Source organism: Lissotriton helveticus, chromosome 2_1 (assembly GCF_964261635.1).
Source record: "Lissotriton helveticus chromosome 2_1, aLisHel1.1, whole genome shotgun sequence".
NCBI lineage: Eukaryota > Metazoa > Chordata > Amphibia > Caudata > Salamandridae > Lissotriton > Lissotriton helveticus.
In genome coordinates, this window is record NC_136059.1 from 837996262 (window position 1) to 838572977 (window position 576716).

At 44.3% G+C, this 576716-nt stretch overlaps 1 long non-coding RNA gene across 1 annotated transcript; it reads right to left on the bottom strand.

Moving 5' to 3' along the window:
• Positions 1-5956: 5956 nt before the first annotated feature.
• On the bottom strand, positions 5957-266135 carry LOC144819521 (uncharacterized). The gene is made up of 4 exons (XR_013607422.1): positions 266092-266135; positions 230751-230886; positions 52479-52520; positions 5957-9958 (listed from the first exon to the last, which is right to left on the bottom strand). It is a non-coding gene; the product is annotated as an uncharacterized LOC144819521 (long non-coding RNA).
• Positions 266136-576716: the final 310581 nt, after the last annotated feature.

Genomic DNA, 576716 nt, shown 5'->3' on the forward strand with positions numbered 1-576716 from the left:
GTTTGTCGCCTTGGAACACCTTTCTGCAACGCAGCTCTATGGTGCTTACTGGAGGTACCTGGTGGGCATGTTGACCCCCAGGAACCCTCAGGATTCAAGCGGACATAATCCCCGAACTTACAACACGCCAGGGGGTGCCTTTGCACAGTGGTGCAGGGAGAGGGTGGGCCTGATATAACAAGTTAGCTACCCTGCTGTGTGGGACTTACTGGAGGTAATAAATGGAGTAATTGGCCCCCAAGGTTGACGTTATGTTATGTTATGTTATGTTAGACTCTTTTGTATAGCGCTCGAATCACTGTGGGGCATCTCGGCGCTTACTCAGAAAACCCCCAAGGAAAAGGATAACTAGGAGGAGGGAGGAGCTTAAAACAAAAATGCCTTTAGGTGTTTCCTAAAACTGCAATATGAGGAGGTTTCTCGCAAAGATATTGAAAGGCTATTCCAGTATTTGGAAGCAAGATAGGAGAAGGCCATACCCCCGGATCTATGAAGTCTGATACGGGGTACCTGAAGTAGCTGCTGTGAGCTAGACCTCAAAGGACGGCTTGGGACGTGTTTTTTTAGCTTATTTTGTAAATACAGAGGACCCTGACCTTGAAGAGCACTGAAGGTCAGACAACAGATTTTGAAAAAGGCTCTTTGTTTTATCGGCAGCCAGTGTAGATTTCTCAGCAATGGCCTCGAGGGGGAGCCCCCCGGCATGTTCAGGACCAACCTGGCCGCCGTATTTTGGATTACCTGCAGTTTATTTAAGGATGTTATTCCAACTTCTGCAAATAGGGCGTTTCCGTAATCCAGGCGGCTAATCACCATAGCTTGGGTCAGCGTTCGGCGGTGTTCCATCGGGATGAAAGGGAACATTTTTTGCAGTAGGCTGAGCCTCTAGTAGCAGGCCCCCGAGACCGCAGCTACATGATCCTGCATTGAGGGAGAGTGATTTAGTTTAATGCCAAGATTGTTAACACGCTGCTTTGGCATTGGGGGGGGGGGGCAGCTGTGAAGGCCACCAGTCCTTGGACCAGACTGCTGCGGCTTTCCCTAGAAGCATGACTTCCGTCTTGCCCGGGTTTAACTGAAGACAGTTGTCAGTCATCCAGTTTGAAATTTCAGAAATTCCTGTAGCAAAACGGAGTCTATCTGCTTCGAGGTTTGGGCCGATGTTAAACAGCAGCTGGGTATCATTGGCGTACGAAATAGTTTCGAACCCCAGGGCTTCCACCACCTTCGCCAGAGGAGCCATATAGATGTTAAAAAGGGTGGGGCTAAGGCAGGAGCCCTGGGGAACGCCCTTATCCAATGGTATTTTCTCGGACTGATAGGGGCCCATGAGGACCGTTTGTGACCGGTCAGCCAGGAAATTCAGTAACCATATAAGGGCCAGACCGTGTACGCCGAAGGAGCTTAACCTCTCCGCGAGCCTAACATGAGAGATGGTATCAAAGGCTGCAGAGAAGTCAAGAAGGATCAGAATTGCTGAACCACCGGCATCCACAGTTGTTCTCAGGGAGTCGGTCACCGCTAACAGGGCCGTTTCCGTACTAAAGCCCTGACGGAATCCGGACTGTGAAGGGTCCAAAATGCCATTTGATTCCAGATTGCTGTTTAGTTGCTTGTTAATAATACTAACTACCCCTCCTGTTACCTCGAGTAAATCCCACACAGTGGGATTGCTAAAAGGTGTTTGCAGGCCATGCTTACCTTTCTCCACCGCTCTACAAACGTGACTGCTATGTTATAGTTAGAAATTAGCATTTAAAAATCCTTTGAAATTCACTGAATAAACCATAGGTTTCAGGGGCGTTATAGTTAGAAATTAGCATTTAAAAAACCTTCGAAATTCACTGAAAAAACCATAGGTTGTTTGATAGGGAGAGAGCAGAAATGCTCCATATTTACAGAGATATGTAGTATTTCTGTTACCCTCTTGCACTGGTGCACTGTGTGTTGCCTAGCACTAATGCAGACACCCTTGCACAGTATACACTACAGGCAGGTTTGTTTTTGTACAGAAATGAACGTCTTTCTGCACAAAAACAATCCTTTGAGGCATATATCCCTTTCTATGTGTGCTGCAGAATGCAGCGCATATGGAAAGAGGAAGTAACAAGGAGAAAGAAAGATATATCTCTTTGTTACGCCTCTGTCAGGTAGGCGTCCCCTTTTGATGTAATCCCAGGTTCACAAGTCTATATAAATCTAGGATTACGCCAAAGTACATGGGAGGATGCATAGGACAGCCCAAGCTCCACTCTTGTAATGCATACCTGATACAAAGTAATGGAAGGCTGCTGTATGTATGGTGTTCCATTACTTTGTATCATCAAATACTTGTAAGATGTTACAAGCAATTCCAATGCTAACATATATGAGGGATAGGCATTGCTATATTGAAAAATGAAAGTATTTGTATTTCACTACCAGGACATATAAAACACAGCAGTACATGTCCTAACTTTTGAAAACATTGCACCCTAATACTGGGCTACCTTAAGCATACCAAAGGGGTGCCTTAAATGTAATAAAAGGGACGGTTTTGGCCATGGAAGTGACTTCACTTGCCATGACTTCATTGTAGTTTAAAACTGCCCACACAGGCACTGCAGTGGCAGGCCTGAGATATGCTTGTAGGGCTACTCATGTGGGTGGCATAATCAGTGCTGCAGGCCCACTAGTAGCATTTTATTTACAGGCCCTGGGCACACATGGTGCACTGTACGAGGGACTTACTAGTAAATCAAATACACCAATCATGGATAAACCAATCACCAATACAAATTAGACAGAGATCACTTGCACTTTAGCACTGGTCAGCAGTGGTAAAGTGCCTATAGTCCTAAAACCAGCAAAAAGGAAATAGAACACAGAATCAAAACCAGGAGGTCAGAGGCAAAAAGACGGGTACCACACAAAAGATGAGAGGTCTAACAGTATTTGGCGGCCAAAAGATGTCTGTTCTTATGCCTGTGCTACATGCTGAGCTTGAAAAGGCACACATTCCTTTTCCACTGAGTTTTGTTGCCTTTACATACCCAAGTTCTAGATTCAGAAGCTGCACTTGCCCAAATTTGTTGATGTGTCCCCCAATGTCCCTGATACTCTTGAATAGTCGGGTAAACCACATGTTCAATGTTAAATCCAAATTTGTTTAATCTTTGCTGTGCACAAAAGGATTTTTGAGTTAAACATGTTTAAGAAAAATTAGAAATTCAAATTAATACTGCACATTTCGGACCTGCTGCAGTCCCAGCCTACCCCCCAGGCAGCACACATTTTTAGGAAATATGGATACATTTGTGAGGGAACACTGGGGATACAATGGGGAGGCCAGAGTATCACCCCTAGGCAGCGAGGAAATATCTCAAAGCAGCCATGAGATTTCATGTTAAATAAACTGTCAAAACATGATCTTTGCACATGCATAAATATGAATGGGATACATATGAATGTGTATGTTCATTTTTTTCTGCACATGAACTTCTATATTTCTCCATGCAGAAACCCATTCACTAGCTCCACCACCCAGCCCCCCCTTCCGCCCCCGTTTCTGGTGTGTTTCCTTCCCATTCCCACCCAGATAGGGATGTGTTCCTGCCCTTGAGAAGAGTACAGTTTGACCATATTTAGGGTGGAACCGGGATGCAAATAACTACAGCTCAGACATTAATGAGTGCGTATTAAATCACATGGTATTTCCACCATTTAGCACCAATTGCCTGCCCCTCGGAACAGATTTACTCCTACATACTGTTACATCATACTAGTGTAATAGCACATGTGGATACATTGATGGCAAATGCACAGTTTGGGAATACAATATGTGAAACTGGCCATGGAAATCATGCTATTTGTAGATCACAGTTTAACTCAGGTGGGCTAACGTCTGTGAGAATCAGGTGCAATGTGTGTAAAGGGGCCATACAGTGAATAATGTCACAATTGATCTCAAAACCCCACCAGAAGTCAACAAACAAAGAACGATTCTAGAGTGGTTATTGTTAGTATTGCAGAAGTAAGTAAAAAGAACCGTGATGCAAATTCACAAAAGCGTCTATGAAGTACAGTTAGTGATAATAGAGGAGTTCTTTTTGAACCAGCTCCAAAACCTCCAACTATATTAGTAAAAGTGCAAAGAGGCCATAGCCCTCTATTTGCTCTAAATGCAGGGGCACCCATCGGGCTAAAAGGACTTCAGCCCCCAGTGTGTTTCCTAGCAATGGCTGCTTCAGCGTTCAGGACATGCATGCCTTAAGTTGATGTGTGCTGGGCTGCGCTGGAGATTGGGCCTCTTTGAAAGCCTCCTACAAAGCACTTCACAGGACATCAAGGAGGTGAAGTGCATAATCCTGAGTAGAATGGGATGGAGGCCAGAGAAGGGGCTGGGGTGTTTGTTCAAATGCTCTTGGGCTAAGTTTGTGCTATATCAAAACTGCAAACAAATGAAATAAAACGCACTTAAACAGTGGGAAATGCATTCTTTTTTAGTACACCATCTCAATTGGTTACTGGTATTTATAGTGCTATGAGGCCCTAGCCTGTGACAGAAAGCACTGTGAATCTGCAAGTCATTTTTTTAACATTGTATTGCACACAGTATAAGCAGAGTTTAAGGTTCCATGCAACACAGCAACCAAAGTTGATATTCTGCCTTGCATGAAAGGGAGAGCGCAGAAGAGCACCATATCTACAAAGCTCTTGCTCTCTTCCTGAGCAGCTGTGCAAATACTGGCTGTTCAGTGTGCAAACAAATATTTGCACCAAAGTGTAAACATGAATGCATGCTTTCTGCCATAAGTTACCCTTCAAATACCAAATACTATGTTGATGCATACTTTTAAACTCTTTTCTCGTTATATGTGTGCTGTACAGGCCGGCACAAATACAATGTGTGAAACGTTTGGAGAAATACAAATATTTCTCCTTTTTAATGCATGCCTTGAGACCGCATTATTTTCTTGGCACAAGATCCTGACTACCATTGTTAGTAGATGAGCCATTGTACCAAAATACATGGGTGGTTGTGTGGGAACACCCATGTACCACACATGGGATGCCACCAGGACATGAAACAGCACAAGCACCACCATGCCTACATTTATGGTTACTTCCCAGTGGAAATAAAGCTTTACACTGGAAGTTAAATCCCATTCCTAAAGTTTGCACCCATTCACACAGTACAACATTTTAGTAAATATGCCCCATTTAGTGTTTCAGATAAAACAAGGGTGTTAAAATATATATATTCAGTTGTCCACAATCAGACTCTAGCTAGTACAAATGTTGTTTTGAGTTACCATTGGAATGACACGCTTCAGAACTGAGTTGACAACACCCTTGGATTACCTCTCAAAAAGAATGACTTTTGTCACCAAGAAGCCTCAAATGACCCGAATAATCAAAGAAATGCACTGCTTGACAAGCAGCCTTTAACTTTGCTGCTTAACCAACTAAAAGGCGCTCTGCTTTGACCACAAAGTCTATTATGAAATTGGCACCAGGCTGCTTATGCGTTTATTTCAAGCCTAAGGCATCCCTTCATTTTGGGTTCTCCCTCATGGAATCAGTCCCTTGATTTAGTAAAAGACAGTTGAGGGGAGGGTTGCTGTAGGCAAGGATGTTTCTTCTCTTTTGTTAGTTACTCTATTTGGAATGCACTCCAACTTGGCTTGCTCAGAATAGAGCATGATTCTATATTGAAGAAGGCTCTTAAAATGATTTGTTAGTTCAGACTCAAGATGCCTTTGGAAATTTGTTGAATTTTAAAAGTAACACTTCAACTCAACATATATCAGGATGTATAATCCAATGTCCCGGCACTCAAATGTGACAATTTAATTGCTTATATGTTTACCATAAAGGACTTATTTTGCGCACAGATCCTGAACATTCAGCCACAAATAACAATTTTGGTTCATATAAATGAATAGGTTTAATTAACACACATTAGGAACACCATCAAAAATTAGTATACAAAACAACCAAAGAATGAAACAAATTACATTGGTGAAAAGCTGGCCAAGAGAGGGTGATGAACAAAATATACATGACAACTACAATTTATATGTCCTCCTCTTCTTGATCCTCAAGAAAAAACAGCCGACACGTGTTTCGTCACGTCATGTGACTTCCTCAAGGCTTCTAAATATTTGTAGTGCAAGTTTATTGACGTCTCTGTCCGTAATCTTCTTGCGGATAACCAAGATTTAAAATTCGTTTAACGAGTGACTTTATCCATATACTTTGTAGCTCCTATTTACTGTGATTCATATGTCCAGCCCATATTCCATGTCTTAGTAACCTCCGTTACACGGAACCATAGTGATGCAACCGTTTTGTTGCAAAATGCATCACGGGGCCACCATAAAGTATCGTTACCTCAAGTCTAGGTTCTCAAGTAAGTTTTATTCTTCTCAGATGGTTATCCCTTAGGTCACTCTAATGTTTATTAACAATTCCACCTTAGTTTTCCTTTCTTACTTTGGTAGAATGAGATTACGGCCTGGAACTCGTTTTTCAAGTCGTGAGCGTGTATATTCCTAAGAAAATATTAGCTTATTTCCGTTTTTGAAGAGATGGGTGATGGGCTCTGATATGCCGCATGCGTGAACGTCCTCTCTATCAATGTCACCGTGTTTTTTGTCCCGAGAGGCACCACCCCCAAATGTACTAATGCCCATGACCCATACTTTGTTAATCCCTGAATGTATGACCTAATCTGAGTATACTGCTGAATGAGGTGCGCCTCAGTTGCATTACAGCCAGTGAAATAACATATATCAGGATGTATTTCAGTATATTTAGTGGTTGCCTCAGACACAAGATGCATGGCCGTGGGCAATTTTAGAAAAAATCGAGTGAAAAGGAAGGATTATGGCTATTGTCTTTTGGTGATGGATCATTGTCATCTGATGGATAACTCAGGTGTCTGGTGCATTACCTTATGGGTAGACTGAGTGATAGCTCAGCTATTTGAACCTTGAACATATAAATTATGTCTAACTAAAGGCATACCACTGCTGCCTAAAGCAAATGCCTCTATCAGTGCCTCATGGCACATTGTAAGACAAATGTATAAGTTGCTTTAAAGTATGTCTTGTGTGGTTTTCCTCCTGGATGGCATTTATGCAAAGGCATTACATCTGAACGTCTCTTAGGTAGGCATTGCATCACTGTGTCCTGTCTCTTAAAAATAGTGTAGTTTGTAAGCGTGATGGCAAAATGCTTGTGAACCTTATTCTGCGGTCAAGCTGAGCCTGTCTCTGTCAAAAGCAGCACAATTCAGATATTCTGCAAAAAAGCTAGCCAATGCAAACTCATTGTACAATGAAAACACTCATTTGTGCACTACCTGTTCCAGACTACTGTGACACTGGTAACCATGTTGTCATTGTGGTGCTTCTCTTGTAAACCATTCGGGTTTGCCCAATTTCCCACCCAGGCCTGGTTGATTGCTAAAATTAGTATACGATTGAGGCACAACCATACAGAGAATATGGATATTCTTCTGAAAGTAATTTTGGAGACATTCATAAGAAATATTGCATTTTATAATTCACATTTCCACTGCAGGATTTAAAAAGAGCATAGGTGTTTTAGCGGACTTGACAAATGATGTGCTGTGGGACTCAGAACAGAATTTAAAGCATGGTTATAATTATCACATAAGAGGTATTATTTCTGCTTCTCGTGAAGTGACCTCTTTGTAAGACATTGCCCATCTGTGACACATTCCATGTGTTCTGGATCTTGAGGGAATGTTTGCATCCTTTGCCTGCTAGAACACTATTAGTTGTAAAGGTATTTTAAGGCAACTACTTTTTTGCTAGTTCTTTAGCCAATTCCCTTCCTGTACGGATATGGCTCAGTCATCTTATATGAGATCTGCTCAATAAGGGGTGCTAACAACAATTATGCCATTTTGATTTAGAATACCAGGTATCCTCTCAGAGTAAATATTACGTTATGTTAATATGTTTGTAGAGCGCTTGTGTAGCAAAAAAGGGCGTCTTGGCATTGGCTGAGACTACAGGTCAGAGAAATTATTTAAAAAGGATACTTAAGAACAGAAAACAATCAGGTCTTCAGTGCTTTCCTAAAAACCTGGAGGTTAGGTATGGATCTAATATGAGGAAGTAGGTTGTTCCAGGCGGTAACATTGTCGACTGATTGGCACTCACTTAATCAATGCCAGGAGAAATGAAAGAAGAAATTAGGGAACAAAGCCATGACTTGCCAGTCACACATCCCAAAATCAGGTACTTTAAACCACTAAGTTCAATATTCTGAAACATGAACGCGGCATCAAATAAGTATATGATGCAATGCCCTGATGGGCAGAATAAAAAGGTACCTTTGGTCAACAGTCCTATAGGAGCGTCGTTCTGAACATAGAATTAAAAATATTTCATGAATCATTGTCATTTTACAGAATGGATTTTTGGAGAATTGGGAAAAAGCATTATTATGTTGAAACTTTGGGAAAACTGGTTATTGAATGCTTTGTACTGAAATTTGTTTGAAGCTGCTTTTTAGTTTTCAAATGACTGATTCCCCTTTGTTAAGATCTCTGTCAGTAGCCTATCAACATTGTCAAATCCACTAAAATATTGTTCTTGCAGGGCTTCATTTAGGCCAGTGGTTACCGGTGCTCAGCACTAGTGCTTTTCATGAGCACCAGTTAAGGACACATTAATTTATGGTAGGCATGGGGAAATTAAGTGACTTGCCCAAAATCACAGGATGTCCAGCTGATGCCAATACTTGAACCTGGTTCCCCAGTGCCAGTGTCAGCAGCTCTGGTCATTATGCCACCCCCACCCCCACTTTCATTGTTAGTAGTTGGTTCTGTTTTAGGCAATGCTAACAGGAGAAATGGGCCAGTGCAAGCTGCCTCCTGTCACTTCTTTTTTTTACAAATTAACAGTAGCAGTCGGTGGAGGGAGTGCTGCCAGGCGGTGACGTGGGGCGGGGGAGCGAGTGGGTGGGGGTTAGTTAACTACGAAATACAGCCAAATACAGGTAAGTAAACATATGAATTTCGTTGCACGCACTGCATCTGCATTTCGCGATGCAGTGTGCGCAATGAAATTAACCACTGTGTAAATCGTATTGGGTTTGACCAATATGTATAAAATGCACACTCTGTCGCTTACTTTCTTGTATAGACTCTCAGGATAGCTCCGCCCATTGGTGGGATTTTTAGACCCGCCTTTATTGGTTGACCTGTTGGTCCCTCTTGTGGTTCAAGTCTAGTTGCGCCCCTTTCTAAATGTATATAGATGTTCCTATTGTATTTACAATGTATCCCAATTTTATATAGAGTAGTATGGGAATACTCGTTTATGTCTTACACGCATTTGTGAATTAGCCTCATTGTTTTTCTTCCCTTTGCTTGTCGGCCCCTTTAAGATCTGAAAAAACATTCAAGTCGCACACCAGTACAGTAGTACAGTCCCTCGGGGATACTGATAAGCAACTAAAATGAAATTTAACGTATGCGTAACTCATATCTTAAAGTTCAAATAAACTGACTTATAAAGGCTGTCATAGTTTAGATTAAAATATTTACACTATGAGTAATTTATATGGCAGAAATACATGCACTTTGTAATCCACAACAGAAGTTTGTTGTGAACCTTTTTTTGTTTAAATTCCAATTTGAATATTTATCACCACCCATGAAGCATTTCCCATCCCTGTGAATCAGCTAGTAATTCTTTATCATTACGCTTAATTCTACTTTGCGAATAAGTAGGATAAGCATTTTTTAAACAAATAGCACAGTTTTCCCTCTAATTTCATTCCTCTTCCCAGAGGCATGTTTATGCGTGAAGTGAGATTAATTTCCTTTCTTTCCACGACACATATTCAGAACCAGTCCTTGTAACTTTCAGCAGATGGATAAATATTTCCTCGTTGAGAAGACAACGTCAGAAATGTGAATGTCAAACTATTTCCTCTGAAAAAAAGAAGAAAAGAAAATCTGTTATATATTTGATTAGTTACTGTTCAATGAACTGAACTCAAGTAATGTATTTCCTAAAATAGCAGAGTGGTGTTTCTCTGAGGTAAGTGAACTTTAGAGACCAGATTGTACTGCATATGGAGGGCGAATATTCAAGAGCAGGATGTGGCACCCATAGCATTTCATTATACACAGCTTCAGTAAGTCACATTTTTTTTTAACTATGATTTAACTCAAGCCCGCTTTACCTGCACACCTAACATCATGTCAAAGTTCTGCCGAACAGATGTTACTCGACCTTTCATGAGATTGAAGACACTGGACAGATGGACAGAGAGGAGCACGAGCAATTCATTATGTAGCATTTTGATTCACACTTGTACTCTGAGGTAATGTTGTTTACTGCCCTTGGAAGGTGAGAAGCATAAAAAGACATTTGATTCTGAAATCCTGACATTCAACGAGTAGGACGAACAGACGTTGTTTGCAACTTTCAAACTGTCAAGATGTTCTATTACTTGAAATGTTGATATTTTTTAGAGGGTGTGAAATAAATCATAAACAAATTAGTGACAACTTCTTCTAGGTAAAATCAAAAACGTGTGAATAGCTATGAATAATGCTTTCATTATCTCATAGGCGACAGGTAAAGAAAATTACCAAATTCAATATTCATTGATTAGTAATTTTACTATTTTATGTTGGTTTTGGTGGTGCGTGTAATTCAAAAATACCCTCTCTGAGCTGGTGCCTTGCTCGTGGTTGGTTTAAAAACACACCCTGGCCCGCATTTACTAACACTTTGCCCTGTGTTTGCAAACACTCATGGCAAACTGTATAGGTGGCATTTACTTTCCAATACAAACAAGGATTTGCATGGAAAAATTGGTCAAAGTGACGCAAAGTAGAGCTATGTGCAAGTTTGCATTGCTTTACATCAATCGACATTCCAAGCAACCACCCATGGATTTTGACTTAAATCCTTATCTACTGACATTGGCAGAGAGGGATTTGGACCAAAACCTTACCTATTCCTCCTCGAGGCAAGCGTAACCGTGGAGACTCTCCACATGTATCCCACTTTGCATGTGTGCTCCGCGTTACAGCACACCTATAAAGTGGGAAAAGTAATAAACAACAGTTTTTGTTCTGGACGGGTCCCCATCTAGTGCAAAACCTATGCTTGATATAATGAGCACACCCTTGCAGATATGGTGCTGTGTCTGCTTTCTCCCTGTCACGCAGAGCACTAGCTTTGGTTGCTGCGTTGTGTGAAAAGTTAGTAAACTTGACAAAAGATTTAGGGGCATATTATCAAGAATGGGCGTTACATTATCGCCGCTTTTATCGGCAGGAAACTGCCGATAAAGCGGCGATAATGGGCTTGATAATATGCTCTATGAATTCCAATCGAAGCCCATGTTAAATGTAAAGACATCTAACATGGGCTTCGATTGGAATTCATAGAGCATATTATCAAGCCCATTATCGCCGCTTTATCGGCAGTTTCCTGCCGATAAAAGCGGCGATAATGTAACGCCCATTCTTGATAATATGCCCCTTAGGGTTGTTGGCTTAAAACAAAGTTGAGGGTTGCAGTTCAAGTTTGAGTTTTTGGTTTTTATTTGCACTGTTAGGTAGACCACAAGTTTACCAGACAAATATGTGCACATAATGTAACAAATTATGATTACAGTTTAGCAGTTCTGGCAGTCACAGGTAAGATATGAGGTTGGTTGAGACATTGTATTTGGTACCTCATACAGTCAAATGTCAGTAAATGATTTATAAATATGTATTGATGTAAATGTCCTTTGCAATACAAAAAAGCAGCGACAAAATTATATAATACATTTTATAGATATTAGTGTCTAGACCTAATTTGAAGTTGCAGAGTTAGAACCTGTGAAAGACTGCCTTGTTCTCCAATGAGTGTAAAGTTTTGCTTACATTTGAGGCTATCATCATTAATGAGTAGATGGTCTTCGCATCCATATGTCATTATAACATCAGAATAACGATGTTCCACCTTCCTTATGGTAGAACGTCATCTTTCTTTGCAAAATCCATATTTAAATGACGTTACAGACTAGCACATGATGTATCTGGCCTGATTCACACAGATAATGCTCTAATCTACTGTTTTAGCACGCATAGCGTACTCGTGAATTAATAGAACCACAACCACAAAGGACTATAAACTAAACAGATTATCATGTAGAGACATTCTGGACAACTTTGTTGGAGATGCTGCTCTAAAGGTGAATTCCTTCTCCAAAAATGAGTCACCCCCAGCTGTCAGTATGCACCCCTCTTTACACTCAAGAATACACTTTTTCTGTGACCCGTATAAAGTCATTTGAAGGACTGTTGGAGCAAACTTTACAAAGTGTAGCACCATCAGAACACCTGAATATTCTAAGTATACTGTGAAAATAACACAGGGTTCATCATGTTGTATAGCTCCTATATATCCTTATATCGTGTTAAGTTAGCATAGGTACATTTGAGATTTAAACGCCATTTTTCCTTTCTTGCAACTTCTGCACACGACCCTTAATTGTTGACTTAGCTTTCAACCTAGTGGTTTGCCGTGGTGTATGTGAGAATAATATGTTATTGCTCTGATATCAGTCTTGTTTAATAAACCATGTCTGCACGGAGAGTGCTGAAGTTTCAGGAGCAACACGATATGGAATTGTTATGAGGTCTGATCTCCACGCTTTCATAGTCATAACACAAGTGCAGCCTTTGCCAACTTGGGCTTGAGGCGGGATTGATATTGCTTTGCACGAGAATTGTTAACACACTTGATGCGGTGCACATGCAGAGAGAGCTGGTGTATGCTGATGTGATTCCTTCATGCTAGGACACTAAGGTATGGGCCCGCCCTAAAACAACCCAAAGAGACCTTCTTAGATAATAATATAATATATGTGTTAGGGAGGGTGAGATATAAGTGTTGTTAACTCTTATTCATTACAGCATGTTAACATGCTGTCACCATTCGCTTTTTATGTCTTAGTAACTATGCTGATAATTTTGCTACTGATAATAAGTATACTTGTATTATCAAAGATACTGCGCCTGAGAAGACGGCATTAGTAAATAAACATTTCAAATGCACATGTGTCTTCTTTACTCCATGATCTGGTTTGTAATGATAATATAACGAAAGAGTGTTCATGAGTCCCACGTACCCTGAGGTACTGTAAGTTCATGTTCTGGTTTGTCTAAACATTGGGTGTTTGATATGTCCAATGAGACACTGTAGCTAGCTCGGTAAGGGGTGAGTTGGTTGCTAAGGTAAGTTTTGGGACATCCTAATTTGCCGAGGTTCCACTCCTCTGTGCACAGTTCTGTGTGAGTACAGAAACCCTGCAACATGGCGCCCAACGGTTTCGGTGGTCTTATATCATGACACTCGAGTAGTTTATCGTTCATGCCTTAACCCCTTCACATCCGTTTCCGGAAAACGGGGTGTTGGTGAAACCTACCTATTTTTTGAAATAGGTCTTTATTCAAGCTTGATTCTTACTTAAACGGTTTCTTTGAATTACTACCCAGTTGTGCTACAAAGTATTCTTTGTGTTTTCTTGTTTCCAATTCTGTAATGGCGGCAGCGGTGGCTATTGCGCAGCATAGTCGCGTAGCGGTACGCAACCATCTTCAGACGTACCAGGTCCCAGTAGATGGGATGGCTGTGATTTTCGTGGTAAGTGCAGATCCGGCGTTTCCTTACGAGTTGTTTTACTCTTGGGTTACGTTTCCGGCTGTGGACGCTAATTCTGGTTTGTACCACTCCTACACCGCCTCGGATGTCCCGGCTGAATATACGCCATACAGGGCATTGGAAATACCTATTGATCATTGGCAGCATCGAGTTTGGTTTGATGGCGCCCTCCCCCACTCTTTGTCCCGTGCGAGGTTAGGTCCACTCTCAATTCCAGGTACTAATTGGCCTGCGTTGGGTGGCTTTACCCCGCACCCGAATCACGGGGCTTGTACCCTGGCAGAAATTCGCAGGCTACATGTGGTTTCCATTTCCGTGATTCGTGCTTTAGTGCAATACATCGGTCGACATCTTCCTGGTGGTCCCCAGGGGGGTGCGGCCGCTCCCATGGAACGAGGCGGAATGCGTCTCAATCCAGTGATGGTAAATTCGGTTTTTGGTGCGCGTCCTGTTGACAACGATGACTTCCCATTCTGGCTAGCAGAGAAGTTTGATCAACTGGAAGCGGTTTTTCCGAATTCTACTCCTGCTGATAAACATAGAATGTTGACGATTACTCTCCCGAAGGATATTACTCCTGAACTTGCTGACTGTGACAGCTGGGGAAAAACATTTGCGGCAGTTTATACAAGGTGCTTCGGCACCCCGTCTATGACTGCCCTGCCTGAAATCGTTAGACGTGTTCAGAATGATCACGGTCCAGAGGCAGCAGTTGAATTGGGTATGCGCCTGTGTGGTTCTTTTGAGATTGTAAGTGATCTCATTCTCTCCAATGTTAAAGGAGATGCAGTTAACTTTCAGGTGTCGAATGCTTTGGCTGCTCTGCCCGATGCCGACAAACCCCGCCAGTTAGCAAAGATTGTGGTGGCCGCTTATAAAACGATTGGCCGCACAAGTAGAGGTCTGAAATATTTTCCAGTGAAGGAGAAAAAACAACCACAGGGGCAATCTGCGGTGACAGATGCCCAGCCAAAGTCCAAGAAACAAAATTGGCCTAAAAAACAGACACAGGGGAAGCAGACAATGCAGACTCAGGGTACTTTTCCTGCAATACAAGCTCCTGCGCCATCCGAAAAAGTTTATGATTTGCGCGACCGCGCGATGATTAAATCACCTGATCGTTTTCAGGGTTCTGATCAACGCTCTCCTCGTTCCTTTCAGGACACATCGGCCCCGAAGACCGGTGGAGGAGGAGGGGGTGGACGTGGACGTGGTGGCCAACAAGGACGTGGCCAGTCCCGCCAGACGGATGGCGCAGTGAAGCAGGAGGATTCTACGCCTAGGCGTCCGCAGTTTGCGAAAAAGAAAGTCGCAGCCTTAACAGCGCATCGATATGCCACAGATAGTGAGAACGCGGCTTCGGAATCTGACGTGGGCTCTGACCTTGCTGGACAGCGCGGCGGAGATAACCATAGTCAGAGAGGCGCTGCGTCCACTACTGAGGGTGACAGCGACTGATGTCTACGTTGTGATAGAAACAGCGGATACGAGACTTGCTCCCCCTGAAAGACTATATGAAATTGTCCTGTTAATTGAAGGTGACATACAGCGTACCGTTAAAGGTGTATTTTGGGAGAATCTGTCTTCTACATATGATATTTTACTTTCGGAGGCTGACTGGCCCCCACCTTTTGTGCTCGCGGCGCCGCGAGGGGAGGAGGTAATCCTACCCAGTTTCGCGAACACTGTCTCGAAAGAGCATGCGCAGCATTTTGCAGAAGAGTGGGCTCGGGCTCTCGCGCCGGCTCTGTACCGTAACCAATGTGGTTGGGATAAATTGTCGCCTTGCCACGAAATTCAGTTGCGGTCTCAGCCGCAGCCTCAACCTCAATATCCCATTCGGCGTGAAGCAAAATCTTCCGTCGCGGAAATCCTTGAACAATTGGAATATCAGGGAGTTATTGAAACGTGTGTGTCACCGATGAATAATCCCCTTTTTACTGTGAATAAACCTGACGGATCATATCGTTTGGTTTTGGATTACCGGCATTTGAACTCGCATTGCCGTAACTGTGCTGTACAGAATACCCACGGCTCTGCCCTAGTGGATAGTCTCGTTCGTAAGCGTTTCAAGACAACGCTTGACATATCCAATGGTTTTTATGCCCACAGATTGGACAGCTTTAGCTCCCAATGGACCAGTTTTACAAGCGCTGGAGTCCAAAAGCAATTCCGGCGTCTTCCAATGGGCTACAAGAATAGTCCTGGTGTATTTACCGCTCGAATTGTCTCTATTCTGGAGGCACTCGACCCTGATGCTTTTTCGTATGTGGATGACATATATCTCACAGACGACGATATTTGGGAGCATCTGTGTCGTGTAAATTCTCTTGTTTGCAACTTCGCAGACATGGGTTACAAATTCAACTTTGCAAAATCGCACATTGCTGAACACACAGTGTTGTTTTTGGGCTATGAGCTCAACAATGAAGGTAGAGGTTTGGCTCCTCACTTCTTGGAGAAGTGCGCACAATTGCGCGCACCAACAACACTGAAAAAATTACAATCCTTACTGGGCTTTTTGAATTTCGGCAGAACTTACATTCCGGAATATGCCCAGCGTATCAAGCCTTTGTATGCTTTGATACAACCGACTTTCTCTAAATCATGCTGGCTGCCTGAGCATTCAGCCATTTTGCAATCCTTGCAGGCTGATCTGCTCGCTTCTAAATATTTACTGACTCGTGATAACCACACCAACCTGGTCATAAGAATAATTCCTGGGACGGTGGGTTTCACGTACCTCACTTTTAATGAAGGTGACACGGTACCTATTGCTTACAAGTCACACTTGTACACTTCGGCTGAGATGCGGTTTCCCACCATAGAAAAGGTTTTAACTGCTGTACAGATGGCTATTCTAAAGGAACGAGCTCTGTCACAGGGGAAACGCATGCTAGTGGTAACACCCTGTCCTCATTTGGAGGCAGTCACGAAAGCAAGTGTACCAAATTCAAAGGCTTTGCACCCTCGGTGGATTCAGTGGGCTGCGTCATTGTCATCCACGGATGTCATGTTTATTTTTGACGCTTCCTTATGGTCGCAGGAGTACTTGCAGTATGAATTCGTTCACCCTGCTCCTCTGGCGATGCGACCTTTGGAGGACTTCCATTGCATCATTTACACTGATGGGTCGGCGCAGGTTGCGCATGGCTCTAAACATGCCTACGTTTCCGCATGCGCCATTGTGGTCGGTGCTATGTTGAATGATGAGTTCATTTCCAGGGAGGTACACACGTTGCCCCTGGGCGATTGCACCGCACAATTGGCAGAGCTTCGTGCTCTCTTACTAGCTTTGGAGTACGCAGATCCAAGTGTTACTACTCTAATTGTAAGTGATTCTTACTACTGTGTCCAGTCTTACAATGAAAACTTGTTCTTTTGGATTCAAAATGATTTTCTTGATTCCAAGGGTAGCACAATAAAACATAAAATGATCTGGGTTCGAGTGGCAGAGCTTAAGGCTATGTTGCCACTCGTTTATGTGATTCATACTCTCGGTCATCAGCGCGTGGGAGTACACGCTGTTGGCAACTCGCTTGCTGATGAAGCGGCGAAATCAGCAGTATCTACATACTTAGTTGCAGCAGTTACTAGGTCTAAAACCAAGATTGATAGCGACATCTTGGCAGCGATTGCTGCCTCTGAGAAGGGAAGTAAACATCCTTCGGGATTCCCTTCGAAGTATAAATACCACTTAAGTCCCGAAAAGGTTCCTTTTGTGACAATTCCTGATGTTGGGGAACGGCTGATTCCCAACTCGGATCGCAGAACAGACTTGATTACAGCGGCTCATGAAGGTGTGGCGTCTGCGCATGCGGGCGTCTCAGCCACTGTAACGCAACTACAACAACGTTTCTGGTGGCGGGGACTGTACAAACAGACGCGTGATTATGTCCTTCTTTGTGACATATGCCAGCAGATTAAACCTTCAACTGCTACGCGTCCGCCTCAGACTCAGTTGTACATTTCTAATAAACCACTAGGCTGTGTTTATTTAGATCACTGCGGTCCATTTTCATCTGATACTGCGTATAAATACATCTTAGTAGCAGTTGACTCATGCACACGCTTTGTGTGGGTATGGCCACATCGCAGCGCTGATTCCCGGACTGTCATCAGAGATTTGCGTATCTTTATAGGGATTTTTGCCTGTGGTACCTTCCATTCGGATCAGGGTCCGGCTTTCGCCTCTAAGGCGTATAAGGATGCCATGACTTCGATGGGGTCCAAGTCAAGTTTTCGTCACCCTACAGACCTGAGGGTAATAGTGTAGTTGAACGAATGAACCGTGATTTAAAGCAATCTTTGACAGCCCGAGTTATAGGCACTGGCAGAAACTGGCTGGCTCACCTCTATGGCGTGCAGCGTGCTCTTAATAATCTCCCTAGAAGGTCTCTGGGTGGGCGGACCCCATACGAAATGCTCTTTGGCATCAAGATGTTCGTCCCTGACCTTGACGGTCTAGACTCAGTGGTTCGCGACACTTCCTTTGACGCAGATGAACATTGCAATGTTTTACAGAATCTACAAAAGACCAGAGACACTCTTGCAAAGGAACATTTGCCCTCCGCTTCGGATGATGCGTTGCAGATCCCGGTAGTTGGCTGGCTACCCCAAGTTGGAGAACTGGTTCGAGAGAAGATCGACAACAAGAAAGAGTTTGGTCCCTCCTATCGAGCTCCAGTCCCAGTGCTTGGAGTGAAGGGCACAAGAACAGTCATTTTACCACCACTTCGAGGTCGTAAGGAAAACAGGTTTATTTCTATTGACAATGTCAAGATACACAGAGTGGCCGATTCTTCTTAGCATGACACCGGCTGTTTCCTGTCCTTCCATTGTGAGAAATTCAATTATGCCCACTGCTTCTAATAATGAACCTGAGGTGGCCATCGAATTACCTGCTGTTTCCAGTCCATTATTGAATAATTTACCAGGAACTAACCTTGATGAGACAGACTATACATACCCCACTGATTTGTCCATGCCTGACCTGCAAGCTCGTTTAGCCACGGAATCCAGATTTTCATTTGACTCTGCTTCCCTTGCCTCGAAAAAACCCTCTAAAATTGAAGTATATGCTAGCCTGTTTAAAAAACATTTTTTGATACCTCCTTGGATATACATTTGGCTGGTCCTTTTTTCAGTTTACCTTTTTATGTCAATTGGTTTTGTGTTTTATTTTTTTCGAATTATGAATGGACACTATGTCGAGGAGAGAACTTGCATTACTCATTTAAATGGAACTTTGGCCCCACTTTCCTCTTCACATTCTACACACAGATTAAAAAGAGACTTGACTTTGGTTAACATCACAGCGTGGCCTGTTCTGGATGGAATCGCGTGGGATGCAGTTCGTTTTCAGATTCATGGCCCAACGGAAGTCGTTAATGTCCCTAATGTACTGAGAGTTAATATGGGGGATGTGGTGAAACAAAACATTCGTTCTGATGATTGGGATGTTAATGCTGTGGAAAGTTTGTTTTCTGATTTGAAATACTATGCTGCCTTTGATGCTGAGGATTTATATTTAGAATCTGCTAATTATGGTGAATTGTTCTGTTACCAACATTATGGCAATCACTTCTTACACAAGACATCTTCCCGAAGGGATGCGGTTAATTTTACTCAGTGGGAACATTGCCCAGCACCTACACAAGGGAGTTCAGAAACGTTTCTTAAAAAGTATACTTATTTCACTGACTTTAATCAGTCCAATCCCGAGTCCTTTTATTTTAAATTTCACAAACAGCCACTGTCCAAGGTTCGACTTACAAATACAAAATTGTTGTATTCGAAGGCCTTCCTGGATCAATTAGTTACTGGGGGGTATGAGCTATGGAAGGATACCATAGACCTTAAATCAGTTTGGGGCTCAAGAGCCTGGCAGGTACGAGGCACTGAGGCTTTGCACCGTGCATGTCTCATCCCAAATCATATGTGGTTTTTAAATGAAACCATTTCCCAGACAACATGCTTTGGATTGGCTACATCTAAAAGGTTAAACACCCCGTCTTTCCCGGAGTTGGAGGAATATGAGAATTGGAGTAATTTTACTAAATTGTCCATTAGAGATATACAGGCTCTGCTTCTGAATTCCTCCTTTAACATTTCCAGTATGAATCCCAAGGGTTGGCTGCTTTGGCACCGTAGTGCTGATTCTTGCCAAAAGAGATTTTTAAATATAACTGACGGTTTTAAGGCTGTTAGATCTGATCCCCGTTTTGATTTGAGTCATACTGTCACCTCTTACTCTGTGGGCAAGTTGTGTCAAGCTTGGCTGAAACATTCAACTTTACCTGCGGTTAAGTATCACCTTTCCAAACTGAATGCAGACGTGGATTTGAATGATTTCATTAAGGGCCCAGCTAGTGGCAGGTCGAAACGTTGGTTGTATGGTGTTTACAATGAAATTTGGAAACTCTCACAGATTGAGGCTGCTTCACGCCTTAGGGCTATTGATCAGGCAAATCTTGAGAAAGTTCTTGCAGTTGTTGACAATAGCATTAACGTGCTTTCCTCTAGAATTTACACATTAGATAATATTGTGTCGTCTGTTGTTGATATTGTGCATGATGAAGTATCTGTATTATACCATGGTCAAAATCAATTACGTTCGATCATGCAGTTTGCATGGACACTTCAGACTCTGAAAATGGGTAAAGTTCCCTGGGGATACATGAACGTTTCCTCTTTATTTGCACCGTTTAATTTGACAGACAAACAACGCTTGCTTTCAATGCGTGATGCTTCCTTTTCTATGCTCCATATTGAAAGGTTGGAATCTTTACCTTTTTCTGTGGCAGAGGCCACTGCTGCTACGTGGCTTATCCACGGTTTAATAACACTGCCTTTTGCTTTATATAAGTTTGCAAATTGTATGAAATATGTGCCAATAGGTCGTTTTGAACCCTTAGGTAGCGGTTTTCTTCATGAGGTCTGGTCACTCCCATACACATACAGATGTTTCAAGGATGAACAAGAGGTTTATCTAACAGGGGATGAGTGTACTGAGACGCCAGATCATTCTTTAATGTGTAGACACATACAGTTACACGGTTCATGTAACAAGGACAGACCGAATATGGCTTGCGTTTTACAGGGCACGCCGGTTCCTGCTATCATCCCCACGTTTAAATTGTTAGAGAATGGTAGTTATTTAATGCTCAATAATGAAAACTGTTGTGGTTTGATTAAAGGTATAGCTTTCATAGTAACGGTTAGTGAGCGAGTTATTTGCTGCAGAAATGTTCTTTATCCTCCCACACGTGAACATAGGGAGTCTTCCATTTGGCCACAGATACCGACCTTGGGAGCAGAATTCAGCGGCATGGCTAGAATAAGAGCTCTATTGTCCCAGAAAGAGGTGGCCTTGAGCTCGGCCCGTGAAACTTTCGTGCTTCACATTGCTAACACCCGTACGGAGGTTCAGGCTCTATTAAACACTGATTTGCCTTTGCATTTCGGAGCCATGGTCCGTTCTATCTTTAACGCATCCTCCACAACGGGCCTAGCACATTTTTTTTAAAGTTGTTAGCGGTGGTCTCGTGACTTCCTTTGAGAAGATATTTGGAGTCATCCCTGCCTTCTTCCATTCTATTTTTTCATCCTTATTTGGAGGGTTCCCGTTTTTGCTTGCATTAGCGGCTGGCGCATTGGTGGTTTTCTGCCTTTTTAAATATGGATGCCCTTCCTGTGCAAGACCACGCACAGCTACTACTGACGCGGTTTCGCAACCGCATGCTTGATTACTATGGCACACTGCCGTTAGCGACTCTAAGCACGGCGTTTGGATTATCTTTTCGGTTCTCCTATTTCACCTGTGTCCAGCCTGTATTTCGCTGTCTGACCTGTGATTTCCTTTGGGCCATTGATTTGTGTCTCTGCGGACCAGCATCTTCTGACGTCGATTTTGATCAACTGATGAGTCCTATCATTGCTCACGAGTTGGTTTGTTCTGACGAAAGGATTATGGCCTTGGCGGTGGCACATGGACTAATGGGTCCCTGGGATGTGTTGTCGGCAGCGCAAAATTTCTTGGAACTAAGTTTTCTTGAGAACCCACCGAGCTGTCCTCTGATGGTTATAGAGGATCCGGTGCTGGAAGATCACGTATGTTCCTTTCATCTTTTAAATTGGATGGCTGAACTGTTTTCTGATGAGGACAGTGACTTCCTCCTGGAGGCTGTTGCAGCTTACTTTTCATATACGGTCTTATCTTAGACACTGCCTCAAATTGACATGCTGATTGATAGCATTTCCTTGACTTTATTGACTTTTGGTCAAGACATTTTATTTTTCCTTGCCTATTGGCTTGAGCCACATTATATTTGTGGGCTATTTTTTTAGCATTAATTTTTATAATTGAATCTTTATTCATGCTCGTTTATAAATGGATTCTGCTCTCATGTGATGGCACTTCTGTTACCTTATTTAGTCCGTTCTCGGATCATGGGGGGGTGTTGTATAGCTCCTATATATCCTTATATCGTGTTAAGTTAGCATAGGTACATTTGAGATTTAAACGCCATTTTTCCTTTCTTGCAACTTCTGCACACGACCCTTAATTGTTGACTTAGCTTTCAACCTAGTGGTTTGCCGTGGTGTATGTGAGAATAATATGTTATTGCTCTGATATCAGTCTTGTTTAATAAACCATGTCTGCACGGAGAGTGCTGAAGTTTCAGGAGCAACACGATATGGAATTGTTATGAGGTCTGATCTCCACGCTTTCATAGTCATAACACAAGTGCAGCCTTTGCCAACTTGGGCTTGAGGCGGGATTGATATTGCTTTGCACGAGAATTGTTAACACACTTGATGCGGTGCACATGCAGAGAGAGCTGGTGTATGCTGATGTGATTCCTTCATGCTAGGACACTAAGGTATGGGCCCGCCCTAAAACAACCCAAAGAGACCTTCTTAGATAATAATATAATATATGTGTTAGGGAGGGTGAGATATAAGTGTTGTTAACTCTTATTCATTACAGCATGTTAACATGCTGTCACCATTCGCTTTTTATGTCTTAGTAACTATGCTGATAATTTTGCTACTGATAATAAGTATACTTGTATTATCAAAGATACTGCGCCTGAGAAGACGGCATTAGTAAATAAACATTTCAAATGCACATGTGTCTTCTTTACTCCATGATCTGGTTTGTAATGATAATATAACGAAAGAGTGTTCATGAGTCCCACGTACCCTGAGGTACTGTAAGTTCATGTTCTGGTTTGTCTAAACATTGGGTGTTTGATATGTCCAATGAGACACTGTAGCTAGCTCGGTAAGGGGTGAGTTGGTTGCTAAGGTAAGTTTTGGGACATCCTAATTTGCCGAGGTTCCACTCCTCTGTGCACAGTTCTGTGTGAGTACAGAAACCCTGCAACAATCATATAAATGAAAAAGGGCAGGAAAGTACAGCTGTCACCAAAGTGTGAGGATTTTTACATATCTTGGATTGTACTGATTGGGCCATCTCCCTAGGTCTTTGCCTGCAGTTTGGTCCTGTAACTCAGGTACTGGGCCTTTAACAACTGGTGTAGCCCTTGGCAGTGGGTTATAATGCTATATTATTGTTGTTATCATTATAATCATCATTACCGATAAAACTTTAAAAAACAGTATTGATCTCAAAACAATTTTGCCTTCATATAACCAAGTAATAAATGTAAGGAGGGGGCGTGGCCTGCTCAACGAGCATGACAGACGTGTAGCAAAGGAGCTTCCCAGCCCAGCAATGATCCCAATATATCCACCAAGGGCATCCTTCTGAGGCAGATTGTTATGTCACAGCCCCTGGCCCATCTGCGCAATGGGGCCATTGCCTATAATCTCAGAGGAGCGCATTGCCATTGATCAGCTCTGAGCTCCTTGTTGGGGACACACAGCTGCATGACCTTGAAGTGGGACGTCCCAGCCTGAGACTGGACTAGCCTGAGGCAGTTGCTGCTTACATAAGCCTGGCTGTACCTCAGCGGCATTAGGACTCTGGACTGTGGGGTGAGTGTGCTCCTCTGTGTCCCTGTGACATATAACTGGGATCAGGCCATGCGTTCTACAAAGGAGGAATCTTTACATGGCTGGTGTGACCAATGCAGCCTACATGGCCCTACAAATACGTGGCTAGGGCATTGAAGGGAGCGGCCAGCCCTGCCCTGGGGATTTCATCAACCTTTGTATAAACACCCCTGTGGGACAACTGGCGCCCCTTATGCTGGGAGGGACACACAGATTTTGACTAGAGGAGCTGAGCGCCCTGGACACTTGGGGCTGACTGGTGACTTTGGCCCTTCACCACTGTGGATCAGGAGTGCAGCCCACTTCATATTGCTTTGCCCTGGCATGTCCTGTTCTAGACTTTGAGTAGCACTTAGGCTGGACTTTGTATCTGGGGTGCTGTATTTCAAATTGTCCCAGTTCTCAATCTGCTGTTGGGTCAGTCCTCAACCTGGCTATTGTTAACTCCCGAGACTGCCTGTGCCACTGTTGCCCCAAGGAGCGCTGACTCTAGGTGTGGTGGGTCTCTGATGCCTTTGGCCTCATTGGCTCTCTGCAGACCCTTACTCTCTTTGTTTTGGAGTACTGTACTGACACAGAGTCTTGGAAGGCCTATGGTAAGACAGAGAAGGCAGCGTAGGCATTGAACTCGCCCAGCCTGTCATACTTAATCATGATGAATGTGCACTTGGACAACATAAAAACTGTGTGACACTGACACCATGCACACCATCAGGATATGTTGTAGTGACTTCTGTCTAGCTCACAGTGCACTCTCTGGACCTTTAACCCTTACAAGGTACCAGAGGGTATGTGCAACCTCAGAGCATAACAAATCTGACTCCGCAAGAAAATCATGGAAACAGATCAGTCTCTTTCAATAGTAACTCATTCTTGCCCAAAGTGAGATACAAGAAATTCTGACATTGGTATTTCAATCATTTATTGATGCATTACTATTCTTGTGCAAAATATATGCACTGCCATGATCAACAGTAGGCAACAGAACAGGTTAATCAGCATTTCTAGAATCATAAAGAAGAGGAAAAACTCAACCATTGTGCTGTTACATTGATTATAATCATACATGTATTATCATAACTATACTCCTACCTAGCGCTTGCAGACCTTGTGAGCCTAAGGAAGGGTGAATGCGCCAGAATCCCCTTAGGGTAATATAATTCCCCAGTTGCATGTGGGTATGTCTTATCGGACAGCCCGTCTTGATGTAAAGTTAGGCACCATCCTTCTCAGGAGGTAAACAGGATTCTGCTGGACTGGAATTCCGCCATGGGGCAACCTCAACAGTCATCAAAGAACAACAGGAGAGTAAGGGTATGGATATTCACTCTTACACCCCTTACCTTATTTTCAATAAACAACAGAAGAGTGAAGAAATAACAAACAACCTCAAAATAATATGTGAGGTGGAAGAAAAACAGACACAAAGGGATGAGACAATACAAGTTAAGAACCCTCACTCACCAACCTAGTGGTGACATGCTTCATCACTGGGTTCCCACTGGAAAGACCTAGGGGCATATTATCAAGGGGGTTAATCTCAGTTTTTTTGGCTTTAAAAGCCAAGAAAGCGGAGATAAAATTATCTCCCTATTACCTAGCTGTCGCTAACACCAGTTAGCGACAGCTAGTAGGAGATAGCGACCATCTTGGGCCCCACTTTGCATGTCGGTGATATTTATCACTAATGACATGCAAAGTGGGCGTGCCAAGATGTTAGCGACTGGAAACAGTCGCTAACATCGCTATCTCCTATTACCAACTTTTGGAGATATTTGCGCTAAGCGCGAATATCTCCAAAAGCTAACACCTGCCCTGAGCAGTTCTTAGCCATGTTATCCAATGGGAGGTGGATAACATGGCTAAGAGCATTAGCTCGTTAATGCATGAATATCGCTGACTTTTCAGAGATAGTCATGCATTGCGGCCGTTTTTTATCGCATTTGCGATAAACCTTGGTAATACCAAGGTTTATCTGCGATAAAAATCGCCGCAGCTCAGCGGTAAATTTTTGTCTCTAACCAAGCAATAGCGATAATTATCGCTATTGCTTGGTAATATGCCCCCTAGTGTCTTTCCAGTGTGCTTGAACGCCTGCTTACAGCGGAGCTGGTTCTTGTGTGTGTTGAGGGTGTTTACCGGCCAAATTTAGCTAGGTGAGTGCAAAAGAAAACTTAAAAAGCGCAAATTTGTGACGTTCAACAACTTTATTAATAGTCCGGTTTGCACTGGTTAAAAACAGATTTAAATGCACCCATAGGATAGATCTCAATTGTTAAAGACCCCTAGTCCATAGTGAAAAAGATTGGTCGACATGTTTCTGCTTTTTTGGAGCCCAAGTCGCTCAGCTTTCATCAGGACCATATAATGTGATCCTCCGGTGGTGTACACGCCCTAAGGTGCACCCTGCCGTGAGGACTTTGTGTGAAAAGAAAAAAAGAAAAAAATAATTCTCCTTTTATTTGTTTAGTATGTATTATACTTACGGCTAGAAGCCGTTCAAGACTACTACAGCAATTTTGCTGGAGTCGGGTACCTGTAGGGAGAAACATTTCCATAGTTAGAATGAAACAATCTCAACTTATGTGGTGCAGTACCAATTAATACCACTCAATCCCTTCACCCAATTGGAAAACACCTATGTGGTGAATTAATCAATGGGGTAGCTAATCAATGTTCCCAATGTCGCGAGTGACACAAGCTAAACTCACAACCTATTCGGCATTCTGTGGATTAATAGATTATGTACTGCCTCCAAAATCATGTGGCTAAACATAATACCCAACTGTTATCAAGATTAACAGCGTGGAAATAATAAAGTAGAAAAACAACAAGCTAGGATTGCACTTAAATACTATTCACGAAAAAAAGGAGTCTCAAAACGGCTCCGTAGGTAAGGACTAGATCAAACAGAAGGAAGACAGGGAGGTCTCTGTCTAAACTCACAGGAGGAAGGTCAGTGTATGTCCTCATGGGCGAACGCGGTGAGGGGTTATCTTCACGCCGCATATCTACACAAAAAAGCAAAATGGACAGCTTACTTAAAATAAAATAAAATATATTCGGGTATCTGTGCAAGAGCCGACATCGCAGTGAAACGTTAGGTCATAAGTTCTCGTACGGAGGCAGGCGACTCCCCGCCGAATACCTATTCAGACACCACCGCGGCCCGGTATAAACGCCGAAAGGACGGCGCTGCTTGTAATCATACTTCCTAACAATAGCATGTGACCGCGTCATGTGATCACGCCAAACGTAGTATCGTCCCACGGTGTTAAAGGGGACACACTATTATTATTCCTACTCGGTATGTTGAAAAGTTGGAAGGTAGATTAATTTGGCGAATCTTACAGGTTAACATAGGGTCTTAGCAACCTTTTGGTTTGTCAAGGTAAATGCCATCATACCCTAGCGCTGCTCCACGCAGTAACGTGTGCAACATAGGTATTTCTCTTGTGTGACATGGAAATTTATGTCCTTTGTATATAAAAATGACATTGTCAGCAAAATGCTCCTCTGTCTAATCAAAGGAGTGATGTTGTTTATATATTAAACTTCACCCATGTTACTGTAGGAAGCTGGCTCTTTATGTGATATATTACAAATCGGATATACCATGTAAAGATTGCGGTGGTTCCCTAATGAGTGGACAGAGCTTGTTATGCAATACCAAAGTGCTCTATTACAGGATAGTGTGGTTGAGTAGCCTTAGGCTTAACAGAGAGGATGCAAGACATTGGAAATGCACACAATGACCAGTAAATGGTACACACACCTCAAGATGGAGATCCACACCAATTTATAAAAATAGCAATTATCTTTATTTCTGCTTTTGCGGCTCTTCTGCGTCTTCTCTCTTCAAAGCTCATCAGGATCTCCTTCTCTGGTGCCAGGGACTCCCTTTAATATTGAATTTAGGGCTGTTAGGGGAGTGTAGGGTAGTAGCCAATGAGCTACTGACTCTTGGGGTCACTACCCACTATATTCCCACTTCCTGAGGAAGTGGGCATAACCCTGTCCCTGAAATCCTAAGTATGCCATTACAAAGATGGCTACTTCTATAAAATCGTGTCCACCTTTGTGTAGCCCACCTTAGAGTAACTAACCTGGAGGTGGCATGCCTACCTAGCAAGCTTCTACAGGTGACATCTCTTTTGAAACTCGCCGGACTACAGAGACTAATCAGCAGGTCATCCTCTGGGATAAGTTATCTTCCCAGACAGGCTTTTGTTTTGGGCCTCCTGAGAGCAAAGGCTCTCACCCTAGGAGGTCAGAACAGTGTCTCAGGTGGCAGGCTGGCAGAAACCAGTCACAGAGCACACCAGAGGCTGGTAGGTTTTCAAGGTGCCCTCTTGGTGCATGTATTGGTACATCCAACACTGGAATCAGTGTGGGTTAATCAATACTAGATGTTTGTTTCAAACATCCCTATTTTCAGTGAAGCCACCATGTAGCTGGGGAACTAGCTTTCACCAATGTCCAGCACATGTTTCAAAATGGCTTCCCTGTTAACTTGCACGTGCAAGAACAGAACTAACCAGCACAGGTGCATATTTTTGCTCATGCAGGTATGCCCTTACATATAATATTAAGCACCCTGCCTTAGGGCTGTCAGCCCTGCTGTGGTGGTGACTTACAAATATCACATGCATTGTTAGGAGACATTGCACATAGGGATATGTGTCATGTCATGTTCTCCCGTTTGTCTGCACCAAGACACAGCCTGCGACGGCAGCCTTTCATATGCTTGGTGAGTGGTCACTTAGGATGGCACAATTCTTGCTGCTGCCCTGAGGGACATTCTTCAGTACCCGAGTCCCTAGGTACCAGGGGTACCATTTACTTTGAACTGACAGAGTGTTAAAGGTATTGGCAATTAAGAATTTAATATTTTTTGCGAAAGAGCACTGGTACTGGGGACCTGGTTAACTGGAACCCAGTACAGTTCAGTCAAAGTTGCATCAGATACCAGACAAAAGCTTAAGGGGTACTGTGACAAGACCATTGCTCCCTACAGTTATTATCACAACAAAGCCCCTGTTAGCCCACCATTTTTGTATCTATCTTTGCAAAGCTGTCGCTGAGTGGACGATAAAAAACATCAATATTTTGCATAGTGAACTGACCCCTCATACAGAATGTTCGAAACTCTGATAATATGCCTAAGAAAAGATGTAAATGTCATAAAGCCATTTTAGAGAAAATTATCCCATACAGGCATGCAAGCAAATGCATGTCATGTGTATATGTTCTTGAAATATGTCAGCTTTAAACATGAGCATGTCAAATGGTGGTGTTGTTGCTAGGGCCTAAATGACCACATCACGAACTGTGGGCCTACATCTTCCACAATTGGGGAGGCTGGGAGCACCCCATTTAGATGACTTGGAACTCGGCACCCCTGCCAAGGATGGATTCAGCTGTTTTAGCTACCTGCCCTTCATAAATTGGACAACATTTTGGCTGCCTTTCCTGAGTTCTGTGTGTTATTTGAAGCTAAGTTCAAATTGTTTACCAACAATCTGATGATTACTCGTGAAAACCAACACAAACTGTCTGATAATATCACTCCAAATATGCAAACAATAGGGGAGCTGCAGCGGCTGCTCGTGCTGTAGTTGAAAGGATTAAGAATTGCAGAAAGACTGCAAGTCGCTAAATGGAAGCTGGATAACTCAGAGGGCCGCTAATTCCGCAACAACTTTACTGCTTTTGGGCCCCTGGAGTCTGCAGTGGGAGTGGACCTAGTGCAATTCCTTGAACAATGGATTAAGCAGGAAGTGGCTCCCATTATGCATTCCCCTTATTTTGTATGCCCAAAGATAGACAGGAGAAATACTTGAATGGTATCTCAATATTTAAGCAGTAAGATTCTTGTGAAACATACATGTGCTGCAATTATTATTATGGATATGTTTAATCTGGGAACCTGCTTTGGACTTCAGGAATAGTTCTTGAAATTCTGGCACAGGACGACCTCAGCAGTGTCAGCAAAATGCTGATATAATTAAACTAAGGAGTGATATTGTTCATAAAAAAAATCTTCACTCATGTTGCAATGTCAAAATCCTTGTCAGGCTGTCATTATTAATTTTATCCTGACAAAGCAGTAGCAGACCAAACGATAATAAACAACATAATTTTGCGCAGTGAGCTTCAGCTTTGGCCCCTAGTTACCTCTGCCAGGGCAGACTGGCCGGCTGCTCCTTGGATCATTGGTGGAGATTTTAATAGGATCCTCAATGCCTCTTGGTCCTGTTTACCCCACCACTGCCTCAATCTCCCATGTGCTAAAGGATGTTCATTTCCGCAGGGGCTCTCCCACTTGTGTCTGGATGACACTTGATGCATAAAATACCGGACGGCCCCAATTTTTCATTTTATTCACCAGTTCATTAACTTCACTCCTGTCTTGAACATTATGTTGTTCTGTATCTATCCATATGGTTTTGCCCTTCTCAGTTGTCAACCTGGCTGCTCTCTGACCATAAATCAATAATGTTGGAGTTACCTTGGGGGGGCCCTCCCTCTTCGATTCCTACCTGGCGGCTATCACCCACTATGCTGGGATGCCTTTAAGGTAGTTACCGGAGGGATTTGTCTCAAAATTCCAGTCAGTGTGCATGGATTTTGGTACGAGAAGTTTAGGAGGCTGAGGCAGCCATGGATGTGGCTGATCAGGCAGAGGTGGCTGACTTGGGGAAATTTGATGCCCTAAAAGTGGTATGGGCTGCCCTCTTTGATAAACTTCAAACACTTTGCTGTGATAATCATGCTGAGAATGACGCAAGAATGCTTAATGAAGGCGAGAATTCCAGTCACCCTCTGGTGCAACTAGTATCGACCTGTTACACTGAACCTACTCTACTACTTATTCATCTTCAGTCCGGAGAAGTTGCTCACACTCAGTGTTGTGTTATTATCAGGCACTCCATGTGCCCCACCCCTAGTTTCTCCTGCCTCCCTTTAGGCCTTCTATACTGAGGTTCCCTTGTGTCTGCTTTCTCCCATGAATTGGGTAGCCTTGGATGCACCCACCTCTAGCCTTGACATTAGCTCTTGTTGAAGGACTTGCCACGTGGCAAAGTGCCGGGCTCCGACGACTTTCCTGCTGAATATTATATTTACTTCACTACGGTACTAGTGCCCATGTTGTAATCTTTGTTTCAGGACTGTTATGGTGCTGGATTTCTCCCTTTGTCTCCTAACCCACTCTTAATACCACCTTATGAAAACACATAAAGACTCAAGGGGCCCTGGCTCCTATCATCCACTTTCCATCTTCAATACAGATTATAAGATCTTGGAAAAAATTCTGGCTACTCAGCCTCTTTCCACATCTGCCTTCACTCGTACATGAGGACGAGGCAAACTTAGTTCCAGGTCGTAACACCTTGCATAATCTTCATAGTTTATGGCATGTTAAAGGGGAATCAGCCTTTTCCTTCCCTGCCACAGCAAGTATTGCTCTGGACCTGGAAAATGCTTTTGAATCCCTTAACTGGGTTTATATGCAAAGTGTGTTGTGTTGTTGGGGTATAGGCCCTAGGTGTCATCAAAGGATTTGTATCCTATACACTGCTCCGACAGCTTGGTTTAAAATGTGCTATAGCCTGTCTTCAGGGGCACTAGGCAAGGCTGCCCGTTGTCCCTACTGCTATTCGCCCTCGCCTTGGAACCCTTGGAGGCGTGTGGGTAGATTGGGGTATCCTGAAAACAAAGTGCTGTCAATTGAAAATTGATTGCATCCCTTACAGCACACTTGTGTCGGGGGGTCATATGCCTCCACAATCTTAAAGAAACTTTCCAACCAATTTATTCTGGTTTTGAAGATGATGTTTTTAATCCAATATAGTCATTAAAGTATGTTTCTCCACATACTTCATGTAATTCATACAATTAATACTTGTGGTATCAATAATTATTTCCTCCAGCTCCAATGCATTTCGGGCTGCTGCCCTTCGTCTGGGAGCATCTAAAAAAACGACATAAAAAACACCCATATATCTTCCTCCTGAATCTTAAACGAAAATATCAAGATAAATGATGTGAAGGTACAAATCATGTGAAAAAGCAAAGGTAACACAATATGATGGTCCTCTGGTGGTGTCATGGTTGTTGTCTCAAAATTTTCTACTGTAAGCACGACATTCAGAAACATAGTACTAAAACACTGGCTGTTATTACAATTGGAAACGGATTTTAAAGACATGTTCAAATCCCAACCGTTTTTTGCTTATACAAGGGGAAAAAACTTGGGAGAGATCCTTAAAAAATCCAAAACCATCAGTACACCATCACGCGGCATGAGACCTTGCAACAATTGCAATAATTGCCACAACATAATCTTGGGTAACAAAGTAACACATCCGATGAAAGGTCATGAAATTTCTTTACATGTCACAGCCACTTGTGACACCAGTAACGTTGTTAATCTTTTAAAATGTCCATGTGGAAAAACTTATATTGGAAAAATTGAGTGGAAAATCAAGCTACGTTTAAATGAACACAGATCCAACATTCGCACTAAGAGTGAAAAATCGACTGTAGCAAACCATTTTAATGAAATGAATCATTCTGTTTCACAACTCAAATACATGATTCTTGAGGTCATAAACAAAGTTGAGGGACGTGACAACAACAAATTCTTTCTCCAAAGAGAAAACTACTGGATTTATAGACTTCAGTCCATGAAACCATGGGCCCGATGTAGGTAATTCTTATTTACCACTTCTTAAATACCGAATTTTACCGATTCGGTATTTAAGAAGTGGTAAATATGAAGGGGGGAGATGTAGGTATTTCCAGATGTGTAAATACCGAATCTTTAAGATTCGGTATTTACCGAATCTGGAAATACCGAATCGGTATTTCCTATTGATTCCTATGGGCTGTGAAGCCCATAGGAATCAATGGGCAATACCGATTCTGTAATTACAGAATCGGTAAATACCGAATTTCTCAAGGGTGCAGGGGGTGTCACTTTGACACCCTCTGGCCCCCCAAAACAGGCTCGGGTGCCATGTGGCAGGCATACATGCCCCAAGGGCAGGTCTGCCTGTCATATGGCACAGGTGTGCATGCACACATGTGCATGCACACCGGAATCGGTATTTTACCATCAAATTGGATTTGATGGTAAAATTCCGATTTTGTAGGGCTTGTGGGACTCAGAAGAGTCCCACCTACATCTCAAATTTACCAAATCGGTAAAAATACCGATTCGGTATTTTACAGAATCTGTAAATTTACTGATCGGTAAATTTACCGATTCTGTAAAATTAAGGGCCCTACATACCATTTCTGAAATACCGGTCGGTAACGGCCGAAAATACCGATTTTCGGCCGTTACCGACCGACCTACATCTGGCCCCATATGTATTAAATGAACGGATTGAATTTTCCTGCTACCTATAATAACTTTATTGAACCACCTGGGTTATTAGTTCTGGACTGTCTCCTTATTGTAGTACTTAGCACCCAGTAGTGTTTGTTTCAATCATTATGTTTCATATATCTCCATTGATGCAATGTTTTACTTTATATAATGTTCGCTTTTGCGTTGATTGGTACCTTTACATGTTTATATTCATTGCAAACATCCCCTTTGTCATACACCACCACTTGAATTGCACTGAGCACGGCCCAATTTCTAGCTCTATGCACCCGGTCACGTGATCGGAACACCGGGTTTGATTTACACTTCCGCATCAGTCCACACTTCATTGCCGAGTGCCCGTTTCACCAGCGTGAACACGTCCGATACTGCTTTTCTCCTAAACGTAAGTTACCTCACAGCCGTTTAAGTTGACGAACCTTAGTTGAGCACGCTGAAATCAAACTTGTTACGTTTAACTTCAGTAGCGTTTTTTCACGCTTGTTTATAACCAGTCACATTGTTCGTCCGACACCACTGCCTAGGAATCACGACTTTATTTTATGCTAACGCGATATCTTTTATCCTCTTAATACCACTTTTTGTGTTTTACCCGCAATAGAGCTTTTTTCTTCCCATACACGAACGGTAATCTTAACAGCACGTTTTAGCCTTTTTCCGTGCCCTGACCTACCCATTGACACCACCAGAGGACCATAATATTGTGTTACCTTTGCTTTTTCACATGATTTGTACCTTCACATCATTTATCTTGATATGTTCGTTTAAGATTCAGGAGGAAGATATATGGGTGTTTTTTATGTCGTTTTTTTAGATGCTCCCAGACGAAGGACAGCAGCCCAAATGCATTGGAGCTGGAGGAAATAATTATTGATACCACAAGTATTAATTGCATGAATTACATGAAGTATGTGGAGAAACATACTTTAATGACTATATTGGATTAAAAACATCATCTTCAAAACCAGAACAAATTGGTTGGAAAGTTTCTTTAAGATTGTGGAGGCATATGATCCCCCGACACAAGTGTGCCCTAAGGGATGCAATCAATTTTCAATTGACAGCACTTTGTTTTCAGGATTTCTACTCGTCCCCTGGGCAGAGGACGACACCTTAGGAGCACCTACTTCAAAGACTGAACATCTCGTTCAAATGAATTGTTAAATTAGCTGTGCGCTTGTCGACCAACCCACATAGTACGTCTAATTGTTTCTACCCACCGACAGGTAGCACGCCAACAAACTGCAAAATGAATTATGATGATATAGCCCGCCCTACAGAAGCCAGAGCAGATACATTTGCATTTGGCACCGAAGAAGCCAATAGGATCTACGCCTTAATACAGGACGACATTACACAATCTTCTACAACAAGGAGCAAAGAACAGAACGCAAAACAACTGTTATACTTATCAAAGCGGAAACTAAACCAAACACTACATGCTGCGACATTGGTTAAATATCACAAGACTCTACGCATTCCCAGGGGCCTACGAATTGCCCTCAAACCATCACTCTGTAAAAACTCCAAGCCATTTCAAGATAAGTGGCACACTATCCTTAACAAATGTAGTCTTGATTTGATTCTTTTAATAGTTGAGGAGTTATCTAAGATCATAATTGAAATAGAAAAAGAAATAGCAGAAACCACTGAGGAGGTCACCAAAAACATGCCAACAGAAGAATGGGATGGCTTTATTGCAGACATCAAACAGCAACTAGAGAAACACCATAATGAGATCAATGATCGAAAAATTAGAAAATTCAGGCGTGACACGCTCGACTACAAACTGGATGAGGTATACACCTGGGCGGAGGTATATGCCCAAAGGCAAAGATTCCGCCCATACACCCAAAATACGGATACGTCTTCTTCAGAAAGCGACAGTACAGAGCATCAACGTAAGTTGGCCTGATAGGTGATGTTTCCAATTCTGGAACCACCTATTATCAGACCAAACAATCCCTTATGGTGTCAGGTTGTAAGTCAACCTTGTTAGACAAGCTATCCTAGGGGTAGCATGGACTAAGCAGCCTAAAGGCTTAACTTAAGAGGTCGTGTTAAGCGAGCTGTTTTACCACATACAATCCTGTAATATCAAATGAAAGGACACCACACAAGTATATATTATAAAAATATATGTATTTATTACTAAAAACAATCCCCAGTATTCTTTATGAATAAAGGGGCACAAGCGTTAAATCAAAAGCACAGTTTAAACATACAAAAGTGCACAGTTATGGATGAGGGCGGGTGGCCACTCAAACCATATACTAAACCGTCCTGACCGTCCTGACTCGTGCAGATCCGTTTGCTCCCCTCTGTTCTCCTGCTGGGTATCGTAGCGCTTCTCCCACGCTGCTTGTAATATCTGCATTCTTCAGCTGGACTACCATAGCGCCGCATTGTGCATTTGACTCGCTCTGTCCTCAGCGCTGCTTTGCTGCTTTGTGATTGCTGCTCTGTGTTTGCTCTGTGCCCAATTTCATAGCGCCGCCTGTCACTCTTAATGTGCTGTGCTCATAGCGCTACTCTATGTCAGCCATCTCTTTTATAAAATATATATTTTGATCATTGCGCCCCACTGCTCGCCCCAACCTCTCCCTGCGTTAAGTGTTTGTTGTTGTTGCAGCCATTTGCTTCCTGTGACGTCCTAGCCCGTCCCTCCAATCACGCTCCCGCCTCCCAGCTGAGCCTGCCTCCCACAGATAGATTAGACCGACCCCTCCCCCCCCCGAGAGCTGTGACCGTCCTGACTCGTGCAGATCCGGTTGCTCCCCTCTGTTCTCCTGCTGGGTATCGTAGCGCTTCTCCCACGCTGCTTGTAATATCTGCATTCTTCAGCTGGACTACCATAGCGCCGCATTGTGCATTTGACTCGCTCTGTCCTCAGCGCTGCTTTGCTGCTTTGTGATTGCTGCTCTGTGTTTGCTCTGTGCCCAATTTCATAGCGCCGCCTGTCACTCTTAATGTGCTGTGCTCATAGCGCTACTCTATGTCAGCCATCTCTTTTATAAAATATATATTTTGATCATTGCGTCCCACTGCTCGCCCCAACCTCTCCCTGCGTTAAGTGTTTGTTGTTGTTGCAGCCATTTGCTTCCTGTGACGTCCTAGCCCGTCCCTCCAATCACGCTCCCGCCTCCCAGCTGAGCCTGCCTCGCCCCTCCCCTTCAACTATCCACTTATGACAGTGGCTTTTGCGCGCAGCGTTCACACGCAGCGATCGCGCCCCAGTCGCGCCGAAGGTGCGCCAAAGGTAAGCCCGTCTACGCCCGTCCGCGCCTGGCCCGCGCCCAGCGCCAGAGCCCCTGGTCCTCGTAATGCCCACCCCTCCCGCATTACTTACGATGCCACCACCCTCCTAGCCCTTAACCCTGGCCGCTCCCCCATCTGCGTCCAAGCCGCTCCTGGACACACCCATGGACCCTTTTCCTGCTACTCCTGCAAGTTCGACTGCACCAAGAACAACTCCTCATCTACGACCACACAACAGATATCCGATCCCAACCACCTACAATGCTTTCTGCTCAACACCCGCTCGGTCCACAGACACGCCATTGACCTCTGGAATCTACTCGACACCATCTCGCCGGACGTCGCCTTCCTAACAGAAACATGGATGAATACCTCTTCAGCCCCAGACATCACCATTGCCATCCCGGAAGGCTATAAGATCATTCACAAGGACCGTACCGGCCACACAGGAGGAGGCATCGCTATCGTCCATAAGAAATCCATCCGCATCTCAACCAGCTCAGACGTCAATCTCGCCAACTCTGAACACCTTCACTTCCAGATCCACATCGACCCCAAGACCACACTCAGAGGCACCCTCCTTTACAGGCCACCAGGACCCCGCGCACAATTCAGTGAAGACATCACGGACTTCATCACTCCACACGCGCTCCCCTCCGAGGACTACATCCTTTTGGGAGACCTCAACTTTCACCTTGAAAAGGACAACGACCGCAACACCACCACCCTTTTGGACAACCTCGCAAACCTCGGACTTAAACAACTTGTCACTACCCCCACCCACATCGCAGGTCACACACTCGACCCTATCTTCACCTCCAGCAAGCATGTTTCCTTCAGCCACACCACAGCTCTCCTTTGGACTGACCACAGCTGCGTTCACTTCACCTACAACAAGCCCACATCCAACAACCACCCCCAACCCACTCTGCAAAGAAACTGGAACAAAATCACCATCGACCAGATCTCCTCATCGCTTCTTCAAAAGCCCCCCGCCCACTCCTCAAACCCAGACCAAGCAGCCACCAACCTCACTCAATGGTTATCCAACAGCGCCGACACCCTAGCACCACTGAAAAAACGACAAATCAAACTAGGCAGCAAGAAGGCCTCCTGGTTCAACGATGATCTTAAGAAATCCAAGAAACTCTGTCGCTCCCTCGAGAAGACCTGGAAAAAAGACCCAACCACCAGCACCAAGGACGCCTTCAAAAACGCCACCCGCATACACCACCAACTAATCCGAAATGCCAAGAAAGCAGCCTTCAAGGACCGTCTAGATAACAACGCCCACAACAGCAAGGAATTATTCAACATCGTCAAGGAATTTACCAACCCCTCAGCCAACTCCAACGACATCACCCCCTCTCAAGCCCTCTGCGACTCCCTAGCCTCATTCTTCCACAACAAAATTGCAGACATCCACAACAGCTTCGACAACCAACCCGAAGACCAACCCACCCAATCCCCTGCAGGACCCCCACCCCCCCTGAACATCCTCAATGACTGGAAGCCACTCTCCACTGAGGACACCATCCGTCTGATGAACTCTATCCACTCAGGATCCCCCACAGACCCTTGCCCTCACCACATCTTTAACAAAGCAGACTCCATTATTGCACCGCACCTCCGAGACGTCATCAACTGCTCCCTCAACTCCGCAACCTTCCCGGAAAGCTGGAAACATGCCGAACTCAGCGCCCTCCTGAAGAAACCCACAGCTGACCCCACCGAACTCAAAAACTATCGCCCTATCTCACTCCTTCCATTCCCGGCCAAAGTCATCGAGAAAGCTGTCAACAACCAGCTCGCTGCATTCCTCGAAAACAACAAATCCCTCGACTCCTCACAATCCGGCTTCCGAGCCAAGCACAGCACCGAAACCGCCCTCATCGCAGCAACAGACGACATTCGAACTCTACTGGACAATGGAGACACAGTCGCCCTCATCCTCCTCGACCTCTCCGCAGCCTTCGACACAGTCTGCCATAGCACCCTTCTACAGCGCCTCAAAAACATCGGAATCCAAGGAAAAGCACTGGAATGGATCACCTCGTTCCTCTCCGGAAGAACCCAGAGAGTCCGCCTTCCACCATTCAAGTCAGAGGCCACTGAAGTCATCTGCGGCGTACCTCAAGGGTCCTCACTCAGTCCCACCCTCTTCAACGTTTACATGAGCCCCCTCGCGGCCATCGCACGCCAACATAACCTCAACATCATCTCCTACGCCGACGACACTCAACTGATCCTATCACTCACCAGAGACCCTAACACGGCCAAAACCAACCTACACGAAGGAATGAAAGAAGTAGCCGAATGGATGAAGCACAGCCACCTGAAACTGAACTCAGACAAAACAGAAGTCCTCATCTTAGGTACCTCCCCCTCCGCCTGGGACGACTCTTGGTGGCCAGAGGCCCTTGGAAAAGCACCCATCCCGATGGACCACGCACGGAACCTGGGCGTCATCCTGGACTCCTCACTCTCGATGAACAGACAAGTCAACGCCATCTCTTCATCTTGCTTCAACATTCTTCGCATGCTCAAAAAAACATTTCGCTGGATCCCTACCGAAACTAGAAAAACAGTCACCCACGCTCTGGTCACGAGCCGACTGGACTACGGAAACACCCTCTACGCCGGCACCACCGCAAAACTCCAGAAAAAACTACAACGCATCCAGAACGCCTCAGCCAGGCTCATATTAGACATCCCGCGTAAAGAACACATCTCTGATCACCTGAAAAACCTCCACTGGCTCCCCGTCAATAAGAGAATCACTTTCCGGCTCCTAACCCACGCACACAAAGCACTCTACGAAATCGGACCCGAATGCCTCAACACACGACTATCCTTCTACACCCCCCCCCGCCAGCTACGATCCTCCAACCAAGCCCTTGCCACTGTACCTCGCATCAACAAAACCACCATGGGAGGTAGATCCTTCTCCTACCTAGCAGCTAAAACTTGGAACTCACTTCCCACTCACCTTCGCCTTACTCAGAACCACCTAGCATTCAGAAAGCAACTCAAAACGTGGATATTCGACAAGTAACTCCCCACCCTTCTACAAGCGCCTTGAGACCCTCTGGGTATGTAGCGCGCTATATAAATCTTTTGACTTGACTTGACTTAACTTGACAACAAAGTGGTCGCCCACAGGGACCACAGCAAACTGAAAGAACACAAGAACAGACACCAAGCACCTCAACAGGTGCCATTGAAATTCCTTTTTTAGAACAGGTAGGAAAACAAGACGACCCAGGCGGGGCAAAACAAAAAAGCGCACCACAGACAAGAAGCGCGGCCCTACCGAAGGAAAAGAAAAAGAAATAGACAATGACAACCAATTGGTAATTAACATCTCAGACTACACGTTCACGAACCAAGAAATCAAGCTTTTACAAAAAGGTACTTCCTTTGTACCTGCCACCAAATCTAATTTATTGGAATTGGAAATTAGCATGTTCAAGCTGACCAGGAAATTAAGACTCAGACATTTCTTCGATAACATCATGAGCCCTCAAGGCGAAAAAGAAGACGACCCATTAATGGGTTTAAAAGTTCCTAGCATATTTCAGGCTCCTGTAAGTCACAAAACCATTGACTTATTCAAACAGCTTGTTAAAAGGAACCTGGCTACTATCGACTACAAAAAAGTCACACACAAAAACATTACCCAAAAGGGTCAAGATCGATTGAAATCCATTACTAACAATGACAAAATGATATGCATGAAAGCTGACAAAGGCGGCGCAATAGTTATTATGAATTCTTCTATGTACAACCAAAAACTGAATGAACACGTTTCAGATGAAACAATCTACATGAAATTGCCAGGAAATCCCACTCAACAATTTGCCACAGTGTAGAAAGATATTGTCGATAAAGCTTATACACAAGGTATCATTGATCAAAGAACAAAAAATGTCCTTGTATTATCTCACCCGAGAAGTCCATCAATACACGCCATGCCAAAAATACACAAAATTTGACTAACCCACCGATTCGTCCAATTGTCTCCACTCGTGGAAGCATTCACGAGCCAGTGGGACAATACTTGGATCGTAAATTACAACCAATAGTTCAATCATTGGCGAGCTACATTTGAGATACCACAGACTTTTTATGCAAATTACAAAATCTTGAAATTCACCCCAATGAAACATTGTGGTTGTGCACTGCCGATGTCAGTGCATTGTATACATCAATTTCATATTCAGGAGGCATTGAGGCCATGGAACAAGCCATTCTGAAATTAGACTTGGATGAACCAACCAAAGTTTTCCTGATGGAATTAGTGACATTCACGTTATACCAGAGTTACTTTAAACATCAAGACAATTGGTATTTGCAACTAGTAGGCACCAGTATGGGCAATTGCGCAGCTCCAGTCTACGCGAACATTTACATGGGTGAATTCGAACACACTAACATATGGTCAAATCCTAATTGAAATAGAAATCTCAAAATTTATGTACGCTACATCGATGACCTGTTCATTCTTTGGAAGGACACCAGAGAAAGCTTGGTAAAGGCTCTTACCACTTTGAACACCATTAACGATCGTATTAGATTCACATGGAACATCGATGCAGAATCCATCACCTTTTTAGATGTTAGGTTCACACTCAAGGATAACCAAATCAACACCGACATATTTCGCAAATCCACGGATCGAAACAATACTTTACATTATACTAGTTTTCATCAAGCATCTTTCAAAAAACATCTACCTAAGTCTCAGCTACTCAGAGTTAAACGCATTACATCGGATCCCTCTATGGCTGAAATTCGAATCAATGAAATGACGGATAGATTTCGTCAAAGAGGATACCCCAACCAGATATTGGAAACTGCCAAAAACCAAATTAAATCACTTAATCGTCAAGACATTCTGCTTAAACCAAGGTTAAAATCCAAAAGTGACCGCATGGTTGTTGTCTCAAAATTTTCTAACGTAAGCACGACATTCAGAAACATAGTACTAAAACACTGGCCGTTATTACAATTGGAAACGGATTTTAAAGACATGTTCAAATTCCAACCGTTGTTTGCTTATACAAGGGGAAAAAACTTGGGAGAGATCCTTAAAAAAATCCAAAACCATCAGTACACCATCACGCAGCATGAGACCTTGCAACAATTGCAATAATTGCCATAACATAAACTTGGGTAACAAAGTAACACATCCGATGAAAGGTCATGAAATTTCTTTACATGTCACAGCCACTTGTGACACCAGTAACGTTGTTTATCTTTTAAAATGTCCATGTGGAAAAACATATATTGGAAAAACTGAGCGGAAAATCAAGCTACGTTTAAATGAACACAAATCCAACATTCGCACTAAGAGTGAAAAATCGACTGTAGCAAACCATTTTAATGAAATGAATCATTCTGTTTCACAACTCAAATACATGATTCTTGAAGTCATAAACAAAGTTGAGGGACGTGACAACAACAAATTCTTTCTCCAAAGAGAAAACTACTGGATTTATAGACTTCAGTCCATGAAACCATATGGATTAAATGAACGGATTGAATTTTCCTGCTACCTATAATAACTTTATTGAACCACCTGGGTTATTAGTTCTGGACTGTCTCCTTATTGTAGTATTTAGCACCCAGTAGTGTTTGTTTCAATCATTATGTTTCATATATCTCCATTGATGCAATGTTTTACTTTATATAATGTTCGCTTTTGCGTTGATTGGTACATTTACATGTTTATATTCATTGCAAACATCCCCTTTGTCATACACCACCACTTGAATTGCACTGAGCACGGCCCCATTTCTAGCTCTATGCACCCGGTCACGTGATCGGAACACCAGGTTTGATTTACACTTCCGCATCAGTCCACACTTCATTGCCGAGTGCCCGTTTCACCAGCGTGAACACGTCCGATACTGCTTTTCTCCTAAACGTAAGTTACCTCACAGCCGTTTAAGTTGACGAACCTTTGTTGAGCACGCTGAAATCAAACTTGTTACGTTTAACTTCAGTAGCGTTTTTTCACGCTTGTTTATAACCAGTCACATTGTTCGTCCGACACCACTGCCTAGGAATCACGACTTTATTTTATGCTAACGCGATATCTTTTATCCACGTAATACCACTTTTTGTGTTTTACCCGCAATAGAGCTTTTTTCTTCCCGTACACGAACGGTAATCTTAACAGCACGTTTTAGCCTTTTTCCATGCCCTGACCTACCCATTGACACCACCAGAGGACCATAATATTGTGTTACCTTTGCTTTTTCACATGATTTGTACCTTCACATCATTTATCTTGATATGTTCATTTAAGATTCAGGAGGAAGATATATGGGTGTTTTTTATGTCGTTTTTTTAGATGCTCCCAGAAGAAGGACAGCAGCCCAAAATGCATTGGAGCTGGAGGAAATAATTATTGATACCACAAGTATTAATTGTATGAATTACATGAAGTATGTGGAGAAACATACTTTAATGACTATATTGGATTAAAAACATCATCTTCAAAACCAGAACAAATTGGTTGGAAAGTTTCTTTAAGATTGTGGAGGCATATGATCCCCCGACACAAGTGTGCCCTAAGGGATGCAATCAATTTTCAATTGACAGCACTTTGTTTTCAGGATTTCTACTCATCCCCTGGGCAGAGGACGACACCTTAGGAGCACCTACTTCAAAGACTGAACAGCTCGTTCAAATGAATTGTTAAATTAGCTGTGCGCTTGTCGACCAACCCACATAGTACGTCTAATTGTTTCTACCCACCCGACAGGTAGCACGCCAACAAACTGCAAAATGAATTATGATGATATAGCCCGCTCTACAGAAGTAAGCATGAGCGTAAAATCCGTTACGCTCGCGGATTTTGCGAATTTTCGGTAAATCCGCGATCCGCGAACTCCCGCGAATTTACCGCGAATTCGCAAATCCGCGAGCGGCGGATTCGGGGCAAAAGTTCAAGCCTTGCTGGCCTGTTGTAACTATTTTACGATGGCGCCGGCAAGCTGCCAGCGCCATCCTAAAATAGTTACTAAGTTAGCTTCAACAGGAAGCTCTAATAGATAAAATAAAGCAGGTGCTCGAGCACCTGCTTTATTTTATCTATTAGAGCTTCCTGTTGAAGCTAATTTAGTAACTATTTTAGGATGGCGCTGGCAGCTTGCCGGCGCCATCGTAAAATAGTTACAACAGGCCAGGAAGGTGAATAAATATGAAGGGCAGGGTTCATTCTGGCACGATGGTCCTGGCACAAAAATTAAACCTCAACCGGAGGCACTTACAGATATCAATAAAGCATGTGCCCTAGTTGAAGCTTAAATTCAGTGACTCATTCATCAGCCCAAAAACAATCGTGAGTGTTGGCAAGGCTGGGCAGATGTGCCTTCTTCCCAAATCTACCATCGAAAATCAGCTGTGATGCTGGACAGAGGCCTTTGCATCCTTGACTGCTCTGAACGGTCTCTGACCTTTTATACACACAAGAGGCATGTGCACTCGCATGGAAGCCCCGCCCGTTTGGCCCCGCCCACACACTCGCGGTGTGCACCGTCTTCCCGCCATTTACCCACTATGATGGTTGGTCAGCTCACTCAAGAGACCCCTGCGCCCTTCGGCGCGGTTGCATAGTAACACACACATGGTCGCTGGAACTAGTTGAAGCTCAAATGCAACAGCTGAAGAGCTATGGCCTTCACTACCCTAAAATGGCAGCCGTTAGCTTTGGTTCTTCCTTAAGATGCACACAGAGGCCATCTCCTTCTCCTGACCCACACCCTTGAGTGCTCAATGCCTGCTTCCCTGGTCTGGTGACCTCCCCATCCTTCCCAGTTATCGCCCTCTTGATGTGTGGTGATGGTGAGACACATAGTCAGGGAGTACTCCTAGAGACAAGCATTTCAACGGCTGGGTGGCATGAAAAGTATACCCAGCAAGTGCTGAGAGCAACCTGGCACCAGGGAGGGGAAATATTAGCTAGCCAACTGTGAGCCTGGTATCGGACATTGAGGGGAGCACAGCGCTGTGGCAGTTCGGGAGTCGGGCCTTGCGTTGGTGTATGGCGGCCTGAGATCACCAGTGCAGCCGGCACACAAGACACTGGTTCAGAGAAGTACTGCTGCCTGAAACGACCTTTGAAACCTCTCGCTACCTAATTATCGAACCAGCCACTTTGTATTTTGCACATTGCGCATTTTACCCTGCATATGGAAACTTAGAGCAACTAGGCTCTGTTTTTATACCACTTGTTTTTACAATAGAAACGGCTGGGCAGATGTGCCTTCTTCCCAAATCTACCGTCGAAAATCAGCTGTGATGCTGGATAGAGGCCTTTGCAACCTTGACTTTCACGAGCCCAATCCCCGTGCTGTTCCTGTGACCAGGAGGTTCTGTCTCTTCATCTGCTGCTCTGATCGGTCTCTGACCTTTTATACACACAAGAGGCATGTGCACTCGCATGGAAGCCCCGCCCCAAATCCGCGGATACGCAAATCCGCAAAATCCGCGGATTTTGCGGATCCACGATCCGTGAATACGCAAATCCGCGAATCGTGGATCCGCAAAATCCGCCCATGCTTATACAGAAGCCAGAGCAGATACATTTGCATTTGGCACCGAAGAAGCCAATAGGATCTACGCCTTAATACAGGACGACATTACACAATCTTCTACAACAAGGAGCAAAGAACAGAACGCAAAACAACTGTTATACTTATCAAAGCGGAAAATAAACCAAACACTACATGCTGCGACATTGGTTAAATATCACAAGACTCTACGCATTCCCAGGGGCCTACGAATTGCCCTCAAACCATCACTCTGTAAAAACTCCAAGCCATTTCAAGATAAGTGGCACACTATCCTTAACTAATGTAGTCTTGATTTGATTCTTTTAATAGTTGAGGAGTTATCTAAGATCATAATTGAAATAGAAAAAGAAATAGCAGAAACCACTGAAGAGGTCACCAAAAACATGCCAACAGAAGAATGGGATGGCTTTATTGCAGACATCAAACAGCAACTAGAGAAACACCATAATGAGATCAATGATCGAAAAACTAGAAAATTCAGGCGTGACACGCTCGACTACAAACTGGATGAGGTATACACCTGGGCGGAGGTATATGCCCAAAGGCAAAGATTCCGCCCATACACCCAAAATACGGATACGTCTTCTTCAGAAAGCGACAGTACAGAGCATCAACGTAAGTCTGGACAACAAAGTGGTCGCCCACAGGGACCACGGCAAACTGAAAGAACACAAGAACAGACACCAAGCACCTCAACAGGTGCCATTGAAATTCCTTTTTTAGAACAGGTAGGAAAACAAGACGACCCAGGCGGGGCAAAACAAAAAAGCGCACCACAGACAAGAAGCGTGACCCTACCGAAGGAAAAGAAAAAGAAATGGACAATGACAACCAATTGGTAATTAACATCTCAGACTACACGTTCACGAACCAAGAAATCAAGCTTTTACAAAAAGGTACTTCCTTTGTACCTGCCACCAAATCTAATTTATTGGAATTGGAAATTAGCATGTTCAAGCTGACCAGGAAATTAAGACTCAGACATTTCTTCGATAACATCATGAGCCCTCAAGGCGAAAAAGAAGACGACCCATTAATGGGTTTAAAAGTTCCTAGCATATTTCAGGCTCCTGTAAGTCACAAAACCATTGACTTATTCAAACAGCTTGTTAAAAAGAACCTGGCTACTATCGACTACAAAAAAGTCACACACAAAAACATTACCCAAAAGGGTCAAGATCGATTGAAATCCATTACTAACAATGACAAAATTATATGCATGAAAGCTGACAAAGGCGGCGCAATAGTTATTATGAATTCTTCTATGTACAACCAAAAACTGAATGAACACGTTTCAGATGAAACAATCTACATGAAATTGCCAGGAAATCCCACTCAACAATTTGCCACAGTGTAGAAAGATATTGTCGATAAAGCTTATACACAAGGTATCATTGATCAAAGAACAAAAAATGTCCTTGTATTATCTCACCCGAGAAGTCCATCAATACACGCCATGCCAAAAATACAAAAAATTTGACTAACCCACCGATTCGTCCAATTGTCTCCACTCGTGGAAGCATTCACGAGCCAGTGGGACAATACTTGGATCGTAAATTACAACCAATAGTTCAATCATTGGCGAGCTACATTCGAGATACCACAGACTTTTTATGCAAATTACAAAATCTTGAAATTCACCCCAATGAAACATTGTGGTTGTGCACTGCCGATGTCAGTGCATTGTATACATCAATTCCACATTCAGGAGGCATTGAGGCCATGGAACAAGCCATTCTGAAATTAGACTTGGATGAACCAACCAAAGTTTTCCTGATGGAATTAGTGACATTCACGTTATACCAGAGTTACTTTAAACATCAAGACAATTGGTATTTACAACTAGTAGGCACCAGTATGGGCAATTGCGCAGCTCCAGTCTACGCGAACATTTACATGGGTGAATTCGAACACACTAACATATGGTCAAATCCTAATTGGAATAGAAATCTCAAAATTTATGTACGCTACATCGATGACCTGTTCATTCTTTGGAAGGACACCAGAGAAAGCTTGGTAAAGGCTCTTACCACTTTGAACACCATTAACGATCGTATTAGATTCACATGGAACATCGATGCAGAATCCATCACCTTTTTAGATGTTAGGATCACACTCAAGGATAACCAAATCAACACCGACATATTTCGCAAATCCACGGATCGAAACAATACTTTACATTATACTAGTTTTCATCAAGCATCTTTCAAAAAACATCTACCTAAGTCTCATCTACTCAGAGTTAAACGCATTACATCGGATCCCTCTATGGCTGAAATTCGAATCAATGAAATGACGGATAGATTTCGTCAAAGAGGATACCCCAACCAGATATTGGAAACTGCCAAAAACCAAATTAAATCACTTAATCGTCAAGACATTCTGCTTAAACCAAGGTTAAAATCCAAAAGTGACCGCATGGTTGTTGTCTCAAAATTTTCTAACGTAAGCACGACATTCAGAAACATAGTACTAAAACACTGGCCGTTATTACAATTGGAAACGGATTTTAAAGACATGTTCAAATTCCAACCGTTGTTTGCTTATACAAGGGGAAAAAACTTGGGAGAGATCCTTAAAAAAATCCAAAACCATCAGTACACCATCACGCGGCATGAGACCTTGCAACAATTGCAATAATTGCCATAACATAAACTTGGGTAACAAAGTAACACATCCGATGAAAGGTCATGAAATTTCTTTACATGTCACAGCCACTTGTGACACCAGTAACGTTGTTTATCTTTTAAAATGTCCATGTGGAAAAACATATATTGGAAAAACTGAGCGGAAAATCAAGCTACGTTTAAATGAACACAAATCCAACATTCGCACTAAGAGTGAAAAATAGACTGTAGCAAACCATTTTAATGAAATGAATCATTCTGTTTCACAACTCAAATACATGATTCTTGAAGTCAGAAACAAAGTTGAGGGACGTGACAACAACAAATTCTTACTCCAAAGAGAAAACTACTGGATTTATAGACTTCAGTCCATGAAACCATATGGATTAAATGAACGGATTGAATATTCCTGCTACCTATAATAACTTTATTGAACCACCTGGGTTATTAGTTCTGGACTGTCTCCTTATTGTAGTATTTAGCACCCAGTAGTGTTTGTTTCAATCATTATGTTTCACATACCTCCATTGATGCAATGTTTTACTTTATATAATGTTTGCTTTTGCGTTGATTAGTACATAGACATGTTTAGATTCATTGCAAACATCCCCTTTGTCATACACCACCACTTGAATTGCACTGAGCACGGCCCCATTTCTAGCTCTATGCACCCGGTCACGTGATCGGAACACCGGGTTTGATTTACACTTCCGCATCAGTCCACACTTCATTGCCGAGTGCCCGTTTCACCAGTGTGAACACGTCCGATACTGCTTTTCTCCTAAACGTAAGTTACCTCACAGCCGTTTAAGTTGACGAACCTTAGTTGAGCACGCTGAAATCAAACTTGTTACGTTTAACTTCAGTAGCGTTTTTTCACGCTTGTTTATAACCAGTCACATTGTTCGTCCGACACCACTGCCTAGGAATCACAACTTTATTTTATGCTAACCCGGTATCTTTTATCCACGTAATACCACTTTTTGTGTTTTACCCGCAATAGAGCTTTTTTCTTCCTGTACACGAGCGGTAATCTTAACATCACGTTTTAGCCTTTTTCCGTGCCCTGACCTACCCATTGACACCACCAGAGGACCATCATATTGTGTTACCTTTGCTTTTTCACATGATTTGTACCTTCACATCATTTATCTTGATATGTTCGTTTAAGATTCAGGAGGAAGATATATGGGTGTTTTTTATGTCGTTTTTTTAGATGCTCCCAGATGAAGGGCAGCAGCCCGAAATGCATTGGAGATGGAGGAAATAATTATTGATACCACAAGTATTAATTGTCTAAATTACATGAAGTATGTGGGGAAACATACTTTAATGACTATATTAGATTAAAAACATCATCTTCAAAATCAGAACAAATTGGTTGGAAAGTTTCTTTAAGATTGTGGAGGCATATGACCCCCCCGACACAAGTGTGCCCTAAGGGATGCAATCAATTTTCAATTGACAGCTCTTTGTTTTCAGGATTTCTACTTGTCCCCTGGGCAGAGGACGACACCTTAGGAGCACCTACTTTAAAGACTGAACAGCTTGTTCAAATTAATTGTTAAATTAGCTGTGCGCTTGTCGACCAACCCACATAGATTGGGGTATCCCCATCTATGGCCTGACACACACAATCTTGTTGTATGTCGATGACTTACTGTTGTATGTGCAGGATGTCTCCGTGGATCTGTCTTCTATTGCACAGATACTTACTGAGTTTATTGGTGTTTCCAGCCTCTGGGTGAACAGGGCTAAATCCTGTATTTTACTCCTCCAGCCGGCTTGGCCACTTCCTTTGCCACCCTCCATCAATCCCCGCCTGTCATCAAAGATACTGTGTTCCACTCCCTTGGGATTCAGATCTATCACACATTGGTAGATCTGCTAGACATTAACTTGGGTAAAGGTATTCATTATCTCCGGTCCCAGATATCATTCTGGAGATCTCTGTTGGTGATTGGAGGGTGGCCTTGGCGAAGATAGTGGTTCTTCCACGCCGCCTTTATTATTTTGTTAACCTATGTTAACCTATGTTGAGACTACTGGTGAAGGCAGGGGGAGCTAGCTCTCCTGTATTTTAAATGCTACTATCTGGTGGCTCAGCTGCAATGGTTGACCCAGTGCTGGTGAGCAGCTCTCTCTATGAGAGAAAAAGTGGTGTTTCTAAAATATTAGTGTTAAATCCAACCTCACCAGTAAAGTGGATTTATCATTACCATTTCAAGGATACAAAACATGATGCAGCTACAACTTTCTAATCAGGAATTAAATCTTAAAAGTGTATTAAGGAAATATTAATGCTAGCCCATGAGAAGATTATGCCTCACGGTAGTGAAAACATAATTTGGGTGTTTATCACTACCAGGACATGTGAACATTGAAAGCACATGTCCTACCTTTTTATTACAGAGCACCCTGCTCTTGGGGCTACATAGGGTGTACCATAGGGGAGATTTATGTGTATCAAAAGGGGAGTGTAAGTTGTGGCAAGTGGTTTTCAATAAACAAATAAACAACAGAGGAGTGAATCGTGACTGGGTGTAGAGCGTTGTCAAAGGAGTCACTCTAATTTATTAGAAGAACCTCCACTCACCAACGGTGTACAGTCAAAATATTGAGTTTTTAATATCGAGTAGCAATAATATCGAGTAAAAAATGTAGAATAGACATAATATCGACTAGACAGAATATAGACTACCAAAATATCAAATAGAATAGCATTAATATCGAATCAAAAATATAGAATGGACACAATATCGAATGGACAGAATATAGACAACAGAAAAATCGAATTTGAGGTAAGTAAGTTAATATTATTTTTAATTTTTGTGTAATATATTTCTGTAGCGGGTTGTGGGTTTATAGGGGAATAGGGTGGGAAGTAATTTAATTATAATTAATTAAATATGTTATTTTATTTATTGGTATTTATTTTGAATTAATTGTTAATTAATTATTAATTGGTAAATAATTAAAATATAATTGGTAATTATTTTTAATTGATTAATTGATAAATATGTTAAAGTTAGTAATTTATTTTCTGTAGTGGGTTGTGGGTTTATAGGGGAATAGGGTGGGAAGTAATTTAATTATAATTAATTAAATGTGTTAATTTATTTATTGGTATATATTTTGAATTAATTGTTAATTAATTGGTAATTAATTAAAATATAATTGGTAATTAATTTTAATTGATTCATTGATAAATATGTTATTTTTGGGAATTTATGTTCTGTAGCAGGTTGTGGGTTTATAGGGGAATAGGGTGGAAAGTAATTTAATTATAATTAATTAAATATGTTAATTTATTTATTGTTATTTATTTTGAATGAATTGTTAATTAATTATTAATTAGTAATTAATTAAAATATAATCGTTAACTAATTTTAACTAATTGATTAATTGATAAATATGTTAATTTAATTAATTTATTTTCCGTAGTGGTTGTGGGTTTATAGGGGAATAGGGTGGGAAGTAATTTAATTGTAAGTAATTATATATTTTTTTAATCTAATTTTTAATTATTTTTAAATTGTGAATTAATTTATTGTTAATTGGTAAATAATTTGTATTAGTAGGTAATTATTAATAAAAAATAATGTTTATTTGTATTTTTAATTGATTAAATAATATAATAGATAAAAATGTTAATTATTTAAAATAATTTGTAATTGGTAATAATATTTGTTATTTTTTTTATATATGAAGTATTTACTTTCCCTACTGTTGCACTCACTGGAGTGGGAATAGTAATTTTTACCCTCCCACTATCCAACGCATTCCCTACTGTTGCACTCTCTGGAGTGGGAATAGTAATTTTTACTCCTACGCTATCCAAAGCTTTCCCTACTGTTGCACTCACTGGATTGGGAATAGTAATTTAAACCCCTACGCTATCCAACGCTTTCCCTAATATTGCACTCACTGGAGTGGAAATGGTAATTTTTACACCTACGCTATCCAATGCTTTCTCTACTGTTGCACTCTCTGGAGTGGGAATAGTAATTTTTACCCCTACGCTATCCAACACTTTCCCTACTGTTGCACTCACTGGAGTGGGAATAGTAATTTTTACCCTCCCACTGTCCAAAGCTTTCCCTACTGTTGCACTCTCTGGAGTGGGAATAGTAATTTTTACCTTTTACGCTATCCAACGCTTTCCCTACTGTTGCATTCACTGGAGTGAGAATAGTAATTTAAACCCCTACGCTATCCAACGTTTTCACTGCTATTGCACTCACTGGAGTGGAAGTAGTATTTTTTACCCCTGCGCTATCCAACGTTTTCCCTACTATTGCACTCACTGGAGTGGAAATAGTAATTTTTACCCTTACGCTATCCAACGCTTTCCCTACTGTTGCACTCACTGGAGTGGGAATAGTAATGTGTACCCCTATGCTATCTAACACATTCCCTACTGTTGCACTCTCTGGAGTGGAAATAGTATTTTTTGGCAGGTCGATATTTTGCTACTCGACATTCTGTCAGTGATCCCTCACCAACCTAGTTGATGAAATGCTTCATCATTGGGTTCCTACCAGAGAGGCTGAGTGCCTCTCTGGTGTGCTGCAACGCCTGCTTACAGAGGAGCGGGTTTTTGATTTTTTGGAGGTGCAAAAAGTGATAGCGCAATAAGATAAAATTGCCTTTATCTGCCCAAAAGAAGTGATTGGTGGAGAGGTAAGGTAAGGTTAAGAAATGTGTGAGGAGGTTGTATGGAACTGGTTAAATTGACCAGAAATATCCCCAAGTGGTAGTAAAAAGTGGTCTCCATGTTTCAGCCTCCTAAAAGCCCGTAGCGAGGCTTTCTTCAGGACCAAATGTCACAGCGGTATACACACGCTAAGGTGTACCTTAACCTGTGACATACAAAAACTGCACAACTTACGGTTACCATGAGGCCTTCAGCATTCCTGAAAGCAACGTGAATCTGCAAAACAAAAAACATGAAGAGAGTCAAACATGACAACAATATAGACTTTGTACCATTTGAGAAATTGCAGGGTCGTGGTGCGAGAGACTACATTCATACTGACTTATGTGCTGTTCTTTGAGCGGCCATAAGTACTACAGTCTTAACCAATGGTGATAATAGTGATTAGAAGTGCGTGGATTTCTAGCACTCACTGTGATTGAATCAAAGGTGACCTGGCAAATACTCAGGTTAACAGACAAATGATGCCGGTATCATAATGACATAATCGCTTGATTCCTGCATGCCAACTTAGGCATTTTCAGTATATGTGATTAATAAAAGAGACTACGTGAACTTGACTTTAAAATTAACGGCACATGAACGTGTAGCTAGAGGTATGAAGAAAAAACGGGCCTACATGTAATGTAGGAATCCCTCATATCATTGATCCTAGCGGGGGGCAGTGGCTTGTAGTCACACACTAGATAGTGAAAAGAACCCTCAGTAGGAAAAAGAACAACGTGACCTTACCTTGAGAGCCATGGGCCTCGTTCAAGTAAATACTATGCCAAAGCCAGACACGTGTATGGCACATGGAACACCCGACATTCAGGACCCGAGGATAATGGAGTCCTTGACGGGCGGCTATCAGTACCGAAGGGAGCCGCATTGGGCCCGCAGCAACTTCGACCCGGGGTGGTGATGTCAGAGCGTACGCACGTACGCCTGAGTCAAACTCTGGATGGGGCATGCAATGCTGTCTGTGTTTGCGCAGTGTTGAAAAAAGGAACTTTATTGACAAATTTGAAAAAGGACTAATGACATCTGTGTCTGTCAAATTGCCCAGGTCAGTGGATCCTCCTTATCTACAAAATAAATGACAGTGATATCCGTCAGAGTGTGTAAGCTGTAATCTACACAGCGGATGGAATAGCGATCATTTTGCGGTTGGGAAACAGAGACGAGGACTGGCACAGTCTGTGTTCATGTACGTCTCATCCAAATGGTTTTAAATGCCATGTCGAAGTGGCAGTAAGTGCACACACAGGCATTGTAATGGCAGGCCTGACACCGACTTGAAAGGCAACTTCTGTAGGTGGCACAATCAGTGCTGCAGGCCCACTCGTAACATTAAAGTTACAAGCCCTGGGTATATCGGATATCACTTAATAAGGGACTTGGAAGCAAACCAAATATGTCAATTGGGTATACACCAATGTACCCATGTTTAGGATAAAAGCACATGCACTTTAGTACTGCTAAGCAGCGCTAAAGTGCTTAGAGTCCTAAAGCCAACAAAAATATGCAGCAAAAAAAGGATGTGAGCAGGCACACAGTTTGGGGGAAGGCCAGCCTAAGGATGACAGGTCAAATAGGTCTAACAGTGACCATTCAAGATTTATTTTATAGTGCATCAATGAAATGGCTGGAAGGATTGCAACCCTCCATTTCCCATGGCTTTGACAATATTACTGTCACTGTCAGTGGCAACAAATCCAAGTACTAAGAAATGTGGGTCGAAGTCATTTATAGACTTTGGTACTGAATTATTCCAGAATGCTAACATCTGTGTTTGCTTTTTCATCAAGTAGAACATTGCAATTGCTGCATGCCAACTAATGCTCCATAAAGCACCAGCAAATATGACACCACAGGTAGCTGTTGCTTTACCCCTCAAGGAGACCCAATGTGCTGAGGAGACCTGCAGTCTGTAGCTTCACAATTGGTCCACATGTCTGTATTGAGATGAATGAACTGCACAGTCTCCAACAATGTGTCATCAACCAGTTCTAACACTTGATCGTGCAGCTGTAGCAGCATGACAGTCAAAAATAGGTCTTGCTTGAGACCTTTAATTTTCGACAAATGGACTCTAACATGTTGGTGAGTTTCCAATGTTATAAATAGATCAGCTGGTGGTTTTGGTGGTATGGTCTATCCTTGTTGAATATAGCTTTGGTGGAGGGGTGCATTTGTTTTTCTTGTGACAAATCTCCCACTTCCTATGACCTAAATGGGGGTATATTACTTGAACACTTAAGGGAAACTGTGATATCCTCCTTTCCCTGGTGACAGGCAGACTTTTCTGCTGGTACTGAGTACACACTATGAATGGCAGGTCTGGTTAACGTCCATTAGAATCACCTCCTTCTGTTCAGGTACTTCTCTCCTAGCAGCAGCTATGTTTTTAGGTATTTGTCCCTAAAGATTGCAGATTAGTTTTTCATATGAGCCAACTAGCTGCTGGTACCAAAATGTCCAGAGTTATTACCACCACACACTGTTCTGTGGCGAACTGTGCAGTCTGCAATGTGATCCTGCACCCGGTCTGACTGTAAAGAAGTCCCAAAAAGGGAAGGAGAGCTTCCTTACAGAGCAAAATGATATATATTGACTTCGAGCTAGGCTGTGTTTGCTATTATTCAGGGTGGGCTGTTACTGTAGTTGTGTTTCTTGGTGCTAGCTTTTGGACTTTTGAGAAGATGCAACCATGTGGCAAGAGCAGGGCCACTCCTGACATGAACAATCACTGGTTCATCTTTCTCACTGCCAACAGAGCTTTCTAAAGCCTTAATTTTCCTTTGTCTACCTTGGCTTAACTTCAGTGCGCTTGGAAAAGATGGTGTAGTGGTCTTTCTTTTCTTTTCTGAGACACCTAATCACTCACTTATACAGTCAGTCAGGCACCCACGTAGTCACCCATACAGTCACTCATACTCCTACTGATACACCTATACACCTTGGTATACTTATGGAACACAAATAAACTTTAAAAATATACTCACAGTCACTAGATAATGTCATCACTGATGTCATCAGTGATGTCATTTGAGATGTCATCAGTGATGTCACTGACCATGTCATGAGTGGTTTAAAAATTGAGGGTATAAGCAGTGCATTGGGGGGGTGCAAGGTATAGTTAGATTAGCTAATATTAACAGCAGCATTTCTCTGGTTTTGTACAAGTGAAATGTCAGCCTAACTATAACATCCCTGTAACCTTTGTTTTTTACATAAAAATATATATAGATATAAGATATAAATATGAGTAAACACAATACCCTTTCAGGCATAGAGTGACGCATACATTATGCAAAAAAGAAGCAGAGAAATCTGGAAGTTCTCAAGTTTAAGTGGAAAGCAGCAGATTTATAGAGCACTCTCAACACAAGAAACACTCTAGATTTGCTCCTCAAATGTCTGCTTTTCTATCAATGTCTTTAAGCATAGGATTAGCACAGTGCCATCCATGGTAAGATAGGAAGGGACAAAGTCTTTAGCCATTTCTAAAGCAAAGTCTTTAAGCATAGGATTAGCACAGTGGTGTCTATGCCAAGCTGTAAAATGTTATGTTATGTTATGTTAGGGTGTCTTATATAGCGTGACAGCTGCCCCAGCAAAAGGGCGTCCCGGTGCTGAAAGAAAGACTGACAAATTGCAGAGTAAAACCAGCTAGTTAGTGGGGAAGAGAAGAGTAGTTATCTAGACCCTGAATCTGCACAGGAAGTGTGTTCAATAGCGCGGCAGCTCTATAACGAAAAGAGCAGCCACCAGCCCGAACTCTTCAAATCCGAGGGACCACCACCAAATGCTGACCCTCTGACCGGAGGGGGCATGATGGGACATATGATGAAAGAAGATTATCCAAAATAGGCGGAGTGGCAGATTTCAAAACCCTAAAAGAGGTGCACAGGGCTTTAAATTCAATGCGCCTGGCCACCGGAAGCCAATGGAGGCGACGGATGGCACTGGAAACTGAGCAGCACTTGCGCAAGCCTAGAAGTGTTCTGACTGCTGCATTTTGTGTCCTTTGCAGCCTCTGAACCTCTGCTTTATTGGACTCTAAATAGAGGGAACAAGCATAGTCAAATCTAGACAAGACCATCGCTCGGATAATGACCTGACGTATAGAGGTATCAAAAAAGACCATCAATGGGCTGAGCCCCCGTAAAAGTCCATAGCAAATAACTGCTGTTTTTTTGGTTTGGACTCCATAGTTTAAAGATGAGTCCAACCAAACCCCTAGGTTCTTTACCACTTGCTTGTGGAGGGGGGCGTGCCCAGACTTGCTGGCCACCAGAGGTCACTTCACAGACCATGGTCTCTGCCTACCACCAAAACCTCTGACTTGTTGTGATGTACCATAAAAAATAACATAAGGAGCTATACTTACCAATAGCCCCAATACTAATTACCCAATACCCAGTCAGTTGGCAGTGAAGAAAGTTCAATCGTTTATTATACAGAATAATCTATAGAGGAGCCTCTCCCATCCTCACCCATCTACGTGCGTGGAGAAGACTGCTGGGTTACATTGAAAACAACACATATATACTTTCGACATAGCGCATAAAACACCATAGATGGAAAAACACTACTTGGCTCTTGGCCCTTGGGGAAAGACCATATATGGCACACATGAATAGTACAAAGCTCTGCTTTAGTTATTATTGGGGAGGTCAGGAGGGGTGACTCCGGTTCGTCTCAGTGCCCGGGAGTGCAGGCACGGCGCCTTCAGGAATGCACTTATCGCACCCAAAGCCAGATGCGACCTTGAGTCCCAGGACAGAGAAAGAATAACGGGTATTCAGCTGTCTCCAGTAAATCAACTAAGCTAGGGCCTGACAGCCATTGGAAGGTAGCACGTGATTCACTGTTCATGCCTAATGCAGAGAAGAAAAGATGGCATGGTTTCTTTCACTGCTTTCTTGTGCCTCAGTTCTATGGCTTCCAACACCTCCTGGTTTGAAGTGTTGACAGCCAAGTAGCATAAAGATAGTGGTCGGGAGGATCAGCGGCCCTAGATATATATATATGTTTTTACTTTTGAATTTCTCAGCAACTACTGAGCGGATTTACACCATTTAACAAAAAGGCACGACTCCGAACCAAGGGATACATTATTGCCAAATTTGGTGTAGTTCCGCTGCGTCTAAAGGTTCCTATGGGAAATTGCATGGGAAAAACATGTTTTGGGACCCCCCTTTTTCTCGTCCCCGCTTGATGAATCACCGTGAAACTTTTCAGGATAGGAGTGGACCGGAGCTGGCCATAAGTTTTGAAAATTTCACGAACATTCGTCAATCGGCGCCAAAGTCATTGGGAATAGAATGTTGCTGATTTCCTATGGAAAATAGGTCCTAACTACTGGCTACCGCCAGTAGGTAATATACATATACATATTCGTCCAAGCACTCTGTAAAAAACAGGATGGCGCACACTCAAGGAAATTCCTTGAAGTTTCTTTATTTACGTCCCGCGGCTGAACAAACGAGTTTCGGCCATGACGGCCTTTGTCAATGTTAGTTTGACAATGCTTACGTAAAGTTTAAATACACTTCAATTGATCACTATTTTTGGCCAAAAAGGGAGGAGGAAGAGAGAAAACTGACTTATATTAACAGTGTAACATCTCATAGTAACTGTGTCGGCCATCTTATAATGGATACGAGAGAAAGCCCTTATGATGTATTCAAATGTATATTTCCCCTCCAAACATATGTTAATCCCATGGCAGCTCATGTATCAATCGGTTTTAGTGCAAAAGCCTACACAATGATAAATATCAATGGATTTCCTTAAATATTAATAAAAACCCTATAAATGTATATGTACATATCAGCCATTGTTAATAAGTTGCACACTAATTCTGATATTTACAATGTAAAACCATCGATTTTGACAGATATAGTTGTCTTATCTCCATCCTAATGAAGTCCTGAATGGGCCAATTGATATCATGACCCAGTATCGAATCTCAATCGAATTAATGATGCCCTTAATGGGCTAATTGAGATTCCCTTTGTGTCTCTGTATTACATAATCTTGGCTTACAAATAATACATTGGTCCCTTTTCCAAATAAATGGCCATAAATTAATTAGAAAAAATATAATGAGAAGAGTTAGGAAGTTGAAGACAGAAACACTTTCAGGAGAAATAATTTTATCCATTAATTTCTGGACTTAATAATGTTTTTTGTACTTTTTTCTTCATATTTGTTCACTATAATTAACTTATACCATTCTATCTTCCTCTAAATCAGATAGTGGGAAAATAGTTTTGAAGAGGTGTCAAAGGGACAGACTTGGGTGGGAAGCAAGGTAAGTTCATATTTATAATGAGCAAAGATAGTGAGGGGAAATAATTGCATAATCTATTATGTATAAGAGGCATGCTCAAATCATGGGGTTGTTTGTAATGTTACACTCTGTCTCCCCCTTGATGCATGAATCTAATTGCCAAACTTGTCATTTGACTCTCATTTGCTGATCTAATACATGGATATAAGTATGCAGTGCTCAGAAGAACCGCAGTATACAGTGGTATAGCAGTATCATTACTGTATACTTTGTGATTATTTAACCTACATGTACCCACAATTCCTCTTTGCAGTTCAGACCATGTGGGGTGAGGGTGCGTAGATCCACAATGTATTTGGACTCCAACTGCATCAATATTCCCCTATCTCTCCCTCTTTTTGGTGGAGGGACATAGTCTATACCAAAGAATCTCAGCTGTTGACTATTGCTATTGTGGTGTTCTGCGAAATGTTTATATATATATATATATATTCAGGTTCACATTTGCCCAAGAGCAAGACGCACTCACTGTCGGCATTTCATCGGGTCAGGAAAGGGGAGCAGGCACGCCCCGCGTCTGCAGCACCTGACGCGTTTCGGGTATCAGCACTTCCTCATAGGTTCGCTGCTTGCAGAAAGAAACCAGCACAATGACTCTCCAGAAATCACCCTTTAATACAGCTCAGGTGAGTGAAATGCATCCTGGGACTGGTAGTCACACAATAATACCCATGTGGGTTGCTGGCGTCTTACATGCAAAATTTCAAAGTTCATCATATCAGGGGGTGTCGCCCACACCTTCCCCCATTCAGCCACTTGCCAGTTAGTCCCGCAAAGCCATCCACGAACAGCTGCAGAATCCGCTAAAAATGTGCGGCGGTGCGCCTTCCGGCCGGACTAGCCGGTAAGTATTCAGGTTCACATTTGCCCAAGAGCAAGACGCACTCACTGTCGGCATTTCATCGGGTCAGGAAAGGGGAGCAGGCACGCCCCGCGTCTGCAGCACCTGACGCGTTTCGGGTATCAGCCCTTCCTCATAGGTTCGCTGCTTGCAGAAAGAAACCAGCACAATGACTCTCCAGAAATCACCCTTTAATACAGCTCAGGTGAGTGAAATGCATCCTGGGACTGGTAGTCACACAATAATACCCATGTGGGTTGCTGGCGTCTTACATGCAAAATTTCAAAGTTCATCATATCAGGGGGTGTCGCCCACACCTTCCCCCATTCAGCCACTTGCCAGTTAGTCCCGCAAAGCCATCCACGAACAGCTGCAGAATCCGCTAAAAATGTGCGGCGGTGCGCCTTCCGGCCGGACTAGCCGGTAAGTATTCAGGTTCACATTTGCCCAAGAGCAAGACGCACTCACTGTCGGCATTTCATCGGGTCAGGAAAGGGGAGCAGGCACGCCCCGCGTCTGCAGCACCTGACGCGTTTCGGGTATCAGCCCTTCCTCATAGGTTCGCTGCTTGCAGAAAGAAACCAGCACAATGACTCTCCAGAAATCACCCTTTAATACAGCTCAGGTGAGTGAAATGCATCCTGGGACTGGTAGTCACACAATAATACCCATGTGGGTTGCTGGCGTCTTACATGCAAAATTTCAAAGTTCATCATATCAGGGGGTGTCGCCCACACCTTCCCCCATTCAGCCACTTGCCAGTTAGTCCCGCAAAGCCATCCACGAACAGCTGCAGAATCCGCTAAAAATGTGCGGCGGTGCGCCTTTCGGCCGGACTAGCCGGTAAGTATTCAGGTTCACATTTGCCCAAGAGCAAGACGCACTCACTGTCGGCATTTCATCGGGTCAGGAAAGGGGAGCAGGCACGCCCCGCGTCTGCAGCACCTGACGCGTTTCGGGTATCAGCCCTTCCTCATAGGTTCGCTGCTTGCAGAAAGAAACCAGCACAATGACTCTCCAGAAATCACCCTTTAATACAGCTCAGGTGAGTGAAATGCATCCTGGGACTGGTAGTCACACAATAATACCCATGTGGGTTGCTGGCGTCTTACATGCAAAATTTCAAAGTTCATCATATCAGGGGGTGTCGCCCACACCTTCCCCCATTCAGCCACTTGCCAGTTAGTCCCGCAAAGCCATCCACGAACAGCTGCAGAATCCGCTAAAAATGTGCGGCGGTGCGCCTTCCGGCCGGACTAGCCGGTAAGTATTCAGGTTCACATTTGCCCAAGAGCAAGACGCACTCACTGTCGGCATTTCATCGGGTCAGGAAAGGGGAGCAGGCACGCCCCGCGTCTGCAGCACCTGACGCGTTTCGGGTATCAGCCCTTCCTCATAGGTTCGCTGCTTGCAGAAAGAAACCAGCACAATGACTCTCCAGAAATCACCCTTTAATACAGCTCAGGTGAGTGAAATGCATCCTGGGACTGGTAGTCACACAATAATACCCATGTGGGTTGCTGGCGTCTTACATGCAAAATTTCAAAGTTCATCATATCAGGGGGTGTCGCCCACACCTTCCCCCATTCAGCCACTTGCCAGTTAGTCCCGCAAAGCCATCCACGAACAGCTGCAGAATCCGCTAAAAATGTGCGGCGGTGCGCCTTCCGGCCGGACTAGCCGGTAAGTATTCAGGTTCACATTTGCCCAAGAGCAAGACGCACTCACTGTCGGCATTTCATCGGGTCAGGAAAGGGGAGCAGGCACGCCCCGCGTCTGCAGCACCTGACGCGTTTCGGGTATCAGCCCTTCCTCATAGGTTCGCTGCTTGCAGAAAGAAACCAGCACAATGACTCTCCAGAAATCACCCTTTAATACAGCTCAGGTGAGTGAAATGCATCCTGGGACTGGTAGTCACACAATAATACCCATGTGGGTTGCTGGCGTCTTACATGCAAAATTTCAAAGTTCATCATATCAGGGGGTGTCGCCCACACCTTCCCCCATTCAGCCACTTGCCAGTTAGTCCCGCAAAGCCATCCACGAACAGCTGCAGAATCCGCTAAAAATGTGCGGCGGTGCGCCTTCCGGCCGGACTAGCCGGTAAGTATTCAGGTTCACATTTGCCCAAGAGCAAGACGCACTCACTGTCGGCATTTCATCGGGTCAGGAAAGGGGAGCAGGCACGCCCCGCGTCTGCAGCACCTGACGCGTTTCGGGTATCAGCCCTTCCTCATAGGTTCGCTGCTTGCAGAAAGAAACCAGCACAATGACTCTCCAGAAATCACCCTTTAATACAGCTCAGGTGAGTGAAATGCATCCTGGGACTGGTAGTCACACAATAATACCCATGTGGGTTGCTGGCGTCTTACATGCAAAATTTCAAAGTTCATCATATCAGGGGGTGTCGCCCACACCTTCCCCCATTCAGCCACTTGCCAGTTAGTCCCGCAAAGCCATCCACGAACAGCTGCAGAATCCGCTAAAAATGTGCGGCGGTGCGCCTTCCGGCCGGACTAGCCGGTAAGTATTCAGGTTCACATTTGCCCAAGAGCAAGACGCACTCACTGTCGGCATTTCATCGGGTCAGGAAAGGGGAGCAGGCACGCCCCGCGTCTGCAGCACCTGACGCGTTTCGGGTATCAGCCCTTCCTCATAGGTTCGCTGCTTGCAGAAAGAAACCAGCACAATGACTCTCCAGAAATCACCCTTTAATACAGCTCAGGTGAGTGAAATGCATCCTGGGACTGGTAGTCACACAATAATACCCATGTGGGTTGCTGGCGTCTTACATGCAAAATTTCAAAGTTCATCATATCAGGGGGTGTCGCCCACACCTTCCCCCATTCAGCCACTTGCCAGTTAGTCCCGCAAAGCCATCCACGAACAGCTGCAGAATCCGCTAAAAATGTGCGGCGGTGCGCCTTCCGGCCGGACTAGCCGGTAAGTATTCAGGTTCACATTTGCCCAAGAGCAAGACGCACTCACTGTCGGCATTTCATCGGGTCAGGAAAGGGGAGCAGGCACGCCCCGCGTCTGCAGCACCTGACGCGTTTCGGGTATCAGCCCTTCCTCATAGGTTCGCTGCTTGCAGAAAGAAACCAGCACAATGACTCTCCAGAAATCACCCTTTAATACAGCTCAGGTGAGTGAAATGCATCCTGGGACTGGTAGTCACACAATAATACCCATGTGGGTTGCTGGCGTCTTACATGCAAAATTTCAAAGTTCATCATATCAGGGGGTGTCGCCCACACCTTCCCCCATTCAGCCACTTGCCAGTTAGTCCCGCAAAGCCATCCACGAACAGCTGCAGAATCCGCTAAAAATGTGCGGCGGTGCGCCTTCCGGCCGGACTAGACGGTAAGTATTCAGGTTCACATTTGCCCAAGAGCAAGACGCACTCACTGTCGGCATTTCATCGGGTCAGGAAAGGGGAGCAGGCACGCCCCGCGTCTGCAGCACCTGACGCGTTTCGGGTATCAGCCCTTCCTCATAGGTTCGCTGCTTGCAGAAAGAAACCAGCACAATGACTCTCCAGAAATCACCCTTTAATACAGCTCAGGTGAGTGAAATGCATCCTGGGACTGGTAGTCACACAATAATACCCATGTGGGTTGCTGGCGTCTTACATGCAAAATTTCAAAGTTCATCATATCAGGGGGTGTCGCCCACACCTTCCCCCATTCAGCCACTTGCCAGTTAGTCCCGCAAAGCCATCCACGAACAGCTGCAGAATCCGCTAAAAATGTGCGGCGGTGCGCCTTCCGGCCGGACTAGCCGGTAAGTATTCAGGTTCACATTTGCCCAAGAGCAAGACGCACTCACTGTCGGCATTTCATCGGGTCAGGAAAGGGGAGCAGGCACGCCCCGCGTCTGCAGCACCTGACGCGTTTCGGGTATCAGCCCTTCCTCATAGGTTCGCTGCTTGCAGAAAGAAACCAGCACAATGACTCTCCAGAAATCACCCTTTAATACAGCTCAGGTGAGTGAAATGCATCCTGGGACTGGTAGTCACACAATAATACCCATGTGGGTTGCTGGCGTCTTACATGCAAAATTTCAAAGTTCATCATATCAGGGGGTGTCGCCCACACCTTCCCCCATTCAGCCACTTGCCAGTTAGTCCCGCAAAGCCATCCACGAACAGCTGCAGAATCCGCTAAAAATGTGCGGCGGTGCGCCTTCCGGCCGGACTAGCCGGTAAGTATTCAGGTTCACATTTGCCCAAGAGCAAGACGCACTCACTGTCGGCATTTCATCGGGTCAGGAAAGGGGAGCAGGCACGCCCCGCGTCTGCAGCACCTGACGCGTTTCGGGTATCAGCCCTTCCTCATAGGTTCGCTGCTTGCAGAAAGAAACCAGCACAATGACTCTCCAGAAATCACCCTTTAATACAGCTCAGGTGAGTGAAATGCATCCTGGGACTGGTAGTCACACAATAATACCCATGTGGGTTGCTGGCGTCTTACATGCAAAATTTCAAAGTTCATCATATCAGGGGGTGTCGCCCACACCTTCCCCCATTCAGCCACTTGCCAGTTAGTCCCGCAAAGCCATCCACGAACAGCTGCAGAATCCGCTAAAAATGTGCGGCGGTGCGCCTTCCGGCCGGACTAGCCGGTAAGTATTCAGGTTCACATTTGCCCAAGAGCAAGACGCACTCACTGTCGGCATTTCATCGGGTCAGGAAAGGGGAGCAGGCACGCCCCGCGTCTGCAGCACCTGACGCGTTTCGGGTATCAGCCCTTCCTCATAGGTTCGCTGCTTGCAGAAAGAAACCAGCACAATGACTCTCCAGAAATCACCCTTTAATACAGCTCAGGTGAGTGAAATGCATCCTGGGACTGGTAGTCACACAATAATACCCATGTGGGTTGCTGGCGTCTTACATGCAAAATTTCAAAGTTCATCATATCAGGGGGTGTCGCCCACACCTTCCCCCATTCAGCCACTTGCCAGTTAGTCCCGCAAAGCCATCCACGAACAGCTGCAGAATCCGCTAAAAATGTGCGGCGGTGCGCCTTCCGGCCGGACTAGCCGGTAAGTATTCAGGTTCACATTTGCCCAAGAGCAAGACGCACTCACTGTCGGCATTTCATCGGGTCAGGAAAGGGGAGCAGGCACGCCCCGCGTCTGCAGCACCTGACGCGTTTCGGGTATCAGCCCTTCCTCATAGGTTCGCTGCTTGCAGAAAGAAACCAGCACAATGACTCTCCAGAAATCACCCTTTAATACAGCTCAGGTGAGTGAAATGCATCCTGGGACTGGTAGTCACACAATAATACCCATGTGGGTTGCTGGCGTCTTACATGCAAAATTTCAAAGTTCATCATATCAGGGGGTGTCGCCCACACCTTCCCCCATTCAGCCACTTGCCAGTTAGTCCCGCAAAGCCATCCACGAACAGCTGCAGAATCCGCTAAAAATGTGCGGCGGTGCGCCTTCCGGCCGGACTAGCCGGTAAGTATTCAGGTTCACATTTGCCCAAGAGCAAGACGCACTCACTGTCGGCATTTCATCGGGTCAGGAAAGGGGAGCAGGCACGCCCCGCGTCTGCAGCACCTGACGCGTTTCGGGTATCAGCCCTTCCTCATAGGTTCGCTGCTTGCAGAAAGAAACCAGCACAATGACTCTCCAGAAATCACCCTTTAATACAGCTCAGGTGAGTGAAATGCATCCTGGGACTGGTAGTCACACAATAATACCCATGTGGGTTGCTGGCGTCTTACATGCAAAATTTCAAAGTTCATCATATCAGGGGGTGTCGCCCACACCTTCCCCCATTCAGCCACTTGCCAGTTAGTCCCGCAAAGCCATCCACGAACAGCTGCAGAATCCGCTAAAAATGTGCGGCGGTGCGCCTTTCGGCCGGACTAGCCGGTAAGTATTCAGGTTCACATTTGCCCAAGAGCAAGACGCACTCACTGTCGGCATTTCATCGGGTCAGGAAAGGGGAGCAGGCACGCCCCGCGTCTGCAGCACCTGACGCGTTTCGGGTATCAGCCCTTCCTCATAGGTTCGCTGCTTGCAGAAAGAAACCAGCACAATGACTCTCCAGAAATCACCCTTTAATACAGCTCAGGTGAGTGAAATGCATCCTGGGACTGGTAGTCACACAATAATACCCATGTGGGTTGCTGGCGTCTTACATGCAAAATTTCAAAGTTCATCATATCAGGGGGTGTCGCCCACACCTTCCCCCATTCAGCCACTTGCCAGTTAGTCCCGCAAAGCCATCCACGAACAGCTGCAGAATCCGCTAAAAATGTGCGGCGGTGCGCCTTCCGGCCGGACTAGCCGGTAAGTATTCAGGTTCACATTTGCCCAAGAGCAAGACGCACTCACTGTCGGCATTTCATCGGGTCAGGAAAGGGGAGCAGGCACGCCCCGCGTCTGCAGCACCTGACGCGTTTCGGGTATCAGCCCTTCCTCATAGGTTCGCTGCTTGCAGAAAGAAACCAGCACAATGACTCTCCAGAAATCACCCTTTAATACAGCTCAGGTGAGTGAAATGCATCCTGGGACTGGTAGTCACACAATAATACCCATGTGGGTTGCTGGCGTCTTACATGCAAAATTTCAAAGTTCATCATATCAGGGGGTGTCGCCCACACCTTCCCCCATTCAGCCACTTGCCAGTTAGTCCCGCAAAGCCATCCACGAACAGCTGCAGAATCCGCTAAAAATGTGCGGCGGTGCGCCTTCCGGCCGGACTAGCCGGTAAGTATTCAGGTTCACATTTGCCCAAGAGCAAGACGCACTCACTGTCGGCATTTCATCGGGTCAGGAAAGGGGAGCAGGCACGCCCCGCGTCTGCAGCACCTGACGCGTTTCGGGTATCAGCCCTTCCTCATAGGTTCGCTGCTTGCAGAAAGAAACCAGCACAATGACTCTCCAGAAATCACCCTTTAATACAGCTCAGGTGAGTGAAATGCATCCTGGGACTGGTAGTCACACAATAATACCCATGTGGGTTGCTGGCGTCTTACATGCAAAATTTCAAAGTTCATCATATCAGGGGGTGTCGCCCACACCTTCCCCCATTCAGCCACTTGCCAGTTAGTCCCGCAAAGCCATCCACGAACAGCTGCAGAATCCGCTAAAAATGTGCGGCGGTGCGCCTTCCGGCCGGACTAGCCGGTAAGTATTCAGGTTCACATTTGCCCAAGAGCAAGACGCACTCACTGTCGGCATTTCATCGGGTCAGGAAAGGGGAGCAGGCACGCCCCGCGTCTGCAGCACCTGACGCGTTTCGGGTATCAGCCCTTCCTCATAGGTTCGCTGCTTGCAGAAAGAAACCAGCACAATGACTCTCCAGAAATCACCCTTTAATACAGCTCAGGTGAGTGAAATGCATCCTGGGACTGGTAGTCACACAATAATACCCATGTGGGTTGCTGGCGTCTTACATGCAAAATTTCAAAGTTCATCATATCAGGGGGTGTCGCCCACACCTTCCCCCATTCAGCCACTTGCCAGTTAGTCCCGCAAAGCCATCCACGAACAGCTGCAGAATCCGCTAAAAATGTGCGGCGGTGCGCCTTCCGGCCGGACTAGCCGGTAAGTATTCAGGTTCACATTTGCCCAAGAGCAAGACGCACTCACTGTCGGCATTTCATCGGGTCAGGAAAGGGGAGCAGGCACGCCCCGCGTCTGCAGCACCTGACGCGTTTCGGGTATCAGCCCTTCCTCATAGGTTCGCTGCTTGCAGAAAGAAACCAGCACAATGACTCTCCAGAAATCACCCTTTAATACAGCTCAGGTGAGTGAAATGCATCCTGGGACTGGTAGTCACACAATAATACCCATGTGGGTTGCTGGCGTCTTACATGCAAAATTTCAAAGTTCATCATATCAGGGGGTGTCGCCCACACCTTCCCCCATTCAGCCACTTGCCAGTTAGTCCCGCAAAGCCATCCACGAACAGCTGCAGAATCCGCTAAAAATGTGCGGCGGTGCGCCTTCCGGCCGGACTAGCCGGTAAGTATTCAGGTTCACATTTGCCCAAGAGCAAGACGCACTCACTGTCGGCATTTCATCGGGTCAGGAAAGGGGAGCAGGCACGCCCCGCGTCTGCAGCACCTGACGCGTTTCGGGTATCAGCCCTTCCTCATAGGTTCGCTGCTTGCAGAAAGAAACCAGCACAATGACTCTCCAGAAATCACCCTTTAATACAGCTCAGGTGAGTGAAATGCATCCTGGGACTGGTAGTCACACAATAATACCCATGTGGGTTGCTGGCGTCTTACATGCAAAATTTCAAAGTTCATCATATCAGGGGGTGTCGCCCACACCTTCCCCCATTCAGCCACTTGCCAGTTAGTCCCGCAAAGCCATCCACGAACAGCTGCAGAATCCGCTAAAAATGTGCGGCGGTGCGCCTTCCGGCCGGACTAGCCGGTAAATGAACCTGAATACGACACCCCCTGATATGATGAACTTTGAAATTTTGCATGTAAGACGCCAGCAACCCACATGGGTATTATTGTGTGACTACCAGTCCCAGGATGCATTTCACTCACCTGAGCTGTATTAAAGGGTGATTTCTGGAGAGTCATTGTGCTGGTTTCTTTCTGCAAGCAGCGAACCTATGAGGAAGGGCTGATACCCGAAACGCGTCAGGTGCTGCAGACGCGGGGCGTGCCTGCTCCCCTTTCCTGACCCGATGAAATGCCGACAGTGAGTGCGTCTTGCTCTTGGGCAAATGTGAACCTGAATACTTACCGGCTAGTCCGGCCGGAAGGCGCACCGCCGCACATTTTTAGCGGATTCTGCAGCTGTTCGTGGATGGCTTTGCGGGACTAACTGGCAAGTGGCTGAATGGGGGAAGGTGTGGGCGACACCCCCTGATATGATGAACTTTGAAATTTTGCATGTAAGACGCCAGCAACCCACATGGGTATTATTGTGTGACTACCAGTCCCAGGATGCATTTCACTCACCTGAGCTGTATTAAAGGGTGATTTCTGGAGAGTCATTGTGCTGGTTTCTTTCTGCAAGCAGCGAACCTATGAGGAAGGGCTGATACCCGAAACGCGTCAGGTGCTGCAGACGCGGGGCCTGCCTGCTCCCCTTTCCTGACCCGATGAAATGCCGACAGTGAGTGCGTCTTGCTCTTGGGCAAATGTGAACCTGAATACTTACCGGCTAGTCCGGCCGGAAGGCGCACCGCCGCACATTTTTAGCGGATTCTGCAGCTGTTCGTGGATGGCTTTGCGGGACTAACTGGCAAGTGGCTGAATGGGGGAAGGTGTGGGCGACACCCCCTGATATGATGAACTTTGAAATTTTGCATGTAAGACGCCAGCAACCCACATGGGTATTATTGTGTGACTACCAGTCCCAGGATGCATTTCACTCACCTGAGCTGTATTAAAGGGTGATTTCTGGAGAGTCATTGTGCTGGTTTCTTTCTGCAAGCAGCGAACCTATGAGGAAGGGCTGATACCCGAAACGCGTCAGGTGCTGCAGACGCGGGGCGTGCCTGCTCCCCTTTCCTGACCCGATGAAATGCCGACAGTGAGTGCGTCTTGCTCTTGGGCAAATGTGAACCTGAATACTTACCGGCTAGTCCGGCCGGAAGGCGCACCGCCGCACATTTTTAGCGGATTCTGCAGCTGTTCGTGGATGGCTTTGCGGGACTAACTGGCAAGTGGCTGAATGGGGGAAGGTGTGGGCGACACCCCCTGATATGATGAACTTTGAAATTTTGCATGTAAGACGCCAGCAACCCACATGGGTATTATTGTGTGACTACCAGTCCCAGGATGCATTTCACTCACCTGAGCTGTATTAAAGGGTGATTTCTGGAGAGTCATTGTGCTGGTTTCTTTCTGCAAGCAGCGAACCTATGAGGAAGGGCTGATACCCGAAACGCGTCAGGTGCTGCAGACGCGGGGCGTGCCTGCTCCCCTTTCCTGACCCGATGAAATGCCGACAGTGAGTGCGTCTTGCTCTTGGGCAAATGTGAACCTGAATACTTACCGGCTAGTCCGGCCGGAAGGCGCACCGCCGCACATTTTTAGCGGATTCTGCAGCTGTTCGTGGATGGCTTTGCGGGACTAACTGGCAAGTGGCTGAATGGGGGAAGGTGTGGGCGACACCCCCTGATATGATGAACTTTGAAATTTTGCATGTAAGACGCCAGCAACCCACATGGGTATTATTGTGTGACTACCAGTCCCAGGATGCATTTCACTCACCTGAGCTGTATTAAAGGGTGATTTCTGGAGAGTCATTGTGCTGGTTCCTTTCTGCAAGCAGCGAACCTATGAGGAAGGGCTGATACCCGAAACGCGTCAGGTGCTGCAGACGCGGGGCGTGCCTGCTCCCCTTTCCTGACCCGATGAAATGCCGACAGTGAGTGCGTCTTGCTCTTGGGCAAATGTGAACCTGAATACTTACCGGCTAGTCCGGCCGGAAGGCGCACCGCCGCACATTTTTAGCGGATTCTGCAGCTGTTCGTGGATGGCTTTGCGGGACTAACTGGCAAGTGGCTGAATGGGGGAAGGTGTGGGCGACACCCCCTGATATGATGAACTTTGAAATTTTGCATGTAAGACGCCAGCAACCCACATGGGTATTATTGTGTGACTACCAGTCCCAGGATGCATTTCACTCACCTGAGCTGTATTAAAGGGTGATTTCTGGAGAGTCATTGTGCTGGTTTCTTTCTGCAAGCAGCGAACCTATGAGGAAGGGCTGATACCCGAAACGCGTCAGGTGCTGCAGACGCGGGGCGTGCCTGCTCCCCTTTCCTGACCCGATGAAATGCCGACAGTGAGTGCGTCTTGCTCTTGGGCAAATGTGAACCTGAATACTTACCGGCTAGTCCGGCCGGAAGGCGCACCGCCGCACATTTTTAGCGGATTCTGCAGCTGTTCGTGGATGGCTTTGCGGGACTAACTGGAAAGTGGCTGAATGGGGGAAGGTGTGGGCGACACCCCCTGATATGATGAACTTTGAAATTTTGCATGTAAGACGCCAGCAACCCACATGGGTATTATTGTGTGACTACCAGTCCCAGGATGCATTTCACTCACCTGAGCTGTATTAAAGGGTGATTTCTGGAGAGTCATTGTGCTGGTTTCTTTCTGCAAGCAGCGAACCTATGAGGAAGGGCTGATACCCGAAACGCGTCAGGTGCTGCAGACGCGGGGCGTGCCTGCTCCCCTTTCCTGACCCGATGAAATGCCGACAGTGAGTGCGTCTTGCTCTTGGGCAAATGTGAACCTGAATACTTACCGGCTAGTCCGGCCGGAAGGCGCACCGCCGCACATTTTTAGCGGATTCTGCAGCTGTTCGTGGATGGCTTTGCGGGACTAACTGGCAAGTGGCTGAATGGGGGAAGGTGTGGGCGACACCCCCTGATATGATGAACTTTGAAATTTTGCATGTAAGACGCCAGCAACCCACATGGGTATTATTTTGTGACTACCAGTCCCAGGATGCATTTCACTCACCTGAGCTGTATTAAAGGGTGATTTCTGGAGAGTCATTGTGCTGGTTTCTTTCTGCAAGCAGCGAACCTATGAGGAAGGGCTGATACCCGAAACGCGTCAGGTGCTGCAGACGCGGGGCGTGCCTGCTCCCCTTTCCTGACCCGATGAAATGCCGACAGTGAGTGCGTCTTGCTCTTGGGCAAATGTGAACCTGAATACTTACCGGCTAGTCCGGCCGGAAGGCGCACCGCCGCACATTTTTAGCGGATTCTGCAGCTGTTCGTGGATGGCTTTGCGGGACTAACTGGCAAGTGGCTGAATGGGGGAAGGTGTGGGCGACACCCCCTGATATGATGAACTTTGAAATTTTGCATGTAAGACGCCAGCAACCCACATGGGTATTATTGTGTGACTACCAGTCCCAGGATGCATTTCACTCACCTGAGCTGTATTAAAGGGTGATTTCTGGAGAGTCATTGTGCTGGTTTCTTTCTGCAAGCAGCGAACCTATGAGGAAGGGCTGATACCCGAAACGCGTCAGGTGCTGCAGACGCGGGGCGTGCCTGCTCCCCTTTCCTGACCCGATGAAATGCCGACAGTGAGTGCGTCTTGCTCTTGGGCAAATGTGAACCTGAATACTTACCGGCTAGTCCGGCCGGAAGGCGCACCGCCGCACATTTTTAGCGGATTCTGCAGCTGTTCGTGGATGGCTTTGCGGGACTAACTGGCAAGTGGCTGAATGGGGGAAGGTGTGGGCGACACCCCCTGATATGATGAACTTTGAAATTTTGCATGTAAGACGCCAGCAACCCACATGGGTATTATTGTGTGACTACCAGTCCCAGGATGCATTTCACTCACCTGAGCTGTATTAAAGGGTGATTTCTGGAGAGTCATTGTGCTGGTTTCTTTCTGCAAGCAGCGAACCTATGAGGAAGGGCTGATACCCGAAACGCGTCAGGTGCTGCAGACGCGGGGCGTGCCTGCTCCCCTTTCCTGACCCGATGAAATGCCGACAGTGAGTGCGTCTTGCTCTTGGGCAAATGTGAACCTGAATACTTACCGGCTAGTCCGGCCGGAAGGCGCACCGCCGCACATTTTTAGCGGATTCTGCAGCTGTTCGTGGATGGCTTTGCGGGACTAACTGGCAAGTGGCTGAATGGGGGAAGGTGTGGGCGACACCCCCTGATATGATGAACTTTGAAATTTTGCATGTAAGACGCCAGCAACCCACATGGGTATTATTGTGTGACTACCAGTCCCAGGATGCATTTCACTCACCTGAGCTGTATTAAAGGGTGATTTCTGGAGAGTCATTGTGCTGGTTTCTTTCTGCAAGCAGCGAACCTATGAGGAAGGGCTGATACCCGAAACGCGTCAGGTGCTGCAGACGCGGGGCGTGCCTGCTCCCCTTTCCTGACCCGATGAAATGCCGACAGTGAGTGCGTCTTGCTCTTGGGCAAATGTGAACCTGAATATATATATATATATATATATATTCACTGAAAAAACCATAGGTTATAGACCATATATAGTTAGGAATTAGCATTTAAAAAACCTTTTTTTACTGAGACAAAACCATTGAAATTCCATATATAGTTAGTTGTACTAACTATATATCTCGCACCCGCAATCCAATGCTGATCATGTCACATATTACATCATTCATGACATGGTCAGTGACATCACTGATGACATCACTGATGACATCTCAAATGACATCACTGATGACATCACTGATGACATCTCAATTGACATCACTGATGACATCACTGATGACATCTCATTTGACATGACTGATCACATCACTGATGACATCATTCATGTGATAATACGATTAACTTCTTCAGACTCTAATATAACCTTATATACACTCAGTGTAAATAGACACTCACAGACTGTCACTTATCCATGGAGTTACTCACACACCTAGTCAGTCATGCAAAGAATCAATCACACCTCCATTTCCTCAACTATGCAGTTATACACACCTTACGTATTCAAACAGATACTAACACATATTTACTCTCTTATACAATCCCTGATACAATTTCATAATGATCCATACAGCCACTCACACATTCACTGCCTCTTATGCACAGTTATTTATATATGTCAACTCTCACATGTACTGTGTTTTACATATGTACTTACTTTGACATGTAGCACTCATGCACACAGTCAACCACCCATAGAGCTGTTTCCACATGCACTTTTGAACCCATACATCTAGTGAATCAACTGCTCACACATCTATGCACAGAGTCATACACCTCCCAGACACCCACACACACACTCAGTTTCCCATACAAATACATGGGCAACCAATCAATAACCCATATAGTTACTCATATAGCTACTGATCAACACATGCGGCAGTTTACTGAACAACAGACATAATGATGCACAAATTAAGACAGTTTAGTCACTAACCCATGCACTCAGTGAGACACATTTAATCACTCACTCATACAGTCAGTCATGCACCTACTAAATCCTTCATCCAGACACTTATACATCCACTCATTCTTCAATATGTAAGACATATTTAAACTTTACAGAAACATAAAATCACTGCATGTTGTTATCAGTGATGTCATCAGTGATGTCATTTGAGATGTCATCAGTGATGTCATCAGTGATGTCACTGACCATGTCATGAATGATGTAATATGTGACATGATCAGCAGTGGATTGCGGGTGCGAGATATATAGTTAGTACAACTAACTATATATGGAATTTCAATGGTTTTGTGTCAGTAAAAAAAGGTTTTTTAAATGCTAATTCCTAACTATATATGGTCTATAACCTATGGTTTTTTCAGTGAATTTTCAAGGTTTTGTAAATGCTAATTCCTAACTATATATGGTCTATAACCTATGGTTTTTTCAGTGAATTTCATTGGTTTTTTAAAAGCTAATATCTATAGCTGTAAAATGTATTCTTCTTTAAATCAAAAAATTTATTTTATATGTTTATTATATTTTTTTTTATTATTATGTTTTGGTTCGCTCCCGGTTCGCGAACCGGGAAGCTTCCCGTTAGCTTAATGTGGTGCCGCGACCCGGTCCGCGAACCAGTAAACGTTCCGTTTGCGCAACTGCCGCGTTAGAAATCAACATCGTGACGCGTCGCGGAAGCGCGACGTATCGCGTTGTCGCGTAATGCGTCTTATGACGCGCCTCGTTAGCGCACCCGGAAGTGCTCCGGTACGCGAACTGAGACGCGAAGCGCAGCTCCCCGGAAGCGATCCGGGGCGCGTCGCGAAAGCGCGACGTATCGCGTTGCGGCGTAATGCGTCTTATGACGCGCCGCGTTAGCGCACCCGGAAGTGCTCCGGAGCGCGAACCAAGGCGCGAAGCGCAGCTCCCCGGAAGCGATCCGGGGCGCGTTCCGCAGCGCGTAACTTAAGCGTAACAGGTCATGTGACTTGTTAATAAAACTTTTCATTGGTTCATTTCACTTTTGGTTTCCTAATGATGTAAGGCTAGGTCATGTGACCTAAAAATAACACTTTTCATTGGTTTAGAACTATTTTTTTTCCAAAATGATGAAAACCCCTCCTTCTTTCTTCACTCTGACTTTCATCTTTGTGAGAGGAAGACCCTTTGTGATCACTGAGCAATGGCTTCATTAGTAGCTTCAGCTGGTGCACCCCCACCACCACCACCACCTCCTCATAGGAAGAGAGGACCACCTCCACAGTTCATTACCAACACAGAGGAGGAAGAGGATGAAGAAGAGGAACAGGAGATACAGGAAACACCATTTTTACAAGAGGAGCCCCGGGTATCTCATCATAAAACTAGTTTCATTTGGCAGTTTTTTTCATTTCCTGAAGGACAGAAAAAAGTTAATGCTCGATATGTGACGTGCCTGATATGTAAAGAGGACTTATCTAGAGGCACAGAAAAGAAGTATAGTTACGGCAACTATACTATGCACCGTCACATGGTGAGGTGGCATCCACTAAACTACAGCCGGGCAGAGATGCGTGACCTTCAGGACAATCCACCAACTCCTGTGGCCAGGACATCGTCACAGGTATCTCTGTCGGGGCCAGAGGCACGGGAAACCGTGCCAAACATTCAGGACAACTTTGTCCATATGAAGATTACCTGTTTATATTGTGGTACATTGCTCTCATGTGCCAATATGAGCATTAACTTAATAAACAGAGCATTTGCAAACCACAAGTGCTCTAAACGCCCCAAAAAGTAAATTTTTTTTTGCTCCTGTTGAGCCCTTTCCAATGCCTGTTTTTTGTTGTTTCCCCCCCAAAAAAACCAAAAAAACCATAAAACTGTTCAAAAAATACAAAAAAAAAAATGTTCAAAAAAAAAAAATATATATATAAAACAACAAAAACATTAAAAAAAAAGTTCTTTTCAGAACTACCTCCCCTTTATAAAAAAATTGCTAGAATGTTTAGCACTCTGGCAAGCTCTATTTCTTTTGGTTCGCTTCCCGGTTCGCTCGCCGGTACGCGAACCGGGAGCGAACCAAAAAAAAATTTTAAAAAAAAAAGAAGAGTAAGTATAAGGGAAGTAATCAGAGAGTAATGTTAAAACAAAGACAGCTATAGGGACTAAACCAGAGATACTGTTTAATAGATTTATTTACCGAAGAAAAGATGGAAGAGGGTATAATTGTGAAAAAGAAAATAGATAAGGAAGTGAAAGAAAAAAAGGAGAGTAGAAGAATAACAAAGAAGAGTTTCTTAGAGAATGTGAGTGAATGTTCAAAATAAGATTAAAACATGTGGAATAACAGAGAGAAAAAACAGAAAGCAGAAAAGAAGAAGTAACAGAAAAGGAATAATTGAAACAGCAAAGAAATGTAAATAACATAGGGGCATATTATCAACATAGGCAATAAAAGTTTCGCAGCTTTTATTGGCAGAAATGTGTCGCTAAAGCCGCTTTTGCAGCAGAAAACTGCCGCTACAGCTGCTTTTGCAGCAGTTTTCTGCCGATAAAAGCAGCAATAATTTTATTGGCTGTGTTCATAATATGCCCCTTAGTGTGTTTCAACTACACAGAGAAAGCATAATGAACAAGTAGTGACAGAGTGATCAGTCAGAGACACTAAGAGTAATAGAGACGGAGTGAGTGAACAAGAGTGAGGAACTATGAGGAGAGGGACTGAGAAAAGGAGTGGAAGGAGTAGAGTAAGTAAGTAAGTAATAGAGAAAGGAATGAGGGAAGTAGCAAAGGCAGGAAAGTTAGGGTTAAAGAAATGAAGCAGTGGAACTAATAGTAGTTAAATGTGATAGAAATGTAACGAAAAGAGTACAAAACATTTACCTTATAATTGTCGTTAACTTAGTCACTTGTTATTTTTATACTTTCAATCTGTGAAAGAGAGAACAAACATTTGAAAAATATTAAAACATGTATTTAAAAATTAGAAAAGACAAGGGAAAAGATTGAAGGACAAACAGTTTTTCAACAACTTTGACACTTACAGAAGCTTCTGCTTCTCCAGGCCCCCTACACAGTCCTAAAGATATACATTTTAAACTAACAGAATCTTGATGCAGATGAACTGAGGCCTATCTTGGAACATGGTGCATCTTTTGCACTGCTGTTGTCTCACAAAAGTGACGCAATCGCAGCGCAAAAGAGGTGCACAATCATCATAAAACTGTTCCTAACATTTTAAATGATTGTTTCAGGATGGCAATAAGGTGTGTCCTATCCAGACGTTTGTTTCAGGTGAGGCCTACTCAGGGTTGCAGATCAAATTTAGCCTTGTTGAAGAGTACAGAGGAGATAATACATGTGCAGGGCAACCAATAAAGTTCAGACTTCCTCTGTTTCCCTGGAGAGGCCTAAACTTCATCTGCACAATTTGATTCGTAATGTTACGAAACACAGGTAATGTATTTGAAAAATATGCAATTTCTTTTGCTCATTTCACAATCACATCACTTGTCTTTCCTTTGGTTAGGTATCTCATTATGCAGATTTAGTCCAGCATATGAAAGAGTACGCACTGAATGCAACAACTTTGACACTTACAGAAGCCTCACCTTCTCCATGCCTCCTACACAGTTCTAAATGTACATCATAAATACAAACAGTACAGAATTAACTATACATGTTAAATGGTTTATTTTTGCTGTTCTCAGAATGTATCAAATTTCACTAAAAACAGTGACTTGAAGGTATTCATCATATAACAGCGGGGAAAAAAAAACACAATCAAAATGATTGTGTTTAAAAAACCCATATAACATAACCAATCAGAAATCAAAACTCCTCAAAAGTAACTTACTTTCCATGACGTCGAAGGATGTCCTATGAAGAGCTTACACTCGGTTGTGCTGTTTTTTCAGCCCGCCACTTTCTGAAAGAAAAGCTCCATCGTTTTGAAAAATATGTTACATACAATAAATGACTTCTCGCTCTCTACCACACGTTTCCTCAAGGCCAAATCGTGTAAGAGCCATTTATAACTCTTGGAATTCTTGTAAGCAAATCCCGTCATTTTGTATTTCCGCAACTTTCAGAAAGAAAACGTTCAGGATCACTTTCACAATCCTAGACTAGTAATATCTTACCCTTTTTGCTCACTCATGTTCTACATTTCCTATGACACTGATACTGCTTACTATGAAGCAGACTTACACTACCTCTATGACTACTACAATTATTTAATTTTCTACATCACTTTTAATCACAAAGCAATATAAAACAGTAGATAAAATTATATCAACCCCTAGAATCATTATACGCCAGTTACCTACCCTAAATTCTCTTTTCTGAAAACAGAAAGTAAGAATATTTTTTTGTAAAAAGGCAACATTGTATCGTAGTCAAATGGCAATAATTTCCGAAACAGCAAATTTTTTTACATTTTCAATAACCTGTGTAATAAGCGGATCTTGTCAAATAACCATCATGCAATATAATAGCCGCAGTTACAAATCTTCTTCCTAAAATCAACGACTGTGTAGCCACAACATTTGTAATTAAAGTTGAAGACTTACTTTCATCAGGTTTATATAGTTGGATTTTCAAAATGACATTATAATCAAAAGTTTGGACCAATAATCTAGACAGCATTGCAGACTTACATTCCCTCTACTCCATGTTTTGATTGGCTGCTTGAATTAGCTTATAAAAAGAAACAGTTTTTCTGAACTCATACAAAGTGCAGTTATTTTTCCATGACGTCAAGTGTTATGGTAAGAAGACCGTTTGCTTTGGGAAATACTCTGTTGTCCTTCAACTAATCCGTGCCCACCACTTTCTGTAAGAAAATCTTCTTTTTTCCCAGGAACTATTGTCTCTGTACTACACTTATCCTCAAGGCCAAATCGTGTAGGAGCCATTAGAACCTCTTGAAATTCCTCAGAGCACATCCCGAGATTCTTTCCCTAAAATTTTGGTTTTAAAAACACCAGGTAAGAATTTTTAAGGTCATACGGCAATTTTTTTTTGAAAGTTAAAACAGAATCGTTGCAGAATGACCAGCCGTTTCTAGACTTTAAACAAGCTGTGTAATGTCCTGATGTTATTGAAGGACCGTCATGATATATAATTGCTGCAGTTACAAAAGTCCTTCCTGATATTGACAACTGCGAAGCTACAAAATTTTTAATTAAAGTTGTCAATTTTGTTCCATCAGCCCTACATCGTTGGAACATTAAAATGACATACTGGCCATATGTTCATATAAATAATGTTGACATCATTTCAGATTTACATTGGCTACACTCCATGTTGTGATCAGCTGCTTTTACTAGCTTATTAAAGGACACTGATTTACTGTCTGGCAAAGTTAAATATATAAATCTTTCTGAGTCTACACTAGTAGTACTTGATACCCTACAGTTCTCGCAATCATGCTGCCATCGATAAGAAAGCCCAAACAGGTGATCTACATCTACACCTTCAGCATGCAATACATCAAGCATATACATTAAAAACTCCTGACAATCTTGCTGAATATTTTGAGAGAATTGTGATTGACCTGAACATCTGTCTAACAGATTTCGAATTTCAGACACACTTTCTATTTTTGTTCTATCAGTGTTACATTTCTCTAACACAGAATTTAACAAACTGCAAAATCTGTGATCCGAATTGACCACAATCTCTTCTTTTACATTTTCTAGGGAAAAAAAAACATTAACCACTACATTAGCATAGCAGTTGACACCAGAACTGTTTTCAAATTGAAAACCAACAACATCTTCAACAGAATCCTTTTTCTTTCTGCTTATAATTTCAGGTTCATCAACTTTTCGTCTTTTTGGTACAACCTCCCTAGTATTGGTCACATTTCTTCGTTTCCGGCCTACCACACGTTTCTCAAACAAAGGATATTGAGGCAAATGTGGCGCATACTCTCTTCTTAACCTATTGTATTCCTTAACACAATCTAGATCCGCACAAATGTTTGTGACATCACACTCAATCAAGTACAATCCCGATAAAGTTCTAACTCGTGACAATGCCACATATGCCATACCCTCCTTGAACACAGAACTGCCAATATTCACCAATGCACTGTCTACACTTAAACCTTGTGATTTATGGATTGTCACCACATATGCCAAGCAAACAGGAAACTGCTTACGGCGAACATATAAGTCTTTTACAAGCAAAAATCTAGCAGAACAACGACCAATTAGCTGTACTTCCTCAATGCCATCAAATTTAATTTTTAAAAATTCAATTTCATCTCTATTTCTGTATTTCACAAAATCAACAACATTACCTATTGATCCATTTACCAGACCTCTTTCAACATGTAAGTTCCTTCTTAAAATTATACGGCAATTTAAGCACACATTCAGAGTCTTTTCAAAACCTGCAGTTTTAGATATAGTCTTCTCTAATGAATCCAATTTTGTTTTCAAATTCTCAGACAAAATAATTGTTGATCCCATATGCTCTACTCTGTCAATAGCTTCCAGTTTCACAATCTCTTGGTTTTCTAAATACAACATTTTGTTGTTGAAGATGGCACATTCTGCAAGAGTTGGCATCAAACATATTCCAGATTTCTTCGCAGTAATTTTCTGAAAAATATTCTCAGGCACAACGACTTGTTCTGGATATAAATTTGACAGTAATCGTGCATGTAAAGCTTGTTTCCCATGCTCGGTCACTTTTCCAATTCTAACATCTTGTAGAATATTCTTGTAAACTTCATCCTCCGCCTGACGCATATTTTCATGCAGTTCAGCATAATTGAAGTTTAACCATATATTGACGTTGCCAATGCTCCCTAGGCACTTCCTGGTATCTTCATGCGTGAGCATTTTGAACACAGGTTGTCCTTTCACTGGTGTCAGCTGCAGAAGATCTCCGAAAACAATGATGTGTTTGCCACCAAATAACACATCATACTCTGTTTTGAGAACTTCTTGCATTCTCAAATGCACAAAGGCAAGCATGACATTGGAAACCATGCTTACTTCGTCAATGATAAGAAGTTTCATTTTCCTCAAGACTCTTGAAACTTCACAACAAGCATCTCCAGATAACTTGTGGTATTGTAATTTGTTGTCATGCTCCACTGGCAGCATCAGTAGACGATGCAAAGTAATACCTTTAATGTTATGTGCTGCCAGTCCAGTTGGAGCGGTGATAACACAAGACAGCGATGACTCAGTCCTTTCCTTCAAATAACATGAAATTGCTTTAATGAGGAAACTTTTTCCAGTTCCCGCTTCTCCACTCACGTACAGTCGGACAGGCTTCCACGACGTACATGAGCACTCTTTCTTCTCATGACTTAATCCATGATCAATTTGGTTGGTAACTTTGTCATATATTTTCCTCTGCTCAACGTTGAGTTGTCTTTCCAAGTCTACTAAGTTAACCGCATCCTCCTGAGCATGTGCCATGGCTCTTTCCACTTCATTCATGGCAGTGGCAGCTTCATTTTCGATAACAGGTCCTCCTAGTGGATCCTGACTCAATGAAACAGAACTCTGACTGTCCTGAGAACTGTCTCTGGCAATCTCGGCTGCAATCGTTGCTTCCTGCTCGATTTCCGCATTCAACATTTCTACATATTTGGGAAAAGCAGGACATTCTATGGTCTCCTTGGCGGCAGTGAAAGAGTCTTCGTAACAGAGGAAATCTCCAAGCAGTTCCTCTTCTGCACGCCAAGGCTTGAAAAGTTGCAAAAGTGATAAATAGAAAAACTCCTTTTTTTCAAGAGATTCGCCACTCAATTTTCGATGGTTTACCAAGTGGCATTTTCTTTGCTTGACCAGACATCCCTCATTTCCAATTACAGCATACACTCCTTTATCAATATCTTCTTTGATGTTCCTCTTGAATATGTAATTTTGTAGAACCTCATACAGACAAACATTCTCGAGGTGACTGCTTCGATTTGGATAATATGTATCCAACATGTTGGTCTTCAAAATATCGGTACTGTTTGGCTCCTTTTCCGCCAAATACTCAATTTCCCGCACAGGTTTCAGAACTCGATTACGCGTTGCAGCAAGACCAAGACTCACCCAAACGATACTCCTGGATTTGGCATAGAGACTTGCTGAAGACAACCGGTCAGAACATTCGTAAGCTCCGATTTCTCGATGTGACAACATCTTCAGACTGAAACTGTACAACTTCTTGCTGAGGCTCTTTTCATGGGAAATGTCCTCCCACATATCCTTCAATTCTGTCTTTTCTTTTTTGGTGATGTAAGATGTCACATACCGAGCCACAGCCATACAGTTATCAGCCACAAACTGTATATCCATGTTAGCATTCCACATGGACAAAATCACTGGGTTGTAGTCGTCGATGTACTTGGACTCTTCATTCCTCTTCAAATTGTATGTGTTTTTAGGTGATTTCTTCATCACATTATGTCGCAGCGAAGACATCAAACTGTTTACTCTTCCTTTAGAAATCACCGGTCGTGGAAAGCCGAAACGACATTTGGTGTAGAACTTGTCCTTGTTTCGGAATTTACGACGACAGTACTTTCCACAACGATGGCTTTGGAAACGTAGAACTTGTTCTCTTAGGCTTTTCTTCTCCTTTGCGTTTGGAACAGCACACGTAGAATACTGTTGTATAAAACTCATCACTGAGTCTTCTGGATCCGTTCCAAATTTAGGTGCATCCTTGATCCACAGCAGCATATGTATATGAGGAGCACCTCTTGCTTGGTACTCCTTTCTCCAGAAGAAATCCAACACCTCTCCAAGAGGTGGATTCTTCTTATTCATGATGAAAGACATCATAGCTTCAAATCTATGATTGAAGTACCTGCATACATTGACTGGATCCAAAGAGCACAGTTCTCCGGGTGTCTTGAATTCGATGTTTTCAATGTTTCCATTTGCCTCTCGTAGAAATTCAAGTAAGTCTTCCCAGCCATACTCGGCACAGCTCAGAGTGAGGAACCATGTGGGAGTTCCTAAGTTCCTCAGCATACATTTTAAATCACCATGACGACGGTACCAGTACTCATTAGTACCACGCTGACACGCCATGAGATTAATCAGGTGACAATCCAAAATACTGTCTTGGACATTGACTTTATCCATAAAGTCACTTGCCGAGATGTTTTGCATGTGTATACCACTTTTCAAGATGTGGTTCACTGCATATGACAGTCCAGACAGATCGCTTTCAAACAGGAGATGAAACAAATAGGGAATGCATTGTCGAAACCTAGCATCTCCTGCATACAATCGTAAAGTCCGGTATTCAGAAGCAGGAATTTGATGAGGTCGCTCATCATATCTTCCTCCCTGACCTGTTGGAAATAGCTGTGGGAAACATCGAGCTTCCAAACTTTCCTCCCAAACACTAATGGGACTCCCTTTGGCTTGTTTCATTTGAAACAACTCAATAGCATTCCCCATGACTTCCTTGGAATGCAAAGGATGAACACTATAATGTTCATATATTTCTTCACTTTTAGAGGGTTCTACTTTCTCAATTTGACCAGCACACAAATCGCTATCCTCTTCCTCACTTACTTCCTCTTCTGCAACATATACATTCTTATAGTACTTATTATTTTTTTTCAAATACAATGTTGCCTTTTTGACTTTCCTAACATCCACTAAATCTTGCCATATTTTTTTATTCTTTGTCGGAACCCCATTAACTAAGATAACCAGAGGTTCCTCTTCCACTTTTTCTACTCCAATTGTGTTAATGTTTTTCTTCAAATCTAGAGGCAAATAAACAACTCTTCCCTTTAATCCTCTCTGTAAATCTGATGGAGGCAATTTCCCTGTCTTTGGCTCCATTCTTACAATAACCTGAAAGGGATGGATACTTTGAATCAAAATAGATTCATAAGTATTTAAATCCTTCAATTCAGAAGGAATCTCAACAAATTCCAGATTATTATGAACCGCTCTAGCAGGCATCTGGTTTTGATTTAATTTGTTACAACAATAAGTACACACACGTTGATCCGATCCCAAATCAAAACAATTTTCTACCATCAAGTATGTTGCGAAATCCTTCCATTCACTATTATTTTCCCTTTCACTTTTTGCATATAAATCCACTAACTTAGTCTGATTCTTATAATAAGTGCGTCGACAACACACACAAGTGAAATTAGGCCTCTCACTTGATTTAACCTGAAACGTGGCAATTTCCTTCTGAAAATTATCTGTACTGGAAACCTGTACACTGTCTTCCACATTACCCTCTTCTTCTGGGTCAATTTCAACATTCTCCTCTTTACTTCCAAAGTAACAAAACTCAATTTCTTCACACATATTCTTCACATCTATTTCAGAACCATGCAAAAGAGCAGCGCATAATTGTTTAAGCATAACTGCTGGACTCTTAGCATAATACAACATTCTAACTAATTTCCTCACTTTATTATGATGCACTGCTAGCATCCTGAAATGATGAAAAACACTCTGGCATACTCTCCGGGAAAGACAAGCCAGTGAATGACCATGCAAACCTGTCACTTCTCTCACTCTGCAAGGATCTAATTCTTGCAACAACTTCATTTTCTGCTTCAAACTTTTCTTATTAAATGTCCGTACAAAATCACAAAGCAAATTGATGGAATCCTGTCGCACACTGCAAATACTACTACACTTCCAGGTGTACACAGGTCCCTTAGGACGTCTTCCTAAAACCTCATTACCTAACATCTCTTCTGCCTCTGTTGTCACAAGTTTTTCTTTTTCAACTGGACAACCATCTTTCACCTCATAAGCTCGACCGCTGGTGTCAACTGCATGCACCAAATCATTATCCTGGAAATAACTCTCCTCATTGAAAAATGCCTCACAACTTGAACTATGCATCCATTCTCCGGAAAAAACTTCACAAAAATTACTACGATTAACTATTCTCTTCCATCTACTATTTCTTTTGAAATCATAAATTGCCTTGTTTAGCTTCCTAATTCTATTGAATATCAAAATAAATAACCTTCGCTTTATTTCAAATGCCTGATCAATAACTTTCTCAAATTTTTTTTCTCTTATAAAAAACCACTTTCTGTTGACCTTTCTTAATATTTTTTAACAAATTGCCAATTATCCTGTTGCGGAACATTCGTTTACGAATGTCCCTAAACTGTTGTTTCCTTCTACTATCATGCACAGAGTTATCTCTTGCTCTAGCAGTAACATTTTTGATTGGCCTTTCCTTTCCGTTTAAATTGCTTCTCTTTTTCTGGACAAAAACATTTTCTGTAGTACTACTTTTTTTCTAGAAATGTTTCTTATGAATGTTTTCGTGGTCTTACCCGGTGCTTTCTTGGTGACTTGACGATTTTTTTTTGTAGAGGACTGCTGCTGTAAATGATGGACCTGCTGTCTTTGACGTTTTGTAGCCTTTCTCATTCTCTCCTTAGTTGGCATTCTCAAAATTTGAAATTATCTGCAGTTGAATCTGTGGTAAAATATAATAAAAAATGTTATTAACCACTATTACCAAACAGTAAATCAATAACAGTCATCAAAAACTTAACACACTACTTAACATTTGTACATATAATATTTTTTAGTGCTTTGGCAAATTTAGAATACAGAAATAGCAGAAAAGAAATGGAATTCTTCTTCATTTACCTGTCCTGTTTTATATGTGAATCTGATCTAATTTTATGAGCATATTTTAATATTTTATTGAAGACACTACACATAACCTGTTTTGAAGGTGTGTTTAATTTAAAATTAAACAGTTTACATTTTTACTTTTCATTTATTGTAAATTTTAAAATTAAATGTTTATAGTTCCATAGGCTCAAGCAGGTCAGCTTCCCACCCTATGTCATACAATTCTGACAAATCTGCATCCTCATCATGTTCTTCTTCATCCTCAGGATTTAAATCATCCAAGGGATCTACTTCCACTGACGTTTCAATTACGAGTTCAATGATGAGGTCAAGATCAACTGATTGCTGATTGTCGCTCATGTTGATGTTGTCGTTATCTTTAAAGAAAGATAACAACAATGAGATGTTGCAGAGTAAGAGACAAATCTCAGAGATTATAATAGTAAAATTGTTTAACAAGAGTAACATTTTGCAGCTATTATTTAGCCATGTCCAGCGATGCTGAGGAGGTGAGGCCTATGTCCAAGTTTTCAGTGAACAGGACTCATCTCTTCTTAACATTGGATAAGCCTCACCGACTCTGTGTCCCCTGCTCATACTTAAATGTACAGGGGCAGATTTATGCTAAGTGGCGCATCCCCACAGATGCACCAGTTAATGTGCACCGCTGCTCTGCCACCCATAGTGTGCCGCATTTACAATGTGGAGCACCATTGAGCAAAAACAGCACAGATGCGTCACGCATCTCTGCCGCAAAAGCAGCACATTGCAGGAATCACGTCATAAGCGCGACATGTCTACTGCAATGCACAGGAGGAACCCTCACATTGCATGGTGCATCACTTCTTATGCCTGTTTCAAACAGGCGTAAGGATTTGATTCAGCAATGCTATAAAGCTGACTCAGTGAAATCTTCTAAATTTCACTGTGTTAGTTTTACAGGGCTTTCATGCAAATTAATGCATACCTTGTAACAAAACACCTATATGAAAACTGACGCAGGTTTCATGTGGCACAGGACTTTACAGCATGACACATCTGCCTAGATGCATCAAGTTGTAAATATGTCGCCACATAGCAAAGCTTTTGCACCGCCGCTGCGTCACAAAAGTGACGCACAGTGGCGCAAAAGAGACATACACCTATCATAAATCTGTCCCTAACATGTTAAATGATTGATTCAGGATGACATTAAGGTGTGGCCTATCCAGAGGTTTCTTTAAGGTGAGGCCTACTCAGGGTTGCAGATTAAATTTACGCTTGTTGAAGAGTATAGAGGAGATAATACATGTGAAGACCTACCAATGAAGTAAGTCATGTCCACTGCACTCTTGAACAAAGGCCAGACCTCTTCTGTGTCCGTGGACAGACCTAAACCTCATCTGCACAATGTCATTCGTAAACTTAGGAAACACAGGTGATGTAATTGAAAAATGTGGAGTTTCTTTTCCTCATTTCACAATCACATCACCTGTGTTTCCTTTGCTTAGGTATCTCATAGTGCAGATGGACTCTAGCATATCAAAGAGTATTCATAAGTTGAGCAGTGTATTCAACAAATTTGACATTTACAGAAGATTCAGCTTCTTATCTTGTTGGAGATGAAATGAGGCCTGTCTTGCAACATGGTGCATCTTTTGCATCACTCCTGCATCGGTTTCATGTGGCACGGGACTTTACAGCATGACACATCTGCCTAGATGCATCAAGTTGTAAATATGTCGCCACATAGCAAATCTTTTGCACCGCCGCTGCGTCACAAAAGTGATGCACAGTGACGCAAAAGAGGCATACACGTATCATAAATCTGTCCCTAACATTTTAAATGATTGATTCAGGATGACGATAAGGTGTGCCCTATCCAGAGGTTTGTTTGAGGTGAGGCCTACTCAGGGTTGCAGATGAAATTTACGCTTTTTGAAGAGTACAGAGGAGATAATACATGTGAAAGCCTACCAATGAAGTGAGTCATGTGCACTTCACTCTTGAACAAAGGCCAGACCTCTTCTGTGTCCGTGGACACACCTAAACCTCATCTGCACAATGTCATTCGTAAACTTAGGAAACACAGGTGATGTAATTGAAAAATGTGGAGTTTCTTTTCCTCATTTCACAATCACATCACCTGTGTTTCCTTTGCTTAGGTATCTCATAGTGCAGATGGAGTCTAGCATACCAAAGAGTACACATAAGTTGAGCAGTAAATACAACAATTTTGACTTTTAGAGAAGATTCAGCTTCTTATCTTGTTGGAGATGAAATGAGGCCTGTCTTGCAACATGGTGCATCTTTTGCATCACTGCTGCATCGGTTTCATGTGGCACGGGACTTTACAGCATGACACATCTGCCTAGATGCATCAAGTTGTAAATATGTCACCACATAGCAAATCTTTTGCACCGCCGCTGCGTCACAAAAGTGACGCACAGCGGCGCAAAAAAGACACACACCTATCATAAATCTGTCCCTAACATTTTAAATGATTGATTCAGGATGACGATAAGGTGAGGCCTATCCAGAGGTTTGTTTGAGGTGAGGCCTACTCAGGGTTGCAGATGAGATTTACACTTGTTGAAGAGTACAGAGGAGATAATATATGTAAAGGCCTACCAATGAAGTAAGTCATGTCCACTTCACTCTTGAACAAAGGCCAGACCTCTTCTGTGTCCATGGACAGACCTAAACTTCATCTGCACAATGTCATTCGTAAACTTAGGAAACACAGGTGATGTAATTGAAAAATGTGGAGTTTCTTTTCCTCATTTCAAAATCACATCACCTGTGTTTCCTTTGCTTAGGTATCTCATAGTGCAGATGGAGTCTAGCATACCAAAGAGTACACATAAGTTGAGCAGTGAATACAACAATTTTGACTTTTAGAGAAGATTCAGCTTCTTATCTTGTTGGAGATGAAATGAGGCCTGTCTTGCAACATGGTGCATCTTTTGCATCACTGCTGCATCGGTTTCATGTGGCACAGGACTTTACAGCATGACACATCTGCCTAGATGCATCAAGTTGTAAATATGTCACCACATAGCAAATCTTTTGCACCGCCGCTGCGTCACAAAAGTGACGCACAGCGGCGCAAAAGAGACACACACCTATCATAAATCTGTCCCTAACATTTTAAATGATTGATTCAGAATGACGATAAGGTGTGCCCTATCCAGAGGTTTGTTTGAAGTGAGGCCTACTCAGGGTTGCAGATGAAATTTACGCTTTTTGAAGAGTACAGAGGAGATAATACATGTGAAGCCCTACCAATGAAGTAAGTCATGTCCACTTCACTCTTGAACAAAGGCCAGACCTTTTCTGTGTCCGTGGACAGACCTAAACCTCATCTGCACAATGTCATTCGTAAACTTAGGAAACACATGTGATGTAATTGAAAAATGTGGAGTTTCTTTTCCTCATTTCACAATCACATCACCTGTGTTTCCTTTGCTTAGGTATCTCATAGTGCAGATGGAGTATAGCATATCAAAGACTACGCAGAAGGTTACAACTGTATGGAACATGGCTATGTAAGTCAAAAAATCAAAATCTAAATTTGCCAAGCACACATGGGGGCGTATTTACAAGGACCTTGCACCACAGGGAAAGGTCTTAAATTAAAATGGGAAAAATAACATCAGAGAGACTCAAAGGCCTTATAAATATGCCCCAAGCAACCTATGAAGCTCTAGCATTACATATCAAGAAACCTAATTGATTTCAAAAATCATTTTTAAACACATCATCTAAATAAATTATATACCTACATTCATCATGAAGTGACTTAAAATGCCCTAAGACACATGAAAGCGTTTTTTTTTAAGCCCTTGCTCCATTTTTAGATCACTTTTAACATGGCTATGTAAGTCAAATAATCAAGATCTAAATTTGCCAAGCACAGATGGGGGCGTATTTACAAGGACCTTGCACCACAGGGAAAGGTCTTAAATTAAAATGGGAAAAATAACATCAGAGAGACTCAAAGGCCTTATAAATATGCCCCAAGCAACCTATGAACCTCTAGCATTACATATCAAGAAACCTAATTGATTTCAAAAAACGTTTTTAAACACAACTTGTAAAGCAATTATATTCATACATTCATGGGGAAGTTACTTAAAATACCCTAAGACACATGAAAGCGTTTTTTTAAGCCCTTGCTCCATTTTTAGATCACTTTTAACATGGCTATGTAAGTCAAATAATCAAGATCTAAATTTGCCAAGCACACATGGGGCGTATTTACAAGGACCTTGAACCACAGGGAAAGGTCTTAAATTAAAATGGGAAAAATAACATCAGAGAGACACAAAGGCCTTATAAATATGCCCCAAGCAACCTATGAAGCTCTAGCAGTACATATCAAGAAACCTAATTGATTTCAAAAATCGTTTTTAAACACATCAACTAAATCAATTAGATACCTACATTCAAGGGGAAATGACTTAAAATGGCCTAAGACACATGAAAGCGTTTTTTTTAAGGCCCTTGCAACATTTTTGGGTCACTTTTAACATGGCTATGTTAGTCAAAGAATTAAAATCTAAATTTGCCAAGCACAGATGGGGGCATATTTACAAGGACCCTGTACTACATGGGAAAGGTCTTAAATTAAAATGGGAAAAATTACATCAAAGGAAGTCAAAAGCCTTGAAAATATGCCCCAAGCAACCTATGAAACTCTACCAGTACATATCAAGAAACCTAATTGATTTCAAAAAAACTTTTTAAACACAACTTGTAAAGCAATTATATTCATACATTCATGGGGAAGTGAGTTAAAATACCCTAAGACACATGAAAGCATTTTTGTAAGACCCTTGCACTTTTTTTGCATCACTTTTAACATGGCTATGTAACACAAAGAAACAAAATCTATTTGTAAAACACTTGACACAAAGCAACATTTTAAATGCACAACTTTCTTCATAATTTTCTCCCTAAACCATACTATTCTCTACCTAAATTAAATGAATCTTGTCTCACCTTAGCAAATACTTTATGAGTTTCAAAACAGTCTCAGAAACACACCAAATTGTCTTTAGCAGAGCAAAAGGTATGCACTCCAGAGTCTGCAGCTATGAAAAGCACAGAAATGCTGTAACTCATCACACATATCTCTCATGTCACCCAATCAAAACTCTTCCCTCACTTTTTTCAAATCAACACCCTTCCCCCCTCTGGCCTTTCTGCCTTTTTTGCATAGCAACCACCTCCTGAAAGACCTCTCATGTTTGCAAGTTCACACAACAATGTTTCAATTGAACTCTGAACTCTCAGTGCACCTGCGTGTCCAGTGCAATCTTTCATTAAATGATTTTTTTTGACCATTCAAATTACATCTTTCAAAGAACTCATCCATGCACCCTAACTTTCTGTTTTCAGCAATCAAAATCTACCAATCACTGCTACTACTTCATTAACACAGAAACTCCACAGTTTTTTTCATTTTAAACTCTTATTTTTCCAACTCCCATTTCATTGCCACACTTAATCTGACTGCAGCAGAACCTTCTCTCACCATGTTTTCTGTCTGGATTGTTGGACATAGTTACATCTACTGGGCTCAAAGGTATGCTGAGAACAGAAATTTACCTAACCTCAATTTACAAGATGTGGAAATTAAGTGGTTTGGCCACAGAGGATTAAAATGTCACCAATTGATACCATTGGTGAAAACCTTTATGCATTTGCCTAAACCTGACCTGTTAATTTTGCACTGTGGAGGTAATGACTTGGGCACTTTGACTGGTGTAGGCCTGGAAATGCTTTTAAAGGACACCTTTGAGCAATTGATGGCACTTTTTCCTCAAACTGCCTTGGTATATTCAAATATATGCCAAAGACAGAAATGGAGGTGGTCGAACCAATTTTGTCCACAAATTGAGAAGTCGAGGAAGCATGTAAACAAATCTGTTTCAGCTTACATGAGAGACCATGGAATGGGCTCCATGTACAACAATAACTTGCGTTACTACATGCAAGATATCTACAGAGGAGATGGAGTTCACTCCTCAGATGAGGGCAACAGAGTTTTCATTTTGAATTTAAGACTGTGCATTGGTACATACTTATAAGTACCTAAATGTACCATAAACCCAAAAGCTCTTCTCAGAGCTACCCTACATCTGATCACTCACAATTATTATTTTACTCTAACCTTTTTCACAAATTTTCAACAAAGTACGCTCCCCGGAGCGCTACCCGGTACGCGAACCGGAAGCTAACCGCGCGAAATTTTTAAAAAAAATGTTTTTTTTCCGCACATATGGGCCTCCTCAGCCACCCTCAGAAAACCTAGGGGGTCAAGATACGTCTACCGTGCCCCCTTCTACCCATTCTGAACATTATTTGCCCTCCATCTTGTATTTTAATTCGACCGAAACACAAAATGGTGGACTCCCGTAACGCTGCCGGTTCGCGTACCGGGGCGCTCCCCGGGAAGCGCTCCAATAAAAAAGGTGGGAAAGTAATTTACACAAGAAACTCTGGAGACACTTTCACCAAATATAGATTTGCTCATACTACATACCAATCCCTACCATTTTCACAAATTTGGTTGGAATTCCATTTAGCCATTTAGCCTGTAGACCTCTCTAAATACCCTGAGGTAAATTACTTCACAAAATACATCTGAAGTGTTGGAATTGACAACCAATTAAAATGTTACTTTCATTTTCTATTTTTTTTTTACCTGACATTTGATTGGTTATGTACCTGAATATATATAAAGGAAGAGAAGGAAACATAGCCATTTTGACTACTACTTCCTGGTGTACATTTCAATAGGATTTTCACTAATAACTTCAACTTCTTTTTAAAGGTAAGTTGTTATTTTAAAAACTGAAGTATATTGTGCACTTTAAGTTAATATGGTAAACTTTTTCTGATAGTTATATACTATCCCTCTGTAGTAGTTATACATTTAGATAGACTTCTCTGTTATAGTTATGGATGGAGTTAGGCTTGTCTTGTATAATTATGAATTTACTTATGTTAAATCCCAACAGTGCCCTATCTCTACTAATATATATTTTTTTATGCAAATTTCAGGCAAAATGGAAGGCGAACAGAAAATTTCATTTGAAATTGTCCTTGCAGAGACCAACCAAGAAATCATTGATCCAAATGACATTGAATTTATGGATCAAACTTGAGACCAAGAACTACTGCAATGTGTGCAATCAGTAGATGTCCTCCTTGAAAATGAGGACATTTTACACACTCAAACATTACAAGCTATGTTCAATGAAAATAACGACATTTCAGACAGTGAAATGTTAGACGTTTTATTAAATTTTGAAACACAATCACAATAATAAATAATTGCTTAAAAAATAAAGAAATAAAAAAAATCAACAAAACAAACAATCAATTAACATACAATATTTGAAAAGTCTATCATTCTTTTTTCCTTATAGTACGCTCCCCAGAGCGCTTCCCGGTGCGCGTACCGGGCGCTCCCCACGCAAAAAAAAAAAAAAAGTATTTTTTTTTTTGCCCCGCGGTGCCCTTTTAAAGCCTCCACATCAAACCTAGGGGGTCAGGGAGGATCTACTATGCCCCCTTATGGTCCTTTCCCCCTTTGTTTTTGCCTCCTCTTGTCTCTCGATCCTACCGAGAGACAAGATGGCGGCCGCTCCGGACTGTTTAGAATGTTGACAGACACCGGAGAGCCAATCAGCTTCGCTACGCAAAGTTCCGTTACGCGTCAGGTACGCGAACCGGAGCGCTGCCCGGAGCGCGCTTACAGATATATATCTTTTTTTGAACGTTAATTTCTCAAAATCCACTGGATCACATATATTGAGACCTAGCAAAGGCACATCGGGCTACCAGTCCCTACAATTTGGCCAAGTTTCGTGCAAATCCATTCAGCCGTTCGGGCTAAAAGTGAGGCCAACCGCCCTATGGAAATTAACATGGGAAAAACACGTTTTGGGACCCCCCTTTTTTCTCAGCCCCCCTTGACAAACCCCCCCCAAATTTTCAGTATCTGCTCAGAAACAAAATGTTCCATTTTCCTGAAAATTTCAGCCGATTCCGTCCACAAACGCCAAAGTTATTAGACATAGAATTTTCAAAAATCCCATAGAGAAAAAATCCTAACTATATATACCTACTGGCGACCGCCAGTAGGTAATATATATATATATAACCCATTATACTTCGGCTTTTAATGACAGGTTGATCGCCATAAAAGAACATCTGACATGTCGCAGTGAATACGTAGTATACCAACTTACCTGCACATGTTCTCTATCATATATTGGGAGCACTAAACTCCCTGCACATCAGCGTATTCTGCAACATATCCGAGCTATTGTTAACTCGGATATGAATTACCCGGTGGCTCGCCACTTCAAAGCAGTACACGACAAAAAATTAAAAGATTTAAAGTATACTTTGTTGTGTTCCGTGGCCAACCCAGGCAGAGGTGGGGATCGTGAAAAATTACTGCGTCAAAAAGAGGCATTTTTCATTTTGTTACTCGACACCCGGGCCCCCAATGGGCTTAATGCTTTTGATGAATTACACCATTTTCTATGAGTTTTATATATCCTTCATTTGACCTTACAGTGTACAGTTAAAGTTCTGTTTTCTTGGGCATTGTTTCATGAGTTCTAATGAATTTGTTTGCTGTATTTTGCACATTATTATGGGTGGTTTTCATAATAGCTCTTCCGTAGTCAGTACCAAGTTTTTCATTGTGTCACGCAATGAATTTTAAAGCATTTGCACTTTAGCACGAAGGCACTTCTTTTCTTCACTCTATTGATGTGGCATGTATGACAAGGGAAGATTATGAATTGGTTCTAGCAAGAGTATAATCAACACCATTGGACTGAATTCAAATAGACCATTATGAATGCACTGGCAATGAACTGTTCCCACAGATTGATTTTTTATCATCTTTGATTTTTTATCATCTTTGATGTTTCAGGTGTGATATTCATGTTCTGTTTGGTACTTTATTGTTATAGTCCTTAGGTAAATGTGTTGAGATCACAATTGGTTTTGATGCTTCATTATTATTCGCTACACTGATTTATACTAATTCTAGTTACAATTTTTTGCGCACTATGCAGTGATTTTGTATCCCCCTGTCTCCATTTATGTAAATACACATTATGAGTGAAATGACCACTTTAATGGTGAATTGTATATCTATTTGCTTTCTTGCTACCCTTGCGTCCTGTTTCTTTAGGCGCTTGGGCTTTTAATTTCAATTTAATGCACGTCCTACTTCTGACGCGTCATGTGATCAAGCTCCGTTCGCGGAGCGAAACGCGTCAGGGAGGGCACTGGCTCTTACACCTTATCTGCAATTAAAAATGGATTGCTGGAATTGACTTTCGCATTGTGGCTTTTGTTCGTGTTATAACACTTCTTGATTGCTAAAGAGGTCCGCGCCTGTTGTTTCCGCCACGTTTGGCGGTCAGGATTCAGCATTGAATATATATATATATATATATATATATATATATATATATATATATATATATATATATATATATATATATATATATATATATATATATATGTATGTATATATATATATATATATACATATATATATATATATTTATATGTATATATAAAAATATATATGTGTATATGTATATGTATATATATATTTATATTTATGCCACAGCCTTCTGCCACTTGACAATGCCCAACCAACGGGTTAGGGCTTGTGATGCAGGCATCACCACATAGCACATTCCAAGAAAATGCAACCATGGATCACATAAACAAGCCATACCATCTGACTCTGGCATGAATAATTTTTGGTTCAGCAGATAAACCGATTCTTCATTTCATGATGCGTTTCGACGTAAATACAGGTCTTGATCACATGATTTCATGGATGGGCAGTTCATTTTCAAACTTAACTACATTACAAACAGCAAAAGGGGATAACTAAATGTTTCAACTTCAATTTTAAAGTCACAAATATGACTCTTAATTATTTTTACAAAACACCAATGTAAAGTACCAAATCTCATGTTTAAAATATTCAAAAATGCTCCCAAATAGATTTTGGTTATTACTTGGAACAGTAGTGTGATGTTTTAGATGTTCCCAGCAGTCTCTACTGATATTCTATTAGTGACTGGGAGAGGAGAACTGGACCTTTGTTGCTGGTCCCTGGAGTAAACTGCACCCTGCACTTTCGCCGCAGTCCCTGGAGGGGCTTGAAAGTCCTTGCGTCGGTCCCGCGATGCAGGAGACCGGGAGAGGAGTACTGGACCATTGTTGCTGGTCCCTGCAGTACACTGCACCCTGCACTTCCGCCTCAGTCCCTCGAGGGGCTTGAACGTCCTCTCGGCGTTCACGCGGGACATGCGCAGGCGATGAGCAGGCGAAGACCTCATAGGCCAAAAGAGGCTGGGCCGGGCCAGGCCCTTTGTTTCTGCTTATAAGGTACTGATATTGGACTTAGATCGTAATGTAAAAGCAGAAAAACAAGATAGATAAATATTTTCTACTTACTGTCAGTGCCATTTACCTTTGTCACCGGTCGTTATTCTAATTCATTTTACCTGTGTACTCCTGAAAACTAATTCAGAGATTACGATTATTGTTCTCTTACTGTAAAGGCTGTAGTACATACGGGTATAGAGGTACTATGGGGAAAAGGAAAGCGGCAAGCGCCCAATTAAAAGGAAGTGGAAAAACAGGGGCACACTCACGTCAGACCCTGCTCAGTTACCTAACAGGGGCTGTAGCCACAATCAAGCAACAAATTATCACAGTGGAAGAGGCATTAAACCCTGGAAATTTTGTCTTAGAGGGGAAGACAGAACCGGCCGTATTTACACCAGAGGGCCATTCTACAAATGGATGCGCGATGAACCGCACAGATAATATATCAGGCAGTGAGGATGATTATGACACACAATCACCCACTAAGCAAGCAAGAAATCAAGATAGTCTCCCCCATAGAACAGGAGATGGTATTACAAAATCAAGAGGGGTCCTTCCCCCAACTAGCAACAAGGCTTCGAAAAAGGGTAAATCTAAGGTGATATGTTAACCAGATAAACCTAAATCTAGTGTCATTATTAATACTTGTATCCAGTCCGAGGTGGAAAACTTAAGTTTAGATACTTTCCTAAGAGAAAGCTTAGGTGGATTATTGCGTAAGGTTGCCACGATCGAGGAAGTATTACTTAAATGTTTAGATAAGGTACATTCTTCCGAACAGCCCATGCCGCAAGATTTACCAACCGCCTATGGCGTTAACCAGACCAACAAACTCAATCCTGTGAGGTGCCAGATTATTCATAATGCCCGAGTACCTAGTGAGGGAGCCCAGCAAGTAACATATGATTCAGCTCAATTTATTCCCTCTGTTATTCAAGAGATTCACCCCCTTGATATCCCCTTGACTCCAAGCAGAATTAAGTATCCACCTTTTTTAAATGGGAAAACTAACATACCCAGGTGCCAGACAAAAATGTAATAGAGAGGCCGGCAATAAGTCTGGATTTACCTCCAGCAGCTGAGAGGCTATTCGAAGAATTTAAGATGATTAGGAGAGTATACTGGGTAGGCAGTGGAAGGAAGAATTTGAGGGGAGATTGTGTAGTGCTAACCCTTAAGACCCCCTCAGTTAGTTCAACTAACTTTAAGTAGAGCCGGTACCCATCCTGCCTTAGGGCAGGGCGTTAATCTAGTCCCATTTGGCTACTTCTATCAGCCCCCTTACAATACGGTCCAGTCAAACAGGGAAGCACTGATCCCGAGAAATAGACTTCAATTCAATCTCTCGATTTATAATCATTTTAACCCACTTGCAAACCTCGAATCTGTCGGTTGACTACAATTCTCGCCACACATCCAGTCCGTTGTATTAATAAGTGTGGGGGGCTCTATCACTGAGAGAGCAAAGAATTTACAAGAAAGGTGTATTGAAAACCTGGAATACCAGGATGTTACGAAGAATGCTGACGGGTCTACATGTATAAGCACTCCATATAATACGGCAGTAGATACATCACAGTCCATCTTACATGTGAGCCACATATTAGGGAACTCTAAGGGAGAAGAAGGGGAATGTAGGGGTAGAGAACGTAGAAAAGATAAGTGTATGATTCTATCCTGGAATGTGGCAGGCTTGAAAAGCAAGGTGGCTAATGAAGTGTGGGTTGATTTTGTGGGGAAATTTGAGATCCTTATGCTGTATGAAACTTGGGCGTTAGATCATGTTCACATCAGTGGTTATAACACTTTCCATTCTCCTGCAATAGTTTCCACACATGGCAGAGCAATAGAGGTCTCTGCATATATATTACAAATATTATTTGAGAGTAAGTACAATATAATCTAGGGTCACGACCCCCTACACTACACAAACACCATTGCACTACACTAAACCCTAAAACACTATCCCCAGCATGACCCCCTACACTACCAAAACACCACTGCACTACCCTAAACCATAAAAAACTACCCCCAGCGCAACCCACTACCCACTGCATTATTAACGCGCAGAGGAGGAGGTGCTGCCTGGACACGCTCTGCTGGTAGCTCCGCGTTCGGGCAGCACAAGAGACGGTGTCACATCGTCAATCCGAGCTCCGAGCCGACTAAACCGAAGTCGGAACTCAAGCTGCGCCTAGAGGGACGCTGTAATCACGGAAAGCCGCAGCGTTGATGAGGATTATCGCAGAAGAGCAATCCCGGCGTCCGGCAACAAGATGGCGGTATCCAGAACTACGCCCCGACTCCGGGGCGGTCAAGCTCCGTTTTCTGAGGGGTGCACTCCCGGACCGGGGGCACCAGACGGCGGCCCAGGGCGGCGGCAGGGGAAATAGCTACCTACTCCACGCCGATCTTCCACGCCGAACCCTGCAAACCCTGAGAGCCGCGGTTGAGACAGAGGGCAGGCGGGGATGCTGCTGCATGGTCCCCCGCCCAGGTGCCAAATCTCCCCACTCCAGTGAACGTTTGAGGCAGCTACTGGGGGCCAGAACACGGACGCATCGCTGGTCTTATCTTACTGACATTTCTAGAGGTGGCTGTCACTTCGCGCCACACCGCCATCTTGGCAGCAACGACAGAGAATGGCCACAGCGGACCCGACGCGCGTGCAATCTGGGAGTGCACTGGCGGGCAGCGGCGATCCTCCGTTGAGATCTGGAAAGAGAACGCCCGTCGGGTGCTGGAACGGAGCGCACACCAGCTGTAGCAGTGAGCCAGTCTTGGAGGGCAGCTGCGGGGCGGCCCGGGACACCGGAGTAGTGCCCCCACACAATGCCTGACTTTAAGATGGCGGGCGGCGGCTGACATCGCAACAAAGGCACCCTTGGGCTGAATACTGACAGATTGAAGCGGAGGCTACGCACAGTAAGAAGCCAGCACCGGTGGTCACCCTGAGGATTGACAAAGCACTACAAGGGGGGACACCAGAGGCTCAAAGGTAGATGACACGAGGTCTGCTTGATTCCAAAATGGCCGAGACCACACACGGTGAGCTCAACTCCATGTAGCACCAGAGTGCACATCTACAAGCAGGAATCAGGCCAGACAGGGCACCTTCATTTCGGCATGGTGCACTCCTATAAGACGCATCAGAGAGTTGGATGATCATAATTACAGACCCCGATACGGGTATCACTTGAGGTACTGCATTTGTGGACCACAGACTCTCATGGACTTCTTTTTCCTTCTGTCCTGCCCACCATTTTGCTGCTGCTCTCGGCCGTTTTTCTCTGGTCCCGTCCTGTCTTCTTGTCCATTCTTTCGTCTTCTACCCTTTTCCCTCATTTCCCCCTTGATGTTCCTCAAATGTTTCTTCCCTTTTCTGCCTTGCCTTCTCTTCTTACCCTTGATTCCCTCCCACCCTCCCTTGGTGTTGTGACCACGTCCCCCCTACGACCCCACTTAAGGGAACTCTGCCTGAGGAAATCTACTATGTGTGTATATATATGTATATAGGGATAACTCTAATCACTAGTATATGCAGTGGACCTTTGTACCATCTACCGTTCCTATGTGACTCTTAGAGTATATCCAGTTATATCCCTTCCCTATGTATATAGAGATAACTCTATTCACTAGTATATGCAGTAGACCTTTGTACTCTACCATTCCTATGTGACTCTTAGAGTATATCCATTCGTATCCCCAACTTATGTATATAGAGATAACTCTAATCACTAGTATGTGCAGTAGACCGTTGTGCTCTCTTCCATTTCTATGTAACTCTTAGAGTATATCCACTCGTATCCCTTCCCTATGTATATAGAGATAACTCTAATCACGAGTATATGCAGTAGACCTTTATACTACCTACCATTCATAGGTGACTCTTAGAGTATATCCACGTGTATCTCCTCCTTGTGTGACTTTACATCTTGTACATTTGCAATTTTTTCCGTGTGTATCCTCTTTGTAACGCATGTATTCCTAAGTCCTTATGTTTTTCAACTGGTGCTTATGTAAAGCGCTCTGACACCTTCGGGTAAAGTTCGCGCTATAGAAAATCGCATAAATAAATAAATAAATAAATAAACATAAACACCACTGCACTACCCTAAACCCTAACACACTAAACCCAGCACGACGCCCTACACCTCACAAACACCACTGCACTACCCAAAACCCTAAAACACTACCCCCAGCACTACCCCTACACTGCACAAACACCATTGCACTACCCTAAACCTTAAATCTACCCCCAGCACAACCCTTACACTACGTAAACACCACTGCACTACCCTAATCCCTAAAACACTACCCCCAGTATGACACCCTACACTACGCAAACACCACTGCGCTACCCTAAAACCTAAAACACTACACCCCGCACAATCCCCTTCACTACCCAAACACCACTGCTCTCCCCTAAACCCTAAAACACTAACCCCGTCACGACCCCCTATACTACCCAAACACCACTGCGCTACCCTAAAACACTAACCCCATCACGACCCCCTATACTACCCAAACACCACTGCGCTAACCTAAACCCTAAAACCCTACCCCGGCACGACCCCCTACACTACCCAAAAACCACTACACTACCCTAAACCCCAACACAATACCCCTGGCACAACCACCTACAATACACAAACACCACTGTGCTTCCCTAAACCCTAAAACACTACCCCCCGCACGACCGCTACACTACCCAAACACCACAGCGATACCCTAAACCCTAAAACACTACCCCAGCATGACCCGCTACACTACCCAAACACCACTGCGCTACCCTAAACCCTAAAACACTACCCCAGCATGATCCCCTACACTACCCAAACACCACTGCGGTACCCTAAACCCTACCCCTAGCACGACCCCCTACGCTACCCAAACACCACTGTGTTACCATAAACCCTAAAACTCTACCCCCAGCATGGCCACCACATTACCCAAACACCACTGCGCTACCATAAACACTACCCCAGCATGACCCCCTACACTACCCAAACATCTCTGCACTACCTTAAACCCTAAAACACTACCCCAGCACGACCCCCTCCAGTACCCAAACACCACTGCACTACCCTAAACACTAAATATACCCCAGCACGACCCCCTACACTACTCTAACACCACTGCACTACCCTAATTCGTAAAACACAACCCCCTACACTACACAAACACCACTGCACTACCCTTAACCTTAAAACACTACCCCCAGCATGACCCCCTACTCTACACAAACACCACTGCACTACCCTAAACCCTAAAACACTACCCCCTACACTACGCAAACACCACTTTACTACCTTAAACCCTAAAACACTACCCCAGCACGACCCCCTCCAGTACCCAAACACCACTGCACTACCCTAAACACTAAATATACCCCAGCACGACCCCCTACACTACTCTAACACCACTGCACTACCCTAATTCGTAAAACACAACCCCCTACACTACGCAAACACCACTGCGCTACCCTAAAACCTAAAACACTACCCCCAGCACAACCCCCTACACTACCCAAACACCACTGCGCTCCCCTAAACCCTAAAACACTAACCCTGGAATGGCCCCCTATACTACCCAAACACCACTGCGCTACCCTCAACCCTAAAACACTACCCCCGGCACGACGCCCTACACTAACAAAACACCACAGAGCTAACCTAAACCCTAAAACCCTACCCCCAGTATGACCCCCAACACTACCCAAAAACCGCTACACTACCCTAAACCCCAACACACTACCCCAGGCACGACCCCATACAATACACAAACACCACTGTGCTTCCCTAAACCCTAAAACACTAGCCCCCGCACGACCCCCTACACTACCCAAACACCACAGCGATACCCTAAACCCTAAAACACTACCCCAGCATGACCCCCTACACTACCCAAACATCACTGCGCTACCCTAAACCCTAAAACACTACCCCCAGCATGACCTGCTACACTACCCAAACACCACTGTGGTACCCTAAACCCTACCCCTAGCACGACCCCCTACACTACCCAAACACCATTGTGTTACCCTAAACACTAAAACTCTACCCCCAGTATGGCCCCCACATTACCCAAACACCACTGCGCTACCATAAAGACTACCCCAGCATGACCCCCTACACTACCCAAACACCTCTGCACTACCTTAAACCCTAAAACACTACCCCAGCATGACCCCCTACAGTACCCAAACACCACTGCACTACCCTAAACACTAAATCTACCCCAGCACGACCCCCTACACTACCCTAACACTACTGCACTATCCTAATCCTTAAAACACAAACCCCTACACTACACAAACACCACTGCACTACCCTTAACCCTAAAACACTAACCCTAGCATGACCCCCTACACTACACAAACACCACTGCACTACCCTAAGCCCTAAAACACTACCCCAGCATGACCCCCTACACTACCCAAACATCACTGCGCTACCCTAAACCCTAAAACACTACCCCCCAGCATGATCCCCTACACTACCCAAACACCACTGCGGTACCCTAAACCCTACCCCTAGCACGACCCCCTACACTACCCAAACACCACTGTGTTACCCTAAACCCTAAAACTCTACCCCCAGTATGGCCCCCACATTACCCAAACACCACTGCGCTACCATAAAGACTACCCCAGCATGACCCCCTACACTACCCAAACACCTCTGCACTACCTTAAACCCTAAAACACAACCCCAGCACGACCCCCTACAGTACCCAAACACCACTGCGCTACCCTAAACACTAAATCTACCCCAGCACAACCCCCTACACTACCCTAACACCACTGCACTACCCTAATCCTTAAAACACAACCCCTACACTACACAAACACCACTGCACTACCCTTAACCCTAAAACACTACCGCTAGCATGACCCCCTACACTACACAAACACCACTGCACTACCCTAAACCCTAAAACACTACCCCCTACACTACGCAAACACCACTGTACTACCCTAAACCCTAAAACACTACCCCAGCACGAATCCGCAAACACTACACAAACACCACAGCACTACCCTAAACCCTAAATCTATCCCCAGCACGACCCTCTACACAACCTAAACACCACTGCACTACCCTAAACCCTAAATCTACCCCCAGCATGACCCACTACACTACCCAAACACCACTGCCCTACCCTAAACCCTAAAACACTACCCCTACACGATCCCCTACTCCACACAAACACCCTTGCACTACCCTAAACCCAAAATCTATCCCCAGCACAACCCCCTACACTAAACAAACACCACTGCACTACCCTAAACCCTAAAACACTACCCCCAGCACGACCCCCTACACTACCCAAACACCACTGCACCACCCTAAACCCTAAATCTACCCCAGCACAACAACCTACTCTACACAAACACCACTACACTACCCTAAACCCTAAAACACAACCCTTAGCACAATGCCTACACTACACAAACACCACTGCACTACCCTAAACCCTAAAATACTACACCCAGCATGACCCCTTCACTACACAAACACCACTGCACTACCCTAAACCCCGAACACACAACCCCTAGCACAATCCCTACACTACACAAACACCACTGCACTACCCTAATCTAACCGTGGGCGCAAAATCCGTTCCGTTCGCGGAATTTGCGTATTTTTGGGCTTGGTCGTGCTTGAAAAATACAATATCGCGCGCACGTCGTTGACTTACCGTGATTCTGTGTTCGCCGAGTTGTTTTTCTCCCGGTTTGCGTGTGCTGCGCCATTTTGGATCTTGCTGCGTGATCACGCAAGAGTTTTTCAACCACGATTACGTCATCGCAGCCCGCCATCTTGCACAGCGAGAGTTTGACAACGCGAATAGGTCATAAGGACCCGTGATCACGTAGATGCGGCGTGCAGCTGACTTCCGGCGGGAGATTTGAACAGCTCGCTTTCCGAACTTGCAAAAATTGCAATTCTGCACAAGAAATCCACCGCAGGCAGCATAAACCTTCTGAAAATGATGATTTTGATCAGAATAACTCCTCAGATTGACATTTGGCTGCACTTTTTTGTGCAAGGAGTCCATTTTTTGGGGGGGGGTGGGAGGAAGGAAGTGCCCCAGAGTCTCCAACTTCCTGTTCCTGTCCAGCATGCTCCTCCCAGTGCTTTGTCCATGTCCTGGTCACTTTTGATTTGGATCTGGAGCTGGAAGGATTACTTTTTGTGGCTGCTGCTGGATATTTGTATTTGAGGACTTTTTGGACTTTGGAGTTTGGATCACTTTTGGATTTGAGATTTTACAAGTAAGTTGGTGTTGTTTGTTTGGGGCATTGCAGTTGCTGCAACTACAATTTTAGAACTTTTTCACAACTTTAAAAAAAATATTTTCTGGGTACCACAGTATCCAGTAGGCCCAGGGTTAGTCATGGGTGCATGATACAACTGTTTATGTGAGTTTGTTTAACTTAAATCTAATTTATGTCATGGAATTTTAGCTCACTGTTATATGTGGATTTTTTATTTTTATTTTAGAGTGCCTGTAAAGCCTCACTAGCCAGTAAGCCATGGGTAGTGAGTGGTGCATGGACCAAGTCTTTCTGTGGGGTGTCTTGAATTTAAACATCATTGAGGGCATGGATGGCATTGGATTGTGGTGATTTTTGTATGTTTTTCGACTTTGTGGGTGCTGTTGGGGCCTGACCATGTGTGTGGGGGCCATTTTGAGGCCTGGTCCAGGCAGGGCCTGGCCATGTGGTGGGGGTCAATGGGCCATTTTGAAGCCAGGCAGTGTGCTCAGGCCTGCACCCAGTTTGCCTTGCTTTCATCCATTAGGCCCAGGGGTAGTGAGTGGTGCATGTACCAAGTCTTTCTGTGGGGTGTCTTGAATTTAAACATCATTGAGGGCATGGATGGCATTGGATTGTGGTGATTTTTTTGTGTTTTTCGACTTTTTGCGTGCTGTTGGGGCATGGCCATGTTGGTGGGGGGCATTTTGAGGCCTGATCCAGGCAGGGCCTGGCCATGTGATGGGGTTCAAGGGGCCATTTTGAAGCCAGGCAGTGTGCTTTGTGACATAGGCCTGCACCCAGTCTGCCCTGCTTTCATCCATTATGCCCAGGGTTAGTGAGTGGTGCATGGACCAAGTCTTTCTGTGGCGTGTCTTGAATTTAAACATCATTGAGGGCATGGACGGCATTGAATTGTGGTGATTTTTGTGTGTTTTTCGACTTTTTGGGGTGTTTAACTGTTGTTCCTCTGGCTTCCTTTGCTTTTAGGTGCACAAGAGAACCACCAGTGCCAGGAATAAGTCCTGCAGCGGTGTGTGCAGCACAACGTCACGTGACGTCATGTGTGGCCACAGACAACTCTGAAGCTCGTGCAACTGTGGCCTGCTGTTCTGGCATCTGAAAAAGATGGGCCTAAAGAAAGGTGGCCGTAGCGCTTCTACGAAAAAAGTTGCCAGTGCCACTGCCAGTAAGAAGGAGCAGAAGAAGCAAGAGGCACCACCTACCAAGGAGACTGGTGTGCCCACAGACACCTTTTTGGGGAAAATAAACTACTCCTGCAGCAGCAGCGGTGTCCGCCGGGGACCAAGCTGGGAGCAGCACCTCCGCTTCATTGGGCTCAGTGCCACTACTCCGAGTTAGGTCCAAGCCCATGCGTGTTGCAGAGGCAGCCACTTCAATTGTTCAATCACCAATGACCAGTGATGTTGGCTCATCGCCAGAAAATAGCATCCAATCATCGCCGGGTTTAACTCAGCTGACGAGTGTTCAACAACCACAGCCGCAACGACAACCACAGGTGCAACTAGTACAAGCGCAAGTACATGGGCAAGGAGAGGCGCAAGTACCAGCGCAAGGAGAGGCGCAAGTAGAGGCGCCAGTAGAGGCATAAGTAGAGGCGCAAGGAGAGGCGAAAGGAGAGGCGCATGGAAAGGCGCATGGAGAGGCGCATGGCGAGGCGCAACTAGAGTCGCATGGAGCGGCACAACTGCCCACAATGCTTGTTCCTCCAGAAGTAGGGGCACATCAGGAAATCGAGATTGAAGAGGAGGTATCATCCGAGGAAGCAACTCCTCCTGATGGTGATCCATGTCTTCCAGATCCCCAGCAAGAAAAAGGTCAAGGAGGGCTACTACAAGTTCTTCTTCAAGCCCCTTTCCTTCTGATGATCTTGATGTTGATTGGAACCCACCAATGCAGTCTGAGAGGGAGGCACGCCATGAGCCGACAAAGGTAGATAAGCCTAAAAGGAAGGTTCCCGCAAGGCTTTCAATTATGGGTGGTGATGACGACGAACAAGAAGTGGGGTATTCTGCTGCTGATGAACAGTCTGATGACGACCCAGTCATCACAGTCATCACTCCAGCCCCAGCGGGCATGCAGCAAGACATTTTGACCCTATCCCGAAATGCTGCTGAGCGGGATGTGGGCGGCGTGGCACTGGTACCACCACCAACGCAGTTAACTACTACACCAACACGACCTACAGCTTCCATATTTTCTCTGTCAGAAGGGCCGGCAGGGACCTCCATCCATCTTGACCTCCATTACCTCAAGTAGTGGTGCTGTAAGTGCACAACAGAGTTGAATTCAGGCACGCCCATCCTCCACTTCATCTGGCATTGAAACTGAAAGTAGCACCTCCACCACCAGCAGACATCTCCAGTGCCCATTTTGGGACTTCTTTAGTGTTAGCAAAAAGGCGGAAAACATGGTTGTGTGTTCGATTTGTAAAATAGTAGTTAGTCGGGGTAAGCTTGGTGCCAACTATGGTACCGGAGGCCAGAGAGGTAATCTCCAAAAACACCACACTATCCAGTGGGAGGCGCACCTAAGGAAGATCCGGAAAGCCAAAAGTAGAACTGATCCAAATGTATCCATTCACATTGCATCTGACGTTGACGAGGGGCTGATCGTGAAGGGGGAAGTCAAGAACCGACCAACATTTTTTCTGGTACACCCAGTACCCCTGGCAGCAACACTGCAGTGGTAGCACCCACACCCTCTACCCCTGCAACATGTATGAGGCACACTAAGAGTCTGGGAGAGACACCAATGCAAAAAAGTACATCAATGAGCCTAACTGGTTTGAAGAAGTCTGCATCGTCATCATCATCACGTAAAACGGTCCAGACCACCATTAGAAGCATGTTTTGGCGCCATTTGAACGCAACCACCCAACGGCACGTCTGTATAACGCAAAGCTGGCTAAAATGCTAGCGCTGGACCTTCTCCCTTTTTCTTTCGTGGAAGGGGTGGGTTTTCTAGAATTTGTGGCAACAGTCTGCCCTAAATGGAAGGTTCCTAGCCGGTCCTATTTTGCCAGAGTTGCTGTTCCAGCACTACATTAAGATGTGCTGAAGGTGATTGGCGCAGCTATTTAGAAGAGTGCTGTTCACACTATCCACCTAACAGCAGACATGTGGACCAGTTGCCAAGCCCTTGATTACATGTGCATCACTGCACACTGGGTCTCTATTGCAGGGGTTAAAGACAAGCTAAAAGCAGGTGTTGACACGGACACAGTTTTTCAAGCTACTCGGAAACATGCAACAGTAGCCATGTTTGCCATGGAGAAATCTCATACTGCACCTAACCTTTTGGAGGAGTTTGAGAGGAAGGTCTATGAATGGCTGCATCCAAGAAATCGCATGATTGGTTATGTTTCCACGGATAATGGCAGTAATATAGTTAAGGCCATGCAGCAAGGTGGCTATTTCAGAGTGCCGTGTTTGGCGCACAGTATTAACATTGTTGTGCAAGATTTCTTGAAAAAAAAACCACAGTCAGCAAGTTACTGACCACCTGCCAAAGAATCTGCACACATCTCAGCCATTCTTTTAAGGCCCGGAAGAAGCTGAGGAGCATGCAACATGAACGTAGACTGCCAGACAAAGGACTCATCCAGAAGGTGGCAACACGTTGGAACTCAACCTTCTACATGCTTGAGCGTCCGTCTGAGCAGTGGGGGGTAATCAATGAGTATGTATTTGCACTGGGTTCTACTATGAAAGAAATGAGGCTAGAGTTGGAGGAATGGAAGCTAGCTGCAAGCCTGACAGACATGATTCGTCCTTTTGTGGTCTTCACGCGTGAAGACAGCAGGGAGGACTGTTCTTTGGGCAAAGCTATCCCATTGTTGCGCATGCTAGAGTACCAACTGAAGGCTGTGTCTTTAACGTTCCGAGATGATGCTGAAAAGCAAGACGCATATCAGTTGGCGGAGAGGTTATTAAGCCGCCTAGTTGACAATGAAAGGCTTAAAAAAATACATACAAAACAACATTACATTTGTGCCACTATTCTGGATCCACGGTACAAAAAGGCCGTGGCCATCAAACCATTCATTCCGTTTAATGAAGCAGATGTTTCAAAGTACAAACATTGGCTAGCTCTGTCAGCCACTCGGTTCGGAAAAGAGCGGCAGAAAATTAAAAGAAGCCGGCAGAAGTACTACTGAATCAGCAGGCCATCCGGCGTCAAGTTCCACTTCTGAATCTGTGGCCGAAGGGAGTCACTTTCCCTCACAGCCGTTAACGACACCAGCAACCGTATCATCAGCCTCACCCGCACCAGGCCCAGCCATAATATTGTCGGAAGCGGATTGGCTAACTCATCAAGGGTTTGCTCGTTCCAGTGATGCAAAGGCCACAGATGGTACGCAAAGTGGAGCAACCCTGGAGAACCTTGAGTCGATGGTGCAGGCCTATCTGGATGACCCGACAGAGGTCTCTGTTAATCAGAACCCATTGTTGTATTGGTATGGGAAAAGACCTCTCTGGCGACTGATCACCAACCTGGCTCTAAACTATTTGTCTTGCCCACTCGCAAGCGTGTCTTCTGAACGTGTTTTCAGTGCTGCTGGTGCCATTGTAACTTCAAAAAGGACCCGCCTCTCGCCCAAAAATGTGGAGAGGTTAACACTGATCAAGATGAATCAGCACTTCATACCACCAGATTACAAAATAGGTGAATGCACGCAGGAAGAAGAGGACACCGACTTAGGTGACGGAAGTTCTTCTCTGTTAGCTGACTTACTCCAGTCTCAATTCATAGAGTTTGAGGACGAGCTCTACTGACTTGACACCGAGGCCTGAAAATGACTTCCTTTTTTTCATCCTTATTCACTTTTATTCCTGTGTGTCTTTCTTTGTTTTGCAACTTTTACCACAACAAAACTCTAATCACTTTATCACAACAAGTCCATCAGCAGCACTGTCTTTATCTTATTTCCTTATTGATTTGAAGGTGCGGCAGTCTGCATTCCTGAGCTTCACAAGCTCACAACACAATCATGCTCCTCTATCCTGCTCCTCCAGACTCCCCCTATCCATTTCCCTCAAGGCAGATGGCTGGATTACGCAGAATAAAGAAACTGTGTCTTCGTCGATGAGACCCCTCAAGTGGGACTGGAATTAGTGACTACATGCTTGCTGATTGCTAACAGTTACTTCTGAAATTGACAGGAGAGGCTGCCCTGTGGGCCCTCACTTTCAGAAGAAGATGCGGACAAAAAGTGGAACAGGTAATGAATAATGAGAAGAAGATGGCATGCAGTGGACAGCAATGGCTGTCTGGCTCTGATGAAAGCAATTGCTGTTTGTTTGTTATGCAAGAAATGAATCATATGTCTTCTGTTATTATTTAATCTTTTACACACTAAATGTAACTCAAGTCTACTCTGCTTTTTATTACCTTGTTTAATTCAAATTGTACTTCAACTGCAGGTGCCACTACGTTGCATTTTCCATTATGCAAAATGTCCTTGGACTTACTGTTTGCCAATATACCATGATGATTGATTAAATAATATATTTTTTTTCTTTATAGTCACTCACCGGGATGGATGGATCATCAGCGTCGGTTTACGGAAGAACTATGGCCAATTTGTGAGTGGCAAACAGGTAAACCAGTCTACAACAACTACTATAGCAGAACGACATGTCTGTCTAGTTGTGGTATGGAGTGGTTGAGGCAGTGTAGTGTTGTTATGCCAGGCAGAGTCCAGACAGCAGTTCTTGTAAAATTGGGGCTATGTGGCTTGCTGCATGCAATTAGATATGCTTTGTCTGTCTGTGACAAAGAGCCTAGGTATGCTACATCAGGTTGCTTCACTCAGTGGTGCCTGCCTTGACCGTCTGCATGGCCCTGCCGCAAGCATGGGCCAAAAATCTGTTCCGCTCGCGAAATTTGCGGATTATCGGCGGCAAATTCGCAACCTGAGAATCTCGCGAAATTGCCAAAAATGCGAAAAAATTCATGAGCGCAGGGCCATGCAGACAGTCAAGGCAGGCACCACTTAGTGAAGCAACCGGATGTAGCATCCCTAGGCTCTTTGACACAGACAGACAAAGCATATCTAGCTTTTAGGGCTGTTTTGGGGGTTCAGTGCGGTTTACTAGGGTTATTGGGTTTAATTTGGTAGGGTTCCCGGAGTCTAGGGCTCAGGGCTTGATGCAGGCTCGTTCATAATGATGTTGGCAAGGTTTTAGGGGGGTTTTGCGTTTTTTGGTCCAGAATTGGCCGAATTTTGGCCTTTTGTGGTGTTTTGCGGGCGCATGTGTTTGGGTGAAAAGTCGTACACCTTCCAGTGGATCGTGGAGAGTTGGGAATGTCTAGTTTTGATAGCAAGTACTTTCAGAGTGCGTTGTGGCACGATTTTAACTTAGGCCTCTTTGGGGACAGCAGTATTGCTTGTTTTTAGGGGGCTGTTTGGGGGTGTTCTCGATTTTCGGGAGCTGGTTGAGGGGTCTGGGAGCACTTCTGGGAAGGTCTAATTTTGATTTCAAGTCGTTTGAAGAATATCCATTGTGGAAAAGGGGGGTTTAGGCCTAGTTGCAGAGAGCATTTTGGCACGATTTTAACTTAGGCCTCTTTGGGGATAGCAGTATTGCATGTTTTTAGGGTGCTGTTTGGGGGTGTTCTAGATTTGTGGGAGTGGATTGAGGGGTCTGGGAGCACTGCTGGGAAGGTCTAATTTTGATTGCAAGTGGTTTGGAGAAAATCGTGGTGGAAAAGGTTTTTTTTAGCAGTATTGCATGTTTTTGGGGGGCTGTTTGGGGGTGTTCTAGATTTTTGGGAGTGGGTTGAGGGGTCTGGGAGCACTGCTGGGAAGGTCTAATTTTGATTGCAAGTGGTTTGAAGAAAATCCATGGTGGAAAAGGGGGGTTTGAGCCTAGTTGCAGAGAGCGTTTTGGCACGATTTTAACTGAGGCCTCTTTGGGGATAGCAGTATTGCATGTTTTTGGGGGGCTGTTTGGGGCTATTCTAGATTTTTGGGGGTGGGTTGAGGGGTCTGGGAGCACTGCTGGGAAAGTCTAATTTTGATTGCAAGTGGTTTGAAGAAAATCCATGGTGGAAAAGGGGGGTTTAGGCCTAGTTGCAGAGAGCGTTTTGGCACGATTTTAACTTAGGCCTCTTTGGGGATAGCAGTATTGCATGTTTTTAGGGGGCTGTTTGGGGGTGTTCTCGATTTTTGGGAGCTGGTTGAGGGGTCTGGGAGCACTTCTGGTGGGAAGGTCTAATTTTGATTGCAAGTGGTTTGAAGAAAATCCATGGTGGAAAAGGGGGGTTTAGGCCTAGTTGCAGAGAGCGTTTTGGCACGATTTTAACGTAGGCCTCTTTGGGGATAGCAGTACTGCATGTTTTTGGGGGGCTGTTGGGGGTGTTCTAGATTTTTGGGGGTGGGTTGAGGGGTCTGGGAGCACTGCTGGGAAGGTCTAATTTTGATTGCAAGTTGTTTGAAGAAAATCCATGGTGGAAAAGGGGGGCTTTGGGTCTACTTTCAGAGTGCGTTTTGGCCCAATTTTAACTTAGGCCTCTTTGGGCATAGCAGTATTGCATGTTTTTAGGGGGCTGTTTGGGGGTGTTCTCCATTTTTGGGAGTGGGTTGAGGGGTCTGGGAGCACTTCTGGGAAGGTCTAATTTTGATTGCAAATGGTTTGAAGAAAATTCATGGTGGAAAAGGGTAGTTTAGGCCTAGTTGCAGAGAGCGTTTTGGCACGATTTTAACGTAGGCCTCTTTGGGGATAGCAGTATTGCATGTTTTTGGGGGGCTGTTTGGGGGTGTTCTAGATTTTTGGGGGTTGGTTGAGGGGTCTGGGAGCACTGCTGGGAAGGTCTAATTTTGATTGCAAGTGGTTTGGAGAAAATCGTGGTGGAAAAGGTTTTTTTTAGCAGTATTGCATGTTTTTGGGGCATTGTTTGGGGGTGTTCTAGATTTGTGAGAGTGGGTTGAGGGGTCTGGGAGAACTACTGGGAAGGTCTAATTTTGATTGCAAGTGGTTTGAAGAAAATCCATTGTGGAAAAGGGGGGTTTGGGCCTAGTTGCAGAGAGCGTTTTGGCACGATTTTAACTTAGGCCTCTTTGGGGATAGCAGTATTGCATGTTTTTTGGGGGCTGTTTGGGGGTGTTCTAGATTTGTGAGAGTGGGTTGAGGGGTCTGGGAGCACTGCTGGGTAGGTCTAATTTTGATTGCAAGTCGTTTGAAGAATATCCATGGTGGAAAAGGGGGGTTTGGGCCTAGTTGCAGAGAGCGTTTTGGCACGATTTTTACTTAGGTCTCTTTGGGGATAGCAGTATTGCATGTTTTTGGGGGGCTGTTTGGGGGTGTTCTAGATTTGTGGGAGTGGATTGAGGGGTCTGGGAGCACTGCTGGGAAGGTCTAATTTTGATTGCAACTGGTTTGGAGAAAATCGTGGTGGAAAAGTTTTTTTTTTAGCAGTATTGCATGTTTTTGGGGGGCTGTTTGGGGGTGATCTAGATTTTTGGGAGTGGGTTGAGGGGTCTGGGAGCACTGCTGGCAAGGTCTAATTTTGATTGCAAGTGGTTTGAAGAAAATCCATGGTGGAAAAGGGGGTTTGAGCCTAGTTGCAGAGAGCGTTTTGGCACGATTTTAACTTAGGCCTCTTTGGGAATAGCGGTGTTGCATGTTTTTGGGGGGCTGTTTGGGGTGTTCTAGATTTTTGGGAGTCGGTTGAGGGGTCTGGGAGCACTGCTGGGAAGGTCTTATTTTGATTGCAAGTGGTTTGAAGAAAATTCATGGTGGAAAAGGGGGGTTTGGGCCTAGTTGCAGAGAGCGTTTTGGCACGATTTTAACTTAGGCCTCTTTGGGGATAGCAGTATTGCATGTTTTTGGGGGGCTGTTTGGGGGTGTTCTAAATTTTTGGGAGTGGGTTGAGGGGTCTGGGAGCACTGCTGGGAATGTCTAATTTTGTGTCCAAACAGCAGTTTGGTCATAGGTTGAGGGAAAAGGTGATTTGGCCGTGTTTCTAGGGTGCATTTCGGCCCATAGGCTAACATTGCCGGTAATGCATTATTGCAGATGTCACTGGAGACAACTCTTCTGGCACTTTACGCAGCTGTTGTGTAGGAAAAGCACTATACATTTACCCAACGAGGTAGCACTTGCTGGATTACCCAGTAGAAAGTACTCCAGTAATAGTAATACAAATCGCAAAAAAATCCGCCAGTTTGCGGGAAAATCCGCAAATTTGCGTTTTTTGCAATTTCGCGCAAATTCGCGTACCGCAGATCCGCACAATTCGCCCATACTTACAAATTACTATCCTTGAAAAGGAGACTCAGAGTACGCACTTTTGAAACGATGCTTGTATGTAATACTGTCGCCTCTGAAACTGAAAGTGTTATTTTTGCACTACACAGCGTACCTTAAATTTTTTTCTCCGTGGTGTTTTGATATCACTTCCTGTTTTTCCATCTACAATTACAGGCCGACTTTTACCCTGTGCGATTGGAAAAACTCAGGCTTACCATTAGCGATCTGCAATTCCGCATCCGCCTTGATTGATCGACAGAGCGTCAGATGGAATGGAGGAGTACCGCGAATAAGAGGAATAACTGGATGCACGCAACTTCCCAAATTCAACAGGACAACTACAACATACAGTTACAGTATCCTCTTCACTTCTCCTTAACTTTTAAATAATGTTATTGTTGTGAACTTTTATGAGTGTGACTCTGTGCACTTGTTTGCTCTCTGCTTCAAATCCTTCCCTCCAGCCATTGTATATGTTTTTGTTTGCTATTTTTAAAACATATTTCATGTACTAAGTGTTGTTTATTCTCTCTGAGGGCAGATAGGCAAGTGAAATTGCATAATTACTGTAGCCCTGTACTGTCACATTGTTTCTTCATAGTTAGTAAGTTGTAGAAAGTGCTACTTAGTTTAAGTAACCTAACCATCCATTTAGAAATCAACTTCATGCATGCAGTAGTGCATGCACTTCCTTTATGTCCCTTAAAAGATTTGTGGATATCTTCGTATCCAAAGATTTGTTTATCTTCATTTGTTGTTTGTACATGCCGTGTTTTTTTTTTCTCTCTCCACAAAACTTTCCGAAAAAAAAAAACATTCCCATCCAATTTTCAAACCCTAACCCTCTTCCCCCGGGCTGTGTGGTTTTCATTGAGGTGTGACTAAATGACAACAATAATTCCACACACTTGCTGGGGAGGATAAGGTCAAAGCAACAGAAAATCAATTTCAAGGCTGGTGAAGGAATCCGAGGATATATTCTTACTCAGCTTGACACAGACCCATGACTATTTGCAAATCAAATCTGATTTTCATGGGCGCCATCAACTGGATTGATCATCAAGAACATCCTCCTCCTACACGTGGTGCATGATTGTAGTAGCCAAGGCCAAACTCCACGCAACTAGTAGTTATACTTTGAATACTTTAGCATTTGTTAGGCTAAATTATGGCACTGTTCTTGTGTACTGTGCTATCTATCGTACTGTTCTAATGCTCCGCTCAGGCCACTCAAGGTTTCATTTTCTTTTTTTTCATATGCTGCTACTGCCACTGTGTACCACCACTACTACCGCCACAATGATGCCATTTCATCCTACCAGGATTGCCAACCTTAATCGCCATTTGCCATGCAGCCAGCCCTGTGCCTAGCCCTATTCTCAAACACGAATCACAGGTAAGATAAGCTTTTGGGGAGTAGGAAGAATAATGGATTAGGAGGACAGAGGAGAGACTGACTGTAGTACTAGTAAAGTAGTAGGAGTTGGACAATTGAATTCACTAACTCTGTGAGTGGCACTTACTTTTGTAAACATTTGGGTGATTACTTAGACAATTTTAATCAAGCAGCCAGTTAAGTTTCAGGAAAACAAACGTACAGTTAATCCCCCCCACCTCCCCCGCAAAACAGTAAAAACGCGTATGCTATGTTTAAGTTGAAAGTAAATAATTATTTTTATCCCAAACAAAAATAAACTATCCCACAAGACCCTAAACACCCCCCAACCCCAAAGAATGTCCGTGAAATAAAAAGTCCCCAAAGTCCAAAAAACCCAACTCCCAATTCCCACCCCACCAAAAGTCTTTAAAAAAGGGGCAAGGGACAGTCTCTCCTCTACTGCCGCCGGCGGTGTCCTTTGGCCAGGTGGTCCTGTTGCTCCCTGCGGAGGTTCGGTTCTTGAGCAGGGTTTTAACTCTCTCCTTCTCCTCCTCAAGGTTGGACACCCTGAGGGTTAGGCGGTGGATGCGTGCCTTGCACCTGCTGTGGGGAGCAGCAGATTTTTTGGCTGCTTGGCGGTGGCGGGTGGCTGCCGTACCACGGCTCCATACTGCTGGAGGCTTGCACTGACTGGCTGACCCAGGGTGCGCGGAGGAGGATCCAGCTGTCATGGTGGATGTTGTGGACTGAGACTGCGTGTCCTCCTCCTGGGCCACCACCTGCCGATATTCGGCGACAATCGCCTCCAGCTTCCTTTTCTGGGCCCGTCTAGCCAGCTCCTTCTGTGTTGGTTTGGAAGGAGCATCTATATGAAGAAAGAAAAACATACTGTAACCAATGCTCTTTAAGATTAACACAAAAAATTCAGCAGAAAGTTGTGTCACAGTAGCACTAGCAACTTGCAAGCACAGTACATAACATTTGTGGCCTGTATCTATCTAACCTCCCACTTCGTCGGCCTCTGCTCTAACATTAGTGGGAGTTTCAGGAATCAATTCTACTAGCACTATATGAACTCACTACATTAGACTCAGACAGTACACCAGTCTTCTTCTTCTTCTTCTTCTCTCTTGTTTAGCGAAATTGGTACGTGAACTTCTGGAAGCCGGCATAATGCCAGCGCAGTCAACTTGCACCCGAGAAAAACAGACGCAAGCCATGATGACACAGACTTGCTTTACTGTACCACTCTAGTACATGCAGGTGGTGAAGCTCTTACTTTTCTATTACGGGTGGCACTGGCCATACTCTGTTACAAGGGCTACTGCTTAATTAATTTAACTTTCACCCTGCAGTGCCAATGACTACTAGAAAAGGAAAATGAAAAAGATAAATAATATGATTATCTATCCCTTCACAGGATATTTACTTACATATGAGATGCTTTGTTTTTTATTGAGTGAACACTGATAGGCCACACATGAATGACAGAGTTGTAATAAAATTATTAACAGAGGTAGTGAGTGGCCCCCGTAATTGCAGGATATATGCTGTGCTTGCGAACTGCTGTTACTAGTCATGGTAGTATTCTGAAAAATTACAACTTCTTTTCCTCGCCTTTGCTACACTGGAACGGACGTGCAGGTGCCGTTTTACATGCTCTTCGAATTAACACTTACTTCATCCAGTGACCGTCTACTCTGTCTACATACACCTATGCTATCTATGAGTAAGATAGTACCATGATCGAGGCATCCATCCATTCAAAGTAAATGTCAATCATTCTTCTTAATGTCTCAACTGGACAAACCTTAGTTTTTCTCATGGAAAAATGACCTTTTTATTTTATTTTGGAAACCGCCAGCCATGCATCCGTGCTTGACTTGCATTTGAATTTGAATCAATGGATATATTGCGCACACATACAGTTTCTGTTTCACCCACCCAGGCAGTCCTCTTCCCTTTCTCCTTCCACCCGTCCTTGCTTCAGCCTTAAACCGGCCATGCATCATATTCCCAGCCACCTCGGGCAGCATTCAAAAACACGTATCATTCTTTGCCAGTCATTACTTTTAACTCACTCGTCCTTCCTTACACCCTTCTTTCCCTTTTCGTTCATCCCATCCATCAAGTTCATCTCTGATCTGACTTGGCTTCTCGATAAAACTTTCACAGCTGAGTTGAAGTCAAATTTAGAGGAGGCCATTGGTTACCTGTCAACTCCCGTCGCTAATGCTATTGCTCATGCGAAGTCAAGGGTGAGTGTTTTCTACCTGGTTGACAAAAACTTACTTCTAAATTTGTAAGTCTTCTTAACAGTAAAGTGTACTTGTACTGTACAACATATACACCCGTGCAGAGAGCACACTCTGCAGTCTGCAATCTCAATAAGTAAGGAATATAATAGCTTACCACTGTCCGCCACTACCGTGGCATCCCCCACAGCAGTTCCCGATGGCTGTTGCACCGCCTCTGCCCCAGGAGTGCCCACCTCCGCGCTGTCCCCGGCCATGGTGGATGGCTATGCCGATGTTCCGCCTAGAAAATTCATTTCATATTCTTAGATGCCATATACACCCCTCCCTATTTTGTCTAGGAATGAAAAAATGTTACTAGTACTACATAAACAAATGTAATAATTTGTGACTCTCTAGTCTCTAAACTACAAATTTCCCTTTCTTCAGGGAAGGTTTTCTTTTTATTTATGCTTAGCTGTAACATGTCTTGCTACACATTTTGGCACAACTGATGAATGCTCGCTTTTTAAGAGGGGTCCGCATGTTCTTGGTCATCATCAATGTCTTCGTGATGTGTCACCTCCACCTCTGTACCTTTCTTGGTGGCAAGATTGTGCAAAATGGCACAGGTCACTATTATCTTGCAACACGGGATGGGGGTGTACTGTTGAGCACCTCCGCTCTTGTGGAGGCAGCGGAACCTGCTCTTGAGGAGTCCAAATGTTCGCTCAACTACGTTGCGAGTTGACCTGTGTTCCACATAGTATCGCCTTTCGGCTCTGTTAGTTGGGTTGAGGTACGGTGTGAGCACAAAGGAACGCAGGGCATATGCACTATCGCCTGGGAGGGAATGAGAGGTACATGAGTTACAATCACATTACACATTCATCTGCCATTCATTACAGGGTGTGTTACACTTATTTACCTAGCAGATATCCATCTCCAAAATCTCCAGCAAGAAGCCATGTGTATATTCCGCTGTTCTGGAAAATGTAGGAGTCGTGCGTGCTCCCAGGAAATTTGGCCACTATGTCTGTGATGATGTTGCCAGCATTGCATATCACCTGCACAATGATGGAGTGAGTAGACTTACGATTTCTGTAGATGTGTTCAGTGGCTGCAGGTGGGCATAGTGGAATGTGGGTGCCATCTATGCAGACTATCACATGCGGGAAGTGTACCAGTCCATAGAAATCTGTTTTTGTTTTGGCAAGTTCCGCAGGTGTGTCAGGGAACCGGATGTAATGTTCCATTCTCTGCGTCATGGCATCCAGAAACTTCCTGACAGGCAGCTCTGGGATACACCACCTACTGCAGCTATCACACTCTGGTAGCTCCCAGAGGCAAGCAGGTGTAAGCTACACAGCACCTGCACATGGGGTGGAATGGCGTGGGCCCTGGGAGTTGGGTGATCCAGGTATGGGTGGAGGTCCCCAATTAAGTCCAAGATGGTTCTGGGGTGTAGCCTGTACCTCTGAAGTATCTCAGGCTCAGTCAATTGGAACAGGGTGATCCTCTGCCTGTACACCTGCTCCTCCCTCATCCATACCCTAAGACCTGCAGCCTGTAGCCTTAGCCTCCTCGCAATCACATAGAATGCCGCCATTCTTGCAACACTGTTGCTTTTTGGGGCTTTTTTTATAGCCTGCACCTGGTTACCACCTGCTTCCAGTCCATGGTAAATACCGACTCTTAAATACCGAATTTCATTGAATTCTGTATTTTCTTCCTTTCCTACATCTCGATTGACATATTTTCCGAATTCTTATTTACCGATTCGGAAAATAAGAAGTCGGTAAATTAGAAATCGCTAAATACCGATTCGGAAAATATGTACTCGGTAAATACAGAATCGGTATTTTACAGACTCATATTTTCCGAATCGGTAAATTATTGACTCCTACATCTCATTTTCAAAAGACCGGTCGGTAACGGCCGATTTTACCGAATTCGGGCCGTTACCGACCGGTATTCGCCTACCTACATCTGGCCCTTTAAGATGTAGTTTTAATCCCCCTGCCCTATTATGTACTACGGCCTCACAGAGGAGGTCATGCTAATCACAGGGGTACCCCAATGCATAATGTTCCCTAGTTTATGTAGGTGTTTTCACTGTATTCTAAGTGTCTTTCAGCATACCACTGGCTCTAGGCCTGGTTAGTCGGAGTCAGTTACTACCAGTACCCGTCTGAAAAAGTTGTAGGCACAGGATGATTGTGTAACAAGGCCTCTTTCTGCTCCTCTGTTGGTTCTTTCTGCACATGTCTTGCTTCTTCCTTCACTTTTCTTCGTCTTTGTGGACTTCTGTTGCTTGTTTCTGCATTTCTTTTGCTTCTTTCTTTGCGTTTTTCTTCTTTCTTCACATGTCCTACCTCTGTAGGCATTGTTAGAAACTAGCATTTGAAAACCTTTTGAAATTCACTGAAAAAAACATAGGTTTCAGGCATGTTATAGTTAGAAATTAGCATTTAAAAAACCTTTGAAATTCACTGAAAAAAACAATGTTCAAGCATGTTATAGTTAGAAATTAGCATTTAAAAAACCTTAGAAATTTACTGAAAAAGACCATAGGGGCCTGAGGTGACATGTGTGCAAACACACCCTGTGGCATGTTTTAAGTTGGGGGATTAAGTTCCCTTGAATCCTGAGGGTCCCTGGGGTCAAACTAGCCCACTAGGTACCTCGGGTAAGAGCCACAGAGCTGCGTTGCACAGAGGTGTAAAAAGGGGCAGGGCCTGGAAAACCTCTCTGCAACGCAGCACAATGGCAGTTACTGGAAGCACCTGGTGAGCTATTTGGCCCCCAGGGGCCCTCAAAATTGAAGGGGAATTATTTCCCCACCTTAAAATGCGCCACAGGGCATGTTTGCACACGTCACCTCAGGCCCCGTCCTCTCCCTTCCCCACTGTGTAAACACACCCTGTGGCCGTTTTAAGTTGGGAGATTAAGTCCCCTTGAATCATGAGGGTCACTAGGGTCAAATTAGCCCACTAGGTACCTCCAATAGGCGCCATGGCAGAAAGGTGTAAAGAGGGGCATGACCAGCACCACCTCTTTGCAACGCAGTGCAGTGGCGCTTACTGGAAGCACCTGGTGGGCTAGTTGGCCCCCCGGGTCCCTATGGAATGAAGGTGAATTATTTCCCCAACTTAGGGGCCGATTAGGATGGCGGACAGTCCGCCATAATGCCCATTGCCGAATTAGGATGCACCCGCAACAGTGGCGGGTGCATCCCGCATTTTTAACATTGCGTCGGGCGGTGCTGAAAACACCGCCCGCCGCAATTCTAAAAATGCATGTTGTGCGTTTCAAAGCACAACATGACAGGCACCGTGCCATGCCTGCCATTTTGTACTTTGAAACGCAGGGGGGTACCATAGGTACCCCGCATGTGCACCCCCCACCTCGCCTTCATCCTGGGGACCCGCAACGGGCCCCCAAAGCAAGGACCGTATGCCTCTCAATGCCGCTACGGAAAGGCATTCCCCTAAGCCCTTCCTAATATGGCTGGCGGTGTCTGATAGACACCGCCACCATATTAGACCTTTTCCGCCACAGTCACAAGGCGACCGCAGCGGAAAAGCGGCGGACAGGAAGACCGTCCGCCGCTTTTCCGCTGCAGTCCACAGCCATCCTAATGTGGCGGGGGTAATTTCAGGGAGGATGGCGGACTGAATGCCCCTGCCGGGCCGGCGGTGGCTACCGCCAGCCTGGCGGTCGTCCTTCCGTCCGCCATCGTAATCAACCCCTTAAAACGTGCCACAGGGGGTGTTTGCACACATCACCTCAGGCCCCGTCTTCTCCCTTCACCACCGTGTAAACGCACCCTGTGGCCATTCTAATTTGAGAGATTAAGTCACCTTGAGTCCTAAGGGTCCCTAGGGTCTAATGAGCCCACTAGGTACCTTCAGTAAGCGCCACAGAGCTGTGTTGCAGAGAGGTGTGGAAAGGGGCCTGGCCTCTGAACACCTGTCTGCAACGCAGCTCTCTGGCACATACTGGACATACCTGTTGGTCTAGTTGACTGTCAGGGACACTCAGTATTGAAAGAGAATTAATTCCCCAACTTACAACTCGCCACAGGGTGTGTTTGCACAATGGTGAAGGAAGAGGGCGTGGCCTGAGGTGACATGTGTGCAAACACACTCTGTGGCATGTTTCAAGTTGGGAAATGAATTCCTCTCCAATCCTGGGGGTCCCTGGGGGCCATCTAGCCCACCAGGTACCTTCAATGTGTGCCAGGGAGCTGCGTTGCAGAGAGATGTTCAGAGGCCACGCCCCTTTTTACAACACTCTGCAACACAGCTCTGTGGCGCTTATTGGAGGTACCTGGTGGGCTAGTTGGCCACCAGGGGACTTCAGGATTGAAGAGGAATTTATTCCCCAACTTAAAATGCGCCACAGGGCGTGTTTGCACACATGTAACCTAAGGCCCCGGTCACCCCCTTCACCACTGTGCAAACGCGCCCCGTGGCGTGTTTTAAGTTAGGGGATTAAGTCCCCTTGAATCCTGAGGGTCCCTGGGGTGCAACTAGCCCACCAGCTACCTCCAATAAGTGCCACAGAGCTGCGTTGCAGAAAGGTGTAACTAGGGGCATGGCCTCAGAAGACCTGGCGCATACTGGACGTTTCTGGTGGGCAAGAAAGCCCCCAGAGACCCCCGGTATTCAAGGGGAATTAATTATCCATCGTCAAACGCACCAGGGGGTGCATTTGCAGAGTGCAGAAATGAGGGGGCGTGGTCTCCAGTGCGATGCCAATCTTTTTTCTTTTTTTTTAAGAAGGGGGGCTGTGTGGCCTAATAATCTTGGGCCTGGGGACCCCATCCCCCAGGGCTTGCCCCCAATTTTCCCTTGGCCATAATCTGCCCCGGGGACCTCATCTCCAGTGGCAAGGCCAATTTGTTTACTTTTTGGAGGGGGCTGCCTTTCCCCTCTCCTTAGGCCATTTATGGCCCCGGGGACCCCATCCCCCGGAGCTGGCCTTTTTATTTTTTATTTTGCATATTTGAGGAGGGGGGCCATATGGCCCTCCTCCCAGGCCACTAATTGGCCCGGGGACCCAATCCCCCAGGGCTGGCCCTCTCCATTGTGGACCGTGGGGGGTCCCTAATCCCCCCCGGCTCCCCGCGTCCAGCATGAGCAGGCATTGCTTTTCCACACTGGGAGCTGCATCTTAGCAGCTCCCCGTGTGGAAAAGCAATTTTGTTTGAATTTTGAAAGAGAAAGCAGATTTCCCTGCTCTCTCTTTCAAAATTCAAACCAAGTTTGCTATGACAGGGCAGGAGCCGCAAGCCTCCCGCCCTGCCATAGCAAACTACAGTGTCCAGGGAGTGGGCACCCCGGGTCACTGCAGGAGCGGCCTTGGGGGGTGTCGGTCCCCAGGGCCATCAATGGTGTGGGATGGTGGTCCCCGGGACTGGGGGTCAGTCACGGATCCCCCAATCTAAATATTTAGAGCCCCAGGGAGGTGGCGGTCCCCTGGGGTTGTGGTGGTCTTGAGCCCCCACACACAGGGTATTTTTTGAACAAAAAAGCTCCGGGGTGGCGGTCACCGGGGCTGCTGGGGGGGGCAGTGTGCCACACCACAATCTCAATTAAGTTGAGCCCCGGGGTGTGGGGGGGATTGGGCCCCACCCACACTTTATTTTGAACATGCCCTACGTGGATTTTGCCGATTTAAAAAAATTGGAACCTTGGGGGTCATTATGGGACCCCCTAGGCAGGCCTAGGGGGTCAGGGTGTTTCTACCCTGCCCCCTTTTTGCGTTCTGCATGTTTTTTCTTCTGTTTTCTTGTGCCTCAGTTCTACCGAGGCACAGGTTGGCTGCGAACACTTCCTGATTTGGAGTATTGACAGCCAATAAGCTTGCAGCTCGTGCTCAGCAGGGTTCGCTTAGGGTGCGCGGATCCTCCGCGCCCTTAGCTATATGTGATTTTACTTTTGATTTTCTATGGAATTACTGAACACATTTACACCATTTAACCAAAAGGCACGATTCTGAACCAAGGGCTACCTTTTTGCGAAATTTGGTGTAATTCTGTTCAGCAATTCGGGCTGTAGCTGCAACTAAAGATTCCTATGGAAAATTGCATGGGGAAAACACGTTTTGGGACCCTCCTTTTTTCTCGGCCACCACTTGACGAATCACCCTGAGACTTACAGGATAGGAGCGGACCGGAGAGCCCCACGAGTTTTGAATATTTCGTGAATATTCGTCAACCAGTGCCAAAGTTATTCGGAATAGAATGTTGCGGATTTCCTATGGAAAATAGGTCCTAACTATAACTACCTACTGGCGACCGCCAGTAGGTAATATATATTACCTACTGGCGGTCGCCAGTAGGTATATATAGTTAGGATTTTTTCTCTATGGGATTTTTGAAAATTCTATGTCTAATAACTTTGGCGTTTGTGGACGGAATTGGCTGAAATTTTCAGGAAAATGGAACATTTTGTTTCTAAGCAGCCACTGAAAATTTGGGGGGGGGTTTGTTAAGGGGGGGCTGAGAAAAAAGGGGGGTCCCAAAACGTGTTTTTCCCATGTTAATTTCCATAGGGCGGTTGGCCTCACTTTTAGCCCGAACGGCTGAATGGATTTGCACGAAACTTGGCAAAATTGTAGGGACTGGTAGCCCGATGTGCCTTTGCTAGGTCTCAATATATGTGATCCAGTGGATTTTGAGAAATTAACGTTCAAAAAAAGATATATATCTGTAAGCGCGCTCCGGGCAGCGCTCCGGTTCGCGTACTTGACGCGTAACGGAACTTCGCGTAGCGAAGCTGATTGGCTCTCCGGTGTCTGTCAACATTCTAAACAGTCCGGAGCGGCCGCCAACTTGTCTCTCAGTAGGATCGAGAGACAAGAGGAGGCCAAAACAAAGGGGGAAATGACCATAAGGGGGCATAGTAGATTCTCCCTGACCCCCTAGGTTTGATGTGGAGGCTTTAAAAGGGCCCCACGGGGCAACAACAAAAAAAAAAAAAATTGGTTTTTTTTGCGTGGGTAGCGCCCGGTTCGCGAACCAGGAAGCGCTCTGGGGAGCGTACTATAAGGAAAAAAGAATGATAGACTTTTCAAATACTGTATGTTAATTGATTGTTGGTTTTGTTGATTATTTTTTAATTTCTTTATTTTTTAAGCAATTATTTATTATTGTGATTGTGTTTCAAAATTTAATAAACTTTCTAAAATGTCACTGTCTGAAATGTCGTTATTTTCATTGAACATAGCTTGTAATCTCTGAGTGTGTAAAATGTCCTCATTTTGAAGGAGGTCATCTACTGCTTGCACACATTGCAGTAGTTCTTGGTCCCAAGTTTCATCCATAAATTCTATATCATTTGGATCAATTATTTCTTGGCTGCTCTCTTGCAGGACAATTTGAAATGAAACTTTGTGTTCGCCTTCCATTTGGCCTGAAATTTGGATAAAAAAAATATATATTAGTAGAGATAGGGCACTGTTGGGATTAATTTTAGATAGGCAGTTTTTATCAGTGAATTTATCTTTGGGCAGTGTATAGTATCAGAGTGGAAGTAGGAATATAAAAAAGTGTATGTGATTTAACGTAAGTAAATTCATAATTATACAAGAGAAACCTAACTCCATCCATAACTATAACAGAGAAGTCTATATAAATCTATAACTACTACAGAGGGATAGTATATAACTATCAGAAAAAGTTTACCATATTAACTTATAGTGCACAATATACTTCAGTTTTTAAAATAACAACTTACCTTTACAAAGAAGTTGAAGTGATTAGTGAAAATCCAATTGAAATGTACACCAGGAAGTAGTAGTCAAAATGGCTGTGTTCCCTTCTCTTCTTTTAAATATATTCAGGTATATAACGAATCAAATGTCAGGTAAAAAAAGTAGAAAATGAAAGTAACATTTTCATTGGTTGTCAATTCCAACACTTCAGATGTGTTCTGTGAAGTAATTTACCTCACGGTATTTAGAAAGGTCTACAGGCTAAATGGAATTTCAATCAAATTTGTGAAAATGGTAGGGATTGGTATGTAGTATGAGCTAATCTATATTTGATGAAAGTGTCTCCAGTCGTTTTTCTGTAAATTACTTTCCCACCTTTTTTTGATGGAGCGCTTCCCGGGGAACGCCCCGGTACGCGAACTGGCGAGCGCCCCGGTACGCGAACCTGAAGCGTTACGGGAGTCCACCATTTTGTGTTTCGGTCGAATGAAGATACAAGATGGAGGGCAAATAATGTTCAGAATGGGTAGAAGGGGGCACTGTAGACTTATCTTGACCCCCTAGGTTTTCTGAGGGTGGCTGAGGAGGCCCATATGTGCGAAAAAAAAACATTTTTTTTTTAAATTTCGCGAGGTTAGCATCCGGTTCGCGTACCGGGTAGCGCCCCGGGGAGCGTACTTTGTTGAAAATTAGTGAAAAAAGTTAGAGTAAAATAATAATTGTGAGTGATCAGATGTAGGGTAGCTCTGAGAAGAGCTTTTGGGTTTATGGTACATTTAGGTACTTATAAGTAGGTACCAATGCACAGTCTTAAATTCAGAATGAAAATTCTGTTGCCCTCATCTGAGAAGTGAACTCCATCTCCTCTGTAGATATCTTGCATGTAGTAACGCAAGTTATTGTTGTACATGGAGCCCATTCCATGGTCTCTCATGTAAGCTGAAAGAGATTTGTTTACATGCTTCCTCGACTTCTCAATTTGTGGACAAAATTGGTTCGACCACCTCCATTTCTGTCTTTGGCATATATTTGAATATACCAAGGCAGTTTTAGGAAAAAGTGCCATCAATTGCTCAAAGGTGTCCTTTAAAAGCATTTCCAGACCTACCCCAGTCAAAGTGCCCAAATCATTACCTCCACAGTGCACAATTAACAGGTCAGGTTTTGGCAAATGCATAAAGGTTTTCACCAATGGTTTCAATTGGTGACATTTTAATCCTCTGTGGCCAAACCACTTAATTTCCACATCTTGTAAATTGAGGTTAGGTAAATTTCTGTTCTCAGCATACCTCTGAGCCCAATAGATGTAACTATGTCCAACAATCCAGACAGAAAACATGGTGAGAGAAGGTTCTGCTGCAGTCAGATGAAGTGTGGCAATGAAATGGCAGTTGAAAAAATAAGAGTTTAAAATGAAAAAAACTGTGGAGTTCCTGTGTTAATGAAGCAGTAACAGTGATTGGTGGATTTTGATTGCTGAAAACAGAAAGTTAGGGTGCATGGATGAGTTCTTTGAAAGATGTAATTTGAATGGTCAAGCAAAAATCATTTAATGAAAGATTGCACTGGATATGCAGGTGCACTGAGAGTTCAGAGTTCAATTGAAACATTGTTGTGTGAACTTGCAAACACCAGAGGTCTTCCAAGAGGTGGTTGCTATGCAAAAAAGGCAGAGAGGGCAGAGGGGGGAAGGGTTTTGATTTGAAAAAAGTGAGGGAAGAGTTTTGATTGGGTGACATGAGAGATATGTGTGATGAATAACAGCATTTCTGTGCCATTGTTGGTTCCAGCCTCTGGTGTGCATACCTTTTGCTCTGCTAAAGACAAATTGGTGTGTTTCTGAGACTGTTTTGAAACTCATAAAGTATTTGCCAAGGTGAGAAAAGATTTATTTAATTTAGATAGAGAATAGTGTGCTTTAAAGAGAAAATTATGAAGAAAGTTGTGTTTTTAAAATGTTGCTTTGTCTCAAGTGTTTTACAAATAGATTTTGTTTCTTTGAGAAATTGTAATTGGAGAAAATGTGAAGTATTAGTACTGACAGGGTGTTTTTGTGCATAGGAGCTGTGCAGTGTTTTCAAATTATGACTTGAAAATCGTTTTTGAGGAAAAGGGATGCTTTCAAAATTTATGACAAGGACATAATGGTGTCTGCTTCTTTATAAGGCATTTGAGTGTAGTTACATAGCCATGTTAAAAGTGACCGAAAAATGCTGCAAAGGCAATCAAAAAACGCTTTCATGTGTCTTAAGGACATTTTATGTCATTTCCCCATGTGCAGTGTTTTCAAATTATGACTTGAAAATCGTTTTTGAGGAAAAGGGATGCTTTTAAAATTTATGACAAGGACATAATGGTGTGTGCTTCTTTATAAGGCATTTGAGTGTCTCTGATGTTATTTTTCCCATTTTAATGTAAGACCTTTCCCCGTGGTGCAAATTCCTTGTAAATATGCTCGCACCTGTGCTTGGAAAATTTTGATTTTGATTGTTTGAGTTACATAGCCATGTTAAAAGTGACCCAAAAATGCTGCAAAGGCAATCAAAAAACGCTTTCATGTGTCTTAAGGACATTTTCAGTCATTTCCCCATGTGCAGTGTTTTCAAATTAAGACTTGAAAATCGTTTTTGAGGAAAAGGAATGCTTTTAAAATTTATGACAAGGACATAATGGTGTATGCTTCTTTATAAGGCATTTGAGTGTCTCTGGTGTTATTTTTCCCATTTTAATGTAAGACCTTTCCCCGTGGTGCAAATTCCTTGTAAATATGCTCGCACCTGTGCTTGGAAAATTTAGATTTTGATTGTTTGAGTTACATAGCCATGTTAAAAGTGACTCAAAAATGCTGCAAAGGCAATCAAAAACGCTTTCATGTGTCTTAAGGACATTTTCAGTCATTTCCCGATGTGCAGTGTTTTCAAATTATGACTTGAAAATCGTTTTTGAGGTAAAGGAATGCTTTTAAAATTTATGACAAGGACATAATGGTGTCTGCTTCTTTATAAGGCTTTTGAGTGTCTCTGATATTATTTTTCCCATTTTAAATTAAAAGACCTTTCCCCGTGGTGCAAATTCCTTGTAAATATGCTCCCACCTGTGCTTGGCAAATTTAGATTTTGATTGTTTGAGTTACATAGCCATGTTAAAAGTGACCCAAAAATGCTGCAAAGGCTTTAATAAAACGCTTTCATGTGTCTTAAGGACATTTTAAGTCATTTCCCCATGAATGTAGGTAGGCCTCACCTTAAACAAACCTCTGGATAGGCCACACCTTATCGTCATCCTGAATTAATCATTTAAAATGCTAGGGACGGATTTATGATAGGTGTATGCCTCTTTTGCGCCACTGTGCGTCACTTTTGTGACGCAGTGGTGGTGCAAAAGATTTGCTATGTGGCGACAAAATTACAAATTGATGCATCTAGGAAGATGTGTCATGCTGTAAAAAAAACGTGCCACATGAAACCGATGCAGCAGTGATGCAAAAGATGCACCATGTTGCAAGACAGGCCTCACTTCATCTCCAACAAGATAAGAAGCTTAGGGATAGATTTATGATGACTGGTGCATCCCCAGGGGTGTGCCAGTCATCCTGCGCCGCTGTTCCGCCACCCATGGTGCGCTGCATTTACAATGCGGCGCACCATGGGGCAAAAACGGCACAGATGCGTGACGCATCTGTGCCGTAAAGGTGGCGCATTTGCTGGAGCTGCATCGCAAGTGCGATGCAGCTCCAGCAAGGCTCAGGGGTGCCCCATCTCCATTTAATCTGCAACCCTGAGTAGGTCTCACCTTAAACAAACCTCTGGATAGGCCACATCTTATCGTCATCCTGAATCAATCATTTAACATGTTAGGGACAGATTTATGATAGCCGTGTGCCTCTTTTGTGCCGCTGTGCATCACTTTTGTGACGCAGCGGCGGTGCAAAAGATTGGCTATGTGGCGACATATTTAAAAATTGATGCATCTAGGCAGATGTGTCATGCTGTAAAGTCCTGTGCCACATGAAACCTGCGTCAGTTTTCATATAGGTGTTTTGTTGCAAGGTATGCATTAATTTGCAAGAAAGCCCTGTAAAACTAACACAGTGAAATTTAGAAGATTTCACTGACTCAGCTTTATAGCATTGCTGAATCAAATCATTACGCCTGTTTGAAACAGGCATAAGGAGTGATGCACCATGCAATGTGTGGCTTGCTCCTGTGCATTGCAGTAGACATGTTGCGCTTATGACGTGATTCCTGCAATGTGCTGCTTTTGCGGCACAGATGCGTGACGCATCTGTGCTGTTTTCACTCAATGGTGCTCCACATTGTAAATGCGGCACAACATGGGTGGCAGAGCAGCGGTGCACATTAACTGGTGCATCCCTGGGAATGCGTCAGTTAACATAAATCTGCCCCTTTACATTTAAGTATGAGCAGGGGACACAGAGTTGGTGAGGCTTATCCAAGGTTAAGAAGAGATGAGTCCTGTTCACTGAAAACTTGGACATAGGCCTTACCTCCTCAGCATCGCTGGTCATGGCTAAATAATAGCTGCAAAATGTTACTCTTGTTAAACAATTTTACTATTATAATCTCTGAGATTTGTCTCTTACTCTGCAACATCTCATTGTTGTTCTCTTTCTTTAAAGATAACGACAACATCAACCATGAGTGACAATCAGCAATCAGTTGATTATGACATTATCATTGAACTTGTAATTGAAACGTCAGTGGAAGTAGATCCATTGGATGATTTAAATTCTCAGGATGATGAAGAACATGATGAGGATGCCGATTTGTCAGAATTGTATGACATAGGTTGGGAAGCTGACGTGCTTGAGCCTATGGAACTATAAACATTTATTTTTAAAATTTATAATAAATGAAAAGTAAAAATGTAAACAGTTTGATTTATAATTAAAAACACCTTTAAAAACAGGTTATGTCTAGTGTCTTCAATAAAATATTAAAATATGCTCATAAAATTAGATCAGAATCACATATAAAATAGTAGAGGTAAAATGAAGAAGAATTCTATTTCTTTTCTGCTATTTGTGTATTATATATTTGCCAAAGCACTAAAAAATGTTCTATGTAAAAATGTCAAGTAGTGTGTTAAGTTTTTGATGACTGTTATTGATTTACTGTTTGGTAATAGTGGTTAATAAAATTTGTTATTATATTTTACCACAGATTCAACTGCATATCATTTCAAGATTTCAGCATGCCAACCAAGGATAGACTTAAAAAGGCTGCAAAACGTCAAAGACAGCAGGTACATGAAATAATGCAGCAGTCCTCTACCAAAAAAACTTGTCAAGTCACCAAGAAAGCACCGGGTAAGAGCACAAAAACATTCATAAGAAATATTTGTAGTAAAAAAAATATTACTACAGAAAATGTTTCAGTCCAGAAAAAGAGAAGCATTTTAAACGGAAAGGAAAGGCCAATCAAAAATGTTACTGCTAGAGCAAGAGATAACTCTGTGCATGATAGTAGAAGGAAACAACAGTTTAGGGACATTCGTAAACGAATGTTCCGCAACAGGATAATTGGCAATTTGTTAAAAAATATTAAGAAAGGTCAACAGAAAGTGGTTTTTTATAAGAGAAAAAAAAAAGTTGAGAAATTATTGATCAGGCATTTGAAATTAAACGTAAGTTATTTATTTTGATAATCAATAGAATTAGGAAGCTAAACAAGGCAATTTATGATTTCAAAAGAAATAGTAGATGGAAGAGAATAGTTAATCGTAGTAATTTTTGTGAAGTTTTTTCCGGAGAATGGATGCATAGTTCAAGTTGTGAGGCATTTTTTAATGAGGAGAGTTATTTTCAGGATAATGATTTGGTGCATGCAGTTGACACCAGTGGTCGAGCTTATGAAGTGAAAGATGGTTGTCCAGTTGAAAAAGAAAAACTTGTGACAACAGAGACAGAAGAGGTGTTAGGTAATGAGGTTTTAGGAAGACGTCCTAAGGGTCCTGTGTACACCTGGAAGTGTAGTAGTATTTGCAGTGTGCGACAGGATTCCATCAATTTGCTTTGTGATTTTGTACGGACATTTAATAAGAAAAGTTTGAAGCAGAAAATGAAGTTGTTGCAAGAATTAGATCCTTGCAGAGTGAGAGAAGTGACAGGTTTGCATGGTCATTCACTGGCTTGTCTTTCCCGGAGAGTATGCCAGAGTGTTTTTCATCATTTCAGGATGCTAGCAGTGCATCATAATAAAGTGAGGAAATTAGTTAGAATGTTGTATTATGCTAAGAGTCCAGCAATTATGCTTAAACAATTATGCGCTGCTCTTTTGCATGGTTCTGAAATAGATGTGAAGAATATTTGTGAAGAAATTGAGTTTTGTTACTTTGGAAGTAAAGAGGAGAATGTTGAAATTGACCAAGAAGAAGAAGGTAATGTGGAAGATAGTGTACAGGTTTCCAGTACAGATAATTTTCAGAGGGAAATTGCGACGTTTCAGGTGAAATCAAGTGAGAGGCCTAATTTCACTTGTGTGTGTTGTCGACGCACTTATTATAAGAATCAGACTAAGTTAGTGGATTTATATGCAAAAGGTGAAAGGGAAAATAATAGTGAATGGAATGATTTCACAACATACTTGATGGTAGAAAATTGTTTTGATTTGGGATCGGATCAACGTGTGTGTACTTATTGTTATAACAAATTAAATCAAAACCAGATGCCTGCTAGAGCAGTTCATAATAATCTGGAATTGGTTGAGATTCCTTCTGAATTGAAGGATTTAAATACTTATGAATCTATTTTGATTCAAAGTATCCATCCCTTTCAGGCTATTGTAAGAATGGAGCCAAAGACAGGGAAATTGCCTCCATCAGATTTACAGAGAGGATTAAAGGGAAGAGTTGTTTATTTGCCTCTAGATTTGAAGAAAAACATTAACACAATTGGAGTAGAAAAAGTGGAAGAGAACCCTCTGGTTATCTTAGTTAATGGGGTTCCGACAAAGAATAAGAAAATATGGCAAGATTTAGTGGATGTTAGGAAAGTCAAAAAGGCAACATTGTATTTGAAAAAAAATAATAAGTACTATAAGAATATATATGTTGCAGAAGAGGAAGTAAGTGAGGAAGAGGATAGCGATTTGTGTGCTGGTCAAATTGAGAAATTAGAACCCTCTATTAGTGAAGAAATATATGAACATTATAGTGTTCATCCTTTGCATTCCAAGGAAGTCATGGGGAATGCTATTGAGTTGTTTCAAATGAAACAAGCCAAAGGGAGTCCCATTAGTGTTTGGGAGGAAAGTTTGGAAGCTCGGTGTTTCCCACAGCTTTTTCCAACAGGTCAGGGAGGAAGATATGATGAGCGACCTCATCAAATTCCTGCTTCTGAATACCGGACTTTGCGATTGTATGCAGGAGATGCTAGGTTTCGACAATGTATTCCCTATTTGTTTCATCTCCTGTTTGAAAGCGATCTGTCTGGACTGTCATATGCAGCGAACCACATCTTGAAAAGTGGTATACACATGCAAAACATCTCGGCAAGTGACTTTATGGATAAAGTCAATGTCCAAGACAGTATTTTGGATTCTCACCTGATTAATCTCATGGCGTGTCAGCGTGGTACTAATGAGTACTGGTACCGTCGTCATGGTGATTTAAAATGTATGCTGAGGAACTTAGGAACTCCCACATGGTTTCTCACTCTGAGCTGTGCCGAGTATGGCTGGGAAGACTTACTTGAATTTCCACGAGAGGCAAATGGAAACATCGAAAACATCGAATTCAAGACACCCGGAGAACTGTGTTCTTTGGATCCAGTCAATGTATGCCGGTACTTCAATCATAGATTTGAAGCTATGATGTCTTTCATCATGAATAAGAAGAATCCACCTCTTGGAGAGGTGTTGGATTTCTTCTGGAGAAAGGAGTACCAAGCAAGAGGTGCTCCTCACATACATATGCTGTTGTGGATCAAGGATGCACCTAAATTTGGAACGGATCCAGAAGACTCAGTGATGAGTTTCATACAACAGTATTCTACGTGTGCTGTTCCAAACGCAAAGGAGAAGAAAAGCCTAAGAGAAAAAGTTCTACGTTTCCAAAGCCATCGTTGTGGAAAGTACTGTCGTCGTAAATTCCGAAACAAGGGCAAGTTCTACACCAAATGTCGTTTCGGGTTTCCACGACCGGTGATTTCTAAAGGAAGAGTAAACAGTTTGATGTCTTCGCTGCGACATAATGTGATGAAGAAATCACCGAAAAACACATACAATTTGAAGAGGAACGAAGAGTCCAAGTACATCAACGACTACAACCCAGTGATTTTGTCCATGTGGAATGCTAACATGGATATACAGTTTGTGGCTGATAACTGTATGGCTGTGGCTCGGTATGTGACATCTTACATCACCAAAAAAGAGAAGACAGAATTGAAGGATATGTGGGAGGACATTTCCCATGAAAAGAGCCTCAGTAAGAAGTTGTACAGTTTCAGTCTGAAGATGTTGTCGCATCGAGAAATCGGAGCTTACGAATGTTCTGACCGGTTGTCTTCAGCAAGTCTCTATGCCAAATCTAGGAGTATCGTTTGGGCGAGTCTTGGTCTTGCTGCAACGCGTAATCGAGTTCTGAAACCTGTGCGGGAAATTGAGTATTTGGCGGAAAAGGAGCCAAACAGTACCGACATTTTGAAGACCAACATGTTGGATACATATTATCCAAATCGAAGCAGTCACCTTGAGAATGTTTGTCTGTATGAGGTTCTTCAAAATTACATATTCAAGAGGAACATCAAAGAAGATACTGAGAAAGGAGTGTATGCTGTAATTGGAAGTGAGGGATGTCTGGTCAAGCAAAGAAAATGCCACTTGGTAAACCATCGAAAATTGAGTGGCGAATCTCCTGAAAAAAAGGAGTTTTTCTATTTAGCACTTTTGCAACTTTTCAAGCCTTGGCGTGCAGAAGAGGAACTGCTTGGAGATTTCCTCTGTTACGAAGACTCTTTCACTGCCGCCAAGCAGACCATAGAATGTCCTACTTTTCCCAAATATGTAGAAATGTTGAATGCGGAAATCGAGCAGGAAGCAACGATTGCAGCCGAGATTGCCAGAGACAGTTCTCAGGACAGTCAGAGTTCTGCTTCATTGAGTCAGGATCCACTAGGAGGACCTGTTATCGAAAATGAAGCTGCCACTGCCATGAATGAAGTGGAAAGAGCCATGGCACATGCTCAGGAGGATGCGGTTAACTTAGTAGACTTGGAAAGACAACTCAACGTTGAGCAGAGGAAAATATATGACGAAGTTACCATGCAAATTGATCATGGATTAAGTCATGAGAAGAAAGAGTGCTCATGTACGTCGTTGAAGCCTGTCCGACTGTACGTGAGTGGAGAAGCGGGAACTGGAAAAAGTTTCCTCATTAAAGCAATTTCATGTTATTTGCAGGAAAGGACTGAGTCATCGCTGTCTTGTGTTGTCACCGCTCGAACTGGACTGGCAGCACATAACATTAAAGGGATTACTTTACATCGTTTACTGATGCTGCCAGTGGAGCATGACAACAAATTACAATATCACAAGCTATCTGGAGATGCTTGTTGTGAAGTTTCAAGAATCTTGAGGAAAATGAAACTTCTTATCATTGACGAAGTAAGCATGGTTTCCAATGTCATGCTTGCCTTCGTGCATTTGAGAATGCAAGAAGTTCTCAAAACAGAGTATGATGTGTTATTTGGTGGCAAACACATCATTGTTTTCGGAGATCTTCTGCAGCTGACACCAGTGAAAGGGCAACCTGTGTTCAAAATGCTCACGCATGAAGATACCAGGAAGTGCCTAGGGAGCATTGGCAACGTCAATATATGGTTAAACTTCAATTATGCTGAACTGCATGAAAATATGCGTCAGGCGAAGGATGAAGTTTACAAGAATATTCTACAAGATGTTAGAATTGGAAAAGTGACCGAGCATGGGAAAGAAGCTTTACATGCACGATTACTGTCAAATTTATATCCAGAACAAGATGTTGTGCCTGAGAATATTTTTCAGAAAATTACTGAGAAGAAATCTGGAATATGTTTGATGCCAACTCTTGCAGAATGTGCCATCTTCAACAACAAAATGTTGCATTTAGAAAAGCAAGAGATTGTGAAACTGGAAGCTATTGACAGAGTAGAGCATATGGGATCAACAATTATTTTGTCTGAGAATTTGAAATCCAAATTGGATTCATTAGAGAAGACTATATCTAAAACTGCAGGTTTTGAAAAGACTCTGAATGTGTGCTTAAACTGCCGTATAATTTTAAGAAGGAATTTACATGTTGAAAGAGGTCTGGTAAATGGATCAATGGGTAATGTTGTTGATTTTCTGAAATACAGAAATAGAGATGGAATTGAATTTTTAAAAATTAAATTTCATGGCATTGAGGAAGTACAGCTAATTGGTCGTTGTTCTGCTAGATTTTTGCTTGTAAAAGACTTATATGTTCGCCGTAAGCAGTTTCCTGTTTGCTTGGCATATGCGGTGACAATCCATAAATCGCAAGGTTTAAGTGTAGACAGTGCATTGGTGAATATTGGCAGTTCTGTGTTCAAGGAGGGTATGGCATATGTGGCATTGTCAAGAGTTAGAACTTTATCGGGATTGTACTTGATTGAGTGTGATGTCACAAACATTTGTGCGGATCTAGATTGTGTTAAGGAATACAATAGGTTGAGAAGAGAGTATGCGCCACATTTGCCTCAATATCCTTTGTTTGAGAAACGTGTGGTAGGCCGGAAACGAAGAAATGTGACCAATACTAGGGAGGTTGTAGCAAAAAGACGAAAAGTCGATGAACCTGAAATTATAAGCAGAAACAAAAAGGATTCTGTTGAAGATGTTGTTGGTTTTCAATTTGAAAACAGTTCTGGTGTCAACTGCTATGCTAATGTAGTGGTTAATGTTTTGTTTTCTCTAGAAAATGTAAAAGAAGAGATTGTGGTCAATTCTGATCAAAGATTTTGCAGTTTGTTAAATTCTGTGTTAGAGAAATGTAGCACTGATAGAACAAAAATAGAAAGTGTGTCTGAAATTCGAAATCTGTTAGACAGATGTTCAGTCAAACACAATTCTCTCAAAATATTCAGCAAGATTGTCAGGAGTTTTTAATGTATATGCTTGATGTATTGCATGCTGAAGGTGTAGATGTAGATCACCTGTTTGGGCTTTCTTATCAATGGCAGCATGACTGCGAGAACTGTAGGGTATCAAGTACTACTAGTGTAGACTCAGAACGATTTATATATTTAACTTTGCCAGACAGTAAATCAGTCTCCTTTAATAAGCTAGTAAAAGCAGCTGATCACAACATGGAGTGTAGCCAATGTAAATCTGAATTGATGTCAACATTATTTATAGGAACATATGGCCAGTATGTCATTTTAATGTTCCAACTATGTAGGCCTGATGGAACAAAATTGACAACTTTAATTAAAAATGTTGTGGCTTCACAGTTGTCAATATCAGGAAGGACTTTTGTAACTGTAGCAATTATATATCATGACGGTCCTTCAATAACATCAGGACATTACACAGCTTATTTAAAGTCTAGAAATGGCTGGTCATTCTGCAACGATTCTGTTTTAATTTTCCCAAAAAAATTGCCGTATGACCTTAAAAATTGTTACCTGGTGTTTTTAAAACCAAAATTTTAGGGAAAGAATCTCGGGATGTGCTCTGAGGAATTTCAAGAAGTTCTAATGGCTCCTACACGATTTGGCCTTGAGGATAAGTGTAGTACAGAGACATAACTTCTTACCATAACACTGGACGTCATGGAAAAATAACTGCACTTTGAATGAGTACAGAAAAACTATTTCTTTTTATAAGCTAATTCAAGCAGCCAATCAAAACATGGAGTAGAGGGAATGTAAGTCTGCAATGCTGTCTACTGTTTTATATTGCTTTGTGATTAAAAGTGATGTAGAGAATTAAATAATTGTAGTAGTCATAGAGGTAGTGTAAGTCTGCTTCATAGTAAGCAGTATCAGTGTCATAGGAAATGTAGAACATGAGTGAGCAAGAAGGGTAAGATATTAGTAGTCCAGGATTGTGAAAATGATCTTCAACATTTTAATTCTGAAAGTTGCGGAAATATAAAATGACGGGATTGGCTTACAAGAATTCCAAGAGTTATAAATGGCTCTTACACGATTTGGCCTTGTGGAAACGTGTGGTAGAGAGCGAGAAGTCATTTATTGTATGTAACATATTTTTCAAAACGATGGAGGTTTTCTTTCAGAAAGTGGCGGGCTGAAAGTAATAACAGCACAACAGAGTGTAAGCTGTTCATAGGACATCCTTCGACGCCATGGAAAGTAAGTTAACTTTAAGGAGTTCTGAATTCTGATTTGTTATGTTGTATGGGTTTTTTAAACACAATCATTTTGATTGTGGTTTTTTTTCCCCGCTGTTATATGATGAATACCTTCAAGTCACTGTTTTTAGTGAAATTTGATACATTTTGAGAACAGCAAAAATAAACCATTTAACATGTATAATTAATTCTGTACTGTTTGTATTTATGATGTACATTTAGAACTGTGTAGGAGGCATGGAGAAGGAGAGGCTTCTGTAAGTGTCAAAGTTGTTGCATACAGTGCTCACATTCTACGTAGTCTTTCATATGATAGACTACATTTCCACAATGAGATACCTAAGCAAAGGAAACACAGGTGATATGATTGTGGAATTAGCAAAAAAAATTGCACGTTTTTCAATTATATTACCTGTGTTTCCTAACATTACACATCACATTGTGTAGATGAGGTTTAGGCCTGTTCCAGGAGACAGAGGAGGTCTGACATTTGTTCAAGAGTGCAGTGGACATGACTCACTTCGTTGGTAGGTCTGCACATGTATTATCTCCTCTGTATTCTTCAACAAACCTAAATTTCATCTGCAACCCTGAGTAGGACTTACCTGAAACAAATCTGTGGATAGGTTACACCTTATCGGCATCTTGAAACAATCATTTAAAATGTTAGGATCAGATTTATGATGGCCGTGCGCCTCTTTTGCGCCGCTGTGGGTCAGTTTTGTGTAAAAGATGCACCATGTTGCAAGATAGGTTTTAGTTCATCTCCAGCAAGATACCATCAGTTTGAAATGTATATAATTAGCACTGTGTAGGGGGCATGCAGAAGCTGAAGCTTTTGTAAGTGTCAAAGTTCTTGCATGCAGTGTGCATTTCTGGGTACTGTTTCATATGCTGGACTACATCTGCACTATGAGATACCTAAGCAAAGGCAACACAGGTAATGTGATTGTGAAATGAGGAAAAGAAACTCCACATTTTTCAATTACATCACCTGTGTTTCCTAAGTTTACGAATGACATTGTGCAGATGAAGTTTAGGTCTGTCCACGGACACAGAAAAGGTCTGGCCTTTGTTCAAGAGTGAAGTGGACATGACTTACATCATTGGTAGGCTTTCACATGTATTATGTCCTTTGTATTCTTCAACAAGCGTAAATTTGATCTGCAACCCTGAGTAGGCCTCACCTTAAACAAACTTCTGGAGAGGCCACACCTTATCGTCATCCTGAAGTAATCATTTAAAATGTTAGGGACAGATTTATGATAGGTGTATGCCTCTTTTGCGACACTGTGCGTCACTTTTGTGACGCATTGGCGGTGGAAAAGATTTGCTATGAGGCGACAAAATTACAAATTGATGCATCTAGGCAGATGTGTCATGCTGTAAAAAACCCGTGCCACATGAAACGATGCAGCAGTGATGCGAAAGATGCACCATGTTGCAAGACAGGCCTCACTTCATCTCCAACAAGATAAGAAGCTGAGTCTTCTGTAAATGTCAAAATTGTTGTATACACTGCTCAACTTCTGTGTACTCTTTGATATGCTAGACTCCATCTGCACTATGAGATACCTAAGCAAAGGAAACACAGGTGATGTGATTGTGAAATGAGGAAAAGAAACTCCACATTTTTCAATTACATCACCTGTGTTTCCTAAGTTTACGAATGACATTGTGCAGATTAAGTTTAGGTCTGTCCACAGACACAAAAGAGGTCTGGCCTTTGTTCAAGAGTGAAGTGTACATGACTTACTTCATTGGTAGGCCTTCACATGTATTATCTCCTCTGTACTCTTCAACAACTCGAAATTTCATTTGGAACCCTGAGTAGGCCTCCCATGAAACAAACCTCTGGATAGGACACATCTTATTGGCATCCTGAAGCAATTATTTAAAATGTTAAGGGCAATTTTATGATGGCTTTGCACCTCTTTTGCGCTGCCATTGCATCACTGTTGTGAGACAGCAGCAGTGCAAAAGATGCACCATATTGCAAGATAGGCCTCACTTCATCTGCATCAAGATACTGTTAGTTTAAAATGTATATTTTTAGGACTGTGTAGGGGCATGGAGAAGCAGAGGCTTCTGTAAGTGTCAAAGTTATTGAAAAACTGTTTGTCCTTCAATCTTTTCCCTTGTCTTTTCTAATTTTTAAATACATGTTTTAATATTTTTCAAATGTTTGTTCTCTCTCTCACAGATTGAAAGTATAAAAATTACAAGTGACTAAGTTAACGACAATTATAAGGTAAATGTTTTGTACTCTTTTCGTTACATTTCTATCACATTTAACTTCTATTAGTTTCACTACTTCATTTCTTTAACCCTCACTTTCCTGCCTTTGCTACTTCCCTCAATCCTTTCTCTATTACTTACTTACTCTACTCCTTCCACTATTTTTGTCAGTCCCTCTCTTCTCATACTTCGTCACTCTTGTTCACTCACTCTGTCTCTATTACTCTCACTGTTTCTGACTGATCACTCTTTCACTACTTGTTCATTATGCTTTCTCTCTGTAGTTCAAGCACAGTAAGGGGCATATTATCAACACAGGCAATAAATTTATCAGTGTTTTTATCGGCAGAAAACTGCCGCAAAAGTGGCTTTAGCAGCAGTTTTCTTCCGGAAAAGCGGCTTTAGCTGCAGTTTTCTGCCGATAAAAGCAGTAATTATTGGCAGAAAACTGCCGCAAAAGCGTCTTTAGTGTCAGATTTCTGCTGATAAAAGCATCAAAATTTTTATCGCCTATGTTGATAATATGCCCCTATGTTATTTACATTTCTTTGCTGTTTCAATCATTCCTTTTCTGTTACTTCTTCTTTTCTGCATTGTGTTTTTTCTCTCTGTTATTCCGATGTTTTAATCTTAATTTGATTATTCATTCACATTCTCTAAGAAACTCTTGTTTGTTATTCTTCTACTCTCTTTTTTTTTCTCACTTCCTTATCTATTTTGTTTTTCACAATTATACTCTCTTAAATCTTTTCTTCAGTAAATATATCTATTAAACAGTATCTCTACTTTACTCCCTATAGCTGTCTTTCTTTTAACATAACTGTCTGTTTCCTTCCCTTATAATGACTCTTCTTTTTTTTTTTAATTTTTTTTTGGTTCGCTCCCGGTTCGCGTACCGGAGAGCGAACGGGGAAGCGAACCAAAAGAAATAGAGGTTGGCAGAGTTCCAAATATTCTACCAATTTTTTTATAACAGGGAGGTAGTTCTGAAAAGAACTTTTTTTTTAATTGTTTTTGTTGTTTTATATTTTTTTTATTATTTTTCTGAACATTTTTTTACTTTTTTTGTATTTTCTGAACAGTTTTATATATTTTTGGTTTTTTTTGGGGGGGGGAAACGAAAACGATTCATTGTAAAGGGCTCAACAGGAGCAACAAAAAAAAAGAATTTATTGTCTGGGGCGTTTCGGACAATCATGATTGTCGATAGCTCTGTTGATCAGAGTGATGCTACTTTCTCTGTAGCAAATGAACCCATTGCAATGCACGCACACTTGTTTCACTTCCCTGAATTTCATCTGAATATTTGGGACCAACTCCCTCGCCTTTGGTCCCGTCACTTCCGGCACAACTGATCTTCTGGCCATAGAAGGAGGATTATCTTGCTGGTCACGTAACTGCGCAGCACTGTAGTTGTTAGGATGCCACCTACTCATATGGCGATGCATCGTGTAATTGCCGTAACTGTACTTCTTCTCGGTGCCTCTGGACAGGCTTTCTTTACATATAAGGCAAGTTACGTACCGTGCATTGACTTTTTTTTGGCCCTGGGGATAACTAAAAAATTGCCAAATATAATTTACTTTCACATGAGACCTCCTGGGTTCCTCACGCAAAAATTGCCTCTCTTGCTGCTCTTCCTCTTCTTCCTCTTCTTCCTCCTTTTGCTGAATAATAACTTCAGCAGGTGGTCCTCTCTTCTTTGGATGTGGTGGAGGTGGTGGGGAAGCACCAGCTGAAGCTACTAATGAAGCCATTGCTCACTAATCACAAAGGGTCTTTCTCTCACAAAGATGAAAGTCAGAGTGAGGAAAGAAGGAGGGGTTTTCATCATTTGGAAAAACAATAGTTCTAAACCAATGAAAAGTGTTACTTGTAGGTCACATGACCTAGTCTTACATCATTAGGAAACCAAAAGTGAAATGAACCAATGAAAAGTGTTATTACCGAGTCACATGACTTGTTGTGTTTACGTTATGCGCTTTGGGCCGCGTCCCGGATCGCTTCCGGGAAGCAGCGCTTCGTGCCTCGGTTCGCGTACCAGTTCGCTTCCGGGTACGCTACCTTGGCGCGTCATATGACGTATTACGCGACAACGCGATACGTCACGCTGACGCGACGCGTCACGATGTTGTTTTCTAACGCAGCAGTTGCGCAAACGGAACGTTTACCGGTTCGCGGACCGGGTCGCGGCACCAAATTGCGCTAACGGGAAGCTAACCGGTTCGCGTACCGGGAGCGAAACAAAAAATATAATTAAAAAAAAAAAAGTATTAAAAACATGTAAAATATATTTTTTGATTTAAAGAAAAATAAATTTTAAAGCTTTTGTTATTTGCTATTAAAAAACCATTGAAATTCACTGAAAAAAACATAGGTTATAGACCATATATAGTTAGGAATTAGCATTTAAAAAACCTTTTTTTACTCACACAAAACCATTGAAATTCCATATATAGTTAGTTGTACTAACTATATATCGCGCACCCGCAATCCACTGCTGATCATGTCACATATTACATCATTCATGACATGGTCAGTGACATCACTGATGACATCACTGATGACATCTCAAATGACATCACTGATGACATCACTGATGACATCTCAAATGACATCACTGATGACATCACTGATGACATCTCATTTGACATTACTGATCACATCACTGATGACATCATTCATGTGATAATACGATGAACCTCTTCAGACTCTAATATAACCTTAGATACACTCAGTGTAAACAGACACTCACAGACTGTCACTCATCCATGGAGTTACTCAGACACTTAGTCAGTCATGCAAAGAATCAATCACACCTCCATTTCCTCAACTATACAGTTATACACACCTTACTTATTCAAACATATACTAACACATATTTACTCTCTTTTACAATGCCTGATACAAGTACACAATGATCCATACAGCCACTCACACATTCACTGGCTCTTATGCACAGTTATTTATATATGTCAACTGTCACATGTACTGTGTTTTACATATGTACTTACTTTGACATGTAGAACTGAGATATCCATTCACTCACCAATGCACTCAGTCAACCGCCCATACAGGTGTTTCCACATGCACTTTTGAACCCATACATCTATTGAATTAACTGCTAACACATCTATGCACAGAGTCATACACCTCCCAGCCACCCACACACACACACTCAGTCTCCCATACAAATACTTGGGCAACCAATCAATAACCCATATACTTACTCATATAGCTACTGATCAACACATGCAGCAGTTTACAGAACAACAGACATAATGATGCACAAATTAAGACAGTTTAGTCACTAACTCATGCACTCAGTGACACACATTTATTCACTCACTCATACAGTCAATCATGCACCTAATAAATCCTTCATCCAGACACTTATACATCCACTCATTCTTCAATATGTAAGACATATTTTAACTTTACAGAAACATACAGTCACTGTGATGTCATGAGTGATGTCACTGACCATGTCATGAGTGATGTAATATGTGACGTCATCAGCAGGGCATTGCACGCGCAAGTTATAGTGAGTCCAACTAACTATAACGTGGAAATTTCAATGGTTTTATGCGAGGAAAATTTCCAGCTAACTATAACTGGTGTGAAACCTATGGTTTTTTCAGTGAATTTAATAGGTTTTTTAAATGCTAATTCCTAACTATAACTGGTGTGAAACCTATAGTTTTTTCAGTGAATTTCATAGGTTTTTTAATAGCAAATCTCTATAGATATGAAATGTAATATTTTTTATAACGAATTTTATATTGTATAATTATGTAATATATATATTTTTTTGCCCCGAAGCGCTCCCGGCACGCGTACCGGTGAGCGTCCCGTTAGCGCTATTCCCGCGAACGAAAACAACATCGTGACGTATTGCGTAGCTGCGTGATGCGTCATATGATGCACAGCGTAAGAGCACGCGAGCGCATACGATCGCGAAACGTCCTGACGCGCTTATGCAACGCGCCCCCGGGCGCGCCCCGGGGCGCGTAGCGTAAGCGCGTCGGGTCATGTGACCTGAAAATAACACTTTTTATTGGTTCACAACACTTTTGGTTTCCAAATGATGAAAGCCCTGGTCATGTGACTTGAAAATAACACTTTTCATTGGTTCACAACACTTTTGGTTTCCAAATGATGAAAGCCCTGGTCTTGTGACTTGAAAATAACACTTTTCATTGGTTCAGAACACTTTTGGTTTCCAAATGATGAAAGCCCTGGTCATGTGACCTGAAAACTACACTTTTCATTGGTCCAGAACAGTTTTGTTTTCCAAATGATGAAAGCCCCCACCTTTTTACCTTATTCTGACTTTGTCCTTTGACTGAGGAAGACCTATTTGGAGATCTGTCTCTAATCTTTTCTACTTTAAAATGGCTACAGTAGCAGCAGCAGCTGGAGCATCTGCCCCACCACCACCACCACCACCATCAAAAAGACCACCAGAAGATTACATTGGTGGTCAAGAAGAAGAGGAGGAGGATGATGAAGAGGAGGGACAGACAAGGCATTTCCTGCCTGAAGATAATCAGCCCTACAAACCAAAAGAGCACTTCGTATGGCAGTTCTACAAAATCCCAAGGGGTTTCAAAAAAGTCAACGCTGCGAAGGTGACTTGTCTGATTTGTGATGCTGAGCTGTCCAGTGGGAACCCTAACAAAAAATATTCCTTCGGGAATCATACCATGATTCGGCACATGATCCGTTGGCACACAATCAACTATTCTGCTGCAGAGGTAAGGGACCTCTGCAGTAAGCTACCCCCATCAACATCTAGACCCTCAACATCGAAAGAACCAACTCCATCGGGTTCAGAGGCAACAGAGACAATGCCTATCATACAATCAAAATTTAACGATTTTAAAATCATGTGCAAATATTGTGGAAAGTTACTTTGCTATGGTGAGCAAAGTATAAAACTTATCATCTGTGCTGGGTATAACAATAAGTGCCCGAAAAAACCCTAATTTTTTCTGTTTTTTTTTTTGCTCCAGTTGAGCCATTTACAATTCCCTGTTTTTTGTTTCTCCCCATAAAAAATACAAAAAAAATATAAAACTGTTCAGAAAACCCAAAAAAAGTAAAAAATGTTCAAAAAAACAATAAAAAAATATAAAACAACAAAAAGAATAAAAAAACAGTTCTTTTTAGAACTACCTTTAATTTATAAAAATAAACCTACATTTTTAAAGAATCTCTGTCAATCTTTTTTCTGCAGGGTACGCGTACCGGTACGTGCACCGGGGCGCGCAACCAAAAAAATAAAATAAAGAAAGAGTGAGCATGAGGGAAGAACACAGAGAGAGTAATGTTAATAGAAAAAGAGCTAGAGGGAGCAACACAGAGGGATTGTTTATTACATAGTAAAAAACAGAGAAGGTGTAATAGGATTTAAGTGAGAAAAGGAAAATGAATAAGGGAGCGAAAGAAGGGAAGAGAGAAAAAGAAGACTAAAGTAGAGGTACTGGTAGAATGTGAGTGGGTGTTGAAAGTAAAAGGAGGGACAGTAAAGAATGGGGAATGAGGGGTAGTGACGGAACCGGAGTAAATGAACAATGGTGAGGGAGGGTGAGAAAAGAGCAGTGAGTGTAAGTAAAGAGGGGTGAAAGAGGGTGGATAAAAGTGAATAAGGTTAAGACATGGGGAGTGACAGAGAGAAAAGAGAGAGAGAGTAAAGGAAGGAGTGACTGAAATAGTCTGAGTGAAACAGGAAAGAAAGGTAAGTAAGGCAGTGTGGGTGACTTATAGGGAGTCAGTGGGTGTAGGTGGGGGTGTGGGTGTGTAAGGTGTGTGTGTGGGTGTGTGGGGTGTTTGGGTGTGGGTGGAAGTGTGGGTGGGTGAGATATGTGTGGGGGTGCGTGGGTGTGGGGGGTATGTGTGTGGAGTGTGTGTGTGTGTAGGATGTGTGGGTGTGTGTGTGTGAGGAGTGTGTGTGTGGCTGTGTGTGTGTGAGTGTAAGGTGTGTGTGTGGTGTGTGTGTGGGGTGTATGTCAGAGGTGTGTGTGTGTGTTGGGGGGAGGTGTGTGTGTAGGAGTGAAGTAAATGATTAAGGGAAAGAGAATGAGTGAGGGAGCAAAGGAAGGGAACAGAGGGTAAGGGGAGTAAAGAATAGGGACTGAAAGAAGTTGAATGTAGGAGGGGAAATAGGGAAAGGGGAGTAAACATGGAGAATATGAATAAGTGAGGAAAGCAGAGTAAAGAAACAGGAGTGAGGTAGGTTGAGAAAATAGTAGTGAGGTTAAAGCAAAGGGTGATGACAAACTACATTTTTTTAGTCACACTTACCATATAATAAATGTAACTTTAATTACATTTTTTACTACATTTTGTATCTGTGAAAGAGAGAAGAAAAAATAAGTTATAATTAGTAAAATAGGTATTTTAAAATAAAAGATACAAATGAAAAGGTTAAAAATCATAACAGTGTATTTAGAAATAAAGTAAGAGTGAAGGACACAGAAAGGGAAATAAAGTAAGGTAGAAGGACAAAAAGAGGGAAAAAGAAATAGAAGGAGAGTAAATTACTAAGAATAAGGCATATAGATTCACTGACAGAAAGGAAGAGAAGAAGAGAAAAATGAACTGAAGGTAAGAAAGATACTAAAAGAATGTGAGTTAGCAAAACTAAATCAGGAAACAGTAGTAAGTAAAAAGATAATGACTGAGAGGGAAAGGAGTCTAATTAAGGATGCATTTAGAAGAATGAGGAATGGAAGATAACTGAGAGTAAGTGAAAGAGAGTCATTGAATGAAGGGATGAAGGGAGAGAGGATAATATAGAAGGATTGAGGGAAAAGGAGTGAGGAAGTTAGTAGACAGAGAGACTAAGGGAAGGACTGAGTGAAGTGGAGTACAATGAGTGAGGAAAGAAAAACAAGCATTGGAAATGCAATAGGTCTCGCAATAACGCGAGTCTGAACTATTAGCATTGTAAATGATAATGCCCTTTATTTTTGCGTTCTGGTTTTTGGAACATAAATAAAAGGCTTTGTCATTTACAAGGCCTATAGCTTAAATTTGCGTTTAAACGAGACCTATTGCATTGCAATGGTGTTGGTGCTGCTGAGTTTTCTCTGAATCTGCACTCTGAATCTGCACTCTGAATCTGCACCCACAATCTGCACCCACAATCTGCACTCTGAATCTGCACCCACAATCTGCACCCACAATCTGCACCCACAATCTGCACCCACAATCTGCACCCTGAATCTGCACCCACAATCTGCACCCTGAATCTGCACCCTGAATCTGCACCCTGAATCTGCACCCTGAATCTGCACCCTGAATCTGCACCCTGAATCTGCACTCTGAATCTGCACCCTGAATCTGCACTCTGAATCTGCACTCTGAATCTGCACTCTGCACCCACAATCTGCACCCTGAATCTGCACCCACAATCTGCACCCTGAATCTGCACCCTGAATCTGCACCCTGAATCTGCACCCTGAATCTGCACCCTGAATCTGCACCCTGAATCTGCACTCTGAATCTGCACCCTGAATCTGCACTCTGAATCTGCACCCACAATCTGCACCCACAATCTGCACCCACAATCTGCACTCTGAATCTGCACTCTGAATCTGCACCCACAATCTGCACCCACAATCTGCACCCACAATCTGCACCCACAATCTGCACCCACAATCTGCACTCTGAATCTGCACTCTGAATCTGCACCCACAATCTGCACCCACAATCTGCACCCACAATCTGCACCCACAATCTGCACCCACAATCTGCACTCTGAATCTGCACTCTGAATGTGCACCCACAATCTGCACCCACAATCTGCACCCACAATCTGCACTCTGAATCTGCACCCACAACCTGCACCCACAATCTGCACCCACAATCTGCACTCTGAATCTGCACCCACAATCTGCACCCACAATCTGCACCCACAATCTGCACTCTGAATCTGCACTCTGAATCTGCACCCACAATCTGCACCCACAATCTGCACCCACAATCTGCACCACAATCTGCACCCACAATCTGCACTCTGAATCTGCACTCTGAATCTGCACTCTGAATGTGCACCCACAATCTGCACCCACAATCTGCACCCACAATCTGCACCCACAATCTGCACTCTGAATCTGCACTCTGAATCTGCACTCTGAATCTGTACCCACAATCTGCACCCACAATCTGCACCCACAATCTGCACTCTGAATCTGCACCCACAATCTGCACCCACAATCTGCACCCACAATCTGCACCCACAATCTGCACTCTGAATCTGCACCCACAATCTGCACCCACAATCTGCACCCACAATCTGCACCCACAATCTGCACCCACAATCTGCACTCTGAATCTGCACTCTGAATCTGCACTCTGAATGTGCACCCACAATCTGCACCCACAATCTGCACCCACAATCTGCACTCTGAATCTTCACTCTGAATCTGCACCCACAATCTGCACCCACAATCTGCACCCACAATCTGCACTCTGAATCTGCACCCACAATCTGCACCCACAATCTGCACCCACAATCTGCACCCTGAATCTGCACCCTGAATCTGCACCCTGAATCTGCACCCTGAATCTGCACTCTGAATCTGCACTCTGAATCTGCACCCACAATCTGCACCCACAATCTGCACCCACAATCTGCACCCACAATCTGCACTCTGAATCTGCACTCTGAATCTGCACTCTGAATCTGCACTCTGAATCTGCACTCTGAATCTGCACCCACAATCTGCACCCACAATCTGCACCCACAATCTGCACCCACAATCTGCACTCTGAATCTGCACTCTGAATCTGCACTCTGAATCTGCACTCTGAATCTGCACCCACAATCTGCACCCACAATCTGCACCCACAATCTGCACCCACAATGTGTGAGTGGCGTTGCGTGTGTGATTGGCGTTGCGTGTGTGAGTGGCGTTGCGTGTGTGAGTGGCGTTGCGTGGGTGAGTGGCGTTGCGTGGGTGAGTGGCGTTGCGTGGGTGAGTGGTGTTGCGTGGGTGAGTGGCATTGCGTGGGTGAGTGGCGTTGCGTGTGTGAGTGGCGTTGCGTGTGTGAGTGGAGTTGCGTGTGTGAGTGGCGTTGCGTGTGTGAGTGGCGTTGCGTGTGTGAGTGGCGTTGCGTGTGTGAGTGGCGTTGCGTGTGTGAGTGGCGTTGCATGTGTGAGTGGCGTTGCGTGTGTGAGTGGCGTTGCGTGTGTGGCGTTGCGTGTGTGAGTGGCGTTGCGTGTGTGAGTGGCGTTGCGTGTGTGGGTGGCTTTGCGTGTGTGGGTGGCGTTGCGTGTGTGAGTGGCGTTGCGTGTGTGAGTGGCGTTGCGTGTGTGAGTGTGGTGTTGCGTGGATGATAGTGGGCTTGCGTGGGTGTGAGTGGCGTTGCGTGTCTGTAAGTGTTGCTGTGTGGGTGAAAGTGGCACAGAGCCTTTGATGTGGCCTGGCACAGGAGAAATGCTGCTGCTGCTAATTAAATACAAGAGCAGCCGGGAAGCGGCCGGGAAACACAAGTACGGCCGGCCACATAATTAGGGGAGGAGAAGCCGCACAGCACACGCTGGGAGAAGCGCTTTGATGTGCTGTGCGGCCGCGATGCGTGCTCTGTGCTGGGGGAGGGCCATTAGCCTGAACTCGCGGCAAGATCAAACGAAGGGTGGGAGGGACATTGAGGAACAGATGGCCATGAAAGTGTATGGGCCAAAAGCACGTGCCTGTGGCCACGTGCACTCGAAGAAAACGCCACGAAAAAATGCGGTGGTTTGACAATCAGTTCGAGCACTTGAATTCTCGCCATTTCCCATTCCTTTGGAATGGTAAAGGACGAGACCTAATGAGTAAGGGAGCAAAAGAAGGAAAGAGATGAGAAGAGGACTAAAGCAGTGGTACTGAGAGAAAGTGATTCGGTGATGAAAGTAAAGAGAAGGACAGTGAAAGATAGGAAATGAGGGGTAGTAATGGAACCGGACTAAAAGAAATGGGTTGAAGAACGATGAGAGAGGAGCAGTGAAGTTGTTGTAAGAGAAATGATAGAAGGTAGATAAACACAAGTGAACATAACACAAGGAGAGTGAGGGAGTGAGGACATAGAGGTAGTGAATGGAAAATAGAGAGAAGAGGTCAAAAGAAAGGAGCAAAAAAAGATAAGCGAGGGAGAGTGGGTGATTTATAGTGATAGAGTGCGACAAAACTGCTGAGTGAGTAAAGAGGAATTACTAAAAGAGCAAAGGAGAAAAAGACGGAAAAGGGAAGTAAAGCAGAGAGACTGAAAGCTGAATAGTTATGCAAGGGAGAGAGGGGATGCAGACAGTTGAAATGATAATGAGGGGTTGTGAAAGAAGTGGAGTAAAGGAACGGGGGTGAAAGAGAGTGAGAGAACATTATAGGTGAGTAAAAAGAGCTGAAAGAGGGTGGAAAAAGGAAAGTGAGTGTGAGACAATGGGAATACAATTTAAATTACACAAATCAAACTATAGAATAACTTGTAAAACATGTTACATAGTTTATTTTTGCTGTTCTCAGAATATATTGAATTTCACTTAAAACAGTGAGTTCAAATTACTCATCATATGACAGCGGGAAAAAAAAACACAATCTAAAAGATTGTGTTTAAAAAAAAACCTTATACACTTAAAAATCACAAATGTACACTAATCTTTCATTCCCTTACTTTTCCTTTAGGCCAAATAGTATATCATAAAGGTCCTTTTCGTTGGAAAGTACTCTGCTGTCCACTAAAAAATCAATTTCATCGACTTTCTAGAAGAAAAGCTCCAAGAACATCTGAAATATTTTCATTATTTTCATATACTCCTTTTTTTCAGTCATAACTCTTTGCTCATTCCTTCACTTTTCCTTAAGGCCAAATAGTGTCAGATGTATGAGTATATTTTCAAATTACTTAAAAGAAACTCTGAAATTACCGTTTTCCCGACGTACTGAAAGAAAGGCTCATACAACATTTTCACAATATTTAAATAATCATAATTCTATCTCTGACTCACTCATGTTCATCATTTTGTATGATACTGATATCACTTACTATGAGATCCACTTACAGTACCTATATGACAACTCAATTTTTTATATTATCTTGATCACTTTTATTCAGAATATAATTTTAAACAGCAAACTAACCTTTCTTAACTGCTCCCGTCTTCATAGGCCAATTACCTTTACTTAAATTTTGGTTCTAAAAACACTAGGTATGAATTTTTTAAGTCAAAAGGCAAACGTTGTTTGAAAGTCAAATGAGTGTCATTACAGTGGGTCCAACCTTTACGACTTTTTAAATAGCATGTGTAATGCCCTGATGTTGTTGAAGGACCGTCATGATAAATAATAGCTACAGTTGCAAAGCTTCTTCCTGAAATTGATAACTGAGAAGCCACAAAATGTTTAATAGAAGTTGACAATTTACTTCTATCAGGTCTACATCGTTGGAACATTAAAATCACATATTTACCATAAGTTTGTAAAAATAATGTGGACAGCATTGCAGACTTACATTGCGTACACACCATATTGTGATCAGCTGCTTTAACTAGATTATTAAAAGGCACTGATTTGCAGTCTGGTAAACTCAAATATATAAATCTTTCAGTGTCTATTCTAGTACTACTTGATAAACTACAGTTGTCGCAGTCATTCTGCCATTAATAAGAAAGGCTAAAAAGATTTTTTATATCTACACCTTCATCTTCCAAAACATCAAACATATACATTAAAAATTCTGACAATCTTGCTGAATAATCTGTGAAAATTGATTTTGAACAGAACATATGTCCAGAAGATTTCTAATTTCTGAAACACTTTCTATTTTTGCTCCATCACTGCTACGTTTCTCAAACACAGAATTCAATAAACAGCAGAATGTTTGTTCCCGATTTTCAACAATCTGTTCTTGTAAATTTTGAAGAAAAAAAACAACATTAACCACTACATTAGCATAGCAGTTGACACCAGAACTGTTTTCAAACTGAAATCCAACAACATCTTCAACAGAATCCTTTTTCTTTCTGCTTACAATTACAGTTTCATCTACTTTTTGTCTTTTTGCTACTACCTCACTGCAATTATTCTCATTTATTTTTTTTTGGCCTACCACACGTTTTTCAAACAGAGGATATTGAGGCAAATGTGGCGCATACTCTCTTCTTAACCTATTGTATTCTTTAACACAATCTAGATCAGCCCAAATATTTGTTTCATCACACTCAATCAAGTACAATCCTGATAAAGTTCTGACTCGTGATAATGCCACATATGCCATACCCTCTTTAAACACAGAACTTCCAATGTTCACCAAAGCACTATCTACACTTAAACCTTGAGATTTATGAATTGTCACTGCATATGCCAAACAAACAGGAAACTGTTTTCGGCGAACATATAAGTCTTTCACAAGCAAAAATCTAGCTGAACAACGACAAATTTGTTCTATTTCGTCAATGCCATCAAATTGAATTTTTAAAATTCCAATTCCATCTCTATTTTTGTAATTCACAAAACCAACAACATGACCCATTGCTCCATTTACCAGACCTCTTTCAACATTTAAATTCCTTCTCAAAATGATACGACAATTTAAACACACATTCAGAGTCTTTTCAAAACCAGCAGTTTTAGATATAGTCTTCTCTAATGAATCCAATTTTGATTTCAAATTTTCAGACAAAATAATTGTTGCTCCCATATGCTCTATTTTATCTATAGCTTCCAGTTTCACTATCTCTTTATTTTCTAACTTTAACATTTTGTTGTTGAACATGGAACATTCTTTCAGAGTTGGCATCAAACATATGGCAGATTTCTTCTCGTTAATTTTCTTAAAAATATTCTCTGGAATAATGTTTTCATTTGGGTACAAATTTGAAATTAATCGTCCATGTAAAGCTTCTTTCCCATGCTGACTTACTTTTCCGATTCTTACATCTTGTAGAATATTTTTATAATCTTCATCCTTTGCCTGCCGCATATTTTGGAGTAGTTCTGCATATTTGAAATTTAACCATATATTAACGTTTCCAATGCTTCCTAGGCACTTCCTGGTATCTTCATGCGTGACCATTTTAAACACTGGTTGTACTTTCACTAGAGTCAACTGCAGTAGATCTCCAAAAACAATAATGTGTTTCCCTCCAAATAACACATCATACTCTGTTCTAAGAATTTCTTGCATTCTCAAATGCACAAAAGCAAGCATTAGATTTGAGACCATGCTTACTTCATCAATGATAAGAAGTTTCATTTTCTTCAGGACTCTCGAAACTTTGGAACACGCATCTCCAGATAACTTGTGGTATTGCAATTTGTTATCATGCTCCACTGGCAGCATCAGTAAACGATGTAAAGTAATCCCTTTAATATTATGTGCTGCCAGCCCAGTTGGAGCGGTAACAACACAAGATAGCGGTGATTCTGTCCTTTTCTGCAGATAAGTTGCAATTGCTTTAATCAGAAAACTTTTTCCAGTTCCCGCTTCTCCACTCACGTACAGTTGGACAGGCTTAAATGATGTACATGAGCACTCTTTTTTCTCATGACTGAATCCATGTTCAATCTGTTCTGTGACTTCGTCATATATCTGCTTCTGCTCAAGGTTTAGTTGTTTCACCAAATCTTCTAAGTTAACTACATCATCTTGAGCTTGTTCCATAGCTCTTTCCACCTCATCCATGGCTGTGGCAGCTTCATTTTGGATAATTGGTCCTCCTAGTGGATCCTGACTCAATGAAGTAGAACTCTGACTGTCTTGAGAACTGTCTCTAGCAATCTCTACAGCAATTGTGGCTTCTTGCTCTATCTCTTCGTTCAACATGTGCAGATAATTTGGAAAAACAGGACATTCTATGGTATCCTTGGTTGCATTAAAAGAATCTTCGTAACAGAGAAAATCTCCAAGTAGTTCCTCTGCTGTACGCCATGGCTTAAAGAGTTGCAAAAGAGCTAAATAGTAAAATTCCCTTTTCTCTGGATTTTGGCAACTCAATTTTCGATGATTAATCAAATGGCCTTTTCTCTGCTTCACTAGACATCCTTCACACCCAATGACAGCATATATTCCATTATTGATATCTTCTCTGATGTTCCTCTTATAAATATATCTTTGCAGAACTTCATAGAGACAAGCGTTCTCAAGGTAAGGACTTCTATTTGGATAGTATGTATCCAACATGTTTGTCTTCAAAATATCTGTACTTTTTGGTTCTTTCTCCGCCAAATACTCTATTTCTTGTACAGATTTCAAAACTCGGTTTCGTGTTGCAGCAAGACCTAGGCGCTGATACACCGTAACCCGAGCAAAATCTACAAGGAACAAGCGGGAAGATATGAAGGCATAATTTGACTGCTTTTGAGTGCGAGGGTTTTCGCGGAGTAAAGATTGCCTCGTAAAAGTCACCAATAGCATAAAGCATAAAGGGAATATTCAACTAATACGACAAACGCAGGGGGAACCGGGATGGTCGGTTACTTACTTTCTGAAGGTTTTGTGGCAAAAGAGAAGCCCAGTGAGCGAGGCGTGCAGGCTTCGACTTCGACTTCGGCATCGGCGGGGGAGACGTCGGAGACATCGGACTGTGGCGAGAGCTTTCCCGGAATCTGGGTGGAGGCCGGTAGAGCGAGAGCGGCTCACAGGAAAGCGTCTGGAAGGCTTGGTTTCCTGTTCCGGGGCATTAGCGGCGGTGACAGCGGCAGCAACAGAGGTGAGCAGTGTCCATTCTCACACCGTCATGGGACCCACGAGAAAGCCCCTGCGGAGGTTTTACTTCACAAAGGAAGCGTAAGCAAAGGAGAGAAGCGCTTTTTCGGGTCTAATTCCAGAGATTCAGTACAAATCGATAGTGATTGGTATGAAAAAGGAGATTGGTATATAAAAGGAGAGGAAGTCACCTTAACTAGGCAACACATGAGTAAAATATCGCCAGAGGAGGGGGGAAAATTTGGAGCAAGCAGGGGAGACAAAGGCAAGGACAAGGACAAGGATACAGATATTCACCAAAAAGGCAAAGAAGTACAAAATGTGGCCAAAAAGAGCGACAAAGAGGAAAAAAAATGCAAAGAGGCAGCTGTGGTCTCAAGTTATAGCCTCAGAAACAGAAACTCACTTAAACAAGAACAATACCCCAAGAATATTACCCCTAGAGAGGTTAATCGAAGAAAAGCAAAAAAAACACCCCTCGTGCCCATAAAAAAACATACTGATAAGGTGAAGCTATTTGGAGACAAACTTGACTCATCTCCGAAAATAAAGATAACACCCTCACTGAGAACCTTTTTTAAGGTACAGAAGCAACAGACATACCATGTAAAGGATGATACAAATCGACCCGAAACACTGGTGGATAAACCTGATTTAGCCTTCCCACAGCAGAAAAAAGACCCATCCCGCAAAGTAGAACATCCCCCCACTTTACAGGGCGAAAGCCTTAACATCCCCTCCAAACCAAAAGTCGAAGTCAGACTAGAAACCAAAAAAGTTGAAAAACTTAGAACCCACTGCTATCCTCAAGACATGGATCAAACAGCCACGACAACCGTCACAACAGTCGTAACAGGAGAAACAGAAAGTACAGAAGTGATTGAATTTTGTAAGGAGAGAGATACTGCTGAGTCGCAGAAGATACAGGAAACTGGGGCTGGAAAAACAGGCTCTAAAAGTACTACGGATGTGTTTTTGGAGAAAATATGGACTGAAATGAGAGACAAATTCGCCATATCGGAAGCAAAACAAGATAAGATTCAAGAAGTGTGCGAAAAGTTGGATTGTAAACTAAATGCTTTAGGAGAGAGAGTTACGGCTGTAGAGGGGGAAGTAAGCAGACTGAACAGCAGGGTGGAAAGCAACATGAAAGAAATATGCACACTGAGACAAGAGGGAAAATATATGAGTGAGAAACTGGAATCCCTCGAAAATCAAGCAAGAAAAAACAATATAAGAGTCTTAAACGTTCAAGAAAATGAAGAAGGTACAGATATAAAGAAATTTATTGTCGGTCTTTTGGTGGAACACTTTCCATGGAGCGACGCTGAGACTTTGGAAGAAGACATACAGAGAGTCCACAGAGATCCGTTTGGTAAGGCCAAAGAGAGAAAAACACCAAGGAAGATTCTTATAAATTTCAAGACCTACACATTAAAAGAAAAAATTCTTAGCGAGGCTCTGAAAAAGGGAAATTTTAGTAAAGGCTCATGGTCCTTCAGATTTAGATCTGATATGTCCAAGGCATCTCAGGACAGGCAATGGGAGTTGGGAAAATTCATGCCAGAATTACAATCATTACGAGCTACTGTACAAATGAAGTTTCCGCCCTCCCTACGAATCATGTGGCGCAACAAAATGAGGAATATCAGAGACCCTGAGGAGGTGAAAAATCTGCTCATTTTAATGAAAGACAATGTCCGAATGGAAAACCCTACAAGCTGAAATGGAAGCAATAGGCCGAAAAAAAAAATAAAGGGTAACAAAATATTCGTAAATAATCATGACTAGGTGACGGCGCAAAGTAACAAAGAATCGTCCCAGGTCTAGTTTGAGGAGTCCAAAGGGGTTAAGACGAAAACCTCAAGAAAAGAAGAAGGAGGCTTCCTCGGAGAGGGTAAGAGCAAAACACATAATCAAAAAAGTTAAAAAAACTAACAAGACAAAAATGGGTGGGGAGCAAAATGGGGAAAAAAACTAAAAAAAATAATGGAACATCAAAACTCGCTATCAAAGTTATTAATCGGCAAACAGAAAGTTAATAAAATAAACAATAATAATGGGAGACACCAATAGGAGCATAAAAATATTATGCTGGAATGTTAATGGCATGAGAACGAAAAGTAGAAGGAACAAAATCCTAGAATATCTTAAGGCATCTGAAAACGAAATCATTATTTTACAGGAGACACATCTATTGAAAGAGGAATGGTATCAGATAATGAAAAACCTAGGATGGGTGGATATGCATATCTGCACAAACCAAGGGTGCAATACCAAAGGAGTTGCCATTGTTTTTAAAAAAATCCCTAAATGCAATTATGGAATTTTCGGAAGTCGACAGTAAAGGAAGGTGGGCAATAGCAAGAATAAAACTAGGGAACACCGCTTTCACAATAGCAGGCTACTATGGCCCCAACCTTCATGACCCCGAACCCCTACAGAAATTGTATACGCACCTGCTACTAGCCAATACTCCAGTAATTCTAGGAGGAGACTTTAATCTTATCTTAGACCGAAAACAGATAGGTCTCCCCCAGGAAGAAACTCAAACTCCCCAATCTACCAAAAATGAGGGAGTGGATTGGGTATTATAAGAGAGATTTAGAACTTGCAGATATATGGAAAGAAAAAGGAGATAAGAGCCAACCCTTCACACTACATAATAAAAAACTAGGACATAAATCTAGAATCGATTTTTTCTTAATAGATAGAAGCCTATTTGAAAGTGTAACAAACCTAAGCCACATTCCAGCCCACCTATCAGACCATTCCGCCGTACAGTTAACAATACAGATTAAGGTATCCCAGATTCACAAAAGGTTTACGGTGGAAAGAGACATGTTTTTAGATCAGGAAATTGTACAAGCACTCAAAGAAGAAACAGAAACCTTTTTCGAAAATAATAAAACAGGAACATCAAAACAAATTGTATGGGATACGTACAAGGCCGTACTAAGGGGCAAGCTACTTAGCCTTGGAACACATAACTCAAAGAAAATGAAACAGGAAATAACAGATTTAGAAAAAATCATAAACACCCTAGACTCCCAAATACTAGTGGAAAAAGACTCAGATAAGAAAGAAAGCTTGCAAAAAGACAGACAAAGACAGAAGGACTCTCTAAATGATATTCTTGAAGAAAGAGTAAGAACTAAGTGGGAAGCTAGCAAGCTGGCAAATCATGAATATGGAGATGGATGTGGAAAATGGCTAGCTTGGAAGTTAAAGACCGACAAAGCAAGAAACAAGGTAAAAACTCTAATAAAACAAGATCAGGCAAGCTTGACCTCAGTGGAAGAAGATATCAGAAATTAATTTGCAACCTTCTTCTCGGAATTATATACTGAAGATGTCAACCCATCTAAGGAACAGATAGAGGAATATTTAAGAGACATGCCAATGCTAAAATTATCTGAAGAGTAGAAAAACGAGCTAAATATGGACATTTCAATAACCGAGGTTAAAAACATAATAAAAACCCTGAAGAAAGGAAAAGCTGCAGGCCCAGATGCACTGCCAAACGAGCTGTACCTTTCTCTATCGGATACGCTGGTCCCACATATAACAGAGCTGATAAACTTATCCTTTAAACAAAAGGAAAAGTTGCCAGATACATGGAATGACGCCGTAATAACAATCATTTTAAAACCAGGAAAAGACCCCAAAAAATGTGAGTCATACCGGCCGATATCTCTGTAAAATATTTACTAAAATAATGGCAACAAGGTTGGGAAAGCTTACACCTCAAATTATACATCTAGATCAAAAGGGCTTCACAAAAGGAAGACAATTACATGAATTGACACATGAACTCATTAGCGCTATAGACATAGCCAAGTCAAAAAATACCCCTCTCACAATACTAACTATTGATGCCGCTAAGGCATTCGATAGAGTAAACTGGGAATTCCTGAATAGTATAATGACTAAAAACAATCTAGGGGACTCCTTCCAACACGTAGTAGGAGAAATCTATAAAAATCCTAGATCAAGAATTCTGGTGAATGGCAGCCTTACGAGCAATATCAATATTGGCAGAGGCACTAGACAGGGGTGCCCACTCTCTCCCCTGCTTTTTAATTTATATATAGAACCCTTAGCAAACAAACTCAGGAGCTGTAAGGAAATAACTCCATTCAAATATCAAGGGTGGGAAAAAAAGTTAGCACTCTATGCAGACGACCTGATGCTATTCACTGATAACTATGTAAAATCTAAACCAGCTATCGAAAAAATCATTAAAGACTTTGGCCAAGTTTCAGGATACTCAGTCAACCACACGAAAACAGAAATAATGACATGGAACACACACTTTAAAAGCCCCGACATAAAACAAGAGATAAAATATTTGGGTATCTTGATAAATCAAAATTTAGATAAAATACCACAAAACAATCTAAACAGAGTTGCCCGAGAGGTGAGAAAGCTGCTTAAAGTATGGTCTAGCCTACCCTTAAGCTTTATAGGGAGGTCTAACATCATAAAAATGACTATACTCCCAAAATATACCTTTTTGTTCAACAACATTCCATTGGAATTCAAAAAAGTCACATTAAAAAACTGCAGGGAGAGCTTGCTAGTTTTATATGGGCATCCAAGGGAACCAGAATATCGTGGAAAAAACTTAGGAGGAAAAAAGAGAAAGGAGGAATAGCTAGTCCAGATCTAACAGAATATTATAGAGCCTTTCAATTTAAGAATATACGACCTCTTCTAAAAATACACCAGTATTACCCGGAACACCTGCAAGCAATGACAGAATCTGAGGACCACTTTCTTTTTAAATTCGGTCACCAAAAATACTTCAAGAAAATCAAGCTAAAGATACTAGAGGAAGCAGTCAAACTTTGGATGCAAATTAGAACAATCCCAAAAATCCCTTATTACAGTACAATGGCACCAATATGGAACTCTCCCGGAACTCCGGACTGTTTAAAAGACGCCATGGTCACCCCCTTAAAACAAAACGATATTATATACTGGGGTCAACTCCTAAACAGGTCAACATTAATTTCATGGGAAGAAATGCATAAGATCTCAAATGGAACAATATCAAAATTCAAGTTTTACCAACTAAGCAGCTGGGCAAAGACAATACCAACACATGATAAAGAAAATAAGACATTAGAAAAAGAAATGATAAAAATCTTACCCATAAACAAGGAGGTAGCTAAATGGTATTGGACCTTTATAACGGAAGAAGATGAAAGTTCCCAGATGGTGGACCAAATCTGGGGGAGAGACTTGATTGTAGAAGACCTAGAAAATATATGGGAAGATTCAATAGAGAAATGTTGGTCAACATTAAAATCTGCGGCATTGAAAAGGAATCATCTTTATACTTTGCATAGAGCCTATTGGACACCGAAAAAACTCTCAAAATTTTTAAATGCAGGAATCAAAAAATGCCCTAAATGTGGGGAAGAAAGGGCAGACGATGTCCATATGTTCTGGAGATGCCCATCCCTGAGAATATTCTGGGAAGAAGTTGGTAAGACGTTAAACTCGATATTTCAAAAACATCTAAAAGTAAGTACAACTCTTATTCTTTTTGGGATTGGTAACACAATAGAGAAAGTTAGGTTAACAGTAATGGAAGCAAAGCTACTTTTTGTATTATTGGTGATCGCTAGAAGGGAGATCTGCATTAAGTGGATTGGCCCATCACCCCCGTCACATGGAGAGTGGTTGAACTCAGCCATTAAGACTAATAAACTAGATAGAAGAGGGAAAACAAGTAAGAGGTTTAAATACTGGGAGATCATGGAAAAACATCTGACCTCTGTGGAAAGGGCAGAACACACAGTCCTATGATTAAAGCGAAAGCATAATTTGGTTAATGAGTATGATACTCATAGAGTAGCCAAGGTGGCTAGCTCCCCTCCCCTCGAATACAGATATGTTTATATGTAAATGGCAAAAGGAACTCCTCTGACCGAGCAAGATAAGAGAAAACTCCCCGAACAAGAGAGACCATGGGGCAGCGACGGTACAAAAGCTCCAGAGGCAGAATCCAAATTTTCCATACACATAATTTTTTTTTTCGCTATATGAGGATTAAAAAAAAAAAAGACCTAGGCTCACCCAAATGATGCTTCTAGATTTGGCATATAGACTTGCTGATGACAATTTCTCGATGTGACAACATCTTCAAACTGTAAATGTATAATTTCTTGCTTAGACTCTTATCATGTGAAATGTCCTTCCACATTTCCTTCAGTTCTGTCTTTTCTTTTTTTGTGATGTAAGACGTCACATATCTAGCCACAGCAATAGAGTTGTCAGCAACGAACTGAATATCCATGTTAGCATTCCACATGGACAAAATCACTGGGTTGTAGTCGTTGATGTACTTGGACTCTTCGTTTCTTTTTAAATTGTATGTTTTTTGGGGTGATTTCCTCGTCACCGTATGTCGCAGAGAAGACATCAAATTATTTACTCTTCCTTTAGAAATCACTGGTCGTGGAAACGCGAAATGACATTTTGTATAGAACTTGTCCTTGTTTCTGAATTTTCGACAACAGTACTTTCCACAATGATGGGATTGAAAGCGTAAAACTTGTTGCCTTAAACTGTTTTCTTCGGAACTTTTCGGAACAGCACATGTTGAATACTCTTCAATGAAGCTCATCACTGTCTCATCCGAATCTGTTCCAAATTTGGGTGCATCTTTAATCCACAACAATATATGTATATTAGGAGCACCTCTCGCTTGATACTCCTTTCTCCAAAAGAAATCCAAAACCTCTCCAAGGGGAGGATTTTTTTGTTGGTAATAAAAGACATCATAGCTTCAAATCTATGATTGAAATATATGCATACATTCACTGGATCCAAAGAACACAGTTCTCCAGCAGTTTTGAATTCTATATTTTGTATATTTGTATTTGCCTCTCGTAGAAATTGAAGTAAGTCGTCCCATGCATACTCAGCACAGCTAAGAGTGAAGAACCATGTAGGAGTTCCTAAGTTTCTTAGCATACATTTCAATTCCCCATGACGATGGTACCAATACTCATTTGTACCACGCTGACATGCCATGAGATTGATTAGATGAGATTCCAAAATATTATCTTGCAAATTGACTTTCTCCATAAAGTCCCTTGCTGAAACATTTTGCAGATGTGCTCCACTTTTCAGTATATGGTTTACTGCATAAGAAAGCCCAGACAAGTCACTTTCATACAGTAGATGAAACAAATATGGAATGCATTGACGAAACCTTGGATCTTCAGCATATAATCTTAAAGTTCGATATTCAGATGCAGGAATTTGAAGGGGTCGATCGTCATATCGTCCACCTCGACCTGTTGGAAATAAATGTGGAAAACAACGAGCTTCCAAACTTTCTTCCCATACACTAATTGGACTTCCTTTTGCTGCTTTCATTTGAAACAAGTCAATTGCATTCCCCATCACTTCTTTGGAATGCAAAGGATGAACAGTATAATGTTCATATATTTCTTCACTTCTAGACACATCAACTTTTTCAATTTGGCCAGCTGGAGAATCACTGTCTTCATCTGCAGCTGTTTCCTCTGCTCCAACACATGCATGTTTGTAGTACTCATTGTTTTTGACCAAATACAACGTTGCCTTTTTGACTTTCCTAACATCCACTAAATCTTGCCAGATTTTCTTACTCTTTGTCGGAACCCCATTAACTAGAGGTTCCTCTTCCACTTTCTCTACACCAATTGTATCAATATTTTTCTTGAAATCTAGAGGCAAATACACAACTCTTCCCTTTAATCCTCTCTGTAAATCTGAAGGCAATTTCCCTATCTTAGGCTCCATGCGAACAATTGCCTGAAAAGGATGGACACATTGAATCAAAATAGACTCATATGTATTTAAATCCATCAATTCAGAAGGAATGTCTACCAACTCCAGATTATTAGGAACAGCTCTAGAAGGCATTCTGTTTTGATTTAATTTATCATAACAATATTTACAAATACGCTGATCAGAACTCAAATCAAAAAAATTCTCCACCCACAAATAAGTGGCAAAATCCTTCCACTCATAATTATTTGTCTTTTCACTTTTTACATATAAATCAACTAATCTAGTTTGATGCTTATAATGAGTTCGGCGAAAACACACACAAGTAAAATTCGGCCTTTCACTTGATTTCACCTTAAACCTGGTAATTTCCTGAACAAACTTTTCTGTACTTGAAATCTGTACATTGTCTTCCACATTACCTTGAATTTTTGTGTCAATTTCTACACTGTCCTCTTTATCACCAAAATAACAAATCTCAATTTCTTCACAAATCTTCTTCACATCTAATTCAGTTCCATGCAAAAGAGCACTATTTAATTGTTTAAGCTTAAGTGCTGGACTTTTTGCATAATACAACCTTCTCACTAATTTCCTCATTTTGTTATGGTGCACTGCTAACATCCTAAAATGATGAAAAACATTCTGACATACTTTTCTATAAAGACAAGCCAGTGAATGCCCTTGCAAACCTGTGTTTTCTCTCACTCTACAAGGATCTAAGTCTTGCAACATCGTCATTTTCTTTTTTAGAGTTTTCTTACTATATGTACGTAAGAAATTACAAAACAAATCGATTGATTCCTGTCACACACTACAAATACTACTACACTTCCAAGTGTACACTGAACCCTTAATACGTCTCCCTAAAACTTCATCATTCCTGGTCAAACTTCTCTGTACTTGAAATCTGTACATTGTCTTCCACATTACCTTGAATTTCTGTGTCAATTTCTCCACTCTCCTCTTTATCACCAAAATAACAAATCTCAAATTCTTCACAAATCTTCTTCACATCTAATTCAGTTCCATGCAAAAGAGCACTGTTTAATTGTTTAAGCTTAAGTGCTGGACTTTTTGCATAATACAACCTTCTCACTAATTTCCTCATTTTGTTATGATGCACTGCTAACATCCTAAAATGATGAAAAACACTCTGACATACTTTTCTGTAAAGACAAGCCAGTGAATGCCCTTGCAAACTTGTGTTTTCTCTCACTCTACAAGGATCTAAGTCTTGCAACATCGTCATTTTCTTTTTTAGAGTTTTCTTACTATATGTACGTAAGAAATTACAAAACAAATCGATTGATTCCTGTCGCACACTACAAATACTACTACACTTCCAAGTGTACACTGGTACGTCTCCCTAAAACTTCATCAGTTAACACCTCTTCTGGTTCTCTAGGCACAAGTTTCTCTTTTTCAATCGGACAACCGTCTTTCACCTCATATGCTCGACCACTGGTGTCAACTGCATGCACTAAATCATTCTCCTGAAAGTAACTCTCCTCATTAAAAAATGGCTCACAACTTGAACTGTGCATCCATTCTCCAGAAAAAACTTTACAAAAATTAGTCCGATTAATTACTCTTTTCCATTTACTGTTTGATTTGAAAACATCAATTGTCTTGTTAAGTGTCCTAATTCTATTGATTATTAAAATAAATAATTTTTTCTTAACTTCAAAAGCCTGATCAACAATCTTCTCTACACTTTTCTTTTTCTTATAAAAAGCAGATCTCTGTTTACCTTTTTTAATATTTTTTAACAAATTTAAAACCACCCTATTGCGAAACATTCGTTTACGAATGTCCCTAAATTGATTTTGCCTTCTATTCCTGTACATATTATTGTCTCCTGCTACAGTAGTAACATTTTTTCGGAATCTCTCCTTCCTCTTCAAATTTGCTCTCTCCTTCTCTTTTTCTACATTCTGTCCAACATTTTTTTTTGATCTACATATGTTCCGTAAGAAAGACTTAGTTGTCTTACCAGGAGCTTTTTTCCTGTTTTTTAAAGTATTTGTTGTAGGAGACTGCTTTAATTCCGTTGCTGTTTTTGATTTTTTTCCGCTTAGCATCTTTTCGTCTCCTTTCCCTTCAGGGCATATTTCCTTACTATTGAAATCTTGATTTTAATCTGTGGAAAAAAAAAAAAAAAAAAAAATCATTATAGACCACTATTACCAAACAACAAAACAATGACAATAAGCAAACAATATAAACACTATAATACTTATACATATGACCTTATCTCTGTTTTTTAAATATAATTCTTAAAAAATATTTTGGGCACATGAATTGGTTTTACATTATTGACAAGGATTAGATAGTATCTGCATGATTAAAAAAATATATTTGCACATTTCACAATCATATCACCTGTGTTTCCTCAGATAAGTAAGCAGATTGTACACATGAGGTAAAAACTGTCCTGGGGAGCATAGGTGGTGAGGCCGGTGTCTAAGAGTGCACTGGACTGCACTTCATGAAGTCTATCCCCCAATGCACTCTTAGACACAGCCCTCACCTCCTTGCCACCCCTGGACAGACCTCTCTTCCACTACACTCTTCAACACAGGCATCACCTCCTATGCACCCCTGGACAATCCTCACCTTATCTGCAACCCTGAATAGACCTCAACTCATCTGCACCATTAGACAGGCCTCAGTTCATCTACACCCATGGACACGCCTCATCTCATCTGCACCCTGTTACCATCAATTATACTCAATGTATTCAGGCCTGTCGAAGTGGCACAGATTAGATAATGTTTGTCTAAGGGTCAGAGCAGGTAAGTCCTCTCAATTGCACTCATGGACACAGGCCTCAACTCCTTTGCGCCCCTGGACATGCCTCACCTCATCTGCACAATCCACTTCCTAATTTGAGGAAACACAGGTAACATACATTTCCTTTCTCTTGCAAACATTCCTACCAAGCATTACCAAAAAAATGACACAAACCAACAGCAAAGAAGCTCAGTGTCCTTCCTAATCTGAGGTAACACAGGTGACATGATTGGGAAAAGTTCAAATATTTTTATGTAATCATGCACACAATATTTATTCCTTCTAAAAAATGTAAAAGCCATTTATTTGCCCCAAAATCGTTTTTTGAATAACATTTTAGAAACAGAGCGCAGGTCCTATGTACAAGCATTCCATTTCAGTACTGAAAAATCACTATTTTACAAAATACATTTCCTCTCTCTTGCAAACATTCCTACCAAGCATTACCAAAATAATTACACAAACCAACAACAAAGAAGCTCAGTCTGCTTCCTAATCTAAACTCTCTATCTATAATGAATGAATCATAACTCACCTTTACGAATGCTTTGGGAGATTAAGAACAGTGTCAGATACACACACCAATATTTCTTTAGCAGAGCAAAAGGTATGTACTCCAGGCACTGCAACCATGAATGGCACAGAAAACCTCTAATTCTACACACATATCCCTCATGCAAATAAAACTCTTCTCTCTCTATTTTCAAACCAACACCCTTCCCCCCCTCAGCCCTTTCTGCCTGTTACCATAGCAACTCTCTCCTCGCTCACCTCTCAGGGTTAAAAGTTTATTCTACAATGTTGCAATTGAACTTAGCAAGGATGTTTGACCTCTCAATACACCAGCTTATCAGGTGCAATCTTTCTTTTAATGACTTTTTCTTAACCATTCAAATTACTTCTTTCACAGAACAGAACCATGCACCCTAACTTTCAGTTTTCAACTATCTGAATCCACCAATCATTGCTTGTGATTCAAGAGCACTGAAACTCCACAGTTTTTTTTGCAAACTCCTACTGTTCCAACTGCCATTTCATTCCTACACTTCATCTGACTGCACCAGAACCTCCTCTCACCATGTACTCTGTCTGGATTATTGGACATAGCTATATTCACTGGGCTCAAAGGTATGCAGCTATCAGAAATTTTCACAACCTTGATTTACCAAATGTGCACATAAAATGGATTGGCCAAAGAGGATTGGGATGTCATCAATTGATACCATTGGTGAAAACCTTTTACCATCTGCCACACCCTGACCTCATAATTTTGCACTGTGGTGGAAATGACCTAGGCACTTTGAGTGGGGTAGGCCTGGAGATGGTTTTAAAGGACACCTTTGGCCAATTGATGACACTTTTTCCACAAACTTCCTTGGTATATTCCAATATATGCCAAAGACAGAAATGGAAGTGATCCAACCAATTTTGTCCACAATTTGAGAAAGCACGGAAACATGTGAATAAATCTGTTTCTGCTTACATGAGAGACTATGGAATGGGTTCAATATACAACAATAACTTGCGTTACAACATGCAAGATAGCTACAGAGGAGATGGTGTGCACTTCTCAGATGAGGGGAATAGAATATTTCTCCTGAATATAAGACTGTGCATTGGAACCTACTTGTAGGTACCTAAATCAGCCACAGAACCCAAAAGCTCTTTTCAGAGCTACCCTACCTCTGATCACTCAAAACGATTACTTTTCTCTAACTTTTTTCACTATTTTTCACCACAGTACGCTCCCCGGTACGCTCCCCGGTACGCGTACCGGGCGCTCCCCCTGCGAAAGAGTAAACATTTTTTTTGTGGCCTATATGGGCCTCCTAAGAACCCCTCAGAAAACCTAGGGGGTCAGGGGGTGTCTACCATACCCCCTTTTACCCATTCCCAACGTTGTTTCTCCTCCATCTTGTGTCTCAATTCTTCCGAAACACCAGATGGTGGACTCCCGTTGCGCTTACCGGTACGCGTACCGGGGCGCTCACCGGTAAGCGCTCCCAAAAAAATTTAAAAGTTAATTTACATAAAAACCTCTGTAGAGATGTTCACCAAATATAGAATAGGCCATACTACATACCAGTCCCTACCATTTTCCCAAATTTGATGGAATTCCATTCAGCCATTTGGCCTGTAGCCCTGTCTAAACATCCTGAGGTAAATTACATGACAAAAACACATCTGAAGTGTTAGAATTTACAACCAATTAAAATGTTACTTTCAATTTCTAGTATTATTTCCTGACATTTGATTGGTTATGTACATGAATATAAATGAAAAAAGAGGGAAACACAGCCATTTTGACTACAACTACCTGAGGTACATCTTGAAAGGATTTTCACATTTTTTCTTCTTCACCTCTCTCAAAAGTAAGTTCTTAATTTGTAAGGAGCACTTTAAATTAATTAGTAAAATTGTTTTCTAATAGTTATTTATTGTCCCTCTGTTATAGTTATAGCTTGAGATATGCTTCTCTATTATATTTATGGATTAAGTTAGGCTTCTCTAGTATAATTATGATTTTACTTAGGCTTCATCACATGCACTTTTTAATAGTTCTGCTTCCTGCCTGATACCATACACTGCCCAAAGATAACTTCACTGTTAAAAACTCAGAAGTACCTGTCTGAACTTAAACCTAACAGTGCCCTATCTCTACTGATATATTTATTTTTTATGCAATTTACAGCAACAAAATGGAAGGAGAACAAAAGAAATTTAATATTTCATTCGAAATTGATCTCGAGAACAACCCAGAGGAAGAGATTGATGATTTAGACTTTTTGGATCAGTCTCTTGATCAAGAGTTTCTTAAATGTCTGGAAGAAATGGAATCATTGAATCCAAATGAGGACATTCCTGACGATATAATGATGGAAGTGTTATTAAATTTTGAAAAATCAGAGCAATACATTTTTAAATAAAACTTTTTTATGTTACATAGTAATTTTGCTCATAGTTACTTCCTTTCTCCCACTATATTATCTCCAATGTGTATTTGACATCTCTTTTTCATCTCCTGCCTCCATGTTGTTTCTACTTTCCTGACAAACTATGGTATGGATTCCACGCGCACCGGGGAGCGTGCCGGGGAGCGTACCAAAAATCAAACCCTTTGAAACAGTAAAATAATAATTTAAAGTGCTTAGAGGTAGGGTAGCTCTGCATAGAGTTGTTGTGTTGTGTGGGTGATATAAGTACCAGCATGTAGGTACCAATGCAGAGTTTTAAATTCAATGTAGATTGTCTCCTCTGTAGATAATTTGCATGTTGTTACAGAAGGTATTGTGGTATATGGAATCCATACCATAGTTTGTCAGGAAAGTAGAAACAACATGGAGGCAGGAGATGAAAAAGAGATGTCAAATACACATTGGAGATAATATAGTGGGAGAAAGGAAGTAACTATGAGCAAAATTACTATGTAACATAAAAAGTTGCACAGTATACTATAAGTCTCACATTATATTATATTCATTTTGGTACTATTTTATGAATTACATATAAAAAAAGAATAATGTCTGGAACAATTTTTAATTATTAAATAAAATTTTATTGCTCTGATTTTTCAAAATGTAATAACACTTCCAACATTATTTCGTCAGGAATGTCCTCATTTGGATTCCATGATTCCATTTCTTCCACATATTTAAGAAACTCTTGATCAAGAGACTGATCCAAAAAGTCTAAATCATCAATCTCTTCCTCTGGGTTGTTCTCGAGATCAATTTCAAATGAAATATTAAATTTCTTTGCTTCTCCTTCCATTTTGTTGCTGTAAATTGCATAAAAAATAAATATATCAGTAGAGATAGGGCACTGTTAGGTTTAAGTTCAGACAGGTACTTCTGAGTTTTTAACAATGAAATTATCTTTGGGCAGTGTATGGTATCAGGCAGGAAGTAGAACTATTAAAAAGTGCATGTGATGAAGACTAAGTAAAATCATAATTATACTAGAGAAGCCTAACTTAATCCATAAATATAATAGAGAAGCGTATCTCAAGCTATAACTATAACAGAGGGACAATAAATAACAATCAGAAAACGTTTTTACTAATTAATTTAAAGTGCTCCTTACAAATTAACAACTTACTTTTGAGAGAGGTGAAGAAGAAAAAATGTGAAAATCCTTTCAAGATGTACCTCAGGTAGTTGTAGTCAAAATGGCTGTGTTTCCCTCTTTTTTCATTTATATTCATGTACATAACCAATCAAATGTCAGGAAAAAATAGTAGAAAATGAAAGTAACATTTTAATAGGTTGTAAATCCTAACTGTCCATATCCTAACTGTTCATATGTGTTTTTGTCAGGATATTTAGACAGGGCTACAGGGCAAATGGCTCAATGGAATTCCACCAAATTTGGGAAAATGGTAGGGACTGGTATGTAGTATGGCCTATTCTATATTTGGTGAACATCTCTACAGAGGTTTTTATGTAAATTAACTTTTAAAAAACTTGGGAGCGCTCACCGGTGCGCGCCCCGGTACGCGTACCGGCAGCGCAACGGGAGTCCTCCATCTTGTCTTTCGGTAGATTTGAGACACAAGATGGAGGACAAAGAACGCTGGGAATGGGTAAAAGGGGCACGGTAGACACTTCCTGACCCCCTAGGTTTTCTGAGGGGGGCTTAGCAGGCCCATATAGGCCCCCCAATTTTCGCTGCTGCTACTGTAGCCATTTTAAAGTAGAAAAGATTAGAGACAGATCTCCAAACAGGTCTTCCTCAGTCAAAGGACAAAGTCAGAATGAGGAAAAAAGGTGGGGGCTTTCATCATTTGGAAAACAAAACTGTTCTGGACCAATGAAAAGTGTTATTTTCAAGTCACATGATCTGAGTTTTCATCATTTGGAAACCAAAACTGATCTGCACCAATGAAAAGTGTTATTTTCAGATCACATGACCCGACGTGCTTACGCTACGCGCCCGTAGTCGCGCCCCGGTGCGCGCCCGGGGGCACGTAGCTTAAGCGCGTCAGGACGTTGCGCGATCGTATGCGCTCGCGTGCTTCCGGGTGCGCTTACGCAGTGCGTCATATGACGCATCACGCGGTTATGCGTAACGTCACAATGTTGTTTTTGTTCGCAAGAATAGCGCTAACGGGACGCTCACCGGTATGTGCCCCAGGGCGCACCGTAACATTGCGTTTACCCGTGCGTTCACCGGTACGCGCCCCGGGAGCGCTCCGGGGCAAAAAAAATAATAAACTATTACATAATTATACAATATAAAATTCGTTATAAATTTTTTTACTTTTTATACCTATAGAGATTTGCTATTAGAAAACCATTGAAATTCACTGAAAAAACCATAGGTTTCACACCAGTTATAGTTAGGAATTAGCATTTAAAAAACCTATTAAATTCACTGAAACAACCATAGGTTTCACACCTGTTATAGTTAGCTGGAAGTTTTACTCGCATAAAACCATTGAAATTCCCACGTTATAGTTAGTTGGACTCACTATAACCTGAGCGTGCAATGCACTGCTAATGACATCACATATTACATCACTCATGACATGGTCAATTGCCAAGTTTGGTGGAAAACCATTCAGCCGTTCGGGCTAAAAGTGAGTCCAACCGCCCTATGGAAATTAACATGGGGGAAACACGTTTTGGGACCCCCCTTTTATCTCGGCCCCCGCTTGACGAATCCCCCCCAAACTTTCAGGGAAGGAGCGGAGCGCCGCGAGGCAAAGTTAAGGAAAATTTCAGGAAGATTCCTCAACCGGCGCCAAAGTTATTCCCAATAGAATGTTGCGATTTCCCTACGGAAAACAATCCTAACTATATATACCTACTGGCTATAGATGTCATCAGTGATGTCACTGACCATGTCATGAATGATCTAATATGTGACATCATCAGCAGTGGATTGCGGGTGCGCAAAATATAGTTAGTACAACTAACTATATAGGAGCAATTTCATTGGTTTTGTATGAGTAAAATGTCCAGCTAACTATAACACCACTAAAACTTATAGTTTTTTGAGTGAATTTTAAAGGTTTTTTAAAAACTAATTCCTAACTATATAACTCCTGAAACCGATGGTTTTTTTCAGTGAATATATATATATATATATCAGATGAATTATTGCAATTGTTAAAAGTATCATGCGAAAATCTTATATGCTGATCTTGAAGGGAGATGATGGCTACATCAGCTTACCTTAAAGAGAGGGAACAGGGTTTGAGTCTCGGGGGGAGGCAAATGTGGGAAAGGGTGGTAAATAAAGGGAGTGTGTTAAACTACAGCGGGAGGTGATGGAGCTTAAACGGTACACATGCACTTGTATTGAGTGTGGCTGATAGATTTTTTTAAACAGTACCTGAAAAGTGAGCAGGCAGTGGTAGGACACTGGGTGCCAGAAACTGATCGCCAACCAGAAAGTGTACTTGGTCCAAGCTCCAGAGAACAGCTGAAGCCAAGGAAAGAGAGAGGAAGTGCAACCTGATGATGTGGGAAGCTGCTGTTGACCAGTAAGAAGCAAGAAAATGAGATTTACTGGCAAAGCCGAATGGTAAGTGATGGGCGGGCTATAAAAACCTTTCAAGATTTTCTTTTTTATTATTTCCAAAATATTTCAAAAGCACAGTGCAAGCACTGAGCAGGTGAAACCTAAAAAGCACACATGTGTCTGACTGAAAATTAAAAACTCATTGTTTTAGTTAAGCAAAAAAACAGTTACTACACAAGTGTCAAAGAGTGTTGTTGGAGGGCCCCTGTCCATGGCTTATCAAGGCCATACTGTTGGCTGCAATGTAGTCATTGCACAAACCTGAAATAATTGTTGTGGGATACCATAACTTGCCATGTTTTTATCAATCGTTGAGATTACATGTCTAGGCTAACCTTTTACAAATGATTAAATGGAACAACATTGCCCCCTATTTGTGGTCTACAACCCTGTTGAATATGGGAAAGCATGTCAGTGGAAGCAGAGTAGTATTCAAGGCCTTTGATGTTGGACTTTGTTATATTTGTTTTGTTCCGCATTGTTTGGTGCTGGTCAGTATAAAGTAAAGACCGTTTTTTTTTAAAATGACAGACAATAAATTATTTTTTACTGTTTGTGAGCAAAGAGAAATTTCGAAATATAGAGTGTTCAAAAAAGCAGTGCTATCACACTGACAGGTGGAAGCAGCTAATGTCTTTTTGTGGGATCATACTGGTAGAGAAGTAAATAGGAAATTGAGCAAAGGAAAAGAACACTGTGAAATAGTAATATTTTAATCCAGAGGTAATTCATGCACCTGTTTGGTAGCAGATGACTGTAATGTGGGTTCTGCCTGTCACTAGAAAGCAGCAATTACAATAATTCCTGGCACAATAGGGTTCTGCACTTTCTCGCACAGCAATAATTCAATCACCCTTTAAAAGGAATGTCTTACAGATGATCTCACATTAATGTGTAAAGATTCCCTGTTTTGAGTTGGACATCCCAATTTGCACCGATTGTTTTTGCTGGTTTTACACTCTGCACACTGAGGCACTGCTATCCAGTGACCAATGTTTATGTGCTCTGACCCCTAACATATGTAAACATTGGCTAATTCCTGGTTTGCATATTCAATTTTCATATAAGGCCATTGTGTAGGGTGAGGAAACACACGTCCATGGCATAGGTAGTTAAATGTCACCTGAGAACTGTAGAACTTACTGTGCCATCCACTAGTGTGACAGAAGGTGCAATGTACTCTGCTGTGATCTTTATCTAGACATAGTATATACATTAGTTTAAGTGCATTGTTGAAAGATGTTTTTACCTAAATGGTAATACAAACAGGTGGTGCTGATTAGTTTAAAGCCTTTGTTTCCTGCTGACCTTAAGGTTGTCTAGTATGCTTGCTTGTTGTTTACTTGTTAGCTGCCATCCAATTATAGACCTCCAGTCCCTACCTCAGTTTCGAGCTAGAGACAGCCTTCAAATTGACAAGTATCACTGAATAATAATCTTCAGGAAGGCTGCTGCTGTGCTTACTGTGTTTGTTTTCTCAACCTTCAATTTCCTGTCACAGTCTCCTGCCTGGGACAGCCTTCTTATTGACAGGAAACAGTCAGTAATCACTTTCATGACAGGCTGTAAATGCAGCTTTAAAACACAGGCCTGCATTGGCTTCTTTGATCCATCTTGAGAGGGAAATGTGTTGCCTGTCAGCACAGTCCTTGAGTTCTCAGCCCTGCTGCCTGCGACAAAAATAGCCCGGACATCTTCACCTCGAAACTGAGGGGCTGCAACCCCTCTTGAAACTCTGTTACGTAAGACATCTTCCAACAATCTTGAAGCCTGGAACCTAGCCGATCAGCCGGTGCTGCTGTGCCCCCATCACCTTGACTATGAAAATGTTTTTTCTGTTTGACACCAGCTATTCTGGCACAGTACACAGACATCAGGTTGGTGCACTAAATGGAGGCTTAGAGATTTGCTACCTCTTTTTTCTTCAAGGACACCCTAGAAATTTGCATTTGAACAAGAAATGTGTGGCTAAAGGAAAAGGACTAGCTGTTCGAAGTTACCGAATGTTAAAGAGAGATATATATTTTAAAATCGCCTGAGCAGAGGCTAAAAGATATGTGCTCAGGCTTCCGTGCTGGGGTCGGTGCTCAAGGGCCCTTCACTTGGAGTCAATTCCTTATGGTTGGTATGAGAGCCCCCCCCCCCCCGCGCCTAGGGGAGGGGGGCCTTTAGTGGCATTTCGGGCGAGAGAGGCTGGGACAGTGCACATCTGGTTAGGGGAGTGGGAGGGGCCGCCATGATATTTGAGGCAGTAAGGCAGGCACTCAGTGCGTCACTTAGGTGCGCAGGCAACCCCTCCACGGATAAGGATAAGAGCACGGAGCACGAGGGAGAAGCCCTCTTTGTCCTCTTGCCTCGGGCGTCCAGTGGGTCGCAGCCAGAAGCAAAGTTGGCACATTGCGGCGGGCACCGGGGCGAGGGGGCCTCACAGCGTAGCAAAGGGACCGGGTCTGGCAAGGTGTGTATTTTAGTGCCGTTTTGGTGGTCTCTTTTAGCAATATATTTTAATAAGATAATGAGACGGAGGGTTTGTTTAAGTTTATTTCATGCGGGGACAGAGGAAGTCATTAATCATTTTCGGCGTTAGTGCAGCTGGGTGAGCGGGGGGTTCGATTTAGCCGGGCTGAGCAGTATTCTGGGACTAACCCTTTAAATTCTAGTGTGGGTGCTGTTCAATTGTTGTCTGCATGGGACTGCGACTTATTCGGTGTTAGTCCATGGGAAAGGAGGAAGTCGTTAATCATGTTATGCATGGATACAGTCGGCCAAGAGGTGGGTTTCTCTAGGTGGGCTGAAAAGAATCACGGGGCTAATCCTTTATTTTATACAGTGGATTGCGGTTCAGTGTTTACCGCGCAAGACACAAGGGCTTAGAAACAATTGCATGGCCCTTTAGAGAGGGGCGATGAAAACGAAGTGGAACGGAGATATTTAACAGTAATGGTGTAAATGTAAATGTAAATGTATGTGTCTTGTAAAGCGCACTGCTACCCTGAGGCGTCGTGGCGCTGTAGACCGCTGGGGAACCCGTCCTGGCTATCCCTGTGAGATGGTCCCTACTGGGTATCTCCAAGGTGAAACCAGGCATCCCCGGCGAATGTGGGGGGCCGTTGTAGAGATGAAGCAAGCTAATGCCCAGAGTTGCCAAGTGTGATCCCTGGTTAGAGTAGGCACCGAGGCGAGAATTACCGAGTCCGCTGACCCTGGTCCACGACCCTGCCGAGAATTGAACCCTGGTCCCGGGCCAATCTCTGCTTCCGGGTCTGCCGCCTCTAACCAGTGAGCCACACCACTCCACTGTGTGAAGTGAATAGCAGGCGGGTTAAGGATTGTTATAGAGTGTGTTAGGCAGGACTGTTCTCGCTGCCTCGTCGGCTGTGGTCGGTGGAAGAGCATGATCACTACGTGCGTTCAGTGCGAGTCAAAGTGGCAGCTTTACATGGGTCCGGTCTCCTCGCCCAGTTCGGTACCGGGGGATAGGTGGGACTTATGGGGCAAAAAGCGGCATGACAGAGTCGGCTAGTTTTACACTGCTTCAATTTAGCCTTCGTTCCGATTAATCAGAGGATGTAGCTCAATGGTATTGCACATGCTTTGCATGTATGAGGCCCCGGGATCAATCCCTGGCATCTCCAGTGACTTTCAGATACATTGAACATAGGCTATTTGTTGACATATACAGATTTCTGGGGCATTTTTTTTTTGCTCGACCATTTATAGCTTGAGGGGCCATCGATACATTGGGGGTGCCCCACTTAGGTGGGCTTGTGCAGTGTTTGCCGTTGTTTGCCCGGGGTTGCTGTTACAGGGGTGCCGGGGGTGAGCGTGCACAAGATGTTCCTGGTAGGTGGTAGGCATAGTGTAAGATGCTAAAGGATTGATTGCGGCGGTGATGCGCATATGGGTGGTGTATGGGGTGCAAAGCCGGCAAGATATGTTGTGAGTAGGTGCAGTACACGTTGAGCGATGGTGTAATCATCTCCTTTTTCGTTGCTTTCATGCTGGCGGATTTCGGAGGTGTGCCGTACTGGGAAGGTGGCGGCAGGGCGTGCAATGCTGCCGGCGGACGGAAACTCCCGGAAGATCAGGAAGCGGGAACATCACAAGAGCATCAGCAAGCGGCCCAGCAGCAGCCCAACGGAGGTTAACGAAGTGATGGTGATGGTTTCAGGGTCCGGCAAGCTAGGATGGGGTAACATCCTTGTTTGCGAGAAACCTCGGTTGGTTAAAGTTTAAAAATTGAACGCATGTTGGGCATAAAAAAAAAAAATAAATAAATAAAAAAAAGCCACACCTTCGCCGGTGGGAACTGGGGGCAGGCGCAGTTCAGTCAGGAGGTTAATGACCTGAGTGCGCCATGGATAGCGTTACATGGTCTTATTGAACGCTTTGCTACTTTACCACTCCTTGCACAAGGGAAATCCTCGGGTTAGCAATGGGCGGTCCTTAAGGGCTTGAGGGGGTCCAAGAGAGATGGAAATAGGAGGACCTGGGATAGGTCGCAGGGGTGTTTGTAACGGTTGGCTACCGCTGGGGGCAGGCGCAGATCAGGCTGGAGGTTAATGGCTTGAGGGCACTAGGGGCAACGTTCCATGGTCCTATCGAGCGTTTTCTACCTTCTCACTTCTGGCACAGGGGAAATCTTTGGGTTAATACCGGGGTGTTCTTAAGGGCATCCCGGGAGGGCTGGGGTAATGGTTAGTGAAAGGAACGCAATTGGGGGCATTGCGTTGGGGAGCCAGCTTTAACTGGAGTGCTCTGGGGTAAGTGCCTGAGTTAAGGAGTGCTGGGAGAGTGACGGTAAATGGAGTAACTCTGGTTAGGGGAGCGGGTGTAATGGCGTAGAAGCCATGGCGTCACTCCGGTTGAAGGGTACGGGTTCAATTTCGCATACGCCTTTGGTTTCATAAAGGGTAGTAAATCGAACGGAGTGAGGGATGGTGCGCTTGTTGGACACAGATATCCGAGGGGAACACGTGGGTGGTACCGGATTTCCGGTGTGTTTGTAAGGGCAATCCAAGAAGCATGGCGGAGTGGTAAGGGGTGCCTGAGAGTGATGGTATACTGAGTCACTCGGGTCGAAGGGTGCGGGGGCCATTTCCGCATATGCCACTCCCCTTTTTCGAAGCGTGATCATTAGAATGCATTTGGGGGAGTTACGCTCATGGGAGACAGATACTCAAGGTGGGCGCATGGCGAAGTACCTGAGTGGTCACAGAGGTCCTGAGAATGAGTGTAATAGGATGTCTACAAGGTTGGGTGTGCAGCCAAGCACAGATCAGACCAGAGTGTAATTGCGTAAGGGCGCGCCCTCATTCACCCATTAAATAATTATGAAGTCTTGCGAAGGGGATATGACCAGGAAAAGCGTTATTTCTGGTAACCCAGATAATGTTGCCTGGGGGCAGGATACGCTGGAGGATGGGGGCGCCTGCGGTGCCGTTGTGGAAAATATCGGGGCTTCAAGGACACATATTTGGGGGAACATTGGGTGCTCAGTGTTCAGGAGCTGAATATGGTTTAGTGTTCTGCTGGATTACAGGGACCGTAGGTAAACCAACTGCACCATTGGAGACAGTGGAAGGGGGGCAGCTACGTATTGCGGGCGAAAGGTATGTGTTAAGGCCTCATCAGCACAAACATGTACCGATTCAGGCAGGGGTCGGACGGCCCAACATCGGGCCCTCACAGGCAGCAGTGAGGCATGGTGGTAGGGGTGGCTGCAGTACAGGCAATAGATTTGCCTAGATGTTTTGCAGGCCACTAGGGTTCAGGGAAGGGATGCAGAGGCTACCTAGCAGCATAGGCTGCAGGCTTTCAAGCCGGTGACTCCCAAGCAACGCTCCCTGGGGAGGGGGTGGCTGCAATACAAGCAGTTTTAATGGTCTAGATTGGGCATGCTGGTGGTTGCGATACTCAGCGCGGAGGGAAATGATGTTATCGACACCTCTGGGGTACAGGGCTGGCGGTTACCACAGTAAAATCAGTGCAAGTCGGCGCAGGTGGCCGGTTGACTCAACAAGCATAAGAGTACATTTCTGGGGAGCCTGAGGGCGAAGGGTCATTTGTGGAACGTAATTTAACATCATTCAGTGGCTGGAAGAGTATAGGGTCAGCGGAGGGCCATATCTACTAGGGGTGAGGCTCTCCCTTTATCCGGCACAGAGGGGCGCTGTTTTAGTGGTAATTAGAGGATCAAATACCAAGCCACTGCAAAACGGTGTCTCACCCAGGAGGTGGTAGAGGCCGACCACTCACCACAGAAAAGGGACAGAAAGGCATGGCGGATGCCAGCGACAGTGAGGATGCTTCTGTTTCTTAATGGGGGTTCAACGTCTAGATGGACCCAGGAGGGGCCAGTGGCAACATGTACTATATAACCCTAACCCGGCATAGATCGACTGGAGTAGAAGATTGCTGGGGGGCGTTTTTTCAGTTTCTTAGAGGCAAGGGGAATACCCAACAAGGGTGTCTTTGACCCAGGAGGGGCCAGTGGCAACATGTACTATATAACCCTAACCCGGCATAGATCGACTGGAGTAGAAGATTGCTGGGGGGCTTTTCTTCAGTTTCTTAGAGGCAAGGGGAATACCCAACAAGAGTGTTTTTTACTATGGAATGTACTCCATGAGGGGGTATTTTCAACGGGTATGGAGGGTAGATGGAGAGAGAGCTGGCCTACCAGTGATTCTGGCACTCTACTGCCCTAACCCAACACGGATGGACTGGAGTAGATGGTTGGGGGGCTGTTGCATTTTTCTAGGGGGCATGGGGGTTGCCAAATAACGGAGGTTTTCAGCTATCTGTAGACTCCATTAAGGGGTGGCGCTAAACTAACACTGGTGGGCTGGAGGAGAATATTTGGGGGGGAGGCTGCAGGTGTGCAGGTACCCTTGGGGGTGGGGGCAGATGGGGGATGCTGTGCCCGGGGGCTTTAAAGTGGTGCCACTGTCGGCTGTAGACCGTTGGGGCCTGCTGGCGCAATGGACGCGGCAGAGTGGTTACTTGGTAGGCCGTGTCAGCTATGTTCTGGAGTTCAACTATGTTCTGGAGTACGACTATGTTCTGGAGTACGACTATGTTCTGGAGTACGACTATGTTCTGGAGTACGACTATGTTCTGGAGTACGGCTAAGTTCTGGGGTACGGCTAAGTTCTGGGGTACAGCTAAGTGCTGGAGTACGGCTAAGTGCTGGAGTATGGATAAGTGCTGGGGTGCGGCTAAGTACGGAGGTACGGCTAAGTTCTGGAGTATGGCTAAAGTTCTGGAGTACGGCTAAGTTTGGGAGGACGGTTAGGTTCAAGAGTACAACCAAGGTCAGGAGCAAGGCCAAAATTAAAATATGCGGCCAAGTGCAAGAGTACGGGTAGGCTGCAGAAGAGGTGAAATGTCTTGGCTAAAACTTGCTTGCTACCTTTCATAGGTGGACATTGAAAAAGGGGAGCTGTGATAAGTTGATATACCCATGGAAGGTTTGCCTACTGATCAATCACTGGGCCCTCTCCTACAGGTATTAAGAGCTCGCCTACAGCCCATGCTTACCTATGGTAGCGAATCCATGAGAGGCAAAGATGCAACAACACTAGATAAAACCATCAGTCGAGCATACAGGGCAATATTTCATCTCCCCACCAACTCATCACCCGCACAAATTCGCCTCGAATTCGGCCTCCAGAAACAAGCGGTGGAGAGAAGAGGCGCATATCTAAAAAGCTGGCGGAAAATCAGAGATGCCGACCACGGATCCTTAAACGCCCACCTTTGGACCGAACTAACCATCAGAGTCAATTCACCTGCAAGGACCTATTTAATGGAATCACTGAAGGTCTTAGGACTTGCAGACTTATGGGAGTCGGCAACTGACCTCGGCACCTTCAAAAAAGTGGTGTCAAAAGTCACCAAGATGGTCTCATCAATCGAGGACAAAGCCACCCTAGCTAAGAGAGCTCACGGATGGGTCGTGTTGAATGGTTACAGGGCTCTAAAACCACAAGAGTATCTAACGACGGGCCTCACACAGAAGACAAAAAATAATTTCCTTAATATGCGCATGGGCAGGATTCCTATAGCTCCGCACCTGGCTCCATGGACAAGGGAGAATCCCGCAAATCAATGCCGCCTCTGTCTTTCTGCGAAAGAGGACCTCATACACATTATCTGCATTTGCACAAACCTCCAGGACATAAGGCGCTCCTTGTTTCGGGCTCTATGGATCCAGAAGGGCATAAGGAGCTGCAGGCAGGCCGTGCTGCTCTGTTTTAATCCAGACGAAACTCAGCTAAACTGCAGAACAACAAAAATTTTTGATATAGTGGCCACAAGAATGAACGAAAAATCCAGAGGGTCTTCTCAAGCAAAAGAAAAACTATAACAGAGTAAACACCCCTGGCTATCACGGTCTTCGAATTTTGAAAAGTATCAAGGCCACGAAAACCCCACTGATTCTCATGCAACCAAAGCTGAGACTTTTATACTTTTTAACATTTGAGCTATTGCACCTTACTTGTTTTTAAGAAAACATTGACCTTTTAAAATTTGTATTTTTCAAAATTGTGAGTTTTTATTAACTGTACAATAAAAGAAACCTATTACTACTACGGGGTATTAAAATGGAAAACAAGATGGGGTGCAAAACAAAATTTTTTCCCGGGATGGCGTTTGTAGTCTTGCGGCACCCAGATCAATTGGTTTGTCACCCTTAGTTAGTGACTCCAGGGGACAAAGGAGAATGTTTGTTAGGTTGGGTTTTATTCAGGTGTTGAAGCAGGGTCACTGCCCATTGAAGCAATGTCACTGCCCATTAGAGCAACAAAATGATCAAAAGGTGGACAGGTGGAGGTCATCTAGTTGGGAACGATATGGCAGAATGCAGGTAGGATGATCAGTGGCCGATTGGCAGCAGCAATTTTACAGTGCCTTGTTTCTTTCTTTTCGGTGACACTCATATTGTGGTTGCAAGGCATCGGACGCAAGTATGCGGGGGTGGAGATTTGCATGCGGCAATATTATGATTCCGGTGGGCAGCGGGGGGTGAAGGACCCCCTTTTCGCTACAGTCACGCCGTTATGCTCCATTAGGCATACCATGATACAGGCAGTGTAATCGGAATTGTACTTGACAGATAGGGTGCAGCTGCCCAGAGCAGGTTTTGGATTATTCATCACGCTAAATTGAAGGGCTTTAGCTTTAGATCTGGAAGGCAAGGCTGTTTTTGGGGGGAGGGCGAGAGCGCCAGTAGGCTCCTCGCCCTGTGGCGGGGTCACGGGCAAGGAAAATGGCGGGGACTCCTGTTTGACGTAGGGCTGGACGATCCTAGAACAGGGAGGCAGTCAATGGGGCTCCGGGCTGGTGGGAGAGGGGGCCGTCCTGCTGGTGGCTCTGGACTCTCCGGCCCTACCCGAGATGCCGGGGGTTGGAGGAAGCAACCTGGTGAAAGCTGGTGAGCAAGGAAAGGCGCAAAGCAGTGCCCTGGTGGCCGCGTCTAGGAGGTAGACGACAGGTAGTTGCCTAGAATTAAAGCAATGGAGATGGGTTGTGGCCTGCTGGTACAACCCGCATACAGTGAGACGACAGGCAGTTGCCTGAAATGGAAGCAATTGAGATGGGTTGTGGCCTGCTGGTACAACCCGCATACAGTGTGTCTCTGGAGATCCTGAATTGTAAATACAATTGTAACTGTAACCTGTGGTTCAAACGGATACTGTGCAACCCAATGTTTATCAATGTGTGTTGGATTGGTTAATAAAAGTTGGTCTAATGTTGACAGTGCATCTACAAATAAAGATGGCCTTATCTAAGAATTAATAAAGACTACGCAGTGAAGACCAGCCACTGGTTTGGTGCCTTTTTGTGGTGGGAAAAGAGGGGGTAAACTATGGTGGGACGAATCGCACGTTATATGCCTACTATGAGAGGCCCCCCCCGTGCCTAGGGGAGGGGGGCCTTTAGTGGCATTTCGGGCGAGAGAGGCTGGGACAGTGCACATCTGGTTAGGGGAGTGGGAGGGGCCGCCGAGAAATTTGATTCAGAAAAGGGGGTGGTGATGAACAGAGTGTCTGAATTAAGCAGACCACTCTTACCCAGTCCAAAGATCAGGGCTTGATCCATCACCGTTATTTAGCTCACTGCCCCATCCCAGCTCAGAACCTGGCTATATGCAAATTAGTCTGTCCCTGGCCCAGTGCATCATGGGAACAGGGCAGACCAAACTACCAAGCCAATTCTTCACCAGAAAGGATACAAGCTACCGGGGACCGGTTTCTGGCATTTCAGCCTCATCGGCCCGGCTTGCTTGAATCCTGATGGAGCAGTGAGCAAGGGACTCATGTCTGAGTATACCCTGCCACACCTATAGTGGCCAAAAACGATTCAGAAAAGGGGGTGGTGATGAACAGAGTGTCTGAATTAAGCAGACCACTCTTACCCAGTCCAAAGATCAGGGCTTGATCCATCACCGTTATTTAGCTCACTGCCCCATCCCAGCTCAGAACCTGGCTATATGCAAATTAGTCTGTCCCTGGCCCAGTGCATCATGGGAACAGGGCAGACCAAACTACCAAGCCAATTCTTCACCAGAAAGGATACAAGCTACCGGGGACCGGTTTCTGGCATTTCAGCCTCGTCGGCCCGGCTTGCTTGAATCCTGAGGGAGCAGTGAGCAAGGGACTCATGTCTGAGTATACCCTGCCACACCTATAGTGGCCAAAAACGATTCAGAAAAGGGGGTGGTGATGAACGGAGTGTCTGAATTAAGCAGACCACTCTTACCCAGTCCAAAGATCAGGGCTTGATCCATCACCGTTATTTAGCTCACTGCCCCATCCCAGCTCAGAACCTGGCTATATGCAAATTAGTCTGTCCCTGGCCCAGTGCATCATGGGAACAGGGCAGACCAAACTACCAAGCCAATTCTTCACCAGAAAGGATACAAGCTACCGGGGACCGGTTTCTGGCATTTCAGCCTCGTCGGCCCGGCTTGCTTGAATCCTGATGGAGCAGTGAGCAAGGGACTCATGTCTGAGTATACCCTGCCACACCTATAGTGGCCAAAAACGATTCAGAAAAGGGGGTGGTGATGAACAGAGTGTCTGAATTAAGCAGACCACTCTTACCCACTCCAAAGATCAGGGCTTGATCCATCACCGTTATTTAGCTCACTGCCCCATCCCAGCTCAGAACCTGGCTATATGCAAATTAGTCTGTCCCTGGCCCAGTGCATCATGGGAACAGGGCAGACCAAACTACCAAGCCAATTCTTCACCAGAAAGGATACAAGCTACCGGGGACCGGTTTCTGGCATTTCAGCCTCGTCGGCCCCGCTTGCTTGAATCCTGATGGAGCAGTGAGCAAGGGACTCATGTCTGAGTATACCCTGCCACACCTATAGTGGCCAAAAACGATTCAGAAAAGGGGGTGGTGATGAACAGAGTGTCTGAATTAAGCAGACCACTCTTACCCAGTCCAAAGATCAGGGCTTGATCCATCACCGTTATTTAGCTCACTGCCCCATCCCAGCTCAGAACCTGGCTATATGCAAATTAGTCTGTCCCTGGCCCAGTGCATCATGGGAACAGGGCAGACCAAACTACCAAGCCAATTCTTCACCAGAAAGGATACAAGCTACCGGGGGCCGGTTTCTGGCATTTCAGCCTTGTCGGCCCGGCTTGCTTGAATCCTGATGGAGCAGTGAGCAAGGGACTCATGTCTGAGTATACCCTGCCACACCTATAGTGGCCAAAAACGATTCAGGAAAGGGGGTGGTGATGAACAGAGTGTCTGAATTAAGCAGACCACTCTTACCCAGTCCAAAGATCAGGGCTTGATCCATCACCGTTATTTAGCTCACTGCCCCATCCCAGCTCAGAACCTGGCTATATGCAAATTAGTCTGTCCCTGGCCCAGTGCATCATGGGAATCATGGGAACAGGGCAGACCAAACTACCAAGCCAATTCTTCACCAGAAAGGATACAAGCTACCGGGGACCGGTTTCTGGCATTTCAGCCTCGTCGGCCCGGCTTGCTTGAATCCTGATGGAGCAGTGAGCAAGTAAAGAAATTTGAGGCAGTAAGGCAGGCACTCAGTGCGTCACTTAGGTGCGCAGGTGACCCCTCCACGGATAAGGATAAGAGCACGGAGCACGAGGGAGAAGCCCTCTTTGTCCTCTTGCCTATATGCCTACTATGTTTCATTAAGGACTCGCCCCTCGAGCTGATCGTAAAGCATTTGAGAGGTCCACCAATACCAGGAGGCATCTTCATCTGTGTTCAAGAGGACATCGGCTATGGTTGCTAATGTTGCTTGATTTTCAGCTAGAGTCAACAACTAGTGACAGAAACACAGACAGTGTGATATGGAAGATGCCTGCCATTTTGGCACATGCTATCTAAAATAACACAGTCACAGATAAGTAAAAACATGTAAAGAGCTCGGAATTAAGTGGTACAGCTTGTCACCTGACTGGTGTGCTACAAGCTGTGTACAATTTGTTTCAACAAAGACGTGAGTCTATAACACAACATGCCCTTATCTCTTTGGTCAAAGAGTGTGAATCCCTGTTAAAGATCCCCTTGTTACTTCTGGAAAGTTGAGGTAGGAACAGACTGTGTCACATGATGACAATCCTCATATTTGTTGCCCTGTGGGAGAACTGTTGTCTTCTACTTCTTTGTATAGTGTAGGTGATGTAAGTCCTGATTTTTGCACCCGCCCTAAGCTCACTTTTTTTCCTGCACAAATAGGCTATTGCGCTACTTGGAGTGACTTGCAATGAGAATAGTAAATTGCTTTTCATGGGTTCTGCATGGGGCTTTCAGTGTATCTGCCCCAACAAGCCCACCTTAAAAGACGTGAAAACTATTTAGCGGAATGCAATTTTTGTGACACATGAGGGTCAAAAAACAAGGCAGAAAGATCCTAGCATCCGTTAATAAATTTCTATCGGACAACTGCGTAGGCTAACGCATTTTAAGCAAAGCCTTAGTGAATCTGGTCCTTAATTTCATTCCCAAACTTCAAGGTATTCTACATATAAATACTTTAGGCATCACATATGAAGGCAATAGGACTACAGGTAAAGTATATGTGTCATCAAAAGACAGTTTTTTGACTAGACCTATTTCCACATGTGGTGTTAAAGGAAGAGGCCAGTCAAGTTTTACATCAGTATATTTGCACATTAACGTAAACAAATAACCATTGCTTAAGAGTGACACGTTCATGAAGGAGCACATTAAGTTTTAAATCAAACAGCTTCAAACATAGTGAAAATATCTTATCTGTATTGCTCCTTGCACAACTCAATATTATTTTTATTGTCATTGTTAGATCTGGGGGTCTCTAGTTGGCAGAGGTAGGTACCAATGTTCAAATAGGGACCCTCGCTTCTAGTCAGGGTAAGGGGGATACACTCTTTAGATAATCCCTGCTCACCCCCTTGGTAGCTTGGCACGAGCAGACAGGCTTATCAAAGGCAATGTGTAAAGTATTTGTACCAACACTCACAGTAGCACAGTGAAAACACCACAAATGGACTCCACACCAGTTTAGAAAAATAAAGTATCTTTATCTAAACAACACAAGACCAAAACGACAAAAATCCAACATACACAGTTCAAGAATATGATTTTAAAAGAGTTCTAGGGTTTGCGTCAAAATAATCCACAGTTGCATCACGTTTAGCCAAAAGTACCTTTAGATGCGACAAAAGTTCCAAACGGAAGCTGCAGCATTAAAAAACAAGCCATGCGTCACTCCTGAGACCCTGGGGAGGCGTTGCGACAACCGCGCTGGACGCAGTGGGAGTGTTGCGATGAATCCAGTCCGTATGGGGAGGGAGGCGATACCTTGTATGGATTCCGATGTGCAGGTTCGGTAGGAAGCGTCTCGCAAAGGCACAATGCGACGATCTTCGGGACGGTGACTATCTCAGGTAAGGCGACGATGCGCAGCACAGCGTTGATCTTCTCCTCTCACCGCCCCTCGATGCGATGGCTCTGTGATGATGGTCGCAGCTACGTGATGCGGTCCGCAAGAAAGCAGTGCGGCGATCTCACCCAGCTACGACATATTCGCAGCAACAGTAATCTTCCCGCACCGGGCTGATGCGTTCTGCAAGCAAAGGATGCATAGGCTCTGTGACGATCTCGATCTTCGAGGTGCAGGGAATTTCCTCGCACTGTCAGGGATGCGCTCCGCAAGCGAGCGATGCATGAACCTTTGCAGATTGTCTTACTTTCTTCTTGTCCAGCTTTCCAAACAGCAGGCACAACTTAAAGAGGCACCACAACTGGACCAAGCACTCTAAGAAGGGCAGAACTCATACAGAAGAGTTCAGGGGGAAGCTGGGGGTGAAGTCCTTTTGTTCCTGGGACTTCTTAACAGGGAGCCAGCTCTACCCAGGCCCTTGGAGATCTCTTCAAGAAAGGAGACACAGCAACAGCAAAGTCCTTCCCATCTACTTCGGCAGCAAAGCAACTGCAGGGCAGCCCACAAGTACACAGCAGGACAGTCCGTCCTCTTCAGTCTTCAAGCTTTCTCCTTGGCAGAGGTTCCTTCTTGATTCCAGGTTGATCTAATTTTCTGTAGTCTAGGTAGCCCTTTTTATACCAGTCTTTCCTTTGTTCTCTAGAGGCAGAGAGGCCTTGGCTTGGTCAGAACCAGTTCAGGTCAGTTCCTGAGCACTTTGTTTTTCTGTCTTCTCCTCTCCTTTCAGAGAGAGCGGCAGGGTCATCAGCCTCCCAGCAGGCGGTGGAGCCAGCATTGTTGAAGGCAGGCACATCCCTGTTCAGGCCCAGGTGCTATCCCCTCCCACCACTCAAGATGCAGATGCAGTCATTCAGCCTAGGGCTGACTCACCCACCCTCCTGGGGGCTCCCAAGCCCCTATCATACACAAACCAGACAGCCAATTCACAAACAGGCCAAGGCACACAGAAAGGTTAGACAAGAGAGCAGCCACTTTCTAAAAGTGCTGTTCTCAAACACAGGATTTAAAAAACATCCTTCCTAAAAGATGTGTTATTAAATTCTGAGTTCAGGGATACCAGACTTTAATTTTCCGTCTTGCTCCTATGGGAAGATATGCAGGTAAACATGATACTCAGCATTCCCCATTGTAGCCTATGGGCAAGATAGTCCTCTCAGCAGTGAAAAATGAAAATGGCTGTCATTCACTACAAGAGCATGTCACACACACCAGTACATGCTCTGCCTTTCATCTACACTGCACCCTACCCAGGAGGGTACCTAGGGCCTTCTATAGGGGTGTCCAATGTGTACAGGAAGGGAAGGGTTAGGCCTGGCCAGTGTGGACACTGGCCAGGGCAGCACGGCAGTTAGTAACTGCACAAAGGCACTGCAGAGCGGGCCTGAAACACCATTTTAGGGCTACTCGTGTGAGTGGCACAATCAGTGCTGCAGGCCCACTAATAGCATTTGAATCACCAGCCTGGCATACTCAGTGCACTTTACTAGGGACTTTTTCCTGGTAATACAAATATGCCAATCATGGATAACCAATCACAATTACAATTTACTGAGCGAGCACTTGCACTTTGACGCTGATCAACAGTGGCAAAGTGCCCAAAGCATCTAAACCAGTAAAAACTAAATCCAGCACAGCGTCAAAAATACAGGAGGTAGAGGCAAAAAGTCAGGGGAAACCACGCCAAAGATGCCAGGTCAAACAGTCATTATATAAATCAATCAGAAGCCTGACATGAAGCATCCTTCTGGGTGTGAAACCCCGTACACAATGTAAATAACTAGAGTGTGTTATTCATAGGGTGACAATGAGTTTCGATAATTCAATCGACTTCTTTTTGCCCTATAAACTTTGCACGCACTGGAAGTTATGAAAATCCTGTGCTCTTGGAATTATGCATTTTGTTTTGGAAATGCGCTATTGGGATTTTTAACTTTACTAGTTTGTGCATGCTGATTAGTTTCAGAAGTAGTCTTGTTTCTCTGAAATTGTGTTACACTGGTTAATAAAAGTACACAAAATAAATTTACATCTTTCTAGTGGCTGCATGGCAACTCATTTGCTTGGAAGATAATTACCAGTGGTCTTGTAAGATGATTATTTCTTGTGGAAATATAGGATTTCTTGCTGAAAAATGTGTATTTTAGGCACCCATATCAAAGCGCAGACTTGATATACAGATATATTAAAATAATAATTTGTTTTCATAGCGTGTATTTTAATGCATGTTCTAATTATCTGTTACATTGAAACCTATATGTTTTGGTCTTCTGTTTATTTTTTCTTTCTTGGTTAATGAAAAACCAACTGCATAAAGTGGATGGATGATTTCGAATGTATAAGCAGTTCATGATTGTAAAACAGTCAGATACTTTTGACATAACAATAAATTCTCCACACAGAAAAATTCTATTAGAATTCATAATGATTCGTACAGCACTAGATTCACTAGCATCTCTGGTATTTAAAGTCTTCTCCACAGCACATTATTACTAGTTCTGTGATGTTATATAAGTAATTCATTCAATAGCTAGTAAGAATGTATTTGTAGTACATAAAACGACAATAGAAACGTGTAATTCGAATCATAAAGACATATGATTGAGGTTACAAACATACAAAGGATGTAAAGAAACGCATTTCTGAATCATATGTTTACATTCATTGCATGCTCAGTATGACATTGCATTCATTATATCTCAGGTCAAAAAATGTACAAAACTTTTTGAGGATTGGAACTCTAAGGCCCTGAATCCCAGTCGGTTTGCCTGTTTCGACCCCTGTGCAAAGTCCTATTTCCACAGAAGTTGAAATTAGGATTTGCTTGGTATTTAATGCACCCGATAAGCGGCGTGCTGGTAATTACCTCGCTTTTCTGTAAAATTCAATAGAACAAATATGTTGGATTAACAGGGAAATGGTATGTATTTAGTGAAGCGCACCAAAATCCACATTATTCACCAAAAGCTAAGATAAATAACGTATCCCACGATATCAGTATTTATACTACTGCGGTACCACAAGAAAATATTTCTTGTTTTTTGACCCAGGCTGGGGGAGTAACCCTACACTGCCTCCCTATATGTTTTTTCTTTTTCCTTATTATGACACTGTGATTGAGTACCCAAGTCCAAAAATGGCCAGCAAATATCTTTTTAGATGTTGAGGGCAGCCAAGCAAATCTTACCTTTTGATATGTTGGTCCCACAATTATTCCACAGCCTGAAAAATCTATAAATATTAAAACTTGATTCCTCAAAAACCCCTTTACAGATTTACACCAAATCTCAATAGAACACTTTCTGGGTAAAGATCTAGCTTTCCTACAAAGTTGTGGTGACTCTGTTCAGCCATTTTGCCTGTAGCACTGTGAGAAATTCTTATGGGAAATTACATGGGGAATACTCCATCTGGAGTAAAGTGGACTTCATCCCCAAACCAATAGTGCTCCAGGTGGTGCGTTTACAGGGTGATGGATACAGGGGGCGTGGCCTCCGAAGACCGCTTAGCAATCCCACTGTGTGGGACTAACTGGAGGTAACAAGAGCTGTAGTTGGCCCAGAGGACGTCCTTGTGTGCCAACTATCCCTCCGGTTCCCTCCAGTAAGTCCCACACAGCAGGATTGCTGATTTCTGGTTGCAGGCCCTTTCTCCACCAGTCTGCAAATGCACTTCCAGGCACACTCTTGATTGGAGGATGAAGTCTCCTTCGCTGCGGGGGCTCCTTAGGGGCCAACTAGCCTAGCTGTTACCTCCAGTAAGCACTACACAGTGAGATCGCTGAGAGGTGGACACAGGCCATGCCCCCTTTCTCCAACACTCTGTAAATGGACCTTCTGGTACGCTCTTGGTCAGGGGATGAATTCCCCTTACCTCTTGAGAGTGCCTGTGGGCCAACTAGCTACCCTGTTACCTCTAGTAAGCCCTACACAACTGGATTGCTGAGAGGGTCAGAGGCCATGCCCCCTTTCTCCCCCACTCTGCAAACACACCTCCTGGTGCACTGCTGCCAGCAGGATAATCTCCACTTTAGTCCTGAGGCCCTCAGGATGCAAAGGGACCTCATCACCCTACCAGCAGTATACTGCCATGCGTGTTTGCAGAGTGGTGGGAAAAGGGGCGTGCCTCCGACCACCTCTCAACAATCCCACTGTGTGGGGCTTACTGGACATAACAGGTGGGCTAGTTGCAGAGTAGTGGAGAAAGCAGGCAGGGCCTCCGGTGAGGTGCTGGCTTCCAATTGTTTTTCACTTTAGGAAGTCAGGCTGTGTGGCCCCCCTTCCCTTAAACCATATGGGCCCAACCATCCCCCGGGGCCTGACCCATTTTAAATACACATAAAAAGGAAGAGGGCTGCTGGCCCCCTCCTGAGGCTGTTATCAGCCTTGGGGTCCGCCTCCGTTGGGCTAGGCCTTTCTTTTTATTTTTACTTACAGAGGGGAGGGGGGCCATGCGGCCCTCCTCCCCAGGGCGATTTTGGCCCCGGGGACCCCATCTCCTGGGGCCAGGCAATTTTTTTTTAAATATCTTATTTTAAGGAGCCCCAGGGACCCCATGCTCAGGGGCCCAAAATCGTTTTTTCAATGAAGAAAGGGAAGGGGGGCCTACAGGCCCCTGTGCCATTTTAGGCCCTGGGGACTCCATCCTCTGGGCATTGCCAGCTGGGTGGGAACCACGTGGTAGCCTGAAGGCCTCAGCGGTTCCAGCTCCCACCACCTGTGTAACCCGCCATATCTTTTTACACCCAGGGAGCTGCTGACATGTAGCTCCTTGGGGGTAAAAAGCAAAGTGTGCTCACTTCGACCAAGCGAGAGCAAAATGCTCTTGCTTGATCAAAGCGAGCATACTTGTTTGCAAGTGCTCCTGCCATACCGTAGCAAACTGCAATGTCCCAGAGGTGGGCACCCGGAGACATTGTTGGAGCCGGCCCTGGAGACGTGGTACCCAGGGCTGTTTACAGCTTCAGGAGGGGTTCTGCCAAGTCCCCTCCTGTTTGGAAAATGGCAGCCTCGGGGCTGCATGGGGGGCAGGATCCCACCACACATTATTATCTACAATAATGTGGTCCCCAGGGATGCGGGGGTGGCATCGCCCCCTTTAAGTCATATGCATAGCCCTGGGAGGTTGCGATCCCTGGAGCTGCATGGAGGGGCAGGAACCACTTACATGTATGGAAGGCACCCATTCGTTAGTGTTTGGTAGGTGGAATGTGGTCATGGTGAAAAAAATATATATATATTCACAGTAAAAACCATGGGTTTTAGGGACGTTATAATTAGGAATAAGCATTTAAAAAACCTTAGAAATTCACTGAAAAAAACAGAGGTTTCAGGGACATTGTAGTTAGTTGGACATTTCACTTGTACAAAACCAGAGAAATGTGGCCGTTATAGTTACTTCGGCTAACTATAACTTGCGCCTTCGCAATGCACTGCTGATGACGTCGAATATTACATCATTCGTTACAAGGTCAGTGACATCACTGATGACATCACTCGGGACCCTGTGTCCCAGCCTCTGAATCTACTGGAGCAGAGGAAGCACTGCTGCACCCCAATCAACGGAGGTGTGCCAGTCCTCCACTCCCCTTGCCCATTTCTGGGGGAGCGGGGTGGCTGCCACCAAGGTACTCCCCGCCCACAGGAACAGGCAGAGGAGAAGAGCTGCAGGCTCCGGCAGCAGCAAAGAAGATGCTGCCCATGTGAGGAGGTGGCCAGTGCAGCTAGGGGTGACCCTATATCCCAGCCCCAGCTTCCCCCAACATATGCAGGCTGCAGGATGCCCAGGTAGGACTGGGCACCATTAAGAATTAAAAAGAAAAAAGACATGATCACCTCTACTTTGTTGCTCTCCCTGACTCAGCGTAAGCGCTGCTACCTAAATATCCCTGCTCTTTATGAGGGAGCGCCTCATAATGCCCTACAGGGCTCCTCTACATACATTTTACTTTCTTGTGGTTGCCCCAAGAAGAGAGCAGCAGCCCCCTTTCCTTTACTTTTTGAAAGCTGACACTCAGCCTTTCAAGGTCCGTGAAATTCCAATCACCTTTAAAAATCACACAGGCAAATTACATGTTCAATTTTAAAAGGCTTTATAGATAAGATAATGTTAACGATGATTACTGATCAAGGTTAATATGCTTTATTGACAAATAATAATTATATTTACACATGGTTATTATTTAAGGATGTAAACCTTCCTCTAACTCCCCCGGGGATCGGGCCATCAGAGGTAAGCCATCCGCCATATTTAGAGCGGGAAGTCAGGTGGATTTTTTTATCTGTCACTGGTAGGAACTCCCTGGCAGGAATGAACAGTAAAAATAAAAAAATATGTTCGGCCCACCCCCACCACTCGAGAAATCTACCATGGTGTTGGGGCCATTCATTTTTACTTTTCCAAACACTTGCTTTGGGAGTTTGTTTTTTTCAATGTAACATCTTTTAAATGTTTTTGAGGGTCCCTCGCTTTTTATTGACTCGTCTAATGCCCCAATAGAAACCAACACTTACCTTCCATAGCAACTAGAGAAAGTTAAAAAGAAATCCATCAGACTACAATTGATGATACGGATGCTGACAGAGTACTTGAAAGCAGACCTTATCTCCACTGGCCTGCAGGTGAGAAATATCCCTGGTATTTTCACAGAGAATAACAAATACATCACAAACAAGCTCCAAACACTGGATGGTGCTAGGTATCGATATAGCTACAGAGGAACTCAAAAAATTAGTTGAGGAATCCAACGAACTAGAAAAACAGTATTATCCCTTTGACCCACTTACTGACATCCTGTGTACCCTCGATATTGAATCGCTGTACACAAACATTCCCTAAATTGACTCATTACTAGTGATTGAAGGTATTCTCGACAGACGCCCACAGCCACACGTAGTCCCCACGATTTTCATATTACAACTCCTAGAAATTTGACTCATCAGGAATTTCTTCCTCTTTGATAGTCAATACCATCAACAAACCAAGGGTACATGCATGGGAGCTATATTTGCTCCTAATCTGGCTATACTATACATGGATGCCCTTGAGACCAACTCTATTCTTTCCTCTCTGAATCTCTTCCACAATGCCATCACAATGTGGAAGAGATACATTGACAATATCTTTTTGATTTGGCGTGACTCACAAGCTCTCCTTGAACAATTTTTTCATTGGCTAAATAATAACTGTGGTGGTCTTAAATCCACACTATTACACAGCAGGATAACCATCCCTTTCTTCGATCTTAACTTCATGCATAAAGAAGGCCACCTGATTACCAGTCTATTTACGAAGCCCACAGAACGTAACACAATGCTCAAATACGACAGTAATCACCCACGAGCACTTAGGGATTCACTCCCCTACTCTCAGTTCCTCCGTATCAGATGGAATTACACATTGAAGGATGAATATTTAGCTGAAGCAAAGGTTCTCAGCTCTAAACTCACAGCCAGGGGGTGCTCCTGTAGACTAGTACGGAATGCTCTAAAGATAACATGGTACCGTCCCAGAGATTGTCTACTTGAACCCAAAACCAAACAACCACTAAACCGCATAGTATGCGTAACCATCTTTTCCCCTGCCTCACACAAATTATGCAAAAGCATACTTAAACATTAGAATATCATCAACGCAGGGATCCTAAACTTGGACCACCCCTGTTTGCTTTTAGAAAAAGCAAAAACATTAAGGACCACCTTGTCAGGGCCGCCCTGCATAGCACTTCAAGTACAGGGACACTTCACAACCACTGGGGTCTTCCTCGGTTAACAGGGCATGCCAAAGGTGGAAATTGTAAAGTATGTAGATTCACTGTTGACTGTAAAGAATTTGTATTTGGAAATATCATGACTGTACTTTAAGAATTTTCTAATTGCAATGCCTGCAATGTGATTTATGCCATCCTATGCCCTTGCAACTTGATCTACATCGGCCAAACGACACAAAAGGTCCGGATCAGGATTTGCCAACACAGGAGCAGGCTAGGTTGTAACACACCAAATGCCCCACTGGTAGAACATTTCCAAGCAATGGCCCACACTGAAGACGATATACCCTGGACAATAATAAACGTGGTCAAACTGCCTCGAAGTGGAGCTAATCTCTCCCAATTGCTGAACAAGGAAGAACTAAAATGGATCCTGTGTACTGGCAGTAGCCATACAGGCTTGAATTGACGTGAGGATTGGACAATATTGTTGTAATGAAATACTGCTTCTCTATCTCATTTCAGGTCCTCACAGACCATCACTGATACAAACAAAGCTTTAAAGGTCCGCGTGATAGCTCCTTGTACATATTATACCTTGTTATGTTACCATTCCTTTGCATCTCTCTTCTTTCATGATGTTTTATGCCTCTAAGCCTAGTGAAGTCACTTTAATAATTTGCTTCTCTGCTTAAATTCAGTTTATGGACACATTCTGGAAAGGTACATGAACATTTTGCTTCTCTGCGTAAATTGATTTTTGTGTCGGTTTTAACATCCCTTGCCCCATCCCTATTCCGCCTCTTACACATTTGCCATGTGGCGCCACATGACTCCACTCCAACATGGCTGCGTCCCTACTCCGGTAACTTGACCCCCTTTTTCCAGTCACATGACAACGTGTTACACATCTTAATCGTGACAAAGCCTCCGCACTTCCGGGTATAGAAGACGCCAATATGCCTCCTTCGATCCATTGAACAGTAAGCCGCCTGTCCCTATCCCTCATTCACTCCTTCACCACTGAGTTCCGCCATGCAGGAATTAACAGCATCACCTGTGCCCCCGTTTTTTAGAATACCTTCCGCTTTGCACTGGACTCTTGCTGCCAACATCCGCACGGACCCTAAAATCCCACGGCCAGCTCTGCACTAGTCCCACAGCCGGCTGGACATTTAGCCGCATAGACTTTCCACCATACACAGGCTGATCCTCATTAGGTAAGAACACGTGCCTTTGTACCCACACCCCGCTCGATAACCACCGCCAGCTGCCTCATTATGCCCGCCTTGTTCCACCAGGTGTAAACATTGCTACCGGTGATCCCCGTATCACTTGGCCATCGTCTTTACCTCATACTGCTTCCCCCACACGGCATTACAACAGGTAATTACGACCCTTCCTCTGTTCACTAATTAGCTGCACAATGCGACCTCATCGCTTTTAACCATGCCTTGTCCGCTAATTGTCAAACCCACCCTTTCACTCACTTTTGATAGCAGATGCCTCGCACCCACATTAGTGTTGCTCTCCTCTGTTCACATGTTAGTAGCACAAACTATTAGTTCACAACTATTCTACCTTCACCATTGATTCCACGCGTAAAATTATAACTAGCCATACTCGGATCTCAGCTGACCATGCGACATCACTGATTATAGCCCTGACTGACTTTCTTATATGTTTTGTCCCCCTTTCTTTTCCCAACTTCTCCAAGCTATTATTCAGTAAATTACAGGCAATTGTTTTCAGGCATTATATTTTGAACGTCTTGATGATGATCCTATATCCCTTGGTTAAGGATCGAAACGCCTTCGACAAAGTTGTCAACCTTATACACAATGATTTGTATACTATATTATGTGTAAAGGTGACCCTTCTGTAATTGTTGTTTGTTTTATTGTAATTATTTGATACAGACAATTACAAGCTGCCTGAGCCTTTCTCCGTTTTTTTTGTTATGTGAGTTCATGGATACAGGCTTGTATTCCACAATAATTAGTTCACATGTTTGTTTTATTTCATTTATTTGCATATTAAACTGCCCTTATCTGGCTGCATAACGGCTAAAATTTCGTACCAATTGGGGCTATATTTATTTCATCTTTATTCTTTACTAAATCAGGAACCACTGTCTCTTAAAATAAGGTAGCTCCAAAGGTCCCTGACTGATCTAAATTGGGTTCCCTTGTACTTTATATACACATTTTAAATGTTTGGCATACTCTTTCATTATCAATAAATCATGCTTTGCAGTTTGCACTAGCCAGTGGTTGGTGATGACACCTTGACACTCCCTAACAAATGAGGCAAAATTTCAACAGCAACCCTGCAAGTTTTTTAAAAATAATCTATTTGCCTTATTGCACACTTTCCCAGAGTGCACTAATCTAACGGAATTCAAAAATGTGGTGGAGCCATGAGCCCGGTAAAATAGTAGCCTCACGGTAGAGCTCCGCCGAGTCTGGTGCCCCACAGAACCCTCAGAGGGCACTGCAGACTGTCTACACCTGGCCATAATACACTGGAATGAGAAGCAACATCTTGGCAAGGTGACTCCAAACCTGCAAAGTGTTGTATGACGATGGCACACACATGGGGTAACAGCCATGCGTGGCAGTGAGCGGGCCCTTAGGTGGGGACTGTTGGGAATGGCACACACTTCCTAAGGATGGCCAAGAGAGCAGGGCCTGGGCTGCTACACTCCTCTCTTTAAACCATTCTTTGTGCCAGCTTGGCCACTTGTCCGCACTTCCCTATTGGCAAAACCACGAGAGAAGGGACAGTGTATGTCCAGCTATGGGGGAGTTCTCCAAGGCCAACATCCAACTTGGAATGGGGTAGATGGGCTCCATGGCAATGGATCCTCCACCTGAATGCATTGGATTGACTACTGCATCAGGACTAAGAGTTTCACCTGGCTGGGTAATACTTGGAGATGAGCTGGGAGTTTGTCCCAATAGTAAGTAACAAGGATAGCGACACACCTACACCGGTCACTGGGCACTGGGTAAGACTTTGTGTCCTTATACATTATTCAGGGCTATCTCCGATCTGTCTCACAGATTGTAACGACTCCATAACATGTACTACTCCAAACCGGCCAGGCTGCACACTTTGCGAATAATTCTCCAACTGACACGCCTTCCCATATTCATGCAGGTGAGGGTTCTCACAGTCTGGCACTACAGCTGCGTTGACCTTCACTATTCCCATTTGGACCATGTCCAAGTCAGCGAGATGGTTGCTGTCTGCAGAAGCCATGGCCGGAAAGCCAAGTACGATTCCGATAGACCAGCCCATGCTATCTTCAGACCACACCCTGGAGGCCATGTTGAAAGAATTCACAACCCACACAATATCCTGGATGGCTATGGTGGAAGACAATACCACCAAACCTGCTGCTGATATCCTTCCTGGCCATTCTGACAATGCCTCCTTAAACAGCCGTTAGAATCAAACAGAGGACGGATGTCAATCGGTGGAACAGAAGATAGCTTCATCTGTAGATTGGGAGCAGGACCATTGGTGTCTTCAAAGCAAAGTTACTGAACTGGAAGACAGATGGGAGAACCTCTGTCTCTCTGGAATATGAGAAAAACTGGAAGGTACCGATTTGATGGCCTTCTTGCCGGAGTTTACCGCCCTACATTTCACACTCCCTCCGGAATTCCAGATGACACAGAACCTGCAAAACAGATGACACACTAACTTGGAAGGGCCCAGGCAAATTATTGCATGAATCCTACATCATCAACAAGCATGGCAAGTCATACTGGAGGAGAGAAAACATAGCCCCTACCAATATCAAGGAATGTGTGTCTCAATACCATGAGTCAAAGGAAGGGATTCTTGGTCCTCCCCCTGAGGCTTAAGAAAGTGGACCTAATATTTGGCCTTCTGGATTCTGCCACAATGTTGATTACAAACATCAGAACTTTGAAATATGATTGCCCAGGCCAGTTCAAGAGCTTCATGGACTATGGCGGATTTGAACATGGAAACAGCTAACAATTTGACACAATAATCACAGTCCTCTCCGACACGGAGCTGTAAGGAAGGGACACTGACACCTCCTTACTGAATGAAATGGACAGACTAGAAGAAATAACATGACAATGGTCTGCAGAGTCAAAATCTAAACACCTAGGCAAACAGCACCGTCATGGGACAAATCTAGATCACCTCCGAAACCACTGCAGTAAGGGGCACAACCTGGAGGTCACTGTAAAGGACTCTGTTGGCCCTGCCACCTTATTTATTATTTTTTTTTAAACCTTTATTTAACAGTCTGGTATATCACATTACATGCAGATTGGTCACATACATACAAGTTACAGTTCCTCTATCTTCTGGCAGGTGAGGTAGAACCTCACAACGGGCGCGGCACGGATGGCATTGCGTTATATCTCAATACATTATACAATGTACAGTGTATATCGGACCTTATCCTATAAAGGGCGAGTAAATCAGCAAAAAATATCTCAGCGTAACATATTTCGCAGTCTTCAGCACAATGTTTTGCAACCTGTTCATATTACTCATCAACACTCCCAGCGGTTCACACAATACTTTAATTACAGAGAGTGATATCAGCAGTGAATCCACCAGAGGCCATTATAGAGTACCTGGCTATCAGTGTATACGTCACACCAGGGTGTCAAAGGCTAGTGTTCGTGAGTCATCCCCCTTGCATCATCAGTATGTAATCCCATAGCAATGTTCCACTCACACCCCACCGTCCTGGCTATCACTTTCCGATTCTCCCTGTTGTGTCGCCTTAGACAACCAGTATATTTGCAATGGACTCCAGATGTCTTTTGGCCTACAGCGTACAGGCAACAAGTCAGCATATATGTTATGTTGCTCCTGGCAGTATATCACATCATCCATCCATTCCTTGAATTTCGGAGCCCTTCCCCTCCCCCATCTGCATGCTACTCTCCTCTTCGCAAGCAATAATGCAATATCTGCAAATCTGCGGAAAGGTTTGGGTATGTCCATCGTGTATCCTAATAGCATGACCAGGGGGTCCAATGGTATTGCTCCTTCAGTCATGACCTGCAGCGCCTCATGGACCTGGGTCCAATATTCATGAACTCCCATGCAGTCCCACGCCAGGTGAAGGAATCCCACTCCCTTCGCTCGACATCGGACGCACCTGTCGTTGTCCGCCAATTGAAACCTCAGTTTCCTTACCGGCATGTAATAGAAGCTCTGCACAAATTTATAATGTATGATTTTAAGCCTGCAACTAGATGATATGTTGGCCGTGATGTTACAGCAGTATTTCCACTGTTCGTCAGTGACGTCAGTGCCCAGCTCCAGACTCCATTGCCCTCGCGCGCGGCTATCGGGAGCCTCTCGCTGCGTTCTAATGGTATTGTATAGTTTCGACACTAGGTGCCGGCCATCGGACACTAGCATAGCGTGCAGCAGCAAAACCACCCCCGGTTCATCTGGAAAGTGGGGCAGTACTTCACGCAGCCCCTGTCGGAGTCTGATGTAGTAAAAGACTTCTAAGGGAGAAATATCTGGTCTTTAGTACGGAATGTACCCTTGAGGAACAGGTCCCCCCATGTGGCCAGTTTGATACGTTTGCACATTATCTGAAATCCTGTCTCCTGTAATAGGGACAGTTTTGGATGGTACGTGATTGGCATTGCCGGCGAGTAAAGCATCGGAGCGTCCAAAGCTTTTGCAACTCTTCTCCACGCATCTATCGTGCATGTCACCGTGGTAGCCAGAGTCTCTACGTCTCCAACCTTCCCCTGTATCATCCCGTTGAGCGGGACGGGGTGCACAATCCATACTTCCGCCGCTACCTGTGGCCTAAAAGGCGTGGGGTGTATCCAATGATATGCATATTGCGCCTGAGCGCTCATATAGTATATCTCTAAATCCGGGACATCAAACCCCCCTTTCTCATAAGGCTGTGTTAGAGTGGACCATTTCAACCGTGGTTGTTTGCCCCCCCCAGAATAATCTAAGGAGTTCCGACCTCAGTCGTTTAAAGAAGTAGGTGCCAGGGTTGTAGGGGACATTCTGAAATAAGTCCAAAAAACGTGGGAGTACCACCATTTTCACCAGCGATGCTCTGCCTGCCATAGAAAGCGGCAGGGACATCCACCTTGTGACATTATCGGCTAGTTTGGAGATGGCCACTCCATAATTGAGTCTAATCGTCTCTTCTCTATTAAGCGATATCACTATGCCCAGATAGCGAAGATCAGCGTCACACCACTCCAAGGGGTAATCCAGCTGAAATTTCTTGACAGCTCCCGTGAGTGGGAAGAATTGCGATTTCTTCCAATTTATGTGCACTCCTGACATTCTCCCAAAAACAAGAAGCTCCCGCAAGATTGGATTAAGATTCAACTGCGGGTCTTTCACATATAACGTTATGTCGTCTGCATATAGCGACACCCCTATCTGCCGTTGAAAGCAATTGAACGCGCTATTTTTATGCAGCTGTCGAATCCGGCATGCCAGCGGCTCTATTGCTATGGCAAAGAGCAATGGGGAGAGAGGGCAGCCCTGTCTGGTACCCCTCGTTATGGGCATCTGGGGGGACAGTATTCCGTTGGCAATCACTCTAGCCACTGGCTTGGTGTAAAGCATTCTACCCATGCAATAAATATTTTGGGAAACCCCATTCTACACAAAATAGCTATTAGGTATTTCTATTCCACCGAATCGAATGCTTTCGTGGCATCCAGAAAGACGGCGGCAACAGGGAGCTCAGGAGCTATGGTTGGGATCAATGAAAAAAGCGTGCGAAGATTATGAGTAGTGGCCCAGCCCGGTACAAAGCCAGACTGGTCTGGAAGTACTATAGTGGTCATAATCAAAGACAACCGCGTTGCCAGCACCTTTGCCAATATTTTCGCGTCACAATTAAGCAGCGACAGGGGTCAGTAGGAGTCTGTATCTAGAGGGTCTTTACCAGGCTTCAGTAGAGAAGTAATCGCTACCTCCCTCATTGATCCCGGCAGCACTCCTACCTCCAACGACTCTTCGAACACCTCTTTAAGCACCGGAGCCATCGTGTCTATATAGCATTTATAGAACTCGGCAGGAAGCCCATCCAATTCCGCCGCCTTCCCATTGCTCAGGGACATTATTGCATCCCTTATTTCGTCAACCTCTAGAGGTCCTCCGAGAAACGCTCTGTGACCATCGTTCAGCCAGCATAAGGCAATATCGTCTAGAAAACTCCCGAAGTCCACCTCCCCCGCTTGCTGCGTGGAGTACAACTTTTCGTAGTGCTGCAGGAAAGCTTCTTGAATCCCTATCATGTCTTGGCATTGCCTGCCCTCCTTTGTTTCAATTTCGAGGATACTAGTACTGAAGCGCTGGTGTCTCGTGATGGCGGCAAGTATTTTACCCGGCCGTTCCCCTTCGCAGTACTTCCTAGTCGTCCAGTATTTCCCCCTATATTTCAATTCTCTGGCTGCCTCCTCCTCGAATTCTGATAGCTTGTCTTTAAATTTCTGGCAGGACTCTGGGTCGCCGCCTCTTATCATCTCATTCTCTAGCTCCTTTAATTCTGTTTTCAATTTGGCTATGGTCCTCATGATATCCCGCAGTATCCCACAGCTTTTAGATATGGTAATCCCCCAAATTGTCACCTTAAATGCTTCCCATATTATCTCCACACTGTTCACTGAGCCCTTATTCCTGGGGAAGGATGCCTCTATTTCATCTCCTAGCTCCGTCTTGAAAACAGGGTCCAATAGTACTGAAGGGAATAGTCTCCATGGGGTTGCACCCTATTTAAACCTGGGACTGTCAGAGTAACCAGAACCGGACAGTGGTCCGAGTAGGTCCTGGATAAATGCTCCACCTTTTGTAGTCCCATGCTAAGACCCCGTGATATAAAACAATAGTCCAGGCGTGCCCATGTCCGCGCATGCGCCGTGAAATGTGTGCCCTCTCTACGCTCGGGGTGTGTGAACCTCCAGCTATCCACCAAGCCAGCTTCCTCTAGTATACCCTGCAATATGTCTCTCGCCTGCTTGTTATATTGACTACTCCCGTCTGACCTATCCGCCCCAGGCCTTAGAGCTACGTTAAAGTCACCCGCCCCATATGATGTGTGTGGCGTCTATCGCAAGAACATGTCCCCAGAGTGCCGTAAAAAACTCTGGAGTGTCAACATTGGGTTCATAACAGTTCACGATTACAACAGTGTCTGTACCAAGCCTACCCCACAGTATCACATATCGCCCTTCAGAGTCCAGTTTCACCCCCAATTCTTGAAATGTAAGTGACTTTTTGAGTAACACTGCAGTCCCTCTAGCATACGAAGAGTATGATGAAAATTTCCTAATGAGGGCCCAGCTGCTAGCGAATTTAGTGTCCACCCATGGGCGGAGATGCGTCTCCTGTAATAAAGCTATTTGCACCCGGTGCCTGTCCAAGTACGCCAATACATTTCTACACTTCCTTGCATCGTTAAGGCCCCTTACATTCCAGGATAAGACCGATATTTTATCCAGTGCATTGTCAGCCATTGTCATTATTGCGAATCATCGCATCCAACACACTCACGTGCTTAGCCCGCCGATCAGTCGCATCACATCTCAGCCTTTGTGTAGTATGTAACTTCATTCAAATCCAATCTTCATCACATTCATACCCCTTATCCCCTCCCCCTCCAATTTGACAGCTCTCAACTACGTCAGTCTCCCAGACAAGTTCAACAATTGTAAATACCCCTACCCCTTGTCCCTGAGGCGCCCATACCCGGACAAATACCTTGCAACTAGAAAACTCCCTTACCCTCCCCCCATTCCAGTGCCCGTCCTCTTCTTCCCTCAGTCCTCCCTCCACCCACTGAAGCAACCCCAACGTGCCAGATTCTCTTACCCCCTCCACCCCTACCAAGCCCTAGACATCCCAACATATACAGTAGAAACAACAAGTACTGTGGGGAACTCCCTGTAGGGGTCATCTGAGGTGCACACATTTCCACCCCCATTCCTCTCCTTACGTCCCTTGTAGCCCCAGCAGGCCACACTTAGAAGATGGGGTGGTGCCTGGTATACATTACCACCTACAGTCCAATACCCGTCCGTGGTATTCTCGAGCAATGGCGGCACTCCCCCGCAGTGGGGATGCCGTAACAGATATCTCAATGAGTGTACTGGTGCATCTCCCTCTGGACCACACGTGTACGGCCAAGTTAATTGTCCTCATTCTCAGCTGGGTCCCTTTCATCCTCATCGTCGTTAACATTTCGTCGCCCTTCCCTAGCGAACCGCAGTTTCTTCACGAAGTCCTCTGCCTGCTGCGGATTTGTAAAAAAATGTTGTTTTCCTTGATGGGTTACTCTAAGCTTTGCTGGATATAGGAGGGCGTAATCTATCTGAAGAGCTCTGAGTTTTTTCTTAACATCCAGAAATTTACGCCTTTGCTCCTGCACGACAGGTGTAAAATCCGGGTATATGGAGAAAGTGACTCCTTCACACGCCAGGTTTTGGTTCATCCGTGCCGCCCGCAACGCAGTGTCGTGGTCTCGATAATGAAGAAGGCGGGCGATGATAGGCCGAGGAGGGCCCCCCGATTTGGGGCGTGGTCCAAGAGAGCGATGAGCCCTCTCAACAATAAACTGTCTGGAGAAAGCTCCTTCTCCCACCGCTGCCACCAGGATCTTCTCCACATATTTCTCCATGCGTCCGGTGTTGGTCGATTCTGGTACGCCAATGACGCGTATATTATTGCGCCGACTACGCACCTCCAACTCCTCATTCTTTGCAGCAATTACTCTAAGGATATTGTCCATCCTGGAGAGCCATGCGCCATGTGAGGCCGTAGTGTCCTCATTCCCTGAGATACGCCTCTCAGCTTCTGTGAGTCTCTCTTCATGCACCTCCATCTTCTGTGCAACAGCATCCATCCTAGACGATAGGCGATCAACCTTATCCACTATGGTGGCGAAACCCTGCCGCATTTCTTCCATCATCATTTGTATGTCAGGAGTGGCAGAGGTGGAAGGGCTTGTTGTATTGGTTGGGCCGTGGGCACTACCAGCCTCCGAGGTGCTACGTGTTCCCTTCTTAGCAGCTGCAGGTTCAAATGACAATTTAGGTTGCCGATTGTCCTGTTTCCCCATGACCAGTCTTTTGTAGGGGCTGGTAGCCGTTGGTGAGAGCCGATTGGCGCGATCCTCTCTCCCAAGGGAGGGTCCTTTATTCATGAGCCCACTTCACACGGCAAGCTATATATCCAATATTTTACTGGGAATCCAGGTAATAGCAAGAGGCCTTCTGATCAAACCACGTGCAGGCCACCTTTCAGTACCACCAGCACCCTCACACTCTGGGGTTCCACTGCGTCTTGCAGCTATATCTCAGATGCGTAAGTACCCTCGTCAGCTATTGATATAGCAGAGCCCCCTTCTCCGAGGTCCACCGTGACCGTACACCTCGTAGCTACGCCTTCTCAAAGGAACAGTACATGCATATCACCAGCATCCCTCAATGTTAATTTTAACACCTCCTGTAGTGACGCGGATTCCCTTATTGTTGATAACGACGCAGCATAACCAAGTCGTTAGCAAGGACACAACATGTCCAACCTCCTCGGGTGAAACAGACCAATGTACAGGTTGGTTCCGGTGCCCACGAGCTCAGCCTGTCTTTCCGTTGCAGCACTGTATATTCTCTCGTGCAATGCAGCGCAGGATCCTCGCCGTACAGTGTCGCTCCTCCCATGCTGTGAAACAGTAAAGGTATCGGATCCTACATCTGCCCAACCCGGATCTCAACAATAGGGAAAACAGAACAAGGTGGTTGGACAGGATTATTCGCACAACAATTCCCCAGACACACAGTCAATCTGTACCATGTGACCCCTGGATTAGTATTCCAAACGAATTTATTTTTCTTTTTTATACATTTGTCAACAAATTTTTTGAAAAACAGACACAAACAGAACCACTGTCAGATCAAAAGGTTCATATATACAGTATCTACAAATGTACACATTTACAAATTTGCAACAATGAATTAAACAAAAGTGGTTTGACACACCAAAGAAAACAATAACATATATAATAGTCCAAATGAATTACAATTATATACAGTGCAAAAATTAGTCCATAAACAGAAAACGGGCACCAGTCCTAGGAACTGAAGAACCAGGTGACAGGCGGGATTGAGATTGAAAACAAGCCTGCCTGTCTACAAAAGCCTGTGGTATGATGTTTTTCAGGGTTACGAAGCTAGGGTACAGAGTGGAAGTATGATTTACATCCTAGCGGCACCCTTAGTTGTAGCCACAGGGTGGTATTGTCGACGCGTTTCGAACCTCAATATTCGAGGTTCTCTTCAGGACGGGGACTGGGAGAAAGATTCTGCACGGGGGCACAAAAGATTGCCATATTGTAGGTATGTCGTGATTCGTGGTCACACCTGCAGTTAACGCAGAGCAGGACTTTGGGCGTGGTGTCAGACTTCAAGAGCGTTCGAAGATCAAAGCAGCTCACATTATTATTGCGCGTTGGTCTGGGTCTAGGGACCACAGAGAAGAGAGCGACCGGTCACTGACCCCAATTCAGGCCGGCAGGCGAGGTTGGCCCGTTCAATGGAGAAATTAATCCAGCCTCACAAGGATCGTTGTTGCTCACTCACTCCCAATGACAAGCAGTCTGTAGGTGGCAGCACCTCCCATGCAGCACCCCAATGTCCAGCAATGTATCAATTCGCCTAGGGTCCCCCAGGCCTCATTACCACTCAGCCTCACTCACTTGCTGTAGATCGCAGTTTTCATACAGCGAGGTCGTATCTGCCCGTTGCTGTGCATTCACCAGCAGTCATAGTCGTGGCTCCCCCGTGGCTAAAGCACCATCTCAGCTATGCATTGAATCAGTCTTGGCAGCTAGGTGTACGCAGCTGCTTAGGGGGCCCGCTGTATATTGCGCTAGCAGTGGCCGCCTACATCCCCAGCTCAAGCGCCCATCACCATATATCTGCTCTCTGCAGTCGTCACTGCGGCCGTGCCGTGTGGGTTAAACGTTCCTGTCACTGCACTGCTTTTAGTGTGTGCCGGCCCCAGCCCCCGTCCCCCGTAGCACGGGGCTCAGGTCAGAGGGCTAAACTGCTGCTCCCCTTTCAGCCCCAGTCTCCTCTTACCGATGCAGTCCCGGGTCAGTCAGTAGGCAGCGGCCAGGCCCACCGGTAGCGCGAATCTCCGCTCTGGCCTCCCTTCCTCTCGGCGGGACCGGGCACCACAGGCCATATATTCCCTCAGATCACGATCGGCGTGAAGTCGCTTCCTGTGGAGGCAAGCGCCGCACTCAGTCCCACAGAAACCCACCAGCAGAAGGGGCCTCCCGCAGCTGTATCCTCAGTGAGGCCCACACGCCTTGTGGTGAGCCTCGGTGTTGCGTAGCGCCCTGTCACAGCCGGTCGCACTGCAGGCTCCGTTTGTAATCCCGGTGCAACCTTCCTCCTGCACGAAGTCGGGAGTGGAAGGTCGTAGCAACTCCAAATTGTCACTGAAGGTGCTCCAGAAGGTGCTCAACACTCGCTCAAATTGTGGGACAGATCGGTGTAGGTTAAAGAGGATATTTGTAGGATCTTCCTACCAGGCTGCTGGAGCCTCACATAAGCGCGGCCATTCAGCTAGTGCGCCCTCTAGCGCCCCGGCCCTGCCAACTTATTCCACAGATATATATGTTAATGTGATTATTGAGTGGCTTGGCAGGATATCACTGTGAAATATTGCAAGTTTACTATAATGCTCTGTATCGGTTCTATCATACTTTTTCTAGGTGAGGGTCTACTTGGTAAATTCATACCATTTTTACAGATTCCCACAAAAACTGGGGCTTAGGTTTCTAAAAATACTAAATATGCCTGGGAGCCACTCTCACAGCAGACGTGACTCCCAGTCATATGCATCACTCTTTTTGGCTAGGGTAGACTCAGAGGAGATCCTGCAAGTTGTCATGATGCAAGGCAGGTTCCGGGTACCTAACTTCATGACCCATAAAGCAGAGATGTGATGATGATCACTGGAGGCCGTTCCCATTCCGGAAGGTCTAGTCTCCTCCTGATCATAGTATTGACAGTATGTGGACACCGTGTAGGTGCCAGATCAACTGTTCCATGACACAGTAGAGTCACACACTACCCACTCCAAATGACACCTCTACTCCAGGACACAGTAATCTAGGCATTGAATGCAAGGAATCACTATCCTGAACCCTCTTACTGTTGTATCGCTCAATGTTACAGGTCTATCTAATTTTATTAAAAGGAAAAATATTGTCTACCACAACACTCCATGCCCCAGTTTAGCACTTTTAGAGGAAGCACATGTAACTGATGTACAAAGCTCTAAGCTGAGAAGCAACTGGTTTGGGAAAGAATACCGTGCACTTAAAAGCTATGCTCTAGATTTGACACAATCTCACACCAAGACACATTTTAAGGGAGGAATGACAATCCTAGTGAGAAAAGGCCTACCACTTAAAACCCTTAAGATGTGGTGGGACCCTCTAGGACAATATTTATCCATATAAGTGTCCATGCAACACAAACCCTGAACATGGACTCCATATAAGGTCTGGTCACTGACAAAGGGGACACCTTCTAGAGTATCTCCATAAGTTTGCTCCAGTGCCCCGTATGAAAGTTCTTCTTGGTAGTAACTGGAACTTAGCCCCTGATCCCTGCATGGATAAATCCTAACATTACCACATGAGTAACTGAATGGACAAGGGACTACTACACAATCTTATATCTGACTTCTCATTACACGACCTGCGATAGCTTCTCATTCCTGATGAAAGTGACTATACTTTCATCTCTTGCATGCATGTAAATTGCACATGGATTGACTAATTCCTGACATCGGCCCACTTACTCAGCACAATTGTTGACACGGTAATCTGACCCAGTGGAGTGTGAGATCATGCAACAGTTCAAATGAAGTTCGACCTTGGTTTGGCAAGGTCGCAAGAGGGTCAGTGGAGGCTCTGTTTGTCCTATTACTGATTGCCAACAGATAAAAGTAGACTGGTTTCCATGCTAGCCACCTTTCTAGATGAGAATTTAAACTCAGTTTCGGCAGCGCAGGTAGTGTGGGCAGCAACCCAAGCAGGAGTTAGGGGGATAATCAATTGAGACTCTGCAATGCATAGAAGGAGAGCAAAACAACAATGGAAAGTACTAGAAGAATGGGGGGCAACACTCCCAAATGCATATAGAGCTACACAGGCACTCCTTGACCTATGTGACTTATTACAGACCAAGGGTGAGCTGAACAAACGCTACTCGTATAATGTTCTATTCTGATTAAAACAAAGACATCCTGAAATGAGGGAAAAGTCAAGCAGACTGCTAGCTCTATAACTTAGACAATAGCAGACTGAAAGTACTATCCCAATGATCCATGATAGGTATGGTATGATATTGACACACCTGACTCTGCGCAGATTTAGAGCAGTGTTCCTCCTTGGTATAAACCCTGATTGATCAGGATGTACTAAGTCCCCTAATACCTTGATTAGCCTATTGGCAAGTCCATTGGCAAGGATTTTGGGTTCTGCGTTTACCAATGAAATGGGGGGGTAGGAGGCGCATTCTGTTTTGGGTTTCCCTTCTTTGTAAATTGTGACAATGGTTGCGATTCTCTGATCAAGGGGCAGTGATCCCTGTTCAAGGCTGTCTTCAAACATGGATTTCAAATACAGGGCTAATTTATCTGGACGAAGCTTATACAGTTCGATTGGCATACCGTTTGGGCCAAGGGCCTTACCCGAGTGTAGCGCTCGTATCGCGAGTGCTATTTCGTCAGCAGTGAGGGCACTATGTTCAGTCAGCGTCCAAGAGTATAGGAAGGGAGATATCTCTAATAAGGTCTGAGGAATCTGTCTCAGTGTATGGCGCTACCGAGCTGTACACTGAGTGAAAGTGAGTTGCAAATTGATTGACTATGTCTTGAGGGTACGTTATGGGGGACATGTCAGCGTCTCTAAGTTCCGGAATGAGCTTACTAGCATGTTTTTTCAAGCCAGGCAATGAATTTTCCAGCCTTGTCCCCCCAGTCATAGATCCAGCCCGGCCTATCCTGTCCCATTATTTTAGCATTGTGAGTGACCAGTGCCCGGTATTCGTCCTGGCGTAAGCGGAGTGAGTGAAGGGCTTCAGGAGTGGCATCAGAGTTCACGTGTTATTCAAGACAATAGATCTCTTGTTCTACGTCAGAGATGTCTTTTATCCTGTCCTTTTTTGATCCTGCTATTAGGGAAAGGGCTTGACCCTGGACCACTGTTTTAAAGGCTTGCCATTATATTTGTGGGGACCCAACGGTGTGTTCATTTTCCAAGAAATAGTCGTCAAGAGACTTACTTAGGTCGTTGTGTATTTTTGGGTTTTTGAGGTACCAGGAATTTATAGGGGCAATGCGCCCTACTTGTGTGTGATCTAGGACTATGTGATCCCACAGCGGGGAATGGTCGGAAATACCTCTGGTCGGATGTTGGATCTCGTGGATATCTGTGACTTGTGGAGCCGGGACAATTATGTAATCAAGACGGGAGAGACTATTGTGCACCCCGGAGTGAAAACTGTGCTGAATTTTGTCCAGATTGTATGTTCTCCATCCGTCCACCAACCCCATCGCCTCCAAAAACTCAAAAAAGTGTAGGCAGCCTGGGGTATTGTGCTGTCCAGCGAGCCCGATAATATTCAGTTAAAATCACCGCCGAGCACTAGGTGCCCATCAGGCAGTGTTAGCAGTACGGCCCTGAAGTCAGTGAATGTTACAGCTTGTAGCCCTGGAGGTCCATATATCAACCTGAATGTAATGGTTCGGCCCTCGCAAGTGCCCGTGATCCCGACATACCTCCCGCGGTCATCTAAACAGGTGGACGTGAATGATAAGAGAAATGATTTTTTTTGCATGATGCCCACTCCTCTTGAGTTAGACGCAAAGCCCGCATGTGCCACCATTGAGTATCCCCAGCAATGCATTGCTTTGCATGTGTTGCCTTCTTTCCGGTGAGGTCCTCCAACTGTCCAGCCAGTCAGAAGCTACCTCTGGGAGGTCGAAAAAGTGGGTTTTCCCAGCGACCTCGACACGTATATGGGCAGGGAAGAGCATGGCATATTTAAGTCCTTTTTCCCCGCAGCCTTCGTTTGACATCCAGGAATGAGCGTCGACGCATCTGCACTGCCCAAGTCAAGTCAGGGAAGAAGGTGATTTCTGAGTTGTCCAGTTGGACCGGAGGAGCGACCCTGGTGGCTTGTAGAATTGTATCCCTATATCTATAGTTAAGCAACCGGGCCAGTATCGGATGGGGTGGGGCTCCCGGCTTCGGGCGACCCCCTGGCACCCTTTGTGCTCTCTTGATCACAAACAGCTTGGACAGGTCCTCTGGTTGCAGTTTCGTTATGATTAGGTTTTCAATTAACAGGTCTGTGGCGGGACCCTCCAATGTCTCCGGTACCCCAAGAACGCGGATATTATTGCGTCTTGTGTGCCCCTCATAGTTGTCCAGCTTGTCCTCTTCGAACTTACAGAACGCTTGGAGCTACTTGATGTCTGTCAGCAATTGCGAAGTGTCTTCCACAAGGCTGGCGGTGGTGAGCTCCAGCTGCTTGACCTTTTCCCTATATGTTGTGAGGTCAGCCTGATCAGTGTCAACTCAGAAGATAGGGCGAAAATGGATGTGCAAACCCCTGTGATTGCCGCCATTAAGTCCTTCATAGTGGGCTCGGAAGGATCCTGATCCGCCCCGCTTCATTGCTTGCCACCAGTTCCCCTCCGCTCAGGTAGATCCGCCTTTGGACAGGTGTAACGGTCGAGCCTGCTTTGCTGGGATGTCTTTTTACCTTTTGCATTGGACATGGTTAGGGCTTTATCCGCGCGTCAGGCCAATATTGCACTGATTGATGATTCCACCGGGTAAGATCTGCTGCGCCAGAGCGCCAGCACAGGACAATGAACAAAAGTCCCTTGATGAAGGGCGCCTAGGGCGTAGTTCACAATTTAGGCAATGTTACTGGCTCTTGCAGTGATCTACCCACACCCTGTGTGCCGTAGGGGCTTCTTCACCTCCGGACAGCAAGCTCGGCGTGATAAGGGTCTGATAGTTATGTCCCAGAACACAAGGGCACAAAGTTAGTGTCGCTCCCTTCGGCGTGGGTCAGTTGCAAAGGCTCAGGTGGAGAAGCCTGAAGAAGGCAAGGGTGGGTGATGGGGGAAGCACAAGGGGCCCCCAGCGGCTGGCACTATCGTAGTGCGAAGAGTGAGAAGCGCCTGATCTGCACACCAAGTATAGGTCCTTCTGGGTCCCCTCACGGTCTGCACAGATAACAGTCCACCTCACTGGGAGGAGCACGGTCTGTTGACATCCCAGGGTCTGGGGCCACACGAGCCACAATCTAATTCCCTTACTTGAGAGTTTTGCCCCCCCGGATGACTTAAGGGGGGCCCGTCGGTCCTCTTAGGTCCCGCTGCAGCGGGTACAGCCACACCGGGTCTCGGCCCGTACAGTTGGAAGTCCCCAATCAACGCGTTTCACAGCCTAAGGCCCAAAGCGAGTTTACAGGTGTGGGTTTGTACGATCTGGCACCGCTTCAGTTCCAGCGCGCAGAATCGCCGCTTTGCTGATGGCCGCCCGAAGCTCCCGGTCCGATCGTCAGGACCCAGCTCCATCACACCAGGTCCGGCACGCAGGTTCCAGGTAATGGGCCGGAGTGCCAAATTGCAGCGCTGTAATACTCAGGATATTGTTAGGCGTTGGTGAGCCTCGCGTCTGTGATTTTCAGCCCCCCTGGGGATGGGGAGGGGGGCACGCCAGCACACACAGTGTCTGCGACGGCAGGCGCTCCTACGCGAGGCCCCAGCTTTTCCTCTCAGGAGGCCTCAAGCGCCGATCATGATAACTTTGTCTCCCGACGTCTGTTTTTGCTCAGAGTTGCAGACTTGGGCACCGCTACTCCTCCGGTGTGCAGATTTACACTGGAGAGTTGGATCAGTGTGGCGGATTGATAGGGCAGGAAAGGGGGCCCAGGAGAAGCCTTCGCAAGTTGCCATGTTGGTTCACCACGAAGCCACGCCCCAAGATGAACAATGTTGATGAGAATGCGGTTGAACAAGATGAGCTAAAAATAAGTGATTGAAAATGGAATAAGCAAAAGGAAGAATAATTTCAAGAAGAACTACATTTGTCTTCATGCTCACTGTTCTCCCAGAGTAACTAGCACAGAGGTACACACCCTCAGTAGTCATATAATCACCCCTTCTATACCCTTGACCTACAATCACACTAACGTTGATACTACCAATGTACCTAAGACTCTCCCCATTGACACATTGTTGTCACAGCCAGATAATGAACTTTAAAATCGAGATAATAATCTGACCCCTCTGACTCCAGAGTTCCCAGGTTGCCATTTGCTTAGTTCCCCACTGTTGCCCATTAAAACTTGCTCCACTTATAACCCTACCTCGCCAGGGATGGCCAGTATTTTTCCAGCACTATCCTCCTGAACACAAACCCCTACCCAACCCCCCAGTCACAAGTCTCAGATCCCCGCACCTACACCTCACTTGGACCGAAGCTGGGTGAGAGCACCCTAACCATTCATCAGCTTAAGGCAGATGTTCAAAGCATTTTATCATCATCTCCGAGTTGGCAAATAATGGGCAACTAAGCAGTCACACCCATGCTACTAACTGCTGCACTAGGCCTCCAGCACGCCACCCATTCACTGTGCTCTCACCAATCCTGATCTCTCTTCACTCTGGATGGAAAACCTCACCCCTCCCCGACGACCCTACTCGACTCATTAGACTAAATGATCCACTGTCTGACAAGGACATTTACTCGCTCCTATGCTCCTATGACCCAACGTATGCCAAAAGCCCACAAGTGTCAAATCGAGACAATCCAAGCTGACCCGCACAGACAACATAGGTCTATTCCTAAAGCCTTAAACAAGAACAAGAACAAAATCACATAAGTCACCAACTCACATACAACTCTAGCCGACACCATTTTGAAGCTTAAATGCATGCTGCTCAACTGCAGATCTGCAATAAGGCATGCAGCAGATATCGCTGCCCTCATCCTCGAACATGATCTTGATCTCTTAATGCTGACTGAACCCTGACTAAATGACTCCACTGCACCTATACTTAACAAACTAATCCCTCCTAGTTATGACATTATTAGATTAAACAAATCTAGTGGGCAAGGGGAAGTATCACCTGCATATACCATTACAACCTTGTAGTCGAACAACTTTCTTACACTGCTTTCCAATCATGTGAATACATCTGCATTGAGGATGCTTGTAAGAAAACAGTCAAGTTTTCAAATTCCACATGCTCTACCACAAGATATCCTTTCCTTCGTTGAACAGATTATGGAAATGATATTAAATATCGCATATCATCAAAGCACCCATATATTCCATGAAGATTTTAACCTCCACTAGAATGACATGACTTACCCTTCTGTAAGCAGCCTCAATACTTTCCTCATGGACTTCATCTAACTAAATTATGCAATAGCCTAAGGCACGTTAAAGGGAGTAACCTTAGATTTAATCATTGGTAAACCCAACTCCATACAACTTGAATCTATCATCCTTTGCAACTGGACAGACTGCCACTGCATCACCCTCCTCATCTCACAATCTATAAGTACTAAAAAAATGCAAACAAAAAAACCCAAACACTAGCAAAGAAGACTGTGCAACGTTAACCTGGATAATCTGACAACCCTCAGTAATAATATTCCCCCCCGAGGAAATTCCCTATGTCTATGACCTCACTGAACACCACAACCGATCCATGACAAGCATTCTAGACACAATCGCTCCCTTACAGTTAAAAAGAATACCTTTTAGATACTCCAAACTCTGGTACAATGATAGTCTAAATGCTGAAAGAAGAAAACTGAGACTAGCGGAAAGATTGTGGAGATCCTCAACATCCCTTGAACATCTCGAACATCTGAGATCATTAGGGAACATCATTAACAAACGCATAAGAATATGTACAGCTAACTATTTCACAAACCAACTTGAGCAAGCTTACAATTGACCAAAAAAATAGGTCCAGGTCAAAAGCCAAACTGCAAAGTTTTTCCACTTTCTTCATTGAAAAGACAAAAAAAATGAAATATGATCTATGGACTGCAATGGATCTCCTGCCGATCTTATTACCTATTAACCCCCACTCTCCCCAGTCTTTTATGTCTTCGCTCACACCAGTTCCTACCCCCAACAAGAATGTCTCTTGGAGCTTATTCGAAATCTTAGATGAAAACTTCTTAAAACTCTCACAACATGGAGAACATCCAACCACTTCAGTGACCCTTTGCCATCGACTTTCTTCAATGAGATTAAACTATCCTTACTCCCACTATGGGTTGGGATAGTCAATACTTCACTGTTCCAAGGTTCTATCCCAGACTTTCTTAGGCTGGACAGGTTACCCCTATTCTAAAAAAAAACACATCAGATCAAACTGACATTCCTACCCTGGTGAAGCTCATAGAGAAATGCGTCCACGTTCAACTATATAACCACATATTGATCATTTCCAACTACTTTACCAATTTCAAGCTGGGTCCACCACGGTAATATTTCTGAGTCTACTGTTACCCACATTAGTGCTCTCACCAGAGAAAACTTCCAATCCTAAGGAAAATAAAACCTTTTCTTCCCTCCATGACTTCATATCTGCTGTGCAAACTCTGGTGAGTTCAAAGTTGGACTATGGGAGTGCAACCCTCTCTGGCCTCCCTTGTTCGCAGATGGCTCCACTAAGGGCTTTTCTTAACTCTGCTGCAAGACTCATCACGGGCTCTAATAGAAACCACCATACCTTGCTGGAGCTTAAATGCCTAAACCGTCTCCCATATGAAGCAAGGATACATCTAAAAATTGATTGCATGACTTATTAAGACTTACACTTTAACACCCCTCTATACCTCACACAAAAATGTCTGCTATCTGGTGGTTACAGATCATCCAGAAGTGCCAGCACCCTACTGCTGAAACCACAGAAATTCCATAAAAAGAAAACTTACGACAGCTTTCTCGGGTATCACCCAGAGAGTTTGGAACTCCATTGCAATGTGAAGCCAGGACGTACCCCTAAATAACATATTCCAAAAAGGAAGTTCAAGAGATATTGATGAACAAATTCTTGCCCTAGAATCCCAACACCCAACAGGCACTCTAAGACATGCCTGCCTCTCTCTTGTTTCTTACGGGACATTTCATAATTTTATTTTGATTTGGGTTTTCAGAGAGTTACTTCTTTTTGTACTTTTTCATATTTACTTTGTTGTTAGATCCCCAAGCTTCCTTTTCTGTGACCTTTGTAATATGTTTCACTTATTATTGATCTATTAATCTCCAGGCCTGCTCTGGCACATGTCCCTCACCCTTAGTACATGCTTTGACTGCTTATGGGTATGCCTTGTTCTGCTGGCCCAAAATGTTGTTTCCCTGAACTTTTTCACTACCCTGTTGTCTGATCTATATCCCTCCTTTCTATCACTCATTTGTAAAGCACTCTGATAACCTCATGAGACTTGTTTATGCTATTTAAAAGGTTTTAAATAAATAAATAAATAAAATAAATCTCTACTGTAGAAGCTCGCCACCATCAGACTCAAACAACTGGTCATCCATTAAGCAGGACACACGCTCGACCTCATATTCTCTGCAAGCAACAACATCTCCATCAGTCACACTTCCCAGTCACACTGGACCGACCACCACGCCATCAACTTCTCCTTCACCAAACCTGCCGTAAGCCACCACACCTACAGCAATCCTTGCACAACCTGGAACAAGGTCACCAAGGACCAGCTCACCACCTCCCCCAGAAAGACCCCGCCAGAGACATCCACAGATGCCATCACCACAGCACGCAACCTCCACTGCTGGATCACTGACTGTGCTAACACACTGGCCACTCTTGTAGTGAAGGCAGGGTTCTGCTTGCACACATTGCTATGTTCCATAGGCTTATTAGAAGTTTAAACATCATTTTGCCTTTTTTGCGACTTTTGCACACAACACTGCATGTAACTGTTGTTGTAAGTTAGACTGCGTGAATTTCTTCACATGAGAACGGCTTGTTTTCAACATCCCTAGACTTTCATCGCGACCTTAGTCTGCACAGTGAGTGCAGGAGCCTCCAAGGTTACCATAACAATGTTAGCTGTTATTCAGGCTGATCAGCCCACGCTCTAGACATGACATGAACACAGCTGCAGCTAACTGAAATTCTAGCGCCTTTAATATTGCACTGCATGCATGATTACGGCACTTGAAGAAAATCATTTTCCAGAGAGAGAGAGCTTTGCTGATCCTGATGTGATTCTCTTCTGCTGATCTTGAAGGTATGGGGTTCCCCATTCAAGCCTAAGAGACCTTCTATTATTATAAAACCTTGTTCCTAGCAGGGGAGGGTGGTACATAAGGCACTCTAGGACCTGTTTCCACTATCATTATAATATGAATTCTCCTTTTGTGTTTTATGGAATTGTAACAATGCTGATCGTATTATTTTTAATCATATGCCTGCTTCTGTTGGCAGAAATAATGCATCCTAGAGCACGTCATTAAAATAAACATTTAAAACTTTTCAGTGTCTCTAATTACTCACGTTGTGGACTGGTATGAGAATCAAATGAAAGAGTGTTCTTGATTCCCACCATTCCTGAGAGTACCCATAGTTGCATGTTCTGGGTTGTCTAATCATTGGTAACTTTGCTATAGGACAGAGAGCTAATGAGACACTGATGCTAGTTGGTTACGGGTTCTAGGTACTGAGGTGAGTTTTTTGGTACACCACAATTTACTGAGGTCCTGGTTCTCTGTGCACAGTTCTGTGTATGAGCAGAATCCCTGCAACACTCTCAAGAAACCCTCAAGCAAGAAGCCCTCCAATAAAGCCAGCTGTTTCTCCTCCGCCCTCCAAGAATCAGGGGTACGTGCATACAGACTTCTCAAGAAAAGATGGAGGAGCAGCAAGATCACAGCCGACCGTGCAAATCTGCCTTCACTACCTCATCAGAACAACACAGAAAGCAGCCATCAAGGAATGCATCAATGGCAGCACACACAACAGCAAAGAACTCTTCGCCGTAGTCAAAGAATTCGCTAAATACACCATCGAAAAAGCAGGCAATCCCCTTGTTCCAAGACCTCTGTGACAACGTTGCCACCTTCTTTCAGCGCAAGATCAAGATGATATATGACAGCTTTGCAACCCAAGACCCACCCACCCACAACCATGACACCCAATGGCTCCAGCCCCAGTATACCTTGACCATCTGGACTACACTCACCTCTGACAACACCTCCAGGATAATGAAGAACATCCACTCTGGAGCCCCTCAGATCCCTGCCCTTATCATATCTTCAACATAACCAACACCTCCTGCGCACCCAATCTCTGCCACACTATCAACTGCTCCATTGAGTCTGCAACTTTCCTGGAAGACTTGAAGCACGTAGAGATCTACCCCTGTTGAAGAAACGTTCTGCCAACCTGTTGGACCTCAAGAACTACAGACCCAATTCTTTGCCCCCCTTCCCAGTCAAACTCATCAAGAAATCATCGAAGCCCAACTCTCTGAGTTCATCTAAACAAATAACATCCTGGACCTCTCCCAATCCAGTTTCAGAAGCAAACACAGCACTGAGACGGAAATGCTCACCGTTACAGAAGACATCTGCACCGTCCTCGACTGAGGCGAGACTGCAGCCCTAATACTCCTGGACCTCTCACCTGCTTTCGATACCATCTCCCACCACACCCTCTTTGCAAGACTCAACGACCCCAGCATCTGCAACAAAGTCCTTGAATGGATCCGCCCCTTCCTCACCAGCCAAACGCAGAGAGTCAGATTTCCACTGTTCAAATCATAACCCACAGAGATAAGCTGCTGAGGACTCGGGGATTCTCCTTGAGCCCCACTCTCTTCATCATCTACATCATCACACTTGCAGCCATTGTCAGACGCCACAGACTAAACATTGTCTCTTACGCCGACAAAACACCCAGCTAATTCTCTCCCTCACAGATGAATCCACAGCCACCTAGAGCAAATTCCACAATGGTATTAACGCAGTCGCCACCTGGGTGAAGGACAGCTGCCTCAAGCTCAACTCAGACAAGACTGAAGCCCTCATCCTGGGCTCCTCCCCCTCTGCCTAGGATGTCTCTTCATGGCACGCAGTGCTCAGAGTACCCCCACTCCCACTGACCATGCACAAAACCGTGGCATCATCCTGGACTCCTCGCTCACAATGAACTGCGAAATTAATGCTGCCTCATCCTCCTGCTTCCACACGCTCCACCTCCTTCAAAATATCTTCAAGTGGATCCCAACAGAGTCCAAGAAAACAGTCACCATGCACTAATCAGCAGCACGCTCGACTTTGGCAATGTATTCTATGCCAGCACCACCCAGAAACGCTGCAGACCATCCAGAAAGTCTCTGCCAGACTCATCCTGAAAATCCTATACCACAACCACTTCACTTGAGAGACCTTTACTGACTACCTGTCAACAAGTAAAGCACCTTCAAGATTCTCACACACACCTACAAAGCCCTAAATAATGCCAGACCTGCATACCTCAACCATTCCATCTCCTTCTATACTCCCACCAGACATTTCCGCTCTGCACACCTGGCCCTGGCCACCGTTCGCTGGATCCACAAGACCACAACTTGAGAAAGATCCTTCCACTTCCTTTTTGCCGCAATTCAGGAGGGACCTAACGACCTGGCTCTTTGAGTGAACCGCCGACCCAGTCCTTCCCACCACCCAGCTCCTTAGGATCCTTACGGGTGAGTAGTTGCACTTTATAAGACTCTGATTGATTGATTGATGGCCTTAGTCTGTGTGCCAAAGACTAAATGCAGTTTGTTTACCATTTATTCATTAGAAAGGGTTGGCGCACCAAGCTAATTCAACCGTCTTCATCAATAATATCAGTGATAATGTGTTCCTTTCATGTATAAATCATGTCCATATGGTGCTTTGGGTACCACAAACATATTTCTATCTACTGATAAAAAAGCCTTCTATATACTGATTCATTTATTTATTGATTTGTTTTGTATCCAAGACAGCTCTTGCTCTTCCGGTTTCTTCAAAAGCCCTAGGTTGTAACCTCTTGTACCTCAGGTATTACAGGAAGAAAGGAGAGCTCGCTTTTGTCGTAATATCATAATATCACAACACCAGAAGCTCCTGACTCCAGTGAAAGTCCCTTAAGTAGGTTTTACAGGCTATATTCTTTTCATTTTTAAGATCTGGTGTTAACCACGACCTTTTGATTTTACTCAAATATGTAAAATGTACTTACCTATAAGGGAATTCAGTCACCTCTCATCATCAGTTGGTCGGATGTGGTGTCATTCACATTTTTCTTTCGCCCATGACAGCACTTAGCATGGGGCAGTGGGTCCGCCTACTTAAGCCACTGACTAACTTAGCTTTGAGTGACTGCATTTTGTCTTTCATATGGAGCACATCAGTACACAAGCTAGTTCCCTTCAGTGCTAGTGTTTTTTTGTTTTTTTTATAATTACTCTAGTGTTGCCTTTGCGTTTGGAGTGTGTTAGACATGTTCGCTGTTGGGTTTCTTCGCCCCAACCTTTGCGTTCCTCCTCCATATTCTCTTATCTTCTTTTTTGCTGGTATTAGGACTCTGAACACTTTACCACGGCTAACTCGTGTTAAAATGCTTGTACTCTCACGACAAAACATGGTAATATTGGTGGATCTCCATTTGGCATATTTAATTTACTTAAGTTAAAAGTCCCTAGTAAAGTGTTAATACATGTACACTGGGCCCATAAAATAAATGCTACAAGTGGCTGCAATACGGGTCGTTCCACCCACTTAAGTTGCCTTTTAAACATGTGTCAGGCCTACCATTGCAGAGCCTGTATGTGCAATTCTAAATTGCCAGTTTGACCTGACAAAATAAACCTATAGCCAGGCCCAAACCTTCCTTTTAATACATATAAGTCACCCCTAGGTTAGGCCCTGGTCAGCCCAGAGAGCAGGTTGCAATGTATATAAAATGTAGGACATGTCCTTTTAAGATTTACATGTCCTGGTAGTGAAAAAATCATACATTTGTTTTTCACTACTGCAAGGCCTATCCCACCTACATGATAACACCGGAGTTGTCTTATCACATTTTATAAGTGTAATTTCCAAAGAGAAAACGGGTGCATGTTTGGTGTCTCAGGAATCCTAATTTAAAATCCTAACTTGTGGTGAAGCAAGATTCTAAACTACAATTCTGAAAATGCCAGTTTTAGAAAGTTGCCATTTTATTGTCTTATCATTTGGTGCCTATAACTTGTCTCTGGTCACATGACTGGGTGTAGTTGGCAGTTAGAAACAGCAACACACAAGGGGAGCTTAGGTGTCACTGGATGGACAATCACTGGAAGGATGGGAGGAAGGAGCTGGGCCCGGCCTGATTATTACCTGAATAAGCTGGATCCTGTCTTAACACAAAGGGCCTAGCGACCCTACATTGTTATTGTCAGCTAAGAGCCAGGAAGAAGGACTGCAGTGCTTCTACAAGGACTGCCCCTCTACTAGGCTCCTACTCTGAAGGAGCGTCTGCCTTGTTGTGCTGACCTGCTACCTCAAGCCCTCTTGCCTGGGGAAGAAGACCTGGACCTGAAAATGTCCTAATGAACCCAGGACCCCTGGGTTACTTAAGAGTTAGTCTGCTGACCTCCTGATCTGAGCCTCAGGGACAAAAAAAGCTCCCTCACAGCTCCGGGACCTGTCCTCAGAAAGATCCTGACTCCCACGAGGCACCTCTTAGGCCCTAGTCCCTTTGAGTGGCTAATGAGCTACTTAATTCAAGATTTTAGGCTCTTCGTCAACACGAACCGGTAACCACATGGTTCACTTGTAAAATCAGTGCATGCCACCTTAAGGCTGTCTCTTTGCACATCAAGCATCAAACGCCCATTTGGACCGCCAGTGCAAGGTTCCAACTCGCCCATCCACGACACCCGGCCCGCTCCTCACGCCACATCAACCATTGTTAGCAGCACTCTTCTTCCACATGAATGGGACTCTTGGCACACAACTTTTGCGAAAGTGAACTTTTGACTAGTGAAACAAGTTGGCACTTTCAGTTTCTAGGTGCCATTTTACAGTTTATTCTCTAAAAATTCATAACTCCAGTTCAACCATTTGAATTTTTGTTGTTTGGGTCATGTTTCCTTTATTTCATTTTGCTCTATTTTTTAAATCTGGTGTGGGGTCTTTTTGTGTGGTGTTTCCTTTGTTTTACTGTTTGAAGTGTTTCAAAAATACTTTACACATTGCCTCTTAATTAGACCTCACTGCACTGTGCTAAACTCCCAAGGGGGTGAACAAAGGCACATTTGGGGTTTGTTTGTGCCTTACCCTGACTAGGATTGTGATATCTACTTGACCAGGGCTCACACCCAGTCAACCTGTAACCCAATTTCTAGCAATGTGTTTTGCTTTTTTGACTGCTGCTATTTCACAGCATACCAGATCTAATTGTGTCCATTCGAAAACTCTTCTATATTAATTTACCCTTCTTTTTACTCTGTTCTTTCTTTTCTAATTCATTTCTCTCCTTTTCTCTTCCTTTTTTCTTCCTCTTTCCTTCTCTTCGTTTCTTCCTCTTTCTTTTTCTTCGTTTGTTTGTTTGTTTCTTTCTTTCTTTCTTACTTTCTTTCTTTCATTCTTTCTTGCTTTCTTTTTCTCACCTGTCATTATTCCTTTCTTTCTCTTTCATTTTTTTCTTTTCGTCCTTTCCGTCCTTTCCGTGAGAAATTGGGATGTTGGTTCTCAAGCAGCAGCTACAATCCCAGTCAGACAGAGCCACTAAAGTTAGTAAATTAACCTGTCCCTACACTTCTGGTAGATTGGCACAAAAGCAGTCAGGGTCAACTTAGGGGAAATATGAAAAGTAGTTATGCAACAAACAAAAACTAACAAAGTGAAAACACAACACAAGAAAAATCCCACACCAATTAAGAGAAATAGAGGAAATGTGAATACATTATTTGATACCAAAATTGCAAAATCTAATCTGTAGAACTGGAGCCATGAAATCTTTAAGATTTGGGTCAATAAAGTGTTTAAAAAGACAAAGCAACAACTGTGGATATCTGTTCGTGCCGGACCGGCACAAAGTCACATGTTCAGACTTACTGCCATACAGGGACTAGGTTAGGCCTGCTGAGAATTGTACCTTATGTCCTTTATGTAACTTGTTGCGCCATGCAGAGGTGGGTCCGAGGAGTGATGCAGAATCCTGCTTCAAGTTACATCATGGATTGGTGGTTCCGATGAGAAGCTGTACATGCTGCAATTTGAGGATTGCATCCAGTTCCACTGTGCTGCGTCGGTTAAGATGAGGAAATGCGAGTGCTGTGTCAGTTTGCGTTGCTCTGCGTCAGTTCTGATGGAGACCACAGTTATGTTGGAATCCTCACTTTCAAGGATCCAGGGCTAGAGATGTTCCACTTGGGGGGTTAGGACTCACAGCAGGCACAGCCCAGGTGCAGGGTTCAAGATGGTTAGAGCTTTTCTGTCCCTGGGGCTCCTATCAGGAGGCCAGTCAACTAGACTTTAGAGTCACTCTGCTGGTTCTGGGTTCAAGGCGTAGGTTTAGTCCTTCTTACTCAGGCAGAAGGGCAGCAGAGCAGAAGGGCAACAGGGCAGGAGTACAGCAGGGCAGAAGAATAGCAGGGGAAACAGTCAGAACACCACGTTCTGAACCACTCGTGTTACGACTACGCAAGCTCTACCACGCTTGCCTTAACCACGCATATGCTGTAACCCTACATACGCTTGGTTAAGGTAGTGCGCGGTCTAGCTGCTGGAAGACAGAAGGAGAAAGATGCTGCGGAGAGTTAAGTGGGGCTGGGGTATTTTTCAGAGCTGGGAGGGGGGTCGGAGTAGGTTTTAGGGAATTGAAAGGAGTTGGGGTAATTTAAGGGACAGCGCAGGGTTGCGGGTTGTGGAGGAGTGTAAGTTAGGGTACAGGGTTTTGAGTCTAACTGAAGTGGGAGGGGAATGGGCAGTTGGGTCAGTGTTTAGGGTGGGGGTCAGGGAAGGTTTTAGGGCAGTGGAAGGAGGTGGGGTAGTATGAGGGACTGCACTGGGGTGGGGTAATGTAGGGTTGTAGTCCTTAGGGGAGTGGTAGGAGAGTGGGTAGTTGGGTAGTTTTTAGAGCTGGGGTTGGGGTCGGGGTAGTTTTAGTGCTGGAAGGAGTTTGAGGTAGGTTTTAGGGCATCGCAAGAAGTTGGGACAGTTTAAGGGACTGCACAAGAGGGGCAGGGGGGTCAGTGTAGTATAAGTTAGGGTGCAGGGTTTTAGGCTTTAGGGCAGTGAAGGGGAATGGGTAGGTGTGTTAGTATTATGGGCGGAGGGCCCAGGGTAGGTTTTGGGGCAGTGGAAGGGGATGGAGAAGTTAAAGGGACAACACAGGCGGGGTAGTGTATGGCAGTAGGAGGGGTTGGGCTAGTTTAAGGGACAGGGCGGTGGGGTCAGGGTAGTGTCAATTAGGGTGCAGGGTTTTAGGCCTTAGGGCAGTGAGAGGGGAATAGGTAGTTTGGTTCATTTTTAGGGCGGGAAAGGGGTTTGCGTAGTTTAAGGGGCAACGCAGGGCTGGGTAGTGTAGGGTTTTAGGCCTTAGGGCAGTGGGAAGGAAATGGGTAGTTGGTGTAGTTTTTAGTGTTGGGGAGTTGTGATAGGTTTTAGTTAGGGCAGTGGAAGGGGTTAGGTAGTTTAAGGGAAACTGCAGTGAGGGCAGGAATGGGGTGGTTGGGGGAAGCAGGGTAGTGGCGACTTTAGCCACACATACCCCTTTACCATTCATTCCTATACCACAACATTTCATAATAAAGGCATCCTTGATAAAGGAATGCGTGGTTAAGATGCATTCGTGGTTGGGCTGCGTGGTAGAGGCACGCGTGGTAAAACCATTTGTGGTTCTGTCATACAACCGGGCAGCAGGGCAGCAGAGCAGAAGTGCTGGCTTTTGTTCCACAGAACAGTCCTTCTTCTGAGTCTTCCTCAAGTACAAAAGTGACCTGAAGACTAGGTCTGAGGGTCCAATATGTATACCTGGTGCCCACTTTGAAGTGAAAAAAGATTTAGAGGATTTACCCAAAAAAGGGTTCTGGAATTTCCTGCCTCTCTGCCCTGGTCCCAGTCTGTCCGGGGACACAATGTTTAGTGTGAATTCCTTTGTGTCTGAGCTGAGCCAGGGCCTTTAAAGTGCAAGTGTGGTAGGTGAGAACTTTGCCCCCTATAAGGCCAGAGAAGGCCAATTATGCCAACACCCAGACCCTCTATTTTGATGCTATTTGGGGGAATACACACGGCTCACTGCCAATCACACCCAGTCATGTGACCCGGACCTGGCTGAAGGCACCAAATGGTTAGGACAAGAAAACGCCAACTCTCTGAAAGTGGCATTTTCAGAATTGTGATTTAAAATCTGACTTTAACCTCAAAGAGGATTTTAAATTACAATTCTTCAGGCACAATCTTGATTTTCCTACATGTTTCCAATCAAAGGTTAGCCCTTATTAAATGTAATAATGTAATTCAATGTATCCTGTGGAGAGGTGGGTCTTACAGTAATGAAAACAACATTTTGAGTTTTTCATTCCCAAGACATATAAAACTTGACATTACATGTCCATCTTTTTATATACAATGCACTGTGCCCAATAGGCTATTTAGTCCCAAACTTGAAGGTGATTTATATGTATTAAAAAGGGAGTTTTTGTTATGGCAAAGGGATTATTTTTCCAAGCCAAATCAACAGTTTAAAACTGCCAACAGGCTGCAATGGCAGGTCTGGGACATGTTCTAGGGAACTACTTAAGGGGGTGGCACCATAAGTGTGGCAGGCTCGCTAATAGCATTTAATGTATCAGCTCTGGGTATATCATTTACCACATTACTGGAGACTTAGAAATTGAACTAGTAAGCAATTTTTTTACCATGTTTTAGGGAGTGAAAACAAGCATTTTGGCATTGCTTAGCAGTGGTAAAGGTCACATAGTCCTAAGCACAACAAAAATGAATTCAGCAAAGACATCAGATGTGAAGGCATAAACTTTGGAGGTGACCTTGCAGAGAGGGCAAGTCCAATGCTTTCCTTCTCTCGTTTTCTCTTGCCGTCTTTCATGTTCGTCTTCATCTTTCCTTCTTTCTTTCTCTCTTTTCCCCCATACTTTCGCTCTCTTTCTTTCTTTTTTAATTATTTCCTTCTTTCTGTATCTCTTTCTTTCCTTCTCTCTTTTTTTCTTCTCTTACTATGTCTCTTTCTTTCTTTCTCTTTCAATTCTCTTCAGTTTCTTCCTTTTTGCCATTTTACTTTTGCTTTCCTTCCTTCTTACCTTTTTTGTGGCATCTTTTTTTCTTGCCTTAATTATTTCCTCCCTTCTTTCTGTTGCTTTCCTTCCTTTTTTCTTTCACTGTCCTTCTTTCTTGCTTCATTATGTTTTGCTTTTTTCTTCCCTCCCTTCTTTCCTGCTTTCTTTTTTTCATGCCTTCATTCCTGCTTTTTTTCTTCATGCATTCTTTCTTTCTTGCCATTTTTTCTTGCCTTCTTTCTTGCCTTTCTTGCCTCCTCTCCTTTCTTTCTTTCTTTCTTTCTTTCTTTCTTCCTTTCTTTCTTTTCTTTCTTTTGTTCTATATTCCTTTCTCTTTCTACCCTTTTTTCTTTCACTTTCTATGAATCTTGCCATTTTCTTTAGTTTTCCTTCTTTCCTGCCTTTTTTCTTTCTTGCCTTTTCTCTTTCCTTCTTTGTTGTCTGTCTTTCTTTCATATTTCTATAACATAGGGCCATATCTACAAAAGGATTTAGCATTTCCTAACGGACTGAATCGCAATTTTGGTTAAGAAATGCTAGATTGCCTTTCCATATATACAAAAGCAGATGGGTAATCGCAAATTACGATCTCTACCCAGTAGAAATCGCATTTTGCGATTACCTAAATAGGAAACCGTAAATAGGGATTTCCTATTTGCGATTTCCTAAGCACATGTACAAAGCATTTCCTTAATGTGTAATGGGCATTTAAGAAATGCTATTACCATAGACTCCAAGTCAATAGTAACCCTGTGCAATTTAAACAAATGCAATCAAAATGCATTTTTTAAAGTGCCACTGTTAGACCTGGCTTTTTCAGCAGGTTTATCTCCAGACTTTTTGCTATTGGGACTCCTGTTTTTGACCGTGTTTTTGTTGGTATTATGGTTCAGGTCACCATACCACTGCAGATCGGTGCTAAAGTGCATATGCTCTCTGCGTAAATTGTAAATTTGGCTTGGTGTTTCCGTGATTGGTTTGTCTGACTAACTACTAAGTCCCTAGTACAGTGCACTGTGTGTGCCAAGGGCCTGTAAGTGAAAAGCTGCTAGTGGACCTGCAGCACTGATTGTGCCACCCACACAGGTAGCCGTTCATAGTGTTCTCAGTCCTGCTACTGCAGTGTCTGTGTGCAGTCTCTACTGCCATGTCGACCTGGCAAGTGCACCCACTTAACTAAACACAAAAGACAACCTGGGGGTCTGAAAGGGAAGGAGGTCCCGCTCTGTCCGTCGCGACCACTTCACGCTCCCACTGAGCTCAGATGAGCGTGAAGAGGCCGCGACGGACAGAGCGGGACCTCCTTCTTGTCCTGAGCAAGGTTCCAGGAGAGGTGAGGCACAATATGGATGTACGACACGCCGAGTTGATACAGAGGAGCATTTGTTATATATTTACACATCAATATCCTTTTTCTGCACTTTTATAAGACAGTAGCGAGTGATTAAGAACTGTGGCCCTGACGAAAGCCCTTGGTACTAGTCCGTTTGGGTTGAAACATGTTGGCCTGTTGAGAAGCAGTCATTTGTTTCAAACTGCTTCACTTGCTTGGTTTTAATAAGGGAGAGCACAATGCCGATTAAAGTTTGCTTTCATTGTTTCTCTATCCTGTTTTAATCCACATCACTTCTTTTTCTTTCGCACTGCACCTTTTCCATCTAGATCAGAGCTCTGTGGTCGTCACAGTGATTGAGGGTTTGACCCCGACGAGTCTATGGTCTGGTATGGTCTTATTGATCAAAAGACACACCAGCCAGCTCTGGATGACCAAATGATAACAATTTGATCTACACAATATGTTGATGGAAATCCTTCCTCTCTGGAGGGGTCCATTCAAGCAATCACGGTGGATCATAGATCTGTGAGGTTATATTTCCATTTCTATTTTAGGCACTAAGTGAGGTCTAGTGTTCAACACACCTGTTCACTTATATAGGAGCACAGTGTATGTAGGGATCACCATATAGATTCCCTTTCAGACCCCCAGGTTGTCTTTTGTGTTTAGATAGTTGATTAGGGGATTTCATCCTGTGAGTTGGTCTTTAAATATTTCCCTGTGACCCTTTTCCACCATTTGTTACGAAGTGCACCCACTTGCCAGGCCCTAACCTTCACATTTATGCATGTAAGTTACCCCTATGTTAGGCCCAAGGTACCCTGTGGGCAGGGTGGAGTGTATGTGGAAGGTAGGACATGTACTGATGTACATGACATGTCCTGATAGTGAAATTCAGTGTAGTTCATTTTTCACAATTGAAAGGCTATCTGTCACATGGGATAGAATGGGAGTGTTTTATAGCTTCTTATATGTATGGCTTTCCATTAGGACAAGAAGGAAAGATGGAGTTTAGTATGCTTGAACTCATAATATAAAATATATATTTTATTAAAGTTGATTTTTATATTGTGTGTATGAAAATCCCACTTTTAGAAAGTAGGTATTTTCTTGCGTAGCCATCGTGTGCGCCGCTGCTGGTTTGTGGATTGACTGTCTGGCTTTGGGGTGACAGGGGCTAGGGATGTGCATTCACTGTAGACAGCCACTGGGGGGAGTTGAGGTGTCTCCTGCCTCTCCTGGATGAGTCAGAGCTGAGATGAATAGACCTCAGCTGCAGTTAGAGTAGGGGGAGGAGATTTCATTGCACATGAATGGGCCTGGTCTGCCTTACACAATGCTGTCTCCACAGAACTGATTTGGACTGAGCACAGGGATACTCTGCCACCAGAGAATAAAGGAAAATATTCTATAAATATTGGGGCCCAGTCCCCAGAACTTTAGAATACTTCTGGACTCAAGAGGAACGTCTGCCAAGTAGAAGAGCTGAGAAAGCTGAAGGACAAGTACTGCCCCTTTGCAGTGTGCTGTCTGGGGTTGGCCTGCAGTGGCTGCTTCTGCCACGGAGAGGAAAAATACTTTGTTGTGTGCTGTGTATCCTCCTTCAAGAAGTTCTCCAAGGGCTTAAAGTAAAGCTTGCCTCCTGTTCTGAAGTCTAAGGTACACAAAGACTTCTTCCCCTCTGTCTCTCTGCATCTGGAACTGCTGTTTCATCTGCAACAGAGGGAAATTGCACACTGAAGCCGGCGAGTGATGCCATAACCTGCAACAAAGTTGTGACCACTGCTCGTAAGGTTGGGTTTGCCCTTGCGGTCCGTGTGTTTGGCCTACCGTTTGCTTGTGCGTGTGGGTCGTTGGTGCGGCCCTCAGCTTGGTTGTGTCAGGAATTGTGCTGTGGGGCCCGTAGTTGCTTTGGGGTCCTCTTTTGGTCCTTGATTGGGTGCTTTCCTGGACACTCATTCTCTTGTGCTTTTGGCGTTCTTTTGGCCTCTTGGTGCCCAGTGGTTCAGGCCCTGGTGTTCTCAGTCCTGGAGTGCTCTTCTGTCCTTTCCTGTGCCGCTCCTTCGTGGCTGGCTGTTGCGCTGGGGCTGTTGTGTGAGCTGCTGGACTACCTCCCTGTCTTTCTGCTGCTTCTCCTCTGTGGGTGACCTGGCTCTGGTTGGCTGCTGTGCCTTTCCCTCTGCCCCTTCTTGGTTGTTTTTTTTCCCCTCTCCTTCCGGGTCCTGGTGGCACTGTGGTGGGAGCCTCCTGGCTGGCTGGCCTGCCAGGTTTCTCTGGCTGGCTTCTTAGGTGTTTGTGGGTCGCCTGCAGGGTTGGGCTGTTGGCCTCCTTGTTGGTCTTCTCCCAGTGTGGTGGCCTTTTTGTTCCTGCGGCTCTTCGGTGTCTCGGCTGGGGTTGGCAGTTGTTCGTTCCTGCCTGGGCCTTGTGTGTGTTTCTGTGCCTCCAGGTTCCCTGTTGCTGCTGTTTTCGGCTGAGGGGGGCCTTGCTGAGGTTCCCTGCCCCTTTTCTTCCTGGCTGTTCCTCTGGGTCGGTGCCTGTTTTCTTGTCCGGTTCTGCCCTCTTTGGTTTTTACTGCTCTGCTGGTGGCTTCCCCTGGTGTGTGGGGCCTCCTTCTGGCTTGACTGGGGGGGTCTTGTGCTTTTTTGCTGGTTGTACCCCGCTGGTTTTGGGGTCTCGGCTCTGTCTGCTTGTTTGGGGTTGTGGTTGGTTGTGTGCTCTTGCCTGCGTTTTTCTCCTTTCTTGTGGGCTCCTTTTGCTCCTGTGGGGTGCTGTTTTTCAGTCTGGTGCCCCTGGTGTTTGTGGGAGTCCGGAAGGCCGGGTTGTCTGCTTTGGTATTCTCCACTTTGTTCAGGACTGGGACGAGGACTGGAGGGACCTGGGGGTAATGTCCTATTACTTATCGGTAATCTTCATTACTCCTGGTCCCGTTGTCCTCGTCCCATTCCTTATGCCCCTCCCTCCCTGGCGGCCGGCCTTCCGGTTGTTGGCTTGGTATTTTCAGGCTGCATACTGGGATGATACTGCTTTTGTACTCCCAGTGGGAGGGAGTGGGTTGGGTATCCCAGCATGCTCCTGTTCTTTTTTTCTGTCGCGGAGATGGTCATCTCCACTTTGTTCAGGAATGAGATGAGGACAACAGGACCAGGAGTAATGAAGTTTACCAGTAAATAATAGGACCGTTCTAGGATGAGAAAGGGTCATATCGGAATTTGGGCACACCCACAGACATATATGTTTGTAGGTTTTGCCAAATAGCAAGCTTTGGAATACCGTTTCCTACTCCTCGAGTACAATATATGTCTGCGAATACCTTTGCACTCGTGTAGGAAATCTCCACACTTGTTATTAATTTCACACTTGCCAGGAATCCCCTTGTATTGTACCCTGCCAGGAATCCCTTTGCCAATTCCTTGTAGGCACCAATAAAGGTCACTTCGGGTATAAACGGACGATTATGGCCGAATTTAACTTTGTGAATATGGCCCATAATGAACATAAGTCCACATCATCCTCAATTAGTAAATAAAAGTGATCTATTAGTGCAAGGAATTAACGGGATTTTGGTATAGGATATTCCAACCTAAAATTGTTACCAATCAGGTAAAGTCAAGCGAGAACAGGTGGCAATTGCACACTACATTTTAGCAGGATCATGCAAAACCTTCATGCGAAATCTGTAAACTAAACAAACGTCAACGTGCGTTTTAACATGCCGCCTTGTGCTGTGAACATAACCTCAACCTTCACCCCAGCACCAGGTCAAAATAAATGGGCTTTAAACACCAAGGATCGGATTGGTTAAAACACCCGATCTCTTTATATCTATTATACACGAACAATGGCGTTGTTAAATGATTATCCGTCTTTTTGTGAAAGCAGATTTTGCAGCTCAGAGTAAGTAGTAAACCAGAGAAATGACTGTCATTTCACAAACGGCATTTAATCAATATCCCAGCAGGAAGGCAAATAGACTAAGGGATTGTTTAGACAGTAGCTACATTTTACAGCTAAAGTACAAATTGCCTGCTTAAGCCATCTGTTACTAAAAGTTTATTCATCAATGTATGTTTGTCTGCCAGTGTGATGGGTGACACTTTCACTTTAAGTGATATTTATGTTATAATTCTTGGAACTTCAGTGGAACCAAAACTATCATCACTCATTTGGGACTTGCAAATTTACTTAACTATATTTGTGCAACTTCAAACTGAACAGGTTTTCTTATAATTTAATTTTCTTTGCAATGTTTAGGGTGTCAAGTGCTAAATAGTAATAAAGTAGATGTTCGTTCTTAAAAATATGCCTACAAAAATCTGGCTTAACCGGATTCTGGACGTGAACCATTTCTCTGTGTAATACTTTTTAAGATCAATTTAAACAAATTACGACTATGTGAATTATGGTAAACTACCACGCCCTATGTGGAATTCAAAACAGGTCTTGAAATTATTAGCATATATCATAGTTGGCAAACCAAGGGCCTCATTTATGAAAAGTGATACATCGCTGGGGGAAACCAGCAATACAACACTTTTCATTACGCCATCCTTGCGACACCATGGATGCGCTGTATTTACTGTAGGGTGCTCCATGTCGCAAGGATTGACAGATACGTCAGGACTCCTGATGTATCTGCAGGTGCAAAAATGGTGCATCGATGCAGTGTGTTTGGAAACAGATGCAACTCCAGCAATGTGTAATTTCACATCCTGTGTCACCCTTTATGCCTGATCCAAGCAGGCATAAGGATTTGATGCAGTGAGCCTTTAGAAGTTTCACAGTGAAATCTCATAGATTTCACTGCGACAATTCAAAGAGCCTTTCCTGCAATGGAATGCCCACCCTGCATACACAACACCTGACGCAGGTATAATGTAGCGCAGGGGTTTACAAACTGACACATCTGGCTAGATGTGTCACTTTGTAAATCTGAACTATTGAAATCAATGGGGTAACCCAGTATCCCTCAGAACCTACGAATTATCAAAAAAAATGCAAGTGATTCTGTAGAGGAACAAAAACAAATTCCTTTGATAAAAGTAAAAGAATAGTCAAAAAGGTAGAAGCCTAGTAAATGCTTTTAAGACTTTTGAAAAATGGAACACAAAAGAGAGTTATTTCAGTAATATTTACTAATTCATTTGCTGGCTGTCAGTTATAAACATTTCAAATTTTCAAAATGGTGACATGTGTGAAGTGGGTGAAAAAAGTGAGATCAGTGACCATGTGATTTCTTACATGAAGTGTACAAATAATATACAGAATGTAAGACTTAAAATGGAAGCTCCATCCCCAACAATTTTGAACAAATTAGCTCCGTCCTTTTCTTTCATTTTTTCTTAAGTGGGAATAACTGTTGATGTTTCGACCCTATTGTATGCGCAGATGAAATGCGTCATGAAGGGTCTACCTCAGGACACAGTGTAGTGGACAGCCTAGTGGGTAAAGGATTTGAATATCAGGCTGGTGCATTCCATGAGTAATGCTACTAAAAGATAGTGGTCATCATAATTGTAAGACTCACTAAGTCAAAAATGTTTATGATATTCCGAACTTATATGAATAGAAGAAACTGTGGAGTTAAAAATAAGCTAAGATGAGAATGATGTTCACCTAGTATACTAAAATGGGGGACATCGGAGGTTTTTTAAAACAAAATTAGCACTTACCGTTCATCAGGTAAACGGGCCTGAAATAGTGTGTGTCACGGTAATGCCCATGGAATTGGAGGTTTGGGATATCTCTCCTTGATTCGATGCAAAGTAGAGAACAGTGGTGGATTAATCAGCCACTCTCTCAGTTGTACTGTGGAAAGAGATATGAGAAAATGTCAGCCCTTCTGAGTGGAGGCGAGCGGGCTAGCTTAATCAGAGGGAAAAAGGGGAGGGGTGTTGGGTTTGGTGCAGGGAAGGGGGTCAATCACATACCTTTGGTCCTTGACACAATGAATGTGTAGCGATTTGAAAATGGAAAGAGGTCCTTGCGTCACAAAGCCGCTTATAACTGCGAGCAGGACAAGAAATGAATCGAGCACGTTTCTCGCCTTCGAGTTCAGGGTACGTGCACGTTAGTTTGTGCCGCAATCATGGTCAGCATCACTTAATTTCAAAGCCACGTAGTAAACGCATCAGGTGAGTATTGCATGTACTGGTTACAGGGATGCGTGAGTCACGGTGTGCTCACAATCAGGTTGGGAAATCTTTGAATCACCAGTTTGTGTTGAAAAACCATGAGACCAAAGCGCAACTCATGTGGTAACAATATGCCCAGGCATGACACCCGCGCCTGGAGCAGGTGTGTGGGTCATAATTGTGCATGGGCCAAGGGACTCATAATGACATGGGGCAACTGCTATAGGAGGATATATGTTGTACTCTAAGCAGATGATGGTGATACGGAACATGTGATCATTAAAACATTAGATCGTAAACAATGTGAGTAAAAACAGACATGAATGTCTATGAATTATCTGATCATATTTCCACAATCTGAAATAGTTTAAAAAAACAGTGAGTGATGTATGGTCATTGTATTTTGAGATAGTTACTAATGGTGCTAGTTCCTTCATGCATTTTGTCTAATACAGCCAGCTGTTGTAACATTTGACCTTGTTGATCCTCTGGATCATAATGCCACAAGTGGACGGCAAGCACTTGCTCTAGTTGGTAGTGTAGTTTTAAATAAAACCTTCCTATTAAGTATAATCATATTCATACACATATTCATATTAATACTCATTGCATACAAGTTGACTTGTAACAACATTTATTTTAGCCATTGAATCATGTTAACCCTGGAAAGAAAAGGGGAGAAAACAGAACAACACAAAACAAATGAGGGCAGCCAAGTTCACAGATACGGTTCGTGACATCCAGTCCAACGCAGTGGTTAGATCTCATGTGAGAGATTTCTATCACTTAATGTTGCAAGCAGGGGTTTGGATCTACTCTGTGTGTGGTAATGAGGTGAGCAACCCAATAGATGTGACTCATCATTGCAGCTGACCCAACTGTCTATAGGTTTCATCCATGTCATTTATTCCCCTGGCCTCAGTATCTAATGTGTGTATCCATTTGCATTCCTTGTAATTGAAGGAACACAGAATGTTGCCTCCCCTAGGGTGGGGACTAACTTTTTCTCTGACCCACCATCTCAAATCTTCTGCTTGATGGTCTAGTTCCAAAAAATGCTTTACCAGTGGGGCACCATGCACCTTGCAACGTATTTACCACAGTGTTGCAGGATTCTCATTTTCACTTTCTGAGTGGTTTGTCCAACGTTCCGTTTGCCACAGGGGCATTTTATTGCACATATCACATTCGAGCTGTTGCAAGTGGAATGATGTGATGTTGTGTATGTTCGATCCAAGTGGCGGATTGTGGCACCCTTAACAGTGAGTGTGCAGGCTTTACAATGGCCACATTTGACACCCATGTATCACCGACTCCCAATATAAACCGGCTCAAATCCCTGACTGGAGAAGTTACAGCTCAAACTAGTTAGAAGAAAGTATTCACACTAAATAATTTACTTTTGTAAAACTTCAGTATTTCATGAGTGTTAAGGTTTCAACTATAAAAACAAAACACGGATTAAAGTAAAATCTACTCTTCCTTGGAAGAAATAGCTTATTCTGGATGATTAACGATTTACTTGCCCTCATTAAATGGCCAGGATGACCCCAATTTCAACATTTTTATTTAACATAAAATGATTAACAGGGTAATTGTGAAGAACTGGCTTTCTCCAGAGAACTTGTGTTCCACTGGTGTGCTTACTTGCGATACTTTGAAGTTTTAAACTAATTACTTCAGCTCTGACCTTTTTACGATGTTAACAAACAATCCTTTGTCCCTGTAGATCCTGCAAGCCTATTATGTTTACTTCTCACCGCTCTAAATGCATTGATTGCCAATTACCAGTTTATAAAGATGCCAAGTCAACTATATCAAATTACCTTTTTTACTGATGTTTGCTTTAATATATTTATATGAATGCCCCTACCTGTGCTTTCAATATGAAAATAAAGTTGTTAAAAAACGGTGTTTAATTACAAAAGTAGCTTCCAATCCAACATTCATGAGTAAATAAGGGAGGAATTATTCAGCCTGTTCGAGAACATACTGCTCAGTTGAGTATGAGTAGTAAGTACTTCTGTATGTGCTGGAGTTGGCAGTACACCACACCGGATTCGCGCATTTCATTTTAGATTCACTGTGCATTACACCTGGTCGCCCTTATCCTCGCCCAATTAATTACTAATGAGGCGATTCCACCTCGCAAGACAGAAAAAAGAAGGAGAATACGAGAAGTATACAGGGAGGGGGCCCGGGCGGATTGTATTTTGGGGGCCCCTGTTCGGAACAGTTTGGAATTTATGATCCAGTTTCAGCCAAGTCCCTGATAAGCACACTGGTCCAAATTCTACAGTTGTTACATCTAATATTCAGGGATTGTATTGTGTGTTTTCAATATTGTAGCTCACCAGTATTACTGCAAATAACCTCTGTGACACCCTCATATATGAGGTTCTATTTTGATTCAAAATAAACTATATTTAAGGATGTTGCATGAAACATAAACACATTTCTCTGTAAAATGCCTGTGATAGTCTTTTACACATCAATAAATAAAGAGATACAGTATTCAAAACATTCTGTTGAAGACTTATTCAAGGTCATCAGGGCTAGGCTGGTTCTATTGGGGGCCCCTTGAAAGGGTGGGTCCCTGGGCCAGAGCCCACTTTGCCCATGCCATAAAACGTCTCTGGAAATATGTGCCTCTACCATAAAATTAGAGCCTATATATGCAATACTTACCCATCATTCCTCCTGTCCCTTTTTTGTCTTGAGTGAATGAATGAATGAAACAGCATTTGTATAGCGTGCAGCTACTCCAAAGAGTTTCCTGGCGCTAGCCGGGCACCTCCACACTTAACAGTTAGGAACACTGTAAATGAAGAATAGCCTGGTTTTTAGTTGCTTCCTGAAAGAGGCCCGTGCCACCGTGGCACGAAGAGCCAGTGAGAGTTGGTTCCAGGATTGGGCAAACAAGAACGCAGAAGATCTATCTCTGGTTCTAACTCTGTGGACCCTGGAAATAATAGGCAAATGGCTGGAGGATGACCACAGAGTCCTAGATGGACTGTAGTGCGATACCCTCCTCCTGATCTAGTTGATACCATTACCATGTAGGGCTTTATGTGCCAAAACCAGTACCTTAAATGTAATCCTCTTTTTCACCGATAGCCACTGCAGGGCCCTGAGATATGGGGACATATGAGTTTGAGGGGCCAGATTAAGGATTAGTCTAGCCGCCGCATTTTAAAACCACTTGCAAGTTGTTCAGGGGATAATTAGGCAAACCTAAGTATAGGGCATTTCCATAGTCCAGTCTGAGAGTCATTAGGGCCTGGATCACTGTTTTCCTTGTGTCAGTTGACAGAAGAGCTAGACGTTTTCTCAGGGCTCGTAGCAGCCTGAAACAGGTGCCTACCAGAGCTTGAATTTGGGATTTCATAGATGAAGTATTATCAATTTGAACTCCCACGTTTTTTACAGAATTTTGAAGAGAGGCCAGCGGAGGCGTATCCTGGGGCCACCATGACCTCCACATCTCAGAAGGTGGAGTTCCGAAAAAAACAATCTCCGATTTATCAGTATTGCATAACATGCAAGACGAGGAGAAGGCAGACCCTGCAGGCCTATGCTTGCAGCTGGGATCAGTCCTTTCCTCACTAGCAGGGTGGGAGATGATTGGAATGGGGCAAATCTTTCTATTTGCTGGGGTTAGGGTGCTTACAGAGAGTGATGCGGGAGCACCGTGTTGGAGGAGAAGCCAGCAGAAAAGCAGCGGTGTCTTCCTGTTCGTGCCGGGTACCGGTGTGTGGCATTTGTGGTGAAATGGGGGAATGTGCATGTGCAGTGTGAGGCTGTTTTATCCCTTGGAATGCAGAAGGGGAGTTAAATTGTACTTGTATTTATATAGGGCTTATTACCTCTGATGAGGCATCAAAGCGCTTTTTTTGCAAGTAGCACGCCACTCCAGAACCAAAAAAGGATAAGTGGTGGATTAGTACAGGGAAATATGATTATAGTATTAGTATTAGTATAAGGAGGTACAATGTAATTCAAGCGGAGGAAATGTGAGTCTGTTATTTAGACTTAATAAAGTAATGTGGGGATATAATAGGGAAGAAAAACAGAAGTCTTAATTGGGAAATTATAGTAGTAGGTTGGGGTCTGGGATGAGTAAAGGAGAGATGGAGAACTGGAGAAGGGAAGGGCCTGTAGAGAGGGAGAGGAAAAATCTCATTAGAAAAATGAGGTTTGGGATAAGTCAAAGGAGAGATAACAAGAGGGAGAATTAGTAGGGTTGTTTGAGAGATCATAGTAGTAAACTGATGTTTGGGGTGAGCCAGGAGGAGTCTAAGAAGGGTTATTTTGGAGAACGTAGTTGTAGAAAGGGTTTGGGATCAGAGTGAAGATAGATGATACATTGATAGAGGTGTAGGGTGGTGGTAGGACAGAGTAAAGCGTTCAAGAGAGTAATTTTCTTTTTCTTTTACAATAGGACTAAAATAAATATACAGATACATGATTGGATAGTAAGGGAATACATGTGTTAGGAATGTTACATATTGAGATTTGTGTGGTTGTTGCTCTGGAGTAGTGAGAGGAGATATGGATGTAGTCGTTTTCTGTGAAAGATTCGCATGTGAAGTACTGCTGGTGATTGGTATATAAATAGTACAACAGTGGTGATGTGTTTTGGAGAAGAGTATGTGATTTGTAAGAGGGGATTAAAAAGAGTTACGAGTGCTTGTTTTAGATCTGGTCACTGGAATAGGTAATGTGTGTGATATAATGGCGTGTAAGGATTGTATGGTTGTGTATAAGAGGTAAAACAAGGAGGTGGACGTTTTTGGATGGTGTAATGGAAGGCTAAGTATAGGATTTGTCATGATAAAAGAGATCTGTTAGGAGCCTGTATAGGATAGAGCTGTATTTTGTTTGAACAGGGAGTGTGTGTCTGGATGCATCAAAGTTATGTATAATGTGGGTTTGTGTTGTGTTGGTGATGTGTGGACGTGTTAGTGTTATAGGACAGAGGTGTGTTTTGTGTGAGAATGCAGGTGCCATAGTGTTATAGTTGGGGTAGAATTATATGTAGGTGTGGTTTGTGAGGTTCTGTAGTGGTTGTGTAGTGGTTCAATATACATAGAAATCTGTACGAGGTTTGTTTGTGCTGCATTAGTAAAATGCAAACACACAGGGGGCTAGAGGAGATTTCAGGACCTGCGTGGGCCAACTCCCCACTAATTATTCATATCACCAAAAAGGCCATGGGTCCAGAGTCAATAGGAGGTCATACAAATTACTAGGTGTACTCAGTCTCTCTGAGGGAGATTTCCCTTTTGAGGACGGATCCCCTCACACACCAGAGGTGTCATGCTTCATCATAGGGCTGCCTCCTTGCGTGAAAGACCTAGTCTCCTCGCGGGCTACAACCCCCTTGCTACAAGGAAGGAGCTCAGGGATGTTTTCGTTGAGAAGGCGGCGGCGGTACTACAACCCTATGTGAGCCTGGTGTGTCCAGAAAAGGTGCATTGCTAAAATGTGAGTGGTTCTAACTAGCTATGGCGTTAACTATGCTGCAACTTTATTCAGCTACCCAGTGTCAGGATTATAAACAATAAATGGCTGGTGACGCAGGTGCCTCTATTGGAGGCAACTGCCTAAATGTTAGACCAACATGTTTCGGCTAAGAGACCTAGAGTAGTGGCACAGCCTTCTTCGGGGTCAATAATACAGCTACTGCAATAAATAAGTTCAACAAATGTGAAAGAGCATGAAAAAACATGTACAAAAGAATTATATTGGTGTAATACTGAACCAGTAAATTTTGGCTGTTCAGTATGTTCAAGCTCAACCACTGTAGGTTAGAGAATTCACCACATCTGTCCTGGCATACTAGCCATATGGTACGTGCGCAAAACCACAGGTTTATTGGGATCAGGACCAGATGCCGCACGTCCGAGGAACAGGTGGAGCATGAGTAGAATGCCTTTGCTGATATAGTGTTTGGATATTGGCGAATGTCGAGGGCTGAATGTGGAAGCTTGTAAGTGAAAATTGGGCAACATCTCTGGCCCTAGGCCCTGTCCAAACAGGCCTAAACAGGCAACTGCCCTTGTCCTCTCTTCCCAACCCAATTAGGCAACTGCCCATTCCATCTACGTCAAGCCCAAACAGGCAAATGTCCTTGTCCTCTCCGCCCTTAGCCTCAATGTCTGGGATGAGACGCCCTGAGCCCTATGATTAAATTTGCCCAACTGGCCAATGGTACCATAGCCCTTACCCTAACCCTAAACCCTGGAGTCAATGGCCTTATTAATCAATCACAGCCCTAGTCCTAACAGCCAATCAGAAACAGAACCCCCGGACGCTGTGATCGGAGGAGCAGGGAGGCCGACTACTTTAATCCGGATATCGCGAGGATCATCCCATACCTAGAACTAGCTGACGAAGCATATCTAGCACGGGGCTACCGCGATTCATCAAGTCCCTACTCTAGTATGAATAAAGCAACACAAAGCTAACCGGTGGCCCCTCCGACATAGTGCAGAATCAAAAGACCTGATAACAAGACATTATCAATTACAATTATACCCAGTCTGATCAAGCGGGATATTTGTTGTCTTGAACGTGTACCCAAAACAGGACACCATTTTAAGATTTGACCGCAGAAAGAAAATCCTGAGTGAGATATATATATATATATATATATATATATATATATATTGTTTGAGAAACTGTCCTGAAGAAGGTTTTTAACCGAAACTCCGCGTCGACTTTTGTTCTCAAGAACAATTTTTAATTCATTGTGTAATATATTGTATTTTATGTAATTATGTTGTGCTTATTGCTTAACAAATTGTATGTAAAAAAAAATTTAAACCTATGAAGTGCAATACATTTTTTGCTCTATTTTACTTAAAAATTTTGTTGTTGTAGTATTTTAACAGGTTGTCACAAATCTAAATAGCACAAGTTCCTAGGCAGTGTTAAATGTGCATGCTGTTACTTAATTCAGGGTCCTTATACATATGCAATGCTTTTTATTTAGATGACACTTTAGGGGTATGTGGTGGCTGTGCCGATAATCAAGTGTGGTGGGCAATCAAGTCCTTCCGATCATTCCCACGACAGGATTTGACCTCAGGGACACTCTCAAATTTTTGAAAACCTGGGAAGAACACTGATCAGCACCAACTTCCCACCATTATCAACTCCTCCATCCTCAGGGGAAACTTCCTGGACAGCTGGAAACACACAGATGTCACTGCCTTGCTCAAGAAACCCTTGGGAAACCTGAAAGTCCTCAGTAACTACAGGCACATCACTCTCCTACCCTTCCCGGCCAAAGTCCTAGAGAAAGTGATCAACAAGCAGCTCTCTGCCCATCTTGAACCTCACTACCTCTTGGACTCCACCCAGTCAGGGTTCCTCAGCAAATACAGCACAGAAACTTTACTCCTGGTAGCAACAGATGACATCTGATCAATAGTGGACAAGAGAAGAAACCGCTGCACTTATCCTGCTTGACCTCTCGGTAGCGTTTAACATCGTCTCCTATGGCGCCCTCATTGCCAGACTTCAGGAATCCAAGGACCCATGCTAAGTTGGATCATCTCCTTCCTCTCCAACAGGGCACAATAAGTCAGACTCAATGCTTGCCTGCAGAGTCCTCCAGGTCTCCTCCCTCAATCAAACACTGTTCAACGTTTACATAACACGTCTCAACTGCATCATAAGAACCCATGACTTCAACATCATCTCCTATGCAAATAAAACTCAGCTCATCCTCTCCATAACTAACATAAACAACACCATCAGGATTTACGTCATCGCTTACATGTCTGACGTGGCCACCTGGATTCGAGAGAACTGCCTAGAACTCAACATGGAAAAAACAGAGATCCTGATCTTCAGAAATCAGAACTCACCCTGGGGCTCCTCCCGGTGGCCACCTGACCTGGGTCCCATGCCCACACCTTCAGACCACGCCAGAAACATCGGCATCATGCATAACAACAAGCTCTTGATGAAAAAACAGGTCAATGCCATGATCGCATCCTGCTGCCACATGCTCAGAATGCTTTGCAAAATCTTCAAATGGCTCCCCTCTCACACACAACACATGGTCACCCAAGCCCTCATCACCAGCAGAGTTGACGACGGCAATGCACTCTACACCGGAATGTCAAACCAACTCACACAAAGACTCCAAACCATCCAGAAAACCACAGCCAGACTCTTCCTAGGCATTGCTAGAAGTGCGGACATCACTCCCTGCCTCACAGAATTTCAATGGCTAAGCATCCAGAAATTCTGCGAATTCAAGCTTTTCATCCATGCCTATATAGCCTTCCACAGTGCAGGATCAGCCATCCTCAATGGCTGACTCCAACTCTACCAACCCTCCATCCAGCTATGCTACACCTCTCTCTCCCTCGCACAAATCCACAGCATCTCCAGAAGTAAGACAGGAGGAGGTCATTTCTACTTCATTGCTACTAAATATAGAACACCCCCCCTCTGCACACCAGGACCGCCACTCCACTCATGTAGCATGGAATGGGAACAATCAGGTTCATTGGAGTGGTAAACCTTTTGACAATGGTGTGACTACAAAGGACACCGCACCCTCCCTTACCATCCTACCGGTATCCCCTAAAATCTAGGGTATTTTACAAAATTAGTTTTCAAAGAAACCCAGGTAGGATTCATCTGAGTTAATGTGTTATTTGGTGATGGACTTGCATTACCAGTTAGGATAAATTAAACTACTTGGTGAATGCTGTAGGGATCCTTTAGCCCTGCCGAATGCCCTAGACCAGATAGACTAATTATTGAGGGCAGAAACATGTTGGTGAGTAATAGATGGGTCTGAGCCATTGTGCCAACCCGCCAAGATAAGGGTTTTTAGATATAGCTAGAGTCCTCACGAATAAAGGTGATAACCGAGGAGCAATAAGGTATTTTTGGATTGTCTGAATCTCGCATTGTTCAGTAGTTTTACTTAAGGACTACCTCCTTTCGCTGAGTCTTCGCTGAGGTTGAGTCCACCCTGGTAGTATCATCTTAGCAGGGTGGGGGAGAGGATGCTGATGATGAAGCATGACACTATCCTGTGTGTGAGGCATCCTCTTCCATTACGTTTGGCCATCCCATTTTAACACTGACCCTCGCTTAGTATGGCGGTTATTTGAACTAACCTCTCCTATAATCTAGGTGGTGGTCTCCCTCGTGCATCCCTGATCTTCTCTGCAGGCACTTTCCTGGAGCACCACCGGACCTACGCTCCTGCACCAGAGCCCGGATGCCTCCATTAGTGATGAAATGAATGAACTTCTATTTCAATAGCGCATGGCTACCCTGAGGCCTCCCAGCGCTGATTAATAGAAGGACAGAGAAGGTCAGGCCACAGTGCTATGAAGACGTCCCAAACAGACGGGTTTTTAAAAGCTTTCTGGAGGCCAGAAGATTATTGTTCTCTTGGAGGGCAAGGGGAGAGAGTTCCAAATCTTTGCGGCATTATAGGAGAAGTAGCGTCCGCCCCATCTCGCTTTACATATCTTCTTGGTGGTGGCCTGGCACAGAGACCTGGAACGCAGGGTTCTGTGAGGAAGGGAGGAGGTGACCAGAGGGAGCATGATCGCAGGGCCAGTCTTCTAGATAGCTTTGTGGGCCAAACACATAGCCTTAAACTGAATCCTGGCTGAAATTGGGAGCCAATGAAGGTTCCTCAATGCTGGTCTTGCAGACTGCCAACGCAGGGTCTGAAAGAGCAGGTGGGCTGCACAGTTCTGTGTTACTTGCAGTTTGTTAATTGTAGCCTGTGTAGCTCCGAAATATAAGGCATTCCTTGTAGATAATGGCCAGGCCTCCGCCTCTACCAGAGCCACGATCGGCTCTGCTAATTAAGTATCCTTGGGGGAGGGCCTGAACAATGGCGGGGTCAGTTTCAATCTGGAGCCAGGTCTCCGTTAAAAAAAGAACATCTGGCTCAAGCTCCTCCACTAATAGTGCTTTTTCAATACAGTGTTTGGGCAGTGATCTGCAGTTTAGGAGCAACATCTTCCTTGGAGTAATGGCAGAAGGTCTAAGATGTGCGTTGGGTAGCAGCTTAAAATTAAAGTGTGGACAGTGTACCAGAGAATTGGCGAGATTCGATGAGTGTAGACACTTGGGGGTTACCATCTAATCTCATCTCATGCAGGCATGCAGGCATGACGAGGTGTACGTTAATGGGCCCCGGAAAAAAGACCAGGGTTTGTGGCCCCTGGGCCCGGTTGGGCGCGGACGGGCGCAGACGGGCATGCCTTTGGCGTGCCATCGGCTCGCCCGCTGCGCGCATCTGCTGCGCGTTAGCGTCATTCGCCCTGATGTAGATTGGATCGCTTGGAGAGCTGGAGCATCACCCTGCCAAGATGGCCGCCCGCTACTGACTCAACCAGGAAGTGCTGGGCTCTGTAATCTCTCTCCACACAATCAGCATAGGAGTTGCTGTGGTGGACCAGGGAGTCAGCGAGCGTGTGGCAAGTAAGTACAGGTGAAGATCTTAAAAACAATTAGTGCCGCTTTTTAAAACGATAAGCTGCACCATTCAAATCAACATAACATAACATATTTATCATCACTTGGCATCGTAGTTTATTATAACAATGGCAGAAGCACAAAGTAACATAATTGGCCCAAAATACACAGCAGCTTGTTCGAGCCAAATATGTATTGAATGGCTGGATAGTTCTGTCACACATAGAGCAGTAGTTTCAAAACTGTAAAAAATCAACGGGGTTGATCAGTTGGCAGCCTAGAAGTGGCCTGACATGCAAAATAAACACCAGATAATAAGGACGGTGGCTTTTCGTCCAATAGTGCTGACTCGGGGTTCTATAACCTTGAGCCTCGTGATGTAGTGCCATGACACCAGAACATTTGGGCCCATAATATAGAGCTATCTGTTCTGTACCTGCTCATGTTATTTCAGTTCAACTTCGGCTGTGTCACCAAACGCCCTTTGTGATATTATAGCACCTTATTTTCCACTTAACACAGGGCAGAGGAGGCTATGGGTGCAATAATATATCGCCTACGTGGTGAAGGCATTTGGGGTGAATTGCAGGTTTGCACCAAGGACTCTTCTTGATAATGGCGGCAATAAAATTGAAATATAAAAATGGGAGATTTTTACTTAGGCTCTCTAAATCCTGCTTTTCACTGGATCTTTAAAGAAATCTGTTTGCAACATGTTTATACTGTTATTTACAGGCACTAAATTCAAAGAACGGTGTATGCGTCAACACCATGGACAACCTTACGTGGTATTGAATACTAAGTTCACAAAATGGAAACTTCTAAAAATACAGAAAATGAAGGGGTAGAGGTGCTATTGCCTTTGGAGAAACATACTTTGAAATTAAAGGTATCATTTGAGGTTGTACAATAATGTATGTGAATAGTTTATTTAGAAATAATTTATTTAGAAAGAGTTTTATCCAACATACATTACAAATAAAATATCACCAATGAAGATGGAGCAGAAGTGGTCGAAAGACACATCCTGGGATGTTTTCTCTGCCCATGGTCAGCTCCTGCCCTTCCCAGATACCTGATGAGAAAAGATACCCTTTCTCATGAGGTGCACCTGTGAACACATGTACCTTTTATTACTCCCCACCCATCCTCGCCGTAAACGGTGAAGACAGGCACATACCCTCCTCAGCCCCTCCACACGTTCAACCTCCGACTTCATACATACTTGGTGAGGATGGGGACCCGACCCTTGCCTCTGTCTTATTTTGTTTATCTAACTTGCTCTGGAGGAGGGTGAAGACCCCCTCACATTCCCTCAACCCGGCCTCGTACCTGATGAGGATTGACGACCTCCATCCTCGCAGTTCATGTACACCCTGCTCCATGTCTCGCAGATGAAATACTTCAAACAGTGCTTAATTTGTCAAAAAATGTGTGCATACAACCAAAGCTCTGCTCCAGTGGTACTATTAAGGGTAGGCATGGGTGGTGAATTCAGCTCCATTAGCAGAGTGCAGAAAACTCCGCTCCTGGTAGCGCATCCGATTTTTTTCCCCACTCACCAATAGTGAGTTTACGAGAGTGAGCTGCGGCTCTGGTAGAAGTTCTACCTGAGCGGCAGCATGATAAGCGTGAAAGGAGACTCTGTTTAAATATACCTGGACCTTAGTGGAGCCCTGTAGCGGAGCGTGCTTGTTTGGCTGGACTAAGCCCGGGCAAATGGCAGGCCGTCTGTGGCCGTCCGAGGCCTGGCGAGGCTGGGCTGGGCCACCCCCCTGTCATCCCACTATTTGGACAGTAAGAACATTAATCCTTGGACTGCTGCACTTGGCTGCAGGGGGTTTGTTTGTGGGGTTTATTACCGCTTGGGTCTGTGAACACTTAACACCCTTAGTATGGATAAAAGGAGTGTGGGGGATAAGGTGGTGGGATTGCTTGATGCCTTTCTGGATAGAGCGGAATCTGTTTTAATTTGTGAGATCGAGGCTACCGAACGTAGACTCTACTTTGATCCCACCATGTTAAGGAGGGTCTCGTTACCATGTGCCCAATTACCCCCTACTCCGCTCGCTCCTGTTACCGTCGCCCCAAGCAATTACTCCTTGTTCGGTTCTCCTAGGTTGCCCCTCCACTCGAATATCCAACTTCCCGGGCCCCTAGCAATGTCAATAGCCCAGCAATGGGGACAACAAGGGGGATGAAGGCTATGAGTGCCAGGAATAAAGAACCCCCCAAATAAAAAAAGGAAGGGGAGAGGTACTAAGATACTAAATTCACTGCCACCATCTAAGGGTACGAATGGGGTATTTACATTTGGCAACACCAATCCTAAAACACCTGTAAACCAACTGCTAGCCACCACTACCCCCCCACTGACCATTAGTAATATTGGTAACCTCCTAAAAGAGCAACTGACATCCCTCCTTGAGCCGATCTTAAAAAGGCTAGACTCTGTGGATAGTAGACTCTCAAAAATAGAAGTGGTGCTTGCACAACCACCCCAAGTGAATCAGACCATGCCTGGTAGGCGGGTTGGAGCAGGTACTACTCCAGCCAGAGTAGGGGAAATCCACAGGGACAAGGGTGGAACAAAGGCAAATGCACAGATAGTGGTGGGCGAAGTGCAACAAGCTGGAAAGCCTAAGAACTCTACTGCACCGGATACAGGTGCGGGTAAATCCATGTCCACAAGAAGGCCACCAGAGCCTGAGGGATCCGAGATGTTGGCACCTAAGGGAAACACCGTACATACTGAGAAAAAAATTATCTTCATTTACCACCGGAAGCCACTCCGTAGATAGTAATTTTGACCAATGTCCCTTCCCTGGCCTATGGTGGCTTTGAACATTGGTCAACTCTTAAAAATAAAACCCTTCATTATTTGAATACAAAAACAGGCCTTGGGGATGTCCTTTTTCAGGAGTTTAAAATGATCAGGCGCACATAGTGGGTTGGTTATACCAATAAGACCATTCCAGGAGACTGTGTAGTTGTAAGCTTTAGGTCTCCGGCCTTGGTCTGTCACATTCTTGAGGTGGCTTGTTATGATTGCTTTGATAGGGCTGCCATTGGTATCCTCCCACTAGGTTTCTTCTACAGACAACATCATGCCCCTAGACCTGGGAGAATACGAGGAGCACGAGAGGATTCTTTTAGGCCAGATCACTCTATCCAACTTAGCAATCGTTATGATGCTCTTTCTACGATTGAAGAAATAGATTGACTGGGGCCATCCAAACAGGGTGATTTAGCGAGTGGTGTCAGGGTTGAATCCATAGGGTTTTCACCGCTATCCGATCCCCACACTAATCTAGACGGTAAAGCTTCAATTGTCCCTCCAGTTGCCCTCATGCTGCTCCAGGATAATCACCAAATAGTAAGATCTCACACATCTGGGCATCCCGTTTCTGCCTCTCAGAAGACTTCTGTGGTTATTTCCTCCTGGAATATAGCGGGTTTGGAGTCTAAGGTTGTTTCAACTGATTGGTCGGTTTTTATTGATGGTGTTGATGTTTGGGCATTTCAGGAAACATGGTCAATTGAACCGGTGTTTCATGCAGGTTATATAAGTTTTACTAAACCATCGATTAAGAGCCCAAGGGGAAGATCAGTGGGTGGGTTAACTTGCTGGGTAAGGCAACTTGAGGGGATTACTGTAGAGGAAGTTTTCTTTGACAGTCCAGATATCCAGGCTATTAGAGTTAAATCAATTAAGGGTCTTGATCTATTACTGTTTAATGTTTATGCGAGGGGCCTACCGGGTGGTAGGCGTTCACAGGTAATTGCTGTCCTGGAATCTTTTTTAGCAGAAAGCACACATAATGCTAATATCATAATTGCAGGTGATTTTAATACCTGCTTTGAGCCCCTGGACACAGAAGATGGGAGCCTCAGTGAAGAGGTGGATGAACAATGGGGTGTGCCCCAACTGGTCCTTCAGCTATTAAGAAATGGACAGAGGCTGCCTCCAACTCAAAGGGATGTGCCTGGAATGGGGCCTTAGGGCGGTAAATGGCAGGACGGTGTCTGACATGCAGGGTGTGGCGACTTTCAACAATGGGCGCTCCAAAAGCCGAATTGATTACATCTTAGTAAGTGTGGAGTTGTGGTCATTTATTCTTGATATGGAAGTACAAAGACGCCTCGAAAGTGATTACAATCTGCTAGTCCTCACCTGGAAGGATAGCAGCTTTTGTACCAAACCTAGTACGGAGGCTATTATATGCCCCAACCAAATAGTTGTGGCTAATGATTTGCGAAGGGTTAGGTGGGCTAAGGTAGCCCTTGATGAAAGTAAAGTGCAAGGGATTAGGATTCTGGTCTCAGAGGCATTAAAGGCATTAACCGATTGTGGCAAACAAGAGGTCATTAACGGTAATCTCCCTAGGATCCACAATGATCTCTTTACCGGGCTAAAGACATTTTTTATCAATTGCAAGCCAATTAGGAAGAGTCACGTTTACAAACCCAACACTTGGTATAATGCTTCATGCAAGTATGCTGGGAGTCGCAGGGCATGGCCACAGACAGGTTTGAGGTATCGAAAGGGGTGCGGCGGGGTGCGTTATGGCCCCTACACTATTTTCCCTGTTTATTAATAGGGTTGTACATTACTATTTGTTACAACCAACCGATGCACCCACTCTTCGGGTGTGAAAATACCATTACTTATGTTTGCTGATGATACCCTCATCCTGTCTAAGACATAAGCTGGGTTGCAGTGGGCTTGGAATAGATTTGAGACCTTTTGTATTGACCATGAGATGGTGGTCAATGTTGATAAAAATTCATGACATTTCACAAATATGAAATGGTACATGGGAGAATATTCATGAATAACGTTCAGTTGGAACAAACAGACGTGTTTGCTTATATGGGGGTGACCCTGGCAAAGAAGTTAAGTTGGAAACCTTAGATAGATCTTATGACTCTTAAGCATGTCAATCTAGCAGAGGCCCTATTGAAAGAACATAGACTGTCTCAAACAAAGCCGGTACGCCCCGAATTAACAATTTACAACGCCATGGTCAGGGCTTCTATTTTATATGAAGCGGAGTTAAGAGGTTTTGAAAATGTCTCCTCCTTAACAGTAGCGCAGAATAAGTTCTCGAGAACTCTAACAGGCCTCCCCCAATCAAACCCCTCAAACCTTTGTATCAAGATCTAGGTTGTTGTTCCCTAGAGGACGTAGCCTGATTCAGGCCACTAGCATACTGGAGAAGGATCTGGACCACTCCAGAGATGGTTCACTATGCTGATGCTCTGACAGATGTAAGAGGAGCTGATACTACAAATAGTATCACATGGCTACAAAAAATCAAGTCCACCCTGGTGGAAATGGGGTACAGACATCTGTGGGAGAATACTGAAAGCAATCTATTTCCAATCAAAAAACTATTTAAGGAAGCCTATTGGGCGATGGTAAAAACAAGGTCCATGTTACGTACCAATAACTCACTTACCAGTGTCTTTATGGAGCATAAACAAGACACTAAGTTTGAGAGTTACTACGACCACACATTAAAACCTCTAGACAGAAAACTGTACCACCAATTAAGCGTTGGCTCTCTTCCGTTAAAATCATTTACGCAAAAATGGCAAAGTCCACTGTCCACTAGATGTGATTTCTGCTCACACCAGGATGAAATAGTTTTCCACATCCTTTTTGTGTGTCCAGCTTATAAGCGCCCCAGGAATAAATTTCTTAGGCCCAATTGTCTCAACATGGGTACCAGATATAGCATAGCTGCATATCGCATTTGAAAACTAATACACAAGAACCCATTGTAGTGGTAACAGCCAAATTCCTGAGTTGGATATGGGGAATTAGACCTAAGTGTTTAAAGAAATAAATAATCATCAAGAGGCTCCCTAGGAATTATTGAGTGGTAGAGCTCTCATCAATGTTCGCCCATTGGGGTTTAGTGTTTATTAGTACATGTAGAAAGCTCCAAGATGGTTCTAACTAATAAGTGTTTTTATGACCAACCCCATATGAGTTAGTTAAACTATGAGATGTGATTTTGATCATCGTATTTTATAGTTTTATTGTTCTTAAAACTAATTTATTAACTTATTTATTAATCTCGTATGGATTCTTTTTTCTTCTCTTATGAGTCATTTCTTATGAAACCAATGTATTTTTGTATGAAGTTTTCTAACTGTTGTGTTGTTACTATATGTGTCTTTAATGATTGTACCAATCGAAATAAAGACTAAATTGATGAAAACAATGCATTTTGCATAGGCATTACTCATTGCCTATTTCTCCACTGATGTGGATGGAAAAAACAATGCTTTAGAAGGAAATGTGGCGCTTAAGTAAAAAACATGAAGCATCCAACCAGGAAATGATGCAATGGCTCAGCCATGCTGCAAACAAGGAAGGGGTGAAGTTCCTTTCATGTTCACTTACAGTCTTTTTGTCTGTGCTGGCTAGTGGAGGTGTTTGGTACATGCTCTGGTGGTACATAGTGTTTGTTGGTCTTTGTTGGACTTGGGCCTTGTGGCAGGTTCACCCCTGAACTTTTTGCCTTAAAGTATAGTGATTTCTGGTCTTTTGCGCACTTTGACAATGTGGCGCAGTGTAAACTGCGTGCGCTCCCTGAGTGCGTGTGTGAGATAGGCCTGCCCTCCCATAGGAATGCATGGGGAATGTATGTGTCCCTGGTAGTTCCTGATGCGTGGGGAGTGCAGGCTCGAGTTTGGTATGTGTGAACTCGTGAAAGTGAATGCTGCGAAATGGTATGTGTGGCTTGTATTTGTCTAGTGGGGAAGTGCTACTTCTAGACATGGCTGTGTATGTGCTGTGAAGGTGCTGGCGTGTGATTGGCTGGAGCTGACTGGCATGCCAGGCTCCAGGAAGTCTGGATGAGTCTGCCTGGTGGTGAGTGGGAGATTAGCATGCTGATGGCTGGGGAGGAGTGTACCTGTGTCCTGAATGAGGCTGGGTTTTCCCCAGACAATGCTGGCTCCGCCCCCCTGTGGTGTGACTGATGACCCTAACCCTGCCAGTGAATAGAGAGGGTGGTTGAGCCCATCAGCAGTGCTCACAGACCAGCTGCGACTGGTTCTGCCCCCACCCTGCCCAGAGACAAAGGATTTGTCTGTATAAAAAGAGGCTGTGACCTCTTGAAAAATGTTCTTGTTCCCAACTTGAATCTTGCCAGGGGCGTGCTGCTACTTGGGCTCAGGGGAAGGCTTGCCTCCCTGAGCCCTGCCCAGCCCCTGGACTGCTGAGATACTGGATTGTTGAAGGACTTTGTTGCTTTCTGTGCCTTTGTCCTTGCCCCAGGGCTGTGGCTGCCCCTAGCGCCCCGTGAGCGCTTTAATTTGCCTGCCTGGGCAGAGCGCTGTCGTTTTCCCTCTGAGGGAAGCGCTCCTGCCCTTTCTATGCCCCAGAGTGCTTCGTTGCACTTTATTCTTATATTAGGGTGCCACCCCTTTTTTATGTGTCCTAAGCGAGTGCCCACCTCGCTTCTACGTTTATTTTTCATCTCGAGGGTGCCCACCCCTCTTTAATGCCCCCGAGATTCACCGCCGCGGCCCGAGCCGCGTTAAAAAACGATGGCCGTGAAAACAGGAAGCCAGGCACTACGGTGCCTGACGCGGAGCGGGACTTCCAGTTTTGGAGGGAAGTCCCGCCTGCCGCCGCGCCCCGATTGGCTGCTCGCTGCAACCGGGGGAAAGACGAAGAAGAAAGCCGGCCGAATCCCCGCGGCCGGGGCTCCCAGGAGTGAGGGAGAGCCCCGGGGCCGCCAGCAACCAGAGCCGGTGTTGCGGGGCTCCCATGTAGAGGAGGGAGCCCCGGAGATAGAGAGGCCAGCCGTCCGCCCCGGGAAGAGGAGCAGAGAAGCGGCGTCCCCAGAGACAGCAGCCCGGTGAGTGTCACGGGCTGGGGGGAGCGTGCCTAAGAGAGGCACAGTGGTATCTTGAGTCCCCCGAGCGGGACTGCCATGTCCAGGGGCCTTTATCTGTCCGAGTCCCCAGGGGGGGACTCCAACGACAACCGCATCTTCGTCGAGCTTACGAGGCTCTTGGGGGCATTTATCTTTCGAGCCCGAGAGGCTCCTGTGATCCCGAGCTTGGGGACCTGTGTTAGGTGTGCCTGTGGGCTCCAGCGTCGGGCCATACCTATTTGCATGGGCCCAGAGGGGCCAATGCTTGTCATGTTAGGAGCCAGTACGCTCCATGAGACCTGGTTTATTTCCAGAGATCCGTGGCTCTTTGGGGCATGTTTATTAGGAAAAATGCACAGGTGCGTGCAGAGCCAGTGGGCTCCCCCAAAATGCCCCTGATTTGTTCAGAGCCTAGAGGGCTCCCAGTTTGCACAGTTTTGCTTCCTAAGGAGCTAGTAAGAGCCCTGTCGCAGTTCTGTTTCCAGCTGCCCAGCAATTAGTGGGCAGCTGCACCGTTTAGGTATTTTGCTTTCTAGGGACATGTACTGTGAACTTAGGAGTGAGACGCACTCCTTCCTCCCTGGCCTACCCCAGCTGCGCAGCACTTAGTGCCAGCTGCAGCGTTTAGGCCCCCTGTTCTGTCCCTCAGCTGCCCAGCACTTCGTGGGCAGCTGCTACGTTTAGGTGTTGGCGCAGTGGCGCAACCTGGACCCTGGACTTGTGATGTAAGTTCTGTGTTAGTGTGATTTCTGCAAAGTGCTCTTTGCTGCACCTCTGAATGTGTTGTAATTATGTGCCTTGTTCCTTACACCTCTGAATGTGTAGTTTATACATCATGTGTTCTCTTGTGCTGCACCTCTGAATGTGTTGTTGATGCATCATGTGCCTTGTTCCTTACACCGCTGAACGTGTGTTGATGCGTCATGTGTTCCTTACACCGCTGAATGTAGGTTCTGCATCATGTGTTTTGTCCCCAGGTATATGCCCCTACTTGTATTGTGGTACTTAGGTGGTTGTTCTTGCTAGTACAGGTGGTGCTAGTGAGGTCCTGGTTCCCCTGCGTGACCTGTTCCTAAGGTGGTTAGAATTGCGTAGATGGTATTTACCCGATCACCAGTAGTTACTGGTGGTGTGCTATATTGTGCCTTCCCTGACAAATTGCTGGGACTTGTCTGATCTCCCTGGGCCCCTGAGGCCTCTCTGAAGTGTGCCTCGCTCACTCCCCTTGGCAGCTCGTGCCCGGCCGCCCGTCCAAGCCTCGAGCCGCGCCGCAATCCCCTGAGCCGCGCCGCTTCGCTGGGCCGCCCGCATCCTGCCTCGCCCTCCTCTTCTGAGCCGCACACATTGGTCGCCCCAGAGAAACGCTTGTAGCTAGCCGGTCGCCCGCTAAAGCCTACTAAGGAGGTCACTCGCATTATCCTGCGCAACCAGGACGGAAGGTACTGTCCGATAGGCCCTATGTTCTAAGTTCTAGGCCTATAAGTATTGTATTGTTACTTCTAAAAGTACTGATTCCTGACAGTGGTCCAGGTGGCCCTGTCTTGTACATATCCCATGTAAATTCTGCCCGTGCCTCTGGCACATTGTAAAGTGTGTGTTTTATCTAATGTGTTTTGGTGTAATACAAAGGCTATTTTTATATAACCTTGTGTGGAGTTTCCTTTGTGGCGGGCCTTTGGGTGTTGTTGCTGGGGTGCGTGCGCAAATACTTAACTCACATCGCCTCCAAGTTTAGCCTTGCTGCTCGCGCCACGTTACCTAGAGGGTGAGCAGGGGTTATCTTGGCGTGTAACTCCCTTGCCCTGACTTGGGAGTGGTGGTCTCTGACTGACTTTGGCGCAAGCCCTGGCCAGCGAGGGATCCCATTTCCAAAATTGGACGCAGCGGTGAGGATAAGGATTTGTGTTTGCGTTGTACCAAAGTGGCAACTGGCCGCACTACAAAACTCAACCCCATGTGCCAAAAATCCACTACAAAACTCTGCATTTTAGATACATCACATTGTGGGGATTATTGTTTTAAGTTTGCTGAAAATGTCATTTCTGTGGAAATGTGTTTCTTGTGCACTGTGAGTTAGGTGTCCCTAGCTCGGGAGGGTAGATCATCCCCCTAAGTGCAGTGGGTTTTCTGGATTCACCAGAAGGGTGGGATCCAGTGGTGGCAGCATAAGTGTGTCCAGTGCATGTGTCCCCCGTCCCTGTCCTGGAGTAAGGGTACCTGTGTCAAGTGTGGTCAGGTTGAGAAGTCAGGGGTGGTAGAAACTGCCTTACCAGTCTGGGGAGGGGTGTGTGGATGAATGGTGTGTGGCACTGGACGTGTTTGTGAGTTCTCTGGATGGGGAGCTTGCTGAATGCTTGTGTACTCTTGTTTTGCTCAGATACCTAAAGTTCCGTGTGTTAAACTTTTCCCAAGAACGTCTGCAGACAGTGGAGCCTGCTTTTTGATTTCTGTGGTCTGTTTGGAGACAGAATTTTTGAGTTAGTAATGTTCTGGGAGGAGAGAGGCATAGGGGATGGAGTGATTCCAAAAGGGGTGTCTGAGGTGTCTTCCAGCCCAGCGTGGTGGAAGAGGTTCAGTGTAGCCCAGCTAGGTCTCAGTGTAGGGGCTCACGTCCTGTCTCAAGAGGAGAAGGAGTGGGTGGGACTGCATGTCTCCAGGTGCCCAAATCCCAGTGTCAGGGCCTGGAATGTTTCTGAAGGGAACATCAGGTCGGGGGCCTAGGCTGTATCAATAGGTCATTTGAGGAGGATCTTCCAGAGTGTCTGGAGAACGTGGAACCTCTGTAACCAGGGTTCCAGTAGTTCTGGTGTCTGGCAGTACCGCTCCCATTGGGAGGGTGCAGAAGTCCAGATGGAGGGGTGCGAGGGGGATAGGTTCCCCAGTGGAAGAGCCAGTGGGTCAGGGTCCAGCCAGAAGGGCTGTGTCGCCAGGGAGTGACCATGGTGATGCCACTTCTGTCCTGAGTGTCAGGCAGACTTGTACACAACACATTAGTTGTGTCACCCTCAAGGAAGTCCTGGTGCGCCAGGCATCTGACCAAAGGGGTACGTCCCTCGGTTGGAGAGCCAGTAGCCGGTGTGTCCAGATCTGGACGTAAGGGGAACTATACGTAGTGTCCTGAAGTTACAAGAAGGAACTCCTGCCTGAAGAGAAGGAACCGGGTAAGCTGTATGGGGGATTGACCTGCAGTGGTTGCCTTGCTGCTGAAGGAGGAGAGAAAGTCTTAGATTTTTGTTTTCAACTTGTAGAAGTCCTGGTGCGCCAGGCATCTAACCAAAGGGTAGCGTCCCTAGGTTGGGGAGCCAGGGTCAGGTGTTGCCTGTCCTGGACGGCAGGGCGACTGTAGCCAGTGTCCTGGCCGGTTTGTCTTCTAGGGGTACCCCTGTGAACACAGGTGGGGCTCATCTTTAGTGAAGAGACCCTGTGTTTCCCAGAAGGGGTGGTACAGGCCTAGCAGGGATCTTTAGGGTTCTTGGCTGAGTGTTGTGGTACTACCCTGAGAGCAGGTGGGGCCTACCTTAAGTGGAGGGACCCTGTTCTACAGTGGGAGGGTGCAGAACTCTGGGAGGGGGTCAGAGGGAGTCTGACACCTGTGCATCCGGTGAATGTGACTCCCAGGTGGTAGACCAGTTAAGGGAGCGGTGACCTATCTGTCATGACCAGCCTGGTGTCCTGTAGGCACCGCTCTGAGCCGCGGCTGCCTTCGGCCGCGCAGTCTATGCCGCTCGCCGTCCCCGTCTTGACGCGGTCCGCGAGCCGCCGCTTGCGCCGCACCTGGCAACCCGCAAAGTGCAACGCCTTACTACACCGTTCTTGTGCTGGTCTGACTGTGGTCACTGCTGCTGAGGAAGTCAGGTCCTAAACTGGTGGGAGAGTTGTGTTCTGGAGGGTGCTTCAGAAGTAGAGGTAGGGTGGGGCAATCGTGCCCGTGACCTCTGGTCAGCCTGAGGGTGCGGACCCTAGGTTGAAGGATCAGTCGTAGTTTGGAACTACACTGAGAAAGGAAGTGGAGAATGGCTATTGTAGGCCAGGGGTTACTACCCCCCACTCTGTGGATTGGCAAGGACCAGTGGTATCTGGGTGGCCTAGGGCCTGGTCCTAGCTGTGGATAACTAAGGAGTACCAGTGGGGTAGCCTAGTTGGGCCTGTTTTTTTTTTAAGGATGTGCTTGGCTTATGGATCAACGTGGCGTAGAACCGGAGGGTGTCCCTGCAGTGCGGGCCCGCGTCCGTGTTCTATCGCCCCAAGCAGGGAAGTCCATCACGGTGGTGATTGGCCTACCCTGCGTTTTGGCTGGAAGGGGGTTGTGTTGGACTTGGGCCTTGTGGCAGGTTCACCCCTGAACTTTTTGCCTTAAAGTATAGTGATTTCTGGTCTTTTGCGCACTTTGACACTGTGGCGCAGTGTAAAGTGCGTGCGCTACCTGAGTGCGTGTGTGAGATAGGCCTGCCCTCCCATAGGAATGCATGGGGAATGTATGTGTCCCTGGTAGTTCCTGATGCGTGGGGAGTGCAGGCTCGAGTTTGGTATGTGTGAACTCGTGAGAGTGAATGCTGCGAAATGGTATGTGCGGCTTGTATGTGTCTAGTGGGGAAGTGCTACTTCTAGACATGGCTGTGTATGTGCTGTGAAGGTGCTGGCGTGTGATTGGCTGGAGCTGGCTGGCATGCCAGGCTCCAGGAAGTCTGGATGGGTCTGCCTGGTGGTGAGTGGGAGATTAGCATGCTGATGGCTGGGGAGGAGTGTACCTGTGTCCTGAATGAGGCTGGGTTTTCCCCAGACAATGCTGGCTCCGCCCCCCTGTGGTGTGACTGATGACCCTAACCCTGCCAGTAAATAGAGAGGGTGGTTGAGCCCATCAGCAGTGCTCACAGACCAGCTGCGACTGGTTCTGCCCCCACCCTGCCCAGAGACAAAGGATTTGTCTGTATAAAAAGAGGCTGTGACCTCTTAAAAAATGTTCTTGTTCCCAACTTGAATCTTGCCAGGGGCGTGCTGCTGCTTGGGCTCAGGGGAAGGCTTGCCTCCCTGAGCCCTGCCCAGCCCCTGGACTGCTGAGATACTGGATTGTTGAAGGACTTTGTTGCTTTCTGTGCCTTTGTCCTTGCCCCAGGGCTGTGGCTGCCCCTAGCGCCCCGTGAGCGCTTTAATTTGCCTGCCTGGGCAGAGCACTGTCGTTTTCCCTCTGAGGGAAGCACTCCTGCCCTTTCTATGCCCCAGAGTGCTTCGTTGCACTTTATTTTTATATTAGGGTGCCACCCCTTTTTTATGTGTCCTAAGCGAGTGCCCACCTCGCTTCTACGTTTATTTTTAATCTCGAGGGTGCCCACCCCTCTTTAATGCCCCCGAGATTCTCTGCCGCGGCCCGAGCCGCGTTAAAAAACGATGGCCGTGAAAACAGGAAGCCAGGCACTAAGGTGCCTGACGCTGGGCGGGACTTCCGGTTTTGGAGGGAAGTCCCACCTGCCGCCGCGCCCCGATTGGCTGCTCGCTGCAACCGGGGGAAAGACGAAGAAGAAAGCCGGCCAAATCCCCGCGGCCCGGGGCTCCCAGGAGTGAGGGAGAGCCCCGGGGCCGCCAGCAACCAGAGCCGGTGTTGCGGGGCTCACATGTAGAGGAGGGAGCCCCGGAGATGGAGAGCCCAGACGTCCGCCCCGGGAAGAGGAGCAGAGAAGAGGCATCCCCAGAGACAGCAGCCCGGTGAGTGTCACGGGCTGGGGGGAGCATGCCTAAGAGAGGCACAGTGGTATCTTGAGTCCCCCGAGCGGGACTGCCATGTCCAGGGGCCTTTATCTGTCCGAGTCCCCAGGGGGGGGACTCCAACGACGGACGCATCTTCGTCGAGCCTACCAGGCTCTTGGGGGCATTTATCTTTCGAGCCCGAGAGGCTCCTGTGATCCCGAGCTTGGGGACCTGTGTTGGGTGAGCCTGTGGGCTCCAGCGTCGGGCCATACCTATTTGCATGGGCCCAGAGGGGCCAATGCTTGTCATGTGAGGAGCCAGTACGCTCCATGAGACCTGGTTTATTTCCAGAGCCCCGTGGCTCTTTGGGGCGTGCTTATTAGGAAAAATGCACAGGTGCGTGCAGAGCCAGTGGGCTCCCCCAAAATGCCCCTGATTTGTTCAGAGTCTAGAGGGCTCCCAGTTTGCACAGTTTTGCTTCCTGAGGAGCTAGTAAGAGCCCCGTCGCAGTTCTGTTTCCAGCTGCCCAGCAATTAGTGGGCAGCTGCACCGTTTAGGTATTTTGCTTTCTAGGGACATGTACTGTGAACTTAGGAGTGAGACACACTCCTTCCTCCCTGGCCTACCCCAGCTGCGCAGCACTTAGTGCCAGCTGCAGCGTTTAGGCCCCCTGTTCTGTCCCTCAGCTGCCCAGCACTTCGTGGGCAGCTGCTACGTTTAGGTGTTGGCGCAGTGGCGCAACCTGGACCCTGAACTTGTGATGTAAGTTCTGTGTTAGTGTGATTTCTGCAAAGTGCTCTTTGCTGCACCTCTGAATGTGTTGTTGATACATTATGTGCCTTGTTCCTTACACCTCTGAATGTGTAGTTTATACATCATGTGTTCTCTTGTGCTGCACCTCTGAATGTGTTGTTGATGCATCATGTTCCTTGTTCCTTACACCGCTGAACGTGTGTTGATGCGTCATGTGTTCCTTACACGGCTGAATGTAGGTTCTGCTTCATGTGTTTTGTCCCCAGGTCTATGCCCCTACTTGTATTGTGGTACTTAGGTGGTTGTTCTTGCTAGTACAGGTGGTGCTAGTGAGGTCCTGGTTCCCCTGCGTGACCTGTTCCTAAGGTGGTTAGGATTGCGTAGGTGGTATTTACCTGATCACCAGTAGTTACTGATGGTGTGCTATATTGTACCTTCCCTGACAAATTGCTGGGACTTGTCTGATCTCCCTGGGCCCCTGGGGCCTCGCTGAAGTGTGCCTCGCTCACTCCCCTCGGCAGCTCGTGCCCGGCCGCCCGTCCAAGCCTCGAGCCGCGCCGCTCTCCCGTGAGCCGCGCCGCTTCACTCGGCCGCCCGCATCCTGCCTCCCCCTCCTCTTCTGAGCCGCACACATTGGTCGCCCCAGAGAAACGCTTGTAGCTAGCCGGTCGCCCGCTAAAGCCTACTAAGGAGGTCACTCGCATTATCCTGCGCAACCAGGACGGAAGGTACTGTCCGATAGGCCCTATGTTCTAAGTTCTAGGCCTATAAGTATTGTATTGTTACTTCTAAAAGTGCTGATTCCTGACAGTGGTCCAGGTGGCCCTGTCTTGTACATATCCCCTGTAAATTCTGCCCGTGCCTCTGGCACATTGTAAAGTGTGTGTTTTATCTAATGTGTTTTGGTGTAATACAAAGGCTAATTTTATATAACCTTGTGTGGAGTTTCCTTTGTGGTGGGCCTTTGGGTGTTGTTGCTGGGGTGCGTGCGCAAATACTTAACTCACATCGCCTCCAAGTTTAGCCTTGCTGCTCGCGCCACGTTACCTAGAGGGTGAGCAGGGGTTATCTTGGTGTGTAACTCCCTTGCCCTGACTTGGGAGTGGTGGTCTCTGACTGACTTTGGCGCAAGCCCTGGCCAGCCAGGGATCCCATTTACAACAGTCTTGTTGGTGTCTCTGCTGTCTATGTTGTCTTTAAAAAATGTAATTTATGTATTTTATTAGTATCTTGTATTGTTTTGTCTTGCGTATTGGTGGGTGTATGTCTATTTAGAGGTTTGTAGTTTTAGGGGTGGGAAAAAGGGCTAGTTTCAGTTGTGTTGTACTTAAGGTTGAATGGTGTAGGAAGATATCAGGGAGGGGCAGAATGAAGAATCTGTCTGAGGAGGTGTTTGGTGGCCTGCTGTGGCTGGTGGTCCACTATCTCCCCAGCATGATTGGGATGCGGGTAGTGTGAGCACAGGTTACCCTACCAGAGAGAGGTGGCAGAGGTGGAAGAAGCTTTGGTACAGCATGAGCCGTAGATTCAACATCCAGCGTACTGTTCAGCAACTGAAACACTGATGGGTAGATGAGGTCAGCCAGAAGGCAGACCTTCTAGATGATCTGGGAATCATATTTGGTGGGCCAACTGGTAAGTCCCTAAATTCCATAATCTGTGTGACTGTAGCAAACATCTATAACTACTTTTTCAACTGAAATATGAATTTGGGGTGGTATGTCATGATACAGGGTAACTCCATTAAATGAATACAACTTGACACCGGGACCTATTTACAGGACATTACAATCACCCAAACAGACCATGCAGTGCATGCGGACCAAGGGTTGCTGTTGGACCCATCCAGCAATGTCCAGGGAGTGTTGTCACCTGGCCTGCTAGGTCAATACAGTCTCCAAACTGTGGGAGCTAGTGTCATGTATGTTACAGGGGAGTGAACTCATATTTCATCATGCCACAAGCTGGACAGTGTGTTTGGTTCATGTTTTCTTTAATACGGTCACAATTCCTTAATGAACCTGTACAGGGCTTGAATGATCAATGTTTATTTACTGTGCATTAGCAACATGTAAGGAGCTAAGTGAAGACAAAAAACAAGCATGGGTTCTGTCTGATGTATAGCATTGTTCGGAATATGTGTTGACTTGAGAAGCACCCAGTAAAATTCATACCTTGCAGAGTATGGTCAGTCAAATTGGACTGTTCACATAGCCATCAAAGCCACGATCTCTTCCACCATATAGCAAGGTAGGCTGATTTGGTACTTTGTCTGTGCACCTGATATGTCATTTGCCCGATATTATCTTAAAACACTGAAACATGGCGTGAACGTATAGGACATTCAAACCAGGAAACAGAAAGGATGAAGATAAGATGGGAGCGCAACACGCCATCTAGTGGTACAAAACTGTATCTATGAGGATTTATGAGATAACAACAAGAGCCAACACAGGGTGGATGACAACATTGGGATATTGCTAAGCCATGATGAAAGAGGTATCATCAGTCACCAGAAACAAGCATTCCATTACATGAAGAATCGCAATAAAAGTAGTACAAACTTGCATGTTCAATAGATAGGGGCAAATGTCAATGTGCATTTATGGCTAATGTATGCTGGCACACATTATAAATGCCTCTAAATCTGATGTGGTAATATTTGGCCAGCGATGGTGTGGATACTTATGGCGAACAAAGAAAAAATAAAGGAAATTATGGACGAAGCATTGACAATACAAGCACTCACCCCCAGTCAACTGATCTGAGTTTAATCCATCACCGTTCTTTAGCCCACTCCGCCACCCCAGTTCAGACATGGCCATATGCAAATCAGTCTGACCCTGTGCCTCATGGGAACAGTCCAGCCTGAACTGCCAAGCCATGCCTTCCCTGGACCGGAAACAAGCTACCGAGGACCGGTTTCTGGCATTTCAGCCGTCTTCAGCCAGGCTTGCTTGAATCCAGTGGCAAAGTGAGCAAGGGAGCAGTACAAAAGGGGGTGGTGATGGACGGAGCATCTGAATCAATCAAACACTCACATCCAGTCAAAAGATCACCGTTCTTTAGCCCACTCTGCCACCCCAGTTCAGACATGGCTATATGCAAATCAGTCTGACCCTGTGCCTCATGGGAACAGTCCAGCCCGAACTGCCAAGCCATGTCTTCCCTGCACCGGAAACACCGTCTTCAGCCCGGCTTGCTTGAATCCAGTGGCAAAGTGAGCAAGGGACTCACGTCTGAGCATACCCTGCCACACTTATGGTGAACAAAGAAAAACCAAAGGAAATGATGGACGGAGCGTTGACAATACAAGCACTCACCCCCAGTCAACTGATCTGGGTTTAATCCATCACCGTTCTTTAGCCCACTCTGCCACCCCAGTTCAGACATGGCCATATGCAAATCAGTCTGACCCTGTGCCTCATGGGAACAGTCCAGCCCGAACTGCCAAGCCATGCCTTCCCTGGACCGGAAACAAGCTACAGAGGACCGGTTTCTGGCATTTCAGCCGTCTTCAGCCCGGCTTGCTTGAATCCAGTGGCAAAGTGAGCAAGGGACTCACGTCTGAGCATACCCTGCCAACTTATGGCGAACAAAGAAAAACCAAAGGAAATGATGGACGGAGCATTGACAATACAAGCACTCACCCCCAGTCAACTGATCTGGGTTTAATCCATCACTGTTCTTTAGCCCACTCTGCCACCCCAGTTCAGACATGGCCATATGCAAATCAGTCTGACCATGTGCCTCATGGGAACAGTCCAGCCCGAACTGCCAAGCCATGCCTTACCTGGACCGGAAACAAGCTTCCGAGGACCGGTTTCTGGCATTTCAGCCGTCTTCAGCCCGGCTTGCTTGAATCCAGTGGCAAAGTGAGCAAGGGACTCACGTCTGAGCATACCCTGCCAACTTATGGCGAACAAAGAAAAATCAAAGGAAATGATGGACGGAGCGTTGACAATACAAGCACTCACCCCCAGTCAACTGATCTGGGTTTAATCCATCACCGTTCTTTAGCTCACTCTGCCACCCCAGTTCAGACATGGCCATATGCAAATCAGTCTGACCCTGTGCCTCATGGAAACAGTCCAGCCCAAACTGCCAAGCCATGCCTTCCCTGGACCGGAAACAAGCTACCGAGGACTGGTTTCTGGCATTTCAGCCGTCTTCAGCCTGGCTTGCTTGAATCCAGTGGCAAAGTGAGCAAGGGACTCACGTCTGAGCATACCCTGCCAACTTATGACGAACAAAGAAAAACCAAAGGTTTTATGGCACATGTACTATCATCAGCCTCAAGACCAACAATTGACCATTAGTTCAAAAGGCTCTCATCCATACTATGGACAGAAAGTGACAACAATGTACCCAAATTATGCGACAGAAACGTTGCATGGTTTTGAAAATTGCCCTTTCTAGGGTGCTTTTCCTCAACATTTTGCTTTTGTCCCTCATGGCTTTTTGATGATTTATGTGTTTGCCTTGGGTCTTTGAGCACGTTTACACTGCCATTCAGTGACAAAGCAATGTGCTTGTCATATACTTACTGGTGATTAGTCTATACAAGATTGGCTGACTTGAGTTAGCTGTCAGTCCCTTGCTTAGGTATTAGGGAACGTGAGCTGGGATTAGACCGTCATGAGACAGGTTGGTTTTACCCTACTGATGATGCATTATTGCAATAGTAATTCAATAGGGCAGGTGGCTATTGAGATTTTTGAGGCTCACAAGAGTCGTCAACTGTAATGTTTTTTTTGTCTCTTGCTAGAGTCTTGTGAGAGTTTTTAAGGAAGAAAACATACTAAAAACAACATGTATATTAAAAGTATAGGGTAGCTCTGGAAGGAGTCATTTTTGTTAACATTTTTCAACAACAATTAACACACTTTTTGTGTTTTTTATTCCTAAAATAGGTTGCAACTAAAACATATAATGTGTAGAAATATATGATAAAAAAGCAACAACATCTCCTTAAAAACAAACTGGAGAAAAATGAGCAAAAATAACTCTTCAAACTAAACTGCGGCCTAGGGGGACACTTGAACTCTTGGACAAGCTTGTACTGTGCCGACCTGCTTGTTTTCTATGAAAAACCTATCTGTTTGCATAAGCAGCAAAATATTGCTCTGTTAGGATACACAGGCTTTGTATCTTGTACAGCAATCAGTACTTGCGGATGCACACTATCTCTAGGTTCAAATGAGATAGAAGCCCCTGAAGAGTTTTTAGCTCCACAGCTCGAGCTAACTCTGCCCGAGCAAGCCTTTGTGAATGCACAGACCTGGGTGCCACCACATGCCTGTGGTACTCAAATTGTATGGTTTGTTTCTACTCCCCTGGTTGAACTCCTTCTGGCAAACTTTGCATATGACATACTTTGCAGAGACTTTTTTCCCACAAGGCCACATGTCAATTGCCATACTAAAGACTCTTTGCCAGGCTGAGATGCTAGAGGTACTGCAACAGCACCAGGCTGCTCCTCTTAAGCTGAGGAAGACATTTTTCTATCCCAAAACTAAAGTGCAAGCAGAGCAAGAGAACAAGGTCTACCCACAGCAAACTCCAATAGGAAAATCTAGCAAATGAATGGAATCTACATTTTGGAAATAAAGACATGTGTATGGATCAAATACACAACTCTTCCTTGGGTGTGTATCCTTTCCCGGATCTCTTGCGAGACTCCAGTGGGCATCTAGTGAGATTGTAAAAATATTATTTCTTTATATATTCAATGGTACAATTTATAATCAATTTTTCCAAATTAATCAGCATCTCTAATGTAATGTTTAGAATTACAAGAAAACACTGTTAATAACCTAATTCCACATGCTAATAACTTAAGATCCATTGGACAAATCTTCACAAAACTTTCCAAAAAGATACTACCTTTCAACTAATGTGTGCATGGAATGTTTCATGGTGATCCGTCAAGTAGGGGAAGAGAAATGAGGGAGGTCTCAAAACACAAAAACACCATTCAAAGGCCATTGATTTCTTTAGGTAGGGCTACAGCAAACTGCTGAATTACACTAAAGTTGGCAGAAAGCTAGATCTTGGTCTGCAGGTTGTGCTTTTTGTGATTTGATTAAAGTTTGTTCAGTAGTTTTTGAGAAATTAAAGTTGAGAAATATTTGTATATCTAGATGGTTGGGTCAGCAAGAGTCTTGAGAGATTCTAAATAGAGTGGAAATTTAAATATAGAGTTTTCTGATTGGTCCAGTGAACTTTATTTCCCTTGGGCCATCTTGCTCCCATAGGAGTTAGACTCCTGCAAGAGGTTAGACAAAAAATAGCATAAGGGGTCAGGGTAGGGATACCTTGACCCCCTAGATGTCATGTAGGCGGACCCCCTGGGGATAATAAGAAAAAGAATTGCAAAACATTCTGTAATCCCATGGGAATGAAAATGGCCCTGGGTAGCATTTTTAGAACCGTATGCCCTGGGAAGCACACCCCCAGGGTTGAGTTAATAAAAGGGAGCGAGGCTGCATAGAACCCCTCCCAGAGCCTCCAGAGGAAAATAGATTATATAGGGAAGGGGTCCTTATGGCTCCCACCACCCGAGCATCCAGAGGCCCGGGGAGCCCACCCCCTGTGCTACCATTTCTTTATAAGGGAAAGGAGGTCACACAGCCCCCTCCCCAAGCCCGGGGAGCCCACTCAAGGGCAATTAACTTAAGGGAGAGGGACCACATCATGCACTATGGCGCTCGTGTGCTGATGACGGCTGGGGGCCGTCATAAACCAGCCCACTTGCGATTTTGACGCACAGGCGCAGAATCGCGGAAGCATGGAAGGGGTTAACAACCAACAACAGATATATGGAAAACCCTCAATGCGTACGATGTTTAATCTGTATGCAACTTTTCGGAGAAAGACCGTTTTCTAAAATTACTGAACATCTGTCAACAAGGAATGTCCTACCACGGACAGCTTTTCTTTGCAGACGGTGAAACTCTTATGTGAAATACACTACAGAGTATTGAAAGGGATCTACTAAGAACAGTATACACTCTATGCAACACTTGGCAAAAAAGACACTATTTGCTTAAATAAACAACATCTGAAAGTGTTAAATATTATACGACCTGCATCCTTCATACTGTGGTGAAATCTTTACAGATAGACCATATTCTGAAGCAAAATAAGCACATGTACATAGCTTAATACCTGGTGGACACAGTCTTCTATGGTACGTAGAAATTGTCATGCTGAGACAATTTTGTCTAATAACTCAAACTGCTTACAATACTTACGGCCAGATGTAGGAGCCTAAATACCGGTCGGTAACGGCCGATTTCGGCCGTTACCGACCGTTACCGACCGGTATTTAAGAATGGGCATGTAGGGGCATTTATTTTACCGATTGTGTAAAATACCGAATCGGTAATTTTACCGATTCGGTAAATCCAAATGTAGGTGGGACTCTTCTGAGTCCCAAAGGCCATACAGATTCGGTATTTTACCACCCAATTCAATTGGGTGGTAAAATACCGAATCCAGGTGTGCATGCACATGTGTGCATGCACACCTATGCCATGTGACAGACAGACATGCCCTTAGGGCATGTCTGTGTGCCACATGGCACACATGCCTGTATTTGGGGTGCTAGAGGGTGTCAAAGTGACACTCCCTGCACCCTGGCAGGAATCGGTATTTACCGATTCGGTAATTACCGAATCGGTATTTCCCATTGATTCCTATGGGCTTCACAGCCCATAGGAATCAATAGGAAATACCGATTCTGTATTTACCGAATCGGTAAATACCGAATATTAAAGATTCGGTATTTCAATTTCTAGAAATACCTACATCTCCCCCCTTCATATTTACCGATTCATAAATACCGAATCGGTAAAATTCGGTATTTATGAATCGGTAAATACGAATTACCTACATCTAGCCCTGAAGGCCTAATTACAATAGTGTTCGGACCACAACCGACGGCTTTTCGGTTGAGGTCTGACCGCCACCTTCTGCTACGGTCCGATCGACACATTACGATGTGTACGGTTGGAGGCCGCAGTCGGAGGGACAGACCAACGCTTTCCGGTCGGAAATACACCATAATCCCTTAAGGACAGCATTTCCACCGTCGGGATTATGATGTCGGTTTCTGACAGCCAGTGCATGTCGGCCTTTCTGACACTGAAAGGCTATCAGAAAGCGACACTGGGAGCTCCTAACCGGCCTCTGCCCCTCTGCGGCCTCAGCATTTGGCCCTCCCCCCAAATCATGCCTGCACAATGGTGCCTGCCACATGGTGCAGTGATGTTTTGATACATCCATTTTTCTATGGGAGCATATGCTGCTGGTTTTTTTTGACTGCCGCACAAGTTCCCATAGAAAAACCTATGTTTCAGACTGCACTGTGTGGGGTTGCATCCAAATGATGTGGTTGGAACCACCGACCTGAGGTTGGCCGATTCTCAATCTGCAACCTCTGCCTGACATCGTAATCAGGGCCTTGGTATGTACTACGAATGAAGACAAATTGTCAACTGTCACCTGCACACAGAGTTACTCTTCAAAACAAGGATTTATATTGTGTTTAATACTGCTACACGCCTATAAATGCTTACACTCAGTAGCTGGATACAGGCTGTACACAATTAGGTGGAGTAGTTATATGGTAGATACCAGCCACTTTTGCAAACTATTTAAAAAAAATTAAGACCTTCATTGGATGATTTCATCACTGATGTCATCAATTATGTCATTTGATATGTCACCAGTGATGTCATAAATAAAGCCATAGAACATGTCATGAGTGATGTAATATGTGAGGTTATAAGCAGTGCATGGCGAGGGTGCAAGTTTCAACAATAACTGGGGAGTTTCTGTGTTTTGTTAGTTCAAAACGTTAATGTTGTCACTGACAAATTCATCTAATTATAATTTTTCTTTACCAATTATTTTTTTTTTAACAAAACAGATCTTTTCATCCCAACTGACTATAACGCTACCTTAACCTTTGGTTTTTTTCAGTGAATATAGATATAGATATTATACCTCTACCCATCCTTAAACTCTAAAATAACACTTTACCCTTTAACTATACCCAACCTTTAACCCAAAAATCACACTTTCCTCCCTTCACATCTACCCATCCCTAAACCTTAAAATTACTCCTTCCCCTTTACCTCTATCCACCCCTAAACCCTAAATTTACCCCTAACTCCCTTTACCTGTACCCACCCTGTAACCCTAAAATCACCCCAACCTCCCTTTACCTGTATCCACCCTGTAACCCTAAACTCACCCTTGCCTCCCTTTATTTCTTCCCTCTTAACCCTAAGGTCACTCTTATTATGTTATGTATGTTATATTATGTTAAGTTATATTATGTTATGCAGATTTGTAGAGCACACAACCACCCAGGAGGGTATCATTGTGCTGAGCAGGTGTGAGTCTAGGAACACCTAGGGCCTTGTGTGACTACTCAAAAAGCTAGCTCTTCACCTTCTTAGCAAATTCAAGACGTGAGGAGGAGGTTCTTATGATGTGGAGTGATAAGTTGTTCCACGCTGTAGGAGAAGGCTTGACTGCTGGATCTGTTTTCCCGTATACAAGGATTTGTGCAAGTAGGACTTCAGATGAGCAGCGATGTGTGAAAGGTTGTGTAAGCAGATACAATTTTTGATATATTCTGGGCCAGTTTTATTGTCATGAGCAAACAGCACACAGCATATACACCCTTAAGCATGGCATCCTGGGTCAGTTTATTGCGAGTATGGAGGGAAAATATCGAAAGCTTAAGGACTCTGTGATTGGGTGGAGATCTGAGTGAAGGAGACATTTTGAGGCATATGGTGAGTGCGATTGTATTGAGAACTTGGGTCTGATTGTGGTCCTGTACAGTAGCATGTGCATGCTTTAAGCTGGGGGCTTGGTCTCTCAAGTGTGGGACCTTTCGGCAGCCATCATGATTTTCCCCCTACTCAAACCACGCCCGAGCCACGCCAAACTTGCTAGGCAATCAGTTCTTTTAAAGGAAGGACATACGACTTAAGATCTTTGCATTGGTGTTAGGTTAATGCGGGTCTAACACTTGGGCCTAATTCTTCGTGGATTACCTCCGTCACTCCACGCCGTCCAAGCACTTCAATCTCCGGCAACCAGGGAATCGTCTGCGGATGTAGGGCTAAGCGCTCGCTGCACCCTGAAAAAAAAAACTTAAAGTCAGTAAGTGCATAGCGCTCCAACTAAGGACAACAAAGACAATTAGTGCATAGAATATCAATAAAGGATAAAAACATCAGTAGGTGCAAAGCGCTTAACAATTACAGAGAACTTAGGACCGCACAGCTCCCTACCAATAAGGGTTGTACAGTAACTCAGGACAAAGACAAGCAAGGCACTTCTCTTAGCACAGGAACCAGACTATTTGTGCCATGAATAGTGCTTCCATAGGCCTAAGCGACTTACGCTTAACCAGCTAAGAGTTATATATTATTTATATATATTAATATAATATATTAATATATATATATATATATATATATAATATATATTATATATATATTATATATATAATATATATAAATATAAATATATATAATATAAAAAATATATATATATATAAAGATATATATAATATATAATATAATATATATATTAATAGTTATATATTAACTTAGCAAGAGTCTGCATGCTCCTCAAGAACTAACCACATTTTCTAAGTAGTGAACAGTTGCTTGCACAGGTGCATGAGAATGAACTGCAAGAGCAACTGATTGAGAGCAAAAGATAAGAGGGTCTAATAGTGATTGATAAGGTACTCTTAGCTCTTTACAGAGCTCACAGAACCCAGGACACTATCCAGCACGGTTCGTTGGAAACTCAGTGTGACAAGGGTGCTATCAGGAGACCAGTGACCGGCCTGTCTTTATTATTTTGTCCCATACCCTTTGTCTCACCTCGAGCCTGCAGTATTTGTGGTTCATGGGGTGGGGGTTAGAGCGCATGGTATCTCTGCTTGGTCTAGGATTTCAGGTTAGTGTATCTGAGCAGGTAACTTGATCTGAGAGTTATGTAATGCCTTTAAAGTGTGGGTGAGGAGTTTGAATTGTGCTTGTTTGTGAATGGGGATCCAGTGGAGCTCCTTGAGGTATGGTGTGATGTGAATGTGGCATGAGCGGTTTAGAGTAATTCTGGCCTCCAAATTCTGACTGGTCTTCAGCCTTCTGGTGAGTTTTTTGTTAATCCCAGAATATATGGTATTCCCGTAGTTTAGCTTACTTGTAACCAGGGCGAGCATGATGGTTTGCCAGGTGCTGGTTGGGAGCCATTTAAAAATCTTCCTTGGCATCTACAGGGTGTGGAATCATGAGGAGCTGACTGCATTGACTTGGGCTATCATGTTGAGTTGCTATCTATGATGATCACAAGGTTCTTGGCGTGGGAGCTGGGGGTTGGACCTAGATCTGTTGGCCACCAGGTGGTGTCCCACAGTGAAGTGGTCCCAAAGATTATGATTTTGGACTTGCCGGTTTTCAGCTTTAGACAGTTGGGGGAACATTTATCAAGTTTCCATGCAGTGCAGCAGGCCACCTTGCGGCACTTTGCTACATGAAAGGAACAGGGTATGAATGAACCGTATTTAACATTATACAGCACATTCTTGTATTTTCCTTGCCCTGGTGCCTTGTTGGCTGCCTAGAGTCAACACAGGCACCGATGCAACGTGGTGTAAAGGTACTTGCTTTGCAGCCAGGATTGGTTTTGTGAAGGAAGGGGCACTTTCCTGCACAAAAACATTTCTCTGAGGCATTTTCCTCTTTTGATGGGTGCCGCAGCACATATGGAAAGAGGAAACTCAAGGAGATATTAAGATAGTTCTCCCTGTTACACCTCACCCGGGGAGGCGTAGCTTTTTGACTCATTCCTAGGTCTACCAGTAATGTTAAATATGGGAATTTGCCTAAATTCATAGGTGGATGCATGGGAACACACACGCTCCACCCATGGAATGCCTTTCTGGGGCAGAGTAATGCAATGTCCTGATTTGTGCTTCATTTTGTTACACTAGATTTATCTAGATTTATCAAGCTACTCATGCATTATGGGGCTTGATAAATCTTACCTAATAGTTGGGTTGTCCTTGCGCCCCATTGTGTGGCACGAACGCGACACAACTGCTCTTAAATATGCCCATCGGTCATCATCTAGTGGGCGATTTCAGTCATGCAGGCATTTGAACTTGATCCAGGTACTGGTAGTTTTGTGTGTGGTAGAGAATGAGTTGTGTGCTGCTGGTGCAGAAAAGGACATTGATACTGTATGAGTGGATAATGCTGGCTAGAAGGATTATGTAGGCATTGAAGAGGGCCGGGTTCAGGGAGAATCCTTGTGGAACTCCACAGATGAGGTCACAGGCATCCCAGGTGTATGGTGAGAGGCTGACTGACTGGGTCCTTTTAGTCAGTAAGAGGCATATGCAACAGAGTGAGCGTCATCCGTGGCAGTGGTGAGGTCGGTTTTCGATTACCTTTACCTGCCTTTTAATCCTAAAATCACCCTTACCCACCTTTCTCTCTGCCTACGCCTAAATACTTCTGAAATTACTTAACATAGAAATGATTTTATTTCAAACAATCTATATATACATAAATATATAGAAAATGGTGATTAAGTCCCAAACCAGGTTTTAAAATATGTATGAGATGTAAAGTCTGCCGTATAGGCCAAAATACAACAACATATACATCACCTTTCAGTAGGCAAGTAAAGAGAATTAAATGTACATTTAATTGCAGAATGAAATTTGCCATATATGTTCTAACGTGTACATGCGGCCTGAGATACACAGGAAGTACTACACTACCAGTGTATAAAAGGATTCTACAGCACATGCCTGCCATTGCCAACAATGGTCCATCGCACCAGGTGACAAGGGACTGTGCAGTACATCATAAAAAAGACCCCAATCAGATTTCAGATTTCGTGATTGATGTGATAGCACCCAACAAAAGAGGAGGGGACAGAGTGAAGAAGTTGAGGGAGTTGGAAGTAAATTTATAATCAATTTGAACTGTAAGACGTAAAATTGCCTAAACATACATGAAGAATTGCACTCAGCTTATAATGGAACATGGCGAAAGATGCTCAGTACAGACCACGGCCTGAAACAGGCCGGACTTGATCCATGTAAAGTTGTTATGTCAGTGAAGATAATGTATCACTCACTGCAGCCGTATGATGGTTTTGGATTTGTTGTTATGAGTAATTACACATACCGTTGATTGGGTCAGTCAGTGAATTTTATTTAATGGTATATATTTAAATGATGCATCAAATTACCAATGATCACCTGAAGGTAACACTATGCATAATGTAGATGATATAATAATGTACACATTATTCACACACTTGAGGTTAATAAGAGAATGCATAGGATTTAAATACACAGGTAGTGAAAGTATGCCAAGAACATTGAATAATTATGGAGTTATTAAGAATGAAAACACTGTGGCGAGACACAAACGTAACATCTATGAGGACTGAAAAACGACTGTTTATGAAGAATAAAATGTGTGAAAAGGTATATTCCATAAGGGACTAAAGAGATAATGGATTTTACTATGGTGATCGGCATGGAATAGAGAATGTCACAGTGTAGATAGTAATATTTGATTTACATAATGAAATGTAGCCTAAATGAAATAAGTTGTATCAAATGGGATATAAACGGTATGATTAACGATAACAGATGATGAATTGAATCGAAACAAATGACATTTCTTTTATGTCTATGTTGTGAAAGAGACGTGACAATGTATAAATGTTATGGGTAGCGGAGCCATGTCATGTGACCAAGACCGCAGGGACAGTCAAAAGGAGTAATGGCGAGCAAAGCAAAATAAAACAATGAAACTGCAGCGATCTTGTTGTGAAGACAAAACGGATTGTAGAGGCAATACATATATATTTACTTGCTGGGTAAAGTACTGTAGTGTAAGGTATGTGTGGTAAAGGTAAAAACCTATTATAGATACTTACCTGCATTGTACTTACATGCAGAGAGAAGACTACGGGGTGAAGGCAATATTGGGTAAAGACTGCGGGGTATAAGTGGCATGCTGCTCTCATGAAAGCTTTAGTATAGCAGGACTTTAGCCTTCAGTCGTTAGACTAAACAAGTTATTTCTCTGTTGTGAAATGCACAGTATGCCTCCTGCACGCTTCCATTTCTAGGGCATTGGGTTGTTTGTCTATGTATATATGACTATGTCCCCTATCGGTACAGTGGACTACCTAAAATAATATAGTTGAGCTACAGCAGTATTGTAGGCACAAAAGGAGATTCGGTTGCAAAAGAAATGCAAAGACAGGGAGCTAGCATTTGCAAAACAAACTGCAAACAAGCGCAAGCATCATTGCACGCAATGAAGAGCTGCAGTTTGTATCCCTCTTCTCTCTGCAGTACCCCCCAGCTCACATTTAAAGTACAATATCCTAGAGTGTCATTTTATAGCTGTGGAAATGGGAAGCTTTTAAACTCTTAAATGAAGCCTCTTGGCAATCAGTCTTGGCTACAAGGGCCACTTCTAAAACCTATTAAACTACCTGTTTTAAAAAAAAAATAACAATGAAGTATCCTATTGCTATTGCAACGATTAGCATATTTATGTTGAAATCTCTGTTCAGTTCATAAGTGTTAATGGATCTACATTATGAATTTAAAGTGTTGAAATAATGCTTGACCTGTAATCCCATGAAATTGAGTAATCCTCGGTATAGTGATATATGATAATGTATTCTACGAAATATTATAGTTCTAAATAATTGCAAAGGAAATCTAAGGAGACATTATTATGGTTCTGAGTCAAAGTGCACATTGTGAATGGATACACAGTGCATGAGAAAAAGTATATGCATTACATGCAATACTGCTACAAGCTAAGTGAGGTCACAAATGTTGAATTAATATGATTTTTGATTAAGAAAGCGGAAGTCTAAAAATAGATGTAAGACTTTTCTTCAAGAAGGATATGATTACTATTCTCTTGTAACTTGACAGCTGCAGCCATTTGACCACTTTAACATGGTAAATAAGATTTAGTATGAGATGGCACCATGATTTTACTCGAACGGCTACATCATCAGCATATAACAGCATTGTTTCACCCAAATCCTAGCTGCTCGTAGTTTAAAATAAAAGTATAAAGCCACCATAAAACCTGTTTTATTTGATGAATAAAACTGGAAGACTTGTCCAAACCGTCAGGCCGAATTTATAGTCTGAATTAAGTGATTCGTCTCTACGAGCCACAGAACGATCCAGAATTATTGGTTTAAAAAAACACACCGGGGTGCAGAGATTTAGGCTTATGCGTCCCAAAATGAATAATACAGGTTTACCCAAAGGACATATTTGAATTAAGTTCTAATTTGTCAGCATCCCACCCACATCTACCCAGTTGTAAAGAATTGTCTCAGACTCACCGATTCGAGGTGGGTTTAGCTTCTGTAAATAAATTCTGTAAATAAATCCTGTTGATGCTACCAATGTGCCCAAGCCTTCTTTGGATAGATTTTGATAATCTTCCAAAAAGGCTTTATCAGTTTCTAAGGAATCCCCACAGCTAACTGCTTGCTGTCCAACGACTTATCAATACTTCTGGCACCTCTAAGGTAAGAACTTTCCACTTTTGCAAGTCTCCTTACATAATCTATGATTATATTTCTTATCACTCAAAATTTCTTTTTCCAAATATTGGCCCATATGTACTGATGTATTTCCCCTGTAGAAACAGAATGGGAAAGCAATATGATAAATTAGGTTCAATATTTGTGATCATTCTTTTTTGGAGAACACAGGTTGGAAGATCTTTTGAGTCTTGAATAAGGTCACCCTTTGCTAAGCCCCCCTTCAGTTCTTCTAATGGAATGGAATGGATGAATTGCTTCAAATCCACTAACCCTTTAGTGGGTAGGAGTCCACCTATATTAGGACATGATCTGACTGGATGGTGGTGTCGGCTCATTAGTAGTTGTGGCAAACAGACCTCATTTACCTACATCCTAGGTTGGGTTAGTCTGCAAAGTGCCTGATAAATCTTTGCATACTTTCATGACTGATACAATTAATTCCACTTGTGACATGATCATGGGATGCTTGTTTGCATAGTAGAGAATGATGCATTAGCATAGGAGACTTTTAGCAGCTATCACCCCGCATTTCCATGCTCTACTCTTTCTCTCCCCTCTTGCTCCATAGGTCGTTTCCTGATAGGTTTGAGTGCGTCTTAAGGCCTTTCAATGTAGTCAAGAACATAGCCACTCACCTAACCCAATCAAAAGAGACGTGCTGCGGGCCCATCCCCTCAATCCTGGGATGATCTTTGGCAAAGAAAATTGCAACCAAGAAGCAAATTAATTTGTAGCATTAAGGAATATCCTCCACTTTACCATGCACTCAAAGACAACACACTGAAAGACATCTGAAGAAAGATGTTCTTGGATTTGATTATATTCCTCCATAATAAGTGATTGCTTCGTGTGCTTGACACCAACTGCTTTGAAATCTAAGAATTCTTTGTAAGCTTTTGCTATCTGTGCACTGCAAAGGGGAAAATATTTAAATAAGGACAGGATTGGTTGAAGCTCTTTTATAGAGAGTGGGGAAGAAAACATTACCAATGCATATACTTTAGTAGAAGAAGGTGAACTGCCCAGTAAGCTGAAACAATTCCTGAATGTCTCTGAGGAACGTCTATGGCTTTTGCCTGGCCATCTCCCCCTATATTGAACTGTAAGGTTTCATGACCCCCTCCCAGCCTCCCACTGCTGCAAAGTCAGACTCATGGGTGGGTTTGACTCACTTGTCATCCCTGCATGAGCTACGTGGAATCTCCTTGCTAATGAATGGTTAGTACCATAATCTCACATAAACACACGTCCATACTCATGAAACATCAAGGAAAAGGAGACAATGAGTTCATCAGAGCACTTCCGTTTCTCTTGGCATGAATATTCGGAGACAGAAAACTGACTACATTGGGTTTGCTTGCACATACACCAGGTTAATTTGTTTGGTACAAAATAACTTCGACGCAACCATCTAGTGTGTTGGGGTATCCTGTAATATATGGAGCAGAGAAGAAACAAAACCTATACATCAATGGTTGAATTAATCAACAGCATATACTTATAACTTATCTCGTCCAGAGGCATCGAAAGTAAATCCAAAGAGATAAGATAAGCAGTAAAACATGGACAGAGAAAGAACAGGTGAGGGGAAGAAGAGATGAATAGAAAAAAGAAGAAAGTCCCTCATAGACCCAGACACGTACATGGCCCTGAAAAGGGGTTACCTCGTATTATCATCGGAACTTTCAAAATCAGAGAGAAAGCAAGGTCCATGCATGGACCATAAACAGAGGACCTTACACTATTGTACTCAGGCATAGTGGACCAAAAATTGCACTATTATTACAGTGTTATGCTTTATTCCTGGTTTACATTGTCCCTAAAATTGCACTGTACTGCTCTCCAAACGTGTTGCTGCACTAAGTTACTACTCTTTGATCGTCTACTCTAAAACATACGCCATTCAGCCATCCCTCCATTTTCAGCAAGGAACATTTTGCTGACAATGCTTCTGCTGATGCAGCAGAATCACTTTTGGCAACGTGTCTTGGCTGTCAATGGTTGCCCATCTGTGTGACAAATACATTTCAAAGGTTCCCAGTGCAGTGAGGAGGTATGGTCCCAAATTATTACAACAGGGGTGTTCCACCTCTGGTGTTTTGGAGCCTGCACTGTGGACCCCTTAACTGGGAACCGCTTATTCACGTTTAGTTTTTGACTCTCAGGGTAGTGAGACAGAGCACCCCATGACTTCCCCAGGGAGGGTGATGTGAGGTATAGACTTAGAACACAGCAAACAACTCAATAAATCACTACCTAGTCAGTGCTTTCACTTTAAAAAAGAAAAAGTCACACATGCATCTACATACTATGACAAATAACACCCCTACTTGTACTAAATATTATGTGATGAGCATCAACATAATGTTAGGACTACTGCCTGTGCCAGGATGTCAATGTGCAATACAATAGTAGACCATAAGCCTTCAATATCATTTAAATATTTCAGACCGCACTAACATATGAACTACATTTAATTTAAAATGTGTACATTCCATTCATGCCTCTTATTTCTGCTTTGAAAAAGGTTGAGCAGCATTCACAGAGAACCCAACTCCTAAGGTCTATGGACTTCGGGATCTGTGAGTAAAAGCCCCAGCACGGAGAGCTCCTGCAATGCAAGGGAACAATGTCCAGGTCCCTCTTTCTGGGCGCTATGAGACTTAGGGCGTTTGTTTTCAAAAAACGTAAAGTGGGTTGTCTTGTCCGTGGTCTGCCGCTTCTACGGTGGCCTGCAAAGCCCACAACAGATTTTTCTCGTGGCACTCTTGCTCGTCCTTGAACACGCCCATGACATTTTGTAAGCCCTAAAAGAGCTTATGGGGCGCTCCACGAGCTCTTGTTGATTAGTTTGATGCTTCTGTGGCCACATTCCCTTCCGTTCTGTTTGCTTTTTCTTTGTCATAATGCACCTGCTGCTGCATTTCGCTTTCCTTGTTTAAAGTAGCAAGCAGGTGCACCTGTGCGCTCTCTATGCTGAGTGCTGTGCACGGCCCCTCACTGTCCCCGCAGGCTATCCGCCTGCCAGCACTAACTCCTGTGTTCAGGCGGACGGGCTGGCTTCTCCTGTTCCGCTTCACGCCTCCCTGCCCGACCTGCCCTCACCCCCTTTTTTTCGGTTATTGTCCTAAGAGAGGCGTTGAACTGCTAGCTGTCCCACACAGTTAGCTTGCAAGCAGGATACCTCAAAACCCATAACTCACTCCAGCTTGCTAAGGAAAATATTATGAAAAAAGTTCATAAGCATGTGAGATACAATAAATGTTTTCTACATGTTTGAGACCCAGGGAAACAAAATGAAAAATCACTTGAGTTGCTTTTCTTCATATAGCCAATGCCTAATTGTATTTTATACAGTTTTCTCCTAAGTGTAGTGGTTAGCTCTCGTGTGTTTCTGGCTCCGCGCTGGAAACACACACACACGCAACCACGTCATCCGCAGGCCAGGCGTGGCCTGCGGGGAAATAAATAAATGGGAAGAACCCCCTCAGGGGTTACTTCCTGCACTGGCACCGAGATTAGTATATGTCTGTATGTGCCCTGAGCTCATCCTGCACACAGTGGGCCCTTCGTTGTCCCGACACCACACTGGCGACGAGGGTGGGGTCCGTAAGCATTGCCCCCCCCCTCACTACCCTGACGACGTGGCCATACTGTGCCCTACGGCTCCCCCCCTGCACGAGGAGCAGCACTAGTGCCCTATACCGGCCCACGAGCGTATGCGTGCGGCCGCACTGCACCCTGCACAGCTCCGCAACGCACGGAGCCGCTATAGTGCCTCTTCACTCCTGCTCCTCACCAAGTGAGTGCCAATCACCTGCGCACCTCTACACAGCGCGTGGACCCGCGCTAGTGCCCGTTCAGTCCTGCACATCAGCGTGTCAGCGCCGCCTGCCTGTGCTGCTTTGCCCCTCTCCAGGCCCTGCCAAGTACACGAACTGTTGCTACCTCAGCGCTCATCACCTGACCTGGTGGTTTGCTGGTGCTCCGTGGGCACGGCATGTGCTGCAGTTCTGCGTGGGGGAGGGCCGTAGACCTGTGCCCCACACTGCTAGCTCATGCATCTGGGGACGGCGGTTGTTTTCTGAGCTACATGCACACCTGGTGCTGGCCAACTGTGAATACCCAGCCACCCACACATCTCTGCCCTACTGGTCAATGCTTCAGTATGGGGCACTGTGCCTTATCTACTCTGGTACACCATAGGAGATGATACTCCAGGCCCACCCCGGTTCACCTACCGTTTCAACATGGGGTGCTGCCGCCGTTCAGTGAGTTGGTGGACCCAGCCACGGCTTCCCCAGGTGGAAAATATGGATTGTACGCCTCAACAACTACTTTGTTGAGACCAGAGAGACATACGAAGAAGTGAAAGGGTCGCTTCTCCTCCATTACGTAGGTGATGAGATTTTTAAACTCTTCAAACACCTACCAAACACAGGGCCGGTTACGGACTAGGGCGCAGCAGTTGCCGCTTTGGACGCTCACTTTGACTCAATCCGGATTTCGAAAGCTTCAAACTTCACCAAACCCGCCAAAGGGAAGGGGAGTCCATGGACATTTTCTATGCATGGTTGCATGAGCTTGAGAGCACGTGCAGCGAAGATGATCAGCCAAAAGAAATTAGAGCTCAGCTTATTCAGGGTTGCAGGGACAAGACATTACGCGGACTCATCCTGTGCAAACCGAAAATTGTGCTAGAAGACATCCTCATTTTAGCAAGGTCTCACGATTTGTCAGCAGCCAGGGCCAATGAGGTGGACCTAGCCCTCCCCAAGCCCCCAGGTCGGGCAGATCAAGACAGAGTGGGCGGATGCCCTCAGGACAAGACTGCGCGCGGATACAATCCAAAGAGCAAAACACACCTAAATCGCGGCGCGGATACTGCGGTTACTAACCACTTGCCGCAAAGGACTGCCCTGCATAAGAAAAAATCTGCACTGTTAGAAACGGGACCCCCGGCCGGCCAAAGCTCACGCCAAAGTCAGTCAGGGATCGCCATTTCTAAGTCAGGGCAAGGGAGTTACACACCAAGATAACCCCTGCTCACCCTCTAGGTAACGTGACGCGAGCAGCAAGGCTAATCTCGGAGGCGATGTGTAAAGCGTTTGCGCGCGCACCCCAGCGACAACACCCTAGGCCCACCACAAAGGAAACTCCACACAAGGTTATATCAAAAATAGCCTTTGTATTATATTAATAAAAACACATTAGATAACACACACACTTTACAATGTGCCAACAGGCACGGGCAAGATTTACAAGGGATTATGTACAGAACAGGGCAACCTGGACCACTGTCAGGGGTATGCACTTTTTAGAAATAGCACTTGTAGGTATAACACTTAGCACATAAACATATAATGACTGTAACACAGAAATAGTAAATGTAGCATACAACCAGTAACTACTGGTAAAGGGTAAATACCTCCTACGCCACCCTAAACACTGTAGGGAAATCACGCAGGGAACTAGGACCTTATCATCAGGACCTATGGAAGGAAAACCTATCACCTAAGCAAGTCACATTTAGCAAAGGGAAGGAAACCTAAAATAATCACCTAAGCAGGTCACTTTTAGCAAAGGGGAATAAACCATAAACAATTACCTAAGCAGGTCACTTTTAGCAAAGGTAATATCAAACAATCCTCTAAGCAGGTCACTTTTAGCAAAGGGTTTAAAACATAAACAATTACCTAAGCAGGTCACTTTTAGCAAAGGTAAACAAACATTCCTCTAAGCAGGTCACTTTTAGCAAAGGGGAATAACACATAAAGAATCACCTAAGCAGGTCACTTTTAGCAAAGGTAAACAAACATTCCTCTAAGCAGGTCACTTTTAGCAAAGGGGAATAAAAACATAAAGAATCACCTAAGCAGGTCACTGTTAGCAAAGGTAATAACATAGACAATTGCACCTGAAACATTAAAACACATTCAGAGGTGCAGGTAGAACATTTGCGCAGAAATCACATAAGCAGTAACTCATAAATTGCGCAGGGTGCTTGTAGCACAACACTAGAACTGTCCCTCAGGCCAACTGGCCTCGCAAGGGGCTGAATGCCCTGAGTCTCAATGTCAGAGGGTCTGCGCAGGCCGCACAGAACACAAAGCCTAAACGTAGCAACTGTCCACTAAGTGCTGGACAGTTGTAAATAGGGCTGGGCAACGTTGGAGCCTCGTGGGCTCAAGAACAATGAATGGCACCCAAGAGCCTCTCTGGGGCTCTAGAACAAATGTGGGCGCTGTGAGCCTTCTCTGGGCTCTGTAGAACAACTGCGGGGCATTGGAGCAACGTGGGCTCTTAAAACAAATGCCCCCTCGAGCCGCGGGGCTCATAAATATACTTAGGGCGGGAGCCTCTCGGGCTCTGAATAAACAAATTGCCCCCAGGAGCCTCGGGGCTCCTAATCCAAAAATGCGGGGTTGTGGGAGTCCCTCACGGGGGACTCGGAACCAAGTGATGCCTCTGGAGAGCCTGGAGGCTCGCAACTAGAATACTGCCCCACTCGGTGGAGCGGCCCGCTGTCAACCGGGGCCGCTCTGCTCTCAATTGGGAGGCCCCAGCCCTCCTGCACTCACCGGCTCTCCTGCGGGTTGCTCCGGTGCCGCGGGCGGGGCTCCTCTCCCTCTCCAGGTGCCTCGGGGACACGGCCGGCTGCTTCTCCCTTCGCTACTCGGCTGCGGGGGCGGGACTACCGGTTCGCCTCTGGGGCCGCGCAGCGATTGGCCGGTCCACCAGTCACTTCCGGGTCGCACTAGGCAGCGGCCCGGCAACGGTTCTCGATGCTCCTGTGCTGCGGCGGTGATCACGGGCAATGCCGGGTGGGCACCGGCTTGTAAATAATAAAAACACCACGGGGCAATGCCGGGTGGGCACCGGCCTCCAAATTAAATATAAAGCGAGGTGGGCACTCGCTCGCCAAAAATCTGCGAAATAAAACGGGCAGATGCCGGGTGGGCACCGGCTGCACAAAAAGCGCTCGCAGCTCTAGCCTCACAGGAAAGGGCGCTCCCAAGCGCCACAGGACGAAAATACAGCGCTCACAGCGCTGGGGCAAAATAAAGCGCTACCAGGCGCTAGGCAGGAGAAATAAAGCGCTTCTAGGCGCTCTGGCCAAAAGCAAAGCTCCAGCAGGGTCTGGAGGCAGGCAGGGGGGCAAGGCAGGGCCAGAGCCAGCACACTGGGTCTCCAGGCAGGGAGACAAGCCAAGTGGCGGTCCTCCTGGCCCCAGCAGCAGCAACAGCCCCCTCTGGCAAGGATCCAAAAGTAGAACAGAGAACAAATTGTAAGGGGGACACAGCCCCTTCTTATACTGTAAATTCCTTTGTCTTCAGGGTGCAGGGTGGGGGGAAACCAGTTGCAGCTGGCTTGGGAGTACCCTTGATGGCCCAACCACACCTTTCATTCACTGGGGAGGCTTGGGTCGTTAGACAAACCACAGGGGGGCGGAGCCAGCATTGTGTGGGGAAAACCCCAGCCCATCCAGGACCCAGGTGCACTCCTCTCACACATCACTCATGCTGATCTCACACTCACCACCGGGCAGACCCATCCAGACTTCCTGGAGCCTGGCATGCCAGCCAGCTCCAGCCAATCACCCTCCAGCACCCTCACTGCACACATACATCAATGTCCAGAAGTAGTACTTCCCTTCTAGACACATACAAGCCGCACATACCATTGCGCAGCATTCATTCTCACGAGTTCATACATACCAAACTCGAGCCTGCATTCCCCACACATCAGGAACTAACATGGACACACACATTCTCCATGCATTCCTATGGGAGGGCAGGCCAGCCATACTACACGCACGCACTTTACTCTGGGACATAGGGAAAAAGTGCGCCAAGACCCAAAAATCACTAACACTGGGTCACAAATAAAAGCAAAAAGATTAGGGGTGAACCTGCCCTAAGGCCCAAGTCCAACACAACCCCCTTCCAGCCAAAACGCAGGGCAGACCAATCACCACCGTGATGGGCTTCCCTGCTTGGGGCGATAAAACAAGGACGCGGGCCCACAACTGCAGGGACACCCTCCTGTTTTACGCCACGGTGAACCCCTAGGGTTCCTTCTAAAACTACTGTAGGGACTAACTGGGGTACCCCACTGGTACTCTCCAGCTGCCCTCGGCCAGGACCAGGCCCTAGGCCACCCAGGTACCACTGGACCCTGCCTACTCACAAAGTGGGGGGTAGTAACCCCTGGCACATAATAGCCATTCTCCACCCTTCCTGTCTGCAAGACAGGGCTAGACTGCCACTGGTTCTCCAGCCTAGGGTCTACAACCTTAGGTGGACCAGGAGTCTCAGGGAAGGCTCTCCTCCCCTTACCTCTTCTCCTAGGGTTCCTCCTCCTCCTGCGAGGGGTACCCTCTAAACAACATTCTCCCAACCTAGGGTTTAACCCCTCAGGTTGCACCGGGGTCAGAGGTGGGCTCTCCCACCCTCTGCACCCCCTTCCAGAGTCCTGCTCCCTCCCAACCGGGGCGGTACCTCTGGAAAAAGAACTGGTCAGGACACTGATTACAGTAGTCCCACCCTTCAGGTCAGGCGGATCCTGAACCTGGCCTTCCAACCTTTGGTCTAGAACCTTTGGTGGAACCAATGCCTGGCACTCCAGGACTTCTGGGGACTCACATACTATTCCCCAATCACTCCTTTCGCTGGACTCCTGTACCCTCCCCACTGGAGCGGTACTGCCAGACTCTAGAACCATAGAAGCTCCGCTTACAGATGCTCCAGGTCCTCTACACACTAGGAGATCTCCCTCAAGTGAACTAACAGGCAAGTCTAGGTTCCCATCCTGGTGTTCCCTAAAGAAACCATCCAGGCTCTGTGACAGGGCTTCGGGCGTCTGGGGACTCTCGGTCACACACTCACTCCTGCTCCACTGAGACAGGCAGTCAGCCCCTACACCCTCCTCACTAACCTGGGACCTAGCTGGGCTACTCTCACCCTCCTCCACCACACTGGGCTGGAGGACACCTGACCCACTACTGTTGGAATCACTCACTAGTGACTCTAAAGAACCTCTCGCACTTTCCCATCGGTCGGCTTCCTCTGCCAGCTCACATGGTTCAGACAATCCACACCCTACCAGGTGTTGGCGCAATCCTGGATAAACAACACTGAGCAACTGCTCTTTGGCAATCACATCAAACAAGATGTCCCAATCACATTTTGTGGGACCCCGTAACCAATCACACTGTGCTACACAACAGTCATCCTGAAAATCTTCCCAAGACTGGTGAGGTGGTTTCCTAAGGTTCCGGAACTTCAACCTACACTCCTCTTCTCGGGAAACAGGTACCATACTCGGGGAACTGGGAGTGGGACTGTCTACACTAACATTTAAATAGCTGCCACCACTGGATTCAACCCTCCCTGGGGAATCCAGAAAACCATAACTGCACTCAGGGGATAACCTACCCTCTAGGGTTACCTTCTCCCTGAACAAGGCCCTCTCAGCCTCTAGCTTGGCGTGCTCCAACCTGAGCTGTTCCATCGCTAGCTGATGCTCCCGCTCTTCCCTCCTATCCAACCACTCCTCTGGGGACAGGACAAGGGATGGGGCGCTGGTACTGACACTGGACTCAGCAAGGGACTCCCTACCTATGGGGTCCTCTCTATCTGCTGATATCCATCCACTGTCATCATCATACAACTCACATTCTTCAGGGCTCTCCACAGACTCACCACCCTCATGGCGTGCGGCCCGTGCCCTATCTCTCTCACTGCGCTCAAGATCCCACTGACCCTTTTGCCATAGGATCAGGCTGCATCTAAGTTCTGACTGAGTATCTGACTCATCTACCCCTATGTCTCTCTCTTCACAGAATCTGACCAACTCCAAGGTACTGTATCTAAACAGATCACAGAAATCAAAAGTAGGCTCCATTTTGGCGGACGTTCTCAAGAAGAGTTTGACACAGGGAACCTGGGGGTCTGAGCTTACACAGGAGTACACAATTACAAAATTCAGCAAGATTCCTATCTCAGAGAACTTGCACTCCACTGTCCAGTGTAACACACCACTCATTCACACACACCCTCCCCTCGGACCGGTAAGGCAGTTTCTACCACCCCTGATTTTCTCAACCTGACCATAAAGACACAGGTACCAAACTCTGGAAGCAGGGCGGGGAACAAATGTACTGGACAGAAATTACAAAATGACACCTTTCAGGAGAAGCAATACTGATCTTCCCTAAAAAACAATAATCCCCAAAATGTGGTTATCTAAAATTGCAGAGTTTTGTAGTGTGGCCTGTCCCCACTGTGGTACAGCGCAAACGCAAGTCCAATCCGCACCGCTAGCCACCAATGTTAGAAACGGGACCCCCGGCCAGCCAAAGCTCACGCCAAAGTCAGTCAGGGATCGCCATTTCTAAGTCAGGGCAAGGGAGTTACACACCAAGATAACCCCTGCTCACCCTCTAGGTAACGTGACGCGAGCAGCAAGGCTAATCTCGGAGGCGATGTGTAAAGCGTTTGCGCGCGCACCCCAGCGACAACACCCTAGGCCCACCACAAAGGAAACTCCACACAAGGTTATATCAAAAATAGCCTTTGTATTATAATAATAAAAACACATTAGATAACACACACACTTTACAATGTGCCAACAGGCACGGGCAAGATTTACAAGGGATTATGTACAGGACAGGGCCACCTGGACCACTGTCAGGGGTATGCACTTTTTAGAAATAGCACTTGTAGGTATAACACTTAGCACATAAACATATAATGACTGTAACACAGAAATAGTAAATGTAGCATACAACCAGTAACTACTGGTAAAGGGTAAATACCTCCTACGCCACCCTAAACACTGTAGGGAAATCACGCAGGGAACTAGGACCTTATCATCAGGACCTATGGAAGGAAAACCTATCACCTAAGCAAGTCACATTTAGCAAAGGGAAGGAAACCTAAAATAATCACCTAAGCAGGTCACTTTTAGCAAAGGGGAATAAACCATAAACAATTACCTAAGCAGGTCACTTTTAGCAAAGGTAATATCAAACAATCCTCTAAGCAGGTCACTTTTAGCAAAGGGGATAAAACATAAACAATTACCTAAGCAGGTCACTTTTAGCAAAGGTAAACAAACATTCCTCTAAGCAGGTCACTTTTAGCAAAGGGGAATAACACATAAAGAATCACCTAAGCAGGTCACTTTTAGCAAAGGTAAACAAACATTCCTCTAAGCAGGTCACTTTTAGCAAAGGGGAATAAAAACATAAAGAATCACCTAAGCAGGTCACTGTTAGCAAAGGTAATAACATAGACAATTGCACCTGAAACATTAAAACACATTCAGAGGTGCAGGTAGAACATTTGCGCAGAAATCACATAAGCAGTAACTCATAAATTGCGCAGGGTGCTTGTAGCACAACACTAGAACTGTCCCTCAGGCCAACTGGCCTCGCAAGGGGCTGAATGCCCTGAGTCTCAATGTCAGGGGGTCTGCGCAGGCCGCACAGAACACAAAGCCTAAACGTTGCAACTGTCCACTAAGTGCTGGACAGTTGTAAATAGGGCTGGGCAACGTTGGAGCCTCGTGGGCTCAAGAACAATGAATGGCACCCAAGAGCCTCTCTGGGGCTCTAGAACAAATGTGGGCACTGTGAGCCTTCTCTGGGCTCTGTAGAACAACTGCGGGGCGTTGGAGCAACGCAGGATCTTAAAACAAATGCCCCCTCGAGCCGCGGGGCTCATAAATATACTTAGGGCGGGAGCCTCTCGGGCTCTGAATAAACAAATTTCCCCCAGGAGCCTCGGGGCTCCTAATCCAAAAATGCGGGGTTGTGGGAGTCCCTCACGGGGGACTCGGAACCAAGTGATGCCTCTGGAGAGCCTGGAGGCTCGCAACTAGAATACTGCCCCACTCGGTGGAGCGGCCCGCTGTCAACCGGGGCCGCTCTGCTCTCAATTGGGAGGCCCCAGCCCTCCTGCACTCACTGGCTCTCCTGCGGGTTGCTCCGGTGCCGCGGGCGGGGCTCCTCTCCCTCTCCAGGTGCCTCGGGGACACGGCCGGCTGCTTCTCCCTTCGCTACTCGGCTGCGGGGGCGGGACTACCGGTTCGCCTCTGGGGCCGCGCAGCGATTGGCTGGTCCACCAGTCACTTCCGGGTCGCACTAGGCAGCGGCCCGGCAACGGTTCTCGATGCTCCTGTGCTGCGGCGGTGTTCACGGGCAATGCCGGGTGGGCACCGGCTTGTAAATAATAAAAACACCACGGGGCAATGCCGGGTGGGCACCGGCCTCCAAATTAAATATAAAGCGAGGTGGGCACTTGCTCGCCAAAAATCTGCGAAATAAAACGGGCAGATGCCGGGTGGGCACCGGCTGCACAAAAAGCGCTCGCAGCGCTAGCCTCACAGGAAAGGGCGCTCCCAAGCGCCACAGGACGAAAATACAGCGCTCACAGCGCTGGGGCAAAATAAAGCGCTACCAGGCGCTAGGCAGGAGAAATAAAGCGCTTCTAGGCGCTCTGGCCAAAAGCAAAGCTCCAGCAGGGTCTGGAGGCAGGCAGGGGGGCAAGGCAGGGCCAGAGCCAGCACACTGGGTCTCCAGGCAGGGAGACAAGCCAAGTGGCGGTCCTCCTGGCCCCAGCAGCAGCAACAGCCCCCTCTGGCAAGGATCCAAAAGTAGAACAGAGAACAAATTGTAAGGGGACACAGCCCCTTCTTATACTGTAAATTCCTTTGTCTTCAGGGTGCAGGGTGGGGGGAAACCAGTTGCAGCTGGCTTGGGAGTACCCTTGATGGCCCAACCACCCCTTTCATTCACTGGGGAGGCTTGGGTCGTTAGACAAACCACAGGGGGGCGGAGCCAGCATTGTGTGGGGAAAACCCCAGCCCATCCAGGACCCAGGTGCACTCCTCTCACACATCACTCATGCTGATCTCACACTCACCACTGGGCAGACCCATCCAGACTTCCTGGAGCCTGGCTTGCCAGCCAGCTCCAGCCAATCACCCTCCAGCACCCTCACTGCACACATACATCAATGTCCAGAAGTAGTACTTCCCTTCTAGACACATACAAGCCGCACATACCATTGCGCAGCATTCATTCTCACGAGTTCATACATACCAAACTCGAGCCTGCACTCCCCACACATCAGGAACTAACATGGACACACACATTCTCCATGCATTCCTATGGGAGGGCAGGCCAGCCATATTACACGCACGCACTTTACTCTGGGACATAGGGAAAAAGTGCGCCAAGACCCAAAAATCACTAACACTGGGTCACAAATAAAAGCAAAAAGATTAGGGGTGAACCTGCCCTAAGGCCCAAGTCCAACATGCACCCACTGCGGAATTCCAAATCACTGTGCCACCGTGTGTCGGTGACAGAATCGGGGCTGCGACACTAGAAATCAGAAATCAGAAACCACCATCACGGGCAGTACGACAACTGTCCCTAGCGACGGCCATACCACCAGAAGAGACATCGCGCACCGGCCCCAAATACCCAGGACCAGGCGATTCATCTCCTGAGGAGAATGAAGTGGAAGTATACCTCATCTCCTTTGCAAAAGAGCTCAAACGACGCAGAAGGCGGCAGCCCCCCTGCGCCGTCCAGATCGCAGGCACAGAAGTTAAAGCTGTCATCGACACGGGAGCGTCTGTACACGTCATGGACCTCCAACAATATCGACGTCTGTGACCCTGCCCACCAGTCACTCCATCACGGACCAGGATATACACATTGGAGCTGACACCCCATTGCCACCGAAGGAAAAGATATTGGTTCCCATCAAAGCCAATGACCTGAAAGTTACTGCGACCATCCATATAATTGACAGAGAGGCGGACACATTGCTGAGCAGCCACACAGCGGAAGATCTAGGTCTAGACTCATTCGCCAGGCATGTCCATACTCACCAAGTAGAAGAGTTACTCGACCAATTTCCCGAACTGTTCCAGGGGCTTGGTTGCATCAAGTATGACTCCATCAAGCTCCACATCGACAGACAGTCGTGCCAGTCGCCCTACACCACAGAAGGGTACCTTTCCACCTAAGACCGCTGGTAGAGAAGGAACTGGAGATGCTGGAAAAGCAAGGTGTAATTGAAAAGGTTTCTGGACCCACACTCTGGGTGTCCCCGATGGTCATTGCAGAGAAGCCGAAGAAGCCCGGGGCAATACGCCTCTGCATTGACATGAGGCTGCCCAACAAAGCCATCAGAAGGGAACGGCACATCACGCCAACAATGGACGACATCATTGCTGATGTTAACGGATCAAAGTGGTTCTCAAAAATTGATTTAAACGCAGGATATCACCAACTCCCACTGTCCGAAGAAAGCCGCTACATTACTACATTCAGCACCCACCTGGGGCTAAGAAGGTAAAAACATCTAAAGTTTGGAATATTCTCAGCAGCGGAGGTATTTCAGAACACGACAAGAGGACTGTTGTCAGGCCTACCCGGAGTGCTAAACGTCAGCGACGATATATTAATCCATTCAGCAACCGCAGCTGACCACCAAAAACACCTCCCAAGTACACTGAAGCACCTGAGTGAACATGGAGCAATGCTCTACAGAGACAAGTGTCAGTTCTTCCAGCCATCCCTCAAATTCTTTGGGTACATGATCCAAGTCGATCCCAGGAAGTCGCATGCCATCAAGAACGCACCCGCCCCAACATCTCGCACAGAAGTAAGAAGTTTCCTGGGAATGACGACATATTGTGGAAGATTTATCTCCGGATTGGCAACCCGTGCTGAACCGCTCAGAACCCTAACTAGAACAGATGCCAAGTGGCAATGGGGAGAGAAAGAAGAGACAGCATTTCAAGGGATAAAGGATGCACTCCTTGAGAAGGCCACACTCACACACTTTGACCCGACCAAGAGAACCGAACTGCTTGTCGACCCCATCCGAGTAGGGTTAGGAGCGGTACTGGCCCAAGAACAGAAACCAGGAAGATGGGCAGCACTGTCGTTCGCCAGCAGATCACTCACCTCCCTGGAAGCAAGATATGACCAAATCGAGCGGGAGGCGCTCGCTATAAAGTGGGCCTGCAACCACTTTCATCTATACTTAACAGGACAACCCCTCATTGTAGTCATGGACCATCAGCCCCTTGTGCCTCTATTCAAGGGAACTGCTCCTCATCCGCCCCCCCCCCCCCTGATTGAAAGGTGGGTAGTGCTGCTACAATCCTATGAAATGGAGCTGGTGTACCGGCCCGGTGCAAAGAATCCTGCACATTTCCTGTCTAGGCATCCGACTCCGCTAGAGGCTCAGGAAGACAACCAAGATGTCGAGCAGTATGTCAATATGATATCAACCGCAGCATGCCCCCAGGCCATGACCCTTGAGGACATCAAAGAAGCGGCCACCACCGGACTGTAGACACCAGAACTCTCCAAGCAGTACAAGATGGATCATGGGCTGGCTACTTGCGGCACGCAAACGCCTGGAGTCAAGAAGAGAAAGACGGCCTGTCAAAGATATGGCACATAAGGAGCAAACTCAGTGCCACCAGTGACGGAATACTGCTAAGGGGATCACGTTTGGTCATACTACCGACACTGAAACACCGTGCCACCCAACTAGCCCATGGAGGCCATCAGGGAGTGACGAAAATGAAGGCATGGATGAGGGAAAAGGGTTGGTTCCCGGAACTGCAACAAATGGTGGAAGATCTCGTTTGTCGTTGCTCGTCCGGCCAACTGACCAGTATCCCAGAGAGACCAACCCCGGTAATTACCAAAGAGGCATGCACAATCCTGTGGTCCAAGGTGAGCATTGACTTTGGGAGCTTCCCCGGAGGGAAACACACCTTAGTGATCGTCGACACATTCTCAAAATACCCGACCGTGGAACCAGTTACGTCAACTGCCTTCACATATGTGAACCCCGTCCTAGAGAAAGTGTTCACCATGTTTGGTTTCCCCCACGAAATCAGAAGTGACAATGGACCACCATTCCAAGGTTCTGAGTTCGCTGCATATCTGAAGCAGCGAGGAATACATCACCGGCATATCACACCCCAATGGCCACAGGCAAATGGTGACGTTGAGAGATTTATGCGCACCCTTAACGAGATGTTCAGTATTGCGGTGCTGGAACAAGCAGACCCAGAGAAACAACTACACAAATTCCTAGGGGAGTACAGGAGTACCCCACACTGCACCACCCAGCAAAGTCCTTGGTTCGCTAATGATACAAGGTACGAGGAGAGATCTCATCCCCACCTGTCCAGGGTGGACATCTACTCCGCTGGAGGTCATGGAAGTGCAAGACCGACGAGAAAGGCGAAACATCCAAGCCAGTACCCGACACCGCGCGGTGCCACGGACTCTCTGGCCAGGACCAGGAGCAACGGTTATCCTCAGAGACCATCGACCAGGAGGGAAATTCAAGACGACCTATGAACCTGGCACATGGACCGTAGTCACCAGCAACAGGACCATGGTAACAGCTAGGAAAGGAGGTGAAGAAGTCTCTAGGAATATCTCCTGGTTCAAGGAAGTTCCCACCGACATCAAGAGTGAGTCAGATGGTGGCCAACCAGAAATTCCAGAGACCCCAGCCCAAGAGGCCGCAGACAGAGAACCCGCAGGTGGAGACAACCCAGCAGAGCCGGACATCAACACCGTGTCGCTCCCCCTCCTATCTCCAGCCAGGGCGTCACCCAAGAACACAGGCCATGGAGGCCCCCTCCAGAGGTACAGTCTGCAACCCAACCCTCGCCTGCGCCAACAGCTCAGTGACTTTGCGTGTTGAGGGGACAGCGGCTGGTGCCATCAGAAGGCATGCAAGTATCCTGAACTTTATTCCTTTAGTCTCAGTAATGTTTAAAGTTTTTTGTTCCGAAAAAAAAGAAAAGACTGAGTTGGAAAGGGTTGTAGTGGTTAGCGCTCGTGTGTTTCTGGCTTCGCGCCGGAAACACACACACATGCACCCACGTCATGCGCAGGCCAGGCGTGGCCTGCGGGGAAATAAATAAATGGGAAGAGCCCACTCAGGGGTTACTTCTGGCACTAGCACCGAGATTAGTGTATGTCTGTATGTGCCCTGAGCTCAGCCTGCATGCAGTGGGCGCAGTGGGCCCTTCGTTGTCCCGACACCACACTAAGGTGTAAATAATAAGGAGTAAATAAAGATAAGCACAATAGACTTTAGTCAAAAATAAGGGGAATTGCTTTCTCAATTAGCCATAGTTTTAAAAGACCCCACCCAATTTTTCCTGTTTGTATGCCACCATATTGCTGTCTGGTACAGCCAAAGAAAAACAAGCATTTGCAATGCAATCAGTCTCGCCTTTGGGATCTTATAAGTGTTTAGCCAGAGCTATTGGCTCTGCTGATGCACAAGTGTGGTTACAGAAAGGTTATGTTTCAACAACAACAAAAAAGACATGCAGTATGACACTGGCACTTCATTCAATTTTTTGTTAGATTCAGTTAATCTAACTCATTAGTCAATGCAGCATTTTCCCAACAACCCCTTTTCCCGTAAATGACTCCCGGGTACTGTCATTTTCAAGAAATCATCTAGGTGCTCCTAACACACATCAGAAATCTTGAGAACATTCAGGAAAAGTATTGCAAGCCACATGTTCCCATAGAATTTCGAAATTATGAAAATGTCTCACATAAGCAAATCTGAAACCTTAGCTATGGGTATACTGACGCTCAGGTGTACTAGAGAAATGAAATCCGCCCTGCACCTGCTATAAGCATAGTAGGCATTGGTTATTGAGCACTGTGCAGCATAAAACACGCTGTAGTGTAGTGTAGCATGTGGTCAGAAGCTGTGAGACCAGGAGTCACAGACAGAAAGCATGTCGCAGTATGTGCTTTTGCGTTATACTGATAGCAGTTCCACTGGAGTATGCGGCAGGGAGGAGTAAAGTAGGCAGCTAGAAATTATGTGCCCTAATGCTGCAACCCACCTGAGCTTGAAACAGCCTTGGGGGCATAGGAACCACTAGGGCGCTAACACGTGCCCTCGAAGTCCATAAACTTAAGTGTTCATTGTGGCCCTGGAGGTACATGCATGACCAACTCCACCTTCTTTGGAGGGTGAACCTTCTTTTAGTGATATTTACATTCCCATAAAGCAATGTGCCCATCTACAAACCTGCACCCCCTCCTACTCCCCGCCTGGTGCAGAGCCACAGCTCTTTCTGATACTCCCCTGAGACAACTACAAGGGTGTATTACTTGTCACTGAATGCCGTTCACCCCTGCATGCTCTAGTTTATTTGAATAGGATTTAAACCTCCGAGACACCGCGCCCTTCACACCCCCCATGTGCTGCCCCCCTCGTGCACACTTCCACGTCCCCTTTAGCAGCTGCTATTGTTTAAAGCCATTAACCCTGCGTTTACTTAGAATCCTTCCCTTGGCTGACATAGCAATAAACAGGCAGGCATTTCAGTGTCCGTCCTTAAGCTATTACATCAAGAAAGCACTCTTCCCCAGACTAGCCCTCCTCAGACCCCATCCATGCCCTTAAGCCCCACATGTTATTCATTTGCAAATCCTTTAATAACGGCACTGAGTGGGATGTGGGGGCATGTGTTATGCCCCTGCCAGAAACAAACCCACTCAAGAGCGTAATTCCTGTACCCGATCCTGCCCGTACATCCACCCGGAGTGACCCAAGCTCTGGCAATCTGAGCAATCAGCCACATAGCATTCACGCAGTCTCCCAAGATCCTTCCACTCTGCTGCCGGCTGAACTTAGCTACAGGCTGTTCTCAGTCAGCGCTGCTGCTCAGCCGCCTAGGTCGTTCCTGGGCTAAGTCTCTGGTGTCGCCGCGCTCTACCGCCTAGCATACTTGAAGCTCAGACTTCCTCCAACTGCACCAGGTCCCTATGTACATCTCTGTGCTGTTTGTGTGCATTTTAACATCACAGGACTGTGTCCTTGTCCATCTCGAAGCTCACGGCTGTACATGTGTGTGGCGTGTACCCATCGACCTCGCAGGTCCTTCCAATGGCACTTGAACGAGCTCTGCCATCCCCAGGTGCTCGGTTGTCCCCAATACCCTCTGCCCAGAAGGCCACTTTCGCATGTCTGAAGGTGACTGTGATTCTTATATCTGCACCGTCCCACAACTCCTCTGACCACCGCCTGTGTCACCTTGTTATGTCCTGCATATCCAGCTCCCAGGCGATACTTTCATTCTCCCCAGCCTTCGGTCGAGAGCCTTGCACGCGTGGTCCAGGGGGTGGAGTGTGCGCGAGTACGTGGACCACAGGATTTGGATGGATAATTGGGAAGGCATGGGAAGAAAATAGTGCTCACAACGTAAATAACACACACCATGCACCACTCGAAGTAAAGGGGCCAGTAGCCATTGAAGGATACAAATGAAGACATGATCGTCATAAGGAGGGTCTAACAGACTATAAACCAATTGGTAGGCAGCAATTAAAAAGGACAAAGACACAAGCCAATGAAAAAGATGGGCGGGGGAGTGGGCAGAGCTTCCACTGAGCTTCCACGCTATACTGAAAACTACATGCCTCGCAAAGCGTGCTGGGCACACACGCTGCCGCATATAGGCTTGACCTAAAAACAGGAGCGTGAGATTCATAAACAAAATTGCGCAAACATCACTTCGGCCCTCTTTTAGATCACCAATGGCCTTATAGAAAAAAATAATCATTGACATCATTCTAAAGCATAAGACACCATCATAATCTTTCAGGGCAACACTCACACACAAGTGGACACTGTGTATTGGGGCCCCACTAATGGGGATGAAGAGTTTCAATCCCTCCTTAATAACAGACCCCTCTATAAAGTTTGGTCATCTGCCATTTTCCGCTCCCTATTCTTCCTATATCTCGGGAAGTTTTTTATGTATTAAGTTATAATGACATTTGCATATATATTGGATAATATATAACAGCAACAGAAACCTTCTAAATCTGAGTATTTTTGTATGTACAATCCACGTGAGAACCGACCACTGGGCTGCTAAAGTAGTCCATTGATTGGTGGTCACCCCATCCTAGTGTTGGAGGGGAGTTGACATGTTAGAAAGAGACCGATGGTGGACTCTGATTACAAAGTTGGTTTTGTAATTGATTACTTTATGTTTTAAAGTGCACCTCAAACACTATTTATGTTCCATGAGGGCATTCTTTGTAATCTCGAAAACGGTAATGAATCTAAAACTTGAAGTGAACTAAGTGGATCATACTTCGCATAAAGGGATCTGCAGATTCAGAAGATTTGTAGTGTTGTTCTTAGTAAAAGTGTCCCAAGGACTTTACAACGTATTTACATGTATTAGTAGTTTATTTATTCATTTGAGTTAGGCAGTAAGTATTTTTTTCATTTTATTAGTAGTTTATATATTCATTTGAGTTTAGATAGTAAGTGACTCAAACGCTCATGGCTTTGCTTTAATTTTTCTAGCCAATGTCGTTTCCGCTCTAATTAAAATGACTGAGCCACTAGTACTGAAGATCTTTGATCTCCGTCCTACACACAAATTAATACAATAGTCTTCAAACATTTTAATGCTATACCGCCCCACCAATATAAATAAACTCATTGAGATCCATACAATGAAAAACATATTTCCTAATGATTTTTCTATAAAATAAGCAACTCTGAACATATTTAGCAACTCAACCATTGCACTTTATGTCAAATGCTCCATTATTAACGCAAGCAAATACGTTGCCAACATGCGTCTGTCAGCTGGGATTCCCTAAAAGTGTAAACAGTTCCCCAATGTGATCCTTTATTAGAAATAGGAGTAGGGACTTTGAGGGTTTGTTGCAATGCTGATGAAGACATGAAGAAAACTGAGTAGTAATTTCAAACAGCTGTATTCACACCATCACCAATCTAAGTAGAGACAGTTAACAGGTAGCTAATGGAACGTTCCAATGTAATAGGTAGTGGAGATGGGAACAGGGGAGAGGAAAAGAACCATTAGGATCAAAAGGTGCAAAGGGAAAATACAATACACCTCCACACCTAAGGGACAAAGACACCATCAACCAGCTAAACTGAGTAACGGTAAGATTGCAGCATGATGCATTACTTAGAAATGAAACACTGCTGTCAACCAGAGGAGCAGTGTCAACAGGCAATATGAAAAATAATATATTACAGAAGATACTCTATGCAAAAATTGGAGACGTTCAAGTCAAAACCTCGTCTTTATGCTACTTTGACTCAGCATTTAAGATTTGAAGGGTCTAATGATGAGTTTGGCAGTGTGGGAGTTGGGTGGTGCACCACCGCCACGCTCCTACTCTGCCAAACCCAAACGTCTCCCACCTGCCAGATTACAAGGGAAATCGTGGTCTGGCAGGCGGGCAGCAGAGGTCTCGCGGAATGTGAGCCTTAATGCTGCATCGCCACTGGACCACAACAGCGTGTTTGCACATCTTGGACTGTGATGTTCATGGTACGCTGGAATTGGGGCTGCATGCACACAGGAGAGCACACGTTGCCTGACCACCAGAAGTTTCATGGAGAAAGAACCTCCATAAGACCGCTAGCGGTCTGGAAACTCGTAAGAATCATGGTGGTGTCCCAGCGGCACTGCCAGCATGTTGTTAGCCCCTGACTGCTGCTCCCCCACCAGGGAATGCGTTTCCCTGGTGGTTGCGGTGGTCCAAAGGTGGTCTGACCGCCAAAGTTGTAATACCGCAGACGGAGCACGGATGGGGCGGTGGCTGGACCACAACCGCTGTTCCGCTGTGAGTTTGGCAGTCCACGTACTGCCAAACTCATAATCAGGCCCTAAGTGTTTTTCTGCTGGCTTACCTTGCAAAGACAGCTGCATGTTGTGGAAGTTCATTAAGGAACTTCTCATCTTGTTGTACTTAGACATCGAGGTCCATATTTATCATAGTGTTGTGTCATCCTTGCATCACACAAGTTGGCACAAGGGCGACGCAACACTAAAGACAGATTTATCAAGCCATGCAAGGCCACCCTGAGTGACCCTACATGGGTTGATAAATCTGGAGTAAGGCAAGGCAGCGAAAATCTCTGCATTAAGTTACGCTGCCCCGGGGAGGGGTTACATGGGTGGAGAGTGGGCGTTCCCATGCGTCCACCCATGGAGTTTGGTGCATTCCCAGATTTACCATTAGTGGTAGACTTGGGAATGCAGCTAAGGACTATGCCTCCTCAGGGGAGGTGTAGCGAAGAGAAATATCTTTATTTCTCTTTCTTTTTTCCTCTTTCTACATGTGCTGCTTTGGCAGCACACATAGAGTGGGGAAAATGCCTTTGAGGATTGTTTTCGTGCATCAAGGTGTCCCATGATGCAATGGTACCTATGTTGGAGTAAGGCAGCATAGTGTGCGCCAGTGCAAGAAAAGGGCAGGAATGCACCATATAATGTTACATACAGCTAATTCTTGACCTTTCCCTTTCATGCAGCGCAGCATAACATTGTGGCTTGCTGCATTGCACATCGTAAAAGATAGATCTGGCCCCTGGTGCATCTTCCAAGTCTGTCTATTCTCAAGGATGACAACATAACTGCCAACTCGACAGATCCTCCAAGGTTGAGAAAATGTACTGCCATCACATTTTCAGAAAGCTAGTAACTTTACCTGTGTCCAGACTCTAACACAAAATTGTGGCCCCGAATTATGAAAGGTGACGCAAGGGCAACGCCATCCTTACATCACATTTTCCAAGCCATGCAAGGCCACCTTGTGGGGCCCCGCACTGCTTGGTAAATCAGGAGTGATAAAAGGCAGTGCAAGTCAATATCTTGCGTTACTCTGAACTGGGAAGGCATATCACAAATAACTGCCATGCATTAATCTGCATTGGGAAGGTGTTGCATGAGTTGAGCACTATTGTGTGGGCACAGCTCCATGGCAAAAGGGTGCCTGCATTGGCACTTGGCAGCTACAAGTACACCTGTGCAGAGAGCAAGCGTGAATGCTCCATCTGGTAATAATTATAGCACATTAATGCTCTCTCCATTTGATGAAGTACAGCAAGATTTCTTACTGCTTTGCACCCAATGTTGATGGATTTCACCCTTAGGGATTCCCCTGTGATGCCTATAGCGGCGGGTGCCCACCCCGCATTTATCATTATTTTGCGGGTGCCCACTCCTCTTTTATGCCACTTATACTTAACTCCGCTTTATATCTTTAAATCGGAGGGAGCCTACCCCTCATTGCCGCATCTGATTTATTCTATTAAATGCAGGTGCCCACCTTGTTTATTTGATCTTCAACGCGGGTGCCCACCCCACTGATGCCTTCCTTTAAAGTCGGAGGGAGCCCACCCCTCATTGCCCCATTTCCAAGAAACTCACTGCCGCGGCCGGGAGGAAGTCAAGCACCACGGTGCCTGGCGGCAGGCGAGACTTCTGGATTTTACGAGGGAAGTCCCGCACACGCCTGTGGAAGGAGGCCGGCGAAGTGGTGATTCAGGGCTCCCATGCTGGAGGGAGAGCCCCGCGCTAGAGGCCGGAGTGCAGAGGAGTCCCGGGTCCCAGGAGGGGGCCCGGGTGAAGAGGAAAGGCCGCCTGCCTTTCGTGGAGAGAAGTGATGACACGGGGATCCGGTGAGCTGAAGGAGCCCCGCAGACAGCCACGAAGAGGAGGCCAACGAGTCCCCAGAACTCGGTGAGTGAGGGCTGGGCAGGGTACATGGCCGCATTTCACAACCGCTCCAATGAGAGGGGCAGCATCTTTTGTTTTAGAGCCCCATGTGGCTCCAACGTTGGGGGCAGGTCTTTTTGTTGACACATGATTGGTATAGAGCTCGTCTGCTCCAACCTGGGGGCAAAGTTCCTTGAAGGGCCCATTGATAGGCCTCATTTGTTTTGGGGGCTGAGGAGGCACAGATATGCCCGGGACCCTTCATGTTCCTCATTTGCAGCTGCCCCACCAGATAGTGGGCAGCTGGAACGTTTGGCAAATTGTACAAAAGGGACACCAGGAGGGTCAAGGCCTCATTTGATATTTACAGCTGCCCAGCAAGTAGTGTTCAGCTGCATTGTTTATGCCACAGTGCTTTGGGGGCATGTCCTTTTGCAGTTAGGAGTGAGATGCACTCCTTTTGCCCCCCCCCCCTTTCTTCACAGCTGCGCAGCAGTTAATGCCATCTGTATCGTCTAGGTTTGCGCAATGGCGCATTTGGATTCAGCTGCTAGGCAGCTGCCCTGACATTCTGGACACAGGGCATTTGAGCCTCTTTGAGTTGGCCAGGAGGACAGGGAGGTAAATAGGGCACCAGGCCCTAATGTAACTTATGCCTCTAGTAAGGTATTTATTAGGATACTATGTGCTAAATGTGATTGATGTGTGTTAGAAGCGGCTGTCTCTAGTTGGCAGAGGTATACACTTCTGACAAATAGGGACACACCTTTTCTAGTCAGGGCAAGGGGATCACACACTTAGATAACCCCTGCTCAACCCCTTGGTAGCTTGGCAAAGCAGACAGGCTTATCTCAGAGGCAGTGCGTTAAGCATTGATGACCACATACAGTAATAAAGTGAATACACTACAAATGGACACAACACAGTAGTATTATAAAAATAAGGATTTTTATATAAGGCTTAGCACAAGACCAAATAACGACAAAAATATACCACAATCTTAATAAATACTCTTGGAAGAAAAAATAATAGTTCAAGCGTAGTTTCTTCTTAGCACAAAGTCTTTAGTATCAAAAGCAACTCTTCTTCTCTAAAACACAGTTCTTGGCAACAATGTAACCCACACGGGAGTCACACGACGTCGAGGCAAAGTTAATCCAAAGGTTCGGCGTCGACAGCGAGGAGCGCTACGTCGAGCCCGGAGTCGCACAGACCCCCACAACACAGTACCTTGGAAAAGTGAAGCACTCGATGATCAGCGGCGTCGAGATGTCCGGCGTCGCGTCTTCGGCGTCGATCGGGCCTCGGAGTCGGGGCGATCTGCAGCGGCGTCGACCGAAGTCAGGCAGGAGAAGCGCTCACGAGGTGAAGCAGGATACGGCGTCGTCGATGTCAATGTTGCAAGAGTGAGCAGCGCTCACGGCGTCGAGAGGGCTCGATGTTGATGCGATCAGCAGCGGCATCGACACAGGGTCACTTGGAGCTGGAGCCGAACTCGCTACTCACTGGCGTCGCTACTGGCGTCGATCGGGCCCGGCGGCCGGCGTCGACGGTGCGGGACACTGGAGCCATTACTCACGATGTCGGGCTGGATTCGGCGGCGTCCGTCGGCGTTGAGATTGCTGGATTCTTTCAGAGGTGCTGGATTTCAGGTTCCAGCAACAAGCACTTTTAGCAAATAAATGAAGTCCTTTGACCCTGTGACTTCAACAGGAGGCTGGCACTTCTTCCAACCCTTGGAGATTTTCTTGAGCAAAGTTTGAGAGTACACACACAGTTCCTCTCTCCTGGTTCCTTGGCAAAAATAAAGAAGCAACTGCAGGATTCCCCCAACAAACAGCACTCTGGCAGAAGGGGTAGGCAGTCCTTGGATCAGCAGGCTTCTTGTCCTTGGTTCAGGTTTCCTTGTCAGAAGTGATCTAAATTCTTGGTTCAGGGGTCCTTCTCTTATACCCCTTTTTGGCTTTGATCCCTTTGTCCATGCAGGGGAATTTCCCCCCATCTTGGGTTTGTTGTGGGTGTTGCCAGGCCGAAGCACCTGGCCTATTCACTGTGCAGGGCAGAGTCTTCAGCCGCCCAGCAGGAGCGGAGCCAGCATTGTCACTGGCAGGGGCAGGGCCATCAGTTGCCCGGCAGGAGGTGGGCCAGGAAAGTCCCAGGCAGGCACAGAGTCATCAGTCGCCTGGCAGGGGGGCGGAGCCAGCATTGTATCAGGCAGGGCAGGCTATCAGGAGCTACTCTTCCCCTACTCTCAATGCAAATGCCCCACTCATCCCACACTGACTCATTCAGACCTCTGGAGCCACCCAGCTCCTGTCACACGCACACCAGAACCAGCAGAGACCGGTAGACAGTTAGACAAGAAAATAGCTACTTTCTAAAAGTGCTATTTTCAAACACAGAGTCCAAAAACCATCCACCCAAATGGATGCGTTATTAAACCCTGAGTTCAGGGATACCAAACTCGACATTGCACCATGCTCCCCGAGCCCGCTAGGATTATAGCATTAATAATCCTGGCAGCCCATTCTAACTGATGGAGAGCAGGTAACCTTACAATAGTGAAAAACGAATATGGCTGTAATTCACTATTAGGACATGCCAACCTTGTCAGGCTTGTCCTACCTTATGCTTACAATGCACCCTGCCCTTGGGCCTACCATAGGGGTGACTAACATGAAGCTAAGGGAAGGTTTAGGGGCTGGCAAGTAGGTGTACTTGCGCAGTCCTCGTGGCAGTCAGACTGCACGTGGTCTAGCAATGGCAGACCTGTAGACATACTTTTACTAGGCCGCTTTTGTGGGTGGCACAACATGTGCTGCAAGCCCACTAGCAGCATTTGTATTTACAAGCCCTGGCACTTCTGATGCACGCTACTAGGGACTGACAGTAAACCAAATAAGCCAAACATGGAATTCAATCCATACAGCAATTTCACATAGGGAGCACTTGCACTGTGGCACTGATCAGCAGTGGCACAGTGCCAAAAGCAATATACCAGCAAAAACATCGTAACCAGAGGAGGCAAACAGAAAAAATGGAGGAGAGACTCATGCCAATGATGGATGTATGACGTTACAACTCATACTTTTACAACGCATGCCATTACAACAAATTTTTTACAACGCAAAAACTTTTACAACGCATGTATTTACAACGCATGTTTTTACAACGCAGGTACCTTTACAACCCATACCATTACAACGTAAGTATTGGTAAGTATATATTATTATTTTTTTTTTAATAATTGAAAATAATATATTTTATTTTAATTTAATTTAATTTAATTTAATTTAATTTTATTTTATTTAATTGATTTAATGTAAATTTAATTTTATTTTATTTTTACCTTATACCCCTGTACCCCAAAAACCCAAAACTGACCCTGAACCCTAAAAATACCCCTGTACCCCAAAAACCCAAAACTGACCCTGAACCCTAAAAATACCCTTGTACCCCAAAAACCCAAAACTGACCCTGAACCCTAAAATTACCCCTTTACCCAAAAACCCAAAACTGACCCTGAACCCTAAAAATACCCTTGTACCCCAAAAACCCAAAACTGACCCTGAACCCTAAAAATACCCCTTTACCCAAAAACCCCAAACTGACCATGAACCCTAAAAATACCCCTTTACCCAAAAACTGAAAACTGACCCTGAACCCTAAAAATATCCCTTTACCCAAAAACTGAAAACTGACCCTGAACCCTAAAAATACCCCTTAAAAAAACCCAAACATATAAAATTTAAAATATAATTATATACTTACCAATACTTACGTTGTAATGGTATGCGTTGTAAAGGTACCTGCGTTGTAAAAACATGCGTTGTAAATACATGCGTTGTAATGGTTTTTGCGTTGTAAAAGTTTCGTTGTAATGGTAGTGCGTTGTAAAAGTTGCGTTGTAATGGTTGTTTCCCCTGACTGCTCGTGCCATGCTACCAAGGGAGTGAGCAGGGGTTATCTTTGGCTTGTAACTCCCTTGCCCTTACTAGAGTGGTGGTCTCTGCCTGGCTTTGGCGCAAGCCTTAGCTAACCAGAGATCCCGTTTCTAACAGCACTTAAAAAAAATTGCCACTGAAGCAGGAGGGCCACACAGCAGCCCTCTTCTGCCATTCTTGGCTCTCGGGACTGTGATCCCCCAGGACTGGCTCCTGCTTTGTCCCGGGGTACCCACCCCAGGACATAGATTTTTGTTAAGCTTGGCGAGAGCTGAGAGCTCCCACCAAGCTAAAGCAAACACTCCGCTTCCAGCAGGCGGAAAACCTAAAAAGTTTAAAAAGATTGCTCCAACGCGGAGGGAACTGCCTTTCCAGCAGCTCCTTCCCTACAGCAGCAATGCTGGCTCCCCCAGGAGGCGGGAGCTGGCTGGAACTGCGGGAGCCTTGAGGTTCCCTCCGAGGTCCTGCGACAAAGAAAGAAAGAGGCTAAATAAAGGTCAGCAACGAACATAAAGAGGAGGCAAAATAAAAGTCAGAACCCTGCACCAAGAGGCAAAATAAAGGTGAGAAACAAGCAGAAAGAGGCAAAATAAAGGTGAGAAGCGTGCAGAAAGAGGCAACATAAATGTCAGAAGGCAAGAGAAAGAGGCCGAATAAAGGTGCAAAGTGAGCAGAAAGAGGCAGAATAAAGGTCAGAAATAAGCAGAAAGAGGCAAAATAAAGGTGAGAAACAAGCAGAAAGAGGCCAAATAATGGTCAGCAATGAGCAGAAAGAGGCAAAATAAAGGTCAGCAACGAGTAGAAAGACGCAAAATAAAGGTGACACACGTGCAGAAAGAGGCAGAATAAATGTCAGAAGGGAGCAGAAAGAGGCAGAAAAAAGTTCAGTAGGTAGCAGAAAGAGGCAGAATAAAAGTTAGAAACAAGCAAAAAGTGGCAAAGCACAGGTGACAAACGAACAGAAAAAGGCTTAAATAAAGGTCAAGAATGAGTCGAAAGAGGTAAAATGAAGTTGGGAAACAAGCAGAAAAAGGCACAATAAATATCAGCAAGGAGCAGAAAGAGGCAGACACCAGCCTAAGCGTCAAAATAAAGGTGATAATGAGCAGAAAGAGGTAACCTAAAGGTCAGCAATGAGCAGAGAGAGGCAAAAGACACATGAGAAACAAGCAGAAATAAGCCAAATTAAGGTCATGAATGAGCAGAAAGAGGCAGACTAAAAGTTAGAAGGGAGAAAAGGAGGCAGATTAAAGCTCAGAATTGAGCTGAAAGAGGCAGAATAAATGTCAGAAACAAGCAGAAAGTCTGAGAATAATGGTCAGAAGGGAGCAGAAAGAGGCAGAAGAAAGGTCAGAAGTGAGCAAAAAGAGGCAGAATAGAGGTCAGAAACCAGCAGAAGGAAGCAGAATAAAGGTCAGAAATGAGCAGAAAGAAGCACAATAAAGGTCAGAAGGGAGCAAAAGGAGTCAGAATAACGGCCAGAATGAACAGGTAGAGGCAAAATAGATGTCACAAACGAGCTGCAGGAGGCAAAGTAGAGGTCAGAAACGAGCAGCAAGAGGCAGGATAAAGGTCAGGAGCAAGAAGAAAGAAGCAAAATAATGGGAAGATTGAGCAGAAAGAAGCCAAATAGAGGACAGGAGAGAGGAGAAGAGGCAGAGAAATTAGCAGAAAACTAGCTGGGAGCACAAAACCAAAGGCAGCTGAGGGTAGAGGACTGCAAGCAAGCCGGACAGGAGGATGGTCACAGGGGAGCTGGCAAGAGGACCTGCTCCCATGTACCCCCCTACTTTTTTAACCACACACACAGACAGACCCACTTATACAGCAATGCACCCACTCCATACCGACTGAGAGATGCACATACCACCTGACAGATATACTCAGACACTCATGCACCCACTCACAGATCCATTCAAGCACTCATTCACCCACTTACAGACCCACTGAAAGACTGACACAACAAACTCACTCAGAGACTCACTCACACACCCACTCACACATTCATGCATCCACTCACAGACCCACTAAGACACTCATGTTCCCACTCACGGATCTACTCAGACACTCACACACCCCCTCACAGACATATTCATAACCTCATCTTCACACTCACAGACCCACTCAGAACCTCATCCACCCTCTCACACACTCATGTTCCCATTCACAGACCCACTAAGAGACCCATGTACCCAGGCACAGTTCCACTCAGGCACCCACTGACTGACCCACTCAGACAATCACTTACCCACTCCCATAGTCCCACAACCACTCACAGACCCACTCAGACACTAACAAACCCACACACCCGCTTCCCCCATCTACTCAGAGGCTCATCCATCCACTCACAGACTCACTCAGAGACTCTAACACCCTCTTACAGACCCACTCAGACACTTATTATCACCCATTCCTAGAACCACTCAGAGACTCATGCACCCACTCACTGTTCCACTCAGTGAGTCGCTCATCCACTGCCTGACCCATTCAATCACTCACAGACCCATTCAAAGACTCACATGGCACTCACCGACCCACTCATGCACCAACTCACCCACCCACTTAGATTCTCATTCATGCACTTACAGACCCACTCAGAGGAACTTTCAACCTCTCACAGACCCACTCAGATACTCATTCATCTACTCTCAGACCTCCAAAGACAATCATGGACCTACTCACAGACCCAGTCAAAGACTCATGCACTGAATCCACTCACTCAGACACTCATGTAGCCACACGCAGACCCACTCAGACTCATGCATCCAGAGACAGAACCACACAGAGAGTCATGCACTCATTCACAGCCTCAATCAGAGGCTCATGTATTCGCTCACAGGCCCACTCACACACCTACTCATGGACTTTTCTCAGACACTCTAATACCCAATCACAGACATACTGAGACACTCATGCACTCATTCACACACTCACTGTCAATGGTTAGTGATTACATTTTGGAAATAAAAATCAATAACCTTAAAAATGCACTTAAAACAACGAAGGTTGCAGGGATGTTTTGTTACAGTTATGAAACACTATAAAAAAACTTAGAAATCCACTGAAAAAAGCAAAGGTTACAGGGACATTATAGTTAGGAAATAAAATTTAAAAAAACTCAGAAATTCACTGAGAAAAACAAAGTTTACAGGGATGTTATAGTTCGGCTCAGATTTAACTCGCACAAAACCAGAGAAATTCAGAAGTTATAGTTACCTGACCTAACTATGACGTACGCCACCGCAATGCAGTGCTCTTGACCTTATACATTACATCACTCATGACATAGTCATGGACATCACTCATGATATCACCGATGACATCCTCCATCAAAGGACACTTCTATATACTTCATAAAATGCTGTTTACATTTTGTAAAAGTCAGAAGACGACATAGGTGAGAGACGTATAGTACAGAGCTCACTGTAGCATTATCAACTGCTTATCACCTACATAGAAGAAGAAGACTAACCACTTCCAAAGAATTTCTTTTGACAATATTTCTCTAACCCTTCAGGAGAAAAGAAAATTATTACAAAATGTGTATAAAACAATTTATGCTGCAACAATCTGTCAAGAGTTACTGTGAAAAAGTATTCACATGGCACATCCTCTGTTTTGAACCCCCTGAAAACCATACATTCAAGAATATATCAGAGGATGATGAGAGAGCGGGAAGGTGGTGCATCATCAGCAGCAGTTAGACCATCTGTGGGACCCTTAGCACCTGATCCGATACTTACCCTCCCTGCTGTTTCACAAAAACTGCAAGACATGGTCACTCATTGTAGCAAATGGCATATGAGAGTTACACTAAATATGTCATCTGTTGCTCAGTTTATGATTGCTATCAAGAAGCTTAATTCTTAATATTTTTTCACCCATTCCTTCCTGTGACAACCTCCTGGGCTTCAGAAAAGCTCTGAAAGCCTGGTTGTTCGAGCAAGCCTACGCACAGTTTGTTCCACGGCGACACTCCCCATGATTAGCGCCATGAAACCTCTGGGTGACCGTGCGCTCTAGAAGTTTTTATTAACATAAGATAACATAACAAAGATGAACGTAAGTCTGTGTTTTGCTAAAGTACAGGAGTATGAGTAAGAGTGCAGGGGGAATGGCACCCATTTTCTACTGAGAGTGGAGTACGATTGCCATTGTTCTGACCTGAGATTTGTAGTGGAACACAAATGTTAACAGAACTTACAATAAAAGTTGGGGAACAGCAAAGACATTTTACAGGTATGTTAATTATGTTGAACTATTAAAAAAAAAAGTATGTTAAAAAAACTGAGTGTATAAAAGCTGAAAGAAAATGTGTAGCTTTTAGAGACTACAGTAAAAGGCAAAGTAGAAGGGAATTTAGAATAGAACAATAACTTAAAATTAGTGAGCAGCAAGGAAAAAGAGGAATTACTACACTGAAAATACAGTTATTTTATTAGCCATTATGAAATAATGAATGCGTTAGTATGTAGCATACTATTAATGTATGTACTTTAATAGTATGTAATTTGCACCCACTCACTCAATCAGTCAGGCAGTTACACACCCAGTTGCACCCCCACAAAAGCACCTATGTAACCACCATTCATTAGCTACCCACACTGCACTTATGTATTCATCACTAATAGAGGCATTTGCACACACAGTTACACACCCAAACACCCACTAACATGGGCAGTTACCAATCTATTCATCCACTTACATACCTATTTAGATACCCATATACCCACTAACACACCCAGCCACAAAGCAACACAGCAACTTACATATCCAGTGACATACCTACAGAGGTACTGATACCCTCACCCAGATATCAACTCAACGACTCACACACTCAGTCACCCACTCATACAGCCACTCATAGAGCGATTTATACACCCATACTCAGACACTTACACAGGCACTTGCACACTGATATAACCACTTATGTAGCTATTCACTTGCTTATAATACGTAATCTAATGGTATAAGATCTTAAGTTGAATATACACTGCATAAAGTCTTGAAGATCATGGAGGATAATAAGGAAAGCAGAAGGATCCCAAAGAGTCTTTTATTCATCAGGGGGTAATGCAGGGCCCAGGGAGGCAAGCTTTCATAGCAGCCCCCTCCATGGGCCCCAGCAGCAGCACGCCCCAGCAGGATTCTGGCAGTTAATTTTAGTGATTGTGTAATTTTGAAAAAATGTGTAGCACTCACTAAAGTGCTTTACATGTGTGAGGGGGATTCCCTCTTAGAGCATTAGTTGGCTTGTTGTCAAATTTGCTCCATGGAGTATTCCGGCAGAGGAGTGGACCGAAACTTTCGGTCAGTGTCTGCGTTGAACCTCTTGTTGTCTCTACGGCCTCCGTCAAGCCGTGAGTGCTACACATTTTTCAAAGTTACACAATCACTTAAAATTAAGTAATTTGCACCTACACACTTTGGTCCTGAGGAAAGCCAGTTCTAGTCATAAAGGCCTGGCTGAAACATGTAGACCACACATGGATGTAGGAGACCCTAATTAACACTCCTATAACATCCAACAGCCTTTTTTAATGCTAACAGTGACCCAGGTATTAAAATAGAATTTACCCTTGGGTACTGGGACCCCTGTATAGCTTTTACATTTTCACCTTCACGTCACTACACTGCACACTCAGAAACATACCTGCTCCGCTGTATTCAGGTGTTGAAGCACACCCGGGACACACTCGGTGTCACTGGGTGGGCCCGATGATGAAGCATGCCACCAACCAGGTTGGTGGGTGAGGGCTTCATGAACAAACAAAAGGGTTTGTACCCTGTCTTACAGTCTTGAGTCTATGTAAATTCACAAATAGGCTAGTCCTTTTTGATCTCACACAGTAGATGATTCCTCCCACACAGGGATTTCAACACATTTTATTGAAGGAATACTCCCAAAATGAAATGTGTCATGCCAGCAGACATATATAAGAGAGGAAAATGCATTGTGGGACTTGTACCCTGTGTGGGAGGAAACAGATACCATCAACCCATGTGCCCTGTGATGAAAGTCAGATATATAACAACAGATGCTGACATGCTGGTGCAATGTAAAATCAGACTAATGGGAGTCCATCATCACTGACTGTGAGTGTGTGACCAATGGAAGTGTGTGTTTCTTGTTTAAATGCCTGCAATCATTAAACTCTCTGTGGACATTGCATTGAAAAAGGTAAACCTTTACTTAACCACGTCTGCAGAACAGAATAAATAGACTCCTTTTGAATCTGTTGAAGTGCTCCTGATGTTCCTTTGACCAAAGAATACAGGCTCACTGTAGTTAGGTAATAGAATTATAAAAAACCTTAAAAATTCACTGAAAAAAACAACGGTTACAGTGATGTTATTGTTAGGCTCAGGTTTCACTTGTACAGAAAAAGTGAACTTTAGCAGTGATAATTACATGAGTTAACTATAACTTACGCCCGGCAATGCCCTGCTTATAACCTCACATATTACATCACTCATGACATGGTCACTGACATCATTGATGACATCACTGATGATATCTCAAATGATAACACTAATGAAATCACTGATGACATCATCCACAGAACCACTCACACTCCCATATAACTGCTAATACACCCACTCCCATTCCCACTCCCATACAACCACTGACACACCCATTCACAGACCGATACCAGTACTCACACACCCACTCACTCCTCCATAGCACCACTCACACACCCACTCCCTCACTCATGCAGCCACTCACACATTCACTCACTCACCCACACACCAGGTCACTCACCCATACATCATATCAACATAGCCACTTACCCATACAAGCACTCACACATTCACTCACATACCCACACAACCACGTACATACCAATTGACACATCCATAGAAGCACTCACACATCCATTCACTCACCCAGGCAGATATTCACACAGACACATGTCCTACCTAGCTCTTCATAATGGTTCTAGATCTGACCTTTTACCCAGTTATGTGCTAAATAAATGTCGGTTGGTTTCCTTGAAACTAGCCTAATTTATTATGTATGAAGATTCTTAGTAAAATCCCCTGCACATGGCGGGCATAGCAGGATTAACATACTCTGTACAAAAGTCATCGCTAACCTCATCCGAGGGCAACAGGGCTACTTTACATATTTGCAATTATTGATTTAGGCTCATCTACATAATTGTACTCACAACATATTGATTGTAATAGAACCCCCAAGGCTACCTTCTTGGTATAAAAGAACCACATCTTCACTAGGTAGAAGGAGGAGACGCTTCCACACTGACACAGACAAATGTGTCTGTGCATGCTGAAGCTTCAACACACAGTGGTCTGATGTCCCTTGCAGGGTGTCCAACCCATGACCAAGATGGGTTCCTTCATTCTCTCCCATCAGGTAATTGGGTTGGATCTTTCCTAGGGGATTCTTGGCTTCACACCCGCTTACAGGCTAGGTACACTTAGGCAGGAGTACGCTTCATTACTGTCATGCTTATATGCCTGCATATATTCACTGTTTTAGCACAATGGTAGAATTCCACTTTCTGTTTACTCTATTTGTGAATGCAGTCTTGTACATTAGCTTCTGTCCATTGATTGTCACAGCAAACATGTTTTATACTAGAAGTACGCTGGTTCAATAAATGCTTATCGAAAACGTCCCCAGCGTTTAATTTAATCTGGAATCATTCTAGACACCAATCCCTTAGTTTATGTTTTCCAACAAATGCACAGATCCTGTGTATTTTTAGGAACTACACTACAAAATCATGCTTCTTTTAGCCTTTAATTAGGAGCATTCAAAAGGTCTGTCCATTACTCTCAGTATTTTGCCATCTTGTTGATTAAATATTTTGCGGAAGGGTTAAACTAGGTTTGGAATATAACCTCTCAATTATGGTACTATATAGCCCTGAATTCAAAGTCCTGTAGTTGCCCCATTTCTACATACAGTTGAGTATGGTGGCTTCACTAGTATTTTGGACATGCAATGTTTTAGTGGCATATATGACACATGCTGGTTAGTGTCAAGTTTGAATTCTTCTCTGAGACAACAGAAATTTCTGAACAGTCGTTTTGAGGATAGCTGATCAACATTTAGAACTGGTATAGAGGACTAGGTGGGCCAGTGAAAAGGAACATTATCTATAAGTAGTTCCGCATGGTTCCAAATTGGTGCCATAAGATGGAAAAAGCCATTTTGTTTGTGAGGTTTGTGGATAAAGGATCAGTAGTTGATTAAGCAGGTTTTTAAGGAATTATCCAAATGCATTACGTACCAGTTTTCATCAGCACACCAGGTCAAAAAAAAAAATCTTTCTATTGTGACTTATGGTTTTGTTAACAAATTCTTATGTATTGCATAGTATTCTTTTATGGTTTTAAATTAACCGAATAAAGTACTCTTGACTGACTGATTGAGCAGGTGTATCATATGGTTAGTTGTTTCCCAGTACATTGTCCTTTATATAAAGGACCTCAGTTTTGGTCACATCATTTTGTATGTGTCTCTCTAAAGTGACTCAATCTGGCATTTCCTGGTCTCAGTGAAAGTGATATGCTACTTGAGGCAGTTGATGTGACCTGAATTACTTGTAGATGTTAGGTAGTTTTAGGTCTCCAGCAGGGATACTTGCTCATAATTATGTCATAGTCAACCTAGGTTTCATATCGTCCCAGATGTAGGATTTGATATGAGTATCAAAGGTTTTCAGGAGTGAATTTAGTGTTGTAACTGGTAAAATTCCAATCACATCATTGAACATGGGGACCACAACCATCTTGATGGTCAAAACTCTGACCCATAATAAACAGTTGAAGATGTTTCTATTCAACAAAGATGATTGCATTTGTTCTGATAGTCTTGATATTTCATTGTGCATCATTTAACATATTTTGTTGTTCATCAAAATGCACAGATATTTTAAAGTTATCGGAACCCATTTTGAATAGCAGGCCCCCATGGTGGTACTCCTCATAGGTTTTTTCCTCGCTTTTGTTCCAGTTTGTTGTGTAAGTGAAGAATAAAGAAACAACTGCTATGTTTGCCATCAATGAGGATATAGTCAAAGATGGCAAGGACAGTGTCAGCAGGCTCTAATCTGCATCTAAAGTACTTTCAGTTTTTCCACTGCAGAAAGGATTTCTTTGATGTTGCAGGACTGTCCAGCCATGACATGACTGCTAGTGGTTGCAAAGTCATCAGGAATAGCAAAGGGCATTTGTGACACCCCTCACTCATCCCTCTACTAATCTGTATCCTCTCTGAAAGGAATCCATTACAATTTACAACAGCAATAGGGTATCCATAGAGACGTTGGACCAGTCCTACAAGTTGCTTGCTTGATACATTCTGGGCATTAAGGGAGAGGATCAATTTTCATTGACATTTCTTCTGGTTTGCCAGGGGGGCAAGATTGAACGCATAGACAAATTTCCGAAGATGTTTGAGGTACGAAACCCACTTACTTTTTATGTATCAGTCGATGGAAAACTCTTTTAAGCCTACTAGCAAGTACCTTTGGTAAGTATTCAGTACCATTTTTGTAGTTTCTTAAATTCAAGAATAGGAAGCCTATATGTTTTTCATCAGGGTGGAATCTGTGCTTGCATGTTTCATCCAGAGAAGAAGCTTACTTTATCCACCCAGTTTTTGAGGAATCAGATTTCTGAAAGGAGGCCAATGTTAGTCTTTTTGGGTGTAAAATAATTTAAAATCTGTTTTCCTTGAAGGGGTCATGTCCAGGTATTGTTGCATGTTTATTGGGTTTGTTTCATGTTGTTCTCTTTTTCATGCCCACTACTGTGAAGCGCTCTGATACCTTCGGGTCTTGTTAGCGCTATAGAAAACCTCTAAATAAAATAAATAAATATGTGAGTTAAGACTGTGAGATTTGAAGATTGCAGCAAGTTGTACATAAAAGGAATCAAGTGCTATATTAAAGACCATCTAATAATGGATTTCAGGTGGTATTTTATTCCAGTTCGGTGGATTGGGCCGTGACATTTGAAATAAAGATGCTAAGGTACTCAAATGTTCTGAAGATCAAAGGTACTTTAAACTTTGAACAGGCATGGCACTCTTTTCTCATCGGCATGTCGCTCATCAGAACAGCAGGTAAATCCATGTTAATGTTAATGATAGGGCATCTGTGTATCATGTCTCTCGACAGCCAGTTCTGTACTGAAAGTACTGGAGAGCAATGGTTACAGAAGATATCTAAGCCTTTAGCAGTGTTCTCAATGTATCTTTTTCTTTTTAAGATGGTTCGCTTATGGGCCAGTTCCTGTGGGATTTCTGTGGCGATAGTTAAAATAACGTAAGAGTCTGCAGTTTGGTTGGAATACCCACGCTCAAGAGAAGGTTAAATGTGCCCTTATATAATGAGGTGGATCTTATGTTCATTGGACATGCAGCTGGCTCTTCAATTACATGTTTCCATCTTCTTTGGGTGATGAATTACCCTTGCTTATCAATTAAGTCTTATTAACATTGTTGTGTCTGCCAGGCAATGCCTATAATTCTTCTTTTTGGGCTGAGCCAGTAGAGCAAGAACATTTTTTCTTAACAGTTTTTGTCACATGCAAGTATTCTGCTGCAATAGAGATGTTGTGATCATATTGGACATGGGTCTTAGCAGTCTGAAGAATCAGGCATACTTGCTTTTGCCACAAGAGGCTTGCTATAATGGGTTTTGAGTAATTATTGGAAGTTCTAATATCAGTTTAGTCATATCTTCACACCCTTCTTCGTCTGGGACTCCAAAAATCCACCCCTTGGGCTCCAGTCATCAAGGTCACTGGCTTACCTTTTTAAGTTCCAGAGTTTGTGTCGGCAGTCTTGGATCCTGAGTCATCCAGATTCATGATCATGAAATATTTTCTCAAATCTATCTGTGGAATTTTACAGTTTGCCAATTAGTGTCCTATCAAGATGACTCCATGCCTAGCAAGAGTTTGGTTACCTTCAATTTGGCAACCAATGATTCTAATATGAGTGTCCTAATTATTGTATCTGTGATTGGTGTGAAATGTTTTCCCTGTCCTCCCTCAGACTCTGTTCCCAGAAAATGTGAAATTGCTTTGCAAATTTATTTGCGAAGAAACCGTCTCTTAGACCTTTTAGAACAGGAATACTGGCATTGAGTGGCAACTGTGACGTACTTATGGGGCCTGCACAATCATTCTTCGGGGAAGTAACATCACCAGTTAAATTAGAAGGGTCTCTTGATTCCTTATCAACAACAAACGGGGGTCCCTGATACTACTAATACTAGGAAGAGGAGGCAGGGAAAAAGAACAATCAAGAACAGAACCTCTCCTAGTCACACAATAGTTCTAAAGGTGGTACATCCAAAAATTATTACATATCAACACTGTCCCAACTCATTTCGAAAAACATAATTCTTATTTTTTTTAATCAATTTTAACAAAAGCAATATTCATGATGTATTCACAGGAATTCACAATTAAACAAGTACATAAACAGTAAACCCCCAATCATCCTAAGGTCACCATACATCCTCACGCTCAACCTAACAGTCATACACAATACACACAATGTGCAAAAATTAAATAACAGAAAAACAGTAAAACAACAATACAATGAAAATCAATAATCACAGACAACCAAACAGACAAGCGCCGACGCGCGTTTCGGAAAGGAAGATGATCCACAGTTCCTTCGTCAGGGCGCAAATATACTGTATGTGTGATCAATACCACCAAATGTCTGTTCTCTCCCGCTTCACTAGAATGCTGGGAAGAATTTAAACAGTAAACTAATTACTGCCGAGATCACTACCATAGATTGGACAACCAGTAACCTCCCAGATCTAGTCCCTAAACACATCCCACTCGAGATAGGGGGAACTGGGTGTACCCAATTCGCAATTCGGAACTTGGTATACCCAATTCACACGAGGCCATGAAGTGTGTTGATACTCCCGATCAGGTCGGACATAAAGTAGTGACATAGTTAGGCTAAAACTGAATCAATACTGAGTCAGGGACAAAGAAGATAGAAAACGCCCTGACCGCTAAGAGATTCCACCTTTTTCGATGTGATACAAATAGTGCAGAAAACAAAATACTTTAAACGACAAAACACAGTCAGAATCCGAGACTGTGCACATATAGAGCAACCTAGCAAGTAAACACTTTTCCTTAATAACGACCACCTCCATAACAGATTCTAACTTCCCGCTTTCATACCTGGAATACTTCCAAAGCTGAATTACGTCCTGAAGGGTCTCTCTTCACAGGCGGGGTCCAGGAGAACGAGAAGCCGCCAGTGTGGGGCTTTGTATATATACCCGTGATAAATGAAAAACCACCAACACCTGGGAACAGGCGAAAGGTCAAAGACACAAAGATAGGACCAATACTGGCGGGCGCCATGTTCGAAAGGCAAAATGTCATAGACACAATGGTAGGACTAGTACTGGCCTGCGCCATGTTAAAACACGATAATGTCAATAAAGCAAAAGCTAAACATGAAATGAAAGCGTCCGATGTTACCGGGTAAGAAACCACGGGCAAAAAATAATAAAGGCTTGTTTCCTATTAGCAAAATTACACAAAGTATTAAAAAGCATTCCATTAAACAAGATAATGATACAAGCAGTATTAAAAGAACGTGAAGAAGGTGCTCGGGCAGTGCTGCAAAGACAGGGGCAACCATCTCAAAATAGCAAAAAACCCAAAGATCCGAAAAAGTCACACACGGGATAAATCCAAAAAGGAGTCTAAAGTACGAAACCCGATCAGTTCCAGAACAGGAATAACATGATAAATAGGGACAAGGGATTAGCACCAAAACGTCAACCTAATGGGAAGCCATCTTAGAATGATGATACAAGCCATAAACAACCTAATCAAAAGCAGAGCCAAAAGAAGGTACCAGGTCACTGCAGGGACCCAAAATGAAGCAGGAGGACAAAAAGGTACATCAAGTAAATTTAGAGAGATCATAACAATGCATTACTCCACGGTATGGATTCATTCAAGCCTGAGTGTGCTGTTTGAAGGGTATAGATCCAAAATACCTCCCACTTAGCTCTCAGACCATTGATGTTGTTATCATGAGGTTTGTGAACTTACTCAAGGATCCTCCATTTAATATCGGATAGTAGATGTTGTTTCTCCTGCCAATGTGCCACAAGAGGAGCCCCTCTTTTGTTGTTTTCTATGGCTGATCTATTTTCACTTAGTCGGATACGGAACTCATGGCTAGTTTCACCCACGTATCCTTTCGGGCAGGGGCACAATATAAAATAAACTACATTTGCCGATCAGCAGTTGGTCATTTCCTTCATAGTGAACTTACTCTTCCCCCAAATCAATTCAGATGACACAATAGCTGAGTTGCAGGCATGACAATTACCGCATGTCTGTATTCCATAGACAGGGTTCTCACCCGTGATGGACTTCTGGAGAGGTAACAACGTGGTGTTGAATTTAGAATGAACCAAATGATTGCGAAGATTTTTATTCCTACGGAATGCAAACACTGGCTTCTGTATAGTCTCTCCTTGACCAGAGTTAAGAATGTGCCATTGAGAAAAGATAATCTGGCATAGCTGGTTATTGATATTGGAATGGCGTGTTACACAGACCAGTTTACACTCACTGTCCACCTTTTTATTTTCTAAGAGCGCATCTCTGTTGTAATATTTTGCCCTCTTATAAGATTCTTTGAGGAGTCTTGGGGTATATCCCCGTCTGAGTAGTTTGTTTCTCAATTCCTCAGCATGAATCTCAAAGTTACCTATATTGGTACAAATACGCCTTAGCCTAAGAAATTGGCTAAATGGAATGCCATCTTTCTGGCTACGTGGGTGGAAACTTTGGTATTGAAGGAGCGTATTCCATGCGGTCGGCTTAGTGTAGAGTGATACTTCAATCACTCCCTCCACCGCCAAAATCCAGACATCCAGGAATTCAATCTGATTCCTGCTGGTGTTCGTACTGAATTTAAGGTGTGGGTCACATAAATTAAGCCACAGGGTAAACTCCTCTAGTTGTTCTTCTGGTCCCCTCCAAATGAAAAAAATATCGTCAATAAAATGATACCAATGACATATATTTTCAAAAAAGGGGGCAATCTCATTGAAGATTCAGCGATTCTCAAATTCCCCCATATATATGTTAGCCACATTAGGGACGCAGGCTGCGCCCATGCTAACACCTTGTACCTGCTTAAAGATGGACCTATTGAACTCAAAATAGTTTTCTTGCAAAACTGTACTAAGGCATTCCAAGATGAACAAATTATCTGTCATGTTGTTACTTCTATCCAGGGCTTTTTTAACTGCTTCTAGAGCACCTCTTTAGGGAATAGCAGTATAAAGTGCCTCTATGTCCATAGAGACTAAGATATCAGAATGATGGTTAAATTCAAGACCCTCAATGCGATTAATCAGGTGACCGGTGTCCCTAATATACGCCGGGAGTTCCTGTACCAATGGCCTTAAAAATGTGTCCACATATTTTGACAATGGCTCCGTAATTGAGCCAATTGTCGAGACAATTGGCCTATACGGGGGTTTCAAAACACTTTTATGTGTTTTGGGTAGCCCGTAAAGCACCGGTATACTGGTATAGGGTTGATTGAGATAGTCAAACTCATGTTGGCAGATAGTCCCCTTGTCGAGTGCTCCTGCAGTAAAGAGCAGAATATAATTTTAAATTCTCTTTCCTGGATACGAGTTGACACGTTGGTAATGTTCCGGGATGCTAAGCATCATCTCAATTTGAGTTTGATACTCTTTACTGTCTAGGGCCACAATCCCTCCTCCCTTATCACAGGGCTTAAACACAACTTCTTGATTGTTAGATAGTGTTTTCAATGCCTTATACTCTTCATTCTCCAAATTATAGATATGTTTAGGCACAAATTTGATTAGATTATGGATTTTAGTGTAAACAATCCTCTCAAAAATACCTACCTCAGGCTCAACTTCGTCTAGAGTAGGTGTAAAGTTAGACTCTGGACGTAATCCTGAAACGTTACTGATAGAGGGAGGGTCATGAATCTCAAAACATTTTTTTCGTCTAATCTTCCTGAAAAAGAATTGTATGTCACGATTAAGTTCAAATTTGTTAAGTCCAATACTCAGTACAAATGATAACCCCTTTGATAGCAAACTCGAGGTGTGTTCTTCAAATGGGACCTAAGAGAGATTGAAAATAGGAATAATGTCTCGTGTACCGAGCGTCTCTATTGTCTCTAATACTGGAGGTTCCTCCCCAGTTGGATTCATTGTCTCCAATAGTTCCATCTCCCTTTTGGATGTCGAGGGTAGCTTTCCGGGTAGTACTGACCTTCTGATTTTTGGTACTGTTGATATTGACCCCTTCCTTGGGCTCTGAACCTGGTTCTTGGAGTATAATGCCTGTTCCCTAAAAAACGATTGCCTCTGTGGTATTGATCAAAGGTCGGTCTCCTAAAGCTGTTGCCCCTAGCGTAATTCAATCCTCCTTCTCCCTCAGAATCGGAGGACTCAGAGAAGGTAAATATCTTCCTATTCAACCAATATGGGTTATCTCCTTGGTAACCCTGATCCCTAGGGGTATTGTAATATTGTGCACCCAAATATGGGAATATCTTTTCTTCAGAAAAGAAACGGATATCTTTTTAAAGTTTTTCCGTTTTCTTTTTTACTAAGTAGTCACTGAAGGAGTCCAGTTCAGAATTAACTTCCTCCAATTTTTTCCTTGCCTCATCCACTGGGTTGTTTCTATTAAGTGTTTCTTCAATCTCAGCTATTTCTTTCAAAAGCGAGTCAACAACCTCACGGGCTGTTCCAATAATCAAGATCATAAGATCCCTTGAACAACGGTTAGCGATGAGCGACCATCTCTCAAGGAATTTTCTTATTTCTACAAACAAGCCCGGAATATTTCTTACACGCAATCCGTTCAGAATAACCCCGGCTTTAAGGTATGCTAACATAAACCCCGCGTGGGACTCTGTCCTCCTAGCTTTCTTTTTTAGGTTCAAAAGTTTGACCCATTCATCATTGTCTGTTTTATTAAGGGAGAAAGGGTGTTCATTGGAAGCACTCTGTCCAATTAGTTTAGAAAAATCTTCGTCAGAAAAGCCGAAGGTTTTAATCTTCTCCATAAATCAGCCCTCCCTAACTATTGAGGGGAGATAAATAAATCAAGTATACACGCCAGAGTAATACTCTAAATTAACCCACCACAAAGCAGGAGAAGGATTTTCAAAATAAAATACGAATAATGAATTAAACTGAAAAAGAAAAATAGACCAAAGAAATTGAAAGAAAATAAGAGCAAGTAAAGTCTCCAGCAGCACGGAGCACAAACAACCCTCACAGCAAAGTGCTAGGGAAACTATCAACAGCAAACGAGGGTCCCTGATACTACTAATACTAGGAAGAGGAGGCAGGGAAAAAGAACAATCAAGAACTGAACCTCTCCTAGACACACAATAGTTCTAAAGGTGGTACATCCAAAAATTAATATTTATCAACACTGTCCCAACTCATTTAGAAAAACATAATTCTTATTTATTTTTTATAAATTTTAACAAAAGCAATATTCATGATGTATTCACAGGAATTTCCAATTAAACAAGTACATAAACAGTAAACCCCCAATCATCCTAAGGTCACGATACATCCTCACACTCAACCTAACAGTCATACACAATACACACAATGTGCGAAAATTAAATAACAACAGAAAAACAGTAAAACAACAATACAATGGAAATCAATAATCACAGGCAACCAAACAGACAAGCGCCAACGCGCGTTTCGGAAAGATTGGACAACAAGTAACCTCCCAGACCTAGTCCCTAAACACGTCTAACTCGAGATAGTGGGAACTGGGTGTACCCAATTCGCTATTCGGAACTTAGTATACCCAATTCACACGAGGCCATGAAGTGTGTGGATACTCCCGATCAGGTCGGACATAAAGTAGTGACATAGTTAGACTAAAACTGAATCAATACTGAGTCAGGGACAAAGAAGTTAAAAAACGCCCTGACCGCAAAGAGATTCCACCTTTTCCGATGTGATACAAATAGTGCATAAAAGAAAATAAGTTAAAAGACAAAACACAGTCAGAATCCGAGACTGTGCACATATAGACCAGCCCAGCAAGTAAACACTTCTCCCTAATAACGACCACCTCCATAACAGATTCTAACTGCCGGCTTTCGTTTCTTATTCTATGGCATTGTCTAAAAGTCTCCAATAGCTCTCCGAAGGACCACATTCAACCAGCTGAAGCACAGTGAACTGAAGACAGCGGAAGAAAAAGCAAAATGTCTGTTTTCTGTAGCACCAGTAGGGGAACTAGAGGAGCATCCCCTAATGTCTGTATAATTTAACTTATCTGGCAATATGCATCACCTTTTGTTATTGACGGCATAATCTATAATGGAGTCAATCTAAAATGGCTGGCACATCTAGTGTATTCTGCAGTTGAGTGTCTTCAAGGCAGAGAGAAAAAGGGAAAAACAGTGAGCAGGAGCATCTCTTCTATTTGCATGCCTATGCCTCTGTGCCATGAGGCGTTTTGCTTTGGGTCCCCAGAGATCCCACATAGATGTTGTTAGCGATATGTGATTTCTCCATGCCAAACACTGCAACAATGGTGAGACTAGCAGCGAGCGTTTTCTTAACCTTCTTGGCGGAGGTTCAGTCTGCAGTGATGCACCAGTACTCTGTAGCTCAATTACTAGTTCACATGTCTGTCGTGAGGTGGATGGACTAAACCGGACTCTCCTATATCTGTTCACTAACCAATTCTAGCACTAGATGGCGCAGTGCTAGCACAGCAGCAGTTGAAAAATAGGTCTGGCTTTGAAACTTCTATTTTAGACAGGATGCCTCCACAAATTATAGAAACCTCTCAACGTCGACCAAAAAAAAAGAGAAGAGGTATAGTGCTAACATTTTGGACAGCTTCCCATTAAATAAATGGACAAGCTCATGGTTTCGGTGGTACATCAACTATTTGGTAAACGTACATTTGATAGTGGGTAATTGTAGCAGTTGTTTCCTTTCTGAGTTTACCAGCTGAAGTGACCTACAGGTAGTAGGCCTGAGAGACTACTAAGGGGCTTGTTGCTATTCTATACCGATACATGGACACAAGTAAAACTAGGCGATGGTACGCGACTCTCAAGAAAAGTGTCCACAGGAACCGGACTAAAACAAGGATGCGTCCTGGCGCCTCATTTGTTTAACCTATTTCTTTCGGATCTTTCCCGCAAACTAAACACCTGCAACGCTCAACCCCCGAGATTAGGTAACCTGCAACTTTCACATCTTGCATATGCGGACGACATTGTACTTATGAGCCTAACAAAAGTCGGTATGACGAGACTATTAACAGAACTTTCGCTTTTCTTGTCTGCTAACAAACTGACTTTGAACTTATCTAAAACCAAAACAATGTTAATTTCCAATCGACGCTCAATAGATTACAATATCTGCATAGAAGGCAAAAGGCTCGAAAGGGTCTCAAGTTATAAATATCTGGGATATTTTATTGACGATAAGATGACTCTAAAAGGCCAGAAAGATTACCTTACACAACGAACTGGAGCCTTGATCTTTGCATTTAGCTCCCTGTATAAAAAACTAGAGGGCCCCTCGTTCAAACCACTACTTAAGGTAATTGCTATTAAAGCCCTTCCAACCTTAACATACGCAAGCGCAGCAATGCACGGTAAAGATGGTGCCTTGTTGAATAACTTGATTACCAAAATTCGCCTAGAATTTGGTCTCATGAACGAGTCAGTGGGAAGACTATACACGTGCATTAAAACTTGGTACCGTATCAAAATGAACGCCACTGACAATAACTTAATCACATTTTTGTGGCAAGAGGTCGAAACGGGAAACAGATCAGAGGCAAACAAATTCCTGACCAAAGCATTGGAATTAACATGTACCACCCAGCTATGGGATAACAATTTGCAATTTAATTCATTTAAACAGGCAATAAACAAAGCCGCCAAATTACATTCTCTACTCATTGATAAGGAAATCTTCTCCCATCGTTCCCACTCTTGAGTTGTAATTAACAGCTACAAACTACTTACTCCGGCGCTCTACTTGGATTCTACATACTCAGTTTTTACCAAAAAAATGCTGATGGCTCTAAGATTCGGAAAATACCCAACGCTGGCTGACGCACCAGCCTGGAAACATCCGGGGTCCGTTGCCTGTCGGCTCTGTGATTATACCAAAGAGGATATAATTCATATTATTTGTCACTGTACAAAGTTGAAACAGGAGCGAATGCTTCTTTTAAAGAATCACTTTCTGACTAAGGGATTACGCACCTGCAGGTCAGCTATTATAGGCTGCTTGGACTCTACGGATACACAAATCAACTGTAAGATTGTAAAGTTTCTGCTTGCCTTTGAAAAACGCTTGATAATTAACTAATACTTTAAAACTGTACTGCGATTTCTAAACTTCATTTTCTTTGTCCTTTAAAATGAGTATTTGAATTTTATCTAGATGTAAACTTTGAAGATGTATTTTAACTAATTTAAATTTTAATATTGTGTCACAAGTGCAAAGGACATTTGTTATGGTTTTAATTAACTAAACAATAAAGTTTAAACATTTAAACATTTAACATTTAAACATTTACAGGTAGTAGGCAGGCTGCTTGGACACTTGGACTATATGCCTCTTTTTCATGTGCAATGCTGAGATTGCTATGAGTGATGACCAAAGGAAAATAGCTTCTCTTGACTGTGACATCTTATTCTTTCTCACAGCCACCTCTTTCTACCTGTTGCATTATTTATTCTCTCTCTGCAGCACCTGTCCTTTGAAGGTGCATCTTACCACAACATGCAGGCCTTTTTAGGGGCCAGTTGGCCTCCAGTACAATAATGCCCACCTAGTTTCCTGTGACCTACTGGTTTGCAGCAAATTAAGAAATCTGCAATGTGATCTTCATGTGGCCTAAGTGCAAAGAAGTTACAAACCAGGGAGGACACTTTCACTATGGAACCAAAAATGTGTGAATATCTTTATTGTTCAATTAATTAAAATTGTTACAATCTACTACATTTTCATAGATAAAAAGAGAGAAGAAGAGAATAAAAGAAGAAAAGGATAAAAAATAAAAAAATAAAAAAATTGTAAAATACATAACCATCATGCAGATTCCACCTAAAATGTCTGGATTCACTAAGGTTTATAAAATCATTAAAACAGTTGCTCAGGCTGAGTCTGAAGTGCTAGTGCATTGAAATAGTAGCTGCATATATAGTTCCTTAATAACTTAGACAGGCCCTTTAACATGGTTGTTTAGTTTTCGTTATATTGCACACCTTTAACTTTTCCAACCCTCGGTTAGAAGTGTCAATGGGTAGACTCTCATTGGGGGAAGATGGCGGCCGGCTAAGAGGTCCAGTCGGGAGCTCCATGCTCGCTGTGGAATAAATCACGGAATATACACCTACACATCGCAAACCCGCATTTGTAAAGGAAAGAATCTCTAATATGGGCTCCAGCGCACTAAGACTGCAATAATCAAGAAAAAACGTAATGCAAAATCCAATACCTCGATTTCCAGCGGGAGTTAACTCGAGCGGAGCCACAGTGAAAGACGCTCTGCATGGCGCCCTGAGAGCGTACTCTGGACTATGGGCGGCTGCCTTGGAGGCAAGTAGAGGCGGCAGGAGTGCCGCCGGAAGAATCCCTTTCCTGTTCCTGGGGAAAAGTGGCAGCGCGACCTCCACCATCGCGAACACGGCTGTGTCTGCCCAGACACGAAAGAAGGACGTTGGTAGCTCTCCCTTCCTGTTCCAGGGAAAAACGGTAGCACGACCCCTACAACAGACACGAACACTGCCGAGGCTGGAGACGGAGAGGCAGGGAGACACGAGGGCACAACCATGTCGGCACCAGAGGCTGCAACTGAGGATACCACCCCTATACCGCTCCCGGTGAAGCTGAGGATCCTTGGAGACCCTAGGAAGCGTCGAAATACAGCGGGACTGGAGGACAATACAGCCGCCTATGAACAAGGTACCTGGAGGGTGGGGTGGAGAGGGGGAGGAATCACTCGAGGGATGCAGTGGGAGCCAGTATAAGGCGGAAGGAAAGGCAACAAAGGTTGTAGCTCCGTGCACATTTTTGGAGCTGAGGGGGGGGGTAGGGAAACTCAAACCTCCTTAATCTGTCCTAAATTAGCAAAAGCAGTAGAAGCTGATCAGGGCAAAAGCATAAGATCAAGCTACTGCCTCAGGAACTGACAGTTCCTTAAACACAATCAGCTCCCTCCCCAAAAGCAGAGTGTGGCCCCTAGCAGCACAAAAAGGAAATTCAAAGGGAAACCTAATTTACAGTTTCAAACCCCCAAAATAAAAAGTAAATTAGCAAAGGGGAGAGATCTGGAAAAAGGACAGACAGAAACAAAAATCAGAGTGACCCCCTCCCTAAGGTCCTTCTTCAAGGTACAACAGCAAGTTCAGGGGGCTCAAGGGGCGCAGAAAAATCATCCTTCTCTACAAGAAAATAGCAAACTTTCACCCCCTGTAGAAATTAACGCTGACTCTACCTCAAACCCCTGCCCTAAAGCACATCATAACACTGATCTAATAAGAGACAACAGACCAGATATGAATAAAGAGATAGAGGCGTCTACACAACCGCAAGCTGAGGTACCTGGGGGCTCCACAATGGCACGATCTGCCGAATCTACGGGAACACAGACAGTAAGCAATACGGTGAAAGAAACCACAGATCACACCCCAAAAGTCCGGCAAGTACAACTTGCTCTAAGTCAAACAGAGAAGTTCCTGGAAAAGATGCTGGGGGAAATGAGAGAGAAATTCACAGTATCAGAGTCGAACCAGAGCAAGATCCAGGAAATGTGCGAGACGCTAGATTCCAAACTAAATGCGCTAGGGGAAAGAGTGACTGCAGTAGAAGCAGAGGTAGGAGCACTCAGCAAGAAGGTGGAGACCAACCAAAAGGAGATTAGAGCATTAAGAGAAAGCGATAAAACCATGAAAGAGAAACTCGAATTTCTAGAAAATCAGGCAAGGAGAAACAATCTGAAATCCTAAATGTTCCAGAGAATCAGGAAGGGAAGGACATTAAAAAATTCACAGTGTCACTCAAGAATATTTCCCCTGGGCAAAAGCAGTGGAACTGGAAGAAGACATACAGAGGGTACATCGCGATCCATTTGGCAAAAATAAAGAAAGGAAAACACCAAGGGAAATCCTAATTAATTTTAAAACATACACCCTGAAAGAAAGAATCTTAAGTGAGGCCCTAAGGAAGGGTACTTTCAATAAGGGCGAATGGTCTTTCAGAATCCGCTCAGATATGTCTAAGGCAACTCTGGACAGGCAACGGGAGTTGGGACAGCATATGCAGGAACTAAAATCTCTTGGAGCTACAGTGCAAATGGAGTTCCCTGCAGCCCTCAGGATCATGTGGAGGAACAAAACGTACAACATCAGGGACCCCAAGGAGGTTGAAAACTTCCTGGAGCAAATTAAGGATCAAATGCGGACTGACCATTATGCAACATGAACAAGAAAGGTGAAGCGCTCGAAATAGGCAAAGTATGCAGCTCAAAGAGGGCGAAGAATACAGCCCAAAAAGAAGAAGGGAGGCTTCCACAGGGAGGGTAACGGAAATGTACACAAAAAAGCAGAAAAACAAAACAAAAAAAGAACACGGTGGGGAGCAAATTAGGGAAAAAAACAGAAAAAATGTCCTCATCGCCGAAAAAAGAAGGAGTCTACGGTGCCTGTAAACATGAACACGAATATGAGTCCCCCAAAGGAAACATAGGAAGATGAAGACAATCTCCAAAGAATTCAGTATACTCTCTTGGAATGTCAATGGTCTAACAACCAAAAGTAGAAGAAGGAGGATTCTTGAATATCTGAAGACAACAGATAGTGAGGTCATTATATTGCAGGCGACGCACCTTCTAAAGTCAGAATGGGATCAAATTATGAACAACCTGAGCTGGGTTGATGCCTATGTATGCACCAACCAAGACTGTAATATTAAGGGCATAGCAATAATTTTTAAGAAATCGCTCAAAGTCAAGATAGAATACACAGAAGTGGACAACAAGGGTAGATGGGCAATAACTAGGCTAAGAATATATAATAATCTGTATACTGTAGCAGGCTATTACGGCCCAATCCCCCTTCAAAAGCTGTACACACAGCTGCTATCAGCAACCTCCCCAATAATATTACGGGGTGATTATAACATAATCATAGATCCTAAAGTAGACAGATCCTCCTCGGGAAGACAAGCTAACTTACCAAAATGAGGGAGTGGCTGGGACATTGTACAAAAGATTTGGATCTGGTGGATATGTGGAAAGAGAAAGGTGACAAAAGACAGGCCTTCACTTTTCACAACAAAAAATTAGGACACAAATCAAGAATTGATTACTTATTAATAAACAGACGATTACAAGAAAATATCACGAGAATAGAGCCAGCTCACCTGTCCGATCATTCAGCAGTCCAACTTAGAATACAAACGACAAAAAACAACTCACAAGCTAGATGGACTGTTGATCGCTCTATATGATTAGATCCACAAATAATATAAGAACTTAGGACGGAGAAAGATAATTTTTTTGAGAATAATAAATTTGGGACCTCAAAACAAATTACCTGGGACACTTACAAGGCAGTAATCAGAGGTAAATTGCTAAGCATGGGGGCATAAAGATCAAAACTTATGAAGCAAGAAATAAGAGACGCGGAAAACGCTATAAAACAACTTGATATACAAATAGCAGCAGAGCATATAATAACAAATAAAGAAAAACTAGAGAAGGAAAGGCAAAAACAAAAATAAATACTTACAGATATCCTAGAGAATAAAGTGAGGAAGAAATGGGAAGCCAGTAAACTATATAACCATGAATATGGAGAAGGATGTGGCAAAATGCTGGCGTGGAAAATAAAGACTGACCAAACCAGAAACAAAATATCCAGCATCCAGCAACATAATCAAACAGAACCAAGCTCAGAAGATACAGTAATAATGCAGGAATTCACAAATTTATTTTCCAAACTGTACACTGAGGATACCAATCCAGCCGAGGAACAACTGGAAGAATACCTAGATGACCAGTCCATTCCATCATTATCGGAAGAAGTAAAAAGAAGAAATAAATGCAGAAATCACAAACAAAGAGGTAGAAGATGTGATAAGAGGTCTAAAAAGACGGAAAGCAGCCGGCCCGGATGCCCTACCGAATGAGCTTTATATCAATTTAGGGAAACCTTGGTTCCACCAATAACGGAATTATTAAATACAATCTACAGAGGAAACGATAAAATCCCAGACTCCTGGAATGATGAAACTATTAGCATCATACTAAAGCCAGGGAAAAACCCGGTGAACTGTGAATCATATCGACCCATATCCCTACTCAACTGTGATTACACAATATTTACACAAATAATGGCAAAAAGGTTAGGAAGAGTAATGGCAAACCTGATTAATACAGACCAGAAGGGCTTTGTGAAAGGCAGACAAATACAAGAATTAACACACAAACTCTTTGGGGCAATAGATATAGCAATTTGTAAAAAAACACCATTAACCATAATCACTTTCGATGCTGCCAAAGCTTTTGACAGAGTCAATTGGACATTCCTGAGCAGGGTCATCAGCAAATATAATCTGGGGGGGAGCTTTCTACGTATGGTGGAGGAACTGTACAAAAAACGAGAGCTAAGATCTTAATTAACGGGAACCTCACTGAAAATATAGCGATCAAAAGAGGAACAAGACAAGGATCTCCTATATCACCACTACTTTTTAACCTTTACATTGAACCTCCAGCAACCTCAGAAATCATAGCTCAATATCACCCTTCAGGCACCATGGATGGAATAAAAAAAATAGCATTATATGCAGATGACTTGATGGTGTTCACAGGTAATATTCAAGAGTCTATTGGAGCAATAGAAGAAACCCTAATCAACTTTGGGAAGGTGTCAGGGTATGAGACTAACCATGCAAAAACTGAGATTATGAGCTGGAATACGCAATTTAATAACCCCTACATCAAAGACAAGATAAAATACTTGGGGATCAACCTGGTTAAAGATTTGGATAAAGTGACCCAGATAAATCTTAACAGAATTACCGGCGAAGTCAGAAAATTACTCAAAGTATGGGGAGGACTGCCACTAAGTTTCTTGGGAAGATCCAATATAATAAAATTGTCCATCCGGCCTGATTTCACCTATCTGTTCAACACTATACCTTTAGAATTCAAGAGAGAAGCTCTAAAGAAACTTCAGGGGGAATTAACAAGTTTCATTTGGTCATCCAAAGGAACAAGAATAGCTTGGAGTAAATTAAGGGAAAAAAAAGAACAAGGAGGGATAGCTAGTCCTGACCTATTCGAATATTACAGAGCCTTCCACTTCAAAAACATGAGATCATTATTGAAAAGCTGTCAATACTACCCTGACTATTTACAAACAATGACAGGAGGAACAGACCACTTCCTATATAAATTCGGCCACCCGAAATTTTTTAAAAAGATAAAACTAAAGATTCTTAACGCTGCAGCAAAACTATGGTATCAAATAAGAAACACTAACATACCATACTATAGTACTTTGGCCCCCATATGGGAATCCCCGGGCACTCCAGACTGCCTCAAGGATTGCATGGCCACCCCACTGAAAGCAGTAGGTATTAAAGAATGGGGCCAACTGATGACAGAGAACATCATAAATACCTGGGATCAACCGACCACAATCACCAACGCTTCCCTATCCAAATTCAAATATTACCAACTTACTAGCTGGGCAAAATCGCTTACAGAAAAGAAAAAGGGAAACGAAGAATTAGAAAAAGAGATGACGAAGGATTCGCCCACAAAAAAAGAGATATCTCAATGGTACTGGACCCTAATAACAGCGGGGGAAGAAGACTTCCTGATTCCAGAAACGATCTGGGGGAAATATCTGCCAGTGCTGGACTAACAGAGCATATGGCGAATATCCATGGAGAAATGCTGGTCCACTATAAAACCGGCCGCCTTAAAAAGAAACCACCTATTTACTATTCACAGGGCCTATTGGACCCCAAAATGATTATCCAAGTTCAAGGGGGCCAGAATAAAGAACTGCCCCAAATGTGGAATGGAGAAGGCAAATGATGTACACATGTTCCGGCAGTGCCCCCACCTCGACATCTTCTGGCAGGAAGTGGGTAAGACTGTAAGTACGGTCCTGGGAAAACTACTGGATACATCTTGTCATCTTTGAGGTTGATAGTACAAATGATATGGGTAAGCTAACTAAAATACAGGAGAATTTGCTGTTTGTATTGATTTTACAGGCAAGGAGAGAGATATGCATAAAATGGGTAGGCTCGACAGCACCAACCCATGGGGAGTGGCTGAACTCGATCCTGAGAACGAATAAACTTGACAGGAAAGGAAAGCCTAGCAAAAAATACAATTTTTGGGAAATATGGGAAGATCACCACCGAACTAACACTTAATCTTCACTCGACTCCAAATCACACAAAGTCCAATGATTATGCGATGGCATTAATTTGACGGGCAATATACCTGTCGAGTAGCCAGGATGGCTAGCTCCCCCCCACGAATTAACAGAATTATTGAATATGGTAATGGAAACAAGGGAACTCCATCTGAAACAATCGAAATTGGGAAACTCCCAACTCAGGACCGTTATAAGGGACAGTGCAGGTTCAGAAGTTACAGAGACGGGTACCCGATAACTCCTTACACATAAAAGTGCAGAATGAGGACTAAAAAAAAAAAATAAAAAAAAATGTGTCAATTGGAAAAAAAAAGCAGGCATTTATGGATATTAGCCTCAGTTCTTTGCGTATGATTGGTCTGGCGTGCACAGTTGGTCTACTAAACTTAGTTGATTGTATTTCCTTTAGGATGGAAGGTATTGACTGACTGAGAGGCCAGGAATTGGGTTCACTAGTAGCAAAGGATGGTGTTCTCGTGGGAGATGGTAATAAAACGGTCATGGAAGGACATCACACGAAGCCACTTGGATCTATGTGTTGCCAGTTGGACTCTGAGTTGCCAGCAAATAGTATTGGAGAGGGCCCAGATTTGAGCATTATTGCTATTGATGAGACTTAGATTAGCAAATGGTCTGATGATAGAGATTGTAGGAATAGCCAAATAGCTTCATTTTCACAAGAGAGTATCCACAACCCTGACTTGGAAGGATTAAATCAGGGTAATATAACTGACCATCAGGTGCTATACGTACTGAGGGTGCAAGGCGTCTGGGCTCCAAATGACAGAGATCGTATGTCGTCCTTTCTCGCGAAATTTGGTCGAGGAGTAAGGAGATATCTTGAGATACATACCTACTTGTTTATTGAAGGCTTTATTGTATAAATTCAGATTAAGGTGCACAACCTATGGATGGTGCACCTCAGTGACACTTACCTTTGTCCTGAACACCTGTGACTCTGTCTTATTACTAACAACAGTATTAAGTGAACTCTGAAGCCCAGCTGCATATTCATTCTGGAGGATATAAATATTATAAAGCCCTCCAGTTGCTGTTGCACCTTAAACCTTCTATTTTGAGACTACGAAACACACTTCAGTAATCCGGCCTTCACTGCACGACCGTTCACATCGTCAAGGATTTGTCATTCAATTCTTGCCCTGAAGAAGTCCCACCCGGGACGAAACGCGTCGGCTTTTTGTTTCTTTCTGTTGAAAAATAAATGAAACAATCAAACAAGACTTTTGGACATCACTTTTTGTGCTTTTACAATAAGTTTGTTGTTTTTGCACATTTGTAATTTATGGTGCACCTGTGCTTTTCAATTCATTACATGTTAAAGTTCTGTTTAGGACTGTCACTGTGATGGCGGGTGTCTTATCGGTGTGCACATAATCCCCGGTCAACCATCTATAAAGGAAAAAGAATATTATTGAGGTTATTTTGGTTCAGGTGCATTTTTATGAAGGTTCCGCCATCTGTCATGTTTATGTAATATAACTGAAGGTGCTACCTTAGTTAGGTTTGAACAGAGTATTAATTATGAGCCCAAGATAGTAGTATCAACTGAAGATACAAGTGTGGAAGGTAACATTCCGGACATAGATACCAAATCCAGTATTAAACTGATGTCTTGGAACATTGCCGGCATTAAAAAAAACCTGAGTGAACCCACATGGCAAGAATACATTGATAGTGGTGACATTATATTATTTCAAGAAACTTGGGCTGTTGAAAACCATTTTAAAATTGGATACAAATCCTTTGGTGTGCCTGCAAATAACGCAAACAAGGGGAGACCTTCAGGAGGCTTGGTAATCTGGACAAAAATTACGTTAGGAATCAATTTTAAGCAATTTGACTCTAGTAGTCCAGATATTTTAGGAGTAAGGTTCTTAGGGCCCAATAAAAGAGAAGTCTGTATTCTAAATATTTACAGCAGGCCCTCGTCGGCAAATAAAGAGGCAGAGGTTATCGAGCATTTAGATAATATTATCTCAATGCTCGACCAGAGAACCATGATAATTATTAGGGGAGATTTCAACCGAAAATTTGAACCTATAATAGGCTTGGAAAATATTTTCGATTCAGAGGACAATGCTAATAACATTCCTGGAATTGAGACCAGTACAGCAGTACCGTGCTCAATGGCTGCAGCACAGTTGCTGCGCTTGACGGCAGCTCATGGTTTGCGTGCCTGCAATGGGTGCCTTCCATCAGATAGCCCGAGCAAGCCAACCTTTAGGCGGGGCATTTAGACTATATAATGGTCTCAATCCCACTCTGGCCGATGGTAATAGGCCTTGTAGTGGAGGATCGTATTGAGAGCGACCACTACCCACTTAATTTGATCTTCAGAATGGCATTACTTAATTTGTCTCCCATGGGGCTCCCCGTCAGCACACGAATATCGACCCATTGCTTTCCAATAATCGTAGAGCCGGTAGTACTGGGGAACGATAGTACTCTAAAAAAAATCTATGACCTCTATGTAAATCTAATGTCCCCATTTCACAATGTCCCAGTACAGGAGATCCCCATTATACGGATCCACGAAAGTATGATACTGGGTCTTGGAGAAATATTAACTAAAGCTACTAAGCCACTAAAAATTGGTCAGCGAAACTCAGCAAAAGAGGATATTTGGTATGATAAGTCATGCCGTTACGCAAAAAAAGGAACTAATAGCGGCTTCAAAATGCAATGATGTGCTAAAACTTAGGGAGAAAAGGAGATTATATAAGGGGTCAATTGCAAAGGCAAAGAAATGTTGGGATGAAAAAATCTGGTCTGAATTGTTGGAAGCCTGCAAGGCAAATGACAAGGCATCTTTCTGGGGCCTGATTGCTCGGGGCTCTAGAGATGGAACTCCCTCTGGGGATATGTTTTTGGAAGCCAAAGTGTGGGTCTCACATTTTTCTAATCTATACTCCCCTATTGGATTATGATGAATTAGTGAAATTCAAGTGTGACACCTCTGTCCTTTAGCATGGCAGAAACCATTGCAGCCATTAAGGCAACCAAACTTGGGAAAGCTCCTGGACCGGATAGAATACCCGGGGACTTATGGAAGCATGAAAACATGTTATGGGCTCCATATATTAACTGTTTTTGTAATAAAATTGCCAGGGTCGCTCCAATTGCTGACACATGGCGGGGCGCCGAAATCGTAACTGTTTTTAAAAAGGGGGACAGAATGAATCCGGCTCATTATAGACCTATTAGTCTGATTGATGTCCTTCAGAAGGTATTTGCGCGGCAAGTATTAAGTAAGCTGAGTGCTTGGATTGATGAAACTTGTACTTTAACCAAGTACCAAGCTAGTTTTAGAGAAAAAATTAGCACTATCGATCAAGTGTTTAGATTTTTATGTATCATCTGGAAGTATATTAACATAAAGGGGGCACATTTGTACGTGGCTTTTGTTGACCTTGGGGCAGCTTTTGACCTTGTCCCTAGAGGCGCCCTGTGGTCGAGATTGAGGGATCAAGGGGTCCCTGGGGAAATTTTGAAACAGATTGTCAAGCTGCATGAGGCCAACTAACCAAGCGTATTGGTATAAGAAGAGGTGTTAGGCAAGGATGCATGCTGGCACCGACATTGTTCTCCCTGTACGTTAATGACATAACGGACACCCTCTTGGGCTGCGAGCATGACTCTCCCAAGTTGGGTGGCGATCATGTGCCTGCACTGCTATTTGCGGATGATACTATTTTAATTTCACAGACACCTAGAGGATTACAAAATCTACTTGATGCATTTTGGTGTTACTGTGATAATAAAGGATTGGAGATGAACTCGTCCAAAACTAAGTATATGGCGGTTAACCCTCATAGAAGTTTTAGAAGAACACGGACTGTTAATAATGAAATAATCGAATACATGCACAGTTTTAATTATTTGGGTATTACTTTGGACACCAAAATGATTTGGAAATCTCAAGTTGACAAAAGTAAAACGATCCTCATTCAAAATCTAGTTCCGATAGCTAGGAGATACAAGAATAGCTATTCCAGAGCTGTTACCCCAGTATTAGAGTTATACAAATATAAAGCCCAATCCACCTCACTCTATGGGGCAGACTATGGGGCCACGCTGCTAAATGTGCCTTTATGACACAGGAAAACATCTTTTTTAGACAAATATTAGCAATCCCACGGCGCACACCCTTACTTCCACTTACAATGGATTTGAATATACATCGCACTGATGATCACGCAATTTTACGACAGTTGTTATATTGGGTACGTCTATGGTCAACAGACGAATTAGTAGAATACAGAGAAGCCCTAAAAGGAATCATGAAATTAAAAATTACGATGCGGTTGGTATGGCTGAACCATATCGAGGACTGGCTTACGAAGCTTGGGTTACATCATTACTGGGCAGATCCCGAGTGTCTGACCTTGAGTTGTAAAAAGCTGTTAAAAGAAAGATATTGGGAGTTTCTTCTCAACTCCACATTACATAACCCGAAGTTGGGTGCTTTAACCCTCAAGTTTCTTAATAAGAAAACAGTGAATAGATTTGAATGTTTCATGGACGAGATTTTACCAACTGTAGCAAAATCACTGTATTTAAAATTTCGCTATGGTATATTACAAATTAAAGCTAATACTGCGAAATGGGTGCGCAATGAGGATAACGCAGGGAAAGAAGCCCTGGTAAAGTGTGAACTGTGTACCGTGGGCAAAAGAGAGGATGAGGCACATGTATTATTTCTTTGTCCTGCATATACACATTTAAGGAAAAAGTGGATAAAACCTATTTGTCGCCTCCTTGGAATTAGACATCTCAGTGAGGCTGAAAGAGTCCTCAGAAGTGAAACAAGGCAATCCATTGTCTTTAGTGTAAGCAGATACCTTTTCTCTGTGGAGATAGTACGAAGGAGACGGGGTCCCAGACTCTAATAATATAGGGATACATCTTAGCTTACCTGATGTAATATAGCTGTTGGAGCTGGTTTTGGGGGGATTAAGAGTTGGTGTCAGTATTGTTTACAATTTGCATATTTAGTTCCTCTCTCTTCCGCTAGGAAATGGAAGTAATACTACTTATATTAAGTACGTTTTAAATGTATACCAATTGTAAGATATTTGACTGTATTAACCTTAATGAATGGTATATGCCTTCTTTTAAATCTAAAAAATGTATTTATTGTTTTAATACCGCATTTGCCTCTGATGGATTTTCAATTAGAACTATGAACTGTAGAAAATTGGGCGCGGAATTGGAATCTTGATCCCTGATTTTTAAAATGTCTGTGCATCTTTTATGGTTTCGTTTGAAACGAAATAAAGATATTGGATGATGATGATGATTGTATTTACTTCTTCACTATATAAGCCATGGAGTCTCGGTAATTCTGGCTGGATGGCCATCTATTTGCTTCTGAGGGCTTTGGTTGTATTTGTAAGGGCGACCCGGAATGCATCTGTGAATTTTCCTAATCTGGCCGCAAAATGTGCTGTTTTGGCGAAAAAAACACAGGTCTGAGACGTCTCTCCAGGATCTAAGACCATTGGTCCTGCAAATGGGAACAACCAGATGCTGTCGCTCACTGGTCAACTTTGGGCAGCAAAACAAGAGGTGAAACCAGGATTCCCGTTGGTAGCTGCATAATCGACAAGCGATTAGATTGTCCCACCGGGCCCAGGATGGATTGAAGTCCGCAACTGGTAGTGCAAGAAGCCTCAGGTACGAGATTTTCTTCAGGATTTGAACTGTCAAGCTTTCCTCGAAGTAAGGCTTGGGTTAGCCCAGGATATAAGAGGTGTACAGTCTAGGGAAATTTAGATGGCAGCGTAGGCTTTCCAGATCTCTTTCAAATGAAATTTTCTTCACCTGTGCATTCACAGACTTTTTTCCAGGAGATGAGCGGGATGTCATGGTTTTGCAGGTGTTGTACTTCTATTTCAAGTAGATTTAGGACCTCTGCCATGGGGAACAAGCCACTTCAAAAATTGTTTTGATTTGGGCTTTCAATGAGAATGCTGGAGCATGCAAGTTGTTGATGTAGTATTTAATTATGACCCCTGAACATTTGACGTCCAGGTTGGAAACTCCCACCTCCAATCTTACTCTGGATCTCCTAGCCTCCCGTGGGAGTGTTAGAACCTTTTTGTAGGCTGAAATATGGAAATGCATTAGAAACCTGTTGAAGGCCCTGCAAAATGCAAGGTGACCATAATTGATGGAGGGAGTGAGTTTGGCACTCAGGACTTTAAGAATGGGATCTGTAGTGGAACTGTTTAGCGGCTGATTTAGGCGCTTTAAACTGTAAATGATTCCGCCCCCTTACTATTCAGATGTTTTAAGTGGACCATTGGTGTTGCCCCATCTGATAGTCTGACACTGAGGTAGTTGTAGCTTGTGCATGTTTTTATTTGCTGATTGCTAAGGTGCCATTGGGCAGTTTTCTTTTGAGGATACTTCCCAAAAACAACTATCTTGGTCTTCTTTTGATTGCAGCTGTGGAGTGCGTTAAAAGCTTTCTGTAGGCTGGTCCGCGTGTGATCCATTATTGCGATGTCATCAGCATACTGAAGGATTTGAAGCCGCACTTTCCCCAACTTCGGTGCATCATCCAGGGCTTTGCTCTGGTCTGCTGTGTAAAGATTAAATAGTAGTGGGGCAAGGACGCAGCCTTGTTTCAGACCATTGTTGGTAAACACCTTTTCTGATGCAGTGGATTTGCTGGTTTTTATGCGGACCCAGGTTCCCTGGTGTAGAGCTATTATTGCTTTTAGTAGCTGCCAGGGGATTCCCCAGGAGTCTAGTTTTTCCTACAGTTTCCTTCGGTCTACACGGTCAAATGCTGCACTGTAATCCACAAAGCAGCAGAAGAGGGGCAATTGTGTCAGCTGTGTAGCTTGATGTGCCAGGTAACTCAATGCTAGGATGTTATCCGTGGTGGAACTTTTGGGCCTAAAGCCTAATTGAAAGAGAGGAAGGACATTGTTGTTGATTACCCAAGCTTCTACATCTTTCAGCAATATCCTTGCATATTCTTGGGCTTCTAGGACCAATAAAAGCAATAAGGCGATAGTTACCTGGTTTCATGCAGTCCCATTTTTTGTGAATTAGAAAGAGGATGGAACCTTTCCAAGAAGTTGGAATTATTGAGGTGGCATAGGCATACTTGAAGAGTGGTGTGAGCTGACGTGACCAATATTCTTGTGAAGCTTTGAACACTGACACCGGGACCACATTCCGTCTGCCTAATTTTCTTTATTGGGTCTGTTACCTTGGCCTCAGTGAAGTTGGGTGATCTAGTGGCCTCAAGTGTTACTGAATAAAGTTGATGTGAATTAGTGTATGGTGTGGTCTGATGGTTAAAGTATAGCTGTTTTGCGTAGTTGACTCATTCGTCAGCTGTGACCCCATTGTCTTTTGACTGACCGGTGGTGCTTAGGTGATTAATGTGTTTCCAGCAGTGTATGTGTCCCTTTTCTTTAAGAAGGGTGAAGATTTTCATCCATTCCGCCTCAATATTCTTTGTCTTTATCTGCCAGGCTTTCTTTCTGTGCTCTGCTTGGAGGGCTGCGATTATACGAAATTACTTATTTTTGTTCCCTTTTTTTCTTGCCTGCAGGGCTTTTGAAAGGCTTTGTTTGGTGGATAGTAATTCCCTCGATTGGATGTATGGGTTAGGTGAATGGCCATATGTGATCTGAGTCCAGATGATTCCCGGTCCCCCATCAACGGTTTGTTTTAGATCCGCAAAGAGTGCTTCCTAGTGAACAGGGAGAGTGGCTGTTCCTTTTTTGGTTGGAATCAGCTCTTTAGATGTAACCCCTCCGCGCGTTTAAGGCCAAGCTTTGTGGACCATTTTATTCTGCTCAATACTTTGTGGCTCTCTTCTCCAGTTGGATCCCTTATTTGTTGCAGTTGTGGGGCATATGTCCCTTCTAATTGAAAGGTTGCCCTCAGTGGTTGATGTCGCTCTCATCCCTGTTGTCCGCTTCGAAATGATTATGGTATAGTGGCAGGTGATCTGGTATGAAGATGTAATCGATTGTAGATTGACCCCGAAAAGAGTGGAGTGTAAGCCATAAGGGGTCTTTGGCTGCTTTGATGGCGTGCACAGAGACCAGGTTGTGGCTTTTGAAGAGACGCTGCAGAAGGACGGTCTCAGTAGAGAGCTGGGGGGTGAGTTTGCGAGTTCCCCAGCTCTCGAATGTTTAGGTTTCCGGCAATGACTGGGAGATGTCATGAAGAATATTTATTTAGTAAATATCGATTTTTGATACCAATGATTTTTTTTTTTAAACATCTTTTTATTGAAAAAACAAAGAAAAACCAATAACAGGTGACTTACATCGCGGAATGAAAGGATGAGCAATATATATACAGGGCATAATGAATGGAGAACTATCAATAAAGCCTACTCACAAGCTACATCGGGTATGCGGCCGCATGACATTCAGGATAATCAAACAAATGGCAACCACCAACCCCACCTCCCCTGGAAACAGGATAAACATTGAGCAGCAGTCCAGAGTAGAAGGGAGGGGGGGGGCAGCAGTAAAAAGATTACGAGACTACAGCCGCATCCCGAATACAATAACGGATGACGCAACAGTTGGCTAATTTATGCTAATAATACCCCCACCAGAACCCATCCACCCAAAACACAAATTCGCGCCTCAATAAGACCTCCTATATTAGGATTCGAAAGGATTTCAAACATAAAAACTACAAACACTAACAAGATGAACACCCCTCCCACCACCCTGCACCCCTGCATATGGCTTGCGCCTGTCCCCAACTAGCAGTGTGCCTGTCGCCCCATCTAACTAGGTACTAAAAGTAGAAAAAGTGGCAGAGGACACCTCAATACGGGCCCCCGGTCCCCCCTCCCCCTCGCCAGAACCAAGAATCCCCCAGGATAAAACCCACAACTCTATTAGAGCGATATAAAACGAAACAGGGGAAACAGTAAACACCACCCGACCTCCCGTAAATACAATGGTAGCGAATCCCACTTCAGCAAGTCCACGGTGCCAAGCCCCAACAATCAGTCTCATCCTTGACCCTTCCGATGAATCGTGCAAGCCCCTTCCGGACAGACTGTCGCCTCCGCAGGATAGTCAAAATGCCGAAACAGTTCAGTAAAGTTCCTTCCGAGGCGCGGCAAAGTTTTAAAATCACTGGGAACACCATCGACATCGACGATGTCCCTCACCGTCATGAGCTCCCAACGTCGTTGTCTCTGCGATCGTAATGAAGGTGTCGGAGAGGGGAAAAATGCTGTTTCATCCCATAGACAGTTCCCACCAAGAGTATCCGGAAAGGAAGCACCAATTAATCCACACACAGTAGGCAATGATGGTGGGCTTGACAATCCGTAGAGAGCACCGAGTACAAGGTCGTCGGCCATCACACTGCCATGAAGCTCCGGCACCCCTCGTGGCACAGGGCCCACTGCCGTTACAAGGACCTCCATGGGTGGTATAGGCCGATCAGGATATTGCACCGGATCAGGGTCCGGTCCCTCATGCCCATGTCCGTATGTGACCGCTATCATTTTCTGGACAATGGACTCCACATGGGAATGTAGTGCCCCGATAGCTGCCTGTACAGTTCGCATCGACGGTTCAGACTCAGTCCGTCCCACCACATTTCGTTCCGAGTCGACCCTAATCGCGTCCCCCAGAGGCACCGGACTTCCCCGGGGGAACAGGCAAAATTGGGATGGACTGTCACGGAGGGAGACGCTGGGCGTACCAAGGCCACAATCCACGCTCCGCTACCGCAAGCGAAGACCCCGACTCAGCGAACACCGGCGGCGGCAAACCGGGTCTCCGGGTCACGGACCTCCACCCACAGCCACAATCGTGCCTCGTCAACCCTCCATCAATTTTTAGGCCAGAGCAACAACCGCCGTCAAAATCGGGCTTAGAAAGTTCTCCACATCCAAGGACCGGACCCTGTCGATCACCCACGGCCGATGTTATTCAACTGGAACCCGGCTGGGCCTGTACTCGAGTCCCCGGCTCACAAGCTGGTGTAGGCCCCAAACTGAAACTCGACATAACTCCGTCCACCAAGCTGGTAAAAGTCCCGGGATCGCTCCATAGAACAGCACAGTAGTTCACACGCCCGGAGGCAGGGTGTAAATTCAGGATTAGTAGCAGGACCATCTGGCGGGGGACGGAGGTCGGCGGAGCCGGGAGCCTATGCGGCCATCTTTGTTGCTAGCGTAGCTCCTCCTCCGATACCAATGATTTTAGTGCTTGATTTTTTCAATGACTGGCAGGATTACTATGAACTCAATTCTGCGAGTTTGGTTTATGTATTTCAAAAAGCCACCAGATGCTCGCCCAAAGATATTGCATTTTATGACTACAGTGTGAAGTTCATAGAAGCCAGAGAGAATTGGAGGCTCTGTGGCCCAGGTATTTTGCCGGCTACATTCCAGGATATGATTGCTAATTGAGAGTTGGTTCTAAAGGATCTGGTAGAAATCCAATTACAGTCCACCTTTTTGAAATTAGTATTGCCATCGAGGAAGCGAGCCTTCTGGACAGGTCTGTATTCGCTGTCCAGGGGTTTGCGTCGGCTCACTGGGGGGAACTGTACATTGATCAACTCTACTGGTTATCCTGAGTGCGTGAAAGGATGGTTGTTTTGCTGTCAAATTCTTCACTTAGTGGCTTCCGGCTGTTCCCCTTAGAACTGAGTAAACTGCATTTGCTGGCAGATGTTCTTTTAGCACATGAGGATATTTTACTAGTGAAGGTAGCACAGTGTCTATGCACCAATCCGCCAGGCAAGATATCTCTTCTGGTGTCAGCCCCTCCATGTTGTTGCGGCTCAGGCCAATAGAGGTTGATTCCTCGTGTGTGTCACTGGATAGGCTCCAAAACTTGACCCATGCTAGGTCATCTGATTAGATTGAGGTCAGTTTCGAAATGTGCTTAAACAGGCGTAGTATGTTGCCCCTAATTTAAGATGTCATAATGGCCCTCAATACAATATCTGGGGGTAACCATTATCTCATGGGTAGGTTTGTTGACTTGGGACACTTTGGAAATAAGTCTGGGTCTAGTCTGAGCAGAACTTAAGTTAGGACTCAGGTAGGCGTCTCGATGTCTGAGTTCTGGGTTAAGGGTGGGGCTTTGAAATGGAGGACCGGTTAGGCCACAAGGGGGCTGGAGAGCAGAAGATGATAGATCCTGGGTGGTGCGTGGCCTACAGATTATACCTTGATCCCTGGGCAAGGGTGATTTGGTAGAATGCTCAGGCGTCATGTTAGTTGGTACAAGAGCTGGTTTGATTTCAGTTGCCAGGTCTTTTGGACTTTGTGGTTCCCCCATTCGGGGTTTTTGATGTGTTAAGGTGAGCTTCACATCTTTCCCATCAGTTGTGGTTGGTACTGTGGGTGTTAATTTGCTTGAGAGTAATTTTGCGGCAAAGATTGGGTAGGCCCGTGCTTTATCGGCATTGAAATGTGATTTATGGTTCTGGATCGATTGTAGAAAAGCAGAACTTTTAAGAGCTTTGGCGTTTTTTTTCTGTTTCTTTAGTTTTTTCTTGGCCCTTCTCTAGAGGGTCTCTTCTTACTTGATCTGATTAAGGGTATTGATCTTGATTTCCTCACTTGATGTGAAATGTGGGGGATAGGGTTTTGTCTCGATGAGCCAGTACAAAGATTAGTGGCCATGTAGGGAGCATGGGTTCATTGTGGGGCTCCTGGAGTGGATTATTTTAATATTGGTTTGGAAGCCAGCTTGCAGGGTTATTGAGTTGGGGCTGCCATTAGTCATCATGTTAATAGTACCCCCTGATTGTCCCTTGAGTAAGGCTACTATAACTGTAAGTATTTCAGGGAGACTTGCCCATTGATCTACAAGTACAGTGCATGAACAAGTACAGGGCGAGGAATTCTTCATTATACTGAAGTTGTTCTCGATCTGGTCCTTCTTGGTGCTCAGATCTGCTAGTCGTAGTGCAATTGTTGTTAAAAGATCAATTTGCAGTTCCATTTTGGTTGATTGCAAAGAAGCGCCCTTGCCATGGAGACATTTATTTCACTGATTAAGATTGGTCCCGGATCATTGAAAGAGTTGATGATTTTGGAACTTTGTGGACTTTGACTGAGTAAGAGAGAGGATCTGTTTTCCCAGACAGTTCTAAATTGCTTTGAGGTAAGCTCTGGGGTTCTTTCAATCTTGGTCCCCAAGTTTTGTAAGGAAAGTGGTGACGAATACCCCAGGTCTTGGTTGTGCTCAGGCACCTCAGACTTTCCTGAACCGGAGCAAGAGGGGGCCGAGTGACTGGGCTGGATGGGAGACTGCAGGTTGGATTGGAGTTGGTGATGTATTTGGGCTATAACCACCTGCTTGCGACATTCTGAGATGGGAGTGTTGATGTCAGCGGATGGGGTCGTTATGGGTATAAGTTCATTACCGAGGGCTTCTCTTCTTAGGGAAGGTTTGAGTCTGGCATTTCCCTGTGTCAGTTTGGGGATCTTGTATTGCAAGAGTTTTGCTGCTGGGGGAGGACCCTGGGAGGGGTTCCTTCACATTGCAAATCGAGGCACATGTTGATGGTACCATAGTGACCAGGGGATTCCCACAGCTGTGAGGCTGTTTAAGTCAAAATTGGGCAATAAGACCTACCTGGGGACTCCTTTGAGGAGACTTCTGGACATGGGAACCCAGGACAGCATTTTAGGTGCTTCTTAAATTTCGAGATGGTGCTTAGATTGGGGGGGTAAATAAGGAACAATTAACAGGAGTATGGCCCGTTAACCCAGGTGAGACCGGGCACAGTTTGAAATATAAACAATGTCTCAACCGGGAAATATTAAAAGCAAGACAATTCTAAACAGTGAAGTAAATCACAACCCGGGGAACAAAAGAAGGGAGACCACAATGTAATAGTAGGATGAATTGAAATAAACTATAATTCCGTAGGTAGTTAAGAGTACTACAGTACAGGACATGATTATACAATGCCCATGACACACAAAGTGAACACTGGACGTGCTAGTGAAGGTGGACATCGCAGTGACACAAGGGTGCGGAGAACAGCGTGAATGGCGATAACAGGTAAGGCTAAGATGGTCAAAATTTGCAAGTTATATACAGTGTTTATGTACAAAATATTCAGATAAATAGCGCCTGAGACAACAGACAAAATATTAAGACAACAGCGCCTAAGTTTTAGGCTGGGTAGTCGATGGCATTTCCACCTGAATGATTGTAAGTCATCATCAGGACAATGATCATTAGTTTGAGGGAAGTGCTCTAGTGAAGAGAGTCCATGGTAAGGACGTGATCGATCCAGAAGAAGTCAACATCTGCGAGGCATCAGGGAAGCGTGTAAGTTCCAGATACTTGGTCCATGAGCGAGGTTGGCAATATATGAGGAGCCAGGGATGAGCCTTGTAAGTATATCCAGAAGCGGCCCGGTTAATGGGCGTGGATGAAGGGTTTAAGGCTAAAATCAGGATGAGATCCAGGGACGGGGTAGTGCGATGGCAAAAGGATTTCAATTGCGGTGGAAGAGGAGTGAGGCGTCTGTGCTACAGTCAAGAAAAGCATCCAGATTGGGGGGTTGCATCCTTGGAAGCAAGTTCGGGACATAAGAAAGGCTTCTTTTTGGTCAACCTTTGTTTGTGGAGGCTTGAGTGGTTATCGGCTAGAGGAGCTGGTGCAGGCATTCCCCTTCCTCCTTGGATTTACTCTGTACTGATTTGGGGTCCTGAACTCTGTGTTGGCCACCGTCTACCAAAGAGCCTGCAGGGAGGCAACGGGAGGGCCTTGGGTTTGCAGCTTTAACTTGATGGCTTAGTGAATTCTCCTCAATTTTCTGTTGTGGGGGGGTCTGGGATCCTAGCTTCCACTGGCCATGTCCCCAGTCTGTTTGTCTCCAGGGTACATCCGTAAATCTTGTCTTGTCGCTGAAGTCCGCTTAATTTCCTGGCGTCATCCTCCGTTCACCGGCAGCCTGGGGGGCTTTTAAGGCCTTGGGGCCTGGTGGTCCCTCTTGCTCCTACTCAGCAGGCCACACTTAACAGTGACCGGACTTCTCCCTGCAGACGGGGACACCCTTGGGGGGAGCTCTGGACTTGTTTTAGCTGCTTGATAGGCTTGTAGGGAAGCTGGCTGCAGGGCTCACACTGGCAGGTGCCTGGGGAGGGAAGGGGGCTCCTGGCAGTGTGAGGGACTCTGGAGTAACGGCAGGCATCTGCGGGGCTCCCTTCCTCCAGCAGAGAGCTAGAGGGGGTTGGGGACTAATGAGGCAGGGCCACTGGGTTATACGCTACACTTCTCCCCTCCACATACCTCTGCTCCCTTTGCTGACACTTCTCGCAGAGCCCCCACGCTGTGGACAAGTGAAGGAGTTTGGGGTCCTTGAGCAACGGGTCTCCTTTAAGTGATGCTACGAGTGTGGCTCCGGTGGCGGCGGCTCCCATGGCATTTTGAATTCGGAGTGGATCAGGGCTCTGGGACTCAATAGTTCAGAGCACAGCGTTCGGCATTCACACCCTCTCTCTTTCCTCCTCCTGAAGTTTATTGCCGGAAGCAGTCCTGCCAGCAATATCGCGTGCAGCGTGATTCTTTGGAACCAAAGATAGAAGAATTTGTTGCTGTGTAACTAGAGGATTGTGTGTGCCTTTTCTCTAGAGGGGGCTGTTGCTGCAGTAGGAATGGTGATTGCTACAGGTCTTTGGGTGCTTGAAAAGAAGGATGCAGTTGATGTTGGTGGTATTACACGAACCAGAGCAGGAATAAAAGTGATCTATACTTCCTCTGTGCCACATTTCAAATAGAAAATCACTTGGGCAGATTCACAAATGACCTCTGCACTTGTGGCGAAGACCCCGTAGTTGTGGTGATGGGCAACCACACTCGTTGCTGGGGGGGGCTCCACAATGAGTAACTGCAGTATGGAGGTCTCACCATGACTGTGGGGCCTCCGCCATGAGTGAGTAAGCCCTTCGTGAATCAAGACCGCAGTTTCTTCTTATGTACACCCAGCTAAGTTTTCTGGAATGTTGCTTTGCCCTTGTCTTCTGTGGTGGGTCACGTGGGTTCAATCCATAACATGATTATTTGATGAAGGGCGGCTTGGAGAAAATGGGAAAATGCTCTTTCTTGAGATTATGAAGGTGCTGTATCCAATGGAACAGCAGTCACAACATTCTGCCCTGCACTGAGCTCAACTTTCTGCTCTGCCCCTACCTCTGGGACAACACTGTAGCGTTTTCTAGGTGCCTTTGAGTTTCCTGCAGTAACACTAGTAGTGAGTGATATCTGCTTCAGTTTTGGTGGTGATACTATTGTTAATGCAGGGGGTTATCCTCCTCCAAGCATCTTCCTGCTGAGATCAGGATTGCTGTTCTGCTAACAAAGAGAATAAGGCCTTTTTACCGCTTTGGCAAAAGCCTTCTTCTCCACTCTAGCTGCTTTCTTGACAGGAGCCAGCTTTTTTGAGGCCATCGTCTTTACTCCTTCTAATACTGGTCAGCAGCACAAGCAGAAGCACTCAGCATTAAGGTCTAGGGATTTTGGGTGACAACTAATTCATAGAATCCTCTTTGTCTCAATAACTTTTATCTTTTTATCTTCAGGCAAAAAAAAGAAAATAAGTAGGAAGGGAGTGAGACTTGCAATTCTTGTCATCATCTTCATAACAATATTACATAAATCAATTAAATTACAAAAGGATACATTGTGTCCTTTGAGAGCCCATGACTCCTCATGAATCTCTCCAGCAGAACTCTTGATGCTGATGAGAACAGGCTACTGGGTGAGGGTTTGAGTTTTTGCCCGACCCAAAGCGGCAATATTACTGACATATTTGTTGATTTATTCAAATGTATTAGATCTGTCAAATTAAAGGACTTCTTTCATGACAAACCTGTAGAAAAATTATTGTATCAGCATATTGTTGCTGTACCAACACATACTGTTTTAGAAGTCAGAGGTACCCAATGTCTATCATCATTAGAAAGGGAGGAGGAAGTTGAATTGCAAACGATCTTAGATTAACTTAACCCCTTCGCTGCTAGGCCTTTCCCCCTCCTGTGCTAAGCCTTTTTTTTGGCTATATGGGGTAGTGCGCGCTGTAACTTTTTAACCACATAGAGTATCCACGCCAATTTTGCGTCCTTTTCTTCTAACATCATGGGGATTTTAAGGGTACCCAGGATTTATAGATTCCCTTGGAGGGGTACCAGAAATTAAGCAAAATACAGTAACATTTTTGTTTTTTTCAGAAAAAATGGAAAAACGGGCGGCAAATGAAAGCCTCTGGGTGTTTCCCTGCAAATGTTATCAAAAAAGGGTTTGTGGGGCTGAAATCAAAAATTTCCCAGCTTTTAGGGAATGATAGTCTTTTGTCAGAGAACCAACATTTTTCGCAGTTTTGTCATTTTTCTGGGACATAGCCTATTTTTGCTATTTTTAGTACTTTCAACCTCCTTCCAGTTAATGGTAAAAATGAGTATGAAAGCAATAATGGATCCTGGAAAGCTATACATTTTTGAAATGTAGATAAAATTCTGAATTCAGAAAGGGATCATTTGTCTAAATCCATGAAGGTTTCTTTATAGAAACGAACAGTTAAATATTGGAAAAATTGGAAATTAGTTGAAAAAAACAGCCTTTTGTCTAAACGTTTCCCCCTGTATCTTCTTGTAAATATGATAGCTCTTTGAAATCAATATATCGTTACATCCGCTGGACCTTCCTGGTTGTGGGGATATATAGGATTTGTAGGTTCTCCAAGAATCCGACGAACCCTGAGCCAAGAACTGAGCAGCAACTTGCAATGGTATTTTATTATGTTCCGGGTATAGAGCAATTATTCTGGGAAAATGTATACAGGGAAAAATCAGTATGAAAGACACCTATGTATTTCTGAATTGGGTATAAATTATAGAGTTTAGAAACAGTATATATTTGCACATTTTCAAAATTGGGAATACTCATACTAGCATCGGAATTATTGGTCATATTTCAAAATGACTTCTTTTTTTACCCAATGTCTTTCATTTGGAAGGGAGAAACGCATGAAAACTCAATAGGTAATAACAGTTGATTTACAAATCTGAATTACCCTAAGTCTCCCGATAAAAACGGTACCTCACTTGTGTGGGTCGGCCTTGTGCCAGCGACAGGAAACGGCGCAAAACGCAACGTGGTCACACCTTAATTTCGCAGTGAGAAATGATCCTTTTTTTGGCAAAGTGCCTAGCTGTAGTTTTTGAACCCTAGCTCTGCCGGCACCTAGGTAAACCTAGCAAACCTATACATTTTTGAAAAGTAGATACCCAGGGAGATCCAGGATGGTGGGACTTGACTGCCTTCCATCAGGTTCTGTTACCCAGAATCCTTTGCAAACCTAAAAAATTGACAAAAAAACACATTTTCTCCACATTTCTGTGGTGGAAAGTTCTGGAATCTGCGTGGATCCACAAATGTCCTTCCACCCTGCATTTCCCAAAGTCTTCCGACAAAAATGGTACGCCACTTGTGTGGGTCGGCCTAGTGCCTGCGACAGGAAACGGCGCCAAACGCAACACGGTCACACCTCAATTTCGCAGTGAGAAATTACCCTTTTTTGGCAAAGTGACTAGCTGTAGTTGTTGAACCCTAGCTCTGCCGGCACCTAGGGAAACCTAGCAAACCTATACATTTTTAAAAACTAGACACCCAGGAGAATCCAGGTTGGGGTGACTTGACTGCCTCCCACTAGGTTCTGTTACCCAGAATCCCTTGCAAACCTAAAGAATTGACAAAAAAAGAAAATTTTCTCCACATTTCTGTGTTGGAAAGTTCTGGAATCTGCGTGGATCCCCAAATTTCCTTCCACCCTGCGTTCCCCAAAGTCGTCCGAGAAAAATGGTACCCCACTTGTGTGGGTCGGCCTAGTGCCTGCGACAGGAAACGGCGCCAAACGCAACGTGATAACACCTCAATTTTGCAGTGAAAAATGACCCTTTTTTGGCAACGTGCCTAGCTGTAGTTTTTGAACCCTAGCTCTGCCGGCACCTAGGTAAACCTAGCAAACCTATACATTTTTGAAAAGTAGACACCCTGGGAGATCCAGGATGGGGGGACTTGACTGCCTCCCATCAGGTTCTGTTACCCAGAATCCTTTGCAAACCAAAAAAATGGACACAAAAAACACATTTTCTCCACATTTCTGTGGTGGAAAGTTCTGGAATCTGTGTGGATCCACAAATTTCCTTCCACCTTGCATTCCCCAAAGTCTTCCGAAAAAAATGGTACCGCACTTGTGTGGGTCGGCCTAGTGCCTGCGACAGGAAACGGTGCCAAACGCCACGTGGTCACACCTCAATTTCGCAGTTAGAAATTACCCTTTTTTGGCAAAGTGACTAGCTGTAGTTTTCGAACCCTAGCTCTGCCGGCACATAGGGAAACCTACCAAAACTACACATTTCTGGAAAGTAGATACCTGGGGGCTTCCAAGGAGGTTTGGCTTACGTGGATCTCCCAAAGTTTCCTTTCCCAGAATCCCTTGCAAACTTCAATATTGGCTGAAAAAAACTTTTTCCACACATTTTTGTGTGGGAAAGCGTGGCATCACCGGGCTCACACAAATTTCCTCCCACCTAGCATTCCCCCAGGTCTCCCGATCAAAATGGAGCCTCACTTGTGTGGGAGGCCCAAGGGCCCAATACGTAGTGAGGCGACTTCAAAATTGCCTATGTCAAAACCACCTGCTTTTGCAAGGGGGGTTACCTGGGTTTTTGGCCCTGTGCTCGACGGACATCTAGGGAAACCTACCAAAGCCACACATTTCTGGAAAGTAGACACCCGGGGGCTTCCAAGGAGGTATGGCTTGCGTGGCACCAAGCACCAGTCCACACACACCACCACACAAGCACCAATCCACACACACCGCCAGCCAAGCACCAATCCACACACTCCGCCAGCCAAGCGCCAAACCACGCACACCGCCAGCCAAGCACCAATCCTTACACTCCGCCATCTAAGCGCCAGTCCACACACACGGTCAGCCAAGCACCAATCCTTGCACTCCACCAGCCAAGCGCCAGTCCACGCACACCGCCAGCCAAGCACCACTCCTTGCACTCCGCCAGCCAAGCACCAGTCCACGCACACTGCCAGCCAAGCACCAGTCCACACACACCGCCAGCCAAGCGCCAGTCCACGCACACTGCCAGCCAAGCGCCAGTCCACGCACACCACCAGCTAAGCACCAGTCCATGCACACCCCCATCCAAACACCAGCCAGCACACACTGCCATCACATTTAGAATAAAAAAAAAACACTAACAAATACAAACAAATCTACTAACACAAAATATAAAACTAAATACATTGCACTAATGCCAACCTTGAAACAGAATAAAAAATATTAAATAATACAGACCAGGCAGTTCACTTTACCACTCATGGATACTCCCAAAAATTCTTATGCGTGTGGTACGATTTAAAACAAGCTGACACACACAATCCAGGTTTAGAAGGGCAGTCGGGGCAGTACATACGAGTCTCCCTCTGCACGCCTCTTTGCCAACAGACTCTACATCTCCTAGTGGGAAAGTCTTTTGAGGTTGTGGGAGGAATGTATTCAGGAAAGTGGCGTTCTTTCAGTCTAGCCACATCTTCCACCACTCCAACTCTAGGAACACTTGCCTGTTTCACTAGAACAAGGCTACCTATTTTAGACTTCTGAAACTTAACAAAAGGCATCTTTGACTCAGGACAAGAATTCTGGAACACAACAAAAGCATTAAAGGTTGCCAAGTGGAAAAGATGAATAGCCAACTTCTTATACCAAATGTAAGCCTTATGAAGAGCAGCATAAGGTTCCAACCTCTGATCTACTCTGTCAACCCCACCCATGTGCCTATTATAGTCTAAAAAGCACACAGGTTTGCGCACTTCAGCAGCCTGACCCCAAACACTCACAGGTGCAGTGCTTTCATCATGGATGGTAATCAGCATGTACACATCTCTGATGTCTGAAAACTTCACAGCTAGAAGCTACTCACATCGCAACACACTACTCTGTCCCCGCACAAGCCTTTGGCAAACAAGTTCTTTTGGGAGACCTTTACGGTTACAGCGCATTGTGCCACAAGCATTGTGCTCACTTTGGCCAATTCCTTGAACAACCGCACACCAGTGTAGAAGTTATCTACATATAAATGGTGGCCTTTGTTAAATAATCCTCTACCTAGTTCCCACACAATTTTCTCAGTCACTCCAAAATTGGAAGGACAATCAGGGGGGTTAATGCTGGACTTCTTACCGGTGTACACCCTGAAATTAGAGACATATCCAGTCCCACTGTCTCACAGCATATACAGTTTAATTCCATAGCGTGCCCTCTTACTAGAAATGTATTGCCTAAAAACCAAGCGGCCCTTGAACAACACCAAAGACTCATCCACTGCTATTTCTTTACCAGGAGCATAGATCTCAGAAAAACGATCAACAAAGTGATCAAGGACAGGCCGAATCTTAAACAGACGGTCACAATCAGGGTGAGCTTGTGGTAACGCTAAACCATTATCGACAAAATGCATCATCTGAAGCAGAAGCAAATACCGATCACGACTCATGACTGCTGGAAATATAGCCGTTGCCATCAAGGGACTAGTGGACCAATATGAAGACATTGATGGCTTACTTAGCAAGCCCATCAAAAAAGTTAATCCCAAAAACTTCTTCATCTCTTCAAGATTTGTGGGAGTCCATCGGGTAGCTCTAGAATGGGGCTTAAGGCTGACAGTATTGTCCCTCAAAAACTATTCTGCATACAAATTAGTCTGCTCTACAATCTCCGGCAAAAACACATCGTCCATAAACAGCTGAAAAAAATGTATTGGCAAAATATTCTCAGTATTCACTCTACACCCTGGAACACCAGTAAAGTCTGGCAATGCCGGCTGCACCATGCAGGGGCAGCCCAGAGGCCAACACTATCAATGGGAAGTGCAGCAGACCCAGCCTGCAGCCCAGATGCCTCCTACCGCACTACACCAACGGGAAGCCTAGCAGCCTCAGATGCTCCTTGCTGCACTACACCAACGGGAAGCTTAGCAGCCTCAGATGCTTCTTGCTGCACTACACCAACGGGAAACCTAGCAGCCCCAGATGCCTCTTGCCGCACTACACCAATGGGAAGCCTAGCAGCCCCAGATGCCTCTTGCCGCACTACACCAACAGGACGCCTAGCAGTACCAGATGCCTTTTGCCACACAACAGCAACCTGAAGCCTTGTAGCCGCAGCTTGCACCCGAGATGCCTCTTGCTGAGGTACACCAAAGGGAAACACTGCAGCCCTAGGCTGCAGCCCAAATGCCTCTTGGTGCACTACCAGCACCTCAATGTCCTCCTCTAACATAGGCACTTCACCAGCACTAGAAGATGCTTCATCATGCGATGATTCCATGTGAAGAAAAAACTCACTGCCTGAATCTTCCCCTCTTACCTCTGCCTCAGAATCGGAGTCAGTCTCTGAACCAAGGTCCGAGTAAGACTCAAAAAGCATACCAACAACCTGCTGAGCAGTAATCCTGCGGCTAGCCATTATCCTTACTAAAAAAGGAGACTGCACAAACAAGTCAACAACAGCCAACACTGTGCAAAGTAAGTAGTAAACAAGGTAAGGCTTTAACACAAAGATCTATACACTCCAAAACAATATAACTCTTACCAAAGATAGCTACACTCACCAGCACCTACTCTGCAGAGAGACAGCAAAAAGAAATGATATCCCACTAGAAAGAAAAAAAATACAATTGCACATTAGACAACAAAGTACACATAATCTCATAGATAGGTAGTGGTGGTCTAGAAAAGTCGCACATCCAGTTCTCTCCAACAGTACAGAATTGTATATATTTTAATACAGACGATATAAGAATTACGGTGCCAATCAAGGTAACAAAGTCACCCCACAACCAAGGATGTCGAATCAACAGGTAGAAAAATACCTGATGTAGAGTATTTTATAGTTAGATTGTACCTCGGCACTCTGCTAATTTTCGTTATCACCAGTGGTGTTTTTTTTTATTTGTTTCTGTGAAAATTCTATTCCAATCAAATGGGTCTAGATTATGTTACAAAAACAGCTCATACATGAGAGGACATCAGAAATGCATGTTCCAAAATGAAATAAGAGAACATCTAGAGTTCGGTCTTGTTGTATTTAATATTGCTTCGCTTGACAATATTTTGTAATATCAAGTGCAATATTGCTCTTTCGCATTTATATCAATAAGATTTTCAAGAGAACACAAAATGTATACACAGTTTCAATGGTACTATTCACAACCAATTTACATTTTTTTGTCACTACAAAAATAAGAAAAAACAAGTTGATGGCCACGTTGGGGGTCCTGGTCCTAGGGCCCTCCAAATCGTGATGGTCACAGAAACAGCCGATGACAGCCGACACGTGTTTCGTTACTTATTATGTAACGTTCTCAAGGCTGTAAGGCAACGAGTGAAAAAATTTAGTGCACATTATACACTCAATCTATTGGCTACAGTATATGATGTTATTATACATGCAACAAATTGTGCAGCAAAGGAGCAGTTATATAATTAGATGTTCTCTTATGGTGCACGGGATGGAAAAAAGATGATCGTGTGGGAAAAAAATATTCCCAAGAGATTTCATACTTGTGCGGTGATATTAAAGTTGGAAAAGTGTTTTGGAAAAGCCAAGGTGAATAAAAAGTGCCTTGTTAAGATTAAATGAGATGAACCTTATACCCCAGATAGGAATTTCACAAAGAAACACACGCAGGCAAGCACAGATGTACAGGATATTGTGAGAAAACAAGGTTGTCTACCTCATTCCTGACGTTTTGTAGTGGTGGATGTGGATTCTTCCCTGTATGGTGGCTCTGTGCGATGAATAACTAAGGAACACAGAGGCAACATATTAAAAATCAAGTCTCGCCTATCATAATGGTCAAAAATGGCCAAAAAAAGTTATGGCTTTTGTAGACAAATCATAGCATACCTGATAATTAATGTATCACTAGGACAGCCTCTTCAGAGTATAATGGATGCCATATAATGCATATTGTAGTAAAATAGACCCCATCCGGTAATCTAAAAGTATAATATTACAAAAAAGTTTACCGGAAAGAGAGAGAGCTATCCTAAGAGCTAAGGAATCATCCAAAGAGATACCATGAGAGTCGAGGTTGGTAGAGTTCTCAAGGGAAAAATATGTGTACCTGGTGCGAAAGTCAGTCAAGTTCCGCCCTGTATTGGACTTCTGAGACACCTAATGACAATGATTTCTGACAGGAATCTCTCTTGCACATTGTGCCCATTCCCGGGGAGAAAACTAAGGGGCAGATTTACAAGGACTGGCACATCCCTACATATCAGCAGGGGTGCGCCAGGTGAGATGCGTCACACAAGTTTACCCTTGCGCCACCACAGATGCGCTGCATTTACAATGCGACGCATCGTGGCACAAGGATAAACAGATGCGTGATGAATCTGATGGCGTAAGGGTGGCGCATTGCTGGAGTCGTGTCGCAAGCGCGATGCAACTCCAGCAATGCTCAAGGGTTGCCCATACTTAACATGCTGAATCACGCCTTACGCCTGCTTCACGCAGGCTGAGGGTGTTGTTCTCAGCGGCGTCGGAAAAGTGATTCCGTGAAATCTTGTAGACTGCGTCACTTTTCCGAGGCTTTTTCCGAAGGAACTCCCACCTGCATACATTAGACCTGATGCAGGTTTAATGTGGCGCAGGGATTTACAACTTGACGCATCTCCTAGATGTGCCACATTGTAAATACAGCGCTAACATGGCACATGGTTTACGCTGCCGCTGCGTCACAGAAGTGACACAATGGCTGCATAAATGTGTCGCAAGGGGCTTGTAAATCTGCCCCTAAATGTTTCACATTCCCTGAATCACTTAAATGGAAGGCTCCTTCTACTTTATATCATAAATAATGTACACTGTTTTGCTAACGATATTCTAAAATGTCTGAATATTTCTACTTACAAGATACTTCTATATAATGCACGCAATCATTTTATATTTGTATTTCATTTCATTTCCTCGCTTCTGGAATTCCGTCATAAGCTGAAGACCTGGCGCTTCAACGACTGACCCTATACACAACCTCCACACTTGCTCCAGCATCTGGATACCTTTTGGGTGATTAGTCATGCTTTATGACTCAATGTAACAATTTAGGGTTTAGCTGAGCATATAAATGGTAACACTGACATGTAAACTATGGAATGCTTGTTAGTGACTTGCTAAATAGTGTGGTTATCAATGATAATAGTGTTCTTTAAAACAAAGGGTCCATTGTATGAATAATCTTTGTTACCTACAATACCTTGACTAAATAAACACATTAGCAAGCCATTCGTAAAGAAGAGACGTTTCACTAGATTGCTGCCATGGCAACCTAAACACTTTGAGCATTACATTTGAAAGGTAAAAGAAAAAAAATCTGTGTTTCTGCATCAGGAATACAAACTGCTAGGAAAACCATAAGCCATGTGATGATCGACACTTATCAAGGGGCCATTTGCATTAGATAATATCAATCATAGTGGTTCATATAGCAACTACATTGGAATCTATATCTGCACTATATTAGATGTGCTTTGTGTATTCTGATATTGAACTATAAAGGATCTGACTGACCTATAGGACAATCAAGCAGTGACAAATGGGCTGGTCTGGCAGGTCAATGTGTTAGCTGTTTTTTTTGTTTGGTTCTTAGTGGGTCCGTTTGTGATCCGGTGAGCCAGCTCTTAATGTTGATTTCCCTGATATTATCATACACATTTCTTTCCTCTAGCACATATCCATGCAGTCTCTCGTTCCATGAAAATCACCTATACAGTGTGCCTTGATAAGTTCCAAAGTGCCCAGATTTGCATACTTGGGCCACTTTTTTTCAGCTATCTGATTGACGCATGGAGACCACTTTTATTTTGGTGCCAGAGACTCTTTTCCGTCCCAGTCCGAACCTGGCACAATACTAGTTGGTATGCAGTAGTATTAGTTTGTGGTATAGACTTCCATGAGAAAGTATATGGTTGAAGACACTAAACATATTGATTTATGTTCCCAATCTACGTGTTTATATCAACTGGACACTGACACTACTTTGTCTGTTTAATGCATTTCCTTTGTGAAATTTTTAATACCAGACTTTGTGCATTAAACAATGATGTCCTTGGACAGTGTATGGGTTTGTAAAGATATGCTATTAGTTTGCCCCGATAATGTATTGGTTTAGGTGTAGAACTTTGGGATGTGCCTGCATACCCTACTTTTGTGTGCTCATTACACACAGGTGCAAAAACAACAGTTGATGGACAGAATGCAGAACAATGTCCTACATTCACCCCAGTACAGAGATCTGGGCCTAAATCCATCTTTTTTTTGCACTCCACACCACCCCAGGTCAGACATGGCAATATACAAATCAGCCTTGACCCTGTGCCTCATGGGAAAAGTCCAGCCCGAACTGCCAAGCCATGTCTTTCCTGGACCGGAATCAAGCATCCAAGGACCGGTTTCTGGCTATCAGCCTTCATCAGCCTGGATAGCTTGACTCCAGTGGTGTGGAGAGCATGGGACTCACGTCTGAGCATACCCATCCCACTCGGGGTGACAAATGCATAATAAACAATTGATGGACAGAATGCAGAACAATGTCATACATTCTCCCCAGTACAGAGATCTGGGCCTAAATCCATCGTTTTTTTGCACTCCACACCACCCCAGGTCAGACATGGCAATATGCAAATAAGCCTTGACCCTGTGCCTCATGGGAACAGTCCAGCCCGAACTGCCAAGCCATGTCTTTCCTGGACCGGAATCAAGCATCCAAGGACCGGTTTCTGGCTATCAGCCTTCATCAGCCTGTATTCAAGCAAGCCGGGCTGAAGACGGCTGGTATGCCAGAAACCGGTCCTCGGAAGCTTGTTTCCGGTCCAGGCAAGGAATGGCTTGGCAGTTCGGGCTGGACTGTTTCCATGAGGCACAGGGTCAGACTGATTTGCATATAGCCATGTCTGAACTGGGGTGGCAGAGTGGGCTAAAGAACGGTGATGGATTAAACCCAGATCTTTTGACTGGGTGTGAGTGTTTGATTGATTCAGATGCTCCGTCCATCACCACCCCCTTTTGTACCGCTTTTGGCTGCCATAATTGTGGCAGGGTATGCTCAGACGTGAGTCCCTTGCTCACGTTGCCACTGGATTCAAGCAAGCCGGGCTGAAGACGGCTGGAATGCCAGAAACCGGTCCTCGGAAGCTTGTTTCTGGTCCAGGGAAGGCATGGCTTGGCAGTTCGGGCTGGACTGTTCCCATGAGGCACAGGGTCAGACTGATTTGCATATAGCCATGTCTGAACTGGGGTGGCAGAGTGGGCTAAAGAACGGTGATGGATTAAACCCAGATCCTTTGACTGGGTGTGAGTGTTTGATTGAATCAGATGCTCCGTCCATCACCACCCACTTTTGTACCGCTTTTGGCCGCCATAAGTGTGGCAGGGTATGCTCAGACGTGAGTCCCTTGCTCACTTTGCCACTGGATTCAAGCAAGCCGGGCTGAAGACGGCTGGAAAGCCAGAAACCGGTCCTCGAAAGCTTGTTTCCGGTCGAGGGAAGGCATGGCTTGGCAGTTTGGGCTGGACTGTTCCCGTGAGGCACAGGGTCAGACTGATTTGCATATAGTCATGTCTGAACTGGGGTGGCAGAGTGGGCTAAAGAACGGTGATGGATTAAACCCAGATCTTTTGACTGGGTGTGAGTGTTTGATTGATTCAGATGCTCCGTCCATCACCACCCCCTTTTGTACCATTACACACAGGGGCATATTTGTAATTTAGGGCTAGATGCATGAACAATACTAATAGCGATTACCAGAGATTTTTTTTGTGTGAAACACTATTTGGTAATCGCTATAACTAATGTACAAAGCAATACATTTGCCCCTATTCCTTAAATATTTATTCATAGTGGGTCATACATAGACCTACCTCATGAATATTAATGAGGTAGGTTGCAATGGGTGACCCACTATGATTTGCTGTCACCACAGGGACAAAGCAATGTTTATTTTCTTCTTTTTTTTTAGCAGCCTGTTATCCTTAAAGGATAATAGGATGCATTTAAAAAGAAAAATTAAACGTTTAAGTTTCATTTTTTAAAAGTAGGCAGTGGTCGAGCCTGCTTCTAAAAAATAGTTTTTCAACTGTTCTCAAAGAAGAAGGGGTGCTCTTGTGGCCCCCGTCCCATTTGCGAAAGGGTTAATACCAACCTTGACTTGGCGATATAGTGTGAATGTTTTGTTACCGCAGTTCAGTTGCAAAACAATTGTAAATATCAATGTGGTATTTGGAAGAGATACCCTAAACATGCCCCTTCCAAATACCGATTCACAAACCTAAATTGCGATTCGGTAACAGGTTACAGAATCGTAATTTGGGCTTTGTACATTTGTAAATGCCTTTTTGAGTTAGCAAACAGCCCGATTCTGTGAATCGGGCCATTTGTAACCAAAACAAGGCTTCGAAAATCCAGCCCCTATTTCTTTAATGAATTGTAACAAGTTAGTTGTCATAAAATACAGGCAGCATTTAATTTGTTCCATTTTTACATAGATCAAATTGCATGAGTGCATAAAATACATGTTCAAATTTCTAATGTTCTAGTTCATATACATAATAGATTGGCTGACTATTGTAATGTACTGATTTACTTGGGTGATGTATTCTTTTAAATGTACAAACGTTTGGTTTGAAAGCATTACCTTCTAGTTTGTATGTAATACCTTGCTTGCATAATACTTGCATACTTGTAGACATACATAATTCTATAGTTCCCATGCAGAACAAGTTGGTCTGTGGGTACAATACAATTACTTCTATGTGCAATTGAAACAATTTTGCCTTTTTTATAAAGTTGCCTCAGACTTTTCACTTTTTTTCTGGACCTTATTTTTCTTTTTTTTTTTTTTTTTCTTTTTTGGTAATCCTCATATATCACATATGGAACTCTTGATGGGACACTGGCTCCTCCATGCACTGCTGGCCGTTCTGCACCGACCCTCACTCGTTTTGGCCTAATGCAAGTTGGATTGCCCGTACCCTCAAGCGGCCACTACCTTCCCCTCCAAACTCCTTTTTTTCGCCGATCTTTGTGCGCCCTTTGCTACTTAGGAGTACGGGGAACCAGCAGGGCTCCAGACAAATCATAGGAAAACCAATCATCGAGATTGCCATGCCACCAAGGCTGCCCAAACATTCGTCTCACTTCTGGGATCACATGCCACATCTGATTTGCAGGTTAACATAATCTGCCTCAGGCAATTAGCAAAGGTAGGGGGAGTTGGATCTTTCCATGCCCTACAGATCTCACGCCTTGCTAAGAGGATGATAAAGAATACGAATTTAGTGGTGAGGTCATTCACCTGATAGTTCGTTACAAGCCCAAACATAACTGTAAGCCTTGGAAGTACTATAGACATTAACAGTACTTCTTCCAAAAATTCCTTTATCTTCCCCCAGTAGTCCGCCAATTCGGAACAGTCTATAAACATATGAATATCGTCTGCTCTCAGGAGGCCACACCTTGGACAGTTATAGTCAATATTTGAGAATTTTGACAATTTCTTCGGTGTTATATAAACCCTGTACATAGTGTATATATGATTCCTTTTCAGCGCAGCCGGCTTGATTACAGCATTTAACACCCTAAAAGAATCGTGCCAGAAATCTAAAAAGGACCCGTCAGCCGGGGTAAGAGCGTTGCTCCACAATTTACAGATTTCAGTCTCTTGTTTATTAAGAGCTGATCCAATAATTAAACCCTTCAAGATAGCGGATATGGAGCTTAAGTTGGCATTGTATGCGGATGACCTGTTAATGTACACTATAAATCCGGACGTAGCGATCCCCAGATTATTAGAGGTAGCAAAGGGGTTTGGTAATATTTCGGGGTACTCAATTAATGCTGAAAAGACGGAAATAATGGAATGGAACCAGCAGTCTAGTTCGACGGGGAAGAAGAATAAAATGAGGTATCTGGGAATCCATCTGGTCAATGAGATAGATGAAATCCCCAAAATTAATTTAGAAAGGGTTATTAAAGACACAATTGTTTTATTGCAACGTTGGTCCTCTCTGCCTTTAAATATATATGGGAGAGTGAATCTCCTGAAAATGATAGTGCTTCCTAAGGTTACTTTTTTATTTAATGCAATTCCATTATCTTTTCCAGCACCCTTAATTAAAAAGCTACAAGGAAAATTGGGCTCATTCATTTGGAATGCTAAAGGCCCCCGTATAGCATGGAAGAAATTAAGAAGGGGTCTTAAGACAGGAGGGCTAGCATTTCCAGACTTAATGTTGTATTGCCATGCCTTTCATTTTAAGCATTTCAGAATTATGGCGGGCCATATGGACCAATCATCAATGGGGTTGCTATTTTCTGTCTTATTAAAGGACGTCCCTCAGGGATCTAGTTTCTTTCTTTACAAGTTTGGGGACCCAAAATTTTTCAAGAAAGTAAGGTTGAAGATTTTAAGGTCAGCTCTGAAAAATTGGGTATTTGTAAGGACTAAACTAAACATCTTGTATTATGCGCCGCAGGCACCTATATGGGACTCACCAGGCCTCCCTGCCTGCCTTAATGATCAACTATCACTACCTTTGAAGCAAGCAGGGTTGGAGAGGTGGGGAGACCTGCAGGGAGATGGCCAACTTTTAAGTTGGGACACCCTGTTTAATCTAACTAGGGGAGCCTTGACACGGTTTAAATACTATCAATTGTCAGGCTGGTGGACAACGAGACCTGATATACCCAATGATAACAACCCCCCAAACCCCAAATTTGAAGAGGTAGCTAGAAGGGGTAAGTGGAAATTCCAAATATCATTTTGATATCGGACCTTATTTTTCTCAGCATTAGGGGTCTGTGCATTATGACACTGCTATTCAGTACCACAGTGCGTCTCCTTGTCAATGGTATTGGAACAATTGGTTCCTCATAAGGCTATAATAGATGCTCAGAAATGGCACCGATAGTATGGGATAAATGTAACATATGTGCCCCAGTGTGTATTTCCTACGTCCAAATATATAACAAAAAGATATGGTGCTCTAGGTGGGCTGCAGCTTAATGGAACAACAGTAACACAAAGCAAGGGTAAGTGCCTTCACCATGTAGGAAAACTGATATATGTATATAAACCCACCACGCACCATTGCACCCAACAGAAGCCCCGCCGCTGCTGGAGCAAAGTCACCAAAGACCAGCTAACCACCACCCTCGCCCAGAACCCTCCTGTCAAACCCACCGACCCCGACCTGCCCGCAACCTCAGACAGTGGATCAACGACGGTGCCAATACCCTTGCCCCGCTCAAGAAACCCTCAAAAAGCCACACCAGCAAGAAAATCAGCAGGTTCACTGAGGCCGTACAGGCCTCCAAGCCAACCTGCCGAAAGCTAGAGAAGAACTGGCTCCGCGTACGAACACCGTACAGCTACGCAGCCAACAAGAACGCCACCCGCAGACACCATCACCTCATCAGATCCCCCAAAAGGGCCTCCTTCAATGACCACCTAGACAACAACGCACACAACAGCAAAGAGCTCTTCACAATCGTGAAGGAACTCTCCAACCCCAGCTCCAACACCAACGACATCCCACCCTCGCAAGACCTGTGCGACTCGCTCGCCACCTTCTTCCCCCGCAAGATCGCAGACATCCACGACAGCTTTAACGCCACAACTGCCCCAACCACAGAGACACCAACACCCACGACCACCACCCGCACCAACCGCCTGCTCCCCTAGTCCAACATCAACGACGACAACACCATCAAAGTCATGAACACCATCCACTCTGGATCTCCTTCAGACCCTTGCCCACACCACATCTTCAACAAAGCCAGTGCCGCCATTGCACCCCATCTCCGAAAACCCATCAACATCTCCTTCGAGACAGCAACCTTCACTGAGAGCTGGAAGCACGCCGAGAGCAACGCCTTACTCAAGAAACTCAAGGTGGACCCCAAGGACCTCAAGAACTTCCGGCCCATCTCCCTGCTCCCTTTCCCGGCGAAGTTCATCGAGAAAACTGTCAACAAACATCTGACCCGCTACCTTGAGGAGAATAACATCCTGGACCCGTCCCAGTCCAGGTTCCGCAGCAACCACTGCACCAAAACCGCCCTCATCGCCGCCACCGACGACATCAGAGCCCTGCTAGACAACAGAGAAACTGCGGCCCTCATCCTCCTGGACCTGTCAGTCGCCTTTGACACAGTCTGCCACCGCACACTACGAACACGGCTCCATGACGCCGGGGTCCCAGAGAAGGCCCAGGACTGGACCACCTCCTTCCTCTCCGGCAGAACACAGAGCATCCGCCTCGCCCTGGCCGCTCCAAAGCCACTGAGATCATATGGGGCGTACCCCAGGGCTCATACCTCAGCCCAACGCTGTTCAACATCTACAGGGCACCACTCGCCCACATCGCCCGACTACACAACCTTAACATCATCTCCTACGCCAATGACACCCAACTGATCCTCTCCCTCACCAAGGACCCCCTCACCACCAAAACCAACCTCCACGAAGGAACAGCCGACTGAAGCTGAACTCGGACAAAATGGAGGTCCTCATCATCGGATCCACCCCTTCAGCCTGGGATGACTCCTGGTGGCCGACTGCACTGGGAACAGCTCTCACACCCACCGACCACGCACGCAACCTAGGGATCATCCTCGACTCCACCCTCTCCATGACTAAGCAGGTCAATGCCGTCTCCTCCTCCTGTTTCAACACCCGCCGCATTCTCCGCAAGATCTACAAAGTGGATCCCCACCGAAACAGGAAAAACAGCCACCCAGGCCCTCGTCAGCAGCAGGCTGAACTATGGAAATGCACTCTATGCAGGAGCCCCGGCCAAACTCCTGAAAAGGCTTCAACGCATCCAGAATGCCTCTGCACGCCTGATCCTCGACATCCCTCACCGCAGCCACATCACATACCACCTGAGAGACTTGCACTGGCTTCCCGTCAGCAAAAGGATAACCTTCAAGCTCCTCACCCACGCACACACAAGGCACTCCACAACAACGGACCAGCGTTTCTCAACAGACGACTCAGCTTCTACACCCCCACCCGCCAGCTACGTTCTGCCGACCTCACCCTCGCCACAGCCCCCCGCATCTGGAGAGCAACCTTAGGTGGCAGATCATTCTCCCACCTCTGGTGGGCAGCCCCGCAGCGGACGCTCACATCATAGAAGAATTGCTCAAGTCAAATATTGATGCAGTTGCACCCCTAACTGCACGCACATCCAGAAGGTCGTGTCATTCAGCACCTTGGTTCAATGATTCTCCAAGAGCCAGTAAAAGTAGGTGCAAAGGCCTAAAAAGAAAGTGGCGTAGACAATATATTATAGTTGACAAGATCATCTATAAGGAAGCTCTCACATCACATTACAAATCAGCAAAATTGGCCAATATGAATTTTTGGGAGAGTAGGATTGCAATAACTAAGAATAGGGGCAAGGACATTTTCACTATTGTTAAATTGTTCACAGCTCTTAAAGCAGTAAACAAGGAAGTACTGCTATCAGCTAATCGGGTGAACCAGGTGGCCCTTTTCTTCTATGAAAAGATTACGACAATCCAGAAGTCATTCTCCATGGAGAAGGGGGAAGATACCTCCGCTCCTCACACTCAGATGGGAAGCATTACTCAACCTACCCCACACTCATACTTTCACAGGACCCACAAATGTTACGGATCCCTGCCACAAACTTGAGGACTCAATTATTTATCTTTCCGGCCTCAAGTCAGGCTCACCTACACATGCGTGCATAGCCAAACTGATACCTGCTCTTGCAGACACTCTAAATGTACCGTTCAATAGGGTACTAAATTCCTCACTGGGAACAGGAATTGTTCTGCCACTCTGGCACCAGGCTCCTGAAAAAACCAGACACAGACCCTACCATTCCTGCTAATTACAGACCAATCTCTCAGCTCCCAGCTTTCTCCAAAGTTCTGGAGTAACATGTGAATAAGGTACTCATGTTGTATGCAGAGAAGCACACTCTTCTGCACCCCACGCAATCAGGCTTTAGAGCAAATTACGGCACCGAGTCGGCCGTGCTGGAAGCAACTGAACCGCTCAGAGAGGTGCTGGATCATGGGGGCAGAGCAGTGCCTATATTACTTGATCTGTTGGCAGCTTTTGACACAGTGCCCCATGGGAGGCTCCTAGACAGATTGAGGAACATGGGCATTAAAGGAAGAGCATTGGCCTGGATCACCTCCTATTTGGAGGATAGAGAACAGGTTATTTGGACTCCCCCTTTTTCAGCAACTATGCCTAGCTTGCAGATGGGAGTCCCACAGGGCTCCTCCTTAAGCCCAGCTCTCTTTCATCTGTATATGGCACCACTAGCATCATTGGCAGAGGTACCAGGTGCCAAATGATTCCCTATGCTGATGATAGACAGCTGATTTTTACATGCAACAAACATGAAAACTTCAATGGGGAAGCTATTAGATCATGTCTTACTGAGGTTTTTAGATGGCTGAAGGAGAAACATCTTAAGTGGTACCCCTATAAAACGGAGATTATCAACTTTGGTCACCCCACTCAGAACAGCTGGAGTAAGTGGTGGCCAACTGAGCTCCCCCCTCCCAAGACTGTCAAATCTTCTGTAAAAAACCTGGGTGTCTAGAATGTATGGTGTTACAACGCATGCTTTTACCACGCATGCTGTTACAAGGCAGGTTTTACTACGCATACCATTACAACGCATTACACTTGGGGGTGCTGGATAGTGAATAGTTTAATTTACTATTCCAACTCTAGTCCCCGTGGACACTAGGGAAGGTGTTGGATAGTAAATTAAACTTATTCCCTATCCTAGAGCGCCCCCCAGTGTAATCCGTTGTAATGGTATGCGTAGTAAAACCTGCGTTGTAACAGCACTGCATGGTAAAAGTTGCGTTGTAATGGTTGTAAACCGGTGTCTACATTGATAATGAACTTTCAATGTGATAACAGGTTCAGACCCTAGTAGGAACCTGCTTTGGCTTAATGTGAATGCTGAAGAAATTTCTGTTGCTCCTCCCTCTGAATTTCAGGAAGATTCTGGTATAGGCACTGATTATCTCCAGATTGGACTACACTAATGTCCTCTATCCGGGACTTCCGGACTACCTTCTCTAACGCCTTCAGATAGTGCAAAACGCAGCAGCAAAGGTGATTCTCAAATAAAAACCAAGGTCGCATATAACCCCCCCATCTTAAGTCTTTACACTGGCTTCCAGTAAGGGAATTAATAAAGTTCCAGGCCTTGGTTACGTTCTTCAAAGCCCTCCATGGTATGGTAGCAGCCAACCTTAGGAAGAGAGCAAGCCTCTACACACCAGCGAGAGCATTTAGATCCTCCTTCGCTGATCTGGCCTGCATCCCTAAAATACGGCAGGTGCATAGAGGTGATAGGTCCTTCGGCTTCTTAGGAGCTCACGCCTGGAATAAACTGCCGGCAGCTCTGAGAGCATCAACAGATCTTTCTTGCTTTAAAAAACTGTTGAAGACTTGGCTTTTTGAGAACTAAAATCTCCTCAGGACAGCCATCTATGAACTGTCAACGTCGGGACACTCCATCTGGAGTAGCTGTGCGCGCTATAAATGTTGTTTCATTCATTCATTCATTCATGAGGACATTTGTACTACAAATTGATACATGAGTGAGACGGAGAGACAAACAAAATACAGAAACCTGATACTAGAGTGTCCTCTGTTGGAAGTGATTACAGTGGGTGAAGCTAGAAAAATAAGACATTTGAAAGTTGGGCATATTGAGAGTGGTGTGATTGAACACCCCATGTTTGGACCAATCAAAATGCATACATCTATGTGAGATGACACAATGAGGGTTGGACCTTTACTGAATTTAGAGTATAACTAGTAGTATTTAGTGGGTGGGGTTGGAGCGCGTTTTTCCCTACTTTGAGAGAGGAGAGAGCTGTGTTGCTTTTTCCTAAATTCTATGAGATGGTTGTTGTTCTGCTGATCCTGACTCTTTGACTTTTCTCCTTAACTCTCCTTATCTCCTTTGGCGCCTATGACGAGCTCAGCTCATCATGAGGCACAGTGGAGTTGTGCTGATGACAAGCTGAGCTCATCATAACTTCCGTGGAATGCCCACGTGGGGATAATTCCCCTCCTGTGCGGTTCCATTGTGTGGGCCGGGTCATGAGCTCGTCATGAGCACAGCTCCACTGTGCCTCATGACGAACTGAGCTTGTCATGAGTACAGCGGCGCTGTGCGCGGCCCCCCTCCCCCCGCGCCGCAGGGAATTAGCCCCACAGCAAAGGGGTTAAGGGACCTAGCTTACTCTCATTGCCAGAGGGTAGCTTTGCAGATTTCTAGAACCTCAGATGATTGGGTAGTTTGATAATCTGAATGTGCATAAAATCTATGTGCAAATGTCTTTGATCTTTTGTCTCTATACCTCATTGCACTGACAATTGCGATGTACTGTTGATGTTTATTTGCTAATGTTTCTTTATGTGATGACTTATGATTCTAGCTGTATTTGTATTTGATGAGTAATTCACAATTATTTAGATAAAGCATTTTAAACTTTCAAAGAGTTTGTCATTATTAGTGTCATTGATCTAGATATATGAAATGATTATTCTTATGTTGATATTTTAGAAATTCTGATATTATTTTGCCAAACTCTAATTAACTGAAAAAGATTCATCGCCAATAATGACATAATTTGGATGAACAAATTGGTAAATTTGGTTTAAACTCACCTAGCATAATAAGTGGATGTAGGGTTATTTAATTTGGGGCCAGGACATACATTTGTTAGTTCCCTAACACTGGATCACTTGTCAATCACACTTTTTAGTGAACAACAAGCACGATGGGTTGAATGAGATTTACAATGAAGCTTGTGCATGACGAATTGGTTTGCTTCACTACGCTACTGTGTGACTCATCAGGGGGCAGAGACAATGTTGCAGGTTTCTGGATCGGCAACTCAAGGGTGGTGGTAACCAGTTTCTAATGAAATGGGGTCCCCATGAGACCCCTTCCCCGTTGTGGATGTCAAAAGAAATATTTTTAAGAGCAAGGAGTGGCCCCACAGACCACTGCCTACTCTTAAAAAATTAGACTTAAACTTTTCAACTTTTTTTTCTAAAATGCATCCCGTTTTCCTTTAGGGAAAGTGCTAAAAGGGACACCATGTTCCCAGGAACTCTGCAGTGCAGACGACCAGTTCACCAGAAGCGAAAGACTCCAGTAGTTAATTTGGGGTCCAGCAACTTCTCTCTGCCAAATATTTTGATTCCCAGAATGTGCTTTTTACCAAATTTGCCTATGTAACAATTTGAAAATTGGGATGACTGTTTGGAAAGTTTAGTGTATATTCGTTTTAAAAATGTAAAGCTTTGATTGGTGTCATTGACCAATAGCAAACTACAAATATGTTCCAAATAATTATAAAATAATAATTTTTGAATTAATACGTTGGCATTTTTGGACTAATAACATAATAAAATCACCAATTTTGAGGATCTTTTTGAGCACCATCTACTCGGAAATCGATTTGTGCAGGTATTTGCATTACTTTTTAAATCCATTGGTTTTTAATGCTGAGAATGGAAAGCCTTCCTTATATACCTTTTGATTTAAAACGCATTGGATATTTTTTGGTAAGTGTGATTTAGCAAGCCTCTAGATAAAGAAAGACAGACCATATCTATTCTTTGCAGTGTCATTCAGCTGGAGCAGTGACAGATGCAGTAATATTCCTAGGCATAGAAGACTGCAATATCATCTGTACAAAGCAGTGACATGTGCCACTCAGTCAGTTTTCTTTCTCGTGTAAAATATTTTGTCATTCTTTTTTTATGGCAGGTGATACAAATATAGTTTTGTTACTGCCTGATGTGTGACAGTCAGAAGCTTTATTCAGGTGCCTATTGTACACGGCCAGCGTGCAGCAATATTTGTTTTCAGGAAGTAAAATGACATTTTGTGCTTCTCCAGATTTATCAGAAAAGAATGTAGAGGAGCATTTCCTTTTCCAAGAGTATTATGTTTGTTATTCCTCAATTTAATGTATTGATTTGCTGACTTTATAATTTTTTTTTAGCATCAATAACATTGGATTTAGGAGGAACACTGTTGTATATTGTAAAATATGCTTACTTCTGTTTCCCATGTATGCATAAGTGAAAAAAATACATATTTATCAAATCTCGTAGCTCGCGGTTCACAAGAATAGGGATGATATATCCGAGTCAGTTACACTTTCCCAGGTGTTTAAATCACAGCTCAGTCATAAAAGTTTCCTACACAGACAGGTTCAAATCTATCCCGTAGTAATAAGCAGGTGTAAATGAATATAATTAAATCCGCACAGTATTTGTGTAATCCCGCCTGTGAGTTGTAGTGTTTAACAAATTGCAAATATTGTGCTCTGACTTTATTTTCTTCAAAGCTAGATTTTCTTTTTGAAAAGGAAAACGAAAATGCAGTCATCTCCCAGGGTGAGAGGAGCCTTGGGCCAGATGTAGGAAGCCTAATACCGGTCGGTAACGGCCGAAATTACCAAATTTCGACCGTTACCGACCGGTATTAGGCATTTTAGATGTAGGGGCCTAATTTAAGGATTTGGTAATTTACCGAATCGGTAATTTAACCCCTCCCCAGGGTGTCAAAGTGACACCCTGCCACCCTTGAATGTGTTCCCCATTTTACCTAATCGGTATTTACCGATTCGGTAATTCCCATTCATTCCTATGGGCCTGGAGGCCCATAGGGATGAATGGGAAATACCGAATCGGAAAATACGGATTCGGTATTTACCAAATCTTACCGATTCGGTACCGAATCATTAGCTACATATCATTTACCGATTCTAACATACCGAATCGGTAAAATTCGGTATTTTAGAATCAGTAAATGATATTTACCTACATCTGGCCCCTTATTCTTTTTTTTTTACTGTCTCTTACAATCTGAATGTGCCTGGTTGTGACAGACAGTAAAACAATGTTTATATATGCACCGATTCTAATTGGGTGGGTGGACATATAGCCATTTCTCTGATGTCAAGCTGTAGGTGAACTGTTCTATGGCTGCATTAGCCAAACCTAAGGTTCACCTGCATCTTAATTGGGCAGGCCACCATTATTTTACTCAGTCGCTTTTGCGGTGGAAAATGCTTAGTGCCAAGATATATGTCCAAAGTCCGAAGCTAAATCCTCTGATTCAGTCGAAACTGATTTCTGTATCCAACTCTATCACGGTCTAGGTAATGTTCAAGAACATTCAGTTAAGCTAGTCTGCTCTGCACCATGGATGCCAGGAGGGTTTACCTCAGGTTAATATAGTGGCTTCACTGATTCATTCTGACCAGGAATGTAGTCATTGCTTAAAATGTGTCACCACCCTCCATAAATAATACCCCTAATTTCTTATAAGGGTCAATATAGCAAATAAATATTGTATAGATTCTATCAGATAACACAGTCACAGGAAAAACTGAACATGCAATGTTAATTACAACAAAAGACATGCAGCTATCAAGTTTAATATATAAATTTAACTTGCCACTTCAATATGTATAATTACAAGGCATAATTCATACACAGAAAAAAATGCTGTGCTGCTCAGGCACCACTTGTGAGCTACAGTGGTATATACGCTCCAATATCTTTGATAGCTCAACCATAATGACCTTGTTCTAATATGCTATAAATATTTACAGCATATTATTAAATGCATAATATTAGATCGGCCGCAAGCCATGCTGCTGACATAGCCAACCTCAACCTCACTCATGAACCTGAGCTGCTAATTCTGACAAAAACATGGTTAAACAAATCATCCTCACCAATCCTAGACATATTGTTGCCCCTAAACTACAACATCATCAAACTCGACAGAATAGATAGGCCTGGAGGAGGCATCACTTGCATACTTCGGTCCAACCTTTCAGTGAACCGCTCCCATTCACCGGTTCTATCTTCTTGTGAATACTTGTGCCTAGAAATCAAGAATAACAACAAACCTGTGTGAACATTGCACACTTTTTATCACCCCCCAGGAGATAACCTCACCTTTATTGAACATCTCATGGACATTGTTTTTAGCAATATAGGACAACAAAATACACAAATATTCCTCGGGGACCTCAACCTCCATTGGAATGACCTCAATGACTCAGCAGTCAATAGCCTCAAATCTTTCCTCTCAGACTTTGACCTTACCCAGATTCGTGGCACCCCCACACATGATATAGGATCAACTCTAGAAGTAATCCTCTCCAAAGCGGGAGCCACCCAGCTGGTAACAATCCTTCCCTGTGATTGGTCTGACCATCACATCATCACTTTCCTCATCAATGAAGCAATAAAACGTTTCGCTACTCAACCCCAAAAACCCAAAATCTGGAAGAGAAATCTAAAAAATTTAGATGCAGACCTAAGTACAAATTTCTGTCCCAACATCCTGCTGCACCCCGAAGGTCTAACGGATGTACAAGATTTAACTGATCACTACTTCTGTTCCATAAACAAGGTCCTAGACAAAGACGCTCCACTACAATGGAAAAGAACCTCTACAAAAGACTCCAAACCATGGTACGATAAGTAGACTTAACGAGGACAGAAGATCCCTGAGATTAATCGAACAAAGATGGAGGTCCACTCCTTCCTTAGGTCACCTTAAGTTGTTAAGAACAACGAGAAACTCCTACTACAGAAAGATTAGACAATCAAAGGCAATCTTTTTCAGTAATCAACTGGACCAAGCCAAAAACCGGCCTAAATAATTATTTGAACTAATCAAATCACAATCGAAGGACATACCTCACCCCCCAATCCAACTCAAGTTCCCTACCCAATTGCGAAGAATTTGCCTCCTTCTTCATGCTGGAGACAGAAAACATAAAAGCGGACCTACTCAATGACTTAACAACCCATTCTGGAATTCACATGGACTCCCTTCCCCCTCCCAGGAACCCTACTCAGATGTGCCTCTAAATTTAACCTCAAAAACAATGCTTCTTGGGCCTCCCCCACCTCATACGGTGAAGATGCAATAGCGAAAATGCTCACTTCTCTGAACCCATCCAACCATTTCACTGACCCCCTCCCCGCTAGCCATTTAAAAGACTTCATCCCTCTCTTACTGCCTATGTGGACTAAGATTATAAACATCTCTCTCCAGCAAGGAATCATACCTGATTACCTTAAATCTGGGCAGGTATCCCCCATCCTAAAAAAGCTAACGTCCAATCCGGCGGACCTAAATAATTATCGCCCAATATCGAACATTCCTACGTTGGCCAAACTACTAGAAAAATGTGTTCACACACAGCTCAGCAGACACATTGATCATTTCAACCTACTAGATCAATACCAATCCGGCTTTCGAACAGGGCACAACACTAAAACAGCCATGACCCACATAATTGATGATGCTCTAAAAATGCTGGATCAAAATCAAGCCTGTCTGTTAATCTTGCTCGACCTATCCTCAGCTTTCGATACTGTCAAGCATGACAACCCACTAAATCTCCTGAAGCACAGAATGGGGCTATTGGGCTCAGTCCTAAAATGTTTAACCTCCTTCCTGCATAATAGATCACAAAGATTCAAGACTAAGCAATCCTTATCTAATCCCGTCCTAGTCACTTTAGGAGTTCCTCTCTCCTACTCTCTTCAATTTATTCATGGAACCACTCACCAACATCTTCCGCTCCTCTAATTTTCAATAGCACATGTACACGGACGATACACAAATCTACCTAAAAATCCACTCACCAGACGACATCAAAACACTCAACGTAACACTCCAAAAAACCCAGACCTGGTTAGCTGAAAACCATCTGAAACTAAACCCCCTCAAAACAGAATTCCTCCTCATCCCTCCCCCCAATCAATCGACAATCATCAGAGTCTAGCTGAAACACCTTGCAGCACTCAACTGCCAACCTCTTATCATTGACTCTGCTAAATCATTGGGAGTTACCCTAAAAAAAAAACGTAACATGCAGAAACACATCAGCAGCGCAACAAAAGGAGCAACTTATCAAATGAATATCCTAAGAAAACTCAAACCCATCCTCCCCGCATATGACCTCAGACTTGCTATTCAAACTCTAGGACTCCCCAGAATTGAATATGCGAGTGCTACCCTTTGCGAGCTACCAAGATCGACGACGGCCTCCCTAAGATCCTCAATCAACTCAGCTGCCAGACTCATCACTGGCTCCAAAAGAAACTGCTATATCTCCCCAGACTTAAGAGCCCTCAATTGGTTACCTTTTGAAGCTAGAGTACAACTGGAAATTGCATGCATGACACGCAAGACTATTCACCACATTGCTCCGAACTACCTGGCACAGAAACTGGTACTATCTTGTGGCAATAGATTCCCCAGAAGCGCTATTAACTGTTCGTATCATAACTATTTTTCATTTCTGTCTATAATTTGAGTTTTATTTGCTATATCTGCTTGTAAAGCGCTCTGATAACCTGCAACGGTCTTGTCTACACAATATAAAACCCTCAAAATAAATAAAATCAATAAACAGAGGTGTGATCCAGGCATACATCTCCACCTGCTGCTTCTTAATTATATGTGAGGGGAGATTTATGACAGAGAGTAGGCAGAATTGCAACTATGCCGAGATCTCTCTGCACATTCTGAATGGACCCAACGTCCCACTGCTTGAGAAAGAAATAGCTCCATAGACAATATTTGCACAGCCAATACAAACTCTGTAATTTTCCTAGGCCTCTGAGGAAAAATTAACTTGGATCTAATAAGTCATAGATTAAAACATCTTTACACCTGTTTGTAATCTCCTTAGACCTTGTCAGCTCTGAGCTCTCCAGGGCCAGACTGAGGAACCAAAAGCAGCCCTGACAAAAGTGCTCAAACCAGCCCTGCTCCCTTTGTCTCCTCGGGCAATCTCTCTCTTTCTAGCCATCCATGTTCTCTCACTCCTCCCTCTCTGATCGCTGTCTCTCGTCCTCCCTCTCTTTCCCTATCTTGATCTCTTGAAGTCTCTCTATGCCTGCTGCAATCAACCTCAGTGAGCAAATGAAATTGACGGAGGCACCAGCAGAGTGTCTGGTCTTACGAAATCGCCCTCTAAGGGCACCCTGTGAAATAAAAGGTCTGCCTGGTCCTGTCCAGAGCTCTCAAATTCTTCACCAGTGTGACCAGGGTAATAGCACGTCCCTGAGTTGACAGTCAAAGGATGGAGGCCAAAATTGGACTGTATCGCTGATAACCATCATGTGTGTCTGTCTATTATTTTAAAATAGAAATTGCTCCTCCACGCAACAAATTCAAGCAAATACATATGCTCTCCCCATCCCACAGCCTTTAGCAGAGGTTTTGGTTTATCCACAGAGACAAATGAATGACTATAGAATGGGAAGATTTAACCAGGTAATCGATGTGCACATTTGAAAATAAAAGCAGCAAAGGTGAATGTTGGTGTGCTGTGCAGAAGGGTCACTTTGGAGTTGACAAGGGTTGACAAGGGTGGGAGTTGGTAGCTGTCTGACATCTAACTGACAGGAAGAGCCGCGTCCAGCTCAGCACTGTGCCTCTGGCCTGCTTCATGAAGTCTCGCAATAAAGGCAGTTTGATCAATGGTGTAAAAATCAAAGAGGGACCAAGCACTGTAAGAACCCGTCACCTGTGATCACCGGCCTTACATTAAACAGCATGTCGGTGGTGAATAACTCCATGCGTATGGCTACTCATTAACGAGATTAAGCAAGATTAAGAAAATTGATATTTTCAAAGAGGCTAACATCAGATAAAGTCAAAACAAAGGTTCCTGCTCTGCCAAAGCTGCGACAAATGTGGGTTGCCTGGGAAAGCTATTCAGTATTGTGCAGAATAAAATACAAAATTCCACCAAACATAATAAGTAACACAAATACAAGAGTAAGCCCGAAAAAACTCTGTTTGAGGGGAAGCACTTAATCACGCTGACAAGCTGAAGAATTTTAGAACAGAGATTATTCTAACATTCAGCAATGCTTATGACCATCTAGGCACTTACGACCTCCGCCTTTGATCAAAAGTGTTTCTTATGAAATAAAAGTTAATATATATATATATATATATATATATATATATATATATATATATATATATATATATATATATATATATATGTGTGTGTGTTTTCACTTGTCCTAATTGCACATTTGGATACTCTGTCTAGAGCATGGATTACTCACGCAAAGGTGCAGTAAAACAGGTGTAAAGTATGTCCCTTTCTTCTGTATGTCATACCTGCATGAGAAGGAGAGTTTTGTGATTAATCCTAAAAGGTTGTATCAAACACCTTTGGGAGGATGTAACTTTCACCTGAATAAATAAATACCAGAGTTGTATTACAGTAAATTCATGGGGCCTCATTTATGAGGCCTTGCGTCAGTTTTGCGCTTCCGATGCGTCACTTTTTGTGACGCATCGGCAGCGTAAAACATGCCTCCTGTTGCACACTATTTACAAAGTGACGCATCTAAGCAGATGCGTCACTTTGTAAACCCCTGCGCTACATTATACCTGCGTCAGGTATAATGTATGCAGGGGGTGGCGTTCTCCCGCAAAAAGCCTCGTAGAAGTGACGCAGTGAAATCTATGAGATTTCACTGCGTCACTTCTAGGACGCCGTTGCATCAAAATCTTGCGCCTGCCTCCCAGCAGGCGTAAGACTGACGCAGGCCCTTTCACATGGGGCCTGCCCCATGTGAAAGGACGCATTGCTGGAGTTGCATCACTTTTGTGACACACTCCAGCAATGCGTCATTTTTGCACTTACAGATACGTCAGAAATACTGACGTATCTGTAACTCCTTGCGACATGGTCATAAATTAAATATGATGCATCAGGTATGTCGCAAGGAGGGCGCATTGAGAAGTGACGCATCGCTGCAATGCGTCATTTCTCATAAATGAGGCCCATGGAGTGCGATGGACATTTCGTATTATGGAGGACTAGCTTGCAGTCCAAAAGGTTGTTTAAAGCATGGATATATTTTTCTGACCACAAGTCAGCAAAAGTTTTTGCATTTTAGTCATAATTGTAATTGTAAATTGTATTTATATAGCACTTCCTATCCCTAATGAGGCGTTGAAGTGCTTTGCAGCAAGTAGCACGCTACTTCGAAAACCAAAATTAGAGTTGAATACTTAGTAGATTAGTAATAAGTGTTTTCCCTTGTGTATTAGTTGTGTTAGATTTGTGAACGTGATTTCTTGTGCATTTAGTAATCTAGAGTAGGAATAGAATGATAAGAATAGATTAGAAAGAGGAGGTAGAAAGTTGATTTTGTAAGTAATAGTCGTGGGTTCCTGTTGGTTGTGTGACATTTCTAAAAACGATATTTTGGAGTTCATAGTAGTCATAAAGGTTTGGGATGAGTCAGAGAGGGGAGGGATTGGAGAAAGGTTTAAGGGAATATATATTTTATAGGAAAAGATTAAATTAACGTGTACATAGATATACACACAGGACACTTGGTAAAGTTTTAGTGACTGGAGTAAGCCTCTCTATATAAATAGCACTATGTACATAGTAGCAGCAATATTTACATGGTCTAATGTGCACATTTATCTTGTAGGGAATGAAGTATGCATTGTTTTTTTTTCAAATAAAGGTAATTAACTTATACATACATATATACGCATTAACTTCTTAATGTTTTAGCAGTAGTCATAAAAACCTCTATATATGCACCTATATGTACATAGAAGCAACAATATTGACATGGTTTGATGTAAACATGTATTTTGCGGTGTAATATACATTTTTCCCATTATATAAATGTATCTGCTTATAACAGGAAGAATAGTTTAATTTACATTGACACATGCATAAAGTTTATAATGCTTAAGTATACATGCACCGTCTGGCATTCACCAATGGGGTTCCCACCGCTTTTTCTCCTGATGATGACCCTTAATCAAATTGTTTTCTCTTGGGGTCAAAACATTGACAAATTGTACTAGTGAACTGATACTAATAGACTGTACACACACAGTATACTCTTATTTGGAGTCTTGTTGTTAAAATCCTATATGTTTATCAGCCCCTGATCTCTATACATATATGCTTGTATATAGCATAAGCGTACATTTATTCACATTTGTCACTATTCACTTTACACTTCGCTATTTTTTGTTGGAGCACCTGTTGTATAATACAATGTGGTTTTCATATTATTTTGGAAATTGCACAGTGAATAAATCATTTTCATTAATCAGAAAGTCTTTGATATCTGTAAATGTTTGGCCAAGGAAGTCAAGGCTTATATTCCTTCAAGGGAACCATTGTGTATGTGTATTATCACTGCCGGCCAGTGGGTGGGAACATTCCTGACCACTCCCTAACCAATGGAGTAAAGGTTCTCAGGGGAATTTTGCAGAACTTCTTCAGTGTTTTACTGTAATCTATCCCACAGTGCCCTTCTCGATCTAAAACCAATATGGCAGGACCTTTCTTCCCTCTCCCACTCAGCTTGGAGGCAGGCTGCCTATGAGGACAAGGGGAGGGAGGCTTAGGTGTGAGCTACATCCACCAGTGACAGGGTATGTTTCCTTGGAAGCTCAGGAAGAGGCTGGGCACAGCCCACCAGGCTGTCCTGCTCAGGGAGAAAAACATCTGCCCCCACCCAAACCCTTAGTCCACTGTCTGGGAGTAAAACACATCTCACCCAGGAGAGCCATTATCAGTCAGGTTACACTGAAATCTGCCAGAAAAAGACATTTGGCTCAGGCAAGAAAATTATAACTTTATAAAAGAGCCATTTTTAAAATAGTAACATACAATCTGACTTGACCATTAAGCTGGATTCTAAATTAATGAGTTCTTGACTCAGTATTCTAGCTATTTCTTAGCTGTCTGCATTAGAAAGTGTTATCATGTAATAGATTGCTTTTCTATGGACGAGCCAGCCTTACAGTCAAAAAAAGACTTTGGAGATTTTTTACTACCAGAGTATGTAAAGGATAAGTATACAAGCAGCACTTTTTAAATATCATGCACCCTGCCCCTTGGGCATATAAGGCCTTGCTCAGGAGTGAGATATAAGTTTATACAAGTCGAATTGGCACCTTTAAATCAGCCCACATGGGCAGCAGAAGTATTCCTAGAGACATGCTTTGCATTATCACTTCAGTGGTAGCACAATATGTGTTGCGGTCCACTAGTGACATTTAACTTACAGGCCCTAGGTATACTTTTGTACTATGTACTAAGGACTTATATGTGAGTAAAATATGTCAATCAGAAGCCTAGCCATTTTCAAAATAAATATTTTAGGGGTCAGTGCATATGCACTGAGCAGCAGCATCAGCCCAGCAGTATCAGTCCATAAAAAAAGAGGTGTCCATGTAAAAAGAGGCATTTTCCTAAAAATATAAAAAAATAATAAGAAACACCCTCCTCAAACTTATCAACACACTCAATGTGGAACAACATATCACACAACTAACACACCTCATAGGCCACATCCTCAACCTTCTCTTCTCTACATCACTTACAGCCTAATGCAAATCACCCATACCCCTGGAGAGTACCAAACACTTTACCATCCCTATTTACATGCCTAGCATCGAACCAACAGACTAAGGTTATCCAAAGGAGAAGGCCACACCTTCATATCCTTCAAAGACATCTCCATAGGCTACCTAATGCTTGAACTCATCTCTCACCACCCTATCAACTCCACATCCAATGTCAACACCTTTCTAAACAACCTCAAAACATTTTTGGAAAACTATGTCAACATTCACTCCCCAACTAAAACATGCAAGCACAAATCAAAGCCTTCCTCACTCTGGCCCTTTAAAGACCTGCTGACAGTAAAAAGGTACCTAAAGACAGGAAAGAAAAACAGAACCCCTAATGTCCCCATGTACTAAAATTGCTCTACACAACATCCAGACTGCTCATCACATTAACTAAAACAAAGCACTACGCTTACTTCATCAAAGAAGCCACCAACAGAGAAAAATGGGTTTCAAGACAAACAAACATTGCATAAAATGTACAAACAGCAGACATCTTGCTCCCAGTAGACTGTAGACACTATGCCATATTTATAACAGATACACACTGTAATTTTTTTGAATTGAAGGTATTTAAAGAGAAGAAACATGCTTCATAACATTAAGGGCCTCATTACAAGTCGAACACCATACCTGTGGTGGCAGTCCCTTGGACCACCAGACTGGTGATCCACCCGCCGTATTATGAATACAGTGGTGGGACAGCTGCAACCACTGACGATCATGTATCCCACATCAGTGGTGCGGCCGTCAGGGCCTGAATATGCTTGGGGTGCCGCTGCTGCACCGCTGAACAGATTAGAAGTTTCCTGACTGCTTCACTTTAATGGCGGCGAGTCATTGAACGTGCAGCAGTGAGAAAACCTAGGAGGTCATGTTGTCTCAGGGCAATGGGATTAATGCAGGGGGGAACATGGTGTGCCCCCGTCTGCATCCACTTTCCTGCACGATCAGAAAAACATCTGTTTTTTTAATTCAAAAATAGTTCTCAAATTTTCTTAAACTCAATTGACAATATATAAAAATGGTTATCCTCTGGAGGTCCATACAACACCTTGTTGAAACTCGAATTTCTGTTGAACTGCTAAATTGATTGTTACCGAATGACAACAAGTCTGGACAAAGCCACTAGGTCTGCTATTAGGTGCCTGCCTTGTCAATGATTCTATTTGTTGTATACAAATGAAACCTCACCTGTGTAGGTAGGCCTAGTGCCTGCAACAGGAAATGGGCGAAAATGCAACGTGGACACATCACATTTTTCCCCTGGAAACTGGCCCTTTTTTAAAATGTGCCTAGCTGTGAATTTGGGGCCCTAGCTCAGCCAGCATCTCAGGAAACCTAGGAAGCCTATATATTTTTGAAAGCAAGACACCTAGGGAAATCCATTATGGCCTGACTTACGTGGCTCGCTCCGTGTTTGTTTACTGAGAATCCCTTGCAAACCGCAAACATTCGTCTAAAACCACATTTCCTCACATTTCTGTGATGGAAAGTTCTAGAATCTCAGGGTAGCCACAAACTTGCACACACTCAGCATTTCCCTAAATCTCCCTATAAAAATAGAACCTCACTTGTGTAAGTAGGCCTAGTGCCTGCGCCAGAAAACAGCCCAAAATGCATCATGAACACATTACATTTTTCCACTGAAAAGGGACCCTTTTTTTGCAGTGTGTCCAGCTGTGGATTTGGGTCCTAGCTCAGCCGACTTCTAGGGACACCTAGCAAACCTGTACATTCTTTTAAACTAGGCACCTAGGAGAATCGAAGATAGGTTGACTAGCGCGGTTCCCTTCAAGGTTTTTTACCCAGAATCCCTTGCAAACTTCAAAAATGGTCTAAAAAAACAAACTTCCTTATATTTCTGTGATGGAAAGTTCTGGAATCTGTGGGGACCCACAATATTCCATGCATCCATCATTCCCCCCAAGTCTCCCCATATAAATGGTACCTCACTTGTTTGGGTAGGCCTAGTGCCAGTGACAGAAAACTGCCAAAGAGCACAAAATGCAATGTGGACACATCACATTTTTCCAAAGAAAAGTGGCCCTATTTTTGCAATTTGCCTAGCTGTGCATTATGGGCCCTAGCTTAGCCGGCATATAGGGAAACATAGCAAACCTGTACATTTTTAAAAACAACATACCGAGGGGAATCCAGGATGGGCTGACTTATGTAGCATCAAATCATGTTTCCTTACTCAAGATCCCTTGCAAACCTCAAAATTTCACTAACAAAATAAATTTTCCTCACATTTCTGTTATGGAAAGTACTGGAATCTGTGGGAAGCCACAAACTTCCTTGGACCCAGCATTCCCCCAAGTCTCCCGATAAAAATGGTTCCTCACTTTTGTGGGTAGAGCTAGTGTCCACAACAGGAAACAGCCCAATAGGCAACGTGAGCACATCACATTTTTCCACAGAAAACTGGCCCTTTTTTTGCAATGTGCCTATCTGTGGATTTTGGGCCCTAACTCAGCAGGCATCAAGGGAAAACTACTAAACCTGTATATTTTTGAAAACTAGACACCCAGGGATATCCAGGATGGGCAGAGTTGCTACATTTTTTCATCCAGAATTCAAACCTCTAAATGTATCTAAAAAACATTTTTCATAACATTTCTGTGATGGAAAGTTCTGGAATCTGTGGAGAGCCACAAACTTCCACCCACACAACGTTCCTCAAAGTCTCCTGATAAAAATGGTACCTCACTTGTGATCCAGCGCTACTAGCTAATCAGTGATCAATACTCAATAACATCACATACAATGGCCTATACACATTCACCCATATCCCTGATGAATCGAGGTTCAAGTTTTAATGGCGTTAGAAATTTGTTTTCTTCACAGGTTCATGTTTAACATTTCTAAATACATAACTAAACCTGTATATCATCTCTCTTTCTTCTGATTGAAGGACCAATTGGTTTAGTAGTTGGTGGTAATAATAGTACTATCTAACTAACTATTTAGTCAGCTAAATGATCACAGACTCTCTGCAAGAAGAATAAAGTTTATCTCAATTAATTGTGAATAATAAATGCTCATTGCATATGGTTACAAATGCAAATAATGAAATTCACAAGAGGGAGAGAAAAACATCAGCAAATGCAAACAGTGTCATTACCCATCATCAATATATGATATGCACATGAAGGAGTGGAGAGATTAAGAGAAATCAGTTTCAGCAAAATAATGTGAAACGATATACATATGACGGAGGTGATAGATGAAGAGACATACGTTTCAGAGACAAAAATACATTTGCAAATAATTATGCAAAGTACGAGTCAGAAAGATATACTAACCCAAAGATCAGTTAAATACCACCCACCTGGCCAAGGAGGTAGTGGGGGTCCCCTGAAATAGAGTCAGAGAACAAAGATTTTAGAACCCAGGAACAGGACAGGGACAGAAACAGCTAGGCCTCTCTGCAAACCAACGGACAGCGATGCAATACCCCTCTCTTCTCTCTCCTACTAACGTGCTCTCTCCCTGATGATGACTGCTTTAACCACACCCCTGAAGGCTCCCCAGTTATACCCTAAAACCTACATGTCCGTCCCACATCATTTGAAACAATTCATAACATTTGACTTTTCATTGGTTGATCCGAGAGGTGGTCTGTCACATCACCAGGTTCCCATTCACATTTTGTACAGCCTATTGTTTATTTGTTGCTCACATAACGTAATTTCTGACTCGTTTATTTTCAATACTTGATACTTTCACATTATTTCACGTGTTTCTAAGCTACGTCCGCGGAAGAAGTCTTGAGCCCCACAGCCAGTCTCATCCTTTTGGCAGGCAGACAATGTCCTTCTCAGCATATTGAACTTGAACCTCTGCACCTCTTCTGCTGTCCTCAGCCTTTGCTGTCTATTTACTTTATTATTTCAGGTCCTCTCTCCAACTCAACTAATGTGTCAATGTAAGTTTTTTCGGGCCTGTTCATCTCACTATGACGAACAAAATACAGGCATTTATTAATTACACAGAAATTCACTTTTCACTGTTTACCACCCACCTTTGCACTAGCTCATGTTAATGTTTTTTCTAGCAAAGCTTTAGGTAAAAGCGGCATTGTTTAATATTTTAAAGCAGGATGCAAGATGCGGCATAGTCATGCATTTTTTCTAGTTTCTTTCAAAGCGCAATGTAAATGCGGCTTTGTTCTTTCATGCATTAATTCATGTTAGTGCATGCGTACCCAAAGCAGTTTCCCACGTGTTTCATTGTATTTTTGTATGTTAGTTTACACTGCACACTGTTGGTATGTATTACGGGGCTGTTAAACAGAGCAGGTTTCTTTTTGCAAAAAAAGTGCTCCATTACTTGTGTGGGTAGACCTAGGGCCCAGGACAGGAAACGGCCCAAAACGCAAGCTGGACACATGACATTTTTCCACTGAAAACAGATACTTTTTTTGCAATGTACCTAGCTGTGGTTTTTGGGCCCTAGCTCAGTCAGAATATAGAAAAACCTAGCAAACATGTACATTTTTCAATACTAGACTTCCAGGGAAATTTATGATGGGTTAACTTGTGTGGCTGTCTCCAGGTTCTGTTACCCAGAATCCCTTGCAAACCTCACAATGTGTCTAAAAAACACATTTTCCTGTTATTTCTTTGATGGAATGGTTTGGAATCTGTGGGGAGCCACAAACTTCTATCCACCCAACAGTCCTCCAAGTCTCTTAATTAAAATGGTACCTCACTTTGGGTGGGTAGGCCTAGTGGCCACGAAAGGAAATGGCCCAAAAAGCAAAGTTGACACATGTTATTTTTCCACTGAAAACAAACCCTTTTTTTTGTAATGTGCCTAACTGTAGATTTTGGGCCTTAGCTCAGCCGGCATCTTGGAAAACCTGCCAAACGTGTATACTTTTGAAAACTTTGTGCCTAGGGGTATCAAGAGTACACTGACTTGGCGTGTGTCGCTTCATGTTTCCTTAGCCAGAATCCTTTGCAAACCTCACAATTTGTCTGATAAAACAAATGTTGCTCATATTTCTGTGATGTTCTGGAATCTGTGAGGAGCCACAAACTTCCATCTACCCACCATTCCCCCATGCCTCCAGATAAAAATGGTAGCTTACTTGTTTGGGCAGGACAAGTACCCGCAACAGAAAATGATAACACCCCAAAACATATTGTGGAGACATCAAAATTATCTATCACAAAACAATTTGGTTTTGCAAGACTGTAACCTGCGTTTTTGGTTCTGGGCTCTGAGTCTGTCTAGTGAAACCTACAAAACCCAAACATTTCTGAAAACAAAACACCTGAGGGATTCTAGGGAGGTGTGGCTTGCATAGGTCTCCCAACGTTTTCTTCCCCAGAATTCCCTGCAAATTTTAAATTTAGCTAAAAGAAAAATCACATTTTACTTACATTTCTGTGTGGGAAAGTTGTGGGATTACCTTGCCAGCACAATTTTCCGATCACAAGCATTCTCCTGGTCTCCCGATAAAAATTCTACCTCACTTGTGTGAGTGGGCTGAGTGCCTGTGACAGGTAAGAGCCCAAAATGTATTGTGGGGCTTCAAATGTATCACAAAACAACCTGGTGTGGCAAGACGGTAACCTGTATTTTTGGTTCCGGGCTCAGCGGCCATCTGGGGAATCCTACCAAACCTATCAATTCCTGTAAACTTTATACCCAGAGGAGTCCACGGAGGCTTGCTTGGATCCCCAACATTTTCTTAGTCAGAATCCCCTGCAAACCTCACATTTAGCTAAACATACCCTAAAAAGTCCCTATGTCTGATCCCCGCATCAAACTCCCCCAGAGAAGGACTTACTTCCAATGGTGTCCTCTGCTTAGATTCGCTGGAAGCAAATGGCTTCCAGCGCATCACCGGGCATCATCTTTTGATGTGTGCAGGCAAGTGCTGATCTATTATCTACAGTATTTCTTCATTTGAATGTTTTGGATGGTTATTGGGTGGATATTTCTCACTAATGTTTGCTATTCTGATGACATTTAGAGCATTTTCCTCTCACTTCCATTTCTTCATTCTTCTTCAAAAATACAGCGTGTATGATTATTTTACCCCCCACATTATAATATTTTACTTCCAAGACATTTCATATTTGCCATCATCTGATGCTCCTTCCATGACTGGTCTCCTTCTTAAACCAAAACCATCAGATTTCTTTCGTTTTACACAGTTTAAACCATAAACCATAAAGCTGATTAAGCAGTTTCTCAAACACACTATCCTTACCCTCTGGGGGTGTCATTTTCCGTTCCCGGATCGCATGAAAAAACTTTTTCAGGTATATTTTGCATGTGCAACTAAATCACTTTAGCCATGCTGCTGTGATAGTACAACACTGCTGTACTTGTCACATATACAGTGGAATAAGACACTGCTGATCTTGTCAAGGTTGCAGCTGGCTATGATGCTGCTGATCCTATCACAGCTGCAGCAAGATATGTCAGCAGTAGCAGGGTGTCATGATACAAAACATAACGAAAATGCAGCTGGAAAAGGGAGTGGAAATCTACCTAGCTTACCTAATTACTGAGTGTCAACAGGGTGATCATATGCCCATTCCTGTTTCCCATCTGAAATCCACTTTTCTCAACAACAGTAGTCCATTTGGTTCAATTGAGGTAAGACAAGCGTCCGGCTCTTAGAATGAATTTCCATGTTAACTAAAAGCCCAGGACTGAACTGTAGTGGCAAAAAACACATCACTCAGCCTTTCACATTACATCACAAAATCTATTGCAGTTTCTGCAGCACATGGCAACATTAACCTATTAACCTATTATCTCCTCTGCAGAACATGAAATCACGGAAGTGTAGCATATTAGTGGGAGGCACTTGAGGTGTCTGGTGGTGAGGGTTTCTATGCTATTTAGAATGCTTTGATGTCTTGGGTGTGCAATCCTGGTACGGTTTGGTTCAATGCCATAAAATGTAATTTGCAAAGTTGCCATGTTCTTCTTTATTAGGTCATGAGGTTAGGGACAGTATTTGCCACTTGGTTGCAACGGGACAGCTTCTCTACAATTGTTCCATGAAGCTTAATAATGGACAATTGTACTCTTTATTCGTGGTTTGATAGCATAGTTGAAGAGAAGGCTTACCCATGCATGTACTGAGTAGAACAACAGGCATGTTAAAAAAAAACAAAAAATGCCCACAGATAATGTAATGAGAACTTCAAGAACTAAAATACATTATGCAGCAACTGCTGTTATTTCAAAAGTAAGTAAGACCATCTCAATGTGAACAAAAAGGGTAACTGTTCAGTAAGGCTTTATGGCCCTTAAATGAATCTTAATTAGAAATGGCTTATTGAACCTTTTTTCTTTCGGTAAATAGTGTGGAAATGACCAGTGGTAGTATTTGGTAGGGCGAGTTTCAAGGTTAAGGCCTAGCATAAAGGGGATTGGTTCTGCCAGACAAAATTCCTTTCACATATTTATATTTGGATGAACTAAAATTTCTCTCATTTAAGTGGTTTCTGGCTTTACTTGGATGAACTTAACATGACTCCTGGTTAAGACAGTACACTGTGTAGGGATATGTGTTGCCAGAGACCAATTCCTGTAGGGAGGTACGCTGACAAATACTTTGAGTGATGTTAGTCCTTGTAGTGCAGAGAGACTAAAGAGAGGTGCTGGGGTTGTCTGAAGAAGACCACATACCCTAAGCTCAAATTTGTGTCGAGCTGTTTTGTCTGGGATATTTAAGTAAGAATGACTTTGTGAAAGCATAGTTTTTCCTCATCCTATTTTCTTTACATTGCTGCTTTCACCCATCTAGGATACACAGTGCTGGGGGTCGTTTTCTCTTGTCCTTCATTAACAGTGTGATTGAGTCACGAAAGACATGCCACTTCCTCTCAAAACCTGGTTCTTGGGACATTTGTGAGACAGAAGAACATTTGCTCTAATGAACCTTCAGTGTGGTCAAAATGCTCTAATCAAACTTCTTTAGCAACGAGCCAGTGTTGCCTTTATTACACGCTCTCTTCTAAAGAAACAATTGATGGACAGAATGCTGGACAATGCAAACATTAACCCCCAGTCACAAGGATATGGGTTAAATTCATCATTCATTTGCTCACCACACTACCCCAGTTTGAACCCAGCGATAAGCAAATCAGTCTTGACCTTGTTCCTTGTGGGAACAGTCCAGCCCAAATTACCAAGCCAAGTCCTACCTGGACCGGAAACAAGCATCCTGGGACCGGTTTCAGGGCATCACCCTTCATCAGCCAGGCTAGCTTGAATCCTGTGGTGTGGTGAGCACGGGACCAGTGGCGTAACGAAACTTGAGGGGGCCCCCCTGCAAAGCACATGGAGGGCCCCCCCCCGGCGGCTCAGCTCACCACCTAACTACCACTTTGACCTACCACCCAGAAATCTAGTATATATTGTGTGAGTGAAAAGCAAGGTAATCTATAATTTTCCCCCTTAATATCTGACGAACACCCATCTCGTATAGCGTGGCCCAAACCCGAACACTTGTAGAGGTTAAATACTTTTCTAGCATCGAGGGATTACAATATAGTGTCCTTCCCGCTCCTTCACATAATATAAATGAGATATACTCCCTCCTTCGTATTATCCCTGCACCTACAGCCCAGATTAAAACCAGCTCCATGCACATGTATAGGCAACAGAAGCCTCCTCAACCAGCTAATTTGCCTGGATCCTGGACCTTCATATTGGCATCTAGATTGAGGAACAATGTGGGCTACTACAAAGCACATAGCTTTGGCTTCTTATTTGGTTTGTGAAACAATGAAATAGTGGCATCTCAGATCAATGGGCTAACTCCACCACCGTCAGAGAAGCCAGCCATTGGCCAATATGATTATCTCTGTTTTTTTTTCAATCTTAAACATATGCCCAAAGAAGGTCAACACCTTAATGTGGCCTACATATGCTTGCAATTCAGATTTTAAATGTAAAAAACATTCAGTGGTTTTAATAAAAATAAAAAGCGTTTCAGTTGCGCCATGCATTTAGTTATTATTCAACAGCAATAAATCACCACCTAACAAAGCACTTAAATTGCAGGCAGCTACAATGTCACTTTATAATGGCAACTTTAACAAGCAATGGCAAAGCCAATAGGCCTCGCCTATGCACAATCTATTGGCTTTGTCAATGATTATAAGACATATTGGACAGCCGCTCATGCTGCTGTGCAACATGGCTTAAAGTCAAGAAAAAAGTGTTATGACGCGTCCATTGTTGACCTCATCATATCACTTTTTTTAGGCCATGTTGCACAGCACACACTCTGCTGTGCAATTTGTTAAAAAATATGTGGGGGAGAAACACAAAGGGGGAGGGAGCAGCAATAACGGATAGCAGGAGATGGGACTATAAGGAAAACAAAACGAGGAGGGAAGGAGTACCAGACAGGGGCAGGAAGAGTTGGAGGATGGAAGAACAATAGTACTTCGTTCCCGTTGGGAGCAGCGGATGGGTACTAATTAAGTTGAATCAACCTGTGCTTGGCCTGTGCTCCACAGAAAGAAAGGGAAGTGAAGCTTGTTTTGGAGGACAGGTAATGGCAGGACGAATATTTGGTGAGATTAACATGCTGCAGCACAACCTTTGGTAACCGGCAGTCATTGGATTTGTGCACATCCTCTCCACTGGCTCAGCTTATCTGAACCGGTTTCAAAATGTGTCCTCTTGAGTGAATCTGTTTATTTCCCTATGCCTAGATCCCGTAACTGACAAACATTTAGAGCTTATATAAACAATCCACTTTGCAAACTGTGCCATGCATAAAATTACATTCTAAACCAATCATGTATTCTTAATGGATAATAGCAAGAACCGCTAGGAAGCACACCTCTCCTTTGAGTGCTTGAAGAGCCAGTCTCTTAGAAATAACGATTGTTGCTGCAGCATGTTGCAAGGATGTTCTGGGACCTCACAGGGCTGCAGGTTCCTTCAGCTCGAAGTCTAAAGACATATGGACAGATGAAAGGTCCTGCTTTGTGCTGAGGATAGAGCTAAGGAACCAGACACCGCATAATGTCTCACTAACAGAACAATGTTTGCTGCTGACATATGCTGTGATCTGCAGGCCGTGAGTTTGAATGGTGCCAAGGCCTCTGCATGCTTCTGAGGTCAGTGAATTGAGTATCAATGAATTGGGAAAAACAAAAGCCCCGCGCTGGCCAATTATGAGGCTGCAAAGAATAGTAACACTGAAGTCAGTAAATGGTAAGCAATGGACGTGCTCCAAGCCCCTCATTGTAAACAATAGTGTCTCACAAGTGAGAGCGCATGCAGTGCCTGCGTTGTTGCAGGCTTGACCTAAAACGGGGGAAGGGGCGGAATAAATCACCATATAATCTGGGACCGGCAGTGCAAGTAATATAGTCAATAATTAAAGTTTTCTTACAAAATAATATAAAAGTTCCCTTTGAATCAGCTTTGTCACAGAAGAGAAAGGACCTCTGTTTAGGTATAACTGAACAATATGCATAGACTTTGTACAAGCACTCAAAGCGGGTCGTCTCGTGAAGTGGGTTGCCACACCGTCCCATGCTGTGTGTGGTGTGTGGGCGCAAAATGTGAATGACAAACATACCAATGGATGAAGCCTAGCGACCAAAATCCCTCTACATATGTATATCATGTATCGATTATGTGTAAGAACAGTACTCTGGGGAGAAAGCAGCAAAAGCTGTCTCCAAGACCAACCCAAAAACAAAGCTCCGAGTGTTTAACTGCATCTTGTTGTATCAGAAGACACAACAGGCATGTGCTGGAGCAGAGACTCGCCTGGAAATTGTCAGGTCACGTGTTGGTATCACATACTCCCTATGGGGAACATCGTTTACGACACGGTTTTTACACCGCAGTGCCTTTACCCCGCAGCTATTACAACGCAAGTCGTTACTACGACTTGCGCTGGATGGCGCTGTGGGATAAGGAATCTTGCAATTTTATATTCCAACACCATCCCTACTGTTACGGTGACTGGTGTTGGAATATAAAATTATAAGATTCCTAAATCCACGCCCTCCAATGCAGGTCGTTGTAACGACTTGCGTTGTAAGACTTGCGTGGTAAAGGCATGTGTTGTTACAACATGCTTTGTAACAACGTAATCCACTCCCTATATGTGAAGCCAACAGCAACCTCCTATCTTCGTCTTAAGTAGCTTCATGCTGTGGAAGGTGAACATAGAGGTGTTTCAAGGCTGTGGTGGGGTACTGTTTCAATATTTTTGTTGGGTTCTTTCGATACAACTTTTGACACTCGACGGAACAGTGCACTGCCACCAGCCACTACAATCACAGTGTGGAATAATAGCATTTTTATTAAAAAAAACGCTTCATACCACAATCTGGCATTTCTAGGCACTGTTGTTTTTCCCAATTCATTGATACTCAATTCACTGACCTCAGAAGCATGCAGAGGCCTTGGCACCATTCAAACTCACGGCCTGCAGATCACAGCATATGTCAGCAGCAAACATTGTTCTGTTAGTGAGACATTATGCGGTGTCTGGTTCCTTAGCTCTATCCTCAGCACAAAGCAGGACCTTTCATCTGTCCATATGTCTTTAGACTTCGAGCTGAAGGAACCTGCAGCCCTGTGAGGTCCCAGAACATCCTTGCAACATGCTGCAGCAACAATCGTTATTTCTAAGAGACTGGCTCTTCAAGCACTCAAAGGAGAGGTGTGCTTCCTAGCGGTTCTTGCTATTATCCATTAAGAATACATGATTGGTTTAGAATGTAATTTTATGCATGGCACAGTTTGCAAAGTGGATTGTTTATATAAGCTCTAAATGTTTGTCAGTTACGGGATCTAGGCATAGGGAAATAAACAGATTCACTCAAGAGGACACATTTTGAAACCGGTTCAGATGAGCTGAGCCAGTGGAGAGGATGTGCACAAATCCAATGACTGCCGGTTACCAAAGGTTGTGCTGCAGCATGTTAATCTCACCAAATATTCGTCCTGCCTTTACCTGTCCTCCAAAACAAGATGCCGGCTAAACAAACCAGAGCACCGCCCAATGCAGTCCACACACTGGGGACGCCTGTCTGTGCTGTCATTATTGAATCTATACGCGGGCTCCAGGGTTAAATTAGATCGCAAAATCTGGCCCCAATGTATTCATTTCTATAGTTCCTCGAAGCCTCTTGACTTACTCTGCTTGCAGTGTGTCCCTGGGTTGAACCCACTGACAGCTGCAAGCAGAGGAAGTCAAGAGGCTTCGGGGAACTACAGAAATGAATAAATTTAGTGGGTTGCTTTGAGCCACCACCCACGGACCACTACAGTGCGGCTGCCTCGGACAGTCCCAGACATTCAATCACTCACCTGAGGAGGGCTGAGGTCGGCCTGGCCTGCAGCAATTATTTAAATCATGGTCTTGCCGGTGACGGACGGTCCGGGTCCCGACTCTCGGGACCTTCTTAGTCTGTGGCGTGGCTGCCTGGCTGGGACGGGCATGGCTTGGGATCGGATGCGTCACGTCAAGTTACACGTACTTTGAATTGTGCTTCAGTGCGCAATGCACATGACAATGGACCAGGCCAGCCCCACCCACCCTGAAGACTGCGCAGACGCCAAGACAATAAACTGCGCTCCCTCAATTTAATTTATGAGAGCCTCGGACGCCCGGCCGGGTCCTTGCGCGTGCGCAGTTGAACTTGCACACCATTTTCAAGAGCCACTGAGGCCCCGCCGGTGCCCGGCACTGTGCACCATTTAACTTATTAAGGAGGCATACTGCGCAGTGCACACAATCATGATGAAGAGGCGTGTGCTTCCAGCTCCATTTCTGAGTTTGAGTGAGGGGGCCCTCGCGCGGCCCCTGGAGCACAAGGGCCCCCCCGCAATGCGGGGGCCTGTGTTACGCCCCTGCACGGGACCCACGTCTGGGCATACCCTTCCCACTTAGGACGTCATCTGCAAAAGAAACAATTGATGGACGGAATGCTGTACAATGCATAAATTCACCCCCAGTCACAAGGCTCTGGGTTAAATCCAACGGTCTTTTGCTCACCACCCCACTCCAGTTAGGACTCAGCCGTCTGCAAATCAGTCTTGACCCTGTTCCTTGTGGGAGCAGTCCAGCCTGAATTGCCAAGCCAGGTCCTCCCTGGACCGGACGTAAGCAACCTGGGACCGGTTTCAGGGCATCACCCTTCATCAATCAGGCTAGCTTGATAATAGTGGTGTGGTGAGCACGGGACCCACTTAGGGTGACATATGCAAAAGAAACAATTGATGGACGGAATGCTGGACAATGCAAACATTCACCCCCAGTCACAAGGACCTGGGTTAAATCCATCAGTCTTTTGCTCACCACACCACCTCAGTTTGGACCCAGCTATATGCAAATCAGTCTTGACCCTGTTCCTTGAGGGAACAGGCCAACCCGAATTGCCAGCCAGGTCCTCCCTGGAATGGAAACAAGCATTCTGGGACCGGTTTCAGGGCATCACCTTTCATCAGCCAGGCTAGCTTGAATCCAGTGGTGTGGTGAGCACGGACCCACGTCTGGGCATACCCTTCCCATTTAGGGCGGCATATGCAAAAGAAACAAATGATGGACGGAATGCTAGACAATGCAAACACCCACCCCCAGTCTCAAGGATCTGGGTTAAATCCATCATTTTCTTGCTCACCACACCACCCCAGTTTGAACCCAGTCATAAGCAAATCAGTCTTGACCTTGTTCCTTGTGGGAACAGTCCAGCCCAAATTGCCAATCCAGGTCTTCACTGGAACGGAAACAAGCATCCTGGGACCGGTTTCAGGATTTAGGCCCCGAGCTATGTACTGGGGTGAATGTATGACATTGTTCTGCATTCTGTCCATCAATTGTTGTTTTTTGCATTTTTCACCCCGAGTGGAACGGCTATGCCCAGACGTGGGTCCCGTGCTCTCTATGCCACTGGACTCAAGCTATCCTGGCTGAAGAGGGGTAAATCCCAGAAACCGGTCCTAGGATGCTTGTTACCAGGGAGGACCAGGCCTAGCAGTTTGGGATGGACTGTTCCCATTGAGCACAGGGTCAAGACTGATTTGCATATGGCTGAGTTAAAAATGGAATGGCATGGTGAGCAAAAAACAATGGATTTAGGCCCAGATCTCTGTACTGGGATAAATGTATGACATTGTTCAGTATTCTGTCCACCAATTGTTGTTTTTGCATTTGTCACCCCGAGTGGGACGGGTATGCCCAGACGTGTGTCCTGTGCTCTCCATGGCTCTGAAATCAAGCTATCCTGGCTGAAGAGGGGTGAAACCCCGAATCCAGTCCTAGGATGTTTGCTTCCAGTCAAGAAAGGACCTGGCCTAGCATTTCGGGCTGGACTGTTCCCATTGGAAACAGGCTCAAGACTGATTTGCATATGGCTGGGTTGAAAATCGAATGGCATGGTGAGCAAAAAAACGATGGATTTAGGCCCAGATCTCTGTACTGGTATGAATATATGACATTGTTCTGCATTCTGTCCATCAATTATTGTTTTCGCATTTGTCACCCCAAGTGGGATGGGTATGCCCAGATGAGGGTCCCATGCTCTCCATGCTACTGGAGTCAAGCTATCCTTGCTGAAGAGAGGTGAAACCCTGAAATAGGTCCTAGGATGCTTGTTTCCAGTCCAGGGAAGACCAGGCCTAGTAGTTTGGGCTGAACGGTTCCCATTGGGCACAGGGTCAAGACTGATTTGCATATGGCTGGGTTCAAAATTGAATGGCATGGTGAGCAAAAAAACAAGGGATTTAGGCCCAGATCGCTGTACTGGGGAGAATGTATGACATTGTTCTGCATTCTGTCCATCAACTGTTTTTGCATTTGTCACCCCGAGTGGGACGGGTATGCCCAGACCTGGTTCCCGTGCTCTCGATGTCACTGGAGTCAAGCTATCCTGTCTGAAGAGGGGTGAAACCCCAAAACCGGTCCTAGGATGCTTGTTTCCAATCCAGGGAGTCCTGGCCTAGCAGTAGGGGCTGGACTGTTCCCATTGGGCACAGGCTCAAGACTGATTTGCATAAGGCTGGGTTCAAAATGGAATGGCATGGTGAGCAAAAAAATGATCGATTTAGGCCGAGATCTCTGTACTGGGGTGTGTTTATGACATTGTTTTGCATACTGTCCATCAATTGTTGTTTTTGGAATTGATTACGCGCTTGGCAAGGGGACTAACTATTACACCAATTGGCATTAAATCATGTTTTCTACAGTTTGTTTTTTTAAAAATATTTTTATTAGCGCATGAAATCTAAAGCACTCAGTTACAGGTAGCATTCAATAATACGTTATTTACATCTCAACTGCAGTGCATATGTCGTAACTCCAACATTACAATTTTCCGATTTTCTGTTATATTAACATTGAACATTCCTCTTCTATGCATTCCCCCTCATCCCCCCTCCCCCCTCCTGCCCTGCACTCGTCAGTCTCTCCAGTATTTACAGCCTCACAATGTTTCTCATCATCTCAAACTTATGTACAGTTGGTGTAACTTGTCGGTCCCCATGACCTTTCGCTAGTGACATATCATATCTACTCCATCTTGCATTTTGGAGTTAGGGCTGGTGCCTTCCACGTTACTATCCCCCGACACCCTTCCCAACGCGTGCTACTTCTGTGTGCCTTTTAGGCCAAGTGTGTCTCCATGCATGCTTCATATTCCGTTATTATTGTGTTCCACTCAAGGGAGATCGGTATCTTTCGCAGCCCCCTACGCTCTTCTCTGTGCAACTCCTGCCCTTCAGCCTTCCCCCACCTCAGCACTTCACTACTCCAGGACTCTATGTCTGGCAGCCTCGCTGCCTTCCATCTCATGGCTATGGATCATTTCGCCAGAAGCAGTGCTAAGTCTACGAATCTAGTGGACACACTGCGTTTCTTCTCCTTATGTCCCAAGCCCAGTATGCTATATAGCAGTGTCTCGTAAGGCCTGTTCGGTGCTACTGTGTTTAGGATATGCCGGATCGTAGTCCAGTAATACCCCAGTTTAGGGCAATCCCAGAACATGTGAAGGAGCCCTGCATCATTCTGCTGACATCTAGGGCAGTTGTCCCCTGCCTCCGGGAACATTGCATGTATCCTCTGCGGGGTCAGGTAGGCTCTGTGTACTATCATAAGCTGTATGAACTTAAACTTGGGATTTCGCGATACTTTCTTTGGCCGTTTCAGGATCTTGTCCCATTCCTATGTTTTCTACAGTTGATACATTAAGCCAGTTAATTGGTGCAAACTGCAAGCCACTTGAGTCAATACCAAGTTTTCTAACAAAAATGCTGTAATTTAATTCTAGACAGCGGTAGACTGTATTATTTTTTCTTTATTGACCATCCCGCTATATGATGGTTACACCCGATCTAAATCAAGGCAGGAGCTTTATATATCAGCTGAGGCAAAATGAGAATTGCAAGGTCACTGTGGAACTTTCCCCGGTGGAGGCAAGAAAGCACCATTAGAGTCACCCCTCCCCTCCACAATTTTGTCAAGGAACCTGGCTATAATGTGTACAGTAGTTTAAAAGTCCAGCTGGATCTGGGACTTCTTTAGCAAGCACCTGCAGGTCAAATTTTTCTATCCCGACCATAGTGGGGCTAGACGGTTCCTTAACTTGTTAATGTGTAACATCTTGGTAATAAACAAAATATGTTAGGTTTGTGGGCTGATCAGGGCAAGAATATTTTAGTTTGTTACCTGAACACCGTTCTGCACAAATTCAAGCAAGCTTCGACCTGCCTTCATAAAACCCTGTTGGTCTTTACCTGAGAGAAAAATGCTATTGTTTGATAACTGGAGAGCTAAGCGCTTGCAGGTTTGTATTATGCATTGTGATTGTTTGCACCTGGTGCACCTTTTAAATGGTGCTCTGGGCGCAAACAAAAACAATGTTATGTTATGTTATAGTCACATATAGAGCGCACGTTCACCAGACGGTTTCATGGCTCTAAGGATGATGAGGAGAGAGGAGCTGCAGGATCTAGATTAGGTCACTGTATGCTTCAGTAAACAGCTGTGTCTTAAGCAGTTTCCTGAACTGAGCACAGGAGGACACCGATCTCAACTCCACTGGAAGGAAGTTCCAAAATTGTGAGGTCAGGGTGGCAAATATAGAGCTGCCATGCTTCTTGCATTGGAAAGAGGGCGTCGCTAACAGATTCAGGTGGGAGGATCGCAAATCTTGAGAAGGGATGTAGTGTTGAATCCTGGAAGAAATGAAGGTTGGACTATTGCTGTGAAGAGCTTTGAAGATGGTGTATCCCAGCTTAAAAGCACTCCTCTTTGCCACAGGAAGCCAGTGTAGCTTCTTCATAAGATGTCTGATATGCTGCCACTTGGGTAGATGAAAAATGAGTCTGGCGGCTTGGTTCTGAACCAATTGGAGGTGTCTCAATTGGTAGGCTGGGACGCCGAAATACAATGAGTTGACATAGTCCAAACGGGAGATAACAAAGATAAAATATTCTGCTGATCTTTCTTATTCTCCTCAATTGAAAAAAGCTAGTGGAAACCATTGAGCCGATCTAGGCATTAAGTGACAAGCCGTTAGAAATCACTATACCCAAACTTTTAGCGGAACTGGCTAGCACAGGGGAGTTACCCAAAGAGGGTGGCCAAAAGTTGGAGGACCACGGGTTGGAGGGTCCACCTGTAAGAATCAGCCCAGTTTTGTCTGTGGTTCAACTTAAGTTGGTTGTGGTTCATCCGATCACTTATAAAGATCATGGTGGCTTGAAAGTTAAGAATTGAAGATGCTGATGAGTTGATGTCAAACACCAATTAAAGATCATCAGCATAGTTGTATATTCCAATCTTTCTTTCTCTCCAAGAGCAGATTAGGGGACAAAGCTACAAATTGAAAAGGAGGGGGGACAGAGAAGAGCCCTGGGAAACCCCAAACTTTAATTCTGTTTTTCTAGAAGATAAATTGACGAGCCGCACCGCTTGGAACCAGTTGCTAAGAAAAGAGGAGAGCCACTTCAACGCCAGACCCTGGATCCCAACATTTCTGACACAGTCGACCAGAATATTGTGCCCAACCGTGTTAAATGCAGTTGACAGGTCCTGGTGGACACTCCAGTCTGCTCCTTTCCTAAGTTCATCCAGAACTGTCAAAATGACAGATTCCGTAGTGTGGGCGGGACTAAAACCTGCCTGATGGTAATCTAAAACTTGGCAATGTTCAACAAATGAGCTGAGGCAGTACCCAGGTACGGCAACAGGGAAATACGGCAGTATTTACTAAGAGCCGATGGGTCCGAGCCTGGTTTCTTCAAGATAGGAAGAATTTCTGCGCTCTTGAAGACATCGGGTACAATACCAAGGCAGAGTGATTTATTAGGAAATGAGAGCTGGGGGTTAGGGCAGATGGTGAAAGCTTCTTGAAGTACAAGAGGGGGACAGCAATCAGTTGGAGAACCGGAGCCAACCTTTTTGAGTAAGTCAAGGAAGGACTCTTTTGAGATCAGAGGGATTTGACTCAACCGGTTTATATTCAGGCAAATTTTTGAGACAGATGTGGGAGGCGTAGAAGAAGGGATGCAGGCTTTAATGACAACAAATAACTCCATGAAATATGAATTAAGAAAGTCACATAGGAGCTGTGACGGGGCTAGCTTCGGCATTACCCTGTCTGGGTTAGAAATAGTCTTCTTTGGAATGGAGAATCTCTTTTTTATATTCTTTCAGGAGAGTTCCGTACCAGTCCTTCTTGTCAATAAGATAGTGACGTCTCCAGCTGCATTCAGCCTGTCTTTAAGCAAGTTTTTTTTTAAAGTTGTCAGAAAACCATGCTGCACATCATGGGGTCTCAGGATCTTAATTTTCTTGAGAGGAGCGACACAGTCGCTTGCCTACTCAAGCCACACTTTATCCTCTCTCCCTGGGTTAGAAAGTCTTCCTGGACGGGGGGAGGTGAGGCAGTTAATAGTGCGCCAAAGAGATCCATGTTTGCATGTCTCCAATTTCGTAACATTAAGTTTGCTTTGGGTTGAGGTTTGGAGGAGGGAGCCATAGAGAGGGAAAAGGTTGTAATGTAGTGATAAGCCCAAATACAAGGAGAGATCGAGGGAGGGGAGATCTCAAGGTTAGCTGTCCAAATTTGGTCTAGAATGTGCCCTTTTATGTGTGTGGCAGACCTAACATGTTGGGTGCAGTTCATCCCTGTTAAGAGCTCTGTCAGTTCCACTGAACTAGAACTTTCCCTAACACCATCAGGCCAATAGTTAAAATCCCCAATTATCAACATTCTGAAATGGTCGATAACGAGGTGGGATATCATTTCGCCTAATGCCTGGGGAAACGTAGGCATGTGCTGGGGGCTTATAGAACAGGGCGCAGATAAAAGACGAGGAAGGGGATTCGAATTTCAGGATTAAGCTGTCAACTGAGGGTAGGCCAGTGACCTTTAGAGAAGCGAACTGAAAACCCAATCGGATAATAGCGCAACCCCGCCACCACCTTTCACTGAGGGACGATTGGCCTATAAGATGTAAAAATTAGCTGGAAGGGCTGCTAGTATATCGGGAGCAGATTCCTCCATGAGCCACGTATCGGTGGGGAGGAGAATGTCAGGCTTTTCGGAGTCCAGGAGCTGACAAATGTCTAGTTGGTGTCTTACCATAGAACGGATGTTAAGATAACAAACTTTAAAACCATCTAATTCTTGGATTTTGGTGTAGACAGGGACCGGTGGGGATATGGAGCGGGTAAGAGGTGGATTTGTGTCAATTTCAGGGAAGGTGTGTCTTTCAACTAAGATGCTATTTTCTTGTAAAATATTGCAGGTTATATCATTAATACAGGGATGTCCCTGATGTAATTTTAACTCACTGGCTGAGTAGCGAATAAAATGGGCATAATGAACGGCCCCTGGCCACGTTTGGGTGCAGACGGGTGCGGACGGGTACAGACAGGCGCAGATGGGCTTGCCTTTGGAGGGCCTATGGCGCGCCTGCTGCACTTGTCTGCTGCGCGTCCGTTTCAGAGTTTAGTTAAGTAGCAGGCCAGCGCGGGAAAACTAGCGCTTTCACCTTCCTGGCCAGAAGTCAGGCAGGCCAGGTAAGGGAGTGTGTCTGCTTCCCTCTGAAAAGCGGACACAAGCATCAACAGAACCAATGAAACACAGAGGTGAGTCCAAAGGATAAATGCACCCTATTATGATGTGTGTGCTGCCCCCAGGCCAGCCGCGAACTTGCGCTGCCACCAGGGCAGCGCATGTATGTGAAAACACGGAGCAGCTGCTCCATGTTTTTACTGTGCATTTTACAGGAGAATAGAGATCCCCTTGCAGGCGGGTGCAGTCATCTGCCTGCAAGGGGATGTCTGGGAGGTCCATGGAACCCCTTTATCCCCTGCAGAGGGCTGCTCTCTGGAGGGTCACTGACAGTGCGCCACCTTTTAAATGGCGCACTGTCAGCGCGCCTCCTAAGTGCTGCTTTGACTCTGCGCCCGTGTCTGTAATATGGCGTGGCTGCAGAGACAAAGGAATTCCCTCATTTGCAGAGGGCAGGCACCTATGCAAATGAGGGAACACCCTCTGAAGGTAGCGCTGGTGCTTTAAGTGCTCCAAAGTTATTGGTAATATAGAAGGGGACGCACAAGTATCTAAGCAGCCTTCTATAATACCAAAGTGCCCTGGGTGTGTGCAAAGTGGACACAAACGCCCATTGCGCCCCCGGGGCACTCATTGTAATTAAGTATGGGCGAAATTTGTCAATTCGCGGTCTGCAAATTCGTGCGAAATTGCAAAAAAAGTCCACGAGTTTGCGAATTTTCCCGCGAACTCGCGGATTTTTGTGCCAGATGCACAAATATGTGACCACGTGTGCCTGTAACTTTGCCAGCACGCCAAAAGGCGCCAAGGTCCCTTGAGTGAGCTGGCCATTATAGTGGGAACGGGCGGGAAGACGTTTCATACCGCTAGTGTGTGGTGGACGGGGCCAAACGGGTGGGGCTTTTATGCAAGTTCACATGCATCTTGTTTATAAAGGGTCAGAGACCGAGCAGAGCAGCAGATGAGGAGAAAGCAGCCTCCTGGTCACAGGAGCTACACGGGGAGGGCGCTCGGGAAACTCATGGATGCAAAAATACGTTGGGCACAGGACCCCAGAATCCTTCAGATGTCCAAGATAGCTCTGCTGCGCGTGTTGGTGCAAAGCCATTCTGATCCTGCTCAACGGGTTCAGGCGCATGCAGCTGCTGCTGCTGGACAATGTCCCATCTCATACTAAACTGCCCCGTACAGGCATATGCTGGCGCTGGGCAGTAGGGTGCAGTGGCATGCGGGTGCTCCACGCCTGGTACATGCGCATACCGGTGCCAGGGAGGACACATGTTTATAGGTGCTGTGTAGCAAGTTATGACTCTACATTTTGACTGCACCAGACAGTGGTACCACCTACACGGGTCAGGAGCATCCAGGCACTAGACTTTATGGTGCAAGAGCATAATGGTGCTGTCCGGTACGGGTATATATGTACTGGGGGCAGGGGGGCACTTAGCTCAATGTGTGCTCACACCCAGAGGGCTCCCAGGCAATTGAGCACAAATGATTTTCACACTGAGAGGGCTCCGGGGCAGTTTAGCAGCACGGGGGCTCACACCCACAGTTCAGTAGCGCGTGGGCTCACAACCCCTGGGCAGCTCAGCAGCACGGGGGCTCACACCCAGAGGGCTCCCGGGCAGCTTAGCAGCACCACCCTCTGGTTCATCACTGCCACCCTCTGGTTCATCACTGCCACCCTCTGGTTCACCACTGCCACCCTCTGGTTCATCACTGCCACCCTCTGGTTCACCACTGCCGCCCTCTGGTTCACCACTGTCACCCTCTGGTTCATCACTGTCACCCTCTGGTTCACCACTGCCACCCTCTGGTTCATCACAGCACCCTCTGGTTCACCACTGCCACCCTCTGGTTCATCACAGTCACCCTCGGGTTCATCACTGCCACCCTCTGGTTCATCACAGCACCCTCTGGTTCACCACCGCCACCCTCTGGTTCATCACTGCCACCATCTGGTTCATCATTGTCACCCTCTGGTTATTCACTGCGACCCTCTGGTTCACCACTGCCACCCTCTGGTTCATCACTGCCACCCTCTGGTTCACCACTGCCAGCCTCTGGTTCATTACTGTCACCCTCTGGTTCATCACTTCCACCCTCTGGTTCACCACTGCCACCCTCTGGTTCATCACTGCCACCCTCTGGTTCATCACTGCCACCCTCTGGTTCATCCATGCCATTCATCCATGCCACCCTCTGGTTCATCACAGTCACCCTCGGGTTCATCACTGCCACCCTCTGGTTCATCACAGCACCCTCTGGTTCACCACCGCCACCCTCTGGTTCATCACTGCCACCATCTGGTTCATCATTGTCACCCTCTGGTTATTCACTGCGACCCTCTGGTTCACCACTGCCACCCTCTGGTTCATCACTGCCACCCTCTGGTTCACCACTGCCAGCCTCTGGTTCATCACTGTCACCCTCTGGTTCATCACTTCCACCCTCTGGTTCACCACTGCCACCCTCTGGTTCATCACTGCCACCCTCTGGTTCATCCATGCCATTCATCCATGCCACCCTCTGGTTCATCACTGCCACCCTCTGGTTCATCACTGCCACCCTCTGGTTCACCACTGCCACCCTCTGGTTCATCACAACACCCTCTGGTTCACCACTGCCACCCTCTGGTTCACCACTGCCACCCTCTGGTTCATCACTGCCACCCTCTAGTTCATCACTGCCACCCTCTGGTTCATCACTGCCACCCTCTGGATCATCACTGTTACCCTCTGGTTCCTCACTGCCACCCTTTGTTTCACCACTGCCACCCTCTGGTTCATCACTGCCACCCTCTGTTTCATCACTGCCACCCTCTAGTTCATCACCACCACCCTCTGGTTCACCACTGCCACCCTCTGGTTCACCACTGCCACCCTCTGGTTCATCACTGCCACCCTCTAGTTCATCACTGCCACCCTCTGGTTCATCACTGCTACCATCTGGTTCATCACAGCACCCTCTGGTTCATCACTGCCACCCTCTGGTCCATCACTGCCACCCTCTAGTTCATCACTACCACCCTCTGGTTCACCACTGCCAACCTCTGGATCATCACTGTTACCCTCTGGCTCATCACTGCCACCCTCTGGTTCACCACTGCCACCCTCTGGTTCACCACTGCCACCCTCTGGTTCACCCCTGCCACCCTCTGGTTCATCACTGCCACCCTCTGGTTCATCCATGCCACCCTCTGGTTCACCCCTACCACCATATGGTTCATCACAGCACCCTCTGGTTCACCACTGTCACTCTGTTTCACCACTGCCACCCTCTGGTTCACCACCGCCACCCTCTGGTTCACCACTGCCACCCTCTGGTTCATCACTGCCACCCTCTGGTTCATCACTGCCACCCTCTGGTTCACCACTGCCACCCTCTGGTTCATCACTGCCACCCTCTGGGTTACCACTGCCAGCCACTGGTTCATCACTGTCACCCTCTGGTTCATCACTGCCACCCTCTGATTCACCACTGCCACCCTCGTGTTCATCACTTCCACCCTCTGGTTCATCACAGCACCTTCTGGTTCACCACTGCCACCCTCTGGTTCATCACTGCCACCCTCTGGTTCATCACTGCCACCCTCTGGTTCATCACTGCCACCCTCTGGTTCATCACAGCTCCCTCTGGTTCACCACTGCTACCCTCTGGTTCATCACTGCTACCATCTGGTTCATCACAGCACCCTCTGGTTCATCACTGCCACCCTCTGGTCCATCACTGCCACCCTCTAGTTCATCACTACCACCCTCTGGTTCACCACTGCCAACCTCTGGATCATCACTGTTACCCTCTGGCTCATCACTGCCACCCTCTGGTTCACCACTGCCACCCTCTGGTTCATCACTGCCACCCTCTGGTTCATCACAGCACCCTCTGGTTCACCCCTGCCACCCTCTGGTTCATCACTGCCACCCTCTAGGTTCATCACTGCCACCCTCTGGTACACCACTGCCACCCTTTGGTTCATCACAGCACCCTCTGGTTCACCTCTGCCACCCTCTGGTTCATCACTGCCACCCTCTGGTTCATCCCTGCCACCCTCTGGTTCATCACTGCCACCCTCTGGTTCATCCCTGCCACCCTCTGGTTCATCACTGCCACCCTCTGTTTCACCACTGCCACCCTCTGGTTCATCACAGCACCCTCTGGTTCACCACTGCCACCCTCTGGTTCACCACAGCCACCCTCCGGTTCACCCCTACCACCATTTGGTTCATAGCAGCACCCTCTGGGTCACCACTGGCACCCTCTGGTTCACCACTGTCACCCTCTGGATCATCACTGCCAACCTCTGGATAATCACTGCCACCCTCTGGTTCATCACTGCCTCTCTCGTTCACCACTGCCACCCTCTGGTTCACCCCTGCCACCCTCTGGTTCATCACTGCCACCCTCTGGTTCATCACTGTCACCCTCTGGTACACCACTGCCACCCTCTGGTTCACCACTGCCACCCTCTGGTTCATCAGAGCACCCTCGGGTTCACCACTGCCACCCTCTGGTTCACCCCTGCCACCATCTGGTTCATCACTGCCACCCTCTGGGTCATCACTGCCACCCTCTGGTTCACCACTGCCACCCTCTGGTTCATCACTGCCATCCTCTGGTTCACCACTGCCACCGTCTGGTTCATCACTGTCATCCTCTGGTTCACCACTGCCACCCTCTGGTTCACCACTGGCACCCTCTGGTACACCACTGCCACCCTCTGGTTCACCACTGCCACCCTCTGGTTCATCACAACACCCTCTGGTTCACCACTGCCACCCTCTGGTTCACCACTGCCACCCTCTGGTTCATCACTGCCACCCTCTAGTTCATAACTGCCATCCTCTGGTTCACCACTGCCACCCTCTGGATCATCACTGTTACCCTCTGGTTCATCACTGCCACCCTCTGCTTCATCACTGCCACCCTCTGGTTCATCACAACTCCCTCTGGTTCACCCCTGCTACCCTCTAGGTTCATCACTGCCACCCTCTAGGTTCATCACTACCACCCTCTAGGTTCATCACTGCCACCCTCTGGTTCACCACTGCCACCCTCTGGTTCATCACAGCACCCTCTGGTTCACCACTGCCACCCTCTGGTTCATCACAGCACCCTCTGGTTCATCACTGCCACCCTCTGTTTCATCCCTGCCACCCTCGTGTTCATCACTGCCACCCTCTGGTTCATCCATGCCACCCTCTGGTTCATCACTGCCACCCTCTGGTTCATCACAACACCCTCTGGTTCACCACTGCCACCCTCTGGTTCAACACTGCCACCCACTGGTTCACCCTTACCACCATCTGGTTCATCACAGCACCCTCTGGTTCACCACTGTGACCCTCTGGTTCACCACTGTCACCCTCTGGTTCATCACTGCCACCCTCAGGCTAATCACTGCCACCCTCAGGTTCATCACTGCCACACTCTGGTTCACCACTGCCACCCTCTGGTTCACCCCTGCCACCCTGTGGTTCATCACTGCCACCCTATGGTTCATCACTGCCACCCTCTGGTTCACCACTGCCACCCTCTGTTTCACCACTGCCACCCTCTGGTTCACCCCTGCCACACTCTGGTTCATCACTGCCACCCTCTGGTTGATCCATGCCACCCTCTGGTTCACCCCTACCACCATCTGGTTCATCACAGCACCCTCTGGTTCACCACTGTCACCCTCTGTTTCACCATTGCTATTGCGAAAACCTGAGAGTCACTCCTGACGTTTCCTCTTGAAGCTGCAAACTCCCAACTCCCCCAAGGATCTGCCAACGCAATCAGGAACTCAACTCTGACTGCGTCAACTTTTCCCTAAGGGAAAGGGGAAGTGGACAGAGAAACTAACAACATATAAAGAAACTTGACTTCTGCTGTTGTTTCTCTTGAAAGTGTTCCAGACCGTTGACCTTTTCTTGAAATGCTTTTCAATCTTCGTACAAATCTGTAGTTCGAAATTAACAATTACTAACCCTTCACATTAAACATCTTAACTCAGAAAATGGATTAAACATGTCAATTACTGACCATAGGTTTTAGCGGTCTTTGTTCACACTTAACTTGTACCAGAAATTGCTCAGCCTCAGTCTCAAGATTCCTTTAAAATAACAAAGGTAATTATTCAAAATTAACTCCTCCTAATTATGCATTAGTAGTTAATTAGGTTAGTGAACTGAACTGCTGGTAGCATGCAAATAACATACCTGAGGACATCTGCAATTCTTCTACTCAAAGGATAATCTGTAGTAGGAGATAGTGTAAAAACAACAACAACCTACTCCTAGATGCAACTGTTGCTCAGGGTATTACAGTAGATTTAGAAACATGCGCTCGACTTGTCTGAATTCTTTCAGGTTTAGTATTAACACTCTTAATACACAACTCTAACTTGGATGTTAACACTCTTTTGATCTTGCCAAGACTTATTTGAAACACAAAAGTTAAGTCTTGGCCCTTAAGTACTTGCAGTTACTTAATGACCCTTCCGTTGAATTAATCAATTAAATATTTGATTTTGCCAAGTCTTGTTTTACATAGAAGTCTTGTCTACAGCCACTAAAGTTCTTGAAGCCTATCCAGAACCTTCCACTGATAGGCGATTAAATTTGTCTTTGCCAAGACTTGTTTAGTCTGACTTCTTTCATTAGCCTCCTTTCATTTTAACTGTGTAACACTTCAAATTCAAAGGGAAAAGAATTGTTTGCTAAAAGCGCTGTTTTTAAAAATCATTTCCTAACAGCAGAAAAAAAAAATCTTACTGTCCCTTGAATATTTCACTCGATTACTGGGGACTCGAACTGCCTTCCGATGAGCAGGAAACCAGGAAATGTAACTCGATACCACCCCTGACGAAGGTTGGAAACTCAGCCTTTGGCTTCAGCGGAGCCGAAATAAATCAGGAAACTGACAGCTGGAAAAGGGACTCGACGAGAAATATTTCCCTTTTAGTTTTAGGAGGTAAAGGGACCACAGGACTGAATTTTGGGAAGATTAATGACGGTTGACAGAATCCAGGCTCAAGAACAGAAGCGCTCGTCAGGACGACCACTAGAGACGAAGCGCAGAACCGTTGAAGGAAAAATCTATTTATAGACTAGGCTCTAGCACGAGAGCAGCGTGAGCCCTCACACATTAATATTCCAGTCTCGAGAGCCAGGGCGAGTCTCTCGCCTCTCTCGTGAAGAGCGCACAATCTTGCAGGACAACTAATTACATTATCTACAAATCAACAAGCATTGCCTAAAGCAAATTCCAAACAATATATTACATAGACAAGAAAATAAAAGTTACATTCATTAAACTAATCATGTGTTACATACTAACAATAACTTAACTGAAAGTTTAATAAAACATAGACTGAAATTAAATCTAGCTGAATTAAGTAAGACGACCAGTAGCACCCCTAACAGTTCCTCCCCCCAAAGGTCGTCTTTCTGGTCGAGGTTTGTCAGGATGCAAGGCATGAAAAGACCTAACAAGTCTAGGAGCATGAACATTCTTTTCAGGTTCCCAAGAACGCTCAGAAGGATCATAACCCTTCCAATCAACCAAATAAAACAAGGTACCCCGTATTCTCTCAGAATCTAAAATAGATTTAACCTCATATTCAACATGATCACCAATTATCACTGGCGGAGGTGGATTATCAGGTCGAGTAGAAGGTTCAAAAGGTTTCAAAAGAGAAACATGAAATACAGGATGAATAGCATATTCTTCAGGCAAAACTAATTTCACAGACACAGGATTCAGAATTTTCTTAATTTGAAAAGGTCCTATATACCTAGGTTTCAACTTTCTAGAACCCTCTAACTGAATGTTTCTAGTAGATAACCAAACTAATTGACCTTCTTTGTATAAAGGAGAAGGTTTACGATGAGAATCAGCTGTTCTTTTCATAGTCAACTTACTTTTAATCCATTGCTTTCTAGCTTTTTCCTGAATATCCATAAGTAAAGTCAACCTGTCTGTAACTGCTGGCATGGACTTCTGTTCCTCAGGTAAGAGAATGGGGAGAGATCTAGGATGTTGACCAGTGAGAAAATAAAAGGGAGAACAACCCAAAGCCGAATAAGTGGTGTTATTATAAGAAAATTCCGCCCAAGGTAAAACTCTATCCCAAGGACTAGAGGAAGTAGTTAACAAACATCTTAACCCCTGTTCTACATGCTGATTAACTTTTTCAGTTTGTCCATCAGTCTGAGGATGAAAAGAGGAAGACAACGCTAACTCAATTCCTAACTGTTTACTGAGTTGTAACCAAAACTTTGATATAAATTGAGGACCTCTATCTGAAATAATCTTTGAGGGAAGACCATGAAGTTTAACAATATTAGATAAAAACACAATACTAAATTCTGCTGCAGATGGAATCTTGTGTAAAGGAATAAAATGTCCCATTTTAGATAATAAATCTACCACTACAAGAACTGCTGTATAACCATTAGATTTAGGAAGATCAGTAATAAAATCTAGACTGATTGTATGCCAAGGTTGAGGAGGTATAGTCATAGGACGAAGTAAACCCATAGGAGCTGCATGTAAGGCCTTTTGTCGTGAACAAACTGGATAGGTTTTCACAAAATTCTGAATTACAGGAATCATCTTTTCCCACCAAAAATGACGCTGACATAAATCCAAAGTTTTATTAATACCAGGATGTGCAGCCATTGCCAAATCATGATTCCATTGCATAATCTTATCTTGTAAATCTTTTGTGGGAATAAATAATTTATTGTTGTGATAGAAAAGACCCTCTCTGATAGAATTCCCTTTCTTTGATAACCATTCATGAAAATTAAAGGACTTCAATTTTTCCTTAATAGAATCTAAGAAATTTTCAGAATGGATCTCAGCACATATCTTTTCCATGGGCAAAATACTAGGCGGTTCTTTAACAGGATTAAATTCTTTTTCACAAACCAATCGTGAAAGTGTGTCTGATAACAACTGCTTATTACCAGGCCGATACATAATCAGGAAATCAAATTCACTAAAAAATTGCAGCCATCTCATCTGTCTGGGAGTGAAAGCTTTAACAGTGGAATAAAATTGTAAATTTTTATGGTCAGAATATACAGTGATAGTGTGTTTAGCCCCCAAAAGATGATGTCTCCATTCCTGAAACACATCTTTAATAGCTAACAGTTCTCGTTCCGCTATAGTATAATTCTGTTCAGCTAATAATAACTTCCTAGAAAAGAAAACGATAGGATGTAAATGACCAGAATTTGAATCCTTTTGAAGCAACACACCACCAATAGCCGTCTGCGAAGCGTCTGCTTCCACAAAAAATGGCCTATCCGGATCAGGATGAACCAAGATAGGAGCAGAGGTAAAAGCCTTTTTCAACAAAGAAAAAGCTTGATCAGCTTCCTTAGTCCAAGAGAAAACGTTCCCCTTTTTTAATAACTGAGTAATGGGAGTAACAATTTCTGAAAATTTTGAAATGAATCGTCTATAAAAATTGGCAAATCCAAGAATTCTTTGTGTGTCTTTAATAGAAACAGGAATTGGCCAGGTTAAAATTGCTTCTACTTTCTTAGGATCCATATGGATCCCCTCAGGTGACAAGCAATAGCCCAGAAACTCCACTTTGGAGGCATTAAAGACGCATTTTTCCAGTTTCGCAAATAATGAGTGATCCCTCAATCTCTGCAAGACAGACTGAACATGTTGTACATGTTCTTCCGAATTCCTAGAATAAATTAAGATGTCATCAATATAAACTATACAACAGACATCCAACAGATCATGCAAGACCTCATTGATAAAATACTGAAAGGCTGCAGGAGCGTTGCACAGACCAAATGGCATGACAGTATACTCAAAAAGAACAAATTTCGTACGAAAAGCGGTCTTCCACTCATCACCTTCTTTGACTCTAATCAAATGATATGCTCCCCTAAGGTCCAGTTTGGTATAAATACTGGAACCCTTAATTTGATTAAGAAGCACAGGAATCAGAGGTAAAGGATATCTATTTTTAATTGTTGCTTTGTTTACAGCTCTATAATCAATACAAGCCCTCAAATCACCAGTCTTTTTAGCAACGAAGAAAAGAGGAGACGAGACTGGAGAAGTAGAATGACGAATAAACCCTAATTCTAAAAGTTCATCCAGATACTTCCTCAAATAATCATTTTCCGGTTCCGTTAAGGCGTAAATCCTACTGCAGGGTAGAACAGCACCAGGTACTAAATCAATCCTACAATCATAAATTCTGTGCGGTGGTAATTTAGTTGCTTCAACAGGATCAAAAACCTTAGAAAAACTCCTATACTCAACCGGAAGCCTATTTATCTCAGGATTCATAGTAGCACAAAAAAGAGGCATTACCGGGTCTCTAGTCTCTTGATAGCAATGCAACTTACAAAAAGATGACTCCAAGGTAACAGTTCTTTTAACCCAATTAATTTTTGGATTATGTGATTCCAACCAAGGAATACCCAAAATTACTCCAAAGGTTGGTGCATCAATAAGATCAAAAACCACCTTTTCAGTATGCCCATTGTCTGCTACTACAGTCAATGGTTCTGTGTTAAATCGAATCATACCAGAAGACAGAACAGAACCATCCACGGTATACAACCTTTACCACGCAACTTTTACAACGACCTACCTTTACCACGCAATTTTTTACAACGCAAGATCCATTACAACATAGTACCATTACAACGCATGTATTTACAACGCAGGTACCTTTACAATGCATACCATTACAACGTAAGTATTGGTAAGTATATAATTTTATCAAAAATATTATAAGTTTGAGTTTTTGGGTAAAGGGGTATTTTAAGGGTTCAGGGTCAGTTTTGGGTTTTTGGGTAAAGGGGTATTTTTAGGGTTCAGGGTCAGTTTTGGGTTTTTGGGTAAAGGGGTATTTTTAGGGTTCAGGGTCAGTTTTGGGTTTTTTGGGTAAAGGGGTATTTTTAGGGTGCAGGGGCAGTTTTGGGTTTTTGGGTAAAGGGGTATGTTTAGGGTTCAGGGTCAGTTTTGGGTTTTTGGGTAAAGGGGTATTTTTAGTGTTCAGGGTCAGTTTTGGGTTTTTTGGGTAAAGGGGTATTTTTAGGGTTCAGGGTCAGTTTTGGGTTTTTGGGTAAAGGGGTATTTTTAGGGTTCAGGGTCAGTTTTGGGTTTTTGGGTAAAGGGGTATTTTTAGGGTTCAGGGTCAGTTTTGGGTTTTTGGGTAAAGGGGTCTTTTTAGGGTTCAGGGTCAGTTTTGGGTCTTTGGGTAAAGGGGTATTTTTAGGGTTCAGGGTCAGTTTTGGGTTTTTTGGGTAAAGGGGTATTTTTAGGGTTCAGGTCAGTTTTGGGTTTTTTGGGTAAAGGGGTATTTTTAGGGTTCAGGGTCAGTTTTGGGTGTTTGGGTAAAGGGGTATTTTTAGGGTTCAGGGTCAGTTTTGGGTTTTTGGGTAAAGGGGTATTTTTAGGGTTCAGGGTCAGTTTTGGGTTTTTTGGGTAAAGGGGTATTTTTAGGGTTCAGGGTCAGTTTTGGGTTTTTGGGTAAAGGGGTACAGGGTAAAAATTAAGTACAATAAAATTTAAATTACATTAAATTAAATTGATTACATTAAAATAAATTAAATTAAATTAAATTAAATTAATTAAATTAATTAAATTAAATTAAATTAAATTAAATTAAATTAATTAAATCAAATTAAATTAAATTAAATTATATTAATTTTAATTAATTTACATTTAAAAAAATATTATATACTTACCAATACTTACTTTGTAATGGTATGCATTGTAAAGGTACCTGCGTTGTAAATACATGCGTTGTAATGGTACTTCGTTGTAATGGATCCTGCGTTGTAAAAATTGCGTGGTAAAGGTAGGCGTTGTAAAAGTATGCGTTGTAACGTCATACATCCCCATCCACAGCTCTCACAGGCTCCGGTTCCTCCTTAGTGACAAATTTAAATTTTAATTTATGGGCAAACTCAATATCGAAAAAATTCCCGGTGGCACCAGAATCTAAAAGTACAGGAATACTATGTCTCTGAAGAGAAGTTAAAATAAAAACCATCCGAATAGTAAAATGTTTAGGAATATGTGTAGTTACATTAGTGACAAATTGAGAGATCTTAGAAGAAGATTTACTCGAAGAAACGATCTCGGCTTTCCTCGAGAATTCTAGTTTTCCGACAAACTTGTAGAAAGGGTTTCAACAACTAAGGCTTTCTTTTTAGCAGGTTTAACAGTACAATCCTTAGCAAAGTGCCCAGGTTTGCCACAGTATAAACACAAGTTACCCTTACGTCTACGCTCTTTTTCCTCAGGTGCCAAGGGTCCCTTAAAACCTCCAGAAAAAACAGGTTCAACAAAAGAGTTCTTAACCTCTGACTCTTTTTTTTTCCACTTTAAATAATGAACTTTTAAAATCACTCTTAGTTTTCTCATTTCTACGCTCACCCAACCTGTGATCAAGCTTGACCACCAAATCCTGAAATTCCTTAAAATCCCCAGGTAGATTAACTATATGAGCAAGAGAATCTTTCAAATCATCCTTAAGACCTCTATAAAACAAAGAAATTCTTTTTTCTTCAGGCCAATGAGTTTCAATCAAAAGTCTATTAAAGGTAGTAATATAAGAAATAAGATCCTTGGACCCTTGACGAAGACTTAATAACTCATTATCAGAAGACTGAACCAAGGTATGCTTTGCAAATAAATTGGACATGGCAATTTTGAAATTCTGTAAATTATGAAGCAAAGGGTCATTATTATCTACCAAAGGCATTGCCCAATTAGCAGCCACCCCCCCAAGATAAGAAATTATAAAAGCCACCTTAGCTGTGTCGGAAAAAAAAATTTGAGGCTTACACATTAAATGCAATTGACATTGACTAAGGAAAGTAGTAAATCTACTATTATCACCAGAAAATCTTTCTGGATTAGCTAGAGGGATAGGTGTTGGGGTAACTAAGCATGGGCGGATTTTGCGGATTCGCAATGCGCGAATTTGCGGATTTGCGGATTGCGAACATCCGCAAAATCCACGAATTCTCGCGGATTTTGCGGATTTTTTTGGGGGTGTGTGTTCGCACGGGTTTCTGCAAGTTCGCGAGGGTTTTTTACAATTTCGCAAATTGCGAACTTACTTGTCGGGTCGCCAGTTTTGCGAACTTGTTGTTTCTACGTGCCCAGCCTGTTTGCAAGGCTTTCTTCATCACTGCCACCCTCTGTCACCACTGGCACTCTCTTTGTTCACCCATGCCACCCTCTGGCTCACCCATGTCACCCTCTGTGTCATCACAGCACCCTCTGGTTCACCAGTGTACATTATTGTGGCAAAGCAAATCACTGCCATCCTCTGTCAACACTGGCACTCTGGTTCACCCATGCCACCCTCTGGCTGGCACACCCATGCCACCCTCGGTGTCATCACAGCACCCTCTGATTGACAAGTGAGTGTATATTATTGTGGCAAAGCAAAGCACACCTGCTAAGTGCTTTAAGTTTTGCAAACAACAACACCTGCCCTGCCCCAACTGACATTAATGAAGGCTGGCACCTGCTTGTCTGCTCCCTTCTCTTTTTGTTGCAATGTAAAAAAAATTTAACAGGATGCAATGGCATACTTGTAACTATTCTGTGACTGTCAGAGCAGGGTCACACAATAGTTGCAAGTAGGCAACCGGATTCTGGGGGGCCCCTTCAGGAAGCACTACAGGGAAATGGTTACAAATGATGAGCTCGAACTTTTGCACCTGCTCGTTGGTTTTGCTTTTGCAAAACTCGTTTTTCGGTAATTTCGCCCTATTCGCGAGGCGCGGCGTCGTGCGAACTCGACCGTGGAAGACGCGAACTCGTGCGAGTTACCCCAAGGTTGAGTACGGGCGCCGCCATTTTGTTTACGTGACGTATTTCCGTTTCCGCCCGCTATGTGTAATCTCGCGGAATGAGCGCCTTGCGAATGCAAGTTCGCACGAGTTCGCGAGAGAAATCGCGTGCGAACTTACTTACGCGCATGTGATCGGACCGCCATCTTGTTTTTCATTCATTCCTATGTGTCTGGGCATGGTGATTCTATCCTCTATATCTCTGCCATCTTTTGCTTGTTTTTAGTTTTTTTTTTATCTATTTCACTTTTTTTCTATCCCTCTAGTTTTCTAGGTCTAAAATTTTGTGTTTTAGGCTACTTTTGTTTACTTTTCAACTACTTTTTTAAACTTTTATTTTCTTCTTCCCTAGTTTTATTCTTTTTCATTTTGTCTCCTTGTTCCTAACACCTGCCCAGACCATGGTGAAGACAGGTGTGAAGCTGCCCAAGACGATCCCCGCAGCCCGTGCCCGGCTCCCGTGTGGCCGCTTGAGGGCGGAAATGGTGGTGCCCAGGGAGATCTTCAGCCCTGAGGAGGTGGGCGCACTCGTTTTTTATGTACAGCGCCGCCTCCCCAAGATCATCGCGGCAGGCGGCAGGATCGCTGGAGGCTACACCAACCGCCAGGAGCGACGGAAGCGGTGGGAGCAGGTGTGCCGGGCCCTGTTTCACATCTCGGGGGTCCAGCGCACCTATAATCAAGTGACCCACCGCTGGACCGATATCCTGGACCGAGAGCGCGACCTGCTCGACGTGCTGGGAGTGGAGGTCCCCGGGCTTGGTGAGTAGTAGTAACAATTTTTTAATCACTCACTACTCTGTTTTTTCTCCTGCTCTGTGTGTTATATTGCAAATTTTTGCTTTAACTTTTTTACAAAGAGCAATAATGCTGCCGATTACATTGATAGGAGAGGTAAATTAATATTTCAAAATCTTCTGTGCATTTCAGGTGCACTGCTCTCCTTCTCTGTGGCGGTGCCACTGCTTATTTGTTTTCTATTTTGTGTTCATTTTATTGGGCTGAGTAATGTATGAGTGTACTTTACAGAACTGCGTAATGCTAGACACAAAGGGGCAGATTTACAAGCCCCTTGCGCCACGTTTACGCTGCCTTACCTGACGCACAGCGACGTAAACGTGGCGCATCCCTGCGAGTCATGTACAACGTGATGCATCTAGGGAGATGCGCCACGTTAAGGCCTGGGCCTGCGCCACAATGGATGCGTTCCCACGCAGGGGGGGGTGGGAGGTGGCGGTCAGGCAGCTGTGCGCCCCGAAAAAGTGACTGCGTGAAATCTACAAGATTTAACGCAGGCACTTCCGCGACGCTGCTACGTCAATTCTTTATGCCTGCTTGCTTGAAGCAGGCGTAAGGACTGATGCGGTATGTTGAGTATTGGGCAGGCCTGAGCATTGCTAGAGTTGCATCGCGCCTGCGACGCGACTCTAGAGATGCGCCCCTCTTTCGTCACGAGATGCGTCACGCATCTGCCTACCCTTGCGCCAGGGTTTGCCGCATTGTAATTGCAGCGCATCTGCCGTGACGCAAGGTTAGTTTTGCGTTAAGCATTTCTTCTGGTGCACCTCTGGAGGTGTGCAGCCCAGAACTCGTAAGTATGCCCCTAAGTGTCAGATTAGCAATTACCTGTGCATCCCTGCAAAGTGTGCGGCACGCCAGCACCACCCATGGTGCGCCGTATTTACAATGCGGCACACCATGGTCCCAAAACGTCACCGAAGCGTTACGCATCGGTGCCGTAAAGGCGGCTCATTGATGGAGTTGCGTTGCAACGATGGCGCAGCTCCAGCAATGCTGCGTCAAGCCGTACGTCTGCTTCATGCAGGCGCAGGGTTTCAGTGATGCATCATTGTCCTAAATGACTGATTGAAATTTTATATATTCCCCATAGCCACTTTTAGCATGCGTTCCTACACAGGAACACCCTCCCTTGCGCTGAAACGCTCCCTTATGGCGCAGGGCTTTAGAATGGGATGCATCTCCCATATGCGTCATGTTGTTAATATACGCCACACCATGGCGCCTCTCTTGTTGTGGCGCTGCGTCACAAAAGTGACGCAAGAACGGAGCAAAAGAGCTGCAAGGGGCTTGTAAATCTGTCCCTAGAGTAGAGGCTCAGGTGCAGTCCTTCTTTTGTAGCCCTCTTTTTGGCTGAAATAGTTGGTTCTTGTTCTTTCTAAATGTTTGATTTGGTTGACAAGGACATCGACAAACAGCAATCATCAATGTTTTCTGTTCTTTCTTTCATGTTGTACGTCAGGTCCGCCCAGGGGCAAGCGGACAGAAAAGGAGGATGCTGTGGCTCCAAAGGAGGAGGATGTAGGCCAGGGCGGCGAGTGCTCCTTTGTTGGCCCCAGTAAGTTTTCATTTAAATATAGAGGACCTATTGTTGTCCAAGCGTTCTTAATGTAATTTTTTCGAAATAGTGTTTAGATAAGAGCAAAATCCATAATACTACTGTTGCAGGGACAATTCTCCACAAACCGAACTATGGACACCAAAGACCAGAGTAATAATATTTCAGAGTGGCGTGTTTGGCACATTGTATAAACCTGGTAGTGTCAGCGGCACGGACTCCTCCTTGCAAAAATTGCTAAATTTTTCGCTCAGTCACTCTAGTCTGGAGGACCAAAAACCACAGAGTCTATTCAAGTTTAAAAGCTTTATTAAAAGTTAAAGTAACCACATATATTAAAATAAAGTTAGCTGGAAATGGAAAAGTGCTTGGTGCTGAGTTGATGAGTAATGGAACACATTTCTTGTGGTCGAGCCGAGCTTTCACCTGGTTTGAAGTTGATGTTGCTCTTGTCCTTAGAAGTCCAGTTTCTGTCTGTTCAGAGAAAAATGGTGTGTGTTAAATTAAGCAAGCATTCATCAATTGTGACAAAAAAGTGCAGCAAGGTACTATCTGACTCTTAGATAGCATATGATGTGTATCTACAGAGAGTAGACGGTCACTGGATGAACTACGAACATACTATGAAATGTTTCCAGGGGGGGGTGCAACATCATCACCATCTCCTGAGTCCTACTCCTGACATGATTGAGCACAAGTATTAAATACATTTTTTTAAATCTAACACGACATAGAGCTTAAATAAACAAAGAACCCCATAGGGGGAAGACAAAAATCTTGTGCGGCACCACAGCAGACGACCTGGCAACTACATTAAAACAGAGGGAAAAATAAAAAATTGCCAGAAAAAAACAATTCAATCTAAATCTGGAGGATGTGGTTATAGAGCATGGGTCCTCACAAACTTTCTCTCGGGCCAAATTGACAGTGTGGTTTGTGGCCAAGGGCCGCACCGAAGGGGGCAGGGTCAGTGGGGGAGGGGGGTGGATCTAGAGCAACAACAAAAAACTATGACCATGAGGTTGAACTCATGCCCCTCTCTGCGGACGCCCATGATACTGGCCTGAATAGTTTTGTACTGCGCTGGCTAGTTGCTAGTTGTACTGTGACACAACTTCATGCTGAATCATTTTGTGTTAATCATATTCTTAAAGAGCATTGGTTACAGATTATGTCTTTCTTTCTTCATATAGTTGGTCATACTCGAACAACAAAGCCTACAAGGAGTATGCAGGCTGTACTGGCCCGGCAACGGAGGCTGGATGCTACTGTTGCCCAATATCGGTGGCTGGTGGAACTGGAGGGGGACGACACGCAGTCGAGTACATCAAATAGCACATCTGCATCCTCCTCCGTGACCCCACGTTCTGCCGGTCATCGCAGTGCTCCGGCGAAACGGAGCCGTGCTGTCAGACGCCACCGCCGAGCAGCAAAGGCTGCCCCTCATAGTACTGTAAAGGCTCGCTTGCGCCGTGCTATCCACCGAGTGTGCGACCTGGAGGCGGAGGTCCGTAAATTGAAAGAGTACCAAAATTTGGTGGAGGGCCTCCGCTTAGATCACGCCACCCTCCGGGAGCAGTACAATGCCCTGGCCCTAAGGCATGATGCCCTGGAGGCCAAAATCAACAACATGCATCCCTAGAGTGTCCCTTGCCCTTTTTTTAGTGACTTTTGGGGGTGGGAATTGGGAGTTGGGGTTTTTGGGGACTTCTGAAGGACTATTTATTTGTTGGGGTTAGGGAGGGTCTTGCGGGAGTTTATTTTGTTAGGGATATAAAAATGCACTTTTTCAAACTTTATCTGAGCATACTTGTTTTTTACTACTTTTGAGCCTGGTGGGTGGTGGGTTTGCAGTAAGTTCGTTTTACTGAACACTGTCATCGTGTTGGTTCACGTGTAATTGGCCAAATGTTTTCCAAAGTAAATGCCTTTCACAGAGTTTGTTAATTCAAGAGTCCTAGGACTTTACTACTAGTACCACTGTCACTCTCTCGCCTCTCCTAATACTCCATTATACTACCTCCCATCCAAACGCTTATCTTACCTGTAATTTGTGTTTGAGGGCTGGCTCCACCTGGAATTCACACTGTCCTAAAGCGTTCTGCAGCAGGGCCCCAACTGGAGTTTCCCGGCGTGGATTTTCTGCAAAACAAAAGCAATCAACATTGTAAATGTGGCAGCGGTGCTCACAGACACCAAAAACCTACAAGCCCCACAGACAGCACCCCTAAGACAGGCAAGCGAGCAATAATAACGCGTGTAAATGACCAAATGTTTTCCAAAGTAAATGCCTAACCAATTTCATCCCTTAATAGACCTTGCCAGCAATGGCCCAGCCAAGACCCGTAAACCCAAGCGCAAACAAGTTTGATTGACACCCCCCAAACAGCCAAAAAGCAAATCGGGGAAAAAAAGTCACACTTAGCAAAATGTATTTAAATGAGGACTCACTACTTCCAGTCCCTCTTTAGGGGACTCGTCAACGTAAGTTTCTTCATTGTGCAGAATCCAGGCATCAGCATTACGGGAAACAAATGGATAGGGTGAGTCTGGAGGAGGAGGATAGACGACCAGGACTGAGTTGTCAACTAACTGTTGTGAACCTGAGGAATGCTGCGGCATCAAAATCAAGACAGTTCTGCTGATGGGCTTGTTGTTTGATTGGATGATTACAGTTTTGTTGTGAATGTGATGAAGCACTTGCTAAACAAAGAAAGACAGACACACAGGAATAAAAGTGAATAAGGACGAAATAATGAATCATTGACTCATTTTCAGAACTCGCTGTCAGGGAAGCAGAGCTCGTCCTTAAACTCTGCAAATTGAGTCGGTAGTACTTCTGGTAACTGATGAAAACTTCCCTCAGGTAGGTCGGTGTCCTCTTCTTCCTGCGTGCATTCTCATACTTTGTAATCTGATGGTATGAAGTGCTGGTTCATCTTTATCATGGTGAGCCGCTCCACATTTGCAGGCAAGAGGCGGGACCTTTTGCAAGTCACAATGCCACCAGCAGAACTAAAAACACGTTCTGAAGACACGCTTGCGAGTGGGCAAGACAAGTAATTGATAGCCAGGTTGGTGAGCTCTCGCCATATCTTTCTTTTCCCATGCCAATACGCCAATGGGTCCTCAGTAATATTGACCGCTGTTGAGTCATCCAGATAGGCCTGCACCATTGAAACAATGTTCTCCCGGATTCCTGTACTTTGCACTTCTGTGTCCTTTCTGGGACAAGGAAACCCTAGCTCACTTAGCCAATCCGCTTCAGACATATCACCTGTGACTGGTGCAGATGATACGGTTGCTGGTGTGGTTAACGGCTCAGAGGAAAAGTCACTCACTTCTGTCACAGGCACAGATGCAGAAGTGTTTTTTTGGGACGCCTGATGGCCTGCTGATTCACTAGTAGTACTGTCTTCAAGTTCTCCTACAGTTTCCTTCCGCTCTCTTTCAAAACGAATGGCTGACTGAGCTAGCCAACCTTTGTACTCTGTAACATCTGATGTTTCAAAAGGAATTATTACTTTGCCAAACAATGGCTTTTTGTAACGTGGATCCAGAATAGTAGCACAAATGTAGTGCTGTTGTTTCCTGATATTTACAAGCCGTTTATTGCTAACTAGGCGTTGTAATAATCTCTGCGCCAACTCATATGCTTCATTCTTTCCAGCATCTTTTAATTCTGAAGACACCACATTGACTTGGTGCTCGAGCTTCAGCAACAATGGGATAGCTTTGCTCAAAGAACAGTCCTCCCTGCTGACGTCACGCGTGAAGACCTCAAAAGGACGAAGCATGTCTGTCAGGCTTTTAACTAGCTGCCATTGCTCCACCGCTAGCATCATTTCTGTCGTATCACCACCCAGGTTGTAGAAATACTCATTGACTACTGGAAACAGCTCATGCAGACGCTCAAGCATGTAGAAGGTTGAGTTCCAACGTGTTGCCACCTCCTGGATAAGTGCTTTCACTGGCATTCTACGTACATTTTGCTGGCGCCTCAGCTCCTTCCGGGCCTTAAAAGAATGGTTGAAATGTGTGCATATTCTTCTGCAGATGGTCAGTATTTTGTCGACTGCAAGTTCTTTTTTCAAGAACTTTTGCACGACAAGGTTCATACAGTGCGCCAAACACGGCACTCTGAAATAGTAACCGTTCTCCATGGCCTTAACTACATTGCTGCCATTATCAGTAGAAACATAACCAACCTTGCAATTTCTTGGGGGCAGCCATTGCGAGACCTTTTTGTTAAAGTCATCCAAAATGTTGGCTGCAGTATGATTTTTCTCCATGCCAAACATGGCTAATGTTGCATGTTTACGAGCACCCTTAAAAATCTCGACCAAGTCACCACCTGCATTTATCTGTTGTGCAACCCCTGAAAAAGAGACCCAGTGTGCAGTGATGCACATGTAATCAAGGGCTTGGCAACTGGTCCACATGTCTGTTGTCAGGTGTATAGTGTGAACAGCACTCTTCTGCAAAGCTGCCCCAACCAACTCAAGCACCTCTTTATGTAATGCTGGAACAGCAACCCTGGCAAAATAGAACCGGCTAGGAACCTTCCATTTAGGGGCCAGTGTTGCCACGAGTTCAAGAAAACCCACATTTTCAACAAACGAAAAAGGGAGAAGGTCCACCGCTAGCATTTTAGCCAGCTTAGTGTTATACAGGCGTACAATTGGGTGGTTGCATTGAAATTGCGCATCTGAGGAGAACATTTTTGAAATGGTGCGCTGGACAAATTTACTGGATGATGCGGATGCCTTCTTCGACCCACTTCTGCTCAGTGTTGACATTTTCCGCATTGGTGTGTCTCCCAGACTCTCAGTGTGCCTCCTATGTGTTCCGGAGGGTGTGGTGCTGCCAGGGGTACTGGGTGCAACCGGACAAATGTCTGACGCTTCTTCTACCTCCCCGTCATCTTCAGATGAAACACCTAGTATGGGTATATTTTGGCCACTTGCCCTTTGGGATTGCTTTCCCTTGATGTTTGCTAGGTGCGCAAACCATTCAACAGCGTGCCTTCTTTTAAGATGACCTATCTGGCCTCCGGTTCCATAGTTGGTACCAGTCTTACCACGGCTAACTCTAGTCTTACAAATGCAACAAACGGCTATGTTATCATATTTTGCATGGACACTAAAAAAGTTCCAAACTGGGGACTGGAAACTTCTGGTTTTGCCGCACGAGATGATACTGCCAATGCCAGATGAAGCAGGGGTGGATGAGCCTTGCAGACATCTACTGGGTTGTGCAATTATTGCAGCAACCCTACTTGAGGGAGTCGAGCTGGATGGAGTCCCCCTCTGGGGAGAAAATATGGGAGCTGTAGGTTTTGTTGAACTTGTTGTACTACTTGACTGCGTTGGTGGTGCTACCAGTGCCACGTCGCCAGGGTCACGCTCAGCATGACGTCGGGATAGGATAAATGTCTGTCTGCTGCATGGCCGGTGTGGCTGGAATGACGTGTGTGATGACTAGGTCATTGCTGTCATCCTGTTCATCAACATCAGAATGAACCACTTCATCAAGTCCGGCGTTCAGATCCATAAGTATGAGCTTTCCGGGGCCCTTCCTTTTAACATTTGATACCTTTCGCAGCGAGTGGTGTGCCTCCCTCTCAGACGTCGGAGATGGTTGCCAATCTACATCCAGATCATCTGATGAGGCGGGGCTTGAAGAGGAACTTCTACACACACTCCTTGATCTTTTCCTTGCTGGGGAGCTGGGAGAAAATGAATCATCAGGAGGAGTGCCTTCGTCTTCCTGACATGATACCCCGGCTCCAAAGTCAATTTCCTCCTGTGCCCCTACTCCTGGAAGAAGAACCATTGTGGGCACTTGCACCGCTCCATGCGCCGCTACATGGGCCTCTTCACTGACCTCTACTTGCAACTCTCCATGGACCTCTCCTTCTCGGCCTTCTCCTTCTCGGCCTTCTCCTTCTCGGCCTTCTCCTTCTCGGCCTTCTACTTCTCGGCCTTCTCTTTCTCGACCTTCTCCTTCTCGACCTTCTCGACCTTCTCCTTCTCGACCAGCTCCTTCTCGACCTTCTCCTTCTCGGACAGCTCCTTCTCGGCCAGCTCCTTCTCGGCCAGCTCCTTCTCGGACAGCTCCTTCTCGGACAGCTCCTTCTCAGCCAGCTCCTTGCGCATGTACTTGTGCTTGTACTAGTAGCCCATGCAGTTGTTGTTGCGGCTTTGGTTGTTGAATAGTACTTGTGAGATGAGTTACAACCTGTGTTGATGGTGTGCTGCTACTTTCTTGCGATGAGCCAACATCACTGGTCATTGGTGATCGAACCACTAAACAGGCTACCTGTGCAGCACTCATGGTGGGCCTTTGTTTTTCCCACAAAAATTTAGTGGTTGAGCCACCAGTCTCCTTGGTAAGTGGTGCCACTTGCTTCTTCTTCTCCTTAGTAGAGACATCTGTCTTGCAAGAGGAGCTACGGGCACCTCTTTTTGGAGCCATCTTCTTCAGATGTCGGAACAGCAGGCCGCAGCAGGACTTCTTCCTGGCACTGATGCTCAACGATGATGCGAAGTTATTGACTTTGTGCACCTAAAAGCAAACGAAGACAGAGGAACATCAGTAAATATATGTTGCATATGTAGCGCTTCAATAAATAGTTTGCAAGTAGGCATTTATGAATACACACGTGCACACCACACAATATGGAAATTTCAAAATTAAGAATTGCTAAATTTTTGGGAAACAGGAATTTAACATTGATCCAAGATAGCACACACACAGAGGGTTATAGTTTCATGTACCACTGACTCCCCCTGGGCACAATGGGTGAAAGCAAGGCAAAATGGGTGCAGGCCTATGGCACAAAGCTCACTGCCTGCCTTCAAAATGGCCGCTTGACCCCCATCCACATGGCCAGGACCATGCCTCAAAATGGCCCCCACCAACATAGCCAGCCCCCAACCCCTACTCCAAAAAGGCAAAAAACACAACACCAATCAAATCATCACAATCCAATGCCATCCATCAAGTTTCAGAAGGTTTATGCTGCCTGCTGGTGGTTTTCTGGTGCAGAATTGCAATTTTTGCAATTTCGCGAGTGCGAGGTTGTTGCTTCACGATGCAAACGTGGCGAAAAACCAGCAAAATCCGCGAACAGACCGATTCTGGGCCCCCTGGGCATGATAAATCACAGCACACTGGGTGCAGGCCTATGGCCTAAAGCACACAAACTGCCTTAAAAATGGCCCCTAGACCCCCACCCACACAGGACCAGGCAAGAAAATGGCCCCCACCCACATAGCAAGCCCCCAACACCACCCCAAAAAGTCGTAAAACATACAAATATCACCACAATCCAATGCCATCCATGCCCTGGCCAGAATCATGTTAAAATTCAACAAAACAGTTGTATCATGCATGCACCCATAACTAAGCCTGGTAGTTTTCAACTCATGTGCAGAATTGTAATTTTTACAATTTCGCGAGTGCGAGATTGTTGCTGCGCGGGACGCGAGCAGTGCGAACACAGGCAATTTTTATTTTTTAAATCCGATTTTCGCCTGGGCATAATGAAAAAAATCAGAGCAGACTGGGTAGCCCTAGGGCACAAAGCACACTGCCTGACTTCAAAATGGCTGCTTGACCCCATCCACATGGCCAGGACCTGCAGGACCATGCCTCAAAATGGCCTCCCACCAACATAGCCAGCCCCCAACCCCACCCCAGAAAGTCGAAAAACACACACAAAAATCACCACAAACAAACAACATCAACTTATCAACTTACTTGTGAAATCAAATTTCGAATCCAAAAGTAATCCAAAAGGCCTCAAAGCCAAATCTCCAGCAGCATCCACAAAAAGTAATCCTTCCCAGTCAAGATCGAATTCAAAATGACCAGGAAATGGACTAAACAATGGGAGGAGCTTGCTGGACAGGAACAGGAAGTTGGAGACTGGGCCACTTCCTTCACCCCTCCCCAATTGTAATTTTTGTAATTTCGCGAGTGCGAGATTGTTGCTGCCCGCGCCGCGGACCGCGAGCAGTGCGAACACAATCAAAAAATCCGCCGCGCGCGGATTTGCGTATTTTCGCTACATCCGCGAGAGTTAGCGGATTGCGGATTTACCGAAAATCCGAAAAATCCGCGAGCGGAACGGATTTTGCGCCCATGCTTAGGGGTAACGACTGTGACTTGGACCGGTTGACTATTTGACTGATCTCCTGAAATTTGAGACTGATCAACATCAGCTCCAAATTTAGTTGGCGCTAAAACTGATTTTTTCTCCATAGAAGGATCCCTCCACTTGGTAAACCCTGCTCTAGTTTCATCCAACTCTTGACGTAGAGATTGATTCTCCAAACGTAAATTTTCCATTTCCACAGTCATCTTCTGTACTAACTGTGACAACTGTGAAACATCCATGAGGGCGAGTTTACAAACCCAAGAGGAAACGATTTTTAATTAAAGGCTTCGTCTACTGTTGCGAAAACCTGAGAGTCACTCCTGATGTTTCCTCTTGAAGCTGCAAACTCCCAACTCCCCCAAGGATCTGCCAACGCAATCAGGAACTCAACTCTGACTGCGTCAACTTTTCCCTAAGGGAAAGGGGAAGTGGACAGAGAAACTAACAACATATAAAGAAACTTGACTTCTGCTGTTTTTTCTCTTGAAAGTGTTCCAGACCGTTGACCTTTTCTTGAAATGCTTTTCAATCTTCGTACAATTCTGTAGTTCGAAATTAACAATTACTAACCCTTCACATTAAACATCTTAACTCAGAAAATTGATTAAACATGTCAATTACTGACCATAGGTTTTAGCGGTCTTTGTTCACACTTAACTTGTACCAGAAATTGCTCAGCCTCAGTCTCAAGATTCCTTTAAAATAACAAAGGTAATTATTCAAAATTAACTCCTCCTAATTATGCATTACTAGTTAATTAGGTTAGTGAACTGAACTGCTGGTAGCATGCAAATAACATACCTGAGGACATCTGCAATTCTTCTACTCAAAGGATAATCTGTAGTAGGAGATAGTGTAAAAACAACAACCTACTCCTAGATGCAACTGTTGCTCAGGGTATTACAGTAGATTTAGAAACATGTGCTCGACTTGTCTGAATTCTTTCAGGTTTAGTATTAACACTCTTAATACACAACTCTAACTTGGATGTTAACACTCTTTTGATCTTGCCAAGACTTATTTGAAACACAAAAGTTAAGTCTTGGCCCTTAAGTACTTGCAGTTACTTAATGACCCTTCCGTTGAATTAATCAATTAAATATTTGATTTTGCCAAGTCTTGTTTTACATAGAAGTCTTGTCTACAGCCACTAATGTTCTTGAAGCCTATCCAGAACCTTCCACTGATAGGCGATTAAATTTGTCTTTGCCAAGACTTGTTTAGTCTGACTTCTTTCATTAGCCTCCTTTCCTTTTAACTGTGTAACACTTCAAATTCAAAGGGAAAAGAATTGTTTGCTAAAAGCGCTGTTTTTAAAAATCATTTCCTAACAGCAGAAAAAAAAATCTTACTGTCCCTTGAATATTTCACTCGATTACTGGGGACTCGAACTGCCTTCCGATGAGCAGGAAACCAGGAAATGTAACTCGATACCACCGCTGACGAAGGACGGAAACTCAGCCTTTGGCTTCAGCGGAGCCGAAATAAATCAGGAAACTGACAGCTGGAAAAGGGGCTTGACGAGAAATATTTCCCTTTTAGTTTTAGGAGGTAAACGGACCACAGGACTGAATTTTGGGAAGATTAATGACGGTTGACAGAATCCAGGCTCAAGAACAGAAGCGCTCGTCAAAACGACCACTAGAGACGAAGCGCAGAACCGTTGAAGGAAAAGTCTATTTATAAACTAGGCTCTGGCACGAGAGCAGTGCGAGCCCTCACACATTAATATTCCAGTCTCGAGAGCCAGCGCGAGTCTCTCGCCTCTCTCGTGAAGAGCGCACAATCTTGCAGGACAACTAATTACATTATCTACAAATCAACAAGCATTGCCTAAAGCAAATTCCAAACAATATATTACATAGACAAGAAAATAAAAGTTACATTCATTAAACTAATCATGTGTTACATACTAACAATAACTTAACTGAAAGTTTAATAAAACATAGACTGACATTAAATCTAGCTGAATTAAGTAAGACGACCAGTAGCACCCCTAACAATTGCCACCCTCTGGTTCACCACTGCCACCCTCTGGTTCACCACTGCCACCCTCTGGTTCATCACTGCCACCCTCTGGTTCATCACTGTCACCCTCTGGTTCATCACTGCCACCCTCTGGTTCACCACTGCCACCCTCTGGTTCATCACTGCCACCCTCTGGTTCACCACTGCCAGCCTCTGGTTCATCACTGTCACCCTCTGGTTCATCACTGCCACCCTCTGGTTCACCACTGCCACCCTTGTGTTCATCACTTCCACCCTCTGGTTCATCACAGCACCCTCTGGTTCACCACTGCCACCCTCTGGTTCATCACTGCCACCCTCTGGTTCATCACTGCCACCCTCTGGTTCATCACTGTCACCCTCTGGTTCATCACAGCTCCCTCTGGTTCACCACTTCAACCCTCTGGTTCATCACTGCCACCCTCTGGTTCATCACTGCCACCCTCTGGTTCATCACTGCCACCCTCTGGTCCATCACTGCCACCCTCTAGTTCATCACTGCCACCCTCTGGTTCACCACTGCCACCCTCTGGATTATCACTGTTACCCTCTGGTTCATCACTGCCACCCTCTTGTTCACCACTGCCACCCTCTGGTTCACCACTGCCAACCTATGGTTCATCACAGCACCCTCTGGTTCACCACTGCCACCCTCTGGTTCATCACTGCCACCCTCTGGTTCATACCTGCCACCCTCTGGTTCATCACTGCCACCCTCTGGTTCATCCCTGCCACCCTCTGGTTCACCACTGCCACCCTCTGGTTCATCACAGCACCCTCTGGTTCACCACTGCCACCCTCTGGTTCACCACTGCCACCCTCTGGTTCACGCCTATCACCATTTGGTTCATCACAGCACCCTCTGGTTCACCACTGGCACCCTCTGGTTCACCACTGTCACCCTTTGGTTCATCACTGCCAACCTCTGGGTAATCACTGCCACCCTCTTGTTCATCACTGCCTCTCTCGTTCACCACTGCCACCCTCTGGTTCACCCCTGCCACCGTCTGGTTCATCACTGCCACCCTCTGGTTCATCACTGCCACCCTCTGGTACACCACTGCCACCCTCTGGTTCACCGCTGCCACCCTCTGGTTCGTCAGAGCACCCTCGGGTTCACCACTGCCACACTCTGGTTCACCCCTGCCACCCTCTGGTTCACCACTGGCACCCTCTGGTACACCACTGCCACCCTATGGTTCATCACAGCGCCCTCTGGTTCACCGCTGCCACCCTCTGGTTCATCACAGCACCCTCTGGTTCATCACTGCCACCCTCTGGTTCATCACTGCCACCCTCTGGTTCATCACTGCCACCCTCTGGTTCATCCATGCCACCCTCTGGTTCATCACTGCCACCCTCCGGTTTACCACTGTCACCCTCTGGTTCACCACTGCCACCCTCTGTTTCACCACTGCCACCCTCTGTTTCATCACTGCCACCCTCTAGTTCATCACTGCCACCCTCTGGTTCACCACTGCCACCCTCTGGATCATCACTGTTACCCTCTGGTTTATCACTGCCACCCTCTGGTTCATCACTCCCACCCTCTGGTTCACCACTGCCGCCCTCTGGTTCATCACTGCCACCCTCTGGTTCATCACAGCACCCTCTGGTTCACCCCTGCCACCCTCTGGTTCATCACTGCCACCCTCTAGGTTCATCACCGCCACCCTCTGGTTCACCACTGCCACCCTCTGGTTCACCACTGCCACCCTCTGGTTCCCCACAGCACCCTCTGGTTCACCACTGCCACCCTCTGGTTCATCACTGCCACCCTCTGGTTCATCCCTGCCACCCTCCTGTTCATCACTGCCACCCTCTGGTTTATCAATGCCACCCACTGGTTCATCACTGCCACCCTCTGGTTCGCCACTGCCACCCTCTGGTTCACCCCTACCACCATCTGGTTCATCACAGCACCCTCTGGTTCACCACTTTCACCCTCTGGTTCACCACTGTAACCCTCTGGTTCATCACTGCCACCCTCTGGCTAATCACTGCCACCCTCTGGTTCATCACTGCCACTCTCTGGTTCACCACTGCCACCCTCTGGTTCACCCCTGCCATCCTCTGGTTCATCACTGCCACCCTCTGGTTCACCACTGCCACCCTCTGGTTCATCACAGCACCCTCTGTTTCACCGCCGCCACCATCTGGTTCATCACAGCACCCTCTGGTTCATCACTGCCACCCTCTGGTTCATCACTGCCACCCTCTGGTTCATCACTGCCACCCTCTGGTTCATCCATGCCACCCTTTGTTTCAACACTGCCAACCTCTGGTTCACCACTGCCACCCTCTGGTTCATCATAACACCCTCTGGTTCACCACTGCCACCCTCTGGTTCACCACTGCCATCCTCTGGTTCATCACTGCCATCCTCTAGTTCATCACTGCCACCCCCTGGTTCACCACTGCCACCCTCTGGATCATCACTGTTACCCTCTGGTTCATCACTGCCACCCTCTGGTTCATCACTGCCACCCTCTGGTTCATCACTGCCACCCTCTGGTTCATCCATGCCACCCTCTGGTTCATCACTGCCACCCTCCGGTTTACCACTGCCACCCTCTGGTTCACCACTGCCACCCTCTGTTTCATCACTGCCACCCTCTAGTTCATCACTGCCACCCTCTGGTTCACCACTGCCACCCTCTGGATCATCACTGTTACCCTCTGGTTCATCACTGCCACCCTCTGGTTCACCACTGCCACCCTCTGGTTCATCACTGCCACCCTCTGGTTCATCACAGCACCTTCTGGTTCACCCCTACCACCCTCTAGGTTCATCACTGCCACCCTCTAGGTTCATCACCGCCACCCTCTGGTTCACCACTGCCACCCTCTGGTTCACCACTGCCACCCTCTGGTTCATCACAGCACCCTCTGGTTCACCACTGCCACCCTCTGGTTCATCACTGCCACCCTCTGGTTCATCCCTGCCACCCTCTTGTTCATCACTGCCACCCTCTGGTTTATCAATGCCACCCACTGGTTCATCACTGCCACCCTCTGGTTCACCACTGCCACCCTCTGGTTCACCCCTACCACCATCTGGTTCATCACAGCACCCTCTGGTTCACCACTTTCACCCTCTGGTTCACCACTGTAACCCTCTGGTTCATCACTGCCACCCTCTGGCTAATCACGGCCACCCTCTGGTTCATCACTGCCACTCTCTGGTTCACCACTGCCACCCTCTGGTTCACCCCTGCCATCCTCTGGTTCATCACTGCCACCCTCTGGTTCACCACTGCCACCCTCTGGTTCATCACAGCACCCTCTGTTTCACCGACGCCACCATCTGTTTCATCACAGCACCCTCTGGTTCATCACTGCCACCCTCTGGTTCATCACTGCCACCCTCTGGTTCATCACTGCCACCCTCTGGTTCATCCATGCCACCCTTTGTTTAAACACTGCCACCCTCGGGTTCACCACTGCCACCCTCTGGTTCATCATAACACCCTCTGGTTCACCACTGCCACCCTCTGGTTCACCACTGCCATCCTCTGGTTCACCACTGCCACCCTCTGGATCATCACTGTTACCCTCTGGTTCATCACTGCCACCCTCTAGTTCACCACTGCCACCCTCTGGTTCATCACTGCCACCCTCTGGTTCATCACAGCACCCTCTGGTTCACCCCTGCCACCCTCTAGGTTCATCACTGCCACACTCTAGGTTCATTACTGCCACCCTCTGGTTCACCACTGCCACCCTCTGGTTCACCACTGCCACCCTCTGGTTCATCCCAGCACCCTCTGGTTCACCACTGCCACCCTCTGGTTCATCACTGCCACCCTCTGGTTCATCCCTGCCACCCTCGTGTTCATCACTGCCACCCTCTGGTTTATCACTGCCACCCTCTGGTTCATCACAGCCACCCTCTGGTTCATCACTACACCCTCTGGTTCACCACTGCCACCCTCTGGTTCACCACTGCCACCCTCTGGTTCACCCCTACCACCATCTGGTTCATCACTGTCACCCTCTGGTTCACCACTGTAACCCTCTGGTTCATCACTGCCACCCTCTGGCTAATCACTGCCACCCTCTGGTTCAACACTGCCACTCTCTGGTTCACCACTGCCACCCTCTGGTTCACCCCTGCCATCCTCTGGTTCATCACTGCCACCCTCCTTTTCATCACTGCCACCCTCTGGTGCACCACTGCCACCCTCTGATTCATCATTGCCACCCTCTGGTTCATCACAGCACCCTCTGGTTCACCCCTGCCACCCTCTAGGTTCATCACTGCCACACTCTAGGTTCATTACTGCGACCCTCTGGTTCACCACTGCCACCCTCTGGTTCACCACTGCCACCCTCTGGTTCATCCCAGCACCCTCTGGTTCACCACTGCCACCCTCTGGTTCATCACTGCCACCCTCTGGTTCATCCCTGCCACCCTCGTGTTCATCACTGCCACCCTCTGGTTTATCAATGCCACCCTCTGGTTCTTCACAGCCACCCTCTGGTTCATCACTACACCCTCTGGTTCACCACTGCAACCCTCTGGTTCATCACTGCCACCCTCTGGTTCATCACTGCCACCCTCTGGTTCATCCATGCCACCCTCTGGTTTACCACTGCCACCCTCCGGTTTACCACTGCCACCCTCTGGTTCACCACTGCCACCCTCTGATTCATCACTGCCACCCTCTAGTTCATCACTGCCACCCTCTGGTTCACCACTGCCACCCTCTGGATCATCACTGTTACCCTCTGGTTCATCACTGCCACCCTCTGGTTCACCACTGCCACCCTCTGGTTCATCACTGCCACCCTCTGGTTCATCACAGCACCTCCTGGTTCACCCCTGCCACCCTCTAGGTTCATCACTGCCACCCTCTGGTTCACCACTGCCACCCTCTGGTTCACCACTGCCACCCTCTGGTTCATCACAGCACCCTCTGGTTCACCACTGCCACCCTCTGGTTCATCACTGCCACCCTCTAGTTCATCCCTGCCACCCTCTTGTTCATCACTGCCACCCTCTGGTTTATCAATGCCACCCACTGGTTCATCACTGCCACCCTCTGGTTCACCACTGCCACCCTCTGGTTCACCCCTACCACCATCTGGTTCATCACAGCACCCTCTGGTTCACCACTTTCACCCTCTGGTTCACCACTGTAACCCTCTGGTTCATCACTGCCACCCTCTGGCTAATCACTGCCACCCTCTGGTTCATCACTGCCACTCTCTGGTTCACCACTGCCACCCTCTGGTTCACCCCTGCCATCCTCTGGTTCATCACTGCCACCCTCTGGTTCACCACTGCCACCCTCTGGTTCATCACAGCACCCTCTGTTTCACCGACGCCACCATCTGGTTAATCACAGCACCCTCTGGTTCATCACTGCCACCCTCTGGTTCATCACTGCCACCCTCTGGTTCATCCATGCCACCCTTTGTTTCAACACTGCCACCCTCTGGTTCACCACTGCCACCCTCTGGTTCATCATAACACCCTCTGGTTCACCACTGCCACCCTCTGGTTCACCACTGCCATCCTCTGGTTCATCACTGCCATCCTCTAGTTCATCACTGCCACCCCCTGGTTCACCACTGCCACCCTCTGGATCATCACTGTTACCCTCTGGTTCATCACTGTTACCCTCTGGTTCATCACTGCCACCCTCTAGTTCACCACTGCCACCCTCTGGTTCATCACTGCCACCCTCTGGTTCATCACTGCCACCCTCTGGTTCACCCCTGCCACCCTCTAGGTTCATCACTGCCACACTCTAGGTTCATTACTGCCACCCTCTGGTTCACCACTGCCACCCTCTGGTTCACCACTGCCACCCTCTGGTTCATCCCAGCACCCTCTGGTTCACCACTGCCACCCTCTGGTTCATCACTGCCACCCTCTGGTTCATCCCTGCCACCCTCGTGTTCATCACTGCCACCCTCTGGTTTATCAATGCCACCCTCTGGTTCATCACAGCCACCCTCTGGTTCATCACTACACCCTCTGGTTCACCACTGCCACCCTCTGGTTCACCACTGCCACCCTCTGGTTCACCCCTACCACCATCTGGTTCATCACTGTCACCCTCTGGTTCACCACTGTAACCCTCTGGTTCATCACTGCCACCCTCTGGCTAATCACTGCCACCCTCTGGTTCATCACTGCCACTCTCTGGTTCACCACTGCCACCCTCTGGTTCACCCCTGCCATCCTCTGGTTCATCACTGCCACCCTCCGGTTCATCACTGCCACCCTCTGGTGCACCACTGCCACCCTCTGGTTCACCACTGCACCCTCTGGTTCATCACTGCCACCCTCTGGTTCATCACTGCCACCCTCTGGTTCATCACTGCCACCCTCTGGTACACCACTGCCACCCTCTGGTCCATCACTTCCACCCTCTGGTTCACCACTGCCAGCCTCTGGTTCATCACTGTCACCCTCTGGTTCATCACTTCCACCCTCTGGTTCACCACTGCCACCCGCGTGTTCATCACTTCCACCCTCTGGTTTATCACATCACCCTACGGTTCACCACTGCCACCCTCTGGTTCATCACTGCCACCCTCTGGTTCATCACTGCCACCCTCTGGTTCATCACAGCTCCCTCTGGTTCACCATTGCCACCCTCTGGTGCACCACTGCCACCCTCTGGTTCATCACAGCACCCTCTGGTTCACCACTGCCACCCTCTGGTTCACCCCTACCACCATTTGGTTCATCACAGCACCCTCTGGTTTACCACTGTCACCCTCTGGTTCACCACTGTCACCCTCTGGTTCATCACTGCCACCCTCTGGCTAATCACTGCCACCCTCTGGTACACCACTGCCACCCTCTGGTTCACCACTGCCACCCTCTGGTTCATCAGAGCACCCTCGGGTTCACCACTGCCACCCTCTGGTTCACACCTGCCACCATTTGGTTCATCACAGCACCCTCTGGTACACCACTGTCACCCTCTGGTTCATCACTGCCACCCTCTGGCTAATCACTGCCACCCTCTGGTACACCACTGCCACCCTCTGGTTCGCCACTGCCACCCTCTGGTTCATCAGAGCACCCTCGGGTTCACCACTGCCACCCTCTGGTTCACCCCTGCCACCATTTGGTTCATCACTGCCACCCTCTGGTTCATCACTGCCACCCTCTGGTTCATCACTGCCACCCTCTGGTTCACCACTGCCACCCTCTGGATCATCACTGTTACCCTCTGGTTCATCACCGTCAGCCTCTGGTTCATCACTGCCACCCTCTAGGTTCATCACTCCCACCCTCTGGTTCACCACTGCCACCCTCTGGTGCACCACTGCCACCCTCTGGTTCATCACAGCACCCTCTGGTTCACCACTGCCACCCTCTGGTTCATCACTGCCACCCTCTGGTTCATCCCTGCCACCCTCTGGTTCATTACTGCCACCCTCTGGTTCATCCCTGCCACTCTCTAGTTCATCACTGCCACCCTCTGGTTCACCACTGCCACCCTCTGGTTCATCACAGCACCCTCTGGTTCACCACTGCCACCCTCTGGTTCACCCCTACCACCATTTGGTTCATCACAGCACCCTCTGGTTTACCACTGTCACCCTCTGGTTCACCACTGTCACCCTCTGGTTCATCACTGCCACCCTCTGGCTAATCACTGCCACCCTCTGGTACACCACTGCCACCCTCTGGTACACCACTGCCACCCTCTGGTTCATCAGAGCACCCTCGGGTTCACCACTGCCACCCTCTGGTTCACACCTGCCACCATTTGGTTCATCACAGCACCCTCTGGTTCACCACTGTCACCCTCTGGTTCATCACTGCCACCCTCTGGCTAATCACTGCCACCCTCTGGTACACCACTGCCACCCTCTGGTTCACCACTGCCACCCTCTGGTTCATCAGAGCACCCTCGGGTTCACCACTGCCACCCTCTGGTTCACCCCTGCCACCATTTGGTTCATCACTGCCACCCTCTGGTTCATCACTGCCACCCTCTGGCTAATCACTGCCACCCTCTGGTACACCACTGCCACCCTCTGGTTCACCACTGCCACCCTCTGGTTCATCAGAGCACCCTCGGGTTCACCACTGCCACCCTCTGGTTCACCCCTGCCACCATTTGGTTCATCACTGCCACCCTCTGCGTCATCACTGCCACCCTCTGGTTCACCACTGCCACCCTCTGGTTCATCACTGGCACCCTCTGGTTCATCACTGGCACCCTCTGGTTCACCACTGCCACCCTCTGGTTCATCACTGTCACCCTCTGGTTCACCACTGCCACCCTCTGGTTCACCACTGTCACCTTCTGGTTCACCACTGCCACCCTCTGGTTCACCACTGGCACCATCTGCTTCACCCCTGCCACCCTCTGGTTCATCACAGCACCCTCTGGTTCATCACAGCACCCTCAGGTTCACCACTGCCACCCTCTGGTTCATCACAGCACTCTCTGGTTCACAACTGCACCTTCTGGTTCATCACAGCACCCTTTGGTTCACCACTGTATATTATGGGGAGAAAGCACACCTGCCCAGCCTCAACCGGGGGCTGGTTAATGTGTTACTGCATTTGAGCTTCAAGTCCAGCACCTGCTTCCTTATCTGTAAGTGCTTCCTGTTGTGGTTTAATTTTTGTGACAGCCTGGAGCATTGTGCCATACTTGTAACTATTCTCTGACCCTGCTTAGAGGGTCAGAGCAAGGTGAGAGAATAGTTGCAAGTAGGCAACGAGGCGCCTCAGGAAGCACTTACAGGGTTACAGCAGGTGCCCAAGTTGAAGTTAATTTCTTTGTAACCATGTAAATCGTTACAAAGACATTAGCTTCAACTTGGGCACCTGCTGTAACCCTGTAAGTGCTTCATGTACTTCAGTTTTTGAAAATCCGTCCCGAACGGGATTTCGCGCATTTTTCTGCAATTTCACGAGATTCGCAGACCGCGAAATTGCAGAAAATCTGCAAATTCTGCAAACGGAACGGATTTTACGCCAATGCTTAATTGTAATTCAGCCCCTGGTGGCAATTGCACCCCATTCCAGCTGAAGTAAAAGTTTTTGGTATCGGAAACCAAAATAAATTGCTAGTAAAGCAATTATTGTCTTTAGCCTCACATTATAAAGGGGATATTATTTTGGTGTCAGGTTTCACCGCTCTCACCCCTCATTAATTTTGTACATATATCCTTAAATTCAATTTTCACTGATTTTATGTTTTCAGTGCGCTAAGGTAAGTGCCTCTTTGTTGTTTTCATACCTTTATTGGATAATACATAAAACATAGTCTGAAATTTGCATCCTACTGATACATATTTTGTACGCATTGTGCAACAAAGCATCATATGCAGAGTGTCTCATACATCGTATACGCAAAACGATTGTGTTTAAATGTATTTATACTGTGTGTGTCTGCATAATGTACCTATTGGAGGGCCAGTTACCTCCCTGAACTATGCAACAATTGTTTTGGAACTACTTTCCACGATGAGTATTTCAAACAGCTGCTGTGGGTTTGCTCCAGTTCGTAAATTATACTAAGCTCGTGTTGTGACAACCATTAGTCATTTGGTTACTCCACATTGTTTATACTCGTGCCCTCTGGATTAACTTACTGCTTTAGATTTACAAACCATTCATGGTTTGTCTCCACCCTATTCCTCACTCTATTCTGCTCTCAATATATCCTGTACCTCAACTCTGACTAACCTCAAACCTCATTCTACTACTCTTTCCAATGCACTACCCTATTTCTCACCCAATACCTCTCACGATATATCCTCTACCTCCAGACTCTCATTCATCTCAAAAGCCATACCACTACTATGATCCACCAAATAACCCTTTCCAGACTCTTCACTCCTCTACCCCTCCTTGCATCATCTCATATCTCTTTTACTACTCAGAACTCCCAAACAAGTCTTTCTAAACCCTTCCCTCTGACTCTTCTCCCTCCACTTCCCCTTTACTCATCCCAGCCCCCTCTTACTGCTATGAACTCCCCCCAATAAATCTCCCTAGACCCTTCTCTCTTCTATCCCCACACTATTCTATTGCAATCCAAATAACATGTCCACCGCTAAAATTAATTTCATATTTCCCTAGACTAATTCACCACTAATCCTGTGTGGGTTCTGGAGTATCGTGCTACCTGCCAAAAAGAGCTTCACCACCTCATCAGGCAAGTGTTATATGAATGCAAACTTTTACCTCTTCTATTTCTCCACTATCCTTCACAATTCAAATAGCAGGCTAACATGACCACTGCTCAAATTAATTTAATATTTCACTATACTGATTTACCACCAATCCTTTTGGGTTTCAGAGAAGCGTGCTACTCACCAAAAAAGCAATTTGATGCCTCGAAAGGAGTAGTAGGCGCTATAAAAATGCTGTTAAAATAGAATATTACAGGGGTCATAGGTGGCTGCGGAAGCATTTCCTCTGCTACTCCCAGCAGGGGCTTGTAGATGAACTGCCCCCAGAGGGAACAACAGCACTTCCCCCATAGGTGGGTGCTAGAAGAAATGGTTCTGTCCTCAGCACACAAGCACAATGGCTGAGGACAGAACCGTACCGTCCTTAGCACCGAACTGGCTAAAAATTAACTATGAGAAAACAAAACTTGTTAGCTTTCAAAAATCTAACCCATCATTTCATTGGATGATTGAACAAACTAAAATTGACAATGTGAAGAACCTATCTTGGAGTAAAATTGCACGAAACTCTAAACTTGCCCCACCACATCAATAATTAAAAAACAAGTTTTTTTTTACAAGCGGGGGGCTAAACAATGTGGACGTACTTACAGACACTTTAAAAAAACACTATATTAAGGTTAGGGAAGCTGATCGAGGCTCGGGAGGGGACTCATCTGGTGTCCCAATTTGATCTCAGTGAGTAGCCCGTCTATAAACCTGTTCTGGTCTCCCGTGGTCTTGGCTGGTACACCGACACTTAGACCACACACCTCAGCGCATGTGTAGGTACTTCACTTCTTTTTCACATGGCGCTTTCCACCTTTGCCACTCACTAGCCTCACTAACCAGTCCTAAAGAAAGCCCCTCCCATACACCTTTTTGCGGGCTGAAACATGTAGACCAATTCACATAGTCAACTAAGGATAATAATCTCCTAATAGTTGCACCACACATTTTAAACTATATCCTGAGCCGCATGAATACATTTTACAGGCAAGGATCCTCAGAGATATTATTAATAAAAAAACTCACAACACATCACACATTCACACCACACCAGCTCCGCTGTAATCAGGCATCGTAGCACAGCCGGGGGGCATTCGGCCACCCGGTTGGGACCTCAACAATGAAGCATGACACAAACCAGGTTGGTGTGTGAGGGTTTTTTTAAACACACCTAATGGGTCCATGTACTTACCACAATAGTGATTGTACCATACTGACATAGTAGTTTGGCCACATTGTTGGCCACATTGTTTAGTCTATCATTACATTGGGGATATGGACGCACCCCGCATTTCCCTTGCTCTCTCATTGTTTTCCTATGGTTATTTACAAGCTCCTTGAGCTGCTGGTGCGTCACATTTTTTGATGCTTTGGCGGTGCAGAGTCCAGACCCATATCTACGAGGCCACACAAAGCCACTTTAGGTGGCTTTTTTATGGCCTTATAGATATGGTGTAAGACAACACAGCACAATTCACTGAGTTGCCTTACACTGCGTCAGAGAGGCGTTCCATGGGTGTTGTGGTGGGTGTTACCATGCAATACCCATAGGTTTTGTGGTGGGTGTTACCATGCAATACCCATAGGTTTTGATGCATTCCCAGATTTACAAGGATCTGTAAACCTGTGAATGCGTCAAAACTGTACACCTCCCCAGAGCAGCGTAACTAGGGGAAATATGTTTATTTCTGCTAATGTTTTACTCTTTCTATGTGTGCTACAGAAGCTGAATTATCTCTAGGCATGCGGTTGACTTTCAGGTGCAGATTTAGGGCCTTATTTACACTGATTTGGCATAGGACAGTGCCGCACCGTATTTAAGAGATACAGTGCATTCCAGTCCTTTCTGCCAATACAGGCACCCTTACACCATAGTGCAACGGTGTCTGCATTATTGGCAGTAGTATTTTATGCAGGAAGAGGCACCTTCCTGCAGAAAAACAGTCCATGGAGGCCTTTTCCTCTTTCTATATTTGCTGCAGAACGCAGCACATATAGGAAGAGGTACAAACTAGGAGAAATAAACATATTTTTCCTCGTTATGCCTGCCCTGGGAAGGTGTACAGTTGTGATGATTTCCCAGGTTTACAGATCATTGTAACCCTGGAAATGCTTCAAAACCCATGGGTGTTGCATGGAAACACCCACCGCAATGTCCATGGAACGCCTCCCTTACACCATATCTATTAAACCATGGTAGCTTTGTGTCGCCTCATAGATATGAGTCTGCACTCTGCACTGCCAGAACATCATAAAAAGGGATGCACCAGCAGGGCAAGGGGCATGTAAATAAGCCCCTAAGTGTTCGTGTAAATTATCAGATGAACAGCAGCAAGGTCTTCAGCACTTTACAACACTTCAAGCTTCTTCTTATATTACTGACTGGTATTTCAGTCATACTATGAAAGTAAAATGGGAGTTCTCAGTCGGCACCCATGCCAACTTTGGCTCTTCTGTTGTGACTGCCACAGAAAATCCAAGCCTTTTGTTCAGTTTTAAATAGCAGATAAGTAAATACATATTAGGAGGTCATGAGGGTTTCATGATGTTTTTTACTCATGTAGTAAGTTACAATGGGGTAACCCAGTAGCCCTCAGAACCTGGGCAATTAAACGAATAAACAAATCCAAACCATGTCGGGTATCTCAGGTTATTTTATATGAATTTTACTTGCATTCACAAATACCCTTCTTTGCATTGAAAAAAAAATGGTTCAAATACTTTGAGGTGGCGCAACAGATTGTGAGAACAGTGAAGTTCAAGTGCTCAGTGATATATCGTGCAGTGATAGAATCATGACTTATATACAGTGTGTAAGGGAGGGGAGGTTTTGGTCATACAAATCTTCGTTCATTAGTATGGACTTTGGGCCACATCACTTGGCTGTTCCAAATATTTTTTGTCGACGTTTCAACCCAGTTAAGGCCCTGTTTGTGGGTCATGGCGGGTCTTCATCAGGACTGTGGGGCTGGGGAGTTGGGGTCTGGTGTGCCGCCTGTATAGACAAGATTTGAATTAGGTCAGAGTTGGATTAAAGTTGCGAGTAAGTGGCTTGGCAAGAAGGGAGTAAACTCACTTCTGGGTGGCCCTAGCGGGTCCTCTCCGGGTGTAGACTAGTTCCCTTGTCATATAGGGAGGTCCATGGTTTTACAAGCGGGTAATCCAATTAATGACCTGTCTACAACATATATGGTTAAAAGTGTTGCTCCGTAATTGCTCATCACTCACCTGCCTTCGCAAGCTTCAATTTTGAAATGATTCGGTTGATTCAATCTACAGGAGAGAGATGTCCTCCATTAGTCAATTCCCATACCTACTTACTAGGGTGTGATGGCTTATTTGAACATTTCCTTACGCCATGCTGAAACACTCATCAGATAATAGTTAAAGCCACTGGCACTGCAAGGTCAGTTGCGCTGACCAACGGCATTCATGATTTCTATAGAGTTACACAAAGGTGAGGGTTCTGTCGTCGACGTGAGTCTAAAGCTACAACTATGCAACTGGAATGTCTCACCATGTGTTTTTGTGTAGATTGAAGCAAAGACTGTACCCCAAGTGTCACAGTCCTCTATGTGTGGTGCAATCCCCATTGGTAAACAGAGTGTTATAATCCTGGGTTTCTCATGAGGTGTACTATCAGGAAATACTACCTCTATTTGAGTAATTTTCTGGGCTAACCAGACTGGATTTGTTCCCTTTTTGAGGGCAACTTACAGATTACTGACTGTATAGTCGGTAGTGTGATTTTGTTTGTGTTCCCTGATGAGGGGTGTGCTGTGGAATTCTTGTAGGAGGTTGGACTGTTAAGGTCTGCATGACATATTGTACCAATTGTCTATGTATTTTAATTAATTGTTTTAGCTGAGCTAACAGTTCTACATCTGACATACTTTCAATGTTAGGATGTGGTGTATAGCTGGCTAGTACCGGCCATGTAGCTCCTGGTCTACCTAGTGGACCGAGCCTGGTAATGTGATTTTGATGTTGTAGGGCGCCATTAAACCAGAGCTGATGCTCTGGTAAGTTAGTGGAATTTCAACGTCCTCGAAAGAAACTTATTCAGCTGGATGTTCCTCCATTTTATAGTAGTGGAACTCAGGTGTTACTGAATTTGCTTGTGGAAAGACAATCCATGAATAGAATACCTCTGTCTGCCGATATTCATGTGCCTCTATTACAAATATTACCTTTCCACCGCTCGATGATACTCCATTATTTATGAGTTTGTAAGTTATAATTTTTCTTACATTTGCCGGGATGTGTAGAACATCCAGATCATTTTCATTAAAACCTGTAGTATCTAGGTTTTGTGCAAGTGCTGCTGCTGCAGCTCTAGCCAACTCTTCTTCACTCTCCGTAATTTTTTATGAAGGTTTGCAGAGCAAGTTTCAAGAAAATAAAGATAAGGTGCACAATATTTTGGAACACTGTATCCTTCAACGTTGAACAAAACCAAAAACTAATACATAGGATTTTTCGTCCTACTCAGTTTAAGGCGGATATTTTATCCTTTAACCCACTCCAGACGTCTGTTGGAGTTTTTACGGGATAAAGGGGTCTCTGTGAAAAGCACGACTGAGGTACTCTAGTATCTAGCGTTAAATTAGTGCCTTACCAAACGTTGGGCGCCATGTAGTGTAGTTCCTATATTCCCAATAGGCTCTGCGCATTGGAATAGTATATCCTATAGATTAGACCTAGGACTGAGGTCGACTAGGTCTCTATCGAATATACTAGACTTAATTGTGTGTGCCAGCTAGCTCAGAGGTCACTAGAAACTTTCTTGAATTCACAAGAAGGGATTAGTCTCTGACAACCGCATAAACATGAAAACTTTGTTTCCTCAAGATAAAACGTATCTTCTGAGTCGTGGAAACAATAGATAGATATTTCACTCAGTCAATCGTGCATGCTTCGTTTCACTAGAGGTGCAGAGAAAGTAAAAAGACTGGCGTTTTCAATAAAAGGTTTTATTGAACAGTCTTTTTTCTCAAGCTTAAGAAATGAACTGCTACAATCGTAACACTGTATGTAAAATATAATGCGTACAGTATAAATAGTAGAATAAAATAATACTGTAAGAGCATTGTATGGTTCCTAAACCATATATAAATACATACATAAATAACAGAGGCTAAAATTACTCAAATGGTGCTTCTAAAATACGCCTATCCCGGTGTACCTAACCTAAGCTTAGTATGAGGGAGGAAGTAAGTGAGGTGTAGCATAAATGTAGTATTCTTTTGCCAAGAATCTGCACAAGATTTCTCTAAGGGTCTAATCAGCTCCGTACCTTAGTTTAGAACAGAGAAGGCTGGTCTCGGGACTCGATTTCCCAACAACCCGCAAGGGTAGCTTGGAAACACTGGAGCTGGATTTCTCGACAGGAGAAAAGACAGCGTCTCTCTCAGTGAGTCTGCTGGAGAGTCGGCTTCCTTTGGCACTTGCTGTAGCAGGGCGCGTCGGACAAGTAGTTAGTCGAACTGATCCAAACCACCGTGCGTTTGCTTGGGCGAGTGTGGGCATATTTATATCTTAAAGGTGCTGAGATTGACGTATAGTTGGACATAATAACGTCATCAAAGAGTCTCAGTTCTTTGAAAACTCCATGAGTATTTGGACAAATCAATATTCAGGCAAGGGGAATCAAGCGAATCAAGCGGGGAGAACCGGAAACCCCCAGTGACCCTCCAAAGGCAGCAACGCAAATAGAGAGGGAAGACCAGCTGTCCCCACTCCCCAACAAGGGGTCCCACACCCAGTCCATGCATCCAGGATACCAAATAAAGCCTGAGCCAGACCCGGGAACAGTCAAAAGTATCAGAGGTTCTCCGCGGGTCCCACGAGGTAGGAGACCCCGCATCATCAGAGGGGCAACTCGGACTCGGAATACGAGAACCGAGCCCCCTCGCAGAAGACCCCTGAGGAGGAGCCGATCCACCATGCCCCCAGCACGCAGAGAAAGACAAAGCTGCACCAACACACTTCCACTCCCTCCCCGGGTGTTCCCGCTAGAGCAGGGAACGAACCCGGAAGAGGGGAAGCCGCAGCAGGACCACCACTACCCCACACCAGGTAGTCTGGCTCATAAACCCCAGTCCCGCTATAGCAGGGACTTAAAACGCATCCAGGCAGGCACGCAGGGCAAACAAGAGCCACAAATGCAGACCGCCACACACTTACCGGCTGGAGGCTGCAGCCACCCCCCCATGAGTCTTGCCCAGAACAGCATCCAGTAGACACAAACAACAGGATGTGGATTGAGGGGTCATAGGGTATATGCCAAAGGATGTGGGAGTGGCCTAGAGGGAAGGGATGGGCTAAGAGTTTTGCTTGGAAGTTTTGGGTGGGAGGGGCTGTTCTCATATGATTTGGACTGTGACGGGGAGGTCTGACGAGTAGGTAATCTTATGTGTCTTTTTGTTTCCAACTTTGCATGTGTGCTGTACTGTACAGCTCACACAAAAAGTATTTTGTACTGGAAGGAACCCTTCCAAGACAAAACCTGTGCCAGACTCAAGCATACACCCAGGCACCATGGCATAAAGGTGTGTGCGTGGCACATGACAGCAGAATTCTGCAACAACGGTAGGAAGAGGGGAGGAGAGAGCCAATATCTTTATAGATATGGCACTCAGTAAACAGTCACAATATCGAAAAAAAATATATCAACGGGACAGAATATCGAATTTTTTAGTTAGAATGGACAGAAAATCAAATTGCAAAAATAAAGTAGTGGAGAATATCGAAATTCAGGTAAGAAATTTCGATTTTCATAATATCGAAGTTAGTAATATCGACAGTCTTAATATAGTTGTTAGAAATATTGATTTTCTTTAGTGTTTTAAGTGTTAGTAAATGTGTTAAAAGTATGTATTATTTTTGTAATGTATGTTGAATTTTTTTAAAGTAATGAATTTTATGTTATTCAATGTTTGCGTAATTTAGTTCCTTAGTAGGCTATGGGTTTATAGGGGAATAGTTTGGGAAGTAATTTAATTATAGTAAGTTCAATATTAATTTTTAGGAATTATTAATAATTTTTAATTAAATTTTGTGTTTTAGTTCTGTAGCCGGTTGTGGGTTTATAGGGGAATAAGGTGGGAAGTCATTTTTTATTAAGTAATTATTTATTTTTATTTATTGGTATTGATCATTAATTTATTGTTAATTAATTATTAATTGGTAATTAATTTGTATTCATTTGTAATCATTTTTTATTAATTGGTAATTTTTTATTCATTGATCAATTGATATTTATAGTCATTGTATTAATTTATTATTCGGAGCGGGTTGTGGATTTATAGAGGAATAGGGTGGGAAGTAATTTAATTGTAATTAAGTAATTATTGAAATTATTTTTGTGCATGACCCCCATCCCTAAAACTGAATACCTGGCACTAAAATTTTCCTCCCCTAAATCGTCTTTTGTTTGTGTCCTTGCATATAGACCCCCCGACTCTATGTCCACCTTTCCCCAATCTTTCTGCGACGTTATCGCTCAATTAGCAATTAATCATGCCAACATCATGGTGATTGGAGACTTTAATTATTGGCCTGCCGATGCCCATGAAAGCCCATCGTCGGTGGACTTCACAGACTTCCTAAAAGGTATGAATCTTTCCCAACACATTCACACCCCTACCCACCTGAAAGGTCATATTCTTGACCAACTTTGGACATCTAACATAGATATTTCACCTCCTTCAGTTTTCCCTTGCTCCTGGTCTGACCACTATTTTATTTCTTTTCACTTACATCTGCACACTCTGTGTCCGCCCCCTTGCACTAAAAATATCATGGCTCGTAACTGGAAAAGGGCCAACCTGCCTGAGTTTCATGATTCCCTAGCCTCCACTGCACCTACGTCACTGACCTCACTAGAGCATCAGGCTGTCAATCTTGATGATTGGCTGCGTCAGGCTAGTGATAAAGCTGCCCCTCTTAAAAGAATTAAAGCAAAGCGCCCTCACGACGCACAACGTTGGTTCACAGGCCAACTCAAAGCGCAAAAACTAACCCTCCGGCAAACTGAACGCCACTGGCGTCGCCGCTACGACCCACAGCTCAAACTCACATACAATGAAACCCTTAAAGCTTATAAACAATCAATCCTGGCGGCTAAGACGGCATATTTTTCACAAAAAATCCTGGACTCTAACAATAAAACGAAAGACATTTTTTCTATTGTCAACGAGCTCTCCCTGCCAGATAGAGTCACTCCCCAACCCCAGCCGACTCAAACCCTCTGTGACGCACTTAACTCTTACTTCATAGAGAAAATCACGACAATAAAAAACAATATCCCGACTCCGGCATCCCCTGCTCCTCTCCCGCTTCCCCCTACCAATACCAGTATTATGACAGACTTCCCACCCATATCCCAACAAGAGTTTGTCTCTCTCCTTCATAAAATCAGATCGGGATCCCCCAATGACTGCTGTCCCCCGCAGATCTTGAAAGAAGCCTTTCTTGCATGTCCAGGCCCCCCTCTAGCTTTACTCAACAACTCTCTCGCTACCGGGAAGGTTCCATCCTCTTTCAAGCAAGCTGCAGTCTTACCCATACTAAAAAACCCAACGCAGACCCATCAATCCTCAGCAATTACAGACCCATCTCCCTCCTTCCCTTCCTAGGAAAGATCTTGGAGACCTACGTTACCCGCTGCCTGAGCTCTTTTATAGAGCAATCTTCCTTTTTAGACCCTCAACAAGCGGGTTTCAGACCCCTCCACTCCACCGAGGCGGTCATAGTAGCAGTCATGGACACCCTCAGGAAGGGCGCTGATAAAAATATCTCTCAAGCCCTTGTCCTACTAGATCTCTCGGCGGCGTTCGACACGGTCGATCACATCATCTTGATCGACCGTGTCCATAACGCCGGCATTCAGGGATTAGCCCTTGACTGGCTCAGATCTTTCCTGCACCAGCGTTCTCAGTCCGTTCACCTTTCCACTTTCTCCGCACCCTACACCTCCCTCCCCTGTGGTGTACCTCAGGGCTCTGCACTCTCCCCTCTTCTTTTTAATTTGTACCTCCAACCCTTGTTAGCCTCCCTCCACAATTCCCCGGCCAAGATCTTCAACTATGCGGACGATCTCCAGTTAATCTTTCCTATAGATTCCCTCCCTTCCTCCCGTATGAATTTCCAGTCTACCATGCTGACCATAGCGGAGTGGATGTACCACAGCCACTTGAAGCTGAACCCTACCAAAACTGAGCTCGTTCTGGTAGGAGGCCCCAATCATCCATGGAACTCCACCTTCTGGCCAACATCTCTGGGGACAGCACCTACTCCCATGAGCTCAGTCAAAAGCCTGGGGGTGATCATTTCAGAAGATCTATCCATGAGACCGCAAATCAACGCGGTCACATCTGCCTGTTTTTTCCACCTCAGGCGGATCCGCAAGATCAGCAGGTACTTCACCAAAGAAGCCCTGATCCAAGTTGTTATCGCGCTCATCACCTCTAGGCTCGACTATGCCAACACTTTGTACGCTGGAATCCCTGCATGTCATCTCCACAGACTACAGCTGGTGCAGAATCAGGCCGCCCGCCTGATCTTCCGCCAGCCCAAACATCAGCACGTCACTCCCCTCCTCCGTAGTCTACATTGGCTCCCTGTTTCCAAACGCTGCACCTTTAAACTGGCATGTACAATCCACAAGGCCCTCTCGGATGCAGCCCCTGCGTTCATTTCTTCGGTCCTATCCCGTCACTTCCCTTCTAGAGCCCTTCGCTCAGCATCACAAAATCTCCTCGTCGTTCCCAAATTTAAAAGGAAAAAACACGGTGGCCTGAGCTTTTCTGTCCTGGCCCCTCCCACCTGGAACTCGCTGCCACTTTCCCTCCGTCTCTGCCAAAATTATGATTGCTTCCGCAGACTGTTGAAAACTCTGCTCTTCCAATCCGCATATGAATAACCCTCTCACTCTGGATCACGTTTATTTGTCATGGAGCGCCAAGAAACCTACGGTGATAGTGCGCGTTACAAATAATTTTAACGTAACGTAACGTAACGTAACGTAACGTAACGTAACGCATTGATAATTAATTAACTGTTAGTTAATTATTAATCGGTATTTTTTTTATTACTAATTAATGTTTGGTACTGAAAATTAATTGGTTGTTAATTAATTATGAATAGGTAATTCATATTTAATAAATAATATATATTGGTATTTATAATGAATTAATAAATATTTTTTAATTGGTCATTAATTTTAATAACGTTTTAATTGGTATTGAAAATTAATTAATTTGTATTTAAATATTAAATCATTACTTTCCCTACTGATGCACTCGCTGAGTGGGAATAGTAATGTTTAGCCCTACGCTATCCAACACTTTCCATACTGTTGCGCTCTCGGGAGTGCGAATAGTATTTTTTACCCCTACGCTATCCATCACTTTCCCTACTGTTGCACCCTCTGGAGTGGGAATAATAATTTTTACCCCTACGCTATGCAACACTTTCCCTACTATTGCACTCACTGGAGTGAAAATAGTCGTTTTACCTCTACGCTATCCAGCACTTTCCCTACTGGTGCACTCTCTGGAGTGGAAATAGTAATTTTAACCCTATGCTATCCAACACTTTCCCTACTGTTGCACTCACTGGAGTGGGAATGGTAATTTGTACCCCTACGCTATCCAATACTGTGCCTACTGTTGCACTCACTGGAGTGGGAATAGTAATTTGTATCCTTCCACTATCCAACGCTTTCCCTACTGTTGCACTCACTGGAGTGGGAATAGTAAATGTTACCCTCCCGCTATTCTACGCTAAAAATATTGAACATTTTTTATTAATATTAAGTTAATATATATATATATATGTATTAAAAAATAAAAATGCATGTTTATTTTTTTTAACTTGCATTAATTACTTATTACATTTAAGGTTATTTAGGTATTTTTAAGTATGTTTTAGTTATTTATATTCATTATTTCATTAATTTTACATTACTTTTAAGAGATTTAAAATATTCGATATTTCAACAAACTATGGGTCTGATTATCATGGCGGGCAGACGGGATATGTGACCACCCGCAATGCATGCGGTGGTCCCGCATTTGCAGTTTGGATGCACCCGCCACACTGGCGGGTGCATACCGCATTTTTAACAATGCGGCGGGCGGTGCTGCCAGCAGCATCCAACGCAAGGTTAAAAATGCAAGTTGTGCAGTTGAATGCACAACGTGACAGGCATCGCGCGTTGTCTACCATGTTGTATATACAAATACAGGGGGGTACCTTAGGTACCCCCCATGTGCACCCCCACCCCCAATACCCGGGGGCCCGCTACGAGCCCCCAATGTCTAGGACCGCATGCCTTTCCGTGGCAGCAATCCCTGCATGTATCTTATTATGGATGGCGGTGTCTGCCAGACACCGCCACAATATTAAAACCTTTTTCCGCCCAGTCGACTGATCGACCGGGCGGAAAACGGGCGGAAGGTCTTTCTGTCCATGAGGGTCCCCCCACCATAGTAATATGTCGGGGGAATTTGGTGGCGGATGGTGCTTTATTGCAGGCGGATGGTGGCGATCCGCCCACCATTGTAATCACCCCCAATATTATTTACAATAATATTTTGGATTCAATATTTTTGTACTTATCTGTTTGTAGATAGGAATTCGATATTCTGCCAATCTATATTTCTTCCTTGATATTTTGGCAGGTCGATATTTTGCTCCTCGATATTCTGTCAGTGATCCATGGCACTCTCATGCTCCCTCCCTGTCATGCAACATAGCACAGCATTTTTTGGCTGCTGCGCTGCTTTGGGTGACACATTGGTAAATCTGCCCCCATGACTGCTATGTAGCATCTGCTTTTTGGTCTGGTCTATCTGGCCCAATTCACAAATGGCCTCTGCACTCATGGCGAAGGCCCCGCAGCCAGGGATGGGGTGCACAATTGTGGCAGGATTTTGGCACTGCAGTGTCTCACTGTGGAGGTACCACCATGAGTGCAAGCCCCCCAACAAGACTGCAGGCCACTCCCAAATGCAGAGGCCCTTTGTGAATCAGGACCCTTGTGTTCAGTGGGTCACAGTGCTGTGAAATGAGCTTCATAGCCCCCCTTGCCTCTCCTGTTTGTAGATCAGCACTGTTGATTTAGGTCTAGCAGGTGACCCGTAATGCTTTTCTGTATTTTTGGCATTGTGCCAAGGACACTCAGGTGTGGAAAGGAAGTTGTTAGAAATGGGGGTCTCTAGTTGGCAGAGGTAGGTGCCTTGGACCAAATAGGGACCCTTGCTTCTAAGTCAGGGAAAGGGGATTACACTCCTGGATAACCCCTGCTCACCCCCTTGATTGCTTGACACGAGCAGATAGGCTTATCTCAGAGGCAGTGTGTTAAGCATTTGTGCACACATACAGTAATACAGTGAAAACACTACAGATGGACACCACACAGGTTTTATCAAAATAAGTATTCTTTATATAGACTTAACACAAGACCAGAATTGACAAAGATCCACAATACTGTACTCAAAATAGACTTAAAGATGGTAGAAGTAACGCAGTTCAAGTTGATGATAAATACGAAACGTTTCTCACAAAAGTACCTGGATGCGTAACGTAAAACTAACAAAAGGTCAAAGGGAGGGTGATACATCGGTTCCTTGCTTCGGGGGAGGTGATGCGTCGTGCCTCTTGCACATAGTAGGGGATGCGTCTGTTTCTTAACGGAAAGGAGGTGTTGCGTTGATTCTCGTACTGCGTTCCAGCTGCGATGCGGCAAGATAACGCCTCAATGTGATGCAACAATCCAGTGTGGTGCGATAAGATTGCGCCCTTGATGCGATGCGACGACGTGAAGACGATGCTTGCACGCTGACAGCCATGCGGCAAACTCTGTAACTTTGGAGCCACGACATGCCCTGCGACACGCTTCTCCGGTGTTGCAACAGTGACCCTAGCGGTGGCGACACGCTTCTCCGGTGCTGCGAAGGCAAACAGCTCTCCTCCTTGGCAAAGGGTTGTCTTGTTGTTCCAGAAGTGATCTTAAGTCTTGGGGTCTGGGACCCAATATTTATACTGCAAAATCCTTTGTCCTCTGAAGGCAGAGAGTCCAGTGCCTAGTCCATACCAGTTCTGTGCAGTCTTGGAGCACTTTGTTTGCAGTACTCCTTCTTTCCTTTGGCAGGGTGGGCCAGGGTCCTAAGACACACCACAGGAGGTAGAACCAGCAATGTGGAAGGCAGGCACAGTCTCATCGAGGCCTAGGTGTTACTACTCCCACCACTCTAAATGTAGATAGGTCTATTCAGCCCTGTGCTGACTTATTCTGTCTCCTGGAGCATCCACAGTCCCTGTTCCTCAAAAACCAGCCATGCAATACACAAGCTAGCAGAGGCAGGCTGAATGGTTAGGTAAGAAAATACCCACTTTCTAAAAGTGGTAATTTCAAACACAGAATATTGAAACCAACTTTACTAAAAGATGTATGTTATCATCCTGAGTTCAGGCATACTAAATTTGAATTTCTACCATGTTCCCTGGGTCAGTTAGGATTATAAGATGTTATATTCAAACTGCCCATTCTTCCCTATGGGGACAGATAGCCTTGCAATAGTGAAAAACTAAAATGGCTGTAATTGACTATCAGGACATGCCACACACATCAGGGCATGTCCTACCTCTTACATACAATGCACCCTGCCCTTGGGCCTAACATAGGGGTGTCTGATTTGTAGAAAAGGGAAGGTTTAGGGACTGGCAATGTAGTGTAGTTCCTATATTCCCAATAGGCTCTGCGCATTGGAATAACATAAACGATAGTTTAGACGTAGGACTAAGGTCGACTAGGTCTCTATTGAATATGTTAGACTTAATTATAAATGCCAGCTAGCTCAGAGGTCACTAGAAACTTTCTCGAATTAACAGGAAGGAGTTAACTTTCCTGATTAGACAAGAAGGGATTAGTTTCTAACAACCGCATAAACATGACAACTTTGCTCCCCCGAGAATAAGGAGTATATCTCCAGAGTCGTGTGAAAACAATAGACAGCTATTTCACTCAGTCAATCATGCATGCTTAGTCTCACCAGAGTGCAGAGAAATAGAGAGACGGGCATTTTCAATAAAAGTTGTTATTTATTGAGCAGTCCTCTTTCTCGTGCAAGAAAAGTGAATTGCCGTAATTGCAATACTTGTCATAAAGTAAAGTGTGTACAGTAAAATGAGTATTATGAAATAATACTGTAAAAGCATTTATATGGTTTCTGAGCCACATGATACTTAAAATTGATAAAATATATACATACATAAAATCATTGACTAAACGTACTCAACTGGTGCTTCTAAGATACGCCTACCCCAGTGTACCTAACCTAAGCCTAGTACGTGGGAAGGAGTAAGTGAGTTGCAGTTTTAAGTTAAGTTAGTTTTGCCAAGAATCTGAATCAAGAATTCTCTTAAGGATGTAATCAGCTCCGTACCTTGGTTATAGAATGAAGGAGGTCTTGTATCTCTTTCTCAGGACTCGATTTCCCAGCAACCCGTGAGGGTGACTGGAAACACTGGAGCTGCATTTCTCGGCAGGAGAAAAGACAGCGTCTCTCTCAGTGCGTCAAATGGAAGGGTTGGCTTCCTTCGGCTCTCGCATTAGCTGGGCTTCGGGCAAGTAGATAGCCGCTCTGCTCCAAACCACTGTGTGTTTGCTTAAGGCAACGTTGGTAGATTTATACCTGGAAGGTGCCGAGTTTGACGTAAGGTTGGACATAAGACGTCACTATGAACTTACAGTTCTTTCTGGACTCCAGGAGTTCTTGTTCGAATCAAAACAAAAGCAGGGGTATTTCCCGGGCTACTGGAGGCTTGGTTTGTTTAAAGAACGCGGTGTACTTTCTAGGAGTCTATGGGAGTAGCCTTGCCGTATTTGGACTGCATTGGCTATGACTAAATATGGATATGATTCTTATGCCTTTATAAGGATATGTTTTGTTATAACCACATAAGGGCATGAATCTGGAATATTTAAATAGGGTCCTAGATACATTCACAACACCCACTCCACGTATTTTGTCAATCATTACTAAAATACTAAGCAATACTAAACATATAACGATGCATGTGTTTTCCAACCCACCCCAAAATACATAAGATGCATTCGAAATGGTATATGGTATATACACGAAAAATGAGTATTTGTACTGTACGGATTTCAAGCAGTGGTATCATTCAGATAATGCATATAAATATTGGCTGAATGAATTGCGAAAATTACATTTATGAAATGGCTCTTAATACAGAAAAGAAGGTGGAGACCATTTCATCACATATTTATACAATACTGTACATGTGCTAGAGGCTGAATCAAAATATTGTCTCTAGAGTTTCAAAATAGAAGTTCTGTTCTCTAAGAATAGTTCTACTTTAAGCAGAGTACAGTGTGCCAGAAAAAAAGGTAAATTTTTTGGAAACTGAAAAATAATTTTGCTTTCAGGGGGAAAAATAGTTCCAATTGTTTTCAGTAGTCTTATTTATCAAAACTGAAGGCCGAATTCAGAGTTCAGGGAACGCTGTGTGCTCGTTGTTTTAAAAGTTATTCTGGTTGTTAGGAGAGAACATCATATCAGACAGGCTTGAGAAAAACAACAACGGTCGGTGAAAGTTCGACCAAGTTAGAAAAAGCTGCAATAGTGCATATGTGAGAATCATTGCCATCATCGATGTCTGGATCAGAAATGCTCACAGAAGGTTGTACCTGTGTGGTGCTGCTGGCATCTCATACTTCACCGCCACCTAATCGTAATGGTGAAGTCTCAATGAATGCCGTCATCAGAATAGGTAGCCGCTGGGGACAACACGTTGCATGAGCTGTTACCGAACCAAGCAAAGTATCGATATCCATTGGTACTGCTGATGGTAGTGTAAGACAGACATCCAACACGCATTCTTCTCCGCATAGCAGACATCCAAGCACAGGTAAGATGCAATCTTGCCAGATTGGTCTGAATGAAAGAAACTAGGTAGTACTCAGACCTCTTAGCCGGGCAAAGCCGAGGACTATAGTGATCCGTTCTCGGTATCGTATAGCCACGTTTGTCTCCTCCATTGTAGCCTGAGTTTTGTTTGGGGCTTGACTTGCCATATCGGAGCAGAAGGAACAAAAATACAATTCCTGCTACGAGTCCCAAAAGAAGAGGCAGTCCGCCGAAGACCGAATGCACAAAATTCGGTAAGATGCCCAGAACTGTTTCAAAGGGTGATAACGGTCCCGAAAAAATGGTCTTAAATACATGTGCGATGCCACTGGTATCAGACATGTTTAAAATTTGGCTTAACATTTCTACGAAATGCACGGGCCAATTTGTCGATAATAGGGAATGTATCTCTGCCGCTGTCCTTGCAACTTGCAGATCATACGTCTCTTTGGACGAGGTTAAAGGCACAGTATTTTGGAAAAGAATAGACTTCATTCTGCTTAAAGTATCAATTCGAATAGAAGAGATATTCACAGAAGGCCATAATGTTGCCTCCTTATCTGGATTGCTGTTTGGATACAATACTTGCATACAGCAAATGACCCTGGAAGTAACGGTTACGAGATAGGCTTTTCCTGGCACCATGCCACAACAGCTGTGGTCATTTATAACAACGTAGCTGCCGTTGGAATGCTGTCTGAAAAAAAGCTCTATCTGTGTTGCAGACGTGCCAGGCAGGTGACATGAAAGGTTATTTGATGAACCTTCGCAGGCTCCATGCAAGTTAATACCTTGACACAGAAGTGTACCGCTTAGTGCATTTTTACTGTTATTACCACTAAGAAATACCTCTTTTTTCCCTTCAATATAATATTTATGTGTATAAGGTAATTTCCAGGTTGATTTGATGTGTCCTTTACCCAACCTTTCATACAGGCCTGCTGGTATATACTTTTGGCAATATTGAAACTGGAAAGTTGTTATCGGAATTGTAATTGTACCATGTATTATCCATTCAATGACAGGTCTCTCTGGCATTGTCAATAGTAATCTCTTAATTTTTTCAATGCTCAGAATTGTATAATCTGCTCCTTTTTCTGCCAAACTGATTTGTTTATCAGTAAGGTTAAAGATAGAAAATAATGACGTTTTGTTGATTAGACGCCATGGCACGTGACCTGAAAGCAGATTTTGTAACGTCCAGCCTAGCTGTACAATAGAACGTAATTGGGACTGGCCATGTTGTAACATTAGCAAGTCCTGCTCTATTATATCAATTGCAGATGATACAATGCTGTCCAGTGAATAAATTCTGGAGGACAGAGTCGTTAACCCATTGTCCACTACAGACAGTGATTTTATTTGATTAATTTCTCGTATTTTTTCAGCAGTTTCAATTTGCATTACTTTCCAAGCCTCGTTGTAAGCTACGTATATACCGGCGTATATGAAACGTTTTTGACGCTGTTTGCGAGGTCCCAATATGAAATCTCGCAAGTCAGCACCTTCTTTAAGTAAAGTTAAGTGTTGCTTAATTTCCTGCAGTGTAGATCTCTGTAGCCAATAGAGGTATAGTTTCCCTACACTGTATGTTGTAACTATTCCTGGATGTTGTCTCTGGGAATATCTTGGGTCTGGCCTGGTCTGTTTGAACTCCTGTGTTTCGTTCAGGAATCTATTTTGACAGTTATTAGTGTCTGTGGGCCAGATAAACCATTTTTTCCAATCAGGATTTGTTCTGTTTTGGTGAACAATATGGGATACATCTATCTCAACATCTGTATTGCTATTACTATCAGGCATTGGTTTTGGAATAGATGGTTTGTTTAAGTCTTTTATCTTGGCAAAGCCAAGACAGGTTGTTTGTTGAATGGTGTCATTCAGGAATATTATCTGTTCTGGGATCATGCAGGCTCTAAATAATGCTTCTAGACCTTGTACCTGCCAGTCTTTTGTACCCCAGATGGTTTTTGTTTCAATATTATTTTTTCAAAATTCAAAACCAAATGTAGACATTTTTTCATAAAATTTTTCAGAATAAATCAATTTAGTATTTGTCAACATGTTTTTCAATCCTGTCTTATTTAACATTCTGTAATAAAACGTTTCTGGATCTGTGTTTTTAAACCCTGAGAAGAATGGGAATTTCTCATAAAATGTTTTCGAACTGCCTTTTGGCGGTGTTGGACAATGTTCCCATTGATTATAAGTAAAAACATTTCTAGGATTAGCAGGTTTATGCAAATAGTGATGACCATAATGATTATAACAATACATTTCTTCATAGTTCGATGAACCCTGCAAATAGTCATGTTCTGTGAATTTTGCTGACATTTCTAAATCTGACATCATATTATTAATATTTTCAAAGTCCCAATCATCAGAGAAAGTACTTGGTGTCACAAAGTCACTTAATGAAACCATGAACTGGTGTGGATATTTCAAGAGCTCAACCGGGCCATAGATTTCGTAATCCATTTTGTCCCATGCTACACCCCCAGGTATAGGATTGGCTGTGATGTTCACTGATGACAGTTTTCTTTTTTCAATGTGAGAAGATCTTTGAGGCTTTAGGGCCAAGTTGATGTTCTGACTTGCTGTGTCCATTGTACTATATTTTCCATCAATAAATCTACCCAAACATAAAATCATGATGAGCCAAAGTAGGAGGAAAAGTACACCTAACACAATCCATAATTCAATCCATGGTGAAATCAGATATGTTTCTTTGAGTTGATGAAAGAGTTCAGTCATTTTTTCTTTGTAAGTTTTGGTTGCTGGCGTTTCTTCATGTTCACTTGGATCATCGGAAAAGTCATCGAAATTGATGAAGTAGCCAGATGCAGTACTGTCAATTGTTGGAATTGTTTCCTGATTTTCATTTGTCTTTGGATATGTATGTTCAGAGGCTACATCATTGTAGACTGGTGTTTCTTGACGAACTGTTGCAATTTGGGTTCCAAGAGGCACAAGTTCCATGGCTTTGTTGCAAAATCCTTTTTTGTTCACTGCAGGTTTATAAAGGTGATTAGTCTCTCAGTTTGAACCTCTTGGATTGTAGCAAGATTTGGTCTTCTGCTATTTTTTGGAAGTCCACTGGGCCTACTACTTATTATCGGCCACATGATTGTGGTTTTACCAGGTCGATTGATACAACTCTGTTCTCATTTTTACCAGTGAGGGGCGGTAGTACTACTGATCTCGTTCCGCTGACAGCTAAGACAGGTACTGCTTTTCTGTAAGAAGGCCCAAATTCCTTGATCACCGCGATCTTTTCTCTGACCAGATCCCCAATCTTTGGAATCCAGACAGGTCTTGCTGGGACAGGTGGTTTTTCTTCAGTGGTCGTTGGCTTTAGCTGTGTGTTACTTAGACTTCTCCTTGTTTCAGTCTTGTAAAACAGCCAAACGATCTTTGATGTCAAAGGATTTTTCTTTCACCACTGAAGTCTGACAATCCAAGTCCTGGATTATCATTCTAGTACTGAACAAAAGTTCGTATGGAGTGATACCTTTTAGAGAATTTCTTGGCAGATTATTAAGACTATGTTGGACACTTGTTAGATGTTTGACCCACCCATCCCCCGAACCTAATACCCTCGCTGTTATAGATTGCTTTATGTCCCGTTTTTTTCTCTCCACTACCGCATTTCCCTCGGGATGGAATGGACTAGAGTACCGCAATGCAATGCCCATGCTGGCCATGGCCTCCTTGTAAGCTCGAGAGCTAAACGCAGGACCCTGGTCAGAATGTAGCATGCCAATTGTGTATGTGCCGATAAAGACTCGCAAATCTTTTATAACAGTTCTGGCGTCAGCCGAGCGCTGGGGCCACATTCAAATTAATGTCGTGCAGGAATCCACTGCGACCATGATATATTTATAGTTGCCATCCCTTTGTAAGGGACCACAGTATTCCAGGTAAACACATGCTAATGGTTTATCTGAGATTAGAAGGGGCGTCTGTGCTGGTCGTTTCACTGTTGATACTTTCATTTTTTGGCATATTTCACATTCTAAAACATCGTTTCTAGTTTGTTTTCTCATGCGTGGCCACCAATATCTCTGTTTTAATAATGATATTGTGGCAGAAACACCAGCATGTGCAGAAGTGAGCCCTTCGTGTGCCGCTAAAATTAGTCCTAACCTGTGTTCCATGTTTGGAATTACTCTATCCCCCACTCCAGGGATTTGAGCAAAAGAAACATTATTCGCATCAGTTTTGTATGAGTACTTTACTGGAAAGCCTTTCGGGAGTGTTTTACCACTGTCTTTTACTGAAGCACTGACAGCTAGCATTACTTCGCTGTCTATTTTTGTTTTTGACCGGGTGACGGCAGCTACGGAAGCCGTATGCACAGCTGCTTTCGCGGCCTCATCAGCCAATGAATTCCCTGCAACGTGAACGTGATCACGTTGATGACTCACGTGAGTCTTTTGTAGTTCTTTTTGTAAAAGAACTACTTGTTCCCAATTTTTTTATGCTTTATTGTGGCACCAGTATCATCTTTGTAACCATTTTTGATCCATGTCTGCATGTCATTATTGTAAGACTTGACGCAGTAATGCGAATCGCACACTATTAGTGTGGGGAATTCGCGATCCATTTTCAAGCGCCATCTTTGAAGATCTTATTTCAGCTCGCTGAGCTGTACAGTTTCTGATTGATTCAGTTTTGGTGACCATCGGTCTGAATTTACCTAAGCGCCAGCGACCTTCAACAATCGCGCATGCTGCATTGTAAACTTGTTTTTTCACAACGTAGTGTTGTTCAAATCTGTCCGTGTAGATTACACAGGTGTATTTTTCGAGAGGCAGAATTTCGATTGACCAGCATGTGCAGAAGCGAGCCCTTCGTGTGCCGCTAAAATTAATCCTAACCTGTGTTCCATGTTTGGAATTACTCTATCCCCCACTCCAGGGATTTGAGCAAAAGGAACATTATTCGCATCAGTTTTGTATGAGTACTTTACTGGAAAGCCTTTCGGGAGTGTTTTACCACTGTCTTTTACTGAAGCACTGACAGCTAGCATTATTTCGCTGTCTATTTTTGTTTTTGACCGGGTGACGGCAGCTACGGAAGCCGTTTGCACAGCTGCTTTCGCGGCCTCATCAGCCAATGAATTCCCTGCAACGTGAACGCCATCACGTTGATGACTCAGTGTATGTATCACGTGAGTCTTTTGTAGTTCTTTTTGTAAAAGAACTACTTGTTCCCAAAGTTTTTTATGCTTTATTGTGGCACCAGTCTCATCTTTGTAACCATTTTTGATCCATGTCTGCATGTCATTATTGTAAGACTTGACGCAGTAATGCGAATCGCACACTATTAGTGTGGGGAATTCGCGATCGGCATTTCCAAGCGCCATCTTTGAAGATCTTATTTCAGCTCGCTGAGCTGTACAGTTTCTGATTGATTCAGTTTTGGTGACCATCGGTCTGAATTTACCTAAGCGCCAGCGACCTTTAACAATCGCGCATGCTGCATTGTAAACTTGTTTTTTCACAACGTAGTGTTGTGCAAATATGTCCGTGTAGATTACACAGGTGTATTTTTCGAGAGGCAGAATTTCGATTGACAGAGGGCATTCACTTTCGTATTCTAGATCTTCTAGTCTTTTCATTTTTGGATCAAAAGCATGTTTCACGTCTTCTGCAGCAAGAGAATTTTCCCATTGTATCCATTTTGGATCTAATGCCACAGCATTTGGAATGCGTGGTCTTGTTACTGCCTCAAGGGCTGATACTGCTGTTAAAACAGATATGTCCCTTGGACTAGGGCTCTTTCTTTTGCTACAGCAGTTTGAACCACTGTTAGAATTTTTTCAGTAGAACTGAATTTCTTTTCAGCTTGTGTGTACAAGTGAGATTTATAAGCTATTGGTACCGTTTCTCCCTCATTAGAGGTCAGGTACGTGAATCCGCATCTTCCTGGGATGACTCGGATTACAAGGTTGCGTTCATTTGCGCGTGTTTGGAGTTTTGTTTTAGTTAACATGTCTGTTTGTAATGATCTTAAAATCTCTGTGTTTCTGAGTCCAATTAATTGGTTTGAAATCAGGTTTTATTAATTCATAGAGAGGTTTAACCCTCTCTGCATAATTTAGAATGTATGTTCTTCTGAAATTCAGGAAACCTAGAATTGATTGTAAGTTTTTCAGTGATTTTGGAGCTTGGAGTACTGCACACTTTACTAAGAAGTTGTCTGCTAGGCTTTTGCCTTCACTTGATAATTAAAGCTGAATTTATACCCTTCAGATGCGAACCCAAGTATGATGGTGTTCACACTTTTCAAGTGTGTCTCCAGGTCGTCGTCTGTAAGATAGATGTCATCGACATATGATAATACCTCATCATCATACATTTGTAGTAACTCTGTTACCCTTGCTGAGAATAATCCTGGGCTATTCTTGAATCCCTGTGGGAGTCGACAGAATTGTTTCTGCGCCCCCATACAGGAGAAAGTGGTCAAATACCTGCTTTCTGGTGCAATGTTTTGACAAAAGAAACCATTTGAGTCACTAATGTCGTTTTATATTTTTGGCGCACGATGTTATTCATTAGTGCTGCACTGTGTGAGTTTTGTACTGCAAATGTTTTGCAGTGTGAGTTTAGGTGTCTGTAGTCCAAAACTAGACAATATGAATCGTCTGGCTTGGATACAGGAAACAAAGGATTGTTCATTTGTGAGGTGCATGTTTCAATCACCCCCTGATATTCAAGTTGATCTAGGATCTCCCTGACTTGTTTTTTAGCTTCTTGCTTAACAGGATACTGCCTTTGTACAGTCGGTTGATTTTTTAACTGAATTTTGTGGTAAGGAGAATCCTCATCCCATCCTACATGATTTTTATATAATGCAGGGGCTTGGGCTACTGCCCATTTTCTTGCAAATGTGTATTTTTTATGAATTGGAATTTGATTTGAGAAGCCAGGCATAATCGTTTCTTCACCACGTGGGCACTCCCTGACAAACTCTGGTGGCCAGTCTTTTTCTGCTAGAAGGATATCATAGCCTTTCGAAAGGTTATCCCAAAAGAGACCCTTTATTTTCCTAGTTTTGTCCCCCTCTATACATAATGTTATTTCATATAATTTATGGGGTATGCTAACTCTGGTGTCTGCAGTTTCCACCTGAATGTATTCATTTGTGTCCACTGTCTCCAGAAGATTCATCAGGATCTTGCGAGCTATGGTCACTTTTGCTGCGCTGTTTAGCACTGTCTGGGCCCACTCTCTGTTTTTCAGTTGTGTCCTCAGAATCCTCGGCATGTTTTATTTTAATACTAGCTACCTTCTTTTTTGGATATTGTAATTTTTTTATTTGATGAGCAGGTTCCTTGTCTTTGGACTTGACGTGCTCTTCCTTGTGTTCTGACCGTCCTCTTCTTTCCGGTTTCTGTGAGGAAGTCTGAAAAGATCGAGAGGGACGTGTATCATTATCTTGATATCTGTCAGGTTTTCTTAATTTATCCCTATCTCTAAGGTTGTATCTTTTCTCAGAGGGCTCCCTGTGGGGTGACTTGCCTCCTCGTTCTGGAGATCTATCTCTCCGTTGAGGAGACCTTCCTCTGGACTGAAACTGTTTTTTCTCTGGGAGTAGTTTGTTTATTACCCTCCCACTTCTTTTTTGAAGTATTGAGATTATTTTTAATAAAGGTTTTTTCAGGATTTTCAATTAGTTGGGGTTTTATTGGTTTCCCACCCAAACTATCTCTACCTAATTCTTCATAGGATTTGTCTATGATTCTGGCAAGTTCAAAAGGTTGTTCTGCTATATCTGTTTCTTTCAATTTCTGGCGGATCGCCACAGATGCTGCTTCTCCTTTTATGTTGGCTAGTAGTATAGCCGAGACTTGCTTAAAGTCTTTCAGTAATTTTATACCTAGAGTTAAAGCAGGTTCTGGAACGTATTCATTTTGAATCTGTCTTAGTACGTCTGGTATAACCGCCATAGACGGAACACCATGTGTTTTTGTGTATATCAAAGCAAAGACTGTGCCCCAAGTGTCATAGTCCTCCACATGTGGTGCGATCTGCACTGGAAGACAGATAGTCAGAATTCTGTGTTTGTCATGAGGTGTAGTATCAGGAAATACTGCCTCTATTTGAGTTATTTTTTGAGCTAACCAGAATGGAATTTGTTTCCGTTTTGCGAGTATTTTGCCAATGGCTGATTGTATATTCTGTGGTGTGATTTTATTTGTGTTCCCCTGTTGAGGGGTGTGTTGTGCAATTTTTATTGCTGGTTGGACTGTTGAAGTCCGCATGACATATTGTACCAATTGTCTATGTATTTAATGAGTTATTTTAGCGGAGCTAAAAGTTCTCAGTCAGACATTTTTTCAATTTCAGGGTGTGGTGTGTAGCTGGCTAGAACTGGCCATGTTGCTCCTGGTCTACCTAGTGGACCGAGACTGGTGATGTGATTTGGATGTTTTAGGGCACCATTAAACCAGAGCAGGTGCTCTTGGTATGTTAGTGGGATTTCAATGTCCTCGAAAGGAGCATATTCATCTGGAGATTCCTCTATTTTGTAATAGTGGAAATCTTGTGTCACAGCGTGTGCTGCTGGAAAATGGATCCATGAATAGAATACCTGCCGATATTCATGGGCCTCTACCACAAATATGACTGTACCACCTCTTGGTGATAGTCCATTTTCTATAAGTTTAAGAGTTATAGTTCTTCTTACATTTACCGGAATGATTATAACATTCAGGTCATCATTTTGGAGACTTGTGTCATCCGCTAAAGGTTGAGCTGCTATTCTAGCTTTCTCCCTTTCATCGTCACTTTCCACCATTTTTACTGACAGAAAATTTTTGTTTGCAGAGCAAGTTTCAAGGAAACAAAGATTAGGTGCACAATATTTTGGAACACTCTATCCTTCAACATTGACTAAACCAAAAACTAATACATAGGATTCTCATCCTACTAAGTTCCGGCGGATATTAACCTTTTACCCACTCCAGACGTCTTTTGGAGTTTTTACGGGAAAAAGGGGTCTGTGTGAAAAGCACGACTGAGTTACTCTAGTGTCTTGCGTTAGATTATCACCTTACCAAACGTTGGTGCCATGTAGTGTAGTTCCTATATTCCCAATAGGCTCTGCGCATTGGAATAACATAAATGATAGTTTAGACGTAGGACTGAGGTCGACTAGGTCTCTATTGAATATGTTAGACTTAATTATGAATGCCAGCTAGCTCAGAGGTCACTAGAAACTTTCTCGAATGAACAGGAAGGAGTTAACTTTCCTGATTAGACAAGAAGGGATTAGTTTCTGACAACCGCATGAACATGACAACTTTGCTCCCCCCAGAATAAGGAGTATATCTCCAGAGTCGTGTGAAAACAGTAGACAACTATTTCACTCAGTCAATCGTGCATGCTTAGTCTCACCAGAGTTCAGAGAAATAGAGAGACGGGCATTTTCAATAAAAGTTGTTATTTATTGAGCAGTCCTCTTTCTCGTGCAAGAGAAGTGAATTGCCGTATTTGCAATAATTGTCATAAAGTAAAGTGCGTACAGTAAAATGAGTATTATGAAATAATACTGTAAAAGCATTTATATGGTTTCTGAGCCATATGATACTTAAAATGGATAAAATATATACATACATAAAATCATTGACTAAACGTACTCAACTGGTGCTTCTAAGATCTGCCTACCCCGGTGTACCTAACCTAAGCCTAGTACGTGGGAAGGAGTAAGTGAGTTGCAGTTTTAAGTTAAGTTAGTTTTGCCAAGAATCTGAATCAAGAATTCTCTTAAGGATTTAATCAGCTCTGTACCTTGGTTATAGAATGAAGGAGGTCTTGTATCTCGTTCTCAGGACTCGATTTCCCAGCAACCCGCGAGGGTGACTGGAAACACTGGAGCTGGATTTCTCGGCAGGAGAAAAGACAGCGTCTCTCTCAGTGCGTCAAATGGGAGGGTCGGCTTCCTTCGGCTCTCGCATTAGCTGGGCTTCGGGCAAGTAGATAGCCACTCTGCTCCAAACCACTGTGTGTTTGCTTAAGGCAACGTTGGTATATTTATACCTGGAAGGTGTCGAGTTTGACGTAAGGTTGGACATAAGACGTCACTAAGAACTTACAGTTCTTTCTGGACTCCAGGAGTTCTTGTTCAAATCAAAACAAAAGCAGGGGGATTTCCCGGGCTGCTGTTGGCTTGGATTGTTTAAAGAATGCGCTGTACTTTCTAGGAGTCTATGGGAGTAGCCTTGCCGTATTTGGACTGCATTGGCTATGACTAAATATGGATATGATTCTTATGCCTTTATAAGGATATGTTTTGTTATAACCACAGAAGGGCATGAATCGGGAATATTTAAATAGGGTCCTAGATACATTCACAACAGCAAGTGGGTGCACTTGCCAAGTCGACATGGCAGTACTAGACAGCACACAGGCTCTGCAATGGCAGGCATGAGACACACTTTAAAAGCTGCGTCTGTGGGTGGCACAACCAGTGCTGCAAGCCCACCAGCAGCATTTGATTTAGAAGCCCTGGGCACACATGGTGCACTGCACTAGGGTCTGACAGGTAAATCGAATAAGCCAATCATGGAGTCACTAATCCATTACATCAATTTAACATAGGGAGCACTTACACTGTGGCACTGAATAGCAGTGGCACGGTACCCAAAGCATCTAACCATCAAAAACATATAAAAAAACAGAGAAGGCAATCAGTGAAAAATGAAAGGGAGACTCACGCCAATGGTACTAGGTTTAACAGGGGGTTCTGGCCGTCGGGTTTGCCGTCTGGGCCGATCAGATCGTTCTGGTGTCCTGATTCGGTGATGCATGGGATGATCTTGTCTTGTCGGACTGGAATGGCTGTGATCACTGCTCCTGTTTTGGCCTTCGGAGTCAGTAGAGGACTCCCAGTGGCGACTGTCATGTCTTCCTTGAGGGTTGCACTTAAAGTGTGAAATATTCCGGGTGATCCGCTTGTGATCACCTTGTGCTGTGATCATGGTTCCTTTCCGGCGACTGACTTTTAAGGGATGTGCGAGGTAACGACTGTCTGCTTTTGTTCTTCGGTCACGTCGGACCATCACCCAGTCTCCTTCCTGGATATCTGCGGGCCTCGCGTGCCTACGTTGGTCAGCGTATGTCTTCATTTTCAGTTTCTTTCCATAGTCAATGTCAACCAGTGTTTCATGATCAATGGTTGGAGCTCGGGATTGAATCGTGTCACCCAGAGTGGGTAATCGGGTACGCGGGACTCTTCCTAACATTAGGGTGGCTGGACATTGGTCTGTAGTGTTGTGAGGCGTGGTGCGATATGCCCTCAGCACTTCATTCAGTGCTTGTTGGATGTCTCGGTGAGCCAGTTCTGCTTGCTGCACCGCTTTCTTCAGGGTCCCCATGAATCGTTCCACCATGTCATTGGCTTGGGGCCATAGTGGTGTGATCTTTTGATGTTTGAAATCAAGGTGTTTTGCGAAGTCTGCAAATTCATGGCTATTAAATGGGGGCCCGTTATCTGACTTGACTCGCAGCGGGATGCCCCATGCTGCGAATGTTTCGTCAAGTACTGGAACCACTGCGGTTGCCTTGGTGGATGATATTAGGTGTGCAAATGGGAAGCGGGAGTATTCGTACATAATGACAATGATGTATTGGCTTGATTTCAGAGGTCCGAAGAAGTCAATGGCGACTTGTTGCCATACGCCTTCAGGTAGTTCCGACATTCGTAGGGGAGCCGGTGGTTCGTCACGGCTTACCAGCTGGCATGAGATACAGTCCTTTAGAGTGGTTTCTACCATCTGGTCTAGTGTTGGGAACCAGACGCTCTCCCGTAGAGCCTTCTTGGTGGCACTTATTTCTCGGTGGCCTTCATGAGCGAGGTTAATCACTCCTTGTCTCAGTCTTTGAGGAATGACAATCCTCCCCCTCTCAGAATGAGGCCTTCACTGCTAATGGAAAATTCTTCATGGATGTGTTTGAACGCCATGATCTCCTGAGACTGCAGGCCTGGGTCGTCTTTCACATGTCGCCAAGAGTTGTTGCGGATGCGTTCTGTGACGTCCTGGATAATTGGATCTTGGATGGATGCTTCTTGAATGGCTTCAAGAGGAACGGTGGGAGGGCACGCTGTGTCAATGACAAAATGTATATATTCTTCAGCAACAGAGTGCATCTCCTTGGTGGTGGTCTTGGGGTGTCGGGACATGTAGTCCGCTGGATTTTCCGACTTCCCGGGTTTGTGGACAATGGTATAAATGTAGTCCTGGAGACGCAGGCCCCAGCGCTCGATGCGTGGAGCATCTTGGCCGTGGGGTTGCCAAAGATGGTGATAAGCGCTTGGTGGTCAGTGATGATAGTGAAATGTTTGCCAGAGATGGAAATGTTCGCAGGCCCAAACCACTGCTAGACTCTCCTTCTCAGGTTGTGAGTACCGAGTCTCAGTATCGGTGAGGCTGCGACTGGCATAGGCGATGATGTGGCGCTGGTCCGAGTCGTCTTGATATTGTGCGAGGATGGCGCCAAGGCCCACCGGGCTGGCATCAATGGTAAGCTCAGTTCGTTTCTTAGCATCAAAGTAGGCCAGGTTGATGGCGGAGCTGACAGCATTCTTGATTTTGTGGAAAGATCGGTTGCATGCTTCTGTCCACACAAAAGGCTGACCTTGGCGAGTGAGCTCTCGTAGGGGGTGGCTGATTGTAGCGAAGTTCTGAATATAACGAGCACAGTAGCTCGCCATGCCAAGGAAGGAACGGAGGTCACTCACATCTTGCGGCGTTGATGTGTCTGCAAGGGCGGAGACTTTGTCAGGGTCAGGTGTCATGCCATCCTTTGAGAAAATGTGGCCATAAAATTTCAAGGTTGATTTGTGGAACTCGCATTTGGCTGCGTTCAGAGTCAAGTTTGCATTTAGCAGGGCATGGAATATTCTGTCAAGGGCCGTATCGTGTTCAGTTTGATCTTTTCCAAACACCAGCAGGTCATCGCTATAGTTGAATGCATTTGGGATCCCTTGGATTACGCGCCTGATAGCCTCTTGGAAGATTTCGGCTGCAGATGATATGCCGAAGTTTAGACGTTTATAGCGGAAGAGTCCTTGATGGGTTGTGAATGTGGTGATGTAGCGGGATTTGTCATGAAGTTCAAGCTGGTGATAGCCCTTGTTGAGGTCAAGTTTTGAAAATATTGTAGCTCCGTTGAGACGAGCAATCATGTCACTGATGTGTGGCCCAGGGTGGCGTTCTCTTTCAATCGCTACGTTGGCTGCGCGCATGTCTACGCACAGGCGCACCTTGTTGTTCTGTCCTTTTTTTGGTACGACCACCACAGGCGATATCCACGGAGTTGGGCCGGACGTGCGCTCAATGATGTCAGTTTTGAGTAATTCCTGAAGTTCGTCGTCAACAGCTTGTTGCAGATGAAACTGTACCTTTCTGTGATGTTGTGCTACTGGCGTTACGCGCTCATCAATGTGCAACTTGACCTTGAAGTGATTTAACTTTCCTAGTCCTTTGAAAAGATTCGGGAACTTTGCGACGATGTCCGGGGCATCTTCAGTCATATAGAGAAGTTCCACGAGTCTCAGTCTTTCAGCCGTCGGCAAGCTGAGCAGGCAATCAGCCACATCCGGGCCCTCAACAACATGAATGTAAGCTGGAATCTGTCGGTCTTTGAATGACAAGGTCGTGCTGAAACGGCCTAGGCACGGTACTGGCTTCCTGGACATCCATGTGAATATTCTCACTGCTGCAGGTTCTAGCGCGGGATGTGGTTTCATGCTCTGGTGTTCTAGTGCACAGATATAATTTAATGAAGCTCCTGAGTCCAGAACGAACTTCGCCGGGTGATTTCCTATCCGGATGTCCAGCTTCGGATATTTTCTTAGGCGGTCTGGATCTGAGACCATACAAATATACTCGTCACTGTCCTGTGACACCGGTGTGTGTGACGGGGATTCGCTGGATGTTGATTTACGTGATCGATGTGACCTGAAGGATCGGTCACTTGACCGGGAAGAGCTGGATGAGTGTCTTTCTCGCCCCGTTACTGCGCGGGCATGATGTTGTTTGGAGGATCGAGATTTTGATTATCTTCGTCCTGAGCGTCGGGTCTATCAAACAGTCTCGAAAAGGTTTTCTCTGCCACAGCGGTGACACCGCTGTCCGATGGCTGGGCATTGTCCTGAGTGAGGATAGTCCTGGCCACATCTGTAGCATGCGGGCGCCGCTTTGCTGGATTTAGTGTGTCGTGATTCACGTGATTCATAGCGTGCACCTGATCTCCGAGAGGATGTGGAATAGGTTGGCTTGCTTGATCTGCGGCGATCTGTCTGATATTTCTGTTCTTGGTGTGCTTGCATTCTGAAGGCTTGTTCTTTCCTATCCGTCTTATTGACCTCCATTTTCTTTGCGTGGTCTTCCGCCTGGTCGTTTATGCGTGTCATTTCCTCAATTTCTTCAAGGGTATAATGCTTCTTCAGCAGTCGCCGACGTAGCGATTCCGAGTGACATCCTTCAATTATACGGAGTCGTAGTGCATCCTCGGTGTTGAAGTCGTCGAAGTCGCAGTGGCGGGCTAGCCGTCTGATGCGCACAATGAAATCACACATTCGCTCATCTTTCTCCTGCGTGGCCAGGTTGAACGTGTAGCGCTCGTAGTCCAAGTTGTACTTGTGTAGAAATCTCCGGTCAAGAGCTCCCTTGACATCATCGTATGAGGCGGTGGCTGTGTTGGGCAGTTCCTTAATAATCTGTGCTATATCCTTTCCCACCAGATTTCGTAGGGCTATCAACCTCTGTTTGGGGTCTTGTACTTGTGACCCAGTCATGTAGTCTTCAAAATCTTCGGACCAGCTTTTCCACTTGGGTCCCATGCTGCTACCTGACGTCATTTCTAGAGGTTCTGGTGGTCTCAAGTACGGCACTCCCATGACTGTGGGATGCATCGGGGCTGCCACTGGGGGGTTTCCTGGAGCTGCTTGTGCTGCTGGTGCCCCTCCTGTCCCACTGGATGAGCTGGTGACTGACATTCCTGTTTATTCTGACTCTGCAATGTTGATTTGTATCTTTGTCCCAAAGTGCCTGACCTTAAGATGGCCGACACGAGATTTCAAAGGGGAGTCTATGAGGCGATGCCTGACTTCAAAATGGCCGCCGCTCGGGACACGTGGCTCCAGCTAGAGTTTGTATTTTGCAGCTTTCAATGCTTTCTGCCGGGTGCCTGACAATATGTAATGCGTCCGCCACGCTAGATAAGCGAATTCTTTGTTTCTGGGACTCACCCCTCCACTTCCAATCGTTGTAGTCGATCGTCGGGTGCTCCTCGACTTTCGCGCTGTTTTCGCGCCGATTCTCCCTTTCCAGCCACGCTTCTGGCTGCTTGTGGCGTTGCACGCTGGGAGTGTTTCTCTTTCAGGCAGGCAGCTTAGAAACGCTGGATACCGCTTCTGGCAGCAATCGAGGGCAGCATGCGAGCACTCCGCTTCGTTTCTTGCTCTACACGCACCACCCCGACGTGGGCTGCAGGCTCTTTGTTTTCGGCCGCTCACAGGCGGCAGGGGTCTCGAGCAATGTGGGGATCGGTTCACATCCCATCCTCGTCACCAGTCTCGCGCTCCCCCGAAGGAAAACACAGGAGCCAGGGAGGTGGTATGAACACGTCTTTATTTTACCGTGTCCACCTTCTTACTGTCCTAACTCCCCTTACTTCCTTTCCTCCCTACGCCCCTTCCTCTCCTGCCTGTCCTGTCGCACACAGGGGTCAGGCAGTCACGTTATGACACTGGCGTAGTGCAGTGCAAACTGCTGTTCACGCTGGTCTTCCTGCCGCTCAGGTAGAAATTCTACCCAAATGGCAGCTCGCACTCCCGAACTTACTGTTCGCAAGCACAAGCGAGGAAAAAACTCTGCTTTACTACGCAGAGCGGTATTTTCTGCACTCCTTGAGCTCTGCAGAGCGCAGAGTGCAGAAAACTCCGCAAACGGAGCGGAGTTCGATGCACAGGCCTAATGTCAATAAGACTTCTCATTGGGGCAGGGCAACCAATATGTAAATCCCAAAGCAAGATGCCAAACATCCCAATAGAGAGGAAAACAACCATCCTGTTGTTGTTTGTAGTGTTTCTACTTCCAGGGTCCAGTTCTATTGTTTCCTGTTTGTTTAGGCAGTTTCTTCAGAATGCCATTGTTTCGCTATGTTTCCAGTGTATTTTCCACAGTGGGATCATCACCTATTCACTTGTATTTTTGTCCTTCTGATGTTTGCCCTTCTTTTCCCTATTTCTTTAATAGTTTGGATTGCGGTAGTTCCTGACTGTTAGCTACCAGTGTGGTGTGCTGTTTTTGTGCAGACCTATTGTGTCACTGACTGTTCTGGCTTGTAGAGCCTGATTCATCTTGTGTGTCTTATTGGATGGGACGTTTTCATGCAACTGATTTGATTCTAAACATTAGTGGTTTCTTTTAGAGAATGCTCCCCAATTCAGAAATTTTATATGACAATCTGGGAAAGCGCCTGCTGAAAGGGATCTCCCATACCTCAAATCCAAGAGAAGTAGGATTGAGTCCGTTGAGTCATGCATTCAACAATATGAACCTTGAGTAGATGAATTTTACAATATAGTGAGCAATGATTACAAATGTCTTTTATGCCTCAAGTGTCTGGATTTACATTTTTCTACTGTCTTTAGAGGTAGACCCACTTGTGAGTTTCAATTTTCCACGTGTTGCTTTTGGTTCAAGGCAGCAATTCTTAAAGCAGAGGTGTGAGTAACAATTTAAAGAAGATAAAAGCTAGATTTGTTCCTTGATGAGGGTGAGGATGAATGGTGTCTTTATTCTATCTGCCCCCCTTTTACATCTGTTGTGCAGGCTGGAGCAGATTACCATAGTCTGAACTGCAAGAAACTGGAGGCTCGGAGAATTTGGCGCTTGACATCTCCGAGTCTTGGAACTGTCTTGGAACTATCATCTCTTGGCAAGAAATGCTGAAGTGACATATAATCTGAAACCTGCAAGAGCTAATTACAAGGACCATCTGTGTAAGGCAGCGCATATGCTTTTGGCTCCCCATTTTCGAATGTTTGTACTTCTTCATGAGCTTTCATTAGACCCGAAAAGCTCCCTATCACTAATTGTTCAATTGACTAATAGGCCACGTGGTGATAGGAAAAAATAATCCGCAGCTGCCTCAATAGGTGCCATCTTCTCTCAACGATTTTGCCTATTTTGAAAGCCACCGTAAATGCATTCACCTCTCACTCCTGATATTTTTGCATCTGGAGATACTACAAGTCGTTTCCTGTATTTAGATCATTTCATTTGCAGGCATAGTGCGTATATTTCCTGTTTTTTGTAGCTTGACTGTAACCCCACATCTAAGGTAAAAAAGTTAATAGGCAATTTAGGTTCAGTCACCAGAAGGCCAGCTGTGTTCCACAAACTATTAATTATGGAGTAAAAGCACAGCCATCCTACCATGACTTCTTCCCTGCAGGGATTTTGTGTTTTTGCCAGCTAGAGAACAAGATATGTATTCCAGTCCTCTTCCAAACACCTGCGTGCAATAATTGAATAAGTTTGAGTTCTTGAGTTCCCAAAGCTGAGTTGAAATAAGAAAAATACGTTCAGTCATAGAAAATGAACTTTCTTTTAAAACCTTAAACCTACCGCTATTATACTGACAGCTGCACATTAACCAGTGAGAATCTTTGTGGGCCACCTTTGCAGTGTACAGTCACAGTGCTGGGGTGGCTTCTCACAATCGCACTGCTGTACCCAGCGGAAAGTTACATATTAAAATCCCCTCCATTGCCCAGGATGCGCATGTAAAGTGCACATTTAATACTACCCATCCCGAGAGCTTGCAGAAATAGGTGTCCAGTCAGGCCGACTCAGGAGCACATATTGCTAGTTTGGCAAGCTGCCTGTAGATCTCTTTTCAGTGTGTATTTGCCGCTTAATTTCATGGTAAATAACTAATGAATAATCAATCCATTGCTCTGGCGTGAAAATACAAACACCCACTTTTGCAGAGGTGTAAGTTTGTTTATCAAACATTTTATTTCATTTTCTTGAAGCATCAAAATGTAATGGTGGCAGCAGGCAGGCTTTGTCTACACACAGGCCAATATACATATGGATCCATGAATCGCCAAACAGTAGTGTGCCATCTCAGTAGTGTCTCACATTACAAAACCAGTAGTGGCCGACATGGCTTGTGTATTGTTGGGGGCAGGTGAGGGGTCGAGTGGGGTGTCAATAATTAAAAAATAAATTAAATAAAACCTACCTTTCTGCCGGCCCGGGTCCGGCATCTTCACTGCTCCTGCTTTCCTGACTGCAGCAGGAACAGGAAGCAGACAGCCTTCCTCCCCTCCCCATAGCTAATCACAACGGTTCAGTGGAGCATCGTGATTGGTCGGGATGCCGCACAGCTAGGGGCTATAGAGGATGGTATGTTTTCCATGTAGGCTGCAATGCAGCCTGCATAAAGAAGTGCAGAGTACACATGACTGTTTTGGGCAGCCCAAGAGGGCCGACCTAACCAGTCATGCGCATTCATGAGTGGGAAAACCACTCCTGCCCAGGCAGCTCCGCCCACCCGCCCGCACGCAATGCAGAAAGAAACATAAATTGGTAATAACCAAAACTTAATACCGTTTTATGTTTTGGCTTTCTCGCACTGTGAGAACGCTGTGGGGCTATGCTCCTCCGCCCTAGTGGAGGAGCATTCCCTTAACAAAACATTAGCAAAACACAAGAAAAACAACACCCCACCACAGGACTAATCTAGACATGTGTCACCATCAATCCAGCACGACCCCCCTACTCCAGGTTATGCTCTAATTTTAACTTTTAATGACTACCGTGGTATGGGTCAGGTTTCCAAGTGTATGTCTCGATACACAGTTCAATCTTCCCAAATACTATACTACTGTTTTGGACATCCCCAGGCTATATAATTTGGCCATTCCAGCCTCATACTGCGGTCTAGGAATTCCTTCCAGACCTCCAGAAAGGATGCCTTAGGTTCTTTCCAAGATCATGCTATATCACTTTTGGCGATGACAAGACCCAACCAAAGCAGGGCACGCTTATATCTATTACCATCCATGTCATCCGTGTTATCAACAAGGCACACCGTGGGCTCTGTGGCAAAGGCAGCACCAGAACCCTCTCCAGACAAATAAACTCTCCCTTCCAAAAGGGAGCCAACATTCTGCACTCCCTGACCATGTGTATAAAGTCACCCGCCTCCATCTTACAGTGCAGGCAACTTGCTGACCCAATCAAAATTCTCAGAGGTCTGAAATCAGGCTTGCCTTCTGACCCTTGCGGGGCCAGTTTGCTGGCTTCGGCTGCTGAGATCATCAACCCGGAGGTTAATATGATCATCAACACGCTGGAAGCAGGAGAAAATTCTCCCTCTGCTGAAAAAGAAAAAGCCCTCACTGGATCCTTTGATTCTTGGTAACTATTGTCCTACTTCCCTTTTGCCCAGTCTGACTAAGGTGTGTGAGAAGGTCATGACCAGGCAACTCACCGAGTTTGTCGAGGGCGCTGGCCTATTGCACCCGACCGAGTCAGGGATTTGTTCATCATACAGCGTTTGGTTGAGGTCTCCGAGGCGACTCTGGAGTGTCTGGATGCTGGCAGCAGGGCAGCATTGATTATGCGGGACCGTCGGCGGCATTCGGCATGGTGCCCCATGCCCTGCTACTTGCTCAGCTCTCTGCGATCAGCATTTCTGGCACACCTGTGGCTGGCTCCGATCCTTCCTGGAGGGCAGGAAGCCACAGGTTTGGCTGCCGCCGTTCTCATTGACACCTCTTCCAGTGACTATGGGTGTTCCACAGGGGTCTTCCCTTAGCCCACTACTTTTTAACATCTATGTCACCCCTCTGATTTATTTGGCAGAGGGGTTAGGGGCTAGGGTGATGGCCTATACGGATGACACCCAACTTCTATTCACTTGGGGAAGGTAAGATGACTCGGTCTCTTCTCTTCAACATTGTTTGCCCTCAGTGATTCACTGGCTCTAAGTGCAATGAGGAAAAATCAGAGATTCTCCTGTATAGCAAATTTACGGATAACTTTAGAGAGGTGCTGTGGTCATCTGGTTTTCCCCTACCTACTTCTGAGGGCAACTCTGCTAAGAGTCTGGGGGTGTGGTTCGAGGACAACCTACTATTTTCCACCCAGGTCAAGAGGCTGGTAGGCACTTACTTTGCAACACTGAAAATGTTGAAGTTCATTCCTCTCCTTCCTAGATCTGCGAAGGAAACGGCTGTCCGTGCTTTGATCCTCTCTCGCCTAGATTACGCCAATGCGCTGTACGTTGGATCTCAGGGCTATCTTCTAAATAAGCTTCAAGTCGTGCAAAAGTCGTCCCCAAGGCTTCTGCTTGATCTCTCCAGCAAAAACAGCGTGCGTTTCCACCTGGAAACATTGCAATGGCTTCCTGTTGAGGCGCGGGTCAAATCTAAAATTCTCACCAGCGCTCATAGTGCCCTCTATGGCCGTGGGCCCATTTAACTACATAAGAGATTTTCCTTCTATGTCCCGGATTGTCAATTGCAGTCTTCCTCACAACGTCTGGCCAGGACACCACGGTTCACCCACCAGAGGCTGGGAGGGAGTTCCCTGGCCTTGAAGGCTGCACAGGCTTGGAATGCCCTGCCGTTAGCTTTACGCAGTATTCACAATTCTGTGGACTTTAAGAGAAAGCTGAAAACCTTTCTCTTTTAGCTTCAGTTTTTTAGAGACTCACAACTCTTTCCTGATCACGCCGGGACACTCCTTGGAGTAGCTGTGCACGTTACAAAATCAAATAACATAACATAACTGTTATAATTAATCATTATGTCTTCGTACAGTCCGTCCACCCCGCTCCCTGTTTGTTTTGGTTCCCCCCGTCCTGGAGTTTACTATGGAATATTGGTGCACTCTTCAGTGAGGAGAGTGGATGGCCATTAAAAGAGTACTTCTCCACTTACCTGGGTTCCTGTCTTCATTGATACTTCTAACACTGGCGACGAATCTGTGCAGGGGCAGTTGTGGCCATTTGCCCTTTGAGTACTCTCTCCACACCGGTCCAGGATCCCTCTAGGTGTCTTGCTTCAAAAAGATGTATTGTTGGTACTCTCCATCCAACTGGACTGATAAACCTCCGAGTGTCTCACAAGTATCCTGATTCAGAGGTGCGTGCCCTGCGTGTAACTTTTGGGGACAGTGCTGTACTGGCGACCTCCGTCACCTGGGGTTGTGCCACTCCTGTCACAGGTCCACATGGAGATCCACTTTGCGTGGTATTTCGGAAGCTGTTAGCCACGACACTGGTGAGCGAGAAGCCTAGGAAATTTCTCGGCGTATTCCAGTTTAGCTGCCTAGTCTCTGGGGTAAATAGGGATTCTTACTCCTTGGACGGTCTTCCTGTCCTGTCAGCTGCGGGGTGTAATTCAATCCCGGGGCTGTCCAGCCTTTCGCAGCTATTCTTTGGCATCTGGATCGCATGATCGGTCTTTGAAGGGGCCTCCACTCAACGCTGCAGGCTTGTGAGGAGCATTTTTGCCCGGCGTAGACAGATGTGCCTCGAGGAGTGAGGCTCTGCCACTATTCGTCCCGTCAGCGCTTCTCCACAGTAGTACTTTCCCCTCAGCGCAGATATCCTGTCAGGATTGTCTCTTTCCCGACGCTCCACCAGCTGGGGGCCGCCAATGTTGCAAGCCTGGGAACCGGAATTCATTTATTCCCATGCCGGCGCATCAATCCTCGAGGGCTGGTAGGTGACTGTTGCAAGCGGAGCGTCTCCTCAGTTTCCATTTGGGTCACGAGCGCTCCACTTTCCTTCAACTGTCGGTGTGTTCCAGTTCGCTATAAGTATTGCCGCATGCCAGATTTTAAGGGAACACACACACATCCTACGATTGGAACACCTTGTCCTTTGCCGATGCACCATCAACGAGGAGCCGCAAACGCTGTAAGTTCATAGCAGGAGATTCCCCTCATCTTTTGCCGGCGCATCATTCCCTGAGGGCCGGTAAGTGTTCTCCTGTGAGTCAGTGTATCATCATAGACTCCATCGCTAGCGAGTGCTCTACTTCTCGGCAGCTGTCATTGTGTTCCTCTCCTTCTAAGGTGTTTGCCTAATTTCTGAACATAAGAAGGGCACACACATCGAATGGACGATTTAGTGGCAGGAACTATTGTACTATGATGGAACAGTGCTGGTGAACTTTGTAATGACTGTGACTCTTGTTTCTGGGGTAATTTTTTTTTTTCACTTACAGTGAGGGGAGTGAATTTCACTTCCTCCAAGCATTTACCTCTCTGTTCAGCGTATCCCCTTGAGAAACACTCCTGGTAGACCCTCACTTACTTTGGTTTAAGAGGGTTCTCTCCCATTACAAGGGTGTTAGCCGGTCTGTAGAGTAGTACCCTCTGATCTCTTATCGTTTTACATCAGGGTTGTTAGTATGGCTGCAGCAAGCATGAGCCAACCTCCCCCCTTCTTAAATGACATAGGGGAACCAGAAATTAGTTAGAAAGAGTGGGTGAAGCTTTTCGAATCTTATCTCATAGCCATTGGGGGAGAAAGATTCAGCTCAGTATGAAAACAACACAGTCTTCTCCACAATTTAGGGGTACATGGGTGTAAAATTTATGAGTCTTTACCAGTGCCTGAGCAAGAGTAGGATTTTGTGGGAGAGGTGGATGTTTTTGCTCAAACTATGTGTAAATTAGAGAAACATTTTGGAGATGAGATAAATGTTGTATTAGAACGCCACACATTTTTCAAGAGGGTACAGGGAAAACAAGAGTCAGTCCAGAATTATATTGCCTCCTTATGGGGTCTAACACAGTTATGCGAGTTTGGCAACCTTACACATTCTCTTATAAGGGACCAACTTGTTCGTTGTACAAATAATCCCCGCATTCAAGAAACGTTATTGGCTAAAAACCCAGGATTAAGAGAGGCAATTGAGATTGCCAAGTCTGTGGAACACACTGCAAAGTGCATTAAAGAAATGAAACCTAATACAGAAGTTGTAGCTAGTATTAAAGATGACGAAGACAGAAGTGAGGTATACAAGGTAAAACATAAAGAGGTTTCCAGCAGCAAGGTAGTCAACAGAGAGAAAAGTCCCAAATGCTACAGGTGTGGTAGCAATAATCATTTTGCTAATTTCTTCCAATGCCCTGCTAGATATGTTACATGTAAAAAGTGCAATAGGAGAGGGCATTTCGCAAGAGTATGCAGGGAAGGTGAACCTCGCCCAAGAGAACATGAGATGGATGTGGAAAGTTTTCCCAATAAGGAGGTAAAATGCATAGAGTCCAGAGGTGAGAAATATGTTTTGCAGCTAAAGGATATAAATAACACTGTGAATTCAATTTATCCCAAATGTGATGTGTTACTTGATAACAAATGCATAACAATGTATGCTGATTCATGTTCACCGTTCACACTATTGAATAAGAATGATTTTGTCGCTTTAGGAAGCAATAGTGTCAGCGAGCTGAGAATACCAGATATTTCTCCCACAGGGTACAGCAAAGAACCCATACCCCTTATAGGTATGAAAAATATGCAACTAAAATTCAAAGGGAGGAAAGCCTACGGAAAAGTGTATATTGTGGAATCAGGGTCAAATCTTCTAGGGTGGCAACATCAAAAAGAACTGGGAATTATTTGAGACCCTAACAGTGCAGAGAAAGTCTTACTCACAGACAAATTCCACCAAGGAGACAACATTTGTGAAGAATTCAAGAGGTTATTTCAGGATGATTTAGGGTGTTTGCATGACTTCCAACACAAAATCAAACTGAAATACAATGCCAAACCTGTTGTCCATAGATTACGTCCCGTACCTCACAAAATGATAGAACCCCTTGAGAGGGAATTGCGTAAGTTGTGTGACCTGGACATAATCCAACCCATAAACTGTTCTGAATGGTTGGCTCCGATTGTCATCGCGGCAAAATCCAATGGCGATGGCATTCGTCTATGTGTAGACTTACACAGCCTAAACGAGAATATTTGGGTAGAAAGACATCCTTTGCCCATAATCAATGAAATGCTTAGTACCATGGGACCAGCCAAGTACTTCAGTGTAATAGATTTATCCATCGCTTACCATCAGATCGAACTCCATCCCGAATCAAGACCTCTTACGGCATTTATTACTCCTCTACGAGCATTTATATTTAAAAGAATGCCATTTGGACTAGCGTCCGCAGCGGCAATTTTTCAGAAAGCCATGCAAAAAATCCTAGATGGGGTAGATCACACTATGTGTTTTCAGGGTGACATATTGGTCTACGGCCAAAATGTGGAAGAACACGATTGTGCCCTTAGACGAGTGTTTGGAAGACTCATGGATGCAGGTCTAACAGCCAAAACGAATAAATGCAAAATAAGAGTCGCTGAAGTTGAATATTTAGGACATTCCATTTCGGAAGACGGATTCAGGTCTAAGGGCAGCCTGATTAATACAGTAAAGGGTGCCCCATACCCGAGGAATAAAGAGGAACTGAAATCTTTCCTGGGGCTCATGGAGTACATGTCGAAGTATGTCGACAACTTCGCAGCCAAATGTGAACCTATGAGAGAACTCCTAAAGAAAAACAAAGAATTCACATGAAATGGAGAACACGAGAGAGTAGCCAACGCTTTGAAAGACGATCTGGTGAACTCTCCCGCTCTAGGACCTTTTGATCCTTCTAAGAGAACCATACTCACGACAGATGCTTCTAACAAATGTCTGGGTGCAACCTTGATGCAAAAAATGGGAAGGAAGAGAAGATCATTGCTTTCGCGTCTAGATGTCTCACGACCTCCGACCGTAACTACTCCGTAATTGAAAGAGAAGCCTTGGCCTGTTTCTAGGCCGTGAGGCATTTTAAATTCTTTTTGTGGGGTCTGAAATGTATTATCCGGACAGACAACAATCTGCTCACTTTCATCTTTACCGTAAAAGGTCTGGAAAACTGCACCCCACGCATCAGCATATGGATCCTAGGGTTGGAACATTACAACTTCAATGTAGAATATGTGCCCGGTAAAGAGAACAAAATTGCCGATTTCTTATCCAGATCCCCGTTGCATGAAAACGAAACCATGGAGGAAGCACTAGACAGTCCCATCCTGATGATGGATGAACCTGCAATCACCGAGAAGGAAAGGGAGAAGTGTATGAGTGAAGACAATGAAATGGGTACACTAAAGGACTACATGAAACAAGGGTGGCCCAACAGAAAAAATGAACTTGAAGCAGGTATTGCGGAATTCTGGGAAGTCAGAAATGAACTTAGCGTGATAGGTGACAAGGTTTATTGTAACAACAGAGTGGTATCTCCCAAGGGCCTAAGGAAAAGGATTATAGACCTGGCACATGAAGGTCACTTGGGGCGGAGTGCAACAAAATGTAGAGTGAGAACAAATTTCTGGTTCCCAAGGATGGACGCCATGACAGAACTAGCCGTAAAGGACTGTGTCATGTGTGTCACGTGTGCCAGGAGTGATAAGTCCAAGTCTATCCATAAAGCACCTCTGTCCCCAGTCAAAGTGCCTGCCAAGCCATGGAACAAGTTAGCCATGGATATCATTAGGCCAATGCACAACCTTGGAGTCCAAAAGAGATTCATGCTGGTCCTGATTGATTATACGTCACATTGGATTAAACAGAAATTCGTGCATAACATCACCACCAAATCTGTAATCGAGTTCCTCAAGGGGGTTTTCTGTGAGGAAGGAATACCCTCCATTTTAGTGACAGACAATGGGGTGCAATTCACCTCAGAGGAAATGCAAGAGTTCTTAAAAAAAAATGGACATAAAACATGAGACCACTCAGGTGATAAGATAACTAAGTCCCTGCCTACTAATGGTCTATCATTTCAAGCATAGTTCTGTGACTCTGCAGAATCCCTACAAAACCTTGGCAAGGCCAACGCCTACACCCAGTCCTCATATTGTATGGGAGCTACATCTCGCGACTTGGCTTCCTGTAGTGTTCCAAAGGAGGCAGGGGCATTAACCACCAGCAACTTGTAAATGCTTGATATCTTGTGTACCGAGATATTGATTAATAAGATTTTGCCCTCTAGGGGGCTGAACTCTGGTAAAAAGAGAAAGGTAGGGTGCAAGAGTGTGCTGAAGCTGTGCGAACCTAAAGAATTGAGTGTGATGGAGACTGAACTCTTCCTGGAGTTCCCAAAATTACTTAAGGGAGTAGTTATGGAGCACATCACCCAGCTATGAGACTCCAATAAGGTCCCAGCGGTTAAAGCCCTGCAGCCACACCGTCTCTCGCAAAGCAGTGCCTACCCATAAAGGAGTCTCCAACGTGCTTAACACTCTGATACATATGCAGGATCTCTCGAAACACCAATCATTCAAGACTGCCACCTGAGCTGCCCCGTAACTGGCGTGGACGTCTGGTGTAGCTATGCCACCATCATAGGTCGATTTTCAACATTGAAACATTGCTATATGCGATAGACCTTGTCTCCATGAAAAAACCTGCAGAAGTGAATCTATATGATCAAAATAGGAAGTAGGGACGGGGAAAAGGAATTCTGAAGTTGATATAACAGGCGGGAAAGTGACACCATTTTGAAAATCGATGACTTCTTCAGTAAAGAGAGGGGCAGGGAACCCCAGAACCTGCAATGCAGCCAGACGATCCAGTCGGATCAGAATATTGCATTTTCTTGCTTTGGCCATGAGCATAATGACATACACCCACATTATCAAAAGGCCTCCCACGAAACTGTCAGTCCTGTTGCCCATGTCAACTCTAGGGTTCGATCACCCACCACATAGACCGAGGACTTGCCGAGGTTGACCCACAGCCCAGAAAAGTCTCCATAAATCTGCAATGTCTAAAGTGCACATGGTTCAGATGACTTAAGGTCTGTGAGTTAAAAGAGCACATCATCCATGCAATAATGCACTATGTTCCTCCACAAGCAGACCTCATTCACAACCCTGCAGCTGTGATATCCACTCTGGCCCATTCCACCAAAGGCTCAATCACAAGAGCAAAGAGGAGCACTAATAGGGGACATCCCAGGCGGGTGCCCCAATCAATATGGAACAATCTGTCCATCAATTGTGTGTCCTTTTCTTTCTCGCCCTAAGTGCGCCAGGTATGCCCAGACGTGGGTCCTGGGCTCACTGTGCCACCAGAATCAAGCTATCCTGGCTGAAGAGGGGTGAAACCCCGAAAACGGTCCTAGGATGCTAGATTCCGGTCCAGGGAGGACCTGGCTTGGCAGTTCTGACTGGACTGTTCCCATGAGGCACAGGGCCAAGACTGATTTGCATATGGCCAGGTCTAAACTGGGGTGGCATGGTGAGCAAATGAATGATGGATTTAACCCAGATTTCTTGACTGGGGGTGAATGTTTTGATTTGTTTTGCTTTCCATCCACCAATTGTGTGTTTTTTGCTTTCTCGCCCTTAGTGCACCAGGTATGCCCATACGTGGGTCCTGGGCTCACTGTGCCACTGAAATCAAGTGGCACAGTGGCCCCACCAGGTCCCAAACGCAGAGGGGGACTGGCAAGTGGCAAGTTCTCATGGGGCAACCTCCCCCCTCCAAGCCAGCAGGGGTGGAGTGAGGCAGTACCAGTCATTGATGGAGCGCATCTTTATGCTCACTAGGGATCATAGGGCCCAAGGCTTGGTCAGAAAGCAGTGTAGGTCTCCCTCCCCCACTGTGTTGTGGCCCCTCGGGGAGCTGGTGGAGAAGACAGGTGGCAGGTTGAGAGGGTGATTTTGGAAAAGGGGGTGGTGATGGACAGAGTTTCTGAATGATGCAGAATACTCTTACCAAGTCAAGAGATCATGGTTTTAATCCATCACCTGTTTTTTAGCTCATTGCACCATCCCAGCTCAGAACCTGGCTATATGCAAATTAGTCTGTTCCTGTCCCTGTGCATGATGGGAACAGGGCAAACCAAACTACCAAGCCAATTCTTATAATGGGAAGGAGACAAGCTTCCGGGGACCGGTGATGGATTAAAACCATGATCTCTTGACTTGGTAAGAGTATTCTGCATCATTCAGAAGCTCTGTCCATCACCACCCCCCTTTTCCAAAATCGGTTTTATCCACACTATGTGTGGGAGGGTATACTCAGACGTGAGTCCCTTGCTCATTGCACCATCAGGATTCAAGCAAGCCGGGCCGAAGAAGGCTGTGATGCCAGAGACCGGTCCCTGGAAGCTTGTTTCCTTCCCAGTATAAGAATTGGCTTGGTAGTTTGGTTTGCCCTGTTCCCATCATGCACTGGGACAGGAACAGACTAATTTGCATATAGCCAGGTTCTGAGCTGGGATGGTGCAGTGAGCTAAAAAACGGTGATGGATTAAAACCATGATCTCTTGACTTGGTAAGAGTATTCTGCATCATTCAGAAGCTCTGTCCATCACCACCCCCCTTTTCCAAAATCGGTTGAGAGGGTGATACACTACTTTGGAGCCTTTACCCATGTTAAATTCAGTGCTCCCAAGTCCTGCAGCCTTTATACTCTGATCACAGCATGCCTCTGCCAATATACAGCTGGAAGTCTCTTGGAAGGAACAGCTTCTTCTTCTCCCAGCCTTACAGACTGTTAAGACTGTTAAAAAGCACAGGGCAAAGCAGAGTGTGGTTTGGTGGTGGTGGAGGCAGTGGATTCCCGGTGCAGTGACACAGGAGGAGCTAAGTGACTTTTCTTTCCTTATTTGCTTCGCTACTCAGCTTTCCTTTTCCTTATTCTATGGTAGCAGGTCCCCTTCCTCCTTTTGCTTACTATGGATGCTGCCCCTCATGTTTTTCCTCCCCTTCTTATAAGAAAATCCTGCCTGGAGTGTTAAGATAAAAAGAGTGGGAGAGGCCCTGCAAAAGGAGAAAGTCAGGGGTCGAAATAGTAAAAGATCAGATTAGCTCTAGTTCCTATATATCAGAGGGTTCAGCTGTAGTAAATGAGAAAGTCCCGTCTTGCCCTGTGCCAAACATTTCAACATCAGCTCTCTTTCTCCATCAAGAGTGGTGAGCGGGATTTGCAGTGAGGGTTTGGCACCTGCAGACAAACCTGACCATCAAGACCTCATCATGGAGGACTCCTTGCCATCGACTTTGGGTAATGACCCAAGATATTTGTTATCATCCCACCTTAATATATCACTAAGCCCTTTGGTGGTTGACGGTTCTATGGGCTTCTTGTCCAAACAAAGCACTGCTTCTTGTGTACAGAGTGGACTATTGTCTCAGAAGGATGACCAATGCAACTCAAGACTCTCTGGGAGGGACTATCAACATTCGGCCGCCCAGTTCTACATCCTTGCTGGATGTAATTCTGTTTATGCCAAAGACATTGCATGGCATCATATACATCCTTGTGACTGTAAGCTCAAAACAGGTCGATCAATCAAAGTATAGGAAAGATATTTTGTCTGAACTTTATAGATCCAACAAAGGTTTACTACCGCCAAGTTAGGGAGTGGGAACTGATGTACTTTCCCCGGAGATTCTCAGTAAAAAGGTCAATTGTATCAGAAGGGAGATGAGCACCACTGACTTCGAAGGGGCTCAGTCTATATTTCAAAATGACCAATGCTAGTTAGGAAAAGCCATTACGTCTTTGGCTCCCTGCCCAAAGTTCTCATCTAGCTACTACCTTTCCCAGAGGTTTAGAGGAACTCAAAGAACAGCAAAACCTCATGAGCCAAGAGTGGGCAAAGAAAAGAGTGTAATAATGAAGGCAAGGATAGCACGCCTTTGACAAGAGCACCCCCGTTCTACCCACTGCCTAGCTGCACCTCATAAGCCCTAATCACCCACATAGAGGCTGTAGTTAAATCTCATGTCAGAAGCCAGCCAGTTGCAAACTCCCAGTCTTCAAACGGTTGTGCCACTGCACTCACAATTACTCCTTTGTCCATCAGGGGAAGGGCAACTAATTCACAAAGTGCTAAAAAGATTAGTAAGTAAACATTCACTATCGCAGAGAGATTATCCAGGTTTGATCTTGGCCCTTATGTATTCCTGCCGATAATTCGCCGGGGAAAAACGCCTGAAAACTATGCCCCTTGAATCTCTCAAAATGTTGGAATATTTTCCAGAAATTGTCCTCGCTCTATGGGATATCCACAGATGACTTAGTCTGTTTGAGGTTCCAGGCCAGGGATCAAGGAAGGGAACAATCAAAATGACATTTATTTCCCCCTGGTTGCTCTTTTGGTAATGAAGGCAGAAGTTGAACTTGCCAAGGCTGGTTTACAAAGTCAGTTGTACCCCTAGAGAAAAATCTAAACCATCTGCCCCAAACTTAGAGCCATCACTCTCCTCTTTTGTAAATATGTATGGTGGGCTAGCCACTAGTCAGTGGGAGCAGATTACACGCTAGCCCTACAACAGGACATGGCAAATGGAGAGGAGGGTTTAGCAAGATAGTCTGACCCCTAAGATTTTAAGGGTGGTACTTGTAAATGATAAATTGATGGAGCAGAGGCGGGTCCCAGACTAGGATCAGGGTAATAAATGTGTTCCCTTCATGCAGCTTTTTGACATTTGGAATTCGAAGACTGGTCCACTGGGCCATAGAGTGAGGAAACCTCTCCCAGTGTAAGTATCCTGAGCTGGAACATACCCAGGTTTGAGCATCTTAGGAAGAGCAGTGGTCTGGAAAAAAAAATAAAGCATTATCATGTGGTGTACTTTCAGGAGTCTTGGTTGATTGAGGATAAGACTATAGATGCCTTTGTAGTAGTGAACAGTAAAGGTTCTAGGTTAGGAAAGGGTAGACCCTCAGTAGGGGTCCTAAAGCTAATATCTACAAAGGTAATTAAGAAGCCACGGAAGGTCATTAATGTGTGTCCAGTGGTATGCAGCTTTCCATGGTTGAATTTGGGGTGAGCAGCAATGTGTGTAGGTTTTTTTTATTAATACATGTATTTATTCATAGGGAAGTATATTGGACACTGAACGATGGCTGGAGTCTTTTGGACTGTAACATCAAGGAAATATTCCCTTTGATTTCAAACTTAACCAAACACTGCCAATCATGCAATTCCAATCTCGATCACACTGTGTGTATTCATCTAGTCCCCATTTTCAATTATAGTGCCACCGACAAACAAATAATTAATATAGGCACACTGTAATGTTAAAATCATTATCTAATTACAATAGAGAAATACAATTTTTTAACACAGTCAATTATGACAGGCATCTGATTAATGTTAAATTTCCATCAAGCATGCCAGTATGTTCAACAGATTTAGGGGAACATGCATCAAGCATTTTTGGCTTTTCAATCGGGTCGATTCGCAGAATCAGCCCGTTTGTGAATACAAAAAATGTTTTTCAGGCGCAGCAAACCCTATTTTTCAATCGCAAATGGGTTTGAGATTTGCTATTATGAAGGGGCATGTTCAGGTTGTCCCTCCCAAATACCGAATGGCATTGTATGCATGATTGTTTTGTGACCGAAATGGGGTTGCAAAACATTCACATTTTATCACCTACTTCAAGCAGGAGGTAACCTATTCTCAAATGCTAAGGGGTGCCTGAGGGCCCCTTCTCCTTTGTGAATGTTTGTAAAAGCATTTTTAAGAGCAGGCAGTGGTGCCATGGACCACTGCCAGAACTTAAAAAATGAAAGGAAAACTTTTCATTTTTATTTTTGTAAAGCATCCCGTTTTCCTATAAGGAAATTGGGCTGCTTTACAAAAAAAAGATTGCTTTATAGAATAGCGATCACGGACATGGTGGTCTGTCGACCCCAGCAGGCCACCATCCCTATTATTTTTGCGATTCCTAGGGGGTCGCAAATTAGGTCATTTGTGATCCCATAGGAATTGCAGAAATTGTTCGACACTCTTTCATGCATGCCCTTTTGTAATTTCCTAATTGCGTATTGCAATTTTTCGCAATTAGGGAATCGCAAAACGGTGTGTTGATGCTTCTCGCTCAAAGTCTGTTTGATGCATCAACGCGTTTCAGTGGTATTACCCAAATATATGTCTAATTTATCATGATCAGACTTGTTTCTCTCTTATGACATTGTTAAAATGATACCTATACATAAATACACAAGTATCACTTGTTACAATCTTTACACTACCAAGTTTCTAAATCAGATAACATCATCATATATCTTAAAATAAAACAAAGTGCCAAGCACTCTTTGTCAGGATTACATTGTATAAAATACCCACAATCCATCATATTGTGGCACCATACTGTCAGTCAGGTCTAAACCCATATTTATCCATCACTCACAACAACTCTCGTTGGACCATACCTGGCATGAATCATACTTAGCTCCGTCCTTGCTAAGTCTGGTCTTTGTAAAGGTGGCCTATATTTGGTTAATACTATCGAAACTCGTTGTATGTGCTCTATCTTTCCTTTTCCTACCCTTTCCTTTTCCTAAATGAATACGTAGTGTTCTTATATAGTGATTATGGGAGGCTGCGAGGAGTGAGCTGGGCAATCTGTTCCTGTTCCTGGGGTGCTTTGCGGCAGTTGGACTTTTGGAAACTGCATAATTCACCCGAGTTTGGGGAGTTAACATCTCTGAGGGTGTTGGCTGATTTGGATACTACAGACCCTACGGACTACATTTTCCACTACCCCCTTGGACTGCGCACGCTGCTGACATCGTCCGACAGTGCCCGGAGGCGCTTAAATTATCGTGGCGCCTCCCGCGGCACGGGGCGCGCGTGGGCGAAGCCCGGGACAAGGGCGGGGCCGTCTGCGGCCGTCAGAGGTCGTTTGAGGCCGGGCCGGGCCACCCCTCTAAACATTTACTCCTGATCAGTCCATATGGTTCTGTGAGTAAGCCTATGGGCATTTTGAACTTTTGAACCAGTATACGGATCCGCATTATATGTTCTGTTCAAAATTGACATTTATGAACATTCTGTAAATACTGAAACGGATTATTAGCGGACCACTGTTTCAAATGTATTTATTTTTCTTTCTCAAAGATATTATTGTAGAAACTCAGTATTTATTTCTAAGTTTATTCTATCTTATAACATTGTTACGGCATATACGTAGTATCATGGTATAATATCCTGTGTGTTCTTCACAAAAGTCAAGTATTGTGGTTCTGCATTAAGCCAGCTAGGTTCCATTTCCTATCTTGGCTAATTAGTCTTATTAGCCCTTGATTATCATTCGTTTTGGGGTACTTATTTCGCTTGGGTCTATTTGAATTGACTGTACTTTAAAATGAGCAAACAGAGTGGTTGGAACTTTAGATGCCTACCTGACTAGGGCAGAGTCAGTTCTCAACAATGAAATCATAATGACTGAGCGTAGGCTATCCCTGGACCCCTCATTTGGTAGGCTTTCTACTACCCCTGCCCTACCAGATACTTTGACTACCCTTAATCACACTACCTCACCCCCAGTTAAACAAAGGGTTCCCCAGACGGAGGCTGATACTTGTATACTACATGGAAGTAGGCTCTCTGGGACCCCTGAACCGATACCTAACCCCGCTAACTATAAATTACGGGGAAGGGCGCAGAAACAAAAAGTAGTAACTACCCGCCCTAAGAAAACTAGTACCATTCCAAAGAAAACCCGGGGAACCAGATACCCAGGACACACAGCATCAGGGAATAAGGGGGTGACAGTGGTAGAAATACATGACATGGGAAATGCGACTCAGAGAGACGTTATTAATAATGCCCAGAGTGACGATGGATACCAAATGCAGGCCCCGCTGATGGAGATTTTTGGGGAAAATTAGAGACTATGGTAAAAACCTTGCTAGAACCCATTGTACAAAAATTATGTGGGGTAGAATCAAGGCTACTGAACTTAGAAACTTCGCTGGTTAATTTTTCAAAAGCCACAGTTATAGCGGACCACCATAAGTCTAAAACCCAAGCATCGACCATGAATGACAGATTAGGTGGAAATAGTGGCAAGGAGGATGATCCAGTTTTGGTTAATATAAGGCCCCACGCTTCAGGTGGCCCAAGTAATCTTAGGGTGGACATGAGAGATAAAATGAATTTAACACAATCCCCCAACACTAGAAGGACCTCTCCCTTGCCGGAGTAAAATCAGAGGTTAGAGGAGGGGCCTTGCGTGCCCCGGAGATCTTCAATTATTGACCTCCCGCCAGAAGCCACCCCATATGTAGTTATATTGGGGCATGTTCCCGCCCTCCCACCAGGAAAGAATGAAAATTATGGGCAACTGTTGAATAAAATAGTGCATTGGTTCGCCCAGAATACCCTAGACGGAGCCAATTTAATTAACCATATAATCATGGCACGCAGGGTTAACTGGATTGGTAGATCCAGTAAACAAGGGACGGGTGACTGCATTATTATTAACTTTGAAAACCCCCATACTGCGGGCCGTTTACTCTCAAGGGGTCTACGTCTACAGCCAACCATGGGTACTGTAATTCAACTATTACCTCTGGGGTTCTTTTACAGGCCACTACTGTGGAGGGATCCGGTGAGATTTGGCCTGGAGGAAGATCTTCTGGGGGACGGCTGGTCTAGGTCGAGACCCTTATATCATCCTGCTCTTCCTATGCCACCACAGATACCATCAAATAGACAAAATAATACCAGGTACAGACTACCAGTACACAATAGATATGAAACTTTGTCTGGCTTGGAGGCTTGCGATTGACTTAGGGAAACTGGTATCCCAGGAGGCGGGAAGGCCACCTTAGGAGATGAAGAGGCCAAGCAACAAAGGGAGAGTCTGAATAACTTCATCTCTTGGAATATAGCAGCGTTGGCTGCCAAGTTAGGGGACCCCAGATGGGCAACCTATGTTAAGCAATTTTCGATAATCTGCTTACAAGAAACTTAGTTGGCAGAATGTGACCTTTTCTTGGAAGGTTACAAGGCTTATTTTGCTCCAGCCACTGTATCCAACAGGGGGAGACCAAGGGGGGGAATGGTCATCTATGTCTCCGTAGCTGTGGCATGTAAAATCTGTGTAGTACCCACCTCTCACTTGGGCATCCTTGCATTAACATTACGTAGTGGGACCTGCATATTAGGTTTAGTAAACTTTTATAATTCATTCTCATCCTGTCCCGATCAAAGCAATATATCTGCTCTGAATGATTTTATTAATAACCCCATGAGTCAAAGCCTACATAATCTTATGATTTTAATATTCATTCATGTGGTAACCCCATACTGTCATGTATCTCCGAGTTGAGTTGTCCACGAATGCATGGATTTCACTTTGAGCACTCGGTCAAAGGGGATCGGCTAAATTACATGATCAATTACTTAGATCTGACATCTACCATGGCCATGTTGGATCCATATACCCGATTTATGGTGCCCACGTTTAAGGGCCATGGGAGTGGGACTTTTATCAATTTTGTTTTAATTTCATCCCTAATGCAATCATTTGTACACTTCTTTTTAATTCTTGAGAGCGAATTTAGCGATCACAACCTTTTATTACTACATCTAATTGGCCCCTGGGTAGCTAAAACAGGTGAAAACCCTAAATTGGGTGTATTGAGCCCAACTGATGGACAACGTAGACTAAGATGGTCGGAAGTAACTCCGGAACTGATCTTTAATAATATAAAAGTTGCATGTGCAGATGAAATAGCCTTTTGCACACAGGGGCGGCACCTATCTACAAAGGTATTAGTGGCCTTCCAGATTATTACAGAAAAGGTTACAGCCAAGAAACAGACAAATGTGGGCCCCAGATGGTTTGATCAGCACTGCTCAAAGACAGCAAAAAGGCTGAGGGAAGTCCTAGCCATCATCCCTAGAGTGCAAGCTGACGTTATAGCGTGTCGCAGGGATTACAAAGTAGCGTTAGCTACACGCAAGGAAGCCTTAAGGGATGAGGCCTGGGGGAGCTATTGGACCCTGAAACCCTTAAGAATAGCTCAAAGTTTTGGAGCATATTAAATAAACCATTCTTTGTTCAGGAGGCAGGAGGAGGCCTTGAATGTTATATATCTAAGGAGGAATGGGAGGCTCATTTTGAGCAGATGTATGCCTGGAGGGAATTGTAGGCTTAACAGCTGGTAAAGCCCCAGATCTTTTTAAGTCTGACCCCTCTTTTTGAGCACCAATACTGGAGTCCGTTTTTAACGCTACGGCAGAACACGGCTGCCCACAGTCATGGGCGACTTCTACTATAGTCCCCGTTTTTAAAAAAGGGGGCAAAAGTAGTCCGCACTGTTACAGACCCATATCACTTATAGATTCTATGGTTAAAGTAGTGGGGAGGGTTCTCCTGCAAAGGCTCACTTTGTGGGCAGAGGACAATAAGATCATCTCCAACACCCAGTATGGGTTCTGCAGGGGGCGATCTACCACTGCCCAGTGCCTCAATCTTTTTTTGATATTAAGTAAGTACACAGTGGCACACAATGGGACTATTCACCTTGCCTTCATGGACTTGTCCTCAGCTTTTGACTGTGTGAACAGGAAGAAGCTTTGGCAGTCCATGAGGGCAAAGGGGGTCGAATGCGGTATCGTAGATTTTTTGGAACATATACATAGGTCCATCAGAGCAAATGTTAGGTTTTCCCAGGACCTGAGTGTGACAAAGGATTTTAATATCAAAAAGGGAGTCTGTCAGGATGTATTTTGACTCCCTTTTTGTTTAATTTTTATATTAATGACTTAGATAGCGTTTTGAGGGAGGGGGGGCTGATTGTCCCAGAGTGGGACGCCGGGGTATCCCGGTCCTGCTGTATGCGGACGACACAGTCCTCATATCCAGGACAGAAAGGGGTCTACAAGCACTTTTATTCACCTTTGAGGCTTTTATGACAGACAGGGATTTAACAATAAATAACTCCAAATCATACATTATGCAGGTAGGACAGTCACCAAAAAAGAATTTTCAATTTAAAGTGGGAGATGCTAAAATTCCCCTCACTTGCACGTTCTCGTATCTTGGAGTCCTTTTTGATAACAAGCTGAAATGGGGCCCTCACGTTCTGAAAAAGAAAGGGGACGTTGCTAGGGTGAATGCAACAATTTTAAATTTTGCATCCAAATTGGGGAAAAAGCCTACTGGCGCAATGTTGCAAGTATATAAGGCTAAATCAGTGGCTACCGCAAATTATGGCAGCGAAATTTGGGGGTATATCACGGGAGACTGTTTACAAATTGTGAAGAATGCCTTTTTGAAACGCTTATTGTGTCTCCCACAAGGAACATCAAACCTAGGTCCTCATGAGGAACTGGGGATCCAGTATGTCAGTGATGCATTCTCCTTGCGCCCTCTGACCTGCTGGTCAAAAACGTGGATAAACACTGATATTCCCTTGACGCACCTGATTTTAAAAGACAGTCTGTCAGTGGATAACTCATCTGCAGTACCGTGGCTAAATTACATTAGGAAAGGCCTTGTAAGTCTAGGGCGGGGTGAGTTATTTGATAACCCTGAATGTATTAACAAGGGGAAGTGGAGGCAATAAAAATGGCTTTCCTCCTAGAAAGAAAATTGACAAGGGAAGCTAAAGAGGTACAGAAACCTAGCGTCAGGACATACATTATGTTAAAAACATCACCAAACACTGAGCCTTATCTTTTGGGTACCTTGTCCACGCACGAGAAATTTTTACTAACCAGGTGTTGGATGAACTTGTTTCATCATTTGCTTGAAAGGCCAAAATGTTCTGTTTTTAACAAAGAGGCAGCTCCCTGCGGCTGCGACGGAAAGTCACTGCAGGACATGCTGCATTTTATGTTTTTATGTAAATTGCATGAATTCCCCCGCAAACGCTATCTGGTCCCTCTTTTAAAAAAACTTTTTTGTCAGGTTAGGCCAGCCATGATGTATTTACAATTATTGTATAGTGATTGCATACTTTTTATATTAGAATTTTTAAAATCAGATGTCAAATACAGAAAGTCTATGGACTTATAATGAACTTTTTCTAAAATTTTTAAAGTATTTTAATAACTGTATGCTGCTATAGAGATCATTTAAGAATGCACTGTCACTTTCTTCCTTTCATATATTGACGTCCCAATGTATCGTAACAATTATTACTTAGTGTTTTAAATCAATTATTGGTTATACTCTGATGTTGGCATTATTTTCCACAATGAATTTTTACCCTGATGTATTTGTTTGTGTAACTTTTATGGTTTGTAATTCAAAACCGAAATAAAGTTTATTTACTGACTGACTGATTATGATATAAATTTTGAAAATAATTGTTTGAGGATTTGTTGTCGTTAGATTACAGTGTTTTTTATATTTATGGAATGCAATTGACTGTGTTATAGAATTGTATTTCTCTATTGTAATTATGTAATGATGTTAAACACTGCGGTGTGACAGATTTGGTCACATTTGTTTAAATACAGATTATATTTATATTCATTATTTGTTTGTTCTGTGACACTATAATTGAAAGTGAGGTCTAGATTGCTACATAAGTGTGACTGAGATAGGAATTGCACGATTGGCAGTGTTTAGTTAGGTTTGAAATCAAAGGGAATATTGACTTAATGTTACAGTTCACATAGAGCCCTTTTCTTTTGATGTGAGGGGCCTCTCTCAAAACATTTTATGGTGTCTTTTGGACAATCATTTTAGTACATTATAGGAAAATTCCCAGAAGGGATTATAATAATGACTGGGGATTTTAATGATTGTCTGTATCCTGGCCAGGTTACAATATCCGACCAGCCTTGTTCCAATCTGGCTCAATCAGGCAAAAAACTAAGGTTTTTAAGCCACTGGCTGGTGAACAATGGTCCGGTTGAGTTGAATGGTTACTTCAAAATTATTTTCCAGCAGCCACAATGTTTTGGCATGGCCTTCTGGTGGGCTCCATTGACTATATGTTCACCCCCGCCTAGCAGTTAGGACTCGTTTCTGACTTGAAAGTGGCAAACTATGGGTGTAATGACTATTGGACCACATCGGCTCGTCTATATTTCCATGAGCCAGAGGGAGAGGAGAAGGTACTGCCCTTGGGGGTATTTTACCCCTGGAAGCTCACATTTTTAGCAGCATATCAATTTTGGGGCACATGTATCAAGCCCTTTTCCCATTCGCAAATGGGCCGATGCGAACGGGAACAGGCCTTTTGGAATGTATCATCCCAAAAGGGCATCACAAATTAGAGAATCGCAAAATTTTCGATTCGCTATTTTGCAATTGCATTTAAGGAATTGCAAATTGCGATTTCTTAAATGCGATGTAGAAAGCACCTAAGTTTTGCCAATTTGGCATAAGAAATCGCAAATTATCACCAACTGACAGTTGGTCGTAATTTGCGAATTCTTTGAAAAAAGCACTTTTTTGCTTTTTTCAAAGTGCCATGTGGCAAACATACTTACCCTTGGGGCATGTATGGGGCACATGTGCACACATGCTCATTTCAGGGGTGCATCAGGGTGTCCTTATGACACCCTTGCACCTGTGAAATTACATTTGCAATTTGGGAGTACCTAATGGGTACTTGCAAATTGCGAATGTCTTCCCATTCACTCCTATGGGCCTCCTGGCCCACAGGAATGAATGGGAAGCTATTACTTAATTGCGACTCGCAATTTGCGACTCGCAATTAAGGAATACCATGGAATCCCAAAATATTTGCGCAATTTTTATTACATCTCGTTTTGAGATTCTCAAATAGTAATTCTCAAAAAATCGCTATTTGAGAATCACAGATACAGTATTTGATACATATGCCCCTTTGTGGTTTAATGAGACACTGATTAATGTGATGTACTGCATAAATGTAAACATCAGAAAGGGTGGGTCACAGGTAGCTTGTCATATCAAAAGGAAGAGTTAGTTTGACTCCGCCTGCCAGGAAATGAAAAGCCGTGTGAGAAAGACAACCAAAGAAGCCAATCAGAGCCTGGAAGGTGATTTAAATCAGGAGTTGGCCAAGCTCAAGTGTCATTACAGGCAACTGATCAGAGAGAAAAAGGTCTCTATCTATCACAGCCAGTGGGAGGAGAGGCTGAAGAATATTCAATCATGGGATCATTGAGAATTCTGTGCAAAAGTAAATTAATCCAGTGGCCCTCATGTGAGGGCCCTATCATGTATAATTCCTGAGGATACATGAGCAGTGTATGTGGTTGATCTGTTCGGGAGCATTCCTATCTCTGCAATGTATTGTCTATAAGAATCACCCCCACCTTGTTCTCAGTGTCCTATGCTGACGATACTCAGCTGGTGGTCTCCCAGACTCAGGCTCCGGAGATGGCTGCATCCAACTTCACGGCATGCCTGCAAGAACTGGCTGCATGGATGGCAATGAATTGCCTGAAGTTGAACGGCAGCAAGACGGAGGTACTTGTGATGGGTAGGACTCCGACAGCGTGGTCCTCGGCATGGTGGCCCCAGAATCTGGGGATGACACCAACGCCCTGTGTGCAGGCAAAAAAATCTGGGAGTTTGGTTAGACTCGAACCTCTCTTTTGACTATCACACCAGGCGGGTGGCAGGCGCCTGTTTCGGGGTCCTGAAGATCCTGCAGAAAACGCTGGACCTTCTACCCAAGGCTGCCAGGAAGACCATGGTCCATGCCTTGGTGACGTCGCGCCTGGATTATGGCAACATTCTTTATCTAGGTGCGACGACCAAAAGTATGCTCCGTCTGCAGGGAGTACAGAATGCGGCAGCCCGCTTAATCCTGAAGCGCCCTAGAAGGTCATCTGCGAGGGCAGCTCGGGCGGCACTACACTGGCTCCCGATAAGAGAGAGTCATATTTAAGGCACTTTGTGTCTGTCATCGGATCCTGCAGGGGAGTGCTCCATCATATCTGTCGGAGCTATTGACCCCTATGTACCTACACGTCAGCTAAGATCCGGTGGAGCGGGTCTGGTATGTGTACCCACCGTCAAGAGAGCGAGGATGGGGGGACGGTCCTTCCGCTTACTGGTTGCTAAACAATGGAATGCGCTCCCGGTGGGCCTCCGGATGGAAGTCCAGGAGAGCCGCTTCAGGAAAAACTTAAAAACGTACCTTTTCCCACGAGATATGTAGGGTAGTGGTGGTGGGTAGCACTACTTCGGCAATTGTACAGCAGCACGGGGACACACTGTCTTTAGTGTAACCATTGCGCTTTATAAATGTGCCAAATAAATAAATAAAAAAGATAATGGCAGTAATTGTTCAGCTAAAGCTATCAAGAGCCGTAGCACTCACATTATCCTGGCAGTGATAATGAAGTCCTATAGTGATTGATGAGCTCCTCTTCTGCTAGATAGCCTCAGCGGGCTAGTACCACACCATGGAAGAGGTCAGTTGTAAAACCCATATTAAAAAAGGGAAATGGTTCAGATCCATCAACTTATAGAATGATGTATTTTGGACATCTTGGTGAAGGTGTTCTCAAAATTCATTTGTCAAGGCTGAAGGATTGGGCTTCTGATCATAAAATTGTACCGATTGAGCAAGGTGGATTTCGGGAAGGCCAATCAATTATAGACAATTGCTTTGCTCTCTGGGCCATCATTCGGAAAGCTCTGGAAGTGAACCAAAGACTATATTGTTGTTTTATTGATTGAACTCCTATGGGGAAACTTGTCGCCTGGAAGCTTTCAACCGACCTCCTTAGTGTATTAGAAACTTTAGACACAGACAACTGGGCACAGATCGAGCTACATAAAGCTGGTAGGTTAACTCAAACAATTCTCAGCAAGAATGACCTTAGGCAAGGGTGTTTGCTTGCCCCTTTGCTTTTTAGTTTATTTCTAGCAGATCTTCCAGCAAATATAGTTCAAGCAAAGCCATTTCCCCTAAATTTGGGAATCAGCATATTTCTTGCCTGCTATATGCAGATAATTTGATTCTTCCGAATTACACCAAAGTTCGGCAGGGAAAACTAGACACCCTTAAAGCATACAGTAATCAGAATTAATTGAAAATTAATCTGGAGAAATCCCCTGTATTGATCTTGGGGAAAAAGGTGAAATTCTTTAACTGACATCTGTATGCTCGAGAGGTAGAAGAAGTGAATTCTTATAAATATCAAGGTCTGTCTTTTAATAGGAATTTAAAATGGGACACCTATGGGTTGAAGAAGCCAAAGGCACATGCTGCAACCAGTTTCCTGTTCAAATTCAATTGGAAATACTGATACCTGGCCCTCATCCCCCTAATGAAAGCTTATGAAGAGAAAATACCGCCTTGGGACTGTATGGAGCTGGAATACTTGTCCTCAACCATTCTTGCAATTGGGATCTGTTGGAAGGGGCAGTTCTCAGAAGGTTTTTGTCATTCGCTTTAGATACTATGGTCCTGGGTGTATGGAAGGAACTGAACCTGATCTCCTAGAACTTAATCTCCTGGAACCTGTTGGCGTATTCCTGGGTCCTACGTTTTTTTTAATCAGCTTTCAGTGGATAGCGAATGCCCCAAAGGTCTTTAAACTGTGTTTGCATGAGATCCAAGGCAGTAAAAGAATGTGGGCAAGGAAAAGCCTAATGGATCTCAAAAATATGCATTTGAGTGGGGTACAATTGTAACTTGGTCCCCTTTTCCTAGTAAATTTGCTCTGAAAGAATCTGCGGGAAATGTTACTGGGTCTTTTGACTTGGCTTTTCTGAGGGAGAAGCCTTCCATCAGCTTATCACAAAGCTGTCTTGGTCTTGACACATTTACCCTTATCTGGCTCAGATACCCAACCCCAGATTACAGAAAGAAATTTTAAAGGTAGGAGTGTGGTGCAACGCAATCTTCTCGGTTCACAACTTGTGTACGGTGTTCTGGGATGGCAATGGTTTCCGCACTTGCCCCTTACTGTAAAATGATCCTTGTCTCATGTAACTGAAATTTGCAGACACCACTGTGCCTAATGCAGGAATGCACTGTTCACACTTGCTCTAGTGCACTGTGTTTATCCAATATCTCTTAAAGCATGTAACCAAAACTTATTGAAAACTATTTTTAGAAAAATCAGCCAAACCAGTAATACATCCTCTTACTGATAAATTTTCACGACAACAATTCAATCGTGTTGGTCAAATTCATTGCTTTTATATAATGTCATAAATATGCAATACTTTTTTAGCCAATGCAGCAATTCAATGTCATTGCAAATACATTTACATATATAACATCAGTTCAAAAAGAAGAAAATATTGATGACTTCATCTGTATACTTTCATGGTTTCCCAATGCATTTCGATGCGATTGCATCTTCGTCAGGGGAATTAACTGTATAGAACAAATAACAACGGTCATATATACTTAATAAGAATAATATCATTTCTTTTGGCAACAATCAAATCAATTATCTCATAGGCATTTTTCCAAAAGGTAACTCGATTGTGCCCACACACCCTGCCCTCCCAAGCATACTTGTGTAATTCACACTGTGGTTGTCCCTATACATGCCATCAGAATCCAACAAGTGCAATCAACATCCGTGTCAACTGAGTGAAAAGCGTGACTCAAGACGTCAAGAGATTCAAATAAAAATAAAAATAAAAATAAAAACGTACCCTCTGTACAACACCTGCTGTTTGTGTCCTTATTTTACAGATGGAATATCTAGCCTGCAAGTCAAGAGTGAAACTCGTGTAAATGAACCATACCGCACAACGAGCTACCAAATCCATGTTATATGGGTCATTCTTTTACTTACTGCTCTCTGGGTAATCGAGTTGAACCCTCAGTTTGCACTACTCTCGCTTCCTGAAAAAACGATGAAAACCAAGTTACCCTAGTGATTACGCTCACTTACAACTGAAGCTCCGCTAGTATTATCACCCTCCAACGTGCGCAAATTACCGTGTTTGTTATACTCGTCCCGTCCTCGTATCCTCGACTCTCCTCCAAGCAAAAAACGCCGCGCTGCAAGACGCCATGCCGGGCAATATTTAAACCCGTCATCACTAATGGACCGTGGTCTCCGCCCACTGTTTCCCATTACCGCGTTAGTGCAGTGTGAAATCAACAAGAGCATCTCAAATGTGCACACAATCCTACAGATCTTAAAGAGTGAGTTTATATCAACATACCCTTCACGTTGTAAAAATAACACCGCTGCTGTCCGTGTTGACTGGTTGTAAACTATGCTATCATGTCGTCCATAAAAATAGAAAAAGGACTCAAAGTTTACCCTTGCTGAGCGTCCCGAGTCTATCATGTGTGAAACACTACTCCCCACATCGCCTGATCGCTGACTAGAAGTTAAGAGGGCTCTACAAATGATATTATTAATAAATGATAATGGTAAAAATAATGAGAAAAAAATGAAAATGAAAAAAAGTAAAAATAATTGTTAAATGAAAAATAGTAAAAATAATTGTTAGATCAGTACACACTTTGTTGTTAACACTTGTCACAATTCTAATCCTGTATTCACACCTTATTGTATTACCACAGTTATTCAAGCAATTACAAATAACATGAAAATTCAATTTTCTCATTTAGCCCACCCGGTTTCACGGTATTTAAGTGTCTCATCCAGAATGTCTCTCTCTGCGCTATTCTTATGTTGGGATCCACATGGGGTTCTACCAACACCTGCTCCAGTACAGTGAATTTTAATTGCGGAATAGTGTGTTTTCTTTCTCTCCAATGTTGTGCCAGACTTGATTTTTCCTGCCCTAGTCTTATGTTAGATTTGTGTTCTGTGATTCGTATCTTAATTTTTCTGGTTGTACGTCCAACGTAGACTAGACCACAAGGGCACTTGATGGCATATATCACAGAGCTAGTGTTGCAGTCTGAAGTGTGTCTGAGTTTTATCAGTTTGCCTGTATGCGGATGTGCAAAAGTCTCTCCAGTCTGTACATTTCCACAATGGCTACAATTGAAACATTTACGCATTCCTTTAGTTCTCTCGTGCGAAGCCTTCACATTTGGATGTTTCAGTAATTCTTTCAGATTTTTAGATCTCGATAATGCGAAAATTGGTTTGTCAACAAAAACCGTCTTGAAATCTTCCTCTTGCTCAATCAACTCCCACCTCTTTAGTATACTTTTTTTAATCTTCGATGTTAGTGTTGATTGCTTCAGCACACACACTTCACGTTTCGATGAACTTTTTTGCACCTTCTGCAATAAATCCTGTCTGGTTTTTAATGTTACTTTCTGTTTTGCCTCTTTGAGTACCCTTTCCGGGTACCCTCTCTTGCTGTATTGTTCTGCCATTTCATCTATGTCCTGCATCGCCTTGGATTCATCACTGCTAATTCTCTTAATTCTAGTAAACTGCGAAAATGGCAGATGATTTTTCAGACTAGTTGAGTGAAAACTGGAATAGTGCAACGCATTGTTCCTGTCAGTTGGCTTCTTGAAAAGTGTAGTTGTGATTTTGTCTCCTTCCTTAATTAAAGTAATGTCCAAAAAGTTAACTGTGTATTGATCAATGTTGTTGGTGAATTTAATCATAGGATGGCATTCATTCAGAATCTCAATTGCTCCTTCCAGTTGTTTCTTTGTTCCTTGCCAAATGATCAAGATGTCGTCTATATAACGGACAAATAATCTCAAATGCTCCTTCCACTCTGTTTTTTCAAGGATGTGCGACTGTTCAAATTTGGCCATAAAAATATTAGCGTATGTGGGCGCCCCCGTAAATCCCATGGATGTTCCTGTCTTTTGAAGGTAGAACCTGGACTGCCAGGAAAAATATCCATGATACAAGCAAAATTGTAAAATTTCCAATAGGAAAATATTAAGTGATTCCTCGTATTCACTTCTTAGTAACATCCATTCCACAGCCTCCATTCCCTCTCCATGGGGAATTGAGGTGTAAAGTGCCGTTACGTCAATGGTGGCCAGCCATGTTTCACAATCACTGGGTATTGTCACATTCATGAGTTTATTCAAACAATCTGTGGTGTCCTGTATATACGATATCCAACTTTGTACTAGAGGTTGTAAGTAGTAGTCCAAAAATCTGCCTATCGGTTCATGAAGTGAACCGCAACCTGCCACAATGGGGCGGAAAGGAGGGTCTTGTGCGTTCTTATGCAATTTGGGTAACATGTAGATATGAGGACGCTTTGGATATTCGGTGATCAGATATCTATATGTTTTGTCGTTGATCCACCCTAGATCCTTTGCTTTCTGCAAAATATCATGCAACGTGGTTTGAAAAATCATAGTTGGATCTGTATCTAGAGCAATATAAGTGTCAGTGTCCTCCACATGGGATGATACCTTTTGATTATAGTATGCTGTGTCCATCACCACAAGGGCTCCTCCCTTATCTGCCGCTTGAAATGTGAGTTCATGGTTATCCCGTAAGGTCTTTAAGGTCGCCAATTCTGAATATGTCAGATTCATGTGCTTAGATGTATTCTTATGTATCTCTGTGAGGTCTTTTTTTACCAATACTTCGAATAGGTCCAAAGTCTTATGTGATGTCGGGGGAACAAATGTACTTTTTGGTTTGAAAACCTTCTTAGGAACACCAGTGTCAGGTACTTGAGGTAAGTTAAAAAAGAACCACCTCAAGCGGAGTTTCCTGGTGAATTTATATAATGCTACTTCCGTCTCCAATGCGTTGGTGTTATAAGTCGGTACAAAAGACATCCCTTTATTAAGGACATTCAATTGGTTGTCAGTTAGTTCCGTACTTGAGATGTTCACCACCAAATCTTCTATCGGTTTTTCCCTCTTGTTTTGATCTTTTTTTGTTGTTCCTTGTCCCCTTCTGACTCGTTTGTTCGGCTTGCTTCTTGAGGAGGGTGATCGGTCCTTCGACCAGATTCTAAAAAAGACTCCTTACTTGACCCACTGGTGGATGCTCCATTACCACTACTGAGTGTGCTTCCTGTTGCCGGTGCTGGTGGTCTACTCGACATCGTATCTTGTTCAGTTGCCACACTTTCTTCAGATGAAGCTTGAGTTTTCTTAAATGGACGTCTTTGTGCGTATACCTCGGCCCATGTGTACACCTCATCCAGTTTGTAGTCAATCGTATCTCTACGAAACTTCCTCAATTTCCTCTCGTGTACTTCTTTCTCATGTGTATCTATTATATCGTTGATTTCTTTAAGTGCCGAATCCAATTCTTCCTTTGACATCCGTGCTTCTAGATTGGTTTTTAGATCTTGAATCTCAGTAGTCAGTTCCTTAAGAATCTCTGATAACTCCTCTATGATTAAGAGTATCAAATCAAGTGAGCATTTATTTAAAATTGAATACCACTTAACCATGAACGGTTTATTAAATTTGAATAGCATTGGTTTTAAAGCAATTCTTAGCCCTCGTGGGATCCGTTTCACCCGGTGGTACTGAATGAGCGTAGAGGCGTGTAGCCTCTGGTTTACCTCTCTTCTAAGTGTGTATTGTAGTTGCTTGAGAGTTTTGCTGGTTGTGCCTGGTGCTGCTTGGAAAGCTGTTGTCTCCTTTATTAATTAAATACATAAAGTATTACTTGAAAACAGAAGGTGTGCAAGCTACATATACAGTTAAGTTTACCTTGTCTCATGTACTCATGAATTGTGTTTTCTTTACTCCTACTCATATTAAATTTATAAGACCCTTGTTTTTATAGTTTAGAACTTAACAAAGGTTGGAGGTGATAGCGATGTTGTCTGAAATGTGCTACCTTGTAGTGGCAGTAGGAATTGCCCGTTTTATACTTACTGTCAAACAGAGTTTTAAGGATGAGTCTGTATAGGTAGAGCTGTTCATGGGGGTCACGTAAGTTTTTTAATCAATTTTCTATAGTACTGGTATTTGTATTGTTTCAGAATTTTTTATGGATAATTGTTCTAATAAACTTTGTTTTCTACCTACCTGCCTGCCATAAAGCCTGATTGAACTGTGTGGATCAGGGTATTTATCATCTTGACTAGTCTATTTGCGAACGCATTGACCCACACCTTGACCTATATGGAAAGAAGAGAAATCGGTCTGTATGCTTTGCTAGGTTCAGGAAGTTGTCATGGTTTTGGTATGACCAAAAATGGTATTTTGTATTTTAAGGTTAGAGGGTTAGTAAAAAATATGTTTTCTTAATGCACACTCACATTTTGATCACTAGGATTTCAGTGTCAGATGTACGTACATTGAATTATCTAAAAGGGGTTGCAATTTACACACGGACTTTTAGCAAATCCAACAGTATTTTGCAAACCACACTATGTACTAATAGGTCATTTCGCCAAAATAACAGGAATTGCAGTGGGTTGCAATTTGACCTTCCTCAAGAGTATTAATAGTGTATGTCGCATATTGTAACCCACTATTATTCACAGCCATCACAGGAATGGTTACCTGCTGGGGTCAGCAGACCACCATGTCTGTGAGTGCTTTCAAATAAAGCAATCTCTTTTTTTTCAGTCCATTTTCATTAAAGGAGGTCCTCGGAAAATAATTTTTGACCATTCACAAAGGGAACAACATGCATATGCATCAAGCAAAGAAATAGAGAATCCTTATTTGCTAATTTTAGGGACTCGCAAATAAGGAATCGCTGATGGAGCAAGAATTCACACGTAAAGCGTCTTGCTTGTATTCAAGAACCTCGAATAACATTAAACGCTAAACCAACGACCCCCCTCTACATGCTTAGGTACTGTTTTTAATTTCTGCATAAATCATCATCTTTCTAAAACCTGTGCACATTGTGATTTCAAAATCCAACCTGCACTTGATCCCGACACCACTTATCCTCCACCCCCCAATATTAAACCACCAATACCTCATATCTCAGCAGCCCTCATCAATGCCAGGTCGCTATGCAGACACAAAGATGAAATTGTTGATTTGATAACTTCCCTTAAGTTGGATTTGCTCTTTATTACTGAAACATGGACCAGTCCCTCATCAGAAACTGACCTTCTAGTTGCGGTCCCGGAAGGTTACAACATTCTTAAGCAGGACAGGATTCGAAAAATAGGGGGTGGAATCGCTGTAATTTATCGCAGCCATTTTAAAACCACCATAAGCCCAGTGCCACTCACTAGCTGTGAAGCATTTCATTTTTCTATAGCACTTACTCCTTCCCAACGCCTTAAAGGCATTTTGCTTTATCGCCCTCCAGGAAACAAATCGGAATTTCTATCCTCCCTTACGGATATACTTGACTCTCTTGCCACGGACAATACAACCATTATCCTCGGCGACTTTAATTTTGAGTTAGAAAATTTAGGAGATAAAGATACTGATAAAAGCTCAGAAGCAGGATAAGTTGTGGAAGGAGCTTTAATAGTACAACCATCAACAGAAGATTACAGCAACTGGCACTTCAGGAGAAAACATAACATTCTCATAATGATGTCAAGAAAGCAAGGCTGGTAGAGTTCCATTAAAGGGACAGTAACCACAACACATCCTCTAACCAATAAATAAAAAAGAAAAGAAATTGCAAAACATTTCATAAGATCAGAAAACAGGAAAAAGTAAAACTTAAGACATTACATAATCATCGAATTTCCGAGGAAGATGTGAAGTCCTCCCAGAAACAGTTCTTTGATAACAGGGAGAAGGAGTAGCACTAGGATTGCAGGAGGAATAGGAATTGTTAGTGGAATAGAACTTTACAGCATCGTACTTGGCCAATTTAGACATATTCCAAGTGCAACCATTGTCTAAAGTGACAACATTTTTCTTGATAGAAACAATGGTGAAAGGACCAGTGAAGTTTGAAGTACCTTTAAGACCACACTTGGATTTTTTCACCAGAACGTAATCATCCTACATTCCACTTCCTAAATTTGACATGCATCTTAGTGTCATAGCGTTGTTTATATTTTTGTTGATAATTTGTCAACGCCTCCCTCCTTCTCACCTCTCTTTCAACACTGTCATCACGACCCTTCTCAGGAAGCCAGGTAGGATTGAGTTTAGAACAAGCTAACCTACCCCTCAAGGCCTCGAAAGGAGATCTCTGCATGACAGCATTGGGAGTCGTGCGATGTGCCCACCACGTCTCCCTCAAGACACTGCTAAAAGAAACTATGACTCCAAAGCCCTTTGTGCACAATTCTTCACAACTCTATTCATCCTCTCTGTGAGACCATTAGCTTGTGGAGAGTAAAGAGCTGTTTTCTGATGAATAACACCAAGGTTTTTTAAGAAATCATCCATCTCCCTGGAGGTGAATTGCACCCCATTGTCGGTGAGCAGGAATTTAGGAATACCCTCTGACACAAATACCTCTTTCAAAAACTCAATCACAGTTCTAGAATTAACAACACTCATACATTTGGAAACAACCCATTTAGATGTAAAATCAACTAACAAAACAACAAATCTTTCATGCGCAGGCATAAGCTCAAACGGACCTGCAATGTCCAGACCCAATTTAGTCCATACGGCTATAGGAACTTCAACTGGTGACAAAGGAGATTGACTAGTGGTACGTGATTTGTCATTGACGGCACACAAGTGACAATCCTTGACAACAGACTCCACCATACTAACCATACCGGGCCACCAGTACTTTTCTCTAATACGAGCCTTCGTAAGGTTCCTACCTAAATGCCCTTCATGAGCTAGGTTAATGACTCTCTCCCTCAATTCACCTGGAGGTACAACCCTGTCACCTCTCATCAAATTATCCTGAATGAATGTTAAATCATCTCTTACTGTCCAGAAAGGCTTCAAGACAAACTCAAGAGCATCATAGCTAGGCCAACCATCTCTAATTACACCTTTAAGCAACTGAAAACTAGTGTCATCAGCAACATTCCGTGACCATTCTTCCTTGGAAATGCTAGACTCCAAAACCCAATTTACACAAACACCTTCTGTGATACAATCCCTTACAATAGGAAGGCGAGAAAGACAATCTGCAGGTTTATTGTTCGACCCAGGGATGTAGTGTACCCTAAAGTTGAACTCTTGCAGTCCTTCACTCCATCTTTTCAACCTAGGCGTCATATGATCACTTTGATGACATGAAAAAATTTGTACCAGGGGACGGTGATCAGATTTTACAATAAAGGGAATCCCCCACAAATAAAATTTAAAGTGAAGCACAGACCAAAATACTGCCAACGCTTCTCTCTCAATACAAGAATAATTAATTTCAGCTTTTCTTAAGGCTCTAGAGGCGAAGGCAACAACAACCTCTTCACCATTCACAACCTGAGAAAGTACAGCACCTAAACCCTTTAGGCTGGCGTCAGTTGTGAGAATAGTTTTGAGTTTCGAGTCAAAATGACCCAGAGTAGGCATTTTACCGATCTCCTTTTTTACCAATTCAAAAGCCCTTTCACAGTCAGTAGACCAAGAAAAATGTAAACCCTTCTTTAAGAGAGATCTAATCGGTTCGACAAGACTGTCGAAACCTTTGACAAACTTGGAATAAAATTCTGCCATGCCTAAAAATGACTTAACCTGATCTTTATCTACAGGAGTCGGTGCACCTACAATGCTCTCAGCTAACTCCAGTTTTGGCTGAATTCCATTCCCAGAAATAACATGTCCCAAATATGTAATTGAATTTAAACCAATGCGACACTTTTCTTTCTTTACAGTAAGACCACTCTCATCTAACTTGCTCAAAACAGATCTTAATACCTTGTCATGTTTATTCTCATCCACTCCATATATCAAAATATCGTCCTGAAAGAACATGACATTTGAAAGACAACCCAAAACCATCTTCATTACTCTTTGAAAACACGCAGCAGCTGAAGCTAAGCCAAATGGCATTCGTAAAAACTGATAAGCACCTAATGGCGTGACAAAAGATGTTAAATGTCTGCAATCTTTATGTAAAACAACTTGATGATAAGCTGAAGAGAGATCAAGTACACTAAACACCTTCGCACCCTTCAAGGTACTAATGCTCTCAGCTATGTTGGGCAATGGCTGTCGATCTACCCAGATCCATTCATTCAGTCCGCGCAAGTCCACACACATCCTAATTGACTTCCCACCATCTTTGGGCGCTAGAACTACTGGACTCAACCATTCAGAAGATTCGATTTCTTCGATCACCCCTAATTTCAGCAATCTTTCAATTTCACACTTGAGTGGTTCAAGCATCATGTTAGGCACTTTTCTCACTTTGTGCACACATGGTTTGGCAGATTTCTTGAGGATAATCCTGTGCTCAAAACCTTTTAGACAGCCTAAGGTGTCTGCAAAAACTTTTGGATAATCAGTAAAATACTTCTCAGACCCTGACACAAAATCTATCTGAGAAGAAGTAGAAACAGGAAAGGACGCCGCAAGAAAATCTTCTTTTAACATAACTTGGTCTTTTGGGTCTTCAGCTCCTGGATTAAGGATAATCCCTAAGTCATGTTGATGTCGCCATCCAAGAAGATTGTCACCTCTGACAGCAACATAAACCTTGCCAGAAATACATCTGCCTCTGAAAGAAATGTTAGCAACAGTATAACCTAGTATCTCTATCTTTGATTTGGTATAGCTCAAAGGAGAGATATCAGAAGGCAGGAGTTTAGCATTCTCTAAACCAACCACCTCATCCCAAATTCTGTTCCCAATTAAGGTAAAAGGAGATCCAGAGTCAGCCATAAGTTTGAATACAAACTTATCAATCCCAATGTCACAAAATGGCATGAAAATGCGCTCTTCGTCAACAATACCTTTGCTGATACTGGAAACAACAACTGTACGTATAATATCAGAAACAGGTTCATTTGTTTCTCTCTTTTTACCAGACCTACACACACGAGCATAATGCCCTTTGATACCACAATTATTACAAACGCTGTCTTTAGCAAAACATTGAGGAAAATTGGACGAATGAAAGAAACTCCCACACCTAAAACAACGCATTTTTTGATTGGTGAAAGAACGTTGTTGACGAGAATCATGTTCTTTGGAAATAGTGGATTCTCTGGAGGAAGAAGAACGAGCCTCAAAAGAGTTTTTTTGGAAAGGTGGATTCTTTTGAGAAGGTTTACCCTTAGGTCCAACACTAATTTTAGCCACTTCCTCATGACACTCAGTGAATTCATCTTCTTCTAGCATATGTACAGAATTAGCAGTTTTCTTCTTATTATCGTTAACAGTTTGACTCTCATCTTCTTTATTCTTTCTTATTTCTTTGACCCATGTAGAGGTGTTCTCCATACCCTCTACAACAGCTAATGCCTCTTTCAATGAAGGATTTTTCGACAATAGTTTTTCTTGCACCCTAGAACTGTTCGTGCATCGAACAAGTTGATCTCTAACAAGAGATTCAGAAAGATCACCAAAATCACATGTGCGTGAGAGAGTTTTCAGAGCAGCGACATATGTTCCAACACGTTCACGAGAGCCTTGAACACGCGTAAAAAATCTATGTCGCTATAAAACAACATTTATCCTTGGACCAAAATACTGTTCTAACATAGTCATAGACATTTCGAAAATATCTGCAGGTTCACCATCAGCCCCACCTATAGGTATAGTGTCCATACTATCGTACGTATGTCTGCCCTCCACACCCAAATTGTGTAATAAAATAGCTTGTTTTCTGACTGCTGAAAATTTCTCTCCCCCAATGGCAATCAAATACGAATCAAACAAGTTCCTCCATCTGTTCCAAGGAAGAATGGGTTCACCCTCCTCTGAAAGAAAAGGAGGTGGCTGTGACATGCTAGAAGTAGTAGCCATTATTAAGATAGACCAAAATACAGAGGATGTTTGTAAACAGTGAAAAGCAATGTGGTTTAGAAGAGAAATTAATAATCTATGAGAAATATGTAAGATCAAATATCAAAGTTCTGAAAACTGAATATTATACTTAAGTAGTGAATGATGAGTAGATACAACTTAATACTTCACAGAAAAATAAAGTAAAGAATATGTTGTTATACACATCAATAATGAAAATAGGCAAAAACAAGTTTACTAGGGTGTATCAAGCTGCTGTGCGCATCAGCGAGGTAATTTGATGATTAATAGTCAAAATGCGCTGCCGTGCGCATCGGCGTGGTTAAATCCGTTGTAAATGTAAACAAAATGCGCTGCCGTGCGCATCGGCGTGGTTGCCAGGGAAATCCAAAATGGCCGCCGCGTGATGACGTCACGCGTAGGACGTCAGTCGTCAGACGGCAGGAACTCAAGATCCAAACAAAGTTGCCGGAGAGTAGAAATAGTGCACGCTCACTTCAAGGTGGCGGAGCGAGGAAGGGAACGAGGCACACGCTCACCTGATGCTGGCACACGCTCACCTGATGCTGGAGCAGGGAAGAGAATGAGGTACTCGCGCAATGATGAGCGCGAAGCTGGTACACGCGATGGCACAAGGATGACGATTCAAATAACAACAGGTAACGGTAAGCCTCAAGAAAAAGGCATTACTAATGACAGATACCTGTTTTAAGAGAAAATTCAGTACGTTTTCCGTTGAAATCCGCAAGTAGGTACTGCAATGCCTGTCAATGTAAAATGAAATGGTTTCCAGAGTAGTCCAATAAAACGAAGAAGTGAAAAGTTCACCAGTTTAATGGACAGAGTCTCCGAAAATGAAAAAATTAAAATCCAATCCAAGAAAGGCAAAGAAATTTGTGGTAGATAATCCAGACCATAGAAAGTAAGTCCAAAATAAGTATGTTATGTCCAATGTAATCCAAAAGGAAAACGAAAATTCAGAAAAATCCAAGTTAAAAACGAAATTCCAAAGGTAGGGGAGTTGATGGTTGTAGGTGCTTGTCCCCAATCAAGCCTTGACCCTCGTCGCCAGTGATAAAAGCTCAGAAGCAGGATAAGTTGTGGAAGGAGCTTTAATAGTACAACCATCAACAGGCGATTACAGCAACTGGCACTTCAGGAGAAAACATAACATTCTCATAATGATGTCAAGAAAGCAAGGCTGGTAGAGTTCCATTAAAGGGACAGTAACCACAACAGATACTAGTCGACTTTTATCGGACTTAGAATCCCTGAATCTGATACAATTAATTTCTCAAAGCACCCACGACGCCTGTCACATACTGGATGGCCTGTTCACAAATGACTAAAAATATCATAATACAAGAGATCATACCACAAGTCTGGACCGATCACCATGCTGTGATATTTGAATTATCACTAAATTCTCCCATGCATACAAACCTCACAACCCGTTCCGGCACGTTTAAATCATGGAAAGATATAAATAACAAATTACTTGCTGAAACTCTGTCAACCACCCAACCAGAGACCTCCAATGACACTAATACGGCTGCCAACGACTATACCCACTGGCTTACTACAGCCCTGGATAAATTAGTCCCTATAAAATCCATTTCCAAAAACCGTACCCGTCCCACAGCTCCCTGGTTTACTAATGCCCTCAGACTCCAAAAACAGAAATGTCGTAACCGAGAACGACACTGGAGAATGGCCTACACTACTGAGGACAAACTTCTTTACAAAAAAGAACTTACTAACTATAAAAAAATGATCTTGCAAGAAAAGAGCACCTACTATTCTGCTCAAATCGAGCAAGCGAAACATTCTAACAAACAACTGTATCAGGTTGTAACCAAACTTTCAAAGTTACCCCCTCAATCCCTGCCCATTCCCTCTCAATCATTTTGTAACAGTCTTGCGAATTTATTTTACGACAAAGTTAACAACATCTATGCTAATTTTTCCAACGAGAAGACAGATCATTTAAGCTCCTCTCAAATGATCCCCCCTAAACCTGTTCATCCCACTTTAGATCAGTTTCTAGCCACCAATACAGATGAGGTCTCTAGGATCATGACTACTATTAAATCCGGCTCTCCCTATGACCCCTGCCCCCCTCAATTCTGCTTCCAGTGGCCAACACAGTAGCTCCCCAACTCACAGGAATTTTTAATCTCATGTTCTCCACAGGGGTCTATCCTGCTATCTGGAAAGACACTATCCTCAAACCTCTTCTAAAAAAATCTCACCTCGATGCTGAAGACCCTAACAACTACAGGCCTATCGCCAGCTTGCCTTATGCAGCAAAGCTAGTAGAAAAACTGATGAATATTCAACTATCACAGTACATTGAAGACCACCTCCTATTAGACGATACCCAGTTTGGCTTCCGTAAACACCACAGCACTGAGACAGCACTTATTAAGGCCACAGACGAGATAAGAACAATCCTAGACCAACGAGGGACGGCAGTACTTATCCTGCTCGATCTGTCTGCGGCCTTTGACACGGTCGATCATAACATCTTGATCGACCGTGTCAGTGCTATAGGTGTTCGGAATAAGGCCAAGGATCTTCTTACCTCCTTTCTCTCCAACCGCACACAAACGGTACAATTGGGAAACTTCAGCTCTGCCCGGATGACACTCCCTTGTGGCGTCCCCCAAGGCTCATCCCTAAGTCCAACGCTATTTAATGTCTACGTGACAGATCTAGCTAGGGTCATCAAGGACTTTGGGATGAGCCTAACATCCTACGCAGATGATACCCAATTGATACTAGCCATAAAAAATAACGGAGATAAAATTGCGGCTAATTTTCAACAAGGAATGAAGACCATTAGCAACTGGATGACGACCAACTGTCTTAAGTTAAACTCTAATAAGACGGAGGTAATGATCTTTGGAAATTTGTCCCCCTTTTGGCCAGGAGCATGGTGGCCCAATGAATTAGGCTCCCCGCCCATACCTTCCTCCAAAGTTAAAAACATGGGGGTACTACTAGATGACAAATTAACTTTTGCTGCTCATGCAAATTCTATAGTTTCAACTGCCTTCTATAAACTTAAATCTATCAAAAAGATTCTTCCTTTTCTCCCTCCCGACTCAGGCAAGACATTAGTCACGGCTTTTGTTATGTCAACCCTGGATTATTGTAATGGACTTTTCATTAATACTCAACAGAAAGTTATCCGCAAACTACAGTCTGTGCAAACCGCAGCTGCTAGAATGCTCTCTAGGACCCCAAAATTTAAATCTATCTCCCAAGTGATTAAAAATTATCACTGGTTGGCAGTAAACAATCGAATTAAATTTAAGGCACTTTGTATAGCCTATAAAGCCTCCCGTAACCTAGGGCCTCGCTTCCTCATCAATTCCTTGGCATTCTATGCCCCTAACAGAACGTTACGCTCCATGAATGCCTTGTTGATGACTGTCCCCCGAACCAAAACAGCTTCATGGAGTGACCGCCGTTTCATTGTTGCCACATCCAAACTATGGAACTCACTTGATGCGGACATCAGATCCTGCCCGACTCTTACCCTCTTTAGAAGGAAAATAAAGACCTGGCTTTTTAACAAGTAAATTTTGTTATCTTCCCGTTTTGAGCTGTCATTATCTAGCGCCGAGACGCCTTCTGGCATTTGCCTTGCGCTTAACAAATTTCATTAATAAATAATAAATAAATTAATAAAATGTAACCAACATGTTTGTCTTACTAATTTCCCATTTATTCTGACATTTTGGGTATCCTAGTGATGCTTGCTTATGTGTTTATTAACCTTAATACGCTTGCCACTAAAATGGCCGCTGCTTGGCGGGGTTTTCTTCTACGCATGCGTTGGTCACAATCACGTGACGTGACGTACTCGCAGTTCTGGTGGGAATTTTTGTGCTTGCGCACTCGACTTAAGATGGCCGCTATGTGTTCTCACATGCCGAAGCTTGCACTGTCGTTTTCCGCATTTCTGTTCGTCTTGCACTAATCTTAATGCTATAGTTAGTATAAAGTAAGGGGGAGTCTTATAGGGATTCCTGGTATACAGTGTATTCATTTATTTCTATGTTCTAAATAGTTTTTTTCTTTACTTTTCATGTATCGTAACCCTTGGGCCTGGGAGGGATTCAAAACCCCATCTTAGAAGTCCCTACTGCGCATGTCATCCTGGCAGAGGGAAGAAAACCTTGTACCAGTGGAACTCAGCCAGCTGGCAGCCACAGTCAAGATGCTCATGAGAAATGACCTGCGACCCAGCAGGACGAAGCTGAACTGTACCGCACTTGAAACATTTGTATATTAAATTGTACTGTCCATTGTCAGGAGAAGAGCACATACCCTGGGAACCCCAAATTCAATAGGCGGTCCCAAAAGATGCAAATTGGGACTTGTAGAAGTTTATCCTGGTTGGTGTGTTGACCTGTCCTACCTAAGGACCAATCGAAATTGGGGATTCTTACACTTGCAACATTTGGGGGGTGGTACACTGACCCGAAAACAGTATAACTAGCCTAGGTTTAGCTAGAGAAGTCGTCCAACTTGTCCGAATAGCTGACCTGTCACTGACCCAACGCACTCAATAGGTGACTGATACAGAGAGCTGTGGAGCACTCTGTCCGTAATTTCCACAAGACCCAAGCGGGGTTTTAAACCTTAAGTGCTGGCGGAGCACTTTGCTGGGGAATTCGATAACCCAATCGGGGTTTTGACTGATAGCTGCAGAGAGGGTGTAGCGCAGGCGTTGCTACCGAACTGCGGGTGCTGGTCTCTCCTTGGTGGTCCTGTCCTGATCCTAATCTGGTTTTCCTGTCCTGTCCTGGGGCGTCTATTCTGCACCTGCTGGCCTACTGGCGACTGTCCTTCCTTGGGATTTCTCCTGTCCTTAACTGAGCCGTGGCCAGGGTTGGTCTTCACACCGTTCTAGGTAAATATAGTGCTGAGAAATCTATTTCTGCATCTTTCATTCTTTTCCTTGCTTTAATAAAGACATACTCTTGCATATTGATTTTCCATGCTTCCTTTGCACCGACAAATGAAAAGGTCATACATTATAGTTGTTATACTAGCATGTTCCAATTATTACCTATCCTATAAGTACGTTCCTGCATACAGCTTAAGAAATATAGATGTTCCTTTTTCTTTACCTTCCTTTAGCTAAATGAAGTGATTGCTCTGAAATATTAGCGTGTTCCACTTTTACCCTTCCTATAGTTACATGTTACTTTTTCGAGACTCCATAGACTGACTAAATTTTCATATGGTGTCCATGTTAGAAGGGTGTACATTCTAGCATGTTCCTTATTTTTCCCCCGTCCTTTAGTCACTCCACGTCTAGCCTAAATTCCTGAAAATTCTTACTAGCATGTTCCCTGTTCTTACCTTCCTTTAGAGTCCTAAATGGTTGGTCTGATCTACTTCCTATATGGATACGTGCTCTTTATAATTCTAGTTATTGACAGTTTATTTGCTGTAAACCTTATGCTTTCTGAAAACGATGAACTTTAGATAAAGGTTTTTCAAACTTTCTGAGTTTGTGGTTATTATATGAGTGCAAACATAGAAAAGGTATTTTGTATTTTGGTGTCTGCCTTTCTTTTACAGCTAGCTCCCTGATCCATTATGGTCATAGGTACCCGTAGCGGTGGATTGGTAAGTCGGGTACACTGGAAAAATACAATAGGAAGGAAACAGGGTTACTGGTAGTTAGAGTGCAAGGTTACCCGATTAATAAATATGGTAAATTGAAATTGTATGGGCCCAATACGTATATGGTAAAATTATATGTCGGATGACCTGCGCGCTCTCTCATCGCTATTACCTACACACAATGCAGATAGCGAAAAAATAAAGAATCTGCAAAAATCACGAAATAAATTAGCAATTTAAAAATAAAGAATCGCTAATTCAGAAAACCTACAAATAGCGATCTCGCAATTAGCGATATCGCAATTTGTAAGTTCGCAATTTTACTGAGTCGCTTTGGGAGCAGGCTGATGACCTCACAACCAGGAAGTCAATCAGCCCATGCTCCATTCTGTCCCAGAGGAAGTGAGAGCAAGAAGCAGAGTGCTGGGGGAGAGCTCCAAAAATGCAAGCTTTGTTCAGCTGACACCTGCAGAGAGCACAAATGGACCAAACATCAGAAGAGGGTGCAGTGGCCAGGAAGAGAAAGTTAAAATTCAGCGAGAGAGTACAAGAGTACCTCATTGAGGAGGTGGCAAAGAGCCATGATAAGCTCTTTGGGAAGCTCTCACTGAAAGTATCTGAGGCTGAAAAAAGAAGAATATGGAACAGGATTAAGAACAAAGTAAATGCTGTGGGGGTGACACACAGTAGTATAGAAGATTTAAAAAAGAGATGGTACGACCTGCGTAGCTGCGCCAAGGAGCAAATAGCACAAAGGCTGAAGGAGGCTAAGGGTACTGGAGGAGGAACTTCAACAGTCCCAGACAACACAGCCCTGGAGGACCTGGTTGAGGGCACTATCCAACCAGAAGCAGTGGTGGGAGTAACGCAGCTGGATACATCAGTGGCGTCCAGTAGTACACAAGGTAAGATGCATTAAAATATACATATCAATCTACAAAGTAATTGTGCACATTCTGTAAGTCATAGCCAAAATTACAGTAATTGACTCCAGTCCATACTTTACATAGAGACACAAATGCATTATGGGAATTGTAGGCTGCTTAGCCAAATTGGTAGTCAAAATCAACATTGTAAGCCAATATTTCACAAAACTGCATTACAGTCAGGCATTACAGGCAGTGAGATCTTAAGAGTAAAGTACATTTTAATGTGGCACAACATTAGCGCCAACACCAAATAATATTGCACTGTTTTACACCACAGATGCTAAAGAAGTACACACTGATGAGAGTGAATGTGGAGACAGCACACATGCGACTGCAAAGGCTGCCGTGTCGACACCTGTGACACCACCAAGCATAACCCAGGCACCCCCAAGATGCAGGGCCATCGTCACAACTCTGCAGCCAGTGGAGACAGATCAAGATCGTGAAACAGCTCCTGAGACAAACCAGCCTAGTGTGAGCCCCACAACTACACCTCAGGCACAGGTCCAGATGAGACAAAGACACCGGTCAAGGACCCTCATAGAAGCACAGGAGGCACAAACTCCAAATGTGTGGGGTGGCATGGAGTCCCAGATGATGAGGGTGCAGTGCCTGCAAGCAAGACATATGGGAACTATAAATCTGCAAATGACAAAAATGAATAAAAACATATCAGTCATGGCCGATTGCGTGAGGAAACTGACTACAGCAGTTGTGGAAGGCAACAGGCAGACAAACGCAACACTGCAGGAGCTGGGTATTGTGATGCAGGAGGGACACGACACACAGAGGAGGAGGCATCACCAGTTCATGATGCGCTTGGCTGGCTATACCAGGTCAAAGGACAAGTTATGCAACATCACTGCACTGCTGTCACGTAGGTCAGTGGCAACGCAAATAGATTTGGGCCATTGTTGTGGGGATGTGGCCAGGGCACTTGGCCAAATAACCACTGCAGTTGAACAGATGCAGGCTGGTACTGGTGGGCTCAGCAATCTTACAAGGGATGAGGGTAGTAAGGAGGCATCCAGCCCCAGTAGCATGTCTGCGGCAGTCAACACTGGCAGGAGGTGCAGTACCCGTAGGTCAACACCAACCATTGCAGCCAGGAGTGATGATGCAGATGCAGGCGAAAGATGTTTGTGTGTGTGTGGGAGGAAGTGCTAAACAGAATTATACTTCTGGACTGGTTCCATGGTGAGGTATCATAGTGACTGAGTATGAAGTCGAAAATGGATTTCATTTGTCCTTTGGTGCATGCAGTAATTGTGCTATTAGGCACCATCTATGTTTGACTAGACACCACTACCTGTGCAAGTGCAAGTAAAAACATTTCACTTCAAAATATTCAGTGTTGTGTCTCATCATTACATACCTCGGAAATAATATTGAGTGATGTCTGCACGTTTCCTTTGCCCTTCGGCTGAGCTTGCCAAATGCGTCTGTCGTGGTTTGCCGGGGGCTGGTTGTCATCAGTGTCGGACACCTCTATGGGTATGCCTCTCCTTGTTGCTATATTGTGCAACACCAGAACTCCACACCCGCCACAGCACCACCGACTTCTGCATATTGAGCTATTACGCTCGTTTCTCGATCCAGACGACATTTGCACGCTGGACACGGCATTACTGATTCCTCCACTGTATTATTGTGTTCTGCCGCAAGATCCGCCGACTTGCCAGGTTTTAAGCGTTAATGTGTCAAAAGGCAGAGTGATAATTCAAGACAACAATGATTATATTTTTGTCCTGATGATGATGCCCCTCATTTTACTTAGGCATCGAAACGTCGCCGACCAAAAAACCCCGTATGCAATATGACATTTAAAATATTGTAAAAATGTAATGGTGTGGTGATAACAATCCTTGTCTGTAACACTGACTATAAGTACACAGACTTATTTTTGCTTTGCTCCTTTTACCATTATGTTCGTTGTTTTGTCTTGAATGTTGTGGGTCAAGGCTGTGCCCACTTGTTATTAATGTGCTCATTTTGTTTTATCAAAAATTGTTAAAATAAATTCCTTGTCCGGCTGGACAAGACATAACACTCATCAGTTGTATGATTATCAGTTCAGTATACTACTGTGTCCACGAGTAGGGACCATTGTTTTGTGTAAAAAAATATTGTGCAACACTGCACATGCAGCCACAATCCTACAGCAGGTTTTCCGGCTGGTACAGCATCGCTCCTCCAGTTTTGTGCAGGCTACGAAAGCGATTTTTTAGCAATCCAAATGTCCATTTGATCACATTATGTATCCTGATGTGTGCTGCATTGTACCACTGCTCTTGTGGGGAGGCTGGGTTCAAGTATGGAGTCATGATATAGTTCCTCACGGTATATGCACTGTCACCTACAGGGTAGTAAGCAAAGTGTTCGTTTCAGGTATGCATTGCCATTTCATACTTTAGTCATGTGAATAAGTATATTTATTTACCTAGCTGATAACCTTTGCCAAATTTCCCCCTGGGCAGACATGTGTGAATGCCACTATGGTGAAAGATGTATGAATCATGGGTGCTCCCAGGGTATTGCACTACAATGTCGGTTATGATGTTTTTCGCATTGCACACTGCTTGAACATTGAAAGAGTGATATGATTTCCTGTTCCAGAAGATATACTCATTTTCTGCTGGGGGACAAATGGCTACATGGGCGTAATTTATGGATCCGATCACATGTGGAAACTGTGCTACATGGTAGAAGTCGTGTTTTGTTTGGTTCAATTCCTGTTGGGTTGTGGGACAGGTGATGTGGTTGTGGATCATAGTCATCATGGCGGCCAGGAAGGATTTGAAGAACCGTGAAAGGGAGCTTTGAAATACCCCTCCAGCTAATGCCACTACCCCCTGGAATCTGCCTGACGCAAGTAGGTGCAGGCAACATAGCACCTGGACATGAGTTGGGATGGCATGGGTCCTAAGGGTCTGGCGCTGCATTAGTGGTTCCAATTCAGCTATTAAGTCAAGTATCATTGCAGCGTTCAGCCTGTACTTATCATATATTTTCTCTGCTGTCTGTCCCAACAAAGTGATGCGCTGTCGGAAGATCCTCTTCTGTATTCTCCTTCTGGCCTGGCCTGCTGCATGGATCCTCATCCTCCTCGCAAACACGTAGAGTGCTGCCATTGTGAAAAGCCTCTGTGACCTCATGGGTCAGTTTAAATAGCCTTCTGACGGTTTACAGCTGAAAATGTTTTTTTTTACCACCTGATTGTGATTCCCCTTAATCTGCACTTGCTAAATAGCGTTTTTCACTGAAATCGCTATTTGCGATTTTACTTGCATATTATTGCGAATTATTTTAGCGATTCTTTATTTGCTATCGCATTTTTGTTTATCGTAAATAAGGAATCGCAATATCTTGTTTCCCTATTTTAGCTATTCTTTATATTTGCGATTTTGTTATTTTTGGTTGATGCATTTGAAAATGCTAAAAAGCGCTCACAAATAGCTATTTGCTATTATTGTGAGCACATTTTAGCTTGATGCATGTTCCTGCAAGTCCCTTAGAAACCACTTCTCATTTGCAAATGAGTTACCGTTTCTTCTGATGTGTCAATAAAATATACATTTTTTGCCACAGCATTTTGGTCACAAAGCATTAAAACATGCAGCAAAATGCCCTTGTCTCTTACAGTATTTGAGAAATCCTGACCCATATTTAATTTTTCATTTGTATTAGCAGAAGAAGAATCAGAACGATCTTGGGCCGGATATGCTAAACATTATACCTGTCCCAAACACACTGATTTGGTGTTTGTGATTGTTAAAGTGGATTTTAAAATTCACTATAAACATTTTAAAAGTCATAGCCATTTACAGACCAGAAATGTTTTTCCAATGACAATTGATTTATAATTTGGAAGGTGTAGGCGTCCCTTCCAAATTGGAAATCAGTGTGTGATGCGTTATTTTATCGGAGTTTATATTTATTATTATTAGAGATTCACAAATGTTTCCAGGATGATTCCCCAAAACCTACATCTGTCGTAGGTTTCCGGAGTACTGCTGAAAAATTTGTGAGTTTTATTTTTTGGTGGGAAAATATTAAAGTATATGTGTGATCCCACAAACAATATACACAAAGTGCAATTGCATGTGAAATTGTTATATTTTCTGAAGAGAAACATCTTACTATACACTACAACTTAGGGGCCTATTAGGATGGCGGACGGAAATGTGTCCCGTCCGCCATGGTCGCGGCAAAAACACTCCTGATCGCACCGCGGATAATCCGCGGTTGCGATTAGGATATTTAAGTCAAGAAACACCGACCGCGGCGGACGGATCACATTAAACACCGTCCGCGGCGGACGGAACACATCAAACACGGTCCGCGGCGGACGGATCACACCAAAGACCGCCGTAAGTAGACGGTACCAAAGAAACACCCTCCGCCGCGGTCGAACATGACCGTGGGAACAGGCCCAACCGCCGCACGATTAGGATAACGCCGTCAGTCCAACGGAACTCACCACCTTCCTCGACCGTAGCGGAAACAATGCATCGACAAACGGAGCATGACTGCGGAAGGACCAAACGAACAACAACCCTGCCGTCAAACCGATCACAAAATGGCGGACAGAAGTAAATAGAAAACACACTAAACAGGACACCCACCCACCTGAAACACCCACCCGCAACAACTACACGCTCCAATGACACCCCCCCAAGCACCGAAATATGCACCCAAGTCACCACACCCACAGAACACCTGACTGGCAACAACCATTGGGACACAACAACCACACAGAGTATAAAATGAATCCCTCCCATTACCACAATCCTTTGCATCACAGCATAGCTGCAAGCAAGAGGCAGAATACCACTAACAGCAGACACACACAAACAGACTTACAACCTGCACACAAACACACCCACCACACAAACCCCCACAACACCATCCCTACACACCACACACCTGCACACCCACCCCACCCCACCCAACCAACACCTTGCGCATCACACACCATGGCACCCAAGAAAAACCCCAAGTTCACAGACAGTGAGTTGAAGGTCATGGTGGATGAAATCATCCGTGTCGAACCACATCTGTACGGCACCCTAGTCCAGTAGACCACCTTGGCAACCAAAACCAACATGTGGGACAGGATAGTGACCAGAGTGAATGCGTCAGGGACCGTGCCACGCACCAAACACGAGATCCAGAGGCGGTGGCATGACCTCAAGGCAAGAGTGAAAGGCATCAGGGCCAAGAACAACTTGCGGGCACACCACACTGGCGGCGGTACTCCCCCGGAGCCCATACCATTTGCAGAATGGGAGGAAAAGGTGCTGGGCATACTGCACCCTGAGAGCCTGGAAGGAATCGAAGAGGGACTAAAGGCTGGTAAGTACAAACCAATGACGACAATCACACTGCCATGGTCTGCCTTGCACAACTGCCAAGACACATCTCCCAGGCTCCAATCCAAGCATGTGGGCCACATAGTCACACAAATGTGAAGTCCTTGGCTCAAATGGACCCACCATGACCAAACACAAATGTTGCCTCCTACGTTCCCAGGCTTGCATGTTGTCAAAGCAGCCAGCACTACAACTCCCCACAGGTCCCCATATCTACAGGGAGGGTGGTGGGGGGTGGGGTGTGTGAGAGAGGTGGGTGGGGTGTGTGAGCGACCAGCACTACAACTCCCAACAGGCCCCCATGTCTACAGGGAGGGCGGTGGGGGGTGGGGTGTGAGAGAGACCAGCACTACAACTCCCAACAGGCCCCCATGTCTACAGGGAGGGTGGTCGGGGGTAGGGTGTGTGAGAGAGGTGGGTGGGGTGTGTGAGAGAACAGCACTACAACTCCCAACAGGCCCCCATGTCTACAGGGAGGGTGCTGGGGGGTGGGGTGTGTAAGAGACCAGCACTACAACTCCCAACAGGCCCCCATGTCTACAGGGAGGGTGCTGGGGGGTGGGGTGTGTGAGAGAGGTGGGTGGGGTGTGTGAGAGACCAGCACTACAACTCCCAGCAGGCCCCCATGTCTACAGGGAGGGTGGTGGGGGATGGGGTGTGTGAGAGACCAGCGCTACAACTCCCAACAGGCCCCCATGTCTACAGGGAGGGTGGTGGGTGGTGGGGTGTGTGAGAGACCAGCACTACAACTCCCAACAGGCCCCCATGTCTACAGGGAGGGTGGTGGGGGATGGGGTGTGTGAGAGACCAGCACTACAACTCCCAACAGGCCCCCATGTCTACAGGGAGGGTGGTGGGTGGTGGGGTGTGTGAGAGACCAGCACTACAACTACCAACAGGCCCCCCATGTCTACAGGGAGGGTGGTGGGGGATGGGGTGTGTGAGAGACCAGCACTACAACTCCCAACAGGCCCCCATGTCTACAGGGAGGGTGGTGGGGGGTGGGGTGTGTGAGAGAGGTGGGTGGGGTGTGTGAGAGACCAGCACTACAACTCCCAACAGTCCCCCATGTCTACAGGGAGGGTGGTGGGGGGTGGGGGGCGTGAGAGACCAGCACTACAACTCCCAACAGGCCCCCATGTCTACAGGGGGGGTGGTGGGGGGTGTGGGGGGGTGAGAGGCCAGCACTACAACTCCCAACTGGCCCCCATGTCTCATTCCAGAGCAAGATGGAGTCCGCCCACCATTTGCTGACCAGTGCATCTCCTCCTGCAAACTGACAGGTAGATAGACAACTTCACAGGGGGACCATCCAATAGCAGGACAGGACCACACATATCCAAGTATTGCCTTCCCACCTCCACGCCACCATATTGCCCTGTACTGTCAACCACAACAACATGATGACAACAACAACCATGTCCTGATTCCATAGTGATTTGTAATGTTGCTACCAAAAACCTGTCATGTCCACAGCATTAATTCTGAAATTCTTGTCCCTCAGGTGATTGCAACCTGACCGGCGAAAGCAGCAACCGCCAGCACCAGTCGCCCCCCTCACAGCCCGGACTCTCTGGTGACGATCCCATTGACAGCTCGGGTGCAGAGGATCATGCTGGCCCAAGCACATTCCCAGGGCCATCAGGCTCCCAGGACATCCCTGCCTCCACCACCTTGGCCTGTGTCACAACTCCAACACCTGCCATTGTGAGCTGTGCAGCTACCACCACCACCACCACCATCATCACCACCACCACTGCCACTCCTGCCTGTGCCACCCTGCCCTGATGGGCCATCGACATCTCAGGACAGCAGGGAGAGTGGACGGGAGAGGACACAGGTGAGGCCACAGCTCACATACAGGAGTGCAGGTGTCAGGCAAGGTCGGGAACGAGACCCACCCCATCCGGGGCCGAGACCCTGGTTGCCATCGCCAGAGTCCATGCATCCTATGAGCGGTCGCAGGCACAGGCCGATCGGGCCCACCAAGACTCGCTAGAGAGCAGCCAGCTGTTGCGGTCCATGGACACTCGCATTGGCCAAATTGTGGACCTCTTGGGCCAGCAAACTTCTCTGTGGAGGGAGTGGTTATCCCGCGCCACAACACCTCCCCCTCACCCAAGTGCCCAGCGGGACAGGTCACCAACACCACCCCCACCATCACCTGAGGCCACTGACAGGGAGGTGGCCCCTGACCAACCTGCCCCCACAGCTGTCTCCACTCCGGCTCCAAGACGGAGGGGCCGTCCGAGGCTGGATCCAGCTGAGAGCAGTGGCACTGCTCCATCCACCCGCTCTAAGAGGGGCCGCCACTGACTTCACCCTACCTTGAGCCTGCCATTCACCCTGCGAACTATCTTGCCCCACAATGCCAAGCATTGGCACACGTCTGTTGGACTAGGTGGACATCACACAATGTGGTGTCCCCACGGTGTTTTCATCTGCCATGACCTTCAACTCTCACTTCCCCCCAACACCTACTTGTAAATATGAACTAACATCAATCCACAACCTGTAATTAAACACCACATAAACACTCAATGCTGTGTGACCTCAATGTTTTAATCACATGTTTGTCTAATAAGTTGTCATTACCAGGTGCTGGGATCAATGTTCTTGAGAATCATGCCTCTGTGGGAGTGACCTAGGGAAAATGACAGAACAACAAGCACAGGTCAGGAAAGTGATTCACACCCATCACAACAAACTGTACTGCAACATCCCACAAACCACACTCATCACCAATTAAGTGGATCACAGGACACACATCAGGGAGCTTGGCATGTACACCATCTCCCACACCCATTTGGGAACAGAACATACCAGAACAGGCAGCATTGACACACCACATCCACACATCACCAGCAAACATACATCACGCATTGTCCAGCTGCACAAGAGGTAGTTACTCACATTCAAGGAAAGTAGCGATCAATGAGCTGACGCCTCTGGTCCACACCTTCTTCCTCCCCACTATCCTCATCAGTGGACATGGGTGGGATGGGAGGTGGAGCAACCTGTTGGTCTTCAGGGTCCATGATAAGTTCAATGTTATTGCGCAAGGCCAGGTTGTGGAGCATGCAGCAGGCAATCACGATTTGGCATACTTTGCCTGGTGAGTATGGCAGGGCCCCTCCGGTTTTATCCAGGCAGCGAAACCTAGACTTCAGCAGTCCAAAAGTACGTTCCACCACTCGACGTGTCCTCCCATGGGCATCATTATAACGCATTTCACCAGGGGTAGTAGGATTCCGTATGGGGCTCAGCAGCGACGGCCGGTTTGGTTACGCAGAGTCACCTAGGTGGGGGGATGACAGACACAAATATCATTACCAGGATTGGTGGGAACACCATGCCACACATACAACACAATTGTCCTCACAGCACACTCACCTACAAGCCACGCACGTTCTGGACGCAGATTAGCCATCAGTTGGGGGACAATGCTGCTCCGCAGGATGTGCGAGTCATGTGCGGACCCGGGAAATCTGGCACACACATGGGAGATGATGTTGTCAGCCAGGCACACCACTTGCACGTTGATCGAATGGTAGTGCTTCCGATTGCGATATACAGGTTCACGTGCCTGGGGTGGAATAAGACCAATATGTGTGCCATGAATGGAACCCACTATGTGTGGCATCTGGGCCAGGGCATAGAAGTCACCTTTCACTGCAGCCAGCTCTGCCGGATGTGGGAAATGGATGTAATCATCCTTGTAACGCATCATGGCTTGCAGCACATCCCGCAGTACCATGCTGAACATGGATTGGGACATCCCCCCGGCATGACCAACTGTGTACTGGAAAGTGCCTGTCGCGAAGAAGTGAAGTGCCGCCATCACCTTTGCTGTGGGTGTAATAGCTCCTGGATATGTCCTGCGTGGCTGCAGATGAGGTGCCAATTGTGCTACTAGCTCCTGCAATCTACGTCGGTCAAGCCGGAATTTGTGGATCACCTCCTCGTTAACCATGTCCTCCAGCACAGTGTATGGTCGATGCACATTTGGAGCCCTCCTGTGTGGGAGTAGATGGGAGCAGATGTCAATTGGCCAACAACGCATAGCTGTGCCACACTATCACATCTTGTGCAACACAATACAAATAAAACATGTTACAGACACTGATGATATGTGTGATGTGACCGATATATAAGGCACTACAGCTTACTACACACACAATGTTCATCCCCAAACAACATCCTGTGTGCAAACATGTCCAATGAAACGTGCACACATGTTGAAATGAACTGCCAACAACACATGACTGAGGGCCCAAATGTGGACAAGCGTCCCCACAGACACACATGGACGTGCACACACAACACGAACATGGAACACACCCTCCTTGTCTTCATGCACCCATTACCCCACCTACAATGCTAGTCATCCTCACATGACATGCATGGGCACACAACAGGCGACACACATACGCATACACAGAATGCATGTTTACCCCCATCATTGTTACTTGCACACACAAACCACACACTCACAACAGCTTCTGAATGTGGGTACATACCCTTGATGTACTGTGTAGATGTGTACAAATGGAAACGTGTGTCCGCCAAACCAAGACGTCAACACGTCGCCATGCACATCTGATGCTACTTGGGTGCACATCACTAGCCTTTGTTAACCACTGGCAAGGTCAATAGCATGACCACACATGCAACAAATGGACATGAATGACACACGTGGACACGGACCATTGACTTGACATAATGATTCTTGCAGCATTCAGGACATGTCCTAACACACATGTACAACTATGAACATTACATGTGTGCGGAGACATGCAGTGTGTGTACATACGCCATCCGGGTACGCCTTCCGCCAACACAGAAGATGATCGTTGATACTGCAATTGTGCAAGACATATGCTGTATGGTCAAGGACCATCACGGTCACACCCCGCAAAACGCATGTGCGCACTACCGCGACGTTGCATCATTTGAAAATAATCACTCACTGGCGTCGCTATGGCGGGGCACGCATTCCGCGGGGGAGGTGCAGTTCGAAATGGCAGTTGATACCCCCCTTACAGTCACATTGCAGCACACACCACAGACCACCGGCCCTGGCCGGTCACCCACCGCCGTTCCTGGCCGGTCACCCACCGCCGGGCCTGGCCGGTCACCCAACGCCGGGCCTGGCCGGTCACCCAACGCCGGGTCTGGCCGGTCACCCACCGCCGGACCTGGCCGGTCACCCACCGCCGTTCCTGGCCGGTCACCAACCGTCGGGTGCTGGCGTGTTTGAGCGGCCTGTGCATTGAGGTCACCATGGCATGGATGGCCCTGGCCGGTCACCCACCGCCGGTCCTGGCCGGTCCCCACCGCCGGTCCTGGCCGGTAACCCACCGCTAGGCCTGGCCGGTCACCCACCGCCGGTCCTGGACGGTCATCAACTGCCGGTCCTGGCTGGTCACCTACCACCGGTACTGGCCGGTCATCAACCGCCGGGCCTGGCCGGTCACCCACCGCCGTTCCTGGCCGGTCACACACCGCCGGTCCTGGCCAGTCACCAACCGCCGGGTGCTGGCAGTGGGTGAGCGGCCTGTGCATTGAGGTCACCATGGCATGGATGGCCCTGGCCGGTCACCCACTGCCGGTCCTGGCAGGTCACCCACCGCTGGGCCTGGCCGGTCACCCACTGCCGGTCCAGGCCGGTCATCAACCGCCGGTCCGGGGCGGTCACCCACTGCCGGTCCTGGCCGGTCATCAACCGCCGGGCCTGGCCGGTCACCCACCGCCGTTCCCGGACGGTCACCCACCGCCGGTCCTAGGCGGTCACCCACCGCCGGGCCTGAGGACCGGCGGTGGGTGACCGGCCAGGCCGGCGGTCTGCAGTGGGTGCTGCAATGTGACTGTAAGGAGGGGTCTCAACTGCCATTTCGATTTGCATTTTCAAATGTATGTGTTAGCCAGCACCGCCCCCGCGGAATGCGTGCCCCGCCATAGCGACGCCAGTGAGTGAATTGTTTCAAATGATGCACCGTTGCGGTAGCGCGCACATGCGGTTGCCGGTGTGTGACCGTGACGGTCCGTGCACATGTAGCCAATGGAAACAGGTAACGCGGGGCGCGTAAGCGCTTTCAAAAATAGCGGAAGCCGTGCACCGCCACACCAGGGCCAGTCATTGGCTCTTTTTGAATGAGGCATCCTGGGAAAACCAATTGCTGCAGACGTGTGCCACTGATTTGAGCTCAGGGCCCTATATATGTGGGGATTTCTGCAGCACACATTCACTGCTTCCAGCCACTGCTGCCTGCGACCATCACCTCGACCTGCTGCTGCTGAGCTATCCAACAACTGCTGCCTGCGACCATCACCTCGACCTCCTGCTGCTGAGCTATCCAACAACTGCTGCCAGCGACCATCACCTCGACCTGCTGCTGCTGCGCTATCCAACAACTGCTGCCTGCGACCATCACCTAGACCTGCTGCTGCTGAGCTATCAAACAACTGCTGCCTGCGACCATCACCTCGACCTGCTGCTGCTGAGCTATCCAACAACTGCTGCTGTAGTGCCACAGTCCTGGACCTTGCCATGCAGAGAGTGCGAGAGATCCGGTCTCGTCCCTTCACCACAGCGGAGCTGAATGTCCTTGTTGACGGTGTGCTCAGCCCTATGAACAGCTATACGGTGCACCCGGACAGGTGGTAAGTGCAGTGGGGAACATGTTGGTGGGCATGAGGTGGTCAATGACTCCTGGCTCCTGCAAGCTTGACGGTGTGCTGTGGGACCTTCACATGTGTTGTACTGAGCATGCCTGTTGTAAGATACGTGTTTCTACGATGTTTGTGAATGTCCAACTGTCCACTGACGTTCCCCTTGTCTCCCATCATGGTAGGTCAAGCTGCTCCTTCGCAAGGCCGTGTGGAGGAACATAGCACGTGATGTACGGGCAGTGGGGGTGTGCAATAGACGACACACACACTGCCACAATCGCTGGGACGACATATCTAAGCTCAGCAAGAATGTTGCGGAGATGACACTGGGGCTGATTCCAAGATCAACCCGGCTTGCACAATGCACCAAGACCCCTCTAATGCAGCGTATCATAGCTGTGACGCATCCTGACCTGTCCGCCCGGCTGAGTGGGGATCAACAGCAAACTAGCGGTAAGCAGACTGTTTGTGTCTGTGACTTGTGAGTGCATGCCTGTATTGGTGCTCAGACACAGTAGTGACATCCGTGGTGCGAATGTTTTGCTGCAATTGCATGTTGGTGCCATTAGTGGAGTGAGCATTAGCATCCATGTCCGCCAGGTGGACATACCAGTTGCTTTGTAGTTGAGGGTTCCAGGACATGCCATTGAGCTCTGTGGTCCGATGGCATGACATGTGTGGTGGTCTGCATGTACTTGCCCTGTTTGTATGATGTACATGTTTCACAGGCACCCCCGGTTCTCTGACATGCGGATGTCTGGTAGGGGTGGTTCGTGTGCAGGATGGGTGATACATGTTAGTCGATTGTAAGGAAAGTTGAGATTTTGTAACCTTCAGTACGTGAGTGTGGCACTTGGGTTAACATCTTTTCTCTCTCTTTCAGCTTTGGCCGAGGGCACTGACCCACAGACGACTGAAGAGGGCAGCCCCGGAGAGGGGGACAGAACCGTCCCTGAGGACTCACATGTGGAGACACCATCGTCCTCATCTTCAGACAGTGTTGGTGAGTCAGCACTGTTGTCACACACAGGGAGTGGGCAATCAACACCTTCAGTCGGTACACAGCACACAGGGCCCACACTGCCACCAACTGCAACAAGTACTGCTCGTGCTCGCCAGAGTCGGGGGAGCAGAGTTGCCTTCGGTGCAGGCACCGCTGCCCCTGCCCCTGTGACACAAAGTGCACTTTGTGCTGAGGCTGTTGATCTTTTGCGACAGATGTGTGTAGGGCAGACCAACATGATCAATGCATTCCAAGACCACGAAAGGAAGTTGGGGCAGGTGGTAGCATTCATGGAGGGGATGCATGGCGATGTTGCTGGTCTCCACAGAACAGTTCAGTCATTAGCAAACACTGTGTCTTCAGCCATTCTACAGTCGATGGACAGGGTACAACTTCAGTTCCCCCATCCACACCACTTGATGTCTCAGGGGAGAGTGAAATGTCAGACCAGGTCTCATTTTCGGGGTATTGCACTAGAAGAAGCCACAGGCAGCAAGGCAGGGCACGGAGGACACAGACACCATCCCCTAGAACAAGTAAATCTTTCACCGAACACAACATGAGCTACCCTGGAGTTGACACACAGGATCCTCAATGGGTGTTAGGGGAGAGGGATTCACATGTAACACAGGCATCCCCCACAAAAGGTACTACCAAGGGCAGGGACACTCCCAAGGACAAGGAAATTACAAAGGAAAGGGCACCTCCAAAGTCCAGGGACACTCCCAAGGACAAGGACACTACAAAGGAAAGGGCACCTCCCAAGGGCAGGGACACTCCCAAGGACAAGGACACTACAAAGGAAAGGGCACCTCCCAAGGGCAGGGACACTCCCAAGGACAAGGACACAACAAAGGAAAGGGCACCTCCAAAGGGCAGGGACACTCCCAAGGACAAGGACACTACAAAGGAAAGGGCACCTCCCTAGGGCAGGGACACTCCCAAGGACAAGGACACTACAAAGGAAAGGGCACCTCCCAAGGGCAGGGACACTCCCAAGGACAAGGACACTACAAAGGAAAGGGCACCTCCCAAGGGCAGGGACAGTCCCAAGGACACTACAAAGGAAAGGGCTACTCCCAAGGCCAGGGACACTCCCAAGGACAAGGACACTACAAAGGAAAGGGCACCTCCCAAGGGCAGGGACACTCCCAAGAACAAGGACACTACAAAGGAAAGGGCAACTCACAAGGACAAGGACACTACAAAGGAAAGGGCAACTCCCAAGGGCAGGGACACTTCAATGGACAGGTACACTACAATGGAAAAGTCTGCTCACAGGGACAGGGCACCGCCCAGGGATGAGGGACATTCTAGAGACAGGACACCTCCTACGTCCAAGGCACATCCCAGGGCCAAGGGTTCTCCCATGGACACAAACTCCATCAAGGACAGGCATACATCACCCCTGGCTGCCCTGAGGCTGATGTTTTTGAAGGAACGTAAAACACATGTGTCAGCGGTGGAGTCTCCACATACCTCTACTCCCATCCACACCCCACAGAAGCAGAGGAAGGAGTACACTGATGTTGCATCCCCCATTACACATGATGCAGAGGGCAGAAGGCAGGCCCACAGCAAACGTCAAGCAGGGTCCAGCACGTCCCCAGAGAGCAGACCACCACCAGCACATGATCCACCTTTGATGTCTGATGAGGCCACACCACTTACAAGTCCAGTCATGTCCAGGGTGCCCCTACATATCCAAAAGAAACGGAGACACACACCAGTGACACCTGACCGCCCCAATGTCACTCCAGTAGAGCTGTCCCCAGCTCCCAGAGCCACCCTGCCTCCTGGCCCATACAGCCCTGTGGCTCATCATTTCAGTGGTCCTAGTGGGTCAGCTGCAGTTCACTCTCATGTGTCAGATAGTGCCACTGTGTCTGTTATTCGCTGTCATGCCTCATGTAGTAGCACTGTCTCAGTTGTGCCCTCTCCTGTTTCAGGTACTGGCACTGTGTGTGTCCGCCACTCTCATGTCTCAGATGCTGGCATGGTATTTGTTGGTCACTGTACAGGGACATGTCCTGGCAGTGTGTCTGGGTCTATGGCTGATGTGTCAGTCACTAGAGCTGTGGCTGTGTCTCACACTCCTGTTTCTGGTGCTGGCAGTGCGTCTGGGTCTATGGCTCATGTGTCAGTCACTACATCTGTGGCTGTGTCTCACACTCCTGTTTCTGGTGCTGGCAGTGTGTCTGGGTCTATGGCTCATGTGTCAGTCACTAGAGCAGTAGCTGTGTCTCACACTCCTGTTTCTGGTGCTGGCAGTGTGTCCGGGTCTATGGCTCATGTGTCAGTCACTAGAGCTGTGGCTGTGTCTCACACTCCTGTTTCTGGTGCTGGCAGTGTGTCTGGGTCAATGGCTCATGTGTCAGTCACTAGAGCTATGGCTGTGTCTCACACTCCTGTTTCTGGTGCTGGCAGTGGGTCTGGGTCTATGGCTCATGTGTCAGTCACTAGAGCTGTGGCTGTGTCTCGCACTCCTGTTTCTGGTGCTGGCAGTGTGTCTGAGGCGTCCACCAGATTCTGTGCTGTGAGGTGTAGCTCCCATCACTCGCATGTCATTTGACTTGGTGTATAGACTGTCCATTGTAACCACCCTTGCATTATTTATGTCCTTGAGACGGGGCGCTTGACCCACGTACTTGTGTTGTCTCAGATGTACCTGCTCTCTTGTGAACACTGCCCTGTTGCTGTTCTGATACTGCATTGTGCCCTCTCATGTACTGCCTCAGATGTACCTGCTCTGTTGTGAACACTGCCCTGTTGCTGTTCTGATACTGCATTGTGCCCTCTCATGTGCTGCCTCAGATGTACTTGCTCTGTGCCTTGCCATGGACTGTTGATGCACTTAGCCCCTCTCATGTGCTGCCTCAGATGTACCTGCTCTGTTGTGAACACTGCCCTGTTGCTGTTCTGATACTGCATTGTGCCCTCTCATGTGCTGCCTGAGATGTACCTGCTCTGTTCTCTGCCATGGACTGTTGATGCACTTAGCCCCTCTCATGTGCTGCCTCAGATGTACCTGTGCCTTGCCATGGACTGTTGATGCACTTAGCCCCTCTCATGTGCTGCCTCAGATGTACCTGCTCTGTTCTCTGCCATGGACTGTTGATTCACTTAGCCCCTCTCATGTGCTGCCTCAGATGTACCTGCTCTGTTCTCTGCCATGGACTGTTGATGCACTTAGCCCCTCTGATGTGCTGCCTCAGATGTACCTGCTCTGTTCTCTGCCATGGACTGTTGATGCACTTAGCCCCACTCATGTGCTGCCTCAGATGTACCTGCTCTGTTCTCTGCCATGGACTGTGGATGCACTTAGCCCTTCTCATGTGCTGCCTCAGATTTACCTGCTCTGTTATGAACAATGCCCTGTTGATGTTCTGATACTGCATTGTGCCCTCGCATGTGCTGCCTCAGATGTATCTGTGCCTTGCCATGGACTGTTGATAAACTTAGCCCCTCTCATTTGCAGCCTCTGATGTACCTGCTCTGTTGTGAACACTGCCCTGTTGCTGTTCTGATACTGTATTGTGCCCTCTCATGTGCTGCCTCAGATGTACCTGCTCTGTTATCTGCCATGGACTGTTGATGCACTTAGCCCCTCTCATGTGCTGCCTCAGATGTACCTGCTCTGTTGTGAACACTGCCCTGTTGCTGTTCTGATACTGCATTGTGCCCTCTCATGTGCTGCCTCAGATGTACCTGCTCTGTTCTCTGCCATGGACTATTGATGCACTTAGCCCCTCTCATGTGCTGTCTCAGATGTACCTGTGCCTTGCCATGGACTGTTGATGCACTTAGCCCCTCTCATGTGCTGCCTCAGATGTACCTGCTCTGTTCTCTGCCATGGACTGTTGATGCACTTAGCCCCACTCATGTGCTGCCTCAGATGTACCTGCTCTGTTCTCTGCCATGGACTGTTGATGCACTTAGCCCCACTCATGTGCTGCCTCAGATGTACCTGCTCTGTTCTCTGCCATGGACTGTTGATGCACTTAGCCCCTCTCATGTGCTGCCTCAGATTTACCTGCTCTGTTATGAACAATGCCCTGTTGCTGTTCTGATACTGCATTGTGCCCTCGCATGTGCTGCCTCAGATGTACCTGTGCCTTGCCATGGACTGTTGATAAACTTAGCCCCTCTCATTTGCAGCCTCTGATGTACCTGCTCTGTTGTGAACACTGCCCTGTTGCTGTTCTGATACTGTATTGTGCCCTCTCATGTGCTGCCTCAGGTGTACCTGCTCTGTTATCTGCCATGGATTGTTGATGCACTTAGCCCCTCTCATGTGCTGCCTCAGATGTACCTGCTCTGTTATGAACACTGCCCTGTTGCTGTTCTGATACTGCATTGTGCCCTCGCATGTGCTGCCTCAGATGTACCTGTGCCTTGCCATGGACTGTTGATGCACCTAGCCCCTCTCATGTGCTGCCTCAGATGTACCTGCTCTGTTGTGAACACTGCCCTGTTGCTGTTCTGATACTGCATTGTGCCCTCTCATATGCTGCCTCAGATGTACCTGCTCTGTTCTCTGCCATGGACTGTTGATGCACTTAGCCCCTCTCATGTGCTGCCTCAGATGTACCTGTGCCTTGCCATGGACTGTTGATGCACTTAGCCCCTCTCATGTGCTGCCTCAGATGTACATGCTCTGTTTTCTGCCATTGACTATTGATGCACTTAGCCCCTCTCATGTGCTGCCTCAGATGTACCTGCTAGGTTCTCTGCCATGGACTGTTGATGCACTTAGCCCCTCTCATGTGCTGCCTCGGATGTACCTGCTCTGTTCTCTGCCATGGACTGTTGATGCACTTAGCCCCTCTCATGTGCTGCCTCAGATGTACCTGCTCTGTTCTCTGCCATGGACTGTTGATGCACTTAGCCCCTCTCATGTGCTGCCTCAGATGTACCTGCTCTGTTCTACCCAGTGCCCATGCTCTTGGGTACTCTACGATTATACCCCTATTATGTTTAATAAAGCAAGTCAATCATGTGTGGTGGTTTGTCGTTGTCATTCCTGGTTGTCTACTTGAATTGTTGATACTTTGATGCTATCGTAAATGCAGTTTCTCCAACATGACACTCCCCCTCCCAACGTCACGGCCCCGGAAGGTACTCCCCTTCCGACAGCAATTGGTGTGTTGGCGTACCTGCGTCGTCGTCGGCGATGGGCCATGACTTGCTGGTGGTGGAGCACGAAGAGTATCGGAAATGCGTGCAGTGCTGGGTCCATGACGGCGATGTGCTTGTGGTGGGTATCTGTGCAATGTGTTGTATCTCCGCTGTGGTGAATCCTCCGTGGTCAGGCAGGTTGTTTTTCCGCAGCGATTCGATGTGTGTTTTCCGCCATCGTGATTTAGAGGACGGTCGGAGATGTCATTCCGTACTGCAGTATCTCTGGATTGGTTCCGTCCGCCGCGGGGTCGGGTGTAGTTCCGCAGCGGTGCGTGCTCTTCCGCCGCGTACAGACATTTGACAGTGTTTCCCATCCTAATGTGGCGGACTGGAAAAAGGCATTTTCCGCCTACTCCAGGCCGGCGGTCGTGCTTCCGTCCGCCATCGTAATCGACCCCTTAGTTGGGGCTGTTCCCTGACTGTGAACGTCTTCCCTAGTAACATACTCATAGTTTGGAGGTCGGGAAAAGGTTTGTGAATACTCTCAAACTAGGACATATATAAGTGTACATACACATCAGAACATGCTTACACTGGAATTCCTACTTCACACTCCCATTAATTGAATAACTCATAAAACATTTGTGTGAGTAAATCATGTTAGAATTATAAGACACCTTTCATGATTTGCACAAGTAGTTTACAGTATTAAAAATACTATTTTCATGCATATGGTAAACTTATCCATGTGAATCAGGTGCAAAGTCTATAGAAAACCATCAGGTTCCTTGTGCTTTTTAGGAGATAAAATAGCTTCCGTAAATTTTCAAACATTACATCAGAGTCTAATGCAGAGAAATCCACATTTTGACTAGAGGTGGTACTGATTTAAATAAGCTTTTAATTTAAGTTGGGAAGGATAATCAGTAATAGGACTTATATTTTTATGAAACTCAACATTCACAAGTTGCCTCCCACCCTTGATTTTAGCTCTATTTAAGGGATGTGTGATATAACATTTCAACAGCCATTTTACGTGAAATTGGAGATATACAACTTTTCCCACTCGTTTTTTTAATTTTAAGATCTCAACACCAGTTTAATGAGTCTCCAAGAACAATGCAATGGAAGCATTCAACTTGAATAAATGTGACAACACCTTGATAGGATTGCTCCAACCCCATACATTACATGGTGCAATATTAAACATTTTAGTTAAAGAAAGGAGTAAAATCCATATAAAGGTGACTTTAGCAGTTCAAACTTATCTGCTGTCATACATAAACAGAAAAAAATATGATGTAAACTTAAGAAATTGGGTGTTGATTAAAGGGGTGGAAGCCACACTCAAGTAAGAGCCACAATCATTGTCAGGGTGAACCACAAAAGTAACTAAATTAACCTGTGCGTAACCTTCTGGTTGCTCAGCACAAAAGCAGTCAGGCTTAACTTGGAGGCAATGTGTAAAGTATTTGCAGCACTCAAACAATAATTAATGTGAAAATACAGCACAAGAAAATCCCAAACCAATTTCAAAATATAAAGTGTGTTTTGATGAATAAAATGGCACTAGAGCAATGAAATCCAAACAGTAAAGTGAAGGCCGACCACAATGGAACAAAGGTCAGATACTTGAGGTGGATTGTGCCTGATCTCTGCTTAACTTCAGACTTACAAGAAATATGGAAGAAAGGTTTTTGAGATGGTGGAGTTCAGTGGGGTACGGCAGCAGACTGTGTCTGAGAAATAGACACCATCCTTAGGGAGCCGCTGGATGGAGTTGTGGTGAAAATGTTTCCCTTCAGACTTTGTCACTTCTTAAGAAGTCAAAAATCTCCAGCAGGATGAAGCTGCAGTCTCTCGGAACAGAATTTGCTTCTAAGAAGATCTAGCGGGAGTTACAATTAAATCAGGCCAATCCGCAATGCACCTGGAGCGGATAGCCTGCAAGTAGGTCCCAGTCTTCTGTTAGGTCCCAGGGCACTTTTTGGTGAAAATATTTCTAAGTCCCAAGTCTTAGGGTTAGGCAAGAGCAGCACCTCTAACTCGGCTTCCAAGGGTCCAGGACCTAGGGACCACCATCAGCAGACACCAGGTGCAGAGTTTAAGGGTTTTGGAACTTGTTATGTCCCTGTAGCTCACACAGGAGGCCAGCCAGCTAGCTCTTGGAGTCACATCTGGTGTTCCCGGGTTCCAGCTGATGGTCCAGTTTTCTTTCAACCAGCACGGCAATCCTTCTAGCAGCAGGGCTGTCCTCAGCAGCAGCAGGGTAGTTATCTGGGGGTCCAGGCTGTCCTTCTGAAGTCTTCCATAGGTCCAAGATTGTACTGAAGTGGTTACCAATGGGTCCAATATTTATAGCTGGTGCCATCCTTTGAAGTGAGGGGATAGCCTGGGCTACTCCCACATGTGGAAAGTTATTCTGTTCCCCTCACAAGGCTCAAACAGGTCTAGGGTGACAAAAGGCTAGTGTCAGGTTCCAAAATATGTGCTGGAGGCAAGCCCTTTGAAGTGTACATGCGTTAGGGAACAGTCCACCCAAGCTCCTGCCAAAACCTGTCCCCTTTTGTTTCACTGTCTGGAGAATACAGAAAGCCCAGCAGCAGAGAGAGCCATTCATATTCATGTGACCCACGCCACTTGCAGAGGCACAAATTGTTAGGACAAGAAAATGCCAACTTTCTGAAAGTGGTATTTTCGGAAATGTGACTTAACATTCGACCATTAAACATGTTTTAAAAATGTAAATCATTGAACTCTAAACATGACACTCTACCTGCTTCAAATCAACAGTTTGCACTAATTAAATGGAATAAGGTTATCCCATTGTATCCAATAGGAGAGCTGGGCCTTATAGTAAAAAACAAAAATGTAGGAATTTTTCACGACCAGGACACGTAAAACTTAAACCCACATGTCCTACATTTTAAATACAATGCACCCTGTCCTATGGGCATGTGTTACCTATCTTAGGGGTGACATATGTTTGAAAAATTGTTTCATTATATCAGAACGAAAATGGCACTTTAAATGGCACTAGAGGCTGCAATGGCAGGCCTGTGATGAGTTTTATGGTTTTACATCAATTAGTTTGCACAATGAGCGCAATGATTTATTTTGTGGCGGAGTTCAGGATCAGAACAAGTTCATTAAAAGCTAAAAAATAACATTATTATGACTACAGGCCTGTCAATCATATTTAAGTAATTGTTTTTTTACACAAACTATGATGTTTCCGAAAACCCAAAACGTAGGAAAGAAATTGTGTTAGGTATTTTAGTGGATCAACACTGTCCATTGCTTTAGGAATGCAATCAAGTCTAACATTGTGGAATTGAGCCCTCTTCCCCAAATCTTCAGACTTTTTTTTAATGATTAAGGACTTCGTCTTACACCCGGGTGTAATTATAAGTCCGCTTGTGGAGCTGGCGGAATTCGGTAAACCTGCACTGCATGTTTAACGCAGAGTCCCAACTAAATTCCGCCATGCAGTATGTGGCTGAAATGTAATCCCAATAGTGCACGCAAGAAGTTAGTGCATGCTGGTGAACGTACAAGATTTGCCAGTCACTAAAGATCAAGATCGGCCACCTGTTCAGGTCTCCACAGAGTCTTCCTGTGCCATTTTCTTGACGCTTGCGAGCGTGAGTTGCCGTGGCTGCTTCTCAAGCAGAATCTGGAGTCGAGAAGCAGCTAAATCAACTCGAAAAGACATTCTTGACTTAGTATTCTACTCCAATGGACCATTCAGGTTGTTGTTTTAGTGTGAAAAGCATTGTTTTTATTTAACTTTTTTTCAGTACGAAAGAAGTGCCGAAGAGATTTCAAATTCCTCTTCCTCTCCAGCATGCTCCTCCCTGTGCCTTTTTCATCTCATAATCACTTTTCATTTTGATTTTTGTGGTGGAATGATCACTCTCTTAGTCTGCTATTCCTGCTGCATATATACCATTGGATTTTAAGGACCTTGTTTTTCTGGCATCACAAGTAAGTTAAAAAACATTTGTATAAGGGTGTTATTTGTTTGATAGAGTACATGCACCATTTTTCCTTTGTACTTTTATTACATTTTTAAATGTTATTGTGGTTGTAGTGGATGGCCTGGAGTTGCAATAGGGGTCTAGTTATTTTTTTGCATTTACGTTTTTTATCTTTTGTAAGGGAAAATGGGTGCACAGTTCAGTACATTTTCTCTATGTTTGTTAAATTGGCACTAATAATCTATTTTACTATGTGGCCAGCCTGCCCATGGGCCATCCAATCAGTACTAGTCATTGGGTACATGAAAATAACTGTTTCTGTGGTACATAATGTTTTAAAACATCATTTAGGCAGGGATGGCATTGGATTAAATAAAACATGTGGGGGTTCTTTTTTATCTATTTCATGTTCTTCTTCTGCAAAAGATGTATTTTGGTGGATTTAAGATTAGGGGAGACTGCTAACAGCCTTAAGATGTTCAATGGAAATGAAGAAGGAAGCGAAGTTTTCATCTGAGGAGAGGCAAAAGTGACTCACACAGATTGTATTTGATAGAGCATAGATAATGTCGTTCATCTAGCTCTTCAATTCACCCTGGAAAAATGGATATAGACATTAACCTACGATAATGACAAATGTCTGTTAGGTTACCAAGATTGAGGAGAACGCACAAATGAAGTTTGATTTCGATACTGCGTCATAAATGCATGCAGAATGTTAGACATAGTTTTCTGATAACACTTAACAGTCAATAAGCTGATGCGAAGCTTCACAAATTAATTTGACATTGTTTTCCTAATACATTGATTAACTTACTAAACAAACGATAATATAGAAATGTATATATAAGAATACAGTTGTTTTATATGTTATGGAAATGGTCATTAACATTAGAATGTGTAATGTGAGCACTGACATTGATGACAAAAATAGACGCTATAATCATTTGTGCTATGTAAATACTCACTTTACATGTGCCTTTCAACTCCTGAACGATGTACTAACCTGTAGCGTGTAAAGAAACTTGAAAATGATATGCAAAATAATAATTAAATGTTAAACAAAGTGTAGGGTTACATTATACTTACATGATGTCATTGCAAATCATTAATCTGCCTAATTGAAGAACTAATACAATGTATTCAATATTGTGAGATTCATAGTTAAAAAACTTTGTATAAGAGTGTTATTTGTTTGATAGAGTACATGCACCTTTTTTCCTTTGTACTTTTATTACATTTTTTAATTTTATTGTGGTTGTAGTGGATGGCCTGGAGTTGCAATAGGGGTCTAGTTATTTTTTTGCATTTACGTTTTTTATCTTTTGTAAGGGAAAATGGGTGCACAGTTCAGTACATTCTCTCTATGTTTGTTAAATTGTCACTAATAATCTATTTTACTATGTGGCCAGCCTGCCCATGGGTCATCCAATCAGTACTAGTCATTGGGTACATGAAATAACTGTTTCTATGGTACCCAATGTTTTATAACATCATTTAGGCAGGGATGGCATTGGATTAAATAAAACATGTGGGGTTTCTTTTTTATCTATTTCATGTTTTTCTTCTGCTAAATATGTATTTTGGTGGATTTAAGATTAGGGGAGACTGCTAACAGCCTTAAGATGTTCAATGGAAATGAAGAAGGAAGGGAAGTTTTCATCTGAGGAGAGTCAAAAGTGACTCACACAGATTGAATTTGATAGAGCATAGATAATGTCTTTCATCTAGCACTTCAATTCACCCTGGAAAAATGATTATCGACATTAACCTACGATAATGACAAATGTGTGTTAGGTTACCAAGATTGAGGAGAACGCACAAATGAAGTTTGATTTCGATACTGCATCATAAATGCATGCAGAATGTTAGACATAGATTTCTGATAACACTTAACAGTCAATAAGCTGATGCGAAGCTTCACAAATTAATTTGACATTGTTTTCCTAATACATTGATTAACTTACTAAACAAACGATAATATAGAAATGTATATATAAGAATACAGTTGTTTTATATGTTATGGAAATGGTCATTAACATTAAAATGTGTAATGTGAGCACTGACATTGATGACAAAAATAGACGCTATAATCATTTGTGCTATGTAAATACTCACTTTACATGTGCCTTTCAACTCCTGAACGATGTACTAACCTGTAACGTGTAAAGAAACTTGAAAAGTATATGCAAAAAATTAATTAAATGTTAAACAAAGTGTAGGGGTACATTATACTTACATGATGTCATTGCAAATCATTAATCTGTCTAATTGAAGAACTAATACAATGTATTCAATATTGTGTGATTCATATTTTAGCCCAAACTCATAATCCACAAACGTGTTTCATGAAGGCCTTAAAACAGGCTTTTCTTTTCTAGTATGAACTGAATAATCTGAAGCATATGGGAACCTTTCATAAAGTTTCTACTTGTCCTCTAACACTTAATAATTCCTTTCACGTTTGTAGCTTACATGACTAGACTTGCAACAAATTGTTACTTTCTAAAGCACATGCTTGGTTAAGAACTGACAAAGGATGAGAACATAAACTTGCCTACTTCCTAATTGTCACAACAAATCAAATGACTAAAGTACTGTGGTTCTAAGGAAAATGCAAAGTGATGGATTACTTAATTCTTCCGGATTTGTATACTTTTACCCAGTACATCATCTCAGCCTATCGAAACTGACCAATGGGACAGACTGGTCTGACAAATTTGGTGCTGTCAAGGGTGTTATTCAGAAATCAATAGAGTATAATTGTGTAAACTCTGGGCAGGGGCGGTTCCTATCTTATCCATCTCCCTCTACCCATTTTGTGGTACAGTGACTGACAATTTGGACTTCCACAAAGAACGTGAACTGTGACGAAATACTGAGTTTGCTCCCTTCTAGCATGCTTGCGTAGTGGAATCTTTCTGGCTGGAAGATTTCCGACTAATAACTGTGGCATTGACGGTGCAGAATGGACAGGGCAGGCATTACTGTCCATGAACTGAAACTTGTCATTCGGTGACTTACAGAACTTTCATCAATAGAGGTTGTAAGGGAGATAATTGATTTCCTATAAAATTCACTTCCTTAGGATAAAGCCTCCCTTGGCTGAGGAAGATAGTTCCCTTCAAATTGAAATTCACAAGGTGTTAATGCTTATTAAATCTTTTCAAATTCTTAACATTTGATTTATTTGCTAATGATTTAAAAATTGATTACAAAAAATGTGAGATAAAATGCTCTGCTGATTCTGTTTCCTTATTTGTTGTGGCCAATTAATCTGCTTTAAAATAAACTGATCAAAGGTAGAATTACCTGGGAAATTGCATCATTAATTAATGATTTCAGATCCTCATATGATACTTGTTTGTCCGTTAAGTATCCTAGTCCCTTTCAGAACAGAACAAGATCCATTGGAGGACCTAATCGATTTAGTATGGTAGCTAAGGTTATTTTGAGGTTAGTATTAACAAGCTCAATTTAAATAATTTATGAGGCCCAACAATATTATGCTACAACAAATTCTAGGGTCCTCTACACCTGGTTCACACCTAGAGGAAATAAATGTATTTGTCACTCTTTCTCTGTATGCCACTCTTTCCTCAAATGTGTCGACGTCCGCAGTCAATCTACTTTTTGCACAGGTACTGGCACACACAACAGGATTTACCTGGTCATTAGGAGGGCAAGCAATATCTATATGATGGTTACTATATTCAAATAATGAGGAGAGTATATTAGTTACATTAGGAGAATGATGGTCGATTAGGTCCCTTTGATTGTGCCGGCCCCCGGAGGGAATTCATCCTGGTGTGAACTATCTGGCATCAAGGAAGAGCCAATTATTCTTATTTAATCACACAAGGGGGGTATACCCATCAAGTGAAGAGTTTAAAGGTGGCTTAGGTATAGATGATAACGTCTCGCATTTTCCCATGCTGTAACAATTGAAACTAAATTAGGTAACAGATGAAACAGTTCAAATTAGATGTTTAAGAGACTCAGGTTCATATAATGGGAGGCCCAGTAGCTCTGGGAAACACTTTATCTAATTCGAAGAGGAATAATGAGGGGAAGGGCCTTCCTTAAAAAGAAACTTACTTGATAATTAAACAATTAAAAGGGAAACAAGTGCCACTTTGGAGGCAATATAACAGGTGCTTTTCAGGTTGTGGAAGAAAAATCCCAAATAGAAGATGTTGGTGGGGGGCCCAGCTTAGCCTCCTCTGGGCTCTGATGGGCATGAAAGTGCCAGCCCTTGGTCCAGGCTTTACCCTAGCACAGCCCGCATAAGTACCACACCGCAGGGGTCGAAGCACTCCTAAATAGCGCTGTCGTCTTTTGCCATACCTTCTCAGAACACTGCGGGGAGTCAGGACTTTCAGGCCTCCTAGATATTCATAATGATTTAGGCATTACCTGTTTCTTACAGTGATTCACTATACAAACTATTCATAGTGGGTGTTCCTGAGGTCTTCTCTGCCCTGATCTACCACTCCTGAATAGTCAAATATCCTTTCAAGTAACTTCAGCACCCAGGGTCACAGGGTCAAAGTGCCATCATCCGCTACTAACTGGAGTGCAATGAGCGTATTGCTAGGGATATTTTGTCTGTTGTCAGTGCACTGTCAAGGTATTGACGGTTTGCAGCTGAGAGTATGGGGAGAGAGATGTCTCTTAGGAGTTCAGCAGAGTCGTTTTCATTGTATGGGGCTATGGCGGTGTAAACAGTGTGGAAGTAGTCAGCAAATTGGTTAACAATGTCCTGTGGATCCGCAATACGGGACATGTCAGCGTCATGAAGCTCAGGGACCAGTCTAGTAGCCCATTCTTTTCTGTCAAGCAACGCTATTAGGTTCCCCGCCTTGTCACCCAGGTCATAGATGTCCTATAGCTATCTTGCTTAAGACAAAGTGTGTGGATCGCCTTGGGTGTAGTGTCTATTGCCAGGTCTTGCTCTAGTCTGTAAATCTCAGCTTCGGCATCCGTAATGTCTTTACATTTGTCTTTTATTCTCCCCGGAGATCAAGGATAGAGCTTGGCATCGGATCACTGTCTTAAAGGCCTCCCACAATATTTGAGGGAGTCCTCCATTCCCTCATTCTCCCTGAAAAAGTTGTCTATGGATTTGATAAGGTCCTTATGAATTTTGGGGTCTCAGACATACCAAGGATTAATGGGGGTAATCCTCCCCACTTGTGTGACACTAAGGACTAGGAGTACCCAAAGCGGGGAGTGATTGGAGATTCCTCTAGCTAAGTGTTGTATTTCATGTATATGGGCAATTTGCGGTTCAGGGACTATAATGTAGTCAATTCGGGAGAGACTAGCATGAGCACCAGAGTGGAATGTGTGTTGTATTTTATCTGGGTTATATGCCCTCCAGCCATCAACTAGTTCCATGGCATTGAGGAAGTTCGGCAACCAGTGGGACGATTGTCCAAGAACACGGGGTGGCAATCTACTGTGCCGTAGACTACAGAGTTCAAGTCTCCCCCGAGCACTAGCAAATCATCCGGTATCGCCAATAAGATGCCACCTAGGTCTTTGAATGTAGTGGCCTGTAAGCCCGGTGGAACATAGATTGAAATGAATGTGATGGAGTAGCCCTCCCATGTACCCGTTACCCCAATGTACAGGCCCGATCATCAACCCAAGTAGAAGTTACCATTAGAGGGAATGATTTTTTGATCATTATCTCCACCCCGCGCGAACTAGAGGTGAAGCTAGCATGCGCTATCATAGTGTATCCGTACCTGTGCATTGCTTTGCATGAGTTCCCAACCAAGTGTGTGTCTTGAAGCATTACTACATTGGGAGCGAGCCGTTTAATGTGTTGGAGCACTACACTACGCTTTATCTTGTCTCCAAGCCCATTAACATTCCAATTTAATATCCTAGCATTTTTGTCCCACTGCGCACACATTAAAGCCTATACCAAGTTTTGTGTCTGTTGCAGCCAAGTCAGCCTGTTCTGTCAACGAATAAAACCACTTCTTAAACAAACCATAACCCACAACCCCATGGAACACCCCTAACCAACTACTCCCCACCCTGACTCCGTGCACTTTGGACGCCAAACTTCCCATTTTAAACTTGCAGAGCGCCTGTCGCCCAACTGTTGAACTAAAAGAAGAAGAAGTTGGGGTGCGGCACCCACCCCTATTGCCCTCCCCCTCCCAATTACAGTTATATAGAACCAAAGTTAGTCACATCCTACTAGTACGGTGATCGATCAGACGGACAGGGCCCCAGTTCCAGAGAGGATCCTTCTAGTCCCACAGATGTGCATGACACCAACAGCGACTCAGTCCTAGTGAAGGTGCGGCAGCCGGTATCCGATGCCAATGTCAATCTCCATGACGTACTCCCGAGTGGTCTCCATGATCTTGCTGTCCAGGATCATGGCCTACCTGTCCATCAAGCCACTCTGAGGCAGCTTCTGGCTGTTCAAAGAACGAAGCCCGTCCCCCTGCCTCCACTCTCAATTTTACCAGGAAAAGCATTGCGTATTTGAATCCTCGGTCTCTGAGTCGCTTCTTCACCGTTATGAAAGATCTTCTCTGCCTTTGCACCATCTGCGTAAAGTTCGGAAAAAAAGGTTACTTCGGCATTATCATAGCGGAGGGGGAAAGTCATGCTGGCATCTTGTAGGATCACATCTCTGTTTCTAAAGTTTAACACCCTGGTAGGATTAGGACGCGGAGGGGCCCCCGGTTTCGTCCGCCCCCCGGAAACCCTGTGTGCTCTCTCCACAACAAAAAATGTGCTGAGTCCTTTTGGCTGTAGGAGATTGCCCCTTCGCTTTCTCTGGAACTTCCAGAATACATATGTTGTTCCTCCTGAGGCATCATCGTAATCATCCAGTTTATGTTCTGTGAATTTGTGAAATGCTTGTAGGTCTCGCACATTTCCTTGAAGATGTGTTATGTCATTTACAAGGCTTGCTGTGGTGATTTCGACCTGTTTGATCTTCTCAGTGGCCTTGGTAAGATCAGCCCGAATGAGATTTACTTCAATTGAAAGGGTGTCTATTTTATGTTCCAAGGGGGTTCTAATTGCTGCCGCTTCACTCTGGTATGCTGGGAAGGAGGGGAAAAGAGGCTGGCAAGTTCCTGAATCAAGGTGCTATTCTCCTGTCACCGCCGTTGGCTCCAGGGAATTTCTTTGTCCCTTGTCGTTATGGCAGAGTGGCAAAAAGCCTCTGCCTCGGTCCCCAGGCACCTGAAGTCCTGAATTGCTTTACAGCTCTGCCCCCGTAGGGAGCTCTCCCGCGATACGTGCACTCTCTGGTACACAGGAAGGATCCGCCGGGGGATGGCAGTGCGGCGGAAGTCTTCACCAGTTGGGCCTAACGAGGCCCTGGTCTGTCGCCAACAAATGGCCCCCCCTCCTCACCTCAACTCTGGCCTTGATCTGCACTTTAGGTCCCGGCTCCGATGGCAGTGAAGGCCCCTCTTTGTCGGGAGTTGTAACTTCGGATCCCAACCACCGTTTGACGTGGGAGTGTCCGGATTTGAGTCAGTTTATTTCTGATTCACAGAAATTAGCTTGGGCCCCGGATCATTTTGACGGAGACAATTAGGACGGAGCTCGCAGACTAAGCGCCCATCATGTTGCGCCACCTGGCCACGCCCCTGCCTAACTCCCTCTTGAGTGCTCTTTGGCAAGTCGAGTGGGGAGCAGCTTGTGATTCAAAGTGAGTTTTACCAAATGCAACAATTTACCCATCTTACATTTAAAAGTGGAGAATAAAGGTTTTGAGCTTCTAATGAATACATTTATCAACAAAGGCAAAAAGGGCAATCACAGGACTACAAGGAACCAACTGACCTGGCAATGAATATTCACATTCTTAGATAGCCCCACGAGAATAATTACTAATTGCACCAAATGTCACAAATAAAATGTAAAGCTGTCAATCCGGGCAGAGTTCAGATTGCTTTGCTATGTTTATGAAAAGAACATGCCAATAATGTATATTGCAGATTAGTATATCATGTTTAGAATACTATCAATGAGTATTAAATGTTGTTATGTAGATATTCAATAAAAAGGGGAAAAACAGGAAGATTTGAAGAAGTGAATATTCATTGGTATTAAGGCATAATTTAGTATGAATTATGGGGACTGCATAAGAGCAGAAAACAAAAAAAAATCATTCAAGATAAATCGTTGATACTGTGGAAAAGCTAAAAGGGTTATCAAGTAACAATTAATTAAATATGAATTATCAGTTGTAATATATAGCACAGGGATCTAGAGAAACAACAATATAATGAAAGACATCAGTTTAACAAGAAAATACCTCAGACTGCTCCTCATGGCAGTCAGAATTTCCCATAGACAAACTTTTTGAAGAATCAAATTGTTCACATAATGGACCAAAAAGTTAGGATTCTACCAAAACATTACATATACATTCTTATTTGTAAAGGTCATATAAAAGTGGCAGCTGCTTAATAAAACATGAGCCACCATCATCAATGACGCTGGCAACATTAAATAACAATACAGTTTTAAAATCCTAAAATGAGCTAATGTGAAGGTCCCCTCCTACATATAGCATCCTTTTTTCAGATATGTTTATTCAGACTATCCAAGCTTTCTTTCTCTTAGCTCTTGCTAAATTTTAAAATATGAAAGAAAACATTTGGTAGACTAAGAATGGGGATTGCTTTAGTTTTTATTAATATTGCATTGATGTAGATTTCTTTTAGAGGCACCGATTTCAATGAAAAATATTTTATGTTAAAATGGGTGGTGAGGCTACCAAAAGATTAGTCCTTAGAACATTTGAAGTTTCTTTTGTATTACTTATTTCCTTTGTCACCATCTTTACTTTTCATCTTCCTGCTTCATAATTCATGTGCTTCAAGACTGATTTGTAATTATTGTTGGTAACTTATGAGAAAACATGTTAATGCATCTCTATGTATAATTTACTTCAATGACTGCATTAAAAGTTAAGTAAATATTTCAAAAAGTGTGTTATTGTTGGTTTAATCCTCACACATTTACCTAATAACTTTGCTGCATATTTAGGGTACAGAAAAGATAGAGATACAATTCTGTTGTAGCACTTACTATAAATGATCTTCCTAGTTTGTTTGGTAAAACAACACGTCCTCTACCTGCTAATTCCTATTTTTGTAGTGAACTGTACTGGCACTGCTTTTTATAACCTGTTAGCTGTTTAGACGTCATTACATTTTAGCTCATGATGAGATAGTATTGAGTAAATATATGTCTGCACACATGTAAACAATCAATAGAGTGTTTTCTGCAAAAAAGTCCTGCCTGGTTGATGACGTATAAGAATATTCAGCATAGTTCAGTGCATAACACAGTGCTTAATTTGACCGGGTAGTTGCAGGTGGGGCCACCAGCACTCATTTCTGGGCTTTACCAAACTTTTTCCCAGAGGAAGAGAGAGAAAAAGACAAAAGGCAAAAGAAAAAGGAACAGCAAGATGGGAAAGCACTGATTACGAAAGAACGCAAGGAATACAAAGAACTCACAAGAGTAAAACAAAGAGTTAGTGAACATAGAGTGGTGCATGGAAGAAGCATGAGGTAGAATCAAGACTACACAGCCCTGGTATTCGACACCCTGACCTTGATGGTGTCTGAGCAAAGATGTGGGCCCTGCACTTATTTCTTTACAAATTAAGGACTGGCATGATGAAGGGAATTGACATTTATTTTCAAATTGATATTACAAATCTAATTTAATGGTAAGGTTATCTTCTTGATAACTTTAGTGCAAGTGAATTTATAAAAGCGTACATTGTACTCCCTGAGTGCAAACAGATTTAAAACAGTTTGCCAAGTAGCCTGGTTCCAGATATTGTATACTAGCTGGCTGTTAACCACTCTCCTCATAAGGGAGAATGTTCCTGCCTTGAGAAGTAGGCAGGCTGTGTTAACACTGGCCACTTAGCAGGGTTTAAACATCTGGAAGAACAAGAACAGCTAGCAACACAAAGGGCAGTTATCACAGCTCTGTAACCTACCTATGGTATAACCTAGAAGGATGAACAAGGCTCCTGCACCTAGATTAGACATAGGCCATTTTTCACAAGTGACTGGATAGTTTGCAAAACATTGAGAAAAGGAAATGCTACAACAGCATGTTGGAATTATGAAAAAGAGTTGCTAAGAATTTGAAGATGGAGTACTCCAGTCAATAGCTAGTGTACAGGATACGATTGGGATCTCTTTATCCTCCTCTCTACATTCTTGTCCTTGGAAGTAGCACCTAAAGAAAATAAGACTTCTGGAAGAAAGAAGGCCCTAGGACTCCTGACTTTCACTAGCACCTAGTCATTGGAAATGCGCTGCAAGGGTGAAGTGGTTGGCTGTCATGATCCACAGCCCACATTCCCCTGTATTTGACAGGCAGGCTCTCTTCGGAACATCTTTGCTGCTCAAGAGAAGTACTCTTGGGTAACTCTAGGAATCATGGATTAAGACTCTGATTTGCCTGCTGGTCCTGGAGTGAGCCTTTAGTTAACATTGGAAAATACGATGTCAGTGTACACTATGTTATATGTCCACATTACAACAACCTTACATCACTGTTGTCGAATCTAACTCATATGACCTCCCCATAAACCCCAAGTCAGAAATAAGTGCTCAGGCAGGCCCTGAGACCTAGGCCTGAAGTAGCTGATTGACACACCACAGGTTGCGTGACACCCAGCCTGTAGACAAACACGCCAACAGACCCAGATCAATCCCACAAATAGGTAGCAACACCACAATTGTCCTAAGAGATTGGCCCCAAAAAAACACATTTGGTCGAAGGGGTTTGCGCTCCCTAAACACCATAAAGTTAGATGTCACATGAAGTTAGGAACACTCAGCATGCACACTACATGCAGTGATCACGCGCTCCCGCTGCTGGACATCTGGACATGTACCCATTAGCCCGCATTGTGTCCACTCAAGGTCGAGATCCGCCTGCGCTCCATACCAGGTGGTCAGATTTATGACTCTGTGACTAGACCCGCATTTGTTTCTCTAAAAGAATGTAGAAAGTGTTTTATGACACCTCGTAAAATATATATAATGATGGTCAAACCAATGTACTTTGAGACCCCAACTCTGTCACTGTCCTACCGGCAGCAGCGTTTAATTAAGCCAACTGGTCCTGTTTTGCCAAGTACCTCTAGTCTTTTATTTTTTCAATGTAAATTCACATTTGAGCAGCACTTTCCAAGGAAGGTGAACTCTATGGCAATTAATATTTCACAAGAGGGGTTAATGGAGCACACAGAGGGCCTAAAATATCTCTGTCAACATTGTTACTACAAACATTCCTATGTGATCTTTAGTGCCTAATTACAAGTCAGACGGACCCCTAGACTTGTGGTGGGGTGTTGGTGGATAAACTTGGCGGTGTGCTGCTCCCGACCGCCAACTCCACCAGGGAAGCACCTCTCACTGGTGGTGTCACAGCTGTCTTGAAGCAGTAATATGCTTTCCAGGACTGCGCAGTCCTACCAAGCATATTATGACTTTCCTCACAGTCACTGATTTCATGAAGGTCTTTCTTCCATGAAAACAGGGTCAGTGAGGACAGAAAGGGGCACTGCAAGACACTTTTGTACCTTACTCCATGTGGATGCACACAGGAGGGCACAACATATCCCCCCTGTGTGCATGCACACCAAGTTCCAACACGGCACGGACTTCCCAGTCCATGTCTTGCTGGAACTTAATTTGACGTATCCAGTGCCATGGGAACGTCATAGGAACTGCCCGCCACTTACTAAAAATGTTGTAATATGATGGTCGGTTCTCACACGGGTTTGGTGGGGCCATCCTACTGCCACACCATCAAACTCATAATCGGCTCTCAATGAGAAAGGTAGAGGTGATCCAGAAACAAATATTGCTGATGATTCTTTGCCTGTTTACAAAAAGTGGTTGCTTTTTATGCTTTTAACTTTTTAGACCTGCAAAACCTGCCAGAAGAATGCAAAGTAAACTCAGACTTCTTTAGATATCAGGGGTTGCTTTCAAATGCTGCTGACAACTCCAATTGCCTGATATGCATCTTCTGCATCAGTTTCATTTACACATTTACACATTTGTTGAATGTGCCAGTATTAGTGCATGTTAACAATACCGCAGACAAGATGTATTTCAGTTTCAGGGTCAGGAGATAGGATTTCTTCAGGGTATAAACTGCAGAAGCTTATTTGGGGTTTTACCAATTTAAAAACAAGGTGAAAGATTTGTCAGTGTACTTACTTCATTTAGGTAGTATTTTTGTGTCATCCGGATTCCTTATGGTAATGCATTTTAATGACAGTAATGCTAATAATGGAGATAACCTAAAATAATGAGTTTTGTTAACAGGGGTTTTTCCTCCTTTTCTAGTGGCCTTTGTTTAGCATAAGGTAACTGCAAGTTCCTCTTGTCAGTACTCCTAACACAATTTGCAAAGTTAACTCAGCGAAGCACTGGGCAATGTATGCTTCCTACACCTACAGAAAATATTGGAACTGTAGATTTTATTCCTTTTTTTTATCAAAAATTATGAGAAGATAACTTGATCCCTGTAATACATCATCAGACATTCAAAAGCTGTCAGCAAGAATATTGACTAAAGCTGCAGCTATCAATGTAAGTAGCCAGGTATAATTTCCCATCATCCATCTGCACATTGCCCTCTTCCCCCTGTGCTCTTCCTGCATCTCAAGGCGTAAATAATGGATATCAATGGTGCACCAAAGGCAAGTCTGTCTGCGCCTGGACTGAACCTAGCACAAGGAACCCTAGTCCCTCCTACTCACTGCTACCCTGCCACTCTCCTCTATGCTCTCAACCCAAGCTGCTGATTGCCGCACTGCTGACATACCACACCACACAACATTGAGGGAGCATTCACGTGTGTCTCCTGCAAGTTCTCATGCACTCTTCCACACCCATACACCCACCACTCCCAGACCAACAGTACACCACTCACTTACACTCAAATAAACCAGCCACCTGCTCATGATCACACAGATTAACCACCAAGCACACAGCTTGTCACACTTGCATACATACTCCTTGTTGGAAATGGCCCTTTTTGCATGGTTATCACCAAACCTTTTGCTTCTTCCTCCTGTTTTTTCCTGACCTGCTGTTGTTGGTTTAAGGACTCTGGGCACTTTATCACTGCTGATCAGTGCTAAAGTGCATATGTTCACTGGGTAAATTATGTTATAGATTGGTGTTTCCATGATTGGCTTATTTATTTTACTACTGAGGCCCTAGTAAAGTGCACTGAGAGTGCCAGGCTGGTAAATCAAATGCCACTAGTGGGCTCAAGACCGGTATTCATGGTCCAAAGGAACATGATTTGCTAATTAAGAAACACCTGAGAACACCTGTGATCTACTTCCTCCCGAAGGTTCATAAGCGTGCCACCTCACCTCCTGGCCACTCCATAGTGGTTGGGTGTGACTCAGCACTCGAACCAATCTCATAGTACGTGGATGTATTCTTAAAACAATTCTTACCAAAAGTAACATCTTACCTGAGAGACACAAAAGATTTTATTAACAAAATCGAAAGATTCCAATTTCAAACAGGACAACATAGGTTAGTCACTTTAGATGTTGTATTCTTATACACACAAATTCCTCAGGAGGAGGCCGGAGAATTATTGAAATGGTACCTCGAAAGCAGAGATTGCCCCCATCGCGTTCCCACACAATTCACTGTCAACCTAACATCTTTGGCATTAAGGCGCAACTGTTTCAAATTTGAAATGGATTTCTTTGTACAGGTGAAAGGAAACGCCAAGGGTTGTCCATTGGCGCCGGAGATGGCAGTGCTCTACATGGTAAAGTATGAGGACCGTCACATCTACAACTTAAATCCTTTCATTCAAAAATGTGGTACAATGGCACTGCTATATTGACGATATTGGGTGCATTTGGAATGGCACAGAAGAAGATCTACTCCAATTTCATGTGTGGTTGAATGAGAGAAATCCGGACATTCATTTCACACTAACCCATTGTACAACTAGTTTAACCTTCTAGGATGTGGAAGTGCATCCCACAGAAACAGGTCTGATTGCTACGCTTTACACAAAACCTACTGATAAGAATACAGCACTCCACTTTCACAGTCACCATCCAAAGAGCCTCAAAGACAATCTCACTTATGGCCAGTATTTGTGTGTGCGGCGTGACTGCACACGCAAAGAAGATTATGAAAACATTCCAATTTGTTGACTACCAAGCTCAAAGAAAAATGGTTACCCATCAAAATTACTCAAGCATTCCTGCAAAAGAGCATGGTTCACACCACGTGAAACTTTACTTGAAAACAACCCAAAAAACATATCTCGATTAGTGTGTGTATCCACCTTTGGCCCAAATACTAATTCCTTCAAAAAGATCATTCGACAAAACTAGCATTTGGTAAAGGATACCGACAAGGATCTCTAAATACCACTGTTCACCTTAAAAAAGAATGTCAGCATAGGACAACGCATTGTAAGGGCATCAGAAGATCATCATAAGAGAGCAGAATCTTTACACAGCTTCTTAAATTTACCACCAGTCACAGGACACCACAAGTGTGGAACCTGCAAAGCGTGCAATTCAACAACTGGAGGTGCTGAGTTTACGGATAGAATTGCCAAGTGGTGTCATAATGAATTTTCAACTTGCAAGACCAAAAATGTGGTCTACGCCATAACTTGCCCCTGTCCTCTAATCTACATTGGCAAATCCACGCAGGAAATCAGACAGAGGATCAGCCTACATCGTTCTAGAATCAAAAACAAAGTATTGAACGCACCCCTGGTGGCTCATTTCCAAGAATTTAAACATACTGAAAGAGACCTTAGATGGACAGTGCTAAGTGTTATTAAACTGAACCCCAGAGGGGGAGATTCTGAAAGGAGAGTGCTCTAATGGGAAGCTTACCTAATCATGCGCTTTAACACTGCCTCCAAATTACAACATGAAATGTCTGAAATTAACAGACTGATTTCATTTAAACTACATATAACCACATGCCTCACATCATATCGAAACTCTGAATGTCTACAAACCATTGCCATATTACCACACACAACCCGAGTACATCACGTTTGCATTAATTACAAATCGCAACGCGTAGGTCCCCCAAGCACAGTTTAGTTTTATCATAAATGATTGCACGCACACATAGTGAAAATCCTAACATGAGCAGTTTTATTTAGATGCAGTCGGTTCTGTTAACATTGTTAGACAGGCAACGTCAACCCTCGAGTGAAAATCCATTTTGATTGTAACTCAAAAGAGACCACTTTTTGTTTTCTAATTGGTCATCATTCTACAAGTACCGAAATGCAGTGCATATAGAGGACAGTGATTCCTCACTAGTTTAAATCCAAATATGTTTGCATCAGATTGGCCACGCCCATTTCCGCATTTCGGAAACGCCGGGAAGTCGAGGCAAAAGAGAAACATCGGAAATCCATCCGTAGATTGAGGCAAGTCTTATTAAAATGTGACATATTGTTGCTGAAATTTGACAACATTAGAGAATGGTTCACTTTTAAAATTGGCTACCAGGGCACTCAATAATTTTAATAAACACTTCTTCCGGTTTACGCCCCGGTTTCGTTAGCGCTACGTACACTGTTGACACTAATAGCTACAAGCTGGGGGAAATTAACATGGCCAGTGTCCACTATTTAAAGAACTACACCTGTCCGTCTGGTTACCTCCCCTTCCGGTTTAGTCCAGTTAGGGGTACCGACGGACAGGGAAGGAGTGGACTTCCAGGCTGTTACTCCCCTTTTTCTTGTAGCAGTGTTTTGTTTTCTTTTCTTCTCATTAAGTAGCTGGGATATTAAGCGCTCTTTTGTTAAAGACGATCTTAACCTTTTTGTTGTCAAAGTCAAAGGAGGCGGTTGTTTTTTAGCCTCTTTTGTAAATATTCAATGTACCGCTATGGCTCTTTCTGCTATTCATATATGACAATTTCAGGAGATGGTTATGTAGATATATGAATACTATTGGGACATTGTTGTACCCCCCAAGTCCCTTTTCGCTTACCTTTTCATGGCAGGTTATTCACCACAAAAAGGCGGGTGGAAAGGGACATTGTAATCCCTACATTCACTGTAGAGAATACAACCCCCTTCGGCTGCATGGCGCCAGTTCTTTCCAACCGCCACCCATCCGCCCGCCATTGTAATATGGCGGCAGGAGAATATGGTTATGATGGAGGTGGTACCGCCACTGATGGGCTGTTGGTGGCACTCCCACCTTCATCGTAATCAGCCCCTAAATTCTGATCCCTGGGCAAACGTGGTTGCTCAGGGATCAGAATTACAAGTTGTGTGATAATTATCACACCCTCTGAGTTTTCCCCTGGTAAATTCTGCCGTCTCTGCCCTGTTGAAATTCATCAGGGGCATAGCCCCAGAAAAAGGCTCAAAGTGGAATTTAACATGGTAAATACGGATTATGCCTATTGTGCCTCATTTGAAAATTGTAATATGCGGTAATTATCGCACCTTTTAAATCTTATCGTGTACGATTTTAAAAGGAGCAATAATGATCCCCTTCCCAGCCTCGCAATGAGGAGCCCAAGTGCTTTAGTGGGTCATCAACAGAGTGTTTGAAAATATCAAGTTATCAATATTGTGGGACATAAATATCATTAAAAACTATTGGTATAAACAAAATTTAGAGGTGCATAACATTATTTTTTTTATATATAAAATTGTTTTCAAGAATATTTTTCTGTTAGATATTGATTTAACATAGTTTTAGAAAAATCATTATAATTAGTTTAATATGTTTAGTTAATATCCTATTTTAGGTATTACTGTTGGTAATATATTCTTATTTTTTAATATAGCCTCTAATTTCAAGTGTTTTAACAATGTACTTTTAAATGTAAATAGCAATTTACAGTGTAGCAGTGGGTTGTTGAGTTTGTAGGGAAATATGGTGGGAAGTTAATACATTTTTATACTAAACTAGCAGCCCGTCCCGACGTTGTCCGGGTATGAAATAGAATGTGTGTAATGTGTGTATTTGGCAAGGGCAATTTATTTTAAAATCTCGCGGTAGACAACATTTTTTGTTTCATTAGAATAGGGACGGAGAAGGCCCAGCTGCAGCCCTGGTTGATGTTAGCAGGCGCGTGTAATTGGTGTATTGATCCGGCGCCTGAGCCCGGCTACAGCCCTGGTTGATGTTAGCAGGCTCGTGTAATGTCGTTGAATGAGAGAGTTATCAGCCGCGGGTAAATCCGTTTAATGAGAGAGTTGAGTGACAGCAAGTAGGAGAGGCTGCAGTAATTGTCCCCGCAGACAGCTCATTTGTGTGTTCCCCCGCTTGAGGCCCAGATGCAGGCCGGTTTGATGTTAGCAGGTGCGTGTTCCCCCGCTTGAGGCCCAGCTGCAGCCCTGGTTGATGTTATCAGGCGCGTGTAATTAGTGTACTGATCCGCCACCTGCACCCGGCTAGAGCCCTGGTTGATGGTAGCAGGCGCGTGTAATTTCGTTGAATGAGAGAGTGCAGTAACAGCGCACAGGAGAGGCTGCAGTAACGTTGATTACCAGGCCTCCAGGTGAACGCGTTTGTCACACCCCCAGCACACGGCCACAGCAGACGATCTTCTGATTAATGTACGACCCACATGGCATGAAGGGCGGAAAGTAGCACATGCCCCCAGCGTTACTCACACCCCCAGCGTGCCCCTTGATGCGGCGCAGCAACGTAATTGGCGCTTGTATTTACGACTCACATGGCATGAAGGGCGGACACATGCCCCCAGCGTTTGTCACGGCCCCAGCACACACCCACAGCCCACGATGTAATGGCCGTGCCACATGCCCCCAGTGTTAGTCACGCCCCCAGCCCACAGCACAACGCAGACACGCCCACAAGGGACTACTTTGCTGGCACGGTTCTTTTACCTTTTAAATGTATAGAGGAGTTGGCCTAAAGGCTAAGGCGCTCGACCTCGGACATGGGGATCTGGGTTCGAGTCTTGGTAACGACTCCAAACATCCTGTGATTCTGGGCAAATCACTTAGGGCCAGATGTAGGAAGGCAAATACCGGTCGGTAACGGCCGATTTCGGCCGTTACCAACCGGTATTTGGAGTTTGGGATGTAGGGGCATGTTAAAATACAGATTCGGTAATTTTACCGAATCTTTATAATTACCGAATCTGTATTTTGACATGTAGGTAGCACTGTAATCAGTGCTACAGGGGTTTAAGAATTCTTAATTTACCACCAACTAGAAATTGGTGTTAAATAATGAAAACCCTTTAAAAAGCATTTATTTTGCTTTTTAAACAGTGCCATGTTGCGTCTTCAACATGTGCAGCCATGCACAATTGCGGGGTGCAACAGGGTGTCAAAGTGACACCCTGCCACCCTTCAATGTTTCCCCCAATTGGTAATTGACATTCATTCCAATGGCCTGGAGGCCCATAGAAATGAATGGCAATTACCGAATCGGTAAATACCGATTCGGTAATTACCGAATCATAACGGTTCGGTAATTAAATCTGTAAAATTACCTACATCCCGATTGCCAGTTCTTAAATACCGAATCGGTATGATTCGGTATTTAAGAATCGGTAATCTGGGATTACCTACATCTGGCCCTTAATCTCCCCGTGCCTAACACAAATGAATGTGTGTCCTCATGTAACGTAACTGGTGCTATGTAAAGCGCTCTGATACCTGATTCAGTTCGGGTCAAGTTCGCGCTATATATAACTCTGCAAAAAAATATGGTGGCCGTCTGCATAGCCTATGTCCTTCTGCTGCAACTGCCCTTTCCAACGCTGTATTGGGTGTTGTGATTGGTGCTGTGGTTACTGAGATTACCCGCCTCAAAGGTTTGGGCTCTCCCTTTATAATATTAGTATGGATTAATCAGTCAATCATTACTCTGTGAATTGGTTAATTGATAAATAGTTTTTGTTTAATTTTAATGAATATTTTAGTTGTATTATTATTAATGGTAAGTTATATTTTAATAGCAGGTGTTGGGGTTTAAAGGAGAATAGGATGGGAAGTAAATTAAAATAAAATGAATTTGAATTTAATATTAACTTATTTATACTTTCATGTTGCTTAGACTAGAGTGAGAATAGTTCACTTGAACCATCCAGAATCCAAACCATTTTCTAATATTCTCTAATATTGCTTCGACTGGATTGGCAATTGCAATTCTAGCCCTTTCGAAGTCCAACACTTTCCCTACTGTTGCATAGACTGAGGTGGAAATCGAAAATCTAACCCCGCCGAAGGTCAACAGATATACTACTATTGGTCAATCTCGATTATATTTTTATTATTTGTTATTTTTAATTTTGTTTGTTTTTGGTTTTTATAGTTTTTTTAATGCTCATATTATATTGTGTGTTTGTGGGAGGGTTTAAAATGTTACTATTTATTATATCGACCAAACTCATTACTACATTTTGTAATAGAACTCTTTACAATTAGATATATTTATGAATTGTATTAATAATTGCATTTGTTTATTTAATTTTACATTTAAAATACAATAATGTATTATATGTTTATTAAAATATTTGCATTGGGCAATATTTTTAGTTGGTTCTACATATGTTGATTATTTTTTTGAAATCCTAATATATTTAATTACATTTATTTGAAAAATTATCTATGTTTTGTTCTTATGTTTTTTTAATTGTTTTTGAGGGTGTCGTGTGTGTGTGTATATGTGTGTATAAAAATATGCCTCTGTATATAAAGTTTAAATTGATTAGAGAAAAAACGATGTATATTACAATGTATTAAATTTATATTTTTAATTTTTTTTTATGCATTACTTTACAGTGTAAATATATTTAAAAAATGATATTTTTACCTGTTTTAGGATGATATTCCCTACTGGGCGGAGCACTATGCTACGCTTACGTAGTTAGCGAAGTTTGCGCTACTTCGCACTTGCGATGAGAAACTACCAGTCCGCGTTGGGAAAGCTGCCGCTCGAGTAGAAATCTACTTTAGCAGCAGAAAATGACCGCTTGCACTGTGCAAGATGCAGTTTGCACTGACTGCAAAGTGCGGACAAGCATCCGGCACTGTGCAATCAGTGCAAACAGCATTTTGCACAGTGCACTACGCAGTTCGCGTAGCTCGCGTAATGCACTTCGCGTAGCTAAGCATAGTGCTACTATTCGAACTACGCCCAGGGTTAGAATGGAACTACCTTGCACAGACTAGAATAAAATGGGACCCGGCATGCCGGGACAAGCTACACCTATTACTTGGAGATGGCTTCCTGGTGTTCTGCATCAATAAGGCCTGAGATGGTCCCTTCATTTACATTCAAATTTAATCTGATTGATTGTGGGGTCCCTGGAAATCTCTCTCTGCCACAACGTCTTCAGTGTTTAGCTTGAGACATTTGCCCATTTCACTGAGTCCCTAAGATTTGATTTAGGAGATGCACCCAGAATCCGGCGGTTAAAGGCCATCTGCAGACTGTGGAACCTATTGTGCCATCCACAGACTGGGCCTGAAAATATGGCTTCAGACCTACATGTGTAGACTGACTAGAGTAGCCTAAGCCTCCTGTCAAAATTTGTAAACATAACCATTTTGGACAGGCAGGGGAGCACTTCTATTAGATATTATGAAGTCACCCCTATATACACCTTGTTTACTGCAACATAGGGTCCCTGATATCTAAATGTGGAACATGTGTGAAAGTAAAGTTCACACGTTCATCCAGTGAGTAGCCCCTAGAAGCTATTTTCACTGGCAGAGCTGTAGCTCAATCTTAGAAAATGTCAAAATATATTTTATAAACTTTAATCTCTAATTTTTGACTAAAAATACATTTTTTATAATTAATACAAATTTGATATAATGGGAAAGTTGGGTTTTTGATAAATATATAGGGAAATTAACTTTCAAAACATTACCTTTTACTTGCCCGAACCTCGTTTAATTAGTTTATCCTACTGACAGCTGGTCCCCCGGTGCTTGACCTTATAAGGTACAAAAACTGCTGAAATTATGGTCTGAATGTAGGAAGGTATTTTTCTTCCCCTTGCATTTGGGTTGATCCAGTAACTTAATTGACATAGAAACGACCTGCTGTTTCATAATTAAATGTGAAGAGAGACCTGGTAAATGCAAACATTTGATTCCCCAGCCAGGCTAACTCCAAACAGAGCACACCACTGGAAGGGTCCACAGATATTAGCATTGTCACTGGGAACTTTTACCCTATTCGCAAGAGAGGAAGCAGGAGCTCTCCACACCTAGTGGCTAGTGCCAACCATAAATGTGGTACTCTAAGGCACCCTCCTGAGAACACTTTCTGGCCCTGTGGATGATCAGAAAAGGACTGAACCCTACTTGCAGTATCCAGGGAGGAGCTCTGCAGGACTGGACCTCCTGTATCCATGATGAAGAAGTGGAGTCCAAGAATCAGCAATCTGTCAAGGCACATTCCAGGCACCCAAAAGAACACTGACGAGTCTCACAGCTCCATGTAGACGGAGGCGTCAGTAGCAGAACTACATATCCCATGAGGCCGTGGGCGACGTTCCGTCGATGACGTCAGGTGCACGCTGGAAGCCGGATTTAGTGCTTCCTGAAACAACCGTCTCCGCCGCTAATTCCTGGATTGTACCCTGCAGCTACAGCGACTTCAGGATCGGGTAGGGGCGCTTTAGCACCAACTCCTCTTGGCCCGCATTCGTTCCCTAAAAGTGATTCTTCGCTCTTTCCCGAGCGGAAGAAGGCCTTTCTTAGCCCCGGTGGACGAGTCTTTTCCCTGACTCTTGCGGGGCTGAGTTTTCCTTTGTTAGCCCCGTTGGATAAGTCTGTATCCTGACTCTTGCAGGGCTGAGTTTTTCAGGGGAACGCATGGAAAGCGTTCTCGATCTTGGTAGTCTGGGCATCGCAACCTCGTTGGTTGAGTCTTCTTGAATCTTGCGAGGTTGCCACTTTGTACTCAGACTTTGGTTGTTTGTTGCCCTCGAGGCTTGCTGACATAACTCTGCGCGGCTGTGCAGTTGGTTACTTTATACTTTGCCTGCAACATTTAAGTTACTTAAGTCCTTGGCATGTATGGTGGAAATACAGTAAGGACAGGATATTACCTTTCATGAGTACAATCGGGTATTCCCATAAGAAGGGAGAAAAAGAAGCACTGCCAATTACTGCTTATGATTTATGATTCACTGCCATGAATTGCTGGTTACAAATGTATACATGATTCAGCATACGTTCTTTGGGCTAAGCTTATTGGCGTTTCTATCTTCTGCTTATTATCTTTCATAGAAGGGGCAAGTTGAGCTCCTTGGAAGTTAGCTCCTATCCCCTGTTCCAAGCCACTAAGCATCTCTAGGTAGGCATGACGTATGACCTCTCACTATTGTCTATCTAGGCGTGTGGTTCGAGAGAAATGTATAATGTTGTTCTTCTATCTCTAGATCTAGTAGAGGCAGTGGCTTGGGTGATTCTACCCTGGAATGAAGTACAGTTTTTTTACTTTACAGGTATTAAGGAAGGCAATTCCATACAAAGTATTCTTATGTTGTTTGTCATATTCATTGTCACAGTAGGAAATATTTACCATTGTGTGCTTCTCGTTACAGATCTCCTTCCCTGCGGTTCCCTCCCTTTCCTTCCCTCACCTGATCACTCAAAAGAGTCTGTGGCTACAATCAGACCCTAGAGCTATCAGGAGGTGGACCCCATATTGCATCATACACCTCCGAGGATTCTTGGACCTGACACAATCTGACCTTCTGTGTGGCTAGAGGGACACAAAAGGTTGAATACCCACATTTTCCTGGATGACTAATTGTTGAGTCGCATCTGAAGCCTGCATAAGACCTTTGATGGACTAAGCGTTGAAGTCTTAAGACCCCCCGAAATACAATCAACTAAGTTTAGTAGGCCAACCGTGCACGCCAGACCAACCGTACGCAAAGAACTGAGGCTAATATCAATAAATGCTGCCTTTTTTTTTCTTTTTTCCATTGACACTTCTAACCGAGGGTTGGAAAAGTTAAAGGTGTGCAATATAACGAAAACTAAACAACGATGTTAAAGGGCTTGTCTAAGTTATTAAGGAACTATAGATGCAGCTGGTATTTCAATGCACTAGCACTTCAGACTCAGCCTGAGCAACTGTTTTAATGATTTTATAAACCTTAGTGAATCCAGACATTTTAGGCGGAATCTGCATGATGGTTATGTATTTTAGAATTGTATTTTTTAAAATTTTTGTTATCCTTTTCTCCTTTTATTCTCCTCTTCTCTCTTTTTATCTATGAAAATGTAGCAGATTGTAACAATATAACTTAATCCAATGGGTAGTAATGCTATGGTGATTGTAAGTAATAGTCCTATGAACAAGACAGAGAGAACAAGGGAATCTCTTCGTTGAGGCCTTGACTGTCACTTATGAGTCTGAATACCTAACGTTGTTCCTTTCTGAACAAGAATTGTGTCATGTTGGCAATCGGTTGTGATGTATCGGGTTTATCAAGGACTGTCCATAAAAGTTCATTGGGCCCATGTCATGAAATAGAGTGGTCAGTTTGCTGCTAAACTATCTACATCGAATAGTACTCTTGTGCTCTGAGATGTGGATCTTAAGTCTAGCAGTAATTCCTGCGTATCTCAGTCCACAAGGGCAAGTAATCAACTTCTCAGAGCTACAATTTGTGTGGTGTTTTATTAGCCAGGGCCGTTCTGTGCCTATAGCAATAGATGTTGTATGTTGTGTTTGGGCACAGACACTACATGACCCACATGGAAAATGGCCTCTCACAGGCTGAGAGTCCCAGATGGTGCTGTGATGGGTGGCCAACTTGATGCGTGGTCTCGAATGTACCAGTTTATCTTTCAGATTCATGCTTCGTTTGAAAGCAAATATCGGTCTGGGAAGTGAATGTGCTCCATTGTTTAGAATCTTCCAGTTTCTGTTGATAGATTTCTGTATAAGACTTGACCTGTTGCTGAATGTGGTCACACAAATCAGATTGTCGCTCGATTCTTTAAGGGGGCTTGCTTATAAAAGAGCATCACGATTATTATTTCTGACTCGTTTGGCCGATTTCTTCATCAGCATGCGTTGTAGAAGTTGACATTCTAGATTCTGTGCATGGTTCTTAAACCTATCAATATCTGTTCAGTTACGACTAAGACATAAGAACTGACTAAAGGGCAAGTTGTCTTTCAATGATTTTGGATGGAAGCTGGTGTATGTTTAAAGCAAATTTCTTGCCAAAGTATTTTTATAAAGACCGCTGGGTGTGCTGTAGATCAATAAGTCAAGAAAGGGTAGTTTATTCCAACTGTATTCACAAGTGAATTCGAGGTATTCATAACAATTGTTGAGCCACTGATGGAAGTTGGTTATTTCTTCCACCATGCCCCTCCAGATGACCAATACATCATCTATATAACGCCTCCAGAGGCAAATATTAGACAAACAGGGGTTCAGAGATGACAAAATCATATCACTCTCAATGGAATGGGCGTACAGATTTGCTAGACTAGGAGTGAATGTCCATTGAAGTTCCAGAGATCTGATGAAAGAGGTCATTTTCAAATTGGAAAAAGTTTTCCTTCATAGCAAGTCAAGCACAATCCATAATGAATGGAATGGATGTGATGGAGTCCAAGCCTTGTGATCTTAGTAGAGATTCTCTTGTGGTGAGAGTTCGGCTTTGAGGAATACAAGTATACAATGATTTCATTTCAAAGGATACAAGGAAATCTGTGTCATTGTCAAAATCTAAATCCTGAAGCATGTTCAGGACAACTTTAGTGTGATATAAATAAGTCGGCATAATTTGGACAATTGGACGTAGAAAGAAATCAACAAATTGTGAAAGAGGCTTGAGTAATGAGCCAATTACCAAAATGATGGGATGCCCCCTGTGGAGGTCTCTGTGCTTTATGGATTTTTGGGAGCACATAGAAATGTGGGACAGTAGGATCCAGTTACTATTTTTGCAGATCACTGCCCCCTGCCAAATTTTAAACTGATTTTGTCTGAGTGTGAGAAGATGTTTAATTCTTGGATTAACCTTAAGCAGGCTGCATCTAACATCAGGTAGATTCCTATATTTATCTCAATATCTAAAACAGTATGCTTTATTAAAATAAGGAATATGAAATATATTCTTATATGTGCTTGCATGACAGGTACATCAAAATAGAATACTGACCATGGAAGAGGCGAATGTATTGCAACCTTTTATATAGTGTATTTCATGACTGAAAAGTTATCATCCTGTAATTCAAGCAACAGGTATGCCCTTATAAAATGGATGAATATTGTAGAATGGATAAGGGATAAAGTTCAATCATCTAGGTTTATCATGTTTATATCTTTATATGCAGGTCATAGATGACTCTGCAGTTAAGCCGCGCCTGATTAAAATCAGCACGTTGCTTATCTAAAACCGGTGAGTAGATAACCGGGATGTGGACAGGAGGAAGAGTGAGAGAAATGATTGATGGTTTAATTAAAATTGATAATAGTATGAATGCTGTGCGTTTTAATCGTTTGAGTCAGTATTTGAGTTGACAGATATAGGAACACTCATGTTAATCATGATGTGAAATTGGAATAATACAATACACAGTTTTTTTATTGTATATTTTATTAGATTTGTATGAACAAAGTGAACAAATCAGACTACATATGTTTCTCTTTCAAATAGGTCTGACGATTGATTATAGGAGAGGAGAGAAAAATTTTTTTGGTCCTCAGGAGGGTGGTTCCATTATTTTAAACCCACGAAATGCGTTGACGCCCTGGTTGTCATTATATTTGTATTGCACTGAACACTGATTTGATAAAGCATTGATGATTTATATGATGTTCAGTTGATATATGTTTACGAATTAATGTACTCAATGACAAATGTGATCGTCTTCTGAAAAGTACTTTCCGGTTAAAAAAATATAGATATGAATTGTATATTACCCATGTTTTAGCAAGGTTTTGATAAATGTGTGAATTAGATCCTTTTTATTAAATGGTATTTAGAAGTGTTTCGATATTCGGTTCAGTTTTGTGTCCGTGAAATGGAGTGGGAAATAGTGAGTATATATGGAATATTTACGTATAGGTGTACGAAAAGGGAATTATATTTTTGCCACCTCTGCCAACTAGAGACCCAATTTCTAACAGATGGCATGGTATCATTACACAGGGCTGCCAAGATGAAAAGGGCAATGGAGTGGAAAAAGGGACTCAAGGCAAAGACCAGAGAGAGGTCACTCAAAATTGGAATATTTTATTTTACAGTAAAGAATCCATTTCAAGAAATATTTAATTCCTACACTGATTTTTAAAAGTAGGTGCAACAATTAAAAATATATGACATGTAAATATTTTCGGTGCATAGAATGGCCATTAAGCTGTTCTAACACGAGGACTGCACGGGACGAAGGACGCTGTTTGCAAATCCTAATGTTTAAAAGGGACCTGTAGAGGACGACTAAACTGGAACATATCGTCCGTTAATAGCAGCAACTTAGCTCCCATCTAAAGGAGTGTTTGACCCCACTAACAATTTGCGTGTGGCGGAGAACGCATACAAAGTGTGTTTTTATGGGAAGACTTCCGACGATTCATGTCACAAATATAGTCCATTGGCCTTATTCAGATACATTCTCAACATTTAAGAAGTATCAGCATACGTACAGCCAAGATATTAGAGCCCATTATATTTGCCTAATATTAGTGACCTGACTAATACTGCTTATATGGGGTGGTGGTAAAATTGATATTGCTCATGAAAAGGAAAAACGTATATCTTTTAATCAAAGAGAGTAAAATTCGGTTGGTCTTGAAAAAGATGGTCAAATAATTCTTCCATCAAAACGCGTTGACGCTCATCATAATATACAATCTGTGAAAGAGGCGTAGATCAATGAGTAGTCAATACCAAGATCTATGCCCAAATTTCTGGTGTAAAACAGATGTGTAACAAACTAATGACAAATTGAGCCTGTCTGTGCTATGTACTCTCTTGTTGCTTGTTTTAATATGTTTTTCAATGAATTGTGATTTATTAAGTGGTTGTTTTTTTAATGAATGTGATCACTGTTATTTGTACAACACTATGTATTGTGCCTATCAAATATAGGGTTTCTTTCATCGCCTTTTTAAAAAAAATGTATTTTAGAGATATTTGTTTTTATATTAATAAATCGATTTATATTCTTTCTACTTTTTATGGTTTATGATCTTTTGTGGGAATTACATGGATTAACCCTCTCGAATGTGTGTGTGATTGAATACTAGAGTTTGCTATTGAGTCCAAAGGATCTTAATCTCTTTCTCACTGTACAGAAAGCAGCCATGGACGCACAAGAGTGATATTGCCTGGAAGCTTGAGGATATGGAAAACGCTTCCGCCGCAATAATCTGAGAATCCTTGTTGTCCCCAAAGGTGTTGTAACCTCGGATCCTCTGTAGTTTGCGGTTGAACTTTTCACAACAGTCTTTCTGGAACTGACACAGTGGACATGGGATATAGAGATACAACGCACTCAACCAGTTCCCTATTTGGTAAAGCAACCACTTGTGACCGAACAATTCCAACTTGAGACCTAGAGCTATATTGATCTATCTTTTAAATTTTCTATCTAGACAAGTCTCGTACGACATGGCTAGACCAGATAAACCGAGAAAGGGGGCAGGATTTGATTTTTTTTTGTCCGTCCTGATTACTGTCACACCTCTGAGGAAAAAAGGTGGCAGCTTAGACAGTTAATCAATCCTTTTTAGGGCAAAGACGCTCAAGCATTTCTTTTAAACCCAGCTAAACTAAAAATAATATATAAGGATAAGACAAGATTTTCCACATCTGAGTCAAAAGCTAAAGGATTTATACACAACATCAAACCTTAGGCAAGGGGATAGTATTAGTAGCTGGCAGTTTTTAGTTAATGTTAGTAGAAAATCGCAGTGTACTTTGATAGGGTACTAGCTTGTTAGTTTTAAGCTGTGCCGTACTTCAAATCAAGCTCCTTCGCTTTTATGCTTATTTTTTTGCACTATTCGGGTGAATCGGGGGGGCAGGTGCCTCTACGAGGCTCTCCATCACTTTAGACCATTGGGTCTATCAGCCTTTATATGGGGGAGGTCAGGGGGGCCTCCGCTATCAGAGGAGATGCTCGGGTGGGAGTGGGGGGTCCCTGGGAGAGGGGTGGCTGCCACAGGGGGGTGCTGGGGAGGGTGAAAATTGCAAATAAGCCAATAAATATTGTAAAGCTAACAAGAGGAAAGAGTATGATGTTGTGGGAGATAGGGAGTGTTTGATGCAGTTTTGAACCAGGCTAAGGATGACTGCTTTATCTTTATGCACGTTTAATATGCAGGGCTTAATGAAAAGGCTAAGCGACAAGGAGTGGCACAGGAAATTAGAAATATGTCCCCGGATGTGGTATGTCTTCAAGAGACACATATTCCATGGAATAAGCATAGCGCACTAAAGGAGATGGGGTATAAACTTCTGGTCTGCACTTCGCAAAGCACTACTACCAGAGGCGTGGCCATTCTAACTAAAAATAATATATTGGCAGTAATCAAAGGTTCGACAGATAATTATCGTTGCTGGGCGATGATCGAATGTGCTGTTGCTAATAGGAAATTTACAATATGTTCCGTCTATGGATCTAATTATGATGAAGCTCAGACCATTGAATACTTGAATACAGAATTGGCCTCCTGGGCTTCTCCTTTAATATTGTGTGGGGATTTTAATATCCAATTGGAAGAAGTTACCCAGGCGCTGGGTGGAGATAAATACTATGGCCGGAAACCTAAGGTCTATAAGGCTTTGCAACAGCTTATTTACGAACCTGGTTTAGCTGATGTGTGACCAAGGTTAAGACATCCAGATCCAGGGTATATACATTATTGATGCCCGCATCAAAAGCTAGCAAGGTTAGATTATTTTTTGGTCACTAAAACATACCTAGCAGATGCCCACATACAGATCTTCCCCCGAATCACCTCGGATCATAATCCAGTTTTATTAAAACTCATAATGTATGGTTTGGTTCGCTCTCTAGGGTTGTTTTCATTTGATAGGAATTGACTATTAATTGACTAATTTATTTGTCATATACAACAGTGGTTAAATCAATTTTTGGCTATAAATCTTAATTCCACTAAATGAGGCATAGTCTGGGATGCACTAAAAGCAGGGCTCAGGGGAGAGATACTGAGCTTTGGACTATATGTTCAAAAGTAAAAGATGCAGCCCCTTTAGGGCCTATATGATAACCTGCAACAAGCAGAGTATGCCCTGATACGAGTGGTCCAGGTGAAATTAGATATCTCATAGGCATAGACGGAGGTTGCTTGCTGTAAAGCCAGGATAAACGAGGAGGGGGCTAAAGACATAGCAAAGAAATACCATCTTTTTAGAAGAGAGTGCTACAAGTTTGGGGAGGCCACCAGTAGATGCTTGACTAAGAAAATTAGGAATAAGGAGGTTATGGATACTATCACTGCAATTGAAGATCCGACAGGTAAAATAGTAGAAACACGAGAGGAGGTTATGGAGGTTTTTAGGACCTTTTATGAGGGGTTATATTCAGAGAATACTAATACCCAGGAGAGAATGGAATCCCTCTATAAAGATCCATATAGGAGGATGTTAAGCGAAGACGATCAGGGATTTTTAGAGGAACTGGTTACTGTGGAAGAGCTGTTGAAATCTGTGGGCTTGTTAGCAACAGAGAAGGCTGCTGGCCCTGACAAGCTCCAGCTGGAAATCTACAAAACTTTTTAAGTTGAGATACAATCAGACGTGCTAACCGTATTTCAGGAAGTACAGAAGGAGGAGGTATTATTATTTATTATTATTATTATTATTATTATTATTAGTAGTAGTAGTAGTATTATTATATTATTATTGTATTATTTATATTATTATTGTATTATTTATATTATTATTGTATTATTTATATTATTATTATTATTATTATTATTGTTATTATTATTGTTATTATTATATTGTATTATTATTGTTATTATTATTATTATTGTTATTATTATTATGTCCCGGTGTCGTGGGATGTAGCTAGCATTGTTGTTTTTCTTGAAAAAGATAAATTGCCCACTTCACCAGGGTCGTAAAGTCCCTTCTCACTTTTAAATTGTATAGGGAAAATCTATGCAAAAATACTGGCCATATGACTCTCCCAAGTGATAACGCCCTTAGTTTCAGGCCATCAACATGGATTCATCCCAGGAAGAGGCATGGTCAACCACATAGGCAGAGTAGTTACTTTGTTAGACTCTGCTAATGTGCGAAAAGCGCCATGTGGAATAATTACTTGATGCAGAGAAAGAGTTTGACTGTGTCTCCTGGGAATGTTTATGGGCAACTATGCAGTGGCAAGGGTTTGGACCTGGTTTCATCCAGGTGGTTAGAACTATATATAGATCCCCTATGGCTCAGGTTTGTGTATTGGGGCTTGAATCTAACTCATACCTATATAAAGGGGGACCCGACAGGGTTGTCCCTGCTCCCCTCTGCTATTTGCCCTTTATATTAATCGGTTGCTGAACCTGCTGGAAAACAGTTTAAATATACAGCCGGTGAGACTTGGGCAGGAACAGTTGAATATATTAGTATATGCAGATGATATAGCGATAGTCTTGCCTGATCCAGCTAGGACTTTGGCAGAGATTGAACAACTAGTAACTATATTTGGGAAAAGATCTGGCTACAAGTTAAACTTGACCAAGACGCAGATTATATGCGCAGATCAGGCATTATTTAAAGATTCTAGAGTCACGAAGGAGGCAACATAATTAGGAATGTGCCTTAATGCATGTCTAGATACAATGGTATTGTCCAATTGGGATCCCATGCTGTGGAAGATTAAAAAGGAACTAGCCAGAATGGAAGGCCTACACTTGTCAATGCTGGGAAGGGGCAACGTCCTCAAGATTAATATTTTACCAAGGGTCCTGTACCTTTTTAGGGCGGTTCCACTAGACCTTACAGGTAAACAAATCCAGAAACTGTATGTGGTAGATTTTTGTGGGCCCAGTGTAAACCTCGAAGAGCTATGAAATATATGACCCTTCCACAATCTCGAGGGGGCTGGGCAGTCCCCAATTTCCAGCTTTATTACTGGGCATGTCTACTTCAATGAATGGGAATTTTACTGGTTGGGGAAGGTGAGGTTAAGGTAGACGAATTCCAGCATATTTTTTCAATATTATTGGGCCCAATAGTGGAGAGGAGCTTCTTTCAGATACTTGAGCCCAGCTCTTATAAAAAAACTCGCTTTAAGGTGGTTCAAGCTGCCCATAAGGCATGGCTTCAGATCCGGAGATTCCTGCAGATTGGCAGGGTCCGTTTTTATACTCCCACCTCAGCTTCAACATGGCTCCCCTCTATTTTCTCTGATGCTATTATGGACAGATGGAGACACACAGGGATTCAGACTTTAGGGGGCGTAGTGGATAGTAGTGGTGTCAGGGCATACTCTTTACTTTTAAATACCTCCAGATCCGTAACTATCTGCTTAAAAGAGGGGATACAATGCGCTTGGCTCAGAAAAGTAGAGGCATATTATCAAGGACGGCGTTAAAAATTATCGCCGGTTTAGCGGCAGAAAAATAATGCTAAAGCGGCGATAATGGACTTGATAATATGCCCTTGAGAATTCCAATAGAAGTCCATGTTCTGGTGTGAACATGGGCTTCTATTGGAAAGTTGCATGATGGGGTGGTTTAAATGAGGATAAAAGCACTTGTTGTGAGATGGTTAGGCTGATAGTGTTCATATATTTTTCACACGTCCAGAGCTGAAACAACTGATAAATATGATGCAGGCCGTATTGACGGAGGTTACAGGGGCACAGATTGTGATTACACCTACAGTTATGCTCTTGGGAGTCTTGGAAGATAAAATGCTCGCACAGGAAATGTATGTATTTAGGTATCTAAAAAAATTGCTGTGGCGGTGGCTAGATTGTGCATAGCATCACTGTGGACCCCAGCTTTTGAAATGTGTAGAGAAAGACTATATGCTATATGTAAGCTGGAAACTAGTCTATATGCCATTAAAGGGCTAAAGAGACGGAGATTGGACATCAAGATCTGGGGGGCCCTTACCAAGCATTTGACACCATTAACGGCTTAAAGATGTTCTCCGGGATGTTGGTGTTGTGGTATTACTAATGTATCTACGCCTTGCAAATTGTGTTGGCACTCTCACAGCTTGGTGCGTGCCCTCAAGGTGAGAAGTGACGGCTGTGGCAGAGTGCTGAATCTGCCTGAGCGAGTGCTGCAGACTAGGGTAGTCTAACGATGTGAGAGGAAGAGAGTGTTGGAGAGCAGAGCAACTGTGGAGTTGCATGAAGAGGGCCTGCTACACGGCTGAATGCTGAGGGAGCCAGCTGTGTGGAAGGCGGTGGTGCAGCGATCGCCTGGGAACACATGGGCTCTGAGTGATTGCTGTGACCCGACCGGAGGCTCTAGTCATTGGAGCCTGTAAAAATAGCCGAGGCCTTTGTAGCCGGTCCTGTGTGAGACCCCGGAGTGTGGAGTTTGATGAGCCGGCCTAAGGAGGAAAGGGGAACTTTGTGCCCTACAGAGGACCCCGACCCCATGGCAGTATACAGAAGGGCATATAGCAGGACAGTGCTGCAAGGTGTGATAGCAGACACCCAACACCCCGGTGGTCCCTGGTGTAGTTCCTTGGCGCCCAGACCTGGGACACCATCAAACACTGCTATCTTGTAAAGTGGCGCAGAAGGGTGAACGAAGCTGGAGGAGGCTGTATAGCCGTCCGAGGTGAGATAAGTGGCAAAGAATGACCGCTGGGATGTGAACAGATGAAGTGGTACCACCAGTAGGGTTATATTGTTGAGAGCCCAGTGTCCTTGTGGTCAGAGCATAGGCCTTTTTAGGATGACTTTGTGACCTGGAGGATTCCCTCCTTTCATCTCAAAAAGGGCTAAGCGACGGTAAGACGTGAGACCTGAGGGTAGAGGGGACCACTACTATTGAGGATACCCATTAGGGTGTATGCGGAAACCCAGGTGGGAGACATTGGATCCTCCAGAGAGTCATAGTGTTTGGAATAGCACCGGAGAGGTAGGAGACTAACGATTCATATGCCTATAGGCCTTTCACAAGAGTGACCTGGCCTGTAGTACAAATGTGTAAACCAGCTAAAATTTTGCTGGGAGGGCACTGCCAGAACAGTTCGGAACATGCATCCCCTCCGTCCCACATCAACACTGAATAGCGTTTAAATCACTCTCTTGGAGAACTCAAAGACCCCATACTGCTACTGACACGTGCCCATATAGGTGTAGCACTTAAGCTACAGGGACAAGCAAATGGAAAGGGACAACAGTTTCCCCCAGCTGCACTACTACCTAGACTTTGTGCACGCTTTCAAACCTAGCTGGGAGGACACTTTATTGAATGTGACCACTGTGGATTTTATCCCACAAATTCTGTTGCACACATCGGCAATCGACGGGATGTTTCCTTTTTAGACAGGGAGGCTGTTTGGCTGTGTGGGAGGTGATCTGCACGGAACTGAAGTTCATTCAGATACCTTGCGGCGCTCGCACTATCCACCTGGATAAATGAGCTGCCTGCACTCTAAGAGAGATACCACGTATGGACTATGCCACACCCAAAGGCAGGTAAAGACGCAACAGCTGGCTCAACCAAGATCAACCCTGTGACTTCACTGTGGCAAAACGTTGGTCCCACAATTCTAGCATCCAAGATGTCCTCCTCGGAAAGAGCAGCTGAGCCGCTCATACAAGCCTTCATGAAAAACTTTCTGCACAAAATCAAAACAGAAATTGACTCCCTTAAATTGAATTCACAGTATGTCTTAGGAAACTGAGAAAAGGTATAATTGACATTGGCGAGAGAGTCAATGATCTTGAAAGGACAGTGGATAACCATATGGAAGACCAGGAAATCCTTTGGAAATGACAATCCACACTAGAAGAACAACATATCGAATTCGAGATAAAGCGGGAAGATTTAGAAAATAGAAGTATACGAAACAACCTTTGAATCAGAGGCGTACCAAAAGGGGCAGAAAATTCAGATATCATGACATTCGTAGCAGAGAAACTCCATGGCATTTGAGGAGATTCATCTCCACCGGCACTAGACAGGGCCCATCGAGTAGCCGCTCCCCCCGGGCGTCCTGAGTTGGTCCCAGATATTTTTGCCAGAGTCCACTTTTTCACAGAAAAGGAGGCAATATTGCAGGCATCATGAAACAATGTTGAACTGATACACAAGGTGTTTACTATTCAACTCTCCCAAGATATTTCTCAAGAGACGCTCCGAAGACGCAGAGATTTTAAACTAATAAAAAATAGACTCCATGAATTGAGCATTAAATACCAATGGGGCCACCCCTTTGTCCTGATCTTCGCCTGGGAAGGTAAACATTGGGTGCTGCTCTGTCTTCAGGAAGCCAAGCAGCTCCTACAGCTCCCTATATCACCAAGGATGGCCAGTCCCTCCTCCTTGCCATCAGCAACCAGGGAACCTGCGCTCCCTGAATGGGCCAAAGTCTTCAGACTACGACAGGGGACCAGAATTAAGGAGCAATCATCTGCCCAGGCTAAGCACGATATTATACAACATCTCTGAACCATGGAGGATGAGAAGTCGCCACTCCTTTCTTTGCAGCCTCACAATAATACTGCTGCCTCACTGGAACCAGCGCCCATGGACCAACCTGATGTAACTTTTCAAAGGATGCAGACAAACGTTATACAATGAAGATTCACTCTTCCTGCCCGGAATAGAATAGGCGGCGGGACAGGCAGACCCCCGACCAGAAACGTATGCTTTTCTCGAGATGCATGATCTCCGATCCTATTCCTAAGAGTGTGACATCTCTGGAATGGACTGTGCATTGGCGCTGTGCTCATTCTTGGACTGGAATGGAACTTGGTGGCCCCGTATTGTCCTTGATCTTTTTCTTCTTTTTATTTTTTATTCTATTTCTTAATCTAATGAAGGGTGGGAGGGACACCACACCTTGGGTCGGCTGACTCTTAAATTGCAACTTTCAGGGATATGGGCTATATTGATGCATTTACCCCGGGTATGGACCCCGCTCCTATCGACATACGTTTGAATGGAACCCTCAAAGGGGGAAATATTACCTTAGGATTAATCCCCATATAACCCAACACAGTACCACTAGCAAATCCTGAATAAGACTGTACCAGCAAGCGTTGTGAGCGAGAGCAACTGTCACCATAGGACTTCATTGGTGTGTGTATCAAAGTGTATGGATTTTGAATTAAGGATATTAAATCTGTTTGCAGCTATTCATACTTACCTGAGGTAAATGTTTACAATTGTTATCCTACCTAGATTATTCCTGTAGCACATTACTTTCATGGATGGCATTCACAAATAATATACCCCTCTTTTGTACCCTTGATGCCCTTCTGTGCCCTTCCATCCATCCATTACTTTCTTCCATTCTCTATGCCCTGCCACACCGAGCTAGTTTATTGAATTCCATTTCAATTTCTGTAACGCTTTTATTCTTAAGAAGATTTCCACTACCTATTCCCATTTTGTTTTTCTCTCTCCCTTCCTTGTGTGTATCAATTTAAAATTTTTCTACATATCACTAGATTCCTCCTTTATTCTTCTTGTCCTGTTTTATCTCCATCAATCTCCTTTTGCTGTTGCTACCTATTAGTTCAATTTCCTCCTCACCCTGACTGGATTGGATTGCAATATTTGTGTAGCACTTACTACCTATGTGGTACTTTGAAATGCTTGTCTACATGGATAGGTGCTGCATCTTGTAAGGTGTGTGGTTGGAAGTGTGTTTCTTTTGTTTTGTTCCTATGTGGGAAGTGTTTTCGTGTCATGCTGGAGGTCGGCCGTGGTGCTACTATCTTGTTCTGGGACACTGCAGGTAAGAAAGTGATGGATGAAAAAGTGGGAGAGACAGGCACACTGTTCAGTTGGATCCATACAAGGGCACAATGACAACCCCCTGAAAGCATTAGTTGTGAAACTTCATTAGTAAGTAAGCATAGCATCCTTGGATACATTGAGTTATCTTGCAGTTTTATTTCTACGGTACAACACCATACTGCGCACCATACACAATTTGTATAATATTTCCAATCCGCAAAGCAGACAATATATTTACTGCATTAAAACATAAAAATGTGAAAAACAAGGTTTCTCAAATAAAATTCCATAAGAGGCTAAACTGCAGTTATTTAAAACAAACTTTTGTGGGGACTGGAAAAAGTGCAACATTTAAATGCATATTCGATTACAAACCCAGTACTAGCGGTGTTTTCTAAGCAACTACTACAGCATATTAGAAAAAAATAAAGGTCCCTCAGGTATGTTTGATTTATAGTTTTCCGGCTGCCGATTTGCTCAAAGAAAGTGTGCTGGGCTGAAATGTCAGTTGGGGACATGCTGAAAAAAAAGAACACAAATGCTGACTTAAAAAAATATATATAAAATGAACGCTCTCCTTAGCTCACTATTCTTACGCATGAATGGCAAAGTTGACTTTACTGAAAAGCAAAGAACTTTTCAAGGCACGCACATGAAAGACTGATGTGGTGCACTTAAAAAATGTAACATGCCAGCATACTGAAGTAATTCTATAATCCACGTTGTGCTGCTGCTTTGAACACATGACTGTCCAAGGAGAAAGGTAGAAACAGGTCACCTGGCCACACTGGACGCAATCCGATCCCGAGGATGACTATAGAACAGTGCTCGAGTGTCACAAACTGTAGAGACAAACGCGTCACAGGGAACAGGCAGAGAGCTTGAAATAACAAGCATTGGCATAGCCAATAGGTCTCGCCTTTGGGACCTTATAAGTGTTTAGCTATGCAACAGTTTTTGTTGCACCAAGGATATTGTGCTGCATAACTAAATACTTATAAGGTCCCAAAAGCGAGACCTATTGGCTATGCCCGTAAGAAAGTTCAAGTTTTGGAGTAGAACTTGGAACACGAGCAGGAAACAACGTATGCAATAATCACGAATGAGAGAAAACAGGCAGAAAAAGTACCAAAAATCAATGTGGAGCACAAAGGCAACTATAAATGTGAATGTTTTTTCATAACACACAACACGACGTTTAAAAGAACCAATAAATGCTATTGTTAAACTAAAGACTCAGATACTTTTAACAGACGGCAGTGAGATACACTGCAAGCCTATTTACAAATAAAGAACTAATGTTGGAGGGAGAATGCTCACCGGTAATGAAAGAAAACAGACAGCAGGCAGAGAGAGTGCCAAACATGTAGCGGAGCTCAAACATGAACTGAGCAGTAAACGCCGATAATACACACAAAGTGATGGAGTACGCCGATAATACACACAAAGTGATGGAGTAGAGATTAGAACACGAGCAGGAAACATAAATAAACATGTGTGCTGAGAACACCAAAGCTGCGTTTGTGCTTGGAGGGTGGGAGGAGGGCACCTAAGGTCAGGCGGGAAGAGGGAAAGCCAAAATTAAAAAGAAGCAGCGATGGAAGGGAAATGCTACGTTTGTACTATTTTCACTTGCAACAATTATTTAAAAATGTACATACGCTCCCTAATGCCCCTCGGCGATGTCCGTGCTGTAGGCGATTAGAGCCCACATCCGTCAGTAAACATCCCAGCTGGCGACTGAGCACCGTGAAAGTAATCCGAGGCCGAGTGGGTGCCAGGGCCTCTTTCTGCCTAACTTGATGCACTCGGAAAGGGTGTGGAAAGGGAAACAATGCATTTGTGCTTGAAAGGTGGGAGGGCGAAAGCAAAAAATAAAACAAGGGATAATTGTTTGCCGGGGTGGAGGGAATGAAGGAAGTGGTGGGAGCCGGCGTGAAAAAAAGAAATGCGGGCCGTTATTGTTGCTGACTAAGAGCGAGCTGCATGACGTGGTGCTTAATAAAAAAAGTAACCCCGTTTGAGCCTCAATCGGAAATTAATGTTTTACTCGATGCGATTTCTTCATTAAACGCGTGTGTTTACAATATATACCCAAGCCGTGAAAGTGACCGCGCTATCATTATTAACATGACCCAAGGCAGGAATGCAGCTGCCACAATCCGTGGGGGAGAGAGCGGAGGGGGATGGTGTGTGGGGGCCGGCCTGCCGGCCGGCCAGCCAGCCATGATTAATTAGGGGAGGAGAAGCCTTAGGGGAGGAGAAGCCGCAGAGCGCACGCTGGGCGAAGCCCTTTGATGTGCTGTGCGGCCGTGAATGCGCGTGCTTGTTTGCACACGTGATTCACATGAACTTCAAGGAAACTGCAGGAACGAAGCCCATGGTTTCACGAGGATTTTGGCCACTTGAATTCTCCCCTATTTACATTCCTTCGGAATGTCATAGGCTCGACCTAAAAAACTCCTGGGCTCCGTGTGTGTCTGAAATTTCTACAAACTTCGTTGGCTCTCAACCAGAGTGCTCTACAAGATTCCCGCAGGTTGTGACCCTTCTTTCTCCAATCCTGGCTTCCTGTTACCAACTCATCACAGAGTGGGGTGGGGGAAGGCCGGCTTATCCACCTGTTGTGTTTATGATACCTGTGTCCCTCTCGGGACACCTATCAAGTGTGCGCGTTAGTGTCCCTGTGTGGACACCATACGGCAGTGAGGTCATCAGCTGTAACTGTCACTTCTGACAGTTATCAGCTGATCACCGAGCTGGCAGCAGTTCGCTCTGATTACTGTAGGAGCATTTGTGTTGGTCAATAGAATAAACTTAACTTAAGATACTCACCGTGTCTGAGTTCTTAACACCACCCCTCCAGCCGCGGCCCGTGGAGGGAGTTACGGTGGGGCAGGGAGGCGGGGAGGGGCAGGGTGGTGGGTACTAAAAACCGGCATATGGATAACTGCAGGTAAGTAAACAATTTAATTAATAAAACGAATTTCGTAGCGCGCACTGCATCGCATTTTGCAATGCAAGGCGCGCTGCGAAATTTGTAATTAAATTGTTTACTTACCTGCGATTATCCATATGCCGGTATTTAGCACCCTCCACCCTGCCCCTCCGCCTCCCCCTCCCTGCCCCACCGTAACTCCCTCCACGGGCCCTGGCTGCACCCCTCTGTGAAGAGTTGGGAAAGGCGAACCCTCGCTGACTGACGTGCTGTTTTGCAAAGCTCAGACTGTAGACTGAAGTGCCCAAATGGAGTCAGTCAGCGGGGGTGGTACACTTAACAAGGTAGGAGTGGCCCTTCACTCGAGCAGGCCACAGAAACAAGGGCTGAAATCAATTAAGCCCTAAACATTCTGGGACAGGGCACACGGGCAGTGCATGTGCCTGTCAGTGCTGCTGTGACTGCTTGACCCTCGTGCAGAGCGAGGGGCAGACCTTGAAGATTAGCTGAAGGATCATTATTGAGGACAGCAGGTAGGATACATTTATTTAATAAAAAAGTATTTAAGGAGGCAAAAAATAGGGGGGAGGAGCCACCACACCCATACAAAGAAACCTCCCCTGCATCAGGTCCCAGATAGTATCTTCCTACAGGAGACGCACCTCCTACAATCTGACACATGCCCTATGGCCCACCCCAAGTACCCGACACAATATTGGGCATCCTTCCCAACAAAGACAGCTGGAGTTGCAATACTCTGTAAGTCCGGGATCGGCTGAAATAAGCCACGAGTAGTAAGATGTAAAGAGGGTAGATATTTTAAGCTTGGTGTTCAACTGAGGTGCACAAATGCTTACTCTTCTTAATGTGTTTGGACCCAACCAAGTGCAGGACCTCTTTCTTGGGGATCTATTGAGAGAACAGGCGATACACATTGGCCGTCAAGTTATCTTGGGGGGCAGATCTAAACTTGGTATGGGATGCAGAGATAGATCGTAGCACTAATTCCTTTCAGGGAACAGGAGCTATGTCTGCAAATCTGAAGTGAGCAATCATGGACTTAGGTCTAATAGATGCCTGGCAGTACCACTCCCCAGACTTGCAGGACTACTCTTACTATTCGCTCATATTCCTGCATAGACTATTTGTTCCTCTCCCATACATTAGTGCGAGACATAATCTCTGCTTCTATATCGGACATCTCTGTCTCGGATCATACCCATGTGGAACTAATGTTGCAAAAATACACACACCCCTCACAACATAACCCTTGCTGATGCCTTCCTCCTCATATTCTATGCAACCTGTAGATGTAGCAGAAATCAGAACAGCAATTTCAGCATATTTTGCATCCAATGACCTTCCTGAAACACCATGCTCAGTGGTGTGAGACGCTTTCAAAGCAACCACTAGAGGATTACTCACGTCCATAGCAATAGAACGTGGTAGAGAGGCTCGATTGGTGGAGATGAAACTAGCCAGTGACAGAAAAGCCTTAGAGAAGTTAGACCATTCAGCTCCCTCGCATTAGACCAAACGATGCCTGCCCACACCCTGGGGTCAACTAAGAACGCATAGAACAAATAGGGCGAATGTGCATTACAGGCATTAAAACAAAAAAATGATGAGAAGGGAGATAAATTGGGCTCAATCCTGGCACGTTCACTAAGGCGAAGGGCAGCAAGAGCACATATTGCTAAAATCAACACTGCAGAGAACGCCTGGGCCACAACCGAGAGAGTTAAACTGATAGCCTTTCACACACACTATTCTACCCTCTATGCCCAAGGGACTTCCCACCTGAACAAGATAAATGCAATACTCGCTGATTGCCCATGGACCCCACTAGATAAACAACATGCACAGCCTCTGGTGGAACCACTCACATAGAAGAGATCCAGCGGGCTCTAAAGGACTTACCGGCAGGTAAAACACCAGGCCCAGATGTTCTGAACACTAAGTGAAAATCTGTGATTTATTCTGAAAATGTATATCTCCGGAACCCTCTGGTGGATTTTTGTCATTGAGCTGTCTATTTAATGAAAAGAATACAGCTTGTTTTCATAAATTGATGTCAGATTTTTATCTTATTCAACTGTTTTGGCAAATGTAAATAGCTTACACTTGTTCCATTGATAAAGCCTCACTTCTTTGAGACACAGCTACCCAGGACTGAGCTTAGGTTTTAAGAAAAGGCCTGATTGGATCTGATGCAGAATTGTGCAGATATTACATGTTGAGGTTACACAACCATACCAAATTGGAAAAACTTGGGCTTGCTGTCTCTTCACCAGATGAATGGGCTGGGTTCTTCTATCTAATTTGAGTTAGAGATACATCCCACAGGCAACAAGACTGAAAACTATCTTGACCTACAAAGAGCTAATCACCAATTGATTATAGGTTCTGTGGGAGGCTGGTGTGAGTAGCTTGGATCACACACATGTATTCCTGCACATTACAAGAGAATAATTGGCAGAATTAGCTGATCCTCAGTCATGATTGTGTTCAGATAAGCTAAAAGTAGCACTCCAAGTGACAGGAGGAGATACTGTACATTCACCAAGGCCCCTCTACCTAAACAGGTGATTGAGTATTTTGGGCCTACTCTTGCTAGATAAAGCAACAGACTTCTTTTAGAGCAAGTGTGAGTAAAGGAGTTAATTCAATTCTATATTTTGATAATTAATAAAAACTATTACAAGCTTATAAAATATCAATTTTCTCAAAGGAGAGCCATAGTGGCAAGAAAGCTAATTACGTGTCCTTTAGAAGCAACATGAAAAAGCTGATAGTGTAAGATAACATAATACTTTCTGCCACTACTTCACTATATACATGTTGTGCACATCTCTAGTGATAAAAACTGTTCATGATCCAATAAAAACAGACATGTTAAAACATACTCTTTAAGACAGGGGTATCACGCCGTGCAAATCAGTGCATACCTGTCTGGACCTGTTCCTTGCTGAACGGGTGAGATAACCCCCAAAGTGCATGTAGTGATTAAGGAGCTGTCGATGTAACTGCGGCTTTGGTCAGGGTGGCAAAAAGAATTGCCATATTTTCCTACCACTCTTGCCTTTTAACAAAAATATGACAGCACTCAATTCAATTAAAGCAGGTGATTTAATGATATCAGTTCCTTGAGCCGACAAACATCTACATGTCCAGACACAGACCTCACGATCGCAAAGAATTGAAACCCTCAAAAGTGTGTGTAAAGATTTATGTAACAATACCAAGAAAATATTAACGTTGAGCAATGACATACATACACATCCCAAACTACTTTAGTGAAAATTTGAAAAATTGAATGAACAAACCAATACCAGCATACTTAAGTTTGATTGAAGGGTTCTGGAGTAGTAAAATGCGGCCAAAGAAAAAAAACATTTGTGCTGCAATAGGTCTAATATTACTGAAAGTTTGAGCTATTGGCGTTGCATTATTATTAGCAACACCAATGGCTCAACTTATTGCATTGCACAAGCTTGTTTGGTTAGGTATGCGCATACTTTGTGGCTTGTACTGGAGTTGTAAACATTTTGAAAGAAAGATTAGGCAGAAGAAGAAAACAGCACTCTGCAGGCTATGGGTGCCATTACCTCGAGACATACAACGTGGAGGCCCAATCGCAGGTTGTGGGTAGAAGAGCAAGAATGTTTAAATGCTTTAATCTTTTTGACATGGGAGGATGATTCACATTTCTCCAATATTACATTCTCCTGCAAATACAAATACCTACGGTCCACCACCCGCAGAACCACTCAGACAGGATGTCTTAAAGAGCCGAGAGTTGGTCGATTTACAAACGTGTGGAAATTTATTTTTGGTGCCCGGGCCGTTTTTTTGCCCAGTTCCACGCTACTCTAAGGTCAACCATAATTCGTGAGCAATGGCTGTTATGCATTCTGGTACTTGTAGTCCATTTACAGTGGGAAGGAAAAGCTGCAAACAGCGGAACACAAGTATAAGAACAGACGGTTTAAAGTGGTCTTTGAGACAGGAGGCCGCCTGAAAGACCCATGTAAACAGCATTGTTCAGCTGACTGGTTTCTGTGTGATGAAAACAAAGTGACCCATGCAGAGTGTTTACACACAAACACACAAACAGGCCAGCATGAGCTTGCAATCCTTTCCGGGGATTGTCCCAGGAGACCAGCAACACATCTTCTCGCAGAGGCTGCTACCGAAGGGGGCTCGAGAGCCGGCGCCATAACCAGTGCCGCGCCCCCCGGACAAACCAGTTGGGACTAGCCCTTTGGGCGTGAAAAAGCAGGACAAGAGGCGAAAGGATGCCCCCGCCGCCCCCAACCCCCACCAGCAGCTGCCGAAGTGGCGCCAACGCCCTAGGCCAATGGGGGCCAGGGCGTGATACAAACCCCCCAATGAACAGGGGGCCTTCATTAAAGGAGGAAGGTGAGCGGGGGGGGGGGCATATGAGCGTTGCTCCCACAGGCAAGCTTGTATCTTCACGGAGCGGGGAAGCAGCGATGGCATCGGAGCGCAATCTTGTCCCACCCACCCACACCTAAGGAACAGCAATGTCGCAGGGCTGAGGAAGAAGCAAAGCGTGGCGAAGAACTACGCTGATATCGGTTGGTACGGAGGCACACCGGAGGGCGGTGTGCCAGAATAGGCCCACTCACCTTCAGATGCCTCACGGCTGGGTGAGTTAGCCTATGGACAGGTGCATAGGACCCCCCACTCTGGGATGCCTCATGGCTGGGTAGCTTGGCCTACCAAAGGAGGGGGTAGAAAACTGAGACGGCGCTCGCAGCCCAGCCCCCGCCGGATGGCAGGGCACAACAAAGTCGGACAAGGTAGCGAGGTGGCCTAACTCTGGGACAGAAGCTACTCCCTTCCTGCGCAAAAGGGGTGCAAAAAACCCAACCTACCAAAAGAAATGACCCTGAAGGGCCAAAAGACAATACCAGGGAAGTTTGTTATGACATATCATGCAAAATGCAAAGTATATACATGTTTCCTTGTATTCCTAATACACTGCGACCAACAAAGGACCACGACAAGACAAACGTGTAAGTTGGCTTTTCTTGGCGTGATAAGGAGTACATGATGGGGAGATATTGCATACACATGGCAGTGGGTCCGAGTGTGGGGGTTATGACACCTGCCTGCACCGAGGACATGCTATGTCATCTCTTCGACTGTCTGCCCGTCCCTGTCTTTCCTTCCATGTTTACCCATCACAGTCTGATCACATCACGTATTCTGCAATAGGCTCATTGCAACTTTGCTTGTCTGGGCACCGGCAGGAGGTATTTAATTGTGAAATTTAGATTATTTTGAAAGTTTTATAGAGCGCGAACAAGATCCTTGCGGATACAGCGCGCGAAAAGATCCTTGCGGATATCAGAGCACTTTACACACAGATGGGATAAGCAGATAAAGGAATAATAATTAAACAAGTATATAATGCAAAGATGAGCAAACAAGTTAAACAAATGGAAACAAGGTGAGGTAGCATCGGTGTATAGGTGGTCAACGGTACATAGTCTTTGGAGGAGACATAATGAGTAACGAGAGTACATTAGTCTAAATTCATGTGAATTTAGCTAAGAGGAGAGATTTTACTTCTTTTTTGAAAAATGCCGTGGATGAGATAAGTCTGATTTCTGGAGGAAGGGCATTCCAGATCCTGGGCGCCATCCCTGAGAAGGAGCGTTTATATGTCTTTTTCTTGTGGAATCTTTGGGGTTTCAAAAGAAGGTTTTCTGCGCTTCTTGTAGCTCTTGAGCCACCCAAAATTGTCAGTTTCTGAGCGAGGTAGCTGGGTGAGTTATGGTGTATAGCCTTGTGTGTCATGCATGCGATTTTCAGGTGTATTCTTGTTTCGTATGGCAGCCAATTCAAGGATCTTAAGTCGGGAAAGATGTGTGACTGTTTTTTTTGAGCCCTGATTAGTCTGGCTGCAGCATTAATAGAGGCTTTTAATGGTGCGGTAGTCGATATGGGGAGGCCACAGAGGGCAACACTTCCAAAATCCACTCGAGGGATTACTAGGGCATGGACTGCAGTTCTGAAGTCATTTGCAGGGAGGAAAGGTTTCAGCTTCCTCAATGTGTTGATTTGGAAATTAGCTCCTTTCTTAACATTGCTGATATGGTGATGCATATTGAGATTGCAGTCGAGGGTTATGCCTAAGGATTTTGCTGAGTCCATGATAGTAGGTTAAACGTTAAGTGCAGTGAGATGGTTAAGCCAGGACTGAGTGATGGGGACTTTGGAGGGAGGAGCTATTAGGAGGAATTCCATTTTCAGAGCGTTCAGTTTGAGATGATTCTCTGCCAGCAAAGTCTGTGTGTTCCTAAGCATTGTGTTGAGAAGTTTGATGTCTTCAAGGGTGTGTATTTTAAGGTAGAGCTGGGTATCGTCTGCGTACATGTGAAATTGTACATTAGATGCTTGGAGCAGTGCGGTGATTGGTTCCATGACTAGATGGAACAAAGTATGGGATAGGGAGGATCCTTGTGGGATACCTAGTGTTATAGGAACTGGTGTGGACATAGTATTGTTAATCTTCAATTTCTGAGTCTGGTTATGCAGAAAGGAGGTGAACCATTTGAGTACTGTCCCTGATATACCCATTCTGAGATTCAGCAGATCGAGTAAGTTCTGGTGTTTGGCCGTATCAAAGGCTGATGAGAGGTCGAGAAGGATGAGGAGGCAAGTACCGTTCTGATCAAGAATTTGAAGTGTGTCATCAATTATGTGTGTCATGGCTGATTCCGTGCTGTGGCCTGCTCGGAAGCCTGATTGGTGTGAATTGAGGAGGTGAAAGTGCTTGATGTGTTTTGTCAGTTGGAGGTGTACACATTTTTCTAAGAGTTTGGCCAAGGTAGGGATATTGGTGATAGGTCGATAATTGATCGGTGGGGTCCGCTGTGGGTTTCTTTAGTATGGGCGATACCTGTCCTACTTTGAGGGAGTCTGGGATGCATCCTTGTTGCAGTGAGCTATTAACGATTTTGGTCCAAAGTGGGAGAAGCAATGGGATAAAGTCCTTCACAGCGTTAGCGGTTCGAGGATCAGTCAGGTGATTGGAGGGCTTCAGTGTACTTAGAATCTTGCCAATAGTTTCTTCCGAGTACGTTTCGAAAGATGGTCCTTACACCACACCACCCCAGTTCAGACAAGGCCATATGCAAATCAGTCTTGACCCTGTGCCTCATGGGAACAGTCCAGCCCGAACTGCCAAGCTTGTGATTGAGATTCTTGTGTGTTTTGCTGTTCACCCTATGTGGGAAGGGTATTCCCAGACGTGGGTCCCGTGCTCACAGGGTCAAGAGAGATTTGCATATGGCCAGGTCTGAACTGGGGTGGCTTGGTGAGCAAAATAACGATGGATTAAACCCAGATCTGTGACTGGGGGTAAATGTTTTGCCATTGTGCAACATTCCGTCCATCATCTTTTGTGTTTTGCTGTTCACCTTATGTGGTAAGGGTATGCCCAGACTTGGGTCCCGTGCTCACTAAGCCACTGGAGTCAAGCAATCCTGGATGAAGACGACTGATAGCCAGAAACCGGTCCTAGAATGCTTGAGTCCAGTCCAGGGAAGACATGCCTTGGCAGTTCTGGCTGGAATGTTCCCATGAGGCACAGGGTCAAGACTGATTTGCATATGGCCATGTCTGAACTGGGGTGGCTTGGTGAGCAAAATAACGATGGATTAAACCCAGATCTGTCACTGGGGGTGAATGTTTTGCCATTGTGCAACATTCCATCCATCTACTTGTGTGTTTTGCTGTTCACCATATGTGGGGAGGGTATGCCCCTATGTGGGAAGGGTATGCCCAGACGTGGGTCCAGTGCACACTAAGCCACTGGAGTCAAGCTATCATGGCTGAAGAAGGCTGATTGCCAGAAACCGGTCCTAGGATGGTTGATTCCGGTCCAGGGAAGACACGGCTTGGCAGTTTGGGCTGGACTGTTCCCATGAGGCACAGGGTCAAGACTGATTTGTATATGGCCATGTTTGAACTGGGGTGGCTTGGTGAGCAAAATATTGATGGATTAAACCCAGATCTGTCACTGGGGGTGAATGTTTTGCCATTGTGCAACATTCAATACATCATCTTGTGTGTTTTGCTGTTCACCATATGTGGGGGGGGAATGCCCAGACGTGGGTCCCGTGCTCACTAAGCCAGTGGAGTCAAGCTATCCTGGCTGAAGACGGCTGATAGCCAGAAACCGTTACTAGGATGCGTGATTCCAGTCCAGGGAAGACATGGCTTGGCAGTTCGGGCTGGACTGTTCCCATGAGGCACAGGGTCAAGACTGATTTGCATATGGCCATGTCTGAACTTGGGTGGCTTGGCGAGCAAAATAACGATGAATTAAACACAGATCTCTGACTGGGGTGAATGTTTTGCCATTGTGCAACATTCCATCCATCATCTTGTGTGTTTTGCTGGTCACCCTATGTGGGAAGGGTATGCTCAGACGTGGGTCCCGGGCTCACTAAGCCACTGGAGTCAAGCTATCCTGGCTGAAGACGGCTGTTAGCCAGAAACCGGTCCGAGGATGCTTGATTCTGGTCCAGGGAAGACATGGCTTGGCGGTTCGGGCTGGACTGTTTCCATAAGGCACAGGGTCAAGACTGATTTGCATATGGCCATGTCTGAACTGGGGTGGCTTGGTGAGCAAAATTACGATGGATTAAACCCATATCTGTGACTGGGTGTGAATGTTTTGCCATTGTGCAACATTCCGTCCATTATCTTGTGTGTTTTGTTATTGTTAATTAGCACTCTTATAGCACACAAACTGCCATTAGCATAGCATTGCAGTGCTTTGAAGAAGGTGTGCGCACAGTTACAAGTTATCTTGGGTATGACATAATACTTGGAATTGCTCACTTCTAATTATGTTGAAATGTTTTTGAGTTTATTAGGGACTGCATTTCGCTTTGTACAGATGTCCTATTTAAACCCTGTTCCTATGAAAGACCGCCTGTAAAATTTCATACTTTGACTTGGACCAGCAGAACTACATTCCAAGCTCAGAAATGTGGCTCCTCCCCTCTCCTTCACATTTAAATACCATCAGTAATCAACATACACTAGTAAACCCTTCCCACCTGAAAGGTCAGGGGTCAATTTCCCACTTGTAGTAATCGGACATTTACATTGCACCAGGGGCGCAACATCCATTCGGCTAAAAGGGCATAAGCCCTCCCCCCCTCCTCATCAGCCTTCGTAGGCTTGGCTGGGCTGCCGGACTGGGTTCAGCCTCAGGTGAAGTATTTCTCCGGCCCTCTCAAGTGCATAAAAGCTTAACCCGTGCTTATCCCATCATTGCTCTCTCTGTCTTCTGGCTCCACTATCCACCTGGTTTGTCATCTTACAAGATATGCAAAGGAGATTAAAGATAAAAAATACACACAAATGAAAGGGAAACCAGTGTGGTGCTCTTGAAATAGGTGAAGGGCTGAATGTCTACAATTTTACAATTATTAAGACAAACAACCCAGCAGGAGCCACGGTGGGGGAGGCAGCAGTAAAAAAGGCAGCAATAACACAACTGTGGCATTAAGAAGAGGTCGGAGGAACAATGCTATATTTGAATGTATGCGGCAGGCACTAAAGCTAAACATAGATAAATAGTAACAGAGCAGGAAACCAAGAAAAAAAATCCCCTAAAGAACAGATAAAGAGCCATGGCAGAATGAGACAGTACTAAGTCCCTGCTCTGTGGGAGGAAGAGAAGACAGAAAGGAGGGACAAAGAGGCAGGACTGACCCCTAGCAAGCAGGGATTTTTGAAGGACACTAATATAGTCAAATTAAAAGTAATGTCAAGCAAGGTGATTGACTTTATTTCCACAGACGATTACAGCAGGTCTCAAAGAGACAGCTGAGCTGTCAAGCTTGACTTAAAAATCAGTGTTGCAAATGGATGTTCATTGCTGAATCTTAGATGCAGTTTCATCCAAACAGTAATGGAGATAGGGCCAGGTAAAGCCTTTTAATTTAGCCCGGTCAACCTTTTCACTTTTGGACGCAGAGATGGAAGTCAAAGACTTTCAGTTTGGCAACACGGGATTCTGTGATCAAGGTGGCATCAGCAAAGTTTGTTTATCTAATTTCCAAGGTCCCACTAGCGCCTTGAACGATGAGGCCAAAAGCTACAAGAAGGATACATTTGAGAAATTTAGCTCCTGAGATTGCCTTGTGGATGGGATCACATTGTCATCTTTCCCCACGCTTGTACTTCTAATTGGAGATATAGCCCATGTAGATCTTGGTGCAGCAGGAGGTTTTTTGTAAACCAGTTGGCTTGCTGCTCCACCAAACTTGATATTTTTCCACTCATTTATATGTGGTAGAGCCTCAACTGGCAGCACAGTTGCTAGTCTTTGATCAGAGTGGCCCTTTCATCACAGAGCCATGAGTATGTTAGCAGAACACTCTATGGGACAGCTACTTCATTACATGGGACAAGCTACTGTAATCACATTCTTTCGTCTTGCTGATGGTGAGGACAAAAAAGGCAACTATTCTCCAGAGAAAGGAAGTAATGAAAGCTCTTTACATCTGTCTGGGAAGCAGTCTTCACCTGGGGGAATTACAGTCACTACAGGATATTCTTAAAGTACCTGAATTATCGGAGAAAGACTGGTGCTATATTTACTTCAGGGCTGACCATACAGCCCGAAATGTGACTAGTAGGGAATCGGCGGTCAAGGTGGCAAAATATTG